Here is a 465,026-nt window from a genome sequence, read left to right as displayed (position 1 = left end):
TGATCCGCCTGCCTCAGCCTCCCAAAGTACTGGGATTACAGGCATGAGCCACCACGCCCGGCCTTGTTTATATTTTCAATGTAAACTTTAGCATCAGCTTGTTTCCTTCCAGAAAAAAGGCTCTTGGTGTTTTTATTTGGATCATGTTAAATTTGTAAACTAAGAAGAACTGGCGTTTTGTGATGTTGAGTCTCCCTATCCGAGGACTTGCCATGTCTTTCCAGTTTCATGTCCTTTGGGAACATTTTCCTTATGGAGATTTTGCATGTTTCTTGTGACATTTGTTCCCAGATATTTTATCATCTTTGTTGATATTTTAAAGCAGACCTTATCTTCTTCCATCTTTTTTTTTTTTTTTGAGATAAGGTCTTGCTCTGTCACCCAGGCTGGAGTGCAGTGGTGTGATCATGGCTCACTGAAACCTCCACCTCCTGGGCTCAAGTGATCCTTCCACCTCAGCCTTCCATGTAGCTAGGACTACAGACATGTGCCACTGCACCCAGCTAATTTATTTATTTTTGTTTTTAAATTTATATCTATCTATTTATTTATTTATTGAGTCATGGTCTCATTTTGTTACCCAGGCTAGAGTACAGTGGTGTGAACACAGCTCATCCCAGCCTCGACCCTCTGGGTTCAAGCAATCCTCCTACCTCAGCCTCCTGAGTAGCTGGGACTATAGGCAAGTACCACCATGCCCACCTAATTTTTGTACTTTTTGTAGAGATGGGGTTTCGCCATGTTGCCCAGGCTGGTCTTGAATTCCTGAGCTCAAGTGATCTGCCCACCTCAGCCTCCCAAAGTGCTGGGATTACAGGCAGGAGCCACTATGCCCGGCCTCCCATTTTCTAGCTAGCTGTCATTTGTCTATGGGAAGGTATTGATTTCTCTGTACAAATGTTGATCTCACTTCCCTACTGAATTACTTGTCTGTGTGCAGTGGTTTGGCATTTGATCTCATACAGACAAAATTGTGTCTTTTTTTTTTCTTTTTTTAGAGACAGGGTCTTGCTATGTTGGCCAGGTTCATCTTGAACTCTTGGCCTCAAGCAATTCTCCTGCCTCAGCCTCCCAAAGTGCTAGGACTACAGGTGAAAGCCCCCACACCTGGCCTCAAGAAATCATGTCTAAATGGCACATTTAAACCGATGGCCAGGTGAGCTCCAAGGCTCTTCCACTGCCTGCTCTGCTTGTCCTGAGACCACTAGTGAAGACGAAAGTTCATTAAAGGAGCAAATAGGCCAGGCGCAGTGGCTCACACCAGTAATCCCAGCACTTTGGGAGGCTGAGGCAGGTGTATCACTTAAGATCTGGAGTTCAAGACCAGCCTGGCCAACATGTAGAAACTTCATCCCCACTAGAAATACAAAAAATTAGCTGGGTGTGGTGGCAGGCACCTGTAGTCCCAGCTACTCAGGAGGCTGAGACTGGAGAATTGCTTGAACCCAGGAGGCGGAGGTTGCAGTGAGCCGAGATCGCACCACTGCACTCCAGCCTGGGTGACACCGTGAGACTCCGTCTCAAAAAAACAAATAAAAACTATTTTGTTGTGAGTAAGGAATATAAGTTGTTTTTCAAATGCCTTCTGACCATAAGGCTGCTCTTCCAAACACTTTTGCAGCCTGAGAAAAGTAATCCATGGGAAGAAGACCTCTCCCCCTCAGCTGTAGAACTCAAAGTGCAGATGGGTGAGGAGCATGATCTCAAAACACAGGGCAGCCAGGCCAGCACCGTGGGAGGCCGAGGCGGGGAGATGACTTGAGGTCATGAGTTTGAGACTAGCCTGGCCAACATGGTGAAACCCCATCTCTACTAAAAATACAAAAATTAGCCAGGCGTGGTGGCAGGCGCCTGTAATCCCAGCTACTTGGGAGGCTGAGGTGGGAGTATCGCTTGAGCCTGGGAGGCAGAGGTTGCAGTGAGCCAACATCATGCCACTGCACTCCAGCCTGGGCGACAGAGACCGTGTCAAAAAAAAAAAAAAAAAAAAAAAAAAAGCATATAGCACCTCTCCCTTCGCTCTCTTTCTCCTGCTCTGGCAGTGTAAGATGTCCCTTCCCCATCACCTTCCACCATGATTGTAAGTTTCCTGAGGCCTCCCCAGCCATGTTTCCTGTACATCCTGCAGAACCATGAGCCAATTAAACCTCTTTCCTTTATAAACTACCAAGTCTCAGGTATTTTATAGCAGGGAGAACAAACTGATAACACCATTGCATTGTGGGGTTAGGGCCTCAAAGTATGAATTTGGCAGTGGGGGAGGTGCACAAAAAATCCCACAGAACTGGGTTCTTGGTCCTAGCTCCAGATCCTGCTGGTTATGTGACCTTGGGCGAGGTGGCTGATGCCTCTGAGCTTGTTTCCTCAGCAGTATGATGGAATGTGATGTTGGCCTCCTAGGGTTTTTGGGAGACATGGCTAATGTATATAATATCCAGCCTGGACAGGCACGGTGGCTCACACCTGTAATCCCAGGACTTTAGGAGGCTGAGGCAGGTTGATCACTTGAGGTCAGGAGTTTGAGACCAGCCTGACCAACATGGTGAAACCCCATCTCTACTAAAAGTACAAAAAATTAGCCAGGCCTGGTGGCCCATGCTTGTAATCCCAGCTACTCAGGAGGCTGAGGCAGCAGAATCGCTTGAATCCAGGAGGCGGAGGTTGCAGTGACCCGAATCGCATCATTGCACTCCAGCCTGGGCGACAAGAGCGAAACTCCATCTGGAAAAATAAAATAAAATAAAATATCCAGCCTAATGCCAGAGGAATCATATACTTCCTCAATAGATGTTTCTCTTCATCTATCCATCTGGGCAGACATGTTTTCTGCCACCTTCCCCCCTCTTCTTCCATAGTAGGAAAATGCCCAATTATTATTATTATTGACAAGGTCTCACTCTTTCATCCAGGCTGGAGTGCAGTGGCACAATCTTGGCTCACTGCAACCTCCGCCTCCCGGGTTCAAGCAATTCTCTTGCCTCAGCCTCCCAGGTAGCTGGGATTACAGGCACCCACCGCCACGCCCAGCCAATTTTTGTATTTTTAGTAGAGACGGGGTTTCACCGTATTGGCCAAGGTAGTCTTGAACTCCTGACCTTAAGTGATCCACCCACCTCGGCCTCCCAAAGTGCTGGGATTACAGGTGTGAGCCACCATGCCCAGCCAGAGAATACCCAATTTTTAGCTTGCATATGACTACCCAGAGTAAAGACCACCTGTCCCAGCTACTGACATTTAGGTGCAGCCATGTGACTCAGCTCTGGCCAATAGGATTCAAGTAAAATTTTCATATGACGGCCCCAGATAACCTTCCTGGAACCCCTTTCTCTTGCAATCATGTCTCCATCCTGTTGCTTCACTACCCATGTGATGTCTGGAGCTCTGGCTGCTGACACTGATGGCCACACCCTAGGGCAGCGGTCCCCAACCTTTTTGTCACCGGTTGCATGGAAAACAATTTCCCACGGTGGAGGGGGAACGGTTTTGGGATGAAACTGTTCCACCTCAGATCATCAGGTATTAGATTCTCATAAGGAGCGTGGAACCTAGATCCCTCGCGTACGCAGTTCACGTAGGGTTCGTGCTCCTGTGAGAATCTAGTGCCGCCGCTGATCTGACAGGAGGCGGTAATGCTTGCTCGCCCGCCATCATCTCCTGCTGTGGGGCCCAGCTCCTTACAGGCCACAGACCCGTACTGGGTTGGGTCCTTCTGCCCTAAGGGTTGTGGCATGGTGGGCTGGAAGGGGCCAGTGCTCTGCTCCTGGGAAGTTGATGGAGACAGTGGCTGAACCAGCCCTGGTGAGCTTACTGTGGACTTTGATGAATTCAAGCCACTATTGTGGGGCTCTGTCACTTTCAGGGCAGCTGAATCTAGTCCTGATACCCCATCATTCATGTCTGCCTACCAAGCAGCCAATCCCCACAGTCCCTGACATCTCCAGAATCCCCACCGCAAAGGGGAGCAAAGAAAAGACGTCTGTGGACATTTCCCATCTTTCTCTACTCAACCCTGCTACGTACGTAGTTCTCCACTCCCACGATTCCCTGTCTATAAATACTTTCATGGGGTGGAGGCAGATGAGGATGTGGAAGGGGGAAATCACTTCACTCTGAGCCATGCTGGGTGGTGTGTCATCTCCATCCCTGCACTCTAGTGTCTACTGAGCCGTCGAACACAGGCCCAGGTGCTGGAGACAGAGATGCATAAGAAAGTTACCAAACACCAGCCCTCAGGAAGCCGGAGATACCGTGGCAGATACTGAGCAGTAATCCATCCCAGAAGGCAGCGGGGCAAGGAGAGCAGAGGGGAGGCCGACTTGGATGGGGTCAGGAGAGACTTCAGAGAGACGGTGACTCCAGAACTGAGGCGTGGGGAAAGGAGGGAAAAAGGCTCATGCAGAAGCATGTGAGCATCCACCAAAGAAAAAACATCGAGTGTCAGCGGGGATGGCGAGAAACTGGAACCGCAGACCTCGCTGGTGGGAATGTATTAATAAGATGGTGCTGGCCAGGTGCAGTGGTTCACACCTGTAATCCCAGCACTTGGGGAGGCCGAGGCGGGTGGATCACTTGAGGTCAGGAGTTCGAGACTGGCCTGGCCAACAGGGTGAAACCCTGTCTCTACCAAAAATCTGAAAATTAGCTTCATGTGGTGGCGGGTGCCTGTAATCCCTCCCCACCCTCGGGAGGCAGGGGCAGGAGAATTGCTTGAAGCTGGGAGGCGGAGGTTGCAGCGAGCCAAGATGGTACCACTGCACTCCAGCCTGGGCAACAAGAGCAAAACTCTGTCTCAAAAAAAAAAAAAAAAAAAGCTCTGGAATTGGATAGCGGTGATGATTGCACAATATACTAAACAAACCCCACGAAGCTGTATATTTTTAAACATACAGTTTTTTGATGTTTTTTAATGTTATGTGAATTATATCTTAATACAAATAAGCTTTAAAAATCATTATGAGCCAGGTGCAGTGGCTCATGCCTGTAATCCAAGCAGTTTGGAAGGCTGAGACGGGAGGATTGCTTGATCCCAGGAGTTGGAGACCAACCTGGACAACATAGGAAAACCTCATCTCTACAAATAATAAAATAAAAATTAGCCAGGCATGGTGGTACACACCTGTGGTCCCAGTTATTCAGGAAGCTGAGGTGGGAGAATTGCATGAGTCTGGGCCGTCAAGGCTGCAATAAATCGTGATCATGCCACTGCACTGCCACTGGGCAACAGAGGAGGATCTCATCTCAAAAAAGAAAAAAAAGATTGTGATACAACCAACAAAAGTTATACTTTATGAAAAACTTAAAAAACATGGAAAACATCATCATAGTACAATGTTAAATGAAAGCGCATAATCTTACATGTACAGTAGGATTATAATTGTGTTAAAAACAAAAACACATCACTTAAATACAGGAAAAGCCCAGTGGAAAGAAATGTATCAATACTGGGACAGGAGAAAATCTGTTTCTGTCTTGGGAGTAATGACATGACCACCCTGCCTGATTTGCTATGGATTTGAGGAGGCTTTAGGCCCATTTTCTCATAGCCTGCTTCTTAGATTTGGAGCTCCCAAAAGTAGTCAACTTTTTTTTTTTTTTTTTTTTTCAGATGGAGTCTCACTCTGTCATCCAGGCTGGAGTGCAGCGGTGCGATCTCAGCTCACTGCAAGCTCCACCTCCCGGGTTCACACCATTCTCCTGCCTCAGCCTCCCAAGTAGCTGGGACTACAGGTGCCCTCCACCACGCCCAGCTAATTTTTTGTATTTTTAGTAGAGACGGGGTTTCACCATGTTAGCCAGGATGGTCTTGATCTCCTGACCTCATGATCCTCCTGCCTCGGCCTCCCAAAGTGCCGGGATTACAGGCGTGAGCCACCTCGCCCGGCCCATTTTTTGTTTTTGAGACGGGGTCCTGCACTCCCAGGCTGGAGTGCAGTGGCATGATTTTGGCTCACTGTAGCCTTGACCTCCCAGGCTCAAGAGAACCTTCCACCTCAGCCTCCCAAGGAGCTAGGACTACAGGCGCGTGCCACACATCCAGCGGTTTTTTTTTTTTTTTTTTTTTGGTAGAAACAAAGTCTCACTATTGTTGCCCAGGCTGGTCTTGAACTCCTGGGCTCAAGTAATCCTCCTGCCTCAGCCTTCCAAAGTGCTGGGAGAGGTAGTCATCCTTGAGTCAGGAACCGTAAATTGTCACGGAAGAAGACGTGGTCTGTGGCTAGGCGCGGTGGTTCACGCCTGGAATCCCAGCACTTTGGGAGGCCGAGGAAGGCAGATCACCTGAGGTTAGGAGTTCGAGACCAGCCTTGCCAACATGGTGAAACTCTGTCTCTACTAATAATAAAAAATTAGCTGGGTGTGGTGGCGCGTGCCTGTAATCCCAGCTACTCAGGAGGCTGAGGCAGGAGAACTGCTGAAACTTTGGAGACAGAGGTTGCAGTGAGCCAAAACCGCTGCCACTACATTCCAGCCTGGGCTACAGAGCGAGACTCTGTCTCAAAAAATAAAAAATAAAAGAAGACATGGTTTGCGGTGGATGTGGGACATGTCAACCCTTCCACACACAGACACCTCTACCTTCACGACAGGGCTGCACTCTGTTCTCTGTGTGCATTTGATGGCAGGCAGGGTGAAGATGGGCTTCCCACAGACACAGCAAAAATTCCTTTTATTTTATTTTTTGAGACAGATTTTCGCTCTTGTTGCCCAGGCTCGAGTGCAGTGGCGTGATCTTGGCTCACTGCAACCTCTGCCTCCCAGGTTCAAGCGATTCTCCTGCCTCAGCCTCCCGAGTAGCTGGGATTATAGGCACCTTCCACCACGCCTGGCTAATTTTTGTTGTATATTTAGTAGAGAAGGGGTTTCACCATGTTGGCCAGGCTGGTCTTGAACTCCTGACCTCAGTTGATCCACCCACCTCGGCCTCCCAAAGTGCTGGGATTACAGGAGTGAGCCACCGCGCCCAGCCAGAAAATTCTTTCTCACAGAAGCTCAGAAACAGGTGATGAGTGAGGAGGCGTGGTCACCCACAACAGTTGATGATCTGGTCAAAGAGAACCAAATGCCGAAAACCACAAAGCTGGAAGCCTTGAGACCCTCCAGCAAACTTGGGAACCCTTCTTCTCTGGCCTGGTATTGACATTTCCTGTAGCCTCTTTTTGGAATTTCCTGTAGCGAAACAACGGAGTTTCGCTCCTGTTGCCTAGGCTGGAGTGCAATGGCGCGATCTCAGCTCACAGCAACCTCCGCCTCCCGGATTCAAGCCATTCTCCTGCCTCAGCCTCCAGAGTAGCTGGGATTACAGGCAGGTGCCACCACGCCCAGATAATTTTTATAGTTTTAGTAGAGACGGGGTTTCACCATGTTGGCAAGGCTGGTTTCAAACTCCTAACCTCAAGTGATCTGCCTGCCTCGGCCTCCCAAAGTGCTGGGATTACAGGCATGAGCCACCTCACCCAGCTAGTTTTTTATTATTAGTAGAGACAGGGTTTCACCACGTTGGCCAGGCTGGTCTCAAACTCCTGACGTCAGATGATCCGCCCGCCTCGACCTCCTGAAGTGCCGGCATTACAGACGTGAGCCACCGCACCCGGCGCCCTGTAGCCTCTTGATGTTTGACTCCCCTGAGAAGAGCAACAGAAGAAAGTCAAAATGGGTAAGAAATCAGCTATTGAAAGTTACTGGACAGTGAATCCTCTCTTTCTTTCTTTCTTTTTTTTTTTTATTTTAGTTTACTGGTGTTTGAGTCATTTGCTGAGTAAATCTGAAAGAACAAAGAAAAAAAGGAACTGTTGCCAAGGTGCCCCTATCTTTGGGGCTTGCAGCCTATCAGAACTTCCTCCAGAATCCTCCATCAGTGGTTGGCTTCTCATTATTTCCTCAGCCCTTTAGCTCTATTAAGTTTTAAAAAATAAAATGAAGGCCGGCCATAGTGGCTCATGCCTGTAATCTCAGCACTTTGGAAGGCCAAGGTGGGTGGATTGCTTGAGGTCAGGAGTTCAAGACCAGCCTGGGCACACCCCGTCTCATTTAAAAATAAAATAAAATAAAATAAAATGATGGAGATTTATATCCATGCAAAAACCTGCACATGAAGGCTTATGGCAACTTTATTCATAAATGCTAAAGCTTGGAAGCAACTAAGATGTCCTGTTTTTTTGGGTTTTTTGAGACGGAGTCTCGCACTGTCACCTGTGCTGGAGTACAATGGCATGATCTCAGCTCACTGCAACCTCCGCCTCCCAGGTTCAATCAATTCTCCTGCCTTAGCCTCCTAAGTAGCTGGGATTACAGGCGCCTACCACCACGTCCAGCTAATTTTTTGTATTTTTAGTAGAGACGGGGGTTTCACTATGTTGGCCAGGCTGGTCTCGAACTCCTAACCTCGTGATCTGCCCACCTCGGCCTCCCAAAGTGCTGGGATTACAGGCATGAGCCACTGTGCCCAGCTAAGACATCCTTTAATAGGTGAATGGATAAGCAAACTGTGTGCTGGAACCGCACAATGAAATGTTATTCCACACCAAAAAGAAACACACTATCAGGCCAGGAGAAATTGTGGAAAAACCTTAGCTGCATATTGCTGAGTGAAAGAAAGCCTGATCCAAGAGGGCAAGAATTCTGATTGATTCACTGCTGAATCTCCAACATCTAAAACAGTGTCTGGCCAAAACAGGCCCTCAATATTTGATGAGTTGTTGTTTTTTTTAAGTCCAGGCATATGGTGGCTCAAACCCTTGATCCCAGCACTTTGGGAGGCTGAAGCGAGGTGATTGCTTAAGGCCAGGAGCTCGAGACCAGCCTGGACAACATAGTGAGACTCCATCTCCATTAAAAAAAAAAAAAAAAAAAAAAAAGGCCGGGCACAGTGGCTCACGCCTGTAATCCCAGCACTTTGGGAGGCTGAGGCAGGTGGATCACGAGGTCAAGAGATCGAGACCATCATGGCTAACACGGTGAAACCCCGTCTCTACTAAAAATACAAAAAATTAGCTGGGCGTGGTGGCAGGTGCCCGTAGTCGCAGCTACTCGGGAGGCTGAGGCAGAATGGCTTGAGCCCGGGAGGCAGAGCTTGCAGTGAGCCGAGATTGCGCCACTGCACTCCAGCCTGGGCAACAGAGCGAGGCTCCGTCTCAAAAAAAAAAAAAAATGCAGATTATATTTTAGAACTGTGGAGGTGCAGAGGCAGCAAGGCTTGACCTACCCTGTAGTCCAACTCCATCTGAACAGATGAAGGAACTGCAGCCCAGAGAAGGAAAGTTACTTGCCAGAGACACACAGCAAGTTGCCTTCTGACTTTCAGGCCTCTTACAGAGAGCTGACCAACTCAGTTAGATGTTAAGAGACTCATTTGCCTCAGAAGCATCAGCTCAAGCAGCTGCTAAATACCAACTCTATTTGGTCAAGGCCAAGGAGATATTTACTCCTTCTTAGGAGGCGGGGGAAGTCCAAAGGAGCTTTTTATAGGCCTCTTTAGGGTAAGTGTTGGTGAAGTCACAGAAGGATTCACTTCCCCAAGCTGACGGGAACCGTTACTTTCTGGTTTCTCTTTTCAGATTTACTAAACATATTTAACTTAAAATGAAATGGCCAAATTTGAAATATATAAAAACTACAATCCGGGTCAGCCCAGGAAAACTAGCATCTACCTCCAGTCTCATCTCATCCCAGCCACCAATTTGCCACCTGACCTTGAGGGACTGCAGGCACATCTCCTAGTCCTTCTGGGCCCCGGCCAGATGAAATGACCTCCATGAATCTTTCCAGTTCTGACCATCTGTGGTGCCCTGGGTCTAAGTCACCCTACAATTAGCCTGTAGTCAAAGGTCCTTCCTGGCTTATCTGCTGATTGGCCTTTGAAGAGGCCCATTCTAAAATGTGGGTTTGCTCTAGTTCAGGAAAACAAAGTAGGGCCAAAGATCTCCTTAGCCAAAGAGATGATCTGGAAAGAGGTTAGCAATCAGTTCACAAACTGACCTGGACAACAGAGATAAAACATGAGGGCTGCACTTGCATGGGGAAATAAGGCAATCCCTAAGCAAGGAGACAGAGGGAGTGAGGGAGGACAGTGCAGCCCGGAAGACCACAGTGAGGGACGCTTTCGACTAGAACAGGAAGTCAAATTTCTTTTTTAGGTTCTGCCCATTATGGGCCAACTTAACATCTTTATTTTTATTTATTTATTTATTTTTGTTTATTTTTGAGATGGAGTCTTGCTGTGTTGTCCAGGCTGGAGTGGAGTGATCTCGGCTCACTGCAACCTCCTCCTCCCAGGTTCAAGTGATTCTCCTGCCTCAGCCTCCTGAGTAGCTGGGATTACAGGTGCCCACCACCACGCCCAGATAATTTTTGTATTTTTAGTAGAGACGGGGTTTCACCATGTTGGCCAGGCTGGTCTCGAACTCCTCACTTCAAGTGATCCACCTGTCTCGGCCTCGCAAAGTGCTGGGATTACAGGCATGAGTCACTGCACCAAGCCCACCTTAACATCTTTTTTTTTTTTGAGATGGAGTCTCACTCTTGCCACCCAGGCTGGAGTGCAGTAGTGTGATCTCAGCTCACTGCAACCTCCGCCTCCTGGGTTCAAGTGATTCTCCTGCTTCAGCCTCCTGAGTAGCTGGGATAACAGACACCTGCCACCATGCCCAGCTAATTTTTGTACTTTTAGTAGAGACGGGGTTTCACCATGTTGGCCAGGTTGGTCTTGAACTTCTGACCTTAGGTGACCCATTCACCTCGGCCTCCCAAAGTGCTGGTATTACAGGCGTGAGCCATCGTGCCCGGCAACACCTTTAACTATCTTTTTCCTGTGTGGACAATGCTTATCATTACTTGCATTGAGTGAAAAAAGAAAAAAGGTCATCATTTTGTGTACACATGAACTGATTTTCAACAAACATGAACAGAGCAGTTTAGTGGAGAAAGAATAGACTTTTCAACAAAAACAGAGTTCCATGTACTAGAACAATTAAATATCCAAGTACAAGAAAAAAACCTTCAATATCTCATACCAAACAAAAAATAACTAAAAATGGATCAGAGACCTAGATGTAAAACCTAAAACTATAAAATTTCTATTAGAAAACATAGGAGAAAATCTTTATAACCTTTGACTAGGCAAAGATTTCTTTGGTAAAGGCCAGGCATGGTGGCTTACACCTGTAATCCCAGGACTTTGGGAGGCCCAGGAGTTTAAGACCAGCCTGAGCAGCATAGGGAGATCCTATGCTGTCTCTACCAAAAATTAAGGCCAGGCACGGTGGCTCATGCCTGTAATCCTAGCACTTTGGGAGGCTGAAGCAGGCAAATCACTTGAGGTCAGGGGTTTCACAATGTTGGCCAGGCTGGTCTCAAACTCCTGACCTCAAGATGACCAACCCAGCTTGGCCTCCCAAAGTGCTGGTACAGGTGTGGGCCACCGCATCTGGCCAGGAACCAATTCTTTTTTGAGACACGATGGCTGCAAACATCACAAAATGACAGACAAGCAGGCATTATGGTGTTCCTCATGGAAATACACAACACCATGTAAGTAGTCTCATTTAAAAAAAAAAAAAAAAAAAAAAAAAACGTTGGCCGGGCGCCGTGGCTCATGCCTGTAATCCTAGCACTTTGGGAGGCTGAGGCAGGTGGATCACCTGAGGTCAGGAGTTCGAGACCAGCCTGACCAACATGGTGAAATCCCATCTCTACTAAAAATACAAAAATTAGCCGGGCATGGTGGAGGGCATCTGTAATCCCAGCTACTCAGGAGGCTGAGGCAAGAGAATTGCTTGAACCCAGGAGGCAGAGGTTGCAGTGAACCAAGATTGTGCCACTGCACTCCAGCCTGGGCAACAGAGCGAGACTGTCTTTACAAAAAAAAAAATCAGGCCAGGCACAGTGGCTCATGCCTGTAATCCCAGCACTTTGGAAGGGCAAAGTGGGCAGATCACTTGAGGTCAGGAGTTTGAGACAAGCCTGGCCAATGTGGTGAAACGTCATCTCCACTAAAAGTACAAAAATTAGCCAGGTTTGGTGGCATGTGCCTGTAGTACCAGCTACTCAGGAGGCTGAGGCAGGAGAGTCGCTTGAACCCTGGAGGCGGAGGTTGCAGTGAGCCAAGATCACACTACTGTATGACTGTACTCCAGCCTGGACAACACAGCAAGATTCTGTCTAAAAAAAAAAAAAAAAAAAGGCTGGGCGCAGTGGCTCACGTCTGTAATCCCAGCACTTCGGGAGGCCAAGGCGGGCAGATCATGAGGTCAGGAATTTGAGACCAGCCCAACCAACATGGTGAAACAACCCCGTCTCTACTAAAAATACGAAAATTAGCTGGGCGAGGTGGCACATGCCTGTAATCACGACTACTCAGGAGGCTGAAGCAGGAGAATCGCTTGAACTCAGGAGGCGGAGTTTGCAGCGAGCTGCGATTGCGCCACTGCACTCCAGCCTGGAGGACAGAGTGAGACTCTGTCTCAAAAAATAAAGAAATAAATTTTAAAAATCAGGCCAGGTTCAGTGGCTGACACCTGTAATCCTAGCACTTTGGGAGGCTGAAGCAGACAGATTGCCTGAGCTCAGGAGTTCAAGACTGCCATGGGCAACATGGCAAAACCCCGTCTCTACAAAAAATACAAAAAATTAGCTGGGTGTGGTGGCGCGTGCCTGTAGTCCCAGCTACTAGGGGCTGAGGCAGAAGGATAGCTTGACCCCAAGAGGTAGAGGCTGCAGTGAGCTGAGATCGTGTCACTGCACTCTAGCCTGGGAGACAAAGTGAGACCTTATCTAAAAAAAAAAAAAGTCAAACCCAGTCTAATCAAACCTTTTAGATCTAATTACCAATTAGCAGAGAACACAAGGGACATAGGGGCCAGGTGTGGTGGCTCACGCCTGTAATCCCAGCACTTCGGGAGGCCAAAGCAGGCAGATCAGCTGAGGTCAGGAGTTCGAGACCAGCCTGGCCAACATGGTGAAACCTCATCTCTACTAAAAATACAAAAATTAGCTGGACATGATGGCGGGTGCCTGTAATCCCAGCTACTTGGGAGGCTGAGGCTGGAGAATCCCTTGAACCCAGGAGGCACAGGTTGCAGTGAGCCGAGATTGCACCATTGCACCACAGCCTGGACAACTGAGTGAGACTTTGTCTCAAAAACAGCAACAACAACAACAAACAAACAAACAAAAAACACAAGGGACACAGGAAGATGTGGAAACAACTCCATGGGGATGCGATCAGCAAAATCCAGACTAGGGAAAATGCCACAGCATAAACCACTTAATTTCTTTCTTTTAAAAAATGTATTATTTAGTTTTTGTAGAGATGGAGTGTCGCTATGTTTCCCAGGCTGGAGCACAGTGGCTATTCACAGGCACTATTTTTGCACACTACAGCTTTGAACTTCTGGGCTCAAGGGATCCTCCTCCCTCAGTCTCCCTAATATTGGGAATACAGGTGTGCACCCCCAGCCTGGCTCTATCTAGTTTCTTAAAAAAAAACAAATATAATAAAATAGAGAAAGAAAGGAAAATGAAAGGAAATGAAAGAAAACAAATTTCAAGTAAAAAAAAAGTAAAGTGGAGAAAAACAATAGATTTTTAAAAGGACTTCCAGTTGCAATGTTCAGTTCAGATCTCAACTCTTTTTCTTTTCTTTGAGACGGAGTCTCACTCTGTTGCCCAGGCTGGAGTGCAGTGGCACGATCTCGGCTCACTGTAACCTCTCCCTCCCAGGTTCAAGTGATCCTCCTGCCTCAGCCTCCCAAGTAGCTGGAATTACAAGCGCCTACCACCATGCCTGGCTAATTTTTGTATTTTTAGTAGAGACGCGGTTTCACATGTTGGTCAGGCTGGTCTTGAACTCCTGACCTCAAGCAATCCACCCACCTCAGCCTCCCAGTGCTGGGATTACAGGTGTGAGCCACTGCACCCAACCAAGATCTCAATTCAGACAAACATTTTTGTTTGTTTTCTGAGCTCTGTCACTTAGAAAAGCAAACTTGTGGCTGGGTATGGTGGCTGACGCTTGTAATCCCAGCACTTTGGGAGGCCGAGGCGGGCAGATCACGAGGTCAGGAGATCGAGACCACGGTGAAACCCCATCTCTACTAAAAATACAAAAAATTAGCCGGGCGTGGTGGCGGGCGCCTGTAGTCCCAGCTACTTGGAGAGGCTGAGGCAGGAGAATGGCGTGAACCCGGGAGGCGGAGCTTGCAGTGAGCCAAGATCGCGCCACTGCACTCCAGCCTGGGGGACAGAGCTAGACTCCGTCTCAAAAAAAAAAGAAAGAAAAGCAAACAACTTGTTTTAAGAAGGACATTTCAGCCAGGCACGGTGGCTCACACCTGTAATCCCAGAACCTTGGGAGGCCGAGCTGGGTGGATCACTTGAGGTCAGGAGTTCAAAACTAGCCTGGCCAACATGGTGAAACCCCGTTTCTACTAAAACTACAAAAATTAGCTGGGTATGGTGGTGCAGGCCTGTAGTCCCAGCTACTCAGGAGGCTGAAGCAGGAGAATCACCTGAACCCGGGAGGTGGAGGTTGCACCGAGCCGAGATCGTGCCACTGCATTCCAGCCTGGGTGACAGAGTGAGACTCTTGTCTCAAAAAAAAAAAAAAAGTTTGAGACCAGACTGACCAACATGGCAAAACCCCATCTCTACTAAAGATACAAAAAATTAGCTGGGCATAGTGGTGCACGCGTGTAATCCCAGCTACTCGGGAGGCTGAGGCAGGAGAATCGTGTGAACCCCAGAGGCAAAGGTTGCAGTGAGCTGAAATAGCACCATTGCACTCCAGCCTGGGCGACAAGAGCAAAACTGTCTCAAAAAAAAAAAAAAAAAAAAAAAAAAAAAAAAAAAAAAAAAAAGAAGAACATTTCTTTCTTTCAGAAAAGTGTAAACACTAATTCATATTTGATATTAAAAGTTTTTTTGGGGGGTCGGAGTGACAGTTTTGTGTGTGTGTGAAGCATAATGTATACGTATTAAAAAGGGAATGCTTGTCCTTTAAAGACACATACTGAAATATTTACTGGTGAAAACACGTGATGGTATTTACTTCAGAATAACGCTGGGCAGCGCGTGCGAGGTAGGTGCAGAAATAGAGGAAACAAGATTGCCCCATGAGTCGCGTAACTGCTGAGGTCGGAGAGCGACTCTACGCGGCTTCATCGGGTTATTCCACTTCTGTGTATCTTGAAATTTTCTACAATAAAAATGTCTTAAAATTGTGCGTCAAAATGATAACACGAATATAAAAATGCAATTAAAAAGTCAGGAGGCAATACTGTCGCGCAAAACCGTGACGCTAGTTGTGTGCGGGCGGTAGGATGAGTCATTTCCTCCTTCCTTTCTATATTTTCTGTCTATATACTTTTAATATTACTTTTATAATGAGAAATACTAAAACTCGGGGTGAGAGGGGGGGACACTCGTGTTTTTGCCTTCCCCGTCCCCGAGGGGACTGTTCTCATCTATTCTCTTCCCGACGTCCTCCAGCTTTTTGCTAGGCTTCCTGCCATCTTTACCAAGTTGAGATTATCCGGGTTCTGGCATTAACAGAGTTTGAGGAAAGCGGGTCAAGTCTACCGCGCCCTAACCTTGGACCCCGCCTGCAGGCTGACTTTCGAGTCACACGCCAGAGCACGGCGACCCCTAAGGTCGCAGCCCGGCTTCGCAAGGCACCTCCTTCTAACGCGTCGGTCGAACTCGCGCGCCCGCGAGCAGCCGGACTACATCTCCCAGGAAGCTGTGCGCCGTCCAGCTGTCCTGCCCTTGGTCGCGAAGGACTACATTACCCGGTGATATCTTGCGGGAGGCGGTTGCCAGACCTCAAGCGCACAACCATTGGTCCAGCGTCTGGCGGGGAGCTGCACGGTGATTGGCCCAGGAGCCCGCCAGTTTCGTCCGAGCTCAGTAGAGTTTTGCTGTTAAGACTGCGCGAGGAGCTAGAGAGAGCGGAGAGCGCTGAGCCGGGCCGCACCCGCCGAGCCGTGTGAGTAACCTCTACCTCCGTCCTTCTCGCCGCCCTCTCGGGGACCAGCACCCTCGCTCCTCAGGGTGGTCGGGAGGGAGCACACGCACCCGGGCGCTCACGAGAGGGCGGGGACTGTGTACACACGTGTCACACCAGACCAGAGAAGCATCTCCAGGGACACCGGCGGCCGAGCCCCGCGCACGCCCTTGAGCACCTGAGCTCCAGGGCGTCCCCTCGGACTCAAGGAGAAAAAACACACCCCGAGGCACACGTGGACACCTAGGTACCCACACGGGGACCTCTGCAGATTTGCTCAGCTGAGCCCTTGGGCACATGGGCACCCGAACACCAGGAAGAGCCTGGTATGCTCCGGTCTCCTGACAGCGATCCAGGACACCTGCCACTCGGGCTTGCTCCTCCTTTCTGCCCAGATGGGCGGGAAACACGCTGCTCAGTGTGACCTGAGCGGTCCCTGGGTAACCCCTGGAGAGGTTTTGCCTCTCAGTCGCTTGCCGCGTGTTTAAACTTCCTCATGGGCGCCTGGGGAGGAGTTCCAGGGTGGGTGAGAGGAGAAAAGGAATTGATGTCTGGGGTGGAGGCTGCCATCCTGTAGGTAGTATCTCCCCTCCTCCCCCACCCCCACCCCCACTACTACAAGTATTCAAGAACTAGGGTAATTCTGAAGGCTAGTTTTAGGGATTTTTTTTTTTTTTTTTTGCCATAACAAATTCAAACAGTATAGAATTATCGACAGGTCTACCTTCCTTTTTCCCTTCTCAGCCCTTCTCCCTGTGATCAGTTACCAACTACCTGTTGATGTGTGTGGTTACAGACTTCTTTCTATGCTTTGTACAACTCTACAGACCGTATGTAGGTATTACTGTTTTTGTTTTTTGTTTTTACAAAAAAGGAAAAAAGTACATCTCCTGGAAGGGATGCTTTTTAGCTGAGCTCTGGTGGATGAGAGGAGCTAGCCTTGAAAAAGTGAGTAGGGGCTGAGAGTGGGGCTGTATTTCAGACGTAGGGAACTGGAGGAGTAGAGGCAAGGCAATTGATAGGAGTGCTCCCCGAGTTTTCCAGGAACTGGGCAGAAGCAGTCAGACCACTCTGGTTAAATGAGGGAAGGGGAAGAGTGGTCCAGAGTGAGGCTGAAGAGGTCAGTAGGTCTGAGTCAGGGGAGCCCAGGAGCGTCATTTTCTTTTTTGTTTTGTTTTGTTTTTTTGTTTTTGAGACGGAGTCTCACTCTGTAGCCCAGGCTGGAGTGCAATGGCGTGATTTCAGCTCACTGCAACCTCTGCCTCCCAGGCTCACGTGATTCTCCCTCCTCAGCCTCCCAAGTAACTGGGATTACAGGCGCCCACCACGACACCCAGATAATTTTTGTATTTTTATTAGAGACAGGGTTTCACCATGTTGGCCAGACTGGTCTTGAACTCCTGACCTCAGGCGATCCACCCGCCTCGGCCTCCCAAAGTGCTGGGATTACAGGCGTGAGCCACGGTGCCTGGCCAGGAGCATCATTTGCTAGCGTAGCATGGCCCCACTGTGCCGGGGTGGTCTGAGGTGTGTGCAGGAGGGGAAAGGGAAAGGTGAAGGGGCTCAGGGCCTCAGGGCTCTTCCTTTGGACAGTGGGGGATTGTTAAAGAATCCCAATCCCTGTTCTCCAGCCCTGCACGTCCTTCAGTCCCTCAGCGTTACACTTGAGTGGGCTCACTCAGTGAGCAGGAGTTTGCTATAAAGTTGCCAGATGTCTTGGAAAACCAGTTGATCTCTGGGACCAACAATTGCCTATCAAGCCTGTTCATTCGATTCTCAAATATTATTAAGCACTTACCATGATGGGCTCTATTCCAGGAACCGGAAATTTACGAGTGAACAAATGAGACCAAGGTCGTGTTTCCACGGGCTTACATTCTAGTCAGGGAGAGAGACAAGAAACAAATGTACTGTATAAATAACCCATGGCGTGCCGGGCGCTGTGGCTCATGCATGTAATCTCAGCAATTCAGGAGGCTGAGGCAGGAGAATCACTTGAGGCCAGGAGTTCGAGACCAGCCAGGGCAACATTGAGACCTTATCTCTACAAAAATAAAAAACTTAGCCAGGCCTGCACCTGTTAAGTGACAGCTAATTGGGAGGCTGAGGCAAGAGAATCACTTGAGCCCAGGAGTTCAAGGCTATGGTGAGTTATGATGGCACCACTGCATTCCAGCCTGGGCAACAGAGTGAGACCCTGTCTCTAAAAAAGTAAACAAATATGCCATAGTAATAAGTACTGTAAAGAGGAATAAAACAAGTGCTATTTTATTTTATTTTTAAATTTTTGTATTTTTTGTAGAGTTGGGGTTTTGCAGTGTTGCCCAGGCTGGTCTTGAACTCCTGAGCTCAAGCAATCCACCCACCTCGGCCTCCGAAAGTGCTGGGATACAGGCATGAACCGCTGCGCCCAGTCCAAAAGTGAGTGCTATTTTAGACAGTCTAGTCAGGGAGGGCTGCTCTGAGGAGGTGATATTTGAGCAGAGACCATAAGAAACTTGCCTGGTGTTTATTCCGTATCTCTTGCATTTAGCTTGATACTGATGGACATTGTGTGGGCCAGAGGCAGGGATGGTTGGCTATGACCCCAAACCAGATGGCAGGAATAACACCAAGTTCCAGGTGGCAGTGGCTGGGTCTGTGTCTGGACTTGTTACTCGGGCGCTGATCAGTCCCTTCGACGTCATCAAGATCCGTTTCCAGGTACTCTTCCCCTTTTTCCATGCAATGGACTGGAGGACAAGTTCAGTCTTTCTTGCAAAAGCAGTTCCTAAAACTTGGAATTCTATCCAGATGAAGGGCTTGCCTTTTCTGAAAGTTCCCCTTCACATTCCAGCCCACCCCACTGTCCTGACCTTTTTTATTTTGATTCCTAGCTTCAGCATGAGCGCCTGTCTCGCAGTGACCCCAGCGCAAAGTACCATGGCATCCTCCAGGCCTCTAGGCAGATTCTGCAGGAGGAGGGTCCGACAGCTTTCTGGAAAGGACACGTCCCAGCTCAGATTCTCTCCATAGGCTATGGAGCTGTCCAAGTAGGTGGCAAGGGACCTGGCCAGACCTCTGGGGTCACGTTGCTCAGTGGAGGAGCAGAGGGAGGGTGAGGCAAGCAGGAATGCCGCGCAGGGCAGGACGGAAGAGGCAGGCCCCACGCTTCCCACCTGCCTCACCCGGGAGCCTTCCTGACCAGCAGTACCGTAGGCATTGCCCTCCGCCATGTCCCTGCGTCTATCCTGTGTGACTTAGGTGTTGCATCTTGGAGACCGATTTGATGTCATGCCTTCTGTGAGGCTTGGCGAAGGACAGCACTAATGCATTTCAGTTTTTGAAATACCACCTTCACATATGTGGTTCATCTGAACTTCACCACACCGTCATGAGGAGGGCAGGGTAGCTGTCATGTGGATCTCAGGGAGGAGAAGTCAGCTGTCCGAGGCCACACAGCCTGCACATGGCGGGGCTAGGGTTAGAACTCATGCTTCGTTCAGTGGAGCACTAGTATAGTCATAGTGCACAGCATGTGATTTTATGCAGTAGATGTGTTTAAGAACCAGCCCTGTACAGTGCAAACCATGGGCCAGGCCCCTGTTGGAAGCACTTCACATACACTCTGTCACAGCAGTCCTTAAGGTAGGGGCTGTTGTCCCTCCCATGTCATGCATGAGAAGACTGAGGTGGACAGAGCTTACATAATTAACCCAACCAAAGCCACTGGCTAGAAAATGGCAGAGCCACGACCCCCACCTAGGCAGCTAGTGCCAGAGATGTCCCTTCCTACTCTTCCTGTGACATCACAGTGACCGCCCAAGTCAGGTGCTTACTGGCTGGGCATGCCCTGCGATCCTGTCTCTGCACTTGTCTGCAAACAGATATTGCAGCATGACGAATAAATACAGCAACAGGATAGTCTCAAGAAGCCAGGCGTGGGCTGGACTCAGTGGCTCACACCTGTAATCCCAGCATCTGAGCCCGGGAGGCGGAGGCTGCAGTGAGCCACGATCATGCCACTGCACTTCAGCCTGGGCAACACAGCCAGACCCTGTCTCAAAAAAAGAAAAGAAGCCAGGCCATCTTCAGTTGGCTGAAGGAAGATCTGAGCATAGCCCTGGTATAGTGGCTCACACCTGTAATCCCATCACTTTGGGAGGCTGAGGTGGGAGGATGGCTTGAGCTCAGGAGTTTGAGACCAGCCTGGGCAACATTAGGGAGACCTCCTCTCTACTAAAAATAAAAAATAAATTAGCCAGATATGGTGGTACACACCTGTCGTCCCAGCTATTCCAGAGGCAGGAGAATAATTTGAGCTAGAGAAGTCAAGGCTGCTGTGAACTGTGATCGAGCCACTGCACTCCAGCCTGGGCAACTGAGCACGACCTTGCCTCAAAAAGCAAAACAGGGCCAAGCTCGGTGGCTCATGTGTGTAATCTCAGCCCTTTGGGAGCCCAAGGCGGGCAGATTGCTTGAGCTCAGGAGTTTGAGACCAGCCTTGGCAACATAGTGAAACCCTGGTTCTACAAAAAATACCAAAATTAGCTGGACATGGTGGCATGCGCCTGTAATCCCAGCTACTTGAGGAGCTGAGGTGAGAGGATCACTGGAGCCCAGGAGGTTGAGGCTGCAGTGAGCCGTGTTTGTGCCACTGTACTCCAGCCTGGGTGACAGAGAGACACTCTTGTCCCTAAAAAAAAAAAAAAAAAAAAAAAAAGAAAGATCTGAATGTAAGGGGGTCACCCTGTGGAACATGCTCCCAAAAGAATCTGCCCCAGAAAAGAATGATTCTCGAACAGTGCCGCCACCAGGTGCCGCCGCCAGCTGCACTGAAGGGGTCCCTGCAGGAATCAGAGCATGGCCGTCTTCCCCAGTTCTCAGAAAACTAAGTTAGCCAGTGACATTTTCTGATATACATTGTTCTCATGTATCTTTTTTATTTTTTCTTGAGACAGAGTCTCACTCTGTTGCCCAGGCTGGAGTGCAGTGGCGCAATCTCAGCTCACTGCAACCTCCGCCTCCTGGGTTCAGGCGATTCTTCTGCCTCAGCCTCCCAAGTAGCTGGGGTTACAGGCCCACGCCACCATGCCTGGCTAATTTTTGTATTTTTAGTAGAGACAGGGTTCCACCATATTGGCCAGGCTGGTCTCCAACTCCTGACCTCATGATCTGCCCACCTCGGCCTTCCAAAGTGCTGGGATTACAGGCGTGGGCCACTGCACCCAGTCTTTTTTTTGAGACCGAGTCTTGCTCTGTCGCCCGGGCTGGAGAGCGCAGTGGCATGATCTTGGCTCAGTGCAGCTCTGCCTCCCGGGTTCAAGTGATTCTCCTGCCTCAGCCCCCCAAGTACCTGGGACTACAGGTGCCCGCCACCATGCCTGACTAATTTTTGTATTTTTAGTAAAGACAGGGTTTCACTATGTTGACCCGGCTGGTCTCGAACTTGTGACCTCGTGATCTGCCCGCCTCGGCCCCCCAGAGTGCTGGGATTACAAGTGTGAGCCACTGCACCTGGCCCCCATATATCTTCTTAACCCTTTGAGTGTCTGACTCTACTCAAGTATCAAATGGCATCCGAGTTTTGCGTAGAATGTTGTATTTATCATATGCTGTCACTGCTCAAGAAGAACATTTCCTGACCTTTTCCTCGCCCCTCCACCTGGGCCCCAGCCGGGTCACGGGTGATGTATTTGGGGAGTATTTGGTCCTCACCCTCATCCTTTGGGCTGTCGGTGACTTCTTCACTTACTCTTGCAGTTCTTGTCATTTGAAATGCTGACGGAGCTGGTCCACAGAGGCAGCGTGTATGACGCCCGGGAATTCTCAGTGCACTTTGTATGTGGTGGCCTGGCTGCCTGTATGGCCACCCTCACTGTGCACCCCGTGGATGTTCTGCGCACCCGCTTTGCAGCTCAGGGTGAGCCCAAGGTGAGTGGCCAGGAGCCAGACCGGGGAAGCCCAAATAAGGAAGGTGTTGTCACAGGGGTAGCATTCTTTATTTTTTATTTATTTATTTATTTATTTTTGTTTTGTTCTGTTTTGTTTTGTTTGAGACAGAATCTCGCTCTGTCATGCAGGCTGGAGTGCAGTGGTGCGATCTTGGCTTACTGCAAGCTCCACCTCCCGAGTTCAAGCGATTCTCCTGCCTCAGCCTCCCGAGTAGCTGGGATTACAGGCACCCGCCACCACGCCTGGCTAATTTTTTTTGTATTTTTAGTAGAGACGGGGTTTCACCATGTTAGCCAGGATGGTCTCGATCTCCTGACCTCACGATCCGCCCGCCTCGGCCTCCCAAAGTGCTAGGATTACAGGCATGAGCCACTGCGCCCGGCCTATTTTTTATTTATTTATTTATTTATTTTGAGACAGAGTCTCGCTCTGTTGCCAGGCTGGAGTGCAGTGGTGCGATCTATTTTTTTCTTTTATTTGATAAGCATGTTTTTTTTAAATATATGATTTTTATTTTTATTTTTATTTTTAGTTATTTATTTATTTTTTTTGAGACAGAGTCTCACTCTGTCGCCCGGGCTGGAGTGCAGTGGCACAGTCTCGGCTACTGCAAGCTCCGCCTCCTGGGTTCACGCCATTCTCCCTCCTCAGCCTCCCGAGTAGCTGGGACTACAGGTGCCCGCCACCACGCCCAGCTAATTTTTTGTATTTTTAGTAGAGACAGGGTTTCACCAGTCACAGGATGGTCTCGATCTCCTGACCTCGTGATCCGCCTGCCTCGGCCTCCCAAAGTACTGGGATTACAGGCGTGAGCCACCGTGCCCGACCTATTTTTATTTTTATTTTTTTCAAGAGACGGAGTCTCGCTCTTATTGCCCAGGCTGGAATGCAATGGCCAGATCTCGGCTCACTGCAACCTCTGCCTCCTGATTTCAAGCAGTTCTCCTGCCTCCGCCTCCCAGTAGCTGGGATTACAGGCGCCTGCCATCATGCCCAGCTATTTTTTGTACTTTTAGTAGAGACAGAGTTTCGCCATGTTAGCAGGCTGGTCTTGAACTCCTGATCTCAGGTGATCCACCCGCCTCGGCCTCCCAAAGTGCTAGGATTACAGGCGTGAGCCACCGCACCTGGCCTATATATATATTTTTTGAGACAGTGTCTTGTTTTGTTGCCTAGGCTGCAGTGCAGTGGCATGATCACTGCTCACTGAAGCCTCGACCTCCTGGGATCAAGTGATCCTTCTGCCTCAGCCTCCCCGGTAGCTGAGACTACACCTGGCTGAGTTTTGTATTTTTTTAGAGACGGGGTTTCGTCATGTTGCCCAGTCTGGTCTTGAACTCTTGAGCTCAAGCCGTCTGCCCGCCTCGGCCTCCCAAAATGCTGGGATTACAGGCATGAGCCACCGCACTCGGCAGAGGTTGAGTTCTTGTCCTTGCAGAAAGCAAAGCTGGGAGAGGTTCGGGTTTTCAGTTTGTCTGGCAGTCAGTTTGTAAAACCCATGACTGTGGGCAGCACTGTGCGGGGTGCTCTATGTCCCTGCCTCAAAGGAGCTCACAGCCTCCCTGGAAGACAGAACCTACTGCTATGAAACAGAACAAATAATTACCCAGCAGTGGGCTGGATCAAGGACTGCCCACTTGAGAATTTATTGCTGGATTATTATGAGAGCGTCTTTGTTTTTTTGTTTGTTTGGTTGGTTGGTTTTTTGAGACAGTCTCACTTTGTTGCTCAGGCTAGAGTGCAGTGGCGCAATCTCAGCTCACTGTAACCTCTGCCTCCTGGGTTCAAGCGATTCTCCTGTCTCAGCCTCCTGAGTAGCTGGGATTACAGGCACGTGATGCCATGTCCGGCTAATTTTTATATTTTTCGTAGAGACAGGGTTTCACCATGTCGGCCAGGCTGGTCTCAAACTCTTGACTTCAGGTGATCCCCTGGCCTCTGTCTCCCAAAGTGCTGGGATTCCAGGCATGAGCCACCACGCCCGGCCAATTGCGAGTGTCTTTGGTTTCCACAAAGAATGGGCTGGTGGAAATGGGATAGACTCGAGGAAGAATTTACTGAGTGAAAACAAGGGATTAAATCCTGAAATAGACCTCCCCACCATGATCTCTGTTTCCTGGACATATTTAAGAATAGCATCATATGTATGTGTGTCTGTGTGTTCTCAACCAAGAAAGAATAATTTTATTGTTATTATTTATATATATTTTTTGAGACAGGGTCTTGATCTGTCACCCAGGCTGGAGTACAATGGCTGCAATAGCTTGCTGCAGCTTCGAACTCCTGGGCTCAAGCAATCTTCCTGCCTCAACCTCTCAAGTAGCTAAGACCACAGGTGTGTGCCATCACACCTGACTAATTTTTTATTTTTTTATTTTTTGTAGGGGCAGGGTCTCATTATGTTGCTCAGGCTCAGGCTGGTCTTGAACTCCTGGTTTTTTTTTTTTTTTTTGGTTGTTGTTTGTTTGTTTTTGAGACGGAGTATGGCTCTGTCGCCCAGTCTGGAGGCACAATCTCAGCTCACTGTGACCGCCTCCCAGATTCAAGTGATTCTCATGCCTCAGCCTCCCAAGCAGCTGGGACTACAGGTCCGCTACCATGCCCAGCTAATTTTTTTTTCAGATGAAGTCTCACTCTGTCGCTGAGGCTGCAAGCTCCACCCCCAGTTTTAAGTGATTCTCCCGCCTCAGCCTCCCAAGTAGTTGGGATTACAGGCGCCCACCACCGCGCCTGGCTAATTTTTGTATTTTTAGTAGAGACGGGGTTTTGCCATGTTGGCCAGGCTGGTCTTGAACTCCTGACCTTGTGATCCACCCATCTCTGCCTCCCAAAGTGCTAAGATTACAGGCGTGAGCCACCGCGCCTGGCCATGCCTGGCTAATTTTTATATTTTTAGTAGAGATGGGATTTTGACATGTTGGCCAGGCTGGTCTGGAACTGCTGGCCTCAAGTGATCCGCCCACCTGAGCCTCCCAAAGTGCTGGGATTACAGGCATGAGTCACCATGCCTGGGCTTTTTTTCTTTATTTTTAAGGCAGAGTCTCACTCTGTCATCCAGGCTGAAGTATAGGGGTATGATTACAGCTCACTGCAGCCTCCACCTCCTGGGGTCAAGCAATCCTCCCACCTCAGCCTCCCAAGTAGCTGGGACCATAGGCACTTGGTACCACACCTGGCTAATTTTTGTATTTTTTGTAGAGATGGAGTTTCATTCACCATGTTGCCCAGGCTGTTCTCGAACTCCTAGGCTCAAGTGATCCTCCTGCCTTGGCTTCCCAAAGTGCTGTGATTACAAGGCTGAGCCACCAGACCTGGCTTATAAACAATAATTTTTCCACTGTCTCAACTCTGCTTTAGGATACTGTTAGTGGGAAAGGAAGGATAATTTGTTTAAGAGTTTGATGTGGGCAACATGGCTCTCTACAAAATACAAAAAAATTAGCCAGGCATGGTGGTGTGCACCTGTAGTCCCAGCTACTTGGAAGATTGAGTTGAGAGGATTGCTTGAGCCTGGAGAGTGAGCCATGATTGCACCATTGCACTCCAGCCCAAACAACAAAGTGAGATATCCTGTCTCAAAAAAAACAAAGAATTGGGCTGGGCGCGATGGCTCTCGCCTGTAATCCCAGCACTTTGGGAGGCCAAGGCGGGCGGATCACAAGGTCAGGAGATCGAGATCATCCTGGCCAACATGATGAAACCCCGTCTCTACTAAAAATACAAAAATTAGTTGGGCGTGGTGTCAGGTGCCTATAATCACAGCTACTCGGGGGTCTGAGGCAGGACAATCGCTTGAACCTGGGAGGTGGGGGCTGCAGTGAGCCAAGATTGTGCCTAGGCAACTCCAGCCTAGGCAACATAGCAAGACTTCGTCTCAAAAAAAAAAAAAAAAAAAGATAATAGCATATTACCTCTAGCTTCAACTATTGACATGTTGGATTTTAGATTCTAGAATGATCAGAGAATATCTGGTCATGAAAGTGAGGGGAAGAGATGTGGTTAAAACCTACAAGACTCTCCACCTGCCTTAAGACTAGTCACAACCATATTATAAACATGATCTTGAACGATAAAAAATTTTACAACATATAAGATGTATCAAGGTTACAAAGACAGTTCTTCATGAATTATAATTTTAAAAAATACCCAGCCGCTCCCTGATTCCGATCCCCAGAGGCGACTACTTTTACTACTTATAGTTGTTTCTTTGATTATTTCCTTCCATAATTCTAAGTAACATGCTTGGCCGGGTGCAGTGGCTCATGCCTGTAATCCCAGCACTTTGGGAGGCCAAGGAGGAAGGATCACTTGAGGTCAGGAGTTCGAGACCAGTTTGGGCAACATAGCAAGACCTCCTCTCTACTTTATTTTTATTATTTATTTATTTATTTATTTATTTATTTATTTATTTATGTTTTTGAGACAGAGTCTCCGCCTGTCACCCAGGTTGGAGTGCCGTGGTACAATCTCAGCTCACTGCAACCTCCGCCTCCCAGGTTCAAGCAATTCTTGTGCCTCAGCCTCCCAAGAAGCTGGGATTACAGGCATGAGCCACCACCCCCAGCTAATTTTTGTATTTTTAGTAGAGATGGGCTTTCGCCATGTTGGCCAGGCTGGTCTCAAACTCCTGGCCTCAAGTGATCTGCCTGCCTCAGCCTCCCCAAAGTGCTGGGATTACAGGCGTGAGCCACCGCGCCTGGCCTCACCTTCCTGTTTTAACAGCTGCACTATTCTCTCGTGAGCTGGTGTCCCATAATTCACGTAACCAGCACCCACAGATGGACATCGCGTCTTTAGCTCTTCCCCAGGACGCTGCAGTGACTCCTGGACACATACTTTTGTGCACACCTGTGGATATAACAGTGGTATACATGTGTAGAAGGGGGAGTTTCTGGAAAATGCCATCCTTCGAATCTCTGTCCAGCGTTTCCCTTGACTGTCTTCCTGGCAGGAGGAGTTTCGCTCCTGGTAGCTGGTATTTTAGGCGAGGGGACAGAGCTATGATGGGCTGTTCCAGGGCTAAAACCACTTCACTGAGCTCATTCAAAGTGCGTGTGTGTGTCCAGGTCTATAATACGCTGCGCCACGCCGTGGGGACCATGTATAGGAGCGAAGGCCCCCAGGTTTTCTACAAAGGCTTGGCTCCCACCTTGATCGCCATCTTCCCCTACGCCGGGCTGCAGTTCTCTTGCTACAGCTCCTTGAAGCACCTGTACAAGTGGGCCATACCAGCCGAAGGAAAGAAAAATGGTGAGGCAGCCCTCACACGAGAGGGAGCCCTCCCACCCCAGCCACCAGAACACCCCCTTCCAAATCACAAAGGAGCTAAAGTTCTCCTGTCCGAATCAAAGACCGCGGGTCTCTGTACCTGGCTCTGTAATGTGGCAAACAAAACAACTGCAGCTGCTTGGAGAGGACTTGATTTCTTCCAGCTCCTGCCACACCCATCACTGGCATTACTGAAATTTACTTCCAGTGATTGGTCATGGTTTTCATTTTTGTCAGAAGTCCAAATTGCAAATTGCTTGTTTTTTGGTTGAGGTTCTTCAGTTGCTTTTTCCAGGCAGGGGGAGTGGGAGATGGGGGCAGGGGGAGGCTGGGGAGGGGTGGGGCATCCTGGTCCTCTCCAGCCCTGAACTGAGTCATGCTGCAGAGCCTGAGGCCCATGTTGCCTCCAGCTGGGGGACTGCGGCCTCCAACCCTTCCAGCCCGGATCACTCCACCAGAAGTGGCCGTGTCTGGCTCTTCTCCCCCTAGATTACATTCCTTTTTGGAATGGGAGGACCAGTGGAGGTCAGATAGAAGTGCGCTTGTGGGGTTTGGTTTGTGGTGGAGGATTAGCCCTGACGCCTTTTAAGTTGTCACCCATAGACTGCATTTCTCTCATCCATTCTCCCAATCCCACTTCTCTGGTTCAGAGAACCTCCAAAACCTGCTTTGTGGCAGTGGAGCTGGTGTCATCAGCAAGACCCTGACATATCCGCTGGACCTCTTCAAGAAGCGGCTACAGGTTGGAGGGTTTGAGCATGCCAGAGCTGCCTTTGGCCAGGTGAGCCGTTCACTCCCAGGCAGACAGCTCTGACCCTTGCCATCACTGGGCACATGAGGGAACCAGTAGTCACCTCCTACCCATTGGGCAACATCACCCCTGGCCATGGCCCCTTCACCTGCGTCCATTCCTTGAGATCCCTAAGCATGTGGGAAAGCTGCATGCAAGCCCTGGGTCCTGAGCACTGTGGAAGGATCTGGGCCAAGGACATACAGTGTCTGCTCTTTTTTTTTTTCTTTAAAATAGAGGCAGGGTCTCACTCTGTTTCCCAGGCTGGTCTTGAACCCTCCTGACTCCACCTCCCAAAGTGCTGGGATTACAGGTGTGAGCCACTGCACCTAGCACAATTTCTGCTCTTAAAACATATCCTGGCCGGGCGTGGTGGCTCACACCTGTAATCCCAGCACTTTGGGAGGCCAAGGTGGGTGGATCACGAGGTCAGGAGATCGAGACCATCCTGGATAACACGGTGAAAGCCCATCTCTACTAAAAAAAAAAAAAAACAAAAAAATTAGCCGGGCGTGGTGGTGGGCACGTGTAGTCCCAGCTACTCGGGAGGCTGAGGCAGGAGAATGGTGTGAACCCGGGAGGTGGAGTTTGCAGTGAGCTGAGATTGCGCCACTGCACTCCAGCCTGGGCAACAGAGCAAGACTCCATCTCAAAAAAAAATATGTCCAGAGGCTGGGCGTGGACGTGGTGGCTCACTCCTGTAATCCCAACATTTTGGGAGGCCGAGACGAGTGGATCACCTGAGGTCAGGAGTTCTAGACCAGCCTGATCAACATGGTGAAACCCCGTTTCTACTAAAAATATAAAAATTAGCTGGGTATGGTGGTGGGCGCCTGTAGTCCCAGCTACTCGGGAGGCTGAAACAGGAGAATCGCTTGAACGTGAGAGGTGGATGTTACAGGGAGCCACGATTGCACCACTGCATTGCAGCCTGGGCAACAGAGCAAGGAAGGTCCCCAAATATTAAAGCACACAGAAAAGGGGTTTTGCTGTAGCTGTTCTGGAATTGGGTGAATTTGAGCAACTAGGTTATATATATATGTATTTTTTTGTTTTTGTTTTTGTTTTGAAACGGAGTTTTGCTCTTGTTGCCCAGCCTGGAGTGCAATGGCACGATCTCGGCTCACTGCAACCTCTGCCTCCCGGGTTCAAGCAATTCTCCTGCCTCAGCCTCCCAAGTAGCTGGGATTACAAGCGCGTGCCACCACGCCCAGCTAATTTTTTGTATTTTTAGTAGAGACGGGGTTTCACCATGTTGGCCAGGCTGGTCTCGAACTCCTGACCTCAGGTGATCCACCTGCCTCGGCCTCCCAAAGTGCTGGGATTACAGGCATGAGCCACTGTGCCCAGCCATATATATATATATATTTTTTGAGACGGAGTCTCGCTCTTTTGCCCAGGCTGGAGTGCAGTGGCGTGATCTTGGCTCACTGCAGCCTGCGCCTCCCTGGTTCAAGCGATTCTCCTGCCTTGGCCTCCAAGCAGCTGGGATTACAGGCGCCCGCCACCATGTCCTAATTTTTGTATTTTTAGAAGAGACGGGGTTTCACCATATGAGACAGGGTTTCACCACATTGGCCAAGGTGGTCTTGAACTCCTGACCTCAGTTGATCCGTCCGCCTCAGCCTCTCAAAGTGCTGGGATTACAGGCATGAGCCGCCACACCTGGGCCTAAGTTGTATTTTATGTGCACTAGGAGAGTTGGCCATTAAGAGAAGCCCCGTGCTAAGTCATGTTGTAGTCTCAGTAGTCACTCCTCAGTTGCTCAGATTTTTACATACTCCCTTTCTTTTGGTCAGTGGGTAGGGTTAGGGGTAGGCTAAGGATGGGCAATTCCAGGCCTTTCCCCTCTGTATCCTGGGAACCTGAGATGCGGAGGTGTGAAAAAATATGCCTGACAATGTCAGAGGAGAGGGATGGCATGGAATGGGAGGCAAGGTAGGGAGAGAGCATTCCTTCCTTGGGGGAAGAGAAAGAGCTGGGTTTATAGTTATAATGCATTTTCTTTGTAGGAAACTTTAGAAAATTTAAGATAGATGAAAGAAAGACCAAGCCAGCTGCAGTGGATCACGCCTGTGATCCCAGCACTTTGGGAGGCCAAAATGGGAAAATCAGTTGAGGCCAGGAGCTTGAAACCAGCCTGGTCAACATAGCAAGACCCCGTCTCTACAAAATAAAAATTAAAAAATTAGCTGGGCATGGTGGTGTGTGCCTGTAGTTCCAGCTACTAGAGAGGCTGAGGCAGGAGAATTGCTTAAGCCCAGGAGTTCGAGGCTGCAGTGAGCTATGATCACACTACTGCACACCATCTTGGGCGACAGAGTGAGACTCTGTCTCAAAAAAAAAAAAAAAAAAAAAAAAAAAAAAAAAGACCAAAATCCCTTGTAATTTCACTACCACAGATAACCACATGGAACCTTTCAGTGTAGTTTTATTTCTTTTCATAAATACACATGTACATTTTAACAAAAATACGGATACACTGTATACAAGGTTTGTAACCTCCCTTTTCCACTTACCAACTTGTCCTGAAGGGAGAGTTTGTTTTCTTTTCTTTCTTTCTTTTTTTAAATGGGATATCGCTCTGTTGCCTGGGCTGGTCTCGAACTCCTGGGCTCAAGCGATCCTCCCCTCTCAGCCTCCCAAGTAGCTGGGACTGCAGGCATGCACCACTGCACCCAGCATGAAGGGACAGTTTGAATTTGGACAGGGAGCCGATGGTGAGAGCCCAGGATGGCAGAGGGAGGCCTTACTGCTAACAAAGACTAGTGTAATCCAGTTTGGCCAGAGGTGGGAAGGGCACGTGGGAGGACCAGTGGAGGTCAGATCAGGGAGGGAAATCAAGGCCAAATGGTGCAGTGCCTTAAACGGCAGATCTTGGGGTTTGGACTTGATTTCTCATGATGTCGTCACTAGGAGTTACTGCAGCTTTTGGAGGGAAGCCAGGCTTGAGGAGGGTTGTGCCTGGGGATGAATGTCTGGCAGCAGTGTGTGAGGTCAGCTGGAGAGGGTGAGGCTGGAGGCAGGGAGGCCCGGCTGAGAGCTACTGAGGGCCAGGTTCAGATCTGCTGCCCAAGGGGGATCAGGTGGGATGGGATGAAGGGTCAGAGATGCCTCTGGGAAGAGGTTCTGGAGCCATTGCTGGATCCTTTGGAGCCACAGGCAGCCGTTCTTCCTGGGCAGGAAGGAGCGCTGTCCAGCTTCTGATTTCTAGGCCTGTCATCTGTTCAGTCTTAACCCAATTACAGTAGAAAGAATGAAATTAATTTATTTGCTATTTTGAGCTGGGCATGGTTGTCCATGCCTGTAATCCCAGCACATTGGGAGGCTGAAGCAGGTGGATCACCTGAGGTCAGGAGTTCAAGACCAGCCTGGCCAACATGGCGAAACTGCATCTCTACTAAAAATACAAAAAATTAGCCAGGCGTGGTGTTGTGTGCCTGTAATCCCAGCTACTCAGGAGGCTGAGGCAGGAGAATCACTTGAACCTGGGAGGCAGAGGCTGCAGTGAGCCAAGATTGTGCCACTGCATTCCAGCCTGGGCAACAGAGTGAGACTCTGCCTCAACGAAAAAATAAAATAATTTGCTATTTTGCATTCATTTCTTTGTCCAGCAAGTACTTCTTAAGATCTGTGATGTGCCAGGGGCTGTGTTGATGGGAGCAGAGCGGGCATCCATATTTTCATCCCTTTCCTCTCCCCAGGTACGGAGATACAAGGGCCTCATGGACTGTGCCAAGCAGGTGCTGCAAAAGGAAGGCGCCCTGGGCTTCTTCAAGGGCCTGTCCCCCAGCTTGCTGAAGGCTGCCCTCTCCACAGGCTTCATGTTCTTCTCGTATGAATTCTTCTGTAATGTCTTCCACTGCATGAACAGGACAGCCAGCCAGCGCTGAGTGCAGGAAGGACCCCAGGTCTTCCCTGGAGGCAGCCTCCTGAAGGAAGGAAGATTCAGTCTCCACTGAGAGGTGCCGTCTGGCCCTTCCCTGCAGGCCAGCTGCCCCAAGCGGGGTAGCAGCCTTGAACCCACCCAGCTGGGACACCACCAGAAGGTCCAGGGCTCTCCCCATGAGAGAATCAGAGGGAATGCAGGACGTGGTCTATGGTGAGCCAACGACACAGTGAGAAGGAGCAGGAAGTTGCTGTTTCTCCTCTGACCAGCCCACACTCCAAAGGAAACAGACGCCATCCTACACCTATCAGCCCTGCCTGCCAGGAGAACAGAACACACTCCTGGTCTGGATGGGGCTGCTGCTTGAGTGCAGAGGGCTGCGGTAGGCCCTTTGCAGGAGTCAGGTCCCTACACTTGGCCTGTTTTTCCAACCTATTTAATAGACATTAAAGCTAAACACACATTCCTTATCTTACTCCATCTCCCCTGGCACATCTGCCTACTCACAAAGTATGAGGGAAAGGACTCCTGCCTTCCTCAAATCCCATGTTCTCCATAGCGGCAGCCCTTGGCAGCTCTGCTTCTAGTGCTGGGGGAGACTCCAGGCTGAGCCAGTCACTTTCTGGGCCCCGTGCCCAGACCTTCGTGTCTGCAGACACACCACCACCCAGGCTGTCCTCTCCCAGGACCGGGCTGGTCATGGCCGTGGGGCTCCATGGAAAGCAGATCCCAGCGCCCGTGCAGGAAGTGGATGGGCCATGCTGTGGGCAGGCGTGGGTGAAGGTGCAGCCTCTCCCCAGTCTACCTCACTGACTCCTCTTTCACCCAGAGCTGGGTCAGCCTTGCTGGGTGAGGAGCTATCAGCAGGACAGGTGGCATCAGCGCCCACTGCCTGCTCCTCAGTGCAGAGCATGCTGCGGGTGCATCCTCCCCTGTAGCCCCAGAAGGGCCGTGGCTCTGAAGCAGCCCACTGATGGGGATGGCAGAAGGAAGGGGCGGGCACGTAGCCTGGTGAGGGCACAGCTGGTGCCTGGGGTGTTACCAGAGCAGAGGGACACCCACAGGCGGAGAGGCAGAGGAGAAACCAGTTCCAGGCTGAGGGGAGGTCTCCAGAACATGACCTCCACCCTTCCCTCCATCTGCCCGGCCTGTAGGGTTGCTCCGACCTGGGAAGCCCTCCATTCTGCCTCCCTCTCCAGCCTTGGAAAGAGGCACCCACTGGGAGCCGGCGCTGGCCCTGGCCCTGGCGTGTGGGTCCTGGGCTCCTCCTCGCACCATCCTTCCCTGCCTCTGGTCTGGGATTTTGGGGTCTGTCTGGGCCCTGAATGCTGGGGCTTCCTGGCTCTGGGCTGCTGGTTCCCAAGGTCCAGGCTGCGGCGGGGGCCACGAGGATGCAGCTGCCTGAATGCATTTTTTATGAAATTCCGTTAAAGTTTCTTCTCTTCATCTTTCCTGCCCATTGGTTTCTTTTGCTGCAGCTGAGCGTTCTCTTCCTCCTCCGTTTTCGGTGACCACTTTGGCGGTTCTTTTAAAAGGAGGCGAGAACGCGGGCAGCGCCGGCAGCGCTCCTCCCGGTCGCGCGGCAGGAGCGGCGGCAGTTCTTCCCCCACTTCTAGGTGCCCTCCTGTCACCCAGGGCAGACGCCGGGCGGTGGGGTCCGCGCCACTTCAGGGGCATTCGCAACAACCGACGGCCGCGAGTTGCCAATGGGGCCCCTTTCTCGGGGCTGCCCCTATGACCTGAAACTCGCTTCGCCCATGTCCTCCTTGGAGCGGGAGAGGGTTGTGGCTGGCCCCGGCCCTGCAGCCCCTGCCTTCTCTACCTGGGTTGGGGGAGCGGGGAAAGTGGTGCGACCAGGGCTGATGCTGTTCCTCCTGCCACCAGGTCCCCACCACGCGCTCTGCAGGCTCTTCCCACGCCGCGCAGCCCAGCGGTGTCTCCCGGCCCAGTGCACCTGAGCTCCGGGGAGGGCTGGGTGCGGGGCCACGCGCAAGATCGAGGTGCCGGCGGGTCCGGCGTGGGCCCGGACACGGCCCAGGCGCACCGGGTGAAGGGGTGACGAGCCAAGCGAGTTCCGCTTGCGGCTGGGTGGCAGCGTCGCAGGGTCCCACGCAGGCGGCGCGGCTTCCGGGGCGGCCTGGAGGCCAGGGCAGTGCCCCGGGGGCCCGGCAGGTGGCGCGGGCGAGCCGACCCTTCCCCGGCGCCGCGCGAGGAGATGAGCTCACGGCGGGCCCCGCAGCGCCGGACGCTGGTTGCGCGCTCCCAGGCGCCGAGCGGCCCCGGGCACGCGCGCGCGCCACCGGCCCGGCAGGTGGGTCCCGGCTCCCACGCCGCCTCTCCCGCCCGCGGGACCCTGGGCCGTGGGCTCCGCAGCCCGCCCTGTGCCTCCGGGAGGGGCGTTCCGGGCGCGGGGGGAACGGCCGAGGGCTGGAGACCCTAAAGGCGCCTCCTACGGCCAGAGGGGAGCCTCCGGCGGGAGCCACCTCTCCGGGGCGCATCATCCTGCCCCCCAGTAAGAGGAAGGCTCCAGAATGGAGCTCAGGAATTAGGAGTCTCGAGTGCGTAGGGCCGGGTTACTGCCACTCGGGAGCCGATCCGACCAGCCTGTCCCAGGGAGAAGCTGGCACGGGTCTGGGGAGTTCAGGCTGCTCCCGGCAGGGGCGGCGGACAGGGCGCCTGCGTCCCCACCCACGCAGGCCGGCCCCATCCGGGGGATGCAGCGGCGGGTGTTGAGACCGAAGGACTCGGCGAAAGCCAGAAAGAGAGGGTTGGGGAGAGGGGCTCGGAGACCTGCTGGGGACAGAGTCGCACCGCTTGGAGTTCCCAGCCTGGCCCTCACCCGGCATCTTCCTGGGCCAGCAACGTCAGGCCGGTTTATTTAAGCAACTGTAACGTCCGCCCGCACACACCCTGCCCCAGTCTACTCCTGCCTCCTGCTGGGACTGGAGGGTGGGCGCTTTCCTGCTTCAGCTTCTCGCTCTTGTGTAATCCCACAAGCGAGGGATTTCTAAACTGAGCAGCAGGTGCCTGGCTGATGCCCAGTCCCCACCAGAAGCCAAGCCTGGTGGGCCTTCAGCCAACCACCGCACGCCACGGACCGCCCAGGAGTCCCTGTCCCGAGCGCGCCGTCAGCCCCGTCCAGGGCCTGCAGGACGGAACCCGCCCTGCGCTCCACACCTGAGGCCGCTCCCTTCGCCTCTTCTCCTCAGGTGCTGTCCTTATTCCCAGCCCAGTCAAGAGCTACCGGGGCTGGCTAGTCATGGGGGAGCCCAGTAGAGAGGAGTATAAAATCCAGTCCTTTGATGCAGAGACCCAGCAGCTGCTGAAGACAGCACTCAAAGGTGAGCACGGGACCCCTCCTGAGCTGGGGTCAGGAGCTACAGAGAAGGGCCCCTGTGGGCAGCACCAGAGGCTGAGCCTGGTGAATGCCTCCACCCCTCCCCTCATTCTCTGACGATAGGAGTCGGCAACGTAATTCTTGAACTGGAAGACAAGCTACATTGAGGCCATTATTTTGGAGTATGAATCACAGTCACCTCTCAGACTGTAAAGACTGTTTTAAAAGTTTAACCATAGGGCTAGGCGCAGTGGCTCATGTCTGTAGTTCCAGCACTTTGGAAAGCCAAGGTGGGCAGATTGCTTGAGTCCAGGAGTTCAAGACCAGTCCCGGAAACATGGTGTAAACCCCATCTCTACAAAAAAAAAAAAAAAAAGAAAGAAAAGAAAAATTAGCCGGGCATAGTGGCAGGCACCTGTGGTCCCAGCTACTTAAGATGCTGAGGTGGGAGGATTGATTGAGCCTGGGAGGGTGAGGGTGCCATGAGCCATGATCCTGCCACTGCACTCCAGCCTGGCTACAGAGCGAGACCCTGTCTCAAAAAAAAAAAAAAAAAAAAAAAAAAAAAAGTTTAACCATAAAAAAAAGAACACGGCTCCTGCCCTTGAAGCGCTTACATTTGAATTGCTGGTTTCTGTGCTGCCATAGCCCCGTCTCTTGAATGCACAGTTGCCTGCTTTGAGACAGAAGATGGAGAATATTCCGTTTGCCAGAGGAGCTATAGTAATTGCTCTCGCCTGATGCCTTCCCGCTGTAACACGCAGTACAGAGGTTTGTCTTCAACTAATAATTAGCAACACCCATCATGTGTCAAGCCGAGCCTGTTGGGAGGCCCTATGTGGCCCTCTCTTGTTGGGGGTTTGCATGTGTGTAGTATAAGAACACTTTTTCTTGTGAAATTGCTGTTGGAGGCATGTCCTGGTCAGTATTCCTTCCTCAACCTAGTGCCAGGAAAAGATGTGTTTCCTGAGAAACTACATTCTTACTTTGATTGGTCCCTACTAGCCACATAACCCTCCCCATTTTCTCTGACTGGGCAACCAGAAGACAAGACAGCTAAAGCTGTTTGTATGGTTACTGTCCTCTGTACGGTTTCTTTTCCCTTTTTTTTTTTTGAGACAGTTTCGCTCTTCTTGCCCAAGCTGGAGTGCAATGGCACGATCTTGGCTCACTGCAACCTCCGCCTCCCAGGTTCAAGCAATTTTCCTGCCTCAGCCTCCCAAGTAGCTGGGGTTACAGGGGCCCGCCACCGTGCCCAGCTTATTTTTTGTATTTTTGTAGAGACGGGGTTTCATCATGTTGGCCAGGCTGGTCTTGACCTCCTGATCCTGACCTCAGGTGATCCACCCGCCTCAGCCTCTCAAAGTGCTGGGATTACAGGCATGAGCCACCACACCAGGCCCTCTGTATGATTTCTTTTATTTTTTTCTTTTTTTTTTTTTTTTTGAGACGGAGTCTTGCTTTGTCGCCCAGGCTGGAGTGCAATAGCATGATCTCGGCTCACTGCAACCTCCGCCTCCCAGGTCCAAGCGATTCTCCTGCCCTAGCCTCCCAAGTAGCTTGGATGACATGAGATGACGCACGAGCCACCACACCTGGCTAATTTTTGTATTTTTGGTAGAGATGGGGTTTCACCATGTTAGCCAGGCTGGTCTCAAACTCCTGACCCCAGGTGATCCAACCACCTCGGTCTCCCAAAGCGTTGGGATTACAGGCATGAGCCACTGCGCCCGGCCATGATTTCTTATAAGTACCATGCGCTAACCAATTGCACCACTGGAGCCACTGTCCTCTGTATGATTTCTGATCTCTTTCACTTCAAGCATATGAGTGCTCTACTGTAAATATCTCAAATTCTTAGAAGCGGGTGGACACAAATGTGATAAAGCAGCAGCTCTAGACTCCCCTCCTATCTCTACCCCTAGATCCGGGTGCTGTGGACTTGGAGAAAGTGGCCAATGTGATTGTGGACCATTCTCTGCAGGACTGTGTGTTCAGCAAGGAAGCAGGACGCATGTGCTACGCCATCATTCAGGTTGGGGGTTGGGAGAGGAAAGGAAGCTGCTTTGAGGAAGGTGCTTCAGGAGTGGGCAGAAGGCCTGGCCTGCAGGACAGAGATGCACAGGGTCTAGCTCAAAGAGAGAGAGAGGCATAGGATGGGTGGGGTTACAGGGGCACCGCCCCCCACCCTTCACCTTCCTCTCCCTGGCTCACAGGCAGAGAGTAAACAAGCAGGCCAGAGTGTCTTCCGACGTGGACTCCTCAACCGGCTGCAGCAGGAGTACCAGGCTCGGGAGCAGCTGCGAGCACGCTCCCTGCAGGGCTGGGTCTGCTATGTCACCTTTATCTGCAACATCTTTGACTACCTGAGGGTGAGGCCCCGGCAGCCACCCTGGGAGGCAGACATGGCCTGTTTCCTGAGGCCCAGGTTGGACTGCTCCCCTTGGCCACTAAGCCTGGTGCTCTGACCCCTCCTCTTCCTCACAGGTGAACAACATGCCCATGATGGCCCTGGTGAACCCTGTCTATGACTGCCTCTTCCGGCTGGCCCAGCCAGACAGTTTGAGCAAGGAGGAGGAGGTGGGTGGCCCCAGCCCTGGCACAAGCACAGAAGGCTGCAGGATGGACAGTCCAGCTCAGCCGTGTGTCAGCCCACTGCTCACGGAGGTCTCTGAGGACTGTGTCACTTCTGGGGCAGGACTGTGGGGGTGTTTAAGGCCTGTCAGTTATAGGACAAGCTGCCAGGTCTGGAGTTTATCCAATAGAGAGCAGCCAAAACCTACTGGCTCAGTAGCTTCCTTCTCAGTCAGAAAGCCAACGTATGATGGCAGCTGTGCAAGCCATGGCTAGCTGTGGGTACAGACGGCCCCAAAGCCAAACCAGGGTCAGGCAGTGTGTGGGAGGCAGGAGAGTGGGATGAAGAAGTGGTTTGGAGACAGGCTTGAGTGGAGCCTGGCCAGATGAGGGACCTCAGGCAAGTCCCGGAACTCATTTCTTTCTGTGTAAGATGTGGAAGTACCCACTGGATGGTAAGGAGGGAGCAAGGGAATGAGTGTAAAGGCAAAGCACAGCACCTGGCACTTGGCAAATGCTGTGTGAGAGGCTGGCACTGCCCCAGTTCACTTGTGTTACCCACACTGTCGCCTGCAGGTGGACTGTTTGGTGCTGCAGCTGCACCGGGTTGGGGAGCAGCTGGAGAAAATGAATGGGCAGCGCATGGATGAGCTCTTTGTGCTGATCCGGGATGGCTTCCTGCTCCCAACTGGCCTCAGCTCCCTGGCCCAGCTGCTGCTGCTGGAGATCATTGAGTTCCGGGCGGCCGGCTGGAAGACAACGCCAGCTGCCCACAAGTATTACTACAGCGAAGTCTCCGACTAGGCCTCCAGATCAGGGCTTCCTCACCAGCACTGGCCTTTCTTCTACCCACCTCTAAAGCTGGCAGTGGAGTCTCTGCCTCACCCAAAGACTTTTCCCTTCCAGACTTTGAGTGTCTTCCCTTCTAGACTTTCCCATCTCCTGGTGAGATGTTTCCCACTTATGCCGTGGTCCTGCCCTGAGCCCCTTTCCCCACCACAACCCACCACGGCCAGGCAGAGAAGGGCAACTCCCAAGAGCCACTGCACTGTGTAACCATTAGTGCAACTACTACCTTGGTGCCTCAGTTTACCCATCTGTAAAATGGGTAAGCATAGCCACTGGTGGGATATTTTGGGATGTCAAGGGGTGGAGGCAGAGCACAAGTCACACCAGAAACTGCTTTTTATACATTTTGTATAAGGACAACTCTGGAAACAAGCCTATTTCCTCCAGCCAGTTTCACTGAATGCTGCACCACATGCTACACCAGTTCAGCGTGAGAATTTTCTAATAAATCTTTTCTGATACTAAAACTGCTTCCTTTATATATCCAAAGGTCCGCCCCAACCTAAGGGAAGAGAAAACAGCCCTGAGTTTCCTGGAGGAAATTCCCAAGTCAATGTGCTCCCTCTTTACAAGGAAATAGGGGCAGAGAGAGCAAGTTCCAGCCTCAAAGAAAGAAGGATTAACGGATAGTGAATATGCTGCTACATCTTTCTTACGAGGCCTGCCCACCCTTACAAAGGAACTACATCCTTAACCCACAGGTAGTTTTCAGCGTGGCAGTAGCTCACACTGTTTCTTGCGGCAGAGGGCCCTGGGCTCCTCCTGGAGACTCTACCACCAGCGGTAGTGGGCCAGGGCACGGTTGGCCTCTGCCATCTTGTGCAAGTCATGCTTCCTCTTGATCACGGGGCCCTGGTTATGGAAAGCCTCCAGCAGCTTGTGTGACAGCTTCTCCGGCATCAGTGTCCGCTGGTGCTTTTTATCCCGGCACTCAGTGATCATCCACTTCATGGCTAGGAAGCGGCGACGCCGGTCGGGTAGGGGTACAGGGACCTGGGTGAGACAGGACATAGGCAAGTTGGTCCAAGAGTCTGCCAGGGTTTGGGGCCTCCTGCCTCCCTGAATTCTAAGGAGTAGCCACATGTTCCCTCTGGACCAGCCCTGGTCAGGCCTGGGGAGAAGGGCCTGTCTTTTCTTCGAGCTTCCCTCACCTTCAGGTGACCCCAGTGTAGCAGACATAAGAGGCGTTCATTCAGCAAATACTAATTAAGCACTGGCCTCTCCCGGCACTGTGGTTCACACCTGTAATCCCAGCACTTTGGGAGGCTGAGGCAGGAGGATCGCTTGAGCCCAGGAGTTCAAGACCAGCCTCGTCAATATAACAAGACCCTGTCTCCATATATTAAAAAAAAAAGAAGGCCAGGCACGATGGTTCACGCCTGTAATTCCAGCACTTTGGGAGGCTGAGGCAGGTGGATTACCTGAGGTCAGGATTTCGACACCAGCCTGGCCAATGTGGTGAAACCTCGTCTCTACTAAAATGCAAAAATTAGCTGGGCGTGGTGGCAGGCGCCTGTAATCCCAGCTACTTGGGAGGCTGAGGTAGAAATGCTTGAACCCAGGAGACGGAGGTTGCAGTGAGCCAAGAATGCACCACTGCACTCCAGCCTGGGCAACAGAGCGAGACTTCGTCTCAAAAAAAAAGAAAAAGAAAAAGAAGAAAAGCACTGGCCATTTTCCCTCCTAAATGGTAGTCCTACCAAGTTGTTATAAGAACCAAATAGGAAAAGCCCCATTAGCTGGGGTGACTAATCCACCTCAGACCATAGGTACCTAAAAACAAGACCCCTTCAGTCTTCAGACACAGCAAAACCCTGTCTCTACTAAAAATACAAAAAAATTAGCTGGGCATGGTGGCGGCCACCTGTAATCCCAGCTACTTGGGGTGGGCAGGGACTGAGACAGGAGAATCTCTTGAACCCGGGAGGCGGAGGCTGCAGTGAGCCGAGAGCTGAGATTACAGCACTGCACTCCAGTCTGGGCAACAAAAGCGAAACTCCATCTCAAAAAAAAAAAAAAAAGTTAAAAACAAAAAGACCCTATACAAACAGTTAAAGAAAACCAAAAACAAGACCCCGTGTCCAAAAATCATTTGTCAGGCCCTCACTATGCGTCAGTACCATGCCAGACACGAGAGTGCAGACAATAATGAAGTCCCTACCCCATGGAGTTGATATTGAAAAAGGAGAACACAAGAAAACTCAGGACAATAAAATATAATTAAATGCTATGAAAGAGATACCTAGTACTGTTCAGCAAACACTGATGAAGCATCAGTTATCGGTCAAGCACTATGCCAAACACTGGCATACAAAGACAGGATATGAATAGTCCCTCGCCATGAGAATTTTACAGGTTAGGACACACAGGATGCTTGACAGAAGAAGGCGAAGGGAGGTGGGCTCCCAGATGTCACTTAGATACTTCTTCACTCTCTTCCACCTTCTGCCTATAATTTTTACGCTACAGGACTCAGATGAGTGGACCGTAACAGTCTCAATTCTTTTTTTTTTTTTTTTTTTGAGATGGCGTCTTGCTCTGTTGCCAGGCTGGAGTGCGGTGGTGTGCTCTCGGCTCACTGCAACCTCTGCATCCTGGGTTCAAGCGATTCTCCTGCTTCAGCCTCCCAAGTAGCTGGGACTACTGGTATGTGCCACCACACCTGGCTAATTTTGTATTGTTAGTAGAAACAGGGTTTCTCCTTGTTGATCTCGAACTCCCCACCTCAGGTAATCCATCCACCTCGGCCTCCCAAAGTGCTGGGATTACAGGTGTGAGCCACCGTGCCCAGCCGTTTTTTTTTTTTTTTTTTCTGAGACAAGGTTTCTCTCTCTTGCCCAGGCTGGAATGCAGGGGCGTAATCATAACTCACTGCAGCCTTGACCTCCTGGACTCAAGTGATCCTCCTACCTCAGCCTCCTGAGTAGTTGGGAGCACAGATGCACACCACCACACCTGGCTAATTTTTTTGTTTTTTTTGTAGAGACGGGATCTCCCTATGTTGCCCTGCTGTCTCTTAACTCCTGAGCTCAAGCTATCCTGCATTAGGCTCCCAAAGTGCTGAGATTACAGGTGCAATCCCACTGCACCAGCTAGAAAGCTATCAATCTTGACCCAACTCCCAAGCACCACCTATCTTGTTTCACATGTGGAGGGCCCTGCTTTCTTGCCCTGGCCATTCATTCACCTGGTAGAAACGGCCTCCCTTGAGGATGGGTACCAGCCCAATCATAGGCTCACAGTTTTTCAGTGCTTGATGGAAGATGGTGTAGGGGTTGCGTTCGATGGTTGCCTGTTCCTCTGCAGAAGCGGCATGGTACTTCTCAAACTGCTTCCTTTTCACAGCTTCCAGAGTCTGCAAAAGAATATGGTGGAAGAGGCTGCCCCAGGCTCCCTAAAGGGTTTACCCAGCCAAGCTAGTACCTTGCCCTTTACTCCCATCCTCTGGTTCTGCGCTGGCAATGCAGCTCCTCTCACAGCACATCCAAAACAAAGTTTTTAAGTGCCTCCCCCTTTGCTAGACTAGGACAGAAAGAGTGGATTGAGATTTGTGGCATGGAGGGGGTGGGGGGTGAGGTGGGGAATGGCAGTTGTTTTATTTTTTATTTGTTCCTTTTTTTTTAATTGTGTGTTTACTTCCGAAACACCAAGGAATGGCAGTTGCTGACTCTTACAGGGCTTCATTAAAGCCCGTACACATGCAGGGAAGTTAATCTGAATAATAGATACATGAATCCATTTGCTCTTAAGCTACACTGAAAGTACCAAGTACAAGGCTACGGGGTAGGGGGGCAAGAAAGATGACTGAGGAGGGAAGTGCTGTTTACCTGAATCATGAGGGATCTGGCCAGTACTTTGTTTCCTCCTATCATCATCATGTTGGTGAATTTACTTCAAAGAGAAAAGCAACACGTTTAGCTCTCCAAGGCTGTATCACAGAATCCTCACCAGAAACCCTCCCTGGGATAGTCCCAGTCCATGTAACAAGTGTTTGTTTCCATCTAACCTGATGACTGGGTCTTCAAACACAGAACTTGTTTTCCCTGCTGGAGCAGCTTTGATGAGCTGAGTCTTCTTGAGCTCCCGAACATATTTCTCCTCCTCAGTTAGCTCCTCCACTGGCTTGCGATAATATTCCTTGTCAATCAAGGGATCCTTGAATTCAGGACTATAGCGGCTCCATCTCACCTGAGTTAGCCTGGGAGGGGGGGAAAGGAGGAGGCAGGCAAAAGCTGACTCCACAAGCGAGTAGGTTTGACTTAACAATAGGCATGACTGCCAACGCGCCGACGAGGGGGAGCGGCGCGGAGACCGCGAGCTAAACCTGAGCCACAACAATTCAGGCCCTTGTCCCAAGTAGGAGGACATTCCCCAAGCAGGCGGGTAAAGTCTCCTCCTGGTCAAGTGCTAACGGTAAGGATGGGCTTGGCGCCTACACACCCATCCCAATTCACAGGCGATCCCAGATCTGAGCTCTTTAGCTGAACCGCACTTTCAGCTCCGCGTTAGAACCCTAGATCAGCCAGACTCCTTAGGCGAGAGGTAGTCACTAAACCTTCGGATTGGCGCAGGGTCACGCAGCTAACTTAGAAGCTTGAATCCAGATACTCCGGCCCCCAGGGCAATGCTCTCTCTAGGGGCCCACGCGGCCTGCCTGTGGCCCCCTTCCTTCCTCGCAGCGCCCCCCCGCCGCTGCTCGCCACCCTCTCACCCTGGAAGCTGCAAGACAGCCCGCCGCACGCCCAACGCCAGGCCCGACCATCCTCGGGCAACCTTCACTGCGGGGGCAGCCATCTTGGCTGGCCACGAGGACCCCACAAGGACTGCCCTCGGCGCGCCTGAGCGAGTGACGGGAAACGGGTGAAAAAGACTCCTCAGGGTCCTAAATCTGCGTTTCTCTCCACTGATCTGGACGTTAGAGTTTTTCACTCCGGGGTCCAAAGGGGAGCGCCAAAAGGAAACCCTTGCCCTCCCTGTATCCGTCGCAGTCTGGCGCGGCCCTCGGTGACGGCACTCACTCCTCTCAGGACCCCATGCAGGCCCCGCCCCGTCTCAGCTCGTGCAGACTCTCGCGAGTTTTGAAGCCGCGGGGCCGGGCGGCTGCAATATGGCGGAGGCGGAAGGGGAAAGCCTGGAGTCCTGGCTCAGTGAGTAGCCGCGGCCGTTTCTGCCTGCCCTCGAGCCGCTGGGCTGCCCCTGTCTTCACCCCCACGTCCCCTCCCCGGGCTCCACGGCGTCGCCTCTTGGCAGCCCACGCCCGGTCTCGCCCTCGCCGCGAGCAGCCTGCGATCACGCCCCTTCCCTATCAGGGCGCCGGGCCCCAGTCCGGCCCCCGCTTCCCTCGCTGCGGCGCGTCCTCTTGCTCTGGCGCGCGGCGGCGTGAACTCGGGCTCCTGTCGGGCACCGCAGGCTCGGGGAAAGGCGACAGCCAAGATCTTCGGGCTGACATGCTTCGGCGCTTTGGGGAGATTGTGGTGGGGTCGCCGCCCGGCGGTGACACCAGGAACCCAGCGCCCCAATCCCTGACTAAGGGAGAAGCTTCGGATTGGGGCTGAGTCTCCGGTAGTGGTGGGTGCTGCCGACTGCGTTCAGTCGCCTGGCAGCTTCAGAATTGTGACCATGTGTTGGAGAAGTGACGGCTTCGCTCAGGCAGAATGCTTGAAGTGAGAATAATATTCCAAAGAGAGCGATGATAGAGAACAGAGAGCTCTACCTTTTTCCTGCAGTGACCACAGAAGCATGGTGAAATCGGTGTCGGGAATTCCCCCCCCACACACATACATATACCCCCTTGAATATCCTAACGAGTCAGTGTTGATAGCCTATTCTGAGTAAGGCTGAGGAGCACAGTCTGAAGCTGTAGTTATAGAAGCGTATTGCTGTCATTGCACTGTGAATTACAGTGCTACGAAGGAAATGTGTGTTAACCTGGTTAGCAGGTAGTACTCTGCCTGAGGGTTAATAAGTGAACTTTCCTGTAGGCTAGACCTGGAAGCCTCCTTTAAGTGGAGAGAGAAATTGGACTGGTAATGGGATAGGTGAGATACCTAGTATTGCCTTGTTCTGAGGTCTCTTATTTAGTACTGCTTCCGGGATCTTGGAGGTGATAGCTATTTCCTCAAATTGTCTGATTTTTCCTAGTAAGAAACCCCCTTCAGGAGGTTGAGCTTCAGTTTAAAGGGGAGCATATCCCAAAAGAGAGAAAAAGTAAGATCACGTTTGCAAAATCTGCAGTTGCAGGCAGGTCATAAGGCTTCTTTATATATGGAAGTGTTCTCCAAGGAGCTCAAAGTACTTTACAGATATTCATTAAATTAGTTTACCAAGTATTCTAGCAAAGCAGGCACTACTGCCATAATTTCACAAAAAGAGGACATCCTGACTCCAGTCAAACCACTTGCCCAGAAATGCCCAACTTGCTATAACCAGAGTGGAATTAGTTTGCTTTGAAGGTATTAATATGGGTATTGAATAATTTAAATGACCTAAGCTGAGTTTAATAGGCTACATTTAGAGTTACATTTTGTTTTTGTTACTTGTTTTTGAGACAGAGTCTCGCGCGCTGTTGTCTAGGCTGGAGTGCAGGGGTGCGATCATAGCTCACTGCAGCCTTGAACCCCTGTGCTCAAATAAGTCTTCTACCTCAGCCTCCTGAGTAGCTGGGACTATAGGCACACGCCACCATGCTTGGCTAATTCTTTTGATTTTTAGTAGAGATGAGGTCTTGCTGTGTTGCCCAGGATGGTCTCAAACTCGAGTTCAAGTGATCCTCCCACCTTTCCCTTACAAAGCGCTGGGATTACACACGTGAGCTACCGCACCCAGCCTAGAGTCACATTATGAAATGAGAGGGACACACTTGGTGGGGGGGAGTCACATGGTATCTGTAGAGACATAAGCTTCACAGTTGTTACGACTTAATGTGAACTGTACCAGTTGAACAAACCAGCAGTTGGGGTTCAGCATCGTCTCAGTCAGCGTCCTTGTCACCCCACGTTTGCCTGAATTGTTGCAGAAGCCTCTGCTTGGCCCAGAGACCCAGGTCTCTCCCGTCCTCACCTCTCCTCAGTCCATTCTGCTCCCAGAAGCGCACTTGTGTTGAATCAAATCATTCCACTGTTGCCTGTAATCTGGCCTTGGTTGTTCCAGGCCTTTTTCTCTGTGGCTTCTACGTTTTCCTGCTCTACTCAGTCTGATGTTCTTGGTTTACCAATACACGTTGCTCTCCTTACCTGGAAGCCCTGCTCCCGTTTCCTCAACTAAATGCTTGAAAACCCATCTCAGATTCTCTTTTCTCACAAACCATCTCTTGATGACTTCAGTCTTCTTTCAAGTCCCACCATGATCAATCAATCAATGTTTAATGAGTACCTGCTACGTGGGGTGTTATAGGAGTTAGGAAGTTTAAGAAGATTTTGCCTTTAGTTGGATGGAGGTGATGCTGGAGTGGATGAAGAACTCTCCTGTAATCCCAGCACGTTGGGAGGCCGAGGCGGGTGGATCACGAGGTCAGGAGATCGAGACCATCCTGGCTAACACAGTGAAACCCCGTCTCTACTAAAAAATACAAAAAAATAGCCAGGCGTAGTGGCGGGCGCCTGTAGTCCCAGCTACACGGGAGGCTGAGGCAGGAGAATGGTGTGAACCCGAGAGGTGGAGCTTGCAGTGAGCTGGGATTGTGCCACTGCACTCCAGCCTCGGTGACAGAGCGAGACTCCGTCTCCAAAAAAAAAAAAAAAAAAGATACAAGGCAGTGCTAAAACGCCGGCATTCTCTTTAGGGAACTGGGGATGGGGGAAGAGATGATTCATTGAGGATACTCCATTTGAGCTAGCCATTAAATAATGGGAAAAGTTGGAAAAAAAAAAACACTAGATGGTGATGTGGAGAGAGCAAACCTGTTTGGGGCACACAGTAACAGAGGTGTTTGGGAATGAGGGAAGATAAGGCTGGGAAGTTAAGACCAGATTCTACCAAGTCTCCAATTTCCAGCCCAAGAAGTTTATTTTATTTATTTATTTATTTGAGACAGAGTCTTGCACTGTCACCCAGGCTGGAATGCAGTGGCACAATCTCGGCTCACTGCAACTTCCGTTGCTTAGGTGCAAGCAATTCTCCATCCTCAGCCTCCCAAGTAGCTGGGACTACTGGTATGTGCCACTACACCTGGCTCATTTTTGTATTTTTAGTAGAGATGGGGTTTCACCATGTTGGCCAGGCTGTTGTCAAACTCTTGACCTCAAGTGAGCCACCTGCCTCAGCTCCCTCCAAAGTGTTGGGATTACAGGCTTGAGCTACCACGCCCAGCCCAGCCGAAGAAGTTTAAATTTCTGCAGTTATCAGGCCCTCATTCCTTCTGTACTAGGTGAAATCGGTGTTTTGGTGTCTTAAGAGGCTTGATTTGATATAGGTTTCATGCGCGTCCGTGTGAAGAGACTACCAAACAGGCTTTGTGTGAGCAACATGGCTGTTTATTTCACCTGGATGCAGGCAGGCTGAGTCCGAAAAGAGAGTCAGCAAAGGGTGGTGGATTATCATTAGTTCTTACAGGTTTTGGGATAGGCGGTGAAGTTAAGAGCAATGTTTTGCGGGCAGGGATGGATCTCACAAAGTACATTCTCAAGGGTGGGGAGAATTACGAAGAACCTTCTTAAGGGTGGGGGAGATTACAAAGTACATTGATCAGTTAGGGTGGGGCAGAAACAAATCACAATGGTGGAATGTCATCAGTTAAGGCTATTTTTACTTCTTTTGTGGATCTTCAGTTACGTCAGGCCATCTGGATGTGTACGTGCAAGTCATAGGGGATGCGATGGCTTGGCTTGGGCTCAGGCCTGACATTCCTGCCTTCTTATATTAATAAGAAAAATAAAACAAAATAGTGTTGAAGTGTTGGGGCAGCGAAAATTTTTGTGGGGTGGTATGGAGAGAGAATGGGCGATGTTTCTCAGGGCTGCTTCAAGTGGGATTAGGGGCGGCGTGGGAACCTAGAGTGGGAGAGATTAAGCCGAAGGGAGATCTTGTGGGGATGTTAGAAGAAACATTTGTCGTATAGAATGATTGGTGATGGCCTGGATATGGTTTTGTATGAATTGAAAAACTAAGTGGAATAAGAGAAGGAGAAAAACAGGTATAAAAGGTCTAAGAATTGGGAGGACCTAGGACATCTGATTAGAGAGTGCCTAAGGAGATTCAGCATAGTCCTGCCAGCAAAGATTATTTATTTACTTCAAGAGTTAAGAGTGGCAGTTTGGGGATAGCACGAGGAGATATCACCTGTGATGGCTTGGAGAAACAGTGTAAACCAGCAGTGTAAACAAGAGCAGGGCATGTATGAGTAGTTGAGAACGTTGAATAGGAGTATGACTAGACAGAAGATAGTAGGGATGATGACAGGTTTTTTTTGGGGGGGGGGGCACAGTCTAAGTTGGTCTGGTGTCTGGAATGAGACTGGGGCCTAATAAAAAGGAGCATCTATACAGGAGCTTAAATGGGCTGTACCTTGTAGCATTCTGAGGACAGGTCTGACTTCTGAGAAGGGAAAGTGGTAAAAGTATTGTCCAGTCCTTTTTAAGTTGGTGGCTGAGCTTGGTGAAGTGTTTTTAAAAGACCTTTAGTCCGTTCTGCTTTTCTTGAAGACGGAGGACCGTAAGGGATATAAAGGTTTCACTGAATACTAAGAGCCTGAGAAACTGCTTGGCTGATTTGACTAATAAGGGCTGGTCTGTTAGACTGTATAGAGGTGGGAAGGCTAAACTGAGGAATTGTGTCTGACCGAAGGGAAGAAATGACTGCGGTGGCCTTCTCAGACCCTGTAGGAAAGGCCTCTACTTACCTAGTGAAAGTGTCTACTTAGACTAAGAGGTATTTTAGTTATCTGACTCGGGGCATGTTGAGTAAAGCTAATTTGCCAGTCCTGGGTGGGGGCAAATCTTCAAGCTTGATGTGTAGGGAAGGGAGGGGGCCTGAATAATCCCTGAGGAGTAGTAGAATAGCAGATGGAACACTGAGAAGTTATTTCCTTGAGGATAGATTTCCACAATGGAAAGGAAATGAGGTTCTAAGAGGCGGGCTAGTGGCTTGTACTATAGCATAGCCTGCCTTTGCTGCTGTGTGGCGATTAGGCCTGCTGGAACTGCCATCAATAAATCAAGCGTGATCAGGGTGAGGAACAGGAAAGAAGGAAATATGGGGAAATGGGGTGAATGTCAGGTGGATCAGAGAGATACAGTCATGGGGGTCAGGTGTGGTATCAGGAATAATGTGGGAGGCCAGATTGAGGTCCGGGCCAGGAACAGTGGTAATTGTGGGACTTAACAAAGAGTGAGTACAGCTGAAGGAGCCGGGGAGCAGAAAGTATATGCATCAGGTATGAGGAAGAAAATAATATTGGAAGTTATGAGAAATGTAGAGAGTGAGTTGAGCATAGTTTGTTATTTTTAGGGCCTCTAAAAGTATTAAAGCAGCGGCAGCCACTGCAAGCAGACATGAGGGCTAGGCTAAAACAGTAAGGTCAAGTTGTTTGGGCAGAAAGACTACAGGGTGCGGTCCTGGCTCTTGTGTAAGAATTCTGACACACTAACCATGCCTAGGAAGGAAAGGAGTTGTTGTTTTGTAAGGGATTGAGGTTTGGGAGATTAATCGGACACGATCAGCAGGGAGAGCACGTGTGTTTTCATGAGAATTATGCCGAGATAGGTAACAGATGAGGATGAAATTTGGGCTTGACTGAAGTAATGGGGGCTGTCTGTGAAGCCTTGCAGCAGTACAGCCCAGGTAATTTGCTGAGCCTAATGGATGTCAGGGTCAGTCCAAGTGAAAGCAAAGAGAGGCTGGGATGACGGGTGCAAAGGAATTGTAAAGAAAGCATGTTTGAGATCCAGAACAGAATAATGGATTGTGGAGGGAGGTATTGAGGATAGGAGAGTATATGGTTTGGTACCATGGGGTGGATAGGCAAAACAATTTGGTTGATAAGGCATAGATCCTGAACTAACTTGTAAGGCTTGTCTGGTTTTAGGACAGGTAAAATGGGGGAATTGTAAGGAGAGTTTATAGGCTTTAAAAGGCCATGCTGTAGCAGGCATGTGATAACAGGCTTTACTCCTTTCAAAGCATACTGTGGGATGGGATATTGGCATTGAGCGGGGTAAGGGTGATTAGGTTTTAATGAGATGGTAAGGGGTGCATGATCGGTCGCCAAGGAGGGAGTAGAGGTATCTTATACTTGTGGGTTAAGGTGGGGGGGAATACAAGAGGAGGACGCAAAGGAGGCTTTGGATTGGAAAGGGCAGCAATGAGATGTAGCTGTAACCCAGGAATAGTCAGGGAAGCAGATAATTTAGTTAAAGTGTCTCGGCCTAATAAGGGAACTGGGCAGGTGGGGATAACTAAAAACGAGTGCTTAAAAGAGTATTGTCTAAGTTGGCACCAGAGTTGGGGAGTTTTAAGAGGTTTAGAAGCCTGGCTGTCAATACCCACAACAGTTATGGAGGCAAGGGAAACAGGCCCTTGAAAAGAAGGTAATGTGGAGTGGGTAGCCTCCGTATTGATTAAGAAGAGGACGGACTTACTCTCCACTGTGAGAGTTACCTAAAGCTCGGCATCTGTGATGGTCTATGGGGCTTCCGAGGCGATCGGGCAGCGTCAGTCTTCAGCCGTTAAGCCGAGAAGATCTGGGAAGGAGTCAGAGAGCCTTGGGCCAGAGTTCCAGGGGCTCTGGGAGTGGCTGTCAGGTGAGTTGAACAGTCCAATTTTCAGTGGGGTCCCACACAGATGGGACTCGCTTAGGAGGAATCCCGGGCTGCGGGCATTCCTTGGCTCGGTGGCCAGATTTCTGGCACTTGTAGCAAGCTCCTGGGGGAGGCAGTTATGGAGGAATGCCTGGCCACTGCGGTTTAGGCGTTTGGAAGTTCTTGTGTGCTGGAGATGTAGCTGGGGTTTGTCTCACAGTGGAGGTAAGGAATTGCAACTCAGAAATATGTTGTTACTTGGCTGCCTCTACTCTATTATTGTACACCTTGAAGGCGAGGTTAATTAAGTCCTGTTGTGGGGTTTGAGGGCCGGAATTTAATTTTTGGAGTTTTATTTAATGTCGGGAGCAGATTGGGTAATAAAACGTATATTGAGAATAAGACGGCCCTTTGACCTCTTAGGGTCTAGGGCTGTAAAGCGTCTCAGGGTTGCTGCCGAACGAGCCATGAACTGGGCTGGATTTTTATATTTGATGAAAAAGAGCCTAAACGCTTCTGATTTGGGATAAAGAAAAAGGAGCATTAACCTTGACTATGCCTTTAGCTCCAGCCACCTTTTTAAGAGTAAATTGCTGGGCAGGTGGGGGAGGGCCAGTCACTGAACGAAACTGTAAGCTGGACCAGGTGTGAGGAGGGGAGGTGATAAAAGGATTCTAGGGTGGAGGAGCAGAGGCTGAGGAAGAATTGGGACCTAGATGGCCTGGCGACGAGCAGCCTGAGGAGAAGGGGAAAGGTCAGATGGGTCTGTAGAAAAGACTGGAAAGACCCAGCGACACTTGGGGTTGGGACTGAGGGGACAGGCGGGAGGGAAAGAAGGAGGATTTGGGAGGAATCGCATTGGGAACAGAGACTTGAGAGGGAACGAAGTGTGAAAAATGCCTGGATGTGAGGCACCTCAGACCATTTGCCCATTTTTTGACAAAAATTATTTAGGTCTTATAGGATGGAGAAATCGAAAGTGCCGTTTTCTGGCCATTTAGAGCCATTGTCAAGTTTGTACTGGGGCCAAGCGGTGTTGCAGAAGAAAATAAGGCATTTAGGTTTTAGGTCAGGTGCGAGTTGACGAGGTTTTAAGTTCTTGAGAACACAGGCTAAGGGAGAAGGAGGAATGGAGGCTGGAAGGTTGCCCATAGTAAAGGAGGCAAGCCCAGAGAAAAGAGAGAGTAGAGACACGGAGGGAAGGGGTTCGAGGGTTCTTACCCTCCAGAAAAGCAGGAAAGGGGTCAGGGTGTGGAAATAAGGGATTGGGGCACACAGATAAGAGGTCGGGGTGCGGAAATAAGGGATTGGGGGTTCTTGCCCCCTAGAAAAGCGGGACTTACCGCTAAGGGTGAAGGAGAAGGGGTTGAGGGGTACTTGCCCCTCCCCCAGAAATGCAGAGAAGGGGTAGAGACACGGAGAGAAGGGGTTGTGGTACTTGCCCCTCCCCCAGAAAAGCAGGACTTGCCGCTAAGGGTGAAGGACCAAGGCAGGCGTCCCTGAGTGGTCTGACACCTTTGAAACGTGAGTGAATAATCAGAGAGGTGTCCCTGCAATGATTAAACACCAAGGAAAGGCTGCCTTCCCAGTCTGTGACCAGCGCCAGAGTTTTGGGTCCACGGATAAAACGTGTCTCGTTTGTCTCTACCAGAAAATGAAAGGAATTGAAATTAAGAGAAGGGAGAGATTGAAGAGTGGAAAGGAGAAAGTGGTTGAGGGATAGTGAGAGAGGTTGGAGAAGAGAGTAAGAAGAGGCCGCCTACCTGATTTAAAATTGGTGAGATGTTCCTTGGGCTGGTGGGTCTGAGGACCTGAGGTCGTAGGTGGATCTTTTTCACGGAGCAAAGAACAGGAGGACAGGGGATTGATCTCCCAAGGGAGGTCCCGCGATCCGAGTCATGGCACCAAATTTCATGCGCGTCCATGTGAAGAGACCACCAAACAGGCTTTGTGTGAGCAACATGGCTGTTTATTTCACCTGGATGCAGGCGGGCTGAGTCCGAAAAGAGAGTCAGCAAATGGTGTGGTGGATTATCATTAGTTCTTATAGGTTTTGGGATAGGCGGTGAAGTTAAGAGCAATGTTTTGCGGGCAGGGATGGATCTCACAAAGTACATTCTCAAGGGTGGGGAGAATTACGAAGAACCTTCTTAAGGGTGGGGGAGATTACAAAGTACATTGATCAGTTAGGGTGGGGCAGAAACAAATCACAATGCTGGAATGTCATCAGGTAAGGCTATTTTTACATCTTTTGTGGATCTTCAGTTACTTCAGGCCATCTGGATGTATACGTGCAAGTCATAGGGGATGCCATGGCTTGGCTTGGGCTCAGAGGCCTGACAATAGGGACTTTACATAGGATTAGGATGGATTAGAACAGAAGTTCTAGAAGCAGGTGAGAAGGAGTGGAGGGTAGGGATAAGGAAGGAAGGGATTTAAGAAGACATTGAGAAGGAAAGGACCACAAGACTGAGAGGAATGGATGAGGAGAGAGGGAAGAAGGAGTCAAAAAAGAGGTGGGGGAATAGGGGACTTTTGGAAGGTGCAGCATTTATAGGAATAGTGACTTAATAGACCACATGCAGTGGCTCATTCCTGTGGTCCCAGCTACTCAGGAGGCTGAGGTGGGAGCATCGCCTGAGCCCAGGAGTTGGAGGCTACAGTGAGCCATGATCGCCTACTGCAGCCCGGGGCAATAGAGTGAGACCCCCATCTCTAAAAAAAGAACAAGCACACGCCTGTGGGTGGTCCCAGCTACTCAGGAGGTTGAGGTGGGAGGATCACTTGAGCCTGGGAGGCAGAGACTGCAGTGAGCTGTAAGAGCCACTGCACTCCAACCTGGGTGACAGAGTGAGACCCCGTCTCAAACAACAAAAAAGAAAAAAAAAAACGAAAGACGCCAGGCACTGGGACTCACACCTGTAATCCTAGCACCTTGGGAGTTAAAGGCAGGCAGATTGCTTGAGCCTAGGAGTTCAAGACCAGCCTGAGCAACATGGCAAAATTCTGTCTCTACCAAAAGTACAAAAAATTAGCTAGGTGTGATGTGAGTGTCTGTGGTCCCAGCTAGGCTGAGGTAGAAGAATCATCTGAGCCTGGGAAGTTGAGGCTACAGTGAAGCCATGATCGCACCACTGCACTCTTGCCTGAGTGACAGAGTGAGACCCTGTCTCAAAAAAGAAAAAAAAAGGAAGAAGAAAAAGAAATGGGGAAGTCAGGAAAAAGAAGTGATGCTTTTTTTTTTTTTTTTTTTTTTGAGAAGGAGTCTCACTCTAGTCGCCCAGGCTAGAGTGCAGTGGCACAATCTCAGCTCATTGCAACCTCTGCCGCCTGGGTTAAAGCGATTCTCCTGCCTCAGCCTCCCAAGTAGCTGGGATTACAGGCGCCTGCCACTTCGCCTGGCTAATTTTTGTAGTTTTAGTAGAGACAGGGTTTCACTATCTTAGCCAGGCTGGTCTTGAACTCCTGACCTCGCGATCCACCCACCTCAGCCTCTCAAAATGCTGGGATTGCGGGTGTGAGCCACCGTGCCTGGGCCATACATTTGTTTTTACACTCATTTCTGTACCAAATTAGCCCAATTATCTACTGTCTTGTTTTTTGAACTGATTTTTTTTTTTTTTCATGTATTGAACCAGGAGAGCACAGCCTCCTTGAGGGTAAAATCTGTGTCTGGAACTTTTTCTGTAGTCCCTCCAGGGTCTGGCATGCTGACATGCTGTTTACTTCATTGTCTGCGGGTGCTTAACAAAGACTTGGTGATTGACTAAGTTTGTGTTTCCATTCAGGACCCTAGTGAAGGTTGACCTTTATTCCCTTTCCAGCCCATGTTCTTGCTTCTGCTTGTTTGTAAGTCATTTGTTACGTAGATTTTTCTTTTTGGAGATGGAGCCTCACTCTGTGGCCCAGGCTGGAGTGCAATGGCCTGATCTCAGCTCACTGCAGCCTCTGCCTCCTGGGTTCAAGTGGTTCTCCTGCCTTAGCCTCCTGAGTAGCTGGGATCACAGGTGCGCGGAACCATGCCCAGCTAATTTTGTGTTTTTAGTAGAGATGGGGTTTCACCATGTTGGTCAGGCTGGTCTCGAACTCCTAACCTCACGCAGGTGATCCGCCTGCCTCGGCCTCCCAAAGTGCTGGGATTACAGGCGTGAGCCACCGTGCCCAGACCATATGTATATAATTTTTTTTTTTTTTTTTTTTGGAGATGGAGTCTCACTCTGTTGCCCAGGCTGGAGTGCAGTGGTACAATCATGGCTCACTGCAACCTCTGCCTCCTGGGTTCAAGCAGTTCTCCAGCCTCAGCCTTCAAGTAGCTGAGATTACAGGTGTGTGCTACCGTGCCTAGCTAATTTTAGTATTTTTAGTAGAGACAGGATTTCACCATGTTGAACAGGCTGGTCTTGAACTCCTGACCTCAAATGATCCACCTGCCTTGGCCTCCCAAAGTGCTGAGATTACGGGCGTGAGCCACCGCATCCAGCCTGCTATGTAGATCTTGTTTTCTCTGGAATGTTTGAGCCGTGCTGGAATGGGGTACCCAATGCTGCTGTTTCCATCCCCACATGACGTTTTAAGTCCCACGAGAGTAGGCTAGCGATGGAGTGAAGCTGAAAAATGAAAGCAGGAAATCCAGAGACACAGAAACAGATGAGGCTTTCAACAGAGACTCGAAAATAGACAGAAACCATGAGTCAGAGCAGAGCCCGGAGGGGCGGTTCGGGAAGGCAAGGTCTATAGGGGAAGCTCGGGTGTCACCTCTATGCCAGGTGAAGGAAATGTTGAGTGGGTGGGAGGCTGTGTGCATCTGCTGGGGAGGCAGTAGGCAGATGGAAAGATCAAGTCACCCAGAATTATCCCCAGAGGTTCCTTCCCGTTCCTGTGGGCGGGTGAGCTCTGCTTTCTGAGCTGCCCAGAGAGCTGGAGGAGATAGACATGGAACTGACCATTGCAGAAACTAGGGCTTTTTGTGCCCGTGAGTAGGCAAAGAGCTCCCTGTGGATTTGCCATAAAAAGGTCTATCAAGGTGGAAGAAAGTGAGATTCTAGAGAAATTAATACAAGTGAAAAGTGGGCAGGAGTGTTCTTGGAAGTAGAAATGCTGTTGGAAGTCTAATAGACTTGGGAAGAAGATAACGTATGGTGAATACCAGTTGCTTCGGGGGTTGGGGGGATCCACATTTTACTCTGTACTCAGAAGATGCTTTTCCCCGTGCAAAAAGTGAAAGTGAGTGGGCCAGTTTTTCTTCTGTCACAAGGTGTATGACTGTTCCCAAAATAATAGCCCTGGGGGATGGGGATTGCTTCTCAGACCATTCAATTTTTGTACCCTGTAGACTTTTGGTGTTATGTGAGAACTTTAAGCACCTGATAGGAATTAGTAACAGAGCTACGCTAATGCCTGAGGAAATTTCAGACAATTGGTGGGAGAGACTTGGCATTTGGAATGTGATAGCTGGTAGGCTACCATACAGTAATGCAGGATTGCCAGACATTTCTTTCCAAATGGCTACCCTTGATTACATTTAACTCCCCTCCTTTCAAGCTCCAGATTTTGAAGGACCTGTTAATTCTCTTTCAAGATTGAAGACAGACACCTTCTTTTTCTTCTAAAGAGGAACCTAGGCGGGGTGCGGTGGCTCCCGCCTGTAATCCCAGCACTTTGGGAGGCCAGGGCTGGTCTTGACCTCCTTACCTGAGGTCAGGAGGCCTGGCCACCATGGCGAAACCCCATCTCTACTAAAAATACAAAAAGTAGCCAGGCATAGTGGCGCATGCCTATAATCCCAGCTACTCGGGAGGCTGAGGCAGGAGAATAGCTCGAACCTGGGAGGTGGAGGTTGCAGTGAGCCTAGATCGCGCCACTGCACTCCAGCCTGGGTGACACAGCGAGACTCAATCTCAAAATAAATAAATAAATAAATATGAACCTAAACCATCAGAATCTTCCCCTTGCAGCCACAACAGAAACACTGCCGGGGAGGCCGAGCCCCGACCTGGGAAGCAGGGTGATACACTGGGTGCCACGGGCCTTCCCTCTGCCTGGCAGCTGTCGCTACTCAGATCCCTGCAGCCCTGTTGCCAGTGAAGGAGCTGGAGTCTCTGTTATGATGTGTTCATCCAGCTGGTGAGTTTTTTTTTTTTTGTTTTGTTTTTTTTGTTTTTGTTTTTGTTTTTTTTTTAGACAGAGTTTTCACTTGTTGCCCAGGCTGGAGTGCAATGGCACGATCTCGGCTCAAGGCAACCTCTGCCTCCCAGGTTCAAGCGATTTTCCTGCCTCAGCCTCCTGAGTAGCTGGGACTACAGGCATGTGCCACCATGCCCAGCTAATTCTGTATTTTTAGTAGTGATGGGGTTTCTCCATGTTGGTCAGGCTGGTCTTGAACTCCTGACCTCAGGTGATCCGCCTGCCTCGGCCTCCCAAAGTGTTGGGATTACAGGCGTGAGCCACTGCACCCGGCCCAGCTGGTGATTTTTTTTTTTTTTTTTTTTTTTTTTGAGACGGAGTCTCGCTGTCGCCCAGGCTGGAATGCAGTGGTGCGATCTCAGCTCACTGCAGACTCCACCCCCCGGGTTCGCGCCATTCTCCTGCCTCAGCCTACCGAGTAGCTGGGACTACAGGCGCCCGCCACCTTGCCCAGCTAACTTTTTGTATTTTTAGTAGAGAGGGGGTTTCACCGTGTTAACCAGGATGGTCTCGATCTCCTGACCTCGTGATCCGCCCGCCTCGGCCTCCCAAAGTGCTGGGATTACAGGCGTGAGCCACCACGCCCGGCCCCGTAGCTGGTGATTTTTAAAGTTAACAAAATACAATTATGAGAAATCAGAATTCAGAAAGTAATGACAGAGAGGGCCTTGTCGGGAGGGGCTCTGACACCCTGCTTTGGGCCCTCATAGAGATCTGGGGAGGGAGCAGGAGTGTTTTAAGGGGTGTGCGTCTTCAGCCTTCCATTTGTCTTCAGAACCCAAAGCCCTAAATTTAGCAAACAGCTGGAGAGTGCTTTCTGAAGAGGGAGGCTCTGGACCTGAATCAGAGATGGGAACCCATGTAACCACCCTCAGCTGGGCTCTTCAGTGTAATCACAGGTTTGGGAAGGTAACTGAGGAGAGCCCATGCCAAATATCAGAACTTTGCATTTGGTGCCTGGATTTTAAATCCCAGGGGCCCTCTGAGAACTCTAGTACTTGTGTTTGTGCTTGACCATGGAAGGCCATTAGAGCCTGGGGGTGCTAGATACTCAAGCTGCAATCCCAGGCAAGTTGCACGGTGACCAGGGCTTAGTAGGGGCTAAGTAAATGTTGTTGGCTTGACAATGATGAGCATTATGTGCAATTTCAAAAACACTTAAAGCATTATGGAAGGCTAGGTCTGGAAAAACCTTTTGACAGGTATGTGGAAAATATTCGCTGGGCGCGGTGACTCACGCCTGTAATCCCAGCACTTTGGGAGGCCAAGGCGGGCCGATCACCTGAGGTCGGGAGTTTGAGACCAGCCTGACCAACATGGAGAAACCCCGTCTCTACCAAAAATACAAAATTAGTTGGGCATGGTGGTATGCACCTGTAGTCCCAGCTACTTGGGAGGCTGAGGCAGGAGAATCACTTGAACCCGGGAGGCAGAGGCTGCAATGAGCCGAGATCGTGCCACTGTACTACAGCCTGGGCAACAAGAGCGAGACTCCATGTCAAAAAAAAAAAAAAAATTTGTGGTTACAAATATGTATTTTTTTATCTAGTTCAGTCTGATTTCAGTTTCCCCAAAAACCCTTCTTGACCATCTCCACTTGCTTAACACTGAGCTCATTTTTATATAGCTGGAGTTCCCTTTATTATCTTTACATGTTTCATGTAGGCATTTTTTTGGGAATATTTTAATTATTTGTGTTTGTCCTTTTGACCTTGATTCCACTCTAAGCTTCATGAGACAGAATTTGTTTTCTCTTTTATTTGTGACTTTCAAAATACTGGACAGAAAGCAGTATTTGTATTTGCTCTCCGACTGAATTTTTTTTTTTTCTGTCTCCTTGCTACTGACTGTTCTACTGAGGCTTCTCTATTAGAGAGTAAAGTTGAAAGCAAACTCTTAGTGCTTAAAACTTGCGAAGAAAACCTTCCATTGCATCCTCATTGCTCTTCCTAACACTTGTCCTCTTCTTTGTTGTGTTGCAAGATAAAGCCACCAATCCTTCCAACCGCCAGGAGGACTGGGAATACATAATTGGCTTCTGTGATCAGATCAACAAGGAGCTGGAAGGGTGAGTCTCAGCACTGTGGGGGCAGCTGAGAGGGAGCGGACTGGGAAGGGGAACAACCATGGCCAAGGAGGGCCAGCCAGGTAGCCCCAGGCTTAGTGCACTGGAGTGTGTTCTGCTTGTCCCCCAGGCCACAGATCGCCGTCCGACTGCTGGCCCACAAGATCCAGTCCCCACAGGAATGGGAGGCGCTCCAGGCCCTGACGGTAGGTCCTTCACTCTCCGGAGGTGGAAACCGCAGCCCTTCACCTGCCCACGCCATTCCTCGTGTCCCCATAGCGGTTCTTAGGGCTCCTGCCAAAAGCCAACAGAAAGTCCTTGATACAGACTAGATAGATCTCGAATCTGTTCAGCCAGCTGTTCCACAAATCTGTGTGCATTGTGCCAGGCCCTGAGGCCTCAGAGGTGACTGCAGTGCCGTCCCTGCCAGCATGGCCACATGGTTAGTGTGTGAGGCAGAGGGGCTAAGGAAAGCAGCCCAGAGTCAGGGCCCTGAGCCCCATGTGGCGCAAGAGAAGGCTTGGTGAAGAGATGCTGACAGGGCTGTGTTGATAGTTCAGAGCTGGCCAGCTGAAGAAAAGAGGGGTCGGTCCAGTTCATTCTGTAGTTAAACAATGCCAGTCACTAGCGAAGGTGTCGCACTGATGGCTGAGGCCCCTAGGGCAGATCCTGGTGTCTGTTCAGACTGAGGGAATTTAAGGTGTGGAATGGTGCCTGGCCCTCAGTGCCTCCACATGCTCCGAAAACAAAGAGCAGCCGAGATCTGAGGAATCCGGGGCTCTAGCCTGACTGCATTCAGGTCCTGGAAAGCGAAAAGAGGAAATATCATCTGGTTCACATGCACCCCTCAGTCATATTTGCTGTAGAACGAATTCCTTAAAACAGTGATTCTCAGCAGGGCACGGTGGCTTGTACCTATAGTCCCAGCACCCTGTGGGGCCTAGGCCGGGAGGATCGCTTAAGGGAATTCAAGACCAGCCTAGGCAACGTAGTGAGACATTGTCTCTACAAAAAATAAAAAAATCAGCCAGGCACGGTGGCACACACCTGTGGTCCCAGCTCCTCGGGAGGCTGAGGTTGAAGGATGGCTTGAGCCTGGGAAGTTGAGGCGAAAGTGAGTGGTGATCACACCGTTGCACTCTAGCCTGACCAACATAGCGAGATTCTGTGTCAAAAAACAAAAAAAAAACGTAACAAAACCCAGTGATTCTCAACAGGGCCCTCCAGGGAACATTTGGCAGTGTCTGGAAACATTTTTAGTTGTCACACATCGGGGTGGGGGTCCTCCTGGCATCAAGTAGGCAGAGGCCAGGGATGCTGTTCGACACCCTATAAAGTGCAGAGTGGCCCCCCACAACGAAGAATGACCAGCCCAAAATGTCAGCCAGGCCTCACCTGAGAAACCTTGCTTTAAAATGCAGAAGCCAAGAAAGAGAGCCTGGACAGTGCACTCCCCCTTAGAAACCGCAGTGCCAGGGACCACAGGCAGCACAGGAAAGCCAAAGCGTGAGTTAGGGAGATAAGCGGAGGGAGGAGAAATATCCTGTCATCTTTCTCACAGATAATAGGATTTAAACATCCCTCCCATTCCCTGCACAATTGTTGGTGAGCTTGTGGAAAAAACCCAGGACACCAAGTCAGAGAAACTTTGTCCCTGGACCTCACCTCCCTCATTGTAAAACACGAGGCCAGAATCTTTAAGGAAGGCACCTTCCAGGACTGGCATCCAGGCCTTCTTGGGGTCGGGGTCTCGGGGTTTCTTGCTTTAGTCCCTGCCCAGCTTCCCCAGCAGAGGTTTGCAGTTGGAGGGACATGGTCTGTGAGTGATCTCGTTGCTTAATTACACTGTCCCCGGGCAGTGCACACTGCTTTTCGTGATGAGCTCCTTCCTGTGGGCGTGTTTATTCAGTACTCTCTGGGTGCCAGGGATCTTGCCAGTGCCAGGTTCCAGCCCCGAGCACGCCCTCACTGAGCGCCTCTCCTCTGTGCGGCTACAGGTGCTGGAGGCATGCATGAAGAACTGTGGGAGGAGATTTCATAACGAAGTGGGGAAGTTCCGCTTTTTGAATGAGTTAATCAAAGTCGTCTCTCCAAAGGTCAGTCAGCGGCAGATTCCTCGCTTTTAGGGACTTCTTTTGTGTTCATTCCCATCTCCCATCATACTGGCTTTCACTGCCCATCCAACATCTCCAGGGAGCTGAGATTATTTGTGTCTTGTCCTTAGAGAGCTAGGCCCTGGAGGTAACGGGATGACCAAACAGGCCACAGGGACCGGCAGCTTTTTCTGAAGCGCCCTCAGCCCAAATCTGACAGGTGATGTGGTAGTGGCTGTGTGTTTGTCCAGGGTGAGGGCCCATGTAGTGTGGGACTCTAGGCACCTGGCACATGGCAGTTGTGGGTTTTGTGGGTTTTCTTGGCCTGTGTCACGTGGATACGGGGAGCTGGCCTCCGTCATTGCTCCGATGCTCAGCTGGCCGTGTTCTGTTGCACGCTGGTGTGGCGCAGCTCTGGGCCCCCACTTAAAGCAGAGGGAATACTTTACCATGCTAAAGACATTCTCATGGACACCCCCAAGATAAAATGCAGTTGTGTTTCTGGCAACTTGTGCGTGAAAATGCACTTTCCTCAGAACTCAAAATATCCACCCAACCATGGCCTGCACCACATGGGCATCAGGGTCACAAGGAAGCCTCTCTGTCTTGATGTCCCCAAGGTAGTAAGGAAAGGCAGAGAGCAGGGGTGAGCACCGAGGGCATGGTCTCTGGTGTCAGACTCAGGTTTCCATCCGGCCCTTACACCCTGGGCAAGTTAGATGATCCCAGGCGGCAAATGGGGACGCCACCCCTACTGACGTGGCTGCTGTGCAGATGAGTAAGGTCATGAATACACTTACAGGACACTTCCTGGACAGGAGGTGATGACCTCCTGGCCCCCTGCCTATCCACAGACTGTATCCAGATGGACACAGCCACACCACAGGGAGTCGTTCCCCTCCCCACGCTGTCTCACACACACTTGGACACCTGCAGATTTTGAGTAGGACCATAGCTGCTGAGCAGCCACGCCATTGCTGTGGAGGGAGCCTTACACTTTCTCTGCCTCCGAACTGCACTTACTAGGTCCTCATTTTCTTTTGCCATGTAGTACCTGGGGGACAGGGTGTCTGAGAAAGTGAAGACCAAGGTTATTGAGCTGCTGTACAGCTGGACCATGGCCCTGCCAGAAGAAGCAAAGATCAAAGACGCCTACCACATGCTGAAGAGACAGGGTACGTGTCTGCCTGCCCGCAGCCTCCAGGCAGCCCTCGAAGGCTGGCCCAGGCAAGGAGAGAAGGGAAGGTTTGGGATCCCCAGAGTCCCTCCTGAAGAGAACAGCATTTGTCCCCAGGCAAGGCTGAGTCGGAGTTGGATGGGATAAGGTGTAGCAGCCTGCCCTCCACCCTGCTACCCTTTGCAGGTCTTGATCACAGGGACGTGGCCCTTGGTGTATGAGGAGGGGTGACAAGGCAACCACAGCCTGAGTGCACGTGCTGCCATGTCCCCTTTCAGGCATAGTGCAGTCTGACCCACCAATTCCTGTGGATAGGACGCTGATCCCCTCTCCACCACCTCGTCCCAAAAACCCTGTTTTTGATGATGAGGAGAAGTCCAAGGTAAAGGACACCCTGGGCCTGGGATTTTCTCATACGAGAGTGGGTGGCAGCAGGGGAATGTGGTTTGCACTGTGCTGCGGGGAGCCTCTGGGGTTTCCCTGGGGTACGGGTGCTGCCTCTTCCCTTCACCTCTGATTTCCTCCTCTCTCAGCTTTTAGCCAAGCTGCTGAAAAGCAAAAACCCAGATGACCTGCAGGAGGCCAACAAGCTCATCAAGTCCATGGTGAAGGAAGTGAGTGGGCCCCGGTCCTTCAGGCACGGGGTGGAGGAGCCCATGGCCACACAGCAGAAGCCGCTTTGCCCCGGACACGGGCCTGTTTTGTTCTCCCCTGCTGCCAGCTGCCCTACCTGTGCCCCGGTGGCTGAGAGTGGGAGGAGGAGCACAATAGCTTCCGCGGGAGCACGGAAGAGAGGAGTGGGTTGGGAGCAGTGTTGTGAAAGCAGAAGTATAGACTGGGCCCCAGGCACCCCACACTGAAAGGAGCTTCCGAGCGTCTGTACTTGTGTTGTGGGGTAAGGTGTGACCTGGTGGAAGTGGAAAGACAGTCAAGTGACGCTCTCTTTCTCTTGAACTTCTTCACTGGGGCAGGACGAGGCACGGATCCAGAAGGTGACCAAGCGTCTGCACACGTTAGAGGAAGTTAACAACAACGTGAGACTGCTCAGTGAGATGCTGCTTCATTACAGCCAGGAGGACTCTTCGGACGGGGACAGAGAGCTGATGAAGGTGGGACCGCCGACGGCAAAGGCTGCCTCCCGGGGCTGCGCTGCCCTTCAGGAGCTCAGCCAGCATTTGCTGAGCACGTGCCTTGTCAGAGACACGGGCTGTGCACTTGGCAGTGTATTCATGACCTTACTCATCTGCACAGCAGCCACGTCAGTAGAGGGTGGCGTCCCCATTTGCCTCCTGGGATCAGCTGACTTGTCCAGGGTGTAAGGGCCAGATGGAAACCTGAGTCTGACTCCAGAGACCACACTCTCGGTGCTCACCCCTGCTCTCTCCCTTTCCTTACTACCTTGGGGACATCAAGACAGAGAGGCTTCCTTGTAACCCTGATGCCCATGTGGTGCAGGCCATGGTTGGGTGGATATTTTGAGTTCTGAGGAACATGCCAGCCTGGAAGGCAGGAGGGGACTGACTTCCCCTGACCCATCCTGGTGACTGCTACCTAGACAAACATCCTGGGTGATGTGGTGTGGTGGTGGTGGCTGGTGGCAAGAAGACGTGCGCTGTGATCCCAGCTTTGCTGGTAATTGACCGTGGCAATTGGCATATCCCGGTCATTTTCTGGGCATGAACCCTGAATGAATCAGATGATCTCTAAGGGCCTTTGTGGTTTGATTTTTATGTCCGAGTCTCTTTCAGGAGCTGTTTGATCAGTGTGAGAACAAGAGGCGGACTTTATTTAAACTCGCCAGTGAGACTGAGGACAATGATAACAGTTTGGGTGAGTGAAAGAGCGACGGTCAGGGATAAGCCAGGCATTTGGATATGTGGGTGGGAACTGTCACAACAGGAGTGAGAAGTCTCTCTTTCCTGCTCCAGGGGACATCCTGCAAGCCAGTGACAACCTCTCCCGGGTCATCAACTCTTACAAAACAATTATTGAAGGGCAGGTCATCAATGGCGAGGTGGCTACCTTAACCCTGCCTGACTCGGAAGGTGAGATGCTCTGGTCCCCAACTCTAGGCTCCTCCAGACCAGCCTCAGGCCCCTATCATGAAGCTGCGGGTGTAGGCTGGCCAGCGTGGTGGTGTTGCACAAGGCCCAAGGGAGTTCTTTGCCATTCCAAGCAATCCTCCGGCTTCCCGGAGGCCTGGAGATGTGGGTAGGAATTTCCCCACCTGCTTTCTCGGGCTTGCTTTGCAGCATCCCCTGGCAGAGATGCCGTTGGATTAGGCCAGAGGCTGTAGCAGTGACCTCTGTGCCTAGGGTGCTGCCTCCTGCCACACAGCCACTAGAAGACCCCTAATTATTCCTGTTCTGCTCTGTTGACCCATCCAGGAAACAGTCAGTGCAGTAACCAAGGCACGCTCATCGACCTTGCGGAGCTGGACACGACCAACAGTTTGTCCTCCGTGTTGGCCCCAGCACCTACTCCACCCTCCTCAGGCATCCCAATCCTCCCTCCACCACCCCAGGCCTCAGGACCTCCACGGAGCCGCTCCTCTAGCCAGGCCGAGGCCACCCTGGGGCCCAGCAGCACAAGCAACGCCCTCTCCTGGCTGGACGAGGAGCTACTCTGCTTGGGTGCGGCCCACAGGGGGCGTCAGGGGCATCCCCTGACAGGGCTCTGGGAGGAAGGGTGTGTGGAATTAGGAGCCCTGAGCGGGGCCCCAGTGTGACTGTTGGGGTGGGCAAAGAACCCTGAGTTGGAGGTACTCAGTGAAGTTCAGCGACCCTGAGGGCCCCAGGGCCATCCTCCCGGTGGACTCTGCCTCCTGCCCTGCACCCCGCCCCACAGGCCCCCCGCTTCTGCATCATGGACTGGAGCGCTCCATTCCCCTCTGGAGGCTGCCTGCAGAACAGCTTCTCCCGGCGCCTTCACCCATTGATGTCACTTGTCACCTGACCCCTCCTCAGGCAAGGCGGGGCTAGGGCTGCCTAGCTCAGAGCCTCTTCTCATCCTGTTTTCTTCTCTATTGTCAGGCCTCGCCGACCCAGCCCCTAATGTTCCTCCCAAAGAGTCAGCTGGGAACAGCCAGTGGCACCTGCTCCAGGTAGGGGCACAGGATCGGTGACAGCACTACTGTGCCAAGGACCTCCACTTTCCAGCGTCATGTCTCCTGGGCTGCAGTTAGCTGTCCTTCCCTCCAGAGCGTGCCAGCTGCAGCGGGGAACAATGAGTGCCTCCGGGGCTGTCTTCCGTGCAGTCCTTGGAGGGCTGCGCCCCGTTCCAGCGGCAGGCCCTCCCCACCCGCCCTCGGCTCACCACCCTTTCTGTTGTTCATAGAGGGAACAGTCCGACCTGGACTTCTTCAGCCCCAGGCCGGGGACCGCTGCCTGTGGCGCCTCCGATGCTCCTCTGCTCCAGCCCTCAGCCCCCTCCTCAAGCAGCTCCCAAGCTCCACTGCCGCCTCCCTTCCCAGCTCCTGTGGTCCCAGCCAGTGTTCCTGCCCCCAGTGCGGGCTCCTCCTTGTTTTCTACTGGAGTGGCCCCAGCCTTGGCCCCAAAAGTTGAGCCCGCAGTCCCTGGGCACCATGGCTTGGCGTTGGGCAACAGCGCGCTGCACCACCTGGATGCCCTCGATCAGCTTCTAGAAGAGGCCAAAGTGTAATGAGTGGGAGGAGATGTGGGGTTGCTGAGGGTTGGGCCTGAATGTGTCAGAACCAGAGCTAACTTTGAAGGGGTGGGGGTGCCTTGTAGTCCCATCAGTCAGGCTGGAAGGCAAGGGGTGGGCCTGGGTAAGAGCATGGTCAGGGGCCTTGGGTGAGAGTCCTGCAGCTCTGGCTGGCTCTCTGACGTGCTTTCCATCCTTCCCACCTCCCAGGACCTCGGGCTTGGTGAAACCCACTACCTCCCCTCTCATCCCCACCACCACCCCAGCCAGGCCCCTCCTGCCCTTCTCCACGGGGCCCGGCAGCCCGCTCTTCCAGCCACTGAGTTTCCAGTCCCAGGGCAGCCCCCCGAAGGGGCCTGAGCTCTCCCTGGCCAGCATCCACGTGCCCCTGGAATCGATCAAGCCTAGTAGGTGTTGGAGGATTGAGGTGGGTGGGGCGGTGGGGCCTATAGCCACGGAGCTGTAGGACATGCGACAGGGATGGATCCAGGCACTCTTTGCAGGGGGTCCCTTAAAGCCAGGCAGGCCTCCCTGCCTGCATTCTCAGTCTTAAGCTCCTCACTGAGCGCCTCTCCCAGATTCCGTTAGGAAGCACTGGACTCATCATGACCACGGAGTAGCCCTTTTCTCCTCACCGCCGGGGCTCTGTTGGGTGTCTCTGGTGCTGCTCCTCCCACACTCACGTCACGTTCTTACAGGCAGTGCCCTTCCTGTGACAGCCTACGATAAAAACGGCTTCCGCATCCTCTTCCACTTTGCCAAGGAGTGTCCCCCAGGACGACCTGACGTGCTGGTGGTGGTGGTGTCCATGCTGAACACGGCTCCCTTACCTGTCAAGAGCATCGTGCTGCAGGCTGCAGTGCCCAAGGTACCAGTGTCTCCCTGGGGCCAAAACGGCCTTATCTTGACCCTGTTGTGTAGAGGCCTTTGCAGCCAGCAGGTGGCAGTGTGTGTGTGCACTGCAGGTTCCATCTGGGGGCACCTACCAGTTCTCTTCAAAGGAGTTTCTCTCTCTTTAGTCAATGAAAGTGAAGTTGCAGCCACCTTCTGGGACAGAACTCTCTCCATTTAGCCCCATCCAGCCACCTGCAGCCATCACCCAGGTCATGTTGCTGGCCAATCCACTGAAGGTGAGCAGCAAAGAACCCAGGGGTCCCAGCCTGAGGCCCCAGCTGCCCCAGATTAGGACGTCAGGCCCACCACCTCCCAGCTGGAAGTGTTTTGACTGTAGGATTGACACATCCCTTTGCTGCCTTAGGTTAAGTGTCTGAGCATGGTTGGGGGTTGCGGGGAAAAGGGACCATTCCTCTAGCACAGAGAGGGTAGCAGAATAGAGGGCGTCCTGCCAAGGGGCCGCCTGGGCTGGATCTCACTTGCTGCCCTCTGTCACAGGAGAAGGTGCGGCTTCGGTATAAGCTGACCTTCGCCCTGGGGGAGCAGCTGAGCACAGAGGTGGGCGAGGTGGACCAGTTCCCTCCTGTGGAACAGTGGGGGAACCTATGACCCCAGAGGACGCTGTGATCTCCACCTTGAAGCCAGGCAGGCTGCCCTGAGACGAGGAGGGCTCTGGTCCCGTCACTCTCCATGCCCTGACAACAGTGCTTGTAGCTTTGATGTGGAACAGGGGCCCTGGGCATTTCTGCTGAGAACCAAACTGCTGCTGTGATAACCTCTCCTTTGGCCCCTAAAAGGACCTGTTTTTATCTACCTGTGTGACTTGAAGTGGCCATATGCTGTCAGGGGTGCGGAGTGGCCCCTGACTTCACTGCTGTCCCGGGAACATGGACCCCCAGGCTTGGCGTAGGTGTTTGCTTCCTTCTACTGGCATTCACTGAAGCCACTGGGGTGGGGGGTGGGGGGTGGGAGTCTCTAAAGAGAGACTGTCATGGGTCATTCCCCACAAGAGCCACATCCTCACACCTGACAGATGCACGGCCCAAGGGGCTGCAGCCCTGTTGCAATTCCATGCTTCCCCCGCCAACCAGCTCCTGCTGCCATCCCCAGGGAGGTGGCCCAGGAAGGTGCCTGGCCCAGAATAAGGAACTGGCATACTGCAAAGTCCCCAGCCCTGCCTCTGGTGGACAGCATCGTCCTGGAATGGCCACGGAGTGATGAGTTGTGTGCTTGTCCCTGGCAGTGGCAGGCTGTGTCCTATGGACATCTTGGCAGGACATGGAATTTGGCCTCATGACAGGCCCAACTAGGGATAGGAAGGAAAATGAAGAGAGCCAGTATTTCCCCTTCTCCAGAAGCAGGTACTCAGCTTTCTGGGAAAAGCGTGCCTCCAGCCGTGGGGACAGGCCATCCTACTGACTACCTCTTGCTTGGCATGAAATAAACTGCTATCCTCCCCTTGGAATCTACCGCCACTCTACATCCTACTGCTTTGGCCTCCCTCTCCTCTCACCAGATGGCATGTGGTGTGGCACCTGTGGCTGGACACAGGAGGCCTCAGGATCACAAATGTTACACTAGACATATGTCCTAATGTGCTGCCCAGAAACCTCAACTGTTCCCCAGCTACTGAGGGGCACTGTCAGCGAGATGTTGGGTCTGGAGGTGATGAGATCGGGCCACACTTGAGCTGAGTCACCAGACCCTATTGCTTCAACAGTGCTTGGCCCCCGCCAGCTTGTCCCAGCCACTCTAGCTGCTGGATGTGATCCTGGGACATGTACTCCAAGCCTCCGTCACAAAAAAAAAATCACCAGCTGCCATAGACACGGGGGAAGCTTGCGGAGCCCAGGTGAACAAGCTCAGCAATCGGACATCTCTGGGGAAAGGAAGGTGGCACAGACCATGTTCCCTGGTTCCTCCCTGCCCCTTGCCAGGCTTCCTTATTCCTTACTATGGGAAGAGGTCATATCCCTTCCCTGCCCCTCGCTGTCTTTAGCAAGCAGGTTTCACTGCTTCATTAGAAGAGGACAAGTCAAAAGTGAATCATTTTTCACTACTTAAGGAATAAATCCAAGAGCTTTCCAGAGACTGGCTGCTGCAGCCCTGGGAATGTCTGTGGAATTACTATGTGGAAATGGAACTTTGTGTTATGCTCTAGACATTACAGTTATTTGAGTGTTACTCGTTACTGTTGAGGTCAGTGCTTCGTGGCAAATGGCTGTACTGGATATCCCAGCTCTGCTGCCCTTGTTTTGCTGCATGTTAAATAAAACCATTTTCACTGTACTTGGAATCTTCCTAGTATAGACGCCATTCACCCTGATGGAGGAAAAGGTACCACCTATGAATTCTAGATATACATGAGGACAGCCTATGATAGAACTGCCCAAGGTTTTTGTTAAAAGTGCGGGTTCCTGTACGCTTATATTTTAAGGGAACTAAATAACCAAAATGTTAAGTGTTCCAGAAGAGGTGAGGCAAGATTTCAGAAGCACAAGTATACCACCAAGCGTTCTTGTTCAGACTTCCAAGACACTGCAGTCACCACAACTTTGGGGTTTTTTTTTTTTTTTTTTTTAAACAGAGATGGAGTCTCCCTATGTTGCCCAGGTTGGTCTCAAACTCCTGGGGTTGAGGGATCCTCCCAAAGTGCTGGGATTACAGGACGTGAGCCACTGCACCCGACCTGGGGGGTGATTTCTTATCTAAGGAGGCACAGGAAGACAGTTGCGTATCAGAACATAAAACAAGGCCGGGTGTGGTGGTTCACGCCTGTAATCCCAGCACTGTGAGAGGCCAAGGCGGGCAGATCACAAGGTCAGGAGTTTGAGATCAGTCTGGCCAACACAGTGAAACCCCATCTCTACTAAAAATACAAAAAAATTAGCTGGGTATGGTGTGCACTTATAATCCCAGCTACTTGGGAGGCTGAGGCAGGAGAATCACGTGAACCCTGGAGGCGGAGGTTGCAGTGAGCTGAGATCGTGCCATTGCACTCCAGGCCAGGCAACAGTGCAAGACTCCGTCTCAAAAAAAAAAGAACATAAAACAAGCATTTTTTAATCTCTTACCACCTCAGGTTCAGACTAGACAGATAAAAAATTCCCTGGGTGGACTCTAAGAACCTACATTTGCAAAACAACATTTATTCTTTTAAAAAAATCTATATACATTGCCATACAAAGATACCACATTGAAGCAGTTCTCAGGAACCTTCCAGTGAGCCTTCTCTTATAATTGCCCGAGCAAGATTTCGTGCCAGAGAAAGTCTCAGCATTTCCACCTTGGTGGTCTCTATGTCATCATCCTGCAAAGCAGAGAGCGCCAGCATGAGCTAAGAGCAGGAAGGAGCCCTTTCACACTCCCGAAGGGTCTAGCTAATCCAAAGGTAGAGGGCACTTAACATTCATAGTAGCTTCCAGCAAATTATCGATGTAAAAGAAAGCAATACCAAAGGGCCATACTGGAAATGATGAACAGCAAAGAACAAAATGTAGAGATGAGAACACTAGAATCCCTGATTTTCTCCTAAAAGAAGGTGGTGTGTGAATTACACAGGTTAAGGGGAACAGAGGCACATGTGTCCATAGGAGCCAGTGTTTCTGGAGGGAAGGGGAAGCCTGAGATAGAGGGAGCCTTTTCCCACCTCCATGTGGAACCATCAACCCAAAAGTGAAAATGACCTGGAGCTGCTCGGTATCAGATTCTCCATGCACAGGTCTTCTTGACGTCAAGTCCTCCAGACACCGCATCAACTCATAAGTCTGTTCTGCTGAGAAAATCACCTAGGGAAGAGAGCCTGCCTTGCTTGGCTGCCCCCAGCCCTGGCCTGCATTGGTTGGGGCAGGGGCCCATGTTCGGACGTTCTTCCTTTCATACCCTTCGCAATAGTGTGCTTTGTATACGAATACCTCATTTCAAATCAAGCAGTGTTTGTTTCCTGTGTGAGTCTGGAATCCCAGAGAGGGCGCTAAGGGGAATACACGCGCACAGGCAGAACGACAAAGGAGGAAACACGCACATCGGCAACAGCTATACAACTAAGCTCTAGCAGGGACTGACAAGCAAAGAAAACCACTGCTGCTGCAACCTTCACCTGTTTCTGTTCCAAAAGGGGCAAGGCGTCTGTCAGCAGAGTCATCCAGAAAGACCGAGGGGCAATCCGAGACGTCATCAAGGACAGAAGGAGAGAAGCTGCGTCGGCAAAACGCTTCTCCCCGTACATACGGTGGAACTCGCGATACTTTCCTATGGCGAAACAAGAGCACTGAGTAACCTGCATATTCCCCCAAATTGCCCAAGTGACACCTACAAAAGTCACCCTGGCCCTAAACAGGAGAAGAAAAACCTCAGACCAGCCACTCCACAAAGCAGGAGATTTTTTTCTGTCTCCAAACTCATAGGTCCCAATGAGATGCAGACCAAGAGCATTCAAAACAGACTTGGAAGAACTCCGAAGAGCCAAATCTGGGGAAACATCAGAGTCAAAATACATAACAAGAGTCATGGATTAAAAGAGATTGACTAGGCCAGGCGTGGTGGCTCATGCCTATGCCTGTAACCCCAGCACTTTGGGAGGCCGAGTCAGGTGGATCACCTGAGGTCAGGAGTTTGAGACCAACCTGGCCAACATGGTGAAACCCCATTTCTACTAAAAATACAAAAATTAGCCGGGTATGGTGGCATGCACCTGTAGTCCCAGCTACTCAGGAGGCTGAGGAGGAAGAATGGCTTGAACCCGGGAGGTGGAGGTTGCAGTGAGCCAAGATTGTACCACTGCACTCCAGCGTGGGCGACAGAGTGAGACTCCGTCTCAAAAAAAAAAAAAAAAAGAAGAAACATGGAGGCACTGGCCAGGCACAGTAGCTCACACCTGTAATCCCAGCACTTTGGGAGGCCGAGGCGGGCGGATCACTTGAGGTCAGGAGTTCCAGACCAGCCTGACCAACATGGTGAAACCCCATCTCTACTAAAAATACAAAAATTAGGCGGGGCGCAGTGGCTCACGCCTGTAATCCCAGCACTTTGGGAGGCCGAGGCAGGCGGATCACAAGGTCAGGAGATCAAGACCATCCTGGCTAACACGGTGAAACCCCATCTCTACTAAAAATACAAAAAATTAGCTGGGTGTGGTGGCGTGCGCCTGTAGTCCCAGCTACTTGGGAGGCTGAGGCAGGAGAATTGCTTGGACCCGGGAGGCGGGGGTTGCAGTGAGCCGAGATCACGCCACTGCACTCCAGCCCGGGTGACAGAGTGAGACTCTGTCCCCAAAAAATAAATAAATAAAATACAAAAATTAGCCAGGTGTGGTTCCGCGTGCCTGTAATCCCAGCTACTTGGGAGGCTGAGGCACGAGAATTGCTTGAAGTCAGGAGGTGGAGGTTGCAGTGAGCCTGGCAGCCTGGGCCACAGAGCGAGTAAGATTCTGTCTCAAAAAAAAAAAAAAAGAAAAAATAAAAGAAAAGAAGAAAGAAAGAAAGAGAAAGAGAAAGAGAAAGAAAGAGAGAAAGAAAGAAAAACAAACAAACAAACAAACAAACATGGAGGCACTAAGGAGATGTGACAGCCAAACTCATGATCCTGGACATGACGGAGGATGTTTCTGGGACCACTGATGCAATGGGAATACATGAAGGAAGCGCTGGGAGAAGTCTGACGTGATCCCTCCAACCTCCCCAACTACCCACTTGTGCCCAAAGCACAGGGCACAAAACCCAGAGACTCACCCAGGAATGTCAGTCGGTCACTGAGCATCATGGCTGGCCCCAGGTTGTCAATGAGATCCAAATCAGAAAAGCAGCCTCGCTCACAGTAATCCCTGAGGAACCTGCAGGGCCCGGCCCAGAGATCAGAGCAGCAGTCTCAGGCCCACCTCAACCACCCAGTCCCTGGGAAGCCAACACTAGCGGCACCCACCTGTCTGACACGAGCGTGGCAAAGGCGGCATCCTTAGCACGGATGCTCCAAGAGAGGGCAGAACCCAGGCGATTGTTGCGGACGGCTTTCATGGCTAAGATCTTACAAATGCTGCGAACTTTGCAGGGGAAAAGAAAAGGTAAACGGCTTTCACTCCACAAATCACTCCATTCCTGAGCCCTGTGGGGACCGGAGTGGCCTCACAGCCTCACTCCACCGCAGAGCCACTCTTTGGGCTCTAAATGCAGCTGGATCGGCAGAGCTGGAAACTCGGCTGATTAACAGTGTCTGGGATCTGCTAAGAGTGTAAGTGCCCATCACGGCAAGACTGGCTCTATGAGTGTGTGTGGCTTCAAGGGGAGCAAAACGTTGCTCCCTACATGTCAGCTCTTCTATTTTTTTTCTCCCTACGTGTTTCTCCCTACGTGTCAGCTCTTCTATTACCTCTCCAGATGCCTCAAATCACATCTTCCTGTGGATCGTGAATACCATATGCTTTCAGAAATGGTCGTGAACATGCAACTGCCTCTCTGCAGGGTAATAACTCATGTTTACATTACTCAACAGTGAGGGGAGAAATGAAGGGGCAGACTTGGTCATCCTCATTCCACTCTCTCTGCTTTTCTGGAGCCACCTCCAGCACTGCTTCCCCATTGAGCCAGGCTGAGCTAGCAATAGCAACCCACCTGGACAGGGAAACAGCGCCAACCCCAGCCCTGACCTCGTGGAATCAAGTGTGTGAGAAAAGGGGCGGCTCAGGCCTTTCCAGATGGCGTGTAGATTTTGTCTGGGTTCCAGTGGATCCCTAGCTTTCCTGTCCCTCCCAAGTAATTATCCCATCTCTTAGTTTACCTCTTGGCGTCCACAGCCCCACGTCTCCAGTGTGGCTCGTGAGGAGGAGGATGGCTGGGGTAGGCATAAAGTGTGACCTCAGGATCCCCTGACTCCTGCGTCCCACAGACAGTAGGCTGGGAGCAGGGCCAGCTCACCTTGTTCAGTCATCTGCCGCTGCTCACAGATCCGCAGCACCTTCAGGGCTTTCTGCTCGGTGTTCAGAGGTATCCGCTCAATGTGCAGCTCCAGGGAGACTCGGCCCAGCTCGGGGCAGTAATCAAAGTAATCGACCCCCAGCTGCCACAGGCTGCAAAGGTTCGAGGAGGACAGACATGAGGTGCTGCCTCATGGCTCCGAGGACTGGCACCTACAGCTCCCTTTCACTGACCCTTCCGAAGCCTTCAAGGAGCCAACTGGGAGAGAACAGTCCAAGCTCCAATGGCACCCGCATGCTGAAGAGCACCCGCATAGCCCACACCCATGGGGTCCTTCCTACCTGGGATGAGCAAACAGTCCCGAGGCGTACTCCAGCAGGAGGAACTCTCTCATGTTGGAACCGAAACTGGAATAAAACATAACAAAAGACCAAGACTCCTGGCCTGCCCTGTTCAGGGCCCCCTTAGCCCAACCTCCCTTTCAGGCATTCAGTTCACACCACCCTCGGGGGCCTGGTGGTAAGAAGAGGAGGATCGGTGCCTCCCGGCCACTTACTAGAGGTTGTGTGACTGGAGGAGCTTGCAGTGGTCCAGCAGGTCTGTCAGGTGGGCCACAAACCACCAGTTGCTCAGGGCGATGCTGCAGATTCAGACACCAAGGCAAGAAGGAAAATCAGGGCACAGGCCGCGTCCCACAAGAGTGGGGGTGAGCAAGAAACCCCACATGTCCTGTCCCTCAAAGAGATGGGGCCGGGCGTGATGATAGCTCATGCCCGTGATCCCAGTACTTTGGGAGGCCAAGGCAGGCAGATCACCTGAGTCCAGGAATTTAAGACCAGCCTGGGCAACATGGCAAAACCCCATCTCTACAAATACAAAAATTAGCCAGGCATGGTGGCACACACCTGTAATCCCAGCTACTCGAGAAGCTGGGGTGGGAGTATTGCTTGAGCCTGGGAAGCAGAGGCTGCAATCGGCCGAGATCACGCCACCGCACTCCAACTTGGGTGAGAGAGCACAACCATATCTCAAAAAAAAAAAAATCGCTCAGAAAGTAGTTGAGGTGGAGTCTTGCTCTGTCACCCAGACGGGAGTGCACTGGTGAGATCTCGACTCACTGCAACCTCTGCCTCCCAGGTTCAAGCAATTCTCATGCCTCAGCCTCTTCAGTAGCTGAGATTACAGGCATGCGCTACCACACCCAGCTAGAAAGTAGCTTTTGAATGTTCTCACCACACGCACACCAAAAGGGTCACTATGTGAGGTGACAGATGTCACTAGCTTAATTTCACAATGTATACATCTATCAAAACATGTTGTTGGCCGGGCGCGGTAGCTCACACCTGTAATCCCAGCACTTTGGGAGGCCGAGGTGGGAGGATCATGAGGTCAGGAAATCAAGACCATCTTCGCTAACACGGTGAAACCCCATCTCTACAAAAAGTACAAAAAATTAGCCGGATGTTGTGGCGGACACCTGTAGTCCCAGCTACTCTGGAGGCTGAGGCAGGAGAATGGCGTGAACCTAGGAGGCGGGGCTTGCAGTGAGACGAGATCGCGCCATTGTACTCCGGCCTGGGCGACAAAGTGAGACTCCATCTCAAAAAAAAAAAAAAACAAAAAACATGTTGTACACCTTGGCCGGGTGCAGTGGCTCATTCCTGTAATCCCAACACTGAAAGGCCGAGGCGGGTGGATCACTTGAGCTCAGGAGTTCAAGACCAGCCTGGCCAAAATGGCAAAACCCCATCTCCACCAAAAATACAAAAGTTAGCTGGGCGTGGTGGCGTGTGCCTGTGGTCCCAGCTACTCGGAAGGCTGAGGCAGAAGATCGCTTGAGCCCAGGAGGCAGAGGCTGCAGTGAGCTGAGATCGTGCCACTGCACTCCAGCCTGAGTGACAGGGCAAGACTCTGTCTCCAAAAAAAAAAAAAAAATTTTGTACACCTTAAATACATACTACTTTGTTAATCACACCTCAATAAAGCTGGGGAAAAAAATGGGAGGGAGTGGGCTGGGCCAGGGGAAAGGACACCTCAGCTTCCCAAAACAGCTGTTGCTACCCAGATTTCTAGCTGATGGTTATGTCGAAACCATTGGAGAAGCCAGTGAAAAGGCTATAGGGGACCCAGGCTAAGGGAGCCAAAGCCTTAGCCTGCACGAAAGCCACCAACAACTGGAAGGAAGGGCTGAGACAGTGCCCGGTGTCTTCCCAAAGGATCCAGCAGCCTCCAAGGCTGGAAGGCAGCAAGCACTGAGAGCAGAGAACTAACAACACAACTCAAGTGACGGAGACCAGACATAGTGCTGCACAAAGCCACCACGGTCTCTCTACAGGGCCCAGCAGGCCTGAACCACACAGTTAGGTCTTAGATCACACACGCACACACTCCCACTCTCACTCTGTCTCTCTCTCACTCTGAAGGATTCTGAGTGAGCAGCCGAGACACAGAGCAGGTGGGCATCCTTAACATTCAAGGCAAGAAAGGCCTAATTATCAGCTCCAAAGTAGCCCTCTGCTGAAAACGAGAGAACGCTGCGGAGTTGGGAAGACCAGCTACGGTGAAGGTGACCCCTCTAAGCAACTGTAGCCCCAAATGAGCTGTTTGTCCTGTACTAAGGTCACTGTCAACTCCTTACCCAGGCCCCATCTTGCTTGTTGGGGGCTCTGGAGTAATCAAAGCTCCAGTGCCTCTACCTGCTATTCTGGAAATGGGGTGTGAGGTTTGTAAACACTGCTGCACCCTGCATCCAAGATTGTGGGCTGGGCCAAAATACAAGTCAGAAGATTCTAGATTCAGCAGACATTAAGCTGGAACTCTTCTTGGTTATTGAAGGAAGACTTGTCACCTTTTAGCTCGATACTTTTGGAGGACTTGAAGGGCACCAGGAAACTGCCGACATCTTGCCCAACTCCCAGTGAAGTGCACCCCAGCTGTTTCCTCTTGCCAGACAGCAAGGAACTGGCCCGTCTTCAGAGGAAGCTGTAAGCCAGGAGGGAAGAAGGGACCCTGTGGAGGACTCCTGCCATCTCCTTTCAGCTAAGGGGTTAGCAGTCAAGCATGCCCACCCAGGCACTGAGAGACAAACCCCTGGCCCTTTAGCAGGGCTGACGAACTACAGCCTCTGAGTCAGGATCCCCTGGCTGCCTTTTCTGCCCCTTAGGGTCTGGCACGATTATTGACATAGGAGTAAATCAGGGGCCCACTTAGAAACCTCCCTTCTCCATGTTCATATGAAGGTGGTGTGAACAGGAAAGGAAAAAAAAGAAAGAAACCTTTTTTCTAATGCCTTTAAAAAGGCATGCCAACAGCTCACTGGCTCAAGTCCAGAAAGAGACACACTTCCCTGCCGCCCAGAACTGTGCATGGGTCTGACTGATACATCCCATGAGAAAACAAGTGCCCACAAGACCCCAATTCAACCTTTCCCCAGAGCCAGGAGGGCACACTTCCTAAAACTGCTACTGCCTCTGAAGACATTGCAGCCCATTTCACAATTCCTGGGACAAGCTCTGCTTTTCTGTTCCTCTTTCAAAACAGGATAGGAGGTAGCCTCGTGATCAGAGAAATGCAAACTCCAAGATTTCCCACTAACAGAGCTCAGATCCCTTCCTGCTTGTGAGAGTGGAGAGAGGCTGAGACTGGGGGACTGCAAGCCTAATCATTCCTTGTCTGTGTCCGGCACGAGAGTGATGTTGTTCACCCCTCTTCATGGTACTTCTCTTTCTCTTCTGCCACTGGAAACAGCAGGATGCTTTCCCCTTTTATACTCCCTGCATCCAACAGACTTCTTCTGCTCAAATCTGTTTTATTCCTAAAAATCCAGATACAGGGCTTATAAATTAGGAAGCCCTGGTGAAACTCACTCACTGTTATAACACAGGAAATTTAGAATACTCAACTATGGGCAGAGACACCAACAAAGCCAAACGATGGTGTGTTTGTGTGTTTTTAAGTTATTCTCACTAATTCTTCCATGCAGGGACTTCTCACAATGTTTACAGGCCTGTGAAAATATTGACACAAAACTTGACTTTCAGGCCGGGCATGGTGGCTTACGCCTGTAATCCTAGCACTGTGGGAGGCCAAGACAGGCAGATCGCTTGAGCTCACAAGTTCAAGAACAGCTTGGGCAACATAGTGAAACCTCATCTCTCCAAAAAAAAAAATAATAATTAGCCAGGCATGGTGGCGCACACTTGTAGTCCTAGCTACCTGGAAGGCTGAGGCAAGAGGATCACTTGAACCCAGGAGGTCAAGGCTGCAGTGAGCTGAGATCACTCCACTGCACTCCAGCCCGGGTGACAAAGTGAGACCCTGTTTCAAAAAAAAAAAACTTGGCAGGGCGCGGTGGCTCACGCCTGTAATCCCAGCACTTTGGGAGGCCGAGATGGGCAGATGACCTGAGGTCAGGAGTTCCAGACCAGCCTGCCTAGGCAACATGGTGAAACCCTGTCTCTATTGAAAAACACAAAAATTTGCTGGGCGTGGTGACGGACACCTGTAATCCCAGCTACTTGGGAGACTGAGGCAGTAGAATTGCTGGAACCCAGTAGGTGGAGGTTGCAGTGAGCCAAGATCACGCCACTGCACTCCAGTCTGGGTGACAAGAGCAAAACTCTGTCTCAAAAAAAAAAAAAAAAAAAAAAAAAACCCAGAAACAAACACACAAAAAACTTGTTTTTCATTCCCCAAATCTAGTATCATTTTCTTGAAGCCCTGGCATTCTTTTGGCCAAAACAAGAAAAGCAGGTAGGGCGAAGGAAACTCTTCCCATGCCCAGATCTACAAACAGCCAGTTGAGGTCAGTGAATCTGACACCTGATCAAGGCCATCTTCTGCCATTACCCACTTCCTCCCTTCCCAGCACGTCTTCAGTGCAATGCCCACCATCCAGGGTGCACAACAAGGAAGGGGACCTTCTTTCTGACTTACCATATATGGAGAGTTCTGGAAAGGTTTACCTTTGATTGATTATGTTTGGCACTCCCTTTCCTGCCTTGCTAAAGATTCAGTGCAATCATAGAACACCCTCTTTTGGATAGAGGGCTGGAAATTCTGAATAATACCCAGCCTGAAGCCCAGTGGTTCGGTAGCTCACGTCACTGGAGTGAGACTCTTGGAACACGCCATCCCATAAGGTGTCCATTAGGTGCCAAGAAACAGGCTTGCTGGCTTTTTCTAGATTTTAAATGTCAAAGTAGTTTCCCGCGATGTTATTTTAAATGAACATCCCTGAAATGGAAACAGTTATGTATATGGTAGCCCTCAAGCCTCCAGGAAGTCCCTAAGCTCACCCAGAGAAAAGCCATTATCTACCTGTGGCAAGTCAAGCAGGGGAGCAGATGCTATGGTTTGAAGGGATCCCCTCTAAAACCCCAGTTTTGCCAATGTGATAGTATTAAGAGGTAGGGCCTCTAAGAGGTGATTAGGCCAGGAGGTGATTAGGCCACATCCTCCCTCATGAATGTGATTGGGTGCCCTTATAAAGCGACTTGATGAAGGGAGTTTGTCCTTCTTGCCCTTCCACCACATGAGAACACAGTGTTCAAGGTGCCATGTTGGAAGCAGAGAGCAGCCCTCACCAGCAACATTGCCAGTGCCCTGATCCTGGACTTCCTAGCCTCCAGAACGGTGAGAAAATAATCTTTTTCTTTATAAATTATCTGGTCTCAGGTATTCTGTAATATCAGCGTGAGATGGACTAAGATAGCAGGTCTGAGGGAAGAAGGGTAAGGAAGGAACAGGCCACTCTAGAAACGCAAGGTGGTGATATTTGTACACCTAAAAATGGTTACAGTGGGGGGTGGGAGAGATCCTACCTGCACTCTTTGATTACTTGATGGATGTCAAACTCAAAGGCTGCCAACAAGATGTTGTCCAGGGGTTCTGGGCTGCTCTCACCTCCCAGAAACAGGTCCAGGCTGGACTGTGGAAAGGTGATGAGACACTCAATCCTGAGGACGGAAGCAGAGACTCGGGGCAGGCAGGGCTGCTGTATAACGAACCCCAGAGAAGGTGCCTTGTTCTTTCACTAAGGGCCAAAGGAAAGGGTCTTCCTGTTCCTCAGGGAGGAATTCAAAGAGAATGACCCATCAGGGCGCCCCCAGGACTCCTACCCCCACCCTTGCCCACCCCGAGCTCACTCACCTGGGCATAGTAGTGCAGATCAATGGGTTTTACTGTGGGATTGGAGTACAAGAGCCGAGTCACTAGGAAATGATACCAATTACTCAGAAGTTCCTTCTGCTCTAACAAGGCAGCTTCGTCTCCCAGCATAATCTGAGGAGAGACATTTGTGCTGAACTCTGTCCTCCTCTCAGGGGTACCTTCTCCATAATGCTCCTGCTCTCAGCTAAGGGCACCGGATTTCAACTAGTCTGAAAGCTCTCGCCATCACGGCAGAGCGACAGACAGCCCTATCCAAGGAGGACCAAGCTCCTGCCACTGCTGCACTGGATGCCACAGCCCCCATAGGAAGCCAACATGGATGCAATCTGAACTGCTTCCCAGACCTTCAAGAGAGACTCCAGGTGAGGGCTGGTGGCGAATGTGCTGTCCTGGAGGTACCGCTCACATTCCTCGTGCCAGTGCTGCCACTTCAGCTCCAGCTCTGTCAGTGTCTGGGTGTTCCCGGGCTAAGGGAGAGACCAGCCATGAGACGTCATCCCATCCACACCCTTTATATTTAGTGAATCACGCATCTCCTGTGACCCAGCAGAGCAAAGCTACCCCCACGTACACTAAGAATGGGCATTGTCCTCATCAGGTCCCCCATGATTCGGCATATGCCTGCAGAGGCGGGGCTGGCATCGGCTTCCTTGGAGAGCATCTGTCGGGCCTCATCCAGCCGGCCCTGCAGCACCAAGATGGTCACCTGGGAGGAGATCCGGGCCCATAAGCATTGGCAGGAGGCCTGGCCCTGCCGAGGCGTGAGGAGGCCAGTCCCCTCACCCCACACTTTGGCTTTTTAACTCTTCACACACAGGCTTCTTTCTGCACCTGAGTCTGCCCTGGGAAGAATGATGGCTCTTTCCCTCCAGAAGTAATCTATCACATCCAATCTCATGGCTTTGTCACCTCCACTATGTTTTTCAAACAGCCAGCTGTAGTCCATTATAGCCTGTGACCACCTTTTTTTTTTTTTTTTCCAGAGTTCCCCTCTTGTTGCCCAGGCTGGAGTGCAATGGCATAATCTCGGCTCACTGCAACCTCCACTTCCCGGGTTCAAGCGATTCTCCTGTCTCAACCTCCCGAGTAGCTGAGATTACAGGCGCATGCCATCACGCCCAGCTAATTTTTGTGTTTTTAGTAAAGATGGGGTTTCACCATATTGGCCAGGCTGGTCTCGAACTCCTGACCTCAAGTGATTCCCCGCCTCGGCCTCCCAAAGTGTTGGGATTACAGGCGTGAGCCACCACGCTCAGCCCCAGCTTTTCAAAAATGAAAGAAACAGAAAAACATGTTCCTCTACCTGCTTCCCCCCACCCCTTCTCCACCATCATGGTGTGTGCTGTTGATTATTTCTCCCACCATCTTCTCACAAAATGTCCAGGATCATGCAATTCCTGGCCAAGAAACAAAAGCAAAATCGTCCCATTCACCAGTGGATTCAGATTAAAACTGGTAATACAGGGCTGGGCGTGGTGGCTCACAGCTGTAATCCCAGCACTTTGGGAGGCCAAGACGGGCAGATCACAAAGTCAGAAGATCGAGACCATCCTGGTTAACATGGTGAAACCCCATCTCTACTAAAAATACAAAAAATTAGCCAGGCGTGGTGGCAGGCGCCTGTAGTCCCAGCTACTTGGGAGGCTAAGGCAGGAGAATCGCTTGAATCTGGGCGGCGGAGGTTGCAGTGAGCTGAGATTGTGCCACTGCACTCCAGCCTGGATGACAGAGTGAGACTCCATCTCAAAAAAACAAAACAAAACAAAATAAAACAAAATTGCTAATACAGTTAGCTACAACCCCAAGAGGAGGGACTGGAGAAGAACCAAGCTGGGTCTGCCAGGAATTACACATGAGATGAGTCTACACGTAAGACTATCATCTTATCACATCAAGCTGAAACTGTCACCACTATCTGGAAAGGTGGACATACTTTGTTGAGAAAATGGTTTTTCTCTGATTATAAGCTCTACAATAGTAGGTTGGTTCAATAATAAATATGTGAGAAGTTTTGTTTGGAAAAAAATTAAAATGAAATAATATAAAATATCAGAATGCATTAAATAAAATGGTTCATAAAAGTTTCAGTTCAAATATAAATATGTAAAATAAATACACTCAGGCCAGGCGTGGTGGCTCACGTCTGTAATTCCAGCACTTTGGGAGGCCGAGACGGGTGGATCACCTGAGGTCAGGAGTTCAAGACCAGCCTGGTCAACATGGTGAAACCCTGTTTCTACTAAAAATACAAAAATTAGCCGGGCGTGATGGTGCATGCCTGTAGTCCCAGCTACTCGGGAGGCTGAGGAACAAGAATCATTTGAACCCGGGAGGCAGAGGTTGCAGTGAGCCAAGATCACGCCACTGCACCCCAGCCTGGGTGACAGAGTGAGACTCCATCTCAAAAATAACATAACATAACATAAAATATACACTCAATGCAAATAGTCTTCACTGTTCAGTCTTTATCTGTGAATCTGCCTACTCACTAAAATTTATCTGTAACCCCCAAATCAGTATTTGTGGTACTTTCAAATCAAAATTAAGAGTGGCAAGAATATTGAGTTGCTTGACACACACTAAACAAGGCTTTCTCGTGATGCAGTTAGTGCCACATTTTTTTCATTTTTGTACATTTTCTTGGGTCCCCACGTGTAGTACTGAAGTGCTTTCTAGTGTTGCTAAGTGCAAGAACTATGGGAGGTGTTAGATAAGCTTCATTCAGACACGAATTATAGTGCTGTTGGCCCTGAGTTTTTTTTTTTTTTTTTTTTTTGAGACAGAGTCTTGCTGTCGCCCAGGCTGGAGTGCAGTGGCGCGATCTCGGCTCACTGCAAGCTCCACTTCCCAGGTTCACGCCATTCTCCTGCCTCAGCCTCCCGAGTAGCTGGGACTACAGGCGCCTGCCACCATGCCTGGCTAATTTTTTGTATTTTTAGTAGAGACGGGGTTTCACTGTGTTAGCCAGGATGGTCTTGATCTCCTGACTTCATGATCCGCCCGCCTCGGCCTCCCAAAGTGCTGGGATTACAGGCGTGAGCCACTGCGCCTGGCTGACTTCACTGTTAATGATTCAACAATATTATGTCAAGTAAGTTGTCTCCAAACAGATACACACATAAAACAAGTGATCGGTTATATATTGATTGGTTGAACAAAATATGACCAGAGGCTTGCAGGAACCTAACCCTGTATTTCCCCTAGGAGCAATGGTTCAATATTCACTAATTCAGTATTCAAGGCACTGCACTCCAGCCTGGGCAACAAGAGCAAAACTCTATCTCAAAAAAAAAAAAAAAAAAAAAAAAAAAAATCACAAATATATAAACATATACATACTGATAACTCCCAACTTTTCCTCTCTAGCCCAAACTTCCTTGTCTGAATTCCAGCTTTGTATATCCAAGTGCCTAGTCAACATCTCCACTTAGATCTTGAATAGGCATCTTAAAACGTAACATGTCGGACAGGCATGGTGCCTCACGCCTGTAATCCCAACACTTTGGGAAGCCAAGGAGGGTGGATTGCTTGGGCCCAGGAGTTTGAGACCAGCCTGGACAACATGGCAAAACCCCGTCTCCACTACAAATACAAAAATTAGTTGGACATGGTGGCACGCCTTTGTAGTCCTGGCTACTTGGGAGGCTTAGGAGGGGAGGATCACCTGAGCTTAGGCGGTCAAGGCTGCAGTGAGCTGTAATCTGACCACTGCACTCCAACATGGGCAACAGAGACTTTGTCTCAAAACAAACAAACAAACAAACAAAACAAAACACACACACACACGAGAGAAACATGTCTAAAATTAAATACCAGTTTGCCTCCAATTCACCAACCTTATCCTCCCACATTCTTCTATTTCTTGCATGCCCACATCAAATCAATCCATCAGCAAACCCCATCAACTCTCTTCAAACATATCTAGCCTACACCACCACCATCTTTTACCTGGCTTAGTACAGCAGAATCCAGACTGGCCTGTTTCCATCCTTGCTGTAGTCTCAACATGGCAGCCAGGACAGCCTTTGGGAACCTAAGTAAGATCTCAGGCTTCCTCTGCTCAGCTCTCCAATGCCCCCTCACCCCATATGGCTTAGAAGTAAAAGACTAGCTTTTACTGTGCATCAACCGTGTCAACTACTTCACCCACATTTATGTCCTTTAACTAATTTAATGATCACAACAGCCCCATGGGACAGGTATTATTATCTCCACTGGACAGATGAGGACCCTTAAGGCCGTTAAGTAGCTCACTCAAGATCTCACACCTAGTGACCGGGCACAGTGGCTCACACCTGTAATCCCAATACTTTGGGAGGCCAAGGCAACAGGACTGCTTGAGGCCAGGAGTTCAAAAAATAAAAAAATTTGGCTGGGCATGGTGGCTCAAGCCTGTAATCCCAGCACTTTGGGAGGCTGAGGCAGGCGGATCACTTGAGGTCAGGAGTTCGAGACCAGCCTGGCCAAAACAGCAAAACCCCATCTCTACTAAAAATAAAAAAATGAGCCAGGCAGGATGGCGAGAGCCTATAATCCCAGCTGAGATCGCCCCACTGCACTCTGGCCTGGGCAACAGAGTGAGACTCTGCCTCAAAAAATAAATAAATAAAAATAAAAAATAATTGGGTTAGCCGGGCGTGGCGGCTCACGCCTGTAAACCCACCACTTTGGGAGGCCAAGGCAGGCAGATCACAAGGTCAGATCGAGACCATCCTGGCTAACATGGTGAAATCCCGTCTCTACTAAACAAAATTAAAAAATTAGCCAGGCGTGGTGGCAGGCGCCCGTGGTCCCAGCTACTCGGGAGGCTGAGGCAGGAGAATGGCATGAACCCGGGAGGCGGAGCTTGCAGCGAGCCGAGATCGTGCCACTGCACTCCAGCCTGGGCAATAGAGCGAGACTCCAGCTAAAAAAAAAAAAAAAAAAAAAATTGGGATGGTGGGATGGAGGGAGGCAGGCAAATCACTTGAGGTCAGGAGTTCAAGACCAGCCTGACCAACATGATGAAACCCCATCTCTACTAAAAATACAAAAAACAAAACAAAACAAAACAAAAACCAGCTGGGCATCATGGCGTATACCTATAATCCCAGCTACTTGGTAGACTGAGACAGAACTGCTTGAACCAGGGAGGCAGAGGTTGCAGTGAACTGAGATAGCGCCACTGCACTCCAGCCTGGGCAACAGAGAAAGACGCCATCTCAAAAAATAAATAAATAAATAAAAACTTTAGCTGGTGGTGGTAACACATGTCTGTGGTCCCAGCTACTTGGGAGGCTAAAGTAGGAGGACCACTGGAGACCTGGAGGCCAAGGCTACAGTGACTGGTGATTGTGCACTGCAGCCTGGGGAACACAGTGAAACTGTATTTAAAAAAAAAAAAAAAGGCCAGGCATGGTGGCTCATGCTGGTAATCCCAGCACTTTGGGAGGCCAAGGTGGGTGAATCACAAGGTCAGGAGTTTGAGACCAGCCTGGCCAATATGGTAAAACCCCATCCCTACTAAAAATACAAAAATTAGCTGGGCATGGTGACGCGCGCCTGTAGTCCCAGCTACTCAGGAGGCTGAGGCAGAAGAATCACTTGAACCCCGGAGGCAGAGGTCGCAGTGAGCTGAGATGGCGCCACTGCACTCCAGCCTAGGTGACAGAGAGAGACTCTGTCTCAAAAAAGGAAAAAAACCCACCTCACAGCTAGTAAAAGGCAGAGCTGGAATGCTAACCCAGGCAGTGTGGCACCACAGACCATGTTGTTAGTCACCCTGCTATGTAGGCTGCAAAAAGCTAAAGTCTCAGTGACAGCCCAGGGGGCTGTCTCAGACCTGGCCTGGTATCGCTCTGTCTTTATCTCCCCAGCTCATCCCTCCCACCTACCCCTACATAGCACAGCCCCTCCTGCCCCACCCTGGCTCTAGAACACAGCATCTACAGGCCCTGCTATCTGGAATGCTTTCTTCAGCCTAGCTCTCCTCACCTCCTTCAGGTCTCACCTCCAATCTCTCATGAGGGAGGCCTTCTTCGATGCCCCTCCAGCACTTGCAGCCTCCCTCCCTTCTTGGCACCTTGGCAGAGCATTTCACTATGTGCCAGGATACATGGTACTAGCCTATGTGTTGCTGTTCTTTCTCCACACACAGGATATAAACTCCATAAAGGCAGGAATCTTTGCCTGTTTTAGTCATGGTGTCTCCTTGGTGCCTTGCAAATAGTAGGGACTCAATAAATACTCAGTGAATGACCAGGAATGGTGGCTCACACTTGCAGTTCCAACACTTTGGGAGGCCAAGGTGGAAGGATTGCTTGAGCCCAGGAGTTCAAGACCAGCCTGGGTAATACAGTGAAACCTCACCTCTACAAAAAATAAAACTAGCCAGGCGTAGTGGTGTGCGCCTGTAGTCCCAGCCACTCAGGAGGCTGAGGTGGGAGGATTGCTTGAGCCCAGGAAATCAAAGGTGCATTGTGCCATGATCGCATCACTGCACTCCCGCCCAGGCCGCAAAGCGAAACCCTGTCTCTAAACGACAACAACAAACCTTAGCGAATCAATCAGAGACTCAAACATTTGGCCCACTACTTCCTGTGAGCCACCGTGCCGGGCCGAATTCCAGGTTTTCTTTTCTTTTCTTTTTTTTTGTCCTCACAATCTGTTCCCAATTTCAGGCTTTATAAGTTTAGTTGACTTTCCATTAGCCCAGTCAACTAGCGATCTCCTCCCTGCCACCTCCCAATTGGGTCAGTCAGCAGAGGTGAATGGAAATACCTAACACATAGAAAATACATCCATATACACATATACGACATGCTGACTTCGAAACTGATGATCCAAAGTAATGTGCAAGCTCATTTACATCCAACCCTGTATGCACCCCAGCCCCTGTCAATTGGTTTTATATCATTACCCAGGCATGGTGGTTGGCACTTGTGGTCCCAGCTACTTGAGAGGCTGAGGTGGTAGGACCGCACAGGAGGCGGAGGTTGCAGTGAGCAAGATCAGGCCACTGCACAACAGCCTGGGGAACAGAGTCGGACTATCTTTTCTCTTTTATATTTTTATTTATTAATTTGTTTTGAGATGGAGGGTCTCACTTTGTTGCCCAGGCTAATCTCAAACTCCTGGGCTCAAGAGATTCCTGACTTGGCCTCCCAAAGTGCTGGCTGGAATTACAGGCATGAGCCACCGCACCCAGCCGAGACCCTGTCTCAAAAAAAAAAAAAAAAAAACGGTTTTGTATTCCTTTTTGTGTCTTCTCTTCCTTAGATCCACAAAGAAATCAAATTTCCTTTTACCCTGGAAAAGTCTTCAAAGCATTATTTTTCTTACATGGTACCTCGGTTTTAGACTCTCCCATAGAGCAGGGAAGAAAAGATCCAAAAGAGTCTCCATAGTAACAGACTCCAAAAGCCAGCCTACTGCTGGAGGCTCAGTGGGTGTCCTCAGACCCACCCGGCAGCACCAGGGACAGTAGGACACATGGTGGGAGGTGGGGGCCCGGCCTGTCTTACCAAGTTCCAGAAGCTGTCATGTTTGCTTGGATTCTCACTGCCCAGAACATCTGCCGACAAACTGTCCACCTCGCACACATGGAGCCGGACCCAGTCAAGGAGATGGAGGAGGAGAGGGCCAGCTGGGAGGAGAGACTCTCATCACACACAAAAGCCTCAGCTTCATCTGCAGCAAGTTCCTTTATCCAAGGAACAGAGAACTTTAAGGCAGACAAGCTGACTACATAGGTTTATCCCTTTTAAGCAGTCACACACATGGTCCTGAATGACAGACTGTGCTAGGAAAAAGCAAATGCACTTTCACCAAATATTACTTCTGTGCCAGGCAGCTCCATCTTTAACTGACCCCAGAAAGGGGTGAACATGGAATGCAGACCTCACTACCCCACACTCCAGATTCTTCACAAATACTTAATAGCTACATAAGTAATGGCCGTTTAGGAACCAACAATGACTAGATAGCAAGCAGCCAGGTATGCAATGATGATAAAAACATAGGGCCAGGGGGCTGGTGGTGCACACCTGGAATCCCAGCACTTTCGGAGGCTAAGGCAGGTGGATCATCTAAGCTCAGGAGTTCAAGACCAGCCTGGACAACATGGTGAAACCCTGTCTCTACTAAAAATACAAAAATTAGCCGGGCGTGGTGGCGCATGCCTGTAATTCCAGCTACTCAGGTGGCTAAGGCAGAATTGCTTGAACCCAGGAGGCAGAGGTTGCAGTGAGCCAAGATCGCACAACTGCACTCCAGCCTGGGTGACGGAGTGAGACTCTGTCTCAAAAAACAAAACAAAACAAAACATATGGCCGGGCATGGTAGTTCATGTCTGTAATCCCAGCACTTTGGGAGGCTGAGGCAGGCAGATCGCTTGAGCCCAGGAGTTTGACACTAGGCTGGGCAACATAGGGAGACCCCATCTCTACAAAAAAAAATAAAAAATTAGCCGAGCCAGGAATGGTGGCTCACGCCTATAATCCCAGCATTTTGCGAGGCCAAGATGGGCAGACTGCTTGAGCCCAAGAGTTCAAGAACAGCCCGGGCAACATAGCGAAATTTCCTCTCCACAAAAAATACAAAAATTAGCCGGGCGTGGTGGTGCAGGCCTGTGGTCCCAGCTACTTGGGAGGCTGGGCAGGAGGATTGCTTGAGCCCAGGAAGTCGAGGCTTCTGAGCTGTGATCACGCCACTGTACTCCAGCATGGGTGACAGAGCAAGACCCTGTCTCCCCTCCCCCAGCATATACACACAAAAAATTAGCCTAGCATGGTGGCACGTGCCTGTAGTCCCAGCTACTCAGGAGGCTGAGACAGGAGGATCGCTTGAGCCTGGGAGGTCCAGACTGCAATAGCTGTGATTGTACCACCACACTCCAGCCTAAGTGACAGAGTGAGAACTTGTCTCAATCAATCAATAAAAATAAAATGAAATAAAATGGCAGAGTACAGCCAGCACTCCGTATCCATGATGTAGAACCTGCAGATACAAAGAGCCAACTGTAACCTCCTCAAAAATCCACTGGAGAAGGGAGGCCTCTGAACAACCAACTCTAATTTCAAGTTCCTCACTTCTTTAGTGAGAGTATGAATAAAATGCTAGGGCTACACAGAGGTTACTACTCATTTATGGAAAATAGCAAACATAAATCCTTAAAAGAAATGCAAAAAAGCTGCAGCAGATCCACAGAGAGCTCATACAGGCCATGACACTATACTGACCACAGTTTAATTCAAGATCAACAGAAGGCTGGGCACGGTGGCTCACACCTGGAATCCCTGCACTTTGGGAGACCGAGGCAGGCAGATTACCTGAGGTTGGGAGTTCGAGACCAGCCTGACCAACATGGAGAAACCTCATCTCCACTAAAAATACAAAATTAGCCAGGCGTGGCAGCGCATGTCTGTAATCCCAGCTACTCAGGAGGTTGAGGCAGGAGAATCGCTTGAACCCAGGAGGTGGAGGTTGCGGTGAGCTGAGATCACGCCATTGCACTCCAGCCTGGGCAACAAGAGTGAAACTCTGTCTCAAAAAAAAAAAAAGATCAACAGAAAAATTCCCATTGGCAGAGTTCATACCCATTGGCAGAGTTAACACACAGAGTTGCCCTGTCCCAATGATTCATGACAGAATTCCCAATGTGACTTTGCCTCTCACCACCTAATCCTACCCCACATTCATAAAACTTTCTTAAGCTTGGCCAGTCCATGATGTTAACACTGACACCCCCTTTCACACACTAGTTTAATATTTCTCAGTACTTGTCAGGGTTTAGGTTTCTTGGAGGCACTCTGCATGATTCTTTTTGCAGCACCTGACAAAACGGTCAGGTTTCTTTGGGTGTTTTCTAACGACTTCCCGTGGTTATAATGATGGAAAGAACATTCTCAGGAATAAAACACTCATCACCATGCACAGGAAAGATGAGGAAAGAGCAGAAGATGGAAGGGGACACCTATGAGATTATGGTGAGATATTCCATGCCTACCTGGGGCCACTTCAATAAAAAGAATCTCACACAGGTTCCAGATGAGCTCCATTGCTGACAAAATGGAGACCTAAGGAAGAAATGGGGACAGGTTTCACCTGAAATGATTCCTGAGCTTTGCTCTCAGAGCCAAGGGATAAAGCAGACTTTGACTCATATGACAGTCATTCCTTAACCCAAAGGTTACTGCAATCCTACTGGAGGATTTCCCACAGGGGAGCCAGCGTGAGGATGTTAGGTGGTGGGATGGAGACCAACACTATTTTGTTTTAGTGGTTGTGATTTTATTTTACTGTGCATTACAAAAATAACTTGGCCAGGTGCAGTGGCTCATTCCTGTAATCCCAGCACTTTGGGAGGCCAAGGCAGGTGGAATGCTTGAGTCTAGGAGTTTGAGACCAGCTTGAGCAACATGGCAAGATCCTGTCTCAACAAAAAATATAAAAATTGGCCAAGTGTAGTGACATATCCCCGCAGTCTCAGCTACTCAGGAGGCTGAGGTGGGAGCATCACTTGAGCCCAGGAAGTTGAGTCTGAGTGAGCCATAATCGTGCCACTATTCCAGCCTGGGCAAGAGCGAGACCTTGTCTCAAAATTTAAAAAAAGAAAAAATATAACTTGCATGTCACCAGTTATTATTTATTTATCTTTTGAGATGGAGTTTGGCTCTTGCTGCCCAAGCTAGAGTGCAGTGGCATAATCTTGGCTCACTGCAACTTCCGCCTCCCGGGTTCAAGTGATTCTCCTGCCTCAGCCTCCCCAGTAGCTGGGATTACAGGCGCCTGCCACCATGCCCAGCTAATTTTTTGTATTTTTAGTAGAGACGAGGTTTCACCTTGTTAGCCAGGAAGGTCTCGATCTCCTGACCTCGTGATACACCTGCCTCGGCCTCCCAAAGTGCTGGGATTACAGGCTTGAGCCACCGTGCCCTGCCAACACTCAGTTTTTGTTTTTTGTTTTTTTTTTTGAGACAGAGTCTCACTCTGTCAGTCAGGCTGGAGTGCAGTGGCATGATCTCGGCTCACTGCAACCTCTGCCTCCAGGGTTCAAGCAATTCTCCTGCCTCAGCCTCCCAAGTGGCTGGGATTACAGGCGCACACCACCACGCCTAGCTAAATATTGTATTTTTAGTAGAGATGGAGTTTCCGTGTTGGCCAGGCTAGTTTCGAACTCCTAACCTCAAGAGATCCACCCACCTCGGCCTCTCAAAGTGCTGGGATTACAGGCGTGAGCCACTGCGCCCAGCCTATCTTGATGAACTGATGCTTTAGCAAGGTGCTTCATTTGAGTAAAAAGAAGAGACAATATTTAGAAGAATATTCAGTAGATGACATGAAACACGTAGACAGAGCAAGAATTGTGAAGCTGGTATTCAAAGGACTGAAGTTTAGGGGAACAGTCTATTAACGGGAAAGCCCAATATAAGACCCCGAAATAAATCAGACCTGGACCTTGCCCTTAGGAATACGCAGGCTTCCCTTCCTCACCATCCTTCAGTCCACAGACACCATGATGACTTGTTCATAAGGGTACTTCAGAGACAGTGAATTACTACCTAGTCACTACTGACTTTGAAAAGTATCTAATATGAAGCATCTACTGAGGAAAAAGATACTGTAAGTCATCTTCCAGCTCCAAGTAAAGTAGAGCCACTTGCAACTCAGTAAAAATGTTGAGTTTAGCCGGGCGCAGTGGCTCACACTTGTAATCCCAGCACTTTGGGAGGCTGAGGCAGGCAGATCACGAGGTCAGGAGATCGAGAGCATCCTGGCTAACACGGTGAAACCCCCTCTCTACTAAAAATACAAAAAATTAGCCCAGCTACTCGGGAGGCTGAGGCAGGAGAATGGCATGAACCTGGGAGGCGGAGCTTGCAGTGAGCCGAGATCGCGCCACTGCATTCCAGCCTGGGCGACAGAGAGAGACTCCGTCTCAAAAAAAAAAAAAAAAAAAAAAAAAAACTTGAGTTTTGCCAGGTGTGGCAGCTCACACCTATAATCCCAGCACTTTGGGAGGCCAAGGCAGGAGGATCACTTGAGCCCAAGAGTTCGAGACCAGCTTTGACAACACAGAGAGACCCTGTCTTTCAAAAAAAAAATGTTGAGTTCAAGAAGTGAGGAGTGTTTATGAGACCGAGCAGTGATCTCACAAGATTACTTCTCCATTTCAGGTGACAACCCCTCAACACAATTTGGTCAGGACATATATGTTCCATAAGAACGGAACATTCAGGGCCAGCACGGTGGCTTACACCTGTAATCCCACCACTTTGGGAGGTCGAGGCGGGTGGATCACTTGAGGTCAAAAGTTCAAGACCAGCCTGGCCAACATGGTGAAACCCCATCTCTACTAAAAATGCAAAAAGTAGCTGGGCTTGGTGTGGCATGCACCTATAATCCCAGCTACTCGGGAGGCTGAGACAGGAGAAATGCTTGAACCCAGGGCACTCCAGCCTGGGTGACAGAGCAAGACTCCATCTCAAAAAAAAAAAAAAGGAACCGAACATTCACTCAAGTATTTAACAAGCACTTCCTTGTGAGCTACACCTTGAAGGGGGCAAGACAATCACTGTCACCCAAAGGAGCTGCCTATCTACCTGAAAAGAAGAGACTTCTGCCATAACAGGAACTGCAAAGCCACCCCAGGTGGGTGCCCAGGACACAGGACACAGTGGTGCTAAAACAATAAAGGTGACTCCCCTTACCTGGCTGCTGAACTGGCGGCCATTGGCTGGATCTTTAGCAGCAACTAACAAAACACAAAACATTTTAAGTGAGCAATGGAACTCTTAGGCTTATTGTCATAGCTGAATATTCCAGGGTCTATGGCTTGAGCCTCTGTTTATTTTAATGAGAAAAATTAAAAGACATTATAATCTCTTTTAATTATGGATTTTTTTGTTGCTGTTAATGCTTCATATCCCTTCAATTCTCAAACCAAAAGCCCTCAAGTTACAAAATGGCACTTTCAACTGCAACACAGCTACCATAAAGGTCTCTGACATGCCAAGCACAGTGGCTCACACCTGTAATCCCGACACTTTGGGAGGCTGATGTCAAAGGACTGCTTGAGCCCAGGAGTTCAAGAACAGCCTGGAAAAATTAGGGAGACCCCGTTTCTACAAATAATTTAAAAATTATCAGAACAAAGTTCTCTGAGGAAAACTGGACAAAAACTGTTTAAATTAGCTGGGCATGGTAGTACACACCTGCAGTCCCAACTACTTGGAAGGATGAGGTAGGAAGATCACTTGAGCCCAGGCGGTGAGCTCATGACTGCAGTGAGCCATAATGTTTCTTTGCACTCCAGCCTGGGCAACCTTGTCTCAAAAAAAAAAAAAAAAAAAAAAAAAAACTCCAGGCACAGTGGCTGACTCCTGTAATCCCAGAACTCTGGGCTTGGTGGTGTACAACTGTAGTCCCAGCTACTCAGGAGGCTGAGGCTAGAGAATCGTTTGAACCTGGGAGGTGGAGGTTGCAGTGACCTGAGTTCATGCCACAGCACCTCAGCCTGGGCGACAGAGCAACACTCGGTCTCAAAAAAAAAAAAAAAAAAAAAAAAAAAAAAAAAAAAAAACAACAACAAAAAAAAAAACCTCTAAATGATTACCAAAAAAGTAAGGATTATGAAAGATGGAAAAATAAGTTTTGGACTGGAATATCAATCAAACTTTACCTCACAGTATTTATGCATAGATAAATACTCAAAATACCCACACACACACACACACACACACGCGCGCACGCGCACACAGTCCTTACTTGCAACCTGGTGCATTTCCTCCATACATGCTCTGATGACTGATCGGTAGTTTTTACTCACTCGAACCAATCTACAAAAAATGAAATAACACACAAGATGAGCCTGGAACATCTTGTAGTGCCACAAAGGAAGGAAACACTCAAATAAATGCAGAAATTTGCTGAAAGAAAGAGGAGAGCCGTTGTGAAGGAGCTCCTAACCTTCTGAAGCTGGAACAACTTGGACAACAAAATAAAACGCCACAAAACAACCCATGGGCTAAAGTTAATATCCACAAACCCATACTGCCATTAATTGTTGCAGATGAAATCTACTGGTCAGACCTTGTCTCAAAAAAATAAAAAAGATACATAAATGTATTTACTGGCCAGGCCCGGTGGCTCAGGCGTGTAATCCCAGCACTTTGGGAGGTGAAAGTGGGCAGATCACCTGAGGTCAGGTGTTTGAGACCAGCCTGGCCAACCTGGTGAAACCCTGTCTCTACTAAAAATACAAAAATCCCAGCTACTCAGGAGGCTGAGGCAGGAGAATCTCTTGAACCCGGCAGGCGGAGGTTGCAGTGAGCCAAGATCATGCCATTGCACTCCAGCCTGGGCGACAGAGTGAGACTCCATCTGAAAAAAAAAAAAAAAGAATAAGACAGGGTCCCCTGCCAGCAAGGAATTACAGGACTTTTGACATGTTTTTTTCCTAGAAGTGACAATAGATTTCTCAAACTCACCAATATTCTCCACTAGAGTCCCTTAAATCCAATAATCAGGCCAGGTGCAGTGGCTCACTCCTATAATCCCAGCACTTTGGGACGCTGAGGTGGGCAGATCACTTGAGGTCAGGAGTTCAAGACCAGCCCAGCCAAAATGATGAAACCCCATCTCTACTAAAAATGCAAAAATTAGCCAGGCGTGGTGGCACGCACCTGTAATCCCAGCTACTCAGGAGGCTGAGGCAGGAGAATGGCTTCAACCCAGGAGGCAGAGGCTGCAGTGGGCCAAGATTGCGCCACTGCACTCCAGCCTGGGTGACAGAGTGAAACTCTGTCTCAAAAAAAAAAAAAAAAACAGGGCCAGGCACAGTGGCTCACGTCTGTAATCCCAGCACTTTGGGAGGCCGAAGCAGGTGGATCACGAGGTCACGAGATCGAGACCATCCTGGCTAACACGGTGAAACCCCGTCTCTACTAAAAATACAAAAAATTAGCCGGATGTGGTGGCAGGCGCCTGTAGTCCCAGCTACTCGGGAGGCTGAGGCAGGAGAATGGCGTGAATCCAGGAGGCAGAGCTTACAGTGAGCGGAGAACGCGTCACTGCACTCCAGCCTGGGTGACAGAGCGAAACTCTGCCTCGAAAAAAAACAGAAAAACAACCAATAATCACTCTTGCACACACTCACACAGAAGCTGACCTGAGTCTTGTCCAGAATGATTCATTTGTGAAAAGCTTATCAAAGAAGTAACATACCAACACTGCCCATTCCCTAGCCATCCATGTGAAGGGACGCTGACAAAAATCTAACACAGGAGTTCTTAAACTTCAGTGTGCTGGAGATTTTAAGATCCAACCACGGAGATTTTGATTTTGATGATCTGAGGTGGGTCCCAAAAGTCTACAATTAACAAGTACCACTCTGATAATGATGAAGTTATGAACTACAATTCAAGAAAATCCTAATCTATAAATAGTACGAGAGTTTTCTGGTCTGTTGTCAAATAACGTCTGAACCATAATTTTTTAGAGACAAAACTGTTAGGTTTATATTAATTTTCAAATCTCCCAACAATGTGACCTCATTCAACGACTCTCACATGCTTGTGTGGCCTAAATTTTCTTCTTTAGAGGCTAAGTAAAATATGAATATAAATAAAGCTTGTCAAGCCAGCCCATCAATAGCATTTGCATATTCCCGCTAAGTCTTCCCATCACTGCTAATGTACACTGTCCAGTACTCATGCCTCAACTAGAACCAGGAGTCTCTTATTTCTTTACGCAACCCATAAAACACACAAAAAGACAACAATGTACTTCATTTGGCTTTCCACAGTGTAGTGTGGGCTTCAACACCAAACAGCAACCAACTTACTGAGATTTTCTGGATTTTCCAGTCAACTCTTCGTCAATTCTCTGGAGGCCCAGAAAGATTCCATGGGATTCATTGAAGAGTTTTCTCAAGATTTGAGAGTAAACATCTACATCCTTACGGATGATATAGATAAAGGGGCAACTTGGCACCATCTCTGATTTTTCTGAAACCAAACAGAAAAAAAAAATTTAACATCTATTATGATCATCTCCAAAAGTGAATCTACTCTAAAAAAATTTTCTGTGGCCGGGCATGGTGGCTCTTGCCTATAATCCCAGCACTTTGGGAGGCCAAGGCAGGCAGATCACGAGGTCAGGAATTCGAGACCAGGCTGGCCAACATAGCAAAACCCTGTCTCTACTAAAAATACAAAAATTAGCTGGGCGTGGTGGCACATGCCTTCATTCCCAGCTACTCAGGAGACTGAGGCAGGAGAATTGCTTCAAACCGGGAGGCGGAGGTGGCAGTGAGCCGAGATCACACCACTGCATTCCAGCCTGGACAGAGCGAGACTCCGTCTCAAAAAAAAAAAAAAAAAAAGAAAGCAAATCAAATGTCAAGATTCCAGTTTTATCCTTCTACTGGAAGGAGACTGTATCACTGTATCAGGAAAAGAAAAAGATTCACATCCTATCCAATAGCTGATGGAACTCAGGAAAATCAAGCCAAGGACAAGCTATGTCACTCTCCAGCTCCATCTGTGCCTTGGATGCTACGGCTCAGCTCAGCCTACAGAACTATTATTCAGCTGAATCCATGCTGTGGACACAAAAGTGACGGCCAAGCATCTGCAAGGTTCACAATAAGGGAGCTACTGATAGGAATTTGGTCACTTTGGACAAAGAAAAAGGGATAAAAAGCTTGACATTTTAAATATGAAGAAAATTTTTCATGAAAACTATTAATTTTTTTCCGGGATTCAACATCTTCAAGATCTCAAAAATCAATGAAAATCTAAAATAGCTAACATTTCAAAAATAAAAATGCCAAAATGCAACAGGATCGCTTGAGGCCAGGAGTGCGAGACCAGCCTAGGCAACAAAATGAGACTCCCATCTCTACAAAGAAAAAAAAATTAGCTGGGCGTGGTGGCATGGTGACCTGTAGTCTCAGCTACTAGGAAGACTGAGGCAGAGGATCACTTGAGCCCAAGAGGTAGAGGCTGCAGTGAGCCATGATCACACTGTACTCCAGCCCAGGTGACACAACAAAACCCTGTTGTATCTTGAAAACAAAATAGAGAAAATTAAAATAGTACAAAATAAATTCAACTGTTTCAGTCCACAACTAGTAAAATCTGAGGTAATAAACAGAAAAACAACCAAATGTGCCAAGATGGATAATTTGGAAGAAAAAAAACCCTACCTTTTTTGTTGAAGGAGGTTTCACATACCAGCATCTCCCCTGGACCCCAGTCAAAATACATTTGGTTCTTCTTGGAATTCACGCCTGGAATCAACTAGTAAAATAAGGCATAGAAATCTAAAATGAAAAATGTTCTTCTTACTGAAGTTGTTCCATTCTTTTTTTTTTTTTTTTTTTTTTGAGACAAAGACTCACTCTAACAGGCTGGTGTACAGTGGTGTAATCTCAGCTTGCTCCAATCGCCGCCTCCTGGGTTCAAAGGCTTCTCCTGCCTCAACCTCCTGAGTAGCTGGGACTACAGGTGTGTGCAACCACACCCGGCTATTTTTTTTTTTTTTTTCATTTTTAGTAGAGATAGAGTTTCACCATATTGCCCAGGCTGGTCACAAACTCCTGAGTTCAGGTGATCCGTCCGCCTCAGCCTCCCAAAGTGCTAGGACTACAGGCGCGAGCCACCGTGCCCGCCCTGCTGAAAAACACTTTAAGTGAAGAGCACAGCTGGTCCTCTAATAACACTGTATCCTTCAATAACATTTCCTTATAACACTGGTAAGAAAAATTCATTTTGGGCCGGCAGCGGGGTGGCTCCTGCCAGCACTTTGGGAGGCTAAGGCGGGCAGATCATCTGAGGTCAGGAGTTCGAACTCTTGTTGCCCAGGCTGGACTGCAGTGACGCAATCTCGACTCACTGCAACCTCTGCCTGCTGGGTTCAAGTGATTCTCCTGCCTCAGCTTCTTGAGTAGGTGGGATTACAGGCACGCGCCACCAAACCAGGCTAATTTTTGTATTTTTTTAGTAGAGATGGGGTTTCACCATGTTGGCCAGGTTGATCTCGAACTCCTAGCCAAGCGCGGTGGCTCATGCCTGTAATCCCAGCACTTTGGGAGGCCGAGGCAGGCTGATCACGAGGTCAGGCTTTGGAGACCAGCCTGACCAAGATGGTGAAACCCCATCTCTACCAAAAATACAAAAATTAGCTGGGTGTGGTGGCACGCACCTGTAATCTCAGCTACTCAGGAGACTGAGGCAGAAGAATCGCTTGAACCCAGGAGCCAGAGGTTGCAGTGAGCTGAGATCACGCCACTGCACTCCACTCTGGGTGACAGAGTGAGAATCCGTCTCAAAAAAAGAATGAGGCCAGGCGCAGTGGCTCACACTTGTAATCCCAGCACTTTGGGAGACTGAGGCCGGCAGATCACCTGAGGTCAGGAGTTCCAGACCAGCCTGACCAACATGGAGAAACCTCGTCTCTACTAAAAAAATACAAAATTAGCCGGGCATGGTGGCACATGCCTGCAATCCCAGCTACTCAGGAGGCTGAGGCAGGAGAATTGCTTGAACCTGGGAGGCGGAGGTTGCAGAGAGCCGAGACCGCACCACTGCACTCTAGCCTGGGCGACAAGAGGGAAACTCCGCCTCAAGAGAAAAAAAAAAGAAGGCCACATATCTCCCCAGAGAGCTTCCCTCACAAATTGCTCACAAGGAAATTCCTTGTGAGCCTCTAAAATTTTCAGGATACACATCGCCCCTATAAACTAGTCCTAAAATCAAGATCTGTTGATTCTGACAATGTCAACTACCAGCTTATCTTCACAAGTAAAAGACCAGAAATCGGCCGGGTGCGGTGGCTCACGCCTGTAATCCCAGCACTTTGGGAGGCCGAGGTGGGCGGATCACGAGGTCAGGAGATTGAGACCATCCTGGCCAACACGGTGAAACCCCGTCTCTACTAAAAATACAAAAAAGTACAAAAAATTAGCCGGGCGTGGTGGCGGGCACCTGTAGTCCCAGCTACTCAGGAGGCTGAGGCAGGAGAATGGTGTGAACCCGGGAGGCGGAGGTTACAGTGAGCCGAGACCGCGCCACTGCACTCCAGCCTGGGAGACAGAGCGAGACTCCGTCTAAAAAATAACAGTAATAATAACCATAATCCCTCTACCTACCCTGAGATGAATGCATACATAAAATTTTCCTCTGCTCCCTCTTTTCACAGGTAAAATGCAGATTTACTGAGGCTAATCACCGACTCACAAGAATGTAATCATTTGCCTCCTCACTGCCTAACCTCCCTTTTTTGCCCCTCCTGCTAGCTCCTTCCTCTTTAACTAGTGATGTTCCCAAAACCATCTTTGGAAAAAGCACAGGTCTCAGATCCTCCTGTGACCTGTGCTTTTTCCCGGTTGGATCCTCAACCTTAGCTAATTAAACCTTTATCGGTTGAGACCTGCCTCAGTCACTTCTGGTTAACAAGAGGGAAAACAAGAGCAATCCAACTAGCAGAAACGGTAGGTATCTCGTACATAAAGCGCGTGAATTTTTTTTATACACATCACAGATCATCCACAGTTGACATACTGTCTTCAAAGTTCAAATGGAATTGAATGCACAGCGATAAAACAGGAATAGTCTCCTGAGATAATACGTTGAATAAACCTTAGGCCACACAGGCAGAAGCTCAATGTGCCGCGATGCAGAGCTTAATACGGCTGGAATAAAAATATAAATTCCTCTGCTTGGGCTGAACCCACTCTAATGCCCAAGAGGAAAAGCAAGGGAAGTAAAAAGGCCAGGAACACAAAGGAAGGAAAGGGACGGAGTGGGACCTTCGAGGCCGGGGTTTGTGACTGGTGGCAGAAACCCCGCGACCACTGCGACCCTAGGGCGGGCACCTCGTTAACACTGCGACCTCCGGAAAAGTGGCAACTGAGTCGAGGGAAGGGGACGAGCGCCTCGCGACCACTAGGGAAGCAGACAAGCCTGAAGTAACTAAGCAGACGCAGTTCTCAACCCGCAAGGACGAGCAAGCCTGTTCGGGGTACCCTTACAGTGACTGTTGGCTCGCCATCGAGCTCCTCCATAGCGCCGAACCCCAGGCTCCTAGAAGTCGCTCGGACGCCAATGCTTCCCGCTCAGGCCTCCCGCTCAGAGCTGGCTGCGAGACAAGACTCCGCCTGGGCGTCTCCTGCAGCGCCTGCAAGCCCAAACCCTCAGTGCTGCGGCGCTGTCTCCTCTCAGCCACGGCCACCCCTCTGCGGTCCTCTGCACGCGTCCTTCCTTCCTGGCGTCGACAGCAAATCAGGGAAAACAGCGCCGAGGACTGACTGCACTCAGAGTACCGCGCTAACAGGATCAGGCGGCGCCGGGGACACCCTGGTGCCGAGCGGAGAAAAGGCCCCCGGAGACGGCGGGAGGGGCAGGAGGACCCCGGGGCTGGAGACGGTGCGAATGCGCGTGCGTAGGCTGGGGCGGCGGCACTTGGGTGGGAACTCGTGCGGGATTTAGGTCCCAGTAAGCGTACAACGTCTCCCAACTCTGGGAGTCCTCGCTACATCCCGGTCTCCACCTTAGTGTCGTCGCAGCCACTTGTCCAAACCCCGACAGTCAAACGGGCTTGTGCTGGAAAGCAATCGCCTCCACTTCCACACTAGAACACACACAAGAGGCACGGGAACAAAATCGATACCCCTGAAGGCCCGGCGCTGTGGCTCAAGCCTCTAATCCCAACACTTTGGCAGCCCAAGGTGGGTGGATCACTGGAGTTCAGGAGTTCAAGACCAGTCTGGCCAATATGATGAAACCTCGTCTCTACTAAAAATATAAAAAATTAGACGGGCGTGGTGGCGGACACCTGTAATTCCAGCTACTCGGAAGGCTGAGGCAAGAGAATTGTTCCAACCCGGGAGGTGGAGGTTGCATTGAGCCAAGATCGCACCACTGCACTCCAGCCTGGGAGACAGAGCGAGACTCCGTCTCAAAAAAAAAAAAAAAAATTAGCTGTGCTTGGTAGCGCGCGCCTGTAATCCCAGCACTCCGGGACGCCGAGGTGGTTGGATCACCTGAGGTCAGGAGTTCAAGACCAGCCTGGACAACATGGCGAAACCCCGTCTCTACTGAAAATACAAAAATTAGCCGGGAGTGGTGGCGGACACCTGTAATCCCAGCTACTCGTAAGGCTGAGGCAGGAGAATTGTTCCAACCCGGGAGGCGGAGGTTGCAGTGAGCCAAGATCGCGCCACTGCACTCCATCCTGGGCGACAGACGGAGACTCCGTCTCAAAAAAAAAAAAATTATTTTGCTGAGTCTCAAAAAAAAATTATTTTGCTCTTTTTCTCTTAATAAGTTTCCGTTATACCTCAAGTTGGAGTTATCGCCTGTGTAATTGAAAACTTTTCCAGAGTTAAATACAGTTTGAGAGTTAACCACTCTAGAGAGAGGAAGGGGAAAAGAGAGGGGAAGGAGCCACACTCTTTTAGAGAGAGGGGAGGAGAGGAAAGAGAAAAATAAGTTGTAAGATAATTGTTTCATTTTTCCAACCGTTTTCCATTAGGATTAACTGAAAAAGAAGGATACATAAACTACTTCATCAAAACCTTATTCTTAGAAATCTATAGAAAGGTTGAGGAAGGAAAAGGTCCATATATAGTATGCGTAATCAGTATATAGAACAAGGATAGGCCGGGCGCGGTGGCTCACGCCTGTAATCTCAGCGCTTTGGGAGGCCGAGGCGGGTGGATCACCAGGTCAGGAGAGAGAGACCATCCTGGCTAACACGGTGAAACCCCATCTCTACTAAAAATACAAAAAAAAAAAAAAAAAAAAAAAAAAATCAGCCGGGCGTGGTGGCGGGTGCCTGTAGTCCCAGCTCCTCGGGAGGCTGAGACAGGAGAATGGCGTGAACCGGGGAGGCGGAGCTTGCAGTGAACCGAGATTGCACCGCTGCACTCCAGCCTGGGCGACAGAGCGAGACTCCGTCTCAAAAAAAAAAAAGAACAAGGATAGCACTATTAGCTGTAGTTTTCCTTTTTCGCCCTTGTATTACTAAGCCTATTTGAATGATTGGGTAAAATGGTTGGTATATAGCAGTATTAGACCAAAGAATATTGCCAATACTTTTTCCTCAATGTTATCTAGCTCTTGGTCAGGCAATTTAACTACTTTTATTATCTTAAATGGCATTTTGTCAGCCTTAAAATAAAAATAATCAAGGAAATATAGCACTAAGATCTAACAAGCTCTCTCTCTCTTTTTTTTTTCTTTGTCTTTTTTTTTTTTTTTTTTTTTTTGTCTTTTTGAGACAGAGTCTTGCTCTGTCGCCAGGCTGGAGTGGAGTGGCACGATCTCGGCTTACTGCAACCTCCGTCTCCCGGGTTCAAGCGATTCTGCTGCCTAAGCCTCCCGAGCAGCTGGGACTACAGGCACACGCCACTACGCCGGGCTAATTTTTTATTTTTTAGTAGAGACGGGGTTTCGCCATATTGGTCAGGCTGGACTCGAACGCCTGACCTCAGGTGATCCACCCGCCTCAGACTCCCAAAGTGCTAGGGTTACAGGCATGAGCCACCGCACCCAGCCTGGTAAAGTCTTAAGTGGATACATTTCATGCAGCCTAATAAAACTAATGCTCCTGAACCGGGCACAGTGTACATTATTTAACAAAATCTCTGGCCTCAGCCTGGGCAACAGGGCAAGAGCAAGATGCTGTCTCAAAAAATAAAAAATAAAAAAAGGCCGGGCGCGGTGGCTCACGCCTATAATCCCAACACTTCGGGAGGCCGAGGCGGGCGGATTACCTGAGCTCAGGAGTTCAAGACCAGCCTGGGCAACAAGATGAAACCCCGTCTCCACTAAAATACAAAAAATTATTTGGTCATGGCGGTTGTGCGCCTGTAGTCCCAGCTACTGAGGCTGAGGCAGGAGAATCGTTTGAACCCTGGAGGCGGAGGTTGCAGTGAGCCAAGATCATACCACTGCACTCCAGCCCGGACGACAGTGTAAGACTCCCTCTCAAAAAAAAAAAAAAAAAAAAAAAAAAAAAAAAAAAAAAAAACTCTAGCTGGAACTAGTGGCACATACCTGTAGCCCTAGCTACAGCAAGAGGAAGGAGACTGAGGCCAGAGGATTTCTTGAGCCCAGGAGTTCAAGTCAAGGCTGCAGTGAACTACGATTGTTATAGCACTATACTCCAGCAAGACCCTGTTTCAAAAGCAACAATATGGCCAGGCGCAGTGGCTCACGCCTGTTATCCCAGCACTTTGGGAGGCCGAGGTGGGCGGATCACGAGGTCAGCAGTTCGAGACCAGCCTGGCCAATATGGTGAAACCCCGTCTCTACTAAAACTACAAAAATTAGGCATGGTGGCAGGCACCCGTAATCCCAGCTACTCCGGAGGCTGAGGCAGGAGAATCACTTGAACCCGGGAGGCGGAGGTTGCAGTGAGCCAAAACCATGCCATTGCATTCCAGCCTGGGTGACAGAGGGAGACTCCGTCTCAGAAAGAAAAAAAAAAAACAAAAACAAAAAAACAGGCTGGGTGCGGTGGCTCACACCTGTAATCCCAGTAGTTTGGGAGGCTGAGGTGGGCAGATCACCTGAGGTCAGGAGTTCGAAACCAGCCTGGACCAACATGGTGAAACACAGTCTCTACTAAAAATACAAAAATCAGCTGGGCTTCATGGCATCCGCCTGTAATCCCAGCTACTAGGGAGACTGAGGCAAGAGAATCGCTTGAACCCAGGAGGCAGAGGTTGTGGTGAGATGAGATCACGTCATTGCACTCCAGCCTGGGCAACAAGAGCAAAACTCCAACTCAAAAAAACAAAACAAAACAAAACAAAACAACACCCCACCAAGAACAAGAACTCCAACTTCTGACCTTTACCCACTAGATGCCAATAACATCCCACAATTGTGAAAACTGAAAATATCTGCATATATTCCCAGTGTCCTCTAGGGGGCAAAATCACCTCTGTTAAGAGCTGCTGGTATATATGTTCAACCGTAGAAGTTAGCTAAATAAATTATATCAGTGAGATGTTACTTTACTCACCTGTTTAAAATAACTATGAAGACTGACAGGACATGAAAAATTATTTCAAAAAGTTTGAAAATGTTCATCTTTTTGTCCTCATAATTACACTTCCAAGAAATAATCAAGAGAGATGTGTTTTATATAAGCACCAAAAAGGAGATTTAAATGAATAAAAGAAGTGCCTCACAAATAATTTTTATGCAGAATTCTTATTAAAAGGTTATTTGGGGCTGGGCACGGTGGCTCATGCTTGTAATCCCAGCACTTTGGGAAGCCAAGGCTGGCAGATCACCTGAGGTAAGGAGTTCAAGACCAGCGTGACCAATATGGTGAAACCCTGTCTCTACTAAAAATACAAAAAATAGCCAGGCATGGTGACCCATGCCTGTAGTCCCAGCTACTCAGGAGGCTGAGGCAGGAGAATCGCTTGAACCCGGGAGGCAAAGGTTGCAGTGAGCTGAGATCATGCCACTGCACTCCAGCCTGGGCGGCAGAGCACGACTCCATTTCAAAAAAAAAAAAAAATGCCAGGCACGGTGGCTCACACCTGTAATCCCAGCACTTTGGGAGGCTGAGGCGGACAGATCACCTGAGATCGGGAGTTCAAGACCAGCCTGACCAACGTGGAGAAACCCAGTCTCTATGAAAACTACAAAAATTAGCCAGGCGTGGTGGCGCACACCTATAGTCCCAGCTACTCAGGAGGCTGAGGCAAGAGAATCACTTGAACCTGAGAGGTGGAGGTTGCAATAAGCCGAGGTCATGCCACTGCACTCCAGCTTAGGCGACAGAGGGAGACTCTGTCTCAAAAAACAAACAAACAAACAACAACAACAACAAAAAATGCTGTAGAGACAAGATCTCATTATGTTGCCCAGGGTGATCTCTAACTCCTGCCCTCAATCGATTCTCCAACCTTGGCCTCCCAAAGTGCTAGGGTTACAGTCAAGAACCACCTTGCCTGGCCTATTTAGAGACAGAGACTTGCTCTGCTGCCCAGGATGGAGTTCAGTGGCTCAATCATAGTTCACTGCAGCCTCATACTCCTGGATAGAGTGTATGTAATCAATTATTGAGAGAAGATAGAAGAGTACAGATAATATCTATATTCACACAAATCTGCAAAATATAGCTTTATTCATATTGTTTCTGTTCATTTTATGAAACAAACAGCTTCAAGTCATTGGGCCTCATTTCAGTGCCCTATGTGAATCCACTAATGTACAGAGAGGTAGGATTTGAGCATTAATCGGCCTAGAACTTGAAATTGTCATATCAGTGTTGAAGCTGTGTAACTGACAGGCATTTGGGAGACCCTGTTTAAGCATTTTTGGCCTTCTCATAAAAAGTACTGGCTGGGTGCGGTGGCTCACACCTGTAATGCCAGAACTTTGGGAGGCCAAGGCGGGCAGATCACTCGAGGTCAGGAGTTTGAGACCAGCTGGCCTACATGGTAAAACCCTGTCTCTACTAAAAATACAAAAAATTAGCTTGATGTGGTGGCAGGTGCCTGTAATCTCAGCTACTAGAGAGGCTGAGGCAGGAGAATCACTTGAACCTGGGAGGCGGAGGTTGCAGTGAGACAAGATGGTGCCACTGCACTCTAGCCTGGGTGACAGAGTCACTAGACTCTTGTCTCAAAAAAAAGAAAAGTACTACACAAAGTTATTGCTGCATCAATAAGTCAATGAACACTTATTGATTACTGGCTCTCAGGACTTTGCTATTTGCTGAGACTACAAAGATGAAAGGCAATGATACCTGCACACAAAAAGCTTACAGGACTGTTCTCTTAAGTTATGTTTGTACAATATGTATATCAATAGGCAGTGAATATAAAGTATTGTGTATGTCAGTATTCAGTGAATGTATAATATTGTGAAATGTGACACTATTTCCCTGCATTCAATATCCCAACTGACGTATTAGAAGGACTGTATATATATAATGAGACCTCATCACTATAGAAAACAGCAAAATTATCCAGGTGTGGTAGCACATGCTATAGTTCCAGCTACCCAGGAGGCTGAGGTTGGGGTGATCGCTTGAGCTCAAGAGGCAGAGGTTGCAGTCAGCCGAGATCCTGGCACTCCGATGACAAAGTGAGACCCTGTTTCAAAGAACAAAAAAAGAAGAGAGAGAGAGAGAGACAGAAAAGAAAGCAAGAAAGGAAGGAGGGAGGGAGGGAAGGAAAGAGAAAGAAAGCAAAGGTGGACTGGGTGCTGTGGCTCATGCCTGTAATCCCAGCACTTTGGGAGACTGAGGTGGGAGGATCGCTTGAGCCCAGGAGCGTGAGACCAGTCTAGGCAACGTAGTGAGACTGTCTCTACCAAAAATAACAAAATTAAGAAAAAAAAAAAAAAAAAGAGCTGGGCACGGTGGCTCACGCCTGTAATCCCAGCACTTTGGGAGGCCGAGGCGGGCGGATCACGAGGTCAGGAGATCGAGACCATCCTGGCTAAAATGGTGAAACCCCGTCTCTACTAAAAATACAAAAAAAAATTAGCCGGGCGTGGTGGTGGGCGCCTGTAGTCCCAGCTACTCCGGAGGCTGAGGCAGGAGAATGGCATGAACTCGGGAGGCGGAGCTTGCAGTGAGCCGAGATTGCGCCACTGCACTCCAGCCTGGGCGACAGAGCGAGACTCCGTCTCAAAAAAAAAAAAAAAATGGCCAGGAGCGGTGGCTCATGCCTGTAATCCCAGCACTTTGGGAGGCCGAGGCGGGTGGATCACGAGGTCAGGAGATCAAGACCATCCTGGCTAACACAGTGAAACTCTGTCTCTACTAAAAATACAAAAAAAAAAAAAAATTAGCTGGGCGTGGTGGCAGGCACCTGTAGTCCCAGCTACTCAGGAGGCTGAGGCAGGAGAATGGCATGCACCTGGGAGGCGGAGCGTGCAGTGAGCCGAGATCTCACCACTGCACTCCAGCCTGGGCAACAGAGCGAGACTGTCTCAAAAAAAAAATTTTAAAAAGTAAAAAAAAATTTTAAAAATTAAAAAATTAGCCGAGCATGGTGGCACATGCTTGTGGTCCCAGCTACTTGGGAGGCTGAGGTGGGAGAATCGCTTGAGCCCAGGAGGTTGAGGCTGCAGTGAGCCATGCTGGTGTCACTACATTCCAGCCTGGGCCAAAGAGCGAGACACTGTCTCAATACAAAATAAAATAAAATTTAATTATAAAAAAAAAAAGGCCAGACACGGTGGCTCACACCTATAATCCTAGTACCTTGGGAGGCCAAGAGTTCAAGTCCAACCTGGCCAATATGGTGAAACCCCGTCTCTACTAAAAATACGAAAATTAGCTGGGCATGGTGGCACGTGCCTGTAGTCCCAGCTACTCGGGAGGCTGAGGCAGGAGGATCATTTGAATCCAGGAGGCGGAGGTTGCAGTGAGCCGAGATCATGCCACTGCATCCCAGCCTAGGCGACAGAGCGAGACTCCATCTCAAAGAAAGAAAGAAAGAGGCCAGGCGTGGTGGCTCACACCTGTAATCCCAGCACTTTGGGAGGCCGAGGCAGGTGGATCATCTGAGGTCAGGAGTTCAAGACCAGCCTGACCAACATGGTGAAACCCTGTCTCTACTAAAAATACAAAAAATTAGCCGGGAGTGGTGGCAGGCGCCTATAATCCCAGCTACTCAGGAGGCTGAGGCAGGAGAATCTCTTGAACCCAGGAGGCAGAGGTTGCAGTGAGGTGAGATTGCGGCATTGTACTCTAGCCTAGGCGACAAGAGCAAAACTCTGTCTCAAAAAAGAAAGAAAGAAAGAAAGCCAAGGTATCAAGTGTGGAATTTTCCACTTGTGGCATCATGTTGGTACTCAAGAAGTTTTGGAATTTGGAATATTTCCCATTTCAGATTTTCATATTAGAGATACTCAGCCTGTACTAAGTTCTTGGCATTCACTATGAGTACAATCTTGGGTCCCATCATTTTTGCCATGACACGGGTAGAAAGGGTTTCTTTCCTTTTTTTTTTTTTTAATTACTTTATTTATTTTTTGAGATGGAATCTTGCATTGTTGCCCAGGCTGGAGTGCAGTGGCAGGATCTCAGCTCACTGCAGCCTCTTCTTCCCATTTTCAAGCAATTCTCCTGCCTCAGCCTCCTGAGTAGCTGGGACTACAGGCACACATCACCATGTCCAGCTAATGTTTGTGTTTTTAGTAGAGACGAGATTTCACCATGTTGGCCAGGCCAATCTCGAACTCCTGACTTCAAGTGATCTGCCCACCTCGGCCTCCCGAGGATTACAGGCGTGAGCCCTGAAGCCCAGCCGATAGGGTTTCTACAATATCATCACCATTCTGCCTCCAGGCTTCCTGCAGTATTGAGAAATTCATGATTTTTTTTGTTTTTGAGACAGGGTCTCTCTCTGTCACCCAGACTGGAGTGCAGTGGCAGGATCTCAGCTCACCACAACCGCTGCCTCCCAGGCTCAAATGATTCTCCTGCCTCAGCCTCCTGAGTAACTGAGATTACAGGCACACGTCACTATCACCTAGCTAATTTTCATATTTTTAGTAGAGATGGCATTTGGTCATGTTGGCTAGGATGGTTTCGAACTCTTGACCTCAAGTGATCTGCCTGTCTCAGCCTCCCAAAGTGCTGGGATTACAGGTGTGAGCCACCGCACCCGGCCAGAATTCAGTATTTACATTCATACAGTATTCACAAACAGCTGAAGTACTCAACTAAACTATGTTATAGAATGAAGGAAATTTGACGGTATAAAGTACACAAGTTTAGTCACCTGTATTATAAATTTGGTATGTGTTTAGGGGTTCTGGCAGGGACTTAAAGCTCTAAACGAACTCTGTGATTCTTGTTCTCCTACCCCTTTTAGATTTTATTTTGTTTATTTTTATTTTATTTTCTTTGAGACAGAGTCTCACTCTCTCACCCGGGCTGGAGTACAGTGGCATGATCTCGGCTCAATGCAACCTCCACCTCCTGGCTTCCAGCAGTTCTCTTGGCTCAGCCTTTCCAGTAGCTGGGACTACAGGTGTGTGCCACCATGCCTGGCTAATGTTTTTTTTTTTTTTTTTTTTTTTTAGATGGAGTCTCGCTCTGTCGCCCAGGCCAGAGTGCAATGGCACGATCTCGGCTCACTGCAACCTCCGCCTCCTGGGTTCAAGCGAGTCTCCTGCCTCAGCCTCCTGAGTGGCTGGGATTATAGGCATGGGCCACCACACCCGGCTAGTTTTTGTATTTTTAACAGAGACGGGATTTCACCGTGTTGGTGAGACTGATCTCAAACTCCTGACCTTGTGGTTCTCCTGCTTTGGCCTCCCAAAGTGCTGGGATTACAGGCATGTGTCACCATGCCCGGCCCTCTTACCCCTTTTAGGAATGATGTATTTTTTTTTTAATTTTATTATTATTATACTTTAAGTTTTAGGGTACATGTGCACAACGTGCAGGTTTGTTACATATGTATACATGTGCCATGTTGGTGTGCTGCACCCATGAACTCGTCATTTAGCATTAGGTATATCTCCTAATGCTATCCCTCCCCCCTCCCCCCAAGAATGATGTATTTTTCTTTGGCAGCTGATCCTGCGGAATTCTGGCTCGTTCACCCCCCCCTTTGTGTGTGTGTGTGTGTGTGTGTGTGTGTGTGTGTGTGTGTTTGATGGGGTTTCACTCTGTCACCCAGGCTGGAGTGAAGTGGTGCAATCTTGGCTCACTGCTCATTTTTTTTTTTTTTTGTAACATAAATGGGGTTTTGCTATGTTGCCCAGGCTCGTTTTGAACTCCTTAGCTCAAGAGATTCTCCTGCCTTGGTCTCTCAAAATCCTGGGATTACAGGCATGAGCCACTGCACCCTGACAGTTCATTCTATTCTTACTCTGTATTTCTTTTTCCTTTTTTTTTTTTCTGAGACAAAGTGTCACTCTGTTGCCCAGGCTGGAGTGCAGTGGTGCCATCTCCGCTCACTGTATCCTCTGCCTCCCAGGTTCAAGTGATTTTCCTGCCTCAGCCTCCCAAGTAACTGGGATTACAGGCATATGCCAACATGCCAGGCTAATTTTTATATTTTTAGTAGAGACAGGGTTTCATCATGTTGCCCAGGCTGGTCTTGAACTCCTGACCTCAAGTGATCTGCCTGCCTCAGCCTTGCAAAGTGCTGGGATTACAAGCGTGAGCCTCCATGCCTGGCCCTTACTCTTTTTTTTTTTTTTTTTCTGAGACGGAGTTTTGCTCTTGTTGCCCAGGCTGGAGTACAATGGCGCGATCTCGGCTCACCACAACCTCCACCTCCTGGGTTCAAGCGATTCTCCTGCCTCAGCCTCCCGAGTAGCTGGGATTACAGGCATGCGCCACCATGCCTGGCTAATTTTGTATATTTAGTAGAGATGGGGGTTTCTCCATGTTGGTCAGGCTGGTCTCGAACCCCCAACCTCAGATGATCTGACCACCTTGGCCTCCCAAAGTGCTGGGATTACACGCGTGAGCCACCGCACTGGGCCTCTTACCAGAGTTTCTAGTTAACCGTTAATGGTACAAACTGCTCACTGCACAACTCTCTCCCCATTAATTCTTTTATTTACCTAGTAGGACCCAGAAACTGCTTGCTGCTGGAAATAAAAGTGTGGTAACACAGACAGACCTCTGCTTCTGTGCAACTTCTGTTCCAGTGGAGGAGACAAAATACACACACACACACACACACACACACACACACAAATTTAGGTCACAACAACTTGACTGGTGCTCCTGGTACTATTCTAGGAATTTTTTTTCCTTCCTTCGGTATGTTTTCTCTCCGTGGCTTTCCACAGCAGCGGTTCTACAATAATTAAGCACTGGGCTCTGAGTCAGAAGATCTAAATTCCATACTGGCTCTGCCACTTCAAGCGAGGTGACCAATTTAACCATCCTCTCTCTATCTCACTTTTTTTTTTTTTTTTTTTTTTTTTGAGACGGAGTCTCGCTCTGTCGCCCAGGCCGGACTGCGGACTGCAGTGGCGCAATCTCGGCTCACTGCAAGCTCCGCTTCCCGGGTTCACGCCATTCTCCTGCCTCAGCCTCCCGAGTAGCTGGGACTACAGGCGCCCGCCACCGCGCCCGGCTAATTTTTTGTATTTTTAGTAGAGACGGGGTTTCACCTTGTTAGCCAGGATGGTCTCGATCTCCTGACCTCATGATCCACCCGCCTCGGCCTCCCAAAGTGCTGGGATTACAGGCGTGAGCCACCGCGCCCGGCCTTATCTCACTTTTTTCATCTGTAAAATGGGGATAATTATAACAGAGGCTTTGGGCCGGGCGCGATGGCTCACGCCTGTAATCCCAGCACTTTGGGAGGCTGAGGCAGGCAAAGCACAAGGTCAGGATTTCCAGCCTGACCAACACGGTGAAACCCCGTCTCTACTAAAAATACAAAAAAAATTTAGCCAGACATGGTGGCGCTCGCCTGTAATCCCAGCAACTCAGGAAGCTGAGGCAGGAGAATCGCTTGAACCCAGGAGGCAAGGTTGCAGTGAGCAGAGATCACGCCACTGCACTCCAGCCTGGGCAACAGAGGGAGACTCTGTCTCAAAAAAATAGATAAAATTACTCGGGCTGCGCACAGTGGCTCACGCCTGTAATCCCAGCACTTTGGGAGGCTAAGGCAGGTGGATCATCTGAGGTTGAGAGTTCGAGACCCCAGCCTGACCAACATGGAGAAACCCCATCTCTACTAAAAACACAAAATTAGCCAGGCGTGGTGGCACATGTCTGTAGTCCTAGCTACTCAGGAGGCTGAGGCAGGAGAATCGCTCGAACCAGGGAGGCAGAGGTTGTGGTGAGCCGACATCGCGCTATTGCACTCCAGCCTGGGCAACAAGAGCGAAACTCTGTCTCAAAAAAAAGAAAAAAAAAAAAAATAAGATAAAATTACTCAATTAATATCTGCTTTTTTTTTTTTTCCATGTATGCCTCTCCTTTTCCAACCTGGTCTTGAACTCCTGGCCTCAAGTAATCCTCCTGCCTCAGCCTCTCAAACTTTTGGGATTACAGGTGTAAGCTATCTTCCTTGTTCTTTTCCTTACAAAAAAAGTTTTGGCCATGCACAGTTGTGGTGAGGCAGAGGTTGTGGTGAGCCGAGATCACACTGTTGCACTCCAGCCTGGGCAACAAGAGCGAAACTCCGTCTCAAAAAATAAAAATAAAATTACTCAATTAATATCTGCCATTGTTATTTTTTTCCATGTATACCTCTCCTTGCCCAACCTGGTCTTGAACTCCTGGCCTCAAGTAATCCTCCTGCCTCAGCCTCTCAAAGTTTTGGGATTACAGGTGTAAGCTATCTTTCTTGTACTTTATTTTCCTTAAAAAAAAAAATTTTTTTTTTTTTGGCCATGCACAGTTGCTCACGCCTGTAATCCCAGCACTTTGGGAGGCCAAGGTGGGCGGATCATTTAAGGTGAGGAGTTCAAGACCAGCCTGGCTGACATGGTGAAGCCCCGTCTCTACTAAAAATACGAAAATTAGCCGGGCACGGTGGCACACATCTGTAATCTCAGCACTTTTGGAGGCCAAGGTGGGTGGATCACCTGAGGTTGGGAGTTTGAGACCAGCCCAGCCAACATGGTGAAACCCCATCTCTACTAAAAATACAAAAAATTAGCCAGGTGTGGTGGCGTGCACCTGTAATCCCAGCTACTCGGAGGCTGAGGCTGGGGAATTGCTTGAACTCAGGAAGTGGACGTTGCAGTGAGTTGAGATCGCACCATTGCACTCCAGCCTGGGCAACAAGAGTGAAACTCTGTAAAAAAAAAGAAGGTCAGGCGTGGTGGCTCACGCCTGTAATCCTAGCACTTTGGGAGGCCGAGGCGGGCGGATCATGAGGTCAGGAGATTAAGACCATCCTGGCTAACGTGGTGAAACCCCGTCTCTACTAAAAATACAAAAACAAAATTAGCCAGGCGTGGTGGTGGGCACCTGCAGCCCCAGCTACTCGGGAGGCTGAGGCAGGAGAATGGCGTGAACCTGGGAGGCGGAGCTTGCACTGAGCCGAGATCACGCCACTGCACTCCAGCCTGGGCGACAGAGCGAGACTCCATCTAAAAAGAAAAAAAAAAAGGCCAGGCAAGGTGACTCACGCCTGTAATCCCAACACTTTGGGAGGCCGAGGCAGGGAGATTGCGAGGTCAGGAGTTCGAGACCAGCCTGGCCAACATGGTAAAACCCCATCTGTACTAAAAATACAAAAATTATCCGGGCATGGGCCTGGCGCAGTGGCTCACATCTGTAACCCCAGCACTTTGGGAGGCCGAGGTGGGTGGATCACAAGGTCAGGAGATGGAGACCATCCTGGCTAACACGGTGAAACCCCATCTCTACTAAAAATACAAAAAAAGAAAAAAAATTAGCTGGGCATGGTGGTGCGTGCCTGTAGTCCCAGCTACTCGGGGAGGCTGAGGCAGGAGAATGCCGTGAACCCGGGAGGTGGAGCTTGCAGTGAGCCAAGACTGTACCACTGCACTCCAGCCTGGGCGACAGAGCGAGACTCCGTCTCAAAAATAATTAAATAAATAAAATTATTCCGGTGTGGTGACACACGCCTGTAATCCCAGCTACTCAGGAGGCTGAGGCAGGAGAATTGCTTGAACCTGAGAGATTGCAGTGAGCTGAGATTGTCCAGCCTGGGCAACAGTGAAAGACGCTGTCTCTAAAAATAATAATAATACAAAAATTAACCAGTCATGGTGGCATAGCCTGTAATCCCAGCTACTCAGGAGGCTGAGGTGAGAGAATCACCTGAACCCAGGAAGTGGAGGTTGCAGTGAGCCAAGAGCCCACCATTACACTCCAGCCTGGGTGACAGAGCGAGACTCCGTGTCAAAAAAAAATTTTTTATTCTTATTTTTATTGATTTTATTTTTTATTTATTAGAGACAAAGGTCTTGCTATGTTGCCCAGGCTGGTCTTGAACTCTTGGCCTCAAGTGATCCTTGTGCCTTGGCCTCCCAAGGTGCTGGGATTACTGATATGAGCATATGAGCCACCGTCTCCTAGTCCACTTTCTTTTTCTTTTCCTTTTTTTTTTTTTTTGAGATGGGGCCTCATTACGTCATCCAGGCTGGAGAGCAGTAGTGTGATCACAGCTCACAGCTCACTGCAGCCTTTGCTTCCTGGGCTCAAGTGATCCTCCCATCTCAGCTTCTTGAGTAGCTCCGACCACAGGCAAGCACCACTATGCCTGGCTGATTTTTGGTATTTTTGATAGAGACGAGTTTTCACCCTGTTGCCTAGGCTGGTCTCGAACCACCCAACTCAGCCTGCCAGGCCTGCCAAAGTGCTGGGAATTCAAGGGTGAGCCAGTGTGCCCAGACCCACTTTCTTTTTCCAAAGCATCCTTTTTCAGTGCACAGCTATCCGTTTCCTCCCACCCCTATAAAAATGATGGAAGGAGAGGTGCAGTGGCTCACGCCTGTAATCCCAGCACTTTGGGTGGCTGAGGTGGGCGGATCACAGGGTCAAGAGATCGAGACCATACTGGCCAACATGGTGAAACCCCATCTCTACTAAAAATAAAAAATTAGCTGAGCGTGGTGGCTCGCTCCTGTGGTCCCAGCTACTCGGGAGGCTGAGGCAGGAGAATCGCTTGAACCTGGGAGGTGGAGGTTGCAGTGAGGCGAAATCACGCCACTGCACTCCAGCCTGGCTACAGAGCAAGACTCCATCTCAAAAAAAAAAAAAAAAAAAAAGATGGAGGGAGAATATTAATAGGAAATTTCTATCTCTTCACAATTTTTTCCTGGAAATTGCAAAAGGATTTTCAGAATATAATTTCAGTACATTGCCTAGACCCAGCTCCCAGAATTTCAATGTGCCCTTGGAATACATATTGCTCAGACATTTGAACATGTATTTTTTTTTTTTTTTGAGACGAAGTTTTTCTCTTGTTGCCCAGGCTGGAGGGCAGTGGAGTGATCTCAGCTCACTGCAACCTCTGCCTCCCAAGTTCAAATGATTCTGCTGCCTCAGCCTCCCAAGTAGCTGGGATCACAGGCGCCCACCACCACACCCAGCTAGTTTTTGTATATTTAATAGAGACGAGGTTTCACCATGTTGACAAGGTTGGTCTTGAAGTCCTTACCTCAGGTGATCCACCTGCCTCGGCCTCCCAAAGTTCTGGGATTACAGGCGTGAGCCACTGTGCCCAGCTATTGTTTTTCTTATTTTTTTAGATGAAGTTTCGCTCTTGTTGCCCAGGCAGGAGTGCAATGGTGTGATCGCAGCTCACTGCATCCTTCATCTCCCAGGTTCAAGCAATTCTCCTGCCTCAGCCTCCTGAGCAGCTGGGATTATAGGCGTGCGCCACCACGCCCGGATAATTTTTGTATTTTTAGTAGAGATGGGGTTTCACTATATTGTCCAGGCTGGTCTCGAACTCCTGACCTCAGGTGATCCACCTGCCTCAGCCTCCCAAAGTGCTGGGATTACAGAAGTGAGTCACTGAGCCCGGCCTTGAACATGCAGCATTATTATTATTATTATTATTATTATTATTATTATTATTTTGAGATGGAGTCTCACTCTGTCGCCCAGGCTGGAGTGCAGTGCAGGATCACAGCTCACCACAACCTCCGCCTCCTGGGTTCAAGTGATTTTCCTGCCTCAGCCTCCCAAGTAGCTGGGATTACAGGCGCCTGCCACCGCGCCCACCTAATTTTTTGTATTTTTGGTAGAGATGGGGTTTCACCATGTTGGCCAGACTGGTCTCGAACTCCTGACCTCGTGATTCTCCCACCTTGGCCTCCCAAAGTGCTGGGATTACAGGCGTGAGCCACCGCCCCCGGCCGAACAAGCATCTTATACAAATTCCTCCTTTGCCTGAAGGTGATTTTGTAATTTAGTGTAATAGGTTGTCAGGTAGTTTTTTTTGGGTTTTTTTTTCTTTTGAGACAGAGTCTTGCTCCTCTCGCCCAGGCTGGAGTGCAGTGGTGCAATCTCGGCTCACAGCAACCTCTGCCTCCCAGGTTCAAGTGATTGTCCTGCCTCAGCCTCCCGAGTAGCTGGGATTACAGGCGCCTGCTGCCACGCCCAGCTGTTTTTTGTATTTTTAGTAGAGACCGGGTTTCACCATGTTGGCCAGGCTGGTCTTGAACTCCTGACCTCAGGTGATCTGCCTGTCTCAGCCTCCCAAAGTGCTGGGATTACAGGTATGAGCCACTGTGCCCGGCCAGTATCTCTTTGTCTTTTCCCTAGCACACAGCAGGAGCTCAGTTAACACTACTTTCTAGCTATGTGATAGCATGTTTACTTAACCCCTTTGAGAGTAGCAAATAACTACTACACCTGCTTGCAATCATTTGTGTAAGAGGAAAATGAGCTAACATTAGTAATGTCCCACTTAGTGCTTGATAGGTGGCAGGTACTCAACAATTGTTGGTTCTCTTTCTCTTTCACTTCTTGTGTATTTCCTCCTCCCCCAATCATAAGTTATATGAGTCAGAGATTTTGTCTCCCCTTCTTGGTATCTCCAGTGTCATAGTATCTTACACATAGTAATGGGGTTTTTTTGTTTTGTTTTGTTTTGTTTTTGAGACAGGGTCTTGCTCTGTCACCTAGGCTGGAGTGCAGTGGCACAATCTCGGCTCACTGCAACCTCCACCTCCCGAGTTCAAGCGATTCTCCTGTCTCAGCCTCCCAAGTAGCTGGAATTACAGGCATGCACCGCCATGCCCAGCTAATTTTTGTATTTTTAGTAGAGACAGGGTTTTGCCTGTTGGCCAGGCTGATCTTGGAACTCCTGGCCTCAGGTGATCCACCCTCCTCGCCATCCCAAAGTGCTGGGATTACAGGCGTGAGCCATCGCACCTGGCCCAGTAATAGGTTATTTTTGTTGTTTTTTGAGGTAGGGTCTCACTCTGTCACCCAGGCTGGAGTGCAGGGGCACAATCATAGCTTATTGCAGCCATAATCTCCTGGGCTCAAGTAATCCTCTCACCTTGTCCTCCCAAAGTGCTGGAATTACAGACATGAGCCACTGCAACCAGCTGATAGTTTCAATTCATTCATTCATTCATTCATTCAGTGAATCCTCGAACGCCTACAACGTACAAAAGCTTGGAGTTGAGAGAGAACATTTAGGAACCCCAAGTGATTGAATATGACCAAAGCAGAGGCTTCAGGATGAGAAACAAGGCTATAGAGTGGTTAATTTGGATTAGTTCTCAAAGGGCGCATAGGTCATATCCTGTGAAGCAGATGATTAGTGAGGAACCAGGGAGTATCAGAAACTTCTTTTGGTTTATTTTTTATTTTATTTTATATTTTTTGAGACAGAGTCTTGCACTGTCGCCCAGGCTGGAGTGCAATGGCACAATCTTGGCTCACTGCAACCTCTGCCTCCCGGGTTCAAGCGATTTTCCTGCCTCAGCCTCCTGAGTAGCTGGGACTACAGGTAGCCGCCATGATGCCCAGCTAATTTTTGTATTTTTATTTATTTATTTACTTACTTACTTATTCTGAGACAGAGTCTCGCTGTGTTGTCACCCAGGCTGGAGTTCAGTGGCACCATTTCGGCTCACTGCAACCTCTGCCTCCCGGGTTCAAGTGATTCCCCTGCCTCAGCCTCCCGAGTAGCTGGGATTACAGGCGCCTGCTACCATGCCCAGCTAATTTTTATCTTTTTAATAGAGACGGGATTTCACCAGGTTGGCCAGGCTGGTCTTGAACTCCTGACCTCAGGTGATCTGCCTGCCTTGGTCTCCCAAAAGGCTGGGATTCCAGGCGTGAGCCACAGTGCCTGACCCTTTTGATTTATATTTATTTTATAATGGCTTGTGTTTCTCAAACTTTATTATTTATTACTTTTTTTTTTTTTTTGAGGCAGGGTCACACTCTGTCACCCAGGCTGGAATGCAATGCTGCAGTCTCAGCTCATGGCAACCTCTGCCTCCTGGTTTCTAGCAATTCTCCTGTCTCAGCCTCTGGAGTAGCTGGGTACGCCACCATGCCCGGCTAATTTTTGTATTTTTAGTAGAGACGGGATTTCACCATGTTGCCCAGGCTGGTCTTGAATTCCTGAGCTCAGGTGATCCCCTCACCTCGGCCTCCCAAAGTGCTGGGACTACAGGCATGAGCTACCGTGCCCGGCCTCAAACTTTAGTGTGTTTAAGAATTACCAGGGCTGGGCATAGTGGCTCCCACCTATAATCCTATCACTTTGGGAAGCTGAGGTGAGGGGATCTCTTGAGCTCAGGGGTTTGAGACCAGTCTGAGGAACATAGTGAGAGCCCCATCTGTACAAAAAATTTTAAAAAAATTAGCCTTGTGTGGTGGCATGCACCTGTAGTTGAAGCTACTTGGGAGTCTGAGGCAGGAGGATCCCTTGAGCCCAAGAGGCAGAGGTTGCAGTGAGTTGAGATCACACCAATGCACTCTAGCCTGGGCAACAGAGTGAGACCTTCCCCAAAAAGAGAACAAAACAGGCAGATTTGGCAGGGTACAGTGGCTCATGCCTGTAATCCCAGCGTTTTGAGAGGCTGAGGCTAAGGCTGGAGGATCACTTGAGCCCAGGATGCCATTTCTTTCTTTCTTTCTTTTTTTTTTTTTTTGAGATGGAGTTTCATTCTTGTTGCCCAGGCTGGAGTGCAGTGGCGCGATCTTGGCTCACTGCAACCTCTGTCTCCCGGGTTCAAGTGATTCTTGCTGGGATTACAGGCATGAGCCACCACGCCCGGCCAGGAGATGCTATTTCTATAAAAAATAAAAAGCCACCACGCCCGGCCAGGAGATGCTATTTCTATAAAAAATAAAAATAAATTAGGTGGGCGTGGTGGTGCCTGTCTGTAGTCCTAGCTACTCAAGAGGCTGAGGCGAGAGGATGGTTTAAGCCCAGGAGTTCGAGGCTGCAGTGAGCTATGATTTGCGGTACTGCACTCTATCCTGGGTGGAAAGCAGACCTTTCTTAAAAAAGAAAAAAAAAAATTAGGTGAATTCCAGAGCCAACCTTCCAAGGGGCCCAAAAATTTGTATTTAAACCAGCCCTTTAGATGATTCTGACTCATTTAAAAATCCATGAATAATGGAGGTACTATTTATTTTTTTTTGAGACGGAGTCTCGCTCTGTCGCCCAGACTGGAGTGCAGTGGCGTGATCTTGGCTCACTGCAAGCTCCGCCTCCCAGGTTCATGCCATTCTCCTGCCTCAACCTCCTGAGTAGCTGGGACTACAGGCACCCGCCACCACGTCCGGCTAATTTTTTGTATTTTTAGTAGAGATGGGGTTTCACTGTGTTAGCCAGGGTGGTCTCGATCTCCTGACCTCGTGATCTGCCCGCCTCGGCCTCCCAAAGTGCTGGGATTACAGGCGTGAGCCACCGCACCCGGCCTGGAGGTACTTTAAAACAGATGGGTTAGGCTGGGCGCGGTGGCTCACGTCTGTAATCCCAGCACTTTGGGAGGCCAAAGTGGGCAGATCACCTGAAGTCGGGAGTTCGAGACCAGTGTGACCAACATGGAGAAACCCCGTCTCTATTAAAAATACAAAATTAGCCAGGCACGGTGGTGCATGGCATGCCTGTAATCTCAGCTACTCAGGAGGCTGAGGCAGGAGAATCGCTTGAACCTGGCAGGCGGAGTTTGCAGTGAGCTGAGATCTTGCCATTGCACTCCAGCCTGGGCCACAAGAGCAAAATTCTGTCTGAAAAAAACAAACAAACAAATAAACAGCCGGGCGTGGTGGCTCACGCCTGTAATCCCAGCACTTTGGGGGGCCGAGACGGGCACATCACGAGGTCAGGAGATCAAGACCATCCTGGCTAACACGGTGAAACCCCATCTCTACTAGAAATACAAAAAATTAGCCGGGCGTGGTGGCATGTGCCTGTAGTTCCAGCTACTCAGGAGGCTGAGGCAGAAGAATCGCTTGAACCCGGGGGGCAGAAGTTGCAGTGAGCCGAGATCGTGCCACTCCAGCCTGGGCGACAGAGCGAGACTCCGTCTAAAACAAAACAAACAACAACAACAACAAAAAAAAACAGATGAGTTAGGAGGGTATTTCCATATTGCAGTATCTTTGTGTTTTTTTGTTTTTTTGTTTTTTTTTTTGAGACGAAGTCTTGCTCTGTTGCCCAGGCTAGAGTGCAGTGAGTGGTGTGATCTTGGCTCACTGCAACTTCTACTTACTGGGTTCAAGCGATTCTCCTGCCTCAGCCCCCTGAGTAGCTGGGAATACAGGCGCCTGCCACCATGCCTGGCTAATTTTTGTATTTTTAGTAGAGACACTGGGTTTCACCATGTTAGCCAGGCTAGTCTCAAACTCCTGACCTCAGGCAATCCATCTGCCTTGGCCTCCCAAAGTGCTGGGATTACAGGCGTGAGCCACCAGAGGGTTTCACCATGTTAGCCAGGCTGGTCTCAAACTCCTGACCTCAGGCAATCCATCCGCCTCGGCCTCCCAAAGTGCTGGGATTACAGGCGTGAGCCACCAGAGGGTTTCACCATGTTGGCTAGTCTGGTCTCAAACTCCTGACCTCAGGTGATTTGCCCGCCTCGGCCTCCCAAAGTGTTGGGATTACAGGCATGAGCCACCGTGCCCGGCTGATATTGCAGTATCTCTTGAGAGTGTTTTTTTTTTTTTTTTTTTTTAATGGAGTTTCGCTCTTGTTGCCCAGGCTGGAGTGCAATGGTGAGATCTCAGCTCACCACAACCTCCTCCTCCCGGGTTCAAGCGATTCTTCCGCCTCAGCCTCCCGAGTAGCTGGGATTACAGGCATGCGCCACCACACCCAGCTAATTTTGTATTTTCAGTAGAGACAGGGTTTCTCCATGTTGGTCAGGCTGATCTCGAACTCCTGACCTCAGGTGATCCTCCCACCTCGGCCTCCCAAAGTGCTGGGATTACAGGCATGAGCCACCATGCCCGGCCTCTTTTGAGAGTGTTGATCTGAACTAGATGGTCTTCCTGCTTTGGCCTATCACACATCTAAGGTCTTAAGCCTCTTCCTCCCCAAAGAGAACCTACAGAAGGCCAGCAAATGCAGCTCCATCCAGAGGCCAAAGAAATTAGATTTGGTAAGAAGGTGGAATAGACAAGATTTGGCCAAGATTGATTGGATGAGGAGTGTGTGAAGGAGAAGAAGTCAGGAATGTTGCTGGCCTTTCCAGCTTGGGGCAGCTGTTGTAGTGGTGTGTCACTCAGTTTAAGAGTGACAGGTCAGGAAGAAGGACCCATGTGGAAGGTAAAGTGAGGAGTTTTAGTTGAGAGTTGCTGGGTCTGAGGTGCCTCTGGGATATCCAAGTGGAGATGTTCAGAAATCAACTGGAAACTCAGAAGAAAGACGTGGACTAGAAATAATGGATTTGAGGATCATTAGCAAAGAGATGGTAATGAAAATCGGTGAAATCATCCTCGGAGAGGGAATGGAGTGATAAAAGGATCTTGAAGAAAACCCTAAGGAACAGTTAAGGGAAGGAGTGAGTAAGAAAAAAAATTGCAGAGAGAACAAAGGACAGGCTAGAGATGAGAGGAAAACCTACCTCCTGCAAAGTTCAAGAGGAGTGACAAACTGAGAAGCATACTGGATTCAGCAAAGAAGTCTGCGGTGACCTTGTGGAGAGCAGTTTTAGTGGAACTTTGGGGACAGCACCAGATTGCAGTGGGTTGAGGAGTGAGTGGGAGGGGAGGGGTTGGAGACAGCTGGCGGGGACATTTTTTCGAGCTGTTTGGCCAAGAATGGAGAGAGATAGGATGGTAACTTCATAGAATTGGGAGCTTTTTTTTTTTTTTCTATACTAACGGAGGAGAGGAAGAAAATTCAGGGACAAAAGGAAATAATAAAGCCCCGGGGGAAGAAGCGAGATGGAATCCAGTGCACACACATCGGATTGTTCTTCAGACAGGAGGGACGCATGTGTATGTTTTAACTGGATGCAACGAGGAAAGGATTAAATTGGCTGGAAGCTTGATTGTTGGGTAGTTCTCGCTTATGGATACTGTTTCCTCTTGGAAGACAGGCGATGAGTAAGGATCTCGTTGAATGAATACATGAATATTTTCCCGTAGCTAGTCAAAGTCTAGGGTTACCAGCAGGACAGAAGAAGACACTGTAGGCCGGGCGCGGTGGCTCACGCCTGTAATCCCAGCACTTTGGGAGGCCGAGGCGGGCGGATCACGAGGTCAGGAGATCGAGACCATCCTGGCTAACACGGTGAAACCCCGTCTCTACGAAAAATTAGCCGGGCGTTGTGGCGGGTACCTGTAGTCTCAGCTACTCGGGAGGCTGAGGCAGGAGAATCACTTGAACCCGGGAGGCAGAGGTTGCTGTGAGCCGAGATCGTGCCACTGCACTCCAGCCTGGGCGACTGAGCGAGACTCCGTCTCAAAAAAAAGAAGAAGAAGAAGAAGAAGAAGACACTGCATTTTAGGCAAGAGTCCGGTGGGAAGCAGGTTGAGATTGACTGAGAGGAAGTAACCATGGGAGGGCTGCTGGTCCACTGAATGAGAGAGATTTTTCCAGAACCTCATGCTGGGGCTTTGATTTAGGAATCCCCTTCCTCCTCTAGTAAGTCTGCCTTCCCTGGCCTATGGCTTACGTCTAAAGCCTCGAGCCTCATCGTTCCCACCGAGGACCAGCTGGAAGCCATTTTGATTATGCTCCACCACGAAGGAGGACAATACAGCCCCGCCCAGAGCCAGGCGCGCCCCCGCGGCGGGCCGGGTGCGCGTGTCCGCGCCTCTTCCCGCCGGCCGGGCGGGCGCCTGGCCCAGGACGCGGTGGCGTGGGACGGGGGGTGGGGGTGGTTATGTAAGCGTTGCGCGCTCCCGCGAGGCGCCAGCCAATGGGAGGCTTCGGCTACTCGTGCTCGCGCACGCAGGGTGGGGGGAGGGAGCGCACGACGTGCGCGCACCCTCTCCCCTCGTCCACCGCTGCCGCCTCCTTCTTCTGCCGCTCCTGGTGCTGCTTGTGTGCTCGTTTGGTGCGGACCTGGTACCTCTTTTGTGAAGCGGCAGCTGAGGAGACTCCGGCGCTCGCCATGGCCGACGAAAAGCCCAAGGTGAGCTCGCCGCCGGCCCCTTCGCCTCGCCGCGCGGTGGGGGTCATGGCGCGGGCCGGGGTCCGGCCAGAGCCCGCCGCTGGCTCCCAGCGCTTTCCCGGGCCCCCCACGGGGCCGGCCGCGGCTCAGGCCCGGGCGCTCCGCGCCATTTTCCTCCCTCCCTCTCTTCCTCCCTCCCGCGCCGAAGGAGGCCCCGCCGCTCTCTCCCGCCCCCGGCGGCCTCCGAGTGCGCGCCGGGCGCGAGTTGGGCGGGCAGAAAGCGGACGCCCGCGGACCCACCAGCCCCGAACGGGGATTCTTGGCCCAGCCGGCCGGCGCGCGTGAGGAGGGGCGTTAGGGCGCGCGGGGTCTCCACCTTCTGTCGACCCCGCGTCGGGTGTTGCAGTCTCCGAGGCGGCGAGGAGTCCTCTGGGCTCGGGCTTCACCTCTCGGGTAGGAACCGCGGGCATCTGGGGACCCCTGCCTGGGGCCGCGGCGGCGGGGCGAGGGTTCGGGGCGAATCAATGGGCTGCGGACGGGCAGGAACCTGGATGCCCGCGGGCCGCCGTCCTGGGCCTGGGGGTAGGGGGATTCCCGTGGAGTATTTCCCACTTTAATAGCCTCAGGGGCCCGAAGGGGGAGGGGCAGCGGCTTTTCCCTGGGTGCCAACGAACCCCTAATCCGCGAACACCATGTGGTTTCATGAAGTTGGAGGCACAGGTACGAGCAGAGAGACTTTGTGCGGCTTAACTTTTGAACGCGGCTTTTGAGGCACCCGGAGACTTCCCGGGAGGACTTGGGGACACCCATCATCGGGGCACACGGGACTTGCTGCTTTTAGTTTGGTGGCACCCCCCGCCTCCCGCGCCTTTACTTTCTGGAGCGTTTTAGGGCTACAGAATTGCTTCTGCACTCGATTTTGGACAACTTTAGGTTGGGTCGAAATCTACAAGAAACAAATCAGGATAAAACTGTGTATTTGACCCATGACAACAAAGGGGGGGAGGGGAGAATAAGTGCTCTTAACCGAAAATAAAAATGAAGCTGCTAATAGAGGAGAACGTTAACTGTGGTCCTGACTGAGTATTACCGCTGTTCCGGGGGGAATCGGGATATTCTTCGATTGTTTTTTTTGTTTGTGTGTTTCCTTTAATGGAGATTGGATTTAGGTTATTAAACTGAGTTTGGTAACTTTTTAATGACAACGGTAATGAGTTTTGAATGGCAGGCTGTAGATTTATTGTTTTGTTTCTTGCAGTTGTACTTAAAGTGCTTAGAAAAGAGAAGGGACTCTATTTTTAACTTTTTTGGGGGGTAAAGTATTTTGGGAGTGATATATGTCATTTTAGGAAGTTTAACTTCAAGAGAACGTTGCAATACACTGAATAGGACCCAACTTTAAACATATTGTTGCTACTGATAGTATTGCATGTAGGCTTTTCCGTATCTGACAGCTATCTAATACTGTTACTGCAGGATTTTTCCGCTTTCACATTGATTTCAGCAGCTGAAAACAGCAGTATGCCGTTTTAGCATACAGTATGAGAAACCTGTTGATTTTTGAAGCAACTAGGGCTGCTGCTGCTTTATAAAACGTGTTCGTTGATCACATTTCCCAAATTATACTTTTATTTTTCTTTTAACAGGAAGGAGTCAAGACTGAGAACAACGATCATATTAATTTGAAGGTGGCGGGGCAGGATGGTTCTGTGGTGCAGTTTAAGATTAAGAGGCATACACCACTTAGTAAACTAATGAAAGCCTATTGTGAACGACAGGTGAGGAATTCATATGTGTACTTCCACTGAATAAAACTATTTTTAAAAATCTTATTTTCATGGGAACAAAAACTAGACTAGCACATTACAGTGACTTTTTGATGGGATGAATATGCACTTGGCACGTCAGTTTTGTCGTGCACTTGGTATATTGATAGCTCGTGAAAACCCTTAGGATGATTTGGTTAGTATTATATGTGGTTCCAGTCCTGTGCCAGAAATCCATCAAATTATATTTACAATAATTTTTTTTTACCAAGGAAATGTAATTTTATGTTTATAAGAAAATAAGAGTGAACTTGGTAAAATTACTTATAAGTCTTTTATTATTTTATTTTATTTTTTTGAGATGGAGTTTCATTCTTGTTGCCCAAGCTGAAGTACAGTGGCCTGAGCTCAGCTCACTGCAACCTCCACTTCAAGCGATTTTCCTGCCTCAGTCTCCTGAGTATCTGGGATTACAGGTGCCCACTACCAGGCCTGGCCAATTTTTTTTTTGTATTTTTAGTAGAGATGGGGTTTCACCGTATTGGCTAGGCTGGTTCCAAACTCCTGACCTCAGGTGATCCGCCCGCCTCGGCCTTCCAAAGTGCTGGGATTACAAGCATGAGCCACCGCGCCAAACCAAGAAGTCGTTTTTTTTTTTTTTTTTTTTTTTTTTTTTAAGCTGGGAGTCTCACTCTATTTCTTTTAAGCTAGAACTTATCTACCTTGTAAATTGTGTTTTATTTTTGTTTTTGTTTTTGATGGAGTCTTGCTCTGTTGCCCAGGCTGGAGTGCAGTGGTGCAATCTTGGCTCACTGCAACCTCTGCCTCCTGAGTTGAGGCTATTCTTATGCCTCAGCCTCCTGAGTACCTGGGATTTCAGGCGTGCGCCACCACGCCCGGCTAATTTTGTATTTTTAGTAGACCTGACCTCAACTCCTGACCTCAAGTGATCCGCCCACCTTGGCCTCTCAGAGTGCTGGGATTACAAGCATGGGCCACTGTGCCTGGCCCCTTCAGATTGTTCTAAATAGGCTCAAAATAGAATAAGGCTTAAACCTATGTAAGTTGGGAAATTGAGTTTGAGTTTATACTTGAAAGATCAGTGAAGATAAAAACTTCCTTTAGGCCTGATGCAGTGGCTCATATCTGTAATCCCAGCACTTTGGGAGACTGAGGCAGGTGGCAGTTGACATCAGCCTGGCCACCATGGCAAAATCCCATTTCTACTAAAAATCCAAAAAAATTAGCTGGGCGTGGTGTTACACGCGCATAATCCCACCTACTCCGGAGGCTGAGGCTGAGAATCCCTTGAACCTGGGAGGTGGAGGCTGCAGTGAGCCAAGATCACACCACTGCACTCTAGCCTGGGTGACAGAGCGAGAGCATTTCAAAGGAAAAAAAAAAAAAAACTTTAGAATGTTTGAAGTATTTTTATGCCTAGTGTATTTACAATGTAATAAGAAAATACTGTGCTCATAATTGATATGTAAACCTTCTTGTATGTAGTTCCTTATAAAGATACCTTTTTTTTTTTTTTTTTTGAGACAGAGTCTCGCTCTGTTGTCCAGGATGGAGTGCAGTAGTGCAATCTCGACTCACTGCAACTTCTGCCTCCCGAGACCAAGCGATTCTCCTGTCTCAGTCTCCCGAGTAGGTGGGACTACGGGCGCACGCCACCACGCCCAGCTAATTTTTGTATTGTCAGCAAGATGGGGTTTCACCATATTGGTCAGACTGGTCTTGAGCTCCTGACCTCAGGTGATCCACCTGCCTCATCCTCCCAAAGTGCTGGGATTACAGGCGTGAGCCACTGTGCCCAGCAAGATACCATATACTCTTATTTGAAGAATTTTGCTGAAATCACCCTACATGAACTTATGAATTGTGTTAAATAATTTATAAACTGGCATCTTCTATATTTGAACACTAGTGCCCCTTCAGGATACAGGGGAATTTTAAAAGGTAATCCTTTTGGAGAACTTCTTTAGCAAAACTGCATACAAAATAGAAAATCATAGGCTGGGCGTGGTAATCCAGCACTTTGGGAGGCCAAGGCTGGAAGACCAGTCTGGACAACATAGTAAGACCTCATCTGGTTTTTTTGTTTTGTTTTGAGGTGGAGTTTTGCTCTTATTGCCCAGGCTAGAGTGCAGTGGCGCAATCTCGGCTCACTGCATCCTCCGCCTTCCAGTTTTAAGCGATTCTTCTGCCTCAGCCTCCCAAGTCACTGGGATTACAGGACCTCGTGAACCACCCGCCTCAGCCTCCCAAAGTGCTGGGTTTACAGGCATGAGCCACTGCGCCTGGCCCAGACCTCATCTCTTAAAAAAAAATTAGGTGGTTGTGGTGGCACATACCTGTAGTCCAGGCTATTTCAGTGACAGAGGTGGGAGGATTGCTTGAGCTTGGCAGGTCTAGGCTGCAGTGAGCCATGATCTCATCGCTGCACTCCAGTGTGGGTGACAGAATGAGACCCTGTCTCAAAACCACAAACAAACAGAATCATGCTTCAGTTTGGTGGTTTTGAACAGTATTCTTTTCTTTTTTTTTTTTTTTTTTGAGAGTCTCGCACTGTTGCCCAGGCTGGAGTGCAGTGGCACCATCTCGGCTCACTGCAACCTCTGCCTCCTGGGTTCAAGCGATTCTCCTGCCTCAGCCTCCCAAGTAGCTGGGACTACAGGTGCGTGCCACCGTGCCCAGCCAATTTTTGTATTTTTTGTAGAGACGGGGTTTCACAATATTGGCCAGGATGATCTCGATCTCTTGACCTCGTGATCCGCCTGCTTCGGCCTCCCAAAGTGCTGGGATTACAGGTGTGAGCCACTGGTGCCTGGCCTTGAACACTATTCTTATGCATATCTTATTTAACTTTTCTGCAATTGCAAAATTTTGCCTTTTTTTTTTTGAGACAGGCTTTTGCCCTGTTGCCCATGCTGAAGTGCAGTGGGAGGATTATGATCATGGCTCACTGCATCCTCTGCCTCCCAGGCTCAAGCAGTCCTCCCACCTCAGGCTCCCAGGTAGTTGGGACTATAGGCTTGTGCCACTGGGCGATTCTTTTTTTTTTTTTTTTTTTTTTTGAGACGGAGTCTCGCTTTGTCGGTCAGACTGGAGTGTAGTGACATAATCTCGGCTCACTGCAACCTCCACCTCCCGGGTTCAAGCAATTCTCCTGCCTCAGCCTCCTGAGTAGGTGGGATTATAGGCACCTACCACCGTGCTCGGCTAATTTATTTTTCGTAGAAACGGGGTTTTACCACGTTGGCCAGGCTGGTCTTGAACTCCTGAGCTCAGGTGACCCACCCGTCTCGCCACCTCGGCCTCCCAAAGTGCTGGGATTACAGGCATGAAGCACTACGCCTGGCTTTTCTTTTCTTTTTTTTTTTTAAGATGGAGTTTTCCTCTTGTTACTGAGGCTGAATGCAATGGCGCAATCTAGGCTTACTGGAACCTCCGCCTCCCAGGTTCCAGTGATTCTCCTGCCTCAGCCTCACAAGTAGCTGGGATTACAGGCATGCACCACCACGCCTGGCTAATTTTGTATTTTTAGTAGAGACGGGGCTTCACCATGTTGATCAGGTTGGCTGCTCTGAAACTCCTGACCTCAGGTAATCCACCTGCCTTGGCCTTCCAAAATGTTGGGATTATAGGCGTGAGCCACTGCACCTGGCCACCATGCAAATTTTTTAATTTCTTTTTTTTTGAGATGGAGTCTTGCTCTGTTGCCCAGGCTGGAGTGCAGTGGCATGATCTCAGCTCACTGCAACCTCTGCTCCTGGGTTCAAGCAATTCTCCTGCCTCAGCCTCTTGAATAACTGGGATTACAGCGCCTGCCACCTAGCCTGGCTAATTTTTTGTATTTTTATTTATTTAATTAATTAATTTTTTTTTTTTTTTGAGACAAGAGTCTCGCTCTTGCAATGGCACGATCTCGGCTCATTGCAACCTCCACCTCCCGGGTTCATGCAATTTTCCCCCCTCAACCTCCGGCTGGAGTAGCTGGGACTACAGGTGTGTGCCATTGTGCTCAGCCAATTTTTGTGTTTTTAGTAGAGACGGGGTTTCACCATGTTGGACAGGCTGGTCTCGAACTCCTGACCTCAGGTGATCTTCCACCTCAGTCTCCCAAGGTGCTAGGATTACAGGCGTGAGCCACAATACTTGGCCTTTGTTTTTAAGTAGATGATGGTTATATACTGTTTTTCATCCCTTTTATGCCACTGATACTTACTGAGCAGCACCTACTATGTGCAAGGGATAGACTGTGTAACTAAAACAGTCTAGGTTCCTATATCTCCTGAAGTGTGTTTTTTAGTAAGACAGTAAGTAATTACAGATTTGGGTAAGTATTAAAGGAAATTAAAAAGCGGTGCTTTTTTAAAGCTATTCCAGGAAGTTCAAGGGTGTAGGTTGGGGCATTTTAGGTCGGTTTTGTTGTTGTTGTTGTTGTTTTTGATATTGAATCTGGTCTGTCACCCAGGCTGGAGTGCTAGGGCACGATCTTGGCTCACTGCAAACTCCGCCTCCCAGGTTCAAGCGATCCTCCTGCCTCAGCCTCCCGAATAGCTGGGATTACAGGCGGATGCCACCACACTCGGCTAATTTTTGTATTTTCAGTAGAGGCGGGGTTTCACCATATTGGCCAGGCTGATCTTGAACTCCAGACCTCAGATGATCTGCCTTGGTCTCCTAAAGTGTTGGAATTACAGTGTGAGCCCCCGAGCTCAGACTGGAGTCTTTAAATGGGCATTTTTTTCCTTTAAATTTCCTGTTAGTGGCCAGCCAGGCGGATCACGAGGTCAGGAAATTGAGACCATCCTGGCTAACACGGTGAAACCCCATCTCTACTAAAATACAAAAAATTAGCCCAGCATGGTGGCATGAGCCTGTAGTCCCAGCTACTGAGGAGGCTGAGGCAGGAAAGTCACTTGAACTCCGGTGGTGGAGGTTGCGTTGAACTGAGATTGTTCCACTCACTCCAGCCTGGGCGACAGAGCGAGACTCCATTTAAAAAAAAAAAATTTCATTTCCTTGTCTAACTCATTTAAATGCATATTTGTCTCAAGGTATGTTCTATTTAACATTATAGTAGCTGTGTCTGAAAAGCAGTAAAGCTTTCTAAAAGAATGACTTACTGGCTGGGCGCAGTGGCTCACACCTGTAATCCCAGCGTTTTGTGAGGCTGAGGTGAGTGGATCACTTGAGGTCAGGAGTTCGAGATCAGTCTGGCCAACATGGTGAAACCCTGTCTCTACTAAAAACACAAAAATTAGCTGGGCATGATGGCAAGCGCCTGTAATCCCAGCTACTCGGGAGGCTGAGGCAGGAGAACCACTCGAACCCAGGAGGCGGAGGTTGCAGTGAGCCAAGATCGCACCACTGCACTCCAGCCTGGGCGACATAGCAAAACTCTGTCTTAACAAACAAACAAAAACAACAACAACAAACAGGCCGGGCACAGTGTCTTATGCCTGTAATCCCAGCACTTTGGGAGGCTGAGGTGGTCAGATCATCTGAGGTCAGGAGTTCGAGACCAGCCTGGCCAACATGGCGAAACCCTGTTTCTACTAAAAAATACAAAAATTAGCCAGGCATGGTGGCGCCTGCCTAGTCCCAGCTAATCAGGAGGCTGAGGCAGGAAAATTGCTTGAACCCAAAAGGTGGAGGTTGCAGTGAGCCGAGATCGCGACACTGCCCTCCAGCCTGAGTGACAGAGCAAGACTCTGTCTCAAAAAAAAAAGAAAAGGAAAAAAAATACTACATCTTACTGTTCACTGAAAATGAGAGGCTGGGCACCATGGCTCACTCCTGTAATCCCAGCACTTTGGGAGGCTGAGGCGGACGGAGCACCTGAGGTTAGGAGTTCGAGACCAGCCTGGCCAACCTGATGAAACCCAGTCTCTACTAAAACTACAAAAATTAGCCGGTTGTTGTGGCGGGGGACCGTAGTCCCAGCTACTCTTGGGAGGCTAAGGCAGAAGAATCGCTTGAACCAGGAGGTGTAGGTTGCCTTGAGCTGAGATCACGCCACTGCACTTCAGCCTTGACAACAGATCAAAACTGTCTCAAAAAAAAGAAAATGAAAATCACCCCAAATCTTTTTACCTATAGGGTATGTTAACATGTTGGCAATTGTTTATTTAGGTATTTCTTTAATATATTCATGGTTAAATATGCATGTACTTTTATGTAAATAGAATTCTGTTTCTCTTAATGCTGTTTATTGCTTTTAAATTCTCGTTCAGGGATTGTCAATGAGGCAGATCAGATTCCGATTTGACGGGCAACCAATCAATGAAACAGACACACCTGCACAGGTAAAAAAATCTCTCCTAATTAGAAAAATTACCATTTGTAATTCTTTGAACAGCTGTGTTTATGAATTTGAACGTTTAGACACTGGAGTATAAGTTCTTGTAGAGTTCAGAGCTTTGGGAAGTATGACCAGAGGGGAACAGAAAGGAAAATAGGAATAGGCTCAGGAAATGCCAATGGTTTTTATTCATTTATTTTTAATTTTCATTTTAATTATTTTTTTAGGGACAGGGCCTCTCTGTTGCCCGGGTTGAAGTGTAGTGGCCTCATTATAGCTCACTGCAGCCTTGGCCTCCCAAAGTGATGGGATTATAGGCACGAATCAATGTGCCCAACCCCACCAGTGGTTTGTGTTTGTTTTTTGTGACGGAATCTCACTCCATCGCCCAGGCTTGAGTACAGTGTCACGATCTTGGGTCATGGCAGCCCTCGCCTGCCATGCTTAAGCAATTCTCCTGCCTCAGCCTCCCAGAGTAGCTGGGATTACAGGCATGCACCACCATGCCTGGCTAATTTTTGTATTTTTGGTAGGGATGGGGTTTCACCATGTTGGCCAGGCTGGTCTTGAACTGCTGACCACAAGTAATCCGCCCGCCTTGGCCTCCCAAAGTGTTGGGATTGACAGGTGTGAGCCACCGCACCCAGCCAAATCCTCACCATTTTAGTTCTACATGCTGAATTGAAATTCTCTTTTACGTGTCTTCATGAACAAAAAGGAACTAATAGCCCTAATTGCCACGTCCCATAGCTTTGTTTGACAGGGAGAGCCCCTGATAATAGGAGATTTTCCAGATCCTTACTACAAAACGTGATGCTCTCTGATCCTTTAACTCTTTATGTACCACTTCATTTTGTTCTGTCACTTTCTGTAGGATCAGCTGGATTGTCTTCTGTGGCAGAAGCTCTTTGTTTCTTTTTACCCTTTCAAAGTTCCATTAAATACTTCCAGTTTTGTCCTAGCAGGGTGGCTCATGAGAGCCATTTTCAAGATTACAAAGTGCTTGTAATGCCAGCACTGTGACGCCAAGGTGGGCGGAGCACTTGAGTCCAGGATTTCAAGACCAGCCTGGGCAACATGGCAAAACCCTCTCTTTACAAAAAAATACAAAAATTAGCCAGGGAGCAGTGGTACGTGCCTGTAGTACCAGCTACTTCTTAGGGTGAGGTGGAAGGATTGCTTGAGCCCAGGAAGTGGAGGCTGCCGTCACCCAAGATGGTACCACTGCACACCAGCCTGGGTGACAAAGTGAGGCCCTCTCTCAAAAAAAAAAAAAAATGACTTCCAGTCTTGTCCTGACTTGGTGGCTCACACCTGTAGTCCTATCACTTTAGGAAACTGACACTGGCAGGAGGGTTGCTTGAGGCCAGGAGTTTAAGACCAGTCTGGGCAATATAGCAAGACCTGGTCTCTACAGGAAAGAAAAAGAGCTGGGCATGGTAGCATGTGTCTGTAGTCCCAGCTTCTTGGGAAGTTTAGTGGGAGGGGTGCTTGAGTCCAGGAGTTTCAGGCCGCAGTGAGTTATGATCATACTACTGCACTCCAGCCTGGGCGATAGAGCAAAACTCTGTCTCAAAAATAGAAGACTTACAGTTTCTGAAACATATTTTACAATGTTGTGATAGTAGAAATTTAAATTGGATCCCATGTACTTTTGAATTTCAACTTTATCACCCAGTAAAAACTAGAAAGTGATAAATGTGGCATGAAGCAGCACATCCAGATTGTAGTTTTGTTGATAATCTTTGAAAATTGGAAAAGCCCCTGAGTTGTACTGAAAAGAAGAATATTTTGAAGACATTTCAACTGGTGACAGTCTCTCAAAAGGAATTACGGGCCAGGTGCACTTGTTCACACCTGTCATCCTAGCACTTCAGGAGGCTGAGGCAGGCAGATTGCTTGAGGTCAGGAGTTTGAGACCAGCCTGGACAATATGGTGAAACCCCGTGTCTGCCAAAAAATACAAAAATTAGCCAGGCATCGCCGGGCGCAGTGGCTCATGCCTGTGATCCCAGCACTTTGGGAGGCCGAGGTGGGCGGATCACCTGAGGTTGGGAGTTTGAGACCACTCCGACCAACATGGAGAAACCCCGTCTCTACTAAAAATACAAAATTAGCTGGGTGTGGTGGCCTGTAATCCCAGCTGCTCGGGAGGCTGAGGCAGGAGAATCGCTTGAACCCAGGAGGCAGAGGTTGCAGTGAGCCGGAGATCACGCCATTGCACTCGAGCATGGGTAACGAGCGAAACTCAAAAAAAAAAAAAAAAAATTTAGCCAGGCATGATGGTGCACGCCTGTAGTCCCAGCTACTCAGGAGGCTGAGGCAGGAGAATCACCTGAACCCGAGAGGCGGAGATTAAAGTCAGCAGAGATAGTGCCACTGCACTCCAGCCTGGGTAACAGCCCCTGTCTCAAAAAAAAAAAAAAAAAAGTCTGGGTACAGTAGCTCACGACTGTAATCCTAGCACTTTGGGAGGCCAAGGCAAGTTGATCACCTGAGGTCAGCAGTTCAAGACCAGCCTGGCCAACATGGCGAAACTACCCCGTCTCTACTAAAAATACAAAAATTAGCCGGGCATGGTGGTGCTCACCTGTAATCCCATCCCAGCTACTCGGGAGATTGAGCCAGGAGAATCTGGGCGGGGGAAAGGTGTCAGACAGTCGAGGTTGCAGTGAGCGCGGAGGTCATGCCACTTCACTCTAGCTTGGGTGAAAGAGTGAAACCCTGTCAAAAAAAAAAAAAAAGGCGCAATTATGGTATGTAGCCACAAGGAGGAGCTAAATTCTATTGATAAATGAGGCTGGTACAGGAACCTCATTTTTTAAAGGCATTTACAGTTTCACTGTAAAACTTCACATTTGGATAATTTTGTTTTAGTAGATAGATGACAGGCTTGTTTGGTTTTAAAAGAAATAGTAAAAAGTATCTATTGTGCTGTACTCTCAGTTATTAGAATGTATTTCCTGTCTTTAAGCCCTCCTTACCCACCACTAAAACGGGATTATCTGCTATAGTAGTTACAAATATTAAACAAGGAGTTATTTGTTTGGATCCGTGACCTTGAGGCATTTTAAAATCTTCAGGTTGAATTTGCAATTCATTTTACTTCATTTTGAAGAATTTGGAATTGATTCGTTTTAGAATTATTCTCCCAATATTTGTTAGATAGCAGGATTGTGATAAATTAAAACATCTTAGCAGGCCTCCTGCCTCCCCAGCTTTTTTTTATTTTTTTATTTTTCGAGACGGAGTTTTGCCCTGTCTCCCAGACTGGAGTGCAGTGGCGTGATCTCAGCTCACTGCAACCTCTGCTTCCTGGGTTCAAGCGATTCTCCTGCCTCAGCTTCCCGAGTAGCTGGGATTACAGGCGCCCACCATGATGCCTGGCTAATTTTGTTTTTATTTTATTTGTTTATGTTGTTTTTATTTTATTTTCTGTATTGACGGAGTCAGTACAAAATTAGCTGGGCATGATGGCGCATGCCTGTAATCCCAGCTACTTGGGAGGCTGAGGCAGGAGAATTGCTTGACCCGGGAGGCAGAGGTTGCAGTGAGCCAAGATTGCGCCATTGCACTCCACCCTGGGCAACAACAGCGAAACTCCATCGCAAGAAAAAATAGAAAAACACAAATGTAGTCATACAATAAGCTGCTTTGCTCCTTGGGGTGTACTTTTTTTTTTTTTTAACTGCCCCTTACAGAGCATGGCTAACTTATATAGTCAGTGCACCGAGTTGGCTGCTGCTTAGTTTTAAAATTGTGTTTTTAGCCTAACACTGTATCTACTGTATCTTAAAGATATTTTCATTTCTGTACATGAAAATCTTATTTTTTAACGGCTATATGGTATTTAATATCTGAGCATACTATGTTTTATTAATTTGGGTTTTTTTTTTTTTTTTTTGAGACCTGGAGTCTCGCACTGTCACCCAGGCTGGAGTGCAGTGGCGTGATCTCAGCTCACTATAACCTCCACCTCCCAGGTTCAAGTGATTCTCCTGCCTCAGCCTCCTGAGTGGCTGGGATTACAGGCACCTGCCACCATGCCCAGCTAATTTTTTGTATTTTTAGTAGAGACGGGGTTTCACTATGTTGGCCAGGCTGGTCTCGAATGACTGACCTTGTGAGCCACCACGCCTGCCGTGGGTTTTTTGTTTTGGTGTTTTTTGTTTTTGTTTTTGTTTTTTGAGACAGAGTCTTGCTCTGTTGCCAGGCTGGAGTGCAGTGGGGCAATCACAGCTCACTGTAACCTCCACTTCACGGGTTCAAGTGATTCTCCTGCCTCAGCCTCCCGAGTAGCTGGGACTACAGGCGTGCGCAACCACACCCAGCTAATTTTTGTATTTTTGGTAGAAACAGGGTTTCACCATGTTGGCCAGGATGGGTTTGACCTGTTGACCTGGTGATCCGCCCACCTTGGCCTCCCAAAGTGTTGGGATTATAGGCGTGAGCCCCGGCGCCCAGCCTAATTTGGGTTTTTATTGAGATTTGTTTTCAGTCTTTGCTAAGCAGTGCAGCGAGATTCTTTAAACATATCACCCTTCTGTGGGCCCTCGACACAGACATATTCAGCTTTCATTTATTTAATTTTTTTGAGACAGTTTCTTGTCACATGCAATGGCATGATCTTGGCTCACTGCAACCTCCACCTCCTGGGTTCAAGTGATTCTCCTGCCTCAGCCTCCCAAGTAGCTGGGATTACAGGCGTGCAGGCGTGCGCCACCACGCCCAGCTAATTTTTTTGTTTTGTTTTTTGTATTTTTAGTAGAGACTGGGTTTCACCATTTTGGCCAGGCTGGTCTTGAACTCCCGACCTCAGGTGATCTGCCTGCCTCGGCCTCCCAAAGTGTTGAGATTACAGGTGTGAGCTGCCACACCCGCCCCCCCCCACCTTTTTTTTTTTTTTTGAGACCAAGTCTCACTCTGTCACCGGTGTTGGAGTCCAGTGGCACAATCTTGGCTCACCACAACCTCTGCTTCCTGGGTTCAAGCGATTCTCCTGCCTCAGCCTCCCGAATAGCTGGGATTACGGGCACATGCCACCATGCCCGGCTAATTTAAAAAATATTTTTAGGCCGGGTGCAGTGGTTCACGCCTATAATCCCAGCATTTTGGGAGGCCGAGGAGGGTGGATCATGAGGTCAGGAGATCTAGACTGTCCTGGCTAACACGGTGAAACCCCGTCTCTACTAAAAATACAAAAAATTAGCCAGGCGTTGTGGCGGGCACCTGTAGTCCCAGCTACTCGGGAGGCTGAGGCAGGAGAATGGCGTGAACCCAGGAGGCGGAGCTTGCAGTGAGCTGAGATCCTGCCACTGGACTCCAGCCTGGGCGACACAGGGAGACTCCGTCTCAAAAAAAAAAAAAAAATTTTTTTTTAATAGGGATGGGGTGTCACCAGGTTGGCCAGGCTGGTCTTGAACTCCTGACCTCAGGTGACCCGCCCACTTCAGCCTCCCAAAGTGTTGAGATTACAGGAGTGAGCCATTGTGCGTGGCCCTAGCCTTTTTTTCTCTTTTTTTGATACAGGATCTTTTGCTTTGTCACTCAGGCTGGAGTGAGCTGGTGTGGTCTCAGTTCACTGCAGCCTTGATCTTATGGGCTCAATTGATCCTCCCACCTCGGCTTCCTGAGTAGCTGGGAGTATGGACATGTGTCACCATGGCTGGCTAATTTTTTTTTTTTTTCCTTTTTTTTTTTGTAGAGATGTTGTCTCCCTATGTTGCCCAGGTGGTCTCGGTCTCTTGGGCTCAAGCAATCCTCCAATGTTGGCCTCCAGTAGTACTGGGATTACAGGCATGAGCCACCGCACCTGGCTAATATTCTGCTTTTTACTCAAAAACTAAGTTTTGGCTGGGCGCAGTGGCTCACACCTGTAATCCCAGCACTTTGGGAGGCCGAGGCAGGCAGATCACTTGAGCTCAGGAGTTTGAGACCAGCCTGGCCAACATGACGAAACCCCATCTCTACTAAAAATACAAAAAAATTAGCTGGGCATGGTGGCGGATGCCTGTAATCTCAGCTACTTGGGAGACTGAGGCAGGAGAATTGCTTGAACCTGAGGGGTGGACGTTGCAGTGAGCTGAGATCACGCCACTGCAGTCCAGCCTGGGTGACAGAAATCCTGTCTCAAAAAAAAAACAAAAAAGTTTTATCTAATAGTCATAAAAAAGGAAGCCAAGTGAAAAATTACTTAAACCAAGTGTGTTGATACATTAAGCTATGAGACATCTAAAATAATGAAACTTGGAACTTAGTGGAACATGTACATGTTTTCAGCATACTTAAACCCAAAAATCATTAATTTTCAGAACTTAATCAGTGCTTTTACATTTGTTTTTTCTTTTATGCTAGTTGGAAATGGAGGATGAAGATACAATTGATGTGTTCCAACAGCAGACGGGAGGTGTCTACTGAAAAGGGAACCTGCTTCTTTACTCCAGAACTCTGTTCTTTAAAGACCAAGATTACATTCTCAATTAGAAAACTGCAATTTGGTTCCACCACATCCTGACTACTACCGTATAGTTTTCTCTATTCTTTCATTTCCCCCTTCCCCATTCCTTTATTGTACATAAAGTAACTGGTATATGTGCACAAGCATATTGCATTTTTTTTTTTTTTAACTAAACAGCCAATGGTATGTTTTGATTGACATCAAGTGGAGACGGGATGGGGAAAAATACTGATTCTGTGAAAATACCCCCTTTCTCCATTAGTGGCATGCTCATTCAGCTCTTATCTTTATATTCCAGTAAGTTATTTTGCTCTCACTGTTTTAACAAAAAAAAAAAACAACAACATAAAAATCCTTGCATACCTTGTTCAATTGGAGAATTTTAATGTTTTTCATTTATCATTGTAAAACCAAGGACAATTTTATAACTTTTTTGTACGTAGCTGTTACATGTAGGGCAATCTGTCTTTAAGTAGGGATAAATTACTCTAAAACAAAAAAGAATCCTAGATAGTTTTCCCTTCAAGTCAAGCGTCTTGTTGTTTAAATAAACTTCTTGTTTAAAATGAGCTGTTTTCTTTATTCTGAGAAATATTAAATAGAAAATTGAGGCTTAGAAAAAACATAAATAGGCCTGCTTAGAAGTAACATTTCAAGAAGGAAATAAAGCTACTTGGTGTTTCTGACAGACTGATACTGATGCCAAACAAAGAATAACAGTTTTATAAATATCACCTTGTTCCAAAAGTTTCTCTAGGTCCCATGTTAATATGCAAGTATACTAGCAGAAAAATTGGGCCATAGTATCGTGGATTTCCAGGTATTTTCTGTATATTAAGTGAGGCACGGAGCATAGGGTATAGGGTAGCACATGTGGCAAGGAAAAAGTTCTGATTTTGCCTTTGTTGCTGATAAAACACTGAACCATTCTAGCCTGCACTTATCATAAGTAAATACTCCCTAACCTAAAATAAAGTTTTCGTTCCTTATTCAAGGATTTTTTTTTTGAGACGGAGTTTTCCTCTTGTTGCCCAGGCTGGAGTGTAGTGGTGCAATTTCAGCTCACTGCAACCTCAGCCTCCTGAGTAGCTGGGGGGTCATAGGTGCATGCCACCACGCCCAGCTAATTTTTTTTCTATTTTTAGTCGAGACAGGGTTTTATCACGTATGCCAGGCTGGTCTCGAACTCCTGACCTTAGGTGATCCACCCGCCTCAGCCTCCCAAAGTGCAGGGATTACGGCATGAGCCACCACGCCTGGCCTATTCAAGAATATTGAGGGACAGAAAATATCTATATATATCCATCCTCAGAACCTTAAATATACAGGTCACTACAGTCTTTATTATTTTAATTTTTGTTTCTTAGGGTTTCTTTTGGTGGTGGTTTTTTGAGATGGAGCATCATTCCGTCTCCCAGGCTGTAGTGCAGTGGCACAATCTTGGCTCACTGCAAGCTCCGCCTCCCGGGTTCACGCCATTCTCCTGCCTCAGCCTCCCGTCTTAGGTCTTTTTGAAAGAGGTTATGCCTCTGTTGCCTAGTCTGGAGTGGTGCAATGGTGTGATCTTGGCTCACTGCAACCTCCACCTCCAGGTCTTAAGAGATCCTCCCTGCTCAGCCTCGTGAGTAGCTAGAACCGCAGGTGCATGCCACCACAGCTAATTCTTGTATTTTTTATAGAGAGTGTTTCGCCATATTGTCCAGGCCGGGCTCAAACCCCTGATCTTAAGTGATCTATCTGCCTTAGCCTCCCAATGTGCTGGGTTTACAGGCGTGAGCCACTATGCCCAGCCCCTTTTTAATTTTTTAAAAATGTTTATTTTTGAGATGGAGTTTCGCTCTTGTTGCCCCAACTGGAGACCAATGACATGATCTCAGCTCACTGCAACCTCCGCCTCCCGGGTTCAACTGATTCTCCTCCCTCAGCCTCCGGAAAAGCTGGGATTACAAGCATCTACCATCATACCTGGCTAATTCTGTATTTTTAGTAGAGAAGGGGTTTCTCTATGTTGGTCAGGCTGGTCTCCACCTCCCGACCTCAGGTGATCTGCCTGCCTTGGCCTCCCAAAGTGCTGAGATTACAGGCTTGAGCCACTGTGCCCGGCCAAATTTTTATTATTTTTAAATTAGAGGTGGGGTCTCACCATGTTGACCAGTTTGGTCTCGAACTTCTGGCCTCAGTCCCTTGTCTTGGCCTCCCAAAGTGTTGGGGTTTCAGGTGTTAGACCCCATGCCCAACCACTACAGTTTTTGTTTTTGTTTTTGTTTTTTTTTCAGACGGAGTCTTGCTCTGTCGCCCAGGCTGGAGTGCAGTGGCGCAATCTTGGCTCACGGCAAGCTCCACCTCCCGGGTTCACGCCATTCTCCTGCCTCAGCCTCCCCAGTAGCTGGGACTAAAGGTGCCCGCCACCATGCCCGGCTAATTTTTTTGTATTTTTAGTAGAGACAGGGCTTCACCATGTTAGCCAGGCTGGTCTCAAACTCCTGACCTCAGTTCATCCACCCGCCTTGGCCTTCCAAAGTGCTGGGATTACAGGCATGATCCACTGCGCCCGGCCTCACTGCCATTTTATAGATGAGAAAGCCAAGTTCCAGAAAAGTTGTGAAATAGACGGTGACTATAAAACTGGGACTAGAGATAGTATCCTAATGCTTGTTGATTGTTTTTGTCCATACTGATTGTCAACCTACCAATATAATCTACCATCAAGTCACCATGTAGTATTATGTGTTATTTCTCTTAATCTGCTGTACCTTTGTTTTTTGTTTTTTTGAGACGGAGTCTTGCTCTGTTGCCCAGGCTGGAGTGCAGTAGCGCGATCTCGGCTCACTGCAAGCTGCCTCCCGAGTTCACGCCATTCTCCTGCCTCAGCCTCCTGAGTAGCTGGGAGTACAGGCACCCACCACCATGCCCGGCTAATTTTTTGTATTTTTAGTAGAGACGGGGTTTCACCGTGTTAGCCAGGATGGTCTCGATCTCCTGACCTCATGAGCTGCCCGCCTCAGCCTCCCAAAGTGGTGGGATTACAGGCGTGAGTCACCGCGCCCGGCTGCTGTACCTTTGTTTTGATACACTCTTTACATTCCCTGTTTCTATAGCAAATGAGCATTGCCAGTGACAACAGGAATGCAGTAGATTTTTCTTTATGTTTGTATATGTATGAATTTTACTCTTGAATCAGCTAGACTAATTTTCCTATATGTACAGTGCCACCAGCTTGTTTTTTTAAAATTTGTGGGGTTTTTTTGTTTGTTTGGTTTTGGAGACAGAGCCTCCCAAGTAGCTGGAATTACAGGCGCCCACCACTATGCCTGGCTGATTTTTTTGTATTTGTAGTAGAGACGGGGTTTCACTGTGTTGGCCAGGCTGGTCTCAAACTCCTGACCTCAGGTGATGCGCCTACCTTGGCCTCCCAAAGTGCTAGGATTACAGGCGGGAGCCACCGCGCCCTGTTTATTTTACTTTTTTTTTTGAGATGGAGTCTCACTCTGTTGCCCAGGCTGGAGTTCAGTGGCGCAATCTTGACTCACTGCAAGCTATGCCTCCCGGGTTCACGCCATTCTTCTGCATCAGCCTCCCGAGTAGCTGGGACTACAGGCACGCGCCACCATGCCCGGCTAGTTTTTTGTATTTTTTAGTAGAGACGGGGTTTCACTGTGTTAGCCAGTATGGTCTTGATCTCCTGACCTCGTGATCCGCCTGCCTCGGCCTCCCAAAGTGCTGGGATTACAGGCGTGAGCCACTGTGCCCGGCCTACTTTTTTTTTTTTTTTTTTTTTTTTTAATGGAGTCTTGTTCTGTCCCCCAGGCTGGAGTGCAGTGGCAGGATCTCAGCTCACTGCAACTTCCGCCTCCTGGGTTCAAGTGATTCTCCTGCCTCAGCCTCCCGAGTAGATGGGATTACAGGCGTGTGCCATCACACCTGGCTAATTTTTTATATTTTTGGTAGAGATGGGGTTTTACCATGTTGGCCAGGCTGGACTCGAACTCCTGACCTCAAGTGACCCACCCGCCTCAGCCACTCAAAGTGCTGGGATTACAGGAATGAGCCACCGTGCCCAGGCAATGTGTGTTTGAGATGCCTAGCATGGTGTCTCCCACATGTAAGTTGTCTTTTGTTTTTATCTTTTTTTTTTTCTTTTTCTGAGACAGAGTCTCACTGTCTCTTTGGTACCCTAAGAAGCAAAGCATCCATCTACAGGATGAGTTAGAGTTCTGATTATCTAAATGGTGACTTGAAAGTTACTGCTGGTTGTGGTAGGAAATAGAGGCATACCTCACAGGGACTACGGGCTTGGTCCCAGACTGCAGCACTACAATAAAGAAGTCATCTCAATAAAACGAGTCACACAAATTTTTTGGTTTTTCAGTGCATATAAAAGTTATGTTCAGCCCTGGCAATATAGTGAGACCCTGTTTCTACAAAAAATAAAAGCCAGGTGCAGTGGTGCATGCCTGTAGTTCCAGCTACTCTGAAGGCTGAGGTGAGAAGATTGCCTGAGCTCGGGGGGAGGCCGAGGCTGCAATGAGCTGTGATCGCGCCACAGCAGTCCAGCTATGTTGACGGGGTAAGACCCTGTCTTGGAAAAAAAAAAGTTTATATTGTAGTCAGGTATTCGGTAGCATTATGTCTTAAAAAAAAATACATACTTTAATTTTTATTTTCTGGGAGTGGGGTGACAGGATCTTATTTTCTGTGTTGCCCAGGCTAGAGTGCAGTGGTGCAGTTATAGCTTACTGCAGCCTCGAACTCCTGGACTCGAGCAATACTCCCGCCTCAGCCTCCCAAGGTGTTGGGAATAATGAGCCACTGTGCCATACTTTAAAGTACTTTTTTGTTTGTTTTGGAGACAGGATCTTGCTTTGTCCACCGAGCCTGGAGTGCAGGGGTGTAATCACAGTTCAGTGCAGCATAGACATCCCGGATGCCTGTAATCCCAGCTAGTTGGGAGGCTCAGGCAGAGAATTGCTTGAACTCAGGAGGCCGAGGTTGCAGCGAACTGAGATTGCGCTACTGCACTCCAGCCTGGGCAACAGAGTGAGACTCCATCTCAAAAAAACCAAAAAACACAGTATCTGCAAAGTGCAATAAAATGAGGCATGCCTGTATGCATGTTTTATAATGAGACTTTGGTTTTTATAGTGGTTAGCTAATTTAAAAAGTTCCTTGAGGTAAAACATAATTAGAACAGAGTATATAAACTAGTTTGAAATTAATCTGTTGTTTGGATTGTAGATTGTTATTTCTCTGTAAGCAGTGCTGTGACTATATGAGGCAGTTTTAGGATTTCTTTTCTTTTCTTTTTCTTTTTTTTTTTTTTTTTTTTTTGAGATGGAGTCCCACTCTGTTGCCCAGGCTGGAATGCAGTGGCGTGATCTTGGCTCACTGCAAGCTCCACCTCCCGGGTTCACACCATTCTCCTGCCTCAGCCTCCCAAGTAGCTGGGACTACAGGCGTCCGCCACCACGCCCAGCTAATTTTTTGCATTTTTAGTAGAGATGGGGTTTCACCGTGTTAGCCAGGATGATCTTGATCTCTTGACCTCAAGATCCGCCTCCCAAAGTGCTGAGATTACAGGAGTGAGCCACCACACCCGGCCTCACTTTTAGGATTTCTTGTACCCTGAGGGCTTTGTGAAACACTTTAAAGTCCAAGAATTATCACCTAATATTTGTTTTCTTGGCCGGGCGCAGTGGCTCACGCCTGTAATCCCAGCACTTTGGGAGGCCGAGGTGGGTGGATCACAAGGTCAGGAGATCAAGACCATCCTGGCTAACACGGTGAAACCCCGTCTCTACTAAAAATAAAAAAAATTAGCTGGGTGTAGTGGCGGGCGCCTGTAGTCCCAGCTACTTGGGAGGCTGAGGCAGGAGAATGACGTGAACCAGGGAGGTGGAGCTTGCAGTGAGCCGAGATTTCGCTGCTGCACTCCAGCTTGGGTGACAGAGGGAGACTCCGTCTCAAAAACTATATACATTATATATATATATATATATATATATATATATATATATATATATGTATTTTTACCGTTCATATTTTAAAGGCATATTATGTGGCTAAATTTGCCACAAGTTACAGAATTTAGAATGTTAAGGGAAGAATTTTTCCACATTTTTTCTGGGGATACCCTTTGAAGTTATGTATTTATAATTTTAACAAATATCTTTGCGAAGGAGGCTAAATTCTTCTCTAGGAGAACAGGACAGATGGGTAATGGGTTTTTTTTTGGTTTTTTATTTTTTTGAAACAGGGTCTTGCTCTGTCACCCAGGCTGGAGTGCAGTGGCATGATCATGGTTCACTGCAGCCTAAACCTTTGGGCTCAAGCAATCCTCCTGCCTCAGCCTCTTGAGTAGTTTGGACCACAGGCACACACCACCATACATACAAAAATACAAAAAATTGTAGGCCGGGCACGGTGGCTTACGCCTGTAATCCCAACACTTTGGGAGGCTGAGGCAGGTGGATCACTTGAGGTCAGGAGTTCAAGGCCAGCCTGGCTAACACGGTGAAACCCCGTCTCTACTAAAAATACAAAAATTATCCGGGCGTGTTGGTGGGTGCCTGTAATCCCAGCTACTTGGGAGGTTGAGGCAAGACAATTGCTTGAACCTGGGAGGTGGAGGTTTCAGTGAATGGAGATCACGCCACTGCACTCCAATCTGGGCAACAGAGCAAGACCGTGTCTCTAAATAAACAAACAAACAAACAAACAAAAAATTGGCCGGGCACGGTAGCTCACACCTGTAACCCCAGTACTTTGGGAGGCTGAGGCAGGCAGATCACCTGAGGTTGGAAGTTTGAGACAAGCCTGGCCAACATGGCGAAACCCCATCTCTACTAAAACTACAAAAATTAGCCAGGCACTGGTGGTGGGCGCATGTAATCTCAGCTACTTGGGAGGCTGAGGCAAGAGAATCTCATGAAACCGGGAGGCAGAGGCTGCAGTGAGCCGAGATTCGGCCATTGAACTCCAGCCTGGGCAACAGAGGGAGATTCCATCTCAAAAAAAAGAGAAAGTTTGTCTGGGGGTGGTGGCTCACGCCAGTAATCCCAGCACTTGGGGAGGCCGAGGTGGGTGGATCACGAGGTCAGGAGTTCAAGACCAGCCTGGCCAGTGTGGTGAAACCCCATCTCTACTAAAAATACAAAAATTAGCCAGGCATGTTGGTATGCACCTGTAGTCCCGCTGCTCGGGAGGCTGAGGCAGAAGGATCGCTTGAACCTAGGAGGCAGAGGTTGCAGCGAGCCGAGATCATGCCACTGCACTCCAGCCTGGGAGACAGAGCTAGACTCTGTCTAAAAAAAAAAAAAGTTTTTGTATTTTTTTTTTGTAGAGATGGGATCTTGCCACATTGCCCAGGCTGGTCTTGAACTCCTGGGCTCAAGCAGTTCTTTTGCTTTCGCTTCCCAAAGTGCTGGGATTCTGCTTGTTTTTAAAAGAGAAATAGCAGTATAGTATTGGGGTAAACAGGACAAACTTAAACCACATAATTTTATTCAGTCCTTACTCTGAGGAGGAGGAAATATGAATTTCCTCTTGAGGAGGACAATTTAGGAATCATGCTCTTCATATCTACACTTTAGAGCAGTTAAAAAGGACCCAAGAGGGGCATGTCAGACCTTAGTAGAGTGTGTGTGCCATTCTGTTAACCTTAACTTGAAATAAAGGGAGCACATAAACTTGACAAAGCCATTTTCCACATTTGAGAACTCTCGGCTTATTTGTTTAATGGCAAATGAGTTTTAAAAGGAAATAAACTCCTTGAGCTGTCTTTTCCAGTATATTGATCTGTCTTTTTTTGTGAGGATACAGCTAAGAAAAGAATGGACAGATGCATACTAAATTTGGCCTTCGGAGTAATGGATGCAGAATGTGTCTGTGAAGATGTGGTCAAGTCACAAGTGATACGCTTAAGGGACGCCCTGAGATGTTGGGATTGAGAAGTAAAGTTTGGGGGAAATACTTGTCCCTGGACGATTTTGTTAGTTCAATCACTTAACCAAGTTCAAAAGCACATGACTAGCAATTTTTTTTTCTTTCTTTTTTTTTGAGACAGAGATTTTGCTCTTGTTTTCCAGGCTAGAGTGCAATGGCATGATCTTGGCTCACTGCAACCTCCACCTCCTGGGTTCAAGCAGTTCTCCTGTCTCAGCCTCCCAAGTAGCTGGGATTATAGGCATGTGCCACCACGCACAGGTAATTTTGTATTTTTAGTAGAGACAGTGTTTCTCCATGTTGGTCAGGCTGGTCTCAAACTCCTGACCTCAGGTGATCCATCTGCCTCAGCCTCCCAAAGTGTTGGGATTACAGGTGTGAGCCCACACGCGCCTGGCCAGCAGTGGTTTTAAAATGAAATCTTAAGGAAACCTGGTATTGTTTTAGGAGGACAGTCAAGAAAAAGGTGACAAAGGACATAGGGAGAGAGGGCCAGGATCTGGGACCCTCTGCCCAGTTGTAATCACAGCTGCTTTGCTGTTAATCTATTTTATATATATGGGTTTTGCTTTCATAGAAGTTCAAGAGGCTGGGCACAGTGACTCATGTCTGTAATCTCAGCACATTGGGAGGCAGAGGTGGGAAAATCCTTTCGAGCCAGTTTGAGAGCAGCCTGAGTAACATAGCAAGCCTCTGTCTCAACAACAAAAAAAGCCAGGTGTGGTGGCATGTGCCTGTAGGCCCAGCTACTCAGGAGGCTGATGTGGGAGGATTCCTTGAGTCCAGGAAGTGGAGGCTGCAGAGAGCTGAGATTGTGCCACTGCACTCTAACCTGGGTTATTTAGAGCAAGACGCTGTTAAAAAAAAAAAATGAAGTTTAAGAAACACTGCTATAGGTCATGAAGAAGCTGTTAGACCATTCCTTGTCATCAGGATTAATCTTTCTTCTGTTTCCTTTGATTTTTTGGTTACCTTGAGAACTTAAACAAATATGCTAAACAGGCCAACAGCCTTACTCACTTGTTTGTTTTACATACATTTGCTCTGATTCATAAATCAGATCAGATTAAAAGGGTTCTCCTGGGACTGATTCCTTACCTTTGTAGCAAAGGTTCTCAGCTCAAGCTGTAAATGAGAATTACCTGTTTAACATTTTAAAGATATCCATGACTAAACCCTCACCCCAGAAACTGCAATTTAGTAGATCTTGGGTGGAGACCTGGCATTCATTTATATTCTTCAAAAATCTCATAGGTGATTCTGATGTGCAGCCAGGATGGGGCACTTCTAATAGAAAGTTTTCTGGATTTTTTGAGATGGAGTCTTGCCCTGTCGACCAGGCTAGAATGCAGTGGCATGATCTGGTCTCACTGCAACCTGCGCCACCCAGGTTCAAGTGATTCTTGTGCCTCAGCCTCCTGAGCAGCTGCGACTACAGGGGCATGCCACCACGCCCAGCTAATTTTTGTATTTTTAGTAGAGATGGGGTTTCACCATATTGGCCAGGCTGGTCTCGAACTCCTGACTTAGTGATCCACCCGCCTCGGCCTCCCAAAGTGCTTGGATTACAGGCGTGAGCCACCTTGCCTGGCCAGCATGTACATTCTTATATTTATCTCATTCCAGCCCTCACAACTCAGAACAGGTGTCAGAGACGTTTGAACCAGAGCAACTCCATCTTGAATAAGTTCTGGGTAAAATAAGGCCGAGACCTAATGGGCTGCATTCCCAGACGATTACGCATTCTAAGTCACAGGATGAGATAGGAAGTCAGCACAAGATACAGGTCATAAAGACCTTGCTGATAAAAGAGTTTTCAGTAAAGAAGTTGGCCAAAACTCACCAATACCAAGATGGCAATGAGAGTCATCCTAAAAATTAGCCGGGCGTGGTTGCGGGTGCCTGTAGTCCCAGCTACTCGGGAGGCTGAGGCAGGAGAATGGCGTGAACCTGGGAGGCACAGCTTGCAGTGAGCTGAGATTGTGCCACTGCACTCCATCCTGGGCAACAGAGCAAGACTCTCTTTCAAAAAAAAAAAAAAAAAAAAAAACCATAAAAATGGACAACCAGCAGCCTTCCTGGCTGCTCTACCTGTGGAGTAACTATTCTTTTGTTTCTTTACTTTCTGCTCTGTCACCCAGGCTAGAGTGCAGTGGCGAAATCTTGGCTCACTGCCAGCTCCGCCTCCCGGGGTCATGCCATTCTCCTGCCTCAGCCTCCCGAGTAGCTGGGACTACAGGCGCCCACCACCACGCCCGACTGATTTTTTGTATTTTTAGTAGAGATGGAGTTTCACCATGTTAGCCAGGATGGTCTCGATCTCCTGACCTCGTGATCCACCCACCTCGGCCTCCCAAAGCGCTGGGATTACAGGCCGGAGCCACCGCGCCCAGCGTGTTTTTTACTTTCTTAATAAACTTGCTTTCACTTTATGGACTTGCTCTGAACTCTTCTTCATAATATCCAAGAAACCTCTCTTGGGGTCTGGACTGGGACACCTTTCCAGTAACACAAGTGCTATTAATCCCTTTTTTGTTTTTTTGAGAAGCAGTTTCACTCGTTTTGTCCAGGCTGGAGTGCAATGGCGCGATCTTGGTTTACTGCAACCTCTGCCTTCTGGGTTCAAGCGATTCTCCTGCCTCAGCCTTGTGAGTAGCTGGGTTACAGGCGTATCACCACGCCCAGCTAATTTTTATATTTTTGGTAGAGATGGGGTTTCCCCATGTTAGTGAGGCTGGTGTCAAACTCCTGACCTTCTGATCCGCCCACCTCTGCCTCCCAAAGTGCTGGGATTACAGGCGTGAGCCACCGTGCCAGCCTGCAATCCCATTTTATAGATAAGAAAATTGAGGCTCAAGGGCATAAATGATGTACCAGTGTCTTATATTGGGAAAAGGCAAAACCAGAACTTAGGTCTTTTGACTTCTAGTCTATTGTAGCATTGCCTCACCAAGCTATCTTCTATTAGACTGCAAGGAAATAAGTACAACCTGAAAATGTAAGCCAAAAGACCATGCGAGTCAAGTCCAAACCCCTCATTTAACATACAAGTATGTGATTGCTTTCTAAATAAGTCTGATAATAAAATGGACTATCACTTTGATGACTTGTATATTGAGCCAAGCCGTTTACATCCATGAGGTCACTTAGTCCCCAAAACTCCACAGACCCCCAGGTACTATTGTGTGTTTATTTCAGAAAGGTGAAAACTAGTGCTTAGAAAAGGTAAGGGTCGAGATTCCAATCCAAATTTATCCCATGAGAGTCTGAGCTAGCAACCACTATACTCCACTACCTCCTAGTTGATAATTATATGGTTTCTGAGGAGGGCGTGCTCACTGGCTAGATTGGTCTGATTTTTTTTTCTTTTAAGATTTTGGAAATATAGGCTCAGCCTTTAAGAGTGGGAAGATTGGGCCGGGCGCAGTGGCTCACGCCTGTAATCCTAGCACTTTGGGAGGCCGAGGTGGGCGGATCACGAGGTCAGGAGATCGAGACCATCCTGGCTAACATGGTGAAACCCCGTCTCTACTAAAAAAAATACAAAAAAATTAGCCGGGCGTGGTGGCAGGCGCCTGTAGTCCCAGCTACTCAGGAGGCTGAGGCATGGGAATGGCATGAACGTGGGAGGTGGAGCTTGCAGTGAGCCGAGATTGTGCCACTGCACTCCAGCCTGGGCGACAGAGCGAGACTCTATCTCAAAAAAAAAAAAAAAAAAAAAAAAAAAGAATGGGAAGATTGGCCAGGTGCGGTGGCTCATGCTGTAATCCCAGCACTTTGGTAGGCCGAGGTGGGCGGATCACGAGGTCAGGAGATCTAGACCATCCTGGCTAACACGGTGAAACCCCATCTCTACTAAAAATACAAAAATTAGCCAGGCATGGTGGTGGGCGCCTGTAGTCCCAGCTACTTGGGAGGCTGAGGCAGGAGAATGGCGTGAACCCGGGAGGCGGAGCTTGCAGTGAACCGAGATTATGCCACCGCACTCCAGCCTGGGCGACAGAGCGAGACTCTGTCTCAAAAAAACGAAAACAACAACAACAAAAAAAGAAAGAATGGGAAGATTGGCTGGGCGTGCGGTGGTTCACACCTGTAATCCCAGCACTTTGGGAAGCCAAGGTGGGTGGATCACGAGGTCAGGAGATTGAGACCATGCTGGCTAACATGGTGAAACTCCATCTCTACTAATAAACTACAAAAAATTAGCCGGGCATGATGGCACGCACCTGTAGTCCTAGCTACTCGGGAGGCTGAGGCAGGAGAATCGCTTGAACCCGGGAGGTGGAGGCTGCAAGTGAGCAGAGATCGCGCCACCACTGCACTCCAGCCTGGGCGACAGAGCAAGACTCTGTCTCAAAAAAAAAAAAAAAAAGCTAAGATTTTGGCTAGATGCGGTGGCTTACACCTGTAATCCCAGCACTTTGGGAGGCCAAGGAGCATGGATCACCTGAGGTCAGGAGTTTGAGACCAGCCTGGCCAATATGGTGAAACGCCGTCTCTACTAAAAATACAAAAATTAGTCAGGGGTGGTGGCGCACGCCTGTAGTTCCAGCTATTACGGAGGCTGAGGCAGGAGAATCGCTTGAACCTGGGAGGTGGAGGTTGCATTGAGCGCCATTGCACTCTAGCCTGGGTGACAAGAGCGAAACTCCACTTCAAAAACAAAAAAAAAAAAGAAAGGAAAAAAAGAAGGGAAGATTCTAACACAAACAAGTGGTGCGCTTCGTGCTGTTGTGGTAAGCACATAAATGCATCATCCGTGCTTTCTAGAACAGAACTTCTCACTGGCTTTTCATGAAAGCCCGGGGGGGGAGGGTGGTTAACCTAGACTGCCCAGAATACAAACTTCCAACTACCTGAAAGGTGGCTTTGCAAAGAGGAATGTGGTTCAATTATTATGGAAATATTGAGACAAGCAAAGACATCTGCCTTGAGGAAATATGCAAGACATGAGAAGGGCCTGCCCTCTTTTGCCCAAGGCTTTCCTATTATGATCTTGTAAACCATCATTCCTGAATCCTCCAAGTGTGTCTGCATTTGTCGCATGGATAGATTTACCCAGACAGGTGGAAGAGTCATGACTTAAGGGTTATAAACAGCTGCAGAGGCCTGAGCTGCTTCCATAGTCTTGGTAGCAGGGAATGAGTCCATTCCTGGTGCCAGGCATTAACCAGCCTTAGAATAGGCCCCCAAATAGGAGCGACTGTAATTTTGGTCCAGTACATGCACCACCCATTACAACTAAACAGTAACATTAAAATGTAAGGAATTTCCAGTCCTTTTAAAAGGGATCATCTTGGTGCGCTCTCTGTTGCTGACTCATTGTGCGGCTGCTTTGAGACTATTAGGTTTCTAAATGGGACACACAGTAGGTATTCAACAGATAAATGTCAACTTGTTGCAGTACTTTTCATCCTTTAAGGAGGATGCCCTTACTATCCCACCATCAGTAAAGCAAATGAGAGAACAGTAACAGTGACAAATCTCCCTTCTGCTTGCCGAGGTTGTAACTCCCCAAGAAAGAGCTTCCCCCTCTGTCAGGTAACGTTTTACAGTGACAGCCAGCACGACTTCCACCCAGCGCGAGGTAGATTCGCCTTCCGTCCAATCATCGCCGAGATTTTGGGGTGGGGGAGGGGAGAGAGTCCCAAGGCCTTCCCAGTCCAGGAAGGGGGCGGGCTTAGGCTGAGCCGTGGCCGCCACAGCCCATCGTAATGCCGCATGGTGCTTGGCACTCCAGAGAGCCAATAGGAATGAAAGAATTCATTTGAATCGGCCAATGCCGGCGGGTTAGGGGGCGGGGGTTGAAAACCCTATAAAGGCGTCGATCGGCCGGACAGGCGGCAGCGGCGGCTCCTGCAGCGGTGGTCGGCTGTTGGGTGTGGAGTTTCCCAGCGCCCCTCGGGTCCGACCCTTTGAGCGTTCTGCTCCGGCGCCAGCCTACCTCGCTCCTCGGCGCCATGACCACAACCACCACCTTCAAGGGAGTCGACCCCAACAGCAGGAATAGCTCCCGGTGAGGCGACCGGGTCGCGCCCGAGCCGCGCGGGGCTGAGGGGCTGGGAGGGCCGCTGCCGGCGGGGCCTCGCGCCGGTCGTTGCGGGTAACGAGCCCCGTGCGCTGTGCTCGCGCCGGGGCGGGTGGCGGGGTTCTGCCGTCGGCGCCGCCTTTGTGCCGCCTGGCGAGCCCTGCGCGCCGGCCCCACCCGGGTCCCTGCTGCTCTCCATTCATTCCTTCCACGGAGTCAGGGGCTGAGGAGGCCGGGGCTGGTCGCCCCTCGGAGCACGGCCGGTTTTCGTTAATCGGAACCTTCGGGGAGGGCTTCGCTTTCTCCTGTGTGCATCCCGGCTGGTGCATCCCCAGGGTGGTGGGCTTGGCCCCCCAGGTGCCCGGGGATCCTTTAGGGCCCCATGCATGGTCAGGTCCTATTGTCCCATTGATGGGCCACGCGCTCCTGTCTCTCCCCCGTGGCATGCGGTTGGTCTCGCTCTCGCGCGCAGCCATTGGATCCGGAGACCGGATCGATCAGGTCCGGCGGGCTCCTTACCCTCGCCGTGCCCCCACTCCTTATTCGGACCTACCTGACAGGTGCATGTGTGGTCGAGCGGGGCTGGTCATCGCGACCCTTCACCCCCCATTGAGGACCCAATCGTTCTTCCCCTCTTCGAAGTGCCTCCCCTCTTCCAAGTGTCTCCCCTTCCTAACAAAGGAAAGACCCCTTCTCCCCATCCCTGCGCTCATTTCTAAGGCGGGGGGCGGGGGCGGGCGCGGGGAACGAGCCAACCCGAGTGGGTTTTCTGCGCTTAAACCTTCGGACCGTGGCCTTTGCATCCTACCTTCGCTTCCTCCTTTGACGTTTGCCCAGTGAGTTCATCCCTGGCCCTGGTTCCCTTGCAGGAGGAGGTTTCTTGTTCTTGGGCGGGGCCGGAGACATCCATTGTCTCTAACGTGGTAGCGCTACCTGGGAAGCGGGGGATTTTTCTTGCCCTTCTTCCCACTGCTTTTTGGGCTTGGGGCACTGGGTACAGTGTTTGGACAGGAACCCTTTTCCAAGTCCTTGCTTAACTTACTTGGTGGAAGGGTTTGGATTCTGTGGAAGGTGTCCACATTGTCTCAGCTAATTGCACACTGTTCTTTAAGGTGGGTTACAGTTATGTCTGGGATCCTCTTCAAGGCTTGGAAGAAGCTTAAATCACTTTTTTGAGCATGTATTTTACATCGATTATGACCTGCATTCATGTGTGGCTACCCTCGGGGTCCTGGCCAAGTGGCACAAAGGGAGCCATTTTGTGGGGCTAAGAAGACACGTGAAATAGCCATATCTCACAGGGGTTAGAGAACTTGGGAACAAAAAGCACGCCTCACTCAGCAATTGAGCCTTAGGAGGAAAGCATGGGAAATGACATTCCTTTACAACTCAATACTTTCAGGTTTACAAGGTCAAAAAGACTAGGTAAGATTAAAAAAATAAATTGGTGATTACTGGGAGGATGGGGTACTTAAGTAGCACAGACCTAGGAAACTGGTCGCTCCCTTTCTGTTTTCTTTCCAATGAGATGATTTCTTCAGAGAACAGGAAGAGATTGAGCCTTGGTTTTTCATTTTGTGTTACGAGGCCAACTTTCTGCCGGTTAGACTTCAGTCGTCGGAATGATAATGTGTAATCTGGGGTTTTATTCTTTGGGGTTGAGTTGATATTAGTGTTTTGTAAAGAATTTCAGTAATTAGGTCAAATGAATCCTCACACTTAGTTTTTCATGTGTACATTTGAAATGTGAGACAAATGAGTTCTGATCCTGTGAAATGAATGTTTAATTCACCTTTCGTCATCAATTTCCCTCCAATATTATGCTCTAGGGACTGTAGTAGCATTGTCATTTTATTGTCTCTCTACCTTCCCTTTTTCTATATTCTCACCTAATTCTCATAAACTTAATTTTGTCCAGTAATGTTCTCCTGGCCCCATAAACTCGTTATAAATTTAGTCTGGTAGGGAATGATCTGCAAAGATATACAGAAACTTCAGGATTTTAAGAGAGAAGAAAGAAAAGGAGCAATTTTTTAAAAATTGCTATTTACAGTACATGGACACATTTTTGTTCAGTCTTAAATATATAATCCTGATTTAGTTGTCGTGTATGATTCTGAAAGAATAGTAGGATCCTAAAACATTGAGATACTTTCTGCCTTATGATCTACATCCTTTGTTTGGGGATATCTCACTATTACAAATGGTCTCTACAACACTGACGTCATCCGAGTTGGTTACTACCTGCTATTGCAGGAGGAACAGAGACCTTTAAAAAGTGGGACTGGTTAGAGTTTTGACTTGCTCTTAAGCTGGTGTTCGGGTACTAGTGTCTTTTTCTTGATTTTTTTTTTTTTTTTGAGACGCAGTTTTGCTCTTTTTGCCCGAGCTGGAGTGCAGTGGCACAATCTCTGCTCACCGCAACCTCTGCTTTCCAGGTTCAAGCGATTCTCCTGCCTCAGCCTCCCGACTAGCCGAGATTACAGGCATGTGCCAAAACGCCTGGCTAATTTTATATTTTTAGTAGAGACGGGTTTTCTCTATGTTGGTCCAGCTGGTCTCGAACTCCTGACCTCAGGTGATCCGCCCGCCTCGGCCTCCCAAAGTGCTGGGATTACAGGCGTGAGCCACTGCGCCCTGCCTTATTTTTTTTAATTAATTTATTTTTTTGAGACAGTCTCACTGTGTTGCCAGGCTGGAGTGCAGTGGCATGATCTCTGGCTCACTGCAACCTCTGCCTCCCGGGTTCAAGCGATTCTTCTGCCTCTGCCTCAGCCTCCTGAATAGTCGGGACTACAGGCATGTGCCACCACGCCCAGCTAATTTTTGTACATTTGTAGTACAGACAGTTTCACCATGTTGGCCAGGATGGTCTTGATCTCTTGACCTTGTGATCTGCCTGCCTTGGCTTCTCAAAGTGCTAGGATTACAGGCATGAGCCACCGCTCCTGACCTTAATTTTATTATTATTATTATTATTATCATTATTATTTTGAGACGGAGTCTCACTCTTTTGCCCAGGCTAGAGTGCAGTGGTGTGATCTTAGCTTACTGTAGGCTCCGCCTCCTACAGGGTTCAAGCGATTCTCCTACCTCAGCCTCCGGAGTAGCTGGGATTACAGGTTCACATCACCACGCCCAGATAGAAGTGCTAAATATTCTTAGAAAAATGTTTCTTGGCCGGGCGCGGTGGCTCACGCCTGTAATCCCAGCACTTTGGGAGGCCGAGGCGGGCAGATCATGAGGTCAGGAGATGGAGACCATCCTGGCTAACACGGTGAAACCCCGTCTCTACTAAAAATAAAAGAGTTAGCCGGGCGTTCCGGCGGGCGCCTGTAGTCCCAGCTTCTCGAGAGGCTAAGGCAGGAGAAAGGTGTAAACCTGGGAGGCGGAGCTTGCAGTGAGCCGAGATCGCACCATTGCAGTCCAGCCTGGGCAACAGAGCAGGATTCTGTCTCAAAAAAAAAAAAAAAAAAAAAAAAGAAAGAAAAATGTTGCTTATTCAAACTGCCTTATGAAGAAACAAAACCAGACCACTCATATCACCAGTAAAGGAATTGAATCAGTAGTTAGAAAGTCTTTCCATATTCTGCAATTACACAGGCAGTAAGAAAACAAAAAAAAGAAGTTAAAAAAAAAGTTGGCTGGGCTGGGTAGCTCATGCCTGTAATCCCAGCACTTTGGGAGGCTGAGGCAGGCGGATCACCTGAGGTCAGGAGTTCAAGACCAGCCTGACCAACATGGTGAAACCCTGTCTTTACTAAAAATACAACAATTAGGCCAGGTGCAGTGGCTCACGCCTGTAATCCCAGCACTTTGGGAGGCCAGGCGGGTGGATCACCTGAGGTCAGGAGTTCGAGACCAGCCTGGCCAACATGGCGAAACCCCGTCTCTACTGAAAATACAAAAATTAGCTGTTTGTGGTGGTGGGCACCTGTAATCCCAGCTACTCAGGGGCTGAGGCAGGAGAATCGCTTGAACCCGGGAGGCGGAGGTTGCAGTGAGCCGAGATTGCACCACTGCACTCTAGCCTGGGCGACAAGAGCGAGATTGTGCCTCAAAAAAAAAAAAGAAAAGAAAAAAAAGTATTTCTATAAAACCACCTGCATTTTCTGTTTTGAGAGGTGGCAAGAGGAGTTAAATTGAGTTTTTCCAAGGAGGAGACAAATTGGTCAACCTATGGCAGAAAGATTTGGAAATGTTAAAAAATATATTACCATGTTGAACAGAAAGCTACAGATGATATTCAAAGGAACACTGATATAGACCATGTCATGGAATCTTATACTTAATTGCTCATACTGACTTTGCCCTCATGGGTAGTTACTTATGTTTATTGTGAGAATAGTGAGGTACAAGTATGTAAATGGCTTTTTAGTGAGGTTGAGATAGAAGAGACTATTATCAGCTCTTCTTGGGCTTCTAAATTGGTCAAGCTGACTTAAGTGTGTGTGTGTGTGTGTGTGTAAGTGTGTAAGTGATTAGAGATGGGGATCTCACTATGTTGCCTAGGCTGGCCTTGAACTCCTGGGCTCAAGCAATCCTCCTGCCTCAGCTTCCAGAATGGCTGGGACTATAGGGGCCTGCTACTGATCGTGCCCAAGTTATTTATCTAGTTGAAAATAAGAAGGAAGTGATTTTTTAAAATTTATTTACTTTTTTTGGCTGGGCGTGGTGGCTCATGCCTGTAATCCTAGCACTTTGGGAGGCCGAGGTGAGTGGATCATGAGGTCAGGAGATCAAGAGCATCCTGGCTAACACGGTGAAACCCCGTCTCTACTAAAAATACAAAAAATTAGCTGGGCGTGGTGGCGGGCGCCTGTAGTCCCAGCTATCCGGGAGGCTGAGGCAGGTGAATGGCGTGAACCCGGGAGGTGGAGCTTGCAGTGAGCTGAGATCGCGCCACTGCACTCCAGCCTGGGCGACAGAGGGAGACTCCGTCTCAAAAAAAAAATTTATTTACTTTTTACATTTTGAGACAGAGTCTTGCTCTGTCACACAGGCTGGAGTTCAGCGGTGTGAACACAGCTCACTGCAGCCTTGACCTCCCGGCCGAAACGATCCTTCTGTCTCAGAGTCCAGTGTAGCTGGGACCACAGGCATGCGCCACTACGCTTGGCTAATTTTTAATTTTTTTTTTATAGAGACACGGGGTCTTGCCATGTTGCCCAGGCTGGTCTTGAACTCCTAGGCTCAAGTGATGATCCTGCCTTGGCCTCCTAGGGTGCTGGGATTACAGGTGTGTGCCACTGTGCCTGGAAATGATTTTTAAATGAATAATAACAAGAAATACTTCTAAACTTCTTTGAAAGTATATTCAGCCAAGCCCAGTAGAGTAAGGTCCATTAGATCTTTTGCCATTTCTGAAAAGGGGACACCAACCAGGCTGTTATTTATGATGAGTTCCATGCTGTTTCAGCTGCCTTGTGTGATCGATGACCTTATTACAAGTATTATAAAGCAGTATTTAGTATCTTAACATCCAGCACTGAATGTAGACACTGATGGAGTTGATTCTTTTTTCCTGTTAGCAGCTATCTGTTGTAGGGGTGAGGGAGATGAATGGGTGAGGAAAGTGAAATGAAAGTTGTCTGAAAAGATTTATGCCAAGAAATGTTTCAGTATGATCTGAAGTTGATGTTTTGCCATTATTTGCAGAGTTTTGCGGCCTCCAGGTGGTGGATCCAATTTTTCATTAGGTTTTGATGAACCAACAGAACAACCTGTGAGGAAGAACAAAATGGCCTCTAATATCTTTGGGACACCTGAAGAAAATCAAGCTTCTTGGGCCAAGTCAGCAGGTACTCTTGTTATCTGTGCTCACTGTTCAAAGGGATGGGCCCAGCATCAACAGCCACAGATGCAGCTTGGGCACCAGCATGTGCCCCCGTGTCTAAAAAACAAAACAAAACAAAAATTAGCTGGTGGTAGTGGCAGTGTGCATTTAGTCCCTGATACTCCGGAGGCCGAGGTGGGAGGATTGCTGAGCCTGGGAGGTGGAGGCTGCAGTGAGCTGTGATTGAGCCACTGCCCTCCAGCCTAGGTGACAGAGTGAAACCCTGTGTCAAAAACAAACAAAAGAAAAACCAACTACAGCTGGTTTTGAACTAATAACAAAATCTAGCTTACAACAGTTTAGACTTAGCCTGAGAGGAAAGAAATGGGAAATACTGAGAGGCTGTGTGATGGATCAGAGTAAGGACTGAAGTCAGACTGGGTTAATGTTTAAGTGATCAGCTTAACTTCCTTAAGACTGTTTCCTCATTTCATAATGTGAGACTAACACATAACGTCAATTGCTGAAGTTTTTTGTTTTTGTTTTTGAGATAAGAGTCTCATTCTGTTGCCCAGGCTGGAGTACAGAGTGCAGTGGTGCCATCTTGGCACACCACAACCTCCACCTCCCGAGTTCAAGTGATTCTTCTGCCTCAGCCTCCCGAGTAGCTAGGATTACAAGCATGCACCATGACGTCCAGCCAATTTTTATATTTTTAGTAGAGACAGGGTTTTACCATGTTGGCCAGGCTGGTCTTGAACTCCTGACCTCAGGTGATCTGCCCGCCTCGGCCTCCTAAAGCACTGAGATTACAGGCATGAGCCACCGTGCCCAGCCTGAAGTGTTTTGCTTTAGGTTTTTTCTATTGTATTTCTGAAGAAAGTATATTTTGATTTTTAGGTGCCAAGTCTAGTGGTGGCAGGGAAGACTTGGAGTCATCTGGACTGCAGAGAAGGAACTCCTCTGAAGCAAGCTCCGGAGACTTCTTAGATCTGAAGGTCAGTGTGACAGCATGAGGCCAGAAAGGCTTTCAGGTCAATATGATTCTGAAATTTGTACTAAGAGTTTCAGTTCACCCACTGGAATTTTACATTGAGGTAGTTAGGAAAGGGACTGGGCCATATTGATAATGGAAGATTGATAGTAAAATCATAGAAGTGTGTTAACATGGTCTCAGTCTGTTTCTGTATCTCTTTTACCATTAGGATTTGTTTTATCTCCCCTATTGATTTTTGGAACTTGTGGATCTTTCTCACTTCCTGTGTGTCTCATATATAGAAGCATTTCTGAGTTCAGAACTGCTTTGCGTTGAACTCCAGGAGACTAGTGCTGGCATTACCATTGGTTGTGTCTGCAGTTGAATACTGCCACCAAGCCCCCCAGGGGGTGTGCTGCGAAGTGGAAAGACCCCGCCCGACTAAGCACTAAAGCCCTCAGAGCACAGTGAGGCATCACCTGTCTGAGTGGGGAGAGAACTGGAGAAGGGCTTTGGAACTGATAGGGGTCCTTCCATAACTATTATCTAGTTTCCCCTTATCGGGGAAAGGAGAGAGAAATGAAAGGAGAGATTTACCAGTTTTCCATTCTAATAAAAGATCTCTGAAGTGCTAATTGGTGTTAGGTCCTCAGAGGAAATGTTGGGGTTTGTTGTAGACGTGGTACTAGCACTAGAGCAATTTATCATGCAGAATTTTTGCATAGCATTGTCCTGAGTTGGATAGAGGTAGCAGACTGACCCTGTGCTTGATTGCAACACAATGAAATGTCACATTCGGTTTCAAGTAGATGTTAGCTGCTATGAACTATGACTGTTTTGCGTGTTCCAAAATTAAAATAGGAAGTAAATTTTTGAATTTTTTTCTTTTCTAGGGAGAAGGTGATATTCATGGTAAGTACTTCTGAAGACCAAATTTCTGGCTCTGTCCATGGTTTTAGGACAGATCTGAATCTTGATTTAAATCATGTCTTGGGGAAAGAGACTGGGGAGTGAAACCTGGCCATGCCCCAAGTGCCGCCATACTCTAATCTGCCAGTAACGCGATCAATGCTAGAAACATAATAGAAGGGAAAAAACAGAGAATCCTTTAAAATTACATATATTGGCTGGGCATGGTGGCTCACGCCTGTAATCTCAACACTTTGGGAGGCTGAGGCAGGCAGATTGCTTGAGCCCAGGAGTTCAAGACCAGCCTGGAAACATGGTGAAACCCTGTCTCTATAAAAAAGTACAAAAATTAGCCTAGCATGGCGGCACATGCCTGTAGTCCAGCTACTCGGGAGGCTCAGGTGGGAGGATTGCTTGAGCTCAGGACGTGGAGGTTGCAGTGAGCAGAGATCACACCGTTATACTCCAGTCTGGGTGACAGAGTGAGACCTTGCCTGAAAAAAATAAACTAAACCAAAATATATCTAAACACACACACATACATATTAATCAGGTCAGTATTTGTTACACTTAATGAGAGCTTTTTTTTTTGAGACCAGGTGTCTCTCTGTTGCCAAGGCTGGAGTGCAGTAGGCAATCACAGCTTACTGTGGCCTCAACCTCCTTGGGCTTAGGTGATCCTCCCACCTCAGCCTCCCTAGTAACTGGGACTACAGGGGTACAACACCACACCTCGCTAATTTGTTTTTATTTTTAGTAGAGATGAGGTCTCACTATGTTGCCCAGGCTGGTCTCGAACCCCTGAGCTTAAGTGATCCTCCCACCTCAGCCTCCCCAAGTGCTGCTATTACTGGCAAGAGCCCCAGCACCCAGCTGAGAGCTTTTTGTATTTATGTAGCTATTTATCACAGACTAGCCAAGTGCAGTATTGAGAAGAGGGGAAAGAGTAAAACAAGGAGGTTGATCTGTAACTATGAACAAGATAACTCACTACCAGCCAGAGAGAGCTTTTTAATATAACCATTTCAAGCTCAGCTCACAGCATCCACTTTACAAAGTTCATTTGTTTTTATAGGGAGATGCTTATTCAGCAAGACATTGGTTACCTGCTTGGTGATTTTGTAAATGATGATTTAGGGGGCAGATGTAAATTTTCAGCTAACCAACCATATTACGAATTATAGGTGGAAATGAGCTGTAATCATTGACTTAATTATCTTAAATCTTGGAGGTATTTATTGGCATTTCTGTAACAAGTGCTAAAGACTTGCCGATGAGTGCAAGGTTTGTAAGTGTCAGGCAGTAGCAGTCAGTGAAGTGCAGCAGTCACAAGGCCCTCTGGTCTAGACAGAAGCAGCAGCTTCCTCTTAAGGCCTTTTCCTACCCTTATGTTTTGTGGTGTGCTTACAAGGACACACGGAAAGGTTGAAGAAGCAGATTCCTCTCCTGCCTTCTCACACAGTGTTCTGTTTTTTTGGTTGTGTTTTTTTTTTTTTTTTTTTTTTGAGATGGAGTCTGGCTCTGTCATCCAGGCTGGAGTGCAGTGGCAGGATCTCAGCTCACTTCAACCTCTGCCTCCCGGGTTCAAGCACTTCTCCTGGCTCAGCCTCCTGAATAGCTGGGATTACAGGCACGCGGCACCATGCCCGGCATGAGCCACTGCGCCCGGCCTCACAGTGTTTCTTGGTGGGCTTAGAGGAGAAGCTCCTGAGCCTTTGGGAGCATTGCCTGGGTTCTTCCTTATAGGACCTGTTTAGGGGGAAAACACTCAAACGTGTTTTTCCTCTTTTTTTCACACCACAACAATCATCAACACAGAAGACGACACCTGTGACCAAATATGGGGGGTTTCTCCCCACACGCCAATCAGTGGACACCAGTTGGGAGTCCTCCAATCCAGTTTCCACACCCTCTGCCTGAAGATAACCTCAGATTCAGCAGGTTGAGGGTCAGTCCCACAAGACTGCCCCTTCCTTCCCACCAGTTGTAAGTCTGGGCCTCTGGAACTTCTGACCGACTGGCTTCAAATTGGGGTTCCTGTGACCCCTTCTATGGTTTTGATTAATTTGCTAGAGAGGTTCACAGAAAGAACTCAGGGAAACACTTATGTTTACAGGTTCATTATGAATATATGATACATTTTTTTTTATTTTTTTCTAAACTGAATCTTGCTCTGTTGTCCAGACTGGAGTGCAGTGTCACCCTCACAGCTCACTGCAACTTCAAACTCCTGAGCTGAAGCAATCCTCCTGCCTCAGCCTCCTGAGTAGCTGGGATACAGGTGTATGCCACCATGCCTGGCTAATTTTTTTTCTTTTTTTGTAGAGATGTGGTCTCACTATGTTATGTTACACAGGCCAGTCATGTGATCCTCCCACCTCAGCCTCCAAAAGTATTGAGATTACAGGCATGAGCCACTGTACCTGGGTTGTTACGAAGGATATTTGAAAGGATACAAATAAACAGCCCAGTGAGGAGATACTTGGGGCCTGGTATGGAAAGGTCCCAAGTACAGGAGCTCCTGTACCTTGGAGTTGGGGTGTGCCACCCTCCTGGCACATGGATGAGTTGTTGCACCTTCCTGTCAGCTTCCACATGTTCAGTTATCCAGAAGTCCTCAGAATCCATCCTTCTGGGTGTTTTTTTAAGACTGGGTTTTGGTCTTAACCAGGCTAGAGTGCAGTGGCACAATCTCATTGCTCACTATAGCCTCAACCTCCTGGACTCAAGCAGTCTTCCTACCTTTGCCTCCCAAAGTGAGCCACTGTGCCCAGCCCCTTTTGGGTTTTTCTTTTTTTTCTCGAGATGGAGATTCGCTCTTTTTTTTTTCTGAGATGGAGTCTCACTCTCTGTCACCCAGGCTGGAGTGCAGTGGTGCCATCTCAGCTCACTGCATCCTCTGCCTCCCAGGTTCAAGCGATTCTCCTTCCTCAGCCTCCTGAGTAGCTGAGATTACAGGCATGCACCACCATGCCCAGGTAATTTTTTAATTTTTAGTGGAGACAGGGTTTCGCCATGTTGGCCAGGCTGGTCTTGATCTCCTGACCTCAGGTGATCCACCCTCCTCAGCCTCCCAAAGTGCTAAGATTATGGGTGTAAGCCACCATGCCTGGCCAAGTTTCACACTTTTTGCCCAGGCTGGAGTGCAATGGCATGATCTTGGCTCACTGCAACCTCTGCCTCCTGGGTTCAAGCAATTCTCCTGCCTCAGCCTCCTGAGTAGCTGAGATTACAGGTGCACGCTACTATACCTGGCTAATTTTGTATTTTTAGTAGAGACGAGGTTTCACCATGTTGGCCGGGCTGATACTGAACTCCTGACCTCCAGTAATCCACCTGCTTTGGCTTTCCAAAGTGCTGGGATTACAGGCATGAGCCGCTACACCTGGCCCCTTTTGGTTTTTTATGGAGGCTTCATTACATAAGCATGATTGACAACTGTACAGAAATACGATTAGACAAAAAAGGTTTGATTTCATACCAATGGACTGAACAAGGGAACTCAGAAGGCCCGTCTGTTAGATTCTTCTTGGCCTCTCCATGTAGCATTCCCTCCTCCAGGGTATGGAGCAGGACCCTCTGGATTAAGGGTCTTTTGACCTGCCATCAGATTACAGTCCTGCCCTGGGCAGGTAAAAGGAGGACAGGAGGTCACAAAGAGATTCTGTTTCCTGAGGGCTGCTCCTGAGGCTTAATGCACCCCATTCAAAAGACTTTTAAGGGCTATGGGAGTTACCAGCCAGTAGCTGTGGACAAAAACAGATTTTGTGTGTGTGTGTGTGTATTTTCATATACGTATGTATATCATAATATCACAGGACCAGTTACTTTTGCATTGGACCGAAGATGTATGTATTAATTACTGTTTGTGTTCTATTTGTACTGTTCTGGAAAGACTTCTGGAGGTAAAATCTAGGTTTTTTGATTCCACTTCTTGCTTCCTTCCTTCTTCCCTCCTCTCCCTTCCCCTCCCCTCCCTTCTCATCCCTTCCCGTTCCCTTCCTCCCCCTTCCCTCCATCCCCCCCTCCCCTCCCTCCCCTCCCTCCCCTCCTCTCTCCCCCTTCCCCTCCCTCCCTCCCTCTCCCTCCCTCTCCCCTCCCCTCCCCCCTTGACGGAGTTTAGCTCTTGTTGTCCAGGCTGGAGTGTAGTGGCACGATCACGGCTCACTGCAACTCCACCTACCGGTTTCAAGTGATTCTCCTGCCTCAGCCTCCCTGCGTAGCTGGGATTACAAGGGCTGCCACCACGCCCGGCTAATTTTTTTTTTATTAGTAGAGACAGAGTTTCAACATGTTGGCCAGACTGGTCTTGAACTCCTGACCTCAGGTGATCCACCTGCCTTGGCCTCCCAAAATGCTAGGATTACAGGCGTGAGCCACCAGGCCCGGCCGGTTCTACTGCTTTCTATATTCTGAATACTTTCACTGTCAGACCTTATTTAACAAGAATCAGCTAATCTTTATTCAATTATTTTGGTCAGTTAATACAACTAGAAGTTAGGGGAACTTGGAGAAGTATGTCAACAATGTGTCAATAGTCCTACCACATAATTAATAATTCTGTTCCCTTTTCAGTCCCCTTCACAGTTTTTGTTTTTTCGAGACAGAGCCTTGCTCTGTCACCCAGGCTGGAGTGCAGTGGTATGATCTCAGCTCAAGGCAACCTCCGCCTCCCAGGTTCAAGCGATTCTCCCGCCTTAGCCTCCTGAGTATCTGGGACTACAGGTGTGCGCCACTACAGCTGGCTATTTTTTTTACTTTTAGTAGAGACGGAGTTTCACCATATTCACCAGGCTGGTCTCGAACTCCTGACCTCAAGCGATCTACCCACCTTGGCCTCCCAAAGCGCTGGGAGGCATGAGCCACTGCGCCCAGCCTCGCTCAACTAATTTTTTTTATTTTTAGCAGACACGGAGTTTTCGCCATGTTGGCCAGGCTGGTCGCAAACTCCTAAGTCCTTTCTTTTTCCCCCCAGTGGTTATCTGGTTACCTGTTGTTGTTTTTTCCTTTTTGTTTTTTTTGAGAGTCTCACTCTGTCGCCAGGCTGGAGTGCAGTGGCATAATCTCGGCTCACTGCAACCTCCGCCTCCCGGGTTCAAGTGATTCTCCTGCCTCAGCCTCCCGAGTAGCTGGGACTACAGGCATGCACCACCATGCCTAGCTAATTTTTGTATTTTTAGTAGAGACAGTATTTCACCATGTTGGCCAGGCTGGTCTCAAACTCCTGACCTCAGGTGATCCCCCTGCCTTGGCCTCCCAAAGTGCTGGGATTACAGGTGTAAGCTATTGTGCCCGGCCTTTTTAAGTTTCTGATCTGATATATTCTGTGTGGCTGACTGCTGCAACTTTAGTTCATCTGTCTTAAAATGAAAAGGGGCACAATAATATTTTTTTCTTTACTGAGACAGGTTCTCACTGTTGCCTGAACCACGAGTGCAGTGGCACAATCACCACTCACTGCAGCCTTGACTTCCGGGTTCAAGCCATCCTCTCACCTCAGCTTCCTGAGTAGTTGGGACTACAGTTGCATGCCACCATGCCTGGCTAATTTTTGTGGTTTTGTTTTTGTTTTGTTTTTGAGATGGAGTCTTGCTCTGTTGCCCAGGCTAGAAATGCAGTGGCATGATCTTGGCTCACTGCAGCCTCCACCTCTTTGATTCAAGCAATTCTCCTGCCTCAGCCTCCCGAGTAGCTGGGATTACAGGTGCCCGCCACTGTGTCCAGCTAATTTTTGTGTTTTCAGTAGAGACAGGATTTCACCATCTTGCCCAGGCCGGTCTCGAACTCCTTACCTCGTGATCCACCTGCCTTGGCCTCCCAAAGTGTCGGGATTACAGGCGTGAGCCACCGTGCTTGGCCAATTTTTGTAGTTTCTGTAGAGACAGGGTTTTGCTATGTTTCCCCCGGCTGGTCCTGGGTTCATGTTGATCTTCCTGCCTTGGCCTCCCAAAATTCTGGGATTACAGGTGTGAGCCGCTGTGCCTGGCTGAGGTACAGTAATAAGATACATCTGGAGGATTAAAGGTCAACCCCAATTCAGTTTAAATAAGATAGATTCCCTTTGGATATACGGGAAATTTATTTTACCTCTTGGGCAATTAAACGCAGGAATGGCTACAGGAATGACTTTGGAGTTTCCATCTTGAGAAATCTAAGAGGGAGAAGGTCCAGGAAGTTCAGGCAGAGAAGTCTCCCTGACTGCGGGCAAGTTAGATGGTCGGCTACATTTCTTCCAGTTCTGATTCTTTGATGCTTACAATGAATCATTTTCTATTCAGATAGAGATGTCTTTGTTCAGTTATCTTATTGATGTGCCAAAGAAAAGAGACCAGGAGTGTCTAAAATGTATATTTTGGTAGAAATAATTTCATTTAAAGCCCTTTTTTTTTTTAAATTATCTTCAGCAGACAAAAGCTTTCTGTGTCAAATTGGCATAAAAGTTTCTAAACATTTGGCTGGGCGCGGTGGCTCATGCCTGTAATCCCAGCCCTTCGGGAGGCTGAGGTGTGCGGATCATGAGGTCAAGAGATCAAGACCATCCTGGCCAACATGGTGAAAGCCCGTCTCTACTAAAAATACAAAAATTAGCCAGGCGTGGTGGCACGCGCCTGTAATCCCAGCTACTTGGGAGGCTGAGGCAGGAGAATCGCTTGAACCTGGGAGGTGGAGATAGATTGCGCCACTGCACTCCAGCCTGGCAAGAGAGAGAGACTCCATCTGAAAAAATAAATCAAAGTTTCTGAACACTTACTCTCAATTCCTGTACTTATCTCATTATGGGCTGGAAACAAACAAACCTCCCTCCTCTGTGGGTGGAGTACTTCTGACTGGACAGACATTTATTTATTTTTGAGACGGAGTCTTACTCTGTCGCCCAGGCTGGAGTGCTGTGGCACGATCTTGGCTCACTTCAAACTCCGCCTCCCGGGTTCAAGTGATTCTCTTGCCTCAGCCTCCCGAGTATCTGTGAATACAGGCGCGCACACACGCCCAGCTAATTTTTGTACTTTTGTAGACACGGGGTTTCACCATGTTGGCCAAGCTGGTCTCAAACTCCTGACCTCAGGTTATTCAGCTGCCTTGGCCTCCCAAAGTGCTGGGATTACAGGTGTGAGCCACTGCACCTGGCCTGGACAGACATTTAAAGTAAGGCCTACTGCTGCTTGTTTAGTCTCCATAGGTGCTTTTTTATTTTTTTCTTCTTCTTTATTAGTATGTTATGTATTTGTGAAAAACAAAACAGTTCTAGTAATAATGTAAGACAAATATAAGATTAGTAGTATTGAGCTTGATTCATCTGAAGAGGATTTTATGAAAATAAACCACTATGGCAGGACTGCAAGATAATTTTTTGTTCTTCAGAATGTTCATTAACTGCTGGATTCAGAGAGAGAATGAAGACTTCAGTAGATCCTGTATGTATAGCAGGAGGCCATGTCCCACCAGCAGAAATGAAACTGCTTGAACTAACAAGTTGTCTCAGTCCGAATTCTCTTTATCTTGAATATTTTAAATGTGGAGTTTTGTTTTTCTTTTATATTTACAATTATATTTAGGTTATTTCAGGGACACTTATTGTAGGACTTGTGTGTCTGATCCAGTGCATTTGATCTTGCTTCTTTTACAATGGATGTAACCAAGGAAACTAATGGGTGACCCTCTCTGAGTTTTAGTTCATAATTGTGACAGTTGTCATTCTGAAAAGCTTCATACTCTATTTTTGCTTGTAGTTAAATAGTATAGAACATTTTATGTTACTCCCATAGAATGTTCCAGAAATTCATGAAATGTTAAAAGCAGCAGTAGTATGTTAACATTAACAAAGCATGAAAAATAAATAAATAAAATAAATGTCTGTCCAATGAGAAATACTGCAGCCACAGAAGAGGGAGGTTTGTTTGCTTCTAGCCTATCATGAGATAAGTACATGAATTGAGAGTAAGTGTTAAAGACCTCTTCTTGGCCGGGCATGGTGGCTCACGCCTGTAATCTGAGTACTTTGGGCAGCTGAGGTGGGTGGATCACTTGCGGTCAGGAGGTTGAGACAAGCCTGGCCAACATGGTGAAACCTGGTCTCTACAAAAATACAAAAAATTAGCTGGGCATGGTGGCGGGCGCCTATAACCCCAGCTATTGGGAGGCTGAGGCAGGAGAATCGCTTGAGCCTGGGAGGCGGAGGTTGTGGTGGGCCAGGATCACGCTACTTTACTCCAGTCTGGGCGATGGAATGAGACACAGTCTCAAAAAAAAAAAAAAAATCCATTAATATAGGAGCATTATTAACTGCCCTTACTGCCTTTTCAGGCAAAAGGGATTCTATGAAATATTTTTACGAATATCTTAGAATATGCAACTGAATTTGATTGGTTAACACTGAAATAAACTTGCTATTAAAAAGAAAACTAAGGCCCAGTATGGAGGCTCACGCCTGTAATCCCAGCACCTTGGGAGGCCAAGGCAGGTTGGATCACCTGAGGTCAGGAGTTTAAGACCAGCCAGGCCAACATGGTGAAACCCTGTCTCTACTAAAAATACAAAAAATTAGTCGGGCGTTGTAGCGGGCACCTATAATCCCAGCTACTTACTTGGGATGCTGAGGCAGGAGAATTGCTTGAACCCGGGAGGCACAGGTTGCAGTGAGCCGAAATTGCACTGTTGCACTCTAGCCTGGACAACATGTGTGAAACTCCATCTCAACTAAAGAAAAAAAAGGAAAACTAGGCCGGGTGCAGTGGCTTAATGCCTGTAATCCCAGCACTTTGGGAGGCCAAGGTAGGTGGCTCACTTGAGGCCAGGAGTTTGAGACCAGCCTGGCCAACATGGCGAAACCCCGTCTCTACTAAAAATACAAAAATTAATCAGGCATGGTGGTGCATGCCTGTAATTCCAGCTACTCGGGAGGCTGAGGCAGGAGAATTGCTTGAACCCAGGAGGCAGAGGTTAAAGACCCTGTCTCAAAAAAAAAAAAAAAAAAAAAAAAAAAGGAAAACTAGGCTGTGTGAAGGGTGAAGGTGGCTCATGCCTGTGATCCCAGCACTTAGGGAGGGTGAGATGGGAGGATCACTTGAGTCCAGGAATTTGAGACCAGCCTGGGTAACATAAGGAGACCCCATCTTTTAAAAATAAAAAAAAAAAAAAAACAAAAATAGCCAGTTGTGGTGGTGCGCGCCTGTAGTCCCAGCTATTTGGGAGACTGATATAGGAGGATTGCTTGAGCCCAGGAGTTTGAGGCTACAGTGGGCTGTGATTGAGGTACTGCACTCCAGCCTGGGCCACAGAGTGAGACCCTGTCTCAATATCCTCCACCTGCCACCCCACCCCTCCACAAAAAACAAACAAACAAAAAAACTAAAAATATGTATACTATTAAGCTCTTAGTAAAAGTTTCCTTTCATAGAAAATATAGAATTTTTGCATTCACTTTGCACTTTGAATCAGTTTTTTCCCGGTTTAGAAACAACCCTAATGAGAGACAATTCATTTGGAAAATTGGATGGGTTCCAGTTTTTTTGCTGTCAGAGAATTGGATAAATAGCCTATATCATGTGATAATTACTATAAAGCAATGAAGCTTGACAGTGAGGTGAGGGATTTGAAAACATACAGTTAATAAGCAAGGCGAATTACTACCCTGTTTGTAAATATGGATACATTTCCAAGAGTGAAAAAAAGAAGTTGATACCATTTATGTTAAATATAACCAAAACATGTTACATGTTATCTGGCTACATGTAAATATACATAAAACAAGTGGACTAGAAGGCTGCACAGGACTTGCAGTGGGACCTCTGGGAATAGGGGGAGCAGGATCCACCCGGAGCTGGAAGGGGCCGTAGAGCTAGAGTTCCCTGTTCTTATTTAAAAATCTTCATGTCCTTGGGCCAGGCGCGGTGGCTCACGCCTGTAATCCCAGCACTTTGGGAGGCCGAGGCAGGTGGATCACAAGGTCATGAATTCAAGACCAGCTTGGCCAGGATGGTGAAACCCCATCTGTACTAAAAATACAAGAATTAGCCGGGCATGGCGGCAGGCGCCTGTAATCCCAGCTACTAGAGAGGCTGAGGCAGGAGAATTGCTTGAACCTGGGAAGTGGAGGTTGCAGTGAGCCAAGACTGCACCATTGCACTCCAGCCTGGGCAACAGCGAGACTCCGTCAAAAAACAAAACAAAACAAAAAAAAACTTCATGTCCTTATATATTTGTGTAATTTAGAAAAGAACATAAACAACAAATATGGGAAAAGATGAACAATGGTTAATTCTGTGGAGTGGGAGCATGGTGGGTGATTATTTTGTTTATGCTTTTAGGTATGTTTCCAACCATCAAACCAAAAAAAAAAGAAAAAGAGAAACAGATCCTTGATCTTAACAGGAAATGGCTGTCATTATGAGTATTATTTCTATTCCCTGTTTTCATAGAAAATGTGGACACAGACTTGCCAGGCAGCCTGGGGCAGAGTGAAGAGAAGCCCGTGCCTGCTGCGCCTGTGCCCAGCCCGGTGGCCCCGGCCCCAGTGCCATCCAGAAGAAATCCCCCTGGCGGCAAGTCCAGCCTCGTCTTGGGTTAGCTCTGACTGTCCTGAACGCTGTCGTTCTGTCTGTTTCCTCCATGCTTGTGAACTGCACAACTTGAGCCTGACTGTACATCTCTTGGATTTGTTTCATTAAAAAGAAGCACTTTATGTACTGCTGTCTTTTTTTTTTTTCTTTTGAAGAACAGGTTTCTCTCTGTCCTTGACTCTTGGGTCTGTGGGCCATGGCATGAGTGTTTTCTAGTAGTAGATTGGAGGGAAAGCTTTGTGACACTTAGTACTGTGTTTTTAAGAAGAAATAATTTGGTTCCAGATGTGTTAGAGGATCTTTTGTACTGAGGTTTTTAACACTTTACTTGGGTTTACCAAGCCTCAACTGGACAGACCATAAACAGTCCACAGGCACCGTTCCTGCCAGGCCCCAACCCACAGGGAGTCTCTCCGCAGAGCCTTCTTGGTGTTGCCCTAACTTGCCAGTGGCCTTTGCTCAGAGCCTCCTCCTGTGACATGTGAACAATGAAGAGGCCTGCGCCTCCTGCCTTGCCGCCTGCAAAGCAAAGAAACTGCCTTTTATTTTTTAACCTTAAAAAGTAGCCAGATAGTAACAAGACTGGCTGGCTGATGAGCAAAGCCTTTGCTCTCACGCAGAGGAAGGCTTGGATGTACAATGAAACTGCCTGGAACTAAAAGCAGTGAAGCAAGGGAGGCAATCACACTGAAGCGGGTCTTCCTCCAGGAACGGGGTCCCACAGGCGTGTTGTTTTAAATAACCTGATGCTGTGTGCATGATGCTGGTGCTTGACCATGAAAGGAAAGTCTCATCCTTAAAATGTGTTGTACTTCACAATCCTGGACTGTTGCTTCAAGTAAACAATATCCACATTTTGAAACACTGTGTACTGTGTCTTCTTTTTGAGATGGTTTCAGTGTTCTCCCTGGTTAGATGCTTTTCTCTTTGTCACTATAAATCCTGCCTACTGATTGGAGGAGTCATTTGAAGTTAAATAGCCAGATGTGCCTGTAATTAGCTACTTGGGAAGCCAAGGCAAGAGGATGCTTGAGCCCAGGAGTTTGAGACTATCCTGGGCAACATAGCGAGACCTCCTTAAAAAACAAAATCTTAAAACAGATGAAGACCCAGAGAGGAGTGGGTTTCTTTCTGAAGAAGGCTCTAAAGATGAGCAGGTTAGACTCTTCTACCTCCCCTTTGTTCTGGGCAGTAACATTTTAAAGTGTTCTCCAAGACTGGGCAACATGGTGAAACCTCGTCTCTACCAAAAATAGCCAGGTGTGATGGCACACGCCTGTAGTCGGGAGGCTGAGGCAGGAGGATTGCTTCACCCTGTGAGATCAAGGCTGCAGTGAGCCATGATCGCACCACTGTACTCCAGCCTGGGTGACAGCAAGACCCTGTCTCAAAAAAAGTTCTCCAACTTTAAATATGCGGGGATTTCTCCCCACCAGCAAGCAAGCAAGCAAGCAATTCTGCAGTGGATACCAGCTAGGTGTCCTCCAATTTTTTTTTTTTTTTAAGACAGTGTCTCAGTCTGTCGCCCAGGCTGAAGTGCAGTGGCACAATCTGCTCACTGCAACCTCTGCCTTCTGGGTTCCAGCGATTCTCCTGCCTCACCCTCCCGAGTAGCTGGGACTACAGGCATGTGCCACCACACCCAGCTAATTTTTGTATTTTTAGTAGAGACAGGGTTTATGCCATGTTGCCCAGGCTGGTGTCGAACTCCTGACCTCAAGTAATCTGCCCACCTCGACTTCCCAAAGTGCTGGGATTATAGGCATGAGCCACCTCACCTGGCCCTCCAATTCAATTCTGACAATCAGTTACCTGGAGATAGCTTTGATTCCACAAGTTGAGGGCTCAGCCCCCAAGACTGCTTCCCCTTGAGATAACTCGCAAGTCTGGGCCTCCAAAATGTCTGCGTATCTATGAGTCATATGCATGTTGACTTGAGCCCCTCTTAGACTGGTTTGTCAGGCTTTTTTTTTTTCTGAGATGGAGTCTGGCTCTGTCACCCAGGCTGGACTGCAGTGGCATGATCTTGGCTCACTGCAACGTCTGTCTCCCGGGTTCAAGCAATTCTCCTGCCTTGGCCTCCTGAGTAGCTGGGATTTGTAGGCATGTCCCACCATGCCCGGCTAGTTTTTGTATTTTTAGTAGAGATGGGGTTTCACCATGTTGGTCAGGCTGGTCTCGAACTCCTGACTTTGTGATCCACCTGCCTCGGCCTCCCAAAATGCTGGGATTACAGGCGTGAGCCACTGCACCCGGCCCTGTCAGGTTTTTTTGTGTGTGTGATGCTTCTATTACATGTTTTGTTTGTTTGTTTGTTTGAGACGGAGTCTCGCTGTGGCCCAGGCTGGAGTGCAGTGGCGTGGTCTTGGCTCACTGTAATCTCTGCCTCCCGGGTTCATGCCATTCTCCTACCTCAGCCTCCTGAGTAGCTGGGACTACAGTCACCCGCCACCATGCCCAGCTAATTTTTTTTTTTTTTTTGTATTTTTAGTAGAGACAGGGTTTCACCGTGTTAGCCAGGATGGTCCTGATCTCCTGACCTCATGATCCGCCCGCCTCAGCCTCCCAAAGTGCTGGGATTACAGGCGTGAGCTACCGTGCCCAGCCTCTGTTACATATATTTGGAAGCAGTGGGTTCATCAGATGGGGAACAATGGCGAGATGGGCCACTTAAATCTGTGTTTATAATTTTGGCTCTCCCCTCCCCCAACAGGGACTCCCTCTGTCACCCAGGCTGGAGTGCAGTGGCAGGATGAAGGCTGTGTAGCCTCAATTTCCTGGGCTCAAGGGTTCCTCCCACCTAAGGCTCATGAGTAGCTAGGACCACAGGCATGCGCCACCATACCCAGCTTATTGATTTGTTTATTGTAGAGACAGGGTCTCCCTGTGTTGCTCAGGCTGGTCTTGAACTCCTGGGCTCAAGCTGTCTCCCACCTGGGCCTCCCAAAGTGCTGGGATTACCAGCCTGAGCCACGGCGCCTGGCTTTATAGTTTGTAGGCAAATAGATTTGAGTGGAGTCAGGAAGTTTCATGACATCCACAAAAAGAAGAGTCAACAAAATGTATCACAGTTCAGCATGTTCTTTTTTTTTTTTTTTTTTTTTGAGAAGGAGTTTTGTTCTTGCTGCCCAGGCTGGAGGGCAATGGCATGATCTCGGCTCACCGCAACCTCTGCCTCCTGGATTCAAGAGATTCTCCTGCCTCAGCCTCCCGGGTAGCTGGGATTACAAGCATGTGCCACCACGCTAATTTTGTATTTTTAGTAGCGACAGGATTTCTCCATGTTGGTCAGGCTGGTCTTGAACTCCCGACCTCAGATGATCCGCCCGCCACGGCCTCCCAAAGTGCTGGGATTATAGGCGTGAGCCACCGCACCTGGCCCTGTTCAGCATTTTCTAGACGGGAGTAGGTAAGCGATGTCAGTTCCACATAAAGTCCTGAGGACAGTCCTGATTACCTGTGCTTGATCAAAATCATCTTTCCGGGGGAAACCACACTTGAAGCTCCCATGTTTCAAGCCAACTCTAGTGTGAATTAGTCTCTTAACGAGCTAGACTTACACAAACCAGTTAACAGATTCATTTCACTTTGTAGTCCTCGAGGGATTGTTCCTGCTCCACTGCACAGACGAAAGCAATCCACTGAGACCACGGTACTGCGGTAATAAGACTTTGGCCAGGTGCGGTGGCTCAAGCCTATAATCCCAACACTTTGGGAGGCCAAGGCAGGCAGATCACTTGAGGTCAGGAGTTTGAAACCAGCCTGACCAACATGGCGAAACCCCGTCTCTACTAAAACTACAAAAATTAGCCAGGCGTGGTGGCGGGTGCCTGTAATCCCAGCTACTCGGGAGGCTGAAGCAAGAGAATCGGTTGAACCCGGGAAGCGGAGGCTGCAGTGAGCCGAGATCGCGCCGCCACTGCGCCGCAGCCTGGGCGACAGAGCCAGACTCCGTCTCAAAATAAAAAAAAAAAAAAAGAAAAAAAGAAAAAAAATGTGGAGCTAGCCCCACGGGTTTAGGACCCTTGACTCCTCGTTAGATGCTTCCCAGTATTTCAGAGCATCCCTTTGTTGGGCCCCCGGAAGGTCGGTCCCCTACTAGTAACGTGGGGTGAACGGGGGTACGTCTGCCGTAAAGTGGGAGGCGGCTGATGGGGACAAAGGCTGGGTCCCGAAGAAGCGCAGGGTCAGAAAAGTGCCCCCCAAAGCCGTCCCTGCACCCGAACCCTAGGATGGCCTCGCGCAACCGCAGGGCCGTCGGCACTGGTTTACGACCTGGGCGGGGCGGCCCGGACACTCTATGCAAATCAGCCCGGCGGACTCCGGAAGCAGCGCTCCCTCCGCTTCCGGCCGAGCCCGCGCCCCCCAGACCCCGAGAGCTCGCAGCTCCGGCCCGGCGGCGATGGCGCGGAGCGTGCGCGTGCTGGTGGACATGGACGGCGTCCTGGCCGACTTCGAGGCCGGCCTCCTGCGGGGCTTCCGCCGCCGCTTCCCTGAGGAGCCGCACGTGCCGCTGGAGCAACGCCGCGGCTTCCTGGCCCGCGAGCAGTACCGCGCCCTGCGGCCCGACCTGGCGGTAGGGGGCGCAGGGTCCCCACCCGGGCAGGGCCCGCTCGCTCCGTTCCGGGGGTCTCCCCCTTCTCTGTGAAGGGCGCAGAGCTCTCACCCTGGAACCCGCGGGCAGCGCACCCTGGGGAGGAGCCTTTGGGCGCGTGCCCCTGACCGACGCCCCCTCCGCCCCTCTGAGCTCGGGCCCGGAGCCCCCAGGAGCCTCCCTGCGGGTCCTCGCGGGAACGGGAAGCCGGGACCCAGAACTCTTGTCTTTCAGGATAAAGTGGCCAGTGTGTACGAAGCCCCGGGCTTTTTCCTGGACCTGGAGCCCATCCCGGGAGCCTTGGACGCTGTGCGGGAGATGAACGACCTACCGGAGTAAGGAGAGAGGGGGGCGGGCGGAGTCCTGGGCGGGCTCCTGGCTCCCGGCGGTAACCGCGTCCTTCTCCGCAGCACGCAGGTCTTCATCTGCACCAGCCCCCTGCTGAAGTACCACCACTGTGTGGGTGAGAAGGTGTGGCTGCCCCGCCCCTACTCCGCACGTGGAGCTGCCTAAATCCTGATTTTAAAAAGAAACCACCAGAAACCCAGAAGGTGGGGGTGGGGGGCTCTCAAGGGCTTAGAGCCAAGTCCCTATCCCTGAATTCCGGCTTCCATCAGGCCCTACTCACAGACTGTGTTTTCTACACAGTACCGCTGGGTGGAGCAGCACCTGGGGCCCCAGTTCGTAGAACGAATTATCCTGACAAGGGACAAGACGGTGGTCTTGGGGGACCTGCTCATTGATGACAAGGACACAGTTCGAGGTTGGACCCGTTATCCTTGGCAGCCTCCAGGCCTCTGGCCTGCCCGGATTAGGGAGAGGGAGTAATAATACCCATGACAGATGGCAGCGCGCTGTCTTTCACTGTCCTAGGCCAGGAGGAGACCCCAAGCTGGGAGCACATCTTGTTCACCTGCTGCCACAATCGGCACCTGGTCCTGCCCCCGACAAGGAGACGGCTGCTCTCCTGGAGTGACAACTGGAGGGAGATCTTAGATAGCAAGCGCGGAGCTGCGCAGCGGGAATGAGCGGGGATGCCGCGGGCAGCAGCTGGAGCTAAAGGAAGGGCAGGCCCACAGGGGCCACCGCAGAGCCGAGTCGGGGCGGCATCGTGCTGGTGCCTCTGGCCCCGTGGAGTGGAGCAGGCAGATACCGTTAAGCGCTGTGCTACCGGGCCCCAGGCCCAGCCACCCGGTACCTCCCGAGAGGCTGTCCCTGGACCCTGGCTGGCATGGAAATACAGTGGGAAAACCAGTCGGGACCTTTAATAAAAGACCTTGGCTTTCTAGTCTTCTAGGACCCTTTATTTGGGAACATAAAGGGACAGGCTCCCTGAGCGGGTGCTGATGAGCCCTTCCCTCCCCTCTGAGTCCAGTGGTCCCCTAATCTGCCCCATTTCCATGCCCACGTGGGTACCATTTTTGTAGCACCTGCCATTCCTGGGCCATCTAAGGGGTCAGCCTTGAGGGGGTACACGAGAGGCAAGGACCCCCATTTTCCCTGAGCTCCACCTTTCCATCGGATCCCACGCTCCTTATGTTGACCAGGGGGCACCATGGACATGGAGCCACATCCTTTACGTTGCCGTCTCTTCCTGACTCCCTTGAGCAACACTCACTGCGTCCCTGATGCCCTCGTGGGATACACTTCTGGGGTAGGGCTCCCCATCATTGAGTGACAGCAGAGGAGGGCCGAAGCTTTCAGCCGGGGCCATGGGGTGGCAAGGGGAGAAGATGCAGTTACCAGGGCTGGTGCCTCTATTCCGACGTATCATCACCTGCATGGCCTTGTGCTTGATGCCCGATGGCCACATTAAGTCCCTGGGCTGTCACTCAAGGGCAGGGACCACATCTTCATCTTGGAGTCATGGTGCCTAACAGCAAGGCTGGGTGGACAGTCAATGCTGGGCCACAGGTTATCCAGGTTGGCATCCACCAGGCCCAAATGCCCAGCTTGGAGAGCCCCTGGGGGAGGCATCCATCCTCCAGAGCCCTGGAGGGGGCACCACATCTTCCCAGGGTGAGATCCTTTCACCACGAGGCATCTCATTCCTATACCTGAAAACTACTCCAGACACTTCTGTTAAGGGATAATCCCTGATTTCCTGCAGCGAAGGCAGCTCTCCTAAGCCTCAGGCCCAGCTCCTGAGAACACTGTCCTGCAAAGCCTCTGGGTCCAGGCACTTGGCCGCTTCTTACACCAGGGCCTGAGTCTGGTGGTGGTGGCACCTGATGTAGGATTGAGAGTGCCAGCCTATGAACGCAGCTCCAGTTTGATCTTCTCCGTGTCTCTGGAGTCTGGCTTCCTCACTCCCAGTGGCGTTTCATCAGTGTAAATGCCTGTCCTGCTGAAAGAACCCGCCTTTCAGATGGCTGAAAAGGCACCAATGGGGCAGTATGTGCTCCCCGTTCCCTGCGTCCACATCAGGACTGTGGTCTCCAGCAGTAGGGGTGCCACGGTCTCGCAGTCTCCATGGATCAGCGCTGCCGTGGGGCCACGCTCCTCGGCAGTGGGATACCCAGGGCAGAGTGCGCCTGCCGGCTGCGGGCCTCGGCCACCTGGCGGGGGGAGCAGAAGTCCTCCAGGAAGATCTGTGCCAGGTTCCGGAGCCTGGCGCTGGCCGAGAGGGAGAAGCGAAGCATGCACTGCACCACGGGCGTGGCGGTCAGCTCTGGGAGAAAGCTGCGGCCCGGCGGGCTCAGGTGCATGAGCGTGGTGATGGCAGACAGCACCGTCTCCTCATTGGGGCTGGATAGGCAGTTGATGATGAGTGGGACACCTCCTGCGTGCAGGATGTGCTCCTTGTTGGCCCTGTCTGGGCACAGGTTGCACAGGCCTCCTGTGGGAGAGCAAGGAAGAGTCTGGATGCTGTAGCCCCGGGCCTCCTCCCACCTCCCCTGCCCGTGAGCCCCAGGTAGGGGCCCAGGCTGTTGAGAAGCTGGCCCCAGCACAAGGCATCCAAAGCCCATTCCGGCTCCTGCCTTCTCAAGTTTCCAGAAAGGCCTGCCTGCCTGCTCCAGCCTGCCACAGCCCACCCTTCCAGAAGTGGGCACAAATCCCTTTCCCTCTCAGTTCAGCAAGTTCAATGGCTGATACGCTTTTTTTTTCCCCTTTCTTAAATGTAAAAACCTAAAACAAGGCCGGCCCGGGCACGGTGGTTCACGCCTGTAATCCCAGCACTTTGGAAGGCTGAAGTGAGTGGATCACCTGAGGTCACGAGTCCGAGACCAGCCTGGCCAACATGGTGAAACTGTCTCTACTAAAAATACAAAAATTAGCCGGGTGTGGTGGCAGGTGCCTGTAATCCCAGCTACTTGTGAGGCTGAGGCAGGAGAATTGCTTGAACCTGGGACTCGGAGGTTGCAGTGAGCCGAGATTGCATCACTGCACTCCAGCCTGGGCAACAGAGCTAGACTCTGTCTCAGAAATAAATAAATAAATAAAAAACTAAAACCCTGTAATGTATCATCACCTTAGAACAGTTTATAAAAGTTATAAAAATATAAGATGATGGTTTCATGGGTATATACTTATGCCAAAATTTATCAAATTGTACCCTTTAAATATGTACAGTTTATTATGTCCATCATATAGCAATAAAACTGTTAAAATACTAGAATGGGCTGGGCACAGTGGCTCACACCTGTAATTCCAGTGCTTTGGCAGGCCAAGGCAGGAGGATCCCTTGAGCCCAGGAATTCGAGACCAGCCTTGGCGACATGGCAAAACTCTGTCGCTACCAAAACACACACAATTAGCCAGGCATGATGGTACACGCCTGTAGTCTCAGCTACTTGAGAGGCTGAGGTGGGAGGACTGCTTGGGCCCACGAAGTGGAGCTGCAGTAAGCCATGAACGCACCACTGCACTCCAGCCTGGGCGACAGAGTGAGACCCTGTCTCAAAAACAAACAAATGGCTGGGAGCGGTGGCTCACGCCTATAATCCCAGCACTTTGGGAGGCCGAGGTGGGTGGATCACCCTGAGGTCAGGAGTTCCAGACCAGCCTGGCCAACATGGTGAAACCCCGTCTCTACTAAAAACACAAAAATTAGCTGGGCCTGTGGCACATGCTTGTAATCCCAGCTACTTGGGAGGCTGAGGCAGAATAGCTTGAACCCGGTAGGTGGAGGTTGCCGAGATGGCACCACTGCATTCCAGCCTGGGCAACAGAGCAAATACTACGTCTCAATGTTAGGCGGCTGACCTAACATTTGTTTTTCATTCTACAATTTGAAATATGTGAATATATGTAAGTATTTAGTAAAAATGGGATACTCTGCTTGCTGCTTGGTCAGTTTTCTGAGATGGGGTGGGATCTCCCTATGTTGTCCAGTCTGGTCTTGAACTTCCGGCTTTAAGCCATCCTTCTGCCTCAGCCTCCCTGGGAGTTAAGACTGACTCCAGGCATGCACCACTGTGCATGGCTTACGCCAGCTTTTTTTTTTTTTTTTTTTGAGACAGTTTTGCCCTGTTGCCCAGGCTAGAGTGCAGTGGCATGATCGCGGCTCATTGCAACCTCCGCCTCCCGGGTTCAAGTGATTCTCCTGCCTCAGCCTCCCAAGTAGCTGGGATAACCGGCATGTGCCACCATGCCCGGCTAAATTTTTGTATTTTTAGTAGAGACGGGGTTTCACCATGTTGGCCAGGCTGGTCTCGAACTCCTGACCTCAGGTGTTCCACCCGCCTCGGCCTCCCAAAGTGCTGGGATTACAGGCATGAGCCACTGTGCCCCGCCCAGCTTTTTTCATTTACCAATATATTGTGATTAGCGGGGCATGGTTGAGCACACCTATAGTCCCAGCTACTAGGGAGGCTTAGGCAGGAGAGTTGCTTGAACCCAGGAGGCTGAGGTTGCAATGAGCTGAGATTGCGCCATTGCACTCCAGCCTGAGCAAACGAGTGAAACTCCATCTCAAAAAAAAAAAACAAAAACAAAAAAACAATGTATTGTGAACATCTTTCCATGCCAATAAATTCACATTCATGGCTATGCAGTGATTGTAGATTAATGGTAAGGAGTGTACCATTTGACAGATATAGTGTAATTAAGAGAATAGAGCATTTTAATGTTATTTCCATGTCACCGTTACTAGGATTCTGGGGGAAAACAGAAAAGGCAACAGTGACAGATCAGTGGTTCTGGATCAAAGAACTCACGTGCTCAGGTAATGTGGCTGGAATCCCACTCCCATTCCCTCAAGTCAGGCCCCCTCAATGTAATGACCTCTTAGCCTTGGGGACAGATGCTACCTTGTTTTGGAGGTCACTCTGCTCAGCACTGGCTGCTCCCTGCGGGAAGATGACTTCCTGTGCATCCTGAGCTTCCTGTCATCACGGTACCCCTCCCTTTGGTTCCTGCTCAGTGGAGGAAGCCACCTCTCAGCTCATTTGCAAAACATGCCCAGTGTCCTGAGTGACCAATCAGTGAAGGCCACAGCTCTACCCACTTCCCCTGTTTTTCTGGAAACTAACAAAGAGAAGACTTACCTGAACCTGAAACCCAACTAAGACATCTTCCCCAGCCAGAGGGACAGGTGCCCATGGTGCCCCCGCCAAGGACCCTCCTCCACTGACTGGGGCAGGAGTCTGCCAAGGTTTCACTCTGCTGCCTGCTCCCAAGCAGCACCTGGGTCAGGCTGGTCCTGCTTTGAGGGAACCTTTTTTATTTTTGAGATGGAGTTTCACTCTTTCACCCAGGCTGGAGTGAAGTGGCGCGATCTCGGCTCACTGCAACCTCCGCCCCACCAGGTTCAAGTGATTCTCTTGCCTCAGCCTCCCAAGTAGCTGGGATTACAGGTACATGCCACCACACCTGGCTAATTTTTTTTTTGTATTTTTAGTAGAGACAGGGTTTCGCCATGTTAGCCAGGCTGGTCTTAAACTCTTGACCTCAGGTGATCCACCCATCTTGGCCTCCCAAAGTGCTAGGATTACGGGTGTGAGCCACCGTGCCCAGCTGGGGGAACATTATTAAAGGATCCCACTGCATGTGGAGTAAATTCCAGATGTCCGTGTGCTCCTTACCCCTGAGCCGTCCTGTCTGTTCTTCCCTCTCCCTGGCACTCATTGCAGTCTCCAACCTCAGTCCATCCCTGAGACCTTTCAGCCCCCAGTTGTCACACACTGACACCCTCTTGCTGGTAACAAGCCCTCCACTGCTCTCCTTGCAAGTGGCGTCTTCCTGGGATACCCGACTAGGTGCTCTACCATGTCAGGGCAGCCCTTCATCACCTGATCCTTTAAGCACTGACCCGGGGGGGAAAGGGTTCAAAGAACCGCAGATGGTCAGGGGGCTGGACAGTGTGGCTCCCTGACATCCTGCCCACCCTGGACTTCTGTAGTTCTTAGATCTGGGCTGCAGCTCACAGGCAGGACACATCTGAGGGAGGGAAGGAGCTCTTTGGCCTCTCTGGAGTCCTGAGAAAGAGTAGCAGCAGCAGAGGGCAAGCAGGCCCTGACTGAGCGCCTCTCCCCATGGGGCCCTTGGAGCCTCCCTTGCCAGTCCCACTTCAGCACTTGCTAAAGCACAGGGTGGCCCCTAGCGTGGCTGTGGCATTCTGTAGGCTGCCTTTTGTCCTTGCTCTGTCCCTTCCACCAGGAGCTATAAGGCAGGGCTCAAGTTCCTAGAACCGTGGACACTTCACTGAGCACGCACTGGACACATGACTGAACCCTAGAAACAAGTGCTAACATCACCCCCATTTCCATGGGAGAAGTCAAGGCTATGAGAGACTGAGTGAGCTGCCCAAAACGCTAAAGAGATGGGAGCCTTCTGCCCCTCGGCCCTCCCATGGGAAATGGCGGCCCTCCCATGGGAAATGGCGGGGCCCTCTGGAAGCAGTAAGGACAACGAATCCAGCCTTGGGCAGATGCCAGGCTCAGTCTGGAGCAGGGGCAGTGGAAGTGCTGTGGTCGGACTCTTCTGCTCAGACACACCCGCGGCATGTCTCCCGAGCTGACGGGAGCGGCCTTCCTGTGCACACTGGACTGCGGGTGGGGTGATGGGATTTCTCTCTGTGTAAAGTGTGATAAGATGAAGCCTGAGTCACTGCCTGGCAGCTGAGTCATCACCACACCCAGGTGCGCCTGGGCAGGGCACTGCCACCCAGACTGCGGAAAACCAGAGGGTGGGGGCAGGAGGAGGCCTCAGGAGAGCCACCCTCTCCCTCCCTCCCCACACAGAGGCCTAGGAGTCTCCAAGGATGGACCGGGTGCCTGCCAGAGCTCACCAGCTGCTTGGACCCTCTCCGCAGTGGCAGGGAACTCCTGAAGCTCCTCTGCCTAGCGGGTAGTGTCCCTTAGAGATGAAGAAGGCGGTGAGGGCCAGAAAAGAAAAGGGCACAGAGTTTCAGGGCAGGAAGTCTGAGCTGGAGCAGAAAGATGAGCCAAGATGGCGCCAGAGGACCCACAAGAGGCCACAGCAACAGCTGCTTTGAGCTTCTCCCTGGGTCTACCTGTGTGAACCTGCCCTGAAGAACTGAGAAGGGCCATGGAAAAAGAGCAACGTGGAAACTGGGAGCTTCCTAGAATGCTTGGTAATAGCCAGATGGCTAAATTATGGTACATGCATATGATGAAACAGTATACAGTACTTTTTTTTTTGAGTATGAGCCTCGCTCTTGTCGCCCACGCTGGAGTGCAGTAGCACGATCTCGGCTCACTGCAACCTCCGCCTCCCGGGTTCAAGCAATTCTCCTGCCTCAGCCTCCCAAGTAGCTGGGATTACAGGCATGCACCACCACGCCCAGCTAATTTTGTATTTTTAGTAGAGATGGGGGTTTCACCATGTTGGCCAGGCTAATCTCGAACTCCTAACCTCATGCCTTGGCCTCCCAAAGTACTGGGATGAAAGGCGTGAGCCATTGTGTCTGGCAATATTTACAGTTCTTAAAAATAATGTCTTCAGGCTGGGCGCGGTGGATCACAAAATTAGGAGATCAAGACCGTCCTGGCTAACACGGTGAAACTCCCTCTCTACTAAAAATACAAAAAATTAGCCGGGCACGGTGGTGGGCACCTGTAGTCCCAGCTACTCAGGAGGCTGAGGCAGGAGAATGGCCTGAACCCGGGAGGTGGAGCTTGCAGTGAGCAGAGATCGCACTGCTGCACTCTAGCCTGGGCGACAGAGCGAAACTCGGTCTCAAAAAAAAAAAAAAAGTCTTCAAAGGCCAGGTGTGGTGGCTCATGCCTGTCATCCCAGCACTTTGGGAGGCCGAGGCGGGTGGATCACAAGGTCAGGAGTTCAAGATCAGCCTAGCCAACATAGTGAAACCCCGTCTCTACTAAGTAAAAAAAAAAAAAAAAAAAATTAGCTGGGCCTGATGGTGTGTCCCTGTAGTCCCAGCTACTTGGGAGGCTGAGGCAAGAGAATTGCTTGAACTCAGGAGGTGGAGGTTGCAGTGAGCTGAGATCGTGCCACTGCAATCCAGCTTGGGCGACAGAGTGAGACTTCACCTCAAAAATTAAAAAAAAAAAAAAAAAGTGTCCAAAGAATAATTCATGTTAGAAAATGCCTGTAATTTAAGATGAAGGAGGGAAGAAGGACACCAGATTGTACATACAATAAGATAGGCCCGCTAAGACGCCACCTCCTCTAAGAGCTTTCTGTGAGCACCTAACCTGCCCCCCCACCACGCCCCCCTCACCAGGCTTTGCTTCTTTCCTTCACACTTACTGACATTACAGTAGTTATTTGTCAAAATATTGGCTGTTGCTCCACTAAACTATAAACTCCGTGAGAATGGGGACTCTGCCTTGTCTCATTCTCTATCAGCAGCCTCGCATTAGCAGGTGTTTAATAAATAGGAAAACGTTATCTCTACAGATATTCTTTTAAAAATTAAAAAAGCCAGGGCCAGGCACAGTGGCTCACTCCTGTAATCCCAGCACTTTGGGTGGTGAGGCAGGAGGATCACCTGAGGTCAGGAGTTCAAGACTAGCCTTGCCAACATGGTGAAACCCCATCTCTACTAAAAATACAAAAAATTAGCTGGGCGTGGTGGCACACGCCCGTAGTCCCAGCTACTCGAGAAGCTGAGGCAGGAGAATCGCTTGAACCCAGGAGGCGGAGGTTGCGGTGAGCCGAGATCACTCCACTGCACTCCAGCCTGGGCAACAAGAGTGAAACCCCGTCAAAAATAATAATAATAATAATTTTAAAAGATATTATTCTTTTTTGTTTTTGTTTTGAGACGGAGTTTTGCTCTGTCGCCCAGGCTGGAGTGCAGTGGCGCAATCTCGGCTCACTGCATCCTCCACCTCCGGGGTTCTCTGCCTCAGCCTCCCGAGTAGCTGGGATTACAGGCGCCCGTCAACATGCCCGACTAATTTCCTTTTGTATTTTTAGTAGAGATGGGGTTTCACCATCTTGGCCTGGCTTATCTTGAACTCCTGACCCTGTGATCCACCTGCCTCGCCCTCCCAAAGTGCTGGGATTATAGGCGTGAGCCACCACACCTGGCCAGATGTTATTCTTTTTTAAAAGCTGAATTTCACTGAGATAGGAGAATAACTCATCAAACGACACCATTAACACAGTAAAAAGGCAAAAGGAGAAAACATTCACTGACTATCCATCTGACAGAACGCTGGTATCCAGAACACATCAAGAACTCCTGCATATCAATAAAAGATGAACAACCCAATTTTGAAAATGAGCAAAAAGACTTAAACAAAGTCTTCTTTGCAAAAGGGCCAAAACATATGGAACTGTGCTCATTACGTATCAGAGAAATAAAAAGTATAACCACAAGAACATGCCACTACACACTCAACATAATAGCAAAAATAAAAAACACTGCTGCTGCGTGCAGTGGCTCACACCTGTAATCCCAGCACTTTGGGAGGCCGAGGAGGGTGGATCACTTGAGGTCAGGAGTTCCAGACCAGCCTGGCCAACATGGCGAAAACCTGTCTCTACTAAAAATACAAAAATTAGCTAGGCATGGTGGCCTACACATGCAACCTCAGCTACTCCGGAGGCTGAGGTGGGAGAATTGCTTGAACCCAGGAGGCGGAGGTTGCAGCAAGACGAGATTGTGCCAACTGTGCTCCAGCGTAGGCGACAGAGCGAGACTCCATCTCAAAAACAAACAAAAAAAGGCCAATACTAAGTGTTGGCAAGGAAGTGGAGCATATAGCATAACCTGGTGTAACTACGTGGAAAGTGATTTGGCAGCTTCTCATGACGTTAAACGCACATCTACCCTAGGACTGAGCAACTCCACTCCTAGGTGAGAGAAATGAGTACATATTTGTATGAACATGATCCTAACAGCTTCATTCATAAAGCTTCTAAACTAGAAACAATTCAAATCTCCGTCTACAGGCAGATGCATGAACAAATTGTGGCACATCCAAAGGAATGGATGATACTGCAATAATTTGGATGAATCTGAAAAACATAATGTTGAGTGAAAGAAATCAGATACGAGAGTAGATCCTGCATGGTTCTGTTTGTATGAAGTTCAAGAACAGGCAAAGCAAATCCACAGGATAGAGGTTAGAATAGTGGTTGCCTTGGAGTGGGAGATACTGACCCAGCGTGGGTGTGAAGGGAGTTTCTACGTCTTGGTTTAGGAGCTGCTTACATGGATGTACACATAGCTCAATGAATTTCAAAATTCACCAAACTGACACTTAAGATATGTGCATTTTATTCTGTTGATCATACTGCAATCTTTTTTTTTTTTTTTTTTTTTGAGACCGAGTCTTGCTCTGTCGCCCAGGCTGGAGTGCAGTGGTGCGATCTCAGCTCACTGCAATCTCCGCCTCCCAGGTTCAAGTGATTCTCCTGCCTCAGCCTCCTGAGTAGCTGGGACTACAGGTGCCCGCCACCATGCCCAGCTAATTTTTTGTATTTTTAGTAGAGATGGGGTTTCACCGTATTAGCCAGGATGGTCTTGATCTCCTGACCTCGTGATCCGCCCGCCTCGGCCTCCCAAAGTGCTGGGATTACAGGCCTGAGCCACCGTGCCCAGCCACCATACTGCAGTCTTAAAAATCGTTATAAAACAGAAAGGAGAACAAGTTCCGACTTCCTGATGAACATGCTCTGCACAAGACAGAGAGAAAACAAGAAGCAAGGGCAGGGCCTTCCAGACATCAGGACACACAGGAACTCTACACGAGAACCCTGGAGAGGCAAAAGAGGAAACCCCACATGAAAGCAAGATGAGAAAGCCGGAGACTCAGGGAGGTCAGGTGGGTGACCTCAGCTCACACGCCATGTTGGGCACTGGTGCAGGGAGGGACAACCTGGACCATGAAGGGAAGGTTGAAGGATGGTCCCAGGGATTAAATGAGGTGATGCTGGCCGGGCGTGGGGGCTCATGCCTGTAATCCCAGCACTTTGGGAGGCCGAGGGTGGATCACCTGAGGTCAGGAGTTCAAGACCACCCTGGCCAACATGGCAAAACTCCATCTCTACTAAAAATACAAAAATTAGCTGGGCATGGTGGCACTCACCTGTAGTCCCAGCTACTTGGGAGGCTGAGGCAGGAGAATGGCTTGAACTTGGGAGGCGGAGGTTGCAATGAGCCCAGATCATGCCACTGCACTCCAGCCTGGTCAACAGGGCGAGACTCCATCTCAAAAACAAAACAAAACGAGGTGATGCTTCTGACAAGTGCTTAGCTGGCACCTGGCACCTGGTGGCTGGGCAGGCCCTCGGCAAGGGCAGCTCAAAATACAGCTACATCTGGGGACTCGCCCATGCTGAGCTGAAGCAGCCCAGGGTCAAAGTCTTCACAGCAGGCTGGGCGTGGTGGCTCACGCCTGTAATCCTAGCACTTTGAGAGGGCCGAGGCAGGCGGATCACAAGGTCAGGAAATCGAGACCATCCTGGCTAACACGGTGAAACCCTGTCTCTACTAAAAAAAAAAAAAAATACAAAAAAAATTAGCTGGGCGTGGTAGCGGGTGCCTGTAGTCCCAGCTGCTGGGAAGGCTGAGGCAGGAGAATGGCGTGAACCCGGGAGGCGGAGCTTGCAGTGAGTCGAGATCGCGCCACTGCACTCCAGCCTGGGCGACAGAGCGAAACTCCGTCTCAAAAAAAAAAAAAGAAAAAACTGTATCACAGGGTATTTTCAGAAGTCTCACCACCATTCTGGTCCCTTCTACCTTGTTCCCTGCCTCGTACTAACCCATTTCCTTATTACACTTTTGTGTCTTGCCAGCGTGAGTGCATACACAGAGGTGTGTTCATCTCCACCCTGCCTTCTCACACAAAGGGTAGCTTACTCTATGTACTGTCTGTCCTTCAGACTTGAAATTGAAGGAGCCATTTTCAAGACACTGAAGGAAAACCCAAGAACAAATAATCCCCTGTGAATAGTCCAGTGTACCAGTCCAGTGTACCAGTGTACCAGTGTACAGTCCAGTGTACCAGTGTCATAGAGGAACTGCCACTGGGGCTGGGTGCAGTGGCTCATGCCTGTAATCCTAGCACTTTGGGAGGCTGGGGTCGGAGGATCACTTGAGCCCAGGAGTTTGAGGCCAGAACAAGGGACTAGAGTCTGAGCCTGGTGCCAGCTGGGTTCCCAGGGCACAGAATTTGGATCCTGGATGACAGGGGCGAAGTCCTGGCTCCAGTTATCACTAACAGCGGGAGCCCCAGGCAGTGGACTTGCCCTCACTTGGTGGTGGGGGTTCCCGATATGTACAAAGGGGTTAGAACCATCGGCCTTGCCGTTCATGACCGATTCAGAGGCCTTGTGGACAGGCTGGTTCAGGTGGGCGTGTGGCGAGCACATGGTGTGCACTGGGCGGGCATCCAGGAGAGGCAGCTTTTATCCCAACAGCACCCAAACAGGAGCCCTGGACCCTGGGCAGAAAAGGCAGCCAGAAGCACAGAAAGGGTCAATAAACTAGTTCTACAATTGCTCTAAATGGGCAGATCCACAAGAGGCCACAAAAGAGGCCAGAGACTTGAAAACCCGTGCGTGTTCTCCGCGGTCGCTGTAGCCGGATCCTTCCTCATGGCTGTGGCGGTGCCGACGGCGGGCAACTGAGAGGAAGCCACAGGAGAAAGAGACCGCCACACAGAGACGACGGTGAGTGAGGCCAGGCCCCTGTTGGCAAGTGGTTGCTGCCACTGTAGTTCCACTGCCACCGCTGATGGGAACACTTGAGGCCAGACTGAAGCCCTGGCTGACATGGAGAGAGAGCAGGGGCTTCTCTAGGGGCCTGCAGGCCCCCAAGCATGGAAATAAAGGAAAATCTTGAGTCCCTTCATGAAATTCCAGGCACCTAGCTAGCCCTGAGAAGCAAGTGAGCAACTCGATAAGCAAGAAGGTAATAGTTAGCTTAAAACAATAGCCAAGGAAGTCAGAATCAGGGGATGTCTGGTTTCCCCATAGAAACTAAAGATAACTTTGTTTTTTTTTTTTTTTTGAGACAGTCTTGCTTTGTCGCCCATGCTGGAGTGCAGTGGCACGATCTTGGCTCACTGTAACCTCTGCCTGCCTCCTGGGTTCAAGCGATTCTCCTGCCTCAGCTTCCAGAGTAGCTGGGATTACAGGCTCCTGCCACCACACCCAGCTAGATTTTGTATTTTTAGTAGAGACGGGGTTTCACCATGTTGGCCAGGCTGGTCTTGAACTCCTGAGCTCAAGTGATCCACCCGCCTCAGCCTCCCAAAGTGCTGGGATTACAGGTGTGAGCCACCACACCCGGCCTAAAGATAACATCTTAATATCTGTCCTTGAGTTGCTTTTCAGAAATCTGGACCCTCAACAAACAATTCCCCTGGCACTGAGACCTCAGATAAGGGGAACTGAAAACTACACTCTGACCACTCTTTAGACTCCCTGAGGGGCCTGGAGGACATGCCCACAGGTTATAGCTAACATTCTTTTTTGCTGATGCCAAATTTGTAGACAAAGCTTCACCTCCTTAACCACTCACAAATCAGAAAATCTTTGAAGCCACCTATGATCTGTGCCCCATCCCTTGGAGACATCCTGCCTTCTTAGGCCAAACCAATATATAGCCTCCTGGTGTTGATTTAAAACTTTGTCTGTAACCTCTGCCTCCTGCCTTTGAACACCCTTAACCATAAGCCATCTGGGAATTTGGGTCTTAAGCATGAGCTGCCGGATTCTTCTTGCTTGTCGCCCCACAATAAAGGCCTCACTTTTGGCTGGGCACAGTGGCTCACGCCTGTAATCCCAGCACTTTGGGAGGCCGAGGCGGGCGGATCACCTGAGGTGAGGAGTTCGAGATCAGCCTGGCCAACATGTCGAAACCCCGTCTCTACTAAACATACAAAAATTAGCTGGGTGTGGTGGCGGGTGCTTGTAATCCCAGCTACTCAGGAGGCTGAGGCAGGAGAATTGCTTGAACCAGGTAGGCGGAGGTTGCAGTGAGACGAGATTGCACCATTGCACTCCAACCTGGGCAACGGAGTGAGAATCTGTCTCAAAAAAACCAAAACCAAAAACAAAAACAAAGCCTCACTTTCTCACTGCGATTTTTGTCAGTAATTGGCCTTAGTGTGCAGGGTGAGCGAATCCATTTGTTTGGATAGCATCCAGCTTCCAGCCCTCAGAGAGGAGGCAGAAGTGCTGGGCCAAAGAGCAGACCTCACTCAGAGCTGCCACAGCAAAGCCAGCATGGAAGGGTACCTGTGAGTGTGGTGGCTGCAGGGACAGACGGAAGGAAGCCTGCATTCTCATCCTGGCCTGCGACAGCCAGACGAGGGGCAGCTGTCTGCACCGCAGCTTCCTTATTGATAAAATGAGCAATTTGGAGTAAACTCCTTTCTCGCTTTCGCTCCACAATCCTAGGAATTGGAACTCCTCTAAGGGCAGGAAAAGGGCCAAGGGACTAGCTTGTAGACTCTGACTGCTCTGGGTTTAAGTCTCAGGTCTGGTACTCTTTATTTATTTTGAGACGGAGTTTCACTCTTGTTGCCCAGGCTGGAGTGCAATGGCGTGATCTTGGCTCACCTCAACCTCCACCTCCTCGGTTCAAGCGATTCTCCTGCCTCAGCCTCCTGAGTAGCTGGGATTACAGGCGCGTGCCACCGCACCCAGCTAATTGTATTTTTAGTAGAGATGGGGTTTCTCCATGTTGGTCAGGCTGGTCTCGAACTCCCGACCTCCGGTGATCTGCCCACTTCGGCCTCCCAAAGTGCTGGGATTACAAGCGTCAGCCACCATGCCCGGCCTAGGTCTGGTACTCTTTAAACCTTTGGCCAGCCCACAGAACCTCTCTAAGCCTCAGAGTCCTGATTGGAAAGAAGGCGGTGTAAGCACATCTACTTTAGTACTATGTCCAATGCACAAGATGCAAGCGCCTGGCATGCAGTGGGTGCTCCCCAAGTGTGAGCTAATGCCATCCGTGATGGGGGCACAACAGCACCGGGCCTGCAGCCAGGCTCTCCCCACCTGACATTGCCTGGGCACCCTCTGGGAGGCTGAGGATCGGTGTTCCTGTCATTCCGTGATGTTTTTCCAGAAGGTAAGAATTCCTGGAGCAGATGAGTGATTCCCTTGATAGGACGTTATCCCATCCCGCACCTCACCTCTCTGGGACAAGGGGCGACAGCTCACCCTCAAAGGGTTTTGGGTATTTGTCTTTGGATGGCAACCAAGGGAATCCTATCTATGGCTGCAGACACTAACCCTAAAAGAGCACTGTGGTGTTTCATTTAATTCTCTCAACTGATGTGAAGCAGCTACTGGCACTGTCCCCATCTGACAGATGATTGGAGGAGAGAGAGCCCACACCCAGATGCCTGCCTGACCCCAGGGCCCAGCTCTCATCCAACTCACTGTGCTGCCTGCCAACAAGCAGATACTTGTTTTGTTTGTTTTTGTAGGGACAGGGTTTTGCTATGTTGCCCAGGCTGCTCTTGACCTCCTGGGGGCTCAAGCAATCCTCTTGCTTCAGCCTCCCAGAATGCTGGGATTACAGGTATGAACCACCCTGCTCAACCAAGCAGACAATGGTTTTGGTTCCTTTTTTTTTTTATGGAGACAGAGTCTTGCTCTGTCACCCAGGCTGGAGTGCAGTGGCGTGATCTTGGCTCACTGCAACCTCTGTCTCCTGGTTCAAGCAACTCTTCTGCCTCAGCCTCCGAGTAGCTGGGACTACAGGTGTGCGCCACCACACCCAACTAATTTTTGTATTTTTAGTAGAGACGGGGTTTTGCCATGTTGGCCAGGCTGGTCTCGAACTCCTGACCTCAAGTGATCCACCCCCCTCGGCCTCCCAAATGGGATTACAGGTGTGAGCCACCATACCCAGCTTGGTTTTGGTTCTGCGAGCCACAGCCATGGGCAATCTGACTCAGCTCTCCACTGTGCCAGTCCTTCCAGAACCAACCCTGCTCAGGGGTGTTGCACCAAGTCATGGCCAGGACTCCACACCTATTAAGTGAAGATCTCCTGCCTTTTCTTCCCCTTCTTTCCTCCTCCCTAGGCCAAAAGGCCTAAGCACTCAAACCATGCAGACAGAAGTAAGGCTGGCTCTGGCTCAGGGAGATCACAATCTCAGGGCTGCCACATCGGATAAAAGACTCAAAGCTCCAAAGCGCAGCACAGAGCCTTCTCCAGAAACAGCAGAATAAGTGCCTGTCGGGGATCCCCAAGCAGAGACACTAAGAGAAAGGGAAACGACGGCAGTAAGAAAATACGCGGGGGCTCTCCTTCTCAGTCATGCATAATAAACACAAGAGAAATTTCGAGAAATTTCATTTGCATGTTGAAATTTCATTGCAACATGGTCCCACGGAGGGATTCGACGCTGAGAAAGCTACTGTGCTTGGGGCGGGGGGGTCTTGCTGTGGCAGAAGAAGGAAGAGAAAAAAAGGAGGAAAAAAATGGTTGGGAAAAGTAAAGCTGGTGATAATGATCCTAACAATTCTAAAATACCTGCACAGAGACACAGATGCACAGACACACTTCTGCTCCCACAACTGCTTGCGACGCAGGCAAGGCGGGAGAGGAAACCACGCTCGGAGAAGGGACGGGACTCAGCTTCTAGGAATCAGCTGAGAAGTGGAGACGCTGGGACCGCGGACTCCAGGACCCGGGCTCAGTCACCCACGCCGGGAAGCTGCCCAGGATGGCAAGAACCCAGCCCAGGCCCACGCCGCCCCCATAGCTCAGTGGACCCGGACCTCAGGGTGCCCCTGTCCTGGGAAAGTTGCTTCCTGACCCTGAGGAAACGCCAGCAGGAAAGACTCCACTTGGTAAACACTTTTGGTGGGGACTGCTCTGTGACTTCCGCCAATTTTTCTCCAGGGGCAGCAGCTTGATTTGGAGGAGCTCTATCGCCCCCTGGTGGAGATTTAGCCACATGCTTCTGCAGGGGCCACCGTCACCGTTCAGACTGCAGCAGCTGTGGGGGCAGAGGCACGAAAAGGGACGGGACGGAGGACGTTTTAGAGACCAACTTTTTAGAATATTTGTTTGGCATAATAATCTTCTAGAGGAGCTGGCATCACTCGGGGACCTGGGCAACTGGGGCTCCTGCCCTGGCTTGGCTTTAGCAGGCCCCACTCTGGTCCTCTGTGGGGCAGTAAGTCCAGGGAGCTCACCCAAAGCCCACAGCCGTCCTTCCCCTGCACCTGGAGCTCCAGGCCCTAAACCTGCTCCCACGGCTGCATGGGCCTCTCTCTTGGATCCTGACTCCCAGGAGTGAATGCCACTGTTGGTGTGTGCACTTCCAAACCCAGGGAGTGGCCAAGGGGCAGCTGTCTGTGGGGGTGTGAATCCGCACACACATGTGCTGGAGCCCCCTCATGGAGAGAAGACCCTCATTTGTAGTCTGGCCCCAGGAATCTCCTCTCCTCTTTAGAGGAGACCTGGATGGTCTTTGAAAAATTTGAATCACACTTATCATAATGTATTTTTGCCGGGCGCGGTGGCTCACGCCTGTAATCCCAGCACTTTGGGAGGCCGAGGCGGGCAGATCACGAGGTCAGGAGATTGAGCCCATCCTGGCTAACACGGTGAAACCCCGTCTCTACTAAAAGTACAAAAAATTAGCCGGGCCTGGTGGGGGGGCGCCTGTAATCCCAGCTACTTGGGAGGCTGAGGCAGGAGAATGGCGTGAACCCGGGAGGCGGAGCTTGCAGTGAGCCGAGATCGCGCCACTGCACTCCAGCCTGGGCGACAGAGCAAGACTCCATCTCAAAAAAAAAAATAAATAAATAAAAAGTATTTTTAAAAATGTGTTAGTTGGGCCAGGTGTGGTGGCTCACGACTGTAACCCCAGCACTTTGGGAGGCTGAGGCGGGCGGATCACCTGAGGTCAGGAGTTTGAGACCAGCCTGGCCAACACGGTGAAACCCCGTCTCTACTAAAAACACAAAAATTAGCCGGGCGTGGTGGCGGGCGCCTATAATCCCATACCCGGGAGGCTGAAGCAGGAGAACTGTCTGAACCCAGGAGGCAGAGGTTGCAGTGAGCTGAGATTGCACCACCGCATTCCAGCCTGGGCGACAGAGCAAGACTCCATCTCAAAAAATAAAATAAAATAAAATAAAATAAAATAAAAAATGTGTTATTTGATCCTATCAAGACATTCAACCCAATTTCTGGATTATAGGAAATAAAGGGGATAAAGAAACCACAAAGAGGCAATGAGACAAACCGGAAGGGGGAACATTTGCATTCCTGGTTGGGGCCTTCGAGAATCAGTGTTATGAAATGAGGGTCTGTTTAGGGTTACAAGGGATTTATTTCTTGGGGCCAGGAGTTCGAGACCAGTCTGGGCAACACAGTGAGATCCTGTCACAACAAAAAATTAAAAAAAAAAAAAATTAGCTGGGCATGGTGGTGCACACCTGTAGTCACAGCTACTCGGGAGGCTAAGGCAGGAAGACTGCTTGAGCCCAGGAGTTCAAGTTTATGGTGAGCTATGATCACACCACTGCACTCCAGCCTAAGTGACAGAGTGAGACCCTATCTCAAAAAAAAAAAAAAAAAAAAGAAAAAGAGAATAAAAAGAGAGATTTAAGATAATTTATGTAGTGACTTCCTTCCAATGGGTATCATACGTAAAGAGGGGAAAGAAAGAGTAATTTTACAGTGGAGAAGCCTGACAAGACTTCAGCCAGGTGACTACGCGCGTGTTGGCCAGGCTGCAGTGCAGTGGCTATTCACAGGTGCAATCGTGCAATCACAGCACACGACAGCCTCAAATTCCTGGGCTCAAGCGATCCTCTTGAGTATCTGGGACTACAGGTGGGCACTGCATTGCTTGAAAAAGGAATTTTTGTTTGTTCTCAAAATTTTGTTTGCTTCAAACTATTTCCCACGGCCTAGATCTAAACTCCTGCAAGCTCTGGTGCCACTGAACTCTCTAAACTCTTTTTGTGCCATTCTCCACTTCACTGCAACGATCCTCCCACATCAGCCTTCCGTCTGGCTCCTTCCTGTTTTAAGGCCTTTGCCCATGCTGTGTCCCGGCTAAAATGCCTTTCTCATGATGGCCAAAACTGAAGTAACCCCCACCTTCCACTGCTGTCTCTCATCACCCCATTTACTTCCTTCTGAGCATCATCTTTTTTGTTTGCTAACCACCTGTCCCCCCTACTAGAATGTAAGCTCCTGAGGGGCAAAGACCTTTCCCTAAGCTGTTCACCATACTCCAGCATTTAGAGCAGTAGCTTGCATATACGGTACACGCGCAATAAATATCTACCCAGTGAATAACTCAATAGGTCTTAAGATCATAACAACTACAGAAGCCATAAGTTACAGACTGCAAGCCATCTCTGCTTCTCTTGATATGAAAACACTAAATATGAGTTATTTTTGTTTTTGAGACAGATTCTCGTTTTGTCACCCAGGCTGGAGTACAGTGGCCCAATCCCAGCTCACTGCAGCCTTGACCTCCCAGGCTTAAGCAATCCTCCCACCTCAGCCTCCTGAGTAGCTGGGACACCACGCCAGACTAATTTTTTTTTTTTTTTTTTTAAAGCAGAGATGGGGTTTTGTCATGTTGCCCAGGCTGGTCTTGAACTCCGGAACTCAAGTGATCTCCCTGCTTCGGCCTCACAAAGTGCTGAGATTAAAGGTGTGAGCCACCTCACCCGCCTGAAATTGCTTTTTTTTTTGAGACAGAGTCTCACTGTTGCCCAGGCTGGGGTGCGGTGGTGCCATCTTGGCTCACTACAACCTCTGCCTACCGGGTTCAAGCGATTCTCCTGCCTCAGCCTCCCAAGTAGCTGGGATTACAGGCGCCCACCACCATGCCCGGCTAATTTTTGTATTTTTAGTTAGAGATGGGGTTTCACCATGTTGGCCAGGCTGATCTTGAACTCCTGACCTCAGGTGATCCGCCCACCTCAGCCTCCCAAAGTGCTGGTGCTGGTATTACAGGTGTGTGCCACCGCGCCCGGCTACAAAACTGCTCTTTTTAAAACATATTTTTTTGAGACATGGTCTCACTCTGTCGCCCAGGCTGGAGTGCAGTAGCACAATCTCAGCTCACTTCGGCCTCTGCCTCCCAGACTCAAGCAATACCTCCTGCTTCAGTCTCCAGAGTAGCTGGGCCTACAGGTGCACACCACTGTGTGCGGCTTTTTTTTTTTTTTTTTTTTTTTTGAGACGGGGTCTCACTCTTGTCCCCGAGGCTGTGGTGCAGTGGCACGATCTCAGCTCACTGCAACATTTGCCTCCTGGGTTCAAGCTTCTCCTGCCTCAGGCTCACTAGTAGCTGGGATTACAGGCACTCTCCACCACGTCTAGCTAATTTTTGTACGAGACGGGGTTTCGCCATGTGGGCCAGGCTGGTCTCGAACTCATGACCTCAGGTGATCCGCCCGCCTTAGCTTCCCAAACTGCTGGGATTACAGGTGTGAGCCACCACGCCCGGCCCCAAGGACTCACTTCTAATTCACTTATCTCACCCTGGCCCATTTAGGCATCTAGGGAACGGGCCCCGCCCTTACCAATAGCAAACTCCACCAGGGTCTCATTCTCCTCCGACAGCGAATCGAGAAATAAATCCAGGACCTGCAGCTGCCGCAGATACTCGTAGTTGCTGGGGTCATAAGCGAAGTTGGCGAGGTTGGCGAGGACTTGCTCCTTGGCGTCTGCAACGGGAAAGCGGCACTGAAGCCAGGTCCGGGCGGCGGTCACAGCGGACCCTGCCACCTGATCCCACCGTGGCTCTCACCTTGGCTTTGGGTCTCCTGGAATTCCGTGACCAGCGCCTGCAGGTATCCCAGCCGCCCGACGTGGGGGTCCACCTTCGGCTTCTGGGCCATGGCCGCGGTGACGGAGGACCCCCAGGGACGGGCGGGAGGGTGGGAAAGGTGCAGGGGGAAAGCCGAGCGAGACCCTCACCCGCTCTCCACCTGTCTGGAGAGGGAAGAGGGGGTCGGCAAATGGGTTTCTTTCCTGGGTTCAGATTCTGCAGTAATTTGCAGCTGGAAATGGGATATGGGAGATGGGACGGGGTCTCAGAATCCTGTAGGAGTTGCGTTTGAAAATCGAAATTGGGGCGCGGGAGACAGGGAACCGTCTACTGGTTGGGGCTCGCGGAGGGGGCACTGGCGCACCGTCCCCGGCTCCTGGGCTCGGTTCCGGGCTCCCGGCGGAAGCCGCGCTGTCCCTACCCCCGAAGGGGCGGGGCCGTCGCCGAACTCCTTGGCGCGCGTGCGCGGCGCGCTTCTGGTTTTCTGGATGCCGAAGCTCTTTAGCCTGTGCTGGAACCAGCGGCGAGCGGCTTCGCTGAGGCAGGTGCAGGCGTGGGTGGGTGTACTGCGAGGAGCAGCCTGGCCTCCCGTATCCCATGTCCAGATGCAAATTACTGCAAAATCTGAACGCAAGAAAGAAACCCACTTGCCGCCCCCGCCAACAGATGGGCGAGTGAGGGCCTCGCTCGGCTTTCCCGCCCCACCTTTCCCACTCTCCCGCCGGTCCCCCGGGGTCCTCCGCCGTCCCGACATGGCCCAGAAGCCGAAAATGAGACACCCATGTCGGGTGGCTGGAATTCCGCCAGGAGCAACTCAGGAGCGCAGCAGAGTCTGGCAGCACCCATGTTGGAGGACGTCGAGGCAGAAGCACCTCCAGGGTCCCCACGGCTGGCGGGGGCGCGGCCCATCCTCCTTGACCAGGACGCCCCTTTGGAGCGCGGGCGTCAGCTCCTTACGCCCCCCATCAGTCCTTTGCCCCTTTTGCAAAAAGCCTAGCGACCCCGACCCGCCCTCCATCCCAGCCCCGAGGTGGGTCCGCCACCTCTGGACAGAAATCAAAGGGTACTGGGTCATGTCCTGGTGCTTTTTGTCAGCCGGGTGGATGGCGCGCGCCCGGGGCAGCACGGGGGAGCCCGAGGAGGAGCCTTGATTGTGGCGCTTTCGGGGCTTTCTGGATGCTGAAGCCCTTCGGCCGATTCCTTCTCGGAGATTATCAGGAAGCGGGTGTGTGATAGATTGCTCGTGGTTACAGGAAACAAAGCACCAGGGAAGGAGGTGGTCTAGCCACACTCCCATCGCATTTGACAACGTAGGGGTAGAGGTGGCTTAGGCTGTGAGTGTCCTGAGAGTGCAAAAGTTGTTAATCTAAATGGAGTCACTTGTGTTAAAAAACAGAACAAAAAAACCCGGACACAGCCCAAGAAACCCATGACAAGAGGGTTCTCGTGCATAAATACCTGATAATGAAAACTATCACAAAGACTCTGCAAAAACCACAACCTTGCACAAAGGGCGTCACAACCTTGCACAAAACATACTTTTGAATGGCCATCTGCCCAGCAACCGCTTGTCCAACCTTGAGCGGTCACCCTTGTTATTAATCCTTCTACCTAAGGATAAATATTTCAAAACAATTATGTAATCCTATTTTTTCCCTTAAAGCCTGTCTTCCTTTACCTCCCTGAATACCCATATAGTTTACTATGGCATGGATACTACCATTGCAATGCCCTATGCCCAAATAGATATCATTTTCTTTGAGAGAGCCTCTCTGTTATTTAGGCTGACAAAGGCAAGGACCATTATCTTAAGCCCTGGGCCCGGATGAAGGCAGAGTGGCCGTCACACTCCAGCCAGCTGCAGCCCCATTGGAAGCAGGCCTCACCTCTGAGGTTTCAGGTCCTTGTGGTCAGCCCCTGCCCTATGTACACCCTCTGAGGCAGGAGTTTCTAACTTAGTCTGGGTACCTAGGCCCCAGGACCCTCACCAAAGCCCTTTGGCTTCTCTTGGGAGCCTCTGCAGCCTGGGAAGTGCATCTTACCCCTAGGTGCCCAAGGGGTTTCTCTGCCTCTTGCTGGACAGAGCAGCAAATAGGAGCCCAGAAACAGGGAGGATGGAAGTAAGCTCCATCCCTCCCTGCCCAGGAACTGCCCCAGACCTTCTCTAGAGGTTCGCAGGCAATCAGCTAGATGGGGATTGCTGAATCAGATGGGCCACCCCATCTTCCCTCATTGGTCTTCTCCCTTTTTTTCTTTTTGAGATGGAGTCTCGCTCTGTCGCCAGGCTGGAGTACAGTGGTGCGATCTCGGCTCACTACAACCTCCGCCTCAGATTCAAGTGATTCTCCTGCCTCAGCCTCCCGAGTAGCTGGGATTACAGGCACGCACCACTGCACCCAGCTAATTTTTGTATTTTTTTTCTGAGACAGTGTCTCGCTCTGTCACCCGGGTTGGAGTGCAGTGGTGCGATCTCAGCTCACTGGAAGCTCCGCCTCCCAGGTTCACGCCATTCTCCTGCCTCAGCCTCCTGAATAGCTGGGACTACAGGCACCCGCCACGACGCCCGGCTAATGTTTGTATTTTTAATAGAGACGAGGTTTCACCGTGTTAGCCAGGATGGTCTCGATCTCCTGACCTCGTGATCCACCCGCCTTGGCCTCCCAAAGTGCTGGGATTACAGGCGTGAGCCACTGCGCCCGGCCTAATTTTTGTATTTTTAGCAGAGATGGGGTTTCACCTTGTTGGCCAGGATGGTCTCGATATCTTGACCTCGTGATCCACCTGTCTCAGCCTCCCAAAGTGCTGGGATTACAGGCATGAGCCACCGCACCCAGCCAGTCTTCTCCCTTCTTAAGGCCTCAGGGAGGGGCCCTCCTTGGGGTGGAATTCTCAGCCCTTGGTAGGTCTTACCTCTGCCCAGTCTCTGGCACACAGTAGATACTCAGTAAATATTTATTGAAGGAATTCTGCCCAGAGATGATTGCTATTCTTGCCTAGGAGCAGGTGAGATGAAAGTTTCCTATGCAGAACATTCATTGATACCTTTTTTTTTTTTGGGAAGGGGGGACAAGGTCTCTGTCACCCAGGCTGGAGTGCAGTGGTGTGATCACAGCTTACTGCAACCTTGAGCTTCTTGGCTCAAGGGATCCTCCCACCTCTGCCTCCTGAGTGGCTTGGACTACAGGCCTGTGCCACCATGTCCAGCTAAGTTTTAAATTTTTTGTAGAGATGGAGGTCTCCTTATGTGGCCCAGGGTGGCCTCTCAAGTGATTCTCCCATCTTGGCCTTCCAAAGTGTTGGGATTACAGGCATGATCCACCACACTTGGCTTTTTTTTTTTCCCTTTCCTTAATTTTTCTGTAGAGACAGGGTCTCTATGTTGCCCAGGCTGGTCTTGAAGTCCTGGTCTCAAGCGATCCTCCTGCTCTGACCTCCCAAAGTGTTTTTTTTGTTTGTTTGTTTTTTGAGACGAGTCTCATTCCATCACCCAGGCTGTAGTGCAGTGGCGTGATCCCAGCTCACCACAACCTCTTCCTCTCCAGTTCAAGCAAATTTCCTGCCTCAGCCTCCCAAGTAGCTGGGATTACAGGCGACTGCTACCACGCCTGGCTAATTTTTGTATTTTTAGTAGAGCTGGGGTTTTGCCATGTTGGCCAGGCTGGTCTTGAACTCCTGACCTCTAGTGACCCACCCATCTTGGCCTCTCAAAGTGCTGGGATTACAGGCGTGAGCCACCACACCCAGCCTTTTTTTTTTTTTTTTTTTTAAAAAAAAGACAGGGTCTTGCTGTGTTGCCCAGGCTGGCCTCAAACTCCCAGGTTTGAGTGATCCTCCCACCTCAACCTCCCGAGTAGCTGGGATTACATGTGCGCACTGCCATCTCCAGCTGATATCTTTTTTCTTTAAATGTTTTCAGGAAGTGGGCTCATTACGGGATGCACACAAAACCTGGTGGATACTAGCACCAAAAGCACCTATCTACCAGCCCCACCTCCCTCCTTTTCCATTCAACTGAGATGGAGCAGACAGGATTTGGCAAAGTCCATGCAAGCACTCTCCCTTCAGAGCATGTGGTATTGATGGCAGCCAAGTGTAAGACTGGGTGGGGAGCCAGAAGGAAATGGAGTCGTCAGGATGCTCACCGAGTCAGACTTTTCAACCGGAAGAGACTAGCTCATCCAAACCAACCTCCTACGTTTTCTTTTTTAAAATTAAATTTTATTATTTTGCTCTAACAAAGTAACCTCCTACTTTTTCAAGGCTCAGAGGTGGTCAACAATTTGCCCAACTCACATGGCAGATAGTGGCGGAGTCAAACAGGGCACTCAGGTAGGGCTATTCCAGCCCAGAGCCGTTTGCTTGGCCTGCAGTACCGCCTTTGGCCATAAGAGCCACTCATGGCTGGTCCTGGAGGAGGCAGGACATCCCCAAAGATGCTTATTGACGCCAGCTGGACGTGGCTGGCGGGAAGACTGGCACCTGTTCATGAAAATAAAATCTCCTGATAAGGTTTTCTTGCGGAGCCTGGTTGAGCCTGAATCAACAAACAACATCCTGAACCTGAGCACCCCTTGCTGAGCTAGGAGGAAAGGAAGGGTGAGGGGAAACGTACTCCAGCTCTGTTTGTCAGCTTCATTAGTTCACAGAGTTTATGACCTGCTGCAGGGAACATTTTTGTGTGTAATTCAAACACATTCTGTTTTATCATTCCCTCGGTACCCTGCTGGGACAAGAATGGGCTGATGACAGCCAGCCCCTGGGTGGTGACTTCAGGGAAAGGCACCAGCAAGATGTGTGTGTGGGGAGCTTGGACCGCCAGTCACAGGCACAGGTGTACGGGGAGCAGGGGTGAGTCCAGCCAGCCACTTACCCCAGGGTTGACACCAATAACACGGCAGGGAAAAGGGGGGCCTCTGGAGGACAGGAATGGGGAGTAAAAGAGCTTCCCTTGCAAAAGCAGCCCCATTTTCACAACAGTCTTCGGGCTGCCTGGCAAGCCTTCCTCTCCCGTCAGTCAAATGTCTGGCTTCCCCCACCTGGCACTAATCCTCCCCGCCAAGGAGACAGGGTGGGGAAAGGAAGGAGGAAGCCCCTTGATAGAGCAGGTCCTGCTGAGACTGCAGGGGGGCCCTCAGACTTCACCGATTCTAGGATCCAAGCCAGGGGCCCCCCTCCCGTTCTCTGCACAGGCGCCAGGATGGGCGCGCCACTCAACTCCTCAGCCTGGACCTCTGCACTGCCCAGTGCGAGGCCCAATGACCTTCACTGGGGGCAGCTGCACCACCAGCCTTGGCTGCCCTACAGGTGAGGGCTGGGTCACTTGGGAAGAGCAGGGCAGGAGGAACCTAGAGGAAGGTGAGCTCTTCAGAACGGTATGGAGGCCAGAGAAAGACAAAGAGAAATGATAGAGGCATCCAGGCTGGACGAGAAGGTCCAGTGCATTGAGCTGTAGGAGCAGCAACACACAGCCAGCTGCGCTGAGCCGGCTGGGACAAACCTGAGCAGGGCTCAGACCCAGGTTCCTGGGCCCCGAGTACCCTGGTACCCAAGGAAAAAAGTCCGGAGGGCCTGCTCCTGGATTCCGCTAGTTGTTAGAAAAGGGTTCCTCTGGCTGGGCACGGTGGCTCACGCCTGTAATCCCAGCACTTTGGGAGGCTGAGGTGGGCAGATCACCTGAGGTCGGAAGTTGGAGACCAGCCTGACCAACATAGAGAAACCCCATCTCTACTAAAAGACAAAATTAGCCGGGAGTGGTGGCGCATGCCTGTAATCTCAGCTACTTGGGGGGCAGAGGCAGGAGAATCGCTTGAACTTGGGGGGCAGAGGCAGGAGAATCCCTTGAACTTGGGAGGCAGAGGTTGCAGTGAGCCGAGATGGTGCCACTGCACTCCAGCCTGGGCAACAAGAGTGAAACTCCGCCTCAAAAAAAAAAAAAAAAAAAAAGAGTTTCTCAGGGCATCTTCAGAGGCCAGCCTCCAAAGTCCCAGCTCCTGGCAGAGTCCCAGCTTGCAGAGCCTGGACAGCCCGGGCTTCCTGGGCTACTCTTCACCCAAGCCCCTGGTGAAGGAGCTAGAGGTCCCCCTCCTGGGCTGGGCTGAGACAGTGTTCACTCAGTGATCCCAGGACTCAGACACTGGTCACACAGATGAACCCTGGGTCTTAGACGCTGGTTACATACATGATCTCAGGGGACCGTTGCTTCCCAGGACCGTCTTTGGCTTCCAAGAAAAGATCCCGCTCCAGGGCATCCGCCGCGACAGCCTGCTTGCCTTGCTCCTTCTTCTGCAGGGCGTAGAAGCTGCCACCCATGAAGAGGGCAGCTGAGATGAGGAAGAAGCTGGACATGTAGAAAACATAGCTAAAGTTGTTGGTGGCGTCCAGGAGCAACCCTGGGGAACAGAGATCAAGTTAGGCCAGTGCTACCAGGCCTCCCCCCAACTCAGCTGTGTGTTCCCTGACAGCAGGTATTTTATTTTTGTCTCTGCTGTACTAGGAATTGTGGCTGACACCCAGTAGACACTCAACAGATACTTGAAGAATGAAAGGAGGGGAAGAAACACAACCTCCTCTGGCCTGGGCAGGAAGAGTCCTCAGGCTGCAAGAGAACTTAAGGGCATGTGGTGGTAGGGAACTAGTGGAGTCTGGGATATTTGCTCACCCACCCTCCAGGTCTCACCTATGCCTCCTTCTGAAGAGCTCTCCCCACTTGTTTGCTTAAAGAATTCCCTTGGGGCCTGACACGGTGGCTCACGCCTGTAATCCCAGCACTTTGGGAGGCTGAGGTGGGTAGATCACAAGGTCAGGAGTTCAAGACCAGCCTGGCCAAGATGGTGAAACCCTGTTCCTACCAAAACTACAAAAATTAGACAGGTGTGGGGGCAGGTACCTGTAATCCCAGCTACTTGAGAGGCTGAGGTAGGAGAATCACTTGAACCTGGATGGCAGAGGTTGCAGTGAACCAAGATCGTACCACTGCACTCCAGTCTGGGCAACAGAGTGAGACTCCATTAAAAAAAAAAAAAAAAGAATTCCCTTGGATGGGCACAGTGGCTCACGCCTGTAATCCCAGCACTTTAGGAGGCTGAGGCAGGTGGATCACGAGGTCAGGAGTTCGAGACCAGCCTGGCCAACATGGTGAAACCCTGTCTCCACTAAAAATACAAAAACTAAGGCAGGGAGCGGTGGCTCACACCTGTAATCCCAGCACTCTGGGAGGCCGAGGCCGGCAGATCACGAGGTCAGGAGTTCGAGAACAGCCTGGCCAATACAGTGAAACCCCATCTCTACTAAAAATACAAAAATTAGCCGAGTGTGGTGGCACGCACCTGTAGTCCCAGCTACTCTGGAGGCTGAGGCAGGAGGATTGCTTGAACCCAGGAGGCAGAGGTTGCAGTGAGCTGAGATCACGCCACTGCACTCCAGCCTGGCAATAGAGCGAGACTCTGTCTCAAAAAAAAAAATTAGCCGGGCGTGTGGCGCGTGCCTGTAATCCCAGCTACTAGGGAAGAGGAGGCAGGAAAATTGCTTGAACCTGGGAGGCAGAGGTTGTAGTGAGCTGAGATCACACCATTGCACTCCAGCCTGGATGACAGAGCGAGACTCTGCCTCAAAAAAAAAAAAAGAAAAAAGAATTCCCTTGGAAACTGGGCCTTCCAACGCCACACTTGGACGGAGTCCCCATTGGGCTGAACTCAACCTCCCGGATCTACTCTAATAACCGCCGCCTTGTGTTGTCTGACTGCTCCCCGGTACCGAGGGCTTTACAAACCTGCCCTCATTTGCTCAGAATCTCACACTCTCAGCTGCCTCTCACGTGCACCTCTACTTCCCTATTTGGTTTCCCTCGCATCATAAATCACCAGGATGGTTGCTGATGTGTCTCTTTGTTTTCACTCCTGACTCCTGCCCTAGAAGGTAATCCCCCAGGGGATGGGGACCTTTTATTTTTTTCGAGTTGGAGTTTCACTCTGTCGCCCAGGCTGGAGTGCAGTGGTGTGATCTTGGTTCACTGTAACCTCCACCTCCCGGGTTTAAGCAATTCTCCTGCCTCAGCCTCCCAAGTAACTGGGATTATAGACGCACACCACCACACCCGGCTAATTTTTTGTATTTTTAGTAGAGATGGGGTTTCACCATGTTGGTCAGGCTGGGAATGGAGACCTTTTGATCCCCATGCACACCCAGAGGCTGGCAGAGGTGAATAAATGATTAGGGCAGGTGCTCTCGTCTGCATTTTGCAGATGGCACTGTGGCTCAAAAAGGGAAAAAGACTTGCCTGGGTCCCACAGGCAGGAAGCAGGAGAACTGGGATGATCATTACAGGAAACTCTGCAGGATGCTGACTGCACACCAGACTCTCTCCTAAGCTCTTTCCTTGGAGGTAGATTCTATTTATCCCCACTTTACTGATAGGAAAAAGGAAGTGGCCAGGCGCAATGGCTCACACCTGTAATCCCAGCACTTTGGGAGGCTGAGGGAGGCAGATCACTTGAGCCTAGGGGTTTGAGAGCAGCCTGAGCAACATGGTGAAACCCCATTTCTATAAAAAATATAAAAATTAGCTGGGTGTGGTGGCATGTGCCTGCAGTCCCAGCTACTTGGGGGGCTGAGGTGGGAAGATCACTTGAGTCTGGCAGGTTGAGGCTGCAGTGAGCTGTGATTGCACCACTGCACTCCAGCCTGGGTGACAGAGCAAGACCTTGTCTCAACAAAAAGGAAAAAGGAGGTACAGGGAGGATGATGGAGGACTGAGGTTTGGTACACAAACCCATGCTTTTTTTTTTTTTTTTTTTTTTTTCAGATGGAGTCTCACTCTGTCACCCAGGCTGGAGTGCAGTGGCGTGATCTCAGCTCACTGCAACCTCTGCCTCCTGGGTTCAAACGATTCTCTGGTGTCAGCCTCCCAAGTAGCTGGGATTTACAGGTGCCCGCCACCACACCCAGCTAATTTTTTTGTATTTTTAGTAGAGATGGGGTTTCACCACGTTAGCCATGTTGGTCTCGATCTCCTGACCTCGTGATCCACCCGCCTCAGCCTCCCAAAGTGCTGGGATTACAGGCGTGAGCCACCGCACCTGGTCACAAACCCATGCTTTTTTTTTTTTCTTTTTGAGGCGGAGTCTCGCTTTGTTGCCCAGCCTGGAGTGCAGTGGCGCAATCTCAGCTCACTGCAAGCTCTGCCTCCTGTGTTCATGCCATTCTCCTGCCTCAGCCTCCCGAGTAGCTGGGACTACAGGCGCCCATCACAACGCCCAACTAATTTTTTTGTATTTTTAGTAGAGACGGGGTTTCACCATGTTGGCCAGGATGGTCTCGATCTCCTGACCTCATGATCTGCCCGCCCCGGCCTCCCAAAGTGCTGGGATTACAGGCATGAGCCACCGCGCCGGGCCAAACCCATGTTTTTAACTGTTCATACTCTGAGTGCCAGGTTGGAAACCAGCTGTAGCACAACCTCTGGAGATGCTGGACTGGGCCCAGATCTGTCTAAACTGTTCCCCTTTTACCACACTATCTGGCTGCCCTCCCTCCCAGCTCCTCACCGGCCAGTGGTGGGGAGATGAGGAAAGCAAGGCCGTCCAGGACAGTGAAGAGTCCCAGGGCTCTGGGGAACTGATCCATGGGGACGATGTCCATGAGAACCTGGAAGATGAGGGCGCCGATGCCACTCATGGACACGCTGTACGCCAGGCAGTAGCCCACGAGCACCCAGAAGTCACCTGATGCCGCACACACCAGGTTAGTGAGCCCATTGAGCAGGAGTGCCAGGCTGAACAGGTACTTGCGGTGGCTAGCAAAGGCCGGCCGTCCTGCCATCAGCCCGGCTAGGGGCCTCAGGAAGATGTTGCTGAAGCCGATGATGGAGATGAGGAGGGCTGCCTGCTGCTCGTCCACGCTGTGCCACATGGCATATGGCACCAGGAAGACTTGTGGCAGTGGGAAGCCCAGGACGGACCACATCACACCCAGTATGTACACGCAGTAGCCTGTGTTGTGCCGCAGGATGTCGAAGGCCAGGTGGCGCTGGATGGTCCGGCCGCATGCAGCCAGGCAGCCAAGTGCAGGTGTCTCGGGAGGTGGCGGGGGACATTCTTTGGTCTCAGGGGCCACACTGGTGGCCACAGGCCTTATGATGGCCCCGCAGATGCAGCAGTGGAGAAAGATCCCGCCGAAGACAAGGAAGGTACCCCTCCAGCCCAGGTTCTCCAGAAGGTAGCGGGAGAGCAGCGGCCAGAGGGTGATGCCCAGGGAGACGCCCATCGAGGCCAGCGCGTTGGCCAGCACCCGCCGGCGGACAAAGTAGAAGCCCAGCACCGTGATGCTTGACTGGAAGCTGAAGCACATGCCCAGGCCTGCGGGGCAAGAGGGGAAACCAGCCTGGAGGCGCACTGGGGCCTTCCACCTGCACCCAGGGGTGGGGTCAGTGGTCATTTCACACACCTGCCCTCCTCTGGTTCTAGTCCATACCCAGCTCCAAGTCCCTGGGGACTGACCATGGAATCAGCTGGCCTCGCCACCTCCCTGTAGGCACCCCACCCCAGATCTGCCCTCCCAAGGCTGCCAGGGCATCCCTGTTCCCCTAGGTGTAGCACGAGAGTTATCTTTTAAAAACCCAAATTGGGCCGAGCGCGGTGGCTCACGCCTGTAATCCCAGCACTTTGGGAGGCCAAGGTTGGCGGATCACTTGAGGTCAGGAGTTCGAGACCAACATGGTGAAACCCCATCTCTACTAAAAATACAAAAAAATTAGCCAGGCTTAGTGGCAGGCGCCTGTAGTCTGTAATAGCTACCTAGGAGGCTGAGTCAGGAGAATCACTTGAACCCGGGAAGTGGAGGTTGCAGTGAGCTGAGGTTGTGGAGGTTGCAGTGAGCTGAGATTGTGCCACTGCACTCCAGCCTGGGCAACAGAGTGAGACTCTGTCTCAAAAACAAACAAACCCCAAATTGGATTAAGTCTCTCTTGGCTTAACACCTTCCAAAGACTTCCCATCACACTTGACAAAAAATCCACAGTCTCCACAATGCCCTGGAAGGCTCTCTGTGGTCCGGCTCCAGCCCGCCTCTCAGATGCCATCTCAGGCTGCTCCCTGTCACTCATTAGGATCAAGACACAGGAACTTCTTTCTCTGCCTCTGGACATGAAGCTGCCCCTACCTCGGGTTATTTGTAGCTGCTGTTCCTTCTTGGAATCTGCTTCCTCCAGACTTTCCACTCTCCTCTCAGTTCAGACGCCACCTCTCCAGAGGGGCCTTCCCCGCTCCCCACCCACTCAGTGTCTGCACCTGCACACCTGAGCATGCTGGAGAAAAAGTTCTCAATCATGTGTGACCGTGGCCTCAGGCGGGCCCTCAGGCTGCCTGTGACGCCACTACAGCTCCCTCAATCATGCCTTGCCTGCCCTGCTAGGTGACTACCGGTGTCTTCCTCTGTGCCCCCCAACACCTCCTCCCTATCCTTATGCTCAGCTGCCCACATGCCTGCTAGCCAGTGACAATGGCTTGCCCATTCCCCCAGTGGCTGTCCCTCCCTTCTGCCCTGCATCCTCTCCACTCAGAGGCACCCCTCTAGCAAGTCCCCTCTCTCCTGCATCATCCTTTTTCTCTTCTTTCCTAGATCCTTCTCCTTCGTTATTTCTCCCATTAAAAACAAACAAACAAACAAACAAAAAAAGCCTGTCTTGACCTCATAACCACTTCTGGGTATAGTCTGTTCCTCCAGTCCCCTTAAAACAAAATGCCGTGAAAGGGCTGGGCATGATGGGCTCACACCTGTAATCCCAGCACTTTGTTTTTTGTGTTTTTGAGATGGGGTCTTGCTCTGTTGCCCAGGCTGGAGTACAGTGGTGCGATCTTGGCTCACTGCAACCTCCACTTCCCGGGCGATTCTCCTGCCTCAGCCTCGAGTAGCTGGGACTACAGGGGCCCGCCACCAAGCCTGGCTAATTTTTGTATTTTTTTTAGTATAGACAGGGTTTCACCATGTTGGCCGGGCTAGTCTCGAACCCCTGACCTCAGGTGATCTGCCCGCCTCAGCCTCCCAAAGTGCTGGGATAACAGGTGTGAGCCACCGCACCCAGCCAGCAGTTCCAGAAGATTAAGAGGCCTGCCTGCCCTGTCCACTTGTGCCTGGCACTTTCTAGCAGGTGCCTATAAATTCTGGAGATGAAGTGATAGTCACCTGTGATGAATCCTGCTGTGAAGTAGAGCTGGCTGAGGTTGTGAGAGAAGGAGCTGGCCACCATGCCCAGGCTGGCCAGCACGCCCCCCAGCATCACGGTCACTCGGCAGCCGAAGCGTCCCACCAGGATGCTGCACAGGGGCCCTGTGGGAGAAGACAGCCAGCAGGTAGCAGCTGAATGAGGAGGTGGCGGGAGAGGAGGAGAGTGGCTGGAGAGGGCAGTTCCAGCTGGAACTAGCCAGGTGGTTTCAAGGGCACGAGCAGGCCTGGATTCTGATACCCACCTGCCATGGACTGGCCATGTGGCCTGAGCAAAGCCTGATCCCTCTCCGTGCCTCAATTTTTTCCCCTACAAAGTGAGGATTCAGAATGGGCGATGTTTGACCCTGATGAGGATTCCCTGAAAGGTGGAGCAAGACCCTGAACTACACAGACCTGAGGCTGCTCATTCTATCCGGGTGAAACAGGATTGGTTCATGAGTTTACCTCCCCCACTTCGCTGGGGGTCTGTTGGTGGGAGGAGTCGGGGCAGTGTTCCAGGACATCTAGACTACAGTGTGCACCTTCAGATCCTGTTTTACCTGCCCCATCCCCACACCCAACATCCTCAGGAAGACTGGCTAGATCCCTCCCACCCTCCCACCACCTTCCCAGCCCTACAGCTGAGGGGAACCCTGGGCCCCTCTGCGCCTCCTTGCACTGGCCTCTGCAGACAATCAGGCAGGGTAGGTTCTCCCCTCCCACACCACCTCCAGCACCACCAAAGTCTGCACCTAGAGGTTTGGCTCAATGTGGAGGGGGGCCTGTTCCTTGCCTGGCTCCCAGCTGCTTTCTCACCAATCCACACCCCAAAAAAATAGAAAAGAGCTGCAGACTGCTCCTTGGCACCTCACAGGGGCCCCATTCACCCAAGCACATGTGGAGCTTCTCTAACTTACTCTCCGAGAGTGCAACTAAAGGGACAGGGAAGTGTGTGCGCATGAGATGCTTGTGTGTGTCTGCGGTGGAGGGGGGATGTGTGGTGTGAGCCAGTGTGAGTATAAAAGTGACAGAGTAGGCTGGGTGTGGTGGCTCACGCCTGTAATCCCAGTACTTTGGGAGGCCGAGGTGGGTGGATCACTTAAGGTCAGGAGTTCGAGACCAGCCTGACCAACATGGTGAAACCCCATCTCTACTAAAAATACAAAAATTAGCCAGGCATGGTGGTGCGTGCCTGTAATCCCAGCTACTTGGGAGGCTGAGGCAGGAGAATCGCTTGAACCTGGGAGGCAGAACCCGATGCGCTCCATCCTGGGCGACAGAGTGAAACTACATCTCAAAAAAAAAAAAAAAAAAAAAAAGTGATGGAGTGGCCATGCGTGGTGGCTCACGCCTGTAATCCCAGCACTTTGGGAGGCCGAGGCAGGTGGATCGCCTGAAGTCAGGAGTTCGAGACCAGCCTGGCTAACATGGTAAAACCCCATCTCTACTAAAAATACAAAAATTAGCCAGGTGTGGTGGCGCATGCCTGTAATTCCAAGCTACTAGGGAGGCTGAGGCAGGAGAATCGCTTGAACCCGGGAGGTGGAGGTTGCAGTGAGCCGAGACTGTGCCACTACACTCCAGCCTGGGTGAGAGAGGGAGGCTCCATCTCCGAAAAAAAAAAAAAAGAAAAAAGCAAGTGACAGACTAAGTGAGCAGCCCGTCGCAGACATAATCAAGCAGAGGCTGGTGGCCCGGCGTCTCTGCCCCTGTAGAGGGGGAGGTGGCTCTGGAGAGGACTGACCCACAGAGCTTCCTCACGCCAGAGACTCTGGCCTGACTTAGGGAAGTTGACATTGGGGAAAGCCCTTAGTCACAGGGGTGGGGGTGGGGACTGGGCTGCAGGCCAGAGCTGCATAGCTGAGGGTGGTGTGGCCGGGCGGGACACAGGGTGTTTCCTCTGCCGTGAACTCACTCTTCAGCCTTGGGCAGGTCTTGTGTTCTGTGCCTGCTTGCTTTCCTTACCTCTAAAAGGCGTAGGTAGGGGCAGGGGCACTTGAAAGGATCAGTGAAAGTATCCATGATTCATCGTGTTTAAAAATTTCTACAATACTGTGGTCAGGTGCCGTGGCTCATGTCTGTAATCCCAGCATTTTGAGAGGCCCAGGCAGGTAGATCACTTGAGCCCAGGAGTTTGAGACCAGCCTGAGCAACATAGTGAGACCCCGTCTCTACAAAAAGTAAAAAAATTAGCTGGGTATGGTCTGGGCGTGGTGGCTCACACCTGTAATCCCAGCACTTTGGGAGGCCAAGGCCAGCAGATCATGAGGTCAGGAGATCGAGACCATCCTGGCTAACACGGTGAAACCCCGTCTCTACTAAAAATACAAAAAATTAGCCAGGCATGGTGGTGCGCACCTGTAGTCCCAGCTACTCAGGAGGCTGAGGCAGGAGAATCGCTTGAACCTGGAAGGCGGAGGTTACAGCGAGCTGAGATTGCACCACTGCACTCCAGCCTGGGCAACAGAGCGAGACTCCATCTAAAAAAAAAAAAAATTAGCTGGGTGTGGTGGTGCACACCTGTGGTCCCAGCTACTCGGGAGGCTGAGGTGGCAGGATCGCTTGAGCTTGAGAGGTTAAGGCTGCAATAGGCTGTGATCATGCCACTGCACTCCAGCCCAGGTGACAGAGTGAGACTCTGTCTCAAAAATAAGCAAATAAATAAATAAACATAAAATAAAATGTCTACAGTACTCTGAATGAGCACGGGCTCATACACGTGTATGTGTACATGAGAGAGATGGCCAGCCAGGAATCCCATGCTGATGGAGATGCTGAGATGCCTGCTGGGGGTGGTGAGCCGCAAGTCAGCTGGGGAGTAGGTTCCCCGCCGGGTGCCCGGTTCCTAGCCCCTGGCCCAGGAACCCTGCTCTGCCTGTGTGAGAAGCAGCCCTCTGGGATTCCCACTCCCTGCCCCAACCCTGCAGGCCAGAGGCCATGTGGCAGATTCAGAGCTCACCCAGGAGGGTGGCGCTTTCTCCGAGCCTCACCTCCCTCCCAGTTTGAGGGCAGGACCTGGAATAATAGGCAGGCTGCTGGTGGCAAGTGGAGGGAGTAGCCAGGAGGTAGCCGGGGAGATGGGCAGCTGCGGCCAGCAGACACACGCCTGCAGAGGCCTGTGGGCCATCAGCTCGGGCTGCTGTCCACCGGGCCCCTCCGAGGCCGGGGTCTCTGCAGTCTCCCTGGAGAGCTCCCAGGAGCTGAGGGCAGGTCCCTGTGTCCACGGCGACTGCAGAGAACCCTCCCTCTGCCCTGCTCCCAACGCTGGGGTCAGGGTGAGGCAGTCACACTCCTGGAAAAGCCAGCCAGGAACATGGGCCTCTGAGGCCTATGGTGACAGAGCCAGGAGAAGGGGCAGACAGGGGCTGCCTTCCTCCCTCACCCCCACTTAGCAACCTCCTCTCTGCAGGGAGTCCCGGGAGAGCTGGGGCTCCTGCCTTGTCCCCCTCTTGTTCCTGGTGTCTTTTTTTTTTTTTGAGACAGTTTCACTCTTGTTGCCCAGGCTGGAGTGCAATGGCACCATCTCAGCTCACCGCAACCTCTGCCTCCTGGGTTCAAGAGATTCTCCTGCCTCAGCCTCCTGAGTAGCTGGGATTACAGGCACCCGCCACCACGCCCAGCTAATTTTGTATTTTCAGTAGAGACAGGGTTTCTCCATGTTGGTCAGGCTGGTCTCAAACTCCCGACCTCAGGTGATCTGACCGCCTCGGCCTCCCAAAGTGCTGGGATTACAGGCGTAAGCCATCGCGCCCGGCCATTCCTGGTGTCTTCCTTGCGTCCCCTTTCCTATCCTGAAGCCACTCCCTGCCCTAGTGAGGGTCTCCAAAATATTAATAATTCACAGCCGCATACATTTCCCAGCTCCCAGCACCTCCAGGGAAGACAGTGGTCTTCCCTGCTATTCCATGTGGGAGCTGGGCAGGATGCCGGGCATCACCCTCAGATTGCAGAGGAAGCAACCGAGGTTCAGAGAGACCAGCCAGCTGGAAAGCAGGAGAGTCTTGGTGGGCTGGCCCCAGCGCTCTTCCCAGCCTGGCACTGAGCGCCCCAGCACACCTACGCCTGTGTCGGAATGGATCCCACAGAAAGGACGCAAGGCTCCGCCTGGCTTTGCAACCCAGGCACCTCCCCACTCTCTCCCCGGCTCCAGCCCAGTCCAGCTGGATTCCAGCCAGGGGCCCCTGGTGAAATCTGGTGAAACCTTAGGAATTCACCCAGGAGGCAAAGCCTGTGGCCTCAGAGAGAGGGAATCAGAAGGCCAGGGAGGTTGTGGCTTCCCCGCAACCCCTAGGACTTTCTCATCGGCCCCTCCCTAGGCCGCTCACCTGCCATGTGGAGCACAGCCGTGAGGATGGAGGGGAACCAAGAGGTCTCGCTGTTGCTGGCCTGGAACTCCCATTGCAATTCAGTGAAGAAGATGCCGATACACGTGGGGAAGCCCAGGGTGAGGCCCTGGGTCACCATGGTGGCCAGCAGCACCACCCAGGCCCAGCTGCCATCTGCACGCTCCAGGGCCTGGGGCATCCTCTGCTGCCGACGCTGCCACGGCCTCACTGCCAATGTGGCTGCTGCCTGGGGAGGGGACAGAATGGAGCCTGGTGGTCAGCAGGCTGTCCGTCTCTCCTGGCCCACCTGCCACCTTCTCTGGGCAGCTAAGCCATCCCTTCCTCATACCCAAGTACCAGGTGTCACAGAGGGGCACCACCCCTGGGAGGTGGCCAGAGGCCCACGCGTTGGCCTTGGCATCTCCTTTCACCCACTTCCCAGAGCCAGCCTGGCAGGAGGTGGCAGGAAGGACAGGAGGGACAGGAGGGATAGGAGGGACAGGACGGGGCAGGGCAGGTGGCACCAGGCAATGGGGTACAATTGTCTCTAATTGTTACATCACTTAGAAGTCAACAGGGGGACCTCCTAGCCCACTCAGTCACTACTTGTAGAATGCAGCAGACCTCTGGGGTCAGTGTAGTCCCAACGCCCCCCAAATGCACCCAAGGATACACCCTCCTGCCCAGGGTTCCTGCATACAAACACAGACTTTCGCAATGCCTCAGAAGCAGCAAAGTTACTATTGGTGCTGTTGTGAAGGCCTGAGTGAGCAGGCCGGTGCTAGGAGCAGCCACAGAGCATACACAAAGGAGTTTAACAAGCACCCAACCAGCAGCTTTGGAGAAAGCATGGGCCTCATCCACCCCCACACCCCCAGGCCTTTCCCATCGGCCCCTTTGCAGTTACCCTGCAACACTCCTTTCAAACAGAGCTCAAGGCCAAGACTCAAGTTCCGCAATCACACTGAATAATAAACACACACACACACACACACACACACACACACACACACGCAGTGGCACACAGACACAGACACATACCCAGTCACACACAAACACAGTCACAGCGCACACTCACACAGACAAGCACAGAAACATACAGACACACGCACACACACAGAGACACACACTTGGATAGTCACACACACAGAGATCCACTGACCCACACAAAGACCACACGGGCACACAAACTCATATAAAGACACACACTTGGCCGGGCACGATGGCTCAAGCCTGTAATCCCAGCACTTTGGGAGGCCGAGGCAGGCAGATCATGAGGTCAGAAGATCGAGACCATCCTGGCCAACGTGGTGAAACCCCGTCTCTACTAAACATACAAAAATCCCAGCTACTCGGGAGGCTGAGGCAGGAGAATCGCTTGAACCCAGGAGGCGGAGGTTGCAGTGAGCTGAGATCGTGCCACTGCACTCCAGCCTAGTGACATAGCAAGACTCTGTCTCAAAAAAAAAAAAAAAGACACACACTTAGACACTCAAAAAAGTCCAGAGACACGAAGAGACACTGACAGACACATACTACACAGATGCGTAGACACTCACACGAACACAGAGATATGTACCGTCACACACAATGCAAACATACGAACTCACACACAGAGGCATACAAGCAGGTACACAAGACACACTAGCAGACACACACACAGTTACACACAAACACAGAGAGACACACGCATATGTACACACATGCATACATGCTCAGAGTCACACATGCTACACAGACATACGGACACACACAGTGCAGACATGCACATCTGCGCATGCGTGCACACACACACACACACACACACCCCCCTCACATCTTTGGCTTAGCAAGGTGCAGCCAGTCCTATCTTAGTTCAACACCACCCAGGCCACTCCCCTCATCACAGAAGCTGCCATAACCAGGCCTCCAAAGTCCCAAGGTCCCCTCACCAAGTTTGGACCCCTTTTTCAACCCCCTCCTATCCTGCCTCCTGCGCCCTGGCCCCCCAACCCCCTCAGACCTCACCGCCTGGGGGCTCTAGGCTGCAGCAGGCACTGCGAGGGAGCAGCCTCCACCTCAGTGAAGCCCACGCATCCCGGAGCTGCTGTTCCCACAGCCTCCCTCCCTTTCACCCCAGGTCCTGGGAAGCTCTGGGGAAACTCGGACATCTACCAGAAATATGAAACCCCCTCTTCCTGCCAAGCCCAGCACCCCACTGCTTCCCTCCAGGCCTAGGAGTTTTAAAGCAGCACCTAAGCCGGCTCCACTCTGAACTGCCTCCTTTGCTGTCTCCAATCCTCCGCCCTCCCAGAGGACCCTGGGAGCCCCACCAAGGTGACCGTCCCATTCATCGCAGCCTCAGGGTGTGAGGGTGTGTGACCCATGTGCAAGGCGGAGCACTGCTTGCCCTCCTGCCCTCTGCATGCGACCTCTGGCTAGAGATCCTCCCAGCCTGGCCCTCCTCCTGGCCCAGCTCCAGGCCAGGCAATATCGCAGATGGGGCTTCTCCAGCAAACTAGCCCTGGCCTCTCCCAAGATTTCTGTTCCCTCAGCAAACGGAAAGGCCACAGGCGCCACCTGATCCTCTGTGTTGCCCCGATGTCAAGGTTCCAGCCCTGCTCCATAGCTCGCCTCTCCTCCCCAGCTCTTCCGCTCTCCCACTTGATACTCTCACCTCTTCCTCCCGGAAAGGCCACAGCCTTCCTGGCTTCCTCCTGCCTTTGCCTGTTCCCTGCCACCTAGCCCTGGCACTCCCAGGCCCCGAGGCCCTGGTAGCATTTGGGAGGCCTGGAGGCTGGACCCCAGCCCTGCTCCCTCTCCCCACTGCCTGGCTCTGGTCCCTTCTTGCTCTGCCAGGAAGAAGTCTATGGAGAAGTCTCTTTCTATGAGAAGAGCTCTTCTCAGCATCCACTTTTTGGGGCAGTGTTTTTGGGGACTTTGCCCAGGCTCCTGTGACCTTCACTCTGAATCCCACCTTCCCTCCGGAACCTTTCAGTGGAGCTGGCTGTTCCTGACCATCTCCTCTCTCCAGGCCCCAGGCCAATCCGAGCCCAGGAACCCTTATGCACCTTTGCACACTAGAAGCTCTGCTGCCAGGCCGGGTGCGGTGGCTCACACCTGTAATCCCAGCACTTTGGGAGACTGAGGCAGGCGGATCACGAGGTCAGGAGTTCGAGACCAGCCTGGCCAACATAGTGAAACCCCGTCTCTACTAAAAATACAATAATTAGCCGGGCGTGGTGGGGCTCGCCTGTAGTCGCAGCTACTCGGGAGGTTGAGGCAGGAGAATCGCTTGAACCCGGGAGGCGGAGGTTATGGTGAGCCAAGATCGCATCACTACACTCCAGCCTGGGCAACAGAGTGAGACTTCCGTCTCAAAAAAAAAAAAAAAGAAAAGAAAAGAAAAGAAACTCTGCCACCAAGGTCTGAGGACCCCCTTCCCCCGCCTCTCTGGGACCCCCACTGCAGACATGGCCTTCCCTGTCTCCTCTCCCACTCCCAGTAAGTCCCAGGTCACATACACGGTATGGATGCCCAGTCGGCTCTCCAGCCTCCCCTCCCATCGAGCGGTTTCTCCAGTCAACTGGTCTTTCAAAATTCAGCCCTGCCAGACACGGTGGCTCACACCTGTAATCCCAGCATTTTGGGAGGCCGAGGCAGGCGGCTCACCTGGGGTCAGGAGTTCAAGACTAGCCTGGCCAACATGGTGACACCCTGTCTCTACTACAAATAAAAAACTAGGCTGAGGCAGGAGAATCCCTTGAACCCAGGAGGCGGAGTTTGCACTGAGCCGAGATCACGTCACTGCACTCCAGCCTGGGTGACGGTGAGACTCTGTCTCAAAAAAGAAAAAGAAAAAAAGAAAAAATTCACCCCTTAGGCGGGTGCAAAGGTAGTGAGTAATTTCAGTTAATTGTTCACAGGCAGGTACAGATCGATCTCCTTGTTCTACTCTTTCCCTCCTTCTTACTACCGCTCCTGAGTAGTCTTAAAAGAAGATTCAGCCCTAGCAGCATCCTGGGAGCTAACCTGACTCCCACCCCAGGCTGGGCTGCACCTCCTTCCTGTTTTCTCGCCTTTTTTTTTTTTTTTTTTTTTCTGAGATGAAGTTTCGCTCTGTCTCCCAGGCTAGAGTGCAGTGGTACAATCTCAGCTCACTGCAATCTCTGCCTCCCGGGTTCAAGCAATTCTCCTGCCTCAGCCTCCGAAGTAGCTGGGATTACAGGCACACGCCACTATGCCTGGCTAATTTTTGTATTTTTAGTAGAGACGGGGTTTCACCATATCGGCCAGGTGGTCTTGAACTCTTGACCTCAAGTGATCCGCCTGCCTCAGCCTCCCAAAGTGCTGGGATTACAGGTGTGAGACACCGCACCTGGCCTGTTTTCTCACCTTAATAGTGGTCCTCACACCACACTGGAGTGGATCACCCCCTTCTTTATTGTCACCCCCCACCCTGCTACCCCTTCCACACTATAAGCAAGAACCTGTTCATGAACCCTCACCCAGCCTCTGGCTGAGCACAAAAGAGGAGATGAATGTGACCCACCTGTGTTCCCCAGGGGGCAGGCAGGCCCAGGACCAAGGGCAATGCAGCTTCCAGGCAGGGAGGTCCATTCCAGACTCAAGCAGGGCAGAGAGGTGATGGGGCCAGGGCTCTGGCTTGGCCTCTGCCCCAGCAGGGAAGTGCTCTTTTCTTTGTACTGGGAACCATGAGTCATGGTCACTGCCTGGTGTGTGCTTTGGGCAAGGAGGTAGACAGGGCAAGATGCTTCGCTCTCACTTGCTGGGACTAGGGGTGAGGTTGGGCCCCAGGGGCTGCCAAGCTCAGCTCTCAAAGACCCCTAGGCCCAATGAGACCAGCTTTGTAGCACAGTGCCATGAAGCTGGATGTGTGGGCAGGGAGAAGTTTAGACGATACTTCTGGTCTTTCTCCCATCTCACACAAGCCCAGCCTATGTTTTCAGGGCGCCTCATCTGATAACAGGGGCCTCACTAGGCCCTGGGAATCCTTTCCCTGCCCCTGGAGCTCGAACGCCTGGTCACGGGAGAGCGGATGCTCTCATCCAGGGGTCTCGTGTTAGGGGCCTGGTGTCCAGAGTCGAGGGGGCCTCCTCTTCTTCTTCCCAGCTCTTCTCCCATGGTGGGAGAGCCCCGGGCTGGAAATGAGGCAGGCCCTGGGGACCCCTCCCTCCTTCCCATATCAAGTAGGCTCCTGGGCTGGAGCCCTGGACCCAGGCAGGCAGCAGAAGGGCTCCCGTCCAGCAGAGAGCAGCAAGGGCAGGCTTGAGCTTGGGGCTGAGGAACCCTCAACCCTGTGGTTGGCCTAGGGAGGAGGGAGGCAGCCCCAGAGGTGGGGTGGCTGGGGCAAATCACTCTCTCCCTTCCCCTTATCCCCCCATATTCACTGCAAAACCAGCAAGGGTTTGGGACAGGCAACTGGGACCTCATGCCGTACTCTCGCCCTGCCCATCCCCGCAGTGCTGCCCCGGAATCTGGTTTCCACTCCGCTGTCCCTCCCTCCCCGGGGCAGAGCTCCTCCGAGTTGGGGCTGCTGGGATCCCGGGCTGTGTCCGCCCTGGAATTTCGGGCCAGGAGTCCGAGCGCCCTTGGGCTTGCGGGTCATCACCCCAGGCCCCGGGGCAGCCCAGAACCAGGACAGGAAGACTTTTCTAGATCCTCACCGCCACTGAGCCCGCCCAGGCGGGAGGAGACCTGGGGCCCTGGCAGGAGGTCTGCGACAGCGCTAGAGGGGACTGGGCGAGGAGGGGACGCGTCCGAGGCAGTGGGGCCCGGGGGGCCCGCTCACCCGCTCGCACGGGCCTGGCGGAGAGGTGGCTCAGCTCCCCCGAGCGCGGCGTCCTGCGGCCCGGGCCGGTCGCGACGAGGACCGCGGGACTGGGCCAAGCGCCGCGGCCAGGCAGGGCGGGCCCAGGGCGGTGTGGGCGGGGACCCACCTTCCAGCCTCCCCGGGATTCCGTCGGGTGGGGAAGGGGCCAGGATGCGGGAGGGGCGGCGGGCGTGGCCGGGGACAGTCCAGCAGCAGGGCCGGGCTCCGGACGCAGGCGCCACGGGATATCCGTGTGTCTGAAATTTGCACAACCCGGATGCCCTCTTTCTAGCTTCTGGTTTTCCCGGCTCAGGGTCTAGGGCCCCGGGCTTGGGGCGGAGATAACATGCCATAAAGAGACCACACCTCCCAGGAAGTGGGGTGGGGAAGGCGCAGAGCCCGAGGTTGAGGATCCCTTCTTTCTGCGTTTTCCCTGCCCAGGAGCCCTTCCAATGAAAGCCTCGAGCTTTGAGGGCTGCGCCTGCCGGTGGGAGTCCAGGCAGTCCCTTGTAGGGGAGCAGGCAGACCCCTCAGCCCTGGGAGCAGGTGAGAGGACACCCACCACTTCTGCATGTGGCCCTCAGAACTACAGGCCCTTTTCAGGTTTTTCCCTCTTCCCCTACCTGGGTAGTCCTTGATGTGCATTAGTTGAAATGTACTCAGTTGGCCGGGAGTCTCGCTCTGTTGCCCACGCTGGAGTGCAGCGGCGCGACCTCAGCTCACTGCAGCCTCCGCCTTCTGGGTTCAAGCAATTCTCCTGCCTCAGCCTCCTGAGTAGCTAGGATTGCAAGTGCACGCCACGGCACCCGGGTAATTTTTGTATTTTTAGTAGAGATGGGGTTTCACCATGTTGGCCAGGCTGGTCTTGAACTCCTGACCTCAGGTGATCCACCCGCCTCGGCTTCTCAAAGTGCTGGGATTACAGGCATGAGCACCGCACCCGGCCTTGTTTATTTTTGATCTGTGGACGATGGAGTTTCACAGCCTCAGACCTTCACCCTCCCTCTTCTCACTCCACATGGTGACTCCAACCACACCCTGTATACTCAGGATCCGGTGCCTTTTATGTCCAGTCCAGATATTCAACCTGGAACCTATCCTTGTGTGCCTCAAAGGCCTTTAAAACTCAACACTGACCGGAACTTGCCATTGACACTGTCCTCTGCCGCCCCCTGCTAAACCTGGGATACCTTATGTGCTCCATGCTTGAGCAAATTACAGCACCACATCTACTTAGGTGCCTGGGCCAAATCCCATGAGTCTCTTTGACCTTTGCCTCTTTCACAACCAATCCACAACGACGTCCCACTCACTTTACCCCCTTACTGTTTCTCAAACCTGACCATTTACCCTCATCTCCATCCCCACACCATCCACCGCCACCCGTTGTCCAGCTCAGACCTCAGATTCCTTTTCAACACTGTAGGTGACTGATCTTTCGGATCCATTAAGCCTGATCTTGCCCTACTGCCAACCCTGCTTAAAACCCTGCAGGCCTTGGCCAGGCGCGGTGGCTCATGCCTGTAATCTCAGCACTTTGGGAGGCTGAGGCGGGAGGGGCGTCTGAGGTCAGAAGTTCGAGACCAGCCTGGCTAACATGGTGAAACTCGGTCTCTACCAAAAATACAAAAATTAGCCGGGTGTGGTGGCGCATGCCTGTAATCCCAGCTACTTGGGAGACTGAGGCAAGAGAATCACTTGAACCCAGGAGGTGGAGGTTGCAGTGAGCTGAGATCGTGCCATTGCACTCCAGCCTGGGTGATGAGAGTGAAACTTGGTCTCAAAAAAAAAACAACAAAAAAACAAAAAACTGAAACCCTGCAGGCCTTGGAGATGAAGGTGAGCCCCTGGGGTGGCTACAGGGCCCTTCCAAGCCTGGCGCTTACCCACCTTTCTGGCCTCAAATCATTCTTCCTCACTCACTGACCTCAGCCACTGTAACCACCCAGTGGGTTCACCTTGCCCGCTGCCTAGACAAACCCGATTTATCAAAACGGGGGATTGCAATAGAGAAAGACTAATTCATGCAGAGCTGGCTGCGTGGAAGACGGGAGTTTTATTACTACTCAAATCAGTCTCCCTGAGTATTTGGGGATCAGAGTTTTTAAAGATAATTTGGTGGGTAGGTGCTGGGGAAGTGGGGAGTGCTGATTGGTCAGGTTGGAGATGGACTCATAAGGGGTTGAAGTGAGGTTTTCTTGCTGTCCTCTGTTCCTGGGTTGGATGGCAGAAGTGGCTGAGTCAGATTACCAGTCTGGGTGGTGTCAGCTGATCCATGGAGTTCAGAGTCTACAAAATATCTCAAGCACTGATCTTAGATTTTGCAATAATGATGTTATCCCCAGGAGCAATCTGGGAAGATTCAGACTCCTGCAGCCAGGGGCTGCATGACCCCTAAACCGCAATTTCTTTCTTTCTTTTTTTTTTTTTTTTGAGACAGAGTCTCACTCTGTCACTCAGGCTGGAGTGCCGTGGCACAATCTCAGCTCACTGCAACCTTCGTGTCCCAGGTTCAAGCGATTCTCCTGCCTCAGCCTCCTGAGTAGCTGGGATTACAGGCTCATGCCACCATGCCCGGCTAATTTTTGTATTTTTAGTAGAGACAGGGTTTCACCGTGTTGGCCAGGCTGATCTTGAACTGCTGACCTCAAGTGATCCACCGACCTCAGCCTCCCAAAGTGCTGGGATTACAGGTGTGAGCCACTGCGCCCAACCAATTTTTTTTTTTTTTTTTTTTTTGAGATGGAGTCCTGCTCCGTCACCAGGCTGGAGTGCAGTGGCACAATCTCAGCTCACTGCAACCTCTGCCTCCAAGGTTCAAGCGATTCTCCTGCCTCAGCCTCCTGAGTAGCTGGGACTACAGGTGCGTGCCACCATGCCCAGCTAATGTTTGTATTTTTAGTAGAGACAGGGTTTCACCATGTTGGCCAGGATGGTCTCGATCTCTTGACCTCATGATCCGCCTGCCTTGGCCTCCCAGAGTGCTGGGATTACAGGTGTGAGCCACGGCACCAGCACAATTATCTTAACAGTATCTTTTGAAGAGCAAAAGTTTTTAGTTTTGATGAAGTCCAGTTTATATATTTTTTTCCTACAGTTCATTCTTTTTGTGTCCTATCTTTGTTTACTTTAAGGATGGAAATATATATATATATATATTTTTTGAGATGGAGTCTCGGTCAGTCGCCCAGGCTGGAGTGGAACCACACGATCTCAGCTCACTGCAACCTCTACCTCCCAGGTTCAAGCAATTCTCCTGCCTCAGCCTCCCAAGTAGCTGGAATTACAGGCGCCCGCCTCCACACCTGGCTAATTTTTGTATTTTTAGTAGAGACAGGGTTTCACCATGTTGGTCAGTCTGGTCTCGAACTCCTGGCCTCAAGTGATCCGCCTGCCTCGGCCTCCCAAAGTGCTGAGATTGCAGGTGTGAGCCACCACGCCCAGCCCTGAAAAGCCTTTATCTCAGTGTGTAGCTTAGTGTGGGCACCACTGTGACCAACCTTAGGGTCTGTTCCCCCAAACCCCTGAGCTGCGGTGGGGGCAGGGAATGGATCTACGTTGCTCCCCACCGCACCCACCCTGCGGAGCCTTGTGCCTGGCCCACAGGAGCCACTCACGGGACACTTACAGAGCACTGAAGCAAACCGGGCAGAAATTGAACCATCTCCAGCTGTGTGGTTCGCTGTGTGAAACTCAAAGGCAACAAGGCCTTTGACCTCCAGACAGGAAATGTCAACGAGAAAGATGCAGCTTCCAGAAACACTTGGCAAGGACCCAAAAGCCTTCTAACCAGTGCCCCTGACACTGACTTCTGACACTTTGATTCTAATTTACTTTGGCAAGAGTGAGCAACTGGCTCCAGGAATGTTATTTCACTTTTCATCACTTTTCACGCAGTGTTGCTATACCAACACATTACCAACAACAGGGGCGCTATCTGTGTTGGGGGCAGGACTTGAGCATTGCAGAACATTTGGCATCCCTGACACCCCCTCCTTGTCTGTGACATCCCCTGCTAGGATGAGGTGACTGAGCCACTCACCTCCGGCTCAGAATATTAGGGGACACCAAAAAAGCTCAGTAATTAAGACAAAAAGTTAATGCAATATTGTTAGAAAATCCCATCAGCAATCCATGGGCCTTGGGGCAGTTACCTGGCTTTGTGAATAAAATTTCATTGGAACCAGCGAGTGAATTCCTTTGAGAGGAGTTTGGCAGGGAGTGCCAGGTCAGGTCAGATCTGTTCTTTTTTTTTTTTTGAGACAGATTCTCGCTCTGTTGCCCAGGCTGGAGTGCAGTGGTGCGATCTCCGTTCACTGCAAGCTCCGCCTCCCAGGTTCACGCCATTCTCCTGCCTCAGCCTCCCGAGTAGCTGGGACTACAAGCGCCTGCCACCACGCCCGGCTAATTTTTTGTATTTTTTAGTAGAGACGGGGTTTCAGTGTGTTAGCCAGGATGGTCTCGATCTCCTGACCTTGTGATCCACCCGCCTCAGCCTCCCAAAGTGCTGGGATTACAGGCGTGAGCCACTGCGCCCAGCGATCTGTTCTTATTTTATTTTATTTTATTTTTTTTTTTATTTATGTTTTTGAGACCGAGTTTTGCTCCGTTGCCCTGGCTGGAGTGAAGTGGCACGATCTTGGCTCACTGCAACCTCCACCTCCTGGATTCAAGCAATTCTCCTGTCTCAAACTCCCCAGTAGCTGGAATTACAGGCATGCGCCACCACATCTGGCTAATTTTTTCTTTTTTTTTTTTAGAGGGAGTTTCACTCCTGTTGCCCAGGCTGGAGTGCAATGACGTGATCTTGGCTCACTGCAACCTCTGCCTTCCAGGTTCAAGTGAGTCTCCTGTCTCAGCCTCCCTAATTTTTGTATTTTTAGTAAAGACAGGGTTTCACCATGTTGGCCAGGCTGGTCTCAAACTCCTGACCTCAGGAGATCTGCCTGCCTCGGCCTCCCAAAGTGCTAGGATTACAGGCATGAGCCACCACGCCTGGCCAATATTATTTAATTTATCTTGATTGCTAAGTTTTTGATGCCTTCCCTTAAATGTTGCACTCCAGGTGACTGTCTCACTTTCCTCACTCTGGTCACTGCCCCGCTCACAACGCCTGTGTTTCCCAACCCCCTAGTCATCTGAGAAGCCCTGGAGTCATATAAGCCTCAGTCAATATGAATGGCATCCCTATGCATGCCGTTTTACACATCAGGCAACAGGCTGGGAGAGGCACGTGTCTCTCCCCTGACCCACCTGCTCAGGAGGGTCCTCAGGCTCAAGAATCTTCAGGCTACAGGGAGGTCAAAATGGACACAGAAGGAGACAGGCAGTTTCTTTGTCCTGCCTAGATGCAGTGGGTACATGGACTCAGCTTCAGAAGGGACGAAGGGGATGGCACGAGAGGGGAAGGAAGGAGGGAAGCAAGCATGCCTGGGCCATCCACACCCAGCCTGGCCCAGGAAGGGATCTGCAGTGGTCCCCAACCTCCAACCTCTGGAAGGGTTCCTTAGTTCTCGGGTCCACTACTATTAAGCATCTGCTGTGTGTCAGGCACGCGTGAAGCATTGGAGTCATAGGCATGACATACCCAGCTGACCCCTGAGTCTGATGGTGAATTCACACATGAAACAGGACAACGTGGGTGGCAGGGGGCACATGTGCAAAGGGTATTATGGAGCAGATGCGAGGCAAACCCGCCTGGCTTGGAGAGTGGAGACTGAGACTTCCTGGAACACTTAGCTGAGTCTTAGGGAATGAGTGGGAATAACACAAGCAGGGGGTGGGTGTGAAGGGTGCTTCAGGCAGAGAGGACGGCATGAGCAAAAAGGCCAGGAGGTGGGATGCTTTGGGGGTGGAATGGAGTGGGGTAAGAGTGGGGATGAAGGGGGCTGGTGATGAAGACAATGGGAGTTATGGAGACAGGTGTTCATGGTAGGGAGCTGGAAAGAAATGGGGGAAGGACTGGGCTGGCAGGGCGGGCTGAAGACGGCCCACCTCTCCTTAGCTGGTGGAGCCTGGTCCGGGTTGCCATCAGCTGCCTTCCATCCCAGGAAAAGTGCAGAGGTGAGCTTATGTTCTCTTGGGAAAGATGCTCCTGACAGTCATCGGGTACCCATGGTATGCCAGGCAGGGCCTCTGTTGAGGTTCCCACAGACACCCTCTCCCTTCCAGCCCAGCCCTGAGCACACTGCCCTTGGGAGGAAAGGGTTAAAGGCTCCTTCCCCAGTCTCCTGCCATCTGGTCTTGCTCCCTGCTTCCTCCCGCCTGTGAAAATGGGATGATGGGATGCCTCCAGGTTCTTTGGCTCTACTTGGACCCTCCCGAGGAGTCTGGGTCAAACTTGGAGTAACATCCAGGAAGCAACATATATGGCTTTGACTGGGTTGCCTCTTGTCACCCACTTGTAGTGGGAACCAGGGAAGAGATTAAGGACAAAACAAAGCTATTGGACAGATTTGTAGGATGTATTAATAATATGCTGCCAGTGAACAAGCCCGTTTTTGTCTCATGATTAAAATAAACAAGCCCTTTTTCTATTTTGACAGTAATTTGGGAAAATATGCACAGTATGGATACTGGTGAAAATGTACCATATGGTGTGGTGGCTCAGGCTGGGTATGGTGGCTCATGCCTGTAATCCTAGTACTTAGGGAGGCTGAGGTGGATCACTTGAGCTCAGGAGTTCGAGACCAGCCTAGGCAACATAGTGAGACTTCATCTCTTTAAAAAAAAAAAAGTACCATATGACCTGTTACTCTGTCTTCTAGCTTCCTACATTTGCAGCTGTTACATTGCTCTGTCTATTATAGACTGGAAGGAAATACTGCAGGAGAGGCTATCTTTTGGGGGTAGGATTATGAGTGTTTTTTTTTTCTTTTTTGAGATGGGAGTCTCACTCTGTTGCGCAAGCTGGAGTGCAGTGATGTAATCTCTGCTCACTGCAACCTCTGCCTTCTGGGTTGACGCCATTCTCCTGCCTCAGCCTCCTGAGTAGCTGGGACTACAGGTGCACGCCACCACACCCAGCTAATTTTTTGTATTTTTAGTAGAGATGGGGTTTTGCCATGTTGGCCAGGATGGTCTTGAACTCCTGGCGTCAAGTGATCCACTTGCCTCGGCCTCCCAAAGTGCTGGGGTCACAGGCATGAGCCACCATGCCCAGCAGGTTTTATTTTATGTGTTTCTATGTTGTGTAGATTTTCTACAATGTATGCATTATAAGAGAAGTGGTGTAGTACAGTGATTAAAAAAGCAGACTGCCTGGGTTTGAATCCTGGCTTCCTAACTTGCATACCTTCATGACCTCGGGCAAGTCCTTTATCCTCTCATCCCTCAGTTTCCTCAACCATACAAATGGGGATAATTAATGATACATATTTGTAGGGTTATGAGAATTGAATGAGTTCGTACTTTTTTTTTTTTTTTTTTTTTGAGCTGGAGTCTCCCTCTGTCCCCAGGCTGGAGTACAGTGGTGTGATCTTGGCTCACTGCAACCTCCACCTCCTGGGTTCAAGTGATTCTCCTACCTCAGCCTCCCAAGTAGCTGGAATTACAGGCGCACACCACCATGCCCGGGTAATTTTTGTATTTTTAGTAGGGATATGGTTTCACCATGTTGGCCAGGGTGGTCTTGAACTCCTGACCTCAGGTGATCTGCCCGCCTTGGCCTCCCAAAGTGCTGGGATTATAGGCGTGAACCACCTTGCCTGGCAAGTTCATACTTATTAACATTCTATTTGCTATGAACGGTGGCTGGCACATTGTAGGCACTATGGAAGTACATTACATAAATGCAGAATTACTTTTATAGTCAGAAAGTGTAGACCAGCCTGGGTAACATAGTGATACCCCATCTCTACAACAAATGAAAAATTAGCCTGGCATGGTGACCTGCACCTGTGGTCCCAGCTACTCAGGAGGCTGAGGCGGGAGGATCGCTTGAGCCCAGGAGGTTGAGACTGCAGTGAGCTGTAATCATGCCACTGCACTCCAGCCTGGGTGACAGAGGGAGAACCTGCTTAAAAAAAAAAAAAAAAATCACAGAAGGGCTCTTTGGGGGCAGCAAGTTCAGCCAGTGCTCATGAATAACCCACATCAGTGGACCCTGCCCCTCCCTTTTCCCCCACTGTGGGGCCCAGGGCAGGGACTGTCCCTGAATGCCACCCACTCACTCTTCCGGTCCTGCTTTAGCACTCAGGCTAAATCCAAACAGGCTGTAAACAAATCTGCCTCCAAGGATTATTTGAAAAACATTTCCGGCCGGGTGCGGTGGCTTACACCTGTAATCCCAGCACTTTGGGAGGCCGAGGCGGGTGGATCACGAGGTCAGGAGTTCAAGACCAGCCTGGCCTGGTCACAGATGTGTGACCACACCCAGCTAATTGCCCAGGCTGGTCTGGAACTCCTAGGCTCAAGTGATCCTCTTGCTTCAGCTTCCCAAAATGCTGAGATTAGAGGCATGCGCCACCACGCCTGCCCGCCCTGTGATGTTTTCCCCCATGAAGCACAGGCTGAAACCTGGGTCACTAATTTCTCCAGGAACAGGCCAGGCAGAGACCAGACACCCTGACATTCGGTTTGCTAACCTGCCTCCTTGAAAGCACAGGCCTGCTTGCCATCTGGCTCGTGGAAATACTGAAAAGAGTTTCAGGACCCTCAGGACCACCATTGCGGACCTATGGGGGCCCAGGACTCCCCCAAATAAGGAACAGCTGTTTGAGAGCAAGTATCATCCCCGGGACATTTGGATGTGTGCCTGAGGGTGTCACGCACCATCCTGCCACCAAGTGTCTTTCAGAGCGGGGAGGACTTGGCGAGGAAGCCCCTGTCCTTGCCAGCCCCGTGATGTGGGAAGACTCTGAGATGTATGCGGCTGCTGCTACCCACTTGGGTCATGCACTCACCTTTTCAGCATTTCCTGACCTGAGCGCTCCTCTGCAGAAGCCTGTGGCCACTGGTGCCAGGAGGAAGACTGTGGGGTGGGGAGGCAAGATGTGGATTTTGGGTAAAAGGTCTTTTAATAAGGGGCAAAGAATTCGAGCTCATTCCTTACTTCACAGGGGCAGCAGCCTGTGGGGAATGAGTCACTGGGCTCAGAGCTGAGCGAAGGCTCCAGGGAGAAAGGCTACCACGAGGCTGTAGCCAGGGCTTCCTCAGAGGAGCCCCCCCGCCCCCACCAACCTTCAGAGAACACTCTGCTCCCCCTGTGCCCTCCTGGCTCCAAAATGACCACCTTGAAGGAAAAACCGGGTCACTAATTTTTCCCGGAACAGGCCAGGTGGAGACGGAATTCAGGAACACCCCTGGGGCACCGCGTGGGCTGGTTCTGGAATTCGTTGCCCTTGGGATTTTTTTCTTCAGTGATTTGTATCAGTTCCTCTTCAGAGCCAATCATTAACCTCGCTGAGAACCCTTGCTTGAGAAGCCACAGGAACAAGTGGCTGGTTGAGGCTGGAAATGTGGAGGTGGCTCCATGGTGCACCCAAATCTTCCGCTTCCCCAGACAGAGGAGCTGAGTTCTCAGTCATGGCCTGGCCAGGGTCCCCTGGCAGGGTCTCGGCCTGGATTCAGCCTCTGGTCGCATGGCAGAGGCCTGGATATGGACGTAGCCCCTCTGCTGTGAGCAGTGCTACCTTCTGGGAGCTGAGTGGGTTGGTGATGGCTGGGGATGGGGGAGCAGCTTTCAGCAGCACTCAGCAGGGTGGAGGGGGTTTAAGGTTTACTCACCCGCGATAGTGTCACACCCCCTCTGGGCTGTAAAACACCAGCTGAGTGAGCAGCTCTGCTCTGGGCAGCAGCCCCACCCCTGCCTGGGCTTGGGTCCCCAGCCCAACATTTTTGGATCTGAGGTAGGCCTGGGCTCCTCCAGTTTAACCTCTCAGGCGACAATGAAGCCACTCAGACAGCCCACCCGTACCCCAATCCAGCTGGCGCCACCTCTCAGTCTGACCACCTGGCCCAAACCTTGCCCCCTCTCAGACGACAAGGCCTTTGGCACAGGCCCCAGTGCCAAGCGGCCAAGACCAGCCTGGAGAACCAAGGCCAGAGGACGCTGCTGGGATGGGGTTTGGGAGTGGGCTGTGCACCGCAGTCAGGAATCCCCCACCCACAAGGCCACGGGACTGTCCCCAGTGCCTGGGGGAACTCTAGCCGGATTAGAGCCCTCCTGTGGCTGTGGCGAGAAAGGGTCGCCTGCGTTTTGGGAGGTGGGATGGCGCAGGGCCGGGAACCGTCCTGGCGCGCCAGCCAGCGCTTAGATAAGTCCAGGTTTATTTATGGGGTGCTGTCACGGGCGGCGCGGGCTCCGGGCGCCGCTTGAGCGTGGCCGAGGCGCCGCTGCTGACCATGACCGCGGGGTAGAGCGGCTCGAGGAAGGCTGCCAGGAAGCGGTAGAAGAGGCTGGCGCCACCCGCCAGGCCGTAGAAGGACAAGCCGCCGGCGTCGCAGTCGAGCGCCACGCCCAGCGTGCGGTGGTAGGCGCCGTGCAGCACGGTCTGCGCGTTGTCGTCCCACTCCAGGCACCACGAGAAGGGGTTGCGGCCCAGCAGGTAGACCACGCTGCGGCTCGGGCGGCCGCCGAGCGGGGAGCTGCGGGGGTAGGTGACGCCCAGGCACACCCACGAGTTGGACACCTCCACCTCCCGTCCTAGTGGCGGCCCTCGGACAGGCCGCGCGAGCACAGCATCTGCGGTCACTGCTTGAAGCCCGGGAAGGGGCCGCCCCCTGTCAGGGGCTCCAGGAGGATCCCCAGGTTCAGCACCCAGCGGGTCTCCTAGAGCTGGAACAGCTCGTCGCCGGCGGTGGCGGGGTCAAAGTTCAGGTTGCAGTAACCTGGCGGGTGGAGGTGGGGAAGCAGGGTCAGCAGCCTCCAGGGCAGGACGCTGGCTTGCAAGGCATTTGCATACAAGTCAGGGGATGCTTCCACCCACGCTCCTGTCCCCAAACTCAGCCCGCTGCTCAGACACAGCCTGGAGGGTGAGTGGGTGCTGCCCCAGGTCGCCCTCCTCCCCCGCCATCAGACCCTAACATCGTCTCCCTTTGTATTTGTTCAGGCACACAAGACTGAGTGGGGGCCCAGCGAGGTGGCTCACGCCTGTAATCCCAGCACTTTGGGAGGCCAAGGCGGACGGATCACTTGAGGTCATGAATTCAAGACCAGCCTGACCAACATGGTGAAACTCCATCTCTAATAAAAATACAAAAAAATTGGCAAGACATGGTGGCAGGCACCTGTAGTCCCAGCTACTCGGGAGGCTGAGGCAGGAGAATCACTTGTACCCAGGAGGGGGAGGTTGCAGTGAGCCGAGATGGCGCCATTCCACTCCAGCCTGGGAGACAGAGCGAGAGTCTGTCTCAAAAAAAAAAAAAAAAAAAAAAGGCCAGGCGCGGTGGCTCACGCCTGTAATCCTGTAATCCCAGAACTTTGAGAGCTGGTTAAAGAAGCTGAGGCCCATGTCCAGCAGCCGCATCCAGAGCTCAGCCAGGGTCTCTGGCAGCTGGGGGAAGCTCTGCGTTTCCTCACAGTTGATGCCCATCAGGGGTTCCATGCAGGCTGAGAACTGCTTCAGTCGGAGGAACCCCTGGATGCAGGGAGGGGCCAGAGGTACCACCTGTTAGCCAGGACCTAGGCCGATGCCACAGGCCCAGAGGCCTCCAGAACCATGGGCCGGTGGAGCAGAAGCTTCCCCTTTCCAAACCTGGGCATCTCCTTTCCCTCCTCCTAGCTATTTGGACATCAGAGGTCAGGGCTTTGCCAAGGGCTTGGCCACTGTGGCCTAGTGTGCATTAGGCAAAGGGGATTTTCAGAAAATGATGGGAGGATTTTTGTTGTGCCTTGAACTGCTTAGTAAAAGCCATTGCCAAATGCTTCCCATTGTGCACAGGGGACAAAGTGAGCAGTTGCCCTAGATGTCTGCCCAGGGTGTGATGGCAGCTTAAAGGAAGCTGGAGTTCCCAAGCACAGGGTTTGGGCAACTCCAGGCACCGTCCAGAAAAGGCTGCTGCTTGGCCCCACCCGCTACTTACAGCAGCATCAGTCCAGGCTTCAGGGCCAGGCCAGGATTGGGGAAGGAAAAGGGATTTCACGATTCTTTTTTTTTTTCTTTTTTTGAGACAGAGTCTTAGTTTGTTGCCCAGGCTGGAGTGCAATGGTGCAGTCTTGGGTCACTGCAACCTCCACCTCCTGGGCTGGAAAAGGGATTTCAATCCAGGCTATACAGATTGTTCTGGTCTCACTCTCAGCCATGATCCAGGGAAGTCTGGAGAAACTTAGGCTGTGCTAGATGCCTGGAATCCCATGTGTTCCAGGAAAACCAAGGCAGGAAAGTTAGGGTAAGGCTGAGCTCTGAAGTGGAGAAAGCCAAGGGTGTTCGTGCAAGCTCAAGACAGAAGACCTGGAATGGGGAGGCTCCCTGAGGCAGGGGAATGGACACAGTGATGCACCCTAAAGGCTGATCTGTGTGTGTGTGTGTGTGTGTGTGTGTGTGTGTGTGTGTTTTTGAGACGGAGTTTCGCTCTTGTTGCCTAGGCTGGAGTGCAGTGGCGCAATCTCCGGCTCACCGCAACCTCCGCCTCCTGGGTTCAAGCAATTCTCCTGCCTCAGCCTCCTGAGCAGTCAGGATTACAGGCATGTGCCACCACACCCAGCTAATTTTTGTATTTTTAGTAGAGACGGGGTTTCTCCATGTTTGGTCAGGGTGGTCTCGAACTGCCAACCTCGGGTGATCTGTCCGCCTCGGCCTCCCAAAGTGCTGGGATTACAGGCGTGAGCCACCGCACCCGGCTGTGTGTGTGTGTGTGTGTGTGTTTTGTGGTTTTTTTTTTTTGAGATGGAGTTGTGCTCTTGTTGCCCAGGCTGGAGTGCAATGCATGATCTCAGCTCACTGCAACCTCCGTCTCCCAGGTTCAAGTGATTCTCCTGCCTCAGCCTCCCGAGTAGATGGGATTACAGGCGCCTGCCACCAAGCCTGGCTAATTTTTGTATTTTTAGTAGAGGTGGGATTTCACCATGTTGGTCAGGCTGGTCTCCAACTCCTGACCTCAGGTGATCCGCCTGCCTCGGCCTCTCACAATGCTGGGATTACAGGCATGAGCCACCACTCCCGACCGAGATCTGATGTGTTTGTGGGTGGAGGGAGAGTGGAAGCTGCGATGGGGCCTGAGCCAGAGGCAGAGGGCTGGGACCTTGCCTGCAGACGTTGCTGGTCACTCTGGTTGATGAGCAGGGTGTGGAGCCAGACGCTGTCTCCTTCCAGCTTCAGGAGCCGGTTGTGGCTCTGCTGGATGGAGCTGCTCAGCATCCCCAGGGCGGCTGCTTCCTCTTTCTCCACGAAATCCAAGATCTGCATCTGCAGCTGTTTGACCTCCTGATGATCTCCGAGAAGTGGGTGTTCGCCTCACCTCGCATTGTCTGGATCAGTTCCTGGAGGTTGTGGGGTGTGTAGAGAGGCGTCCGTGAGCTCCACTCCAGCACCACCACTGTCACAGCCCGGAGCCCACCTAGGCATCCTGTCCCTGACTGCCTGGTCCCATGCCATCCACTCAGAGTCCTGGGAGGTCCCTGCAGCCTGATGCAGGGCACTGGGGAAGCCTGGGCCTGGGGTGGGGTGGGCCAACCTTACTGAGAGAAAGGCCACCCGACCCTGGTGCTTTTGGCCGTCAGCAGCGATGATCAGCATCTGCTTCCCCACAGTGTCCTGGACCTTTTGAACCTCGACCTGGGGTAAGGTGTTGGGGGAGAGGAGGAGGGGCCCCTGATTCAGAGAGGTGGCCTCAGAGAAGCCCTACTGCAAACAGGCCCATGTCCGAGCCCAGAAGAGACATCCCTCATTCATTCTTCTGCTCAGCTTAATGAGAATGAGGGTGCAGTGCTGGATGGCCCACGGCCTAGCCCTCTGCTTGGAGGGCTGCTCCCACTCCCTGAGAGCCTGTCTCTAATTCGAAGGAATCAGGTTATTTGCTCCTAACAGTGATGATCATAGGGTTTCAGGCCACAGGAAAGGGCCTTGGAGAGCTCAGGAGGCAGCAGGGCCAGAAGGGGCATAGCAGGTATACAGCCGTGTGGGCGCCCTGCGGCAGTGCTGCCAGGCCCAAGTCCCACATAAGCCTTTAGTCTCCACCTATCCCAGCAACGGGGATTTTCATTGTTATATTACACAACAGTGCAATTCCAAGTGCTGTCCATGAACCACTGCTGGCTCTTAGCAACATAAGAAGCTCATGCCAGGTTGTAAATCAATGTAGTCCTTCCTTCACTGACAAAGTCTTTTTTTTTTTTTTAAGGCAGTGTCTCGCTTTGTCCCCCAGGCTGGAGCACAGTGGTGCAATCTCAGCTCACTGCAACCTCTGTCTGCCTCCCTGGCTGAAGCCATATTCCCAGCTTAAGCCATCTTCCCACCTCAGCCTCCTGAGTAGCTGAGGCTACAAAATCTTGCAATGAAAAAAGTGTCAGCCGGGTGAGGTGGCTCACGCCTGTAAATCCCAGCACTTTGAGAGGCCCAGGGGGGCAGATCACTTGAGGTCAGGAGATCGAGACCATCCTGGCCAACACGGTGAAACCCCGTCTCTACTAAAAATACAAAAATTAGCTGGGTGTGGTGGCGCGCGCCTGTAATCCCAGGTACTCAGGAGGCTGAGGCAGGAGAATAGCTTGAACCTGGGAGGCAGAGGTTGCAGTGAGCCAAGATCACCCCATTGCACACCAGCCTGGGCGACAGAGCAAGACTCCATCTCAAAAAAAAAAAAGTATATATATATATAGGCCGGGCGTGGTGGTGCATGCTTGTAATCCCAGCTAATTGGGAGGCTGAGGCAGGAGGATTGCTTGAACCTGACAGGTGGAGGTTACAGTGAGCTGAGACTGAGTTACTGCCATCCAGAGACTCAAAATAAATAAATAAATAAATAAATAAATAAATAAATAAATAAATATGTATATATATATATATACAGTATATTAAACACAATTTGGTTTTTTTTTTTTTGAGACAGAGTCTCACTCTGTTGCCCAGGCTGGAGTGCAGTGGTGCAGTCTTGGCTCACTTCAACCTCTGCCTCCCGGATCAAGCGATTCTTGATTCTCATGCCTCAGCTACTTGAGTAGCTGTGATTACAAGCGTGCGGCACCACGTCTGGCTAATTTTATTTTTTTTGGTATATTTTAGTAGAGACGGGGTTTCACCATGTTGGCCAGACTCGTCTTGAACTCCTGGCCTCGAATGATCTGCCTGCCTCGGCCTTCCAAAATGCTGGGATTACGGGTGTGAATCACGGCTCCCAGCCTTAAACACAATTTGAAAATGGAGGCGACCTGGCACCAGTGCTCACGCCTGTAATCCCAGCACTTTGGGAGGCTGAGGCAGGCAGATCACCTGAGGTCAGGAGTTCAAAATTAGCCTGGCCAACATGGTGAAACCCCGTCTCTACAAAAAATACAAAAATTAGCTGGGCGAAGTGGCAGGTGCCTGTAATCCCAGCTACTTGGGAAGTTGAGGCAGGAGAATTGCTTGAACCCAGGAGGCAGAGGTTGCAATGAGTTGAGGTCGTGCCATTACACTCCAGATTGGGCGACAAGAGAGAAACTCCATCTCAAAAAAAAAAGAAAGGAAAATGGAGGAAAGGGGGAGAGTCACACAACCTAAAGTGATGCGCTTGGATTTTGATATGTTGATAGAGGTTTCATACATACAATTCTGAATCCTTATTTAACTCACTAGTACTTTTTATGCCACAACATGACCCTGGTGACCATGACTTTAATAGCTGCTTAATTTTCTTCCAAGGAAATGTGAACAAAATAATGTCTTCATTTAGAAATATGACTGATGGGGGCTTGGCAGGGATTACTAGGCTCCGGAAGAGGCTGTGTTATCTTCCAGCCCAACTGTCCACATTTAGAAGTGACAACATTCATGAACTAAGTCAACATCCACCAAAAATAACATAAGATAAAGCTCACCGTTTTGGAACATGAAAATGACACACACAGACCTCACCCACCAATCTCTAAGCTGGGACAACAAACGCTTGCATTTAAACTTCTCTAAAATGTCAAATTAGCATATTCTTTCCCTCCATGTAAAGTTTCAATAAACTTGACTCAATCTGCCTTTATTTTAAAAACCTTACAAAAGATGTATTTAAATCCTTGAAAAAATTAACTTTAGGCTGGATGCGATGGCTCAGGCCTGTAATCCCAGCACGTTGGGAGGCCAAGGTGGGCGATCACATGAGGTTAGGTGTTCGAGACCAGCCTGACCAACATGGTGAAACCCTGTCTCTACTAAAAATACAAAATTAGGCAGGCATGGTGGCACATGTCTGTATCCAAGGTACTCAGGAGGCTGAGGCAGGAGAATCACTTGAACCCAGGATGTGGAGGTTGCAGTGAGCCGAGATAGTGCCATTGCACTCCAGCCTGGGCAACAAGTGTGAAACTCTGTCTCAAAAAAAAAGAAAAATTAACTTTATACTGTGTGCACAAATAAATTTCTCTTATACAGCTAAATATGGTTACATACTTTGTTTAAAAAAATTTTTTTTCCACTAATGACACTTCACATGTATTTCTACATAAACTATCTTTCTATTCTTCTGGGAATGTGTCCTAAGAGCTGACAGACGGACGGTTGAAAATACCCTCACACGGCTGGGCACAGTGGCTCAGGCCTGTAATCCCAGCACTTTGGGAAGCCGAGGCAGGTGGATCACCTAAGGTCAGGAGTTTGAGACCAGCCTGGCCCACATGGCAAAAACCCGTCTCTACTAAAAATACAAAAATTAGCCGGGTGTGGTGGCGGGCGCTTGTAATCCCAGCTACCTCGGGAGGCTGAGGCAGGGGAATCGCTTGAACCTTGGAGGTGGAGGTTGCAATGGGCCAAGATGGTGCCACTGCACTCCAGCCTGGGCAACAGAGCAAGACTCCATCAAAAAAAAAAGAGAGAAAGAGAGAGAAGGAAAGAAAGAAAGAGAGAAAGAAAGAAAGAGAAAGAAAGAAAGAAAGAAACAGAAAGAAAGAAAGGAAGGAAGAAAGAAGAAAGAAAGAAAGAAAGAAAGAAAGAAAGAAAGAAAGAAAGGCCTCAACCACCCAGGCTCAAGCAATCCTTTTACCTCAGCCTCGAAAGAAAGAAAGAAGGAAGGCAGGCAGGCAGGCAGGCAGGCAAGCAAGCAAGCAAGCAAGCAAGCCTTGACCTTCCAGGCTCAAGCAATCCTTTCACCTCAGCCTCCCAAGTACCTGGGTTTATAGGTATGAGCCACCTCTCCTGGCCAAGCATATATTTTTTTCTTTTTTTGAGACAGGGTTTCTCACTCTGTTGCCCAGGCTGGAGTACAGTGGCACAATCATAGCTCCCTGCAGCCTCGAATACGATCCACCTGCCCCGGCCTCCCAAAGGGCTGGGATTACACAAATGAGCTACCACATCTGGCCGATATTTTATTTTTATTTATTTATTTGTTTTTGAGACAGAGTCTCACTCTGTTGCCCAGGTTGGAGTGCAGTGGCGTGATCTTGGCTCACTACAACCTCCACCTCCCGGGTTCAAGTGATTCTCCTGCCTCTGCCTCCTGAGTAGCTGGAATTACAGGCACCTGCCGCCATGCCTGGCTCATTTTTGTATTTTAGTAGAGACGGGGTTTCACCATATTGGCTGGGCTTGTCTCGAACTCCTGACCTCAGGTGATCTGCCCACCTTGCCTTCCCAAAGTGCTGGGATTACAGGCGTGAGCCACCACGCCCGGCCCCAGTCTTTTTTTTTTTTTAATTGGGCAGTCCTCTGAATCAGAGTAAGTTCAGAAAGATTCTAGGAAAACCATGATCTTAATGAAAGTATTTAAGTAAAAATTAAAATGAAAATATAAAACTTAGAAGCAATTTAATTGCCCTGTATAGAAAATTGATCAAGGAATTAATCTGGCTTCATGGAGTAACAGTTTACTCCAGGGGAAAGCTTTACTGATGAAAATCTTTCTGTGTGGTATGACTCTTATTAAAAATTTAGCTCTGTGCTGCCACCTGGGCTTTATGGCTGGGGAGATCCAGTGATACTGAAATTATCTCCTGCCAGTACAGATGCTGTATCAGAGCCTCCTGCAAGTCCCAACTGGACTGTGGCCATGCAGAACTCCAGGGTTCTGGGCAGGTCCATGTCCTCTTTTGCAAGTAACTATTTCACTGGGCCCTGACCGAGATGGAACACCTAGTTCATGGGACATCAAGTGACCCTGTGGCCTGAGCTGCCCGTCACCAACTAGGTGTTGTGTATTACACCAACCGAATTAGGAGTAATTAACAAAAATTTTTTTCTTTTGTAGAGACAGGTCTTGCTATGTTGCCCAAGATGGTCTTGAACTCCTGGCCTCAAGCAATCCTCTCACCTCAGCCTCCCAAAGTGCTGGGATTACAGGTGTGGGCCATGGTAACTGGCCAATTTTTTTTTTTTTTTTTAAGAGACAGGTTCTGGCTGGGCATAGTGGCTCACGCCTGTAATCCCAGCACTTTGGGAGGCCGAGCCGGGTGGATCACGAGGTCAGGAGATCAAACCATCCTGGCCAACATGGTAAAACATTGTCTCTACTAAAAATACAAAAATTAGCTGGATGTGGTGGCACACGCCTGTAATCCCAGCTACTCGGGAGGCTGAGGCAGGAGAATCGCTTGAACCTGGGAGGCGGAGGTTGCAGTGAGCCTAGATGATACCATTGCACTCCAGCCTGGGCAACAAGAGTGAAACTCCGTCTCAAAAAAAAAAAAAGAGAGACAGTGTCTCACTCTGTCTCTCAGGCTAGAGGGCACAGCTCACTGCAGCTTTGAAATCCTTGGCTCAAGTGATCCTCCCACCTCAGCCTCCTGAGTAGCTGGAACTACAGGCATGTGTCACCACGCCTGGCTAATTAAAAAAAAAATTTTATAGATGGGGCCTATGTTGCCCATCCTGGTCTTGAACTCCTGGCCTCAAGCAGTCCTCCCACTTCAGCTTCCCAAAGTACTGGGATTCCAGGTGTGAGCCTGGCAATTAGGAGCAATTAACATAGCTCAGAAATAGTGACTGTCTCTGAGACAGGGATACAATGACTTGGCACTTCGTGTTTATTTTGGAGGGAAGGAGAGATTATTTTTGCTTGTAGAAGGGTAGTTGTATCTTGTTCCATGGAGGCATGAAGTTGTTTTTTCACCACGTTTTTTTTTCTTTTTTTCCGAGTCGGAGTTTCGCTCTTGTTGCCCAGGATGGAGCGCAATGGCATGATCTCGGCTTACTGCAACCTCTGTCTCCTGAGTTCAAGCGATTTTCCTGCCTCAGCCTCCAGAGTACCTGGGATTACAGGCACCCGCCACCACGCATAGCTAATTTTTTTTTTTTTTTTTTTTTGAGACGGAGTCTCGCTCTGTCGCCCAGGCTGGAGTGCAGTGGCGCGATCTTGGCTCACTGCAAGCTCCACCTCCCGAGTTCACGCCATTCCCCTGCCTCAGCCTCCCGAGTAGCTGGGACTACAGGTGCCCACCACTACGCCCAGCTAATTTTTTGTATTTTTAGTAGAGACAGGGTTTCACCGTGTTAGCCAGGATGGTCTCCATCTCCTGACCTCGTGATCCACCCGCCTTGGCCTCCCAAAGTGCTGGGATTACAGGCGTGAGCCACCGCGCCCAGCCTAATTCTTTGTATTTTTAGTAGAGACGGGGTTTCATCATGTTGGCCAGGCTGGTCTCAAACTCCTGACCTCAAGTGATCCACCTGCCTTGGCCTCCCAAAGTGCTGGGATTATAGGCATGAGCCACCACACCCAGCATTTTTCACCATCCTATGCAAGTTCAAGTATGTGCAGAAGCATGTACATGTGAGGGGAACCAAACAGGTGGACTGAGCCAGTCACCACATTGTTGTCTCTCAGCCCCAAACCCACCCTCTGAACTCTGCTCCGAGCCACATTTTCCCCCTCCTAGCTCAACCTGGTAGGACAGGCTGAGGGAGACTGCAAGACGAGAGAAAAAAAGGAGGGACGATGTATTTCCTGTTGTGAGCCAAACCACAGAACACTGCTGTGTGCTGGCATAGCTGATTCCAGGAGTGGTGCTGGTTTCTTGGTGGTTTCTCTACCCTCTGAGAGGCAGCAGCTGCCACTGGCCAGCACGTCCTTCTCCATTGGTCCCCTCCTCTTGAATCTCCATTTTATTTTGAGACACAATCTCTGTCACCCAGGTTGGAGTGCAGTGGTGTGATCTCAGCCCACTGCAACCTCCACCTCCCGGGTTCAAGCAATTCTCGTGCCTCAGCCACCCAAGTAGCTGGGATTACAAGCATGTGCCACCATGCCCGGCTAATTTTTGTATTTTTAGTAGAAACAGGGTTTCACCATGTTGGCCAGGCTGGTCTCAAACATCTGACTTCAAGTGATCTGCCTGCCTCGGCCTCCCAAAGTGCTGGGATTACAGGTGTGAGCCACCACACTTGGCCTTATTTTATTTTTAGATTTAATTTTACATAGAGACAGAGTCTCACCACGATGCCCAGGCTGATCTCACACTCCTGGGCTCAAGCAATCCTCCCAGCTTGGGCCTCCCAAAGTGCAGGTGAATCTTTTTTTTTTTTTTTTTTTTTTGAGACTGAGTCTCGCTCTGTCACCAGGTTGGAGTGCAGTGGCGTGATCTCTGCTCATTGCAACCTCTGCCTCCCGGGTTCAAGCCATTCTCCTGCCTCAGCCTCCCGAGTAGAGTAGCTGGGATTACAGGCACCTGCCACCATGCCCAGCTAATTTTTATATTTTTAGTAGAGACGGGGTTTCACCATGTTGGCCAGGATAGTCTAGATCTCCTGACCTCGTGATCCGCTCGCCTCGGCGTCCCAAAGTGCTGGGATTACAGGCGTGAGCCACTGCGCCCAGCCCTTTTATTTTTTTGAGGCGGAGTTTTGCTCTTGTTGCCCAGGCTGGAGTGCAATGGCGTGCTCTCGGCTCACCACAACCTCCACCTCTCAGGTTCAAGTGATTCTCCTGCCTCAGCCTCCCGAGTAGCTGGTCCGGCTAATTTTGTATTTTTTAGTAGAGATGGGGTTTCTCCACGTTAGTCAGGCTGGTTTCGAACTCCTGACCTCAGGTGATCCGCCTGCCTTGGCCTCCCAAAGAGCTGAGATTACAGGTGTGAGCCACCGCGCCCGGCCAAATCTCCACTTTAATAATCCCAATGTCTTCCCACTGTTCTCAGGTCCCAGGAGTGAGGACTGCACCCTGCAATCCCTACATTGTGATGCCTCAGTGTCCACTCCTGCCCTTTCCTTTCTCCACTACCAGTTAACAACTGCTGTGGTCTCAATTGGACCCTGACGGATGCACCCACGCATCCTGTTCACTAAGCTGTATGAGTCCATTTTGTCTCCCTACCTGAAAGTGCTGTCTGGAAGGGACTAACACCTTCTGAGTTTCCCATGCCCCGCCTGATGCTGAAGTGATCAATACTTGTTTGTTGGTTGTCACCAAACGTTCCTCACTCATCCTCTTCCTTGTACCTAGTCACTCACTCTCTTCCAGAAAGACTTGTCCCTTAAAAACCATCTCACGGCCGGGGATGGTGGCTCATGCCTGTAACCCCAGCACTTTGGGGGGCTGAGGCGGGAGGATCACCTGAGGTCGGAGTTCGAGACCAGCCTGGCCAACACAGCAAAATACTGTCTCTACTAAAAATACAAAAATTAGCCAGGCGCGCAGGCAGGCGCCTGTAATCCCAGCTACTCAGGAAGCCGAGGGAGAATTGCTTGAACATGGGAGGCAGAGGTTGCAGTGAGCCGAGATTGCACCACTACACTCTAGCCTGGGTGACAGAGCGAGACTCCATCTCGGGGAAAAAAAAAAAAAAAAAAAATCTCACACTCCTCCCCTTGTCTCTTTCCAGCTCTCTGGTGGGCAGCCCATCCGTCCCACCTTCTGTTTCTCTGCATTCTCTGGGTCTTTTCAGATTCAGTAAAATGAAAGGGAGGAGGGAGAAGGCCCAACACCCCCTTTGGTGGTTTCAGTAGCAGGAGAAAAGGACTTAGTCAGCTGTCCTGGTAGGAAAGGTAGTTAAGTCATCTCCTGAAACCCATGTGAGAACCATCGACAGGAAGTGACAGTGGGAACCAGGAGACTGCAGTAATGGAAAACACACCACAGTTCTTGAGATTCAGAAGTTTCATATCTTTATTCACACAAAAAAAGTCACAGCATTTCAGACTATTCAAACACACAAACAGGAACAGAGGGTGCCCACCAGTGACAGCCTCGTCCCTAAGTCTGGATCAAAGGCCACGCTGGAGGGTGGGGTGTCCTCTCGGGCCTCCTCTCTCAGCATCCCGTGGCTCCCTGCTCCCAGCCTCACTGACATCCCCAAGAGCAGTTACAACTGTGCAGAAACAAAGTCACTTTAGAGGAGGCTGGGCCCCACCTCATTGCCATGGAAAAAGGCCAGATTCTGAGGAAAAGACAGAATCAGTGCTACTGTGTCATCAGTTGGGGGATGCTGGGCACTCCTGGGCCTGGCTGGCATCACCTGCGTCCCAGACCTGGGGCAGAGAAAAAGGCAGGACCCTCCCCACTTGGCAGTACTGGGCAGCAGAGAGTGTGGGTCACTGGTCACGTGACAGCCCCAAACTGCCACGCAGACCTCTCTGATGTGATCAGCCAGACACTCAGAGGGCACAACGCTTTCAAGCAAGAACACCAGCCTGGTTCCTAAAGGGGGTGGGTGAACAACGCTCCCAGAAATCTTAAGAACCCAGAGTCCTGGAGCGCTGGAACAATACAGGTGTCATTGGGTTGCAGCGAGGAGGGAAACTTGGTGAACACCAGCCCTCCGAGAGGGCGGAAATACCACTCCTGTCTATTTCCCAGAGCACGTGCCTGTGCCTTGGGGCTCAAGAGCAGTCTTTTCATGGCGGCAACTATGGAATCTAAGAGGAATGAAGGAAACGGCGCCCTCAGGAGGTGCTCAACATTGGTGTCTGACCCCCAGGCCTCCTTGCTGAACCTGGTGAGAAAGCTGGGGTTGGTCTAGGAGCTCCAGCCCACGCTGATCAGGCATGCCCCAGGAAAGCAGACAGGGACAAGCGCCTCAACGAGACTGGGCACAAGGCCGCAAACCAAGCTGCTTTTCCTCTGTCAGTCTGATGTTACTCATTGGACCTGGCCAAGGAGCGCCTCTTCCAAAGTCCTCCATCCTACCCGGCTCAGAGCAGTCCTTCCCGTGATCACTACTTTCCTTGGCTACATCTAACTTTTTTTTTCTCTGAAAGATACGACTGGATGGATGCCTGTGACTCTTGAAGGGGTGGCTGCTTTTACTGAGGACGGCAGTTCATCTAACACTTTACAGCTGTAAAATGTGGCGCATAGGTGTGTAGACGTTGATGTGTCAGCAGAAACCCCTGTATACCGGGTTCTATGCTATGCTACAGATACAGAGAAACAAGGAGACTGAGGGTCCTAGGGAAAAGTTATGCCATCTGGGCATGGTCAGGTCAGAAGCTCAAAAGACATTTGGCACAGTCTGCAGTCATTTCCAGAAACTACTACCCAGACGTACCTTGGCAAGCAGGTGAGCTGTGGAGCACACAGGACATCACTTCTGAAGGTGCCCAGGAGCACCTGGCTCGAGGAGGCTTTCATAGAAGGAGAAGTCCCCAGAGCCCCTTCCCTTTCTCTGTGCCATCTGCCATACTACTGAAAGTTATTCGGGGCAGACAGGGTCCCCTGGCTCTACCGCATTCCATGACTGCTCAGCGAGACCCACATGCTCGGAGAGAAAGTGTGGACACAAACTCTGTGGATGCAGCCCGAAAGAGGGTGCTGCCGCATCCGGATCCTCGCCAGCATGGCACTCCAGAAAAGAAAGTAATGGCGGGGGTCAGGGGGGTGGTCAGAGACACAGGGGGTCCCCAGACTGCCTAGCACATACATACATACCACTGGGGACAGTACAGAGGGGAGCAGGTCCGCCAAGGTTAGAAACCAAGAGACACAAATATTGCACATTCAGTCAAGGCATTTCCAAGAGAGTCACAGAAATAACTCTCTCTGAGACACAACATAACACATTTGGCAACTTTCAAAGAAACAGCCTTCCCCACTCCAAGCCATCAAAGGGTCCATAAGTGCCTTCATCTTTGGTCCAGTTGAAAAAGCCAGGGAAGGAAGACAGGGTCAATGGGGAGTAAGAAGAGGCTGCAGGTGCAGTTCCTACAGCTCCCACTTGTCTGACTCAGTGCAGGATGCCGCCTGTCTCAAACCTCTTCTTGGAGGGAAAACAAGCTCTCCAGAGGGTCCCGGCTGCTGGAGAAAGGTGAGGCAAAGCTGCATGTGGTGGCAGCCGGGAGCCCCAAATCCAGAGCAATGATCACCAACCTCCAACCACAACAAAGGACACCCCATCCTCCCTTTCCTTGGAGGCTCTATTCATGGGAATGCGGGGTACTCTGGCAACTCTATGCTTTACCTAAAACCTCAATTCGACAAACTGCAGCTAGAACCCTTTGCATCTGCTGCACGTCTTGGAGGGTGCATAGGAGGGACGGTGTTCCGAAGCAGCTGCTAACGTCCATTGTGGCACACATAGGGTGAAACCATGGCACGGCACGGGAACAATCCTCTTGGCTCCAGCGTCCTTAAAGTACAGGCCATTTCCAAGGAGCTAGGCCTTCCGCCCTCATCCCCCAGATCCCCGAAAGGCTCCGACTGGGAACCCAGCCCAGCTGCTGTTGTAAAGATCTGTTCTAATACTGGCTAAGCAAATGAAAGCAGGTTTCTGAAAAGGTATTCTGCAGCCAGAAGTCGCACTGTCTTCGGAGTCCTGCAGGTGGGGAGGGAGTTCCTTTAGTTTTGACCAGAACACTTCTTCACAGGGGGCCAGGATCAGCTGTGCTTTGCAGTGGCTCGGTCACTGGACAGGAGTGAGGTTTCACTTCACAGAGGGGCTCTGCTGACTGCTCTCCTGAAGGTCTGGAGTTTTCGGGGTCTTAGTTTACATCCGCGATCCTCTCTCCTGAAGAATCTGAAAGTTGGAGATGGGGGAGAGGCTGAGGCTGCTGAGGGAAAGACAGAGATGTCGGGGGATGCTTTCCACTGGACCCGATGAGTGGCATGATGGTCCTGTCATCCCAGGAAGCAAGCAGGGGTGCAGCCGCAGCCTCACCCGCAGTGCTTCTGGTGCGAAACACTCTCTTGCTGGGCACAGCTGGGTCTAAAGCTTATATGCTGTTGGACCAAAGCTTTGCCAACTGAAAGGAAGTGGTTCCAGCTTACCTGGTATCCACGATTTAGAAGCTGTGTGTGTGTGTGTGTGTGTGTGTGTGTGTGTGTGTGTGTGTGTTGGGGGTGAGGGGGGTGCACAGTGGAGGGAAAAGAAACAGTTTTCCAGGAACTTAAGGGAGGTAAAGGTCACCAAGGTAAGAAAACACCCTTTTCTCCTGAGGCAGTGAAAAAAGCACAGTTTTAAAGAATAAATCAAAATACCTTCCAAGTCTGAGTTCAGAAATCCTACCCTGTAGTAATTAGTGGCAACCAGCTTTTCTTTTTCATTGATTTGGCAGAGGATGGAGAAAGTCTACCCTTTTTAGGTTCATATTTTCTAACTAAAAACACCTGTCAGTGCTCCGTAAATCCCAATTAAATTACAACAGTCAAAAATAACAAAACGAGGGGAAAATGCAACGCTGGCTCTAGAAGGCCAGGGAAGAAGTGAGGAGCAAGAGTTCAGGAAAAGCCCACGGAGGGGGTGCGAACAAGCAAGCCAGAGGCAACTGCCCAGGGAAGGGGCTCCTTACCTTCGCCTTTTCGCTCGGCTCTATGACGATGCCATTGGTAGAATTATTTAGTTCTCTGGAGACAACACAGAGGAATTCTGCCTGATCCTCATTGCCGTAGTTATAGGAAGATCCGATGCTGATGAGCTGATGAACCAAGAATACAGTGAACATTCATGTGGCAATCTTAACATACTTTCGAAAGTGCTACACAAATCACCCCTCTTCCGACTGAACTTTTAAGTTATCAAAGGTTTAACTCTTTATATGAGTTCTCTGTGACTACCAAAGCCCCCGGGGAGAAATGGGCCTGTTCTTCATCAGGGCATCATTGGTGAGGCCTCCCCAGGAGGAAGAGTATGAGCTCCACTGTCCCCTCACCCAAGCTCTGAAGTCCCCCCCCGTCAGCGGCAGGATTAACATGCCCACGCCCCGTCGAGCACAGCAAGGGAAGACAGAACGCATCTGCCAACAAAATGGACATTTGCCTCAGTCACACACACAGCTGGCTCCTCTATCAGCAGAAGCCCTAGACTGGGGACAGGAGGCTCTGGAAAGCACCGAGCCAATCACTGATCAGCTACTGGAAGTCATATGCTGCTGGTACTTTTTATTTCCAGACAGGGTCTAGCTCTGTCACCCAAGCTGGAGTGCAGTGGTGCAATCACAGCTCACTGTAGCCTCCACCTCCTGGTCTCAAGTGATCCTCCCACGTCAGCCTCCTGAGTAGCTGGGACTACAGGGACTACAGCCACCATGCCTGGCTAATTCTTTTATTTTTGATAGAGAAGGGGGGTCTCGCTATGTTGCCCAGGCTGGTCTCCGAACTCCAGGACTCAAGCAATCCTCCCACCGTGGCCTCCCAAAGTGCCGAGATTACAGGTGTGAACCACCGTGCCCAGCATGCTGGTACTTTTAACCTTTTTGGATAATAGAATTCAGAATTTAATTCTAAAGAGGAAATACACACGCAGGGGAGCAGCTCAGGCAGAGGGTGAGGGCATCCCAGTGAGCAGGCGAGGCCTCACATGGGCGGCATGGCTGACTGTGGTAGGATGGGGCTGGGGGCGCCTCCGCCTGTCTGAAACAAACTTCCTCATCCAGAAGGGAGGCAATAGGAACACCCTCCGTCTTCCCACGGGACAGTAATAAGATGAGAAATTAACAAGAAATTATTCATTTTAGTTTCACAAAGAATACATTAAAAAAATCCTTTGCTTAAGAGCTCATATTAGGAAAAATACTTCTGGAGTGGAGGGCATTAAACTCTTGGCGACGTTTTACAACCCATGCCCAGTAAGAACCAGGATGACAGACACAGGCAGAGTGGATTCCGTGGTGGAAGCTAAGTGTGAGAAATAATCACCGCTGGCTCTGAAGGCAGAGACAGCTTTGCACTTGATCTGTGAGATAACAGCATTAATGCAAAGTGTGAGTTTTCTTTTAGAAGGTAAGCATCTGGTGAGACAGCTGTTGACCTGTTAAAACTCTACACATAAGTAGGCATAATCCGTATAAAATCATATTTACTCAGGCGGTTGATCCCAGGGTGGCGAGTGGCGGCGACCGAGACCCTGAGTGCAGCCTGACCCGCCCTCGCACGCGCGCCCTCCCTGGCCGGGCCCACTCGCCACGCGCCCAGCCATGAACCTGGCGAGCCAGAGCGGGGAGGCCGGCGCCGGCCAGCTGCTCTTTGCCAACTTCAACCAGGACAACACAGAAGTGAAAAGGGCATCAAGAGCAGCTGGTCTTGGCTGTCGCGCTGTTGTCTGGTTAGTTCCAACCCTGGTTTCTGAAAGTATCACCTTGGAAGGCTTATGTTAGAGGACTTTTTTGGCTTTTTGAAATTGAAGTGAACCAGTTAATAAGTGGCAGAGGATCACTTGAATGTGAAATAGAAATATCAAGGACTACATTTTTCCAGTGGACACCACAGCTTGTGGGAAGTTAGTGATGTAGCAATGTCTGTTTTAAATGCCATGTCTAAAAGGGATGGAATGAAGAAAGGGATTTGACTTTCCAAAAAAAAAAAAAATTGTATTTACTCTATTCGCTCTGGCCTTCCTATGTTTTGAAGGCAACAGAATTTAACAAGTCTGCCATCTAATGGAGGAGAACAGTGAAGCTCCAACTGTCATAGCTTTGTTTTGATAGCTCAGTCGTAAGCACGAGGCGGAGAGAAGTAGGGGAAACGGCCGCACCACACTTCCCATGGCGCCTGATCCTTCCTAGCACAGCTGTTCACCAAGCTCTTCACGGTGGATTACATAAGACATTCAGAACCAAAAAGTTCTGACCCTGGGAAAAGAAATGGAAGGATTGTTGTCGAATCCCAGTCTCCTTTAGGGACTCATTCTACGATCCCTGTGAGGGAACAAAAACCAAAGGCTTTGAGGCACTTCAAGCCTAAACTGCTCGTTGGCTCCCCTGGAAAGTCTGCGTGTGAAGCTAAGACATGATGCTCCTCTGTTTCCCCAACTCCTCACGCACCACTAGGCCAGCAGTGCCCACCAAATGGCTCTTTGCCCATGTTTTGGAATAGGATCCCACCTGGCCGTAGCCGTCTCCCGTGGTTATTAATTGGCCATCCACACTGATTGTTTGAAGAGCTGCAGACCCCTTGAACGGGGCCTGGGATTGCTGCTCTGTTAAGAGATGTACCTGTTCGAATTTCCAGCCGTCGGACATCGTGGACACCATCTGCGTGAGCTCTTCTTCCTGACACTGCAGGACTCTGTACACGTGCTTCACGGGGCCCTGCAATGACCAGGCGCAGACTGAGAACAGCACCAAGGACACCACAGTTTGCAGCTGCCCCAAGGAGGCTCTTCAAATGAATAAACACTGAAAAGGAGTTTGCTTGGAAATCTTTTCTTGGCAGCCACCCACTATCCCCTTTTACAAATAGTACTGTGGCGTTTCTTTTTTTCCCTTCTCTTTAAAAAATGTTTTTCTTTTTAAGTGACCACAAGCCAGCATACTGTGGCTTTTCAATAAAAACATATCCAAAGAGTGAAAGAATAAAAAAGGTAAAATAATTCTGAACTTCAGAGGGATGAATGCTTGAGCAACTATGCCAACAAACTTAGATTTAATCCATTTCCCCAAGTCAAAAATAAGGTAAAATTATTATTATTTATTATTATTATAATTTTATTTATTTATTTTTGAGACGGAGTCTCGCTCTGTCGCCCAGGCTGGAGTGCAATGGTGCAATCTTGGCTCACTGCAGGCTCTGCCTCCCAGGTTCACGCCATTCTCCTGCCTCAGCCTCCCAAGTAGCTGGGACTACAGGCACCCGCCACCACGCCCGGCTAATTTTTTGTATTTTTTAGTAGAGACGGGGTTTCACTGTGTTAGCCAGGATGGTCTCGATCTCCTGACCTCGTGATCCACCCGCCTCGGCCTCCCAAAGTGCTGGGATTACAGGCATGAGCCACCGCGCCCGGCCTATTTATTATTATTTTTTAAGACACAGTCTCACTCTGTCGCCCAGGCTGGAGTACAGTGGCGCGATCTCAGCTCACTGCAACTCCGCCTCCCCGGTTCAAGCGATTCTCCCGCCTCAGCCTCCCGAATAGCTGGGATTACAGGCGCCTGCCGCTAAGCCTGGCTAATTTTTGTATTTTTAGTAGAGAAGGGGATTCACCATGTTGGCCAGGCTTGGTCTTGAACTCCTGACCTCATGATCCACCTGCCCTGGTCTCCCAAAGTGCTGGGATTACAGGCATGAGCCACCGCACCCAGCCTTATTATTATTTTTGAGATGGAGTCTCGCTCTGTTGCCCAGTCTGGAGTGCAGTGGGGTGATCTTGGCTCACTGCAACCTCCACCTCCCTGGTTCAAGCGATTCTCCTGCCTCAGCCTCCCGAGTAGCTGGGATTACAGGCATGTGCCACTACGCCCAGCTAATTTTTTATTTTTTTTTCCTTTTTTTTTTTTGAGAGAGTCTCGCTCTGTCGCCCAGGCTGGAGTGCAATGGCACCATCTCAGCTCACTGCAATCTCCGCCTCCCGAGTTCAAGCGATTCTCCTGCTTCAGCAGCCTCTTGAATAGCTGGGATTACAGCCGCCCACCACCACGCTTGGCTAAGTTTTGTATTTTTAGTAGAGACGAAGTCTCACCATGTTGGCCAGGCTGGTCTCAAACTCCTGACCTCAGGTGATCCGCCCGCCTTGGGCCCCCAAAGTGCTGGGATTACAGGCATGAGCCACTGTGCCCAGCCAATTTTTTTGGATTTTTAGTGGAGACGGGATTTCGCCATGTTGGCCAGGCTGGTCTTGACCTGAGGCGATCCACCCACCTAGGCCTCCCAAAGTGCTGGGATTACAGGCATGAGCCACTGTGTCCGGCCGACAATGCTGTATTTTTTCTTCTATGTTTTCTTCCAAAAGAGGTATAACGATCGCCGGGTGCAGTGACTCACGCCTATAATCCCAGCACTTTGGGAGACCGAGGTGGGCGGATCATCTGAGGTTGGGAGTTCAAGACCAGCCTGGCCAACATGGTGAAACCCCATCTCTACTAAAAACACAAAAAATTAGCCAGGTGAGGTGGCACGTGCCTGTAATCCCAGCTACTCGGGAGGCTGAGGCGGGAGAACTGCTTGAACCCCGGAGGCAGAAGTTGCAGCGAGCTGAGATCGCGCCATTGCACTCCAGCCTGGGCGACAGAGTAAGACTCTGCCTCGAGGAAAAAAAAAAAAAAAAAAGAGGTATAGCTATCATTAACCAAAGTACTAAGGATTTCAAAGATTTCCTTCCATATTACATATAGTACAAATCCTCTGAAGATTTTAATTGGTTGTAACCACTTATTTTGGAAACCAATTGTATAAGTACAAAATTCAGAGTATCACAAAAGATCTGTGATGTTGGCCACAGCTGTCAAAGTCCCAGGTATTTAAGATGCCATTATACTGCCTCTTTTTTCTCCCTTCCAAAGTAAACCACTTGTGCTCTCAAATGCACCAGGATCAATCACCTACAAAAAATACTATTCTAAGAAATAGGAGTCTGGGTATGGTTGCTCACGCCTGTAATCCCAGCACTTTGGGAGGCTGAGGTTGGTGGCTCGCCTAAGATCAAGAGTTTGAGGCCAGTGTGGCCAACATGGGGATACCCTGTCTCTACTAAAAATACAAAAATTAGCCGGGCGTGGTGGTGCACACCTGTAATCTAGCTACTCGGGAAGCTGAGGCAGGTGAATCGCTGGAACCCAGGAGGCAGAGGTTGCAGTGAGCTGAGATCGCATCACTGCACTCCAGCCTGGTCAACACAGCGAGACTCTGTCTCCAAAAAAAAAAAAAAAAAAAGAAAAAAGAAAAAAAAAGAAACAGAGGAAAGTAGTTAGGTGGCAGCCACTAAGAGCTAAGAGGTCATGAAACCGAAGGTAGGGTTGAGGCCCACATCTTGGGCTTGGCTTGAATCCTGCATGTGTGAGGGGCTACAGGTAAGTTCAAGGAGGTAACATGTTTGAAAATCCACACACAAAAAAATAAAGAAAAATACAAAATGAAACAAAACGAAAATCCACACACAGCCAACTTCATCTTAGAGCCACATACAACAAGTATAAAAGAGGGTGTCTTTGAATAACATCAAATCCATTTTTCAGTTTCACTACATAAAAAGGACAGATGGAAAGATAGTTAACATCAAAAAGGTCTTGACATTCCTAGAACAAAAAAGCTTCCAAAGGGGTATAAATCCACAAGCCTTCAGAATCTAGAAGACTAATTAATTTAATTGCGGTCATCAAACAGAAATCTTATAATGCTCTCCAGGAATTAGCTAATGACGAAGAAGGGAGAATGTTCAGGTACCATGACTTGAATCATTTCAAATTACATAATTCATGGTACTTTAAAATCTATAGTAAGCAATCATTTTTTTAGAATGTGGGAAACTGAGGATAAGGCTAGATTACCAAAATGTCTAAACTATTAAATATCTACAATAGTGAAAGATACCACGTAAAGGTAAGATAGCAAAGAGACTGGTGACACTGGATCACATTCCAAGTGGTAATCTGCAAACCAACTACAAAGCCACCTTTGAACATCAAAAAGGAGCCTTTGAGCTGTCAGCTAGATGGAAGAAAACTAAATGAATAAGCCCTTCTCTTCACTTTTGCAAACTGCTGGAGATAAAGTGGATAAAAGAGTTAATTTTTCATCATTAGTGTCAGTTATTCATCCAAATATTCCAGTTAGAGCCAGAAAACTTTTTTTTTTTGAGATGGAGTCTCACTCTGTTGCCCAGGCTGGGGTGCAGTGGTGCCATCTCAGCTCACTGCAACCTCTGCTATCTTAGTTCAAGCGATTCTCCTGCCTCAGCCTCCCAAGTAGCTGGGATTATAGGCGCCCGCTACCACACTCAGACAATTTTCGTATTTTTAGTAGACAGGGTTTCTTTCTTTCTTTTTTTTTTTTTAGATGGGAGTTTCGCTCCTGTTGCCCAGGCTGGAGTGCAATGGCGTGATCTCGGCTCACCACAACCTCCTCCTCCCGGGTTCAAGCCATTCTCCTGCCTCAGCCTCCCAAGTAGCTGGGATTACAGGCATGTGCCACCACCCCAGCTACTTTTGTATTTTTAGTAGAGACAGGGTTTCTCCATGTTAGTCAGGCTCGTCTTGAACTCCTGACCTCAGGTGATCCACCTGCCTCGGCCTCCCAAAGTGCTGGGATTACAGGCATGAGCCACCACGCCCGGCCAGTAGACAGGGTTTCACCATGTTGGCCAGGCTGGTCTTGAACTCCTGACCTCAAGTGATCTGCCCTCCTCAGCCTCCCAGAGTGCTGGGATTACAGGCGTGAGCCACCATACCTGGCCTAGAGCCAGAAAACTTTGATATATGAAATCTAACATAGAAAGACCAAGGCATTATTTTTTACTTTTAAAAGTAAACTTATGCCAGGCATGGTGCCTCATGCCTGTAATCCCAGCACTTTGGGAGGCTGAGGCAAGTGGATCACTTGAGGCCTGAAGTTCAAGACCAGCCTGGTCAATATGGCGAAACACCATCTCTACTAAAAATACAAAAATTAGCCAGGCATTGTGGCACACACCTGTAATCACAGCTACTCAGGTGGCTGAGACATGAGAATCGCTTGAACCTGGGAGGCAGAGGTTGCAGTAAGCCGAGATCATGCCACTGCACTCCTGCCTGGGTGACAGAGGAAAACTCTGCCTCAAAAAAAGAAGAAAAAAGAATAATTTTCCTGCCTTCTTAATGGCAGGAAAATTCTGTGCTGCAATAGATTATACCTAAAGCATCTACTACCAGTATCTGATGGGAAAAGAGGCAATTATGCTACAACACAGGTAGTCATGGTGGAGCACGACTCTGCCTTCTTACTGTTAACTCTGTAGTTGCAGTTTCTTAAAACAGTCTAATCGCATGAAAGAGAGGGTCTATTTTCCTGGCTATACTTCAAGCTTCTTTTTTTTTTTTTTGAGATGGAGTCTCCCTCTGTCGCCCAGGCTGGAGTGGTGCAGTGGTGCGATCTTGGCTCACTACAAGCTCCGCCTCCTGGGTTCACACCATTCTCCTGCTTCAGCCTCCCGAGCAGCTGGGACTACAGGCACCCATCACCATGCCTGGCTAATTTTTTTTGTATTTTTAGTAGAGACGGGGTTTCACCGTGTTAGCCAGGATGGTCTCGATCTCCTGACCTCATGATCTGCCCGTCTCGGCCTCCCAAAGTGCTGGGATTACAGGCGTGAGCCACCGCGCCCGGCCGACTTCAAGCTTCTTGAGGGCAAGGACTTTCAATTACTTACAGAATCCCAAGGGCCAAATAGAAGCTATTATGGCCATTCAAACACACGACAAACATATGACGAATGGCAGGATGTGAAATAGATGTGCCGTAACATCTTTCTTTCCTCTAACTAGGTGGGCAAATTCCCTTTCGCTCTTGTTACTGTATCTGAGTTAATATCAAAATCAAGGCCAGGTGCGGTAGCTCACACCTGTAATTCCAGAACTTTGGGAGGATGAGGTGGGCGGGTTGCTTGAGTTCAGGAGTTTGAGACCAGCCTGGCCAACAAGGCTCGTTTCTACCCAAAATACAAAAAATTAGCCAGGTGTGGTAGCTTGCAGCTGTAGTCCCAGCTACTCGGTAGGCTGAGGTAGGAAAATCACCTGAGCCTGGGAAGCCAAGGCTGCAGTGAGCTGTGATCACGCCACTGCACTCCAACCTGGGCAACGGGAGTGAGACCTTGTCCTCCCTCTCCCCGCCAAAATCAAGACACCATCATAAAGAGCAGCTTGATATTATGTTCTTAGAAGCATGGTTCAGGCTGGGTGTGGTGGCTCACTCCTGTAATCCTAGCACTTTGGGAGGCCAGCCTGGGGGAGAGAGTGAGACTCTGTCTCAAAAAAAAAAAAAAAAAAAAAAAAAAGCATGGTTCACAAGCAGCTGCTGAAGCGTACCCCATGAGACTGGTTTCAAGTGGCTCACAGGAGCTGCATGTGACTCGATCACATGCTAAAGGCTCATCTCCATAAAGAGTGGCCAAGCTGGGCGCAGTGCCTCACGCCTGTAATCCCAGCACTTTGGGAGGCTGAGGCGGGCAGATCACCTGAGGTCGGGAGTTCGAGACCAGCCTGACCAACATGGTGAAACCCCATCTCTACTAAAAAAATACAAAAATTAGTCAGGCGTGGTGGCACACACCTGTAGTCCCAGCTACACGGGAGGCTGAGGCAGGAGAATTACTTGAACCTGGGAGGCAGAGGTTGCAGTGAGCCGAGATTGCACCACTGCACTCCGGCCTGGGCGACAGGGCGAGACTCCATCTCATAAAAAAAAAAAGAGCGGCCAACGGGTGCAACCAAGACCTCTATGGTCTTTAGGAGGGAGACATACTCGGGCAGAGAACAGGTTTTAGACCTAAAGTGCCCTGGGCGCCTCCTCCCGCCATCTGGTAAGCAGCGACAATCTTCTCATTCTATTGGGACATAGGCCTATTCTGTTTTCTTTGTGGTTTCTTCTTTTCTCCTGTGCAGTTTGGCTGAGTGTGCATTCCCTGCACTGCAAACGGTGTTCCACACACACCTCCAGCTCTAAGGGTAAAGGCATCCTTTTCAAATCACAGACCGACCGACAGAAGCCCACTTGAAACAACCCTCCTTAACAGTTCCAAATACATTACTTGTGAAGTTCTGTTCTCATTGTCCCGTATCCTTTCCTTAACCAGCCGCACAAGGGACGCGATGTTGTAAAACTCCGCTTCCTCCAGCACACCTGGAACAAGGACAAAACTGCAGTCAGATAGGTGCGAGGGTTTGCCAGAAAAACACCAAGGAGAGGATGAAGGTTACATGCTTGCTAAAAACTGCTTATTTATTTATTTACTTATTTTTTGAGACGGAGTCTTACTCTGTCGCCCAGGCTGGAGTTCAGTGGTGCGATCTTGGCTCACGGCAACCTCCGCCTCCTGCGTTCAAATGATTCTCTTGCCTCAGTCTCCCAAGTAGCTGGGACTACAGGCACATACCACCACACCCGGCTGTTTCTATTTTTTCCCCCCGCCCGAAACAGAGTTTCATTCTTGTTGCCCAGGTTGGAGTGCAATGGCATGATCTTGGCTCACTGCAAACTCCGCCTGCTGGGTTCAAGAGATTCTGCTGCCTCAGCCTTCCAAGTAGCTGGGATTACAGGCGCTTGCCACCACGCCTGGCTAATTTTTTGTATTTTTAGTAGAGACAGGGTTTCATCATGTTGGTCAGGCTGGTCTTGAACTCCTGACCTCAGGTGATCCATCTGCCTTGGCCTCCCAAAGTTCTGGGATTACAGGCGTAAAGCCACCGCACCCAGCCAATTTTTGTATTTTTCGCAGAGACGGGGTTTTGCCATGTTGGCCAGGCTGGTCTCAAACTCCTAACCTCAAGTGATCCGCCCACCTTGGCCTTCCAAGTGTTGGGATTACAGGCATGAGCCACAGCTCCTGGCCTAAAAACTGCATTATTTAAATGCAAATCCAATCTCTCTCCTTCTGCTAGGAAATATCTCTTTGCTATTTTCGGTAAACCCATGACCTTTTCTCCAACATAAATTAGTCAAACGCCAGGGTATGTTCTGCTCACTCCATTTCAACCCTCCTTTCCCTACCTGGCACCTGCCCATTAGCTGCAGGACACTTTTCCCATATGTCACTTAGTTCCTGGAACTAGTCATGTTGGACACCTCCTGAACTTGATATTTTTGTCCAATCTGCCCTCAAAAGGACTGGGGGTGGGGGTGGAGGTGTGTGTACAAATTTATGTGGGCCAAACTTAATAGGATGCTAATCATTTGAACAATATAAAAGGCAACCATTTAAAGACTTGCATGCTAAATGAACTCAAAGGCCTTAGGGCAACTATGAGACGTGTGATCCTATAGGAATAAATTTGCTATAAAGGCCATTATTAGGACAACTGACAAAACTGCAATATAAGCTGTAGATAAAAGCATCAGTATTAAATTTCCTGAGTTTGATAACTGTACTGTCTGTGGTTACATAAAACAGTATCCTTGTTCTTGGGAAATATATACAAATATTAAGGGGTGAAATCTGCAATCTATTCTCAAATAGTTCAGAAATAACTGTGGTGGGAGAGGCAAGAGGATGGGGGTAGGGAGGGGGAAATAGAGAATGAAGGACAATGCAAATATGATTTAAAAAAAAAAAAGGTCGGGCATGGTGGCTCACGCCTGTAATCGCAGCATTTCGGGAGGCCAAGGCGGGTGGATCACGAGGTCAGGAGTTCAAGACCAGCCTGACCAACATGGTGAAACCCCCGTCTCTACCAAAAATAAAAAAATTAGCCAGGCGTGGTGGCATGCACCTGTAATCCCAGGTACTCAGGAGGCTGAGGCAGGAAAATCGCTTGAACCCGGGAGGTGGATGTCGCAGTGAGCTGTGATAGTGCCATTGCACTCCAGCCTGGGCAACAGAGGGAGACTCTGTCGCCAAAAAAAAAAAAAAAAAAAAAAAAGGTCGGGCGCGGTGGCTCATGTCTGTAATCCCAGTACTTTGGGAGGCTGAGGCAGGCAGATCACAAGGTCAGGAGATCGAGATGAGACCATCCTGGCTAATATGGTGAAACCCTGTCTCTACTAAAAATACAAAAAATTAACTGGGTGTGGTGGTGGGCGCCTATAGTCCCAGCTACTCGGGAGGCTGAGGCAGGAGAATGACGTGAACCTGGGAGGTGGAGCTTGCAGTGAGCCGAGATTGCGCCACTGCACTCCAGCCTGGGCAACAGAGCAAGACTCCGTCTCAAAAAAAAAAAAAAAGCTGGGCATGATGGCTCATGCCTATAATCGCAGCTACTCAGGAGGCTGAGGCAGGAGGAGCATGTGAGGCCAGACATTTGAGACCAGCCTGGGCAAGATAAGATAGACTCTGACTCTTAAAAAAACAACAAAAAGATCTCCCCATACCCCAAATATGACAAAAATAACATTGAAAATTGGTTAATCTGGGATATAGGGAGTTCTCTGTGTTATTCTTGCTCTTTTCTTGCTTATTTTGAAGTTTTAAATTACTTCAAAATAAAGTTTTTTTAATTAAAGGCATTAGAAAAGATACTTAACTAAAAGAGGGTAATTGAATTTTTGTATCACAAAGGATAAATGCTTGAGGGGATGGATACCCCATTCTCCATGATGTGCTTATTTCACACTGCATGCCTATATCCAAACATCTCAGGTCGGGCGCGGAGGCTCAGGCCTGTAATCCCAGCACTCTGGGAGGCTGAGGCAGGTGGATCACTTGAGGTTAGGAGTTCAAGACCAGCCTGGTCAACATGGTGAAACCCTGTCTCTACTAAAAATACAAAAAATTAGTCAAGCATGGTGGTGCACGCCTGTAATCCCAGCTACTTGGGAGGCTGAGGCAGGAGAATCGCTTGAACCCAGGAGGCTGAGGTTGCAGTGAGTCAAGATTGTGCCAGTGCACTCCAGCCTGAGCGAAGAAAAAAAAAAGAAAAATCTCATGTACCCCATAAATATATACACCTACTAGGTACTTACAAAAATTAAAAAAGAAAAATAAATAAGATTAAGATCACCCATGAGTTGGTAATTGTTGAAGCTGGATAGTGGATGCAAGGAATTCACTGTATGTACTATTCCCATTACTTCTGTATGCGTTTGAAATATTGTTTAAAAAGGGACATTTAAAAAAAGAGAGAGAGAGCAATTCCTCTTTCTACTAGCTGAAACAGAGTTGTTTCACAGTCACTTCATTAACTAGTACAGCCATTACAAGCTTTCTTACTCAGAGCCAAAGCTCCCAGATCAGGGTGCCCTGGATTTAGGGACAGTCCCCTTTACAACTGAATGCCTTCAGTGGGACCATGCCAAGCCTTGTAGAAAGTGGACTAGACCCACTTATAGTCCCAATGCCCTACAAACCACAAAGATGAGGCAAGTAATGATACACCTGACAATGAACTAGAGAATGAATTAGGTCAGCTGCAAACATTTACAGGGAAGCATGAGGCCAGAGTCTTAAAAGAAATGAGGCCAAGCCTTTATTATTTTTGTACAACTGTGAGTTCAAACCAAAATTAAAACTATAAATAATTGAATGTCAGAGATGTCTTGCTTCTTCAGACTACAGACACTCACTGCTAGCACACAAACAAATGTAAAAAAAGGATCGTGACAATTCTGGAGATTCGGAAAGAACTCCTGAAGTTATCTGCAAAGCGGAGCTACCTATCTTCCTTCTCACCCAGGAAGCTGAACAAAGCCTAAGGAGGCTTCCTTAATCATGACTCCCTCAGACAAGACTGGTAGTTTCTGCTCTGTTTCATAAACCTGAAACTATACCTGCACATGCGCCTGATGAAAATGTCAAACAAAATTGAAATCTGTAAAACAACTTTAAAGATTCTACTTGCATTTTGAAAATCCCCAATGCAAACAGTGCGCTTACCTTCTTCTGCCAACTCCTTAGTGATGATGAGTTTCCCGTGGCGGAGGTAGTTGAGGATAGGACCAAAGTAGGTGGGGTCCCTGTCAATCAGATAGGCTCCTGTCTCATCCTGCCAACCAAACACAAGGGTATCATTGTGGACCTTTGAGGAGTATTTTAAACAAAGGCAGGGCAGGATTTCACCATCTTTGTCAGCGCCCCAAGACAACAATTCATTCCATCAGCTAAAAAAGACTTTAGTGATGGCAAATTTTGTTACACATTTGTCACAAACTATTGGTAAGAAAGCTATAGCTTTATGTATCTTGTACATTAAGATCATCTTAGGTAGGGTGTTACAGACAGTCATACTCATTTAGGCGTTTACTTACTGGCTGGAATTTGCAATCTTTGCCTGGACAATAATTACAGTGACAAACATTCTTCTGTAGCGTGTTTGTTATTAAGAAAGGGAGAAAATGCCGTAGCTGTGTAACTGAAATCTTTGCTTGAGATGGACATTCTGACTTTTCCACTGCCTCTGAACTGCATTCCTAATTCCAAGAAAACCTCTGTGTAGTTGGCAATGCTCCTGAGCTCAAGGCCAACATCAGTGGGAGTTTGCACTGCCAGCTGTAATCTCACACACCCCAGCTCTGTGCCCAGAGGAAGCTCGGTACTGCCAGGACTTGGCTCTGAGCAGCTTTAATCCTACTCATCTTTACAGTAAAAGGAACAAGAAGAAACTGGCTTCTATTACCACAAGGAGGATATAGAGTAGATAAAAATAATTCCTTTATAAGCAAGGGTTTTGAAATCTCTTTAAAGTTAGGGCAGGATAGGTTTCCATCAATCTGAGATTTCTTAGAGAAGAGGAATAAACGAAAACAACAAATGTTTACGCAACTCCAGCTCTGTTTTGAGGTCACCAGCTGAGTGCTATATGGGATATAAGATGGTGTGAGTTATGGTCAGTGCCTTTAAGTTGAGAACTTAAAGGTGAATACGTAAAGTTAAAAAGAAATTGACACAGTTCAAACTGGAAATGGTTTAAGTGTCTTGTCACCTCTCAACCCTTTGGTTAGCAGCCATGCATCCTGCCCAAAATTTTCCCGGGAAAATTTTCATTTTCCTTCTGTCTTAGCCTAGATTTGCAGCGGCAAACAGTAACCTCTTTCCAAAAAACGCATTTGATCTAAATATGGACCTAAACCAGTGACTGTTAACAGATAAAAGTTCTGCGACCAGGACTATAGAAAAGCAGTGTGATATCACAAGGAGCGCTTCCTGCAGCTGTGGAAGCCCAACTTGGCAGAGGGGTCCGAGAGGGAGTCTGAGAAAGCTACAAGGATGCCTGAGCTAACCCTGACCCAGTTCTGGATGCATCTGGCACCGGCAGTGGGGGGACTGAAGAGGAGCCAGGGAAAACTCATGCAGATCTCAGTGGGATGTCAGGGGCAGAGAATATGGAGAAGGGGTGTGGAGTGCGTTCTCGTGGGTGCAGGTGGGCGCAGTGTGGGAAGGAGTCTCAGAGAACGAAGGGCGGGGTCGGGGAGAAAGCCAGAGTATGCCTCAGCATGGAAGAAGGGGAGTGGGAGGTCCCTCTGAGGCCCCTGCGAGTAGTGTGGGAGGGAGGGGGAGGATGGGGTCCCGGCCTGAGGGGGCTGCCTGTGAGGAGCGTGTCTCAGGACTCTGGGGACCGATCTACGAGAAACCAGGGGGTTCGAAGGCCCGGGGGCGCGCCCGAGGGCGGGGCACACCTTGTCTGAGTCCAGCTCCGGGTCCTCCTGGCAGCAGAGGCGGCAGAGAAATGACTTGGGCTCCCGGCCTAAGGTCTGTCTGGTGGTCACGAAGTAGGTGCCTCCCACGTTCAGCCTGACCCAGCGGGCCGCGCCGCCGCCCCCTGCCCGCTCGGGTGGTCCGGGACCCGGCTCCAGCGGCTGCGCGACGGCGGCAGCCGGGCGGCCGTGCCCGCGGGGCGTGGGGCCAGCCGGGCGTGGGCTGGGGGGCCCGCGGACTGGGCCACCCCCGTCGCCCACCCCACTCCCGCCGCCCCCTCCCAGCCCCGCCATCGCCGGGTCCAGCTGCAGTTCCGCCATCTTGGACCGCCGCCGCCACCGCTGCTGCCCGCGCGCAGCCGGGCCGGCCCATTTCTCGGCAGGGAGAGCCGGGCCGGCCCATCGGCGGGGGTGGGGCAGAGGGGAGAGGGACGGGAGCGCCCCCAACCAGCGCCCGGGGACCCGCGCGGGGGAGGCGCTGTGCCCGCCCCCGGGAAGATACTTCCGGAACCAGCCCTCATCTCTATTGGCTGATCTGCGAAGCAAGGCCCACCCCCTTGGCTTTGGGGTTGGCTGAGGAAAGATCTTCCCGTGACCCACTTCCGTTACTTGCTGCGGAGGACCGTGGGCAGCCAGGGTCGGTGAAGGTGAGTGGGGCTTGGGGCATTGGATCCGATCCCTGGAGGGCTCCTCTGCTCTGCCCTCTCCAAACCTCACGCCGACCCTTGTCACGCCCCCGTCAAGGACGCTGGGCCCTCGGCTTGCCCCGCTGGCAGAGTGTCCCTTGTGTAGCTGCCGCTCCTCGCCCCGCGATCCCTTCCTCAGCCCTCCTTGGCGCGCGGGGTCAGGGGGGCCCGGCTGTGTCCCAGGCGCCGCTGATGTAGGCGCTGCCACAAGCCGTGTCTCGTGCAGTCCGCTCCCAGCGCGGCAGACTTCAATAGTTTGGTGGGGGGACTGGGGAAACATTACGCAGACAGTGTTAACCTGCCGAGGGACGCTCAGCTGGCTGCGGGGCTGCGCCCTTCCCCTTCGGCAGCTTCCAGGATTCGAACGTATAGAGCGTTCAGGGCTCCTCGGGTGCAGAGTTCGGTTACTCATTCAAGAAAGATTCATTGAGCACCTCCTATGCGCATGATCTGTTCTAGGCGCTGGGGATTAAGCAATAGATTTTTAAGAATTAAAAAAAATTTCGCCGGGCGCGGTGGCTCACGCCTGTAATCCCAGAATTTTAGGAGGCCAAGGCGGGCGAATCGCGAGGTCAGGAGTTCGAGACCAGCCTGGCCAACGTAGTGAAACCCCGCCTCTACTAAAAATACAAAAAATTAGCTGGGCGTGGTGGAAGGCCCCTATAATCCCAGCTGCTCGGGAGGCTGAGGCAGGAGAATCGCTTGAACCCGGGAGGCGGAGGTTGCAGTGAGCCGAGACCACGCCACTACACTCCAGCCCAGGCGACAGTGCGAGACTCCGTCTCACTCACACACACACACAAAGTTATTTGTGACTTCCATTTTCCACTGATGTTGCGGGAAATCAGGGACCCCAAACAGAGAGACCGGCTGAAACCATGGCAGAAGAACGTGGATTGTGAAGATTTTATGGACATTTATTAGTTCCCCAAATTAATACTTTTGTAATTTCTTATGCCTGTCTTTACTGCAATCTCTAAACATAAATTGTAGAGATTTCATGGACACTTATCACTTCCCCAGTCAATACTCTTCTGATTTCCTATGCCTGTCTTGTCTTTAATCTCTTAATCCTGTCAGTTGAGGATGTATATCGTTCCAGGACCCTGTAATAATTGTGTTAACTACAAAAATTGTACAGCATGTGTGTTTGAGCAATATGAAATGTGGGCACCCTGAAAAAAGAACAGGATAACAGCAATTGTTCAGGGAACAAGAGAGAACCTTAAACTCTGACCGCCGGTGAGCCGGGCAGAACAGAGCCATATTTCTCTTCCTTCAAAAGCAAATGGGAGAAATATCGCTGAATTCTTTTTCTCAGCATGGGATATCCCTGAGAAAGAGAATGCGCACCTAGGGGTAGGTCTCTGAACTGGCCCCCCTGGGGCGTACCTGTCTCTTATGGTTGAGACTGCAGGGGTGAAATAAACTCCAGTCTCCCATAGCGATCCCAGGCTTATTAGGAAAAGGAAATTCCCACCTAATAAATTTTGGTCAGACCGGTTGATCTGAAAACCCTGTCTCCTGATAAGATGTTATCAATGACAATGGTGCCCAAAACTTCATTAGCAATTTTAATTTCGCTCTGGTCCTGTGGTCTTGTGATCTCACCCTGCCTCCACTTGCCTTGTGATATTCTATTACCCTGTTAAGTACTTGATGTCTGTCACCCACACCTATTCGTATACTCCCTCCCCTTTTGAAACTCCCTAATAAAAACTTGCTGGTTTTTGTGGCTTGTGGGGCATCACGGATCCTACCAACGTGTGATGTCTCCCCCGGACGCCCAGCTTTAAAATTTCTCTCTTTTGTACTCTGTCAAGCCAGTCGACGCTTAGGAAAATAGAAAAGAACCTATGTGACTATCGGGGCAAGTTCCCCGATACACTGATGTTTGGGAAAGTCTGTAAGGGTGCTTGGTTCCCTGGTAACTTTAAAATCACATGCCAATTGCCTTAACACCTCCCCTCCACAACAGGAAACAGGCTGTCCTGAGAAAGAAAGGAAGGACAGGACAGGTGTTTGACAACTTTCTTGAAGATCCTGAGAAAGACTGCTTCCGCCTCCCTTGCATTCCACTCCAAGCTTATAGAGATTTTTGACTTTGCAGTCTTTTAATATCTGACCCTGATCTTACTTAAAGAGGACTATTTTCCTATATTCTGACTTTTTTTTTAAGTGGCTGTAGTCGTTTTCTGTATTTTTCTCACATTTTCACATGTGTTGAATACCTCTTAAAATGCAGGCCGGGCGCGGTGGCTCATGCCTGTAATTCCAGCACTTTGCAAGGCTGAGGTGGGTGGATCACCTGAGGTCTGGAGTTTCAGCCCATCCTGGCCAACGTGGAGAAACCCTGTCTCTACTAAAAATACAAAAATTAGGGCCGGGCGCGGTGGCTCACGCCTATAATCCCAGCACTTTGGGAGGCCGAGGCGGGTGGATCATGAGGTCAGGAGATCGAGACCATCCTGGCTAACAAGGTGAAACCCCGTCTCTACTAAAAATACAAAAAATTAGCCGGGCGCGGTGGCGGGCGCCTGTAGTCCCAGCTACTCGGGAGGCTGAGGCAGGAGAATGGCGTGAACCCGGGAAGCGGAGTTTGCAGTGAGCCGAGATTGCGCCACTGCAGTCCGCAGTCCGGCCTGGGCGACAGAGCGAGACTCCGTCTCAAAAAAAAAAAAAAAAATACAAAAATTAGCTGGGTGTGGTGGTGGGTGCCTGTAATCCCAGCTACTCCGGAGGCTGAGGCAGGAGAATCGCTTGAGCCTGGGAGGTGGAGGTTGCAGTGAGCCAAGATGATGCCACTGCACTCCAGCCCGGGGGACAGAGTGAAACTCCATCTCAAAAAAAAAAAAAAAAAAAGTGCACAACGTGTGCTGGTGCTGCTAGGGTATAATCCGATGTGAATAAGAAGGTGCAGGTGTATTACCAATCTAGTTGGAAGGGGATAGCCCTTTTAAGTTTGTAAAACTCTGGAGCAAGTTGCTGTGCACAATTTCATGTGACACTTTTAGCAGCCCTCTGGGGCAAGCAGGACTGATAATGCCCATTGTACACATAAGTAAATTTTAGCCTAGAGAGTGCTCTATTTAAGGCTTGTTGAAACTTAGGTGTGTGTCAGTTTCTGTCTACTGGAGAATCAGTGAATAAAACACAATCTGGGTGGAAATGTCTTTATTAACTTTTATGCAATAAGAGTGTTATTTTTAGTAATTTTTCCAGAGGCACATGGAGGGGATAAAGAGAGCTGGGGTTTGTTTTTTTTTTTTTTTTTGAGACAGAGTCTCACTCTGTGTCCAGGCTGGAGTGCAATGGCGCTATCTCAGCTCACTGCAACCTCCGCCGCCCAGGTTCAAGTGATTGTCCTGTCTAAGCCTCTTGAGTACCTGGGACTACAGGTGCATGCCATCACGCCCGGCTAATTTTTGTATTTTTTAGTAGAGGCAGGGTTTCACCCTATTGCTCAGGCTGGTCTTGAACTCCTGACCTCAAGTGATCCACCCACCTCAGCCTCCCAAAGTGCTGGGATTACAGAAATGAGCCACTGCGCCCGGCCAAGAGAGCTGGGCTTTTAAGGCTAAATAGGAGTTGGGAGAGAATGTATTTGTATGCCACATTGCACACTTTGAATTTGAAAAGCTACACTGTCCTTTCCTTTTCTTTTTGAGACGGACTCTTGCTGTGTTGCCCAGGCTAGGGTGCACTGATGCCATCTCAGCTCATTACAACCTCTGCCTCCTGGGTTCAAGTGATTCTTATGCCTCAGCCTCTGGAGTAGCTGGGATTATGGCGCGGGCCACCACGGCTGGCTAATTATTGTATTTTTAATAGAGATGGGGTTTTGCCATGTTGGCCATGCTGGTCTCGAACTCCTGACCTCAGGTGATCCAACCGTCTTGGCCTCCCAAAGTGCTGGGATTACAGGCGTGAGCCCACTGCGCCTGGCCGCACACCTTGAATTACCTTGAATTTGAAAAGCTACACTGTCTTTTTTTCTTTTTTTTTGAGTTGGAGTCTTGCTGTGTCTCCCAGGCTGGAGTGCAGTGATGCAGTCTCGACTCACTGCAACCTCCACCTCCTGGGTTCAAGTGATTCTTGTGAAGACTTGCATGTTTCTAAGATTTAAAGGATTCTCTCTAAGAGCTCTTATTTTGTTATTTATCATTTTTCCCAACTGAAAATTCACCTCATAAAAAAGCCTTGTTTTTATTTGACTTATTTTTCAGGATCCCAAAATGGCTGGGCGAAAACTTGCTCTAAAAACCATTGACTGGGTAGCTTTTGCAGAGATCATACCCCAGAACCAAAAGGCCATTGCTAGTTCCCTGAAATCCTGGAATGAGACCCTCACCTCCAGGTCAGTATGTTTCTGAGAGGGAACCCCATACTTGCCACTGAATCTAGAAACAAAACAGTATTAAGGAATTACATATGAATTCTTGATGCCCTTATGACAACATATAAAGAAATCCTTGCATTTTCATGATGATCTTAGGAGAGGAAAGTGTGGTGACCCTCCAGGCCATAGGAAGAAGGGATAGGAAAATTACCATGTGAATTTTCTACTGCTTATGAACAATCCTAACTTTTGCCTTTCCTTGTGGGCAGGTTGGCTGCTTTACCTGAGAATCCACCAGCTATCGACTGGGCTTACTACAAGGCCAATGTGGCCAAGGCTGGCTTGGTGGATGACTTTGAGAAGAAGGTGAGACTTCACACCTCTAAAGCACTGAGCTTGTAACATGCCTGTGGGTAGGGAGCAGGAACAGGGATAATTACATACACAGCATGACAGCCAGATCCCTAAGGAAGCTTAGGAAGGATGCGTATGGCCAAAGGCCTTGTGGTCGATTGAACTGTAAATAGGTGCAGGAATTTAGGCTCTGTTCATTCAGCAGTAGAGTGTAGCCTTAATCTGGGAGCCAGAGGGCTTTCTGATCAGCACAGGAGTTTTGACCTGCTCTGTTTCTGACCTGGGCCGGTTCACCCCTTCTTAGGCAACCTGGTGGTCCCCCGCTCCTGGGAGGTCACCATATTGATGCTGAACTTGGTGAAGACACCCGATCGGCATAACGCGCTACAGCCCAGAACTCTTGGGCTCAAGCAATCCACGTGCCTCAGCCAGGCATGCGCCACCACGCCCCAGGGGGCTTTCAAGTTAAATGTTTGCCCACCTCCTGGGTTCCTTTTAGCTTCCTTCCTGTCTCCCTTTGGAACAAACTGACTTTTTTTCTACTCTTTTCCTGTCCTTTTTCTTTTGAGACGGAGTTTTGCTCTGTCACCCAGGGTGGAGTGCAGTGGCGCAATCTCAGCTTACTGCAGCCTCTGCCTCCCAAGCTCAAGCCATCCTTCTGTCTTAGCCTCCTGAGTAGCTGGGACTACAGGTGCATGCCACCACCACACCTGATAAATTTTCGTTTTGTTTTTTTTTTTTTTTTGGTAGAGACAGGTTTTTGTCATATTGCTCAGGCTGGTCTCAAACTCTGGGCTCAGGCAATCCACCTCTCTGCTCTTCTTTTTTTTTTTTTTTTGAGTTGGAGTCTCACTCTGTCACTCAGGTTGGAGTGCAGTGGCGCCATCTCAGCTCACTGCAACCTCTTTCTCCCGGGCTCAAGCCTTCCTCCCACCTCATCCCCCCGAGTAACTGGGACCACAGCACCACCATGCCTGGCTAATTTTTTGTATTTTTGGTAGAGACGGGGTTTCGCCATGTTGCCCAGACTGGTCTCGAACTCCTGAGCTCAGGTGATCCACCCTCCTTGGCCTCCCAAAGTGCTGGGAGTACAGGTGTGAGCCACCATGCCCAGCCTCTGCTTTTTTTAACTGTCCCTTATAGCTGTAATTTCTCATCCATCTATCCTCCTCTGATATTTACACAAGTCTCAATATCCAGAGTTCATTTGCTTATTCATTCAAAGATGTGTATGGAGGGCCTACTCTGTGCCAGGTAGTGTTAAGTGCTGGAGCCATAACACTAAGCAGTCTTTTTTTTTTTTTTTTGAGACGGAGTCTTGCTCTGTCGCCCAGGCTGGAGTGCAGTGGGGCCATCTCAGCTCACTGCAATCTCCGCCTCCCAGGTTCAAGCAGTTCTCTTGCCTCAGCCTCCCATGTAGCTGGGACTACAGGTGCTGGCCACCTTGCACAGCTAATTTTTGTATTTTTAGTAGAGACGGGGTTTCACCATGTTGGTCAGGCTGGTCTCGAACTCCCGACCTTAGGTGATCCGCCCGCCTCAGCCTCCCAAAGTGCTGGGATTACAGGCATGAGCCACCGCACCCGGCTAACACTAAGCAGTCTTCTAAGGAGACCATTCATTACGCAGTGCTCCTTCCACCAGTCAGCTCCCTAGGGTTCCATGCAGAAGAGAAATCAGAATTTCTTTACAATTCAAGGTGCTAAGAGGCCATTTTTTGGTCATCAAGTCCAGCTGTCCTTTTCAGATGAAGAAAATGAAGCTTATCATCATAAAGAATTGTCCAGGGTTCCGAGTTAGTGATAGGGCTGAGAAGACCCTTGAGCTCCTGTTCCCAGTCTAATATTCTTTCTACTCCAGTATTGAGATGCGTATTCGTTTCCGCTTGGGACACAGAATGTCTTTCAGTATGACCTTTAAGGATTCGTAGCTTCCAGCCCTTTGAGCTCCTGGGTGTATTGGCGACGACTCACTGTCCTTGTGTTTGTAGTTTAATGCGCTGAAGGTTCCCGTGCCCTTGTGTTTGTAGTTTAATGCGCTGAAGGTTCCCGTGCCAGAGGATAAATATACTGCCCAGGTGGATGCCGAAGAAAAAGAAGATGTAAGTAGTTGAGGCTCCTGCTTATTCTAAAATTCTCTTGATCTTGACAGCTCTCTATTATAGCTAAGTTAAGTTAGAGTGAATTAAATGGAAGAGTTAACAGCCATATAAAGGAATGACTTGTCAATAAATGCAACAACATGGACGAATTTCAAAATAATTATGCGGAGTGAAAGAAGCCAACAAGAAAAAGAAGAGTATAGCATATGATTCCATCTTTGTAAGACTCTAGAAAATGTAGTTTGTCTACAGTGGCTGCCTGGGGATGGTTGAGAGGGGACTGCTGGTTTCACAGGTGGATACCTATATCAAAACTTATCAAATGGTGTTCTTTAAATATGTGCATTTTATCATATTTCAGATATACCTCAACAAAGCTGTTAGAAACAAGGAGTTGGAATTAGAAAAATTACCCAAGTAGTATTCAAATACCTAATTATTTGCTTGAAAGCACTGAAGGCCAACTATGGAACTCAGTGGCTCCACCAGAGAGAAGTCTGGCTAGGTGCTCAGGTGGCGTGTCCTGACCATTCAGTGGCTGAGCCCTGTGAAAACAGGCATTCTGTAGGTCTTCGGATGAGGAACTTGCAGAAGCAGCCGGGTGCTGCCATCCTAAGCTGGTTTTCCATATGGGCTTCTCTGTGAGTGTTAAGAAAAGCTGTGGTTTGCCTGTCAGAGTGAGCGCCCCCACTCAGGGTAACCACAGTTTCTCCATAGAGCAATAGGACAGCAGGAGTGGGCTGGGACGACTCCTACCTTAGCAGCTGCTGGGGTAGAATGCAGCCTGGTTTCAGAACTGAATTTCTCTTTCTTCTTAAAGGTGAAATCTTGTGCTGAGTGGGTGTCTCTCTCAAAGGCCAGGATTGTAGAATATGAGAAAGAGGTAAGGATGATGGGTAGCCGTTGCCTATAATATGGGTTCTCTCTTTCATGACCACACATCTTTCACCTGGTGGCAGGAACCTGCCTTGGATATTCTGCTTTCCGTCTCTGTTTACATTAACTAAACACATTCCCCCTCTTTCCAGATGGAGAAGATGAAGAACTTAATTCCATTTGATCAGATGACCATTGAGGACTTGAATGAAGCTTTCCCAGAAACCAAATTAGACAAGAAAAAGTATCCCTATTGGCCTCACCAACCAATTGAGAATTTATAAAATTGAGTCCAGGAGGAAGCTCTGGCCCTTGTATTACACATTCTGGACATTAAAAATAATAATTATACAGTTCTGGGTGTGCTTCTTCTCTGTGGTTGAGATAATTAAGCCTCTCTTCTGAGCTGGCCTCACTGGCAGCGGGGTTTTTGTTTAAATGGAAAGGTGAGCCTCGACAGGTTTGTTGGGCTGGTTGTCTGACGGGCTGTGTAGGCGCCACTTACTGAGGCCCCAGGACTGCTGAAATGGCAACAAATAACACTAGGGGCTATGGCAGTGTATTTCACTGTGATGTAGTAAAGAATTGTTATCTGCTGATTCTCTTCAACTTCCTCTTTGGTTTCAAACCCCTGGTTCCAAGGGAGTGCTCCTGCTTGTCCATTAGTAAGTCACAAGAACAGCTGGTCCAAATGGCTAGGTGTAACAGCAGGGATTTACTTCTCTGTGCTTCAGCTTTTGAGCACAAAAGTGGTATTAGAAAAGGAAACTTTGGGCTGGGCATGGTGGCTCACGCCTGTAATCCCAGCATTTTGGGAGGCCCAGGCGGGTGGATCACCTGAGGTCAGGAGTTTGAGACCAGCCTGGCCAAGATGGTGAAACCCCATCTCTACTAAAAATGCAGAAATTAGCCAGGCGTGGTGGTGGGGCGGGGGGCGCCTGTAATCCCAGCTACTTGGGAGGCTGAGGCATCTTGGCCTCAGCTTGAGGCTTGATTGAACCTGGGAGGCAGAGGTTGCAGTGAGCCAAGATCGTGCCACTGCACTCCAGCCTGAGTGACAGAGCGAGACTTTGCCTCTAAAAAAAAAGGGAAACTTATGTTGCACAGTTAACTTACAGCTTTTTGCATTTGAACATGGAAAATTATTTTATTTTATTATTATTTTTTAAGATGGAGTCTCACTCTGTCGCCCAGGCTGGAGTGCAGTGGGACGATCTCGGCTCACTGCAACCTTTACCTCATGGGTTCATGCCATTCTCCTGCCTTAGCCTCCTGAGTAGCTCGGACTACAGGTGCCCGCCATCACGCCCGGCTAATTTGTTTTATTTTTAGTAGAGACGGGGTTTCACCATGTTAGCCAGGATGGTCTCGATCTCCTGACCTTGTGATCCGCCCGCCTCAGCCTCCCAAAGTGCTGGGATTACAGGCGTGGGCCACTGCATCCAGCCTGAACATGGAGAATTATTTTAACTTAATTTTTAAAATCCCCACTATTTACTATGGTTAGCAGACCTGAGCAACGTCAGGCAATAGAGATGGTTTAAAGCAAGGTAGTAGATCATAGAGTAATGCAAGTATTTAAAGAAAAAAGTATGGTGGTAGAAAGAATTGTCCTTAAAGTCAGAGGACCTGTTATGCCTACAACCCAATTGCTGATTTTAGATTGTTTACTGTCTTGAGAATTTAATTTTCTCATTTACAAATATCAGGATTGTAATGAGAATTAAATGAGATAACCTGGGAAGTTTCTAGGTAAGAAAGTAAGCAAAGGCTGACTTGATGTGGCTTAAATCCTGTAGGAAAAGTCTGCATGGTCTACGCAGGGGAGACTTGTGACATTTCTGCCATTTCTTTTTTTTTTTTTTTTTTTCTGATATGGAATCTTGCTTTGTCGCCCAGGCTGGAGTGCAGTGGCACGATTTCTGCTCATTGCAACCTTTGCCTCCCGGGTTCACACCATTCTCCTGCCTCAGCCTCCAGAGTAGCTGGGAGTACAGGCGCCCGCCACCACGCCCCGCTCATTTTTTGTATTTTTAGTAGAGACGGGGTTTCATCGTGTTAGGCAGGACGGTCTCGATCTCCTGACCTCGTGATCTGCCCGCCTTGGCCTCCCAAAGTGCTGGGGTTTCAGGCGTGAGCCACCGCACCTGGCCCATTTTTGCAGGCGGAGTATATTGGAGAAGAGCAACAATGCCTGACAACCCTCGAGAAATCAGCGTAGTCTTAACATAAGCAGAGGAGAGCCTGGGTGCATGGCTCCTGATTGGTAGGAGTAAGGCCGGGTTGAAGATGAAAGGCAGCGGAGGGGCGGAGTCTACTCCCCCCAAAACTGCTTGAGTCAACAAGAAGACTGGGCAGAGATGAGGAGCGGTAGCTGTGCAAGGCCTTTAATGTGCGTAACAGAAGTACCACACCCTTCCCCTGCGAGACTGCAGTCACTGAACTGGCACTCAGCCATCCCGCTGAGGATCTGAGGATGCAGACGACAGCCAAGTGAAAGCGCAGGGATGTGAGAAAAAATGCAGTTTACTTGGAGCATAGTTAGAGCTCGCGCTGTTCAAGGAGAGCACCGCTGAGCCCCGTGAAGGTGTTGGGATGTGAAGGGGGCAACCCCAGCATTAGGGGGAGCCCTTTGGGAGATTCCCTGTGCTAAATAACAGTGAACAAACAACTGGGAACAGGCTCAGCTAAAGGCACGTGGGTGGGAAGGGGGTACTTTTATTTTTTATGCCCTCTTGGATTGTTCAGCATTTTTGCGTTGTACATGCATTAATTTTACATTAAAAAGGTAATTGGGCAGGGCGCGGTGGCTCACGCCTGTAATCACAACACTTCGGGAGGCCGAGGTGAGCGGATCACTAGGTCAGGAAATTGAGACCATCCTGGCTAACACGGTGAAACCCCGTCTATACTAAAAATACAAAAAATTAGCCAGTGTGGTGGCGGGCGCCTGTAGCCCCAGCTTGTTTGTCTGCTGCAGACAAAACTCCATTCCCTGGCCGGGCCCAGTGGCTCACGCCTGTAATCTCAACACTTTGGGAGGATGAGGCAGGAGAATGGCGTGAACCCAGGAGGTGGAGCTTGAAGTGAGCCGAGATCACGCTACTGCACTCCACCCTGGGTGACAGAGCGAGACTCCGTCTCAGGGAAGAAGAAAAAGAAAAAAAAAATTAGCATTTATTCTCCCCTATGTCCAAGTACACTTGCACACACATGCATCCTGACACCCTCTTCCTCCAAGCACAGAGTAGTGGGGTGGTGGGTGCCGTGTGAGTGTGGACAGAGCCCACTAGCAGGACTGAGGCCACAGAGTTGGGCAGCACCCCCACTGCCCTTGAGGCTAGGGACTGGAGTTTTTTGTTTGTTTGTTTGTTTGTTTGTTTTGAGACGGCTTTCGCTCTGTTGCCCAGGCTGGAGTGCAGTGGCGCGATCACGGCTCACTGCAACCTCGGCCTCCTGGATTCAAGCGATTCTCCTGCTGCCTCCGCCTCCTGAGTAGCTGGGTTTACAGGCGCGTGCCACCACGATTGGCCGGCTAATTTTTGTATTTTTGTATTTTTAGTAGAGACGGGGTTTCACCATGTTGGTCAGGCGGGTCTCGAACTTTGACCTCGTGATCCGCCCGCCTCAGCCTCCCAAAGTGTTGGGATTACAGGCGTGAGCCATTGGGCCCGGCCAGAGACTGGAGTTTTGTCTGCTGTTTAACTTCATAACGATAGACTGAAACATAACCCGCTCCGTGTCATTTGCTTGTGGGATTGTAGCTTGTAGAGCACGTTTACGAGGCGAATGTTTGGATGTTGAACTCGTTCCAGGTACCAGCTCAAGAGAGACAACAAGAAATGGGGCCCTACTTACCCTGGCTGCATAATGACGCCATAACCGGAAGCGTCCCGGGATGCAAAGCCTGATTGGACAGAAGCAGCTCCCCAGCTTCGGATCCCGGGAGCCGCGGTGTGGAGGGATTGGGAGGCGTTTCTGGGTCTAAAACAAGGGAGGGAAGATTATAGTTGCAGGGATTAAAACGTTCCGACCACGAAGGGACTCGAACCCTCAATCTTCTGATCCGAAGTCAGACGCCTTATCCATTAGGCCACGCGGTCTCCGGCTGCAGCTACCTCCTAGAGAGGCCAATTTGATGGCCATTAAACGCTCCGGCGTGCCGCAGCTTCACTGCTCGCACCCTGGCCGCCTGTTGAGCGAAGCGCTCACCCTTCCTCTGGCCCCAGCCGCCCGCCTAGTCACCCCCGAGCGGAGCGGCACCTGGACTAGTCTCTGAGCCTCCCTGGGAATTGCGACCGCGTGGCCTAAGGGATGAGGCGTCTGACGTCAGATCATAAGATTGAGGGTTCCTTTGTGGTCGGGCTCTTTTGGAGCGAGCAGCCCTTGCCCGAATCCCAGCATAGTTTGAGGGTTTGTTCTTCCCTCCGCCCTCGTCCATCCCTATTCCTCCCAGCTATGCTCCACCGGCCTCTGCGCTCGCCGAGCACTTCTTCTCGGGGTTACAGGGCACCGCGGGCTCCTGGTCCCCGCGCGTCGTCACCGCATGGAGCTCTTGTGTAGCCCGGTGGGGACGCCGCGCCCAGCCAGCGGTTCATCCTGTCGTCCCCATGGCTTCTCAGGCTTGGAGCGCGGTGACCCACAGCAGGGCCGTGTTTGGGCACTATGGTTGAACACCTATCAAGGAGCACGTGGGTTTAGCGTCTTACCGCGCCCCAGTGGCCTAATGGATAAGGCACTGGCCTCCTAAGCCAGGGATTGTGGGTTCGAGTCCCACCTGGGGTGTCGAGAGGGGCTGTGCTCGCAAGGTTTCTTTTGGTGCCGGCAGCCAGAGACCTCAGAATCCACCACCACCTGCCCGCTACCTGCTTGCCTCTGCCCTGTTTGCGCCCCTCGCCTTCTCTTGCAGGACCCTCTGTTTGCAGTCGCGGTGGTCATTTACCTCTGGTTCTCCGGGGCTGCCCCGCCAGGTGGAGCTGGGGTGTCCTGGGAACCCTTTGGGCAACTTTATTCTTACGAGTTTCCCCAGCTTCGAAATTGTGGGGCCCTACCCGGACGAAAGCTGTTCATTCAAGGGCTTGGCAAGACCCGAGCTTACCGGCTTTAGGCGCTTGGAGGAGGTGGCTCCTCCTCAACACGTTGCACGGGAGTCGAACTAGAGACCAAGGTCGATTCCAGCATCCCTGAGAAGGGAAGAGAAAAGAAATAAAAAATTCCGTAAAAGGAACTTTCACCTCTACCCCAGGTGGGACTCGAACCCACAATCCCTGGCTTAGGAGGCCAGTGCCTTATCCATTAGGCCACTGGGGCTTGGGGCACGTGGCCGTGCCATCCCTTCCCCTCATAAGCGAGTGTCCCCTTTTCCTAGAGAAGGCCTGACAGAGGCGCGATCCATGGAGTGGGTCCGTCCCTGCCGCGCGCACTTTTGGTGAGCGGGCGGGAAGATACCGCGGTGCGCAGGGACCTGCCCCCATCCTTACTTAGCGAGCACCAGCCCCCAGCCCCCGGCACTGGGACGCCCCATGGAGCCCCGAGGGTCCGCTTGGTGGTTGCCTGGACACCCGGACCATGGGGTATGAAGACTGAGGTTTGGAGGAGTTTCCTTCCTACCGCCCTGAGCCTTGCTGTCCGCCTCTACAGAACTGATAAAAAATCCAGGAATTTTAGGAAAAAGTAGCGTAGGAAGTGAAGGAGAACAGACAAGTATTAATCATGAATATTGAAACATAAACACTGAAAATCTTGCTTATCATGAGGGAATGTACAACCAGGGGGAACAAGTTCTTCCAGTTGTAATAGTAGAAATATATATATACTAGATACTACAAGTATAGATAGAAAGGAAAATCAGCCAAGTAGATATTTCACCCTAATTCTAACAAAGAATAAGCACATTTTAAAATGTTACACACATTTAAAATCCATTATTAAAGGCTACAGACCGGGTGCGGTGGCTCACGCCTGTAATCCCAGCATCCCAGCACTTTGGGAGGGTGAGGTGGGGGGATTGCTTGAGCCCAGGAGTTCAAAACCAGCCTGGGCAACATAGCGAGATGCAGTCTCATTTGAAAAAAAGAAAAAAAAGAAAAAAAATTATTAAATAAAAGTCTACTCACATCCGAAGGATTTAACAGAAGAAGTTCAGCCAAGGGCAGCGTCGGTTACCATTGTGCTTCTCTTGGGACCTTGCCAATCTGCCCCAGCATCGCAGGGCAAAGGAGACTTGGGGACATTCTTTTCTGTTTCTCTCCAAAATGTAGAGTCTGCAGAAACCTGTCTCCTCCCCTTAATAGCAGCAAGAAGGATTTAACCCACTTGGCTCCAGTTTACTGCCTTGAGGATGCCCCCCTTTAAGTTAACTAACTTGTCCGTTGCTGGGATCCAGCACTCTGCCCCAGGGCCAACCTGCAGGGATGCCTTCTCTGCTTTCCTGCTGCCGCCCTCTAGCTAGGCATGTTCCCCCAACCCGCCCGCCCGGGGCTCAGCCTTGCCTTGCTCAGCTGTTCCTATTCGTCCCCAGGGTCCTCTTGTCTCCCTGGGTCTTGGATCTTACAGCTCTAACCTCACTCCCAGCTCCAGGTTTCCATTCCCTCTCCTGGGCATCACCACTGGGCACCCCTCCTCGAAGGCAAAACCACACTGATCAGCTGTCCTCCCAAGGCCACTCCCCTTCATGACGTTGCTGTGTGAGTGCACAGCATCATCCATGTCACACCCCCACTCCCACACTACCCAGGCCAATTTTCTGTCCTCATAATCCTCCAGCATCCAGTATTTCCTCCCCATCCCTGCTGCCGCCGCCCTAGTTCCAGAACGTGTCCCTGACTGCTCACAGGGGGTCAGTTGCCAGCCATGCACACTTTCCTACAGTCTCCTCGTTCTGTCGTGGGCAGAGCAGTCTTCCTGCCACAGCCTCTGTAGGGGAAAGACTAAATGTCTTAGCTGTCACTTTTAAGTCCTTTCTTAAGGATCCCAGTCAATGTGGCAGACTCATCTTGCACAGCTCCTTGCCCTCTGGGTTCCAGCCAAATTGGGCTACAAATCATGGCTGACATTCCCCAAGTACTAGCTCAGTGCCACTAACCACGTATTTATTCACTGAAATCCCACAATAACCCTATGAGGAAGGCGCTAATAACATAACCTCTGGTTTAGGCTGAATGCAGTAGCTCACACCTGTAATCCCAGCACTTTGTGAGGTTGAGGCAGACTGATCACTTGAGGTCAGGAGTTTGAGACCAGCTTGGCCAACATAGTGAAACCCCATCTCTACTAAAAATACAAAAATTAGCTGGGTGTGGCGGGCACCTGAGTTCCCAGCTACTTGGGAGGCTGAGGCAGGAGAATCGCTTGAACCCAGGAGGCGGAGGTTGCAGTGACCCGAGATTGCGCCATTGCACTCCAGCCTGGGTGGCAGTGAGACTCTGTCTCAAAAAAACAAACAAACAAAACAAAAAAACCCCCCTAGTTTATAGGTGGGGAAACTAAGGTTCAGAGAGGTTAGATAGCAGCTGGGGGAGGTGGACGGATGGGAGCTGACCCTGAGCAGTTTGCTTCAGAGCCCATTCTCTCAATCACAAGTTTCCTGTCCAGACGCAGGCAGGCCTCGGAGTTGCCATTTTCCTAGCCTTTGCTGTTGGCCACCACTGGAGCCTCCAAGTGACATGCTGTTACCCTGCCAGTTCTCCCCTCCCTTCAGGCCCATCTCAAGCACATCTTCTCCAACCCTCCAGCTAGAACTAGTCACTCCTCTGCCTCCAGCAATCTACTGAGACCTTTCTTATGTCATTCATCGTGCTTCAGGTCCTGCTACTGTAAGAGGAATCAATTTTTCCTCTCAGCTTTTGTTATCACCTGATCAAATGTCAATTATCTGGAAGAATATTGCTTTGTTCACTTCTGACTCCTCCCCACCCCACGCTGTGAGTGCCTGGCATTCACTTAGCATTTGCTGAATTACTGAATGAACTAGGAAATTTTGTACGTCCTGCATATGAGCCTCAGCCCCCTCCTAGGCTCTGAGTCCCTTGAGGACAGGGACCACGTCTTTACTTTAAAGGAGCCATGCTAATCTTCTCTGTATCATTCCAATTTTATTTTATTTTATTTTTGAGACGGAGTCTCACTGTGTCACCCAGGCTGGCTGGAGTGTGGTGGTGCGATCTCGGCTCACTGCAAGCTCTGCCTCCTGGGTTCACACCATTCTCCCACCTCAGCCTCCCAAGTAGCTGGGACTACAGGCGCCCACCACCACGCCTGGCTAATTGTATTTTTGTATTGTTAGTAGAGATGGGGTTTCACCATGTTAGCCAGGATGGTCTCGATCTCCTGACCACGTGATCTGCCTGCCTCAGCCTCCCAAAGTGCTGGGATTACAGGCATGAGCCACCGTGCCTGGCATTCCAGTTTTAGTATGCATGCTGCTGAAGTGAGCAAATTTTTGTAGTTTGTAAGTCATTTATAGATGAATTTCCCCTTGTTTAGACTCATGTACTCATATAAAATAGATCAAAATCATATAGAACAGTTTAAGAAATTTATACATGCCAGAGCAATCTACTACTGCAATGCTAGCCTGAGACGACTGCAAAAATCTCCTTCCAGTTCCAACTTACTGTTCGTGCCTCTAAAATCCACTGCCTAATGCAGCACCTAACACACAATACTTTTTCTCACTCAAGATACCCAGTGGTTTTGTTGGGGTGATCAGACCCAACACCAGGTCATGGGGGCGACAAAGTCTGGCGGAGTCAAAGGAATGAGAAAAAGATAGTTTGAGAGAGAAAGTGGGACCAGGGGGCCATCGCGAGTGTGGAGGCTATGAAGGCCCCGAGCGCCAGGAGCCCACGCTATTTACTGGTGCTCAAACAAGGAAACAAGTGGTGAGGATGTGGGGGTTGAAAGGAAACAGTGTATCAAGTGAATAAGAAACATATGGCTGCTTGAGAGAATGGGAGTGCTAGAAGCAAGGAGCCAGTAAGTCTGGCGGACATGCAAGCCCTGCCTGAGCTTCTCTCCCAACACTCAGCTTTTCTCCTAACATGCCCCCCTTCTCTTTTTTGTAAAACTGCCACAGCTATCATTGTTACTAGCATAAGGTGGCCTCTTTTTTAAATTAATTGAGCAAGGCAATTTCAGGCTGTGCAGCTCTTAATTGCTGGTTGGTGATCCAGCTTCATTTTTCTTAGGCCTTTTTCAAAATGGAATTGCTCTGGTTTGGATGCTTCCCACATATCTCCCCTTTCCCTTTTACGAGAGGACCGTTAATCCTAGGGGTTGCAGAAGGATGAAGGTCCGTTTTCTGTAACTTCTTCATGCTGAATGGGGTGATGATATTCCTGCCTCCCTATTAGGGTCTCTTCTATTCAGGGTAGAGAGGAGTTCAGTCAGAAAGCATTGGTCCGTTAAGCATCTATAGGTAAAATCCTGGTGTTCCAGCAGTTTCTCAGCATGGCTCGTACTGGGGGAACCCGGTCCATGATTGGGATCCATGGCTCCTTCCAGTCTCCTGTTCATGGTCATACACATTTTGAGGGCACCTACACGGTTTGCTCATCTCCTGCAAAAACACAAGCATACCCTCACCCCCATGTTAGTAAATCTACTGAAACAGAAGCAAAAACTTTTGTGGCTGCAGCTGGGAGGCAGGCCATTGCTGAAGCATTTGTAACTCAGCTTCTGCCTCTTTGGTTAATTACCACGGGGTAAAACTTACCTTGATAACGAGAAGCAGGCCCCTTCTAACAGAAGGCACAGAGAAAGCAAATTGAAGCTTAAAAGCAATCCATAGGCCGGGCGCAGTGGCTCATGCCTGTAATCCCAGCACTTTGGGAGGCTGAGGTGGGAGGATCACCTGAGGTTGGGAGTTCGAGACCAGCCTGACCAACATGGAGAAACCCCATCTCTACTAAAAATACACACACACACACAAATTAGCCAGGCATGGTGGCGCATGCCTGTAATTCCAGCTACTCGGGAGGCTGAGGCAGTAGAATCGCTTGAACCCGGGAGGCAGAGGTTGCAGTGAGCCAAGATCGTGCCATTGCACTCCAGCCTGGGCATCAAGAGTGAAACTCCGTCTCAAAATAAATAAATAAAAGCAATCCTTAAACCTTCAATTTGCACTGTACAGGTGGGTCCACTAGATGCTGTGGCTCATGATAGATCTTCAGATGTTTGGTGGGCACCCACACAGGCACCTGATTGTCACCTGGAGAGACACAAGCAAATCCTCTTCCCCATAAATTATCTTTCGTTTTTCCCAGCTCTTTGTATGTGCATCCCTCCACCATATATATTGTCCAGCCTTTTTATTTTCCTTTTGTCCTGCCAGGTGTTGTTCAGCTGCAGTCACGGGTTGATCTTTTTGTAAATTAAAAAAATTTAATGTTAATAAAGCTAAATGCAATTGCATATGTGGTGTCTTATATTCCTGGTCCCCTCCCTTTTGCTTTTATATTTGAGTTTCTAAAGTATGGTTAGCTCTTTCCAGTAATGCTTGTCCTTCTGAGTTATATGTAATACCTGTAGTATGGGTAATATTCCATTGTTGAAAAAATGTAGCCATGGCTTTACTACAGTATCCTGGGCCGTTACCAGTTTTGATTTTTTTCTGGGATTCCCATAACTGAAAAGGAAGATAAAAGATGTCTTTTAACATGAGCTGTAGCTTCCCCTGTTTGACATGTGGCCCAAGTAAAATGTGAATAGGTATCTACTGAAACATGAACAAAGGAGAATTTTCTTTTCTTTTCTTTTTTTTTTTTTGAGACAGTCTCGCTCTGTTGCCCAGGCTGGAGTGCAGTGGCACGATCTCTGCTCACTGCAAGCTCCGCCTCCTGGGTTCATGCCATTCTCCTGCCTCAGCCTCCCAAGTAGCTGGGACTACAGGCGCCTGCCACCACGCCCAGCTAATTTTTTGTATTTTTAGTAGAGATGGGGTTTCACCATGTTAGCCAGGATGGTCTCGATCTCCTGACCTTGTGATCCGCCTGCCTCGGCCTCCCAAAGTGCTGGGATTACAGGCGTGAGCCACCGTGCCTGGCCCCGAAAGTACAGTTTTCTAAAAGCAGGAATACGTGTTACATCCATCTGCCAGATGGAATTTGGAGATAAACCTCTAGGGTTAACTCCTGTTCTTTTATGTGGCAGATGCAGGACTTGGCAGGCAGAACAGTGTTGCACAATTTCTTTAGCTTATTTCCATGATAGACCATATCTTCTTCTAAGGCCTGAGGCATTAAGATGGGTTGAAGAATGAAATGTTTGTGCATCAGCAAAGGCTGCAGACACCAATGCATCCGCCCTTTTATTAAGTTTAGTTAAAGGACCAGGGAGGTTAGTACGTGCTCTCATATGAGTGGTATAGAAAGGGGAATGCCTTTATTGCACTGCTTTCTGTAAAGAATGAAATAAAAGATTAAGTTGTTCCATCAGTCACATTTCGAATTAAGGCACATTCAATATTTTGCATGGCTTGCACTACATAGGCTGAATCAGAAACAATGTTTACTGGCTGTTTAAAAGTTTTTAACACTATTATCACAGCCATAAGTTCAGTCCTTTGAGCAGAAAGAAGCAGTCTGTTTGAAAAACTTGCTGTTGAGGTCTTGCAAATGAGGCTTTTCCATTATTAGATCCATCAATAAAAACAGTAATGGCTCCTTCAATAGGGGCTTTTTGAGTAATAGAAGGCAATATCCAGGATGTTAATTTCAGAAACTGGAAGATTTTAGACTTAGGATAATGATTATCAAGAATGCCAACAAAACTGGCCAAATTAACCTGCCATTCTTGGGAATTAATATAGGCTTGTTGAATTTGTTGTTTAGTTAATGGAACTATAATCTGATTTGGATCATATCCCATTAGATTTGTTGTGCGCAGCCTCGCTTGCCCTACTAGCACAGCAATTTGATCTAAGTACAGAGTGAGTGTTTTGGTTGTATTGTGAGGTAGAAAAAGCCATTCAACCAGATCATCTGCTGGTTTTTTTATTATTTATGGCAGGAACAGTAAAAGCAAATTTTTCATAATCTTGGGCAGCTAAAGGAATGGTAAAAAAGCAATCCTTTAGATCTATCACTATGAGAGGCCAGTATTTTGGGATCATTGTTGGGGAGGTCAGCCATGGTTGTAGCGCACCCATGGCTTGAATCACAGCATTAACAGCTTTTAAATCTGTTAACATTCTCCATTTCCCTGATTTTTTCTTAATGACAAATACAGGATAATTCTAAGGGGAGAAAGTAGGCTCTATATGTCCCTTTTGCAATTGTTCCTGCACCAGTTCTTTTAAAGCCTCCAGTTTTTCCTGTTTCAGCAGCCATTGCTCCACCCAAACTGGTTTGGCAGTTAGCCACACAAGAATGGGAACTGGAGGCTCAACAATGGCTGCTCCTAAAAATGACACCCCAATCCGGTCCGATCTGTTTGTCCTTCTAAAGGTTCTGATTGGCCATTTTTATTTTTTCCTAGTTCTTTTCCTGGGTGATATCCCACATTTTTCATTATTTGTCTACTATTATTACTATATTGATCCACAGGAATAGATATTTCAGCATCCCATTATTGCAATAAGTCTCTACCCCATAAATTGACAGGAATAGGTATAATGATAGGCTGAATTGTCCCTTCCTGACCATCAGGCCCTTGAGATGGTAAAATCAAAGAACTCTGAAAAACTTCTGAGGCAGCTCCTACTCCAGCAATACCAATGGATGCCTTTTGTTTAGGCCAGTGCAGGGGCCATTGCTTTATAGCAATAATAGAGACATCAGCTCCAGTATCTGCTAGTCCTTCAAAATCTTTTCCCTGAATGGTTACTGTGCAAACAGGTCTTTCGTCAGACACTTGATTAACCCAATATACAGCCTTTCCTGCTGGATTACTATTACCAAAGCCTCCTGTTCTTTTCACTGTGCTGCTGCCTAGTTTTATGTAAGGTAACAGCAACAAATCAGCAATTCTTTCTCCTGGGGAGGCAGACCACAGAGTCAAGGAACTAATAACAAATTGAATTTCTCCAGTATAATCAGAGTCAATTATTCCTGTATGTATAGTAACACCTTTTAATTTTTTTTGTTGAGATGGAGTCTCACTCTGTCACTCAGGCTGGAGTGCAGTGGCACGATCTTGGCTCACTGCAAGCTCCGCCTCCCGGGTTCATGCCATTCTCTTGTCTCAACCTCCCAAGTAGCTGGGATTATAGGCGCCCACCACAACACCTGGCTATTAGTTTTTGTATTTTTTAGTAGAGACGAGGTTTCACCATATTAGCCAGGATGGTCTCAATCTCCTGACCTCATGATCTGCCTGCCTTGGCCTCCCAGAGTGCTGGGATTACAGTCGTGAGCTACCACACCTGGCACACCTTTTAAATTTAGACTAGACCTTCCAAGTAATAGACCGACTGTTCCTGAGGATAAGGGTCTCCTAACTCCCATGGGGACCTTCTTTGGTGGCTCCCCAGGAAGTGTGTCCGGAATTGGTTCCTTCTGGTGGGTTCTTGGTCTTGCTGACTTCAAGAATGAAGCCGCGGACCCTCATGGTAAGTGTTATAGCTCTTAAAGATGGTGTGTCCGGAGTTTGTTCCTTCAGATGTTCAGATGTGTCTGGAGTTTCTTCCTTCCGGTGGGTTTGTGGTCTCGCTTGACTTCAGGAGTGAAGCCACAGAACTTTGCAGTGTTACAGCTCTTAAAGGGGCACGTCTGGAGTTGTTGGTTCCTCCTGATGGGTTCGTGGCCTTGCTGACTTCAGGAATGAAGCCACAGACCCTCACGGTGAGTGTTACAGCTCATAAAGGTAGTGCAGACCCAGAGGAAGCAGCAGCAAAATTTATTGTGAAGAGCAAAAGAACAAAGCTTCCACAGCATGAAACAGCACCCCAGCGGATTGCCACTGCGGCTTGGGTGGCCAGCTTTTATTCCCTTACTTGGCCCCACCCACATCCTGCTGATTGGTCCATTTTACAGAGAGGTGATTGGTCCGTTTTTACACAGTGCTGATTGGTGCGTTTACAAACCTTTAGCTAGACAGAGTGCTGATTGATGTGTTTACAATCCTTAGGTAGACAGAAAAGTTACCCAAGTCCCCACCCGACCCAGAAGCCCAGTCGGCTTCACCTCTCCTAAGGAGATGGTAATTGTGCTGTAGAGGTCTATGGCAGCACTGCCTGCTGAAGTGGGGGACAATTGTTGCACGTTTGTAAGGGCATGGCTGTGCCTTGGTTTGTTGAGGGGCTCGAGGCAGGCCTCTCTTCCCGTTTCCTGAAAGAGGTTGTCCATCCTTGTTAAATTTAGAATGACACTGACTTGCCCAGTGTTTGCTTTTCTTACACTGGAGACATATACCGGGACTTTTCTGTTGACTGATGGTAGTAATGTTTGCCTTTTGATTTCCTTTTCTACATTCCTTTCTTGGGTGTCCAAATTGACCACAATTAAAGCAAGGGCCTGAGAAATGGGGTATATTCTTTCCTACTCTTAATCCAGCCATAGCCTGAGCTAAAAGAGTTGCCTTATGTAAGTTACCTCCAATGCCATCGCAATCCTTAATATATTTAGCTAAATGAGCCGTCCCTCTCAGGGGTCTAATAGCAGTTTGACACTGCACTAGCATTTTCGTATGCAGGAAGCTGTATTACAACATCCTGAGCCGTTTTATTAGTAATGGCTTTATACACAGCCTCTTGGAGCTGAGCAATAAAATCAATATATGGTTCTTTAGGTCCTTGACGGATAGAACTGACAGAAGGATGTTTTTCGCCTGTAACATTTATCCTTTCCCATGCCCATAAGCACACAAAGCGCAGCTGAACAATGGCAGCATCCTCCATTACTGCTTGATTTCTCTAATCAACCCCAGTTAGGGCCAACTCCCATTAACTGTTCAAAGGAAACAGGCACAGGTGGCTGTGCTTGTATGTTTTCCCCTGCCTGAGTTTGAGCTTCATCAGCCCACCAGGTTTTAAACTGCAAATACTGAGATAGGGTGAGAACAGATTTTGTCAAAGTATCCCAGCCACATGGTATTAATCTATTATCAAGAGCCATATTTTTTAATAGAGTTTGCACAAAAGGAGAGTTCGGTCCGTATTGACTAATGGCTTGCTTAAATTCCTTTAGTAACTTAAAAGGAAAAGTGGCCAATTAGCTGTATTCTGTCTTCTCTGCTGGATGATAGTAACAGGAAATTGCCATGCTTCAAGGTCTCCCTCGGCTCTAGCTTTATGAATAGAATTTTCTATAGCATCACCAATTGCTCCAGGTTTTAATATTGCAACTATAGGAGTAGTAAGTTTTTCAGCTAATTCATCTTCTCACCCATTAAGAGGAGAGAGAGGAGGTGGCCATTCACTTAATTTAGCAGGGGGCGCCGACGGGCTAGTAAAACATACTTTTTTTAGTTTTCCTTTCTTTAATCTCCTCCGGTAGCTGTTCCTCACACTCAGAATCTGAAGTTAGTTTTTTACACTCATCCTCCTCTTCCTCATCTCAATCTGCCTCATCATCTGTTTGAAATGGCTCAAGAGCTGCCTTTATTAGCGCCCACATGACCAAATAGAAACTGGAATATCTGCTCCCTCTTTATACGCCTTTTAAAAATCTCTGCCGATTCTCTCCCATTCATCCAACTCCATAGTCGCTTGTTCCGGAAGCCATGGGCAAAACTGCTTTACTGTACTAAAGAGTGATAACAAATTCTGAGTACTAACTTTCACTCCCCCTCTTCATAATAAATGCCAACAAATTCTGAGTACTTTCACTCCCCCTCTTCGTAATAAATGCCTTAAGAAATTTAAATAAGGCCGGGCGCGGTGGCTCACACCTGTAATCCCAGCACTTTGGGAGGCCGAGGCGGGCGGATCACGAGGTCAGGAGATCGAGACCGTCCTGGCTAACACGGTGAAACCTCGTCTCTACTAAAAAAAAAAAATACAAAAAATTAGCCGGGCGCGGTGGCGGGTGCCTGTAGTCCCAGCTACTCGGGAGGCTGAGGCAGGAGAATGGCCTGAACCCAGGAGGCAGAGCTTGCAGTGAGCCGAGATCGCGCCGCTGCACTCCAGCCTGGGCGACAGAGCAAGACTCCTCTCAAAAAAAAAAAAATAATAAAATAAATTTAAATAAGCAAAATGTCTTTCACTTTATCCCATTGTTACCCTGGTTCTTCCGAGCGCTCAGCTTTCCTGCCGAGCTTCTTTTAGACGCCTTTGGGTGTCCTTTGACGATGTGTTCTCCGCTTTCACACGCTCTAGCGTTCCTTCACCAGGGTCTTTGTCACCCCACGTTGGGCAGCCAGGAATGTTGAGGTGATCAGACCCAACACCAGGTCATGGGGGCAACAAAGTCCGGCGGAGTCAAAGGAATTAGAAAAAGACAGTTTGAGAGAGAAAGTAGCACCAGGAAGCCATCGCCAGTGTTGAGGCTGTGAAGACCCCCAGCTCTGGGAGCCCACGGTATTTATTGGTGCTCAAAGAAACAGGTGGTGAGGATGTGGGGGTTGAAAAGAAAGTGTATCAAGTGAAGGAGAAACATACGGCTGCTTGAGAGAATGGGAGTGCTAGAAGCAAGGAGCCAGCAAGTCTAGCAGACATGCAAGCCCTGCCTCAGCTTCTCTCCCAACACTCAGCTTTTCTCCCAACGCTCAGCTTTTCTCCCAACAGCTTTCTGTTACCCACATCTCTTAAAACCTTTGCCGGGTGCAGTGGCTCACGCCTGTGATACCAGCACTTTGGGAGGCCGAAGTGGGCGGATCACCTGAGGTCAGGAGTTCAAGAGCAGCCCAGCCAACATGGTGAAACCCCATCTCTACAAAAATACAAAAATTAGCTGTGCATGGTGGCATGCACCTGTAACCCCAGCTACTGGGGAAGCTGAGGCAGGAGAATCGCTTTAACCTGGGCGAAGGAGGTTGCAGTGAGCCAAGATCACGCTATTGCACTCCAGCCTGGATGGCAGAGTGAGACTCCATCTCAAAAATAAAAGAACCTAAACTCCTTAACTTGAATTCAAGGCTCTCCACATCAAGCCGGTCTCTCTCTGGGTTCACCTCCCGCTGCAATGGTGGATCACCCTGCACGAATCCACCATTCAGTGCCTTTGCCTTCTTTGTCACCCCCTCCACCTCAGCCTCTTTTGTCTCTTGTGTTCATTGTTCCCTTCAAATGGCATGTCCGCCTCCCGTCTACTGATGAAAGTCCCATGCCTTTTCCATAGCCCGGCTCAAATGCCCACTTACCTGTCTCAGCCCTCCTACCTGGTTGTGTGTGTAGTTTCTTTTTGTTTTGTTTTTGAGACGGAGTCTGGCTCTGTTGCCCAGGCTGGAGTGCAGTGGTGTGATTTTGGCTTACTGCAACGTCACCCTCCTGGGTTCAAGCAATTCTCCTGCCTCGGCCCGAGTAGCTGGGATTACAGGTGCCCACCACCTATTTTAGTAGAGATAGGGTTTCACCACGTTGGCCAGGCTGGTCACCTCAGCCTCCCAAAGTGCTGGGATTACAGGTGTGAGCCACCACGCCCGGTGGTTTTTTTTTTTTTTTGAGACACGGTCTTGCTCTGTCACTCAGGCTGCAGTGGTGCAATTATGGTTCACTGCAACCTTGAACTCCTGGGGGGCTCAAGTGATCCTCCTGCCTCAGCCTCCCAAGTTGCTGGGACTATGGACATGTATCACCACACCTGGCTAATTTTTGTAGTTCTTGTAGAGATGAGATCTTGCTATGTTGCTCAGGCTGGTTTTGACCTCCTGACCTCGTGTGATCCTCCTGCCTTGGCTTCCAAAGTGTTTGGATTACAGGCGTGAGCCACCACGCCTGGCCTGTGTGTTCTTTCACAGCAGACACCAGAACCCTTTCCTGTTCCCCAGTGCTGTGTCGATAACTGTGCGGCTGATTTAACTGAGAGAAAAGGTAGGAATTGTTTTCTGAAGCATTCTGAATGAGAAGGGAAGCCTAATGAGTTCTGATTTTTATTGTGACTAATACATGAGGTGCATTATTAAGGTTTGACAACATGGTGACTGCCTATAAAGACGTCTGCAACCAGTGCCTGCAGCCTTCATTCCAAATGAACATTCTTGTGATGGCTCCAATGTTATAGACAAGCATTAACAGCCAAAAAGAAAAACAGAAATCTCCTTATGGTGTGAAAGTCCTCTCAGCTGCAGCTGCCCGGACGCCCAGAAGAGCCCTCCCAGCTGCAGAGGGTGATTTCAGTCCATGTCGACCCTCCTGCTTGTCTTTACAGCAGAATGAATTCTCTTTTGTCTCAGCCTTTCCCGATTCATGTTTTCTATCCTGAAAACAAAAAGACTGCAATTAGCCCCAGATGCCCAATCAGTGCTTTTCAAAGTGGTGAGAGGAGTTGGGAGCTCAACGGGAAGCCGAGCAGTTACACCAGCAGGCACTAGCCCGCAGGCCTCGGTCCCAGGTCAGCATCCTCTCCTCTTCCTAGAGTTTCTCCCAAGGCCGGCCTTGGACTCTCCCCTGCCCCTTCCTTACCTGTGTAGACTCTTGTCCACACAAATCAGTTTATAGCATCTTAGGGCATTTCCTGGTACCTGATTCTATGAAGTTTAACATCTTCTTTTGTTGGCTCCTTCGGTGTCTGGCTGGCCTCAGTGATCATGTCTCGAATTTTCTGCAGGCAATCTGCCAGATTCCGGAACTGATAGCGGCTGCTCTCAGAGGTGAGGATCAACTCTCCTAACCTGTTGATCTTGTTTTTATGCTGCAGAGAACAAATGAAAAACTGGAGTCCTACAGAGTAAAGGTTTAAAAGCCACTGAGGGATTTCTAGGGAAAGAAAGGGATGGTGGTTACCGTGATGGCTATCTTCTGCCGCACGGGCTCCGCGATCCACTCGGCAGTTGCCAAATGGAACCTGACTTCTGCCTTGGAATTCACTGTGGAGGAAAGGGAGAAGGGAGCATGGGTGCCTGAGACTTCCAGGAAGGATCAACCCCTGGGTGACCAGTGACCATTCTGAAATAAAGGGAGGCCAGACACCTAACCATGTACATTGTAGCCTATGTCCAAGTTGGCTATGAACAAGCCCGCAAAGACAGTGAGGCACTTTTGGGCAAAAATAGACTTCCAGTAACTAAGCACCCAGTCCTTCTCTTACAGTTTTACTGGGTTCAAAAAAAAAAAAAAAAAAAATGGAGGGAATGGGTTGCACCAGAATGAAAGAAACCTGTTCTTGGAGCTGGCTGCCACCTCACAACTGTGATTTCTCTTTGTTTAGACTCACAAGCCGATCCTAGTCCTAGCAACCCACAGCTGAATGTCTGAGAATCAGACCACATTCAAAAGAATAAAGAGGATTATTATAAGCTGGCAGTATTAAAGCTTCTGCTGAAAAATCCCTTTATTCCATATGAACACAAACACAGAGCTCCTCAAGCCCATCTCCCAGCTACATTTTAAAGCAAAAGAAAGCAACAAGGCACCCCGTACCTTTGTTCACATTCTGCCCCCCAGGACCACTACTCCGACAATAAGATATTGTCAAGCGATCTGTAAAACAGAAGAAAGTACACACACAAAACTGATTACCTCATGGCATGAAAAGCAGTCTTGTTGTGTCTGAGGAATGTAGGGAAGGTATTATATTGGGAAAATTTCAAAAACTGCAAGAAGTTTGGGTGGCAAGGAACTGTGGCACCACGGTGGCAGAGAGCTGGTCCCAGTGAGCAGTAGTGACTCATCTTGGGACTGCTTTTAAGAGGATTTCCTCCTTTGGAAAAATCAAATTAAATCCACTTTCTGACTAGGTAACAAGTACACGTGCCACTGCAGGGGAACAGTTCTGCCATGGTGATTGCTGGCAACCTTGCACATGGCCAAAGCTTGAGCTGCAGCTGACCAAAGTCTTCATAGGAATGGAACGCTTCGGGATCCATGAGAGTGTGGGAGGCTGGTGAGGAGCTACTACCGAGCTACTGCCCACTTGCCTGCCTGTCTCCCCCTAGGAGGCTGTCACAAGACACTTCTCTTCGCCTCCAGTTCTGATGAGATAGGAGGCTTTCTGCCTCCTCCCCTACACACATGCACCCCTTAGGGCACAGCTTCATTTTTTTTTTTTTTGAGACAGGGTCTCACTCTGGCACCCAGGCTGGAGTCCAGTGGCACAATGACGGCTCACTGCAGCCTCAACATCCCAGGCTGAAGCGAACATCCCGGGCTCAAGGGATCCTTCCACCTCAGCCTCTCAAGTAGCTGAGACTACAGGCGGGCACAGCTTCAAGCTACAAAACTGCTTCACTGCAGCATGGTATTCGCTCCTCAGCCACAGGGTGTCCTGTCCCTTGGGTTGTGGTCATCTGGCCTCTGTTTGAGTCATCTTGAGCAAGGGCCACAGGGAGCCAGCATCTTTGGCTGCTCTTCCTCGCACTGTCTATGGAAGTCATACACTCTCCGAATCTAAAAAAGGCTCATTGTTTCTTTACAGGCTGTAACTGTTAGGCCTTGCTTATGCTTGACAGGTAAAAAATTTTACAGTTATGTAAATGGTTTATTTACATGGAAATGTCTTTCACTCTTGTCTCTCAGCCACCAAGTTTGTCTTATCTCTCTATTCCTCCAGGCAGTCACTGTATCCAGGGTGTTCCTTTCAGATATAGATATCTCTCTACACAGATAGGGATATAAATATAGATACAGATATTCAGAAATAGATATTTCAGGCTGGGCACGGTGGCTCACACCTGTAATCCCAGCACTTTGGGAGGCTGAGGTGTGCAGATCATGAGGTCAGGAGATCGAGACCATCCTGGCTAACATGGTGAAACCCCGTCTCTACTAAAAAATACAAAAAATTAGCCGGGCGTGGTGGTGGGAACCTGTAGTCCCAGCTACTCGGGAGGCTGAGGCAGGAGAATGGTGTGAACCTGGGAGGCGGAACTTGCAGTGAGCCGAGATCGGGCCACTGCACTCCAGCCTGGGTGACAGAGCGAGACTCCATCTCAAAGAAAAAAAAAAAAGATATTTCAGAGATATAGATATGTAAAAAACAAATGGTAGCTTATAAACTCTCCTGTGTCTTCCTCTTTCAATTCATCTATTGTAAAGAGTGCTCCACGTCATGAGAATGTCAAGAGCTCTACACTCACGTGGCACACGGCACAGTACGATGCGACTGGCCACACCATCATTTATTTGCTATTCTAAATAATGCTGCAAAGATTCTACTTCTGCACACCCGAGATAGTCTCTTTACTTTAATTGGGCTGGAGAGATCTGGAAGGAATGTGTGAAGGATTAGAGAAATGACTGATTTTTTTTTTTTCGTCTGAGACAGAGTCTCGCTGTGTCGCCCAGGCTGGAGTGCAGTGGTGCGATCTCAACTCACCACAACCTCTGCTTCCCAGGCTCAAGTGATTCTTGTGCCTCAGCCTTCCGAGTAGCTGGGATCACAGGCGCCCACCACCACACCCGGCTAATTTTTGTATTTTTATTTATTTATTTTTGAGACAGAGTCTTACTCTGTTGCCCAGGCTGGAGTGCAATGGCAGGATCTCAGCTCACTGCAACCTCTGCCTTCCGGGTTCAAGCAATTCTTCTGCCTCAGCCTCCCAAGTAGCTGGGATTACAGGCCCTCGCCACCACACCCGGCTAATTTTGTATTTTTAGTAGAGATGGGGCTTTGCCATGTTGGCCAGGCTAGTCTTGAACTCCTGACCTCGGATGATCCAGCTGCCTTGGCCTCCCAAAATGTTGGAATTATAGGCGTGAGCCACTGCGCCTGGCCTAATTTTTGTATTTTTAGTAGAGATGGGGTTTCACCATGTTGGCCATGCTGGTCTCAAACTCCTGGCCTCAAGTGATCTACCCACCTTGGCCTCCCATATTGTTGGGATTACAGGTATGAGACACCATGCCCGGCCAACAGGCATGATTTTTTTTTTTTAATTTTTAATTTTTTCCAGATAGAGTTTTGCTCTCGTTGCCCAGGCTGGAGTGCAATGGCACAAACTCGGCCCACTGCAACCTCCACCTCCTGGGTTCAAGCGATTCTCCTGCCTCAGCCTCCCAAGTAACTGGGATTACAGGCACATGCCACCACGCAGCCAACTGATTTTTAAGAAAACAAAATTACTTACCTAGAGGGATGTCACTGTCGGCTTGCTTTGCACCATTCTGTAATGTAATGTACACAGTGTCAAATAAATATTACCTGCTGGGTGACTCCTAACTGGTTCAAGGCAACAAAGAAATGATGTAAAGCCACAACACAAACATTGTACATTAGTATTTTCAGGTCCCCTGCAAAATGATATCACGATGACAGAAAAAGCATCCTCAGACTCCAGAGGTACCACCTCAGAAACACTCCTCTACGAAAATGGATCTGATGTCTCCAGCCTTCCCTGCCCTAGCCTTAGCTAGTGTCAGGCACCATCAGAGGCCTGGCTCCAGCGGGAGGGGGAGCCACAGTGCACATGCATCAGGGAACCTCCAAAAGCAACACCCTCTGTCAACCTGGAGCAACAAGCCTGGTGGGCCACCCTGTTCTTTCCGGGGCCACAGGAGACTCCCACACAAGGCAGTCCACCTTGGACAGTGACTATAATTGCACCCTGAGGGTTTCTGTCAAACTAACTACTCACTCCAGGACTTCTCACCTCCATGTCTCTCTCTCTCTTGCTGTTCCTCAAGCAGCAACGCCCTTCAGCCTTAAATCTTTGTATCCACAAGGCCCAGTGCAAACGCCACCCACTCCGAGGCTTTTCTGGCCCTCCAGGCTCAAAGCATCAGTATCCTCAGGTGCACTCCCGACTGCCTTCATTTCTTTTTTTTTTGAGATGGAGTCTCGCTCTGTAGCCCAGGCTGGAGTACAATAGTGCGATCTCAGCTCACTGCAACCTCCGCCTCTTGGGTTCAAGTGATTCTCCTGCCTCAGCCTCCTGAGTAGCTGGGATTACAGGCGCATGCCACCATGCCTAGCTATTGTTGTTTTTTTTTTTTGTATTTTTAGTAGAGATGGGGTTTCACCATGTTGGCCAGACTGGTTTCGAGCTCCTGACCTCAAGAGAGCTGCCCGCCTTGGCCTCCCAAAGTGCTAAGATTACAGGCGTGAGCCACCACGCCCAGCCTGTCTTCATTTCTTTTATCTTAGAATTATTTGGGAGTTGGCCGGGTGCAGTGGCTCACGCCGTAATCCCAGCACTTTGGGAGGCCGAGACGGGTGGATCACTTCAAGTCAGGAGTTGGAGACCAGCCTGGACAACATGGTGAAACCTCCCCTCTACTAAAAATACAAAATTAGCTAGGCATGGTGGCACACACCTGTAATCCTAGCTACTGGGGGAGGCTGAGGCAGGATTGCTTGAACCCAGGAGATGGAGGTTGCAGTGAGCTGAGATCAGGACACTGCACTCCTGCCTGGGACACTGCACTCCAGCCTGGGTGACAGCTAACGAGACTTTGTCTCAGAAAAAAAGAAAAAAGAAAAAGAAAAAGAATTATTTGGGGATGAAACCCTTATCCTACTCCACCTGTCTGCAGCACTGAAGATCATGGGCCACACCCTCCTTCCTGAAGCATGTTCCTTCTGTTCCTTCTGAAATTTTCCTCTTACCTTCCTAGGACTCTTTCTCACTCTCCTTTGCTAGCTCTTAGCAACTTTTAAACACTGACATGCCCTTGAAATACTTCTCTCTCTCTCCTCTTTCTTTCTCTAGAATACTTCATCTATGCTGATGAAAATAGCCAGTTTTTCGTTTTTGTTTTGAGATGGAGTCTTAAGGTTGTCGCCCAGGTTGGAGTGCAGTGGTGCAATCTCGGCTCACTGCAACCTCTGCCTCCTGGGTTCAAGCGATTCTCCTGCCTCAGCCTCCTGAGTAGCTGGGACTACAGGCGTGTGCCACCACGCCCGACTAATTTTTGTATTTTTAGTAGAGACGGGGTTTTGCCATGTTGGCCAGGCTGGTCTCGAACTCCTGACCTCAAGTGATCTACCCTTGGCCTCTCAAAGTGCTGGGATTATAGGCATGAGCCACTGCGCCTGGCCAGAAAATAGCCTGTTTTTGACACCCAACTTTCTGGCTCAAACTCAAACCTTTCTTCTCAACTCCACACCCATATACCCAACTGCTACTCAACGTCTCTTCTCAGATGTCTAATGGACCCAAACCTTAAGCCGCCTCAGAGGACTTCCCTTACTAATAATCTGAGGTAGCCTCAGCACTTTGTTGCAGCACCCTGGCCTATTCATTACACTACTTCTCACTACCTGATATTTTCCCTATTTGTTTACTGTCTGCTCCTTCCATTAGAATTAAGCTCCATGAAGGAGAGAGATCCTGTATTTTGTTTATCATGGCTGTATATGCTAGACTCAAGTAGTAGTAGACACAGTAGATATACAATAAACATTTTATTGAATGAATGAACAAATGAATGCTATTGCCACTCTCTCATCTCAGTTAATAGCAACTCAATCCTTTCACTGCTCAAGGCCCCAGACTTGGCTGGGCATGGTGGCTCACGCCTGTAATCCCAGCACTTTGGGAGGCTGAGGCGAGCAGATCATTTGAGGTCAGGAGTTTGAGACTAGCCTGGCCAACATGGTGAAAACCCTGTCTCTACTAAAAATGCAAAAATATGAGTCGGGCATGGTGGTGCATGCCTGTAATCCCAGCTACTCGGGAGGCTGAGGCACAAGAATCACTTGAACCCAGGAGGCGGAGGTTGCAGTGGGCTGAGATCACGCCACTGCACTCCAGCCTGGATGACAGAGTAAGACCCTGTCTCAAAAAAAAAAAAAAAAAAAAGCCTGGCGCGGTGGCTCACGCCCGTGATCAAGACCAACCTGGCTAATACGGTGAAACCCCCTCTCTACTAAAAAAAAAAAAAAAAAAAATTAGCCGGTTGTAGTGGTGGGCGCCTGTAGTCCCAGCTACTCAGGAGACTGAGGCAGGAGAATGGCGTGAACCCGGGAGGCGGAGCTTGCAGTGAACAGAGATTGCATCACTGCACTCCAGCCTGGGCGACAGAGTGAGACTCCGTCTCAAAAAAAAAAAAAAAAAAAAAAAAGGCCCCAGACTTCAATTCCTCTTTTATTCTCACTTCTCACATCCAATCAATTAGCAAATCTTGCAGGCTTTCTTTCCAAAATACGTCTAGGATCTGACCAATTCTCATGACTCCTACTGCTTCCACCCTGCTTATCATCTCTTGCCCTACATTGCAATCTCCTTACTTGTCTCCCTGATCTTGGCATCCTCTATCTGTTCTCTGTAAGGCTCTCTGAGTGATCCTTGTAAAACTAAGATAATTCCATTCTGCTTCAAGCTCTCCAATAGGTCTCCCTTGCGTTCAGAGGAAAGGCTGGAGGCCATTAAGTCCTAGTAACAGGCCTTTCCCCAGCCATCCCTCTCTTTGGCTTTGTCTCCTGACCCCTGCTGAGCCACACCTGGGGATTGCTACTGCCTTCAGGTTATTGCACTTTCTCTTCCCTCTGCCTAGGATGCTCATCCGCCCCCTATTCTCATGACTTGCTGTCTGGCTTCTTCCAGGTCGTTATTCAAATGCCACCTCATTGACAGCGTTCCTAGACAATCCTACTTAAAATTGCAACCCTACTTCCTACCTCTGGCACTACTTCTTCCTTCTTGGCTTTATTTTCTGCAAAGTACTACCTCACACATTCTATATTAGTCATTTACTTACTGCTTGTCTCCCTCCACTAGAACATAAGCTCCACAAGCTTTAGAATTTCAATTTTGTTTGCTACTCCATCCCCTAGCCTAGCACAGCTTTTGTTGAGTGAGTGAGTGAATTAATGAACAAATGAATGGATATTCTTTTCCAGTCCTGTAAGTGGAAGCTCAATGGGTTTGGGTGGGTCTTATCTCTCTTGCTCCGGGGCTTGATTCAATGCCTGCACACAGCTGGCTAAATAAATGCATCCTGAAGGAACGACAGAGAAGCTGTTTTATTCGCGCGTCCTGGGGTTACTAGAGACAATGGACACTGTAACGTCCCAAAGGGTAGCAAACAACTTGGCAGCCTCTTGCCTTTATTGTCCGCCTTGGAGGGCCAGAATGCCCGTATTTCCCCTTGGGACTGGAATTTGGTCTTGAGGGCCAAGGACACGAACGTAGAAAAGCTGGCAGCCTTGAAAGAAGCATACCCAGCCGGCCTTCCGGGCTCCTGCACATCTCGCGCTACAGCGAGCACCCCACTCCCGGCCAGGTTAGCGCAGACAGCCAGCCCCCTCCCGCGGCGACCATCACGTAGCCCCCCGACGTAGCTCCACATCCGGCCAATGGGCCTGGGGTTCCTAACGTCACCCAGCAGCCTGACAAAACGCCCCTTCCGTCCAGTCCTTCCCGGCTCACCGGGACCCTCCAGGCGGTGTCCGAGCCCTGAGATTCGGGGTAGAGCTTGTCCAGGCTGTAGATGCTCTTGAACTCAGTGCCGTCTTTCTGCTTGTGCAGCGCCCGGCGTGGGCACCGTGCGGGCGGTGGGAGCAGCCAGACTCCGGCTCGGCTCAGGCCCCAGCGCAGGCACCTGGTGGCCGCCATGCTCAGGTCTTGCGACTGCTTCCGGCGGGCGCTTCCTCCCCGCGGTCCGCAAACTCGAGCCGCCCTCGAGCTTTGGTTCCGCGCAGTTTCTAGGTCCCGCCGAGGGGAGGCGGCAAACTGGGGTCCCGCCGATGCTTTCTGGCCGGCCGCCTCCGGGAGGCCTGGTTGGCTGGGGAAGACGGTGGCCAGAGAGCGAGCTGCTACCGGAAGAGTGCCCCGATCTTGTGGCCCCCAGAAACACCACTTCTCTCCTTTCAGAGTCCGTGCCCTCCGCCTGGACCGCCCACTGCCCAATTCAAACAGCAGCGAGGCCTGCCCGGCCAGCCTGGGGCATCTCCCGCCCCGCGCTTCCCAGCCCCTTTACTCTGCTCTAATTTATCTTTTTTCTCTTCCTTTACAAAAATCACTCAGTCCTAATTGTCTAATTGCTGTCTCCTAGCCGGAATGTGAGCTCCAGGAGGGCACCGGCTCACTGGTATATCCCCAGCACCCAGAACATGGCACATCGTGGGCACCCCATGAGTACTGATAAAATGAATTCTGTAGGAATGTACTTTTGAAAGTTGGGTTCTGGTAGAGCTGAGTTTTAGGAACGCCAGGCTCTTTTTACAAGGCAGCCTATGAGCAAATTCCCCGCTGAGCACGTGTGTGTACTGGCTTATACCCAGCAGCTCTGCAGGACAAATACCAGATGGGAGGAGAAGGCAGGCCACCGAAAGAAATGTTTGCAAAACCTGGAACATCGTCCCCCGCCCTTCAGCTTTATGGAGCAAGATGATGCTTTCTTCCAGCCAGGAGAGAGGGGGTCCCTCGGGAGGTAGGGAGAGAATTCAGAGAACTGCCAGCTAACTAGAACCCTTTCATAGCGCTGGTAAGGGATGAACTACAGACAAGTTCCAATTCTGAAAAAGGTTCACAGTAGAGCAAGCAGTGTTTGAAAACAGCTAAACCTTAGTTAAGTTACTGTGTTGAGAGGCTATGTGGTAAATGGAAACAAAGCTAAATAAATGTTCATAATTATTAGTAATGCTAGCGATTGTTTCTTAATGAAGAGTTCTATTTTTAGGAACAAGCATAATTATCTAGAAAAATGTGCCCCCGGGGATGCTGGCTGATTGAAACAGGAGATTGTCATCACACCAAGCTTTTACCATCTCCGCATTATGGCTACAGCAAATCTTTAAGAAGGAATAAACCACTTTCTAAGCACTGGCTTTATAAGCTCAGACTAGAAAGGGGTGACAATTGACATATCTCGGGCTCTATCTCGGGTTGGGAGGAGAGTCTCCTGGGTCCCGCGCTGTTTGACTTAGTCCCAAGACCTCAAAGGGAATAGACGCATCTCTATGGCAACTGGAATAAGCTGCTCAGAGGAGCAAAACCAGGCATTCACTCAGGTCGGGGGCTAAGGGGTTATGAGTAATAAAGTCAGAACCTTTCCATGACATCATTGCTCTGAGGCTGGGCTCCAGCTCTGCACCTGACCCAAGGCAATAGGAAAAGGAAGCTGCAGGTTTCCATGGCCCCAAATAAACACAGCCTGCTTGGGCCATCTGGTGGCCTGGATTCTGGGAGAGGAGGTGGGTAGAGGAGAGAATGAGGCAAGCCGCCCTGGGGTGGAGAGAGGAGCAGCTGGCAAGCTCCTCTTACCTGCTGCTGCCGTGAACTATCCAGAATGGGGGCCCTGGGAGAAAGGCCAGAAAGGGGCCACCTGTTCTCCCAAAAAGATGGGCACTAAAGGCTGAGGCCAGTCTTCCCTTTCTCCTCCTTGGTTTTCTATAGGCCGAGATGGTGCTTCAGGGAGGGGACATTCATGGGAGAAGAGAGGAAAGAGGTCATTTCTGGCAGCTGAGGAGCTTGCAGACACAAGCCTTTCTATAGGGCCTATGAGTTGGGGTACTATTCCTATGTAGGGGGTCCTACATAGGACCTACATAGGACCCCTTTCTTCTTCTCTGTACCGCCCTGGGTCAGAAGACCTCCTTTTTTTTTTTTTTTTTGAGATTGACTCTCGCTCTGTTGCCGAGGCTGGAGTGCAATGGCACGATTTCAGCTCACTGCAACCTCTGCCTCCTGGGTTCAAGTAATTCTCCTGCTTCAGCCTCCCGAGTAGCTGGGACTACAGGCGTGCACCACCATGCCCGACTAATTTTTGTATTTTTAGTAGAGACGGGGTTTCACCATGCTGGCCCGGCTGGTCTCGAACTCCTGATCTCGTGATCCGCCTGGCTCACTCGGCCTCCCAAAGTGCTGGGATTACAGGCATGAGCCACCATGCCCCACCAGATGGCCTCTTAAAACTCATCATTGACCAGGTGTGGTGGCTCTCACCTGTAATCTCAGCACTCTGGGAGGCCAGGGTGGGTGGATCACCTGAGGTCAGGGGTTCAAGATCAGCCTGGCTAACATGGCAAAACCTCATCTCTACTAAAAAAATGCAAAAATTAGCTGGGCATGGTGGCATGCACCTGTAATCCCAGCTACTCGGGAGATTGAGGCTGGAGAATCGCTTGAACCCAGGAGGTGGAGGTTGCAGTGAGCTGAGATTGTGCCACTGCACTCCAGCCTGGGTGACAGAGCAGGACTCCGTCAAAAAACAAAACAAAACAAAACAAAACAAAACTCATCATTATGTGTAGATAGGGAATGTGCAATGAGGCATGGTGGATTGGTCAGGACTAAGTTTAAATATTTATTTTTTTATTAAAAAAATAGAAAAATGTGTCCATGTCCTAACTGCTGGTAACTGTGACTATGACTTCATTTTAAAATTGTATTATTATTATTTTTTGAGACAAGGTCTCGCTCTGTCACTCAGGCTGGAGTGCTGGTATGATCACGGCTCACTGCAACCTCGGCCTCCCCGGCTCAAGCTATCCTCCCACCTCAGCCTCCCAAGTAGCTGGGATTACTGGCATGTGCTGGATAATTTGTGTATTTTTGTAGAGACAAGGTTTCTTGTCTCTACCAGCCCAGGCTGGTCTTGAACTCCTGGGCTCAAGCAATCCACTTACCTTGGCCTCCCAAAGTGCTGGGATAATAAGCATGAGCCACTATGCCCAGCCGAGTTTGAATATTTCTATGTGACCTTGAATTACTAACCTGACCTCTAAGTTTTTGTATCCTCATCAGTAAAATGGAGATTTTATAGTCATCTCATAAAGTTCCTGAGGATAGTAAACACATATAAAACACTTAACACAGTGCTTGGCATGAAGTCAGCAGGCAACAAAAATTAGCTGCTGCTAAGGGATGCTATGTGCATGCAGGTTCCTTAAGGGACACTTTTCTTTCAGACACCTGATTACTGTTGTCTTTTTTCCTCTGTAGCCCTGGAGTGGGAAATCCAGTCTGACGAGCTGTATTCCAACCCTCTTTCCTTCTTCCCTGAGGGGATGGGCAGCACAGAGCTGCCCACCTCTCCCTGGAAAGTACTTCCTTCATTGCTACCCCTTATCTGCCTGGTCCCCTAAAACTGAGGCCACCCCCCAGCTCTCAGCTCAGGATCCCCAGGGAGGGCAGAGGCAGGTCTGTTTGGCTAGCTGCCCTCCCTAAGTGGGGTGGTGGGTTTGGCCCTGGGAGAGGAGAAGGGTGCCAGTTCAGGGGAGGAGAGAATGGGGCAGGGGCCGGGGGGCGGGGAGGAGCTCCCTGCAGCAGGGAGTATCTGTCCACAGAGCAAGGACAAAGTGGTGATCAGGAGGGAAGAAGGGAAAGAAAGGAGGGAAGAAGGGAAAGAAATGCATCCAGAGGGCGGTTTAGAAAGCTGAGGGAGGCCAGGCATGGTGGCTTACTCCTGTAATCCCGGCACTTTGGGAGGCCAATGTGGGAGGATCATTTGAGCCCAGGAGTTCAAGACCAGCCTGGACAATATAGCAAGACCTGGTCCCTACAAAAAATTAAAAAAAAAAAAATTAGCCAGCATAGTCCCAGCTACTGGAGAGGCTGAAGAGAGAGGATCACTTTAGCCCAGGAGCTGGAGGCCGAGTAAGCTACAGTTGTGCCACTGCACTCCAACCTGGGCAACAGAGCAAGACCCTGTCTAAAAAAAAAAAAAAAAAGGCTGAGGGAGAAAAGGGTGGCTGGATTCACGCCACGGCTTCCTTCGTCTCTCAGGTGTGACTGCTCCATGTGGTCACCACCACCTGCTCCCCATCCTGGTGACGACAGGTGACAACAGGATGGGAAAACCCAACAGCCACTTGCACGCTGCCCTTGTAAAAGCCCCATGCTGTTCAGTTGATGTACTAAGCACAGCAGTTTGGGGCCCAGCCTTGGGCTTGCCACACCACACTTTTTTTTTTTTTTTTTTGAGACTGAGTCTCACTCTGTCGCCAGGCTGGAGTGCAGTGGTGTGGTCTAGGCTCACTGTAACCTCAGCCTCCTGAGTTCAAGCAACTCTTGTACCTCAGCCTCCGGAGTAGCTGGGATTACAGGTACACACCATCATGCCTGGCTAATTTTTGTGTTTTTAGTAGAGATGGGGTTTTGCCATGTTGGCCAGGCTGGTCTCCAACTCCTGGGCTCAAGTGATCCTCCTGCCTCCGCCTCCCAAATTGCTGGGATTACAGGCATGAGCCACCATGCCCAGCCCCACACCACACTTTCCTCCCCTCCTGAGTTCAAGGGAAGTTGTTCCCCATCAGGACATTTGGGGAAGGAGTTTTGGGGAGAAGCCTGCATTTCCCCCCAGTTCCAGCTGGCCCCTGAGTCTACCTCCCTTAGAAGACTTTGGAAGCTTTTCCACAGACTCAGGTTGTGTGGGCTGGTGGAACTGGAGTCCACAGAGCTGCCTTTTTTTGTCTGGAGACGAGAGAGTGAAGCTAGCAAGAAACCCCTCAAAGATTCAGGAGCATTTTCCTCTCTGGTTTTGGAAGTCCCCCATCGGAAAGGTCCACCCAGGCTGCTGGTGCGAGAAGGGGTGGGTAGCGTTGGCAGTGTGAGGCGAAGGAAGATACCCTAGAGGTGCCCCCTTTGATCAGGATCCACAGTCCTGTTTCTAGGCTTCCAGTATCTGAGCTTGGACAGCAATTCTTTTTTGAGACGGAGTCTCACTCTGTCGCCCAGGCTGGAGTGCAGTGGCGCGATCTAAGCTCACTGCAAGCTCCGCCTCCCAGGTTCACACCATTCTCCTGCCTCAGCCTCCCGAGTAGCTGGGACTAAAGGCGGCCACCGCCATGCCTGGCTAATTTTTTCTTGGACAGCAATTCTTAAGTTCAGGATGGACATTACTAAATCTGGAGAGGGCTGAGTGGAGCATGGGAAGTTTGAAAAACCGCTATCATTTTGCTTTTTTTTTTTTTTTGACGGAGTCTTGCTCTGTCACCCAGGTTGGAGGGCAGTGGTGCGATCTCGGCTCACTGCAACCTCTTCTTCCCGGTTCAAGTGATCCTCCCACCTCAACCTCCTAAGTAGCTAGGATTTTTGTATTTTTAGTAGAGACAGGGTTTTACCATGTTGGCCAGGCTGGTCTCGAACTCTTGATGTCACATGATCTGCCTGCCTCAGCCCCCCAAAGTGCTGGGATTACAGGCATGAGCCACCTCGCCCGGCCTATCATTTTGCATTGAGGAAAACAGAAAACCCAACGGATTGACGGCACTTCCAGAACAAGAGGGAGGCTGGTGTAATCTTGGTGATGGGGACCCCTCCAGAAGATGAACCCCTCTATGTACCGTCCTCTGTATAACATGGGGAGGAGACAGATATCTGAGGAAGAATGGGAGTGGTGAGGTTTTTCATGTATATGGAAGAGAGATATGGGGTTTATCAGCTTGAAAAACACCAGGAGATGGCCCTCTTGTCATTCCTGTGACTGTCCTGTGTCATCAATGGGTGGCTCACCAAGGGCAGGTCAACTTCCCCATCCCTCATGGTCCTTCAGGGCATCAGTCTGGCCCTGGACTTCCTGCCGTGGCGTCTCATTGCACTTAGGAGGCCCGAGCTCCCCTGAACCTTCCGGGCTCTTAGGAGCCTGGCCTCCACCCTCTGTTCTGGCCACCCCCCACTGCCCCAGCTGCTCCCTGGGCCTCCACTTATCTTCCCGTTGGTTCCTCCTCAGCCTTCTGGTTTCAGCTTCATCATCACCTCTCCAGAGGTGCCCTGACCACCCTCGCTTAGCATTTCTCAATCTTTTTTTTCCATGATCGCTCCCCCTTCCTACCTCAAAGAGCCTATTTAGACATTTTCTCCGAATTGCTCCCCCAGGAATTTTAGTAACACTGTATATCTCTTCATGTGCTGTATTTATATATCTAGATATGATTTTTTGAGACAGGGTCTCGCTCTGTTGCCCAGGCTGGAGTGCAGTGGTATGATCATAGTTCACTTCAGCTTTGACCTCCCAGGCTCGTGATCCTCCCACCTCAGCCTCCTGAGTAGCTGGGACTACAAATGCACACCACCATGCTCTGCTAATTTTCAAAAAATGTTTTGTAGAAAGGGGGTCTTGCTATGTTGCCCAGGCTGGTCTCAAACTTCTGGGCTCTAGCAATCCACTTTGGCCTTCCAAAGGGCTGGGATTACAGGCATGAGCCACCGCGCCAGGCCGATTTTTTTTTTTTTTTTAACTTGGTTCACCCTGTTGGGCCCACGTGCTCTAGCTGAGGTAGCACTACCCTCTTGCCCCGATTTTTCCATCATGCCGTATCTTTTGTTTGTTTATTTTGGGTGGATCTCCCCACACCAGAATATAAACTCCAAGGGAAGAGGGGCCCTGCTGGCTTGTTCACCATGTATCCCTAGCTGGCCCTCAATAAATATAGAAACTTCTGCCAGAGCCTGCTATTTGGAGCTGTTCAGTCTCAGGGAAGTGGGACACAGGATGTTACCCTCTCCCATGGCTGGGCGTGACGCGAGGCAGGTGTGTGAGATGCACAGAGATGGGCCATTTTTGCTTTTAGAATACTGGTGCATTTTTTATTAAAGAAGAGAATAAAGCATTTGTAAATATATTTCTCTCACGTATACTTCAAAGGTGACGCTGGTCTGCCACTACAGAGCTGGGGAGCAGACAGGCTGGAGCTCTTCCCCCAACCCTTCCACACTCCTCTCCCCCAGATAACAGACACACACGGAGGGCAGGGAGCTGCCTAGCCTCAAAGGACAAAAGTTTCCCAGTTGCACGTACAGAAGGACTCAGTCGCCACCAGCTCCCATCACAGTGCCGCCCGGAAAGCAGGTGGTGTCTCCAGGAGGTCAGGGATGCTTGGTAAGAAAACCCCTTTACCCATTAGAAATAAATAAGGCATGAAGGTTCCCACTGGGATCCCGGTGCAGAGGCCAGGGCCCCCCCGCCTTCCACTGACTGTATGGCTCTTCTGGTTTCTAAGGTCTCAGGAAGGGCGGCAGAAGGAACCAGAAGCCCTGAAGGGCTGCTCAGGGCAAGCTGGGGACCTGGGTGTCTCTTAGCTGAACTTGACTTTCTGACATCTTGAAGCAAAACTCCTGACGCAGCTGGGTCCTCAAAAGCCCCCCACAAAGGTGGGAGGTGAAGAGCAGGCATTTTATGGGAGGGAGGGAGGGAGCATGTTCCTCAGCCCCATCCCAATACAACACGATGCAGCATGGGGCGAAAACCCCAGTCCCCAGTGAAGGGGAGGCAGGGGTGGACATTGGGACCACCGGCTGGTGGTGCATGTCCAGAACATTCTGGGGGCTGCAGACATGACCTGTGCCAGGGTTGGCCTGTGGGGAGCGTGGAGTGACTGAGACATCATGGTCCCTGAGATGGGGGCAAGCACAGAGACGGGAGTCAGAGGCCAAGCTTGGTTAGTTGGTGGCGGTGTGAAGGGATGGGGGCTCCCCACTGCCCCGGCCCCTGGAAAGCTTAAGGCCCAGCAGGCATTTCTGGGGTTGGAAGCCAAGGAGACAAGCTCTGAGCGAAACTGCACCACTCTGCTGAGGGGCTCCTTCTCCTCCTCCTCTGACTGGCTACAGATCTGCGGTGGGCCAAGAGTATCCAGGGAGAAACCTGTCCCTGGCAGGGCTGGAGCAGGGACACTCCAGGCCCAGCTGAGGCTTCCTGCTCTGCATGGCAGGGGACATCTCTGACCTGGTCAGGACCCTGGAGGTGGGACAGCTGGTGCTAAGGGAATGTCAGCGCATCAGGGTTGGGGAGAAGCAGTGGGTGGTCCAGGAAACCCCTGAAACAGCTGGCCCTGGGGTCCCCTTTCAAGTGTTTCCAGTTGTGGCAAGGGGTCAAGGAGACCTTGCATTGCAAATCTCTTAGAAAAAACAAACTTAACCAAAAAAAAAAAAAAAGCCAACTGATCCAGAATGGCTTTCAGAAGCCTGGTCACCAGTCTGAGGGTGAGGCGCAGGGTCAGGAAGCCAGGGGCTGGGGGAGCTGGGGGATCCCTGGGGTAGTGGGGACATTTGGCTTTGAACTCAGAGCTGCGCCTTTGGGCTGGCGCGAGGTGGCCAAGGGCTCCTGGGAGGCAGGACAGGTGGGCTGCCTCCGCTCAGCAGGGAACATGCTGCGTGCTTCCGGATCAGGAGGCCGCGTGCTGTGGTGGCAGGCCGCTAAAGGGCGCTCGCTCTCTGGAAGCTGCACCGCCCAGGCCTGAGGGACCCCACGGCTTCCACCCTGGGGGAGGCTGCAGGCCGGAGAAGGGTCACTTGCTGCTGTGCGTCTTGACTTTGGTGGCGTTGATGTCAGCCTTGGTCTTCTGGATCCTGGAGAAGATCTCTTTGAAGAGCGCCTTGTACTCGGGCTGGCTCTGTTCCAGCCGCTTGTCCACGGCCTCCACGTGCTGGCTCAGGCTCTTCTCTCCTGCCTTGACCTCACCCTGGCCCTCCTCACCCCCGCGCAGGTCCCTCCACGAGCTGTCCCGGGAGATGGGGCGCGAGGTCTGCACGCCGGCGTGCCGCACTCCGGCCCCGTGCTGCCGGCACTTGCTCAGCAGCTCCTCGTACTTCTCCAGCAGCGCGTGGTACTGCTCGTCCACCTCCCGCAGGATGGACATGCCCCGCTTGCGCACGCTGTTGGCGTGCAGTGTGAGGTTGCCCGCGTGCCGGCTGGCTGGGTCTTTGGCCACGATGGCGTTGAGCGCAGTGTCGCTGCAGCTCTTGCGCACCACGTGGCCTGGAGAGGCTGCCGGTGAGGAGACCCCGTCCTGGGCGCCCAAGTCGTCCCCGCGGCCGGGCTGGGGATCGTCGGCCTCAGGGGCCTGCGTGAGGGGTGCGAGCAGGGCCTCGGCCAGGTGGTCGTCCGGACCCAGTAGGTAGGTCTTGGCCTGCTTCATCTGCTGCAGCTCCAGCAGCTCGGCCTCCAGCTCCTGCACACGCAGGCGACAGGCCTCCATCTCGCACAGCTGGCGCTCCAGCTCCGAGTACTCCTGCAGCACCGCGGTGTACTCGCGCTCCGCCCGCTCCTTGCGCTGCCGCTCCTGGCTCACCTGGGAGCGCAGCGCCCCCACCAGGGTCTGCAGCCGCTCGTTCTCCTGCTCCAGGGGCCGCGGGCCCAGCTCCAGGGAGGAACTGTGTAGGCGGAAAGCATCCTTGCACCTGGCGGGTAGTGAGAGTCGCAGCGGGGTGGGGGCGGAGGAGAGGGCAGTGGTCACGGGCACGGCCAAGGCCGAGCAGCCCAGCCAGGGCGCTTACATCTCTCTTGTTCTCTGGGCTGAAATTGTTTGCCCCTCTCCGTTGGCTCTCCACCCTCCTCCACCCTTCTCCCCCTGCTCTCTGCCCCCGGAGGCTGACCACTACGGACCGCCTCTGTCAGGTTGCCTGGTTCTCTCCTGAGCTTGGCCCATGAGAGGCACTGGCTAGAGGTCCGAGGGGGGAGCAGAGGCCGTGGGGTGTGTCTTCTTTGGGCTCTCCATGGTTAATGGTGACCAGGCAGCCTTCTCCATACCTTCCAGGTGCCGGTAACCTCCCTTCCCCCTTGCGCTTTGAGGCCTAGGGCTGGTGGCAGCTCCTCTCTGCTGCAACCCTGGGGCACTATAGTGTCCCTGTGGTTTCCCTACCCCCTGCCCACACCTCTTCTTCATTTAACTTCTCCATTACTCTGTGTAAGAGACTGTTTCCTGCCAGGACCCTTATTGAAACACCCACTACATATGACACATGTATTTTTCCATTATTAAGTGGTTGTCTAGTGTTAGATTTAATGGGAACTGAAAAGCACAGTGGGTTACCCCTCCTGGGTTAGCATGCTGGCTGAGCCTCTTACTAAACAGGTGACCTTGGATAAGACACACAACCTCTGGGCTTCAGTTTTATCATCTGGAGAGTAGGCATAATAAAACACCCCCAACAGTGTTGCAATAAGAATTATATCAGCATAGTGGCAGCACACAGCCAGGGCTCAGTAAACGCCAGCTGCTGTGACTGTCATTAGCAACAGGACCAGTCTCTCTGATGGCCTGGATGATGCACCAACTGCACCCTGCTGCCTGCTGCCTCTCCTTCCTCCCATGGCTGGCAATCCCAGAGACACCAAGCAGTGCTCTCACCTACCGGGGGCTGGTGCACAGCTCCTTGAGGCAGGGGAAGGTGTGGATGGTACGCCTGCGTTCCCGCTTCTCCCGGAGCACTCGCAGCTGTTCCAGGCCTCTCAGTTGCTCCACCTGGGCCTGCAGCTCCTCCACCTGAGCCTGGAGGCGCTCAATGGTCTCCGTCAGCCTGGGGGCGGGGTGGTGGACACACAGGGACTTTAAGGGGATGGGGCCAGTTTGCCTCACGGCAGCCCTGGCTCCCTGAAGATGGAGGGACGTTGGGTAGGAGGCAGACAGGTACCCTTGAGCCGCTGTCTGGTCCTGAGGTAGGATGGGGAATTCTATGCATGCCCAAGGACCCGCCCTTCTTTTGTACCTCTCAGGCGAGCTGATCGCTTCTCCTCTGTGCCACCTCAGTTCCTTGTCACTCCTCTATCACTTATTGTCCTGCACTGCCATAAAATATTTACATGCCTGCCTTCTCTTCCAGGCTGTGAGGTATTAGAGGGCAGGACAATGTCTTTGTTTCCCCATCGTTGCATCCCCAGTGTCTAAAGAAGAGCCTGGTGCATAGTTGGTGCTTAAAGCAAGGTTGCGGCCTGAATGTTAAACCACACAAAATCGACAAGGACAAGCTCACTCCCATCCCCGGTTCCTAGGGAGACGTGCACAAGTCACACCCATCAGTCCATGGGCCCCTGTGTACACTCAGCCCTGGGGCTCTCCCTCGCCCGCCCCCCAGCCCTCAGCCGGGCCCTCACCCATGGATCTTCTGCTGGGCAGCCTTACTCTCCAGCACCAGCCTGTGGTTGGTCAGCTCCAGGTCCCGGGCTGTCAGGTCCAGCTGCTCATAGACTTTGGCGTGCTGCTCGTTCACGTGCCGCAGCGTGTCCAGCTGCTTGGTTAGGTACTGGGGGTGGAAGGACATTGAGTAACTTTTTAGAATTGGGCAGGGGCAAATGTCTCTGCCTAGACCCTCCTACTTCTTTTTTTGTCTTTTTTCTTTTCTTTTCTTTTGATACAGAGTCTCACTGTGTTGCCCAGGCTGAAGTGCAGTGGCATGATTTCGGCTTACTGCAACCTCTGCCTCCTGGGTTCAAGTGATTTTCATGCTTCAGCCTCCTGAGTAGCTGGAACTATAGGTGCCTGCCACCATGCCTGGCTAATTTTGGTATTTTTAGTAGAGACAGGGTTTCACTATATTGGCCAGGTTGGTCTTGAACTCCTGACCTCAAGTGATCTGCCTACCTCTGCCTCCCAAAGGGCTGGGATTATAGGCATGCACCACCACGCCAGCCTCTTTTTTTTTTAAATTAATTAATTTATTTTTTTTGAGACGGAGTCTTGCTCTCTCGCCCAGGCTGGAGTGCAGTGGCGCGACATCGGCTCACTGCAAGCTCCACCTCTTGGGTTCACGCCAACCATTCTCCTGCCTCAGCCTCCTGAGTAGCTGGGACTACTGGTGCCCACCACCATGCCTGGCTAATTTTTTGCATTTTTAGTAGAGATGGGGTTTCACCGTGTTAGCCAGGATGGTCTCGATCTCCTGACCTCGTGATCTGCCCGCCTTGGCCTCTCAAAGTGCTAGGATTACAGGTGTGAGCCACTGTGCCCGGCCTTTTTTTTTTTTTTTAACTTCTAAAATCTTTTTTATGCCCGGCGTGATGGCTCACACCTGTAATCTCAGCACTTTGGGAGGCTGAGGCGGGCAGATCACGAGGTCAGGAGATGGAGACCATCCTGGCTAACACAGTGAAACCTCGTCTCTACTAAAAATACAAAAAAAATTAACCGGGTGCGGTGGTGGGCGCCTGTAGTCCCAGCTACTCAGGAGGCTGAGGCAGGAGAATGGCGTGAACCCGGGAGGCAGAGCTGCAGTGAGCCCAGATCGCGCCACTGCACTCCAGCCTGGGTGACAGAGTGAGACTCCATTTCAAAAAAGAAATAAATCTTATTTATTTTATTTATTTATTTTTAAGACAGGGTCTCGCTCTGTTGCCTAGGCTGGAGTGCAGTGGCACAATCACGGCTCACTGCAGCCTCAACCTCCAGGCTCAAGCAATCCTCTCACTTCATCCTCTTGAGTAGCTGGGACCACAGGCTTATGCCACCATAGCCAGCTAATTTTTGTATTTTTTATAGAGACAAGGTTTCGCCATGTTGCCTGGGCTCAAGTATTTCACCCACCTTGGCCTCCCAAAGTGCTGGGATTACAAGCATGAGCCAGCAGCCCCTTCTCCCCTTCTAAGGACAAGTTTGCTTTGATGTATTTGTCTTCAGCTGAGTGGGGCTTAAAAATGGTGGTTCAGGCTGGGCCTGGTGGCTCATGCCTGTAATCCTAGCACTTTAGGACGCTGAGGTGGGAGGATCACTTGAGCTCAGGAGTTAGAGACCAGCCTGGGCAACATGGTGAGACTTGGTGTCTATTTAAAAAAAAAAAAAATCTAGTTGTGCAATAGGGCTGCCTGAGATAGCTGTGCTATCCTTGTACAGGATAGCACAGTTGTGAACTGTACCAGGCTATTGGGCTAAGGCTGTGTCCGATAAGCTGGCACCTTATTCTAAGTTGCATAAAGGCACACACAGGCCAAGGGGCCCTCGAGGGGTGTGGGCAAGCACATGCAGGGCCCTCACCTCGATCTCCTGCACCTGTTCCTCATTGGTGGAGTACATCTGCTGCAGGGACCCCTCCAGCTCCTTGTTCCTCTCCAGCAGAGTCTTCCCCAGCTCCGCAGCTAGGTGCAAGTCTAGGATAGGAGAAACACGAGCATGAGAACAAAGGCAGAGGACGCCCATTCATGTTCCGAGCATCTACTCTAGGTGACCCCAATGTAACCAAGACACTGGGAGCCTCCAGGCCTGGGAGGAGAGGTAAGCCAGGAGCTAAGCCTTTGCACTGTTATTTCTGCCTGGAATGTTCTTTTTGTGTGTGTCTGTGTGTGTGTGTGTGTGTGTGTGTGTGCAAGATGTAATAAAAAACAAACAAAAATAGGAATGGTTGCTTTCAACATTTTCCAGGTTGTGAAAGTTTTGCCACGATTCTCAGGGGTGTGGTTCTAAGCTGCATCAGTGGAACAAATACAAAATGCTGTCCTCCTCCTAGGCTGGAAGGCAGTGCACCTTCTCCTCTTAACAGCCAGACTAGCGGGTGAGGAGTCAGTGCTGTGCCCAGGCCAAGCTGGAGTGTCCGCATGGCTTCTTCTCTGACCAGTGGGGATTCCATCTACCTTGAGGCATGCTGGCTGGGCCCTGTTTCCACACCAGCGCATGGTGAGACAGCGTAGCTTATCAACAGGCTGCTGGGCCTTAATACTGACAGTGAGTGTGGCGGATCACAGCCAGGAAGGGACTAACACAGATGCCCTCCCAGCCCCACTGCTGGCCTAATTTTAGAATACCACGGAAAAAAGCTTTGATGAAGACAACAGGAAGTCAACACAGCAGAGAGTGGTGTGGACAACCCAGAAGCCAGCCTCACGCACGGAATATTCTTTCCTGATACTTCCAGGACTTGTTCCCTCTTCTCCTTCAAGTCTGTGCCTGTCAACTTCTCTAGATCTTTCCCCAATCACTTGATTCAAAGTCACACTGTTCCCTGCCCTGCAGTCTCTCCCCCGCTTCATCTTTCTCCTTAGCACTTAGCACCATCTAATTTCCCAAGCAAGTTACTCCTTTATCTTTTTCAGCTCCCCCAACTAACTGTGAGCTCATGGGGCAGTTTTTTTTTTCTTTTAAGGGATGGGACCCAGGCTGGGGTGCAGTGAGTATTCACAGGTGTGATCATATGTGCTGCAGCCTTGAACTCCTGGGCTCAACGATCTTCCTCCCTCAGCCTCCCAGGGCAACATAGTGAGACCTCATCTCTATTAAAAAAAAAAGAAAGGTGGTGCAATACGGCTGCCTGGGATAGGATCCCTTGAGCCCAGGAACTCAAGGCTACAGTGTATATGATCATGCCTGTGAATAGGCGTGGGACTATAATATCGGTTGCTGGGACTACAGGAATAGTACAATGTTTTTTTTTTGAGACGGAGTTTTGCTCTTTTTGCTCAGGCTGGAGTGCAGTGGCGCGATCTTGGCTCACTGCAACCTCCGCCTCCCAGGTTCACGCTAACCATTCTCCTGCCTCAGCCTCCCAGGTAGCTGAGACTACAGGCGCCCGCCACCATGCCTGGCTAATTTTTTTTTATTTTTAGTAGAGACGGGGTTTCACCGTGTTAGCCAGGATGGTCTCAATCTCCTGACCTCGTGATCCACCCGCCTCGGCCTCCCAAAGTGCTGGGATTACAGGCGTGAGCCACCGTGCCCGGTACTTTTTTTTTTTTTTTTTTAACTTCTAAAATCTTTTTTATGCCGGGATTACAGGCACCCACTACCACGCCCGGCTAATTTTTTGTATTTTTAGTAGAGAGGGGGTCTCACCATGTCGGCCAGGCTGGTCTTGAACTCCTGATCTCAGGCCTCCCAAAATGCTGGGATTACAGGCATAAGCCACCACACCTGGGCTAAAATTCTTAAATTTTTTTTGTAGAGACAGGGTCTTGTTATATTGCCCAGGCTAGTATTGAACTCCTGGCCTCAAGCGACCCTCCTACCTTGGCCTCAAAATGCTGGTATTACAGGCGTGAGCCACCGCACCTGGCAGGGCAGGGATTTTTATGTTTTGCTCATGAATATCCCCAGGACCCAGGACAGTATCTAGGACAGAATCAGTGCATAATTTGTCTTTTTGGAAGATTAAGTGAGTGATAAGAGCATGGACGGACATAGGGGCAAGGTGCCGTGGGGTGATGGGCAAGGGAGAGCTTCACTCTCCCCGGGAGGCTCAGGCAAATGGACAGCTTTCGAGTTGGACTTTGAAGGGTGGATAGGAGGCTGGGTGCGGTGGCTCACGCCGTAATCCCAGCACTTTGGGAGGCCAAAGTGGGAAGATCACTTGAGGTCAGGAGTTTGAGACCAGCCAGGCCAACATGGTGAAATCCTATCTCCACTAAAAATATAAAAATTAGCTGGGTGTGGTGGCGCAAGCCTGTAATCCCAGCTACTTGGGAGGCTGAGGCAGAAGAATCGCTTGAACCTGGGAGGCAGAGGTTGCAGTGAGCCGAGATCGTGCCACTGCACTCCAGCCTGAGTAACAGAGCGAGACTCAGTCTCAAAAAAAAAAAAGAAAGAAAGAAAGAAAGAAAGAAAGAAAGAAAGAAAGAAAGAAAGAAAGAAAAGGGTGAATAGGAGCTTGCTGAGAGGCAGAGAGAGCAGAAGGGCTTGCTGAATATTAAAACTGGAAGATGATTCAGAACTTCTTGGCCCAACTTCTTGATTTTATGGATAATGAGCAGGACAGCAGAGTGACTTGCCCATGGTCACCCAGCTGGTTTATGTCCACGCTAGGGGGAGAATTCAGGTATCGGGCTCCTGGTTGGGTACCATTTGACCCTAGTGACATGTGCCCAGCTCTCAAACCTTCTTTCCCTGAGGAGCAGAAACATCCTCTTCCCCCAACAGCCCTGGTGCTTGTACCCTGTAGGATTGGAACCTTCCCTCCCTGACCCCAGTCCAAGGGAAATGAGGACCCATCAGATAGGCTAGGAGGGAATCTGTCTGTTTTTAGGGGGATGTTGTGGGGGATGGGCGGGTAGAGAGAAGGAGTTAGAAGGAAACGGCAGGTACTAAAATCCCTAAAAATTCTCTTGGTGGGTCTGAGTTGTGTGATGATAGCTAGACATTTGGAGTGGATACAATCCTCCCAACAACACACATATGTATATTAAATATATTTATTATTTTTTGTTTCTTTTTTTTTTTTTTTTGAGACGGAGTCTCGCTTTGTCTCCCAGGCTGGAGAGCAGTGGGGCAATCTCGGCTCACTGCAACCTCCGCCTCCCGGGTTCAAGCTATTTTCCTGCCTCAGCCTCCCAAGTAGCTGGAATTGCAGTCGCCTACAACCACATCCAGCTAATTTTTGTATTTTTAATAGAGATGGGGTTTCACCATGTTGGTCAGGCTGGTCTCAAACTCCTGACCTCAAACAATCCACCCACCTCGGCCTCCCAAAGTGCTGGAATTACAGGTGTGAGTCACTGTGCCTGGCCTGTTTTTTGTTTCTAAAACGAGGCAGGGTGATAAAAATATTCTAAAATTGATTGTGGTGATGGTTGCATAACTTTGTGAATATAATAAAAACTGTTGAGTTGCACACTTTAAATGAGTGAATTGTATTGTGTGTTAATTAAATCTCAATAAATCTGTCAAAAAAAAAAAAGATTTAGGCAGCTTAATCCAGAGACGGAGAAGGGTGGGAGAGAGCGGGTCCTCAAAGAGGTCGTTAGAGCAGGCTGAGGCTGAGTTTCACAAGGCTGTTTTCTTTTTAAAATAGCTTTAATGTTTTTCATAAGGCATGATTGGTGTAAAAAAATCAAACAGTACAGAAAGGTTAAAAACTGGTGATTTAGGCCGGGTGCAGTGGCTCATGCCTATAATCCCAGCACTTTGAGAGGCCGAGGAGGGTGGATCACTTGAAGTCAGGAGTTCGAGACCAGCCTGGCCAACATGGTAAAACCCTGTCTCTACTAAAAACAAAAATTAGCCAGGCGTGGTGGCATGTGCCTGTGGTCCCAGCTACTTGGGAAGTTGAGGCAGGAGGATCACTTGAACCTGGGAAACAGGTTGCAGTGAGCCGAGATTGTGCCACTGCACTCCAGCCTGGGTGACAGAGAGAGACCCTGTCTCAAAAAAACAAAACAAACAAACAAACAACAACAACAAACTGGTGATTTAAAAATTAGAGGCCAGGCCGGGTATGGTGGCTCACGCCTGTAATCCCAGCACTTTGGGAGGCCGAGGTGGGAGGATTGCTTTAGTAAAGGAGTTCAAGACCAGCCTGGGCAATATAATGAGACCCTGTCTTTACAAAAAATAAGAACATTAGTGGGGTGTGGTGGCATACACCTGTAGTCCCAGCTACTTGGTGAGCTGTGATTGTGCCACTGGACTCCAGCTTGGGTGACAGAGTGAGACATTGTCAAAAAGAAAAAAAAAAAAAAGAAAGTGTAGACTGGGCACAGTGGCTCATGCTTGTAATCCCAGTGCTTTGGAAGGCTGAGGTGAGAGGATAGCTTGAGGCCAAAAGTTAGAGACTAGCCTGGGAAACACAGTGAGACCCCATCTCTTTTTTTTTTTTTTTTGAGACTGAGTCTCACTCTGTCGCCAGGCTGGAGTGCAGTGATGAGATCTTGGCTCACTCTGCAACCTCTGCCTCCCAAGTTCAAGCAATTCTCCTGTCTCACCCTCCCGAGTAGCTGGGACTACAGGCGCGTGCTACCACGCCCAGCTAATTTTTGTATTTTTAGTAGAGACGGGGTTTCACCATGTTGGCCAGGATGGTCTCGATCTCTTGACCTCGTGATCCGCCCACTTCAGCCTCCCAAGGTGTTGGGATCGCGCCCTACCCGAGACCCCATCTCTACAAAAAAATTGTAAAATTAGCCGGGCATGGTGGTGCATGTCTGTGGTCGCAGCTACTAGAGAAGTTGATGTGGGAGGACTGCTTGAGTCCAGGAGTTTCAGATTAGAGTCATCTATGATTGCAACACTGCATTCCAGTGAGACAAAGCAAGACCCTATCTCTGAAAAAAAAAGAATGAAACTAATTAACTTTGTTGTACAAAACGTTTTGTGCAAATCACCGCCCAATTCCTTAGGACACAGAATTCCTTGAACAAAGGGTAAGCCTAGGTACCTGGAACAAAAGGTAGGCCTAGATACAGAATTCCTAGAAATACAATTCCTGGGACAAAAGGTAGGCCTTCTTGAGGCATTCTGTCAAAAGACTGTCCAGGAAAGCACTGGTCTGTTTCATTTTATGAGGCTGCTTCTTAAAACAGCTCTCAATCTAGGCTGACGATGTAAATCAGATCAAGATGCATAAAGGCAACTCTACTGGGGCCAATATGATGTGGTTCAGGGATCCAGTTCTCTACTGCTTTCCCTTTTTAGACATAGTGATAGTTCTAGGGTCTCTGGAGGACGGATAGGCTCTATACTCCCGGACAGAAAGTTTCCTAGATACGGTTGTTTCGGCTGAGCCCTTGCTATGCATTGGACAGAGGCCTGAGAAATAATAGCTGGGGAGCCCAAGGGATGTCTTTGAAAAGAAACCTAGACCTGGGGTGGAAGTTTTCCTTTGGGATGAGCCCAGGCAAGCAGTGACTCTTGGTGGGCAGCTGAGGGCAGAGCCTTGGGCCTTCAGCCAAGCTGGGGGCAGAACTGACATTGCCTTGTGAGAGGCAGAGGGGCCAGACCAGCCACTGGGCCTGGACATAAAGGCTGAACTGCCCCACAGGAACAAATCCGGAGTCTGATCCTGTGCACAGAGGTGAGGTTTTGAAACAGCCAAAGTGGAGCCTCCAGGGCTGGGTTTTAGCCAAAGGAGGGCCCTGTGTCATCTGGAGAAGGAGTGCAAAGCTGCTATCCTAGAGCAAGGCTGCAGTAACTTAGCCTGAAAAAACAAAGGCAGCTTTCCCAAACATCTTCCTCAGCCATTGAAAACAACAACAACAACAAAGAAACCAAATCATGTAAATCATAGGTAAGAACTTTTAGCCTTGAGCAATTAACCTTCTGATGAGGATGCCAAGAAAAAACTAGTTACATAACATAAACCTAGTAAGGGAATGCGGATATATGCTGTATGAATTTATGACCTGTCAGTTGGGCAAAAGTCTGGAGGTATCTACAAATTGTAAAGTTTGATGTAAAGATCATTGCACTGGGCAACATAGTGAGACCCCTGTCTCTACAAAAAAATTAATTAGCTGGGCGTGCTGGTGCTTACCTGTAATCTCAGCTACTCAGAAGGCTGAGGCAGGAGAATTGCCTGAACCTGGGAGGCGGAGGTTGCAGTGAGCCAAGATTGTGCCACTGAACTCCAGCCTGGGCGATGGACCAAGACTCTGTCTTGAAAAAAAAAAAAGATTGAACTACAGCCCTGTACTATATTGTGCGCATGGCAGTAACTCAGGACTCAGGAGCCGGGCAAGATCACCTTCAGTTTGTGATGAGACAGCCATGCTATCTTCCTGTTTTCCATAGTGGGACTCAAATTTAGCTCATCCTGAACAGTATCCAGCAGTTCAGATATACATGAAAGAGATCAGAGGGCTACTCTCCTAAATGTTTTCCCCCTTGGAAACTGTTACATGGTCTGCAAAGAGGCCATTGCTACTGATTCTACCTCCTGCCGTGGGTGTCGGAGGACATGCTCCAAGTAAGTGGCCTTCATGGAGCCCCTGCAGCTTAACTAGAGTGCAAAGCCACTGCATCAGAGGTGAGTGAAGAAAGGCCAAGTGCAGTGCAACATCATACCCCCCACTTCCAGGTTAGTGTCTGGGCTGTGTGTAGATTTCTAATGCTGGCAGGCCAGGGTGGTATACCACCCTATAAACCAGAGACATCAAAGGTTGCCCTTTGAAGGCAGTGAATCGACTTGGGCCACCTAGTGATTCAGGGACAGGTAGAAAGAGAAACACAATAGAAGCTGTTTGGGGGCAGAGAGGCAGGTCTCAGATCATTTTAGGGAAACTGGATCACAGCGCAAGCTAAGCTGGTCAAAGCTGCCAGGAGGGATCAGGGAATAGTCTAGAAGTTGCAGAGCAGGGAACTGAGTGGAGCCAAGTACTAGGGAGAAGACACCAGCTACCAGAGGGTGGGTGATGGCTCCAGGCTCAGAGGAGAGAGGCCTGGGAACGGGAGAATGGGGGAGCTGGCTAGACAGGAAGTGAAAGTGGAGTAACAACCTGTCACAGCTGGATGAATGGGACACACCGGACCAAGCTGAGGGAAGGTACTAAGTCTGGGCTATGGGTTTGAACTGTGCAGGTCAAAAGAAAAAAAAAAAACAACATTAAGTCTGGGTTGGCACCTCCCCTGCCTGGACCCCAGGGTTTTCTGGGGTCTCCTTCAGGAGGTTTTAGTGGTTTTACATGAAGCAATGCCCCAGAGGCCTGAGGAGGAATGTCTGGGGAACCCAGGGCCTGTCTTTGAAAAGAAACTTAGAAATCCCACTGTCCCTCACTGGCTCGGGCACCACAGATTCCAGAGCAGAGACTCAGCAAAGGGAGAGGGGACATTTTCAGGGAGGACAAAGGTAGGGGTGTGGGCTCCAGGCTGTGGACACAAGTACCACCTGGCAGGGCTGTGAGGTCCTGTTCTCAGCTCCAGGGCACGACTGTCAGCCACTCTGGGTCCACAGAATCAGGGTCAGGTCACCTTTGGGGTAACCAGGGTGGAGGCAGGACCTCCCTCCCGTTGCCAGGTCAGAGCTCTCCTGAGGCTGAGGACTCAAGGTCAGCTAGGCAGGCGGGGACAGCACGGGTACCAAGGACTTCAAATCTGTGACTCAGCAGCTGCCTCTCAGCCTGGAAAGAGGAACGCACAGGGCCTGCCACGCCTGGTCCAAGGTAGGGGAGGAATGTGGGCCGAAAGAGGGAGTGCCAGTGCTTAATAATTAATGGCTTTTTCTTTCTTTTTTTCTTTTTTTGAGACAGAGTCTCACTCTGTCGCCCAGGCTGGAGTGCAGTGGCGCGATCTTGGCTCACTGCAAGCTCTGCCTCCCGGGTTCACACCATTCTCCTGCATCAGCCTCCCGAGTAGCTGGGACTACAGGCGCCCGCCACCGCGCCCGGCTAATTTTTTGTATTTTTAGTAGAGACGGGGTTTCACTGTGTTAGCCAGGATGGTTTCGATCTCCTGATGTTGTGATCCATCCGCCTCGGCCTCCCAAAGTGCTGGGATTACAGGCGTGAGCCACCGTGCCCGGCTCTTTCTAGGCTTTTTTTTTTTTTTTTTTTAAAGACAGAGTTTGCTCTTGTTGCCCAGGCTGGAGTGCAATGGCGCTAGCTATCTCAGCTCACTGCAACCTCTGCCTCCTGGGTTCAAGAGATTCTCCTGGCTCAGCCTCCTGAGTAGCTGGGATTACAGGCATGTGCCACCACGCCTGGCTAATTTTGTATTTTTAGTAGAGACGGGGTTTCTCCATGTTGGTCAGGCTAGTCTCGAACTCCCGACCTCAGGTGATCCGCCCGCCTTGGCCTCCCAAAGTGCTGGGATTACAGGTGTGAGCTGCTGTGCCCAGCTGGCTTTTTCTATTTTTATAAATGCTCGTGGCAGTGGGCAGAGGGAACACAGCGAGAATCTAGGACCTCACTTGTCCCACGGCTGCTTTCCACCAGGACAGAGCATCAAAGCCAAACAGGATCTCTACAGTCAAGCTTCTGGAAAGTGGAATCAGGGCCTGCCCTTTGGGCAGGAGGAAACAGACAGGAGGGAAGACCAGGTGGCTGGCTGAGAAAACCATTTCTGGGCCACTCACAGGCAACCAGGGAGCAGCTGGGTGGAAGAGAATTTGTGGGTTGGGAGATGCAACAGGCCTTTGACACCCAATATGGCTGGCCTTTGGCCCGTGCTCCGTCCCACCATCCAGCTCTCCATGCCTGGCCCCTGGGGCACAGGGCGGGCAGGGCCCACGGGAATGCCCCACAGAACCCGTGTCTGATGCTTCCTTCAGCCCCTCCCTCCCTATTTTCCAGCCTTCTCATGTCGCTCCATGACTTGGTACAAGCATCGCTTCCCCCTGGAATGCCTTCTTCCCTCCCTCTCCTGGGGAGCCTCCAGCTCAAAAGGGCCTTGGCATAAACCTTTCTAAGTCTCTGCTGTCCCCGTTGCTGGGCCTACAGCTGCAGAACCCCTCACTCTGACGCCATTGTGAGTTTGGTCCTATTTCTGTCTTCTCTAATGTAACGTGGAGTCCTCTGAGGGCAGAGATTATGTCCTCAGGCTCAGCACAGTACCTGGCCCACAGTAAGCAGACATCCAGCTTTTGGCAGGAAGCTCCAGTTTATTCTGTCTCATTTCTGCTTTCCCTCCTGGTTCCTGGCCTTTGGCTACCATTGGAGCTGCCAGGCCAGGCCAACAGCTGCAGACCAGCAGGGCCAGAGAAGCAGAGGCCTGCCGGGCCCATCCCTCCCGGCAGCCCAGAGCACGGCCACCCAGCGCAGCTGGAGTCTCAGATCCTTCTCTCTCTCAAGAAGCTGCACATCTCTGCGCATCTCCCACCTCTATGCCCTGGCTCCTTTCCCATTTCTGGGCCAGGAACAGTGCCAAAGCCTTCATTAGGGGTGCAGGAATTAAGTGAGACAGCAACAATATTGGCATCGGCCTCCCTGAAAACCATCTTCTCAAGAACTCAGTTTCTGATCTTTCTTTCTAAGCCTGGCTCTTCCAGGAAGCCCTCCCCACTGCCCATAATACTGTGCCACCAGCCGGGCGTGGTGGCTCACGCCTGTAATCCCAGCACTTCGGGAGGCCAAGGCGGGTGGATCATCTGAGGTCAGGAGTTTGAGAGCAGCCTGGCCAACATGGTGAAACCCTGTCTCTACTAAAAATACAAAAATTAGCCAGGTGTGGTCCCAGCTACTCAGGAGGCTGAGGCAGGAGAATCACTTGAACCCGGGAGATGGAGGTTGCAGTGAGCTGAGATCGCACCATTACACTCCAACCTGGGTGACAGAGGGAGACTCTGTCTGAAAATAAATAAATAAATAAATAAAAAGAAAAAAGAAAAAAATACTGTGCCACCTACACTTAGTTACAAGCCTGCCTCCTTCACCTGCCAGGGTATACCTTCAGGGTCAGGGCTGTGACTATTCCTAGCTCCCAGGATGGTGTCTGGTACTTAAGGGGAGCCTAATAGGTGTTCATGGAAAAATTTACTGCCCAGGATGGGAGAGGGGGTTGTCACAATGTGTGGATGTGTGTGTGTGTGTGTGTGTGTGTGTGTGTGTGTGTTTGAGAGGAGCTGTATCTCATTTCAGCCAAGGAGGCTGAGGCCAGAGTCCAGGGCACAGACCATGGCAGGGCCTAGTCCAGCATCCCCAGTCCCACCCTGGTCCCCCTGAGGCTATGATTAACCCTTGTCCTCAGCACAAGGACAGAGCCTCATCTGCCAGCCAGTCTTGGCCATGTGGGGAAGTAGGTCAGGGGCTTCAGAATCCGGATAGCTGCTGCACATCAGGGCAAAGCCAGCCCTCTGGAGCCTTGTGGATGGAGACCAGGGTGTGGGCACACCACAGCAGGCCACAATGGCACAAACTGCAGCAGACTTATGTCCACACCCCCCAGCTTGCTGGAGGCCATGGGAAGGTCACTTCTCCCTGGACATGTTTCCTCGCCCCTTCCAGCTCTCACCATCCAAGAAGGAGGCATCTTAGGGGAGGAGAGGATAGAACTGACTCCACTCCAGCAGGCCTCCTCTTCCTTTCTGTCCCAACAGCCCCACCCCCCACTCCCAGTGATGTCATTTCGGCCACCTCATCACCAGCTTCTAACCCCCTTCCAGTCGCCCTTTCTGTCCTCAGATGGCAACTGGGGGCAGCGGAGATGTATCCCTCTTTATTCGGTCTCTCGCCTGGCACACTGGCCGGGATTCCCGAACCTGACCCCCTCCAAACCATGAGCCATTTGCAAGGGGACCGGGCAGGGGAGGGCTAAGCGACTCCTGACTCTCGAAGGCAGATGGGAGACTTGACTTTCTGCTTCTTCACCAGCAAAGACGCGGTACCACTTCTCCCTGAGTAGGAAGCGAGTTAGGGAAACTTTCTAGGAGTCTTAGAGCTCATAATTCCTGTCAGGGACGGGTGCTGCTGGATTTGGCGTGAGATAACTTCCCTCTACACACAAGCCACCCTCCCAGCAAAACATGACGAAGGAGCCGCCTCCCGGCCTCAGAAGACTCCTAGCTAGCGCTCAGGCCCCGTAACAATACCAGGGGCGGCCGAGCAGTTGCTGCCTCCAGGACGGGGTGGGCGAGCTGGATGACGGATGCCCGGTCGTCTGGGAAAATAGGAAGACCGCCCCCCGCCCCCCACTTTTGCAGGTCTCCGCCCGTCCGGTCCGCGTCTTCTCCGGCAGCGCCCCCTCTCTCCACGTCCCGGTTCTCCAGACGCGTCCCTCCTCCGAGTCGGGCGCGCCCGGTCCAGCCCAGCCCCTCCCGGGGTGATAGCGCCCAACAATGGAGAAGCGGACAGGGGTCACCGGGCGCTCCCCGCCTTCCTGTCCCGGTCGCCCCCGCGCTCACCCTGCTCCAGGTCCTGCTGGTCGTACCAGGACTCCTCTTCCTCCGCGGAGAAGTCCTCCATCCCGGCGGCTCTCCGCATGGCCCCGCGGGCGGCGGGCGGGTGCTGCGGCGGCGCAGCTCAGGGCCGGTGCGCGCGGCCCGGGACAATGCGGCTGAGGCGGGCCGGGCCTCCAGCGTCGGGAACTCGGGCTACAGAGCCCGCGCCGCGCCCCCTCGCCATCAACCGCTCGCCGGGAGCCCACGCGGGGCCTGGCGCTTTGCCAGGGTCCGGCCCGGCCGGGGTCCCGCAGAGCCGGGGGCACCGGGCTGCGGCGACACAAAGGGTGGAGTGGCAGGGACGGCGGGTGGGACAGTGGCAAGGAGGATCCGGGCCCGCAGGCGGGTCTGGGGCGCTAGGAGCGCGCGGGTGCCGTGGCGGGCGCCCCCTGCCCGGCTCGGGTCCGCGCTGCTCCTGGCCCGCCCGGCGACAACCGGAGCCGCCGCTGCATCTTGGCGGAGCCCGCCTGCAGCTTGCGGAGCTCGGCTCCGCGGGGTGGGGCCTGCCGCCGCCGACCAATCAGGAGATGTATGCAAAGCTGGAGGCGGGGCCGAGGGCGGGACCCTCCTGGTGTCTTGGTCTGGGAATTGCTTGATCAACCCTTTCGTCCTACTTCCCCCTACGACCTATTCAGTTTATGTCTCATGTCTAAAATTATGCTATTTTAGAAGTTGTCGTCTCTCCTAGATCTCCTGGAAGCAAGAATATTGTTTCTCTTTCACAGCTGGCTACTCACTTCCTAGAACAGGCTGCTCACCAGTCGGGCGCGATGCCTGACTCCTGTAATTCCAGCACCTTGGGAGGCCAAGGCGGGCAGATCGCCTGAGGTCAGGGGTTTCGAGACCAGCCTGGCCAACATGGCGAAACCCCGTCTCCATTAAAAATACAAAAATTAGCTGGGCATGGTGGCGCATGCCTACTCGGGAGGCTGAGGCAGGAGAATCGCTTGAACCCTGGAGGCAGAGGTTGCAGTGAGCCAAGATAGCGCCACTGCACTCCAGCCTGGGCGACAGAGGGAGACTCTGCCTCAAAAAACAAACAAACAAAAAACAAACAACATGCTGGTCATTGATACCTTCCATCGACATTCTTTGAATGAATGAATACTAATTTACAGTTGCCTTTGGGAACTGCGTGTTTAAGTGCTTGTGGCTAGAAACCACAGGCTGAAAGTGGCAAAGTTTGAGGGTGTGTTACCTGCATTCAAGGTTCTGTTTTCCTTTCCTTGGGACCCATATCCTATATCCAATTATACCCATTAAAACTATACACACTTGCATCTGTCCAAGCATTCTTTCCTTAGAAGAGTGTTCGGACTCAAGCATTCACGTAACTCATTTTTATTGGGACCCTAATGTGCTGGTGCCGTTGAGAATCTCTGAATAATGTTGTGATATACCCAACGAATGACTTGTATCCAGAATACAGAAAGAACATCTGCATAGTCATAAGAAAAAGGCACGCAACCCAGTAGAAAAGTGGGTAAAAGATTTGACCAGGTAATTCACAAAAAAGGATACACAAATAACTGAATAAATATGCAACAAGGTACTGAACTTCTTTAGCCATCAGAAAAATGCAAATGAAAACCACAATGAGGTATCACTACCCAATCACCAGAGTGGCTTTAGGGAAAAAAAAAAAAAAAAAAAAGGCCAGGCGTGGTGGTTCATGCCTATAATCCCAGAACTCTGGGGAGGCCGAGGTTGGGAGGATCACTTGAGCCTGGAGTTCAAGAGCAGCCTGGGCAACATAGCAAGATCCTATTTCTATAAAAAAATTTAAAAATAAAAATTAGGTGGGCATAATGACACACGGCTGTAGTCCCAGATACTTTGGGAGGCTGAGGTGGGAGAATTGCTTGAGTCTAGGAGGTTGAGGCTGTAGGGAGCTGTGGTCATGCCACTGCACTCCAGCCTGGGTGACAGAGCAAGATCCTGTCTCAAAAAAAAAAAAAAAAAAAAAAAAAAAAAGACAAAAAATACCTAGTATTGGCAAGAATGTTGAGCAACTGGAACTCTCTCACCCTGCTGGAGGGAATACATAGGACGACAACCACTTTAGAAAACTGCCCGGGCGTGGTGGCTCATGCCTGTAATTCCCAACGCTTTGGAAGGCCAAGGAGGGTGGATCGCTTGAGGTCAGGAGTTCAAGACCAGCCTGGGAAACATGGTGAAACCCTGTCTCTACTAAAAATACAAAATTAGCTGGGCATGGTGGCACATGCCTGTAGTCCTAGCTACTTGGGAGGCTGAGGCAGGAGAATTGCTTGAACCTGGGAGGCGGAAGTTGCAGTGAGCTGAGATTGCGCCACTGCACCCAGCCTGGGCGATAGAGCAAGACTGCGTCTTGGAAAAAAAAAAAAAAAAGACTGCTTGATAACCATGAAAGCTGAATAACGTAAGCTGTTGTAGGTTGTGTTCCCAGGCAGCTGATCCTGAGATGGAGATTAGCATGCAGGAAGTTGATTAGGGATATCAATCATATTGGATTAGAGGGAGAAAAAAGAAAGAAAGTTGACTAGGGAGTGCTCTCATGATCAACACCTGCAGGAAAGGGAGGGAAGCAGGGTTGGTGGGGGAGAAGCTGGGTTGGTATGTAGCCTCTGCAAAAGCCTCCTCTGATCCCTGAAGAACTTTGAATCCAGGGTGACCCTTCAAAGCTATTCCAGGTATCATTGGGGGAGGGGGCCTTTATATCCCCCACCCTTACATATCAACCAGTCATTGAATGACACAGGTCGTTCCTAGGAGGCATGTGTGACCTTGGCCAAATAAGTTCTTTTCAGCTGAGACTAGTTTGCACAGAGCCCTGGCAGCTGGGACTGCCAGCCAGGGGTCCTCCCAGCAGCTAAGGGAATAGGTCCTTTCGTTCTGAAAGAGTTGGGGATACATCACAGCAGCCACTATACATGCATACCCTATAACCCAGAAATTCTATTCCTATATATGTGCAAGAGAAATATGCACATACCTTATCCCAAAGACATGTACAAGAAAGTTCATAGCCACAGTATTCATAAGCGCCCACACTGGAAACAACACAAATGTCCATCAACAGTTGACGAAGAATATGTGGCATGTTCATGTAATGGAATGTTATATAGTACAAATACAATGATCTACTGTCATGGGCTTGGGCTAAAAAAAAAAAGTTGAGTGAAAGATGCCAGACACAAAGAGTAAATACCTGTATTTGTCTCTTATTGCTTCTGTAACAAATGACCCCAAATTTAATGGGCTTGAAACAACACAAATTTATTATTTTATAATTCTGTAGAAGTCTGACAAGGATCACTGGCTAAAGTCAAAGCATTGGTAGAAGCTGTGTTCCTTCTGGAGGTTCCAGGGGAGTATCTGTTTCCTTGTCTTTTGCACCTTCTAGAGGCCACCCCATAGTCCTTGGCTCATGGCCTCTTTGTCAATCTTCAAAGTCAGCAACAGAAGGTGGAGTCTTTTTCACATCCCATCACTCTTACCTTTTCCACCTCCCTCTTATAAAGGACTCTTCTGCTTAAACTGGGCACACTGAATAATACAGCATAATCTCCCTGTCTCAATGTCTTTAACTAAATCACATCTGCAAAGTCCCTTATGTTGGGCAAGGTAACATATTCAGAGATTCTGGGGGTTAGGATGTGGATATCTTTAGTGGTTATGATTCTATCACAGCACTGCATGATTCCATTTTATATAAAGTTCATGGCCAGGTGCAGTGGCTCACGCCTGTAATCCCAGCACTTTGGGAGGCCGAGGCAGGCAGATCACGAGGTCAGGAGATCGAGACCATTCTGGCTAACACGGTGAAACCCCGACTCTACTAAAAAAATAAAAAATAAATTAGCTGGGCGTGGTGGCAGGCACCTGTAGTCCCAGCTACTCAGGAGGCTGAGGCAGGCGAATGGCGTGAACTGGGTAGGTGGAGCTTGCAGTGAGCCGAGATTGCGCCACTGCACTCCAGTCTGGGTGACAGAGCGAGACTCTGTCTCAAAAAATAAAAATAAAAATAAAGTTCATGTGTCTGGAATCCCAGCTACTCGGAAGGGTGAGGCAAGAGGATCACTAGAGGCCATGAGTTTGAGACGAGCCTGGGCATCACAGCCACCCTCTGTCTCTATAAAATATAAATAATAATAAAGTTAAAAACTGGCAAAATGAATCAAGATAGTGTTTGGCTTTGGGAAGGCATGTGGAGAATTCTAAGTGGCTGGGAATCTTTTTCTAAAATTTTTTAAACTTATTTTTGAGATGGGATCCCAGGCTGGGGTGTAGTGTCATAATCATAGTTCACTGTAACCTCAAAGTCCTGGGCTCAAGTGATCCTCCTGCTTTAGCCTCCTAAATGGCTGGGACTGCAGGCTTGTGCCACCACACCCAGCTGATCTTTTTTCTTTTTTTTTTTTTACGATTGTGGTGAAACACACATAAGATTTACCATTTACCATTTTTGAGTGTACAGTTTAGTGGTATTCAATACATTTATAACGTACAACTATCACCACCATCCATCTCCGTAGCTATTTTCATCTTGTAAAACTGAAACTCTGTACCATTAAACACTAACTCCCATTCAGGAGAATTCTATCTCCTGAGCTGGGTGCTGGTTACACAGGTGTGTTCACTTTGTGAAAATTCACCCAACTGTACACTTAAGATGTGTGCACTATTCTGAAGATATATTATACTTTGATAAAATAGTTTATTTACTAAAGAAGAAGCCAGGCACAGTGGGTCACGCCTGTAATCCTAGCACTTTGGGAGGCCGAGGCGGGCGGATCACTTGAGCTCAGGAGTTCTAGATCAGCCTTGCCAACACGGCGAAACCCCATCTCTACCAAAAATACAAAAATTAGACAGACATGGTGGTGCACGCCTGTAATCCCACCTACTCAGGAGGCTGAGGCAGGAGAATCATTTGAACCCGGGAGGCAGAGGTTGCAGTGAGCTGAGATGGCCCCACTGCACTCCAGCCTGGGCAACAGAGTGAGACTCTGTCTCTAAAATAAAATAAAATAGCATAACATAACATAACATAACATAACATAACATAACATAACATAACATAACATAACATAAAATAAATAGAAGAAAAACACCCTATGACTGGCCTAAACTCTTCCGTGAGGAGGAAAATCAGGTCTGCCTTCAAGGAGGAAATTCTTCAGCCTCCATGAGCTACAGGTCAACAAGCCCCGGATCCATTTCCAGCCTTTTCCTGTGATGTAGTCAAGCAGGGTAGAGAGCCGACCCAGGGGTGGCAAGTACAGACCACCTGACCTGACCTTGGTAACCCAGGACCTGGCACCTCACCTGAGTGTCAGGAAACCTATTTCGTGGTGTTCCTTGCCGCGGGCATCAAAACACGGCGCTGATGGCAAAGATTCCCCGGTGGGCTCGATGTCCACCAAGCCTTGGGCACTGTGAAGCCCTGGAGTCTTGTGACCCCGGCGGCCGAGAGCACTTCCCTGCGTGCAGCCCAGGCTCCCAGAGCTCCCTAGCACCTCCAGCCCAGGTTCTGGATGGGGGAACGGGGCACAGGCAGGGGACCCCGGGAGCGCCCGGCCACCGCGCGAAGATGGCCAGGCCCTCCCAGCGAGCGCCGCTTAGGCGCGGGGCGGGGCTGAGGACGCCGATGCGACAGCCGATGGCACCGTCGCTGCTGCTCACCCCCAGCCTGCATCCCCTACCTCCGCGCGCAGCCCGGCTCGGCCCAGCCCACAGGAAGTGACGGCTCGCGGGCTGCGCTGGCGGCAGAGGGACCGCACCGCCCCCAACCGCACAGCGGCGTTGCGGGAGGCGAAGGGCGTCGACCGACCTCGCGCGCTGCACATCTCGGGTTGAGGTTAAAGGATAGGGCGACATCTGGAAACCTTCCTCGAGTCCCCACACCCCTGCAAGCGGCGCCTCCCTCCCTGTCCCCGGACATGTTCGCTCCAGCGCTGGGCGCACACTGTACTGAATGATCTCGCCCCATCTGTCCCCTCCACCAGTCTGAGGTCAGCGCCTGGCGGGGTAAGGCGCTCAGGACATTGGAGTGAGGTCATCTGCTGCCCATCCCCCTCTCCCCCATGCACCGTCTGAGTTTGTTCCAGACAATCGTGTGCTCTGAAGGGTACATTATTTCAGATTCTCAAGGTTCTTGCGGTCGGGAAATGCCTCCATATGTCTACCTCAAATCTCTGCAGTGTGAACCCTCCAGGCCTGTCATCAGTGGGGTGACCTTTAGGAGACTTGTGCTGATGATATCCAACCTTACTCCTCTGATACCTCCTGGGCTGGTTGGGAGGGTGCGATGAGTTCATACACGCCAGCGCTTAGATCAGCGCTGGGGTCTGCCGAGCACGGTCAGTGACTATTAGGGCCTTATTATCGGTTTTCACCTGGAGGAACTATTCCTTGCCCCTCACTACCCCATCTCTGGCAGGGCTCCTAAGGCAGGCTGGGGATGCCAGTGCAGGGACTTTACCTTTCTGGCTGGGGAGGCAGGTGGAGCCTGCAGTCAAGGCTCAGCCTTGGGAGAAGAGACCTGGGGAGAAGCCCCAGGTGCATTTGCCCGCTGAGGGCTGCCTGGGCTCCCCCGCCTCTAGCACAGCCGCGTCACAGCATGGAGGCTCTCTGCGTGGGACCCTTCTGCTTCCCGGCAGACTGAGAACTCCTTGAGGGCAGGGACTCTGGCTGGCACATGGCAGGTCTCCCAATGAATGAAGAAATGTTCTAAGCCATTTTTCTTGGCCTTCCTTCTTCGGCCTTCTTCCCAATGACCCCCTAACTCCACAATTCACAGCGTTCCTTATCCCTTTGCCCCAGGTCAGATCCACCTGCCCTGCCTGAAAAACTCCTAAAACTAATCAAAGATGAATCTGCCAGGCGCGGTGGCTCACGCCTGTATTCCCAACATTTGGAGAGGCCAAGGAAGGTGGATCACGAGGTCAGGAGTTCGAGATCAGCCGGGCCAACATGGTGAAATCCCATCTCTACTAAAAATACAAAAATTAGCTGGGCATGGTGGCGAGCACTTGTAATCCCACCTACCAGGGAGGTTGAGGCAGGACAATCGCTTGAACCCAGGAAGCAGAGGTTGCAGTGAGCCGAGATTGTGCCATTGCACTCCAGCCTGGGCGACAGACTCCATCTCAAAAAAAAAAAAAAAAAAAAAAAAAAAGATAAATCTGAGAAAGAGTTGGCCAAAATGTGTCATTCCTATTGACTAAAGTGGGTGATCAACTGGCTCCTCCTCCTGTAATCACCCAAGCTGGAAGCCCAGGAGTTATTGTCATTCATTTGTCCAATAAATATTTATGATGTGTTAGACATGGTGCTGAGTGCTGAGGATACAGAGAACAAAACGGACTCAGTCCTTGCTCACGGGAAGCTTGAATTTCAGTAGAAGAGACAGATGTCAAACAATTAAAAAGACAAAAATAGGCTGGACACGATGGCCCATGCCTGTAATCCCAGCACTTTGGGAGGCCGAGGCGGGCAGATCACGAGGTCAGGAGATCCAGACCATCCTGGCTAACACGGTGAAACCCCGTCTCTACTAAAAATACAAAAAAAATTAGCCGGGCATGGTGGCGGGCGCCTGTAGTCCCAGCTACTCGGGAAGCTGAGGCAGGAGAATGGTGTGAACCCGGGAGGCGGAGCTTGCAGTGAGCCGAGATGGCGCCACTGGACTCCAGCCTGGGCGACAGAGCGAGACTCTGTCTCAAAAAAAAAAAAAAAAGCAAAAATATTTACAATAGTGTTAAGAACATGGGGGACTGAAGTAACAATGGTGGAGCTGGGAAATCTCTCAGGGAAAGAGACTTTTTTTTTTTTTTTTCGAGGCAGAGTCTCACTCTGTCACCAAGGCTGGAGTGCAGTGACACGATCTTGGCTCACTGCAAGCTCCGCATCCCAGGTTCAAGTGATTCTCCTGCCTCAGCCTCCTAAGTAGCTGAATGATCTCGCCCCAACCCGAGTAGCTGGGATTACAGGCACCTGCCACCGCAACCGGCTAATTTTTGTATTTTTAGTTGAGATGGGTTTCACCATCTTGGCCAGGCTGGTCTTGAACTCCTGACCTCGTGATCCAACCCCCACCCCCCTCGGGCTCCCAAAGTGCTGGGATTACAGGCGTGGGCCACTGCGCCCGGCCGGAAAGAGACTTTTAAGATAAGACCCTGGAGGACGAAAAGGGGACAGTCACATGAGGAGTGGGAGGAGGGATGTCCCAGGCAGAAGGAACAAACTATACAAAGATCCTGGGCAGAAAGACTTAGAGTGGTTGAGAAAAATGAAGGAAGACCCACGTGGGTGGAACCCAGGGACTGAAGGGAGGAGAAGCAGGCTCAGACTTTGCGGGGCCTTGGAGGTTGCTCCTGACGCAGTGCTCAGAGGAGTCTTCATGGGGGAGTGATGTGAGCTCCATGTTCAAATTACTTGGGCTGTTCTGCAGAGAGTAGGTGGGAGAGGGGATGAGTGGAGGCTGCTACAGGTGGGAGGTTATGGGACCCTGGCAAAGGTGAGGGCGGGGGAGATGAAGGGCCGTAGGATGATACAATATATATGTTTGATGGATAACACCATAGGACTTGGTGATGAATTGGTTGGGGTTGGTGGGGGGTTGGTAGCAGGAAGAGAGGCACCAAGGGTGACATGGGCCAGGCGTGGTGGCTCATGCCTGTAATACCAGAACTTTGGGAGGCTGAGGCACGCGGCAGATCACTTGAGGTCAGTAGTTCGAGACCAGCCTGGCCAACATGGCGAAACCTCGTCTTTGCTAAAAATACAAAAATTAGCGGGGTGTGGTGGTGCACACCTGTAGTCCCAGCTATTCGGGAGGCTGAGGCAGGAGAATCACTTGAACCCAGGAGGCGGAGGTTGCAGTGAGCTGAGATCGCGCCGCTGCGCTCCAGCTTGGGTGACAAGAGCAGAACTCCATCTCAAAAAATAAATAAAAATAAAAATAAAAATAAAAATAAAATATGGTACCAAATTCTCTGACACTCTTTCCATGGAGAGGTGGGGTAGAGGTCCTCTCCCTTGGAATCTGGTGACCTTGTGACTATTTTGACCAATAGAGTGTGGTGAAAGTGACTTTCTATGTTACTTCCCTCCCAGACTGGATGCTGAACAGATATGCAACTTCCCCCTTGTTCTCTTGAACACCCTCTTTCCTTTTCTTTCTCTCTCTCTCTTTTTTTTTTTTTCTTGAGACAGGGTCTCGCTCTGTCACCCAGGCTGAGTGCAGTGGTGAGATCATAGCTCATTGCATTCTCAACCTCTCAGGCTCAAGCGATCCTCCTGCCTCAGCCTTCTGAGTAGCTGAGACTACAGGTAATTGCCACCACACCTGGCTAGTATTTTTTTCTTATTTTTTATAGAAATGGAGTCTTGTTATGTTGCCCAGGCTGGTCTCGAACTCCTGGGCTCAAGCGATCCTCCGGCCTTGGCCTTCCAAAGTGCTGGGATCACAGGTGTGAGCCACTGTGTCCACTTCCTATTTTCATATGCATCTTTTGGGTGTTCCCTCACAGAGCCCAGTGTCCTTGCTGAGAGAGGCCCAAGCCACATGGAGAGGTCACACGTTGGTGTGTCTGTCTTCAGCCCCAGCTGAACCCAGTCTTTGGGTCCTGCCAGCTCAGGCATCAGATGTATGAGTAAAGCCACCTGGTAATTTCAGCCCCCCAGCTGTTCCAAGTTAACCCCAGCACCAGCCATTCTGGTCTTCTCAGCTGAGACCGCAGACATTGTGAAGCACAGACCAGCCACCGCAGCTGAGTCCTGTCTGAATTCCTGACCCATGGAATTTGTGAACATAATAAAATGGTTATAGTTTTACACCAAGTTTGGTGGAAAGGTTGTTATGCAGCAATGGTACCTAGAACACATATGAGATAGAAAACCAAGTTCCAAGACTCCACCTTGTCAATACCACCTGCCTGCTTCCTCTCCATCTATCTGTGACTGCTTTGGTTGAGCCCTCATCAGCTCTCACCTCCCAGCTGGATTCCCCATGTTCAGGTCATTTCTCTCTCCTGCTGCAGCCAGGATGGCTTCATTAAGATCTAATGACATCTCATGACATCACTCCCCTGCTTCTCAGGCTCTTTGTTGCTCATGGAATAAGATTAATGCCTTTTATCAGGATGTATGCAGCCCTTTATGGTCTGCTCCTGGTCCACTTCAAGCGTATCTCCTGTCTCTCTACATTTCACTCAAATCAGGTGTCTGTCTTCCTCCCTCCCTCCTCTCTCTTTTTTTGATTTTTAAAAATATTATAATAGTCTGGGCGCGGTGGCTTACGCCTGTAATCCCAGCACTTTGGGAGGCCGAGGCGGGCGGATCACAAGGTCAGGAGATCGAGACCATCCTGGCTAACATGGTGAAACCCTGTTTCTACTAAAAAAAATACAAAAAATTAGCCGGGTGTGGTGGTGGGCGCCTGTAGTCCCAGCTACTCGGGAGGCTGAGGCAGAAGAATGGCATAAACTCGGGAGGCAGAGCTTGCAGTGAGCCAGGACAGCACCACTGCACTCCAGCCTGGGCGACAGAGAGAGACTCTGTCTCACACACACACAAAAAATTATAATAGAGGCCGGGGGTGGTGGCTCATGCCTATAATCCCATCTCTTTGGGAGGCCAAGGTGGGTGGATCACCTGAGGTCAGGAGTTGGAGACCAGCCTGGCCAGCAAGGTGAAACCCCATCTCTACTAAAAATACAAAAATTAGCCTGTTGTGGTGGCGCGTATCTGTAATCCCAGCTACTCAGGAGGTTGAGGCTGGAGAATCACTTGAACCTGGGAGGCAGAGGTTGCAGTGGGCCAAGATCACGCCACTGCACTCCAGCCTGGGTGACAGAGAGAGACTCTATCTCAAAATAAAAAATTAAATAAATAAATAAAATAAAAATATTATTATTTTTATATGCCCAGCTAAATTTTTGTATTTTTAGTAGAGACAGGGTTTCACCATGTTGGCCAGGCTGGTCTCAAACTTGGGACCTCAGGTGATCCACCTGCCTCAGCCTCCCAAAGTGCTGGGATTACAGGCGTGACCCACTGCTCTTGGCCTCAGTAAGTGTTTGTTGGATGATTGACGGTTGAACTCAGAAAAAGGGTGCCAGGGAGGGCCATGACAGCCATAGACCTGCGAGTCTTCCTTTTATGGTGGGCATAAAGGAGAACAGGACATGGTTTCTATATGCAGACATCACAGTGAAGAACCTACCAGGGAACCCTCAAATTGATCAGGGATACGTAATTAAAAAAATTTTTTAAAAGCTCTGTTTTATTTTGTTTTATTTAGTAAGTGTGTGTGTGTGTGTATATATATATATATATATATATATATATATATATATTTTTTTTTTTTTTTTTTTTTTTTTTTTGAGACAGAGTCTCACTCTGTCGCCCAGGCTGGAGTACAGTGGTGCGATCTCAGCTCACTGCAAGCTCCACCTCCTGGGTTCTCGCCATTCTGCTGCCTCAGCCTCCTGAGTAGCTGGGACTACAGGCGCCCACCACCATGCCCAGCTAATTTTTTTTATGTTTTATTTTTTAGTAGAGATGGGGTTTCACCATGTTAGCCAGGATGGTCTTGATCTCCTGACCTCGTGATCCGCCCGCCTCGGCCTCCCAAAGTGCTGGGATTACAGGCGTGAGCCACCGCGCCCGGCCGAGAATATTCTTTCTTCATACATCCAGACTTATTTCTTAAAATGTTTACTATAAAAGTTTTCACACACACACAAAAGTAGACAGAATGGTGGAACGAACTGTTTTTCTTTGCTGCAGTAGATTTAAAAGCAAATGCCCAGTCACTACAGATATCAATATGCATCACTGGAAAACAACTGACAGCATTTTAAAAACATAATTACTGGTGGAACTAGAGAGGATGTTAAGCTTAACTTAGAGAATGTAAATAACGGTCAGGGATGAATGGGTATTTTTCCACTTAGATATGTTAGTGGTCAAGTTCCTCAGGACAATGTTATGTTTTTTTCCATGCCGTGGTGGGGTGAATGCACAGAGACTTTGTAAGATTTCCTGGCATTAAGATGATCTAAGGGCCGGGTGTGGTGGCTCACACCTATAATCCCAGCACTTTGGGAGGCTGAGGGGGGTGGATCAGAAGGTCAGGAGATTGAGACCATCCTGGCTAACACGGTGAAACTCCGTCTCTACTAAAAATACAAAAAAATTAGCCGGGCATGGTGGCATGTGCCTGTAGTCCCAGCCACTTGGGAAGCCGAGGCAGGATAATTGCTTGAACCTGGGTGGTGGAGGTTGCAGTGAGCCGAGGTTGCACCATTGCACTCCAGGCTGGGTGACAGAACGAGACTCCGTCTCGGAAAAAAAAAAAAAAAAAAAAAAAAGATGATCTATGGAGGAGAATGCCCATCTGAGTGGTAGAAGAGCCCCTGAGGCTAGGTGAGGGTGGACTCAATTAAATCCAGTAATATTTCCATGTCACTTGGGAGTTCCTGGTTGCAAGCCACAGAAATGGCTCTGAGTGATGGGCAAGACCAAAGGGGTCAAAATTTCACCCGGAGTGGCTGGTTAGCAAGAGTTCTCAATTCTTTTCTTCTCCTTCTTCTCCTCCTCCTTCTTCATACCTTCACTTGCCTTTATTATTTTTTCTTCTTTTTGAAGGCTGAGCACGGTGGCTCCTGCTTGTAATCCCGATGCTTTGGGAGGCCCAGGCAGGAGGGTCGCTTGAGCTCAGGAGTTTGAGACCGCCTGGGCCACATGGCAAAACCCCATCCGTATAAAAAATACAAAATTAGCCGGGCGTCATGGTGTGCACCTGTAATGCCAGCTACTTGGGAGGCTGAGGTGGGAGGATTGCTTGAGCCTTGGAGGTAGAGGGTGCAATGAGCTGTGATCATGCCACTGCACAGTCTGAATGACAGAGGGAGACCCTGTCTCAAAAAACTAAAAATAAATAAAGAAATAAACTGTTAGCATGTTGCCAGCTTTTGAAAGTCATTGTGCTAGCCATGTAGTGTTATCTTACTGTGGTTTCAATTTGCATTTCCCTAATGATTATGATTGAGAGTTTTTAATGTCACTCTGGCCTGGAATGCGGTTGAGTGATTTGTAGAATAGACTGGATTTTTTTTAATGCCAAATAAAGGAACTATTCATTCATTATCTTGGAATGATTAGAAAAGCCATGAAACCTGCCAAGGATTTTGCCCAGGGCGGGGAAAACCCACCTCCGGAGAAAGGCTAGAGCTACCCTATCATTGCCCTGTGGAGTTTGTTTGTTCCGTGAAATGGCGACACCCTTCGCACTCCTCTTTCCCTCCACACCCGCTCCACCCTGCCACACTTTTGCTCCCAGATGGCGTGCCCCTCATTTTTCACCTGTAGAATTCCTCTTTAAGTGAATGTCACATCCTTTTGAAGCATCTAGGGGCCAGGCATGGTGGCTTACATCTGTAATCCCAGCACTTCGGGAGGCTGAGGTGGGAGGATCCCTTGAGGCCAGGAGTTGGGGATTAGCTTGGGCAATGTAGCAAGATCCTGTCTATACAAAAAATGAAAAAAAAAATTAGCTGGGCATGGTGGTGTGCACCTGTAGTCCTAACTACTCAGCAGGCTGAGGCAGGAGGATTGCTTGAGTCCCAGCATTCGAGGCTGCAATGAGCTATGATTGCACCACTGCACTCCAGCATGGGCAACAGAGTGAAACCTCGTCTGCAAAATGCATGCATGCATGCATGAATGAATGAATGAATAAATAAATAAATAATAGGGCTGGGCATGGTGGCTCACACCTGTAATCCCAGCACTTTGGGAGGCTGAGGCAGGCGGATCATTTGAGGTCAGGAGTTCAAGACCAGCCTGGACAACATGGTGAAACTCTATCTCTACTAAAAACAAAAAAAAATTAGCTGGGGGTGGTGGCGGGCCCCTGTAGACCCAGCTACTCGGGCGGCTGAGGCAAGAGAATTGCTTGAACCCAGGAGGTGGAGTTTGCAGTGAGCTGAGATTGTGCCACTGCACTCCAGCCTGGGTGGGCGACAGAGCGAAACTCCATCTCAAAAAATAAAAAATAAAAAAGCATCCAAGATTTCCAGAAGCTTCCAGACATAGCTTGCAAAATGATGTTGTGGAAAAAGCGCAGCCTCATTTGGATGAGCTCCTTACTACCTGTGTGGCTTTGGGCAAGTAATTGCTTTAAGCCTCATTTTCCCCAAGTGTAAAATGGGGATAAAATAATACCTCAGAGGTAGCTATTAGAGATATCGTCATTGTCGTCTTGTTTTGATTCCCCCCCCCCCCCCGAGATGGAGTCTTGCTCTGTCGCCCAGGCTGGAGTGCAGTGGCGTGATCTCGGCTCACTGCAACCTTTGCCTCCCAGGTTTAAGCAATTCTGCTACTTCAGCCTCCAGAGTAGCTGGGATTACAGGCGTGCGCCACTAAGCCCAGCTAATTTTTGTATTTTTAGTAGAGACGGGGTTTCACCATGTTGGCCAGGCTGGTCTCGAACTCCTGACCTCGTGATCCGCCTGCCTCGGCCTCCCAAAGTGTTGGGATTACAGGCGTTAGCCACCGCACCCGGCCTTGTTTTGATGATTAATCTGCCTCTATTACAGGCTTATTTGGCTGTACCCTGGCCGCTTCTTTCCTTATCCCTCTCCCTAGCTGCTCGCCATAAAGAGCAGGCTGTACTACTTATGTCCGCTGTGTCCGTCCATGACACAGAGTTGGCAAATACCAGACCCTCAGCACATTTGTTGAAATGGATGAATCTCAAAGGATTCTCTGGGAATCTGGTGGCTAGAGAGGGGTCGGGACCGCGAGGGACTCTCGCGCTCAGCAAGGCGAGGAGCTGCTTTCCTGGAGTATGGAAACTGAGTCAGCGCCTCCCTCCCTCATAACCAAGGGCCTGCGGGACTGTCTGAACACGTGGGTTTGACAGGTCAGAAAAAGGGAGAACCAAGAGAGTGGATGCTCAGAAAACATGAATGGGAAAGACAGACTGAGAAGGAGGAAAGTGGGATGGAGAGGGCCAGCTGAGACGTGGGCCAGGAGCCGGAGCGGAGATGAAGGGTGAGGACCGGGGCGGGGGACGAGCTGCGAGGAGGGTTTTGGGCCCTGGGGACTGCGTGGTAGCAGCGGAGGCGGGTACAATGCTCCGACGCAGAAGGAAGAGCGTCGAGGCTCCGGGTGGGACCTGAGAAGGCACCCGGCGTGCGGCGGCGCTGGGTTGGAACCGCCGACTCCGCGGGTCTTCGGCGGCGGGCGCTGCAGGTGCAGGAGGCGGAGCCACGCGGGGGCGGGGCCTGTCGGGGCGGGGCCGACGAGGGCCGGGGGCGGGGCGCGCCGCTTGTCTCCTGCGAGAGCCGCGGGGGCCGCGGAGCTGGAGCCGGAGCTGAAGCCGGAGCCGGGTTGGAGTCTGGGCGGGGGCCGGGCCGGAGCGGGCTCCAGAGACATGGGGTCGACCGACTCCAAGCTGAACTTCCGGAAGGCGGTGATCCAGCTCACCACCAAGACGCAGGTGCGCCACGGGGGCCCCGGCGTCCCCATCCACCTGCCGGGCTGGGGGCTGGGCAGGGCCGGGGGTACGCGAACTTGGCTCGTCGGGAGATGGGGGGACGGGCGGGCCCCGAGCGTAACGCCAAGGCCAGCGCCGGAACGGGACCCCGCGGCCTGTACCTGGAAGCTCCATCCCCTGGCCCTAGTCCCCCACCCTCAGCCTCCTCTCCTGGGAACACCCCTCTCCCCGAAGCCGCTGCTGCCACCTTAGGCTGACGTGTGCCTACTCCCCGAGCCGGCGACACAGCTGTCCGCCCCCTGTCCCGCCCCGCGGCGTCCCCAGCTTCGCATCTCCAGCCTCCCGCCGCCCCCACCCACCCATCCACCGTCCGCTCCCCTCCCTGCCCCTCATTGCCCGCGGGTCCCGGACGCACAGTCCCTGTTGACTCAATGCAAACAAAGCCTGGCTGGCGTCCGCCCGGGTCGGAGAAACAGCTGGTGTGCGCGGCAGCGGCCTCGCTGGGCCCTGGTCGATGCCCGTGGGCAGGGAAGGCCCAGGTCTTCCTGGGAACACGCAAAGAGTGGCGGGCAGCGAGGCAGCCTGGTGGGGGGCCCTGTCCCCAGGCCTACTGAGCACAGCCTCCCAGCTGGGGACCTCTCCAGGGGCCTTCCCCGAGGCCCTGCAAGGGAAAGGCTGTTAGCCTGTGTGCTCTGTTCTCTGGCTCAGGGATGGGGACCCGCAGGATGGCCCTCAGTCAGCTGGTGAGGGGCCTAAGGACCCTCCAGCCTAGTCCATGCTCATAACTCTCCTGTGAGTCCACAAGTGGCCCAATAGCCACCTCCTTATACCACCTGGCCCCAGCAAGACTGCTTCTCTGCCCACCCCTTCTCTCCTGGCTTTTTGAATCAGGCCACCGTGGCCACAGAGATGCTCGGCCCTGACTCCCCATGTCCCCCATTTTCAGGGGACACAGGACCTGCTGCCATCTGGGATCTTCCTCTTTCCTGGCCCCCCCACCTCCTGCTCTCCAGGGCTCTCTCTTGCTGCTGGAGGTTAGAGTGGGATGGAGGAAGCCAGCTCCCACAGCCAGCTGGTCACAGCTCCAGGGGCCAGACCTTGCTCCCTCACCCCTTTCCCCACCCTGGAAGGGTCAAATGTGCAGCAAATGCCCAGGGCCTCTGGAGAGTCCAACCCCGGCTGAAAGGCTCTTGATAGAAACCAGACCGCACTTCTCTCCATTCCCTACGGCTCCTGGGTCGTTCTGGAGCTTGGCTTTTTTAGGATGGGGTTTTCGTTCTGTGGGTGGCAGGGAAGGTGGCAAGTGGGCTAGCCCCTCAGTGTAGGGCTGCAGGGAGAGGAGTGGGGAGGCAGGGAGGAAGGGAGGCTCCCATGTTTACCTGCCTGGGGAAGAAACTCCTTGTTGGAGGATTGCACTGTGGGCTCGGCAGCTGGGGTCCTTTGCCAGGCCAGTGGGGCCAGCTCAGCAGAGTACCAAAGGCTCTGGAGTGGCCTAGATTCCTACCTGCTCAGGCCTTTTCCCCAAAATACTGTGTCCCTCTGTCTTTCCCTGGCTACAGCCCTATGATGGGCCACTTGAGATGGTGCTGTTCTGTTTCCCAGCTGAGTAGGCTTGGAATAGAACCTGGATAGGCTGGAGATCAGACCAGCCTTCTGGAGAGCACTGGGTCCTGTAGGCGGACGGGGGCCTGGGCTGCCCGGGGGGAGAGGCCTTCAGAGGCTGAAGCCTTGGACTCTGTGTAAGTGACCTGACTTGGGTAGCTTGGGTGTGAGGATCAGAACCCAGATGATCATCACTGACCTTACCACTTGGAGTCCCCAAGGAGATTCAGGCCAGTTGTCCATAGGATGATATGTGGTTCCAGGCTCTTACAGGGTGTGGCTTGGGCAGTAGACAGGCAGAACTAGCCCCTTTTCCTGTGGCCTGGGCCTGTATCCCTGCTGCTCCACCTTCCTCGCCTTCCTGCCCTGCATCCTGTTTTCTTCCTGCCCCATGGTCCAGTCCTGGGTCAGGCCTGACCCTGGTCCTAAGAGCCAGCCGCTTTGGCTGTGTTTCCTGGTGCTTCCTCATAGTAGGTGGGGCTCTGGAGGGAGACAGTCCCAGACCTGGAACCCTCTCCCAGATCCTGCCTGTTTGGAATTCTCTGCTGCAGGCCAGATGAACCTGGCGGGTGCATATTTACATGTGTATACATGTATGTGCATGGGAATGCATGGTGACACAGTCCTCTAGAGCAGGCTTAGCAGGCTTGAGGACTAGGGGACCTTCCCCCTGCACACCCTGAGAGTCAAAAGATACAACTGCTCCCCCAGGTCTGAGTGGGGGTCTAGTCCGAGCAGGGGCCTGGAAAAGCTGGGTTAAGAATATCTGATTTTGGGCCGGGTGTGGTGGCTCATGCCTGTAATCCCAGCACTTTGGGAGGCTGAGGTGGGAGGATCACCTGAGGTCAGGAGTTCGAGACCAGCCTGAGCGACATGGAGAAACCTCGTCTCTACTAAAAATACAAAAATTAGCCAGGCGTGGTGGAACATGCCTGTATTCCCAGCTACTCGGGAGGCTGAGGCAGTAGAATCGCTTGACCCCAGGATGCAGAGGTTGCGGTGAGCTGAGATCATGCTTCTAGCTTGGGCAACAAGAGCGAAACTCTGCCTCAAAAAAAAAAAAAAAAAAGAAAAAAGAAAAATCTGATTTTGGCCAGGCGTGGTGGCTCATGGCTGTAATCCCAGCACTTTGGGAGGTGGAGGCAGGAGGATCGCTTGAGCCCAGGAGTTTGAGACCAGCCTGGGCAACACAGCAAGACCCTATCTCTAAAAAATAAAAAAAATTAGCTGGGCTGGGTGGGGTGCGCCTGTAGTCCCAGCCACTCAGGAGGCTGAGGCAGGAAGATCACTTGAGCCCAGGAGTTCAAGGTTACGGTGAGCTATGATTGTGCCACTGCACTCCAGTCTGGGCAACGGAGCAAGACCCTGACTCAAAAACAAACAAAAGAAAAAGAATAAGGGGAGAAGAATACCTGGATTTTTACCAGGGTAGCTCAGTTTCTGTGGCCCTAGCAGCAGGGGCCTGCCTACCTCCAGCAAAAACACTTCCTTCAAAGATCAGATATTGGCTAGGTGCGGTGGCTCATGCCTGTAATCCCAGCACTTTGGGAGGCTGAGGCGGGTGGATCACGAGGTCAGGAGATCGAGACCGTCCCGGCTAACATGGTGAAACCCCATCTCTACTAAAAATACAAAAAAATTAGCCGGGCGTCGTGGCAGGCGCCTGTAATCCCGGGGGCTGAGGCAGGAGAATGGCGTGAACCCGGGAGGCACAGCTTGCAGTAAGCCGAGATTGCACCACTGCACTCCAGCCTGGGCCACAGAGCAAGACTCGGTCTCAAAAAAGAAAAAAAAAGATCAGATATTAGAAGCTTCCTTGGGCGGGCTGGGTGGAGGCCAACTGGGGTCATTGAGGCAGGCGCTGAGCCACGTTTCTCCCATTAGAAGCCTAAGGGGCCTCAGTGACCCTGACTAATGCCTGTAGCATCAGCTTGGCCTGGGCAGGTGGTCACCAAATCCGAATGTCCAAGCCACAGTGGGACCAGGAGAGGAGGCCCAAGCTGAGGAAACAGGGAGGCAAAGTCCTGTTCCTAAAGTTCAAGGCTGAGATCTGTCATGGCTGGGATCTCTCCTCTGCTTCCAGAATGGGCTAGTAAGTCTCTTTCTTCATTTTGGATTTAGTCCCCCGGTGACACTGCCTGATGAACTAGGTCAGAGGTCATGCCTGCTTGTGCTTAGTTTCTGCCCTTTGAAGGGGGTAGTAGCTACCTGGGAGGTGGGAAAAGTGTCAGGGATGGCGGCTTCCCAGAGGCACTCCCAGATGGCTCTGTGGGTTTCCTGGGATGTCCTTCCTTACCCCATCCTGGCTCCAGGCCACCCAGACTGGGGTGCCATGTCCCTGCGCTCCAGGGAGTGCCAGAGGGCTGTCCTGGCTGAGGGCCCAAGGGCCAGCAAACCCCAGCCCCAGGGCCCTCCTTTAGCCTTTGTTCCTCTCCCCCAGTGAAGAACTCGCTCTACCAGTTCTGGGACTGAGAGTCATGGCCACATGTTACCCTGCAGCTCCCTGGGGTGGGGTGGGGGTGTTTGCTCTGGGAGTGGGCTGGGGTATGCCTGGACCTTGGTGAGGCATGCGACCCCAACTCTGAGTTTGGAGAGTTCCACGGGTGCTCAGCCCTGCTCTGTGGCCAGGCTGAAGGGGTCCCCAGGACTGAGCGCAGCTTCAGTGGAACAAATATTGGCTGAATATCTGCCATATGCCTTACTGGCAAGGTCAGGGACTGATGGGGCTTCAAGGCACGTGCACCCAGACTGTGGAGGCAGGAACAACGCAGGGTGGGGGTGGGGTGGGGCCGGAGGTTCCCAGGTGGGAGCAAGCAAGCCTGGGGCTCTGGGAGGCTTCTTAGAAGAAGTAGCTTCAGAGACCAGAATTATTATTATTAAATATTTAGAGACAGGGTCTCACTCAGTCATGCACGCTGGAGTACAGTGGCACAATCACAGCTCACTGCAGCCTTGAACTCCTGGGCTCAAGTGATCTTCCTGCCTCAGCCTCCTGAGTGGCTGGGACTACAGGTGCGTGCCACTACACGTGGCTAATTTTTTCTTTTTTTTTTTGTAGAGATAGTCTCACTATGTTACCCAGGCTGGTCTTCAACTTCTGGGCTCAAGTGATCCTCCTGCTTCAGCCTCCCAAAGCTCTGGGATTACAGGTGTGAACCACTCTGTCACCGAGGCTGAAGTGCCATGGTACGATCCTGGTTCACTGCAGCTTCCTGGGCTTAGGCAGTCCTCCCACCTCAGCCTCCCAAGTAGCTGAGATGACAGGTGTGTGCCACCATGCCCAGCTAATTTTTTTGATTTTTTTTGTAGAGATGGTATTTCGTCATGTTGTTCAGGCTGGTCTCAAACTCCTGGGCTCAAGCAATCCATCTGCCTCAGCCTCCCAAAGTGTTGGGATCACAGGTGTGAGCCACTGTGCCCAGCCATTATTATTATTATATTTTTTATTTTTTTGAGACGGAGTCTCACTCTGTCGCCCAGGCTGGAGTGCAGTGGTGCGATCTTGGCTCACTGCAACCTCCGCCTCCTGGGTTCAAGTGATTCTCCTGCCTCAGCCTCCCCCAGTAGCTGGGATTACAGGCATGTGCCACCATGCCTGGCTAATTTTTGTATTTTTAGTAAAGAGGGGTTTCACCATATTGGCCAGGCTGGTCTCAAACTCCTGACCTCGTGAGCCACCCACCTCAGCCTCCCAAAGTGCTGGAATTACAGGCGTGAGCCACCGCGCCTGGCCTATTATTATTATTATTATTTTTGAAATGGAGTCTCACTCTGTCACCCAGGCTGGAGTGTAGTGGCACGATCTTGGCTCACTGCAACCTTCAACTCCCGAGTTCAAGCGATTTCTGCCTCAGCCTCCTGAGTAGCTGGGACTACAGGCATGCACCACCACACCCAGCTAATTTTTGTATTTTTAGTAGAGACGGGGTTTCACCACATTGGCCAGGGTGGTCTCGAACTCCTGACCTTGTGATCCATCTGCCTTGGCCTCCCTAACTGCTGGGATTACAGGTGTGAGCCACCTCACCTGGCCATTATTACTTTTTTGAGACAGAGTCTTGCTCTGTTGCCCAGGCTTGAGTGCAGTGGTGCCATCACAGCTTACTGCAGCCTTGACCTTCTGGGCTTATGGGATCCTCCCACCTTAGCCTCCTTAGAGGTTGGGCAGGCCCACCTGGTGAATTTGTTTTTATTTTTTGTAGAGATAGGGTCTCTACAAAAGCCATGTTGCCCAGGCTGGTCTTGAACTCCTGGGCTCAAGCAATTCTCCCACCTTGGCCTCCCAAAGTGCTGGGATTACAGACATGAGCCACCACGCCCGGCCCCAGAATTATTTTTAAATAAGATATATATTTTTTTCTGATGATAAGAGTAACATGTATGAAGTGCAGGCTTGTGGTGGTAGCAGGGACCTCAGGTTTTATTGGCTGTAGGATTTCAGAGAAGGAAAAAAGCTGTGTTGGAGAAAGCAGGAAGGTGTCTTGCAGGAAGTGACACTCAGAAGGAGCCATAAAGGGATGGGCCCGAGGAGGTGCGCGTGCCTTGGACACTCTGGTCCCTTAACAGATGAACATTCAAAAGGAAAAAAATAGTAACATGTGCTCTTACAGAAAAACATAAAGAAAAATATAAAACCACCCAGAGAGAGAGTTGCTACTAACATTCTGGTTCATTTTCTTCTAGTCTTTTTTTTTTTTTTTTTTTTTTTGAGACAGAGTCTTGCTCTGTCACCCAGGCTGGAATGCAGTGGCGCGATCTCGGCTCACTGCGACCTCTGCCTCCTGGGTTCAAGCAATTCTCTGCCTCAGCCTCCTGAGTAGCTGGGATTACAGGCACCCGTCACCATGCCCAGCTAATTTTAGTGTTTTTAGTAGAGACGGGGTTTCACCATCTTGGCCAGGCTGGTCTTGAACTCCTGACCTTGTGATCCACCCGCCTCAGTCTCCCAAAGTGTTGGGATTACAGGCGTGAGCCACCTCACCCAGCCTCTTCTAGTCTTTTATTCATGTATAATTTAACATGAATTGTGAGCATCCTAGACGAAGTTTTATATCTTGTGTACTTTTTTTTTTTTGAGATGGGGTTTTGCTCTTGTTGCCCAGGCTGGAGTGCAGTGGCATGATCTTGGCTCACTGCAACCTCTGCCTCCTGGGTTCAAGTGATTCTCCAGCCTCAGCTTCCCGAGTAGCTGGGATTACAGGCGCCTGCCACCACGCCTGGCTAATTTTTGTATTTTTAGTAGAGACAGAGTTTCACCATGTTGGCCAGGCTGGTCTCGAACTCCTGATCAGGTGATCCACCCACCTCAGCCTCCCAAAGTGCTGGGATTACAGGCATGAGCCACTGTGCCTGGCTGGGCATGTGTGTTTTTAAGGCCTGTTGCCTCCGTGGGAATGGATTTTGGAATGCATTGTTGTGGGGAAAAGGGGAAGGGGGAAGAGAGAACAGCTTGGGTGAAGGTCAAGAGAAGAGATGGCAGGGTGGAGTCCTGGAGTAGTAAATGCAGGTGTATGTGTGTATGACACGTGTGTACGCATGTGTGTCTGTGTGCACGTGTGTAAGGCATGTTTCTGTGAGATCTTGGCTGAGTGCTGGGCTGAGGTTTGGACTTGTCCCAGCAGGCAGTGGGGAGCCCCTGAAGGGCTCTGGGTGAGGAAGCAGTGCCTGTGGCAGCGGTGCCGTGGTGCATGCAGGATGCCACCTCGGTGCATGCGTTGGCAGCAGCATAGAGGCAGGGTTGAAAGAGGTGGATTTGAAGTTGGCAGCCCTGGCAAGGGCAGCCTGAGCTGCAGCGCTGGAGGTGGGCGCTGAGAGGGGCGTGTTGGGGTCAGAGAGCCACAGAGGTGAATTCACCAGATGTGGCAGCTGTTTTGGGTGTGCTGTGAGAGGGCAGAGCCGGAGGCCTGTGGCGGGCATCCTGGGTGACTGGAAACGGAGTACAAGTCACCTTTGTCTTCTTCCCATGGAGAGAGGGCATGGTCTTGACCTGGATCCCTGAGCATTTGACCTAATGGTGTGGCCTGGGGCTGTGCCCAGGTGGGGAGGTCAGCCTGCTTTGCCAGGGGAGGATGGTGACTTAACCAGGGTCACACACCTCCTCAGGGGTGGCGTTGGGCTTTGGCTGACTCTGTGCCTAGCTGACCCCTGACCATGCATGCCTGGTGTCTCCAGCCTGACTGTGCTGTCCAGGGGTTGTGGTGGCTGAAGTATGTCCCCCACCCATGTGGGATGGCTCTGGGACCCCAGCAGGTAGGGGGACTCTGGCTTCCCTCTCAGGGTCTCTCCTGGCCACAAGTTGGGCAAAGTGTAGGCCCTCTGGCCAGGAGTTGTGTAACTCTGGACCCTTGGTCCCCCCACAGCCCGTGGAAGCCACCGATGATGCCTTTTGGGACCAGTTCTGGGCAGACACAGCCACCTCGGTGCAGGATGTGTTTGCACTGGTGCCGGCAGCAGAGATCCGGGCCGTGCGGGAAGAGTCACCCTCCAACTTGGCCACCCTGTGCTACAAGGTGAGGGCTGCCCAGTCCCTCCTGCTACTCTTCCACCCTCCCAGCCCACAGCAGGAGAAGGCAGGCGCATCCAGGGCCTCCCGCCCCACAGGGGCAGGCAGCCCTGTGGCCTCACTCAGCTCTTCCACTTCTCTGTGGTTCTCTTTGCTGGGCGTTGGGACCACGGCAGCCGTCATTTATGGGGGAGTCCTCCAGGCCACATCTGACTGAGCACCTTCCACAGATCAGTTCATTTAGCTCCCTCTGTGGGGTGGGTACTGCCAGGGTCGCCAGTTTACAGATAGGGAAACTGAGGCTGGGAGACTCACTTAGCAAGGCCTCAGCCATCCAGTGGCTAGCTGGGCCCTGGCTGTCCTGATGCTCCAAGCTGCTCTGGCCTGTGTCCCAGTCCCCCAAGGCTGGCCGACCCCAACTCCAGGTGGCTCCTCTGCCTGTGGCCCCACTGTCTCTCCTCTGCAGCCTGGGTGCCCCCCCTGACCCTCCTCTGCAGCCTGGGTGCCCACCCTGACCCCAAGTGCCAGGGTCCTTTCCCCACCTTCCAGCCTGCCCTCTGCTCCTGCCTGCCCCCACAGGCCGTTGAGAAGCTGGTGCAGGGAGCTGAGAGTGGCTGCCACTCGGAGAAGGAGAAGCAGATCGTCCTGAACTGCAGCCGGCTGCTCACCCGCGTGCTGCCCTACATCTTTGAGGACCCCGACTGGAGGGGCTTCTTCTGGTCCACAGTGCCCGGGGCAGGGCGAGGAGGGGTCTGTGGGCCTGGCCAGGGCTGGGTGGGAGGCAGAGTTGGCGTCACAGGGAGAGCGCCCTTTAGGGCCGGCCATGCTCCTCCAAGCCTCTTCTGGGATTTGGGAAGTACAGGGGTGGGGCCAGTGGGTGCTGCTGAGGGATGGTGTTCAATGCCACCTCCTTGGGCCCTCAGTTCCCCTCCCATGGGGGTTTCTGTGCCCACAGTCTGGAGGAAGTAGGGTATGGAGAGAAGCTGAGAGCCAGGGGTCACTGGGCAGAGGTGGAGGCAGAGGAGCTGGGCCCTCTGAGGGCCGGAGAGGGACCACACTGTCCTCTCTCCCCCACACCACCTGCCCTGGGTTTATGTCCAGGTGAGGTGCTGAGGGATGCAACACAGTGATTCCTAGCAGGGCTGAGACTCTTGATGTTGGGGTCACCGCCCGGCCCCCTCCAGTCAGTAGGGGAGGTTCCCTCGCTGTTCCCGGCCCGGCTCCCTGCTGTGCCCCACTTCTGCCTTGGGAGGTTTGGGGCAACCAGGAGTCCACTTCCTGTCCCTTCATTCCTCTGCCCATGGGTGCCCGCCTGGGCTCAGCCCCTGTCCTCCACCACCCCCAAGCCCTGGGCCACCTCTTCCTGGCCAGCTATCACTGAGGCAGCCTGTGGGTGCTGTGTCCCCAGCAGGGAGAAGAGGATGATGAGCATGCCAGGCCCCTGGCCGAGTCCCTGCTCCTGGCCATTGCTGACCTGCTCTTCTGCCCGGACTTCACGGTTCAGAGCCACCGGAGGAGCACTGTGGTGAGTGTCCCCCAGCCCCCCACCCCCAGGCGGAGTAGGCTCTGGTCCTGGGTTGGGGCCGGGCCAGTTGAAGTTCCCTTGGGCGGATTGCACTGGGGGCCGGGGGGCTCCAGGAGAGCTGAGCTGCCTGGCACATGTAGGCCTGGGTGGCAGCTGGTACAGCTGAGGGAAGCCAGCTGGGGCTGGCCCTGCCCGCTGCGTTCGGATGGCTGGGCACAGACACCCATTGTCTTTGCTTGCCCAGGGGTGTGGGGCTCAGACACAGGAGGGCTGGCCCTCTTGCTTCCTGTGGTGGCATGGACTTCACCTTGAGTCTTCTCTGCCCACCCCCAAACCCGGGGCACCCAATCCCCTGCCCCTCCCTCCCTTTCTCCCTGTCCCAAACTGGACTGAGCAAGTGAAAGAACCAGTCTGAGATGGAAGAAAAATGAGCTTTCAAGAGGCCTAAGAATATTCACTCCTGCTCTTGTGCATGAGGGCCAGGCCATTTTGAGGACCTGTCTTTAGGAGAACTGGCGGTCTCTGCCCCTGGGACTGTGTGAGGCTCGAGGTGGCCAGGTTCTGACCCAGGCTGCTGTTCACCTCTCGACCCCCTAACCCGGCTTCTTCCTGGCCTGTCCCCAGGACTCGGCAGAGGACGTCCACTCCCTGGACAGCTGTGAATACATCTGGGAGGCTGGTGTGGGCTTCGCTCACTCCCCCCAGCCTAACTACATCCACGATATGAACCGGTGAGCTTCGCCCAGGCCCGGAGCCCTCAATGCAGCTGGACCCCGGGCCGGGCCCCCGCACAGCTCAGAAAGCCCATGGGGTCTTCCCAGAAGACCGTCCTCACCTATGACCCGACCTTGACCTTACAGGGGTCAACGGGAGTAACTTCCTTCCATGGACCTGGGCTGGGGCGCTGGGCTGGGTGGGCAGAACCTCCAAGAGGGGACTGGGATCCTAAGGTGCCCTCCCCCTTCCTCCTACAAGGATGGAGCTGCTGAAACTGCTGCTGACATGCTTCTCCGAGGCCATGTACCTGCCCCCAGCTCCGGAAAGTGGCAGCACCAACCCATGGGTTCAGTTCTTTTGTTCCACGGAGAACAGGTGAAGGGCCCTTGGCCTTTCTGCGCTCTCTTCCCTCTTATTCCAGGCAATCCAGAGCTGAGTCCATTCGCCAGCTCTGGGTCTCGTTTGAGGGGAGGTGCTGCCCCCTGGTGGTGATGAACTTTAACTTACCAGCCACACCTCACACTAGCCCCGTCTCTCCTTGGAGTCCTCGACAGGACAGAATCTGGGGGCCCCTCAGTAATCCGTCCCTGGGTCCTCCATCAAGAGCCGCCTGTCCAGTAGAAATAGAATGCAAACCACGAGTGCAATTTTAAAATTAAAAAAGTTAAAAAGTAAAATTGGGCCAGGCGCGGTGGCTCACACCTGTAATCCCAGCACTTTGGGAGGCCAACGTGGGCAGATTACCTGAGGTCAGGAGTTTCAGACCAGCCTGGCCAACATGGTGAAACCGTATCTCTACTAAAAATACAAAAATTAGCCAGGCTTGGTGGCGGGTGCCTGTAATCCCAGCTACTCGGGAGGCTGAGGCACGAGAATCGCTTGAACCCGGGAGGCGGAGGTTGCAGTGAGCCGAGATTGCGCCACTGCGCTCCAGCCTGGGTGACAGAGTGAGACTCTGTTTCCAAAAAAAAAAATAAATAAATACAATAATTAATAATATATTTCATATAACCCAATATACCCCAAACTTTAGCATTTAACATGGAATCAGTATACAACATTACTGAGCTGTTTGACATCCCCCTTTTCATACTAAGTTTTCAAAATCCAGTGTGTATTTGTCTTGGTTCCGATCAGCCACATTCCAAGGGCTCGACAGCTCCTTGTGGCTTGAGGCTGCTGTGTGGGACTCTGCAGCTTAGAGACCGGGTCGGGGAGTGTGTGACAAATACCTCGAAGGGCAGGGAGGCCCAGCCCACATGGGGCACTCATGGACTGTGGGGGACACGTGAGCACGGGGTGGGGGGAGGGTGTCACACGTGCCACGTGGCAGAGTTGAGTATTTGAGCAGGTAGCTCCCACTGGGAGCTGTGTTGGCTGCATAGGGTCTGTGCCCGGCAGGTGGCGGTCGACCTCCGCCTTCCAGACTCTGGTCCCTACATGACACGCCTTATTCTTCAGGTTTCCTAGCCTTCTGTTCAACCTTCCACCCTACTCCAGAAGAGAAGGGAGCCAGGCGACCCCCTCCACCAGCCACAGTCCGAGGCTGGCCAGAGTTTTCTTTCTCACCAGCCTTATCAGGCAAACTGCCACCCTTTGTCCCTCACTTAACCTCTCTGGGTCTCAGCTTCCTCATCTGTAAGCTGAGCAGCTTGAACCCTGACATCTCTTGAGTCTGAGTGGAGTCATTCTGTGGCTTGGGAGCTGGTTGGCTGAGCGTGGGCTCTGCTCCCTGAGGGGAAGCCCACCTTCTCCACAGGCCTCCATTCCCATCTCTGAGGACCCAAGGGAGGGTATCTGCCCCTTAAGACCCTAAGGGGTATGAATGTGTCCTAATCATGGCTCTGGGCTTCCCACACCCACTCTTTCCAAGCCACTCCCTGACGTGGTGCTAAAATGCTTGTTGAATGAGGCTGACCTTCCCACGTGGCCAGAGAGGTGTGGCCAGGGGGCTGGGCCCCAGTGCAGCCTCTGCAGCCTTGTCCCTCTCCTGCTGCAGACATGCCCTGCCCCTCTTCACCTCCCTCCTCAACACCGTGTGTGCCTATGACCCTGTGGGCTACGGGATCCCCTACAACCACCTGCTCTTCTCTGACTACCGGGAACCCCTGGTGGAGGAGGCTGCCCAGGTGCTCATTGTCACTTTGGACCACGACAGTGCCAGCAGTGCCAGCCCCACTGTGGACGGCACCACCACTGGCACCGCCATGGATGATGCCGATGTAAGGATGGGAGCATGGAAGGGACAGCTGCCGGGGCCACGGGTTGTGGGGAGGACGCCTGCTCACCAGGGGCTTCTCCTCTTGGCAGCCTCCAGGCCCTGAGAACCTGTTTGTGAACTACCTGTCCCGCATCCATCGTGAGGAGGCAAGTCCAGTCCCCACAGTGGCTTTGCAGGGTGCAGGGGGATGCAAGTGAGACAGGGATATGGGGGATCCTGACCCCTCCATGAAGGAACCATGCTCTCTGTGGGCTGGGGCCACCCTAGGTGAAATAGTGGCAGGACTGTGAGGGTTTCAAGATGCAGGAAGGGCTGATGGCCTCACCTGGGTAGAGGTAACTGGGAAGGCCTCTAGGAGGAGGTGGCTGATGTCATTTCAGAGGTGGTGGGGACAAAAGGGGAATGACAGTGGACAAGGGCTTCAGGCCAAGCAGTCCCAGTTCATGTGTCTTGTGATCTTGGTGGGAAGGTGCTTGAACTCCCAGAGTTCTAACTTCTGCAGCTAAAACACAGGACCCTAGCTGCCTTCTCACCCCAGCTAGTGGCAGGCCTCAGTAAATGACAGAACAGTGGAATGCTCCTCGAGTTGTGATGGGGTGATGGGGGAGTATTTTGGGGAGGGGTAGAAGGATGGAACCTGCCAACCATGAGTCCAAGGTGGGCAGGGACAAGGTTGAGGGTGTGCATGTGTGGGAGTTCACTGAGAGCAGCAGCCTTGCTCAAGGGGCGCACAGCCCAAGGACAGAGAGTCTGCAGTCTAGTGGAGGGGCCAGGGCTGTCCACAGCTATGAGGGACTCCGCTTCCTGAGGCATCGCCCCAGGACAGCTATGGGTGATAGCATCTGGGCCCTCTGGCTCTGGAGGTGGGATCTGGCTCTGGGGGATGGAGGGGGGGATTTGTTGGGGGCCTGGGCTGGGAAACTGGAGCTGCAGGGATTGGGCTGGACAGGCCCCCTGCTCTGCCCTCGCCCCCAGGACTTCCAGTTCATCCTCAAGGGTATAGCCCGGCTGCTGTCCAACCCCCTGCTCCAGACCTACCTGCCTAACTCCACCAAGAAGATCCAGTTCCACCAGGAGCTGCTAGTTCTCTTCTGGAAGCTCTGCGACTTCAACAAGGTGGGCCAGCCTCGAGGGGCCCTGCAGGGAGATGGAGAGCAGCTGCCCCAATAACCCGGGGGCAGGGACAGTGTCAGACTGAGGGGGGTGGGGCAGAGCTGCCCCTCCCTTGAACTCAGCCCACTTGGCCCCTCCCCGCACCCCTAGAAATTCCTCTTCTTCGTGCTGAAGAGCAGCGACGTCCTAGACATCCTTGTCCCCATCCTCTTCTTCCTCAACGATGCCCGGGCCGATCAGTGTAAGACCAGGGTGGGGGTGGGATGCTGGGGGCTTTCCTGGCGGCGAGGTGGAGGGCTGGCTATCTGCCCTGACTCCCAGGAGCTCAGGCCTGGCACTCTGACCTCCTAGGAGGGAGGCCTCCAAAATGGTCACTGCCTGGGCCCCTCCTTCCCCCTCCCACCCGAGTGACCCCTCCCACGCCACCTGCCGCAGCTCGGGTGGGCCTGATGCACATTGGTGTCTTCATCTTGCTGCTTCTGAGCGGGGAGCGGAACTTCGGGGTGCGGCTGAACAAACCCTACTCAATCCGCGTGCCCATGGACATCCCAGTCTTCACAGGGACCCACGCCGACCTGCTCATTGTGGTGAGGGGGCTCGTGCGGCCGGGCCCAGGAGGTGCAGGGGTGGTGTCCTCTTGGCTGAGTCTGGAGGCAGCGGGGACCCCACGGTGCCTCTGTCCCTCCTGGCACAGGTGTTCCACAAGATCATCACCAGCGGGCACCAGCGGTTGCAGCCCCTCTTCGACTGCCTGCTCACCATCGTGGTCAACGGTAGGGGCCCGGAGCTTGCACTCCCCGCGCTCACCACCAGGTGGTGTCAGGCCACAGGCCAACCTGCCACTTGCTCCAGGTTTCAAGCCCCTCCAGCCCACAGAAAGAACGCAAGCTTGTGTACCCTTCATAGTAGCCACATTAAAAAAAAAGGGTGACAACAATTGAATAATATGTTTTATCTATCATCATCTCAACATGTAGCCAATATGAAAATTACTAATGAGATATTTAATATTCCCTTCTCACACTCAGTCTTGTCGCCCAGGCTGGAGTGCAGTGGCACCATCTCAGCTCACTGCAACCTCCGCCCCTTGGGTTCAAGCAATTCTCATGCCTCAGCCTCCTGAGTAGGTGGGATTACAGGCGTGTGCCACCACACCTGGCTAATTTTTGTATCTTTAGTAGAGACGGGGTTTTGCCATGTTGTCCAGGCTGGTCTCGAACTCCTGACCTCAGATGATATGCCCACCTCAGCCTCCCAAAGTGCTGGGATTACAGGCATGAGCCACTGCATCTGGCCTTTTTTTAAAAAAAAAAAATTTAACAATTTTTTTTGACATCTGAAGGAGGTTAGCCCAGTTTATGGGAGCCACTGGTAGTCCGATAACATTTTTACTTTATTTATTTATTTATTTTATTTTATTTTATTTTTTATTTTTAAGACAGAGTCTCACTCTCTGTTGCTCAGGCTAGAGTGCAGTGGCACAATCTCCATTCACTGCAACCTCCCAGGTTAAGTGATCCTCATGCCTCAGCCTCCCAAGTAGCTGGGATCACAGCATGTGCCACCACAACTGGCTAATTTTTTTTTTTTTTTTGTATTTTTAGTAGAGACAGAGTTTTGCCATGTTGGCCAGGCTGGTCTTGAAGTCCTGGCCTCAAGCAATCTGCCTGCCTTGGCCTCCCAAAGCGCTGGGGTTACAGGTGTGAACCACCACACCCGGCCATATTTCATTTTATTTCTAATTATAGTGACGGGATCTCACTATGTTTCCCAGGCTTGTCCTGAACTCCTGAGCTCAAATGATCCTCCTGCCTCAGCCTCCCAAAGTGCTGGGATTATACAGGCGTGAGCCACTGTGTCTGGCCTCTTGTGTGTTTCATATGTGCAGCACACGTGTTAGGACTAGCTGTGTTTCAAGCACGAAATGGCCACACGTGGCTGATGTCCACTGTGTTGGGCAGTGCAGGTTTGGACATTTGGAGTCACAGTGTATGGGGATGTGGAGGCCCCACCCTTTCTGCCTTTGTCCTCCCTGTCCAGCCCCTACCCCCACCCAGCAAGGACTGCACACAGCTGCTGGGGAGAGGAAGCAGAAGGAGCCAGGCTCCCTGGGGTTCAGGACCTAGCAAGGCAGGTGGCCATGGGCTGGGGCAAAATGCCTTCAGTGTGAACATCTTTTGGAGAGGATGGTTGTGGCTAGGGGTGGCTGGTCTGTCTGTGTTCTGGTTTAGACTGCAGGGTGGGTAGTGTGCGGTGGTAGAGGCCTCTAGCTGGGCTGTGAGCTTTGGGGTCAGGACTGTCCCTTCCCCTCCTGGTTCACTCTCTGGCTCCATCTCACAAATCTTAACTGAGCTGGTTCCGAGAACACACTTGTGACCAAGACAGCCCTGGTCCCTGCCCTGTGGAGCCCTCAGCCTAGTGAGGGAAAATGACACAAGACAAGGAAGTGTTCAGATCAGCATGGAACTTCAGTCTGGGTGTGCCCCCAGGGTTGGGTCCCAAAATACACCTCTAGTGACATGGCAGCTTGACGTTCTAGAAAGATTTAAAGTCTTGAGTTTGTATCCCTGCCCGATCATTTCATTACTGGGGAACTTGGGCCAAGTTTACAACCTTCTCTGAGCCTCAGTTTCCATGTCTGTAAAATGGGGATGATCTTGTCTGTGTCCTGCCTCCCTCGTGGTATGGGGGGGACTGGCATGGGTGGGATGTGTATGGCTTTATAAGCAGGACAGCTGTCTTCATGGTCGAGGGGTGAGGGTGGGGCCTAACTGCCTCCCAGGACTCTGCACACAGTATGGCCAGTGTGGACTCAGCCTCTTAGGGCCTTGGTCGTCCTGGCTCTGCAGGGGGCAGGGAGGGATTGAGAGCAGGAGCCTGTTGTTCCACCCCGGCCCAGGATGTGCAGGGATGGCTTGGCTGAGGGGCCCAGGAGTGAGCTGACCCCTCCCTTACAGTGTCCCCCTACCTCAAGAGCCTGTCCATGGTGACTGCCAACAAGTTGCTGCACCTGCTGGAGGCCTTCTCCACCACCTGGTTCCTCTTCTCTGCCGCCCAGAACCACCACCTGGTCTTCTTCCTCCTGGAGGTCTTCAACAACATCATCCAGTACCAGTTTGATGGTGAGGCACCAGCCTGAGGCCCTGGTGGTCAGGGTGGCCAGCGGGCCTACTTCCTACATAAGGGGGGCACAGCCCAGGAGGTGGCCTCTGGGAGGTGCTGGCCTGCTTGCCTTCTGCCCCCAGTTCATTCATTCAGTGTACATTTATTGAGCATCTACAGTGTACCTGGGTGCAGGGGATGCAGTGGGGAACAAAGCTTTGCTTCTTGCCCTGTGGAGCTCATAGCTGGGGATGGAGGCAGGGAAGGAGGCTTCAAACAGATGATGGACATCTGAAATTTTTTTTTTTTTCCCGACGGCGTCTCACTCTGTCGCCCAGGCTGGAGTGCAGTGGCGCGATCTTGGCTCGCTGCAACCTCCGTCTCCCAGGTTCATGCAATTCTACTGCCTCGGCCTCCCAAGTAGCTGGGATTACAGGCGCCCCCCACCATACCTAGCTAATTTTTTGTATTTTTAATAGAGACAAGCAATCTGCCTGCCTCGGCCTCCCAAACTGCTGGGATAACAGGCATGAGCCGCCACATCTGGCCTGAAATGTGATAAAAGGGAAGTACAGAGTAGTAAGTCCCTGATGGGTATCTTAGCAGCCCGTCTGCCCAGTGTCACAGACATCCGGCTGCCTGCTGTCACTTCAAGCCTTGCCACTCGTTAGCCCTGTGACCAGGGCACGTCACTTGACCTCTCTGATCCTCAGTTCCCTCATCTGTAAGGTGCTCATAACAATGGTTCTAAGGGTCCTGGTCTCAGAAGGTGTTGGGAAGATGGGGCAAAATAACCCCCAGAAGGCACTTAGCACAGTGCCTGGCAACTTAAAAATGATCAGTTTCTATTATTGCTATTTCCAAAGTCGGGCAAATTTGCAGTGATCTCTGAGGGAGAAATAGGGGTAAGGTGGGGCAAGAGACAGCACATGCAAAGGCCCTGGGGTGGGATGTTGGAACTGAAAGTGAAGAGTATGGCATAAGGCAGGACCAGAGATGGGGACTGGGGCCTGAGAGCCAGGAGAAGTCAGCGTTGGGGGATGGACGGATCCTCTGTGACTTCTCCTGGCCACCTTGCTCGAGGGGAGGTGGGAAGAGAGTCAGAATATTTAACAGCTGGCCTGACGTGGATGCTGCCATGCTGGGGCCTGTACTTTTTGCCAGGTGTTAGCTGTTTAGTGCTGGGTTGTGGCGGGAACTCAAAGGCACTGGGGCGGGGGTGTTGTGAGGTGCTCAGGCCTGACATTCTGGGATAGCCATAGTGGGCACACACAGCCAGTGCCAGCCCTGCCCCAGCACCCTCTCTTGGGCTCCCTGTACCATCTCCAACCCCTTGGGCAGACACCCTCCTGTCCTCCAAACTCCCCCTTCCAGGAAGCCCACCCAGATTGGACGGGGGGAGCTGGAGGGGGCCTCCCTGAGGCGAGGCATGCTCCCTGCCCACAGGCAACTCCAACCTGGTCTACGCCATCATCCGCAAGCGCAGCATCTTCCACCAGCTGGCCAACCTGCCCACGGACCCGCCCACCATTCACAAGGCCCTGCAGCGGCGCCGGCGGACACCTGAGCCCTTGTCTCGCACCGGCTCCCAGGAGGGCACCTCCATGGAGGGCTCCCGCCCCGCTGCCCCTGCAGAGCCAGGCACCCTCAAGACCAGTCTGGTGGCTACTCCAGGTCTGGTGCTAGTGGATGGGACAGGAGTGTGGATACTGGTGTGGCTGGGGGAGGGACATGGTCTCGGGGTGTCACCCCCATCTCTGGCAAAGAGCATGGCTTATGTATGGAAGCCGAGGGGATGGGGCTGGGCAACAGGGATGGGGGGAGGGTACTGGATGGGCTTAGCATATGTAGCTTGGTGTTGGGGGCAAAGCCTCAGGGCGAGTGTAGACTCTGGAGGGATGGGCACAGGGATGGGGGAGGGTACTGGATGGGCTTAGCATGTGTAGCTTGGTGTTGGGGGCAGAGCCTCAGGGCGAGTGTAGACTCTGGAGGGATGGGCGCAGGAGAGGGCGTTACAGTGATCAGACACTGCCTCTAGAGCCGGTGGAGGTTCCAGAGGGAAGCAGGAGTAAAACAAATAAAAATAAAAAAGTGGGTGGAGGAAGGGCTAGAAGGGTCACTGTGGCAGGGAGTCCTCACTCCCACCTGTGCCCTGCCCAGGCATTGACAAGCTGACCGAGAAGTCCCAGGTGTCAGAGGATGGCACCTTGCGGTCCCTGGAACCTGAGCCCCAGCAGAGCTTGGAGGATGGCAGCCCGGCTAAGGGGGTGGGTGACGGGGACTCCTGGAGCCGGGCGTGGCTGGCCCTTCCCTTCCTCCCTGGTCTCTGCAGTAGGGGCTGGGCCGGGGCACTCTGGGGTCACCTGCAGCAGAGGGGCAGTTACCCAGTGCCCAGGGCATTAGGGTCAGCGCTGCTGACTCCCTTGGGGGTGGGGGCCTTTCACAGACCCCTCCCTTGTTTACTGGTTCCGGTGAAGCCCTTGGCCTTCAGACTTCTCATCCCTCCGCCTTATCTGAGCTGGCCTTTACCCGGCCTGCCCTGTCAGCTGCTGGCCTTAAACCTGTCACTAGGTTGGGCTGGGCCTAGGGCCTGGGGCAAAGGCTGCTGGGCTGGGCCTTCCCCTTTGTGGGATTTCCAGCTGCCAGTGGAGAGGGCTCATTGCCCCCCACTCCACCCCTCACCCACCGCCACCATCCCTCACCCCTGTTCCTTTCTGGGGGCCAGGAGCCCAGCCAGGCATGGAGGGAGCAGCGGCGACCGTCCACCTCATCAGCCAGTGGGCAGTGGAGCCCAACGCCAGAGTGGGTGAGGAGGGACCCTGTGCCAGGCGAGCGGGGGCTGGGGTTTGGGCAGATGGTACTGAGGCGGGAGCTGGGTTGGGGCTCCTTGGCCCAGGGAAGCTCAGTGAAGATGGCAAGATGTCCGAATCAAAGGACCCTAGCATAGAAGCCTGACTCTGGGTCGGTCCTTCCGGCTGGTGACATCCCATGTGTTCAGCCTCTCTGGCTCGGTTGCTTCCTCTGTCTACACTGTTGCCAGAGTCCCCAGCAGGATTAAGCTCCAGGTGCCCACAGTGCTCTCTTCCTTAATAAATCACTCTTTCCGACTTCCTCCCCTGAATCTCATCCCCACGCCCTGTGTCTCCTGAGATCACGCCAGTTGCGCTGGGACAGGGATAATTACCGTCCCTGCCTGACCACGCTGTTGTGAGGGCTAAAGGCCACAGTCTCCCGAGAGGCACGTGGCACAGCTCTGGCTTAACGCGGGGCCATGGCGCTTGCCATCAATAAGGATTAACTCTTCCCGGGTCCTGCTTGGTGCCAGGCTCATGCTGCAAGGAGCAGGGGTACTTTCTGCCTTGGGGAGCCTGTGGTTCTGGGTCAGGGTCAGGCTTGCCCCGCAGCCTCCGGGGGCTGCTTTCTCAGCCCCAGGAACCCCGTCCCTCGCCAGGTCCTCTCCTGGAAGTCGAAGCTGCCGCTGCAGACCATCATGAGGCTGCTGCAGGTGCTGGTTCCGCAGGTGGAGAAGATCTGCATTGACAAGTGAGTCGGGCGCCGGCAGGGCCGGGGGTTGTGGGCGGGGCCGGGGTTGTGGGCGGGGCCGGTGGTGTGGGCAGGTGGGCTCTGGGCGGGGCCAGCCTAGGCTTAGGTAGGCGTGTGATGGGAAACATGGGTCTTGGGTGGCCAGGGTGAGCCCCGTGCTCCCCTGGACCACGTGAGTGTGCTGGAGATACCCCTCTCCCCGCAGGGGCCTGACGGATGAGTCTGAGATCCTGCGGTTCCTGCAGCATGGCACCCTGGTGGGGCTGCTGCCCGTGCCCCACCCCATCCTCATCCGCAAGTACCAGGCCAACTCGGGCACTGCCATGTGGTTCCGCACCTACATGTGGGGCGTCATCTATCTGAGGTGGGCCCCGGGGAGTGGGGTGGTGTCCACCTGAGAGCCTGCCCAGCAGGGCTCAACAGGGACCTCAGCTCTGGGCCCCACCACCTATGGTGGACTTCATGTCAAGACAGTCAACTAAGGCGGCCTTGCCTGGTTGACGGTGGCACCCGCTGCCCAGGGTGGGACATCGGGATGGAAAGGGTTGGCTTGGCCATTCCTGCTGCCCAGCTCCTCCTGGTGCCTTGTCTGCAAGGTGCCCCAGCACCTGGGTAACCCCCCATTTCCTCCACAGGAATGTGGACCCCCCTGTCTGGTACGACACCGACGTGAAGCTGTTTGAGATACAGCGGGTGTGAGGATGAAGCCGACGAGGGGCTCAGTCTAGGGGAAGGCAGGGCCTTGGTCCCTGAGGCTTCCCCCATCCACCATTCTGAGCTTTAAATTACCACGATCAGGGCCTGGAACAGGCAGAGTGGCCCTGAGTGTCATGCCCTAGAGACCCCTGTGGCCAGGACAATGTGAACTGGCTCAGATCCCCCTCAACCCCTAGGCTGGACTCACAGGAGCCCCATCTCTGGGGCTATGCCCCCACCAGAGACCACTGCCCCCAACACTCGGACTCCCTCTTTAAGACCTGGCTCAGTGCTGGCCCCTCAGTGCCCACCCACTCCTGTGCTACCCAGCCCCAGAGGCAGAAGCCAATGGGTCACTGTGCCCTAAGGGGTTTGACCAGGGAACCACGGGCTGTCCCTTGAGGTGCCTGGACAGGGTAAGGGGGTGCTTCCAGCCTCCTAACCCAAAGCCAGCTGTTCCAGGCTCCAGGGGAAAAAGGTGTGGCCAGGCTGCTCCTCGAGGAGGCTGGGAGCTGGCCGACTGCAAAAGCCAGACTGGGGCACCTCCCGTATCCTTGGGGCATGGTGTGGGGTGGTGAGGGTCTCCTGCTATATTCTCCTGGATCCATGGAAATAGCCTGGCTCCCTCTTACCCAGTAATGAGGGGCAGGGAAGGGAACTGGGAGGCAGCCGTTTAGTCCTCCCTGCCCTGCCCACTGCCTGGATGGGGCGATGCCACCCCTCATCCTTCACCCAGCTCTGGCCTCTGGGTCCCACCACCCAGCCCCCCGTGTCAGAACAATCTTTGCTCTGTACAATCGGCCTCTTTACAATAAAACCTCCTGCTCCACATTCTGACTCTGTGGTTGAGGCGAGGGGCCAGGTGTGGCTCTTGTCTTCAGGGGAGCTGGGGACTCTGCACCCCAGAGGGCCCCCAGTGCATGACTGGGAACCAGCATTTGTTATTTTCTTGGGTGGGAAAGCAGGATCAGACCCTGTCACCTAGGGTTTGGGCCCCTGGGCTGTTGCTGCCCAGAGAAAGAGCCCACAGGAGAGGCCATGGGGCCTCACCAGGCAGCCACTGAGACAGCGCTGGGAGGGCTATGCTTGCTAGTGACTCACTTCGGTGGGGGTGGGTGAGGAGGAGGGCAGAGCCTCACCTGCAGGGCCAGGGCTGCCCTCTCTGGCCTCGTCCCAGGCAGAGCCCACTGTTTGCACTGGGCTCAGGGAGACGGATGGCCTGCCACACCTGCCCTTTCTCTTCCGTTCCTGCCCTACCTGATGGCTCAGGAGATGAGCCAGGCCTGGGACCGGCAGCCAGGGGCCACAGCCTGCATGGTGAGCCCGCTGCAGAATGTCACCGGGGGCTCTGTCCTAGAGAGAGGGTGTGCTGGGGAGGGGTGGGGGTGGAGAGACACGAGCCCGGACTTGTCTCTCCCACCTCTTCCCCCGGATCAGACCAAGGAAGAACTGGGTTAGACCCCTCCTGGCCCGGAAGCAGGACTGTCCCAGCCCCACAGCCCTACTCAAAAGGACCATTCCTTCCCACCATGTCCGGAGGAGCAGTTCTGTCCCTGGGAACAAATGCCATGAGCCTGAATGCAATCCATTAAACAAATAGGGTTTATGCGGCAGGAGAGAGCTGTTGAACCCTGCCTGGCAGCCAATGAATGAGCTCATTAGGAGACAGGTGTGTGGGGAGAGGAGCTGGCCTCCTAGCTCGGAGCTCTGAGCTCTGAGGATGTCCAGAGCCACACTTGGACCAGGTGCTCTTCTCGCAGCAGGGGGCAGACCTCTGAGTCCTGGCTGGAGAGGGGTGCCCCTCGCCAAGCTCCCCAGACTCGGTCATGTAGGTCTGACCCTCCCACAGAGTAGCCGTGAGGGGGCCCCTGCCAGCCTCCTGGGGTGCACCCTTGGCTTGCGGATCGTGGTGGGAAGGCAGGGGGCAGGCATGTGCCCAGGCCTGGCCGTGGGCATCAGAAGCTCAGTGTCCAGGCCCCTGCTGTTGGCCTCTGGCTCTAGGCAGTGCCCTCCCCTTCAGTGAGGCTCTGGGGAGCAGGAGGCCTTGAGAGCCTCAGGCTGGTCTCGGCACCTCAGAATGAGGCATCTGCTCAGAGACTCTGGGCTACCATCTTCCCCACCTTGGCACTTCGAGGTTCTGCCGGGGGTGGGCAGCCTCAGGCCCCCAGGTAGACCTCCACCAGGCCTCCCACAGAGTGCATGCGGTAGAAGACCCCCAGAGGCAGGCCGAAGTTGACGATGGCGAACCATATCTGGTAGCCGTAGAAATCCTTTTCTAGCCCGTTCTCAAACTCCGGGTGTATGCCAAATGCAGGCATCATCCACAGCTGGGGAAGAGGATGTGCTGAGTTAGGGAAGGGCTCTCCTGTGCCCCAAGGCACTCAGTTCAGGGGAGGCAGCCCCCAAACCTGCAGCCCCTCCAGTGCCACCCCCACCTCCCGCTCAGTCTTCTTCTAACCCTTGGGCTTTCAGCGTGAGCTCTTCTTTCCCCCAGATCTTTCTCGCCCTACTGCAGAAGGCCTTAGCTATCCCCAGCCATCTCTGTGAGCTTGCCTGTGGCCAGCCTGAACTTCAGATGGGTCAGGAGACCCCAGGCTGCCGCCACGTGTGGGGAGAAGCAGGAATTCCCAGCGCGCCACCTGCTCTGTCAAGCTGGGCACCCCCACCCTGTACCCTGAGCTCGGGCTTCACTCCTCGGCTAGCTACTTTTTATTTTTATTATTTATTTATTTTTTTGAGACAGGTCTCACTCTGTCACTCAGGCTGGAGTGCAGTGGCAGGATCACAGCTCACTGCAGCCTCAACCTCCCGGGCTCAAGTGATCCTCCCACCTCAGCCTCCCAAGTAGCTGGGACTACAGGCATGCACCATCATGCCTGGCTAATTTTTATTTTTATTATTACTATTTTTTAAGATACAGAGTCTCACTCTGTCACCCAGGCTGGAGTGCAGTGGCACGATCTCAGCTCACTGAAACCTCTGCCTCCTGGGTTTGAGCAATTCTCGTGCCTCAGCCTCCCGAGTAGCTGGAATTACAGGTGTGCACCACCATGCCTGGCTAATTTTTGTATTTTTAGTAGAGATGGGGTTTACCATGTTGCCCAGGCTGGTCTCCAACTCCTGGCCTCAAATGATCCACTCACCTCAGTCTCCCGAAGTGCTGGGCTTACAGGCGTGAGCCACCGTGCCCAGACTAATTTAAAATTTTTTTTGTAGAGACAGGGTCTCCCTGTGTTGCCCAGGTTGGTCTTAAACTCCTGGGCTCAAGGGATCCTCCTCCCTCGGCCTCCCAAAGTGCTGGGATTACAGGTGTGAGCCACTGTGCCCTGTCATTTCTGCTAGTTATGACCCCCTGCCCCCTCCTACCTTCCTGTCCAAATTCTACCCCTTCCTCAAGGCTCAGATCAAAACTTCATGAAGCCTTCCTTGGCTATGCAGGCCCACAGTTCCTTTGCTGAGCTCCTAATGCACTTTAGAGCCAATTTATTCTCTGCCTGGACCAGAGGTTTCATTTCTCAGGTATGTTTTCAGTGCATTGATTGCTTGGAGTCAAACACAACCCTGAGTTGTCCCAGCCCTGCCACTTACAGGCTGTGGGTACTTGGGCAGGTACAATAACCTAAGCCTTAGTTTCCTCCTCTGTGAAAAGGGACAGCAATAGTGTCTGTTGCATGGAGTTACTGTCATGATTCAATGAAGCGTAGAGACATTGCATGGAAAGGTGTACCTGGGACTTCCGCCAGAAGCTGGGCAGCCATTATCAACATCTTCCTCTAGGAGTGTCTTAGAAAATCAGGTACTTCCTGATCTCTTCCTTTGACTGAACCCAGGGATGATGAATTCAGTGGTGTCTTCCCAACTAGACAGGAAGTTTCTGGAGGGTGGATGTCTTACATATTTGTTTGTGAAGAGCACTTAGCCAAGTGCTTGGCACATTCATTTGTGCCAGGCACCCTGTAGGGAACTGGGGGGACACTCTCAAGCAGCATCAAGCTAGTTGGAAAAAGATGTGTCCTTGATCCATCCCTTCCTGAGTGAGGCTTTCTGGGTCTGCCTGGCCACCTCTACCCTCCAGGCCCCTTAGCCCAGCCACTTACTGTGATATTGCAGAGGATGAGGAAGAGTGAGATCTCCTTGAGTGCCCTCCGCTTCCAGTTGAGGTGGCTGTAGGAGTGGATGTAGGCCAGTGAGGCCCGCTGCAGGCCCTGGCCCAGCTCCAGCAAGGAGCCTCTGCGGGGAGGCTCAGCCTCCTGCTTTCCTGCCAGGCCCTCGGGAACTGTCTCCCAGAGTGGGCGCCGGTGCAGGCCCTCGATGATGAAGAGGTTCTGAGCGATGTGCTGCAGGATGAGCAGCAGCGAGTAGGCCAGGATGAGGCGGTTGAGCAGCTCATGCGGGCGCTTGGCCACAATGGCCACGATGGAGAAATAGGCGATGCCCATCTGGCCCAGTGCAGCACCCATTAGCAGCACCACATCCAGGCTGCGGGTAGGGTTCTTGACCGTGTCCAGCTCTCTCTCCTCCAGCCCGTGTATGGCTGTGCCCGCCAGGCACGCCAGACTCATGGTGGGCAGCACAGCCACATAGAAGGCATAGTAGAGGGTGAAGTACTGGCAAGCAATGGCAGGGCCACTGGCCTCGATTTGGAAGAGCACAAAGACGCACACACCTGCCAGCAGCACCAGCAGGCCCAGCAGCGGCCCGAAGATGGCCCCGTGCAGGTGGAAGGGTGCGGTGGCAGGGTGGGCACCCATGTGGGGTGCCACGTGGCGGCCCACGTTCTTCCACATGACAAACAGCACAGCACAGCAGATGAGGCAGTACTCAGTGCTGAAGGGGTAGAGCATCAGGAAGCCTCTCCGGAAAGCTTCACACGCGGTGGCATTGAGGCACAGACAGGTGTTGGTCTCATTGCCTGGGAGGGAGGCAGGGTGGGAGGGACAGACATTCAGGCAGGCTCTGCTCTGAGGAAACTGGCTACACAGATACCTCCCATTCCCTGGAATACACTAGAGCTGAAAGCGACCCAGCCGCTCATTTTACCAATGTGGAAACTGAGGCCCAGGCAAAGAGATCACAAATCCCACAGAATGGTCATTCTTTTTCAAAGGAATTGAAGACTTCAGATGCCAAACTTACGTAAAGCATTAAAAACATGATGCCAGCCAGGCGCAGTGGCTCATGCCTGTAATCCCAGCACTTTGAGAGGCCAAGGCAGGAAGACTGCTTGAGCTCAGGAGTTCAAGATCGACTTGGGTAACATGGTGAGACCTCGTCTCTACTAAAAATAAAAAACATGGCCAGGTGCGGTGGTTCATGCCTGTAATCCCAACACTTTGGGAGGCTGAGGCAGGTGGATCACCTGAGGTCAGGAGTTCAAGACCAGCTTGGGCAACATGGTGAAACCCCGTCTCTACTAAAAATACAAAAATTAGCTGGGCATGGTGGCACGTGCCTGTAATCCCAGCTACTCGGGAGGCTGAGGCAGAAGAATGGCTTGAGACCGGGAGGCAGAGGTTGCAGTGAGCCAAGATTGTGCCATTGCACTCCAGCCTGGGCGACAGAGCAAAACTCCATCTCAAAAAAAAAAACCACAAAAAACAAAAAACAAAAACTAACAAAAAACATTAGCCGGATGGCACACATCTGTAGTCCCAGCTATTTGGGAGGCTGAGGTGGGAGGATCACTTGAGCCTGGAAGGTTGAGGCTGCAGTGAGCCGTGTTCCCATGACTGTATTCCACTTTGGGTGACAGAGTGAGAGTGTGTCTCAAATAAACCAAAAACCGAAACCCCAAGAACCCTCACATGATGTCTCTGGTGTCAAATGTCACCTCCACAGATTACTTCCTGGGCTCAAGGGAAAACCCGTGGCTGTGACAGCGGAACCCAGCCATCGGCCTTAGCAGCACTCAGGGTCAGGTCATCAGTCATTAGTACCTTGCCATCCCTGTCCCTCAGAGCACACAGCATCACCTGGAAGAAGCTGGGGCCGAAAATATCTAACCTGAATCTAATCAAGATTTTGTCTATACTTCCCGTTCCAAGGAAAAGTAGGGGAGAGGGATGTGAGTTAAACACTGCCAGGAGGAAGCAACCTGACAAGTCTCAAGGTCAGTGGGAAAACACCAATTTAGACTTAACCAAATGCATTGCATGTTTGAACAAACCGTCTGTAAAAGACATTTCTGGGGCTAACTGGAGAAAGTGGGATATAGATTGATTTAGAGGACAGAATGAAGCTAAAGGATTTTGTTAACAATTGTAATAGCATTGTGGTCATGTGGGGGAATACATCTCTTTCTAAAGAGATGTACACTGGGTCCGGCATGGTGGCTCATGCCTATAATCCCAGCACTTTGGGAAGCTGAGGAGGGAGGATCACTTGAACCCAGTAGTTTGAGATGAGTCTGGGCTCAGAAATTTTTTTGTGAGACTCCATCTTTACAAAAATTTTAAAAATTAGCTGGGTGTGCTGGCATGTGCCTGTAGTCCCAGCTACTCAGGAGGCTGAGGTGGGAGGATCGCTTGAGCCCAGAAGTTTGAAACTGTAGTGAGCTATGATTTCACCACTGCACTCCAGCCTGGGTGACAGAGCGACACCCTGTCTCAAAAAGAAAAAAAAAGAAAGAAAGAAGAAAAAAAGATGCATGCTGAAATATTTTGAGATATAATGTCATGATTTCTGTAATTTAAGTACTTCAGCAAAAATTAAAAATAAATAAATATGGCCAAATATTAATAATTATTATGCCTAGATGATGGGTATGTCTTGTTCTTCTACTCATTTGTAATGCTTGAATCTTATTTTATTTTGTTTTATGACAGTTTCACTCTTGTCACACAGGCTGGAGTGCAATGGTGCGATCTCGGCTTACCGCAACCTCCGCCTCCCGGGTTCAAGCGATTCTCATGCCTCAGCCTCCTGAGTAGCTGGGATTACAGGCACCCACAACCATGCCTGGGTAATTTTTGTATTTTTAGTAGAGACGGGGTTTCGCCATGTTCGCTAGGCTGGTTTCAAACTCCTGACCTCAGGTGATCTGCCTGCCTCGGCCTCCCAAAGCGCTGGGATTATAGGCGTGAGCCACTGTGCCCAGCCCTGAATTATTTTATAATTTCAAAATCCATGATGTCACTTGGCAAAAATTCTCTCTTTGCACAGCTTTTCTGAGAAATGCAAGCAGAGTATATAGAATGCTCACAGTACACAGGCGTGTCGTGACTGATGCAGCGGGTATGTGAATGTGTGGATGTGCTGGGAGGGCTGGGCTGCAGGGCGTGATGGTGATGCCACCCGGGGCGGGGTGGGGCATGTACATACAGGTGTGGCTCAATCCCACAGAGCAGTGTTCCCATGTAGGGTATGGGATGCAGCCTCTAGGATAGGAGGTGAGGCATATGGGACAATCTTGGGAGTTTTTTTCTGTCCAGATATCTTCCGTCCCACCTGATTGATGAGGCCAGGCACCTAAAATTGTGTTAGGAAGATATTCCTTTCAGCCGGGAGGCTGTTGAGTTGCTTGCAAGTAAAATGCAAATGCCACGGGCGGGGTGCATACCTGAAGGACTTAGTGGCTCTCTCAGCCAGGATCAGTGGCTGGCTTGCTGATGGCTAGCTGGACACCTGGAGTTGGGTGCAGGGCGTCAGCACCTGATGGGGTGGGATGGGGACCACTGGCAAACTTCAGTTTTCTGTTGATTCCTAATCTGGCCTCTAGAGTTTGCTCCCAACTCTATAGACCTACTGAGCCTCACCTGTTTTAGAGAGTGTAGCGTTTATGTGTGTGTGTGTGTGTGTGTGTGTGTGTGTGTGTTTCAGGGCAAGGAAGACCTGGTCTCCTTTCCATACCTGTGGATTTTTCCATGAGGATGCCAAGCTCAGCTTCGATCTCTCGGTGCATGGAGTCATTGGTAACGGCCAGAACCCACAGCAGCAGGTTTGTGGCCAGGGTCAGCATCAGGCCACACCTGGGGGAAATGCCACACTCTTCTCACACACCCTGGCCGGCTCCCCAGGTGCCAAACCCTCACCATCCACTGTTGTTGGGGCAACCACTCACTCCCAACCACTCACTCCCTAGTGTCACACTGGCACTAGGACACAAGAGGCAGCCCTGGGGCCACCTAGGACACATCCCAGACTAACCTATAGCCCCGCGGCCACCCTGACCAGGGAAGTGGTGGGGAGGACAGAGAGGCCAGAGGGTTTGGGAGGGAGAGAAGTCTTACCTAGTGAAGTTGGTCTGGACCCGAACACAGTCTTTGCAGTGTTTCCAGAGCACCCAGGTCTGAAAGAGACAGGGCCTTGAGCCCAGGGGCTGGTGGAGGTGGTGGGACCACAGTGTGAGTTCCTGGGGCGCATGCGTGTATTTACAGTGAAAGACACAGGGAGAAAGACTGGGTCGGAATCTTGGCTCTACTGCTTCTTGCTGTGTGGTATTGAATCAGTGGCAAACCATCTCTGAGCCTTAGTTGCCTCAGCTGGGAAAAGGGACCAAAAAGCCCACCCTTTGGGGAAGTGCTTTCTTGTTGGGGGAAATAAGACTGCGGGAACGAAGCACCCAACACAATGCCTGGTGACAAGAGAAACCTAAGAGGAAGCTGGAGATTGTATTCTTTTCTTTTTTGTTTTTTGGAGTCTCGCTCTGTCGCCCAGGCTGGAGTGCAGTGGCGCAATCTCGGCTCACTGCAAGATCTGCCTTTCGGGTTCACACCATTCTCCTGCCTCAGCCTCCTGAGTAGCTGGGACTACAGGCGCCTGCCACCACGCCCAGCTAATTTTGTTTTTGTATTTTTGGTAGAGACAGGGTTTCACTGTGTTAGCCAGGATGGTCTCAGCTAGTCTCGATCCCCTGACCTTGTGATCCACCCACCTCGGCCTCCCAAAGTGCTGGGATTACAGGTGTGAGCCACCGCGCCTGGCCGATTGTATTCTTTTTTTTTGAGACAGAGTCTCACTCTGTCGCCCAGGCTGGAGCTCAGTGGCATGATCTTGGCTCACTGCAACCTCTGCCTCCTGGGTTCAAGCGATTCTTGTGCCTCAGCCTCCCGAGTAGCTGGGACTACAGGCGTGCGCCACCACACCCGGCTAATTTTTGTATTTTCAGTAGAGACAGGGTTTTACCATGTTGGCCAGGCTGGTTTCAAACTCCTGACCTCAGGTGATCTGCCTGCCTCGGCCTCCCAAAGTGCTGGGATTACAGGCGTGAGCCACTGCGCCCTGCCGAGATTGTATTCTTAAGAGAAGGTTTATACATGTAGGGAGTGTATATCCAGGGATATGCCTACATACGCATAGACAGCTGGACTTCTAAGTGTCTACATTCGGTGACACGGTGTGTGTGTTGATGCAGGAACCCGTGGGTATGTGTGGACGTGGACACTTGTGTGAGGGGTGTGGTGTGTGTGCAAAGACCCTGGGACATTAGGTATTTGCCTGTGTGGCTGTTCCTAGGCATAGGTAGTGGGAGGTGTGTGCATGGCATGGGTAGATAGGGTATGTCCTCGGTGATGTGGGGACGTGAGAAGCCTGTCACCTGGACGCCGATGAAGACCATCTCGATGACAGAGAAGACAAGGTCCAGCTGTGACTTGCAGCGGATGTGGCTCACATCGTAGCCCACTCGGAAGATGTTGAGGCAGAAGGTGCAGCTGCCGAAGAGCACTAGGGAACCTGGCCGGACATGTGGGCGGGCGTTGGCACCTGCGCGGAACCGGCTCTCCCTCCCCACCCCTGCCCAGCCCCCCAGCAACCTGACACTCACCCCGCACCCAGAGGGGCCCCGCGTGGGGATCTTGGTAGAGCACGGCGTGTGGTCGGCGGGTGGTGCTTGCCACATAGTAGAGAAGCCAAAGCAGGGAGAGGACCTTCAGCGTGGCCAGCAGGATCCACACGTCACCCAGAGTGACGGCCACCTTGTTGAAGATCATGCTGCAGATGAAGGCGCCACCCAGGAACACCACATTCAGGGCCAGGAGCCCCGAGAAGAGTTGTCCAGCCTTCTGGGCCTGCCGGTCCCGCCGCAGCAGCAGAGAGAAATGCCTCACCAGCCAGGACTTCTGCCGGGGCCGGGTGGCGGCCGCTCTCTCCTCGGCCCCCACATCCACTCGGTTCTCCTTCTCCGGGGCTGCTTCAGTCTCCTGTGCTTCTGAAGAAGGCATGGGTGTAGCCTCAGCAGGGGCTGGAGATGGAGAAAGGGTCCTGGGTTAACTGCCAGGCTGTCCTGGGTTCAAGTCCACGCTGCCCCTAACCGCTGTGTGACCCAGGGTCAGCTATGCGGCCTCTCTGGTTGGGTGGTTGGGACATTGGAACTAATAGCAGCTGCCCCATCTATCTTACAGGACCTGAGGAGGTTCAAACAGACCAGGAGACCCTACGGAAACCTCTCGTGCTGCACATAAACATGGGGAATTAGTTTGACTGGCGTGAGGATCATGTCCTCCCTCTCAACCCCACTTCCTGACTTGTGCCTGATCCTAAAGTCAGCGTCTGCCTAGTGCCTGGTCAGTTTCTAGGGCTGTGACTTTTTGCCATGAAAAGGCAGCGGTGTCCTTCCGCCTTCTGGTAGGACTTTCACTTCTGACACCAGGGAGGGCAAATTGGTGGCCTTTCTTATTCTGACCCTGATTGGTTGGGAAATGATTGCCTAAAATGTCTTGTAGAGAAGCATCCTGAGGCTGTGTCTGGGCTTGGTAGGGAAGAATGGTGTGATCTGAAACAATACTGTATTATGGGAACATACAAGCACCTATATGATTACTTTTAAAAGGTCTAGACCAGCAGTCCCCTCCCCAACTTTTTTGGCACCAGGGAGCAGTTTCGTGGAAGACAATTTTTCCATGGATGGAGGGTGGAGGGATGGTTTCGGGATGAAACTGTTCCACTTCAGATCATTGGGTATTAGATTCTCATGAGGAGTGGGCAACCCCTAGATCCCTCACATGTGCAGTTCACGATAGGGCTTGTGCTCCTATGAGAATCTGTTGCCACTGCTGATCTGACAGGAGGCAGAGCTCAGGCTGTCATGCTCCCTCCCCATCACTTACCTCCTGCTATGCGGCCTGGTTCCTAACAGGCCATGGACTGGTACTGGTCCGCAGCCTGGGGACTGGGGACTGCTGGTCTAGATTATACCCATCAGTTTCACAATAGGAGTTTCTTCTGGGATGAGAGTACTGGGATTGGGAGTAGCAGACTTTTTAGCTTTACTGTTCTAGTTTTTTAAAAAAAAATTAGCACAGTACTTATGTAATTAAGAGTAATTTTAGGCTGAGCATGGTGGCTGATGCCTGTAATCTCAGCACTTTGGGAGCCTCAGGTGGGAGGATTGCTTGAGCCCAGGCATTCAAGACCAGCCTGGCTAACATAGGAAGACACCATCTCTTCAAAAAAAAAAAAAAACAAAAAAGCCGAAAAAAACCCCATATATGTATATATGTATGTGTGTGTGTGTGTGTGTGTGTGTGTGTGTGTGTGTGTGTGTGTATAATATATATATTAGCCAGGTATGATGGTTTAATGCCTATAGTCCCAACTACTCAGGAGGCTGAGGCAGGAGGATGGCTTGAGCCCAGGAAATCAAGGTTGCAGTGAGCTATGATTGGACCACTGCACTCCAAGCTGAGTGACAGAGCAAGACCCTGAGTTTAAACATAAATACATAAATAAAATAATTTTAAAGTACATTAAAGGTTTAGGGAAAAGTTTCTGGGGTTGATTCACAATGTCTTCTGAGAGCATGGGACAGGCCTGGATCAGCATCGCTGCCACGCCCTTGACTTTGAAGGTTGACTTTGAAGGAACTGGCTTCTATTTCTGTGCCCCTCCCCCCACTCCCGGAAGTCCCACGAGTGCCTGGCATAACGTAGGAAACACGATCGTTACCCTCCTCTTTTCCTGAATGTCTCCTGCCATTTCCTCACCTCTCCCAAGCATTCACACAGGCCAACCACTTTGTCACCACTTGCTAAGACCAGATTTTGGGCCATCCAATGCCTGCAGCTCTGAGTCCAGCATGCTCTCCCCACCGGACACTCCTTCTTCCTGGTGGGACTGAGGTGCTGTTGAGAGTGGGGATGGTTCTGCTGCTTCTGGGTGCTCTCCTGGTGGGGAGGCTGAGCTGACCCAGAAGGCTCCCTAGAGACCCCCTGTTCCACCCAGGCTCTTCCTTGGTCCTGCTGCTGCCCTTGTGCTCTGAGCTCAGGGTTCTAGGTGCTCATTGCTCCCATTCTCTTGCTTCCTAATGTCACAATCTCAGAGTGACATCTCCATCTCCCCACCTCCTAGCAGAGAACTGGGTGTCCTTTTTGCCTCTCCCCTCATCCCTTGCATTCTCTTAGGCCCCAGGCTTGTTCATTCCAGCTCACAAGTTGCTCTTAGATTTTTATTTGTCTATTTTTAGAGCTAGGGTCTCGCTCTGTCACCCAGCCTGGAGTGCAGTGGCACCATCATAGCTCACTGCAATCTTGAACTCCTGGGCTCAAGTGATCCTCCCGATTCAGCCTCATGAGTAGTTGGGACTACAGGCATGTGCCACCACCCTTGGCTAATTTTAATTTTTTTTTTTTTTGCAGAGACAGGGTCACGTTATGTTGCCTAAGCTGGTCTTGAACTCCTCGCCTCGAGTGATCCTCCTGTCTCAGGTTCCCAAAGTGCTGGGATTACAGGTGTAAGCCACCATGCCTGGCCCTGATTTTTCTTGACCTCAACCACTACCTAGTCTGGGCCCCCTTCCTTGCTCTCTTGGACTGGTCTTCTTGCCCAGAGTGCCTCTCCCCTACTTAAAGTCCTGCAAAGGCAACTAATTGCCCTCAGTATAAAGTCCAAATTACTGACACAGCCTGCATGGCCTCTCAAAATGAGAGGTGTATGATTAGTATGGGCCTGGACAAGGTTCCAGGTTCTCTGCCCAAGGCAGAGTAGCTGCTGCTGCTTCCTGGTCTGGCTTCAACTTACCCCTCTAGCATTGTCTTTGACCCTACTCCCCTCTCCTTGGGCTATACCATCTTGCTGCACTTCCTGGAACGCCCCCAGTCTTTGCCCACACCCTATTCTTTGCCTTTAATGCCTACCCCTTTTGCCCCTTGGGTAACTCTAGCTTGTCCTTCAGGACTCGGCAGAGACCCTGCCTCCTCTCTGCGGCCTTCCCTCGTCAGCATTCCCACCTCACCCCACGCTGACCACCCATCGTCCTCTGCTTCCATTAGCTGTGCTTTGCTCTGTCTCTCCCTTGAGACCCCAGGCTTCAGGAGCTTCAGACGTGCCCTCTATGCAACACCAGAAGACTCTCACCATATCTGGCTTGAAAATGCAACCTCTCCGGGCTCCCATTCTCCCCTTGTCATATTCTCCCATTCTCCACCTGCTCCATATTTATACCTTCTGCTGTTCTCTTCTGGGGCAGATGGAGCACTAAAACTTAAGCCTCTTTTCAAGATTCTATAAATGATTTTCTCCCCTTTCCCACTCCACTCTGTCATCCTTGCCTAAGTTCTGTCTCCTCCCTGTCCCACCACCCCTGCCGTACTCAAGGCACCTGCCTCCCACACCAACCCAGGCCCAGGTAGAAAGTTCTGCGTTTCTCCCATGGTCTCCTGCCTCCTGCCATCCCTCCTGGACACTGCTCTTCTTTCTGCCTCCCCCACCACTCGCCCATCCTCCCCACCCACCTGGAAAGCCTTCCTCTCTGCCTAAGCCTTCTGGTGCTACTTTGCTGGGGCCACTCCCCTCTATTGAGAGGTGTGCCCTGTTTGGTGTGCTGTGGGTGTGGCTGGCTCCCATTAAGTCCTGAAACTCCTCCAGGACAGAGACCGGGTCCTGCTTAACTTGGACCCCCCAAACCTAGTGCAGATGTGACATTCACCCAGTGATTGCCCACTGACTCTGGCATCTTTTGGGAAATTTTCAGCACCAGAGCTGTGGACAGAGACCCTTCCCATTAAACTCTTTCCGGGCTGGCTGGGGAGGAGACTCCCGATGATCTTTATCTTTCCCTCCTAAGCTCCCCCACCCAAATTGAGCAAGGCTGGGGCTCACCGGGATGTCTCCCTGCTCCATATATCCCAACTGTAACTGCTCTACTTCACCTTCCCCAAAACCTGCACCCTCTCCTCCAGCCCCCAAGCAGGGTAGATTAATGATCAAGTGCTCAGATTCCAGCACTTATTACCTCTGTCATCTTAGACTACTGAGACTACTACAGAGAGCTACTTAGACTCTGTGCCTGAGTGTTGTCATCTGCAAAACTGATATACAACTATGGAATAGTAGCTGGTGCATAGTAGATGCTCAATAAAGACTTCCGGAACGAGGCTGGCTGCAGTGGCTCACGCCTGTAATTCCAGCACTTTGGGAGGCTGAGGTGAGCGGATCCCTTGAGCCCAGGAGTTGGAGACCAGCCTGGGGAACATGGCAAAACCCTGTCTCTACAAAAAATACCAAACAATTAGCCAGGTGTAGTGGCATGCACCTGTAGTCCCAGCTACTCGGGAGGCTGATGTGGGAGGATTGCTTCAGCCTGGGAGGCTGAGGCTGCAGTGAGCTGTGATCGCCACAGTGAACTCCAGCCTGAGGGACAGAGTTAGACCCTGTCTCAAAAAAAAAAAAAAAAAAAGGGTGGGGGGGTGATGAATGCCGAATAGGGGCTTTGTCAGAATGACATGATTTAATACATGCACGAAGCACGGGCAGAGAGTAATGCCGGCAATGCCTGGCACCTGGAAAACTCAGTGTTGGCTATCTCTGCATTTCCTTCCAGTTCTTTTGAGGTCCTGGAGAGCTGGGAAGGGTCGGGATTACTGGTGAAATTTCAAGGGTGAATTTTATTCAGACTGGAGGCCTGGAGGGGACACTGGGGGACAAGGTTCCAGGTTCCCTTCCTCTGGGGTCTTTGCCCTGACAGTATCCCCCGTCTCCCACCCTGAAGTCCAGCCCTCCAAAGGCCGCTGGCGTGAGCCTTCAAAGGAGCGAATTTGGTCCCGGGCTGGGCAGGGGGCAGGAGTGGGCATTTAGGGGTCTCGGGCAGAAGGCTGGGGCAAGGGCACCTGGAACTGACAAGCAGTACTCTGCCGCCCCCTGGCACGCCCCTGGGCGCGACGCCAGTCCAAGGGAGGGCCGGGACACTGGACTGGTTTGTGGGTCTCGGCTGGATTGGCGATGAAAGCCGCGGAGCCGTCGGGCCCGGCGCCCGGCCCAGCAGCGCAGGGCCGGCTCCGAGGAGGCTGCTGAGTGCGGGCGCCCTCGGGATTTCCTTCCGAGCCATTTTAGGGACTGCGGGGCCGGGGCAGCCGCTTCCTGCGTGCCCCAGACCGGGCGTCCAGACAGCCCCAACCAACCTCACACCCCAGGCCTCCGCGCTTTCTGCTGTGTGGACCCGGCCGGGAGGAGTCGCGCCCTGAGGCCCTCTGTGCTCCCCGGGTCCACGGAAAGGAGTAGGGGCGCGGAGCGCGGGTTGCGGGGCGGGTGGAGGGGCCGGCCTCAGATTAAAGGGAGTTCACCTCTCCACAGTCACCCCGCTTTCCCGTTCCAATCCCTGCAGCCCCTACTTGTGAACCCCCCTTTTGGGGGGGTGGGTAGTATGTGCCAGTGTCTGGGGTGCGCAAGCTGGGAAAGTTCCGCCGGCGCTCCGGGCTTACCTGAGGCCGGGAGAGGCATCGCCGTGGGCTAACCACCGACTGCGGGCGCTGAGCGGATCGTCCGTCCAGGTGAGACCGATGCCCGCGACGCCCTCCCCCAGCGGGACTGCGCAGCCGCCGCTCGGGCTCCGCGGCCCATCGATTTTTCTGTTGACTTTGGAAATCTCATTAATCCCTCGTTAATTACCCTCCCGGGGGCTCGGACCCAGAGGGTGCAGCCAATTGCGAGGCAGCTGGACAAGCGGGCGGGGCTGAGGGCTGTGCAGGCGCGGGCCTGCAGGGTCTCCAACTCGCAGCCCGCCCTCGGATGGGGTGGAGAGGGGTGCAGTGTTCTTAGGTCCGCAGTAAAGAGCTTGCGGAATTCAGGCCTCGTTTTCCTTTGGTGATCAAGCTGGGAATGGACGCCCTCCCTCCAGGCCTGGAGTCGCTTTTTCCTGTACCCTACCTAGCCCCAGGCCTGGAGGCCGCCTAGCAGGACCCTGTGTTTCCCTTAAGTCAAACCTGAACTTGGTGGGGAGAGTTGGAGCACAGCCCCATTCTGACAGGGGAGGAGGCCTCCTCAGCTCCACCTGCGGCCTCTGAGAACTACTCACCTCCTTCTGCTGACAGGGTCCAGGCACACTTTCCTCAAAGTCCCCTGAGCTCCCAGTGCTGCTGTTCCCATGATCTCCCCCAAATGCCATCTGCTCCATGGGTCCCGCCCAGCCCTCCCTCTCCCAGCCCTTCCCCTCCCTCTGCCTCTGCATGCTCACCACCACCTTTCACTCTTCTAACTGTGGAGCCTCCTTCCCATCTCTCTGCTGTCTTCCCTCCTAAGCATCTCTATACCCTTTGTAGAGTAGAAACCCTAGGGCTTAGGGGAAACTCCTCGGGGACCTCCTGGGGCAGGGGGAAGTCAAGTGGTGAGGATCTGAGACTCCCAACTCCTTTTAAATTAGAACTGCCTTGTTTATATCTTTTTTGTTTGTTTGTTTTTGTTTTTGTTTTAGACAGGCTGGAGTGCAGTGGCATGATCTCGGCTCACTGCAACCTTTGCCTCCTGGGTTCAAGTGATTCTCCTGCCTCAGCCTCCTGAGTAGCTGGGATTACAGGCGCACGCCACCATGCCCGGCTACTTTTTGTATTTTTTAGTAGAAACAGAGTTTCGCCATGTTGGCCAGGCTGGTCTCGAACTCCTGACCTCAAGTGATCTGCCTGCCTCGGCCTCCCAAAGTGCTGGGATTACAAGCGTGAGGCACTGCACACAGCCTATATCTATGTTATAAACTTGTGTTCCTGTAATATTTTATTTGAAGGGAAAAATGTTCTGCTTGAAAACAAAGTTTGAAAATTATTGTTCTTAGCAGAAAGGCTCTGGATTTTTTGCAGGTGTGTGACCTTGGGCAAGTCACTTTACCTCTCTGGGCCTCAGCTTCCTTCTTTGTAAAATGCAGACATTAGACTAGGTCACTGCTTCCTAAACTTTCTTCTGTCATGGGACACACACAAAGAAAATGATTAGGTTGAGTGCTGTGGCTCATGCCTGTAATCCCAGCACTTTGGGAGGCTGAGGGGGGAGGATCACTTGAGCCCAGGAGTTCAAGACCAGACTGGGCAACACAATGAGACCCTCATCTCCACACACACACACACACACACACACACACACACAATTTAGCCAGGCGTGGTGGCAGTAGTAGCTGTAGTTCCAGCTACTCAGGAGGCTGAAGTGGGGGGGTCTCTTGAGTCCAGGAGGTTAAGGTTGCAGTGATCTATCTGCACTCCAGCCTGGGCAAAAAGGTGAGACACTCTCTCAAAAAAAAAAAAAAAAAAAGATTATATGTATATGCCACCTGGAGATAAAGGGAAGAGGAAGATGGCAGTTTGGGAACTCCAGTTACCCACCCTGTAGCTAGTCTGTCATTTGGATTTTGCTCACACACTGCAAAACTTGAGACCTGAAAATCTCCAGGGGCCCTTCCCGCTCTGACTCCCAAGATCCTCTCCTGTGACCACCTCAGACGGGACAACAGAGACAAACAGTGGGGATGGGGGCAAATCACAGGTTTATTGGTTTCCAGCTCCGGGCAGTACACTGGCCAGGCCACAGCAGGGGATTAGAGATGGAACCAGAGCCGGCACCTCCAGATCTTGTTGGGTCCTAGAAATGCTGCCAGGAGAGGTCTCCCTTCCCCAGTCACCTCATGCCCCACGGTCATACTGGGGTGGATGGGCCTGTCCTGACTGTGATTTAAAAATTGAACCTGGAAAAATAACTTTTGTGAAAATTCCACTCTGGGACCAGAAGGAAATGGGCTGTCATATGGCACCAGCTGGGATTCATTCCCAGAGGGTGTCTGAGTGGGCACATGAGCTGAGCCCCCTCTTCCTGCCCCCCATGCCTCTGTTGGAGGCCTCAGGACAGCACGTAGACCTCCAGCAGGCTGGACACAGCGTGCATGCGGTAGAAGATGCCGAAAGGGAGGCAGATGTTGACGATGACCGCCCAGAGGGAGTAGCCGTAGAAATCCACCTCCACTGTGTTGCTGAAATGAGGGCGGGCCCCGAAGGCAGGCATGATCCACAGCTGTGTGGAGAGAGGAGCATTTCAGGAGCTGGCCTGGATGGATGCCTGTGGGTCATTTCTGTGGGTTTTGCTGGGCCGTGGCTAGATGGCGGCCCATCCTTCTAGCTTGGTGGACACGGAGGGCTGGGTGTCAGTGAATGGGCAGCTCTAGCATTTTGGACAGGACCTAGCACACTCTAAGGGGCTCAGGAAGTGAGCCCAACTGAATTCGCCATCCCTAGGCTAGCCCACCTCATGGACACCTGTGATCACCTCTCCCAAAATCTTAGCAGGGCCTCAATGTGGGATTGGGGAGGGGAGAAGAGGTTTCTCTAGAAGAAGAGGTACAAACAGTGAAATCAGCAGCTCTGTCCTGGGGGGTTTTGTGCACAGGGGTGGGGGTGGCAGAATCAGATAGGCTCAAGGCAGGGGTTTGGGGTTCAGACAGAAGGCCACCCCACCCCAGCCCTCCTTGAGCTCTGCCCTCCAGCTCTCCCCTCATCCCCTTCTCCCTTTCCAGGAGTGGGAGGAAGTGGAAGTTGGAATCCTGCTTCCTCTCTGGCTAGGAGCTCAGAAGATTCAGGTGTGGGTAAGAAGCAAAGAACAAAGGTTTCTAGGCTAGCTCCACCCCTACCCCTGATTAACTTCATCCTTGGGCACATTGCAGTCCCCTCTAAGCCTGTTCTGTCCTATAAAATGAAGGAGATGGAGAAGATGCTACTGGAGGTGATTTAGGCTCAGATGCCTGGAGCAAGAATAGCCTCCCAGAAGGTGGCCCCTAGCCTATAAGCCAGGCCTGGGTGGAAGGTGGAGGTGGGGCCAGAGGGCAGGGGGCCAGGTACCAAAGACGTTCCAAGACATGCTGAGGTCTGGACCTTAATGATTCTGCTGGTAGGGTCAGAGATTGATGACCACATTTTTTTTAAGTGAAATTGATTGTGTTGGAAGGCTCCTGCGTGGCATCATCCCACATCTATGGGGACCATGACCTGGTGGATGGCCCTTCACAGTGGGACCTCACTAAGAATGACTCTTAGTTAGGGCCACTGGTGTACCTCATGCAGGTAGGATTTCATGGGGTAGAATTCACTCTGGGGCTCTTGCTCTGTCCTGGGATATACCCACATTAAGTAATTTTCTATATTAGGGATATTTTTCTATTGGAGGTTCTAGCTGGAAGGATTGTTTTTCTATTGAGTGAAACTTCATTAGAATTGTTTTTTTCTCTTTGAGATGTACCCACATAGGTACATGTTTCTATATCAGAGGTAATAATAAGCCCCCACTGGGCCATTTCTGTCTTGGGTTGTACTAGAAACACCAGGAGTGTTTTCCTATTGGTATGCACTTTCATTACCAGTGTTTCTGCCCTGGGGTACTTCTATACAGAGAATATATTTGTATTGGGTGAAGTCTATTGCTTTTTTTTTTTTTTTTTTTTTGACAGAGTGTCACTCTGTTGCACAGGCTGGAGTGCAATGGTGCAATCTCAGCTCACTGCAACCTCCGCCTCCTGGGTTCAAACAATTCCCTTGCCTCAACCTCCCAAGTAGCTGAGATTATAGGGTGCGCACACTACCACGCCTGGCTAATTTTTGTATTTTTAGTGGAGACAGGGTTTCACCCTGTTGGCCAGGCTGGTCTCGAACTCCTGACCTTGTGATCTGCCTGCCTCGGCCTCCCAAAGTGCTGGGATTACAGGCGTGAGCCACTGCACCCGGCCAAGTCTGTTGTTCTTAATCTTTGCTGAGTCACTAGGGAGGGGGTGGCTGTTGTAGATGCCCTCCTTCCCAGTTCACTCTGCTAACAGACCGCTCACACTTAACACTGGTCTCCGCTACTTCCTGACACTGTTCCAATTATTCTGAGAAGCAGGCAGATCACAAGTTCCCAGGAGCAGTCACACCTCCCACTGGGGGGTGAGGACCCCGCCTTCCACATCAGCTCTCAGCTCCCTCTCACCTCTGCCCAGCCCCTGTGTCAACCTTCCCTGGGACCCTTCCAGCTCCATCTGCTGCTTAGATGCCAGAACGCTAGGATTTCATTTTCTCTGTGTGCCCTGAGATGCCATTTGCCCCAAAGCTACAGCTGGCCCCCTCTGAACCTGCTCCTTTCCTAGAGAGCTGTAAGATTCTCAGGCGGGCTGGGGGCAAGACAGAGAAGGCTAAGGGCTTAAGCCTGCAAGAGCATCCTTCCTCAGTCTCTTCTCCCAAGCCCACCCTTTCTCCCCCCAGCTACTCACAATGACATTGCAGAGTAGGAGAAACAGAGAAATGTCTTTTAGGCACTGGCGTCTCCACTGGCTTCTGGGGGTTGAGACGATGGCCACTGCTTCCCGCTGGTCTGAAGGGCTGGGGCTAACCAGCCCGGGGTTGGGTGGGCAGGCGGACAACGTGTGGAGGGCATCCAGGTTGGTGAAGGTGAGGTCTTGGCAGGGCTCCTTGGGGTGGGTACTGTGAGGCTCAGCCCCGGGCGGTCCTCGGTGAAGGCTCTCGATGATAAACATGTTCTGGAAGGTGTGCTGGGCGATCATGAGCAGTGCATGGGTGAGGTTGAGCCCTGCCAGCAGGTCCTGGGGTGTGCCCGCCACCACAGCCACGATGGAGTAGTAAGAGATGGCGTACTGACCCAGGGCGGCACCCATCAGCAGGGCCACGTCCAGAGTGCGCGTGGGGTTCTTATGGTGGTCCATGGCCCGGCGGTCAAAACGGTAGATGATGGAGCCGCTCAGGCTGACCAAGGTGGTGAGTCCCAAGCAGACAATGTTGAAGCTGTAGTAGATGACCAGGGCCTGCCTGGTGCGGCTCCCGTCCCCGCTCACTTGAACCTCGTAGATGATGAAGACAGCCAGCCCCACCACGAAGAGCAGCAGGCCCAGAACCGGGCCAGCAAAAAAGGTCTCCCGGAAGAGGCTGACAGGGGTTGGGGTGTGGCTGTGGCCAGGGGTGGAGGCCAGGAATCTACCCACATTCTTCCACATGACATACAGCATGGTGGAGGCGAAGAGGCTGTACTCGATGTTGAAGGGATATAGGTAGAAGTACCCCTGCTGGAAGATCTGGCAGACGGCCGTGCTGCAGAGGCAGGAGTCTCCTCCGACCGGGTTGTCTGCATGCTCTGTTGTGGAGAGAGACACAGGGCTGGACAGCCCTCCTGCCTTCCTAGAGAGGTCTCACCCCTAGCCTGTGACCTTTTTTTTTTTGTTTTGTTTTGAGACGGAGTTTCACTCTTGATGCTCAGGCTGGAGTGCAATGGTGTGATCTTGGCTCACTGCAAGCTTCACCTCCCGGATTCAAGCCATTCTCCTGCCTCAGCCTCCCAAGTAGCTGGGATTACAGGCACCTGTCATCACACCTGGCTAATTTTTATATTTTTAGTAGAGACAGGGTTTCGCCATGTTGGCCAGGCTGGTCTTGAACTCCTGACCTCAGGTGATCTGCTTGCCTCGGCCTCCCAAAATGCTGGGATTACAGGCGTGAGCCACCACGCCCAGCCTAGCTTGTGACCTTTGTTAAGGGCAGGCTCCCTGTCTGTCATGACTGCTATATTCACCACGGTATCCCTCATGCCTTTACAGGGCGTGGCACACTCCTTCACTTCACAAATATTTCTTGAGCACCTACTGTGTGCCAGAGACTGGGACACATCAGTGCTCAGTAAGAACAGTCCAGGCCAGGTGCAGTGGCTCACACCTGTAATCCCAACACTTTGGGAGGCCAAGGTGGGTGGATCACCTGAGGTCAGGAGTTTGAGGCCAGCCTGGCCAACACGGTGAAATCCTGTCTCTACTAAAAATACAAAAATTAGCTGGGCTTGGTGGCATGCACCTGTAGTCCCAGCTACACGGGAGGTTGAGGCAGGAGAATTGCTTGAACCCAGGAGGCAGAGGTTGCAGTGAGCCGAGATCGCGCCACTGCACTCCAGCCTGGGTGACAGAGCAAGACTCTGTCTCAAACAAACAAACAAACAAACAAACAAAAAAACAAAACAGTTTGAACCACAGGACTGCTCACTTCACCCCACTCCATTCCTTCCATCCCTTTCTGCCCTGGCTCCCTGAGATAGAAAGTGGCTCTCTTGGGAACCTCTAAAGTTCAGGCTTCCTCACAGCTCTCCCTACCATCTGATTCAGCCCAGAAAGCCAGCTGCTGTGCCCAAGTCTCCACCATGACCTCCCGTTACTTCTGTTTGTACCACATGGAAAGGAGTCTTGACTTGATTCCAGAATGTGTTTGTAGGATACTCTGGGCCTTGGCAAACGTCTCTTTTCATCCTAAGAACTAGCCCAGCTGGTTTTGCAGATGAAGAAACTGAGGCTTAACGTGGTGATGTGACTTGTAAGGGCAGAGTCAACGCCAACTGCCTGACTTCTGACCCCGGGACAGGTACTTCTCTGACAGGCCTCTCTCCAGCCTGCAGGCCCCCATGTGAAGTCCATCACCTCCCTGGTTTGGTTTTGCACCCTCAGGAGTCCTCTCTGTGCAGGGTGGTTCTTTGTAAGGCTTGCTGGGCTGGGGTCTCCCTGAGGGCAGGGGCCATGCTTTCTGTTGCCGGACCCTCCCATGCTAGGAGCGTGCATGTCTTAGTTATCTTGTCTGGTCCTGGCTATTGGGGGACCCTAGAGAAGTCCAGAGAATGAGGACTGGAGACTGGATCCCGTTCCTCCTTAGTTTAGCATATTGTTTAAAAACAAAGATGCATATGAATGCTAGTGCTAGATCTTGGGTGAGCTACTTAAGCTCTCTCTGCCTTAGTTTCTGCACCTATGCATGGGAATGGGGAGAGTACCTATTTCACAGGGAAGTGTTGAGGGTTAAATGGAGTGTTTAAGACACTCAGCACAGTGCCTGACATACAGACCTCAGTAAATTGCCACCCTTACCATTGTGATGCCATGATTATTTCTCACCTTCTCCTCCTTCCCGGGCTCTCCCATCTGATCCATGCTTGCACCACAGAACCACTCTGCCTCCCTTCTCCTTTTCCCAGCTTGATCACTCTTGCCCTTTCTTCCTGGATTCTGGGTCTGGGTCTCTTTTTTTTTAATTTTTGAAACAGGGTCTCACTCTGTCACCGAGGTTGGAGTGCAATGGTGCAATCACAGCTCACTGCAGTCTCGACCTCCCAGGCTCAAGCAATCCTCCCTCCTCAGCCTCCCATAGTAGCTGGGACCACAGGCATGCACCACCACAATGGGCTATTTTTTTGTATTTTTTGTAGAGACGGGGTTTCATCATTTGGCCTAGGGTGGTCTTGAACTCCTGAGCTCAAGCAATTGGTCTGCCTTAGCCTTCCAAAGTGCTAGGATTACAAGCATGAGCCACTGCACCTGGTCCTGGGTCCCTTCTTGGTGGGATGGAGACTGGACAGGGGGGCCTGGGCTGCAGCCTCAAGGATAAAAGGGTACCCCTGATACTTCCCTTCTGGGGTCACCTACACCTATACTGCAGAGGTAGATCCTGCAACAGGAGGAGGACCCTGGCTCTGTCCTTTGCCTCTATGCCCTCATGAGGGCACAGGAGACTGACGTTATAAATTCACAAAGCACCCGGCCCAAGGCCTGGTAGCCACAGGGCCAGCATTAAGAGGAAACTCACGGTCAGAGATGAGACGGGCGTGGCTGGCGTTGCTGTGAGAACTGCTGTAGGAGTGGGATTGGTGCACAGATTCATCCACCACGGCCGCCATCCAGATGGCCAGGTTGGTGGTGAGTGTGAACATGAGACCACACCTGTTTGGGGTCAGGGGTGGGGACAAAGAGGCCTGTGACCCTTTGGCAGGTTGGGGAGCAATACTGAGAGCTGGTGTTGAGAAATGATAAAGCAGCCAGGCCCTGTGTGAACAGGGAAGCTGATTTTGGTAGGAACACAGCCTGGCTGGTATGCCACCAAAGAGAGGGCTAGGAGGTTTTCCCGGGGGCCACCACCACTCCCTCCCCTGGGAGAAAGGGCCCCACAAGGTAGTGGAAGTCAGCCTGACAAAGCAAGGAGGGCTTGGCTGCAACCCCACCCAGGGGACATAAAGAGAGGCCCTGCCCCAGGGTGGAAAGCCTGAATCTCTCCTGCAAGGTGAACACCAGCACGCTGGGTACAGGCATCGAGCTGCAGTTCTCACCAGGTCAGATCCAGGTGGACGTGAACGCAGTCTTTAGCAGAGACCCAGAGAAAGTAGGTCTGTATGGAGAGACATTGGTGAGAGTCATTTACTCCATAGATGGACAAAACTCCAGCGCACCCAAGTCCATGCCATCTTGTTCTCTCCGCCTGAGGAACCCTTACACTGAGTTATCAGGTTCATTTTAGCTTCACAAAATGAGGTGGAGGCTGGGTGCAGTGGCTCACGCCTGTAATCCCAGCACTTTGGGAGGCTGAGGCAGGTGGATCACTTGAGGTCAAGAGCTTGAGACCAGCCTGGCCAACATGGTAAAACCCCATCTCTATTAAACCCCATCTGTACTAAAAACGCACAAAAAATTATCTGGGCATGGTGGCATGCACCTGTAATCCCAGCTACTTGGGAGGCTGAGGCAGGAGAATCGCTTGAACCCAGGAGGCAGAGGTTGCAGCCGAGATCGTGCCACTGCACTCCAGCCTGGGCGATAGAGTGAGACTCCATCTCGAAAAAAAAAAAAGGAAAAGAAAAGAAAAAAGAAAAAAAAATTAGGTGGGGAGCACTGTCTTTTTCTATTCTGACACAGTTTGTATAAAATAGTGGTTCTCCATTCTTTAAAGGTTTGCAAAACGTCACATGTAAAACCCTGCTCGTGGTGGGGTTTACTTTGTGTGGAGATGGGGGTCAAGTAGATTTTTGACTATCTAGTTTTTTTTTTTTTCTGGGAGCAAGGCCAGCCTCAGGTTAGGTCTTGCTCAGGGTGGAAGGAGTCTCTGTGGACTTCTCACCTTCATTTGACAACATCCCCTGCTCATCCTCTTCCTCTGTCACCGTACCAGGCCTTGCTACCATCTGGCTGCCTGTGAATCCCTGCTATGGCATTTGGTGATGTGGGGATATCTATATTTTCATTTTACCTGAGTATTCTTCAAACCCATAAAATACGAAAGACTAAAACTACATAAATGCCACAGCCACATGTGTGCTGAACTGTGAAAACCTGGGCAGCAGGAGTGATGTTTCTGGGGAGGGCATCATCCATGGTGCCATTTTGGTCATGATAGAGGGCTGGGGGCTGTTCTGATCCCATCTAAGCCCAGTCCTGTCTCAGCTCAATCAGAAGATCTTTCAAAGTATTGTTTATGCAACAACAACTACAAAGTGAATGTTTGAGAAATCCCAGTTACAGGCTACCCTACTTTCCAAACAAATACAGCACAGAGGGACCAAGCTGGCAGGAGCCTGGGCTGACACAGAAGCCCCCTACGGGCACCCAAGAAGGGCAGGCCAGGTTCTAGGAGACAGGGCTGGCTGGCACAACTCACACCTCCTAGGTGTTAACTACTGGCACTGCTTAGGTTGAAATAACATTGCAGAGCTCCAAGTGGGAGCTCACGTTGGGATGTTACTTCATTATGAGGCGTTTCCACATTGATGGACTCCTGTGATGCTCTCTACAGCCCTGTCCCTGGTTTACTTAATAGCTCAGGATACGAGGCGGATGGAGCTCAGGTCTCCGACCCCTTGTTGGGTCCTTCCCAATGGCCAAGTGTTAGCTCCTTTCTTCCACACAGCGACACTCCTCCACCCACCTGGATGATGACAAACACAGCCTGGATGAGGGGGTGCAGGATCTTGATGGCTGACTGGCACTCAAAGAAACTGGAGTAGTAGCCGGTCTTGAAGACATCCATGATGAGGGTGCAGATTCCAAACAGCACCAGCCCACCTGGAAACCAGGGGTGGGTGGGTGGTGGTGGTGGATCAAAGAGGCAGGAGAGAAGGCCTGCCGAGCTGAGGACAGGCCCTGAGGATGGGAGGCTAGATGGGTGGGTGGATGGGTGAGTGAGTGCACTGTTGGATGGATCAATGGGGAGGGTGGGAGGACAGGTGGATAGGTGGATAGACAGACTGAAAGGTGAATGGGTGGATGGAAGGGTGAGTGTATGACTGAGTGGGTGGATGGATGGACCTGCTACCAAGCCCCCCTCTCTTTGGGGCTGTGTGGATACCGCAAAGGGCCCTGGCTGAGCTCTTTCAGTGGCTGCCATCTTCTGGTTCCTGCTCTCCATCAAAGGCCCTCCCTCAGCCAGCCTTCTCTAATCTTCAGACCGGGGGCAAAGAGGTCCCCTTCCATCCCTCTATTCATCCCTCCCCCAGGACCCCTTACCTTCCTCTTTTTCCCTAACTGCAGCCCACTTCACCCTCCGGTCCTCCTGGTCCTCCCTAGGGAGCCTCTCGCCCTCGTATGTCAATCTGCACTCTGCAACTCCTGCGAGAGCCCTAGCCTGCAGCTCCCTGTTGTGCCCACCCTACCTCGCCCCCACCTCCCCTGGCACCTCGGAGCCAGATGGGGCCAGCGTGCGCGTCCCGGTAGGGTACCGCGCAGGGGCAGCGCACGGTTCGGAGGAGGTAGAAGAGGATCCAGAGCGTTGCCAGCAGCATCATCGCAGTGAGCAGCGCGAACACGTCGGTGTCGTACACGGCCACCTTGTTGAAGGCTCCGCCGCTGATGAGCGTGCAGGCGAGGAGCAGCACGTTCACCGCCAGCAGCACCGACAGCAGGCGGCCACCCTTCTTCCACACCTCCCTGGGGCCCGCACGCGGCGCCGGGGGGCTCTCCTTGGGGCCCTGGGCCAGCTCCTCGGACATGGCGGAGGCGACTGGAGAAGGCTAGAGGGATCACTGTAGGGGAGGAGCGGACAAAACTCCAGGTCAACCCTGACGGCTCTCCTTCCCCCATCTCATCCCTAGACTTGGGGACTAGGGAGTTCCTGACCCGCAGGGTTGGGGCTTCGGGTGCTGGAGGAAGCGCTGGGAAAGGGGAAGAGAAAATGCGGAACCTGCCCCTCTCGCTGGATGGGAAGAAAGGAGAAGCGGCAGCACCCGGTTGGACCCCTCCAAGGTCCCCACTCCCCAAGTCCGACTGCCCTCCGGCCCGGGGCACCCACCTGGCTGGGCTTGGAGCCGGCGCTGAGCTGGGGGTCAGGGGACGGCGAGCGTCTCCTCTCTCCCACGCCGAGATGGACAGGCGCTTTATACCCAGGAGGACAGGGTGATTTACAGCTGCGGGAGTTTGGCTCCATAAAGCTCTCAGTCCCGCTCACATGATCCATCTTTCTCCAAGGTGAATTTAGGGAAGAGCCCGCTGGAGCCAGATAAGGCAAGATTCATATTTACCCTTTGAGAGGCGACCCCACTCCGTCACCCCGGTGCGGCCAGGCTCGGGCGCGGCCCCGCACTGCGGCACCTAGAGGGCACCCCGCCCCTGGTGCCCACCGCGCCCTGGCGCGCAGCATTCCAGGCGCCCAGAGCCCCGAGAGCTAAGCTCAAGAGACGTCCAAAAAGCCTGCGGGCACCCTGACGCCCTCCAGCCGCGGCGCACCCTGAATCCTGTGCTCCTGTGCTCCTGCCTGGGATGGCAACCCCAGTTCCCCTCTCCCCCACGGTCCTCGCAGTGATCCAAGCTCCCCTTTCCTCTATCCCACCGCCCTGCCCGCCCCCGCCGCCGGCCCGCGCTCCGTTGGACTCCGGGGCTTGGGTGCGAAGTTCCACGCGGCACGCGGAGCCGCTGCCAGTCCTCCAGCGCCCCCTGCTGGAGTGCGGTCGAGGGACTCCGTTCAGGCGGCGGCGGCCTGGCCCGTCCCACTCGCTGACCGAACCGCGGTCGGTCACGGTGCCCCTTCTTAGGTCCACTGTCCTGGGGCTCAGGACGGCTCCCCCACCCCGCCCTCCGGCACCCCTCCCCAGCTCTCGGTTCGTTCCACTGACAGGTGGAGAAATACGGAGCCACAGCGCCCCAGGCTCTAGTGAGGACAGATCTCTGACTGTCCCCGGACTGGGCGTCACAGTGCGCGGCCCCGGGGTGGGCACTTTTGAAGAGGAGGACAGGGCCTTGCGTGGGTCACCCTCGTGTATTGAGGTGCATGCAGGGTGTTTAGGACCCAGGGGAAGACCGGGGGCGGCTCCCTGGACAGCGGGAGATTTCGTCCCCCGCCCCCTCCGCCCCCGCCCCCGGGTGAGCGTTTCAGATGTCTTGGTAGTCGCGGCTCTGGCGCTCCGCACCCTCCGTCTGCGGCAGCGGGGGCTGGCGGCCCCGGCCCCTGCCCGGCCCCGTCCTCCAACCTCATGCCTCAGCCCTAATACCGCCGCCCTCCCCTGCGGGGGGCCTTTCTCCGTGTCCCCCGCCCGCCCCGTCCACTTCGGGCGCCATGAACGACCAGTACCACCGGGCAGCCCGGGATGGCTACCTGGAGCTCCTCAAGGAGGCCACCCGAAAGGAGCTGAATGCCCCCGACGAGGATGGCATGACCCCCACTCTCTGGGCTGCCTACCATGGCAACCTCGAGTCGCTGCGTCTCATTGTGAGCCGCGGGTGAGTACGCCCCACCCAGTGCCCTTGAGGCCCCTGAGACCACCCCAAACTTCCTCGTCCACCACTCCTCTGAGCTGCCTCCTTCCCCTGCAGACAGGCGGACCCTTAGACCCTGGCGTTTGTGGGAGAGACACATGTTGAGGGGACCCAAGCGGAGGCATCTGACACTTGTTAACACTTGTGACCTGGATCTGGGGCTAGGAGGGGAGAAACCGGGATTTGGGGGTTCCTGATTATGGGGGGTTGCTGCAGAGTGAGGGGAAGGTGGGAGAGATCCCCTGGCTGGGGTCCCCCTGGAAGCAAGAGTGAGGGGATAGTGAGACTCGGAGAGAAGGTTAGGAAGTCTCGAGGGGCCAGCAGTGGGGGCTAGAAAGGGAGGGGTCTCCACTGCCCACTCTCCAGCCTTGATCCAAAGGGCTCTGCCAGCCAGCACCCACGTTCTCCGGCAGGCTGGTGTCACACAGCGCTTGCCCTCAACCTGCTCATTTTGGGGATTTATGGACACTGTCCAGGGCGCCAAATGTCACTGATTCAGCCACTCCATTAACTCTCTCCAAGTCCCTCCCCCACAGCCGGGCACAGCTAAGCAATGGTGGAGGCTGTGATGTGGTCACCCTGAAGGGGCTTCTCTTCCCTCCCCCTCCCTTTGGAGTTGTCCTGGGTGGGGGGGTGGGCATACAGTGCAGGTGTCAGTGCCAGGGAAGGGGCCTGGAGGTGGCAGTTGAGCCACCTCCAGGACCAGAGCCACTGATATGGGTTCCTTGGGGCTAAAGTCAAATGACTGTGACCAACTCCCTCAGCCCCAGTGGCTTTATAAAGAGAAGTCAGGTTGGTCTGGGCATCAGGGCAGCCTGGACAGGACACCCCAGGAAGGTTGATATGAAGTCTCAGGTCATGGGAGAGAGGGCCAGGGGCTTAGCTGGCCCCGGTACCAGGTACTGGCCAGTGCCTGAACATGTAGTAGGTGCTGGAGACCCCTCCTTCTTGCCCTCTCCTTGGGCTGCTCCTTGGGCCCAGCATCAGGTGGGAGCAGCCTTGAAGCCTGGGCAGCTGAACCATGTCCCGTGAGGCCAAGGCTGGCTGGCCCTTCCCCACCCCAGGAGGGCACACAGTGACACTGTCCCTGCCATCCCTTCAGAGAGGCTCATGAGAGGAGGGGAAGAGGGCTCCCCTTGGGTACACCAAGCCCCAACTCCTCCAGAGACCAGGATTGGTGTTTGATGGGTTGTGGGTTGGGTGCTGGCAGGTCCTTCCCACACTGGCCTGCAGGACTTGGCGGCCAGGAGGGGAGGCCCAGGAAGGGGTGTGTGGGGAGCTGTTGAGACAAGGGAGTGATTCTTCCCCCAGCCCTGGGGGTTGGCCTTGTGGCCTCATTAGTGCAGGGCAGGGGTGCTGTGCTGGGCCCCCAAGGGAGGGAGAGCTCCGGAGGAGTCTTGGGAGCTTGCCCTGGGGGACACCCGTCTGGTGTGAAGGGTGCTTGTGGGGGCTGTCGGGGGTCCCTGGACAGGCTCAAGTGAGCCAGCCTTGCAGGGATACCAAAGAGGGGGCAACCTAGGGAAGGGAGGGCTTCGGAGCACGGGCAGCTGATTTCCCTCCTCCTCCCCTCCAGTCCTGGCTGCCCCCACACTCCCCTCCCCGCCCAGGCCAAGGCCCGACACCTCCTCTCACACTCGGGCTTGCCAGGGCTGGCCCTGCTCCCTGCAGACAGGGCCCTGCCTGCTGACATGCAAGCCCACACTTCACACACGCTCACCCGGGGCTGGGGCCCGGCACACACCACCCACTGGTCTGTTCTCTTTTACGGTCACTCGGCACACGCAGCCACACTCACCACCACGCCTGCCTAGAGACCCAGACGCGGCCCTGGCCCACCAGCGCTCTGGGCCAGCTCTGTGCTGGGCCCCATCAATAATTTACTCCCTTCTCTCAGGGCATCAAATATTCATCCCCTGAGATTCCCAGCCCTCAGTTAGCTTGGGGAAGGCCCCGCCCCAGTCCCGCCTTCTCTGTCACCCCACCCCCTGCATGCCTGAGGCCATTTTCCCCTGGGCTCACCCCTGGGCTCACCTGTTGGGTGGCTCAGGCCTGCAGGTCTCCTGGAGTGGGAGAGATCTCAGGCCCACGGTCCCTTTGGGGGTTGCTGTGACAGTGGGGAAGCTCCCCTCCCCCCTCCACTCCCTCCACCTCCATCCCCAGCCAGGACTCGTCACTCGTCCCTCCTGAATGCTTTCCCTGCAGGGGTGACCCGGACAAGTGTGACATCTGGGGCAACACACCCCTGCATCTGGCAGCTTCCAATGGCCACTTGCACTGCCTGTCCTTCCTGGTGTCCTTCGGAGCCAACATCTGGTGCCTAGACAACGACTACCACACGCCGCTGGACATGGCTGCCATGAAGGGCCACATGGAATGCGTGCGCTACCTGGACTCCATCGCGGCCAAGCAGAGCAGCCTCAACCCCAAGCTGGTGGGTAAGCTGAAGGACAAGGCCTTCCGCGAGGCGGAGCGGCGCATCCGCGAGTGCGCCAAGCTGCAGCGGAGGCACCACGAACGCATGGAGCGGCGATACCGGCGCGAGCTGGCCGAGCGTTCCGACACCCTCAGCTTCTCCAGCCTCACGTCCAGCACCCTGAGCCGCCGGCTGCAGCATCTGGCGCTGGGCAGCCACCTGCCGTACTCTCAGGCCACGCTGCACGGCACGGCCAGGGGCAAGACCAAGATGCAGAAGAAGCTGGAGCGGCGCAAGCAGGGCGGCGAAGGCACCTTCAAGGTCTCCGAGGATGGGCGCAAGAGCGCCCGCTCGCTCTCGGGCCTGCAGCTGGGCAGCGACGTGATGTTCGTGCGCCAGGGCACCTACGCCAATCCCAAGGAGTGGGGCCGAGCCCCGCTCCGGGACATGTTCCTCTCGGACGAGGACAGCGTCTCCCGTGCCACGCTGGCGGCCGAGCCTGCCCACTCGGAGGTCAGCACCGACTCAGGCCACGACTCCCTGTTTACCCGCCCCGGCCTGGGCACCATGGTGTTCCGCAGAAATTACTTGAGCAGTGGGCTGCACGGACTGGGCCGCGAGGATGGGGGTCTGGATGGGGTGGGAGCGCCGCGGGGTCGGCTGCAGAGCTCCCCCAGCCTGGACGATGACAGCCTGGGCAGTGCCAACAGCCTGCAGGACCGCAGCTGTGGGGAGGAGCTGCCCTGGGATGAGCTCGATTTAGGCTTGGACGAGGACCTGGAGCCCGAGACTAGCCCGCTGGAGACCTTCCTGGCCTCTCTGCACATGGAGGACTTTGCCGCCCTCCTGCGGCAGGAGAAGATCGACCTCGAGGCTTTGATGCTGTGCTCTGACCTCGACCTCCGCAGCATCAGCGTCCCACTGGGGCCCCGAAAGAAGATCTTGGGGGCCGTGAGGAGGCGGCGGCAGGCGATGGAGCGCCCGCCGGCCCTGGAGGACACAGAGCTGTGAGTGTCCAGCCTGGCGGGGGGGATGGAGGAGCAGGAGTTGGAAGGCCCCTGGGGAGGGGGTACAGATCTGCCTATTCAGGAGTAGGGGGTGGGGGATACTGTATTTCATAAAATCGAAATGAGGCCATCGATGATAAAAGGCACCCTTATTTTATTTACCACCAGCTCAGAAAAAGAAGTGGCCAATTTAATGATGACCCGAGGCATTCTTATCACAGTGAAAGTGCACCTCGATTCTGGGGACATCGACAAGTGGGGAAATGGGCCTCTTAATGTCAATGAATTTCAACAGTCACAGGAATCACAGCTGGGGTGTTTTTGAGCCCTCCCACCTCCTAGGTGCTGGGTTGTGCCCTTGAACAAGTCCTCTTGCTTAATCCCTCTAAAAGCCTGTGTGCGCTGGACTATATTGGTGGATTATATCGTTCCCATTTTACAGCCAATGAGCAAGTGGAGGCTCAGACAGTTAGAATAGCTCACCTCAAGGTCCTGCTGCTGCTCAGCATGGAGCTAGGCTTGATCCCTGGTCTGCATGGCTTTAGAGCCTGGGGTCAAGGTGGCTGCCATGGGATGCAGGGCGTGCAGTCAGCAGGGCCTCTCAATTGCCCAAGACCTCAGGCAGATTTTTTTTTTTTTTTTTTTGAGACAGTTTCCCTCTTGTCATCCAGGCTGGAGTGCAGTGGCACAATCACTGTAACCTCCACCTCCCGGGTTCAAGCGATTCTCCTGCCTCAGCCTCCTGAGTAGCTGGGATTACAGGAGTGCACCACCATGCCCAGCTAATTTCTGTATTTTTAGTAGAGATGGGGTTTTGCCATGTTGGCCAGGCTGGTCTCGAACTCCTGACCTCAAGTGATCTGCCCACTCTGGCCTCCCAAAGTGCTGGGATTACAGGCGTGAGCCACCGCGCCTGGCCTTAGGGAGATGTTTTACCTACTGTTCCTGAACTTTGCAATCAGGAACGTGGGCAAATGCTCCCAAGAGGGTCAGCAGCAGCCCTGGAGGCAGAGTTCATGTTCCAAAGGCCGTCATAGTTGCCCAAGGCTGCCACCACAATGGTCATGCTGTGGCCAGCCCCTGCCCTGGCCCCTCCCCAATGGCATCCCACAGGCCCAACAAACTTTGTCCTCATTTCCTCTTAGGTATCTATGGCCGTTATCCTGAATGGCTGGGGCAGGGATGGGTGTGGGGAGGCAGGCTGGTTCAGAGTTTTGGGGATGGGGAGGTCACCCATAGGCTGGCGTCCCCCATCCCTGACAATTGGCCTGCCGAGAGATGGGGAGGCTAAGTTGTCCAGATGGCTGCCCTGGGTGAAAATGATGCCTCTGGAGGGCCTCATGTGAGATCTGTTTCTTTCTGTCTCTTCCTCCACAGATAACCGGGGGCTCCTCTCCCCAGACCAAAATGAATTGCAAGTTGCCACAACCTATGGTGGGGTCTCGAGGTCCTCACAGTTGCCAGCCCTGCAGCCCCCTTCCCCAGGAGCAAGGACCAGTTGGGGCGACTCCTTTGAAAGTCTGTCTGCACCTTGAAGCTGAGGGTGTGGCCTGGAGGCACCAGAGGGGCAAGAGAATGTTCCGGAACTCCAGTTCTGAGGGGTCTTGAAGGCCCTGAGCCACCCATTCTGAGCAGCCGTAAAGGACATGTAGACTTGGGGGAGGCCTGCCCCAGAGGGAGGGCAGGGGCATCGGAACTGGATGAGAGTGTGGGAGGTGGATGCGGGAGGGTGCACCTGTCCCGGGCGCCGTGGCCTCTCCCACCCCTCCCCTGATGGTCTTGTTCTCTTGTGCTCAGGCCAGAGACTTGCTCACTTCCTGCATTGTTGTGAAGGGAAGAGTTTGGGCTGCCTCCCCTCCTCCCGTCCACCCCAGAGGGGAAGTTCCTCAGCCAGACTCTTCAGCCAAATGCCCCAACTTTCAGTCTGTACCCCATCCCAAGCATAGCCAGCTCCCCCTCCTTCACCTAGTGGTCAAGGCCCGGAGCTGGAAAGCCGGGTTGGGGTGGGGTGGGGGTACTGACGCCCTTCCCAGCTCATCCAGGGGTGGAGCCTGGCCTGTCTTCCTCCAACCTCCCCCTTTTTCGTTGTGCAGCCTGGCCCCCCAGGGACCCCAGAGGGCCAGGGCGCTAGATGCAAGGTGCTAGACCAATGGGCTGCAGTATTATAGCCCCCAGGCCTGGCAGGCATGCGCTGGGCTAGAGAAAGGTGTCCGCCAACCTCCTCAGTCTCCCAGGCCTGGGACAGGCAGAACAGGGTGTGGCTGGGTGTCAGGCCTGGGGTGGGTAAGTCCTGCGATGTGGACACTGGAGAAAGTGGATCCTCTAAACTGCAGATTGTCCCCAGGTCACCAGGGCTGTGTGCGTGTGCATGTTTGTGTGCATGTATGCGTGTGTGCATGCATGTGTGTGTAAGTATGTGGTATGTGTGAGCACGGGTGTGTGCTTGGGTGTGTGTGTTCTTGCATACATGTGTGCGTGTGTGTGCACGTGAACGCGTGCGTGTTTGTGTGTGTGCATGCATGTGTGTGCATGTGTGTGTGTGCATGCATGTGTGTGTGTGTGCATGTGTGCGTGTGTGCACACTCACGTTGGGTGGTGTTTGGTAGGTTTCCCTCCAGGTCTGGTAGGGACTGGGCTGTTGCGTGATTCTGCGTGGATCGGGGGTAAGAGAGCTCACCTGTGTCCCAGCCCTCTGATGGTGGTGAGACCAGGGGAAAGGCCAGCTCAGAGGGTGGTCACAGCATGTGTCCTCTGACGTATGCCCCCAAAGCTCTCCAGCCAGACTGAGGTCACAGATGTGGGAGAGTCCCTGATGAGCCCGCTGACACGTGTGCGCCCCTTTGCACCCCATGCAGAGGTGCTCTCCTCCTTTCTCAGCCATGGCCCCCCATCCCTGACCTCAGCTTGGGAAGCAGCTCCTGCTGGGAGCATGGCCTCAGCCCCCAGCATCTCCTGGGGCCCCCATGGCTGGGGCAGGGGAAAGAGAGCCCTCAAAGGCCTCTTTCTGGTCTGTCTGGGGGTTCCCATTCCCACACATGTGCCCAGAGTAGGGGGCATGGAGGAGATGGTCCCTGTCCTACTGCAGGACACTGAGGGCTTGGCTGCCTGCCACCGCCATCTGGAGCCCACCACAGCTCTTCTCCCTGTTCTCTGGGCCTGAGCCTGGGGCCACCCCCAAGTGCCGACTTGTTTCTCCCAGAGCCCCAGGTGCTGCCCCTTCTCTCCTGTTCCTCGTCCGTTTACTGCCGCAGCCCCTCCTGGTTCTTCTGGTGCTGGGGTGGAGCAGGCTCTGTGCTCCCACCACTGTACCCCGAATCCCTCCTGCAGGCTCATTGCCACTTTTGTAGAGAATGTTCTCTATCAGTATCGTACCTGTCTTGTCCTTTAATGCTTTGGGGATAGAGTGAAGAGTGGAAGGGTGGGGGTGGGGGCGGGAGGGGGTCTGCTCTGCGCTTGTGAGGACTGGGTCCTATTCTCTGGAGTGTCTTCGAGACCCCATGCTGTGCATCTTTGCAGGGATCCCTAGGCCTTTACCTGCTCTCCTAGCTCAGCCCAGAATTAGGAGCTGGTGGAGAGGCAGGGCTGAGAACTAGGGCAGGAGAGTCCCCCTGAGCAAGGAGGATGGCTGAGCCTCCAGGCTTGTTGCCAGGGCCTGCAGCTACGGAGGGCAGGAGGATGCATGTTCTCTCTTCCCACCAGTGCCTACCTGGGTTTTTCCAGAGATGGGCAGAAACATACTCCAGGAGGCTGCTGCCTGTCACCTGGGCTCTGGGCCTCTGGAGGGGTCTCCATGAGGGCCCTCCAGAGGCCCAGAGGGGTCTCCATGTCCCTCATCACCGCAGGCAGCTCGTGGGCAGCCTGATTTGAAGCCCTGCTTTCTCCCAGGGGTGAGTCTCCTCCATAAGCTGGTGCCTAGTGGGCTCTGTTTTCTCAGTCAGGTCTGAGGAAGGGCCCTGGAGTCATCTTGCTCCATTGCCTAAGCTGCTGGGCCAGTTTCTTCTGCCAAAGGGAGTTCAAGACAGTTCCCTTCCCTCAGCATCAATCAGAAAGGTCCCCAGGATGTTGGTGCAGGAAGGTTGCCTAGCAACCATCCAGGGGTTCCAAGCCACCTCCCTCCACTTTACAGATGGAAAAACTGAGGCCCACAGAGGGGAAGAGTCAGACCCAGAACGCGGGTCTCTGGCTGCTGCCATGCTCTCCTCACACTCAGGCTGCCAAGGGCGCTAACACAACAGGATTCCACCAGCCATGCCCTGGGGGCGCACCTCCCTGCGGCTTCTTTGGCCATCCTGGTCACTGCACCCACCTCAGGAAAGACTCACTGGTCCTTGCCGCGATGGTCCAGAAGAGGACACGGGTGAGGAATGACAAGACAGAGAGCCGAGGGGCACTTTGGCATCCCAGCAGAGATGAACCAGAGGCAGCAGGATGAGGGGCTCCATGGGTCAGTGTGGCTCCAGGGCAGAAGCCTGGGGTGCCAGGAGCAGGAGCTGCTCCAGGGAGCCTGTGGGGATGTTCAACACAAGCAAAGAGGAGAAAATATTACATGGTAGGGGCTCAACTTTCATGACTCATTTCCCTAAAGATTTAGATCAAGAATAGGGACATTTACGAGGTCAGGAGATCGAAACCATCCTGGCTAACATGGTGAAACTCTGTCTCTACTAAAAATACAAAAAATTAGCCTGACGTGGTGGTGGGCGCCTGTAGTCCCAGCTACTTGGGAGGCTGAGGCAGGAGAATGGTGTGAACCCGGGAGGCAGAGCTTGCAGTGAGCCGAGATTGCGCCACTGCACTCCAGCCTGGGCGACAGAGCGAGACTCCGTCTCAAAAAAAAAAAAAAAAAAAAAAAGGGACGTTTTAGCACTTTGGGAGGTAGAGGTGAGTGGATTGTTTGAACCCAGAAGTTCCAGACCAGCCTGGGCAACGTGGCAAGACCCTATCTCTACAAAACATTTAAAAATTAACCTGGTTGGTGGTGTGCACTTGTGGTCCCAGTGTATGCGAAATTGGTGGGTTCTTGGTCTCACTGACTTAAAGAACGAAGCTGCAGACCCTCACGGTAAGTGTTACAATTCTTAAAGGCAGCATGTCCGGAGTTTGTTCCTTCTGATGTTCGGATGTGTTTGGAGTTTCTTCCTTCTGGTGGGTTCGTGGTCTCGCTGGCTTCAGGAGTGAAGCTGCAGACCTTCGCGGTGAGTGTTACAGCTCTTAAGGTGGTGCATCTGGAGTTGTTTTTTCCTCCCGTCCAGAGTCGTTCATTCCTCCCGGTGGGTTCATGGTCTCGCTGGCCTCAGGAGTGAAGCTGCAGACCTTCGCAGTGAGTGTTACAGCTCATAAAGGCGGTGCAGACCCAAAGAGTGAGAAGCAGCAAGATTTATTGCAAATAGTGAAAGAACAAAGCTTCCACAGTGTGGAAGGGGACCCCAGCGGGTTACCAGTGCTGCTTGGACAGCCTGCTTTTATTCCTTTATCTGGCCCCACCCACATCCTGCTGATTGGTCCATTTCACAGAGAGCTGATTGGGCTGTTTTACAGAGGGCTGATTGGTCTGTTTTGACAGGGTGCTGATTGGTGTGTTTACAATCCCTGAGCTAGACACAGAAGTTCTCCAACTCCCCACTAGATTAGCTAGACGAAAAGCACTGATTGGTGTATTTACAAACCTTGAGCTAGACACAGAGTGCTGGTTGGTGTATTTACAATCCCTTAGCTAGACATAAAGCTTCTCCAAGTCCCCTCCAGATTAGCCAGATACAGAGTGCTGATTGGTGCATTCACAAACCTTGAGTTAGACACAGAGTGCTGATTGGTGCATTTACAAACCTTGAGCTAGACACAGAGTGCTGATTGGTGTATCTACAATCCCTTAGCTAGACGTAAAGTTTCTCCAAGTCCGCACACATTTATTCTTTTTCCCCTTTCCCAGTTCTAAGGCTCAGGTAAGTGCCACTAGTTCTGCTAACTGGGCCCTGGTCCCTGGGGGAAGAGGCTTACTTTCAAGTATGGTTACCTCACTATGGCGTAACCTGCCCTTCATATCCCATTCTCCACAAATGAACTTCCATTGGTATATAGGTTAAGGTCAGGATTAGCTAAGGGGACTTCTAAGGGATCATCTCGGGTGGCATAAGTCTGGACCATAAAAGTCATGCTCGATTGGTTCCCCATCCTCTGGGAGAAAAGTGGCAGGGTTGAGGGCCACGCATGTGCATATTTGAAGCACCAGTCCCTCAAGGAGTAGCTCCTGGTATCTAAGTAGGCAGTTGTCTGATAGCCATAAACTTCCTTTGGCACATAGTATGCCATTTACATCATGAGTAGTCCATACAGTGAGATCTTTTCCTTGTATTATTTTGATGGCCTCTGACACTAAGATGGCCACTGCTGCAACTACCGTTAAACAGTGAGGCCAGCCTTTTGCTACTACATCAATTTCCTTACTTAGGTATGCCACTGGTTGTGGGGTTGTCCCACGAGTCTGAGTAAGGACTCCAAGAGCTATCCCTGCTCTGTGACGTATAAAGAGAAATTTTGTCCTGTTGGAAGGCTTAAAGCTGGAGCTTGTGCTAGGGCCTGCTTTAAGGTTTTGAAGGATGTTTCTGCCTCTGGTTCCCATTCTACTAGATGAGTATTTGCCTTCTGGGTTTCCTTGATTAGAGTATAGAGGGACCTGGCTATCTTGCTGTATCTGGGGATCCATAGTCAGCAAAAGCCGGTAATTCCAAGGAACTCCCTTAATTGTTTTAATGTCTTAGGGTGAAGATAAGCCAGTATAGGCTGTATTGGTTCCTTGCTGAGGGCCCTGGTGCCTCTGGCTAAGATTAGGCCTAGATATTTGACCTGCTGTAGGCAAGGCTGGGCCTTCGACCTAGACACCTTGTACCCTTGATTAGCTAGAAAGTTCAAGAGATCTAGAGTAGCCTGCTGGCATGAGGCTTCCGAACTGGTAGCCAAAAGTAAATCATCCACATATTGAAGGACCAGAGTGCCTGGACTTGAGAGATGGCCTAGATCTTGGGCCAGTGCCTGACCAAGCAGATGAGGGCTATCCCTAAACCCATGGGGCAATACCGTCCATGTAAGTTGGGATGTGTGGTCTGTGGGATCCTCAAAGGCAAAGAGAAACTGGGAGTCAGAGTGCAGGGGAATACAGAAGAAGGCATCCTTGAGGTCCAGAACCATGAACCATTCTGCTTCCTCTGGTATTTGAGAGAGCAGGGTATAGGGGTTGGGTACAACTGGATATAGAGGAATTACTGCCTCATTGATGGGTCTAAGATCTTGCACTAGTCTCCACTGACCTTTCAGTTTTTGTACTCCTAGAATTGGGGTGTTGCAGGGACTGCTGCATTTCCTTACTAAGCCTTGAGCCTTTAAACGTTTAACAATATTCTGTAATCCTTTATGGGCTTCAGGCCTTAAGGGATATTGTCTTTGATAAGGAAAAGTGGTGGGATCTTTTAACCTGATTTGGACTGGGCAGGCATTTTTTTGCCCTTCCAAGTTGTCCTTCCAGTGCCCAGACTTCAGGGTTGATTCCCTCCTCAAGTAGGGGACAACAAATGGGTAACTTGTTCCCCATATTCATGTAGATAATAGCTCCAGCCTTGGACAATATATCCCTCCCTAATAAGGGTGTGGGACTTTCAGGCATAACAAGAAAGGCATGTGAAAAGAGCAAAGTCTCCCAATTACGACTGAGGAGGTGGGAGAACTACCTGGTTACAGGCTGTCCCAGGATTCCTCAGATGGTAATGGACCTTGAGGACAGTCATCCAGGACAGGAGATTAACGATTAACACTGAGAAGGCCACGCCAGTGTCCAGGAGGAAGTCAATTTCCTGGCCCTCAATGGTTAAACGTACCCGGGGCTCAGTGAGGGTGATGACATGAGCTGGTGCTTGCCCCGGGCACCCTCAGTCCTGCTGTTAGATCATCTGGTTGGGGGCTTCTGACCCAGATAACCTTCATCCTCTGGGGCAGTGCACCTTCCAGTGATTGCCTCGGCATAGTGGACATGGACGAGGGGGCAGCTTGTTTCTCATTGGACAATCTTTTTTAAAGTGTCCTAGTAAACCACACTGATAAAAAGCCCTACCGGGTTATTGGCCTGCTCCATTTTCTGTCCTCTCTGAGCCACCAAGGTTTGTTTGTCTGAGGGCCATGACTAAGGCTGCGGCCTTTCTCTGATCTTGCTTTTCCTTTCGGGCCTGTTCCTCTTGGTCCCTATTATAGAACACTGAGGTTGCCAGGTTTAATACTGCCTCCAAATTTTGTTCAGGGCCCAGGGCTTGCTTTTGGAGCTTTCTCCTGATATCTGCAGCTGATTGGGTAATAAACTTATCTTTTTGAATCAGTTGACCCTCGAGTGATTAGAGTGACAGGGGAGAATATTTTCTTAAGGCCTCCCGTAGCTGCTTGAGGAAGGCAGAAGGATTTTATTCCTTTCCCTGAGTTACGGTGGACATCATTGAATAATTCATGGGCTTTTTTCCTAATTCTTCTTAGTCCTTCTAGAGCACAGGTCAACAGATGTTTATGACTCCAGTCCCCATGATCTGAGTCAAGGTCCCAGTGGGGATCCATACTGGGGATGGCTTGCTGACCAGTAGGGAATTTGTCCCTTTCTTCGGCTGTCATTCTATCATTTACTTGACTAAGATACCAAGTATCTCCAAACTCTTGGGCTGCAGCTAAAGCCACATTCTTTTCATTAAAGGCCAGGGTTTGATCTAACAGCAGCATGACATCTCTCCAAGCGAGGTCGAAGGTTTGCCCTAGACATTGTAGGACATATATGTACCTATCAGGATCATCTGAAACTTCCCCAGGTCTGCCTTGATCTGCTTTAAGTCAGAGAGGGAGAAAGGGACATGTACCCAGGTTGGGCCAAATTCCCCTCCCCCTACAGCTTGAAGGGGACATAACTGATAGCCCAGGGGTTTTTGTGGTCCTTTGGAGATTTCTTTGCTTATTTCCTTCTGGGCAGGGGAGATTAGCGGAGGATTATCATTCATAGGAAGGGGAGCTATAGGGAGGCTAGGATATGGGGGTAAGCTGAGAGGTCCTCCTGTGGGATGTAAATTGCAAGCTTTGCATAGTTGTGTATTCTCCCTCAATGAAAAGAAAGCTTGGACATAAGGTATTCCACTCCATTTGCCTTCCCTCTTACAGAAAAGGTCAAGCTGCAGGATAGTATCGTAATTCGTACTTCCCTTAGGTGGCCATTTTTCCCCATCAGGGAGAGGCTATTGGGGCCAAGCCGTAGTGCAGAAAAAAATAAGCCGCCTCTTTTTCAGGGTTTGTGGGTCAAATTGGTCCCAATGGCTTAGGATGCATTTCAAGGGTGAGCCTGTTGATGCCTGAGTGTTTCCCATCTGAAAGACAAAACCGCCCGTGGTTTTGGTTTTTGTTTCTCCCCCTGCCCAAGAACCTGCAACGGTCCCTGAACCCTGCTGATCAGAATAGTTGTGCTCACTGACGCGGCAGCAGAAACACTAGCTTTCCTCCCAGACCACATGGAGGACCGAGGAAGGTTGGATTTAGTGGCCCTTACCTATGCATTCTCGAAAACCTGCACCCTTCCCTGTCCTCCTAGACCACAAGGAGGACTGAGAAAAATAGGATTTAGTGGCCCTTACTGACGCATTCTCAAAAACATGTTAGAGTCCCAAGCATTCTCCTGTTAGTATTGGGACCTTACCCATGTCCTATAAAGATGTTATGCCCCAAAAATGAAGTGGAGGGCCATACCCTGAGGGAGGGAAGGGATCTCCAGGGTTGGAAGAGTGACACCTTTTGCCCTCACTTATATGAACAGGAAGGATACAATTTCTGAGGCTCCCCATATCCTAGCTTCAGGAATAGATTTTGTTAGGCCTGTTTGTCTGAGAAGGGATCCTAAATTTCCAGGTAGTCCCACTATGATGGGGCTTTGGGCAAAAATTATGTCTTTCTGATTGGTGAGCCTGGGTGCCTAAAGAAGGTAACAGAGTTTATACTAGAAGTCATTCTTATAGGAGAAACTAGAAAAGCACCAGAGACAGGTAGTGATTTTTAGAAGCAGGACTAACCTTGGAGAAGATAGGTGAGAGGAAGTTTGTCTGGCAAGCATTAGGACCCAGGGGACAAGGGTCAGGATAGATAGGATAGATGGGCGAGTCTTGCTTGGGCAACATGCCTTTGAGAGTTCTGCTCATGGCCACAGGGTCAACCAACTTGTTGTTGGGACCCCAGAGCTGCATGGCTTTCCTCTCTGTCAACGCTTGGCTCAGCCCAGAAGTACAGGAAAAGTGGAAGCTGGTTCTAGGCAAACCAACGCTCCCAACTCCGAAGAGTAGGGGATTGTTAGAGAGCCCTTTCCCAGAAAGCCTGACATCCGTGTCTTTAGTCCGGTGGCCATGCTAGTGGATTTTAACTGGCCGACAGGTGCCCGGTATTTAGCTCCCAAATTCTAAGGAAAAATAGGACAGAATAGCAAGTGAAAGGGGTCCGATGGTACTCACTGCTTGGCGATAGGTGATAGTCCCTTCACTCAGTGATACACAATGGTCTCACCGCTTGGTGATAGGTGATAGTCCCTTCAAGGTTGCCAAAATGTGTCAGGAATTGGTGGGTTCTTGGTCTCACTGACTTCAAGAATGAAGCCGTGGACCCTCGCGGTGAGTGTTACAGTTCTTAAAGGCAGCATGTCTGGAGGAGAGAGGAGAACAGCAGCATAAGCAGCTGGCAGAGGCAGCAGAAAGGAAAGAGAGAAAGAGACAGGAAGTCAGAGAAAGAGAGAGGAAGAAACAGAGACAAAAAGAAGGAAAGAGAGGAAGAGACAAAGGGGGAGTCAGAGAGAAAGAGAGAAAGAGAGAGACAAAGAAGAAGTCGAAGAGAGAAAGAGAGAGATAGAAATAGTAAAGAAAAAACAGTGTACCCTATTCCTTTAAAAGCCAGGTAAAGTTCTGCCTACCCAGCCAAGGCATATTCTTCTTATGTGGAACATCGACCTATATCTGCCTCCCCACTAACTGGACCGGCACTGGCACCTTAGTCTTTCTAAGTCCCAACATTAACATTGCCCCAGGAAATCAGACTTTTATCAGTACCCCTCAAAGCTCAAGTCCGTCAGTGCAGAGCCATACAACTAATACCCCTAATTATAGGGTTAGGAATGGCTACTGCTACAGGAACTGGAATAGCTGGTTTATCTACTTCATTATCCTACTACCACACACTCTCAAAGGATTTCTCAGACAGTTTGCAAGAAATAACGAAATCTATTCTTACTCTACAATTCCAAATAGACTCTTTGGCAGCAGTGACTCTCCAAAACCACCGAGGCCTAGACCTCCTCACTGCTGAGAAAGGAGGACTCTGCACCTTCTTAGGGGAAGAGTGTTGGTTTTACACTAACCAGTCAGGGATAGTAAGAGATGCCACCTGGCGTTTACAGGAAAAGGCTTCTGAAATCAGGCAATGCCTTTCAAATTCTTATACCAACCTCTGGAGTTGGGCAACATGGCTTCTCTCCTTGTAGGTCCCATGGCAGCCATCTTGCTGTTACTTGCCTTTGGGCCCTGTATTTTTAACCTTCTTGTCAAATTTGTTTCCTCTAGAATCGAGGCCATCAAGCTACAGATGGTCTTACAAATGGAACCCCAAATGAGTTCAACTAACAACTTCTACTGAGGACCCCTGGACTGACCCGCTGGCACTTTTACTGGCCTAGAGAGCACCCCTCTGGAGGACACTGCAGCTGCAGGGCCCCTTCATCACCCCTATCCAGCAGGAAGTAGCTAGAACGGTCATTGGCCAAATTCCCAACAGCAGTTGGGGTGTCCTGTTTACAGGGGGGATTGAGAGGTGACAGCGTGCTGGCAGCCCTTGCAGCCCTCGCTTGCTCTAGGTGCCTTCTCGGCCTTGGCGCCCACTCTGGCCACACTTGAGGAGCCCTTCAGCCCACCGCTGCACTGTGGGAGCCCCTTTCTGGGCTGGCCGAGGCCGGAGCTGGCTCCCTCAGCTTGCAGGGAGGTCTGGAGGGAGAGGTGCGGGCGGGAACTGGGGCTGCACACGGCGCTTGTGGGCCAGCGCGAGTTCCAGGTGGGCGTGGGCTTGGCGGGCCCCGCACTCGGAGCGGTCACCAGCGCCGCCGGGCCCCCGGCAGTGAGGGGCTTAACACCTGGGCCAGCAGCTGCGGAGGGTGTGCCGAGTCCCCCAGCAGTGCCGGCCCACCAGCGCTGCACTCAAATTCTCGCCGGGCCTCAGCTGCCTCCCTGAGGGGCAGGGCCCGGGACCTGCAGCCTGCCATGCCTGAGCCTCCCCTCTGCCGTGGGCTCCTGTGCGGCCCGAGCCTCCCCGACGAGCGCTGTCGCCTGCTCCATGGCGCCCGGTCCCATCGACCGCCCAAGGGCTGAGGAGTGCAGGCGCATTGCGCAGGACTGGCAGGCAGCTCCACCTGCGGCCCCGGTGCAGGATCCACTAGGTGAAGCCAGCTGGGCTCCTGAGTCTAGTGGGGACTTGGAGAAACTTTATGTCTAGCTAAGGGATTGTAGATGCACCAATCAGCACTCTGTGTCTAGCTAGAGGTTTGTAAATGCAAACATAAACTAACTCAAAGTTTGTGAATGCACCAATCAGAACTCTGTATCTGGCTAATCTGGTGGGGACTTGGAGAACCTTTATGTCTAGCTAAGGGATTGTGGATACACCAATCAGCACTCTGTGTCTAGCTCAAGGTTTGTAAACACACCAATCGGCACTCTGTATCTGGCTAATCTAGTGGGGACTTGGAGAATCTTTATGTCTAGCTAAGGGATTGTAAATATACCAATCAGCACTCTGTGTCTAGCTCAAGGTTTGTAAATACACCAATCAGCACCCTGTGTCTAGCTCGAGGTTTGTAAATGCACCAATCAGTGCTCTGTGTCTAGCTAATCTAGTGGGGACTTGGAGAACTTTTGTGTCTAGCTCAGGGATTGTAAATGCACCCATCAGCACCCTGTCAAAACGGACCAATCAGCTCTCTGTAAAACAGACCAATCAGCTTTCTGTAAAATGGAACAAGCAGCAGGATGTGGGTGGGGCCAGATAAAGGAATAAAAGCAGGCTGCCAAGCCAGCAGTGTCAACCCATTCGGGTCCCCTTCCACACTGTGGAAGCTTTCTTCTTTTGCCCTTTGCAATAAATCTTGCTGCTTCTCACTCTTTGGGTCCGCACTGCCTTTATGAGCTGTAACACTCACCGCAAAGGTCTGTAGCTTCTCTCCTGAGGCCAGTGAGACCATGAACCCACCGGGAGGAATGAACAATTCCGGACATGCCACCTTAAGAGCTGTAACACTCACTGCGAAGGTCTGCAGCTTCACTCCTGAAGCCAATGAGACCACAAACCCACCAGAAAGAAGAAACTCCAAACACATCCGAGCATCAGAAGGAACAAACTCTGGACACGCCGCCTTTAAGAACTGTAACGCTCACCGTGAGGGTCCGCGGCTTCATTCTTGAAGTCAGTGAGACCAAGAACCCACCAATTCCGAAGACACCAGCTACTCAAGAGGCTGAGGTGGGAGGATTGCTTGAGCTGGGGATGTCAAGGCTGCAGTGAGCTATGATCACACCATTGCACTCCAATCTGGGTGACAGAGTGAGACCATGTCTCAAAAAAAAAAAAAAAAAAAAAAAAGTCCAGGCGTGGTGGCTTATGCCTGTAATCCTAACACTTTGGGAGGCCAAGGCAGGTGGATCACTTGAGGTCAGGAGTTCAAGACCAGCCTGACCAACATGGTGAAACTCCGTCTCTACTAAAAATACAAAAATTAGCCAGGTGTGGTGGCAGGCGCCTGTAATGCCAGCTACTTGGAAGGCTGAGGAACGAGAATCGCATAAACCTGGGAGGCGGAGGCTGCAGTGAGCCGAGATCGCGCCACTGCACTCCGGCATGGATGATAGAGCAAGACTCAGTCTCAAAAACAAAAAATAAGTAAAATAAAATAAAATAAAAAGATGAGAGAAACTTTGAAAGTTTAGAATAATTAATGGTTCTCAGCCTTTTGGGATTAGACTCTGGTGAAAATATGGACGTTTTTCCTAGAAAAATGCAAATTGTGCACACACACTCATGTGCAATTTTGCTCATACCCCAGGTAGTTCATGGAGAGGTGCGGGAACCTCATTGGTTAAGAAGCCTTGGTTAGACAGCTGTGAAATGAACACATCCTACATGAGATGACTGACTTACTGGAGGTGGGGGTGGTGGAGTGAATCAGAGGCAGAGAGGGCCTCCAGGGGACATGGCCCAATCCTCTCATTTTACAGATGAGGTGACTGAGACCCAGAGGGGAAGGGGCTGGCCAAAGGTCGCTGAGTCACCAAGTGGGCAAGGCAGCACTAGGTCTCCTGACGGTGCCCGCTGCCTTCTGTCCCCATGTTATGACCAGTCCCCAACAGCATGGCACCCCTGTCCCTCCAGTGTGTGCTATGTCTGTGACCTTCTCTGAGATTGGCCCAGGTTGTATGGGAGGTGGCAAGGACTCAGGGGACAGCCAGGTTTGGGCAGCAAAACTGGCTCCACCCCTTTCCAGCTGTGTGGCCTTGGGTAAGTTACCCAGCCTCTCTGAGTCTGTTTAATCATATGTAAAAATAGGTATTATAATAACAGCATTAACCCCATAAGTTATTAGGAGGGTGAAATGATGATGCATAGAAAGCACCCAGCACACTCCCTGGTATTTAGCACGCACGAGTTAATAATGGTCATGGTTGTTGTTGGTCTGAGACTGGCCATGGGGTGTTCGTTGCATTTGTGGTTGGCCGAGCTGCTCAGCAGGTGGGTCCTAGGCAGTTCCAGGGAGCAGTTCTTCCAACCCCCATATGAAAATGCATTCCCCACTCCTGGCCCCCAACACCACTCTGGCTGGAGCATTTCCCTACTCTGGAAATGCACATCCTGGGGCAGTTTCTCCGCTGGACCCCAAACAATAACTGGTGGGTTCCTTGGCGGGTGGGGGAGGGGTGTTCTCATGGAGGAGAGGGGATGGGGGAAAACGCAGCTGCCAGTGATTCCCCGGCCCCCAACATCACTGCCCCATGGGGCTCTCTCTCCCCCACAGGACCAAACCACCCCTCACAGTGTCATTTTTTTGAGCCTCACAACAGTCGTCTGAGATAGACCAGGCAGAAGGCATCATTGACTAGCCCCATTTTATACATGCAGCAACTGAGGTTCAGGTGGGGGATGGCAAATGACCCACTAGGAAGTCCATCAGCTGGGATGTATAGTCTGGTCCATTTACATTGCTGCAGTCTGCTAGATGCCTTCTCAAAACATGTATCTAACACCTTCTACATACCAGGTACGGCAAACGCATGAGAATGGTCTCATTGACCTGCCTCTCTGACAAGGAAACTGCACTCAGGCAGGTTAAGTCATTTCTCTGAACCTTGGAGTGCAGAATATCGGGACTGTGGGATTTGAACCTTAAACTCTGGCTGTTTCCACGGCAGTCCAAGCCTTCTTCCACCCCATTCACCAAACCATCTCTCCAGGCTCTCACCTGGCACAGGGGCTGCCAGGAACAGACCAGGAACACAGGCTCAACTGGTGGGACATGGGGAGGTGGGGTGGGAAACCGGCAGGACTCACTGCCTCTCCTCTCCCTCTGTCCCTGGGCGCCTCCCTCCTCTGGATACACCACTGCATCTGTATGCTTGTGTGTGCACATGTGTGCCTGTGCAGCCTGTGTGTGTGTGTGTGTGTGGCATGGGTGAGGACACGCGCATCTCTGTGAGCATGGGGTGGGTGTAGTGGGTTAGAGCTTTCCTGGAGGTTGTGTTTATTTTTTATTTTGAGACAAAGTCTGGCTCTGTCATCCAGGCTGGAGTGCAGTGGTGCCATCTCGGCTCACTGCAACCTCCACCTCCCAGGTTCAAGTGATTCTCCTACCTCAGCCTCTCGAGTAGCTGGGATTACAGGTGCCCCCGCCACCATGCCCGGCTAACTTTTTGTATTTTTTTAATAGAGATGAGGTTTCACCATGTTGGCCAGGCTGGTCTTGAACTCCTGACCTCAAGCAATCCGCCTGCCTAGGCCTCCCAAAATGCAGGGATTACAGGCGTGAGCCACCATGCAGGCTGGTGGTGTTTATTTGTGAGCTGAGTGTGTGTCTGTGATTTTGCTCATTTGTCTTTGATTCAGTGCCTCCAAGTTTCTCAGAAGAGAGGTGTGTGTGTGTGTGTGTGTGTGTGTGCGTGCATGTGTGTGTGTGCATGTGTGTGTGGGTGCGCGCCCACAGAGGGCTCCATCGCTTTCAGCTGGATTCTATTTTTATTTTTTTTAATTTTTAATTTTTAATTTTTTTTGAGATGGAGTTTTGCTCTTGTTGCCCAGGCTGGAGTGCAATGGTGCGATCTCGGCTCACCGCAAGCTCCACCTCTCAGATTCATGCGATTCTCCTGCCTCAGCCTTCCCAAGTAGCTGGGATTATAGGCATGTGCCACCAAGCCTGGCTATTTTTGTATTTTTAGTAGAGATGGGGTTTCTCCGTGTGGGTCAGGCTGGTCTCCAACTCCCGACCTCAGGTGATCCGCCCACCTGGGCCTCCCAAAGTGCTGGGATTACAGGCGTGAGCCACCGCGCCTGGCTGGAGTCTATTTTTAGACTCTTCCTCTGCCCTGGTATCTATTTTTAGGGCCCCAGTTCCTTTAGACTGGAAGATTGAAGCTCCTGGACACCCCACCTTCCCTTGCCCCACCCTCACCCTGAACTGGGGGTTTCTACAGAGAGAGTCCCCCACTCTCTCTCTGGGTGACTGGCTTGTTGGGGGTCCCAGGCCTGGGGGATAGGGTGGGCTGTAGTGGGAGAAGAACTGATGGGATGGGGTGGAGGCAAGTCTACCTCTTGGGGCACCTAGGGTGCTGAGGGGCCTGGGTGGGCTCTCCTCCTGGGCAGGGGTGTCCAGTTTGAGTGCATAGCTCTGCTACTTCCTAGAAAGGCCAGCTCAGCTTTCCAAGCCTCAGTGTTTCCATCTGTGAGTGGGGATGATTGAATGCCACCCCCCCGCCCATTGTAGGGCAGTTGTGAGCATGAACGTAAAGCACTTAGCTCAGGACTCAATGCCCAGTGGGTGGAGGAGCAGCCCAGGGACCTGGCGGATGGGAATCTGGGGATAGGGAGGGCTCAGTGGGCATCAGCCAGGCCTGGGCAGCCCTGAGCTGGTGTCAGAGAGAACTGATAGGCTGGGTTGCTCCCAAACCCCCCTTTCCGTGCCCACCACAGCCTTTGCACAGCCTGTTCAGTATTACAGAGCGGGGCTAGGAGGGAACACCACTCCCTTGGCCCCCAGCCCTCGAGGGAAGACATGGGCGAAGAGGAGAGGAAATAGAGCGTGTGCATGTTCAGGTTCCTTTCCTGCTGGAAACCAAAACCATTTTTCATTGTCATTATCAGTAGCAATATATGCTAGATTTAAATTAAACAACTCAGTATCACAATCATGTTATATTTACGATAACACAAGGAAAGGTGTTTGTGGTAGCGATATCTACCACGAGCACGTGCCCTGCTGTGGCCCATGATATCCACAGTACAGAAATGATGTCATTGCTCTCCCCAGAGATCCAATGAGGTGGGTAGCATCACCCTCATTCACTCCAAATCACCCTCTCAGAAAACCGAGGCTCAGGGAGGTTAAACAACTCACCTAAGTAACGGCAAGAACTAGAACCTGGGTGTGTCTGATCCAGAGTCCTGCTCTAGACTCTGTTTTGGGTGCCTCCGCACTTTGTAGGAATCACAGCCCTCACTCCCCTCCCAGCTCTGGCACTGGTCCCACCAGGCCCAAAACACATCCTTTAGGCTAATCTACACCCCAGAGCCACTCACTCAAGGGACCGTGGTGCTGATCTGACGCAGAGGAGAGACCAAGTGGAACAGTGTCTGCGCTGCTCACAGCCCCAGCTCTGGGTTGCCAAGGACCTAACTTGCTATGCAGCTCGGAGAGTAATCCTGGGGCTCAGTCCTCAGTTTCCCTTCTTGCAAGGTGAGGAGAGGCCAACAGCCCTTGGAGCCTCAGCAGAGCCCCTGCCAGCTAGAGGCTGGCTCTCTCCATCCCTCCCGTCCCTCCCCTGCCCTGCCTCTCTGGGCCATCACTAACCTGGCGTCGTCCCCACAGGAAAGCAGCTGCCTGGGAACACCAGTTGCAGGCTTTGGGGTAGCCGCAGAAGGCCAAGGGTAGGGTTCTGAGAGGTGTGGCTGATGCTGAGATGCTGCAGATGTAGCCCTGCCCTGCTGGAGCCAGGGTATCTCAGGGTGCCAGTCCCACCCCCAGCTGGCCGGGATCTGAGCCACAGGCCAGGCCACTTCTCCCGCAGCTTGCCCAGCCCCACCCCTGTGAATAATGCCAGTTGCTTTATGGAGCTGGGCCTCACTCAGGCTTTGACTATTTGGAGGGTGGCATGAATGGAAGAGGTACAAGGAAGGGTTAAAGACTCAGCCACCTAGGCTCAGGGCATAGAGACAGTTAAATTGCTGGCAGAAGGCGCCTTCTTAAGCCATCCAGTGCCATCCCTGAGCCCTGGTACCAGCCCTCCAGGTCTCCAGACTCATCTGACTCTTGGGATTCCCCTCCAGGCCCTGGACCAGGGTGGGGCCCTTCCCACCACCCTACACAACCACAACAATAATTAACCCCAGTGAACCCCAACAAATAAAGATCCGAATCACAGAAGGGAGGGATCATCACTGCCCCAGGATGGGGAACCCCAGAGGGCCCAGGAAGGCTAAGCCCTGGCTCATCTGACACACCCTGCCCCACTGTTGTGGCCTGAGTAGGCCCAGATGCCCCCAGTCTGTTGGGGCTGGGGTGGAGGGCACCACCTCCCCATCCAGGTGAAGTTTGGGAAGGTATTGTTTGTCTCGGCTTTGGACTCGAGTCTTTTCCACCATTGAATATTTTTTCAAACCTTTTACCACCTCCTTCATTCTCTTGAGCCTGTTTTCTCATCATTCCATGCATCTGTCTATTCATATAGTCAGCAAACGCTTACTGAGCACCTACTATGTTCCAAGCACAGCGTGAGGTCCGGGAAGCCGTGTCGTCCAAAGAACAGGAAGGACCTGTCTCTCCACCAAGCCCTATGTGCTTCTCCTTCAGCCAACCTGTTTCAACTCACACTAGTCTATCCATTAGCTGGTAAACACTGAGCACCGGCTGGGTACAGGGCAGTGTGCTGGGCATGATGGGTGGGTGATATGCACTGGTAGGCAGGCCGGTTGGAAGTTATGGAGGAGATTCAGGGAAACATCAGGAAGGCGTGGGAAGGATCCTTGCCTTTTGGAAGCTCACAGTGCAGTTGGCTACAGGGGAGAGGTTGGCTATACAGTCCTTTATGCAACTTCTTCGTCCTGGGTACACAGAAAGGCCACAGTTCCAAGCCAGCCTGTGGCTGGGGCTATATGCCTGGATTCTGGCCAGTGGAGCGTGGATGGAAGTGATGTGTGCCACCTCCAGACCTGGACCTAAAACTACCTTCCCATGTTCTCCCTTCCAATCCCCTGGCAATCCTGGGGCAGCCCTGTGTTGGAGGAGGCATCACAGATGCAAGGAACCTGAAATTGGACTGTGATGGGAGCAAGAATAAACCTGTATTGTGTTTGGCCACTGAGATGTTGGGGTTGTTTGTTACAACAGCTAGTGTTTATCCTGACTGATACAGGCAGACGATGCAGACAGGGGAACAGCTTGAATCCTGTGGCTGGATCACAGTGTCCAGGAGTGCTCATTGCGAGGTAATGTGTGACGTCTAATGCTAGCTGGTAGTGGGTATGAGGTCAGAGGAGGGGAAGGATGAACGGTGAAAGGTGGAGTGCCTGGTACATAGTAGGTGCTCAATAACATAGGATGAATGAAATACACGAAAACATTAGAAGAGCTTTGCGGTGGCGGGTGAAGTTGCCAGAAACCCAGAGGAAGAGTGGGGCTTGGTTGGGGGATAGGAGTAGAGACAGTTAACCTGGGAAGAAAGGCTTGGAGGGGAGAAAAGGCAACACTTATCCGTGAGTCAGAGATCGGTGAGCTTCACTCCAGCCCAAGCAGGAGGGTATCCGGAGATGGAGCTGGTACTTGGAGGCCTTCAAATGCCAAGCTAAGCAATTTAGACCTTAGGCTGCAGACTACTTTACTTTTACAGCCTAAGATCTAAAAGACCTTATGTTTGTCAGAAGTTTGGAGTGGTCTCCAGCGTGGGTGTGCACATTAATCCACTGGGGCACAGGAAGAAAATGGTAAACTCCCATTCATATTTATCTCACTTCTTTTTTATTTATTTTTTTTGAGATGGAGTCTTGCTCTGTTGCCCAGGCTGGAGTGCAGTGGCGCAATCTCAGCTCACTGCAACCTCCGCCTCCCAGTTTCAAGCAATTCTCCTGCCTCAGCCTCCCGAGTAGCTGGGATTACAGGCGCATGCCACCACGCCCAGCTAATTTTTTTGTTGTTGTTGTATTTTTAGTAGAGACGGGGTTTCACCATGTTGGCCAGGCTGGTCTCGAATTCCTGACCTCGTGATCTGCCCACCTCGGCCTCCCAAAGTTCTGGGATTACAGGCATGAGCCCCCATGCCCGGCCTATCTCACTTCTTTAAATGTCTGTTTTTTAGTGTCTGTGAAGCTACCAAGGCTCAGAGAGGTTGAGTAACTCGTGCAAGGTCACACAGCTACTAAGTGTGCCTGACTCCAAAACCCCGCTGTGCTCTTCACTTATGCTGAGTCTTGTGCAAACAGATGAGGGCTTGGGTGGGGGCAGAGGCAAGTCTAGGGGAGGGTGGCTGGGAGAGTAGGCAGCCCCTGGCTGTTTCTGCCACTGTGGAAAGAGGTTAAGGAGCCTGCCCAGGCCTGCTTACTAGGCCTCTAGGGCCTGTTGGGAAACACGGAAGCAGGGAGCCCCGGTGAGTGCAGGCCTGCCATCCAAAGCGCTTCGTCCCAGGCTTGACAATTCAGCCTCACTTTGTGAGCAGGATCCCGAGGCAGGGATGGGGAGGACCAGTGGCTGAGAGGTCAAGGCAAGATGACAGAGAGGGATAGGGAGGAGTTGAGGGGTGTCACTCAGACTCTGGGGGCAGCTGGCAGGGGTAGGTTGGCCGCTCTACCACCCACCCACACTCATGCCGACCCCATGGCCAAGGGAACCCACAGGCCAGCCCCGCCCTGCCTTCCCCCGCTCCACTGTCCTGGGTTTAGGGGTGATTTTACCTTCTGATTTATACCTCTACAAAAACCAATTACCAACTGGGCAAGGTAGCTCACGCCTGTAATCTCAGCACTTTGGGAGGCCGAGGTGGGCAAATCATTTGAGGTCAGGAGTTTGAGGCCAGCCTGGCCATCATGGTGAAATCCCATCTCTAATAGAAATACAAAAAAGTTAGCTGGGTGTGGTGGCACATGCCTGTAATCCCAGCTGCTGAGGGAGGCTGAGGCAGGAGAATCACTTGAACCTGGGAGATGGAGGTTGCAGTGAGCCGAGATTGCACCACTGCACTCCAGCCTGGGTGACAGAATGAGCCTCCATCTCAAAATAAATAAAGAAAATAAAGAAAAGTGATTACCATTTGAAAATATAAAATTGTTGTAATTAAAATATAACACCTAGACAGGAAAATGCACATACTCTAACAGTATAGCATGATGAAGTGTTACAAACTGAACACTCAAGGGTAACTAGAACCCAGTTTAAGAAACAAAACATTTATCAGCCTCTGGAGAACCCCCTCATGCCCCCTTCTAGTCACTATCCCTAATCAGTTAAAGCCATCCTAACTTCTAATGCCATAGATTCATTTTGTCTGTTTTTGAACTTTATACACATGGGATCATCTGATCGGTGTTTTGTGTCTGGTTTCCATTTGTTCGGCATTGGATTTGGGCTGTGTGGTAATCCCCCCATCGCCGTTTATTGATTTATTCCACTGCTGGCAGAAAATTGCATTGTGCCCAGTTGTTATCTTTTGAGTAGTGCTGCTATGAATATTTGTGTATGTTTCTTTGCTTTTCTGTTGAGTATATATCTAGGATATGCATGTGTTCAACTTAAATAAAACTCTTTTCTTTTTTCTTTTCTTTTTTTTTTTTTTTGAAACGGAGTCTCACTCTGGCACCCAGGCTGGAGTACAGTGGTGCGATCTCAGCTCACTGCAACCTCCACCTCCCGGGTTCAAGCGATTCTCCTGCCTCAGCCTCCAGAGTAGCCGGGATTACAGGCACATGCCACCATACCCAGCTAATTTTTGTATTGTTAGTAGAGATGGGGTTTCCCCATGTTGGCCAGGTTGGTCTTGAACTCCTGACCTCAGGTGATCTGCTTGCCTCGGCCTCCCAAAGTGCTGGGATTACGGGCGTGAGCCACCATGCCCAGCCTTCCTTGTCTATTTAATTTTGGCCATTCTAGTGGGTCTGCAGGGTTATCTTATTGGTGTTCAAATTAGCATTTCCCTAAAAACTAATGATGGGGAGCATCTTTTCACATGCTTCTTGGCCATTTGCATATCTTCTTTGGTAAACTGTCTATTCAATTCTTCCTTATTTTGTTACCCCCATCATCATTTCCACAGTCCCTCCCTCTGCTATCTGCACCCTTAGCACCTTTATGTTTGGGGGACTGGAACGTCTCTAAACTGGTCCCCCTCACTCCGGTCCCCCTCACTCCAGTGGCTACTCCATTGTGCCAGACAAACCTTCCTGAACACAGCATTGCACAAGTCACTCCACTGCCCTGAAACTTCCTATGGCTCCCATGCCTGTGAGGACAAACCTCAGCTTCTCAGTCTGCCTTTGTGGCACTCCAGCCCGTGGTCCCAGCCTTTCTTTCCTGCCTTCCCTTGCCTTTCCCACCAATCTCTCAAACTCTACTCCTGGCCCATGCCTTGAGGACCCAGAATACTTGGTTCTCTTCCTTCTCTCTGAGGTTTAAGTAGTCTGTTTGCTGTTATTGTCATTGTTGTTTTAAGACAAGGTCTTGCTCTGTCGTGCAGGCTGGAATGCAATCATCGCTCACTGCAGCCTCCAACTCCTGGGCTCAAGCGATCCTTGAACCTCAGCCTTCCAGAGTGTTGGGATTATAGTTGTGAGCCACCATGCTAAGTCTGTTCTAAATCAAGTCTGCCTCTCTCTTGGGAGGCTACCAGCCAGCCCTACCCCACAGGGATCCCTGTTCCTCTGAGCTCCTCTGAAACATGTTCTTTCCTCTGGCGCTCAGCATTTACCTCTGTCCAGTACCACTTGGATGTCCAGGAGGGAGCCAGGGCCTGGAGAGGAGCTTCTTGGTGCCAGGAAGTTCCTGGCATATATGATAAAAATGATAACATCTCCTTATAAGCTTAAAATATGGGATATTAATATCACATATGCTTTTACAAATTATACATATCCCCTCCTTGAAAATTGTAGTATGCTAGAGAGGGAGGGATTTGACGGTAGAGTGGGAAAGGGAGGGAGGAGGGCGACTCTTCCTTATCTGTCTTAAGAATCTCTTAAGATGGTGGCTCATGCCTATAATCTCAGCACTTTGGGAAGCCGAGGCGGGTGGATCACGAGGTCAGGATATTGAGACCATCCTGGCTGACATAGTGAAACCCTGTCTCTACTAAAAATACAAAAATTAGCTGGGTGTGGTGGTGCGTGCCTGTAATCCCAGCTACTCGGGAGGCTGAGGCAGGAGAATCACTTGAACCAGGGAGTTGGAGGTTGCAGTGAGTGGAGATCGCGCCACTGCACTCCAGCCTAGTGATAGAGCGAGGCTCTGTCTCAAAAAAAAAAAAAAAAGAAAATCTCTCATGGAAACCATTGCATTTGGAGAAGCTCCTGGATTCAGCTCTAATTCTGCCATTTACTAACTGTGGAGTGCTGGGCGGATCAGTTCATCTCTTGGGGCCTCCGTTGATTAAATGAAGATGAGGCCATCCTATTTTTTTTTTTTTTTTTGTAGATGGAGTTTTGCTCTTGTCCCCCAAGCTGGAGTGCAATGGTGCGAACTTGGCTCACTGCAACCTCTGCCTCCTGGTTTCAAGCGAGTCTTCTGCCTCAGTCTCCCGAATAGCTTGTATTACAGGCTCCTGCCACCACGTCCAGCTAATTTTTGTATTTTCAGTAGAGCCGGGGTTTCACCATGTTGGCCAGGCAGGTCTCGAACTCCTGACCTCAAGTGATCTGCCTGTCTTGGCCTCCCAAAGTGCTGGGATTACAGGTGTGAGCCACCGCGCCTGGCCTTAGATGATGCCATCCTTGAGGGATGTGGGGAATCCACAAAACCTCATCAGTATGTGAAAGTCAATGATAACCTGCGGGGCAGGTATATGCGCACGTGCACTTGGTGAGAATTGGTTTATTAAATTGTCAGTCCCTTAGAATACTGAGCTGGTAAATAAATCTTATTCTTTGATAAAGAATTAAAGGAATAAGCTCATACGAATTCATGATTAGCCAGGCTTAGTGGTCCCCGTGTGTGCCTGTAGTCCCAAGCTACTCAGGAGGCTGAGGGGGAGGATCACTTGAGCCTAGGAAATCGAGGCTGCAGTGAGCTGTGATTGTGCCACTGCACTCCAGCCTGAGTGATAGAGCGAGACCCTGTTTCTAAACAAAGAGAGAAAAAAAAGAATTCCTGAAGGAAAACACCAGGAAGGAGTCAAAAGGAATCAATGTCATTAGGATCCCTGACTGTCTCTCCCTTACCCCACCCACCCAACTTCTCTTTCCTAGGGGTCTCCTGCTAAAGATGCCACTGTCCTCACCATACCAGATCCCTTAAGTCATGAAACTGGGAGTAAGTAAAACAAAAAAGAAAAGAGAAAGGGTATTCAGAAGCAGGGAAGAGGAGTTTGTAGAGGACAGAGGCTTATCCCCTGAGGACCAAGGCCATCTCCAGCAGTGCGGGGTGGGGGCCTGGGCTGATGGGAAGGGGATGTGACAGGTGTGGCTCCCACATCTCAGAGGGCTTGGCTGAGGCCCTGGCCCTGGGTTCAGGCCTGGGCGCTCTTGAGGGAGTGGAATGGCAGCGGGACCCGGCTGGTCTGCCTGCCCACCCAGAATGATGACCTCCGGATGTGTATTCCCTGTAGCTACCCGTCTCACCCAAAACATTATTGGGCTGAAGAGCCAGCTCCCCTGGGTCACCTCTGCTGAAGCCATACTCAGAGGGGACCTCTCACTCCTTGACCCACGGGGAGGGGGAGTGGGGAGTCCTTGAACTTTCTGCCCTAGGAATTCCCAGATGTTTCTGTGCCAAGCATTGCCCTAGGTACTGAAGACAGAGCTTGGGCAAAACGAGGACGTCTCTACGGCACTGAGGGTCCGTCTGTTGGCAGAGACAGACGACAGCATGTGTCATGTGTGTCACGTACGAGGGGAGCTGCTCAGTGCCACTACGAATAGTCAGGGTCGAGGGAAGAGAATGCTCGGACAGATCTCAGGGACCGAGGGAACTCAGGGAGTTATTTGAGGTCGGAGGTCAGGGAAGGCCCTCGGGGCGGGGCGGGGGTGGGGGGTGTCTCCACTGGGGTCTCCGTGCCCCTGACGCCTCCGTCCCTACTACCTGGGCTGGGTCTCACCGCAGGGTCGCCTCCCCGCCTAGCCACTCTCAGCTCATCGGCCTGGCTCCTCCCTCCGCGGCGGTTCTGATGCCGCCTGCCAGGGTCGCGCGCCTGAGCCGGGCCTGGGTCGCCAGCGCCCGCAGCAGAGGAGCCAGGGTGTCTCGCACCTTGACCCCGGGGGCGGGTGTCCCCAGGCGGCGCGTGACTCCGCCCCGGCCCGCCCCGCCTCGCCTGCACCGCAGACACACGCCCCAGTCCTCCAGTCCTCCGTGCGCGTCGGGCCCGAGCCCACAGAGTCCATGGAACCCACGGAGCCGATGGAACCTACGGAGCCCATGGAACCTACGGAGCCCATGGAACCTACGGAGCCCATGGAACCTACGGAGCCCATGGAACCGGCGCGGAGCGCGCACCGTGGGGGCGAGGCGCTGCTGCGGGAGCTGGAGGTGCTGGTGCAGGACGTGGTGAGGACGAGCTCCTGGTGGGAGCGCCACGGCGTGGACTGCGCCATCCTCGCGCTCAGCCTCTTCGCCTTGCCGGCAGGTGAGGAACGCGGGGACCCGGCGTCCCGGCCGGGCTGCGGGTGGGGGCGGGGTGCGGCGGAGGTGGCGGCGCGGGGTCTGCAACAGCAGCCGTGGGAGTGCAGCCTGCGGAGTGGACTGGCGGCGGCAGGGAGGCGGAGGTGGTCGGGGCCCCGCACCCAAGGATGGAGGGTCACACCCCGAACCTGAGAGTCTGGACTGGGGTGTTCTGCCCTGTGTACCCTAGGAGGGGGCGCAGGAGGGTGGTGGAAGGGAAAGTTGAGAGGAGCGGGGGAGTGGCCGGGAGTGATGAGGTGCCCCCCCACCCCCGGGAAGGGAGACGGTGTTCTTTGGGGACCTAGGTGAGTGGGGAGGGGGTGGGAGTTTCCCCTGGACCCTTCCTGGTCTGGAACACCCATGGTACCTGAGGCCCCAACATTGCTTTGGCTGGGGGCCCAGGACCACGCACTGGAGAGTCAGGACCAGGCACGGGAGAGTCAGGACCGCTGGAGGGGCAGTCCTGGTTCCCCTCAGGCCACAGTGGGACCTGCCTCACTCCGGCCAGTGGCAGCCCCCAGAGCCTAGCCCACTTTAGCCTGGGCTCCCAGGGTAAGGGTTGAGGTATTTGGGCCCAGATCACCCAGAGCTAGAGAAAGACCCGTCTTCTTCCTCCTCTCCACGCAGGCTTCCTGTGCCTGCGCTGGGAGAATGCCCTGGTCTTTGCATCCGGCATCACCATCTTGGGTGTGTGCCACTACACACTCACTGTCAAGGGCAGCCACCTGGCCACTCATGGGGCCCTCACCGAGTCCAAACGCTGGAGCAAGATCTGGCTGCTTTTCTTTGTGGAGGTGAGCCTGGGAGAAGGAGGATGCAGGCAGCTGCTGGGACCGTGTGGCAGCCTCATTCTTCTGTTCGAGCATGCGGGTGTGTCCAGCTGTGCATGTGCCCACGGGGGCAGGCCGCTGCAGCTGATGGTATGCCGGTCCACTGGTGCAGTATGCACTACAGCGTGTCTGAGGACTTCTCCAAGCCCTTGAGCGGGTCTTTGCACCCCATGGGTAGAGAGTTGTAGGATGAGTATGCCGCTGTCTTGGCCCACAGTTACAACCAGTGGGGCCTCCAGATTTTGCAGTCAGGGTTTAAAATGTGACCCACAGACAGAAAGGGAGGGGGAGGAGGGGCCCAGTGTCCACAAGGGGCAGCGTCCTTACTCCGGATGATGCTCCTCTGATGCCTGGCCATGGCCTAGCCTTCCTGAGAAGCCCCCTGCTCCCCGGGGTCAGCTCCAGGAAGTACCCACCTCACCTGACCCTTGCCCTCCCTTCTTCCACCCCTTCCCAGTTCGACCTTGGCCTTCTTACCTTCGGGCACGCCCAGGAAGGCAAAAGTTTCGACCAGCTTGTCTTTCTCTCTTGACTGGTCTCCAGGCCTCCCCAGTTCCTCTGCTGAACTTGCTCCCTCCTCCTTTCCAGGGGGACCGTCGCCTGGTCACCCAGGTGATGGTTCCCCTAAATAAATGAATGGCCACACCTTATGAATAAATAGGAAAGCTGGGACCAGAAACAGTTCTTTTCTGGAAGGACTGGTCGTTGTGACCAATTAACTCAATTATTAAGTTTTTATAAAGTTATATAACTTTATATAACTGTCTACACACACATATATCATCACTATCCACTCAGCTGAGTGGATGAAGCATTTCTCACCTAGCACTATCCCCTGCTTCTTCCCCTCCCCTGCCCCTCTCACCAGCACACACATCAAAGTGCTGAAGACAAGAGGAACTGACAGGCTTCTGATCCTCAGGGTCAATTTCAAGACAATTCCTTTCCCACGGAGCCCTGAGCATTAGTCCCGGCCAGACTCTAAGACACGGGCCAGGCTCTGGAGTCTGGGTCAGCTGCCCGCCAAGTTTGTAATCCACAGAGAGGCAAGGGAGACATTGGGCTGTGCTGGTGACATGGACTGTGTCATAATGCTGGGTCACAGGGGCAGAATGAGCTATGTTTGGATTTTTAAAAAAGCTGTACTGAGGCTGCGCGCGGTGGCTCACACCTGTAATCCCAGCACTTTGGGAGGCCGAGGCAGGTGGATCGCCTGAGGTCAGGAGTTTGAGACCAGCATGACCAACGTGGTGAAACCTGATCTCTACTAAAAGTACAAAAATTAGCCGGGCATGGTGGCACGCACCTGTAATCCCAGCTACTCAGGAGGCTGAGACAGATCAAGACTCTGTCTCAAAAAAAAAAAAAAAAAAATCAAAAAGAAAAAAGCTGTACTGAGTACCAGGAGCCTAGAGGCAGCTGAGGATGAGGAGCAGGTACTGAGGCTTTGGGACTGCTTGGCTGCAAGGCATTTATTGCACAGAGGTAACCTAGTGGTTCTCAAACTTCGGTGTGTAGCAGAATGATCTGGAGGCCCAGGCTTGCTGGAGAAGAGGACTCGGGCCACTGTGTTTTTACCAAGTTCCACAGGTGAATCTGATACCCACCAAAGTGTTACACCCACACCATAGCTATCATGTGTGCCAAATGAATGCAGGAGGCCAAGGACGCCTCCTCTGAGAAGCCTTCCTGGGCTTCTCTACTGGAGCGCTCCACCGGAAACCCAGCACGCTTGAGATACCCAGATAGCCTCAGTGCTGCATTCTGCTTGTGAATGCTGTCTTGTCCCCGTAAGCCCAGTGGCTTCATCTTTGCCTCTTTGACTCTTCAGCTCCTGGCACAGACTTGAGCTCTTGGCAATATTCTTCCATCAATATTTGCTGACGATGACCCTGCAGTTGTCTAGGGAACCAGGTTCAGGCCTGCAAGCCCCCTCGAAGCTGGGGAGGAAAGGCTTGGCTCCCGCTTCATGTCGTGACACCTGCCTGGTGGACTGCAGTGGGCTGAGGAACAGGGCCCGAGTAGTTTATTACTCAAGCCTCCGACTGACCTACGTGGGATGCGTCTTGATTTTTTCATCCCACAGGTGCCCTCCAGCTACCCTCTGGGGAGGGTCCAGTTCCAAGTGTGGGGGAAGGGGCAGACCAGTCTCCCCAGTCTGGCTGACATTGGTGAGGCAAGTGCACTGCTGGAGGAGGGTGCTGGTCTTGTCTGCCACACAGGGTGGCGGCGAGGACAGTGGGGCTCACGCCTGTAATCCCAGCACTTTGGGAGGCCGAGGTGGAAGGATCACTTGAAGTCAGGAGTTCAAGACCAGCCTTTGAAGCCATGGTTGAACTCCCAGCCCCACTGGCTGCCCTGACCTTGAGCAAGTTACTTAATTCAACATCTAAGTGTCACTTTCCTCACCTAATAAACAGGAGAAATAACACGACCTCCCTCATGAGGCCAGCATGTGGATAAAATGAAACAGTGCAGACCTTAATGGAGGGCCTGGTCCTGACACCCTCCACCAGTATGATCTTCACTTTCTTTCTCTGGAGTTAATGTGGTCAGCTGCAAGGAAAGGGTTAGCAGTTGTTTGCTTTGTCTTTTTTTTTTTTTTTTTTTTTTTTTGAGACTGAGTCTCACTCTGTTGCCCAGGCTTCAGTGCAATGATGCAGTCTCGGCTCACTGCAACCTTCACCTCCAGGGTTCAAGTGATTCTCCCGCCTCAGCCTCCCTAATAGCTGGGATTATAGGCACCCGCCACCATGTCCAGCTAATTTTTTTTTTTGTATTTTTGTAGAGACAGGGTTTCACCATGTTGGCCAGGCTGGTCTTGAACTCCTGAGCTCAGGTGAGCCACCCACCTCGGCCTCCCAAAGTGCTGGGATTACAGGCGTGAGCCACTGTACCCGGCCTTTTTTTTTTTTTGGTTTGTTTGTTTGTTTTGTTTTTGTTGTTTTTTTAACTGCAAGTTTGCAAAGCTCAACAGGGCTGTGTATATGTTGGGGCGTTGGGTGCTGTGTCATCTGGGCCTCTGCAGGGTGCAGAGGACACGTTCTTGATGCCTAGGACCTCAGAGGATGCCCCAAGACCCTTCCTGGATTTCTGACTCTCCTCCCATGTCTTGGTGCCTTCTCTCTTAGGATCCTTCCTTGTGGGATATCTGTGCTTTTCCCAAACCTTGACGCTCAGGAGACATCTTCATTGCAGAATAATGCAGCCATAGGCCCTGGGCTCCTTTTGGTGTTTGGCAAATGCTGCAGCCTCAGGCATTAACTGAGTATCATTGGCGGTCCCAGGTGCCCAGCTTTTGCTGGGATTGTCTCAGGGTTTACCAGCTCCAAGCTGGGCCATTGGATCTGGGGGAGGGGCAAACAGGTTGGAGGGGGAGGCTTCCACTCCAGGCTGTTGTTTCTCTCCTAAAGTATCCAACCTCCGAAGACCCATTTGTGTTCCACATAGGAAAGTTCTATCCCTCCTGGTAGCCTAACCCTGACCTTCTCTCCTGCCACTGATAACCTTGGTCTTACCCAGCGAGAGTACCTGCCCAGCCCTGTCCTGGGTCACCATGGGGACTGCCAGGCGTATTCTCAGGGACTGCCAATGAAGGGCACTGTACCATGCTCAGATGGCCACGGGAAGGTTGGGGGCAGTGTGGGATGGGCAGGCCCCCGTAATTTAAGCCCCGAAGCTTGGGAAAGATTAACTCCTGAAAGGACTCTCCTGCATGTCACTCACAATCCAAGATGCTCCCCTGAGTGGGAGGGAACAGGCCCTGCCAGTTCCGAAGCTCTGGTGTCTCCGCTTCAAATCCTCCATGTGAAGTCGGCTTTGTGCTGCAGGCTTGGAGCCACAGCTGCTGGACCGGAGCTCTGCCCTGGGGGAAGGGCACCTTGTAGGAGAATGTCATCGGCTTCCTTCAGGGCTCTTGTGGGGGTGGAAACAGGGCCAGGAACCCCCGCCTAAGTCGTGATCCTGGAACGTTCTCTCCTCACAGGCGTTCAGTGTGACCATTACCCTCCAGGCCGTCTCTCCAACCTTCTCTCTGCCTGTTCCCACGCAAACCTCGAGAGCTGTTGCCTAAGTTCAACTACAACTTCTTATTTTTTTAATTTTTAGTATTTATTTGGAGAGAAAACTCAGATTTGCAGTACAAAATATACTTTTGTAAAAGCTTTTTTATTTTTAAAATAATTATAGATTCACAGGCCTTGCAAAAATAGGACAGAGAGGTCTGGTGTAGCCTTCATCCAATTTCACGCAATAGTTACATTTATCTAAGTGTCATTCAATATCAAAACCAAGGAAACGGACATTGGTACTCTGCGCGCGCGCGCGCGCGCGTGTGTGTGTGTGTGTGTGTGTGTGTGTGGTGTCTCAGCTCCACCTACACCATGCTCCAGTAGATGCTGGGGACATAACTGTGAATAAGACCCCGTTCCACTTCCCCAGGGACTCAGAGTCAAGTGCAAAAAAGACACATACAAATGACATCAAAATAATAAAAAACCCTGGCTGGGCGCAGTGGCTCACGCCTGTAATCCCAGCACTTTGGGAGGCCGAGGAGGGTGGATCACGAGGTCAGGAGATAGAGACCATCCTGGCCAACATGGTGAAACCCCGTCTGTACTAAAATATGAAAAAAGGTAGCCGGGCGTGGTGGCACACGCCTGTAGTCCCAGCTACTCAGGAGGCTGAGGCAGGGGAATTGCTTGAACCCGGGAGGCGGAGGTTGTGGTGAGCTGAGATTGTGCCACTGCACTCCAGCCTGGTGAGAGAGCAAGACTCCATCTTAAAAATAATTAATAATAAATCCTGATCACACTAGCTAAGGCTTACTGGCTGCTTCCTGCATCCTTTTTGTAAATCACCTCATTTCAGAGTCGCACCTCCCTATGGGGGTTAAGCTACTGTTACCCTCACTTTGTAGATGAGAAAACACTGATCTGGGAGTTTAAGCCACTTGTGCAATGCCACGCCAGCTGGTAGGTGACTGGGGCAGGCAGAATGTGATGAGGGCATTGACCAGGGTGGAGTGAAAGCTCTGAGAGCTCAGGGTGGGAAGAGCAGGGCAGGGACATTGGACAGTGTCTGGAGATATTTTTGGCTATCAAGATGGGGGTGTGGGCCAGGCCCAGTGGTTCCCACCACCTTGGGAGGCCAAGGCAGGAGGATCGCTTGAGCCCAGGAGTTTGAGACCAGCCTGGGCAACACAGCGAGAGCCTGTCTCTACAAAACAAAACTAAAATTAGCTGGATGTGGCGGTGTGCACCTGTAGTCCAAGCTACTTGGGAGGCTGGATGCTGAGGCAGGAGGATTGCTTGAGCCTGGGAGTTCAAGCCTTCTGTGAGCCAAGATTTTATCACTATACTCCATATACTCCATACTCCAGCCTGGGCAACAGAGTAAAAGTCTGTCTCAAAAAAAAAAAAAAAAAAAGACTGGAGTGTGTGTGCGTGTGCATGCTACTGGCATCTAGTGTGTAGAGGCCAGGGACATTGCTAAATGTCGTACAGTGCACAGGACAGTCCCTGACACAAAAAGTGCCCGAGTCCCAAATGTGAATCATGCAGGGCTGAGAAACTCCAGGGACGGTTTCCAGGGGAGATGCTATCAGGACAGAGTTGGCCAAACTAAGGAGCAGGAAGGTGGCTTCAGACAGAACAAATGTATGGACAAAGGCTGTGGGAAGCAGTACAGTGCATGAGGGACCCTCAGGAATCAGGGGTCACCAGAATCCAATGGGGACCCTGGAGAGGGGAAAGGGGGCGTATGGCAGGCAGAGGACCTGGAACTTGGTCTTGTGGCCAAAGGTGGTAATCTAAGTTGGTAGTTTTCAAAACTAACTTATTTTTCAAATAGGTAATGTGTTTACATGATTCAGAATTCAAAAAGCATCGGGAGAGGTCTTTGTCCTACCCCTTTCTGCAGATGTCCCATTTCCTCCTGGAAGATGATGGCTGGAGGTTATCAGTCTCTTCTTCTATGTTCTTCTCTAATATTTTCCTCTTTTAGTTTTTTTTTTTTTTTTTTTTTTTTTAGACAGGATTTCACTGTATTGCCCAGGCTGGAGTGCAGTGGCACAATCTCGGCTCACTGCAGCCTCCACCTCGTGGGTTTCAGTGATTCTCTTACCTCAGCCTCCCAAGTAGCTGGGAGTACAGGCGTGCACCACCACGCTCTGCTAATTTTTGTATTTTTAGTAGGGGTTTCCCCATGTTGGCCAGGCTGGTCTTGAACTCTTTTTTTTTTTTTTTTTTGAGATGGAATCTCGCTCTGTTGCCCAGGCTGGAGTGCAGTGGCGGGATCTCCGCTCACTGCAAGCTCCACCTCCCAGGTTCATGACATTCTCCTGCCTCAGCCTCCCAAGTAGCTGGGACTACAGGCGCCCGCCACCACGCCCAGCTAATTTTTTGTATTTTTAGTAGAAACGGGGTTTCACTGTGTTAGCCAGGATGGTCTCGATCTCCTGATCTCGTGATCCGCCCGCCTCGGCCTCCCAAAGTGCTGAGATTACAGGCGTGAGCCACTGCGCCTGGCTGGTCTTGAACTCTTGACCTCAAGTGATCTGCCTGCCTTGGCCACCTAAAGTGCTGGGATTACAGGCATAAGCTACCACGCCTGGCCCCTCATTTAGTTTTTAAACAAACAGTACACTACAGGATTAAGACCATAATTATGAAATTATGATGCAGTTTTGGGTTTTAACTGTGTCACTCTACTGGATTTGAGGCAGACAAGGCAGAAGATGGGACGAAGGTGTTGGCATGGGCAGGCTGAGAGATGGTAAGGACAGACGGGCAGGGATGGGGTTCAAGGAGGAGGGTGTAGGTGGTGGTTGTCTGGGTGGTATCTGTGGGGAGAAGGAAGAGGTGCAGGAGTGGTGGGCAGCAGGAATGACCAGGATGAGAAAGAGGGATTGAGGGTCGTCAGAGGGGCAGCGTTGGTCTGGCAGGAGGGCTTCCGGGCTGGATCTGCGTAGCTTCCGTTCCTCTCTCCAGACTCTTGCTGGCTCCCACAGCATGAGCAGCCCCTTCACATCTGGCTTCAGAATGCTGGGGGCTTCTGGGGCTCCATGGACCTCAGTAGTAGGTTTTCTAGGTAAAATACAAAAAGTCCAGTGATATGATTTTGATGTTTGTCCCACCTAAATCTCAGGATGAAATGTAATATTTATTTATTTATTTTTTTTTTTTGTGGTTTTCTTAAAAAAATGCCTTTGAGTTGCAGATCAGGTGAGTTGGTTTTGGAAGTACTGGTAGTTCTGTTGGTGTGAGAGAGACTTGTCTACAGGCAGATAAACCCAAGTTTGCCAACAAAGGCAGTAACCCCAGTGGCCAGCTGCTGCTGCTACTGCACAGTGAGGAGGAGGTGGGGCCTGGTGGGAGGTGACTGGATCATGGAGGGGTTTCTCATGAATGGTTTGGCAGTATCCCCTTGGTGTTGTCTTGGTGAGAGTGACGGTGAGTTCTCAAAAGATCTGGTCATTTAGGCTGGGCGCAGTGGCTCACGCTGTATTCCCAGCATTTTGGGAGGCCGAGGCGGGTGGATAACTTGAGTTCAGGAGTTCGAGACCAGTCTGGCCAACGTGGCGAAACTCCGTCTCTACTAAAAATATAAAAAGTTAGCTGGGTGTGGTGGCGTGTGACTATAATCCCAGCTACTCAGGAGGCTGAGGCAGGAGAATCGCTTGAACCCGGGAGGTGGAGGTTGCAGTGAGCCGAGATCGCACCATTGCACTCCAGCCTGGGCAAGAGAGCAAGACTCGGAAAAAAAAAGAAAAAGGATCTGGTCATTGAAAAGTGTGTGGCACCCCTATCCCCGTCTCGCTGCTCCTGCTTTCATCATGTCACTGCCTGCTCCCTCTTCCCCTTCCCTGTGGACTTCTGCCACGGTTGTCACGATTGTGATCTGCCATGATTGCAAGCGTCCTGAGGCCTCCCTACCAAGCTTCCTGTGCAGCCTGCAGAACGCTGAGCCCGTGAAACCTCTATTCTTTACAAACTACCCAGCCTCAGGTATTTCTTTAGCAATGCAAGAATGGCCTAACACACATTGATGAATTTGAATTTCAGACAACCAATATTTTTGTATAAGTATATCCCAAATATTCCACGTATTTTTTGTTTATCTGAAATTCAGAATTAAGAGGGCATCCTGTATTTTCATTTGCTACACCTGTCAGTCTTGCTCAGGGAGCGTACAAGTCTCCAGGTGCAAGTCCTCAGGGAACTCTTCGGGCTGGCTCTGGGGCAGGATCTGTGTGAATGCAGCCATGTTTTAGACACCTTTGGGATGAGAGAGGGACCCTGGTGAGGGCCACAGCAAGAATAGTCCTCGAGAGCACCTTATCCTGATGGGAGTGGGTCCCGTACAGTCGGCAATGAGCCCATCAAATGGGGCTGATGGCATTCTCTTCCTTTTCCCAGGGACAAGGCCCTGGGAACCCCACAGGCCTAGCATGGTGCTGGGCACCACTGGGGGTCCGACAATGCTTATGTGAACAAACAACTGCATGAAAGAACAAATGGGGCTGGGCGCAGTGGCTCACACCTGTGTTCCTAGCACTTTGGGAGGCCGAGGTGGGTGGATCACATGAAGCCAGGAGTTCGAGACTAGCCTGGCCAACATGGTGAAACCCTGTCTCTACTAAAAATACAAAAATTAGCCAGGCATGGTGGTGGGCATCTGTAATCCCAGCTACTCGGGAGGCTGGGGCAGGAGAACCCAGGAGGCGGAGGTTGCAATGAACCAAGAACCCATGAGGCAGAGGTTCACCACTGCACTCAAGCCTGGGCAACAGAGCGAGACTCCATCTCAAAACAGAATAAAAATAAAATAAATAATCTTTTTCAGCAGGACCATCCATTTTCCAACTAACTCAGCAGCATGTGGTCATCCGCCACCGCCCTCAGGAAGTGTGCGAGTGAAGGGCGCTGAGCCTGGTGCAGTGAGCCCTCTGCGGGGGTGTTCCGCTGTCCTTTCCTGGCTTGCAGTGACTGGTATTGGGAAACTTTTCACGTCGTTCCAGAAACAGGCAGCATCTTCAATAAAATTAGCCACATCTTCTGTCCTAGATAAAATATCGGAAGAGGCTTACATCTGCATACCATTTGCATGTATCTGCTTAAGAAACACCTTAGCGTGGCTTTTGCATTCCAGACTGACTACTCTCCTAGGAGTCAGAGCGCACGTGCTGCTGCTCAGAGCGGCTTCCGAGAATCCCACTGGGGATCCATACTGCAGAAGAGTCACCTCTAGGGAGAAGCTCTTGGCCCCCACCAGGGCACCGCCCCCACCTTGTGGACTGGTCAGGGGATGGTGTCCCTGCTCTCTCAGACCACTCCTGTAGCCCCTCCTGGCTGCTGCTCCGGGCTGAGAGTGCTCAGTGTTATTAACGAGCAGATGCTTCTAAGAGAAACACACACAAAATCATTGCATTGGATGCCGGGGTCATCACCTGCAGTGCCTCCAATCACGACAGACTCTGAGACTCATTGCCTGGGCAGTCACTGGCAGATTGGCACTCCAGGGGTCCAGCCTCCCACCCCCAAATGCTTTGCAGAGCCTCGTCAAACGGACACGATTGTATTGACTGGCTGCCACTCCGTGGTCATAGATACCTGAGAGTTGATGGTCAAAGCGGATTAGCTGGGGCTGTAAGGCAGGACGGCCCTGGACATGCAGGGTTTGAGGAGGTGGGGGTGTTCTCCGGGCTCTCAAAGGTCCTGCATTGCTCAACTGTGCCTGACAGGGACCCCAGTGTCATTTCTGGTTCCCTCCTCTAGGTGTGCACAGCCTTCACTGCAGAGCACGCCACGCATGGGCACGTCAAGATGCACCATGCCTACACCAACGTGGTGGGCCTGGGGGACTCCAGCACGTGGAGGCTGCCTTGCCTCAACCGCTATGTCTACATGTTCCTTGCTCCTTTCCTCCTCCCCATCGCCACTCCACTGGTGGCTGTCGGTGAGTGCCATGAGAGCCCGGTCCGCAGTGTCCTGCATGGACCTAGTTCCCCTGCTCTCCTCCCCTGCGTGGCTTCATGGAGGCTGCTTATAGAGGAAGGCCCGATAGATACGTGCTGAGACAGCATGGCAAGGTAGAAAGAGCCTCAGACCTGGAGCTGAGTCTGGCTCTGCCGCTTACTAGCTGGGGACTATGGGCAGATAACTTAACTTGTCTGAGCCTCGGGTCCTGTACCTCCTCCTCAAGTATGGTGTGAAAGAAAATGAGGTCCTAAGTATAAAAATGTTTTGCAGGGTCTGCGTGTGGTGGCTGACACCTGTAATCCTAGCACTTTGGGAGGCTGAGGCAGGTGGATTGCTTGAGCTTAGGAGTTTGAGACCACCCTGGGCAACATGGTGAAACCCCATCTCCACTAAAATACAAAAAATTAGCTGGGCGTGGTGGTGGGCGCCTGTAGTCCCAGCTACCTGGCAGGCTGAGGCAGGAGAATCACTTGAACCCAGGAGGCGGAGGTTGCAGTGAGCCGAGATCTCACCATTGCACTCCAGCTTGGGCTACAGAGGAGCCTCTGTCTCAAAAAAAAAAAAAATGCTTTGCAGATGCCTTGCACAAATAATACTTCATGTTATCAGCTTTGATATCAGGAGAGCTATGTCATATGGTGGAGGGAGGCAGGGGTGATGGGGCAGCTAGACCTGGGTTCAAATCCCAGGGCTTGACCTTGGTCAGATTGCTTAATGTTTCTGTTTCTTTCTTTGTTTCTTTTTCTTTTCTTTTCTTTCTTTTTTTTTTTTTTTCAGAGTCTTGCTCTGTTGCCCAGGCTGGAGAGTGCAGTGGCACAATCTCAACTTACTGTAGGTGGCACACAACTGTAGTCCCAACTACTCAGGGGGCTGAAGTGGAAGGATCACCCGAGCTTGGGAGGCCAGGCTCCTCCTGAGTAGCTGGGACCACAGGTGTGCGCCACGACGCCCAGCAAATTTTGTGTATTTTTGATAGAGATGGGGTTTCACCATGTTTCCCAGGCTGGTCTCGAACTCCTAGGCTCAAGCGATCTGCTTGCCGTGGCCTCCCAAAGTGCTGGGTTTATAGGCTTGAGCCATCGAGCCTGGCCTCTGTTTCTTCATCCACACAATGGGGTGCCCTGCTTTTCAGGGCTGTTGTGGGTATGAATTGAACACGCCTGGCCTCCGCCACTGCTTTAGCACGCTTGAGCCAGCAGGGAGCCCCTCCTGATGGATCTGAGCCTTGCCTGTCCCCTCCCTCTATGGCAGAGCGGCTGAGGAAGGTGGAGCTCGGGACAGCCCTGCGGACGCTGGCCCTGATTTCTCTGGGCCTTTATTCTCACTACTGGCTGCTCCTGAACGTGTCAGGCTTCAAGAACCCCAGCTCAGCCCTGGGCTGCATGTTCCTCACCAGATCCCTGTTGGCCCACCCCTACCTCCACGTCAACATCTTCCAGGTGAGGCCACCCCAACCTGGGGCGCTGGGCAGCTAAGGGGAGCATTCTCCAGGGGCCCTGATCACAGGCTGGACTCTAGGTTGAGGAGAGAGGGGCCACCTGAAGGATGAGGCATCCTCCCTCTCGCTCTCATCACACTGTGCCCTCGCCTCGTCCTGGAGAGACCCTGCCTGCCCTCTCAGCAGTCAAGATCCTACTCATCATTCATGGTCAAGTTTGACAGGTAGTGTCAAGTGCTTCCTCTGCCAGGCACTATGCTAGGTCTAGGAAATCAGGGGTGAACAGGAGCTTCGGGTTGGTGCAGGACAGGACACAATTATGGGATTAAGTAATTAACAGCAGTTGTGGTAAGTGGTCCCCTCCCGACCACCCCCTGCTCTGAGGATCATTCGAGTTTTGGTTTCAGGGAAGAAGCAGGCTTCTCAGCTGGGTGCGGTGGTTCACTCCTGTAATCCCAACACTTTGGGAGACTGAGGTGGGTGGATCACCTGAGGTCAGGAGCCTGGCCAACATGGTAAAACCCTGTCTCTATTAAAAACACAAAAATTAGCTGGGCATAGTGGCGAGCACCAGTAATCCCAGCTACCTGGGAGGCTGAAGCGGGAGAATCGCTTGAACCCGGGAGGCAGAGGTTGCAGTGAGCCGAGATTGCGCCACTGAACTCCAGCCTGGGGGACACAGTGAGACTCCAGCTAAAAAAAAAGAAATAATAATAATAATAATGAAGTGAGCTTCTCCTCAACATAGTCAGCATGCCTTCCTCCATGCGCGGATGCCAAGCAGTAGGAGATAAAGGCCCCTAGTGCCTGCCCCGAGAAAGATGGAGGAACTGGAGACGGAATTCCTCACGGGAGGCCAGGGCTCAGCATTCAGCTCCAGCGTCATTTCCAGAGGGACGTCTCCCTGCTCCCTGCCCAGGGAAGGCCTCAGAGTAGAGCTTCCTGTACTTCCTTGTCCAGCACTTACCACAACTGCTGTTAACTACTTAATTACTTAATCCCATAATTGAGTTCTGTCCTGAAACCACCGAAGCTCCTGGTCATGTCTGAGTTCCTGACCTCTGAGTTCCTGAGCACCTGGCAGAGGAAGCACTTGACACTGCCTATTAAACTTGACCTTGAATGATGAGTAGGATCTTGACTGGTGAACAGAGCAGGAAGGGTCTCTCCAGAATGAGGCAAGGGCACGGTGTGATGAGACTGAGTGGTAGGCAGTTGAGAGCATTAGGGAACCATGGGACCTGAGAGGTGTGCAGGCTAAGCCCCTCACTGTTCAGATGGGGAGGGAGGCCCAGAGATGGATGAGAGTCAGTGCAGAAAACAGACAGGGTCATCATCGGAGCTGGGCCAGGAGCCCCTCTACCAGGTCCCCCCACATGGGAGGTGGGTGACACAAGAACCCTCTGGGTAGCATGAGGTCCCAGGACACCTGGAGTGGGGTGGGGAGGTCCAGGCTGCCCGGCGTGACCCACGTGTCTGTCACAGCACATCGGACTGCCCATGTTCTCCCGGGACAACAAGCCCCGTCGGATTCACATGATGAGCCTGGGGGTGCTTAACCTGGCCCGGCTGCCCGTGCTGGACTGGGCGTTCGGCCACTCGATCATCAGCTGCCATGTGGAACACCATCTATTCCCCAGGCTCTCTGATAACATGTGCCTGAAGGTAGTCGAGGGCTGGGCTGGGGGCGCTGGAATAAAGGGACTGTTAGAGGATGGAAAGGAAGATTCTTCGGCCTGGGGGCGTTGCTCACACTATAATCCTGGCACTTGCGGAGGCTGAGGTGGGCAGATTGCTTGAGCCCAGGAGTTTGAGAGCAGCCTGGGCAACATGGTGAAACCCCATCTCTACAAAAAATTCAAAAATTAGCGGGGTGTGGTGGCACATGCTTGTGGTCCCAGCTGCTTGGAAGCTGAGGTGAGGACCACCTGAGTCTGCAGAGGTTGAGGCTGCAATGAACCATAATCGTGCCACTGCACTCCAGCCTGGTGACAGAGTAAGACCCTGTCTCAAAAAAAAAAAAAAAAAAAGGTGGTGAGGGGAGGGAGGAAACTTCAGGGTTCACCTGAACTCCAAGTCCCCCAACTGGCCTGGTCAGAGGTCACCCAGGAAGGGCAGCCCAGTGTATCCACAGCAGCATGGGTTTTAGATCAGAGATACCCAGGTTTCTTACTAGCAGGGCGACTGGACAAGTGAACTGAATGCCTCTAGGCCTCAGCTTTCTCTTCTGTAAAATGGGAGTAGAAGGGCTTCTGTTGACAGGCTTTGAGGATGAAATGGAGAAATATATCTGAAATGTTTGGCACATGGTAGGTGCTTGGTAAAAGGGAGCTCTGGTTTTTATCCCCCTGTGCCAAGGAGGGCTGTCATGCAGTCAGGATCCCTGGATGTCGGAGAGAAGCCACTCCTTTCTTCTGCAGGGTTAGGGACAAGAATTCTCTGACTTAAGCCCTTCTGCTCCTCCGGAGAATCTTGGAACAAGGCCGATAGGAACTGGGGGTGGGAAGATGATGTCCCTCCCTCCCCTGACGGGATGATGGGCCTGCCCACAGCCCCTGCTCATAGGCCCTCTCCTGCCCATCTTCCACCAGGTGAAGCCCGTGGTGTCCCAGTTCCTACGTGAGAAGCAGCTACCGTACAACGAGGACTCATACCTGGCTCGCTTCCAGCTGTTTCTCCGTCGCTATGAGGAATTCATGGTGCAGGCCCCACCCATCACTGAGCTTGTGGGGCTGTAATGAGGCCGGGCCGGTGCAGCCACCCTGCCCCTCCCTGGCCTGGCCCTGGCCCTCCTGCTGCTGCTGGTCCAGGGGGTGTGGCTCAGTGGCTGGTGGTGGACCTGGAGAGTGGAGGCACCGGCCAGGCAGGGGGGCAGGGGAGCTCAGGCCTGGGGTCTGGGGGCCACCTGCCTTGCGTGCTTTTCTGGGTTTTGAGGGGTGTCTGGGTGAAGCGGTAATGGTGGCTGTGCATTCTGGTCAGTCTGGACCTCAGCAACTTCATCTCAGGACTAAAGAGCTGGGTCCTTCCCCCTGCTCCATCTGAGCCTTGGTAGGGTTAAAGGGAGGTGACAGGGTGAAGAGGGATCCTGTGCAGGGGCCACCTGGGAGATAGCAGGGGGCACAGAGAGAACAGGGTCAGCTCCCTCGGCTGGGACCTCCCTGGCATTGGGAGAGCCCCACACGGCCTTGGCTATTGCTTCCTTCAGGCTCTGCCCACCAAGGTGCCCTCTCCCCGGGGACCTTAGGGTGAGCTTGCTTTTGGCAGGCCTTCCTCGATCCTCAGCCAAAGGAACCTGTGCAAGACACTGGCTCAGCAGTTCCCCAGGCCACAGTATCAGCAAGATAAAAGTGAGTGTGTTTTGTCGGGAGGGAACTCCAGGGGAAGTGAGGGGAGAAGGTTCCCCAGGGACAGAGTTAGGGAAAGAGTATAAATAGCCAGCCAGGGGCGGTGGCTCATGCCTGTAATCCCAGCACTTTGGGAGGCCAAGGCGGGTGGATCGCGAGATCAGGAGCTCGAGACCACCCTGGCCAACATGGTGAAACCCCGTCTCTACTAAAAATACAAAAAATTAGCTGGATGTGGTGGCATACACTTGTAGTCCCAGCTACTTGGCAGGCTGAGGCAGAAGAATCACCTGAACCCGGGAGGTGGAGGTTGCAGTGAGCCAAGATTGCACCATTGCATTCCAGCCTGGGTGACAGAGCGAGACTCCATCTCAAAAAAATAAAAAAATAAAAAATAAGACTCCCGTTCAAAAAAAAAAAAAAGAATAAATAACTTTGAATGTGACCTTGGCTAGTTCAAACAGTTTGTTCTGTGATGTTTAGAAGTGAACCTGGGGATCATCTACTGGGAGAGAGAAGAATTTGTAGGAGGGGGCTGGGGCTGGAGGGGGTACTGGGAACAGGGTCCGGAGGACGGATGACCTCAGAGAGGAATGGGAGGAGGGTGGGGTGCAGATAGAAGAGCCTGAAGTCAGGGCTGGGCAGGGCTGTGGAAGGATGGTCTGCAGCCTGGGAGTGAGGTGGGAATATAAGGGAACTACCAATGCCAGGCAGAGGAAGAGACCAAGGTGCTGGGGGACACCACTGAGATTCAGCCCACAGTGGGTAGTATTGAGAGAGGGCTGGGAGCTGCCCCAGCTGGGGGCTGGACTGGGAGGGTGCTAGGAAGTGCCCAGGTGGAGGCTGAGGGAGAGACAGAGAAGGAGGCCAGACCCATTAGTTGAAAACAGGGTCTCTCACCTTGGCACTATTGACTTTTTTTTTTATGGAGATGGAGTCTCGCTCTGTCGCCCAGGCTGGAGTGCAGTGGCATGATCTCAGCTCACTGCAACTTCTGCCTCCCAGGTTCAAGCGATTCTCCTGCTTCAGCCTCCCGAGTAGCTGGGACTACAGGAGCCTGCCACCATGCCTGGCTAATTTTTTGTATTTTAGTAGAGACGGAGTTTCACCATGTTGCCCAAGCTGGTCTCGAACTCCTGAGCCCAGGCAATCCACCCACCTTGGCCTCCCAAAGTGCTAGGATTACAGGTGTGAGCCACCATGCCCAGTCACTACTGACATTTTATCTGGCCAATTCTGTGTTGTTGGGGGCTGTCCTGTGCATTGTTGGATGTTTAGCAGCGTCACTGGCTTCTACCTACTAGATGCTGGGAGCTCAAGTTGTGACAATCAAAAATGTCTCCAGACATTGCTGAGTTGACCCAGTTGAGAACATGCAAGTCATTCTCTGAGCGTGTAATTGCCTTGTTTTTCAGTGAAGGCCTTGGATAGAGTGAAAGGCCTCCTGACCCTGCTGATAGGGAGACAAACTGCCGGCAAATGGGAGCCTGGGGGATGGGCAGAGGGGTCTGGCTACAGGCACAGGCATTCCCTGAGCCTTGTTCCGTTGGAGAGCCCCTCTGTGGTGTGGCCTTAGGCAGCTGCACAGAGGCCACTGGTTCTTTTATGTGCACTCTCCATTCATCTCCACCACACCTTCCTTTACCAAAGACCGCAGTTCCTTTAGACACCCTTTTCCATAGCTACAGACTCTCACTAGTTCTGAAACAGCTCCCTCCAGGCTTGCGGTGGTAGTGGTTTCCAGCTGTTGCTAGCCTGGGGTGCTTCTCCATTCCCTTCACCCTGCTCACACCTCTGTATACAAACTCCTTCATTAAACTGTCCTCAATCACGCCTTTTGAGTGTGCCATCTGTTTCTTGCTAGAAGGTTGACTGATAGAGTGGAGTTTTGGATCCAGGCAGCCCTCTTGGCACGAGGCAGGCTTGGCGGCTCCCCAGCCCACTGCTTTGCTATATGTTATTGCTGCTCCTTGGAAATGCATTAGCAGCTTAGAAATGGCCTTGAGATCTAGGGGTGTAATTAATCAAACTGCTAATTCTCCATTTGAGAAACGCAGTGGCAGAAAAGGCCCCAGTTGCACAGTCCTGGCTCATGATTAAAACCATCCAAATACATAACCAATGACTCATTGTTATTGATCTGGACCTGACTGGGGTATGGGCAGCAGCTGAAGGCACTGGTGCCAGATCTGGCTGTACCATGGGTATCATGGGAACAAGTCACTCGATTGCTTTGAGGCTCCATTTTCTGTTTCACTTAGGATGTGGGCTGGGAATTTCTGAGGCCTGAGAGGTGAGGGAGGTGACAGGAGTGAATGAAGTATATCCAGATCTCTGCAGAGACTTAAGGTCTAATCTACAGAGACATATGGGAGGTCATAATACATATGGATGATGATAATAATAGCTAATGTTTATCTAGCATTTATGGAAGTTGTCTTGACCTCATCATCTGATTTTAATGTCTACAACAAATTGCCACTATTCATATTTCCCCCAAATGTTACAGACAGTGAAAAAAAGTCCTGGAGAGATTAAATTTCTCAATGTCATATAGCTAGTAAGTGGAGGAAGAGGGATTCAGACCCAATGTTGTCTGACTCTAGAATCCATCCTCCACCACCAGATATACTGCCTCTAGATGGGGAGCCCTACAGAACTTTTTCGATTGTACGAACTTCCATTATGTGCTAGCCAGTGTGTGAAGCCCTGGGGGTATAAGAGCTGAGACTGGGTCCCCATCCTCATGGAGCTTATAATGTAGTGCAGGGGTGGTCAAACTCTGTAAAGGACCAGATAGTAAATATCTGGGGCTTTGCGAACCATATGATCTCTGTTACAACTACTCAATTGTGCCATCAAAGCACAAATATAGCCATAGACAATATGTAAAGAAGTAAGCATGGATGTCTTCCAATAAAGTTTTATTCAAACTGAAGTCTGAATTTCATGTAATTTTTACGTGTCACAAAATGTTGTTTTTTACCATTAAAAATATAAAAACAAGCTGGGTGTGGTGGCTCACTCCTGTAATCCTGGCACTTTGGAAGGCCGAGGTGGGAGGATCGCTTTGAGTTCAGGAGTTCGAGACCAGCCTGGGTGACATGGCAAAACCCCATCTCCACAAAAAATGCAAAAATGAACCAGGCGTGGTGGCAGGCACCTGTGGTCCCAGCTACTCCGGAGGCTGAGGCCTGAGGCTCGCTTGAGCCAAGCCAGGAAGCAGAGGTTGCAGTGAGCACCACTGCACTCCAGCCTGGGTGACAGAGCAGGACCCTGTCTCAAAAAACAAAATCAAAACCAAAAACAAAAACCCCAAAACCTCCAAAAAAACAAAAACAGTAAAAGCCATTCTTGTTGGTCATCCAAAACATGCTGGTGGACAGTATTTGGCCTGCAAGCTATAGTTTGCCTACTCCTGGTCTAGTGGGACAGGCATAAAACACAGTGACCTATTAGAAAGCAGACAGCATTTACTTACCAGTGGGAGGGAGGGGAAGTGACCAGTAAGGGCACAGAGGACTCCTGGGATACTGGCCATGTTTTATTTCTTGATCTGGGTGGTGGTTATATGGTTACACCTTGTGATATATTGTCAAGTTGTACACTCATGATTTGTGCACTTTTCTGTATGTTATTATTGAATTTAAAATCTCATTAAAAACGACAACCAGTGTAGTAAGTCATGATGGGATAAGGTCAGATGCTGTGGAATGAGAGGCCTTTAACTCCTTGGAACTTGGGAGGGGACGGGTCAGAGAAAAGGCTTCTCCAAGGAAGTAATATTTGACAAGAGGGCCCATGGGGAAAAGGAAGAGGGGTTAGGCTTATTGGGTCAGCTGTGACTACGGATCCTGTCCTTATTTTTAAAAACATTTTGATCATAGACTTTTTGCATTACTTTTGACCTTTTAAAACGTTGCAGTATTATATTTATCTTGATTACTGAGTGTTTTGGAGCCCCCTTAAATTCTGAACCCGAGGGGAGTACCTCAACTCTGGTCCCGGCTCGGCTGCACGGGGGTCGGACGCTCTGTCCTTAGTACCATACGTAAGCCACTGCCCCGCCCCGCTTTTCTTCACCTATGTAATGGGAAAGGAGGTGAGGTGGGACGAGCTTTCCAGGGTTTAATATTCTCCCTGGCCCGGCAAAGACGGGGATTTGAGGGGTTACATCGGCACAACACCCGGGGTCGAAGAAGGAGGCTGCTGGGCTCCGGGAAGGAGCTCCCTCGCCCCAGACTTCCGCACTCTGGTTATTTCCCAACGGCGGGAAGGCTCGCTTGGAGCCGGACTCGTGATTGGCTAGGACGAAGTCACGTGGGAGGATTCGCAATCAAATGGCAAGGGCGTCTGCGTCATCAGTGAGCGACGAGAGCCTCCCGAGAGGGGCGCGGCTAAGTAAAATAAGCTCCTTTCTTAGTGGCTGTTTCCTTGGGGAGGGACTGAAACAGCGATGGGGATTCGCTCTCTTCCAACCCTAGGCTTCCGGGATTTGGAGGGAAGGTGAGGCCTGGGGAGAAATGTATTAAATCGCGTATACCCCGGATGCTCCGAGGGGCGGGGCTTCGACGGTGGGGCGTAGTTAAGGGCGGGTCTCTCTTTTGGGGGCGGGATTCTCTCGGGAGTCGGGGTGGAGCCGCAAGGCTCCGCTTTCCCGGAGCGCAGGGGGCGGGGTTTGGGGCGGGGCCTCGCTTGTGGGCGGGCCCGGGCAGGAGCGGGCTTGCCCTGCGGAGCAGTAGCTAGGAACAGATCCACTTGCAGGTTGCTGCTCCCAGCCATGGCTTCGCGCTGCTGGCGCTGGTGGGGCTGGTCGGCGTGGCCTCGGACCCGGCTGCCTCCCGCCGGGAGCACCCCGAGTAGGAGCAGGGCGCCTTTGGGGCTGGATGGGAGCGCGGGGAGGCCTGCGAGCGCTGAGTAGGGGTCGGAGCAGAGCTGGGGCAGGGCTGGAGAAGGGTGAGACTGAAGGGGTGTCTTCCTGCTGGCGAGATCCCGGTGGTGTACGGGGGTGGGCGGAGATCTGTGCGTGAGATGTGAGGCTTCTAGGGTTAGAGACGGAGGTCAACAAAGGTGAAAAGGAGAGACTTTGAGATCTACAGGTGTGAGACGGGGTGAATGGAGGATGATACGGAGGTCTGTGGGGCGAGAGGAAAGTCTGAGTCGAAACAGGGATCTGTAGGAATAAGACGGGTCTATATGGGCAATATAGCGTTTTGTGGAGAGAGAGAGGGGTTAGAGGAGGGACACCGTGGGGAGACCCACGGGGGCGAGATTGGGATGATATGGAGGCCGTTGGAAGGATGTGGGATTCTAGCCGATTGGATAGGGAATGAAGTGTTGTTGGGCAGGCCATTGGCAGTGGTGTAGTAGGTTCATGGGTGAGATGTGGGCTCTGGATGAACCCACAGCCTTTGGGGGTTCAGATGAAGTAAGAGACCCTGCAAATGCCAAAGCCTTGAGGAACAAGAGAAGGAGGATGCAGGTGAGGGTGAAGCTTGGGAAGTTCCAGCTTCTGTTGGATATTCAGGTTGGTTTGGGACTGGGGAGAGAAGTTAATTTTGACCTTTTCCCTCTCCTCTGCCTGGCCCCAGGCTTCTGCCACCATTTCTCCACACAGGAGAAGACCCCCCAGATCTGTGTGGTGGGCAGTGGCCCAGCTGGCTTCTACACGGCCCAACACCTGCTAAAGGTAAGCCACTTACTCATAGTCCATCATTCACCTGCTGCTCCAGTCCTAAGGGCAAGCCTCACCCGCTTTGGGTTTTAAGAGCACTCCTGGTTGCCTTATGGGGAAGGGGCTCCCAGCCATCTGGCCTGGACACTTCCCACTTGCTTCCTCACCTACACCTGAGGCTCCCCTCCCCTCCCGTCCTCAGTGTGACAGGGGTGTAAAACGCACATTGGTGGTGAGTGGTCAGTGGCAGGTGGTCAGCTTTGCCTCCCTGGCCAAGCACTCCAGGGGGCTTATGTAGACCTGCAAAATGACTTTGTCCTCCTTCATCTTCCCTCCTCTCTCGTCTATCTTCACTCTATCCCAAACATCCTACATCTCGAGGCTACCCACCTCCTCCGCTTTCTGTAACTTTACCTGCCTTGCCATGCCCTCCTCACCCATAGCTCCAGTCCTCCGTGCCATTCTGTTCTTTCAGCCTGCCCTCTGCCCCTCCCCCTTCCCCTGTGAAGGCCAGGATCTCAAGGCTTTCAGTGTCTGCCTCGGCAGGAAGGGCCCCAAGCCAAGGCTACAGGTTCTACTTGAGACTCCACATCAGACTTTGGGACAGAGTAGAGAGGGGATACCCAGGTTAACTGAGACGTGAGACAGTTGCCTAGCTTTGGAGAGGCTTGGAGTGTCCGTGGAGAGACAAGAGAAAGGATGAATATCTTAATTATACACACACACACAGATGCTTGAAATGTAGGGTGACCAACTGGCCTGGACTGCCCAGGACAAGGGGCTTCAGCGCTAAGCTGGAAGTTCTTGGGAAACTGGGATGAGTTGATCACTCTGCTGAAAAGTGACCCGTGCATGCTTCCCAGGCAACACGGGTGAAAGAGCTAATTACAATAATGTGGGCAGCGTGAGCCGAGGCAGGTGGGGTCAATCAGAAACTGTTTCCTGGGCCGGAAGCCCAGGTGGCTCATGTCTGTAATCCCAGCACTTTGGGAGGCCAAGGCAGGTGGATCACTTGAAGTCAGGAGTTTGAGACCAGCCTGGCCAACGTGGTGAAACCCCATCTCTACTAAAAATAGAAAAATCAGCCACGTGTGGTGGCACAGGTCTGTAGTCCCAGGTACTTGGGAGGCTGAGTCGGGAGGATCGCTTGAACCCAGGAGGTGGAGGTAGCACTGAGCCAAGATCAAATCACTGTACTCCAGCCTGGGCGACAGAGTGAGACCCTGTCTCAAAAAAAAAAAAAAAAAAAAAAAGAGAGACAGTGCATTTGAGCTGCCTTGAAGCAGACCAAGGGCTTTGGTGAGGGCCTCCCACATGTGGGGAGTCATCCTGGAATGCAAGGCCTTGGGCACGCTGCCATGTGGGAGGGAGGACAGCCTGGGCTCTGGGATGGAGATCAGGGAGCACATGGGGGCTGGAGAGGCCCTGAAGGGCTTTGTATAAGGGACAGTTTTTTTTTAGCTGATCCTGACATTTTGGAAGGGAGGAGAGTAAGCTTTCCAGGCAGTGTTCTTTTTTTTTTTTTTTTTTTTTTGAGATGGAGTCTGGCTCTGTCGCCCAGGCTGGAGTGCAGTGGCACAGTCTCAGCTCACTTCAACCTCCATCTCCCAAGTTCAAGCGATTCTCCTGCCTCAGCCTCCTGAGTAACTGGGATTACAGGCGCACTCCACCACATGCAGCTAATTTTTGTATTTTTGGTTGAGACAGGGTTTCACCATGTTGATCAGGCTGGTTTTGAACTCCTGACCTCAAGTGATCTGCCCACCTCGGCCTCCCAAAGTCCTGGGATTACAGGCGTGAGCCCCCGCGCCCGGCCAGGCAGTGTTCTTAGCACGACTGTATTCAGCTGGCAGACACGTGCACATGCTTTCCTTGTGGAATGGGATGGGGAGGGGCTCAGGCCAGGTACAATCCTTGTTCTGATCCTTGGGCTGATCTTTGCCCACAGGGAGCTCCAAGCTACTGGCTGTGCTCCTAAGACAGGACCACATGCAGCACGTTTGGGACAGTGGCCCTTAGCTTGAGTCAGGCACTGAGCACAGCATCTCGTAGCATCCTCATGACAACCTGCAAAGCAGGTGTCGTGCCTCTTGCTTCACAGGTAAGGATGCTAGGGCCAAGTGAGGTTGTCCAAGCTTCCACCGTGGAGCAGGGATGGCACTGGGATCTGAGCGAAGGCAGCTCCATGTGAGGCCATCCATGTTAATCCATTCAGTAATCATTTACTGGACGTAACATGTTCTGGGCGCAGGCTTTACTGGGAACATGGGGGTGAACAGGACAGACGTGGTCCCTGTGCTCGAGGACCTGACATTCGAATGTGGAGGGGACAGGTGGATAATTTACAAGGTATTTTAGGGCTCTGACGGCTATAAGCACAGAGACTGGGGTGCGGGGAGGGGGTCCATGCCCAGTCTGGAGGGAGAGATGTCCCAATTGCAGTCTGAAGGACAGTAGATGTCAGGTTGGGGGACAATAGCAGGAGTGTCCCAGGCACAGAGAACTGCGTGAACAAAGAGGAAGAGAATGGCTCTCTGGGGAAAGGGCAAGTTCTGGAAGGTGCCTGTGTGCAGTAAGGCGTGAGGAGGTGAGAGCCGAGGCTGAGAGGTAGGTAGGACCCAGATCCTGGGGGGCTTGGAAGCCATTGACCAGGCTCTGGAGGCAGGTTTCGCTGGGAGGTGTCCACAGCTGCCTCCTCTTCCCTGATCAGAGTCTCCCGGGGCATCTTATCAAAATGCACATTCCTGGGCCTAACTTGGACCTAATCAAACTCTGTGGCTGGGCCCAAGAGTCAGCAATGTTAAACACCCCGAAGGATTCTTGTGCCCACAGCTGTAGATGGTTGGCTTCACTGGAGAGTTTTCGGGCTGCTGTTTTCCTTCAGGATGCCCCCTCTGCCTGCAGCGTAGGTCCAGGCAGGGCTGGTGGCCAGATAGCAGTGGGGAGCTGCTGGGGTTGTAGTGAGGAAGAGGACTGGGAGGATGGGGGATTGATGGGATCAGGTCGGGGGTCAGGGAGGAGCCCCAGGTTCCAGCTTGGGCTCTGAGTGGATGGGGTCGAGGGAACAGGAGCAGAAGTGGGGAGCGGTTTGGGGCAAGGGGACTTGGCTTGAAACTGGATGGATTTGAGATGTCTGGGGTGGGACATCCAAGGGTCTCAGGTTTGGAGCTTGGGGAGATGTCTGGGCAGGAGAGAGAGAGTAGAAAGTCATCAGCAAGTTCAGGGGAATTTGGGGTCGCAGGAGGGAGTGGGTTAAATCCTCAGGGAGGAGGGAGGGGGGCCAATCGGAAGAACCTCAGAGAATGTCCTTGTTAGCGGGGAGCAGCTAGAGGGACAGGAGGGAGGGAAGGAAGGAAGGAGGAAACCTGGAAGATGAGGTCAGCCACGAGAGATAAGGGGTAAGAACATCCGGCAGACTTAGCGTTCCGGAGGTGGCCCTGGAGAGGACATCGTGACCCAGAGTGAAGGATCTGTCGCAGGAAAGAATGGAAGATAAGGACAGAGAGGTTGGTTGGGTGAGGTGTTGACCTCTAGGCCGAGCAGTTTGAACTTTATGCTGTGGCACTGGGCCCCAGCGAAGATTTTTGAGCAAGGCAGTGACATACAACAACAGAATAGTAATGATAGCTCTCTTCTTGATTGAACACTCAGAGTAGGTTGCACCCCGGGCTGCCTGATTACTCATTTAACCTTGAGCAGGACACCACAGGGCTCTTCTTTTGGACAGAGAAGAAACTTTCCCCAGTGCACAGAGCCAGCTAGTGCTAGAGCTGGGACTGGCATCCAAGGCTACCTGTTTGACTCCAAGCCCAGAGCGCTTTGTGGGTACAACATCGTGGGGCTTGAGGGAGGTGGTTTGGGTAGCCCCCTGTGGCTGGCCTGGGATGGAGAGAGGCAGGAGGTGGGGGAGGGTGGACTTGGGTGCAGGCAGGGGAGTGGAGGGGAAGGGGGGATTTGGGCAAAGGCGAAGAGGTGGGTGGGAGCCTTTGTTGGGGGTAGGGAGACTGATGGGCAGGGGCTTCTTTGCCTTGAGTCCCAGTGAAGCTGGAGGTGTCATAGCGGGGACCTAAGATAGGATGGGGGGCTGGGCGTGTCAGCTGTGGGACCCCTGACTGCTTTACTGCTAACCGGCCTGTGGCCCAGAGTCTCACCATCCTGACCTCCTGGTGCTTTCCAGCAGCCATGAGAGAGAGCTGTCATCCATCCTAGTGTGCAGAGGGGGAGACTGAGACTTGGGGAGGCCCTGGGACTTGCTGGGATCATGTGGCTGGTTGGTGGCAGAGCCATACCAGACTTGCCTGCTGGACCCCCGACCCTGTGCCTTTCACACGGCCTCTCAAGGTGCCCTGGGAAGGCGGTCATGCAGAACCAGTGCCTGAGACTGTCTTTCTAAGAGTGGGAGCAGGCCCATTTCCACCTCTCTTTCCCGTGAATTCCCAGCCGTGCCCCCTCCCTGTCCTGCTGCTCCCCTTTCCCCAGAGCATGGTCCTGGGCACTAGAGCTAAGGCACCTGTGAATTCAGAGGGTGGCCCTCAGGTCCTCAGACTGGCTGGGACCTGAGGGTCCCAAGTGTCGAAGGGTTGGAGGCCAGGGCTGTGGGTTGTGCTTGACCTGAGAAGATAAAGAAGCCGCCCTGATATAATTCCAGTCGGGGGAAGCCACGGCCTTGTCAGCTGGCCACATTTCTCCCCATCTCTGAGGGCCGGCCGTCGTCGTCTTTTTTTTTTTTTTTTTTTTTTTTTTTGAGACAGAGTCTTGCTCTGTCACCCAGGCTGGAGTGCAATGGCGCGATCTTCGCTCACTGCAACCTCTGCCTCCTGGGTTCAAGCGGTTCTCCTGCCTCAGCCTCCCAAGTAGCTGGGATTGCAGGTGCCTACCACCACGCTCAGCTAATCTTTGTATTTTTAGTAGAGACAGGGTTTCACCATGTTGGTCAGGCTGGTCTCGAACTCCTGACCTCAGGTTATCCACCTGCCTCAGCCTCCCAAAGTGCTGGGCTGACAGGCGCGAGCCACCCAAGGAGTGAGTGCTCTTTTTCCTTGCAGAGGGTGGAAGCCTTGTGTTCTCAGCCCAGGGTCCTGAACTCTCCTGCTCTGTCTGGGGAAGGGGAGGACCTGGGGGCGTCCCAGCCTCTCTCTCTCGGCCCCACCAGCTGCCACCCTGTTCCCCAGCAGCACCCCCAGGCCCACGTGGACATCTACGAGAAACAGCCTGTGCCCTTTGGCCTGGTGCGCTTTGGTGTGGCGCCTGATCACCCCGAGGTGAAGGTGGGTGTCTCTGGGCCTGGAGGCTGGGGTTTGGAGACTTTGGTCAAGATGAGGAGGGCAGGGAGGCTCCCTGGCTGGATGACAGGACTTCATGCCGTCTGTGCCCATGCCACCCAGCTTCCCTCCTGGGGACACAGAGTGGTGAGGGTGGTGCAGACTTGGTCCCTGGAGCTGCCTTACCCTCTAACCCCTCCCATTCCCGGGGGACCTGGCAGAATGTCATCAACACATTTACCCAGACGGCCCATTCTGGCCGCTGTGCCTTCTGGGGCAACGTGGAGGTGGGCAGGGACGTGACGGTGCCGGAGCTGCAGGAGGCCTACCACGCTGTGGTGCTGGTGAGTGCAGCTAGGCCCTGGCTTGGGGAGGCAGGGGCTGCAGAAGGAGGCCGGTGGCTCGGGGTGGAAGGCAGCAGGGGTGAGGCCAGGATGCAAGCTGCTGAGAAGCTGGAAGGAGGCCGCTGGGAGCCTGGGGGGCTGCCCGGCCTATCAGTGCTGGTGCTGAAGGCTGTGGGTCTCGGGCCTGCCATCTTTCATCAGAGCTACGGGGCAGAGGACCATCGGGCCCTGGAAATTCCTGGTGAGGAGCTGCCAGGTGTGTGCTCCGCCCGGGCCTTCGTGGGCTGGTACAACGGGCTTCCTGAGAACCAGGAGGTGAGTATGGGGAGCACGCCCGCTGCCTCTTCCTCCCCGCCCCTCAGCCCTTGGATGCCAGACCTGGGGGAAGAGGGAGCTGCCATCCAGTGGCGAGCTGTGACATTGTGCTGACTGAGGCGGGAGGCCAGCTGTGGAGGGCCTCGGGGGAGAGCTGGGTCCAGGTGGGGGAGGAGGGACCAGAGTTGTGGACTTTCCCGGTGTGGGGAAGCCCCAGGGCACAGTGGGGACCAGGCATGAGGCACCTGCAGACTGAGATGAACTGAGTGGAGCGAGGCTGGGGGACCCTATCAAGACCTTTCCCCTCCAGCTGGAGCCAGACCTGAGCTGTGACACAGCCGTGATTCTGGGGCAGGGGAACGTGGCTCTGGACGTGGCCCGCATCCTACTGACCCCACCTGAGCACCTGGAGGTGAGTGGTAGGTCAGGGCTGGCGGGGTTGGAGGTGGGGTCACCCTGAGGAGAGAGTGCCCTTGTCTGCAGGGTTCAGGCCTTACCTCTCCAAGCTGGGCTCAGTGCCTCTGTTTCCCCGTGGTGCCCAGGCAGAGGCTCTCTGAAGGGCAGTGCCATGAGCTTCCTCTTCTACCATTTTCCCTTCACTTTCTGCACTCCAGCTAAGTGGCGTTTTTCTCTTACTCTTCAGTAAGCCACATCCCCTGCTTGGATCATCCCCACTCACCTCCCACCAGTTAACAGTTAAAGTTCATCTTTGAGATCTTGGCTCGGTTGTCCCTTCCTCCAGGACTTCCCTGAATTGGTCCACTCCCCCATCGTGCCTCCTCCCATAGACCTGTCTACTTCTGTTTCACCGCATATCATCGCCACAGCAATTTTACACACATTGATGAGTATTTGATGAGTATTTCTCTCCCCAGCAGATCACAAGCTCTGAGAGGGCCTGCTCCTTGTCTCTTTTCCTCACCATTGACCACCCCGCCCCTCCAAGCTCTTTGCATGGGGGTGAGCACATGGTAGAGGCCCACTACATACTTGTTGAATGAAAGTGTGGGCCTGGTGTGCTATTAGTTGGAGCCATTTGCAGAGTTGGCAGCAATGCTCCATCTGGCCACCAGGGGGGAGCAGTGGCGCAATTTTGAGCCGCCAGCCTTCTCCAGGCCCACGGTGGGGACATGACCAAATGGAGAGTCCCCTTTCCTCGGTCAGTGTCTGATGACTCCAAGGCCCTCCTTTTGTGCCAGAGAACGGACATCACGAAGGCAGCCCTGGGTGTACTGAGGCAGAGTCGAGTGAAGACAGTGTGGCTAGTGGGCCGGCGTGGACCCCTGCAAGTGGCCTTCACCATTAAGGTGCTGGGGCCAGAGTGGGAGGAGCCAGGGTTCCAGGTGGAGGGGGCCTCTCCTTAAGGGGTTGGGGTGGGGCAGAGCCCCTGGGAGTAGCTGCTGCCTGGGATGGAAGAAGGGGAGCAGTCAGGGCCCCGGGGGCCCTGTGCCTTTGGGGAGGAGGCGGGTGGTGGTCTCTCCTGCCTGGGCTGGACCCTGGGGTGGGCTCAGGTGGACTGTGTTCTGGGCCTGACCTCCTCCCCCATTCCCTGCTCCCACCTTCAAGGAGCTTCGGGAGATGATTCAGTTACCGGGAGCCCGGCCCATTTTGGATCCTGTGGATTTCTTGGGTCTCCAGGACAAGATCAAGGGTGAGGGGCCCTGGCCTGGCCCCCCAACTACTAGGGAGAGGGTGGCCTAGGTCAGAGAGGGATTGGGGAAGGGCATGCAGGGAGAGGGCCGGGGCCCAGGGACAGCCTGGAGACATTCTACGTTGCTGACAGAGGTCCCCCGCCCGAGGAAGCGGCTGACGGAACTGCTGCTTCGAACGGCCACAGAGAAGCCAGGGCCGGCGGAAGCTGCCCGCCAGGCATCGGCCTCCCGTGCCTGGGGCCTCCGCTTTTTCCGAAGCCCCCAGCAGGTGCTGCCCTCACCAGATGGGCGGCGGGCAGCAGGTGTCCGCCTAGCAGTCACTAGACTGGAGGTGAGTCTCATGTTTCCCAAAGACACCCCCTTCCCAGGCCTCTGCCACCCGCCTGGTGTTGCCCACACTCTCCCCAACAGGGTGTCGATGAGGCCACCCGTGCAGTGCCCACGGGAGACATGGAAGACCTCCCTTGTGGGCTGGTGCTCAGCAGCATTGGGTATAAGAGCCGCCCTGTCGACCCAAGCGTGCCCTTTGACTCCAAGCTTGGGGTCATCCCCAATGTGGAGGGCCGGGTTATGGATGTGCCAGGTGAGAGGGTGTGAGGAGGCTGGGTGCTGAATTATGGTGAGAGGCCGAGAAGCTGGTATCTCCTGGGGCCATGCGTTCATTCATCTAGCAACATGTACTGAGAAGCTTCTGCAGGGCAGGCCCTCTCTAGGACCCAGTGCCGCCCTCCTCTTGGCCCTGAGAGAAGTTCCAGTCTGGCTAGGACATATGTGACATACGTCGGGTCATTAAGTCATTCAACAAACGTTTACTGAGGTCTTTTCTGGGTTAGGCCCTGTGCTTAGTGCTGGGATTGGAGATTAATAAGGCAGCCTGTGTCCTCAGGGAGCTTCCAGTTTTACTAAGTGCCCACATACCTATCTAGTGATTAATTCACTTGGTAAACATTTACCAAGGGCCTACTGAAACTGCAGGGGAGCAAGCCTCAGCTCCTAAGCTTAGGGATCCCCTCATCTACAGGGAAACTGAGGTGTAAGGGGGTCGGCCTGGTAAAAACAGGGAGAGAAGAATCCAGGGCAGTGGACCAGCGGCCACAGCAGGCTCAGCCGACAGTCTGCCAAGAGGCGTGGGGTGTCTGTGTGCGTGCACGTGGGTGTAGATTGTGGGCACAGGATGGCCAGGGTGGTATCCAGCCACCTCCCTCCCTTCCCCTTTTGTTACCCCCTCTCAGGCCTCTACTGCAGCGGCTGGGTGAAGAGAGGACCTACAGGTGTCATAGCCACAACCATGACTGACAGCTTCCTCACCGGCCAGATGCTGCTGCAGGACCTGAAGGCTGGGTTGCTCCCCTCTGGCCCCAGGCCTGGCTACGCAGCCATCCAGGCCCTGCTCAGCAGCCGAGGTCTGGGCCCCGATGCTGAGGTCCTGGGAGGTGGGGTGGGTGGTCCTTCTCTGGGCCTCACTCTTTGGGAGGGGGCTGTTCTGGGAGGGGTGAAGGAGGAGGTGTTGACAATCTCCCCTCTGCTTCAGGGGTCCGGCCAGTCTCTTTCTCAGACTGGGAGAAGCTGGATGCCGAGGAGGTGGCCCGGGGCCAGGGCACGGGGAAGCCCAGGGAGAAGCTGGTGGATCCTCAGGAGATGCTGCGCCTCCTGGGCCACTGAGCCCAGCCCCAGCCCCGGCCCCCAGCAGGGAAGGGATGAGTGTTGGGAGGGGAAGGGCTGGGTCCGTCTGAGTGGGACTTTGCACCTCTGCTGATCCCGGCCGGCCCTGGCTTGGAGGCTTGGCTGCTCTTCCAGCGTCTCTCCTCCCTCCTGGGGAAGGTCGCCCTTGCGCGCAAGGTTTTAGCTTTCAGCAACTGAGGTAACCTTAGGGACAGGTGGAGGTGTGGGCCGATCTAACCCCTTACCCATCTCTCTACTGCTGGACTGTGGAGGGTCACCAGGTTGGGAACATGCTGGAAATAAAACAGCTGCAACCAAGAGCCATGGTTGATGGGGGACTTTTTTTGGAAGGGTTGGGGTCGGGGGTCACCTTCTGGCCGTAGCTCCCCTACCATCACCAGGTGGCGCTGCAGAGACGGCTCCCTGCTCAGGGGCCTCATTGGGGGCTTGATGGGGCTCGGCAGCCAGGCCTGGCATAGCCACCCTTCCTTTCTCCGCTCGGCCCTGCTGTGGCTGCGGGTTGCCTGTCTTCTGTCCACACTAGGGCTGCCCGGGACCGGGACCGGGACCACCCCTCCCTGGGGAGCCCTCAGTACAATCAAAACAGAAAAGAAATGGGAGCGGGGGACTGAGAAGCAGCTTGTCCCCTGTACCTCTGGGTGCCCCAGGCGAGTCTAGCCTGGGGCCCATTCTTTGGCTCTCAAAGCCTTCCTGCTTCCGTTTCCAGTCAGACACACTGGCCTTTAAAAATAGTGCCTCAGTCTCCCTAGGGCTTTGCAGTGTCCAGAGAGTGGTCACTCCCTTTTATGGCAGCCCTCAAGATGCTGCCTCGCTGTATAACCTGAGGGGTCCTCGAAATTGGCCCAAGGTCACACACTCGTGAGCTGCGGGCTCAAACCCAGGCTCCGGGCAGGCTGGTGTGTCCTCCGAGGCGCACTTGCCCCGAGTGTCAGGTCTGGGGACGCGGTTCCGGAGAGGGGAGAGGGGCCCGGGAATGCGGCGGGAGGGGCCTCGAGGGGCAGCGGGCCGGGCCGGGCCGGGGCGGAGGTGGCGGGCCCCGGCGGGGCGGGCCCTCGCGGGCGGCGGTGAGAGCTCCCGCACAGTCGGCTGCGAGCTCTGGGAGCAGGAGGCGCGGTGCGCAGCCCAGCCCGGGACGGAGCCGGGCGCCGTGCGAGCTTCGGGAGGGTCGCGGGGCGCAGGGGCGGGTCGGGGCCAGCGGACCAGGCCGCGCCACCCGCCCCCGCCCCCGCCCCGCCGCGCCCGGGCTCCGGCGCCCGCGGAGCTGAGACTGAGCGCGCCAGCCCTCCGGGGCCGAGGCTCTGGGACAGACACCGCGAGGGAGGCGGCCGGCGCGGGCTCTCGTCGCGGGCGCAGCGCCCCTTCCCCTCGGTAAGTGGCGAGCGGCGGGCGAGGGGCACCAACTTCGCCGCCAACTTGGGGCTGGGTTCCCGCGGCGCGCGAGCAAGGACGGCGGAGACAGAGGCGGGACACCCGGGGGGTTGGACCCACGCAGGACTCTCGGGGCTCAAGGAGGGGGCGGCTGGAGGACCCGGACCCTCAAGAACCTGGCCTTGGGTTTTGACCCGGGCGGCCGGAGAGAAGGCGAAGAAGAGGCCGAGCAGACAGGCGCGCGGCGGACGCGAGAGAAGGACGCGGGCGAAGCGTCCAAGACGTTCGTCCCCAGGGTCGCCGAGCCCTCCTCCTCCTTCGCTTGGCGCGGCAGCACCGCGGGACCAGGGGAGTCTGGGCTGCCGCGGACCCAAACTGTTGCTGCTGGAAGCCGCCGGGGCGGAGAGCGGGGAACAGGGCCGGGAGTGGGGGCCGGGGCTGGGATCCACCAGAGCGAGGGGTTGGAAAGGAGTCGAGAAGGTGAAAGGGGGCTGTGCGGCTCCCCAGCCCAGTGCCCCAGTTTCCCTAGGTCTGCTGGGCACCTGCTGCGCACTCGCCTCGGCGCCCAGACCCCTTCCCCCGCCGCGAGTCCCGCTTCTTCCCCTTCCAGCTCTGCCCCATCTCCTTTGCCCCAGCCTAGCTCTCTCCTTCCTGCGACCTGGGAGAATCGGAGTGGGCTTCCAGAGTAGTGGCATCTTGCAGATGCTGGCCCGTGCCCGGCTCCCGGGCTTCCAGAGCGCAAAGGGAAGGGTAGGCAGAGAGGGCACTGGGCGAGCAAGACCTGGCGCTGGGCCCTGGCTGCGCACCAGCCGCCTGCGCCGGTCTCTGGGGGCTTCGCCCAGGATCCCCGACGGCGGGGAGGGGAAGCCCCGAGTCTCCTGTTTCCTGCCTACGCGGGCAGGGCGGGGACACGCGGAGCAAAGGCACCCGGCAACCTGAACCCCCAGGTGCGTCCCGCGACCCTGCAAGGAGCTGCTGGGTGAGCAAGACGGGAATTCCCGCCAGGCCCTGATGCCCACCCCATTCGTCCACTCGGTTTCCCAGCCCTGGTCGTCCAAGGGGACTTCTGGCTCGGTCCCCCAGCCCTCGGATGGTGGCGTTATCTTAGTTCAGTCCCTGACCCCGGGCCACAGGAAAATCGAGGAAAGACACTTATTTGGGGAGGGTACCATTCCGCTGGCTGTATTTCAGAGCCCGTCCAGGTCTTGGCGGTGCTAGTGACTTTGAGCCTGTTTCTAAACTCCCGAAGAATAAGAGCGTGCCAGGGGCAGGTAGGCAGGTCCGGGACACCTGGGTTCGCCCAGGGCCCCCGGGCGGGCCTGGGATGGTACTGGGGCCGCCTGCCAGGCTGGCTTGGTCCCCCCACTGCGGGACTCGGGGTCACGACCCAGCTTGGGGGAGTGGGGGTGGGGGCCCCGGAGCCGCGGACGCCGGCGGGGGGCAGCGTGGGGCGGGGGGCGCCGGGTGCGTGGTGCTCAGCTTGGCCGCCAGGAGGCGTGGCGCGGGTCCCCGCCCGGAGCCGCCGCCGCCGCCGCCGCCGCCGCATCGCGAGTGTCCTTGAGCCGCGGGTGACGGTGGCTCTCGCTGCTCGCGCCCCCTCCTCCCGCGGGGGGAGCCTGATGCCACGTTCCCTATGAATTATTTATCGCCGGCCTAAAAATACCCCGAACTTCACAGCCCGAGTGTAAGAGATTGCTGCGGAGGGGAGGGGGCGGGGCGTCCCGGTGGCCAGGGGGAGTCCGGGCGGGGTCCGCGGAGACGGGGGCCGTAGCCTTGGAGGAGCAAGAACTCCGTGCCCCCAGCAGTGGGGCAAGCTAGAACGGCGGTCCTCTCCCCTGGCGCCTGGGTTCGGGTTTTGGCTGGGCAAAAGGGAGGGAGGGAAACCCGACGGCAAAGGAGGGGCGGCTCACCGGAAGGGCAGGGGGTCCGGGGGTTCTGCTGGTGGGTGGGGAGGACTCCTGCGACAGAGTTTCCTAGCCTGGGAGAGGGAGAGCCATCGGTATCTCAGATGTGAGCGGGTATGAGTGCGGGAGTGTGCATGTGTGTGCAGGTCCGTGCCAGGGGGTCTGGCTGAGCTGTGAGGACCCGGGAAGGAGAAGGCCCCCAGCCTGGGAAGGTGCTCAGACCCTTCTAGATGCTGCTGTGTCCTGCAGGACTGACCACTGCCATCCTCTCTGGGGCTCTTTGGGGATCTCTGTGTTTGTCAAACATTAGTTTAAGGGCTGTTTGTGGAAGGGGTGAGACCCTGAGTGGGTGGGTGGGCAGAGGTCTCTGAGACAATGTGTCTGCCCTCAAGGAGCCCGCAGTCCAGTGTGGGGCAGGGTGTTAATGAGTGCACACACACCTGCCGCAGGGCAGAATGGAGGGGTGGAGGGGACCACTACACAGAGCTCCCCACCCAGGAGGGGAAGCCAGGGCAGGGGGAAGAAGGGCAGGTGCCCCAGCCTGGCCGCAGTCCCTGCGCCTAGAGCCTGAGGCATCAAGGCAGGTGCCTGTGGGAGAGGGATTTCAGCTGGGCCCTGAAGGAGAGTAGACTTCTGTTGGGATGAGGACATTCCAGCCTGGGGGATGCTGGAACGAGGCCTGGAGATGAGGGCAGAATGGGGCTGTTTGGCCAGCAGACTGGCAGAGCTGTGGGTTCCAGGGATGGGAGGACGGTTGGTTGCGGTCAGGGTGCAGAGGGCTCTGTCTATGGGACTAAGCTGTCTGGACTTCATTTGTGGGCACCAGGGTGTAGCTGTCCTGTGTGAGGAGGGAGCAGTGGCTGGAGGAAGGCTTCAGCAGTGCAGTGGGGCTGGCGGGGGTGGGTAGGTGGGAGGTGGGGAGGGGGAGGCAAGGGAGGAGATTGTGGCGGGGGAAAGTGGAGTTTGTCCCTCCTACCTCTGTAGGGTGGCTGGGTTAGACGGGGTGATGAGACAGAATTCGGAAGCTCCTTGAGTCTGCCCCTTGCTATTTGGAGCCCAGGGACTTACCTAGTTTTGGCCCCTGGCTCTGGAGGTATTCTGGGATCCCTCCCCCATTTTAGGCCCCTTGATTAGAGGTACAACCTGCCTCAACTCCCCCACCCCCCGACCCCCAACCCCCAACCCAGCAGGACACCTTCCCTTTGGAGAGAGTCTCTGGTGTCCCCAGCCCATGAGGATGTCTTCCTATTGGAGAGAGTGGGAATGAGAACATTTTCAGCTATTACCAGACCCTTATTCCTTCATGTGAATGAGCTCTAGGTCCTTGGCTAAGAAAAGGTCTTGACTGGGGAGGGTGGAAGCTTGAGGGGAGTAGGGAGTTGGAAAGAGAAATACATTTAGAAAAAGGAGGTTGGAGATGCTAATGGCAGACTGCTTATTCTGCCCCTTTGCAGTTGAGGGAGAGCCTGGGCCCTTCATCCAGGGTCACACTGTCCAAAGAAATAAAATGGGAGCCACAAGTACAATTTAAAATTTTCTAGTAACCACATTAAAACAAATAGAAACAGGTGACGTTAATTTTAATAGTATATTTTCTTTGACTAAACATACCCCAAATGTTATTATTTCAACATGTAATCAAGATACAAGTGTTTACGAGATTTTTTACATTCTTTTTCCCTGTTGTCTTCAATGTGCAGTGTGGCATGAAATTTTACACTGATAGCAAACTCCGTTTGGGTGAGAGATGTTTCTGGTACCCAATAGTCGTGTATGACTGGCGGCTCCTATACTGGGCAGCACAGATCTAGAGCTCATTACTGGGAGGCAGGGGTAGTAGGAGGTTTGGGGCTCCCCAGAGGGCAAGGAACCTCTAGGACCTGGAGGTGTGGGCAGAGGTGAGCAGACAGAGGCCGTGCAAGGGGAGCGACAAGCATGTCAGTGTCCTTTGTGGTTGAGATCTGACATCCCTGATTGGTGGTGGCAGCTGAGGCATGGCATGGCATGGCTAGGATCGATCCCTTGCCAGACTCAAACATGTCTCTGGGCTGTCAGTTCTGTCACTTCTGTCACTTCTGTGTCACTGTACTAGGGAACCGTACACATGGGAAGATTTCAAGGGCGCCACCATGAGAGCAATATTCCCTTCCTTGCCAAAACTCTTGTCTTCTTGGCCTGAAATTCTACCACCTGGCACTTTAGCTTAAGGCTCTGATTGTGGTTAAACTACATCTCTCTTGGGAATGAGAACCCTTTCAGCTATGATCAGTCCCTCATACCTTCCTGTGAATGAGCTCTAGATGCTTAGCTAAGAGAAGATCTTGACGGGGAGGCTGGGGAGTTTGAGGGAAGTAGGGAGAGAAGGTTGGAAAGAGAAATATATTTAGAAAAAAGGAGGTTGGAGGTGCTAACAGCAGCATGCTCATTCTGCAGATTTGACTCTAAGTTCCTGGAGGGCAGGGACCATGTCTCACCCATAGGGACATTCCACCATCCAGCGCCTGCTGCAGGGAAGGGGCTCAGCACACACGGGCCAATTGATGTTTCTACACTAAAGTTGGTTTAGTGGGTTCCCTGGAGGGATCCTTTCAGTGCCACCCTGGGGAGAAGAGGAACTTTCCTGAATGTTCCTGGTAGCCTCTTGCACTTCCCCGCTCTCTGGATTCCTTAGAGAGAACTAGAGATACAAGAAGGCCCATATGTCTGTAAGACATTAGGCTTTGGATTAAAAAAAAAGAGAGAGATAGCTGGGTGTGGTGGCTGACGCCTGTAATCCCAGCACTTTGGGAGGCCGAGGTGGGCAGATCATGAGGTCAGGAGATCGAGACCATCCTGGCTAACACGGTGAAACCCTATCTGTACTAAAAAATACAAAAAATTAGCCGGGCATGGTGGTGGGCGCCTGTAGTCCCAGCTACTTGGGAGGCCGAGGCAGGAGGATGGCATGAACCCGGGAGGTGGAGCTTGCAGTGAGCCGAGATCGCACCACTGCACTCCAGTCTGGGTGACAGAGCAAGACTCTGTCTCAAAAAAAAAAAAAAAGAGAGAGAGAGAAATTTGGTGGCAGGCAAAAGGAAGGCCCTGTGAGAAAGCTGGAGCCTGCCCAGCAGTTGTCTCGGGCCCCATCCCTGAAGGGCATCTGTCTTTCGGAGGCGTGGTTTCTGGCAACTGCTTGATTTTCGTGAGCATTTCTGTAGCAGAGATGTGCAGATCCTGGGGGAGGCGGGAGGGCTGGAGTGGCAGGCTCACCCTGTCCACCCTTTAGCTCTTCCCTGCTCAGAAGTTTTGCTGGGGATGTGATGAAGATGGGAGAGATGGCAGTGCCATGGCCGATGGCCAGCTGGGAGGGAGAGTGACATCCGTGGGCACCACTCCACTCAGGCTTTGTGTTACCCTCACTGCTGTGGCTCTTGGTCCCAATCCAAAATAATGACATTTAGCAAGGATACGTGTCAGGCCCCTGGGTTGGGTTCAAAAGATCCTGCACGCCAGTGATGGCCCGAGAGGCCAGCTCACCAGCTCATGTGTAACAAGACCAAACCCCAGCTCACCAGCTTGGGTTTTCCGGTACCCCTGAGCTCTGAACAAGTCAGTGCTGTTGCACCCTGCTGCGGAAGAGCTGCTACTAGCTGAGGCCACAGAAGGAAGGGCTGTAGTGACGTCCAGTGCCCAGGAGGAGGGGGCTCTGTGCCAGGCAGAACCATGCAGAGGAGGGCCCTTGGGGCTGGCCCCATGGCAAGCAGGGCACACTGACCAGTAGCACAGGCCCTGGTGAGAGACAGATGGAAGATCCGGTTTAGACTATGAGGAGGACTGGCCGGTGGGGGTGGGGGTTGGGGGTGATGCAAGAGCTGTCTTCCTTCACCTGGCTGGGGGCCTGTCACCTGCGGGATGAGGTCACTAATCCCAGCAAATAGCCTGTTAGCTCATCTAAGTCCTCACACTGCTGTGATTATTTCAGGCAAGAAAACATGGCTCAGAGAGGCTAAGTGACTTCCCTAAGATCACACAGCCAGTTAGTGGCAGAACTGGGACACGAACTCAGATCTGTCTGACTCAAATCCATGCACTTGAACCCCAGACTAGCATTTTCAGTATGACTTCCTAGGGCAGAACCCACTGGCTGAGTTTTGGAAGGCATCAGTAGACTGGAGGGCTGGGTCCCGGTCATGGCTCCTGTTCTTCCCCAGCCCTTGCTCTTCTGGGATGCCCTTGGGATGCTCAACTAACCTCTGTCTCTTTCTCTTTGTCCGTGTCTGTCTGTCTCCCTCTCTCTCCGCCTCTCTTCGGGGAGGGAGGTTTTCCCCTCTTCTCTTTCATCTTCCGTATGTGTGTCCCTCTGTCCCTCCTGTCTGTCCATCTGCCTCTCTCCAAACCTCTGTCTCTCTCCCTGTGCTTGTTCTGGTCTCTCCGCAGGACCCTCCGGTGGACATGGGTGGGGCCCTGGGGCCGGCCCTGTTGCTCACCTCGCTCTTCGGTGCCTGGGCAGGGCTGGGTCCGGGGCAGGGCGAGCAGGGCATGACGGTGGCCGTGGTGTTTAGCAGCTCAGGGCCGCCCCAGGCCCAGTTCCGTGCCCGCCTCACCCCCCAGAGCTTCCTGGACCTACCCCTGGAGATCCAGCCGCTCACAGTTGGGGTCAACACCACCAACCCCAGCAGCCTCCTCACCCAGATCTGCGGCCTCCTGGGTGCTGCCCACGTCCACGGCATTGTCTTTGAGGACAACGTGGACACCGAGGCGGTGGCCCAGATCCTTGACTTCATCTCCTCCCAGACCCATGTGCCCATCCTCAGCATCAGCGGAGGCTCTGCTGTGGTCCTCACCCCCAAGGTGCATGTCCAAACTCATGTCCCCTCGTGCCTCAGGCCTGGAACCAGGCTGGGGTCGGGGGTGCTTTGGTTCTGGGAAGCTGGGATTAGACGGGATGGGCAGGGAGGTGGGGGCTGAGGGCATGATGTGGGTGATGGGGAGATGGTTATGGGAATGACATCCCATGTTCTAGAGGAGAGATATTCTGGGCTGACCTCACATTGTGTCTGGATGAGGGGTGGGCAGGGTGCAGGCCCACCCTCTGGCTGTGGGGCTCAGGCCCCAGCCCTCCTCCTCTCTGCTTCCCTCAGCTTCCTAGGTCAGGGTGAAGACCCAGAGGGCCAGCCGGGCATGGAGGTGGTGCCATGCCCTCTGGGCAGTGGTAGTTGACCTGTAGGGTGAGCACCAGGGAACCCTGGGAGCCCTGGGGGAGGCAGAAACGGCCCTGCCCTTGCAGGGCTCAGGGGAGAACGTTCCAAACACACATTCATCAGCAGTTACAACTAGGACAAGCGTTCTGAAGGAAAGACACAGGATGCTGTGAGGGAGCTCACTCATGGCTCATGCATAGGGTGTTGGCCAGGGAAAGTCTCTGGAGAAATGATGTCTAGGCTGAGGGCCTAAGGGCGAGCCGGTGGGGAGGGGGAGAGGCCCAGGCAGAGAAGCAGGTGGGATGAAGGCCCCAAGGCGAGGAAGGAGCTCAGAGCTTTGGAGGAATAGAGGGAAAAGCCTGGAGAAGGAGGCGGGGGCCTGGCCACCTGGGAAGACATTTGGGCTTTTCCCTAAGCAAGTGAGCAGACAGGGCAGCGCAAGCCGGCTGTGACAGTGGCCGTGGTCTGTGCCTGCCTTAGCCCTGTGAGCTTCCTGGCCCTGCCCCTGTTGATCTAGCCACTCAGGGAAGAGCGGAGGAGAGTTGAGGGAAGAGACTGATCTGATTCGCCTTTGTTTCATTAATTTTTATATGAAGAATTTTGAGTATACATTAAAAAGTATAAGGAAGACTCATATATCCCCCATTCGCCCTGGCCATCCACCCCAGCCTCACCAGCACCCCCTTCCCCTTCTTCTGTGTTAATTTGAATCAAAGCCCAGGCATCCTCTTATTCCATCCATAAATATTTCAGTATGTATCCCTGGCAGATAAGGGCTTAAGAACGTAAAACCACCATACATTATCACGTCTAAAAAATAATAAAAACTCCTTCAAATATCCAGGCAGTGTTCAAATTTCCCCATTGTTTCATAACTGTCATAAGTGTTTATTTTGCAGCCTGTTTGCTCGAATTAAGAGCCAAATCGGGTCCACACGTGCCGGTTGGTTGGTGTGGCTTCTGAGTTTCTCTCAACCTCTGGGCCCCTCCTCTGTCTGTCTCTCTTTTTTCCTTGCAATTTGTTTATTGAAGAAACTGCGTTGCTTGGCCTCTGAATTTTCCCTTATTTGCTTTTTTAAAAGATTGGGACAGTGGCAGCAGTGAGACCAGTTACGAGGGGACTGCGCTGGCCCCGGTGCCAGCCGGCAGTGCCTTGGGTTTTTGTGGTGGCAGAGGGGTGGAGAGGAGGAGCTTTCCCACCCTCAGGGCTTCAACCAGGGTGGCGTTTCCCCGTCCTCTTGGGGCCCCGGCATAAGATCTCAGGACATTGGCTCTCAACCCTCATCGTGCTCTTAGGAAATACAGACGCCTGGCTTTGCACCTCTGGAATTCAGATTCAGTTGGTCTGGGGCAGCGCTTCTCAGTCTAGCGGGCTCAAGGATCGGCTGAAGAGCTTGTGAGAATACAGATGCCAGGCGGCATACCCAGCGACTCCGATCCAGTCGGTGTGGGGTGCGACCTGAGAATCTGCATTTCTGACAAACTCCCCAGTGGTGCTGATGCTGCGGGTCTGCGGGCCAGCGTGGTGGGCTGGGGGCCGGGCATGACCATGCTACTAGGCAGCGGGGAACCACATTGGGGCGGGAGGGAGGCGCAGGCCAGAGGGCTCCCGGAATGCGGAGCATCCGCCGGCGCAAGGGCGCCTGGGAGCTGATGGAGGGGCCGAGGTCGGGGAAGGGGCGGGAGGAGGGGCTCGGCCCTCCCGCCCCGCTCAGGCCCCGCCCGCCCCCAGGAGCCGGGCTCCGCCTTCCTGCAGCTGGGCGTGTCCCTGGAGCAGCAGCTGCAGGTGCTGTTCAAGGTGCTGGAAGAGTACGACTGGAGCGCCTTCGCCGTCATCACCAGCCTGCACCCGGGCCACGCGCTCTTCCTGGAGGGCGTGCGCGCCGTCGCCGACGCCAGCCACGTGAGTTGGCGGCTGCTGGACGTGGTCACGCTGGAGCTGGGCCCGGGAGGGCCGCGCGCGCGCACGCAGCGCCTGCTGCGCCAGCTCGACGCGCCCGTGTTTGTGGCCTACTGCTCGCGCGAGGAGGCCGAGGTGCTCTTCGCCGAGGCGGCGCAGGCCGGTCTGGTGGGGCCCGGCCACGTGTGGCTGGTGCCCAACCTGGCGCTGGGCAGCACCGATGCGCCCCCCGCCACCTTCCCCGTGGGCCTCATCAGCGTCGTCACCGAGAGCTGGCGCCTCAGCCTGCGCCAGAAGGTGCGCGACGGCGTGGCCATTCTGGCCCTGGGCGCCCACAGCTACTGGCGCCAGCATGGAACCCTGCCAGCCCCGGCCGGGGACTGCCGTGTTCACCCTGGGCCCGTCAGCCCTGCCCGGGAGGCCTTCTACAGGTGGGCACCTGCCCGGGGCATAGGGGTAGGGAGGTGGGGAGCGCTTCGGGGGAGCTGGCTGGCAGTGAGTTTGGGCTGGCCAGCCACACCTCCCACTAGCTGCGTGCCTGGGGCCACATTACCCCACCTGTCTGGGCCTTAGTGTCCTCATCTGAACAAACAGCAGGTGTCAGGGTGTGGCAAGGATCGTGGGGCCAATATAGGGAAGCACTTTGAACAATAAACACAATCAATGCCACCTGCTGTCGGTGGCGGCGGTGAGGCAGAGGCAGGGGGTGCCTGGTCCTTGGCAGGGCTGCAGGCATCTCTCCCCTCTGGCAGGCACCTACTGAATGTCACCTGGGAGGGCCGAGACTTCTCCTTCAGCCCTGGTGGGTACCTGGTCCAGCCCACCATGGTGGTGATCGCCCTCAACCGGCACCGCCTCTGGGAGATGGTGAGAAGGGGGTGAGCCCAGGGGCCCTCAGTGTCCTCTTATTTTGTCCCCGCCTCCTCTTGTGCCCACAGCTGAGCAGAGAGTCCCTCTGTCCCTTATCCAACCCCTCATCTTCCAGGTCTCAGCTGAAACAAACATCTCCTCCACTGGGAAGCCTCCAGGTGCCCCGGGGTGGGTGAGGTGCCCTGCTCTGGGCTCCCATAACACCCCGGCTTCCCTCTACTATAGAACATTTCAAGCGCTCCTATCTCCTGGTCCTGCCCCTGCAGGAGTAACCCATGACCATGCTGGCCAGACAGGCTTGTAAACAATATGCAGGGACAAGTGCTTGAGTAGACGTGTGCAAAAGATTGTGGGATTGGAGATGAGGAACAGGAATTAGTTCTGCCTTCAAAGGAGGAAACTGGGAAAGAGGTCCCAGAAGATGGGATATTTGAGCTGGGCTGTGGAGGTTTGAGTAGGAGCCCACCAGGAAGAGGTGCTAGCCTGGAAGAGACAGAGGGGCAGAAGGGTTTGGAGCATGAAGGGCCTTGAGTGCTCAGCTAAGGACGTTCTGTCAAAGTCAGGGGGGACCAGTACAGTGAGTGAGACAGGGTCAGGTCTGGGCTTTAGGAAGATGCTGTGGGTCAGTGTGGAGCTGTATGAACACAGGGACCCGAGGCTGGGGGAGGCTGTTGGGAGCAGCCCTACTCTGACCTGCCCCAGCATCCCTAGGTGAGAGAGGGAGATTCTTGGCCCTGGCAGGCTCCACCTAGAGGGTGGGGGCTGTAGGGCTGGAGGCCCCAGGCTGAGGCTGTCACCCTCCACAGGTGGGGCGCTGGGAGCATGGCGTCCTATACATGAAGTACCCCGTGTGGCCTCGCTACAGTGCCTCTCTGCAGCCTGTGGTGGACAGTCGGCACCTGACGGTGGCCACGCTGGAAGAGCGGCCCTTTGTCATCGTGGAGAGCCCTGACCCTGGCACAGGAGGCTGTGTCCCCAACACCGTGCCCTGCCGCAGGCAGAGCAACCACACCTTCAGGTCTGTGGAGGGCCCTGGGAGGCTAGTGTGAGCTGGGTGCTGCCGTGTGATGGTCAGGTGTCGTGTATGTCCCATGCTTGGGTGTGGGGCAGGGGTCCACGTGCCAGGCTGGAGGAGTGGCTGGGGCGGGGCTGGGCCACGACATACTCTGACTCCCGGTGGTCTCATGGCGGCATGGCTGCAGCAGCGGGGACGTGGCCCCCTACACCAAGCTCTGCTGTAAGGGATTCTGCATCGACATCCTCAAGAAGCTGGCCAGAGTGGTCAAATTCTCCTACGACCTGTACCTGGTGACCAACGGCAAGCATGGCAAGCGGGTGCGCGGCGTATGGAACGGCATGATTGGGGAGGTAGGCCCCACCCCACTCCCTCCTCACCTGCCCTGCCTGCCCACCTGCTGCCCAGGCCCCATGTGGCTCTCAGATGCCCTCTAGAGGGGGGCATGGGCTGTCACCAATGATGACTCCTGGGGTGGTCAGTACTGAAAGCTGAGCTCTGAGGGCCCCAGAGGGAATGATTGACTCAGCTGGTGGGTGCTAGAAGGGGTGTCTGGAGGTGCCTGTGCAGCGTGTCCACCCCACGGGAGCCCCTTTTTCAAACCTCCGTGGCGTCCGGCCCCCAGGTGTACTACAAGCGGGCAGACATGGCCATCGGCTCCCTCACCATCAATGAGGAACGCTCCGAGATCGTAGACTTCTCTGTACCCTTTGTGGAGACGGGCATCAGTGTGATGGTGGCTCGCAGCAATGGCACCGTCTCCCCCTCGGCCTTCTTGGGTGAGGCCCAGGGTGGGCAGAGACGGCTCCGGGGGCAGAGGGGCCCACGAGGAGGGTGTGTACAGCTTGGGTGGGGATGGGGAGTTGGGTGGGCTCTCACAGGCCAAGCACAGCAGCCTTGGGTCTTGGAGGTTGGCTGGAGGTGAGTGGAAAGGAGACAGGAGAAGTGAAGTCAGTGTTCGGTTCTAGGTATGGCTGCCAGGTGAGGGTGGGGTTGGGGGTGTGGGATGGGTCGTGGTGCCACTGTGAGTGGCAGGAAAATCCAGCAGGCAGGCTCGCCTCAGGATGGGCCATGGCCCAGGACTGTGGAACGAGTGGGGGAGGCCCGTGGGGAGTTGAGGAGCGAGTGTAGTGTGCGAAGAGGTGTGTTGCTTCCTGGGTGAGGAGTCCGGCATTGGTTGGGCAGCCAGGTCCCATGCTGGGTGCTGGGGCTACAGCGTAGTCTTTGCCTTCCCAAAGTTCCCTGTCAGAGGCCACGTGGGACATGAAGTGTGAGGTGGCAGAGAGCTGTGAAGACAGGCGAGGGGCAGGGGAAGAGCTGAGGCTGGCCAGACAGGAGTGGAAACCCCGGCTCTGCCCTGTCCTGCTGTGTGGCCTCGGGCAAGTCACAGAACCTCTCTGAGCAGGCTCCTCAGCCACGGAAGAGAGGAAAAAAAAAACCACTTCATAGCATAGCAAGTGCTCATGGCAGGATTGATTTCCCTCCCTCCCTCCCTCTCTCCTTCCCACTCTTCCTTTCTTCTTTCCTTCCTTTTTTTTTTTGAGACAGGGTGTTCCTCTGTCACCCAGGCTGGACTGCAGTGGTGCCATCTTGGCTCACTACAGCCTGGAAACTCCTGGGCTCAAGTGATCCTCCCACCTCAGCCTCTTGAGTAGCTGGGACCACAGGTGCATGCCGCCACACCTGGCTAATTTTTGTATTTTGTGTAGAGACAGGTTTTCACTATGTTGCCCAGGCTGGTCTCCAAACTCCTGGACTCAAGCAGTCCACCTGCCTCAGCCGCCCAAAATGCTGGGATTACAGGTGTGAGCTACTGCACCTGGCCAATAGTAGTGATTTCTTTTCTTTCCTTTTTTTTTGAGAATGAGTCTTGCTCTGTCATCCAGGCTGGAGTGCAGTGGTGCGCTCTCAGCTCACTGCAACTGCCGCCTCCTGGGTTCAACTGATTCTCTTGCCTCAGGCTCCTGAGTAGCTGGGACTACAGGCATGTGTCACCATGCCTGGCTAATTTTTGTATTTTTAGTAGAGACAGGGTTTCGCCATGTTGGCCAGGCTGGTCTCGAACGATCCGCCCGTCTCGTCCTCCCAAAGTGCTGGGATTACAGGCGAGAGCCACCAAGCCCAGCCAGCAGTAGTGATTTCTTACTCTAGGAGACAGAAACAGTCTTGTCTGAGGCCTGGGGTGGATGTCTCCAGTTCCCTGGGTGTGGGTTTCCATGTTGGTAGGATGAGGAGTAAGACTTGGCCTCAGGGGCTCTGATTCCAGGCAGAACCACCAGATCATCCACGTGGGGCCAGGCAGGGGTTGTGAAGTCAAAGGAACGTTTCTTGGGGTGGGTGACTTGTACCTGTCCCAGGGAAGTGGGGGGCGGGGGGAGACCAAGGATGCTGGAGAGCCTGACCTCTTTTGGGGGCCTCTCCTGGGGCTCTGCTGCTCTGAGTCAGAGGCCCCCTTGGCTGGGTCCGCAGAGCTGGTGGGCCCCTACTTTGATCACGTGGACCTACCTGTCTCCACCCAGTGCTTCTGGGCCTGGGGCAGGGAACATGCCGAGGCCTCTGAGCTGCCTCCCTCTGTCCCCAGAGCCATATAGCCCTGCAGTGTGGGTGATGATGTTTGTCATGTGCCTCACTGTGGTGGCCATCACCGTCTTCATGTTCGAGTACTTCAGCCCTGTCAGCTACAACCAGAACCTCACCAGAGGCAAGAGTAAGCCTTGCCTGGGCCCGGCAGGAGGGGTGGGCCTGGGCACCCTGAGGGCTGGGCTCAGGGGCAACGGGTCCTTCAGAGAATACCTTTGGGAGGTCCCTTGCTTTTGGATGGCACATGCTGGGGGCCAGTCAGATGACACACACACACAGAAACACACACGTGAGCTCACTTCACCTGGCGAGGGAATGGCCAGGACGCGTCCCCCCCAAGGCCAGGCTGAGACCGGAGCTGTGCAGTCGGGTGGGCTGAGCCCTGAGCCCTTTCATGGTGGGCAGGAGGAGCTCCAGCATCCCCCCGCCTCTTGCCCCCAGAGTCCGGGGGCCCAGCTTTCACTATCGGCAAGTCCGTGTGGCTGCTGTGGGCGCTGGTCTTCAACAACTCAGTGCCCATCGAGAACCCGCGGGGCACCACCAGCAAGATCATGGTTCTGGTCTGGGCCTTCTTTGCTGTCATCTTCCTCGCCAGCTACACGGCCAACCTGGCCGCCTTCATGATCCAAGAGCAATACATCGACACTGTGTCGGGCCTCAGTGACAAGAAGGTTGTGGGGCCATAGCTGCTGGGGGTGGGGGGGGGCACTGAGGGTGGGGACAGGCCGTGAGTGGGCAGGCCCTGGACAGTCGAGTCTGGGGAATTTGACCTGGAGGCTGGGGCAGGAAGAAGCTTCAGGGCCTGCTGAGAAGGGGTTGGGGGCTGGGGCAAGAGATGGCTCAGGGCCACCGGCTGAGAGGCCTTGGGTAAGTCTCTCCCTGTCTTGGGCCTCAGAGTCTCCATTTGGAAAACACAGGAGTGGCCTGGACAGCCTTTAAGACCTTCTGCTCTGACTATGCAAGTCCACACTGGGGCTGGGCTCTGGGGTGGGTTTGGGGCTTTGGTGCCTGGAAGGCTGGAGGAAGGGTTGTGACTGGCTGCTGCCCTCCGCCTGCAGTTTCAGCGGCCTCAAGATCAGTACCCACCTTTCCGCTTCGGCACGGTGCCCAACGGCAGCACGGAGCGGAACATCCGCAGTAACTACCGTGACATGCACACCCACATGGTCAAGTTCAACCAGCGCTCGGTGGAGGACGCGCTCACCAGCCTCAAGATGGGGTGGGTCCCCAGCCCTGCACCCGCTGTCTTCATCCGTGTGTCTCCCCAGTGACCAGCCTTAGCTCTCAATGTGGGGACAGTGGGACTGGGCTGTCCTGCAGGACTCCTGTGGGGTGGAGGGAAGAGGTCTTGGGGCAGAGTGGAGCTTGAGGCAAAAATGGAAGGCCACCATGTGTCTCAGAACACAGCTGTGGTGCCAATCAAAGTTCAGCCTCAGCCTGAGGTGGTGGTTGGGACCTTCTCTGAGTCTTAGGAGCACGGAGAGGGTGGGCAGAAAGGGTGGTGTGTCTTCTGGGAACAGACAGTCCCCTGGCCACTCTGCAGAGGAGGGTGGGAGGGGTCCTCACCCCATCCAGGACCCAAGAGAACCAGACAAGTCTCTGCCCATTGGTCCCTCCCGGGGGTGCCCAGCAGGCTCATGTGGTTTAGACCCCTGTCACGCCCCAGTTTCGGTGTCCCCTCCCCTCCCATATGGTCCCTAGCTCTGAGGCTCAGCCTGTCCCCAGGAAGCTGGATGCCTTCATCTATGATGCTGCTGTCCTCAACTACATGGCAGGCAAGGACGAGGGCTGCAAGCTGGTCACCATTGGGTCTGGCAAGGTCTTTGCTACCACTGGCTACGGCATCGCCATGCAGAAGGACTCCCACTGGAAGCGGGCCATAGACCTGGCGCTCTTGCAGTTCCTGGGGGACGGTGGGTACTGCCATTGCTGGGATGCCCAGGGTGGGCTGTGGAGCCCAAGGTTGTCAGCATTTCCACCACCACTCAAGTTCCCAAGGCCTGTGAGCAGGGAGAGGTCTCTGGGGGGTGAGAGGTTGGGGCAGCTGAGGTGGGCAGGTACTAGGAGCAACTGGAGAGAGACTTGAGGAAGGGATAGGTGTGCAGGGCGGGAGCAGGAACTGGGCTAGAGAGTCCCTGAAGGGCAGGAAGACAGGAAGGGGCTCAGGCCTCATGGTGGGGGTGGGGATGGGTGGAGTGGCTGAACTCCTTTCTTCTTCCCTAAGACCCCTCCCAAGATCTCTCCCAGATGAGCACCTCCTTTGCTCAGTATAGTATCTCCATGGCCATCTTGAGATTACGGATCTGCCCAGTCCCACATGTGTGAGTGGTCCAGCCCAGCCTGCCCCCAAACCCAGAGAGAGCTTTGTGTTTGGAGGAGTTCCATTCTTGTTAGATAAGACATGGTCTAGACTGGGTGTGGTGGCTCATGGCTATAACCCCAGCACTTTGGGAGGCTGAGGTGGGAGGATCACTTGAAGTCAAGAGTTTGAGACCAGCCTGGGCAACACAGCAAGATCCTGTCTCTATAAATAAAGTTTTTAAAAAATTAGCCAGGCATGGTGGCACACACCTATAATCCCAGCTACTTGGGAGGCTGAGGCAGGAGGATCCCTTGAGTCCAGGAGTTTGAGGCTGCAGTGAGCCATGATTGTGCCACTGCACTCCAGCCTGGGTGACAGAGTGAGACCCTGTCTCAAAAAAAAAAAAAAAAAAAAATCTGATTTCTCAAACCATATAATAATGAGAGCGGCCAGGTGAGGTGGCTCATACCTGTAATCCCAGCACTTTGGGAGGCCAAGGTGTGAGGATTGCTTAAGTCTAGGAGATCGGGATCAGCTTGGACAACATGGGGATACCCTATCTCTACAAAAGATACAAAAATTAGCCAGGTGTGGTGGTGTGCCTGTAGTCCCAGCTACTCAGGGGGCTGAGGTGGAAGGATCGCTTGAACCTAGGAGATCCAGGCTGCAGTGAGCCATGATCACACCACTGCACCCCAGCCTGGGTGACAGAGCACGACTGTCTCAATATAATAATAATAACAATAATAATAATAAGAGCAATCACAATGTGTGTCTCTTAGGAGCCTAGGCCTTTTGTCTCTGTGTGCCCAGCTCCGTGAGTGGCATGTAGATGGTTAATAAGTATATGAAGAGGAGTGAATGAATGAATGCTAACATTTACCCAATCACAAGCCTTTACTGGGGGTGCACAGGGGGAGGACCCAAAGGCCAGCATTGCCCACTCCAGCCTCCACCCTGCTTTCCTATTTCCTTGCTCACTGACCCTCCACTCCCCGCCCCACCATCCTGCTCCAGCCAGGCTGGATCCCCATGTGGTCTGCTTGAGGAAGAAGTGGGTGGCACCCTGCCCCAGATCCCTTCTTACTCCAGGTTTGTGGTGAGCTTTGTGAGGGGGTTGCTTATAGGGGGGTTTCCTGAGCCAGATGTGTACACCCCCCAACTCCAGGAGAGACACAGAAACTGGAGACAGTGTGGCTCTCAGGGATCTGCCAGAATGAGAAGAACGAGGTGATGAGCAGCAAGCTGGACATCGACAACATGGCAGGCGTCTTCTACATGCTGCTGGTGGCCATGGGGCTGGCCCTGCTGGTCTTCGCCTGGGAGCACCTGGTCTACTGGAAGCTGCGCCACTCGGTGCCCAACTCATCCCAGCTGGACTTCCTGCTGGCTTTCAGCAGGGTGGGTGCCCACCCCTCCCCACACAGGCCAAAGTTTTAAGGGCACCTACCCAGATAAGTCCGGGCTGGCCATGGCCCATTTCCAGAGGTAAAACCAAGGTTCTGGCCCGGCTCATGGCTCACACCTGTAATCTCAACACTTTGAGAGGCTTAGGCCAGTGGATCCCTTGAGTCCAGAAGTTTGAGACCAGCCTGGGCAACATGGCGAAAACCCATCTCTACAGAAAATAAAAGAATTAGCTGGGCGTGGTGGTGCGCGCCTGCAGTCCCAGCTACTCAGGAGGCTGAATTGGGAGGATCGCTTGAGCCAAGAAGGCAGAGGTTGCAGTGAGCCGAGATGGCACCACTGCACTCCAGCCTGGGCAGCAGAGTGAGATCCTGTTTCTAAAAAAAAAAAAAAAAGCCAACGTCCTGAGAAGTGGCATGGCTCACCAGGGTGGCAGGGTTGAAGAGGGTCAGAGTCCCCCCCACAGGTGTGCCCAGGTTGGAACCTTCATGTGCCAGGTGCTAGCTAGAGTGATTAGGAGAATGAGTCAACCTGGGCGCTCAGACCACTCATTCATCTGCAAAGCACAGTGCCTGGCGCATGGGAGATGCTTCACAGTTAGCTACTTCCTGAGACTTATAGAAGACTGATGATGCCTTGGGACCAGGCAGGGACAATCGTGGCGGGTCCCTGAGCGGAGGGCGCTGCTTACGGCCTGTCGTCTCCCTACTGCCCAGGGCATCTACAGCTGCTTCAGCGGGGTGCAGAGCCTCGCCAGCCCACCGCGGCAGGCCAGCCCGGACCTCACGGCCAGCTCGGCCCAGGCCAGCGTGCTCAAGATGCTGCAGGCAGCCCGCGACATGGTGACCACGGCGGGCGTAAGCAGCTCCCTGGACCGCGCCACTCGCACCATCGAGAATTGGGGTGGCGGCCGCCGTGCGCCCCCACCGTCCCCCTGCCCGACCCCGCGGTCTGGCCCCAGCCCATGCCTGCCCACCCCCGACCCGCCCCCAGAGCCGAGCCCCACGGGCTGGGGACCGCCAGACGGGGGTCGCGCGGCGCTTGTGCGCAGGGCTCCGCAGCCCCCGGGCCGCCCCCCGACGCCGGGGCCGCCCCTGTCCGACGTCTCCCGAGTGTCGCGCCGCCCAGCCTGGGAGGCGCGGTGGCCGGTGCGGACCGGGCACTGCGGGAGGCACCTCTCGGCCTCCGAGCGGCCCCTGTCGCCCGCGCGCTGTCACTACAGCTCCTTTCCTCGAGCCGACCGATCCGGCCGCCCCTTCCTCCCGCTCTTCCCGGAGCTGGAGGACCTGCCGCTGCTCGGTCCGGAGCAGCTGGCCCGGCGGGAGGCCCTGCTGCACGCGGCCTGGGCCCGGGGCTCGCGCCCGCGTCACGCTTCCCTGCCCAGCTCCGTGGCCGAGGCCTTCGCTCGGCCCAGCTCGCTGCCCGCTGGGTGCACCGGCCCCGCCTGCGCCCGCCCCGACGGCCACTCGGCCTGCAGGCGCTTGGCGCAGGCGCAGTCGATGTGCTTGCCGATCTACCGGGAGGCCTGCCAGGAGGGCGAGCAGGCAGGGGCCCCCGCCTGGCAGCACAGACAGCACGTCTGCCTGCACGCCCACGCCCACCTGCCATTTTGCTGGGGGGCTGTCTGTCCTCACCTTCCACCCTGTGCCAGCCACGGCTCCTGGCTCTCCGGGGCCTGGGGGCCTCTGGGGCACAGGGGCAGGACTCTGGGGCTGGGCACAGGCTACAGAGACAGTGGGGGACTGGACGAGATCAGCAGGGTAGCCCGTGGGACGCAAGGCTTCCCGGGACCCTGCACCTGGAGACGGATCTCCAGTCTGGAGTCAGAAGTGTGAGTTATCAGCCACTCAGGCTCCGAGCCAGCTGGATTCTCTGCCTGCCACTGTCAGGGTTAAGCGGCAGGCAGGATTGGGCTTTTCTGGCTTCTGCCATGAAATCCTGGCCATGGGACCCCAGTGACAGATGATGTCTTCCATGGTCATCAGTGACCTCAGTAGCCTCAAATCATGGTGAGGGCTGGGCTTTTGCTGTCCTCTTCTCACGCAGAGTTCTGCCAGGAGGGTGTGCTGTGGGGGTCAGACTCCTGAGGCTCTCCCTTCCCTGGGGCTAGCCAGTTACTGGTCATGGCTGCTGTGGGCATGGAGGCTGGAACTTGTGGTTGAGGCAGGGCCATCCCGATCCTTGCTCTACCTGGCTAGAGTTTCTTCTCATCAGAGCACTGGGACATTAAACCAACCTTTTACAACACACTGGTCCTGGCTGCTTCATTCTGCATTCTGGAAGGGGCACAGCACAGGCCATAGACAACAGGGCATCATGAGAGTATCCCAGGTGGGATGTTTGCCTAAAGCAGGTAGGCAGGTCCCTCTTGGGGAGGCGGAGCCTTGGGAGTGTCTGGGAGGGATGTGGGAAGGAGGTGAGGCTGAGAGGGGGCTCTGGGCAGCAGAAGCCACTTGGTATTCAGGGCCAGCTCCCACCCATCCTGGCACTGGATGTAACACGTGTGCTCAGCACGGGGGCTCTGGTGATGATGGATGGCGTTCATCCCTCAGTCTCCTTGAAAAGGGAGGCTTGTGCCAGGGGTAGTGGCTGTCCTGTCCTGCCCTGCCAGGGACGCCCTGGGGAGCCTGACAGTGCCATGGTGGCAGAGGCAGAGGCAGAGAAAGGTGTGGAGCTTGTAGGCTTGCTAAACCCTGGCTGGCCGCATTCTCTCCGTGGCTGACACACGAGGCTCGGAACTGCCTGGGCTCTGGAATCCTGGGGCAGGTGGCTGCCAGGGTCAGGCACAGCTTGGCCTCGCTGGTGCCAGGACTCCTGTGGTGGGAGAATCTGCCTGCGGTCTCATCCTCTTCTCCCTCTGGGGCTTCTAGCCCACTTCCTTTTTCTATCACACATCTTTGCCTCTGGCCCATCTGAAAAGATGGCTTGTGCTTACCATTTTCAATGTTTTCACATCTGCAATCACACTTATCCCCCCTACAATGACTGTGGAGCAAGCAGGCATTCCTTCTATCCGTTCCACAAACAGTGAGCACTATTGATTCTGTCAGACCCTTTTCTAACGGCTGAAGATGTAAAGGCCAAGCCCTGGCTGTCCTGACAAGTTGGGTGGAGGCAGGCCAGAGGCTAATTCCACGTGACAGAGAGGAAGCTGCGAGGGGCGGTGCTGGCTGTCTCTGCCAGTGCCCTCCCCCGTAGCTCCTTGCTGGTTCCCAGGAAGCCAGGCTGCCTCTTTAGTCTCTGAAGACCCCACTGTTTGGGTTGGGGCCATGAGAACTGGACTTTTTTTGGGTTAGTTTTAGGGGTGAAGGCAGCTGAAACGGTAGGGGGAGATACACCTCCATTCTTGGTAGGAGAGTACCCCAAGAGTGGGTGGCCCTGTCCACACAATTTCACGCTCTCTACCCTATGGGTTTTTATGGGCTGGATCCAGGTTCAGGACAGCAGGCTGGGAGTGTGTCTAGGTGAGTGCTGGAGGCCAGCACTCTGGAAGGGAGCTTGACCTTGGTTGCAGCCACTAGTAGTGAGAGGGTTAACTGTTGGCCACCAGCCCCTGGAACCGAGCCCCTCCTCCTCCCAGAGTCAGGGTCTGCCTTTGGCCCTGGGAGGAAGGCTGTGGCAGGTGAGGCATCCTGGAGGAGCTGTGAGGACAGGGCTGCTCTGCTCTCTGCCCAAGATCATTAATAACCAAGAACTGGAAAGATCATTAAGAGCTGAGCCTCCAATGTGAAGCCGAGCCTGCTGCTGGCTCTGAGGAGGGCCGCTCCTGCTCCTGGGCCAGGCACTGGCTGCCTTGTTCCTTCTCTAGGCATATATTTGTGGCCGGGGGGGGGGGGGGGGGGGCAGGAGGATATGAGTCCTGGGGGACAGGTAGCAGGAAGGCTGCATCCTGAGTTCAGAACTAGCTTGGCCTGGCTTCCTGCACCACCAAGGGAAGGAAAGAAAGCGTGGCAGGGGAGAGGAGAG

At 51.7% G+C, this 465,026-nt stretch overlaps 21 protein-coding genes, 5 long non-coding RNA genes, 3 other non-coding genes and 3 pseudogenes across 153 annotated transcripts, besides 113 other annotated features; 13 read left to right on the top strand and 19 right to left on the bottom strand.

Moving 5' to 3' along the window:
• Positions 3,661 to 4,161: an enhancer, noted in NCBI's record as "H3K4me1 hESC enhancer chr17:73297250-73297750 (GRCh37/hg19 assembly coordinates)". NCBI's record gives its function as "activates a minimal SCP1, AML or CMV promoter by ChIP-STARR-seq in primed H9 embryonic stem cells {active_cell/tissue: H9 hESC(primed)}" and the evidence as "EXISTENCE:reporter gene assay evidence [ECO:0000049][PMID:30033119]".
• Positions 7,242 to 7,321: an enhancer, noted in NCBI's record as "active region_12751". NCBI's record gives its function as "activates an Ori minimal core promoter by ATAC-STARR-seq in GM12878 lymphoblastoid cells {active_cell/tissue: GM12878}" and the evidence as "EXISTENCE:reporter gene assay evidence [ECO:0000049][PMID:35858748]".
• LOC124904059 (uncharacterized) lies at positions 7,451 to 9,811 on the bottom strand. Its single transcript, XR_007065908.1, has 2 exons — positions 9,687 to 9,811; positions 7,451 to 7,619 (listed from the first exon to the last, which is right to left on the bottom strand). It is a non-coding gene; the product is annotated as an uncharacterized LOC124904059 (long non-coding RNA).
• Positions 7,492 to 7,751: an enhancer, noted in NCBI's record as "active region_12750". NCBI's record gives its function as "activates an Ori minimal core promoter by ATAC-STARR-seq in GM12878 lymphoblastoid cells {active_cell/tissue: GM12878}" and the evidence as "EXISTENCE:reporter gene assay evidence [ECO:0000049][PMID:35858748]".
• Positions 9,164 to 9,213: an enhancer, noted in NCBI's record as "active region_12749". NCBI's record gives its function as "activates an Ori minimal core promoter by ATAC-STARR-seq in GM12878 lymphoblastoid cells {active_cell/tissue: GM12878}" and the evidence as "EXISTENCE:reporter gene assay evidence [ECO:0000049][PMID:35858748]".
• Positions 9,254 to 9,303: an enhancer, noted in NCBI's record as "active region_12748". NCBI's record gives its function as "activates an Ori minimal core promoter by ATAC-STARR-seq in GM12878 lymphoblastoid cells {active_cell/tissue: GM12878}" and the evidence as "EXISTENCE:reporter gene assay evidence [ECO:0000049][PMID:35858748]".
• Positions 9,324 to 9,413: an enhancer, noted in NCBI's record as "active region_12747". NCBI's record gives its function as "activates an Ori minimal core promoter by ATAC-STARR-seq in GM12878 lymphoblastoid cells {active_cell/tissue: GM12878}" and the evidence as "EXISTENCE:reporter gene assay evidence [ECO:0000049][PMID:35858748]".
• Positions 9,494 to 9,553: an enhancer, noted in NCBI's record as "active region_12746". NCBI's record gives its function as "activates an Ori minimal core promoter by ATAC-STARR-seq in GM12878 lymphoblastoid cells {active_cell/tissue: GM12878}" and the evidence as "EXISTENCE:reporter gene assay evidence [ECO:0000049][PMID:35858748]".
• Positions 10,604 to 10,793: a silencer, noted in NCBI's record as "silent region_8963". NCBI's record gives its function as "represses an Ori minimal core promoter by ATAC-STARR-seq in GM12878 lymphoblastoid cells {active_cell/tissue: GM12878}" and the evidence as "EXISTENCE:reporter gene assay evidence [ECO:0000049][PMID:35858748]".
• Positions 15,389 to 15,438: an enhancer, noted in NCBI's record as "active region_12745". NCBI's record gives its function as "activates an Ori minimal core promoter by ATAC-STARR-seq in GM12878 lymphoblastoid cells {active_cell/tissue: GM12878}" and the evidence as "EXISTENCE:reporter gene assay evidence [ECO:0000049][PMID:35858748]".
• Positions 15,479 to 15,528: an enhancer, noted in NCBI's record as "active region_12744". NCBI's record gives its function as "activates an Ori minimal core promoter by ATAC-STARR-seq in GM12878 lymphoblastoid cells {active_cell/tissue: GM12878}" and the evidence as "EXISTENCE:reporter gene assay evidence [ECO:0000049][PMID:35858748]".
• Positions 15,619 to 15,818: an enhancer, noted in NCBI's record as "active region_12743". NCBI's record gives its function as "activates an Ori minimal core promoter by ATAC-STARR-seq in GM12878 lymphoblastoid cells {active_cell/tissue: GM12878}" and the evidence as "EXISTENCE:reporter gene assay evidence [ECO:0000049][PMID:35858748]".
• Positions 15,897 to 32,338, top strand: SLC25A19 (solute carrier family 25 member 19). Of its 12 annotated transcripts, none has more exons than NM_021734.5 (8): positions 15,897 to 15,976; positions 16,869 to 16,942; positions 18,528 to 18,697; positions 18,871 to 19,026; positions 21,737 to 21,907; positions 26,995 to 27,178; positions 27,847 to 27,977; positions 31,691 to 32,338. In NM_021734.5, the coding sequence occupies exons 3-8, from the start codon at positions 18,566 to 18,568 to the stop codon at positions 31,877 to 31,879; spliced, it is 963 nt and encodes a 320-aa protein (NP_068380.3). In that variant the 5' UTR covers positions 15,897 to 15,976; positions 16,869 to 16,942; positions 18,528 to 18,565; the 3' UTR covers positions 31,880 to 32,338. The 12 variants fall into 12 exon arrangements, with proteins under 12 accessions (NP_068380.3, XP_047292468.1, NP_001119593.1 ...); XM_047436512.1 differs by having other exon boundaries at positions 16,869 to 18,415; NM_001126121.2 differs by lacking the exon at positions 16,869 to 16,942 and adding an exon at positions 16,739 to 16,828.
• Positions 16,251 to 16,752: an enhancer, noted in NCBI's record as "OCT4-NANOG-H3K27ac hESC enhancer chr17:73284659-73285160 (GRCh37/hg19 assembly coordinates)". NCBI's record gives its function as "activates a minimal SCP1, AML or CMV promoter by ChIP-STARR-seq in naive H9 embryonic stem cells {active_cell/tissue: H9 hESC(naive)}" and the evidence as "EXISTENCE:reporter gene assay evidence [ECO:0000049][PMID:30033119]".
• Positions 31,435 to 34,031, bottom strand: MIF4GD-DT (MIF4GD divergent transcript). The gene has a single exon (NR_036520.1). It is a non-coding gene; the product is annotated as an MIF4GD divergent transcript (long non-coding RNA).
• Positions 32,397 to 33,184: an enhancer, noted in NCBI's record as "H3K4me1 hESC enhancer chr17:73268227-73269014 (GRCh37/hg19 assembly coordinates)". NCBI's record gives its function as "activates a minimal SCP1, AML or CMV promoter by ChIP-STARR-seq in naive H9 embryonic stem cells {active_cell/tissue: H9 hESC(naive)}" and the evidence as "EXISTENCE:reporter gene assay evidence [ECO:0000049][PMID:30033119]".
• Positions 32,673 to 32,722: a silencer, noted in NCBI's record as "silent region_8962". NCBI's record gives its function as "represses an Ori minimal core promoter by ATAC-STARR-seq in GM12878 lymphoblastoid cells {active_cell/tissue: GM12878}" and the evidence as "EXISTENCE:reporter gene assay evidence [ECO:0000049][PMID:35858748]".
• Positions 33,693 to 34,352: a silencer, noted in NCBI's record as "silent region_8961". NCBI's record gives its function as "represses an Ori minimal core promoter by ATAC-STARR-seq in GM12878 lymphoblastoid cells {active_cell/tissue: GM12878}" and the evidence as "EXISTENCE:reporter gene assay evidence [ECO:0000049][PMID:35858748]".
• MIF4GD (MIF4G domain containing) lies at positions 34,038 to 39,102 on the top strand. Of its 32 annotated transcripts, none has more exons than NM_001242500.1 (7): positions 34,038 to 34,047; positions 35,085 to 35,216; positions 35,882 to 35,983; positions 37,138 to 37,247; positions 37,429 to 37,584; positions 37,700 to 37,792; positions 38,363 to 39,102. In NM_001242500.1, the coding sequence occupies exons 2-7, from the start codon at positions 35,135 to 35,137 to the stop codon at positions 38,588 to 38,590; spliced, it is 771 nt and encodes a 256-aa protein (NP_001229429.1). In that variant the 5' UTR covers positions 34,038 to 34,047; positions 35,085 to 35,134; the 3' UTR covers positions 38,591 to 39,102. The 32 variants fall into 32 exon arrangements, with proteins under 32 accessions (NP_001229429.1, NP_001229430.1, NP_065730.2 ...); NM_020679.4 differs by lacking the exon at positions 34,038 to 34,047 and adding an exon at positions 34,099 to 34,186; XM_047436448.1 differs by lacking the exon at positions 34,038 to 34,047 and adding an exon at positions 34,099 to 34,186 and having other exon boundaries at positions 37,700 to 37,879.
• Positions 34,463 to 34,532: a silencer, noted in NCBI's record as "silent region_8960". NCBI's record gives its function as "represses an Ori minimal core promoter by ATAC-STARR-seq in GM12878 lymphoblastoid cells {active_cell/tissue: GM12878}" and the evidence as "EXISTENCE:reporter gene assay evidence [ECO:0000049][PMID:35858748]".
• MRPS7 (mitochondrial ribosomal protein S7) lies at positions 38,954 to 43,451 on the bottom strand. The gene is made up of 5 exons (NM_015971.4): positions 43,347 to 43,451; positions 42,642 to 42,833; positions 42,463 to 42,526; positions 41,823 to 41,990; positions 38,954 to 39,628 (listed from the first exon to the last, which is right to left on the bottom strand). Exons 1-5 carry the CDS (start codon positions 43,427 to 43,429, stop codon positions 39,407 to 39,409), a joined length of 729 nt encoding a protein of 242 aa, NP_057055.2. The 5' UTR covers positions 43,430 to 43,451; the 3' UTR covers positions 38,954 to 39,406.
• Positions 42,665 to 43,542: an enhancer, noted in NCBI's record as "NANOG-H3K27ac-H3K4me1 hESC enhancer chr17:73257869-73258746 (GRCh37/hg19 assembly coordinates)". NCBI's record gives its function as "activates a minimal SCP1, AML or CMV promoter by ChIP-STARR-seq in naive and primed H9 embryonic stem cells {active_cell/tissue: H9 hESC(naive and primed)}" and the evidence as "EXISTENCE:reporter gene assay evidence [ECO:0000049][PMID:30033119]".
• Positions 42,665 to 43,748: a biological region, named in NCBI's record as "NANOG-H3K27ac-H3K4me1 hESC enhancer GRCh37_chr17:73257869-73258746".
• Positions 42,967 to 68,731, top strand: GGA3 (golgi associated, gamma adaptin ear containing, ARF binding protein 3). 6 transcript variants are annotated; one of them, NM_001291641.2, is made up of 18 exons: positions 43,724 to 43,782; positions 56,322 to 56,490; positions 58,534 to 58,618; positions 58,746 to 58,821; positions 60,613 to 60,711; positions 61,760 to 61,883; positions 62,164 to 62,267; positions 62,419 to 62,499; positions 62,857 to 62,994; positions 63,634 to 63,715; positions 63,814 to 63,930; positions 64,273 to 64,518; positions 64,918 to 64,988; positions 65,222 to 65,541; positions 65,759 to 65,955; positions 66,247 to 66,416; positions 66,568 to 66,678; positions 66,941 to 68,731. In NM_001291641.2, the coding sequence occupies exons 5-18, from the start codon at positions 60,628 to 60,630 to the stop codon at positions 67,049 to 67,051; spliced, it is 1,956 nt and encodes a 651-aa protein (NP_001278570.1). In that variant the 5' UTR covers positions 43,724 to 43,782; positions 56,322 to 56,490; positions 58,534 to 58,618; positions 58,746 to 58,821; positions 60,613 to 60,627; the 3' UTR covers positions 67,052 to 68,731. The 6 variants fall into 6 exon arrangements, with proteins under 6 accessions (NP_001166174.1, NP_001166175.1, NP_001278570.1 ...); NM_001172703.3 differs by lacking the exons at positions 43,724 to 43,782; positions 56,322 to 56,490 and adding an exon at positions 42,967 to 43,048; NM_138619.4 differs by lacking the exon at positions 56,322 to 56,490.
• Positions 43,339 to 43,748: an enhancer, noted in NCBI's record as "active region_12742". NCBI's record gives its function as "activates an Ori minimal core promoter by ATAC-STARR-seq in GM12878 lymphoblastoid cells {active_cell/tissue: GM12878}" and the evidence as "EXISTENCE:reporter gene assay evidence [ECO:0000049][PMID:35858748]".
• Positions 44,219 to 44,318: an enhancer, noted in NCBI's record as "active region_12741". NCBI's record gives its function as "activates an Ori minimal core promoter by ATAC-STARR-seq in GM12878 lymphoblastoid cells {active_cell/tissue: GM12878}" and the evidence as "EXISTENCE:reporter gene assay evidence [ECO:0000049][PMID:35858748]".
• Positions 53,968 to 54,262: a silencer, noted in NCBI's record as "tiled region #8279; K562 Repressive non-DNase unmatched - State 7:EnhWF". NCBI's record gives its function as "represses a minimal TATA promoter and a strong SV40 promoter by Sharpr-MPRA in K562 cells {active_cell/tissue: K562}" and the evidence as "EXISTENCE:reporter gene assay evidence [ECO:0000049][PMID:27701403]".
• Positions 54,586 to 54,695: an enhancer, noted in NCBI's record as "active region_12740". NCBI's record gives its function as "activates an Ori minimal core promoter by ATAC-STARR-seq in GM12878 lymphoblastoid cells {active_cell/tissue: GM12878}" and the evidence as "EXISTENCE:reporter gene assay evidence [ECO:0000049][PMID:35858748]".
• Positions 54,706 to 54,805: an enhancer, noted in NCBI's record as "active region_12739". NCBI's record gives its function as "activates an Ori minimal core promoter by ATAC-STARR-seq in GM12878 lymphoblastoid cells {active_cell/tissue: GM12878}" and the evidence as "EXISTENCE:reporter gene assay evidence [ECO:0000049][PMID:35858748]".
• Positions 62,285 to 62,334: an enhancer, noted in NCBI's record as "active region_12738". NCBI's record gives its function as "activates an Ori minimal core promoter by ATAC-STARR-seq in GM12878 lymphoblastoid cells {active_cell/tissue: GM12878}" and the evidence as "EXISTENCE:reporter gene assay evidence [ECO:0000049][PMID:35858748]".
• Positions 64,388 to 64,682: a silencer, noted in NCBI's record as "tiled region #15557; HepG2 Repressive DNase unmatched - State 12:CtcfO". NCBI's record gives its function as "represses a minimal TATA promoter and a strong SV40 promoter by Sharpr-MPRA in HepG2 cells {active_cell/tissue: HepG2}" and the evidence as "EXISTENCE:reporter gene assay evidence [ECO:0000049][PMID:27701403]".
• An 840-nt stretch (positions 68,732 to 69,571) lies between the features above and the next one.
• On the bottom strand, positions 69,572 to 99,651 carry NUP85 (nucleoporin 85). 13 transcript variants are annotated; one of them, NM_024844.5, is made up of 19 exons: positions 99,536 to 99,651; positions 96,710 to 96,803; positions 95,345 to 95,507; positions 93,268 to 93,338; positions 92,211 to 92,254; positions 89,507 to 89,576; positions 87,024 to 87,145; positions 80,093 to 80,227; positions 79,866 to 79,988; positions 79,501 to 79,632; positions 79,173 to 79,279; positions 73,907 to 73,990; positions 73,692 to 73,757; positions 73,351 to 73,502; positions 72,362 to 72,479; positions 72,172 to 72,272; positions 70,542 to 70,693; positions 70,129 to 70,230; positions 69,572 to 69,752 (listed from the first exon to the last, which is right to left on the bottom strand). In NM_024844.5, exons 1-19 carry the CDS (start codon positions 99,566 to 99,568, stop codon positions 69,651 to 69,653), a joined length of 1,971 nt encoding a protein of 656 aa, NP_079120.1. In that variant the 5' UTR covers positions 99,569 to 99,651; the 3' UTR covers positions 69,572 to 69,650. The 13 variants fall into 13 exon arrangements, 9 of the variants coding, with proteins under 9 accessions (NP_079120.1, NP_001317401.1, NP_001290205.1 ...); NM_001330472.2 differs by lacking the exon at positions 80,093 to 80,227; NM_001303276.2 differs by lacking the exon at positions 96,710 to 96,803.
• Positions 70,516 to 70,679: a silencer, noted in NCBI's record as "fragment chr17:73230746-73230909 (GRCh37/hg19 assembly coordinates)". NCBI's record gives its function as "represses an EF-1alpha promoter that drives an FKBP-Casp9 reporter gene in an ReSE screen in K562 erythroleukemia cells {active_cell/tissue: K562}" and the evidence as "EXISTENCE:reporter gene assay evidence [ECO:0000049][PMID:32094911]".
• Positions 78,676 to 79,875: an enhancer, noted in NCBI's record as "CDK7 strongly-dependent group 2 enhancer chr17:73221550-73222749 (GRCh37/hg19 assembly coordinates)". NCBI's record gives its function as "activates an origin of replication core promoter dependent on BRD2, BRD4, P300/CBP, MED14 and CDK7 cofactors, with strong dependence on CDK7, by STARR-seq in HCT116 cells {active_cell/tissue: HCT116}" and the evidence as "EXISTENCE:reporter gene assay evidence [ECO:0000049][PMID:35650434]".
• Positions 80,139 to 80,640: an enhancer, noted in NCBI's record as "H3K4me1 hESC enhancer chr17:73220785-73221286 (GRCh37/hg19 assembly coordinates)". NCBI's record gives its function as "activates a minimal SCP1, AML or CMV promoter by ChIP-STARR-seq in primed H9 embryonic stem cells {active_cell/tissue: H9 hESC(primed)}" and the evidence as "EXISTENCE:reporter gene assay evidence [ECO:0000049][PMID:30033119]".
• Positions 96,985 to 97,552: an enhancer, noted in NCBI's record as "H3K4me1 hESC enhancer chr17:73203873-73204440 (GRCh37/hg19 assembly coordinates)". NCBI's record gives its function as "activates a minimal SCP1, AML or CMV promoter by ChIP-STARR-seq in primed H9 embryonic stem cells {active_cell/tissue: H9 hESC(primed)}" and the evidence as "EXISTENCE:reporter gene assay evidence [ECO:0000049][PMID:30033119]".
• Positions 98,978 to 99,911: an enhancer, noted in NCBI's record as "H3K27ac hESC enhancer chr17:73201514-73202447 (GRCh37/hg19 assembly coordinates)". NCBI's record gives its function as "activates a minimal SCP1, AML or CMV promoter by ChIP-STARR-seq in naive and primed H9 embryonic stem cells {active_cell/tissue: H9 hESC(naive and primed)}" and the evidence as "EXISTENCE:reporter gene assay evidence [ECO:0000049][PMID:30033119]".
• Positions 99,640 to 99,819: an enhancer, noted in NCBI's record as "active region_12737". NCBI's record gives its function as "activates an Ori minimal core promoter by ATAC-STARR-seq in GM12878 lymphoblastoid cells {active_cell/tissue: GM12878}" and the evidence as "EXISTENCE:reporter gene assay evidence [ECO:0000049][PMID:35858748]".
• Positions 99,912 to 100,846: an enhancer, noted in NCBI's record as "H3K27ac hESC enhancer chr17:73200579-73201513 (GRCh37/hg19 assembly coordinates)". NCBI's record gives its function as "activates a minimal SCP1, AML or CMV promoter by ChIP-STARR-seq in primed H9 embryonic stem cells {active_cell/tissue: H9 hESC(primed)}" and the evidence as "EXISTENCE:reporter gene assay evidence [ECO:0000049][PMID:30033119]".
• Positions 122,072 to 122,301: a silencer, noted in NCBI's record as "silent region_8959". NCBI's record gives its function as "represses an Ori minimal core promoter by ATAC-STARR-seq in GM12878 lymphoblastoid cells {active_cell/tissue: GM12878}" and the evidence as "EXISTENCE:reporter gene assay evidence [ECO:0000049][PMID:35858748]".
• On the top strand, positions 122,371 to 139,744 carry SUMO2 (small ubiquitin like modifier 2). 2 transcript variants are annotated; one of them, NM_006937.4, is made up of 4 exons: positions 122,371 to 122,516; positions 124,142 to 124,273; positions 130,507 to 130,578; positions 136,929 to 139,744. In NM_006937.4, the coding sequence occupies exons 1-4, from the start codon at positions 122,496 to 122,498 to the stop codon at positions 136,989 to 136,991; spliced, it is 288 nt and encodes a 95-aa protein (NP_008868.3). In that variant the 5' UTR covers positions 122,371 to 122,495; the 3' UTR covers positions 136,992 to 139,744. The 2 variants fall into 2 exon arrangements, with proteins under 2 accessions (NP_008868.3, NP_001005849.1); NM_001005849.2 differs by lacking the exon at positions 130,507 to 130,578.
• Positions 122,413 to 123,063: an enhancer, noted in NCBI's record as "NANOG-H3K27ac-H3K4me1 hESC enhancer chr17:73178362-73179012 (GRCh37/hg19 assembly coordinates)". NCBI's record gives its function as "activates a minimal SCP1, AML or CMV promoter by ChIP-STARR-seq in primed H9 embryonic stem cells {active_cell/tissue: H9 hESC(primed)}" and the evidence as "EXISTENCE:reporter gene assay evidence [ECO:0000049][PMID:30033119]".
• Positions 122,432 to 122,831: a silencer, noted in NCBI's record as "silent region_8958". NCBI's record gives its function as "represses an Ori minimal core promoter by ATAC-STARR-seq in GM12878 lymphoblastoid cells {active_cell/tissue: GM12878}" and the evidence as "EXISTENCE:reporter gene assay evidence [ECO:0000049][PMID:35858748]".
• Positions 149,735 to 150,330: an enhancer, noted in NCBI's record as "NANOG-H3K27ac-H3K4me1 hESC enhancer chr17:73151095-73151690 (GRCh37/hg19 assembly coordinates)". NCBI's record gives its function as "activates a minimal SCP1, AML or CMV promoter by ChIP-STARR-seq in naive H9 embryonic stem cells {active_cell/tissue: H9 hESC(naive)}" and the evidence as "EXISTENCE:reporter gene assay evidence [ECO:0000049][PMID:30033119]".
• JPT1 (Jupiter microtubule associated homolog 1) lies at positions 150,818 to 170,087 on the top strand. 8 transcript variants are annotated; one of them, NM_001002033.3, is made up of 6 exons: positions 150,818 to 150,988; positions 156,145 to 156,239; positions 156,659 to 156,801; positions 157,677 to 157,774; positions 158,646 to 158,664; positions 169,080 to 170,082. In NM_001002033.3, the coding sequence occupies exons 3-6, from the start codon at positions 156,741 to 156,743 to the stop codon at positions 169,226 to 169,228; spliced, it is 327 nt and encodes a 108-aa protein (NP_001002033.1). In that variant the 5' UTR covers positions 150,818 to 150,988; positions 156,145 to 156,239; positions 156,659 to 156,740; the 3' UTR covers positions 169,229 to 170,082. The 8 variants fall into 8 exon arrangements, 7 of the variants coding, with proteins under 7 accessions (NP_001002033.1, NP_057269.1, NP_001275540.1 ...); NR_109933.2 differs by lacking the exon at positions 156,145 to 156,239 and having other exon boundaries at positions 157,677 to 157,810; NM_016185.4 differs by lacking the exon at positions 156,145 to 156,239.
• Positions 150,983 to 151,222: a silencer, noted in NCBI's record as "silent region_8957". NCBI's record gives its function as "represses an Ori minimal core promoter by ATAC-STARR-seq in GM12878 lymphoblastoid cells {active_cell/tissue: GM12878}" and the evidence as "EXISTENCE:reporter gene assay evidence [ECO:0000049][PMID:35858748]".
• Positions 156,297 to 169,080, bottom strand: LOC107985034 (uncharacterized). Its single transcript, XR_007065907.1, has 2 exons — positions 164,454 to 169,080; positions 156,297 to 156,893 (listed from the first exon to the last, which is right to left on the bottom strand). It is a non-coding gene; the product is annotated as an uncharacterized LOC107985034 (long non-coding RNA).
• Positions 156,588 to 157,787: an enhancer, noted in NCBI's record as "CDK7 strongly-dependent group 2 enhancer chr17:73143638-73144837 (GRCh37/hg19 assembly coordinates)". NCBI's record gives its function as "activates an origin of replication core promoter dependent on BRD2, BRD4, P300/CBP, MED14 and CDK7 cofactors, with strong dependence on CDK7, by STARR-seq in HCT116 cells {active_cell/tissue: HCT116}" and the evidence as "EXISTENCE:reporter gene assay evidence [ECO:0000049][PMID:35650434]".
• Positions 173,426 to 173,995: a silencer, noted in NCBI's record as "silent region_8956". NCBI's record gives its function as "represses an Ori minimal core promoter by ATAC-STARR-seq in GM12878 lymphoblastoid cells {active_cell/tissue: GM12878}" and the evidence as "EXISTENCE:reporter gene assay evidence [ECO:0000049][PMID:35858748]".
• On the top strand, positions 173,588 to 175,102 carry NT5C (5', 3'-nucleotidase, cytosolic). Of its 4 annotated transcripts, none has more exons than NR_045513.2 (5): positions 173,588 to 173,796; positions 174,049 to 174,149; positions 174,249 to 174,365; positions 174,463 to 174,577; positions 174,688 to 175,102. NR_045513.2 is itself a non-coding variant. In NM_014595.3 (5 exons), exons 1-5 carry the CDS (start codon positions 173,623 to 173,625, stop codon positions 174,840 to 174,842), a joined length of 606 nt encoding a protein of 201 aa, NP_055410.1. In that variant the 5' UTR covers positions 173,588 to 173,622; the 3' UTR covers positions 174,843 to 175,102. The 4 variants fall into 4 exon arrangements, 3 of the variants coding, with proteins under 3 accessions (NP_055410.1, NP_001239306.1, XP_011523002.3); NM_014595.3 differs by having other exon boundaries at positions 174,225 to 174,285; NM_001252377.2 differs by lacking the exon at positions 174,463 to 174,577 and having other exon boundaries at positions 174,225 to 174,285; positions 174,693 to 175,102.
• Positions 174,365 to 174,569: a silencer, noted in NCBI's record as "fragment chr17:73126856-73127060 (GRCh37/hg19 assembly coordinates)". NCBI's record gives its function as "represses an EF-1alpha promoter that drives an FKBP-Casp9 reporter gene in an ReSE screen in K562 erythroleukemia cells {active_cell/tissue: K562}" and the evidence as "EXISTENCE:reporter gene assay evidence [ECO:0000049][PMID:32094911]".
• Positions 174,606 to 174,695: an enhancer, noted in NCBI's record as "active region_12736". NCBI's record gives its function as "activates an Ori minimal core promoter by ATAC-STARR-seq in GM12878 lymphoblastoid cells {active_cell/tissue: GM12878}" and the evidence as "EXISTENCE:reporter gene assay evidence [ECO:0000049][PMID:35858748]".
• ARMC7 (armadillo repeat containing 7) lies at positions 175,058 to 195,361 on the bottom strand. 4 transcript variants are annotated; one of them, NM_024585.4, is made up of 3 exons: positions 194,951 to 195,361; positions 194,724 to 194,867; positions 175,058 to 176,653 (listed from the first exon to the last, which is right to left on the bottom strand). In NM_024585.4, exons 1-3 carry the CDS (start codon positions 195,039 to 195,041, stop codon positions 176,292 to 176,294), a joined length of 597 nt encoding a protein of 198 aa, NP_078861.1. In that variant the 5' UTR covers positions 195,042 to 195,361; the 3' UTR covers positions 175,058 to 176,291. The 4 variants fall into 4 exon arrangements, with proteins under 4 accessions (NP_078861.1, NP_001291200.1, NP_001291202.1 ...); NM_001304271.2 differs by having other exon boundaries at positions 194,788 to 194,867; NM_001304273.2 differs by lacking the exon at positions 175,058 to 176,653 and adding an exon at positions 190,510 to 191,161.
• Positions 180,158 to 181,357: an enhancer, noted in NCBI's record as "P300/CBP strongly-dependent group 1 enhancer chr17:73120068-73121267 (GRCh37/hg19 assembly coordinates)". NCBI's record gives its function as "activates an origin of replication core promoter dependent on BRD2, BRD4, P300/CBP, MED14 and CDK7 cofactors, with strong dependence on P300/CBP, by STARR-seq in HCT116 cells {active_cell/tissue: HCT116}" and the evidence as "EXISTENCE:reporter gene assay evidence [ECO:0000049][PMID:35650434]".
• Positions 190,260 to 190,309: an enhancer, noted in NCBI's record as "active region_12735". NCBI's record gives its function as "activates an Ori minimal core promoter by ATAC-STARR-seq in GM12878 lymphoblastoid cells {active_cell/tissue: GM12878}" and the evidence as "EXISTENCE:reporter gene assay evidence [ECO:0000049][PMID:35858748]".
• Positions 190,350 to 190,409: an enhancer, noted in NCBI's record as "active region_12734". NCBI's record gives its function as "activates an Ori minimal core promoter by ATAC-STARR-seq in GM12878 lymphoblastoid cells {active_cell/tissue: GM12878}" and the evidence as "EXISTENCE:reporter gene assay evidence [ECO:0000049][PMID:35858748]".
• Positions 190,851 to 191,390: an enhancer, noted in NCBI's record as "H3K4me1 hESC enhancer chr17:73110035-73110574 (GRCh37/hg19 assembly coordinates)". NCBI's record gives its function as "activates a minimal SCP1, AML or CMV promoter by ChIP-STARR-seq in primed H9 embryonic stem cells {active_cell/tissue: H9 hESC(primed)}" and the evidence as "EXISTENCE:reporter gene assay evidence [ECO:0000049][PMID:30033119]".
• SLC16A5 (solute carrier family 16 member 5) lies at positions 195,181 to 217,945 on the bottom strand. 20 transcript variants are annotated; one of them, XM_047437027.1, is made up of 7 exons: positions 217,434 to 217,565; positions 216,026 to 216,216; positions 211,495 to 211,741; positions 207,149 to 207,292; positions 204,514 to 205,323; positions 201,150 to 201,360; positions 195,181 to 195,595 (listed from the first exon to the last, which is right to left on the bottom strand). In XM_047437027.1, the coding sequence occupies exons 3-7, from the start codon at positions 211,691 to 211,693 to the stop codon at positions 195,181 to 195,183; spliced, it is 1,779 nt and encodes a 592-aa protein (XP_047292983.1). In that variant the 5' UTR covers positions 211,694 to 211,741; positions 216,026 to 216,216; positions 217,434 to 217,565. The 20 variants fall into 20 exon arrangements, with proteins under 20 accessions (XP_047292983.1, XP_047292984.1, XP_047292982.1 ...); XM_047437028.1 differs by having other exon boundaries at positions 216,026 to 216,179; XM_047437026.1 differs by lacking the exon at positions 217,434 to 217,565 and adding an exon at positions 217,161 to 217,376.
• Positions 195,291 to 195,370: a silencer, noted in NCBI's record as "silent region_8955". NCBI's record gives its function as "represses an Ori minimal core promoter by ATAC-STARR-seq in GM12878 lymphoblastoid cells {active_cell/tissue: GM12878}" and the evidence as "EXISTENCE:reporter gene assay evidence [ECO:0000049][PMID:35858748]".
• Positions 199,640 to 200,140: an enhancer, noted in NCBI's record as "H3K4me1 hESC enhancer chr17:73101285-73101785 (GRCh37/hg19 assembly coordinates)". NCBI's record gives its function as "activates a minimal SCP1, AML or CMV promoter by ChIP-STARR-seq in primed H9 embryonic stem cells {active_cell/tissue: H9 hESC(primed)}" and the evidence as "EXISTENCE:reporter gene assay evidence [ECO:0000049][PMID:30033119]".
• Positions 200,141 to 200,641: an enhancer, noted in NCBI's record as "H3K4me1 hESC enhancer chr17:73100784-73101284 (GRCh37/hg19 assembly coordinates)". NCBI's record gives its function as "activates a minimal SCP1, AML or CMV promoter by ChIP-STARR-seq in primed H9 embryonic stem cells {active_cell/tissue: H9 hESC(primed)}" and the evidence as "EXISTENCE:reporter gene assay evidence [ECO:0000049][PMID:30033119]".
• Positions 210,980 to 211,552: an enhancer, noted in NCBI's record as "H3K27ac-H3K4me1 hESC enhancer chr17:73089873-73090445 (GRCh37/hg19 assembly coordinates)". NCBI's record gives its function as "activates a minimal SCP1, AML or CMV promoter by ChIP-STARR-seq in naive H9 embryonic stem cells {active_cell/tissue: H9 hESC(naive)}" and the evidence as "EXISTENCE:reporter gene assay evidence [ECO:0000049][PMID:30033119]".
• Positions 211,553 to 212,126: an enhancer, noted in NCBI's record as "H3K27ac-H3K4me1 hESC enhancer chr17:73089299-73089872 (GRCh37/hg19 assembly coordinates)". NCBI's record gives its function as "activates a minimal SCP1, AML or CMV promoter by ChIP-STARR-seq in primed H9 embryonic stem cells {active_cell/tissue: H9 hESC(primed)}" and the evidence as "EXISTENCE:reporter gene assay evidence [ECO:0000049][PMID:30033119]".
• Positions 217,117 to 217,646: a silencer, noted in NCBI's record as "silent region_8954". NCBI's record gives its function as "represses an Ori minimal core promoter by ATAC-STARR-seq in GM12878 lymphoblastoid cells {active_cell/tissue: GM12878}" and the evidence as "EXISTENCE:reporter gene assay evidence [ECO:0000049][PMID:35858748]".
• Positions 225,698 to 226,897: an enhancer, noted in NCBI's record as "CDK7 strongly-dependent group 2 enhancer chr17:73074528-73075727 (GRCh37/hg19 assembly coordinates)". NCBI's record gives its function as "activates an origin of replication core promoter dependent on BRD2, BRD4, P300/CBP, MED14 and CDK7 cofactors, with strong dependence on CDK7, by STARR-seq in HCT116 cells {active_cell/tissue: HCT116}" and the evidence as "EXISTENCE:reporter gene assay evidence [ECO:0000049][PMID:35650434]".
• Positions 225,698 to 226,984: a biological region, named in NCBI's record as "CDK7 strongly-dependent group 2 enhancer GRCh37_chr17:73074528-73075727".
• Positions 225,781 to 231,024, bottom strand: TRIM80P (tripartite motif containing 80, pseudogene; annotated as a pseudogene).
• Positions 226,755 to 226,984: an enhancer, noted in NCBI's record as "active region_12733". NCBI's record gives its function as "activates an Ori minimal core promoter by ATAC-STARR-seq in GM12878 lymphoblastoid cells {active_cell/tissue: GM12878}" and the evidence as "EXISTENCE:reporter gene assay evidence [ECO:0000049][PMID:35858748]".
• Positions 237,429 to 237,498: an enhancer, noted in NCBI's record as "active region_12732". NCBI's record gives its function as "activates an Ori minimal core promoter by ATAC-STARR-seq in GM12878 lymphoblastoid cells {active_cell/tissue: GM12878}" and the evidence as "EXISTENCE:reporter gene assay evidence [ECO:0000049][PMID:35858748]".
• On the bottom strand, positions 239,444 to 272,759 carry KCTD2 (potassium channel tetramerization domain containing 2). Of its 3 annotated transcripts, NR_110835.2 has the most exons (8): positions 272,606 to 272,759; positions 271,213 to 271,297; positions 269,973 to 270,098; positions 256,002 to 256,110; positions 252,225 to 252,316; positions 245,725 to 245,820; positions 243,085 to 243,210; positions 239,444 to 242,312 (listed from the first exon to the last, which is right to left on the bottom strand). NR_110835.2 is itself a non-coding variant. In NM_015353.3 (6 exons), the coding sequence occupies exons 1-6, from the start codon at positions 258,077 to 258,079 to the stop codon at positions 242,283 to 242,285; spliced, it is 792 nt and encodes a 263-aa protein (NP_056168.1). In that variant the 5' UTR covers positions 258,080 to 258,105; the 3' UTR covers positions 239,444 to 242,282. The 3 variants fall into 3 exon arrangements, 1 of the variants encoding a protein (NP_056168.1); NR_110834.2 differs by lacking the exons at positions 269,973 to 270,098; positions 271,213 to 271,297; positions 272,606 to 272,759 and adding exons at positions 257,741 to 257,911; positions 258,031 to 258,105; NM_015353.3 differs by lacking the exons at positions 269,973 to 270,098; positions 271,213 to 271,297; positions 272,606 to 272,759 and adding an exon at positions 257,741 to 258,105.
• Positions 257,995 to 258,424: a silencer, noted in NCBI's record as "silent region_8953". NCBI's record gives its function as "represses an Ori minimal core promoter by ATAC-STARR-seq in GM12878 lymphoblastoid cells {active_cell/tissue: GM12878}" and the evidence as "EXISTENCE:reporter gene assay evidence [ECO:0000049][PMID:35858748]".
• Positions 257,995 to 258,894: a biological region, named in NCBI's record as "Sharpr-MPRA regulatory region 3986".
• Positions 258,122 to 258,416: an enhancer, noted in NCBI's record as "tiled region #3986; HepG2 Activating non-DNase unmatched - State 1:Tss, and K562 Activating DNase matched - State 1:Tss". NCBI's record gives its function as "activates a minimal TATA promoter and a strong SV40 promoter by Sharpr-MPRA in HepG2 and K562 cells {active_cell/tissue: HepG2 | K562}" and the evidence as "EXISTENCE:reporter gene assay evidence [ECO:0000049][PMID:27701403]".
• Positions 258,301 to 258,886: an enhancer, noted in NCBI's record as "H3K27ac hESC enhancer chr17:73042539-73043124 (GRCh37/hg19 assembly coordinates)". NCBI's record gives its function as "activates a minimal SCP1, AML or CMV promoter by ChIP-STARR-seq in primed H9 embryonic stem cells {active_cell/tissue: H9 hESC(primed)}" and the evidence as "EXISTENCE:reporter gene assay evidence [ECO:0000049][PMID:30033119]".
• ATP5PD (ATP synthase peripheral stalk subunit d) lies at positions 258,361 to 266,467 on the top strand. Of its 2 annotated transcripts, NM_006356.3 has the most exons (6): positions 258,361 to 258,405; positions 262,671 to 262,801; positions 263,053 to 263,149; positions 265,167 to 265,238; positions 266,059 to 266,121; positions 266,267 to 266,467. In NM_006356.3, exons 2-6 carry the CDS (start codon positions 262,680 to 262,682, stop codon positions 266,396 to 266,398), a joined length of 486 nt encoding a protein of 161 aa, NP_006347.1. In that variant the 5' UTR covers positions 258,361 to 258,405; positions 262,671 to 262,679; the 3' UTR covers positions 266,399 to 266,467. The 2 variants fall into 2 exon arrangements, with proteins under 2 accessions (NP_006347.1, NP_001003785.1); NM_001003785.2 differs by lacking the exon at positions 265,167 to 265,238.
• Positions 258,825 to 258,894: an enhancer, noted in NCBI's record as "active region_12731". NCBI's record gives its function as "activates an Ori minimal core promoter by ATAC-STARR-seq in GM12878 lymphoblastoid cells {active_cell/tissue: GM12878}" and the evidence as "EXISTENCE:reporter gene assay evidence [ECO:0000049][PMID:35858748]".
• Positions 263,379 to 263,567, bottom strand: RN7SL573P (RNA, 7SL, cytoplasmic 573, pseudogene; annotated as a pseudogene).
• Positions 263,493 to 264,063: an enhancer, noted in NCBI's record as "NANOG-H3K27ac-H3K4me1 hESC enhancer chr17:73037362-73037932 (GRCh37/hg19 assembly coordinates)". NCBI's record gives its function as "activates a minimal SCP1, AML or CMV promoter by ChIP-STARR-seq in naive H9 embryonic stem cells {active_cell/tissue: H9 hESC(naive)}" and the evidence as "EXISTENCE:reporter gene assay evidence [ECO:0000049][PMID:30033119]".
• Positions 269,394 to 269,553: a silencer, noted in NCBI's record as "fragment chr17:73031872-73032031 (GRCh37/hg19 assembly coordinates)". NCBI's record gives its function as "represses an EF-1alpha promoter that drives an FKBP-Casp9 reporter gene in an ReSE screen in both phorbol 12-myristate 13-acetate-treated (for megakaryocytic differentiation) and untreated K562 erythroleukemia cells {active_cell/tissue: K562 | K562(+PMA)}" and the evidence as "EXISTENCE:reporter gene assay evidence [ECO:0000049][PMID:32094911]".
• Positions 270,045 to 270,174: a silencer, noted in NCBI's record as "silent region_8952". NCBI's record gives its function as "represses an Ori minimal core promoter by ATAC-STARR-seq in GM12878 lymphoblastoid cells {active_cell/tissue: GM12878}" and the evidence as "EXISTENCE:reporter gene assay evidence [ECO:0000049][PMID:35858748]".
• TRR-TCG3-1 (tRNA-Arg (anticodon TCG) 3-1) lies at positions 270,145 to 270,217 on the bottom strand. Its single transcript has one exon. It is a non-coding gene; the product is annotated as a tRNA-Arg (tRNA).
• Positions 270,545 to 270,614: an enhancer, noted in NCBI's record as "active region_12730". NCBI's record gives its function as "activates an Ori minimal core promoter by ATAC-STARR-seq in GM12878 lymphoblastoid cells {active_cell/tissue: GM12878}" and the evidence as "EXISTENCE:reporter gene assay evidence [ECO:0000049][PMID:35858748]".
• Positions 270,641 to 271,622: an enhancer, noted in NCBI's record as "OCT4-NANOG-H3K27ac-H3K4me1 hESC enhancer chr17:73029803-73030784 (GRCh37/hg19 assembly coordinates)". NCBI's record gives its function as "activates a minimal SCP1, AML or CMV promoter by ChIP-STARR-seq in naive H9 embryonic stem cells {active_cell/tissue: H9 hESC(naive)}" and the evidence as "EXISTENCE:reporter gene assay evidence [ECO:0000049][PMID:30033119]".
• Positions 270,735 to 270,904: a silencer, noted in NCBI's record as "silent region_8951". NCBI's record gives its function as "represses an Ori minimal core promoter by ATAC-STARR-seq in GM12878 lymphoblastoid cells {active_cell/tissue: GM12878}" and the evidence as "EXISTENCE:reporter gene assay evidence [ECO:0000049][PMID:35858748]".
• TRR-CCT2-1 (tRNA-Arg (anticodon CCT) 2-1) lies at positions 270,827 to 270,899 on the top strand. The gene has a single exon. It is a non-coding gene; the product is annotated as a tRNA-Arg (tRNA).
• Positions 271,065 to 271,134: an enhancer, noted in NCBI's record as "active region_12729". NCBI's record gives its function as "activates an Ori minimal core promoter by ATAC-STARR-seq in GM12878 lymphoblastoid cells {active_cell/tissue: GM12878}" and the evidence as "EXISTENCE:reporter gene assay evidence [ECO:0000049][PMID:35858748]".
• Positions 271,165 to 271,244: an enhancer, noted in NCBI's record as "active region_12728". NCBI's record gives its function as "activates an Ori minimal core promoter by ATAC-STARR-seq in GM12878 lymphoblastoid cells {active_cell/tissue: GM12878}" and the evidence as "EXISTENCE:reporter gene assay evidence [ECO:0000049][PMID:35858748]".
• On the bottom strand, positions 271,352 to 271,424 carry TRR-CCT1-1 (tRNA-Arg (anticodon CCT) 1-1). The gene has a single exon. It is a non-coding gene; the product is annotated as a tRNA-Arg (tRNA).
• On the bottom strand, positions 274,144 to 274,233 carry RNU6-362P (RNA, U6 small nuclear 362, pseudogene; annotated as a pseudogene).
• Positions 279,982 to 280,139: a silencer, noted in NCBI's record as "fragment chr17:73021286-73021443 (GRCh37/hg19 assembly coordinates)". NCBI's record gives its function as "represses an EF-1alpha promoter that drives an FKBP-Casp9 reporter gene in an ReSE screen in HepG2 liver carcinoma cells {active_cell/tissue: HepG2}" and the evidence as "EXISTENCE:reporter gene assay evidence [ECO:0000049][PMID:32094911]".
• On the bottom strand, positions 284,069 to 292,660 carry MRPL58 (mitochondrial ribosomal protein L58). Of its 3 annotated transcripts, none has more exons than NM_001545.3 (6): positions 292,458 to 292,660; positions 288,216 to 288,252; positions 285,571 to 285,630; positions 284,935 to 285,017; positions 284,673 to 284,842; positions 284,069 to 284,409 (listed from the first exon to the last, which is right to left on the bottom strand). In NM_001545.3, exons 1-6 carry the CDS (start codon positions 292,641 to 292,643, stop codon positions 284,325 to 284,327), a joined length of 621 nt encoding a protein of 206 aa, NP_001536.1. In that variant the 5' UTR covers positions 292,644 to 292,660; the 3' UTR covers positions 284,069 to 284,324. The 3 variants fall into 3 exon arrangements, with proteins under 3 accessions (NP_001536.1, NP_001290194.1, XP_016880063.1); NM_001303265.2 differs by having other exon boundaries at positions 284,069 to 284,404; XM_017024574.2 differs by lacking the exon at positions 292,458 to 292,660 and adding an exon at positions 288,738 to 288,930.
• Positions 284,303 to 285,502: an enhancer, noted in NCBI's record as "CDK7 strongly-dependent group 2 enhancer chr17:73015923-73017122 (GRCh37/hg19 assembly coordinates)". NCBI's record gives its function as "activates an origin of replication core promoter dependent on BRD2, BRD4, P300/CBP, MED14 and CDK7 cofactors, with strong dependence on CDK7, by STARR-seq in HCT116 cells {active_cell/tissue: HCT116}" and the evidence as "EXISTENCE:reporter gene assay evidence [ECO:0000049][PMID:35650434]".
• Positions 291,650 to 292,332: an enhancer, noted in NCBI's record as "H3K27ac hESC enhancer chr17:73009093-73009775 (GRCh37/hg19 assembly coordinates)". NCBI's record gives its function as "activates a minimal SCP1, AML or CMV promoter by ChIP-STARR-seq in naive H9 embryonic stem cells {active_cell/tissue: H9 hESC(naive)}" and the evidence as "EXISTENCE:reporter gene assay evidence [ECO:0000049][PMID:30033119]".
• Positions 292,333 to 293,016: an enhancer, noted in NCBI's record as "H3K27ac hESC enhancer chr17:73008409-73009092 (GRCh37/hg19 assembly coordinates)". NCBI's record gives its function as "activates a minimal SCP1, AML or CMV promoter by ChIP-STARR-seq in naive H9 embryonic stem cells {active_cell/tissue: H9 hESC(naive)}" and the evidence as "EXISTENCE:reporter gene assay evidence [ECO:0000049][PMID:30033119]".
• Positions 292,333 to 293,032: a biological region, named in NCBI's record as "H3K27ac hESC enhancer GRCh37_chr17:73008409-73009092".
• Positions 292,353 to 292,432: an enhancer, noted in NCBI's record as "active region_12727". NCBI's record gives its function as "activates an Ori minimal core promoter by ATAC-STARR-seq in GM12878 lymphoblastoid cells {active_cell/tissue: GM12878}" and the evidence as "EXISTENCE:reporter gene assay evidence [ECO:0000049][PMID:35858748]".
• Positions 292,483 to 292,792: an enhancer, noted in NCBI's record as "active region_12726". NCBI's record gives its function as "activates an Ori minimal core promoter by ATAC-STARR-seq in GM12878 lymphoblastoid cells {active_cell/tissue: GM12878}" and the evidence as "EXISTENCE:reporter gene assay evidence [ECO:0000049][PMID:35858748]".
• Positions 292,685 to 292,867: a silencer, noted in NCBI's record as "fragment chr17:73008558-73008740 (GRCh37/hg19 assembly coordinates)". NCBI's record gives its function as "represses an EF-1alpha promoter that drives an FKBP-Casp9 reporter gene in an ReSE screen in phorbol 12-myristate 13-acetate-treated (for megakaryocytic differentiation) K562 erythroleukemia cells {active_cell/tissue: K562(+PMA)}" and the evidence as "EXISTENCE:reporter gene assay evidence [ECO:0000049][PMID:32094911]".
• Positions 292,883 to 293,032: an enhancer, noted in NCBI's record as "active region_12725". NCBI's record gives its function as "activates an Ori minimal core promoter by ATAC-STARR-seq in GM12878 lymphoblastoid cells {active_cell/tissue: GM12878}" and the evidence as "EXISTENCE:reporter gene assay evidence [ECO:0000049][PMID:35858748]".
• Positions 299,530 to 317,698, bottom strand: CDR2L (cerebellar degeneration related protein 2 like). 2 transcript variants are annotated; one of them, NM_014603.3, is made up of 5 exons: positions 317,208 to 317,698; positions 305,714 to 305,826; positions 303,841 to 303,989; positions 303,102 to 303,266; positions 299,530 to 302,147 (listed from the first exon to the last, which is right to left on the bottom strand). In NM_014603.3, exons 1-5 carry the CDS (start codon positions 317,284 to 317,286, stop codon positions 301,256 to 301,258), a joined length of 1,398 nt encoding a protein of 465 aa, NP_055418.2. In that variant the 5' UTR covers positions 317,287 to 317,698; the 3' UTR covers positions 299,530 to 301,255. The 2 variants fall into 2 exon arrangements, with proteins under 2 accessions (NP_055418.2, XP_006721915.1); XM_006721852.3 differs by having other exon boundaries at positions 299,530 to 302,120.
• Positions 310,857 to 311,356: an enhancer, noted in NCBI's record as "H3K4me1 hESC enhancer chr17:72990069-72990568 (GRCh37/hg19 assembly coordinates)". NCBI's record gives its function as "activates a minimal SCP1, AML or CMV promoter by ChIP-STARR-seq in primed H9 embryonic stem cells {active_cell/tissue: H9 hESC(primed)}" and the evidence as "EXISTENCE:reporter gene assay evidence [ECO:0000049][PMID:30033119]".
• Positions 311,357 to 311,858: an enhancer, noted in NCBI's record as "H3K4me1 hESC enhancer chr17:72989567-72990068 (GRCh37/hg19 assembly coordinates)". NCBI's record gives its function as "activates a minimal SCP1, AML or CMV promoter by ChIP-STARR-seq in primed H9 embryonic stem cells {active_cell/tissue: H9 hESC(primed)}" and the evidence as "EXISTENCE:reporter gene assay evidence [ECO:0000049][PMID:30033119]".
• Positions 317,359 to 317,860: an enhancer, noted in NCBI's record as "H3K27ac hESC enhancer chr17:72983565-72984066 (GRCh37/hg19 assembly coordinates)". NCBI's record gives its function as "activates a minimal SCP1, AML or CMV promoter by ChIP-STARR-seq in naive H9 embryonic stem cells {active_cell/tissue: H9 hESC(naive)}" and the evidence as "EXISTENCE:reporter gene assay evidence [ECO:0000049][PMID:30033119]".
• Positions 317,603 to 317,692: a silencer, noted in NCBI's record as "silent region_8950". NCBI's record gives its function as "represses an Ori minimal core promoter by ATAC-STARR-seq in GM12878 lymphoblastoid cells {active_cell/tissue: GM12878}" and the evidence as "EXISTENCE:reporter gene assay evidence [ECO:0000049][PMID:35858748]".
• Positions 317,713 to 317,792: a silencer, noted in NCBI's record as "silent region_8949". NCBI's record gives its function as "represses an Ori minimal core promoter by ATAC-STARR-seq in GM12878 lymphoblastoid cells {active_cell/tissue: GM12878}" and the evidence as "EXISTENCE:reporter gene assay evidence [ECO:0000049][PMID:35858748]".
• Positions 320,481 to 322,936, bottom strand: LOC124904058 (uncharacterized). Its single transcript, XR_007065906.1, has 2 exons — positions 322,554 to 322,936; positions 320,481 to 321,063 (listed from the first exon to the last, which is right to left on the bottom strand). It is a non-coding gene; the product is annotated as an uncharacterized LOC124904058 (long non-coding RNA).
• Positions 322,379 to 323,328: an enhancer, noted in NCBI's record as "H3K27ac-H3K4me1 hESC enhancer chr17:72978097-72979046 (GRCh37/hg19 assembly coordinates)". NCBI's record gives its function as "activates a minimal SCP1, AML or CMV promoter by ChIP-STARR-seq in naive H9 embryonic stem cells {active_cell/tissue: H9 hESC(naive)}" and the evidence as "EXISTENCE:reporter gene assay evidence [ECO:0000049][PMID:30033119]".
• Positions 322,717 to 322,766: a silencer, noted in NCBI's record as "silent region_8948". NCBI's record gives its function as "represses an Ori minimal core promoter by ATAC-STARR-seq in GM12878 lymphoblastoid cells {active_cell/tissue: GM12878}" and the evidence as "EXISTENCE:reporter gene assay evidence [ECO:0000049][PMID:35858748]".
• Positions 329,602 to 334,641, bottom strand: HID1-AS1 (HID1 antisense RNA 1). The gene is made up of 3 exons (NR_110878.1): positions 334,538 to 334,641; positions 330,600 to 330,762; positions 329,602 to 330,164 (listed from the first exon to the last, which is right to left on the bottom strand). It is a non-coding gene; the product is annotated as an HID1 antisense RNA 1 (long non-coding RNA).
• Positions 332,507 to 332,616: a silencer, noted in NCBI's record as "silent region_8947". NCBI's record gives its function as "represses an Ori minimal core promoter by ATAC-STARR-seq in GM12878 lymphoblastoid cells {active_cell/tissue: GM12878}" and the evidence as "EXISTENCE:reporter gene assay evidence [ECO:0000049][PMID:35858748]".
• On the top strand, positions 332,571 to 354,588 carry HID1 (HID1 domain containing). Of its 4 annotated transcripts, none has more exons than XM_005257226.3 (19): positions 332,571 to 332,739; positions 340,698 to 340,847; positions 341,420 to 341,590; positions 342,252 to 342,365; positions 342,990 to 343,096; positions 343,341 to 343,457; positions 345,082 to 345,304; positions 345,393 to 345,449; positions 346,279 to 346,419; positions 346,567 to 346,657; positions 346,852 to 347,003; positions 347,111 to 347,189; positions 349,374 to 349,538; positions 350,965 to 351,192; positions 351,679 to 351,785; positions 352,244 to 352,324; positions 352,970 to 353,061; positions 353,267 to 353,425; positions 353,697 to 354,588. In XM_005257226.3, exons 1-19 carry the CDS (start codon positions 332,674 to 332,676, stop codon positions 353,758 to 353,760), a joined length of 2,364 nt encoding a protein of 787 aa, XP_005257283.1. In that variant the 5' UTR covers positions 332,571 to 332,673; the 3' UTR covers positions 353,761 to 354,588. The 4 variants fall into 4 exon arrangements, with proteins under 4 accessions (XP_005257283.1, NP_085133.1, XP_047291717.1 ...); NM_030630.3 differs by having other exon boundaries at positions 342,249 to 342,365; XM_047435761.1 differs by lacking the exons at positions 351,679 to 351,785; positions 352,244 to 352,324; positions 352,970 to 353,061; positions 353,267 to 353,425; positions 353,697 to 354,588 and having other exon boundaries at positions 342,249 to 342,365; positions 350,893 to 351,034.
• Positions 340,308 to 340,466: a silencer, noted in NCBI's record as "fragment chr17:72960959-72961117 (GRCh37/hg19 assembly coordinates)". NCBI's record gives its function as "represses an EF-1alpha promoter that drives an FKBP-Casp9 reporter gene in an ReSE screen in phorbol 12-myristate 13-acetate-treated (for megakaryocytic differentiation) K562 erythroleukemia cells {active_cell/tissue: K562(+PMA)}" and the evidence as "EXISTENCE:reporter gene assay evidence [ECO:0000049][PMID:32094911]".
• Positions 341,531 to 342,031: an enhancer, noted in NCBI's record as "H3K4me1 hESC enhancer chr17:72959394-72959894 (GRCh37/hg19 assembly coordinates)". NCBI's record gives its function as "activates a minimal SCP1, AML or CMV promoter by ChIP-STARR-seq in naive H9 embryonic stem cells {active_cell/tissue: H9 hESC(naive)}" and the evidence as "EXISTENCE:reporter gene assay evidence [ECO:0000049][PMID:30033119]".
• Positions 344,322 to 344,616: a silencer, noted in NCBI's record as "tiled region #11423; HepG2 Repressive DNase matched - State 12:CtcfO". NCBI's record gives its function as "represses a minimal TATA promoter and a strong SV40 promoter by Sharpr-MPRA in HepG2 cells {active_cell/tissue: HepG2}" and the evidence as "EXISTENCE:reporter gene assay evidence [ECO:0000049][PMID:27701403]".
• Positions 344,322 to 344,812: a biological region, named in NCBI's record as "Sharpr-MPRA regulatory region 11423".
• Positions 344,543 to 344,812: an enhancer, noted in NCBI's record as "active region_12724". NCBI's record gives its function as "activates an Ori minimal core promoter by ATAC-STARR-seq in GM12878 lymphoblastoid cells {active_cell/tissue: GM12878}" and the evidence as "EXISTENCE:reporter gene assay evidence [ECO:0000049][PMID:35858748]".
• Positions 344,823 to 344,892: an enhancer, noted in NCBI's record as "active region_12723". NCBI's record gives its function as "activates an Ori minimal core promoter by ATAC-STARR-seq in GM12878 lymphoblastoid cells {active_cell/tissue: GM12878}" and the evidence as "EXISTENCE:reporter gene assay evidence [ECO:0000049][PMID:35858748]".
• Positions 354,255 to 355,213: an enhancer, noted in NCBI's record as "H3K4me1 hESC enhancer chr17:72946212-72947170 (GRCh37/hg19 assembly coordinates)". NCBI's record gives its function as "activates a minimal SCP1, AML or CMV promoter by ChIP-STARR-seq in naive and primed H9 embryonic stem cells {active_cell/tissue: H9 hESC(naive and primed)}" and the evidence as "EXISTENCE:reporter gene assay evidence [ECO:0000049][PMID:30033119]".
• OTOP3 (otopetrin 3) lies at positions 355,338 to 369,528 on the bottom strand. 3 transcript variants are annotated; one of them, NM_178233.2, is made up of 7 exons: positions 369,423 to 369,528; positions 363,521 to 363,904; positions 363,293 to 363,429; positions 361,986 to 362,044; positions 361,606 to 361,724; positions 357,855 to 358,669; positions 355,338 to 356,084 (listed from the first exon to the last, which is right to left on the bottom strand). In NM_178233.2, the coding sequence occupies exons 1-7, from the start codon at positions 369,526 to 369,528 to the stop codon at positions 355,914 to 355,916; spliced, it is 1,791 nt and encodes a 596-aa protein (NP_839947.1). In that variant the 3' UTR covers positions 355,338 to 355,913. The 3 variants fall into 3 exon arrangements, with proteins under 3 accessions (NP_839947.1, NP_001258934.1, XP_011523046.1); NM_001272005.2 differs by having other exon boundaries at positions 363,521 to 363,937; positions 369,390 to 369,432; XM_011524744.3 differs by having other exon boundaries at positions 369,390 to 369,432.
• Positions 360,703 to 361,902: an enhancer, noted in NCBI's record as "MED14-independent group 3 enhancer chr17:72939523-72940722 (GRCh37/hg19 assembly coordinates)". NCBI's record gives its function as "activates an origin of replication core promoter dependent on BRD2, BRD4, P300/CBP and CDK7 cofactors, and independent of MED14, by STARR-seq in HCT116 cells {active_cell/tissue: HCT116}" and the evidence as "EXISTENCE:reporter gene assay evidence [ECO:0000049][PMID:35650434]".
• OTOP2 (otopetrin 2) lies at positions 371,418 to 381,057 on the bottom strand. Its single transcript, NM_178160.3, has 7 exons — positions 380,997 to 381,057; positions 380,385 to 380,730; positions 379,638 to 379,774; positions 378,049 to 378,107; positions 377,532 to 377,665; positions 374,177 to 375,051; positions 371,418 to 371,955 (listed from the first exon to the last, which is right to left on the bottom strand). The coding sequence occupies exons 2-7, from the start codon at positions 380,695 to 380,697 to the stop codon at positions 371,785 to 371,787; spliced, it is 1,689 nt and encodes a 562-aa protein (NP_835454.1). The 5' UTR covers positions 380,698 to 380,730; positions 380,997 to 381,057; the 3' UTR covers positions 371,418 to 371,784.
• Positions 373,582 to 373,876: an enhancer, noted in NCBI's record as "tiled region #12431; HepG2 Activating non-DNase unmatched - State 21:Repr, and K562 Activating DNase matched - State 5:Enh". NCBI's record gives its function as "activates a minimal TATA promoter and a strong SV40 promoter by Sharpr-MPRA in HepG2 and K562 cells {active_cell/tissue: HepG2 | K562}" and the evidence as "EXISTENCE:reporter gene assay evidence [ECO:0000049][PMID:27701403]".
• Positions 380,938 to 381,121: a silencer, noted in NCBI's record as "fragment chr17:72920304-72920487 (GRCh37/hg19 assembly coordinates)". NCBI's record gives its function as "represses an EF-1alpha promoter that drives an FKBP-Casp9 reporter gene in an ReSE screen in HepG2 liver carcinoma cells {active_cell/tissue: HepG2}" and the evidence as "EXISTENCE:reporter gene assay evidence [ECO:0000049][PMID:32094911]".
• On the top strand, positions 382,075 to 389,247 carry USH1G (USH1 protein network component sans). Of its 3 annotated transcripts, none has more exons than NM_001282489.3 (3): positions 382,075 to 382,420; positions 384,712 to 385,876; positions 387,254 to 389,247. In NM_001282489.3, the coding sequence occupies exons 2-3, from the start codon at positions 384,804 to 384,806 to the stop codon at positions 387,255 to 387,257; spliced, it is 1,077 nt and encodes a 358-aa protein (NP_001269418.1). In that variant the 5' UTR covers positions 382,075 to 382,420; positions 384,712 to 384,803; the 3' UTR covers positions 387,258 to 389,247. The 3 variants fall into 3 exon arrangements, with proteins under 3 accessions (NP_001269418.1, NP_775748.2, XP_011522598.1); NM_173477.5 differs by having other exon boundaries at positions 384,659 to 385,876; XM_011524296.2 differs by lacking the exon at positions 382,075 to 382,420 and adding an exon at positions 382,428 to 382,754 and having other exon boundaries at positions 384,659 to 385,876.
• Positions 385,761 to 385,810: an enhancer, noted in NCBI's record as "active region_12722". NCBI's record gives its function as "activates an Ori minimal core promoter by ATAC-STARR-seq in GM12878 lymphoblastoid cells {active_cell/tissue: GM12878}" and the evidence as "EXISTENCE:reporter gene assay evidence [ECO:0000049][PMID:35858748]".
• On the top strand, positions 411,697 to 430,543 carry FADS6 (fatty acid desaturase 6). Of its 4 annotated transcripts, XM_017024458.3 has the most exons (8): positions 411,697 to 411,743; positions 411,798 to 411,978; positions 412,641 to 412,807; positions 422,620 to 422,800; positions 424,075 to 424,262; positions 425,747 to 425,926; positions 426,853 to 426,960; positions 427,526 to 430,543. In XM_017024458.3, exons 1-8 carry the CDS (start codon positions 411,735 to 411,737, stop codon positions 427,604 to 427,606), a joined length of 1,095 nt encoding a protein of 364 aa, XP_016879947.1. In that variant the 5' UTR covers positions 411,697 to 411,734; the 3' UTR covers positions 427,607 to 430,543. The 4 variants fall into 4 exon arrangements, with proteins under 4 accessions (XP_016879947.1, XP_005257281.2, XP_047291715.1 ...); XM_005257224.6 differs by having other exon boundaries at positions 411,697 to 411,978; XM_047435759.1 differs by lacking the exon at positions 412,641 to 412,807 and having other exon boundaries at positions 411,697 to 411,978.
• Positions 422,355 to 422,885: an enhancer, noted in NCBI's record as "H3K4me1 hESC enhancer chr17:72878575-72879105 (GRCh37/hg19 assembly coordinates)". NCBI's record gives its function as "activates a minimal SCP1, AML or CMV promoter by ChIP-STARR-seq in naive H9 embryonic stem cells {active_cell/tissue: H9 hESC(naive)}" and the evidence as "EXISTENCE:reporter gene assay evidence [ECO:0000049][PMID:30033119]".
• Positions 425,292 to 425,791: an enhancer, noted in NCBI's record as "H3K4me1 hESC enhancer chr17:72875669-72876168 (GRCh37/hg19 assembly coordinates)". NCBI's record gives its function as "activates a minimal SCP1, AML or CMV promoter by ChIP-STARR-seq in primed H9 embryonic stem cells {active_cell/tissue: H9 hESC(primed)}" and the evidence as "EXISTENCE:reporter gene assay evidence [ECO:0000049][PMID:30033119]".
• Positions 425,792 to 426,291: an enhancer, noted in NCBI's record as "H3K4me1 hESC enhancer chr17:72875167-72875668 (GRCh37/hg19 assembly coordinates)". NCBI's record gives its function as "activates a minimal SCP1, AML or CMV promoter by ChIP-STARR-seq in primed H9 embryonic stem cells {active_cell/tissue: H9 hESC(primed)}" and the evidence as "EXISTENCE:reporter gene assay evidence [ECO:0000049][PMID:30033119]".
• Positions 428,876 to 429,170: an enhancer, noted in NCBI's record as "tiled region #12632; K562 Activating DNase matched - State 5:Enh". NCBI's record gives its function as "activates a minimal TATA promoter and a strong SV40 promoter by Sharpr-MPRA in K562 cells {active_cell/tissue: K562}" and the evidence as "EXISTENCE:reporter gene assay evidence [ECO:0000049][PMID:27701403]".
• Positions 429,850 to 429,921: a transcriptional cis regulatory region, noted in NCBI's record as "candidate enhancer chr17.4853 targeted for multiplex CRISPR interference". NCBI's record gives its function as "positively regulates FDXR gene expression with high confidence in K562 cells {active_cell/tissue: K562}" and the evidence as "EXISTENCE:mutant phenotype evidence [ECO:0000015][PMID:30612741]".
• Positions 430,286 to 431,186: an enhancer, noted in NCBI's record as "H3K27ac-H3K4me1 hESC enhancer chr17:72870273-72871173 (GRCh37/hg19 assembly coordinates)". NCBI's record gives its function as "activates a minimal SCP1, AML or CMV promoter by ChIP-STARR-seq in naive H9 embryonic stem cells {active_cell/tissue: H9 hESC(naive)}" and the evidence as "EXISTENCE:reporter gene assay evidence [ECO:0000049][PMID:30033119]".
• Positions 431,807 to 432,036: an enhancer, noted in NCBI's record as "active region_12721". NCBI's record gives its function as "activates an Ori minimal core promoter by ATAC-STARR-seq in GM12878 lymphoblastoid cells {active_cell/tissue: GM12878}" and the evidence as "EXISTENCE:reporter gene assay evidence [ECO:0000049][PMID:35858748]".
• Positions 431,992 to 432,286: an enhancer, noted in NCBI's record as "tiled region #86; HepG2 Activating non-DNase unmatched - State 1:Tss, and K562 Activating non-DNase unmatched - State 1:Tss". NCBI's record gives its function as "activates a minimal TATA promoter and a strong SV40 promoter by Sharpr-MPRA in HepG2 and K562 cells {active_cell/tissue: HepG2 | K562}" and the evidence as "EXISTENCE:reporter gene assay evidence [ECO:0000049][PMID:27701403]".
• Positions 431,992 to 432,984: a biological region, named in NCBI's record as "Sharpr-MPRA regulatory region 86".
• Positions 432,084 to 432,984: an enhancer, noted in NCBI's record as "H3K27ac-H3K4me1 hESC enhancer chr17:72868471-72869371 (GRCh37/hg19 assembly coordinates)". NCBI's record gives its function as "activates a minimal SCP1, AML or CMV promoter by ChIP-STARR-seq in primed H9 embryonic stem cells {active_cell/tissue: H9 hESC(primed)}" and the evidence as "EXISTENCE:reporter gene assay evidence [ECO:0000049][PMID:30033119]".
• Positions 432,197 to 432,426: a silencer, noted in NCBI's record as "silent region_8946". NCBI's record gives its function as "represses an Ori minimal core promoter by ATAC-STARR-seq in GM12878 lymphoblastoid cells {active_cell/tissue: GM12878}" and the evidence as "EXISTENCE:reporter gene assay evidence [ECO:0000049][PMID:35858748]".
• FDXR (ferredoxin reductase) lies at positions 432,336 to 442,833 on the top strand. Of its 8 annotated transcripts, NM_001258013.4 has the most exons (13): positions 432,336 to 432,464; positions 433,014 to 433,132; positions 433,223 to 433,294; positions 438,454 to 438,546; positions 438,762 to 438,884; positions 439,086 to 439,199; positions 439,510 to 439,611; positions 440,399 to 440,506; positions 440,766 to 440,850; positions 440,983 to 441,182; positions 441,263 to 441,434; positions 442,084 to 442,254; positions 442,383 to 442,833. In NM_001258013.4, the coding sequence occupies exons 1-13, from the start codon at positions 432,386 to 432,388 to the stop codon at positions 442,511 to 442,513; spliced, it is 1,569 nt and encodes a 522-aa protein (NP_001244942.2). In that variant the 5' UTR covers positions 432,336 to 432,385; the 3' UTR covers positions 442,514 to 442,833. The 8 variants fall into 8 exon arrangements, 7 of the variants coding, with proteins under 7 accessions (NP_001244942.2, NP_001244943.2, NP_077728.3 ...); NR_047576.3 differs by lacking the exon at positions 433,014 to 433,132 and having other exon boundaries at positions 432,336 to 432,561; positions 433,197 to 433,294; positions 438,451 to 438,546; NM_001258014.4 differs by lacking the exon at positions 433,014 to 433,132 and having other exon boundaries at positions 433,197 to 433,294; positions 438,786 to 438,884.
• Positions 432,467 to 432,596: a silencer, noted in NCBI's record as "silent region_8945". NCBI's record gives its function as "represses an Ori minimal core promoter by ATAC-STARR-seq in GM12878 lymphoblastoid cells {active_cell/tissue: GM12878}" and the evidence as "EXISTENCE:reporter gene assay evidence [ECO:0000049][PMID:35858748]".
• Positions 442,834 to 443,797: 964 nt separating the features above from the next.
• On the top strand, positions 443,798 to 463,307 carry GRIN2C (glutamate ionotropic receptor NMDA type subunit 2C). 10 transcript variants are annotated; one of them, XM_011524689.3, is made up of 14 exons: positions 445,445 to 445,586; positions 450,223 to 450,636; positions 452,719 to 453,317; positions 453,639 to 453,753; positions 454,563 to 454,774; positions 454,959 to 455,124; positions 455,397 to 455,550; positions 457,353 to 457,478; positions 457,793 to 458,022; positions 458,247 to 458,309; positions 458,410 to 458,570; positions 459,053 to 459,264; positions 460,822 to 461,054; positions 461,777 to 463,307. In XM_011524689.3, exons 2-14 carry the CDS (start codon positions 450,238 to 450,240, stop codon positions 462,893 to 462,895), a joined length of 3,789 nt encoding a protein of 1,262 aa, XP_011522991.1. In that variant the 5' UTR covers positions 445,445 to 445,586; positions 450,223 to 450,237; the 3' UTR covers positions 462,896 to 463,307. The 10 variants fall into 10 exon arrangements, 9 of the variants coding, with proteins under 9 accessions (XP_047291823.1, NP_001265482.1, XP_011522991.1 ...); XM_047435867.1 differs by lacking the exons at positions 445,445 to 445,586; positions 458,247 to 458,309 and adding an exon at positions 443,798 to 443,902 and having other exon boundaries at positions 459,077 to 459,264; NR_103735.2 differs by lacking the exon at positions 458,247 to 458,309 and having other exon boundaries at positions 459,081 to 459,264.
• Positions 443,920 to 444,618: an enhancer, noted in NCBI's record as "H3K27ac-H3K4me1 hESC enhancer chr17:72856835-72857533 (GRCh37/hg19 assembly coordinates)". NCBI's record gives its function as "activates a minimal SCP1, AML or CMV promoter by ChIP-STARR-seq in naive H9 embryonic stem cells {active_cell/tissue: H9 hESC(naive)}" and the evidence as "EXISTENCE:reporter gene assay evidence [ECO:0000049][PMID:30033119]".
• Positions 450,366 to 450,561: a silencer, noted in NCBI's record as "fragment chr17:72850908-72851103 (GRCh37/hg19 assembly coordinates)". NCBI's record gives its function as "represses an EF-1alpha promoter that drives an FKBP-Casp9 reporter gene in an ReSE screen in phorbol 12-myristate 13-acetate-treated (for megakaryocytic differentiation) K562 erythroleukemia cells {active_cell/tissue: K562(+PMA)}" and the evidence as "EXISTENCE:reporter gene assay evidence [ECO:0000049][PMID:32094911]".
• Positions 452,808 to 452,867: a silencer, noted in NCBI's record as "silent region_8944". NCBI's record gives its function as "represses an Ori minimal core promoter by ATAC-STARR-seq in GM12878 lymphoblastoid cells {active_cell/tissue: GM12878}" and the evidence as "EXISTENCE:reporter gene assay evidence [ECO:0000049][PMID:35858748]".
• Positions 462,286 to 462,345: a silencer, noted in NCBI's record as "silent region_8943". NCBI's record gives its function as "represses an Ori minimal core promoter by ATAC-STARR-seq in GM12878 lymphoblastoid cells {active_cell/tissue: GM12878}" and the evidence as "EXISTENCE:reporter gene assay evidence [ECO:0000049][PMID:35858748]".
• Positions 462,426 to 462,505: a silencer, noted in NCBI's record as "silent region_8942". NCBI's record gives its function as "represses an Ori minimal core promoter by ATAC-STARR-seq in GM12878 lymphoblastoid cells {active_cell/tissue: GM12878}" and the evidence as "EXISTENCE:reporter gene assay evidence [ECO:0000049][PMID:35858748]".
• Positions 463,308 to 465,026: the final 1,719 nt, after the last annotated feature.

The sequence above is a fragment of the Homo sapiens genome, chromosome 17 (assembly GCF_000001405.40).
Source record: "Homo sapiens chromosome 17, GRCh38.p14 Primary Assembly".
NCBI lineage: Eukaryota > Metazoa > Chordata > Mammalia > Primates > Hominidae > Homo > Homo sapiens.
The sequence above is the reverse complement of the archived record's forward strand: the minus strand, read 5'-3'. Positions and strand labels throughout refer to the sequence as shown.

What these genes read in the sequence shown, in the direction of transcription:
- SLC25A19 (NM_001126122.2), top strand. Translation starts at nt 18,566, where the DNA reads ATGGTTGGCTATGACCCCAAACCAGATGGCAGGAATAACACCAAGTTC. An exon ending in TCATCAAGATCCGTTTCCAG is followed by an intron (nt 18,698 to 18,870) that starts GTACTCTTCCCC and finishes TTTGATTCCTAG; the next exon opens with CTTCAGCATGAGCGCCTGTC. An exon ending in CCAGAGCTGCCTTTGGCCAG is followed by an intron (nt 27,978 to 31,690) that starts GTGAGCCGTTCA and finishes TCCTCTCCCCAG; the next exon opens with GTACGGAGATACAAGGGCCT.
- MIF4GD (XM_047436444.1), top strand. Translation starts at nt 35,135, where the DNA reads ATGGGGGAGCCCAGTAGAGAGGAGTATAAAATCCAGTCCTTTGATGCA. An exon ending in CTGTAACACGCAGTACAGAG is followed by an intron (nt 35,984 to 37,137) that starts GTTTGTCTTCAA and finishes CTCTACCCCTAG; the next exon opens with ATCCGGGTGCTGTGGACTTG. An exon ending in TGTGCTACGCCATCATTCAG is followed by an intron (nt 37,248 to 37,428) that starts GTTGGGGGTTGG and finishes CCTGGCTCACAG; the next exon opens with GCAGAGAGTAAACAAGCAGG.
- MRPS7 (NM_015971.4), bottom strand. Translation starts at nt 43,429, where the DNA reads ATGGCTGCCCCCGCAGTGAAGGTTGCCCGAGGATGGTCGGGCCTGGCG. An exon ending in GCTGTCTTGCAGCTTCCAGG is followed by an intron (nt 42,834 to 43,346) that starts GTGAGAGGGTGG and finishes CCCCCCTCCCAG; the next exon opens with GCTAACTCAGGTGAGATGGA. An exon ending in AGGGAGGCCGTTTCTACCAG is followed by an intron (nt 39,629 to 41,822) that starts GTGAATGAATGG and finishes TGTCTCACCCAG; the next exon opens with GTCCCTGTACCCCTACCCGA.
- GGA3 (NM_138619.4), top strand. Translation starts at nt 43,743, where the DNA reads ATGGCGGAGGCGGAAGGGGAAAGCCTGGAGTCCTGGCTCA. An exon ending in TCAAGTCCATGGTGAAGGAA is followed by an intron (nt 62,500 to 62,856) that starts GTGAGTGGGCCC and finishes TCACTGGGGCAG; the next exon opens with GACGAGGCACGGATCCAGAA. An exon ending in GGACAATGATAACAGTTTGG is followed by an intron (nt 63,716 to 63,813) that starts GTGAGTGAAAGA and finishes TTCCTGCTCCAG; the next exon opens with GGGACATCCTGCAAGCCAGT.
- NUP85 (NM_024844.5), bottom strand. Translation starts at nt 99,568, where the DNA reads ATGGAGGAGCTCGATGGCGAGCCAACAGTCACT. An exon ending in TTTTATTGAAGTGGCCCCAG is followed by an intron (nt 87,146 to 89,506) that starts GTAGGCATGGAA and finishes CTCTCCTCCCAG; the next exon opens with CTGGCCCTCTCCTCCTCCAT. An exon ending in ACCTGGAGTCTCTCTTGAAG is followed by an intron (nt 79,633 to 79,865) that starts GTCTGGGAAGCA and finishes GTCTCTCCTCAG; the next exon opens with ATTATGCTGGGAGACGAAGC.
- SUMO2 (NM_006937.4), top strand. Translation starts at nt 122,496, where the DNA reads ATGGCCGACGAAAAGCCCAAG. An exon ending in TGGCCGACGAAAAGCCCAAG is followed by an intron (nt 122,517 to 124,141) that starts GTGAGCTCGCCG and finishes TTCTTTTAACAG; the next exon opens with GAAGGAGTCAAGACTGAGAA. An exon ending in AAACAGACACACCTGCACAG is followed by an intron (nt 130,579 to 136,928) that starts GTAAAAAAATCT and finishes CTTTTATGCTAG; the next exon opens with TTGGAAATGGAGGATGAAGA.
- JPT1 (NM_001002032.3), top strand. Translation starts at nt 150,933, where the DNA reads ATGACCACAACCACCACCTTCAAGGGAGTCGACCCCAACAGCAGGAAT. An exon ending in AACAGCAGGAATAGCTCCCG is followed by an intron (nt 150,989 to 156,658) that starts GTGAGGCGACCG and finishes CATTATTTGCAG; the next exon opens with AGTTTTGCGGCCTCCAGGTG. An exon ending in TTCTTGGGCCAAGTCAGCAG is followed by an intron (nt 156,802 to 157,676) that starts GTACTCTTGTTA and finishes TTTGATTTTTAG; the next exon opens with GTGCCAAGTCTAGTGGTGGC.
- NT5C (NM_014595.3), top strand. Translation starts at nt 173,623, where the DNA reads ATGGCGCGGAGCGTGCGCGTGCTGGTGGACATGGACGGCGTCCTGGCC. An exon ending in ACCACTGTGTGGGTGAGAAG is followed by an intron (nt 174,286 to 174,462) that starts GTGTGGCTGCCC and finishes TTTTCTACACAG; the next exon opens with TACCGCTGGGTGGAGCAGCA. An exon ending in TGACAAGGACACAGTTCGAG is followed by an intron (nt 174,578 to 174,687) that starts GTTGGACCCGTT and finishes TCACTGTCCTAG; the next exon opens with GCCAGGAGGAGACCCCAAGC.
- ARMC7 (NM_024585.4), bottom strand. Translation starts at nt 195,041, where the DNA reads ATGGCCCAGAAGCCGAAGGTGGACCCCCACGTCGGGCGGCTGGGATAC. An exon ending in CCAGGAGACCCAAAGCCAAG is followed by an intron (nt 194,868 to 194,950) that starts GTGAGAGCCACG and finishes TTCCCGTTGCAG; the next exon opens with ACGCCAAGGAGCAAGTCCTC. An exon ending in CCTGGTGGAGTTTGCTATTG is followed by an intron (nt 176,654 to 194,723) that starts GTAAGGGCGGGG and finishes GCTCTCCCACAG; the next exon opens with GAGGCCTGTGCAACCTGTGC.
- SLC16A5 (XM_047437021.1), bottom strand. Translation starts at nt 211,915, where the DNA reads ATGCCAAGGCCAACGCGTGGGCCTCTGGCCACCTCCCAGGGGTGGTGC. An exon ending in GGCTGTGCTCCACATGGCAG is followed by an intron (nt 207,293 to 211,494) that starts GTGAGCGGCCTA and finishes CTTCTCCCACAG; the next exon opens with GGCCCCTGTGCAGCATCCTG. An exon ending in CATCTCCCCACCACTGGCCG is followed by an intron (nt 201,361 to 204,513) that starts GTGAGGAGCTGG and finishes TCTGTTCCCCAG; the next exon opens with GGTTGCTCCTGGACGCCACC.
- KCTD2 (NM_015353.3), bottom strand. Translation starts at nt 258,079, where the DNA reads ATGGCGGAACTGCAGCTGGACCCGGCGATGGCGGGGCTGGGAGGGGGC. An exon ending in ATGAGAACAGAACTTCACAA is followed by an intron (nt 245,821 to 252,224) that starts GTAATGTATTTG and finishes TGGTCATTGCAG; the next exon opens with GGCCCCGTGAAGCACGTGTA. An exon ending in AGCCGAGCGAAAAGGCGAAG is followed by an intron (nt 242,313 to 243,084) that starts GTAAGGAGCCCC and finishes TCCAACTTTCAG; the next exon opens with ATTCTTCAGGAGAGAGGATC.
- ATP5PD (NM_006356.3), top strand. Translation starts at nt 262,680, where the DNA reads ATGGCTGGGCGAAAACTTGCTCTAAAAACCATTGACTGGGTAGCTTTT. An exon ending in TGGATGACTTTGAGAAGAAG is followed by an intron (nt 263,150 to 265,166) that starts GTGAGACTTCAC and finishes TTGTGTTTGTAG; the next exon opens with TTTAATGCGCTGAAGGTTCC. An exon ending in ATGCCGAAGAAAAAGAAGAT is followed by an intron (nt 265,239 to 266,058) that starts GTAAGTAGTTGA and finishes TTCTTCTTAAAG; the next exon opens with GTGAAATCTTGTGCTGAGTG.
- MRPL58 (NM_001303265.2), bottom strand. Translation starts at nt 292,643, where the DNA reads ATGGCGGCCACCAGGTGCCTGCGCTGGGGCCTGAGCCGAGCCGGAGTC. An exon ending in ACACCGCCTGGAGGGTCCCG is followed by an intron (nt 288,253 to 292,457) that starts GTGAGCCGGGAA and finishes ATTACATTACAG; the next exon opens with AATGGTGCAAAGCAAGCCGA. An exon ending in CGACAGTGACATCCCTCTAG is followed by an intron (nt 285,631 to 288,215) that starts GTAAGTAATTTT and finishes TCTGTTTTACAG; the next exon opens with ATCGCTTGACAATATCTTAT.
- CDR2L (NM_014603.3), bottom strand. Translation starts at nt 317,286, where the DNA reads ATGCGGAGAGCCGCCGGGATGGAGGACTTCTCCGCGGAGGAAGAGGAG. An exon ending in CCAGCAGGACCTGGAGCAGG is followed by an intron (nt 305,827 to 317,207) that starts GTGAGCGCGGGG and finishes CTCCTATCCTAG; the next exon opens with ACTTGCACCTAGCTGCGGAG. An exon ending in GCCCAGCAGAAGATCCATGG is followed by an intron (nt 303,267 to 303,840) that starts GTGAGGGCCCGG and finishes CCCCGCCCCCAG; the next exon opens with GCTGACGGAGACCATTGAGC.
- HID1 (NM_030630.3), top strand. Translation starts at nt 332,674, where the DNA reads ATGGGGTCGACCGACTCCAAGCTGAACTTCCGGAAGGCGGTGATCCAG. An exon ending in ACGCCGACCTGCTCATTGTG is followed by an intron (nt 347,004 to 347,110) that starts GTGAGGGGGCTC and finishes CTCCTGGCACAG; the next exon opens with GTGTTCCACAAGATCATCAC. An exon ending in GAGAAGATCTGCATTGACAA is followed by an intron (nt 353,062 to 353,266) that starts GTGAGTCGGGCG and finishes CTCTCCCCGCAG; the next exon opens with GGGCCTGACGGATGAGTCTG.
- OTOP3 (NM_178233.2), bottom strand. Translation starts at nt 369,528, where the DNA reads ATGGGCCGCGGAGCCCGAGCGGCGGCTGCGCAGTCCCGCTGGGGGAGG. An exon ending in TGGTCTTCATCGGCGTCCAG is followed by an intron (nt 362,045 to 363,292) that starts GTGACAGGCTTC and finishes TGTCTCTTTCAG; the next exon opens with ACCTGGGTGCTCTGGAAACA. An exon ending in CCTCATGGAAAAATCCACAG is followed by an intron (nt 358,670 to 361,605) that starts GTATGGAAAGGA and finishes CCTCCCTCCCAG; the next exon opens with GCAATGAGACCAACACCTGT.
- OTOP2 (NM_178160.3), bottom strand. Translation starts at nt 380,697, where the DNA reads ATGTCCGAGGAGCTGGCCCAGGGCCCCAAGGAGAGCCCCCCGGCGCCG. An exon ending in TGGCCCCATCTGGCTCCGAG is followed by an intron (nt 379,775 to 380,384) that starts GTGCCAGGGGAG and finishes CCTGGTTTCCAG; the next exon opens with GTGGGCTGGTGCTGTTTGGA. An exon ending in TCCTACTCTGCAATGTCATT is followed by an intron (nt 371,956 to 374,176) that starts GTGAGTAGCTGG and finishes CTCTCCACACAG; the next exon opens with CTGTGGATCATGCCTGCCTT.
- USH1G (NM_173477.5), top strand. Translation starts at nt 382,257, where the DNA reads ATGAACGACCAGTACCACCGGGCAGCCCGGGATGGCTACCTGGAGCTC. An exon ending in CGTCTCATTGTGAGCCGCGG is followed by an intron (nt 382,421 to 384,658) that starts GTGAGTACGCCC and finishes CTTTCCCTGCAG; the next exon opens with GGGTGACCCGGACAAGTGTG.
- FADS6 (XM_005257224.6), top strand. Translation starts at nt 411,735, where the DNA reads ATGGAACCCACGGAGCCGATGGAACCTACGGAGCCCATGGAACCTACG. An exon ending in CCTCTTCGCCTTGCCGGCAG is followed by an intron (nt 411,979 to 412,640) that starts GTGAGGAACGCG and finishes CTCTCCACGCAG; the next exon opens with GCTTCCTGTGCCTGCGCTGG. An exon ending in CACTCCACTGGTGGCTGTCG is followed by an intron (nt 422,801 to 424,074) that starts GTGAGTGCCATG and finishes CCTCTATGGCAG; the next exon opens with AGCGGCTGAGGAAGGTGGAG.
- FDXR (NM_001258012.4), top strand. Translation starts at nt 432,386, where the DNA reads ATGGCTTCGCGCTGCTGGCGCTGGTGGGGCTGGTCGGCGTGGCCTCGG. An exon ending in TCTCCAGGACAAGATCAAGG is followed by an intron (nt 440,851 to 440,982) that starts GTGAGGGGCCCT and finishes CGTTGCTGACAG; the next exon opens with AGGTCCCCCGCCCGAGGAAG. An exon ending in GGCCCTGCTCAGCAGCCGAG is followed by an intron (nt 442,255 to 442,382) that starts GTCTGGGCCCCG and finishes CCTCTGCTTCAG; the next exon opens with GGGTCCGGCCAGTCTCTTTC.
- GRIN2C (XM_011524689.3), top strand. Translation starts at nt 450,238, where the DNA reads ATGGGTGGGGCCCTGGGGCCGGCCCTGTTGCTCACCTCGCTCTTCGGT. An exon ending in CTCCCCCTCGGCCTTCTTGG is followed by an intron (nt 455,551 to 457,352) that starts GTGAGGCCCAGG and finishes CTCTGTCCCCAG; the next exon opens with AGCCATATAGCCCTGCAGTG. An exon ending in CTCACCAGCCTCAAGATGGG is followed by an intron (nt 458,571 to 459,052) that starts GTGGGTCCCCAG and finishes TATGGTCCCTAG; the next exon opens with CTCTGAGGCTCAGCCTGTCC.